Source organism: Schistocerca piceifrons, chromosome 3 (genome assembly GCF_021461385.2).
Source record: "Schistocerca piceifrons isolate TAMUIC-IGC-003096 chromosome 3, iqSchPice1.1, whole genome shotgun sequence".
Classification (NCBI taxonomy): Eukaryota; Metazoa; Arthropoda; class Insecta; order Orthoptera; family Acrididae; genus Schistocerca; species Schistocerca piceifrons.
Genome location: NC_060140.1, coordinates 807,297,519 through 807,833,561, shown reverse-complemented (window position 1 = coordinate 807,833,561; position 536,043 = coordinate 807,297,519). Strand labels below are relative to the sequence as shown.

The 536,043-nt window shown below is 43.0% G+C and overlaps 3 protein-coding genes, 1 non-coding gene and 1 pseudogene across 9 annotated transcripts; 2 read left to right on the top strand and 3 right to left on the bottom strand.

Annotated features, from left to right (window-relative positions):
- Positions 1-22,981: 22,981 nt before the first annotated feature.
- On the bottom strand, positions 22,982-24,519 carry LOC124789076 (aggrecan core protein-like). Its single transcript, XM_047256367.1, has 3 exons — positions 23,800-24,519; positions 23,487-23,690; positions 22,982-23,299 (listed from the first exon to the last, which is right to left on the bottom strand). Exons 1-3 carry the CDS (start codon positions 24,517-24,519, stop codon positions 22,982-22,984), a joined length of 1,242 nt encoding a protein of 413 aa, XP_047112323.1.
- Positions 24,520-76,871: 52,352 nt separating this feature from the next.
- On the top strand, positions 76,872-105,792 carry LOC124787984 (peptide methionine sulfoxide reductase). Of its 6 annotated transcripts, none has more exons than XM_047255009.1 (5): positions 76,872-77,167; positions 80,254-80,426; positions 80,515-80,629; positions 80,724-80,866; positions 105,418-105,792. In XM_047255009.1, the coding sequence occupies exons 1-5, from the start codon at positions 77,069-77,071 to the stop codon at positions 105,653-105,655; spliced, it is 768 nt and encodes a 255-aa protein (XP_047110965.1). In that variant the 5' UTR covers positions 76,872-77,068; the 3' UTR covers positions 105,656-105,792. The 6 variants fall into 6 exon arrangements, with proteins under 6 accessions (XP_047110965.1, XP_047110968.1, XP_047110967.1 ...); XM_047255012.1 differs by lacking the exon at positions 76,872-77,167 and adding an exon at positions 77,630-77,875 and having other exon boundaries at positions 105,418-105,791; XM_047255011.1 differs by lacking the exon at positions 76,872-77,167 and adding an exon at positions 78,083-78,236 and having other exon boundaries at positions 105,418-105,791.
- Positions 105,793-180,348: 74,556 nt separating this feature from the next.
- On the top strand, positions 180,349-535,727 carry LOC124789943 (homeodomain-only protein-like). The gene is made up of 5 exons (XM_047257473.1): positions 180,349-180,446; positions 346,049-346,101; positions 399,044-399,109; positions 527,692-527,871; positions 534,799-535,727. Exons 4-5 carry the CDS (start codon positions 527,692-527,694, stop codon positions 534,877-534,879), a joined length of 261 nt encoding a protein of 86 aa, XP_047113429.1. The 5' UTR covers positions 180,349-180,446; positions 346,049-346,101; positions 399,044-399,109; the 3' UTR covers positions 534,880-535,727.
- On the bottom strand, positions 235,712-235,786 carry Trnak-uuu. The gene has a single exon. It is a non-coding gene; the product is annotated as a tRNA-Lys (tRNA).
- LOC124790720 lies at positions 430,883-431,000 on the bottom strand (annotated as a pseudogene).
- Positions 535,728-536,043: the final 316 nt, after the last annotated feature.

The following is a 536,043-nucleotide window of genomic DNA, read 5'->3' as shown; positions in this document are numbered from 1 at the left end:
TTAAGGCAGAGTCACTTTTTGGTGAGAACTACATTTGTAAAAGACCATGCTTGTGTGGCCTTACTTTGGGTGAAAACTTTAGAAGGCATTACAATTTGTGAACTAAATCAAAGAAAGCCATTTAACAGTCACCACAACAAATCATCCTTGTCAGAATTGCATAGAAAAAGAAACAAATCTATAATACATTAATTTTTCAGTATGTCTAATATATGTTTATAACATTATTTTTGTTGTAATTACTATGCAAACTAATCATTACTAATAACAAAACAGATACCGGTACAATGTTTAAATTCAATTATATTATAGCAATATCCGTTAGATGAGAAATTCAGTACCAGATGTAAGACTGGTGTTAATAACCGTAGAACCACTTATCCGATTTGTCTTCCTTTTTTTAAATTGCTATATGATATTAAATTGAACCTACTGGAACACTTTAATTATGCAAAGACTGGCACCCATGTAAAAATTTACTTACCAGATTTGCACATGAACAATGGGTAGAAGAACATACAAATCTGATTAACGACAGAAGAAAAAAGAAAGAAATCTGTGCAGGCCATACAGCCTAATTCCTGATATAATGGTGAGTGGCAACCAGGGGTACCCCATCATAAAATAATCATATATGAATCATAGACAAGTATCAAAAGGAAAACTGACATGAAAAAAGTGTAAAATTATGAGACAGAATTGCTTGCCAATACATACTTTCAGGAGGCAAAATTCTTGATACTACCTACAGAAACACCAAAAATTATAAATGTTGTAGGGAAGTTCTTGTTGAATGTAAATACTTTTGGAACAAAAAGACACTCAACAAAAAGCAAAAATGTTGAGTCACCTATAAGCACACACTGAAAGGAAGAAAACTTGCTAGCAGGTACATGCATCTATGACCGTGTGTGTGTGTGTGTGTGTGTGTGTGTGTGTGTGTGTGTGTGTGTCCAGTCCTCCCTCTTTGTTTGCATTGCACTTTATCATAATCATTATTGTTGTGGTTTTTATATGTATTTTATTCATTCTGTTTTATTTAATTATTTGGTTTGGGCTTTCTGCTTTTTTTGTCTTCAATTCCTCATTGCCCTCTCTGTATTTGATTTTCACTCATCGCATTATCCTCCTAATTAATGCATTTCATTTCTCTTTCTCTTATTCTGTCTTTATTTCTCACTGTGTCCTCATTTCTGGACTGAACCTGACACTATGCTTACCAATTTAGTATAATTGATTCCAACTCTCTTTCTGGCACCATCACTTTGTCTTCCCTTATTCTCACCACAGGTGGGTCCGTTTCATACTGGTGTCTGACTTGCTGCTCTTCCTTTTTAATCTTCCCTAATCGATTGTCTGTCCTCTGTGATAAAACAACTAATAGTTCTGAAAGTTTCTTTTCTTTGATAAGCTTTTGTTGTCAAAACCAAGAATTTCATTTCATGCAACAGACTGGGAAATGCATTTGTCAGTCATATGGTTTCAGATATGATTCATATTGAATCAAACGCACAGCAAGCTATTAAGCAAAAAACAAAGGTTGTAAGTCTTAAGAATTTAGCGTGTGATTTCATGAAACAATAGCAATTTTTCGCAAGACCAAGAGCAATGATGAAAATAATGCTTTTTGGGGGGAAATGAACACTCCTACAATTTCAGTTTAGGCAATTACAGTCTGCGCAAGTCTAATACAACACATGCAGATAAGTGCTCATGTGAGAATGAAAAATGGTGATGAAATATCTACATTGCTGCAAGGCCGTATATACATGTGCTGTTGCTGCTCTGATGTGAGCTCAAAGTTCCTACAGGTTCTGCCAAAGGAAATGATGTATTGGGGTTCCACAGGACCTGTGTGCCAGATTTGGTTTGTACCAATCATCCCGCACACTGTGCCAACTGCTGGGAAGGGAAGGGAAGGGAAAGGGGGGGGGGGGCAGCCTACAATTAATATGGGAAAATCAGAAATTAATAATTATAAAAAAACGACTTTAGGTGTGTGTGAACATTATGCCACAAACGAAACCCTTCTACATGTTCGCATTTCTGAAATATACATGATATAAGTTGCAAATATAATTTTGGAACACCTTTTATGTATATAGGAGAGTGTATATGCATTCTTGGATTTGGGTTTTTAGTTGACTGAAACGAAGAAAGTACCTACAGACCGACTCTCGTTTAGCAAATTTTAACTAAGATATATTGCAATCTGTTTATCTCCAATCAATCGAATTTCCCCTGGCAAGAAAAAAGGTCTGGACAGTTGTATAAAAATCCCTCCAACATGTCTCTGAACACTCTCAAAACTAGGACCAATCCAGAGAAACACAGTGTTGCAAAATTATAACTTTTCCCTAATCTGATTAACTGAAATATACAGGGTGGAGAAAAATTGTGTCACGAAATTTTAACCCTGGGCAGCAGATGCCAGTAGGAACCAAAATTACCAGTGTTGTGCAGATCAACAATGCACCATTATTAAACTACAGAAACTTGGTGCCACATGCTCTGATTGGCCATGCGATTGCACTGTTGCCATTCATTGGTTGACGGGCAGCGCTATGGTTGTTGGTGCACACATACAAATGTCCGTCGCCCGTCACTGCCCCAATGTGATAAGCACACTTGTCATATAGGTATTGTTTTTTGTCTCCACCTCACTTCAGAGGCATTCACACGTAAGCTTTGCTTCAGAGCACACACATCACCTTCGATTTAGTCATATAGTATGCATGGCGGCACAGTATTCATTTGGAGAACGACAAGATATGGTTTTTGTTTATGGACTAGTCGACAGTAATGTGCAAGAAGCTCAATGGTTGTATGAGGAATGGTACCCAGCAGGACACCAGCCACACCCGAAAATGTTTACATCAATTCACTGGCGACGTGGTGAAACATGCTCATTAGGAGGATAGCGTGATGATGCTGGAAGACCTCGAGCACAACGGGATGCTGCATTTGAAGAGACTGTTCTCCTCGCCACTGTGTTGTTTACCGAAGAGTGCACCTTCCATCGGGATGCCTTTTATGGCACTCGAAACGTTCATTACTGGGCAAGGGGAAATTCCCATGTCACATAATTCCTCAGACACCAAGAACGATTTTCACTACCATTTGAGCAGGCGTTGTGGGTGACCATCTGATTGGCCCGGTCTGTCTACCTCTTTGAATTACCGGTGCAAATTACCTTCACTTTTTGCAAGAAACTACCCGGCCGGCTGGAAGATGTTCCCCTGGACATACGGCTACACATGTGGTTGCAGCACGATGGGGCACCTGCACATAACAGTCGTGCTGTGCACAGATATTGGAATGAACTCTTCGACGGCCGGGTAGTTGGCAGATGTGCTCGTAGGACGTGGACCCCGTGATCTCCACACCTCACGTCACCGGAATTTTTCCTGTGGGGATTCTTCAAGGTTCTAGTTCACCCACCCGAACGCGAACTACCTAGAAATGAAGAGAATTAATGGATCACATTTAACAAGCCGCCAATCACAGCCAGGCAATTCCAGGAATCTTTGAAAGATTTTGGTAAAACAGTATTCTACATTACCAAGTTAGTGTTGCGTAAGATGGTCACCATTCAAGCACCTGCTTTAAGTAAACAATGTCTTAGCTAAAAAAAAAAAAAAAAAAAAAAAAAAACCAGCTGTTGATGGGTTTGTTCCCAATACGTCTTATCATGAAACTACAATGGATGTGTCAGGACCCTGGCGGATTTGCCCCCAGGCCCCTAGACTGGAAGGCTGGCGCGCTCCCACTGAGCATGCGGGCCGACTTGGATACGTCGTGATCTCTGGCAGGCCAAGCACTCACGGTCAAACGTTGTTCAGAGCATCTGGCAACAGGGGAGTCCTACGGCCAATCGGAGCACATGGCGCCAAGTTTCCATAGTTTAAAAACTGTGCGTTGTCGACCACACAACATTTGTATTTTTGGTTCCTACTGGCATCAGCTGTCCACGGTTAAAATTTCGTGAAAGTTTTTCTCCACCCTGTATTTGTGCTCAAGGAAACATTGAGCGAGGACGCTCGCAGCTTATTGAAACGTGAGTACAAGATTACGGTATATACTGTCTGACAGCAACCGAATAAAACACAATTTTAGTGCCATATGTGTTTCGCCTTTATTTTCTGCAAGGCATCATCAGTGGCCTGGAATATGTACATATGCTTGCTATTTAGTATACATTTTGGTCACTGTTCTGATGGTTGGCATTTCCTATTAAGTGGTATGGTTATATGTCCACGCAACCTGTAAGTACAGTTCGAAACATTACTACTTAACAGGAAGTACCAACAACCAGAACTGTTTATAACTTATAGGTACAGTGACCAAAATGTAAATTAAATAGCAAACATATGTACATGTTCCAGGCCTTGCAGAAAATAAAGGCGAAATGCGCATGGCACTAAAATTGTGTTTTATTCAGTTGCTGTCAGACGGTCCGTTAGTAAAAATTACTACTATACCGTAATATCACACGCAACTGAGGAAGACAGGACTACAAAAGTTGAAGATGGGTACAAGATGTTATTATGTAATTCAACTGAATAATTTTAAGGTATTATTGAAAAGTGTGTGTGCTCGTTGTGTGCCACACTTGGGAAGGAGAGAGCCTTCTCGGTTTGATTCCGCGTCGCTTGGAATCACTTTTGCCAGCCAGCCCCTGTGTGTTTGTTTACGCGGCTTCCCTTTATCCAACACACAAACGCTTACAGCACTAAAAACATATCTACATATTAATAGTATTACGCAGACACATTTCAACACACGCAAGGTTACCTGTTGAAGTAATCTTGGGTTGCACTGTCCAGATTATTGTGTTTCGATTGTTGAAATTTATAAATGAATTTAGTTCGTTTATACTGCTTAAATGGAAACAAAGAAGCTTTAACTACCACAAAATTATGTGTATATGTTAATCAGATTACTGTACATGAATGGAAGAACTCTTACGATTGAGAAAGGTGTGACCCTCAAGATAAAATCGTGATATGCAGTATCTGGAAGGATGAAGCATATTATGAAACTTATGTTAAACGAAGAAATTCAAAGGCCATTATCGAATAACAAAAATTTTTTGGGAAAAATACTTTGCACAAGTGGCAGTAAATGTTTAAAATAAACATAATAAAAAGTCAGCAAAAAAAGTGTCGTATGGGGTTTACCTTAATGTCACCTCAGCATTTACTGAAAAAAAAATTATCGATATCGATGTTGTGTGCTAACCAGTGGGAAGAGAGAGAGATAGAAATTCAATAATTTTAAATTAAAAATAATTATTTAAATAAAAAATGTTTTAGCATAACACATTTTTAAAACGGACTAAAATGTATTAGACAGTTGCTCCAAGCCCTGTACAGATTCCTAACGCCACACAGAGTCCTGAAAATATGTGCTTGTCAGTTTTTAATAGCTATGATATTATTTGTAAAATTTAAAGCGAAAATCCTGGGACACATGCAATATGTAATTGGTGCATGAATAGTTCACCTAAGTCTCTAACAACTGTATTTCAGTTCAGATGATATGAACTGCTCTGTGGTTTTGGTCGGCCGTTGTGGCCGAGCAGTTCTAGGCGCTTCAGTCTGGAACCGCTACGGTCGCAGGTTCGAATCCTGCCTCGGGCATGGATGTGTGTGATGTTAGGTTTAAGTAGTTCTAAGTTCTAGAGGACTGATGACCTCAGATGTTAAGTCCCATAGTGCTCAGAGCCATTTGAACCATTTGATTTTCGCTCTGTGGTTTTTCTGAGAGTTATTTCTTACAATCCTTACTGTTAAATAAAGCATGTCCGCCGTTTTCAGTTTTACAAGTTTTTCCATAGCTATTAAACAAGAAAAAATGTCCAAGACTGTCGTTATGTCGCTAGGAATCTGTATTGGGCTGGGAGAGATAATTTACTACTTTTTAGCCAGTTTTAAACACCAAAAGTTTCTTTATTTAAAAAGGTATTTTCTGCTTTTTATTCTTGCTTATACAAATTTTTCAACTTATTTCAAACATTTTGAAGTAAATCAATATATTACTTCCTTCTACGTATACCTCGCAAGAAGATCGCCAATGTAAAAACGAGAGAGAATCGAGGTCACATAGAGGCTTAGCACCAATCGTTCTTACTTGCAAAACATTGGTGAGTGGAACAAGAAAACAGTGAAATAGCAGTGGTGTAGCAAGTGCTCTTCGACACACACCAGAAAAGAAAACTAGTTAATATGGCGGTATATTGATAATTTTTACTTATGGACCGTCTGACAGCAACTGAATAAAACGCAATTTTAGTGCCATAAGCGTTTCGCCTTTATTTTCTGCAAGGAATCGTCAGTGGCCTGGAATATGTACATATGTTAGCTATTTTATTTACATTTTTGTCACTGTGCCTATAGTTTATAAACAGTTCTGGTGGTTGCTATTTCCTATTAAGTAGTAATGTTTTGAACTGTACTTACAGGTTGCGTGGACAATTTCTTACATATTACGCTCTTGTTGCATTTTTGGTGGTGTTCTTCTTCTTATGAACGCCAATTTGCAGTTTTTTCCACATTCCACAGCACTATGCACTGAAGGCTTGTTTTAATGCAATGTTTTGGTTTCTGTTGCCGACTGCCAAATTTTTTGCCAAAGATCGAAACTTATGAGTGTAATTATTGAAGTATCTGTGGTCTGTTCGTGTATGCATTTGTGTGTGTGTGTGTGTGTGTGTGTGTGTGTGTGTGTGTGTGTGTGTTATTAATTTTATTTTATTTTTTTATTTATTTTTTTGTGCTGTGTGTGTGTGTGTGTGTGTGTGTGTGTGTGTGTGTGTGTGTGCGTGTTTTGGTGTGATATATTTTTTTTTATTATGCTGTGTGAGTGTGTGTGTCTGTATTTTGGTATGGTATATTTTTTTTTATATATAGTTATCATTTCCTTTATTAAGTGTAGTAGGGAGCCTGTGCTGATGTGTGTTTGTTCATTTATCACATGTTTGTTTTCTGCTATGGCTTTCTGGATGTGGAAGTTTTCTTGTGTTTGTATAAGATGTTTGTCATGGTTGCTTATTCTCATTATTTCCATTTCTTGTTCCATGTTTGTAGGATGATGGTTTTAGTGTTTTAAATGCTCTGCAAATGTGGAATGGTTTGTTTCATACTTCCAACATCTGATATGTTCTTTGTATCTTGTTTCAAAATTCCTGCATGTCATGCCTATGTATACTGCATCACAACTTTGACATTCAAGTTTATATATTCCTGATTGTTGGAATTTGTCCCTCTTGGTAGCTGGCTGGCTTAGGTGTGATTGAAGGGTTTGCCCAGGCGTATATGCTATTTTGAAGCCCTGTCTCTTTAGGATGTTTGCAACTCTGTGTGTTAGTTTATGTGTGTAGGTCATGGTGTACCATCTGGTTCTTTTCTGTGTGGTGTTGTCATTGTGTGTGTTTGTTGAGTGTGTTTGTAAGTTTTCAGCTTGTGAGTTCTTTTGTATTCTGGAAATGTTGTGTTTGTTTTTTATTTGTGTTTTATTTTTTGATTGAACCTGTGTACCACATGTGTGTCATACCCGTTGTTCCTAGCTATTTGTATGATTGTACTCATTTCTTGTTCGTAGTTTCTCTTGCTGAGTGGGATTCTGTTTAATCTATGTAACATGTGTCTTAGTGCTGCAAGTTTCTGGCTGTGGGGGTGGTTGGATGTGGAATGTATTATCGTGTCTGTGGCTGTTGGTTTTCTAAAGATGTTAAATGTATGTTTGCCATTTTCTTTTTTAATTGTAATGTCAAGAAAATTTGTTTGATTTTCTTTTTCTTTTTCAAGTGTGAATTTTATGTTCTGATGAGCTTTGTTTATTTCTGAATGGAGTTCATCTATTTTTTCACTTGGCTCATCTACCACACAAATAATGTCATCCACGTATCTGTACCAGTACCAATATATGATTTTGAAACTTTCATTTGTGGTTATCTTTTCAAATACCTGATTTTCTAGGTGACTGATGAAAATGTTTGCTAGTGTTCCTGATATTGGGGATCCCATGGGCAGTCCATCAGTTTGTAGATAATATTCTTTCTCAAACTGAAAGTAGATTTGTTCAGTTGTCAGTCTGAGCATATCTGTTATTTCTTTTATTGCGTCTGTGGTGAGGTTGCTGTGGGATGAGAGATTTTGTTCTGTTGCAACAGCTCATGCAAGAGGATGCGTTCAGTGCGAAGCTTGTTTTCAGTGATGAAGCAACATTTTTTCTAAATGGTGAAGTGAACAGACGCAATGTGCGAATCTGGGCGGTAGAGAATCCTCACTCATTCGTGCAGCAAATTCGCAATTCACCAAAAGTTAACGTGTTTTGTGCAATCTCACGGTTTAAAGTTTATGGCCCCTTTTTCTTCTGCGAAAAAAATGTTACAGGACACTTGTATCTGGACATGCTGGAGACTGACAGCGCTGATTTCATCTTTCAACAGGATGGTGCTCCACCGCACTTCCATCATGATGTTCGGCATCTAAACAGGAGATTGGAAAACCGATGGATCGGTCGTGGTGGAGATCATGATCAACAATTCATGTCATGGCCTCCACGCTCTCCCGACTTAACCCCATGCGATTTCTTTCTGTGGGGTTATGTGAAAGATTCAGTGTTTAAACCTCCTCTACCAAGAAACGTGCCAGAACTGTGAGCTCGCATCAATGATGCTTTCGAACTCATTGATGGGGACATGCTGCGCCGAGTGTGGGAGGAACTTGATTATCAGCTTGATGTCTGCTGAATCACTAAAGGGGCACATATCGAACATTTGTGAATGCCTAAAAAAACTTTTTGAGTTTTTGTATGTGTGTGCAAAGCATTGTGAAAATATCTCAAATAATAAAGTTATTGTAGAGCTGTGAAATCGCTTCAATCATTTGTAATAACCCTGTACAATAACTCAGACTGGGAGACAGAATGAAAATATTCATGTAACGGCTGCAACCGATGAGGTTTGTTTCAGCCGGTTGTCTCGCATTGAGTGTAACTTCTCAAACCCCACAAGTGAATGAAAACATTCATATAGCTGACATGGCCGCAGAAACTAGTTTCATTCGATTGTTTCAGTCGACTGAAGAGACCGACTGAACGAAAAAACAATTGACTGACCAATGGTTGTTAAAAACAGTTGGTTGTCCCACACTGCTCTCTTCTACGAGCGTACAGGCTACACTCACAAAGTGGCTCAATCTATTTTGTGAGTATGTGCTTGGTCGCCATGGGGCCTCAGTCCTTGCAGCGTTACTTCACGTTCTGTGCTGCAAATCTATCCTGCTACTATTGTTTATTCTTCTCTGACTTTCCATTGGATGGTCTTCTTGCCACTGATTATGCTTGGACTTGGTTCGTGATTTTGGACACTTGTTTTCTTCCCTTCCAGTATTCAACATCTTTTCATCCTTAACTATATGGTCCCATTGTTGGATATGACTTGCTGTTCCTTTTAGAGAAGTGTGTATCATACTGTAAAGATCGCCCAGTGCAGCATATATTCCACTTGTTGTGCCTTTCTCTCTTTGCACCCTTCCTTTCTTGCAATGGTAGTACACCCAAAACCCAACACAATAGCCACTTCATCGTGGAGGTGGTCGTCAAGCACCTCCTGAGCACATGGGATCACACAGCTGGTGCCTGAGCTGGAAACTCCCCATGCAAGGCAGTCATAGTTGGGGAATGAAGTCTCAAGGCAATGGTTTATTGGCCAGGTATGTTATTGTGGCAGTGGGGAAAACCCTCATTTGGAGAGGATGGTACAATGGTGGAAGGTTTGCTCATGAAGTGAATGAAACTTTCTTCTGCTGGTAGCTGCAAGACCCCGAGAATCACTTCAGATGGAAAATATTTTTATAGTGCAAAAAGATACCACCCCCATGACATTTTCTTCCCTGGATACACCGTGGGAAGAGGGATGAGGCAAACATCTGAGTGCAAAACACTCCAGGTAATAATTGGTATGTACTTGGACTGCTGTAAATAATTTTCCTGTAATGAAACTGTTATTTTTTGTTGAAGACAAATTTGAGGAAGTTAAGTCTCTCAGAAAAATGCTTCTTTATTAATTAAAACTTCCTCTGCTGCCCAACCTACAACTCTTCATGCTCATGATCCTCTAGGTGAGATAACTATGGCCATTGTCTCATACAAAACTTTTAACATGGTCGAAGGAATCATCTTCAACAGAGATTTTATGCTTCAAACAGATGAGGAGCTCCAAAAAAACCTCCAGCAATGATGTACACATTTTATCAGATGTGTACAAAAGGGGCCCAAGGATAATCATTCAGACGCAGGCACCTTTATCTTACCATTCAAAGGGAATGTCCTCCTGAAGAAATTTAAGATCATGGTGTGCAGGTATGATGTGAAACCGTATGTCCCACCACCTATGAGCTGCTTCAGATGATTATGCTTTGGTCATCTGTCATCCTACTGCATGGTAGACCTAAAATGCGGCAGTTGTGGACTATCGCTCCATGAAGATAGTCATTGTGAAAAGCCACCTTTGCATGTCAACTAGGTGGAACACCACTCTCCACATTCGCTAGTTTTCCCAGTTTTCAAGAAAGAACAGAAGATCCAGGAATGCAAATCTGTTGATCACCTGTCACATAATGCAGTGCAGAGAACACTTACAACCTGTTGATATGACGATCAATTATGCTTACATCATGACCATGACCCTTCCTCTTACCTCTACCTTCCCCAAACCAGATCTCCCTTCGCCCAACTCATCCATGGTTCCTGCGGTACCTTGTTTGGTGACCACTTCCCACGCCTGACTGGAGAAGCATTCTGTTTCAGCATCTCTACCGGTGTCGGAGCTCCCTTCAGGATCCCTCTCCTTGGCAACCCCTGGACCAGAGGCCCAACACCAAACATTGGCCGAAGGGGAGACAGTCTGCAGGGTATCAGGGCTATCGGCTCTTTATTTGTCCCTAAACGCAATGCAGATAGCCCCTTGAATGAACCTTGCCCACCAAAAGTTACAAACTAAAAGAAGAAGAAGAAGAATTGAGACAAGGCTCCTCCAGTGCCCCCAAAGGCGCCAGATCGCTCAAAGCACTCGTATTCTGAGCCAATGTTTGTGGATGTGATTCCATCCCCACTGGTGACAGGCAGTGATCCTGCAGCATGACTGATTCTCCTGGCCCCCTTCACACCTAAACTTGCCACCACTCACATGATCATTTTGTGAGATTGCACTGGGCACTACAGTCACCTACTGGAATTATGATAGCTTATTTCCTTGCATTCTGCAGTTTACATTGCTCTCTAAGAACTCCACTTCCCTGATGACCATTCTCCTATTCTTTGTGGTTATTGTGCATTATTTTGGAACAGTGCTGGTCATGCTCAGCACCTGTAGGGATCAGTACTTTGGTTTGTAGAGATGCCGTCAGTGAATGGAATCACCTTCATACCACATTGGAGGCAATAGTGGGTGGGTGCCAATGACCTCAATAATTACCATTTGCAATGTTTACCTACATCCAGGCAGGCTACTTACTTATTTTGAATTGACCACGTTAATCCAACAACTTCCCCCATTTTCTCCCACTTGGTGGGAGTATGACTTCAGCTGCTAATGGCCTTCTAATTGACCACCTTCTCACAGACCATGATCTGTGCCTCCTCAATGACAGTTCTCCTACCTACTTCAGTGCTGTCCATGTCACCTTTTGAGTTATCAATCTAACGATCTCTTCCCCTAATCTTGTGACATTGTTACATTGGTCACTATATGACAGTGACCACTTTCCAGCGATACTGTCATTTCCTTGCCACCACCAGACAGACCGACTGACCTGTAGGGCACTTCACAGGGCCTACTGCTGTTAATCTACTTCCTCTGACGGATTGTACTGATCAGGTTGTGCGAGGCTTCCCAGATGCTATCATCCATGTCACTGGAACTGCTAATCCCCTTTCTTCAGGTACCCCCCTCCACAGCCTCAACTGATGTCGTGGTGGATCAAAGGGACAATTCAAACTACATCCTTCACAGACCAGCCATAACTTGTAAGAAACTTTGTGGTAAGGCTCGCCATCTAATCAGACGCAGTAAGGAGGAACGCTGGGAGCACTCTGTATCCACCCTGGAGACAAATGCCTCCTCATCTCAGGTGTGGGCCAAGCTCCATGGCCGTATAGGCCGCCGATGATCAACAGCTGTCTCAGGTTTTGTACTACAGGGTGGTCTTTGTACCATTTCATCGTTCCTTGCAGAATACCTTGCAACCCATTTTTCAACAGCATCAATGTCCTCTTCCTATCTAGCTGTCTTTCTGCTACAGTAGTGCCAAGCTGAAGACATCTCCTTATGTTTCACTCCCTACCAAGCTGACACCTATAATGAACCCCTCAATAACTGGGAACTACTTCACACTCTTGTCACATCCCACAACATAGCCCCAGCCCATGATTCAATTCACAGACAGATGATCCCCAATGCAATATGTTCAATTCTGTGTGTGATTCCAGAGATCCTGAGTTCAAGTGGAATACGTGAAGTGGATGCCTTGAAGTATGGTGGGTTTCCTGCCCTTTTTGGTTCAGAAGCAACATATGATTAAGCAAAATATGCCCTCGCCGCCATCCTTCAGGCTGAAAAGTGGAATATTTTCATTCATGAGGTAGTAGATGACATGGGCATTGACCAATGCTACTACATCAATTGAGCTTGTGAACATTGTAAAGTACCATTTCTTACTTCGAATTCTCTCACAGTACTTCTGCACATTCCAGTATAATTTGTCAACATCTCCCATATGCTTGTATTCTGTATCATTCTTGGCTTGATTCTCAGCTTTGCTGTATCTCTTTACTTGCCATACTACTGGATGCACTGCCTCATGGTCTGACAAAATTTTTATGCATTTGTTATCTTTACAAGTTACTGCCATTATCTTTGTGCCCTTGTCAAATCAATAGACATACGTTCCTGTATGTTTCCTTTTCATGCTGTTCTCACTTTCTATGGGACAGTTACTTATTCGATTCAGTAGCGCAGTTCCAATTGCCCTTACTCTCGTTTCTGAGAACTTTTTCATCAAACAGAAAGTTCAGGAGATTGCAGAACAAAAACCATATTCAGTACAGCTGCTCCATCACTTGAATCCATCGATTTTCCTCCACAGACTGACATATGATAACAAATGGCTCTGAGCACTATGGGACTTAACATCTCAGGTCATCAGTCCCCTAGAACTTAGAACTACTTAAACCTAACTAACCTAAGGACATCACACACATCCATGCCCGAGGCAGGATTCGAACCTGCGACCGTAGTGGTCGCGTGGTTCCAGACTGAAGCGCCTAGAACCGCTCTACCACCAGCACATATGATAACAGTAACTGCTTTGGGATCAGCATGTGGCCCACTGTTTGAATCTGAATCTCACCAGTTTCCCATTGTAAAGTAATGGAATGGGATGACACATGACGAAGAGCGCAATACAGACAATACTGTAGCAACCAATACTAACTCCTGATGTATAAGTGAACTTACATAACTTAAGGAGCACACATTATAACATTATTAGTTGACCAAATTAATGAAACTGTTGTACCTGGACCTCAATAATAATGAAATATAGTAAAATCATGATTAAATGTAGTCCCTATTCGAAAATACGTGTAACAAATGTAAATAGACGTTAAAAATTGTATTTACAAAATTTGTACACAGATATCTGATTGTAACAATGGCTCAGATATGTGTCAACATACAGGATTCATGTTAGTACCAAAATCGACTCTGTATTTAAAAAAGTTATGAACATTTATAAATCAAACATTGTTGTGGAAAGGTACTTCATGTATTTTGGGATTGATAACTGTATCATTTCACCAAGTTCATTATTCTGAAAACATTGTAATAAATTGTGAATCCAACTTCTGTAACTTGTTTTGGAAAACCATTCAACTTTTAATTGTTAACTTCAGAATTACTGATTTAAACAAGGACTGAACTTGTATTTCCATTATTGTAAGGTATAGAATGGCAGGAGCCCTGGCATGGCTATTTATTGTTTCAGATTCTATAGAGTCAATGTTATGTCATGACATTACAGAGTGCCTAAGACTGTTACAGATGGAGACAACTGTAGTGAAGAAATTTGCAACTCATTTTATGATCTTCAAGAAACTGCAAGTTAAGTATCTATTCTTGAAAGAACCAGAGGTTGTACAGAGTTTCAGGGAGAGCATAAGGGAACAATTGACAGGAATGAGGGAAAGAAATACAGTAGAAGAAGAATGAGTAGCTTTGAGGAATGAAATAGTGAAGGCAGCAGAGGATCAAGTAGGTAAAAAGACGAAGGCTAGTAGAAATCCTTGGGTAACAGAAGAGATACTGAATTTAATTGATGAAAGGAGAAAATACAAAAATGCAGTAAGTGAAGCAGGCAAAAAGGAATACAAACGTCTCAAAAATGAGATCGACAGGAACTGCAAAATGGCTAAGCAGGGATGGCTAGAGGACAAATGTAAGGAGGTAGAGGCTTATCTCATGAGGGGTAAGATAGATACTGCCTACAGGAAAATTAAAGAGACCTTTGGAGAAAAGAGAACAACTTGCATGAATATCAAGAGCTCAGATGGAAACCCAGTTCTAAGCAAAGAAGGGAAAGCAGAAAGGTGGAAGGAGTATATAGAGGGTCTATACAAGGGCGATGTACTTGAGGACAATATTATGGAAATGTAAGAGGAGGTAGATGAAGATGAAATGGGAGATACGATACTGCGTGAAGAGATTGACAGAGCACTGAAAGACCTATAGTTTAATAAGCCACAGCTGCAAAATACTAACGCAAATTCTTTACAGACGAATGGAAAAACTGGTAGAAGCCAACCTCGGGGAAGATCAGTTTGGATTCCGTAGAAATGTTGGAACACGTGAGGCAATACTGACCCTACGACTTATCTTAGAAGAAAGATTAAGGAAAGGCAAACCTATGTTTCTAGCATTTGTAGACTTAGAGAAAGCTTTTGACAATGTTGGCTGGAATACTCTCTTTCAAATTCTAAAGGTGGCAGGGGTAAAATACAGGGAGCGAAAGGCTATTTACAATTTGTACAGAAACCAGATGGCAGTTATAGGAGTCGAGGGGCACGAAAAGGAAGCAGTGGTTGGGAAGGGAGTGAGACAGGGTTGTAGCCTCTCCCCGATGTTATTCAATCTGTATATTGAGCAAGCAGTAAAGGAAATGAAAGAAAAATTCGGAGTAGGCATTAAAATCCATGGAGAAGAAATAAAAACTTTGAGGTTCGCCGATGACATTGTAATTCGGTCAGAGACAGCAAAGGACTTGGAAGAGCAGTTGAACGGAATGGACAGTGTCTTGAAAGGAGGGTATAAGAAGAACATCAAATCAAAACGAGGATAATGGAATGTAGTCGAATTAAGTCAGGTGATGCTGAGGGAATTAGATTAGGAAATGAGACACTTAAAGTAGTAAAGGAGTTTTGCTATTTGGGGAGCAAAATAACTGATGATGGTCGAAGTAGAGAGGATATAAAATGTGAACTGGCAATGGCAAGGAAAGCGTTTCTGAAGAAGAGAAATTTGTTAACATCGATATTGATTTAAGTGTCAGGAAGTCGTTTCTGAAAGTATTTGTATGGAGTGTAGCCATGTATGGAAGTGAAACATGGACGATAAATAGTTTAGAGGAGAAGAGAATAGAAGCTTTCGAAATGTGGTGCTACAGAAGAATGCTGAAGATTAGATGGGTAGATCACATAACTAATGATGAGTTATTGAATCGAATTGGGGAGAAGAGGAGTTTGTGGCACAACTTGACTAGAAGACATGTTCTGAGGCATCAAGGGATCACAAATTTAGCGTTGGAGGGCAGCATGGAGGGTAAAAACCGTAGAGGGAGACCAAGAGATGAATACACTAAGCAGATTCAGAAGGATGTAGGCTGCTGTAGGTATTGGGAGATGAAGAAGCTTGGACAGAATAGAGTAGCATGGAGAGCTGCATCATATCAGTCTCAGGACTGAAGACCACAACAACAACAACTTTTTAATTTAGTGGATTGCGCTGGGATTCGTTGAAAACCATCACACATAATGAAATTAATTAAATGGAGTGCAAATTGTAAATATGGATGGCACTGATAATAGTAAGGACTAATAACTACTTGGAACTTCTACAGTGCTTATTACAAACAAAGATAAATACTTTCAGTTTTTTCTGTTTTGTGCAATGAAGGCAGGTAGTGTATTTGGTCATATGAACTGTGAATGAATATTTTTGGTGTGTTACGCAAAATTATTCATTGTGAAAGGAAAGAAAGAGGAGGCTAAATATTTTCATGTCATTATTACAACACTTGGGCAGTAAAATCGAAACAACGAATGATTCACTTCTATAACAGAAGGGAAAAACTAAGCTTTCATATAGAGCCAGTGAACACCAGCCTAAATGAAAAAGGAAAGCTGCATTATAGGAAAGTTACTTATAATAGGCTTTCCCTAGAAATTAAACCAATAAATAACTTGATAAAGTTCAAGTGAATTACTATGGCATAATTGACTCATCACTGCTTTTCTACAGCCTGCATACATTCCTTCAGGAAGTACACTAAATAACTGTGTCAGTACCTTAATGATGGGTTATATAAATGTTACTAGCTCTTAAGCACCATATGATCAACTATTTATATGTTACTGTAATGCAAATATCAGTCTGCCTATACTGTATATCTGCTTTTATAATATTCTCTTTCTAACTGTACAGTATATACTCTTGTACATTATAACTTAATGCCCATTTAATGTAACAATATTGTAATTGATGTACATTTAAATCATGTAATATATGTTGTTATACTCTGACTTCTTCTACATCAGAATGTAGCATTTGTGTTCTACATCATTACCTGGGCCAATAAAGATCGGATGTGATGTGATCTAATCTAATGTGAAGTCAATGGAATGACAAGTGATCTAAGTAATATAGTTTATGTAGTAAAATTGAGACACCAAAAAATAGTTTGGCTGGTAAAATTGATATTATGAATACCGGAATAAAAAATGTGGGAAAAGAGATTTTAGACCTCACTAAGTCAATCGCAGAACTAAGAAAGGACCCTTACAGCAGAGCCAGAACACAAACGAAATGATGCACAGTTAGGTCCTGCAGAAAACAATATTGTAGAAGTAGAATTAGGTCAGGTAAATAATATTGAAATTCTTGCACTGTAGAAAACGTAGTTTTGTCCAAAGAAACCAACAGTGTGACTAGGTTGGCAGTAGTGGATTTTTGTAAGCAAACTGGTATCAGGGTTGCCACAGTTTCTGGAAACCAGGGAAACAGGAAGTATCAGGGAATTTCAAACACATTAGGGGAATATCAGGGAAATTTGAAAAAAAAAAACACAGGAAGAATCTTGTTTTTGTCTCAGTAGATAAAATGGTTTGTTTACTGAGGTGTCACCCTTCGTCACTGGCTGGATGCAGCTGAGCACATGAGCCGCTTCGCTGCTCTCTCATTACTACTGCTTTTCCCCTTCCTACCACTCCCCTCAGCATGCAGTCACTAGCCTGGCAGCTGCTGACAGGAGGCATGAGTAGTGGTTTGTTTGGATCTGATTCCCAGAGACTGTAGACGCGGCGGCCGTAGACAGTGGTCATATTTGCTTGAGTTGTATCTGAATGATTGTGTGAATGTGTGTGTGTGTTCTGGTTTTCTGACAAAAGCTATGGCTGAAGGTTTAGCTGTGAGAGGATAATTGCCTTTTCCACCTGCCTGTCTGTGGCTCAGCAAGCATTTTTTCTGTGGGGTGATACCTATCCGCCTTATTATTGATTCTCAGAGAATTTGAACAAGTTGTCTTTTGTGTGGATTGATTACCACAGTCTCATTTCATCGATATGCTGTCTGTGGCTCGTGAATAGCTGGCCACAAGAGTGGGTTTCTGCAATGTTCCAAAACTGCAGGCGTTTCTGCAGGTATCTGTAATGGATCAGGCCTGCCAATCTGAAGCCATTCGGTTCCCACTAATGTGCAGGCCCTGCCCGTCGGATCCAGTCTCACCAATTTGTGTATGACGTAATGTAGCGGATTTTCATGGTTTATCCATGGACCCAGGACTGCAGTGCTCCTCAGCAGGCCAGAGGCCATGGGCGATGGATTTCATGAATTACGACTGTATCACCGTTATTACATTGTGCAGTGTGGCGTTTTAGAGATTTTGATCTGATCTAGTACATTCTGGCAATTCGAAAGGAGTTAGTATGTTAGAAAGTATGGATGATAAGAAGAAGAAAATTGCGTCAGTTGCTGACAGTTTGTACACTATGTACTCACATATTTCTCGAAAGAAAAATCACACAATACCTGTAAAATAATAGGTATAACCCAGTGGGTAACAACCGACAATAACGAACATAGTAGGACCAACATTTTACTGGCGGTCACCTACAGTGTTGGTTTATACAGTTCTTCCCTGTTTTATACACTTCTTTCAAGAGGCCTACTTTTTTCTGGGGTTATTTCTGAAATCAGTAAAAGTATTTTAAACCTGTCTTGCAAATCCAAGGAAAAGGGTATTTTTTTCACCAAATGGGTTTCGTTTTATTGAAATAAAATAACATTCGTGGTCTTAATGAGACACATGTGGGGTGGCTGGTGGAATTTATATGTTGTTGTTTAAATGTTTTATGTAATGTCTTTCCCGGCCGATTAGCAACATACGAGGGCAGTTCAATAAGTAATGCAACACATTTTTTTTCTCGGCCAATTTTGGTTGAAAAAACCGGAAATTTCTTGTGGAATATTTTCAAACATTCCCGCTTCGTCTCGTATAGTTTCATTGACTTCCGACAGGTGGCAGCGCTGTACGGAGCTGTTAAAATGGCGTCTGTAACGGATGTGCGTTGCAAACAACGGGCAGTGATCGAGTTTCTTTTGGCGGAAAACCAGGGCATCTCAGATATTCATAGGCGCTTGCAGAATGTCTACGGTGATCTGGCAGTGGACAAAAGCACGGTGAGTCATTGGGCAAAGCGTGTGTCATCATCGCCGCAAGGTCAAGCAAGACTGTCTGAACTCCCGCGTGCGGGCCGGCCGTGCACAGCTGTGACTCCTGCAATGGCGGAGCGTGCGAACACACTCGTTCGAGATGATCGACGGATCATCATCAAACAACTCAGTGCTCAATTTGACATCTCTGTTGGTAGTGCTGTCACAATTGTTCACCCGTTGGGATATTCAAAGGTTTGTTCCCGCTGGGTCCCTCATTGTCTAACCGAACACCATAAAGAGCAAAGGAGAACCATCTGTGCGGAATTGCTTGCTCGTCATGTGGCTGAGGGTAACAATTTCTTGTCAAAGATTGTTACAGGCGATGAAACATGGGTTCATCACTTCGAACCTGAAACAAAACGGCAATCAATGGAGTGGCGCCACACCCACTCCCCTACCAAGAAAAAGTTTAAAGCCATACCCTCAGCCGGTGAAGTCATGGTTACAGTCTTCTGGGACGCTGAAGGGGTTATTCTGTTCGATGTCCTTCCCCATGGTCAAACGATCAACTCTGAAGTGTATTGTGCTACTCTTCAGAAATTGAAGAAACGACTTCAGCGTGTTCGTAGGCACAAAAATCTGAACGAACTTCTCCTTCTTCATGACAACGCAAGACCTCACACAAGTCTTCGCACCCGAGAGGAGCTCACAAAACTTCAGTGGACTGTTCTTCCTCATGCACCCTACAGCCCCGATCTCGCACCGTCGGATTTCCATATGTTTGGCCCAATGAAGGACGCAATCCGTGGGACGCACTACGCGGATGATTAAGAAGTTATTGATGCAGTACGACGTTGGCTCCGACATCGACCAGTGGAATGGTACCGTGCAGGCATACAGGCCCTCATTTCAAGGTGGCGTAAGGCCGTAGCATTGACTGGAGATTACGTTGAAAAATAGTGTTGTGTAGCTAAAAGATTGGGGAATAACCTGGTGTATTTCAATGCTGAATAAAACAACCCCTGTTTCAGAAAAAAAATGTGTTGCATTACTTATTGAACTGCCTTCGTATGTGGGGTGGCGGTTGGAATTAATTGTTATATAAATGTTCCTGTTATTTATGCTGTCTTTTGCCGTTCTCAACACTGGCTCTCTAACTACAATATTGGCAACCAGAAAGTGATTAGCAAAACGTGAAGCCTGTAATTAGAATTCCTAGTGCCCACTTCATCTGAGAAATACACTTATAGCTACAGCTTATAGTTCTGAGGAATTAGGAGATTGTGTGGGATTCATAATCAAAAACGATTCTGTCTAAAATGTTCACTATATTCTGAAAGTCACAGACAAAAAAAAAAAAAAAAAAAAAAAAAAAAAGAATCCACACAATCCAACTACCAGAGCAGTTCAGAGTGTAATGCGCTGATGCAACTATAACTGTTCAAATTAAATGTTTAAGTGAATGCTCACCATAATTTGATGATAATGTTCATCAAATGCCACGCTAAATAATGGTAGAATGTTTGTCCCGCGGCGGCACATGAAAATACGACATACGCAAACTGAAGATAGATCATTAAAGTCGTCCCAGAATTAACACTTCAACCGAAAACAATTTCATGGTTACGCGTATCGGATGGCGAAAGGAACGCCTGACCAAAATTGCTCTACCGACTAGCCGCTGGGCTAGTAATGCACCACTTTAAGTTATTGAATAAATCATCGCTTCCTTTGCTGATGGCCGATGAAGCACACAGTTTAAATGTGCATTCAGCACACAGGTAAGTAATCATAATAAAAGTCTGACGTGGCTAAGTCAAATATTTTGGGCGAGAGAATTAATTTCATTACCGTACACTACACGCAGTAGACGAGCTCTGAACTTGCCCTTTGGAGATACGCTATCGCTATAGTTTTATAGTTGTTCTGTTGAAACTTCTCACATCTTTATGATTATAGCGGACCTCCCTTCTACTTAAGTTTAAACATTCTAGCCTTCTTTATTCGCCTACTTAATCTATCTTGCTTCCTTAATTTCTAAGACAAAATCCAGAAAATTATGAATTTCAACTAGAATTTTAATTTGTGAGATCCAGAATACTGTTTCTACTAAATTATTATGAAAAATGAATTTAAATATAATTTTTTAAGTTTCTAGCTCTTTTCTGTTGCGCCAATGATTTTTACAGAAAAACGTCCAAATTTCGAGAAAGGTTAAAGTTATTGAACTGACATTCAACACATATTGATTTAGTATTACTCCTGATATGCTAGAAACGTTTGAGGTTATTTAGTTGATTTTTAAAGTATTGCGCAACATTTATGACGTCAGAGCTAGGCTGGCACACAATGGAAAGACTGATGTGAATTTTATACAGCGTGAGTAGGTTGCTTCCCTACACACATATACCATTTCGCTTTTTTTCTCCATCTAAAAACAGTTCGTTGCAAACGATGTTGATATAAGTACTTCATTTTTACTCACATCAGGAAACGCCATCTGGTTGCAAGTTTTTTTTTAGATATTTCCTAGTTTGCACTATTGTTTCTAGTACTGTAACTCAAGAGAGATTGTCAGCTTACGTCTTAACTTACCCTTCAGATCTCAAAATTTGCCAAGGAAAAATCCTAAAACTTGTCAGGAAATCAGGGAAATATCAGGGAATTTCCCTTGGGGAAACTTTTGAATACCCTGATTATACATGTCATGGACAAGAATGAAAGCTGTACCGATACCAATGTTCTATCCAAATGTTACACAAATATTAATAAAAATAGAAGCAAAAGCACTGAAACAAAGTTAAAATATCTCAACATGAAAGTAAAAAGAAAATTTCTTAGTAAAATTTAAGAAGTGGTGAATATGCATATAAAGCAGTTTTTGACAGAAGATACTGTGGAACTTATCGGGTTAACTCATATTACAAAATGTAATATTATTTCAGATGTAAGCAGCAGCAAAGATGTTTATTTGTTTAAGAGAGTGACAAAACTATTAATGCTGCTAAAGGAATACAGAAACATTGTAGGTTTGCGAAAAGCAAAAATGAATGCAAATCACACAATGTAAGTAATTATGAATAATTATTTATACACAGACAATGTACACACAAGAGGCAGACTATGGCCAGCATGCTTGTGACTCGGATCCTGTACGAAGTATGTGACGACAATGTAAGTGCTCTTGATTTGGCCTAATATGATAATGTTCACACACAGGCTCATTATGTACATCCGAGAGAATCCTCCAGAAACATGTGGATGACCATAAAGCGGGACCCACCCTAAAATGGGACACACACAGTCTGGTAGTGGTCTGTGGCGCCTATGTCAGTCCGCCAGACTGCGGAATTAGAATATTTGAGGGACTGTCTGAAGAGTAGCAGTATTGATCAGATAGACTCATGATTGCAGGTTCACAAGCAGCTGGTTTGTAGATCTGCGTAGGCTGCATACAGCAATAACAGGCCATGACTTAGAGCAATCCTGTTCAGTAGTGCCAGGTAAAGACTTCCATTCAACTTTAGTTATTTGGAGTTTCACTTAGTTCCCAGTTTCCTTGAGGGTTACTCCAACTTCTGTGCCTATGAAACCCCAGAGCGGAGTCCCACAAACTGCCCACATGAAAATTGCTCGTCGATTGCACTGATCGAAGTAAGCCCTTGTCCGTCAATAGTGTCCCCTTTATTCTCTCTTGGGACATATCAAGGGTGGCGAACACTTTTTGGTGTCATGTGAAGGGTGGGGCGGGTTGTTCGAGTGATTGAATAGCTGGATCAAGATGAATGCCAAAACGAATCATGGCAATTAAATAGTTGTAAAGAAACTCAGCAGCTTTGTTAAAACGCCGACCAGAAATGTGTTGAGGGAATGATTTCGGGTGAAACGGCAGCCACCACTGCCTCTGTGCAGCTGTGAGCGAGGGGCTCACCTGACCAGAAGGGCAACCATCAACACCACCACTGAAACTGTGCAAGCAGAAAGAGAGGCTCACCTGACCAGAAAGGCGGCCTCAATGACACCACTGCTACTATGCAAGCTGAACAAGAAGCTCACCTGACCACAAGGGCAGCTCTCAATGCCGCCACTGCCACTGTGCAAACTGAGTGAGAGGCTCACCAGGCGAGAGGGGCAACCATCAATGCCACTACTACCACTGTGCAAGATGAGCGAGAGGCTCACTTGACAAGAAGGACAGCCATCAATGCCACCACTGCCAATGTGCAAGTTGTGCAAGAGGCTCATCTGTCCTGAAGGGCGTCCATCAATGCCATCACTACCACTATGCAAGCTGAGCCAGAGGGTCATCTGACCAGAAGGGCAGCCATAATCACTGCCAATGCCACTGAGCAAGCTGAATGAGAGGCTCAACTGACCAGAGGGCAGCCATCAATGCCACCACTGCCACTGTAAAGCTGAATGTGAGGCTCATGTGACCAGAAGGGCAGCCATCAATGCCGCCACTGAAACTGTGCAAGCAGAAAGAGACGCTCACCTGACCAGAAGGGCGGACATCAATTACACCATTGCTACTACGCAAGCTGAACAAGAAGCTCACCTGACCACAAGCACTACCATCAACGCCGTCACTGCCACTGTGCAAGCTGAATGAGAGGCTCATCTGACCGGAAGAGCAGCCATAATCGCTGCCACTGCCACTGAGTAAGCTGAATGAGAGGCTCAACTGACCAGAGGTCAGCTATCAATGCCACCACTGCCGCTGTAAAGCTGAATGAGAGGCTCACCTGACCAGAAGGACAGCCATCAATGCTGCCACTGTCACTATGGAAGCTGAGTGAGAGTCTTACCTGAACAGAAGGGCAGACATCAATGCCGTGACTGCCACTGTGCAAGCTGAGCAAGATGCTCTTATGATCAGAGGGGCAGCCATCGATGCTGCCACTGCCACTGTGCAAGCTGAGTGAGAGGCTCATCAGGCGAGACGGGCAACCATCAATGCCACTACTGCCACTGTGCAAGATGAGTGAGAGGCTCACCTGACCAGTAGGGCAGCCATCAATGGCGCCACTGCCACTGTGTAAGCTGAGCGAGAGGCTCACCTGACCTGAAGGGCAGCCATCAATGCCGCCACTGCCACTATGGAAGCTGAGTGAGAGGCTCACCTGAACAGAAGGGCAGCCATCAATGCCGCCACCGCCACTGTGCAAGCTGAGTGAGAGGCTCATGTGACCATAGGGGCAGCCATCAATGCCACCGTTGCCACTATGGAAGCTGAGTGAGACGCTCATCTGACAAGGAGGGCAGCTCTCAATGCCGCCACTGCCACTATGGAAGCTGAGCGAGTGGCTCTCCTGACCAGAAGGGCAGCCATCAATGCAGTCACTGCCACTGTGCAAGGTGAGTGAGAGAGGAGGCAGCCACCACCACTGCCGCTGAGTGTCTGTCTGAGAGAAGCTGACATGACCAGGGAGCCTCAGAGCTGCAACCAAAACCGCTATCGCTAATGTGCAGACTACGAGCGAGATGCCCTCGCTTAGGCAGAGGGTAACAGACAGTGACACTGCCATCACTGTCGACGCTGCTACAGCCGCACCTGCGAGCAATATGTTCACCTGACCCGAAAGGAGACTGCAGGAAAGCAATGCACCAGACAACAAGATGAAAGCAGTAACGGAAGGTTAGTGATCATAAGTCAACCTGCTGAGTTCAATAGTCTCAGTTCAGGTAGTAGGGACAAAGTAGTCCTTAGTTATAATCATCAACTAAATTAGTGCCATAAATATCAAATGCGGACAGTGAACAATTGTCCGAATTTATAAACAAATGCGACAATACTTTTGAACTAGTAGACACTAGCTCTAAGAAAAAGTATTTTTAAAATTTGTAGTAGGGTAGATCAAGGGTCAGCTCCTAGCAAAATATTAGTCCACAATCATACGGAATCGTAGTTCACAGTGCATGATCTTCTTAAGGAGAACTACGAAGTAAACGAAGTTGGACTATTATGCTTGCAAATTATTTGGCAGTAGGCAAGCATGGGATGAGAGTATGGCTCAATGGGGTGTGCAAATATATACACTCCAATTCCATTTCTGGGAAGCAATGAAAAGATTAATGAACGAGAGAGATGTCTCAGGAAGTAACACATTGATTGGTATATTTGGGCAGACACTTTTCATTCGAGGGCTGTATGAGGACCAAATAAAGATGATTGTTAGAGCTCAAGGGGAACGCCTAATAGTGTTTGAAGCTATTGATTTATTGTCAGTTGAATAGAGTGCCATAGTTACAGATTGGGAAAAATTTAAGAGATCCAGAAATTCAAGACAAGGCCGTGGATCTGGTGAAGCATGCTTTAACTGTGGTCAGGAAGGTTACTTGGCTCGAGAGTGTAAACGAAAGTACCAAGTCCAAGAAATGAAGCAGTCTCAGAACAAGTTATCTTTGGAAGAGACAAATTGTCGTCACTTCAAAGGAAACAGTTCCACGTCACAATGTGCGCCTCCAGTGAGGTTCAGTCAGTGCAGCCTGATGGGACATACTCCCCCATGCACCCAAGCAAGACCAGGTACATGTTTTACATGCCATCGCTCGAGGCACTACGTTAGAGACTGTACAGAGCCGATGGCTAAATATCTGTAAGAAGAATGCTCAGGTAAACGAACCCAAAGCATAATGACGTAGTCACATTATGCTGCATTCGACATTATATGTACCGCGGACTGCACCAGCAAAAATTATTTTGTTCAATTAAACTGCTGTGATTTAAGTTGCCCTAAGGTGAAATTACTAATAGACAGTGTTGTGCATGTGAGCTTAATAAAGGAGATAGGATTGAAGTAAGGAAAACACTGAGATTCAAAGTTGACTGTCACCATTCGGAGTACTGAAAATGAGAATATCGGAATGGAAGGGAGAGCGAAAATAGTATTCCATGCACTTCAGGGGACAGAATGTGTATAGAATTTTCAGATGAGAGTGGCAAGTATAGATTTACCCTTTGTTGGTTTAGTGGGAAGAGATTTCCTGGACAAGCGCTGTGTAACTATTGATTGTGCAGACAGAAGAATTAAAATATGGAACGCATGGATCGAGTTGCAAAAGGCAGACGAATATAAAACTGCAGCCAAGTTAGGTATGACGCCAAGCAGAAGCACCGAAGCAGGACATGCAAGATGCAAGATGAGAATCAATGGATATAGAGTTTGTGAAAGGGAACCACAAAGAATTACAAGGCCTCAGAGGTATGCAAATTCAGAAGATATAACACAGAAATCAGAAATAGCGCACACAGTAGAAAGAAGTTTACACAGTCCAGTAAGTGCAAATGGGAGTAGAGATAAGAGTCACAGACAGAGGCAACCGACCGGGATATTAGCGCAAGTAGCACTTGACCAATGTCCATCAGCGCTGCAATAAAAAGAATTTGTGTCGCTTGGAAGGATTTTGCAACAAAGAAGTGTCAACAGGCTGCAGAAAATAAGCGGTAGTCCAAAGGAATGGCGCCAGCAGCAGTGGCAGCAGGAGGAGGAAACAGAAATGCGGATAGGAACACGAGAGGAACGATTTGTGAAGGTAAGCCTAACAAAAATAACCGAGACTGAAGCTGATATTCCGAGGCAAGAGATACGACGGGATATACTCACCCCACATGCATTAGTGACAGTGAAGAATGGGACATGTATTACTAGCGTGACAAATACTCGCAAGGATGAAGTGTGACTATCAATGCCCGTGGCACTTGCAGAACCTGTACCTCCATCAGACGAGTGTAAAGTCAAAATCGAGAAAGACCCTTTTACGAAAGAATATGCAAGTAGAACATTTGAACAAAAAGGAAAAACAATCAACTGAAGAAATGTGAGTTGCCTTTAACGATGTCTTTCATTTACTAGGTGATCGACTGACGCTTATGACGTTAGTGAAGAACCAGGCACCACTGAAACCCGAAGCAGAAGGCATAAATATCAATCATCGGCTGTACCACATTCTGCACTCCCAGCAGGAAGCACTGAATAAAGAGATCGATAGTGTGTTAGCGGATGGCATAATATCACCTAGTAAGAGCGCCTGGAACAACCAATTAATAATGCTAAGAAAGAAATTAGATGTTAGTGGACAACAGAAGTGGCGAGTGGTAGCAGAGTACCGAAATGTAAATGAAATATCTCAACATTTCACTGTATAACGATATATTAAATAGCCTGCAGAAAGCAAAATACTTTTCAACATTGGATTTAGCTAAGGGATGCTACTAAGTGATGAGAGTCGAAATAGATAGAGAGAAAGCCACATTTAGCATGCCCGCTAGACCTTTTTGAGTACAATAAGATGGTTAAGAGACCTTTGGAGAAAAGAGGACGACTTGCATGAATATCAAGAGCACAGATGGAAACCCAGTACTAAGCAAAGAAGGGAAAGCAGAAAGGTGGAAGGAGTATATCGATGGTCCATACAAGGGCGATGTACTTGAGGACAATATTATAGAAGTAGAAGAGAATGTAGACGAAGATGAAATGGGAGATACGATACTGCGTGAAGAGTTTGACAGAGCACTGAAAGACCTGAGTCGAAACAAGACCCCGGGAGTAGACAACATTCCATTGGAAATACTGACGGCCTTGGGAGAGCCATTCCTGACAAAACTCTAGCATCTGGTGAGCAAGATGTATGAGACAGGCGAAATACCCTCAGACTTCAAGAAGAATATAATAATTCCAATCCCAAAGAAAGCAGATGTTGACAGATGTGAAAATTACCGAACTATCAGTTTAATAAGTCACAGCTGCAAAATACTAACGCGAATTCTTTACAGACGAATGGAAAAACTGGTAGAAGCCAACCTCGGGGAAGATCAGTTTGGATTCCTTAGAAATGTTGGAACACATGAGGCAATACTGACCTTACGACTTATCTTAGAAGCTAGATTAAGGAAAGGCAAACCTACGTCTCTAGCAATTGTAGACTTAGAGAAAGCTTTTGACAATGTTGACTGGAATACTCTCATTCAAATTCTAAATGTGGCAGGGGTAAAACACAGGGAGCGAAAGGCTATTTACAATTTGTACAGAAAACAGATGGCAGTTATGAGAGCCTAGAGGCATGAATGGGAAGCAGCGATTGAGAAGGGAGTAAGACATGGTTGTAGCCTCTCCCCGATGTTATTCAATCTGTATATTGAGCAAGCAGTAAAGGAAACAAAAGAAAAATTCGGATTAGGTATTAAAATCCATGGAGAAGAAATAAAAAATTTGAGGTTCGCAGATGACATTGTAATTTTGTCAGAGACAGCAAAGGACTTGGAAGAGCAGTTGAGCGGAATGGACAATGTCTTGAAAGGAGGATATAAGATGAACATCAATAAAAGCAAAACGAGGATAATCGAATGTAGTCGAATTACGTCGGGTGATGCTAAGGGAATTAGATTAGGAAATGAGACACTTAAAGTAGTAAAGGAGTTTTGCTATTTGGGGGGCAAAATAAATGATGATGGTCGAAGTAGAGAGGATATAAAATGTAGACTGGCAATGGCAAAGAACACGTTTCTGAAGAAGAGAAATTTGTCAACATCGAGTATAGATTTAAGTGTCAGGAAGTCGTTTCTGAAAGTATTTGTATGGAGTGTAGCCATGTATGGAAGTGAAACATGGACGATAAATAGTTTGGACAAGAAGAGAATAAAAGCTTTTGAGATGTGGTGCTACAGAAGAATGCTGAAGATTAGATGGGTAGATCACACAACTAATGAGGAGGTATTGAATAGAATGGGGGAAAAGAGGAGTTTGTGGCACAACTTGACAAGAAGAAGGGACCGGTTGGTAGGACATGTTCTGAGGCATCAAGGGATCACAAATTTAGCATTGGAGGGCAGCGTGGAGGGTAAAAATCGTAGAGGGAGACCAAGAGATGAGAACACTAAGCAGATTCAGAAGGATGTAGGTTGCAGTAAGTACTGGGAGATGAAGAAGCTTGCACAGGATAGGGTAGCATGGAGAGCTGCATCAAACCAGTCTCAGGACTGAAGACAACAACAACAACTACAATTCTATTCAAGGTACTACACTGTGGTTGGAAATCACAATATCGTCCGATCTGATGGCTCTTGGTTTCGTCGTGGATGTCATCGTGAATATTTGTGAACAATAAAGTGCATGTCTGCACAAACACACATAAATGAATGATTAGGCAGGCTCCTTCATTTCATGCTTCTGCTTGTTTCCTGTGTACAATCATAAACTACATAGCAAGTTTAGTACAAAATAACTAATACTTTCTTTAATTATACTGTCACGTATACTGTTACTGTTACCCAGTAATACCTTCTCTGTCGCTGTCCCTTTTGCGGAGCTGCTGCTATTACCTCTAACTGTCATTAATATATGGACCCTGTTGTATGCTAATAAAGTTCAATTTTATTTTACTAGTGGTACCTGCAAATATAAAGATTTTAGTACACTATATAAAATTGCTGCTCATCAACATGACTGCCACGGCCTTACATATTACCCACGATGTCATGTGCATGAATGTATAACATTTCTTACTTCCCTTTATTAATTTTCATATGTCTATATCCCCTTATTACACTTCCATTTCATGTCGATATAACATTCAAACAATATTTCGGTGCACTCATGTGGTATTCTGCAGAATTGGCCACCATGTACACAATTCTTCCATCTCTCTGAACAGAAATAAATACATTTCCATATACAAATAACGGTGCACTCTCGCTTAGCCACGCGGAACAGGCCACTTAGTGAACTCTCGTTTCTCTGAATGGAGACAAATCATATTTGGATGACACACCTGCCTGTCACCGCAAACCACTACTAGCAAGTCACTCATTTGTGACCCCATTGCTAAACACAGAAAATAGAAACTCATTTCATTAAGTAGTTCTAATTTTTTAAAAATGCAGATATTCTCTGCTAATACATTCCACATCAATTGGGTAACAAACTTACTTATTCACACATCTTTACAACATTTTATTTTTATTTATTTATTTTTGCAGTATAATACGTTTCTCATTTTTACTTTATTCCTTCATAGACAGATAGCACACTATTTTAATTGTATGCTCAGCTCTCTGTGTTCATATTTGCAGCTTAAACAAAGAAACATACCCTAATTTTCTCATTCTCGACATCCTGCCCTTTTCTGCACTGTAGAACCTCTTGTAACATGATAATACCACAGAAAATATTGATAAATTTACACATCCCTTCAGTGCAATACCTTAACTTGATTGCAAACTATATGCAATATATTTTACTTTCGCCATACAAGCCCCTTTAATTCTTCCTACTTATTCTATGTCATTTTTCCGTACTCTCCCAGGGTTAGGTGATCTAACTGATTGTTCCTAATTCCCGTTGTTATTCATTCCACCCCATCCTTGGTCAGACTGTTGACGAGTTTCTCTAGTGCCACCCTATCATGTGCCATTACTTTGTGGCTCCCATCGACCTTCATTTTGTTGCCTATATTCTCTGCCATAGTTCTTCCACTGTACATTGTTCCCACTACGATATCTATGGTCCATGTTTTGAAGAGGCAGCAGATTTACATTGTTTTGCCAATTATGTCCTCTATTATTCCCTCCATTGTTCTCCCTTCTTTCACTTTGCACGTCTCTCTGCCTACGTTTTTCTCGCACCTGCTGCTCGTTGAAAGCGAACTCCAACTCTCGTAAGATACCCTTGAATCCTTCTATGTCACTTCCACATCGGCCGACGAGCGTTAATGCTGGTAGGAAATTGGCAAGTTCATGTAACACAATCTTATGATCTCAGCCGGTGTGCATGGATCGTCCAAATACTGATTTTTCTTGGTCAAGTTTTCAAAAAACTTCACCGGACTATGGAACCGTAAACTCTCTAAGTCTCTGTTCATCATTATTTCCTGTTTGGTCCTGTCGTGTGTCTCCTTGGACCAGTATTTGATTAAAAATGCATCACGAAACTCTTCGTATGACGTGCACGTTTTTGCAATGTTCCGCATGCATTCGACCGATGTTCCTGCCATATGTGAACATACGAATTCCAGTTTGTACATTAGAGACCGAGGTAATGATAAATCAAACTGTCCAATGAAAGTTTTTGGGTGTAAAACATTACCCTCGTCTTTGTAATGCTGGACTTTCGTATAGAGCTAAAATGCTTAAAATCGATAATTTCATTAGAATTTCTTCCCGCTCGGCCTACCACATTCTCACTTGGCGCTGATGTTTCCTGTCTACCGTTACCCTGAGCGTCCTCTCTTCTACTCCCTGTCACGTTTCCATCACTGGAAAAATTTCCAATGGTGCGCATTATCGGGTAACACTTATGCATAAGAAATATCTCATTGCTGTTCTCCGTATTCGCAATTTGCGAGCTAGTTGCGCCCTGTTAGACGCGGGGGCTGTATCTCTAGCGATATTTCGTTGCTCTGCAGATACGCTTTCAGTGTGTACTTGACGAGCAACTCTTACATTCGAGCGCATTCTAACATCGTCTGTGTTTGGTCATGATCGTCCTGAGTTTGAACTGACTCTTTCGGTTTCTGTTATTCCAAATCGCCTACTATTTATTTTCTGAGATGTGATTTTTGACTAGGCTGCGACCTGACTTCCTGAGATAATTGCTTAATTTCGCTTTCTATGTTTTGTTTAAATTGGGAGAGCTCCACAGTCAATGCCTTATTCGTTGCAATTTCTGTCTTTTGCATCTGTGTTCTTTCTACTTGTTTCACGCTCCTCTGCGACTTCGTTAATACACCTCTACCTATCTTTGTCGTGTTTTCTGTCTTCCCTAATGTTTCAAGAGCAATCACTTTACCCTCCTCGCTAGTAACAGCGCCTCGTTCGCTGTTCTTCTGACCTCTGCACTCTCTAGTTCTAGTTTTGTTCGGAGCGTCACTACCTCATTTTTCACTTCCCTCGTATCATGTTTTATCGACTGAATATCTACACTAAGTTTTTGAATTTTACTTCCCATTTCAAAGCATACTTCATCATTCCACTTTTTTATTTGGCTTGCCAATTCAGAGCTGATCTTTTTAATTTTACTTCCCATTTCACTTCCCAATGCTTTTAGGTATGCAAGGATGTCCAACACACCTGTGCCTAACGCACCTGTGCCATCTAAATCTTCCCTCCTATTGTGACTGTCTCTTCCTCGGATCTTAGGTAATCTGCCCTTTTCTCTTTTCATTTCTTGGTATTCAAAAAAGTCATCACCTTGCCCCCTTGATATGCTGCCTCGTGACGATATCACTGACGCGATCTACCACGATTCTTAGTTGTTCCGCATTCACTTGGACTCCCTACATTACAGTCCTGCATCTTTACGATTGCCTCAGTGTGTCTCTGTTACTCATCTTCGTTTCAGATTGCCCCATCCTCAAAATGTTCCCATGGTTCAGTATTCCCCTCACCTGTGCCTTGTGCTGCTAACAAAGCTAACTCTTTCTCACCCCATAAGCTTTCTTGACTACCTCGTGTATCCATTTCTATATTGTTATAACAAGTGATCAGTTGTGCTAATACGCGCGCTTAGCCCTAGTTATCAAGGAGTGATCACTAGTAACAGTTATCTTTTAAAAGTACACAAAATTTACACTACCTACGTTTATTATGTAACGGGCATGTACCATAAAATATCTACAACAAACAAGCTAAACTAACGGCAACATCGTGCACGAGCAGTGTTGTTACAATACAAACAAAATACAACGACAAAAGACATAACATAAACGTCAATAAATTGCAGCCAGCTGGTTGAAGCGCAACGCCTCTACACAAATATTATTTTTAATGTTTTCGCATGACTTTATCACTGCAAACTATGCACGCAAGCTGGTGATCGCTATCAATAACACCTAAACATTATAAATGGGAATTTTTTTTTTAATTTCCGAGGTTTAAAACCACTATATGACTACTATCAGGAGACTAAGTAGGATCCTGGTAGGGTAAGCCATATCCATGATACTACTCCAGGCGGGTGTAATAATGAATGTGCACAGCGCGAAAATCAAGATTTGGGCCTGTCTAATTACCCCCTGTAGCAGATCTTATGGTGTCTTAATTTTGATATTTTTTCTGCCTTCTTGCTCTTTAACATACAAATTGCAACATGAACTTGAATGAATGGTTAAGGGAACTAGTAACTATAAAATGATAAATGTAGTTTCTGCTTGTACATTTATTGTAGATTAAAAACCCTTTTATATATTACAAATGTTTATATATCAATGTCCAAAGGACATAAAGAGATACAAATTAATTTCCTAACTAACATGGTTGATCAGATTGCCCAAATATGTCCCCTTTTATGGCTTCGCAATCTAATATAAATAACGCGAGATGACTGACATCATCTATGTACCAGACACTAGAAGATAATACTTCTAATGATAATCTACAGCGGTGTGCAACCTCAGTGGAAATACAACTTACATGATCACAGCTGTTTAGCTTTAAAGCACTAGTATGCCGAAGCAGTTAGCAGTATCACCGTATGTACTGCGTCCGGTGCATCAGAGTGATGGTTCTCGTACATGTCTGCGTCGATATAAGAACTCCAGCCACAAAATAAAAACTCTTTCAAACACTAGGACGGCAGGAGGCGGTCCTCTGACTAGTATAATCTTATGCTGTCTTCTCCTCTCTGTGATCTACCGACAAGAAACGCGAACTCCAGCCACAAGGACGGAATTCAGATAACGTCTCAACGTGACTATAGACGGAAGTGCTCTCAATCACTGAACGCTGCATACTCAAAAACGACTCCCTACCCGGAGGCGAAGTCCAGAATCGTATAAGTTCGCAGTAGTGCAGTACCTAACCGTTCTAACTATAAAATCTACCGAGAGCAAAGACAGCAAGTCCGTCTGTACCAACAAAAGCTAATACTGAGCGACCGTCAAACATGGGCGCTCAAAACGGAAGACTTTTTTCTCTCCACAGCTGACTTCCCAGCAAAGCTCGGCTCTCCTCCCTCGTAAGTGCAGAAAGCGTATCATATTCTCGAAACCAAGGAATATTCTCCCTCTCTACAGATTCTTCTGAACGCCGACCAACCACATTTTGGATTTTTGTCGTCCAGTGCAGAGAGTTTGCGAGGAAATACCTATACCTGCTAATTAGGAATTCATACAATGGTACGCTTCTCAGAGTAAAAATCCTCGGAAATAACCCAGCCTGCATGATTTCCGAGTTAACACTTCCTCGTTCCTCTGTGGCGTCCAAGATTTTCAGAGTTGCCGAAATATTATCCAGTTATCCTTGCAGCCCTGCTACAACACCAGCCGGTCGCCCTTGTATTGTGCTTCAGCGCTCAGGTGACCCAACCGTCCTTCTTGGGATACTTCGTGTGTTAAGTAGACCAACACACGTGTGCGGGCTTTTCCACCCAGGGCCTGAGTTACGCCTGCCGTTTCATTTCCACTGGTGTTCCAACCACTGCTAGTATAGGCAATCATTCATTACTCTGTTTTGATAATAAAGGCAACCCATTACCTTTAATGCAGTAGCGTTAACAACTATTTACACGGTGTACCTGACAATGCCAGTCTTCTTTAAATATTCACACATACCTTGTACAACTTTTCAGATGATACCTAATTCCGGTTTTAAGTCATGGCAAAGTATGTAGATGAGTGCTTGTAAGGTGCGAAATTATAGCCACCTGGTGTGTGTCTGGCGAGCACAGAGCTCTGAGCTGATGTGGGTCTTACGTCCAAAAATTTCGATTTCTGAAGCCACGTCAATCCTCTAACTATGCTGTGATCTTTCAAATTAACTTGTATTGCCATGCTAGCCTTCTCCAATAGGTATTAGGTGTACATATACTATGATGTTTCAAGTGTAGTTACACAGCAGTAATAATGTGAAGCTTATTTATTATTTGTCCAAAAGTCATGTATGCTTTTGAAATGAAGTTTGAATCCAGTTGATTGAAAGAGAGAAATTTTTAATGTGATTACACAAAACATAATTTACATAGCTATAACTGAGGGATTTATTTACATTTATGCTTGTAGAGTGAAGAAGTTATCTTGAATTTGGAAAATATTTATGTTTTGGCTGTGTTTGAGGAGAAGCTTCTTTTTTTACATTATTTATCTGTGAATTACTGTGCTGTTTGGTTTCATATAAGTTACATAAACATAAACTGTGGAAATACTTGCGAACATTTGCACTTTATTTGTAATGGGAAAGAATGAAGTTGGGCTTCTTAGTATACTATTGTCATTTTCAAGATCTACAGTCAGCAACTGAATAAAAATATTATAGTGAGAACGCTGCCAAAAATTTTTTATGAGTAGTGAATACCAAGTTGAAAATTTCAAACCTAAGGAACATATGTCTATTTTCTCAGGGGAATTTTACTATAAGTGATGATTAGAGTGAAGAGTTATTTGTCACAGCGCATATGTAATATTTGAAAGTTACAGCAGATGAGAATTCTGTTATATGTTAATAACTTATCTTCAAGAAGTCCCTTCCATACAGCCAAGCCACCCATGGTCGTTGCATCTGCAGTGATGAGTGATACCTCTCGAAATACACCGAGGGCCTCACTGAGGCCTTTACTGATCATAATTACCCTCCCCCCCCAAACTTGTACAAAAGCAGATCAATGCTTTACCTTTCCAGTCACACACCTTCTCCCAAAGACCCACAGTTTGGCCACAGAGGAACATTCCCCTCATGACGTAGTACCAACCAGGACTGGAACAACTGAATTACATTCTGCTCCAGGCTTTCGACTACCTCTCTTCATGCCTTGAAATGAGGAATATCCTACCCATTATCCTTCCCAGCCTCCCACACCCATACAGTGATATTCTGCCACCCACTGAACCTACACAATATACACATCCATCCCTACACAAAACCTGCTACCAACCCCTTGCCTCATGGCTCATATCCCTTAACAGACCTAGATGCAAGACCTGTCCCATACATCCTCCCACCACTACCTATTACAGTCCAGTCACAAACATCACCTATCCACCAAAAATAGAGCTACCAGGGAAACCAGTCATGTGATCTACAACCTAAGCTGCGACCATTGTGCTGCATTCTACGTGGGTATGACAACCAACAACCTGCCGGTTCACGTGAATGGCTACCAAAAAACTGTGGACAAAAAGCAACTGGACCACACTGTTGCTGAGCACGCCGCCCAAGCATGACGACCTTCATTTCAATGACTGCTTCACAGTCTGTGCCATCTGGATCCTTCCCACGAACACCAGCTTTTCTGAATTGCGCAGATGGGAACACTCCCTGCAATATTCCCTACATTCTACTAACCCTCCTCGCCTTACCCTTCATTTGTCTTTGTCCTTACCTATCTAGCCCCTTCACTATTTCCATCCCAGCACTGCACAGACTTCAATTCCACCAATGAATGCAGACTTTTACTTCGCTCCTTTTCCACTACCCCCTCCCCCCCCCCCCCCCCGTCTCCCCTGACCACTGTCTAACCTACAAACTGCATATAGCTGCTCTACCCTCTCTCCACCTCATCCCTGCACGCTCCCACTAGCAACACTTTACTGTCCCCTACCCTTACCCTGGTATCTCTCTCCCTTTCCACTCCAGCCTCTTCCTTACCCCACCCAGATGCCTCTCCCATCGTGGGTGTATGAATTGCGTTTGCATGAACGTGTATGTGTGTGTGTGTGTGTGTGTGTGTGTGTGTGTGTGTGTCTATTTTTGACAAAGGCTTTGCTGAATGAAAGCTTATTTTGCGACAGTTTTTTTGTTGTGCCTATCTGCGACTTAGGAACTCTGCTATATGTTGAGCTGCAACTATCCTTTTCATAACATTGTTACAGTCCATCCTGGATATTCCATTGTTTGATTTTGCCTGACAGCTTTTCTTCTGTCCTAACCCAGTGCTGTTTTCCTTTGTTACTATTTTATAATGCATTTCTATACTCGATGTCTGTCCTTGTTTCTCTCCTTTCCTGTGTTTCTCTTGTTGCCTCACAAACTGCACTGCACACTCTACTTATGAGCCACACTGTATCAACGATCTTGGACACACACGCAGCAGACAGCTACAAGACCACGCTGATTGTTGATGCAGAGTCTTATGTCCCATATTACTCCCGCCAACATAATTAATCGTACCTAAATCTTCACATTCATCACTATCTCGTGTTTTCGCGCACCTTTCTTGTGCCACACGATCTTGTATCTCATCCTACAAACTCCGCCACACGCTCCACTCCTTCGCCGCTCTGTTGAAGTTCTTATCTAGTAATTTCACCTAATCTAGTCACATCTACCGTCTCCATTATTCTGTATTACCCACCCACAGACCTGCAACCTATAGTAAAACTTTTTTTTTTACTTCTTATTTGAAGCCTGTGTATTCGCTCCAATTTCAGTCGATTTTCGCCTTCCGCTATCGACGTACTCCTTCAGGTTTCATCTTGGTTCTCCTTATTTCATCCATTTCGTGAATCTTCTGACATATTTGGGCACTTTCTTCGAATTTTTCCGAACGTAGTTCTACGTTATTTACGTTTTTTTCACTTTTTTACACCACTATGGATCCTTGCCCTTCCATCTGTATCAATACAGAAAAGTTTCCTTATCCCTAGCCAGACTCCAGTACACAACTGTTCTGGCGTTGTTGCTTGGATTATGGGATCCCCCCCAAATGGTTTTACCATCAAATTACCCATCTCAGGCTGCCACCCTTGATCCCACAATGACCTCCATCTGTTCAGATTCCGCAATCCTTAGCCCTCAACAACATAGTGCTGCAACCCATATCAGTCAAGCCCAAACCCACTTGCAATACCTTCTCTTCAATTGTAAAATTTTCCTGCTATGCTGTCCCAAATTTCTGGATCTAAAAACACACACTGAAACTCTTTCCCTTCAGTAACTAGAGAAACATGCACAACAGCACCTCAAAATCTCTCCACCTTGCTCACTTACTACTCCCACCTTGGAATACCACTGTCCACCATCTCTACTAAAACCTGCAAACCCGCCCCACATCCCTACATAGTTGACAAAACCTGCCCTTGGCCCTAGTACATTTACTAAACCTTCCAAACCTGCCTCCCACAACCACACAGAATCCAGAACCTAAACAGACCTGAAACATAGTCATGAAACTTTCCTCCAAACGTGTTAGCCCTGCAGAAATATCAGTCTTTTCCAAAGGCCTCACCTTTTGCCCCACTCGCAAATTCAATTATGCAGGACTTATTAAAGACCTTCTCTCCTTCTCCCAGTCCCTACTATGAAAACACTTTTCCGCCACCAACCACTCCAATCAGACTCAACCAAAGACCAATGTTGAACCCTGCCTCACTCAGTTCCCTCCTCCATCCAACTGTGATCCACCCCCTCTGCCCTCAGATCACTCCTTGTTAACTTTCCAGAATTTCTTAATCTCGAACCTTGCCTCGCCATCATTCCCCAAATACCTCAACACGCAAAATAACCTTACAGCCGCAGAAAGAACCGTAATCCTCCACCTAAAAACTGATCCTGACCCTATAATCCTACCTGCTGACAAAGGCTCCACCCCTGTTGTCTTGAACCACAGGGATTACCTGGAAGAAGGATTCTGCCAGCTATCAGATGGCTACAAACCATGCCACAGTGACCCCATTCTAGAAATACAGCAGAATCTCCAGTCTCTCCTCAAATCCTTGGGATCATCCCTGAACCTCTCCCCAGAGTTCATCGCTCTCTTCACACCTACCACTCCCAGCACTCCTTCCTTCTACTTGCTTCGTAAAATCCATAAACCCAACCACCCAGGACGCCCCATTGTGGCTGATTACTGTGCCACCACTAACAGAATCTCTGATTTCATAGACCAACACCTTCAGCCTATTATCTAGAACCTATTCTCCTGTGTAAAAGATACCAACCATTTCCTCTACTGACTCTCCACAGTTCCTGTTCCCTTACCACACAGTGCCCTGCTCATCACCATTGATGCCACTTCCCTTTACATTAACATCCCTAATGCTAATAGCCTTACAGTTATTGAACACCACCTTTCCCAATGCCTGATGCATTTCAAACCAATAACCTCCTTCGTCGTCACCATGGCGAACTGTATCCTAACCCACAATTCCTTCTCCTTTGAAGGAATTACCTACAAACAAACCTTGGTTATGGCTATGGGCACCTGAATGGCGCCATCTTGTGCCATGCTATTCATGGGGCATCTGGAGTAATCCTTCCTAAAACCCAGAATCCTAAACCCATCAGGCCGGCCGGTGTGGCTGAGCGGTTCTAGGCGCTACGGAACCGCGCGACCACTACGATCAGAGGTTCGAATCCTGCCTCGGGCATGGATGTGTGTGATGTCCTTAGGTTAGTTAGGTTTAAGTAGTTCTAAGTTCTAGGGGACTGATGACCTCAGCAGTTATGTCCCATAGTGCTCAGAGCCATTTGAACCTAAACCCATCACCTAGTTCAGATTCATTGATGACATCGTTGTGATCTGGATCAAGGGTGATGACACCCTATCCACATTCCCCCGGAACCTCAACACCTTCTCCCCCATTCACTTCATGTGGTCCTACTCAACCCAACAAGGCACCTTCCTCGATGATGACCTCCACCTCAAATATGGCAACATCAGTACATCTATCCATATCAAACCTACCAATCACCAGCAATATCTCCACTTCATCAGTTGCCACCCATTCCATACCAACAAATCCCTTCCATACATCCTAGCCACCCGTGGTAGTCACTTCTCCAGTGACAAGCGGTCCCTCTCAAAATACACAGCGGGTCTCACTGAGGTCTCCACAGTCCGTAATTAACCCCCTGCCCTGTTCGAACTTGTACAAATACAGATGTCACGTCCTTACCTTTCCAGTCACCTTACCTTTCCAGTTACCTTTCCTCCCAAAATCCCACCGCCCAGCTGCAGAGGAGCATTCCCCTCATGTCTCAGTACCACTATTTTGGCGATCCCATGAGCCAAGCAATAATGCAGGAACAGTGTGTAAGACTGGATACTTTTCTGTATTGACGCAGATGGAAGGAGCAAGGATCCATGGTAGTGGGAAAATGCGAAGAAATACGTAAATAACGTAGAATTATGCCCGAAAATATTCCCAAAAAACACCAAAATACGTGAGAAAAATCACGAAACAGATCAAATAAGGGGAAATTAGATTAAATCTGAGGGAGTATGTCGAAAGTGAAAGGCGAAAACCAACTGAAATTGGCGTGAAGTAACAGAGAGATCAAAGAAAAAAACATAAATTAAAAGATTTTTTTACTGCGGGTTACAGGTCTGTCAGTGGATAAGAGTAGGAGGGATTTGGTGACATTAGTAGATACGAACTGAAATATAGATGAGAAGGAGAGGGGACTGGGAGTAATTGGTAGGATGAGATACAAAATAGTGTGGCACAGGAAAGGGGCGCGAAAAAAATACAGGAGAGTGATACAGGGAGAGTGATCAATCTGAAGGTGTAGAATTAATGATATTACAGGAGTAATGCGTGGGACGTGAGATGCTGCATCAACAGTCAGGGTGAACTTGTAGACGTCTGCTGTGTGCGTCCGAGATTGTTGGTACAGTGTGGCTCATAAGCAGAGTGTGCAGTGTGATTAGTAAGGCAACAAGAGAAACACAAGAAAGAAGAGAAGGAAGGATGGACATCGAGTATAGTAATGATTTGGAAAATAGTAACGAAGGAAAACAACACTGGGTTAGCATGGAAGAAAAGCTGTCAGGCAAAATCAAACAATGGAAAATCCAGGCTGGAATGTGACAATATTAATAAAAGGGGTCGTTGCTACTCAACATACGGCAGAGATGCTGAGTCACAGATAGGCACATCAAAAAGACTATCACAAAAAAAATGTTTGGCCAACAAGACCTTTGTCAAAAATAGACAACAGACACACACACACACACACACACACACACACACACACACACACACTCACGTAAACTGAAGTCACACACACATGGCCACAGTCCCTGGCAGTTGAAGCCAGACAACGAACACGATGGGAGAGGCAACTGGGTGGTGGTAGGGATGAGGCTGCGGAGGGGAGGGATCTACATCTATATCTACATAGATTCTCCGCAAGCCATCGTAAGGTGCGTGACGGAGGGTACCCTGTACCACTACTTTTCATCTCCCCTCCCGTTCTACTCACAAACAGAACTGCTGCCTGTACGCCTCCGTATCAGCCCTAATTTCTCGTATCTTATCTTCGTGGTCCTTACGCACGATGTATGTTGGCGGCAGTAGAATCGTTCGGCAGTCAGCTTCAAATGCCGGTTCTCTAAATGTTCTCAATAGTTTTTCCCGAAAAGAACCCCGCTTCCCCTCCAGGGATTCCCATTTGAGTTCTCTAAGCACCTCTATGGCACTTACAGTTTGTTCGAACCTACTGGTAACAAATCTAGCAGCTCTTCTCTGAATTGTTTCGATGTCTTCCTTCAAACCGACCTGGTACGGATCTCAAACACTCGAGTAGTACTGAAGAATACGTCGCACAAGCGTCCTATATGCAGCCTCCTTTACAGGTGAACCACTCTTTACCAAAATTCTCCCAATAAACCGAAGTCGACCATTTGCCTTCCATACCACAGTTTTCACATGCTCGTTCCACCCCTTTTCTCTGTGCAACGTTACACCCAGATATTTTAACGACTTGACTGCGTTCAGCTGGACACTAGTAATACTGTATCCGAACATAACGGGTTTGCTCTTCCAACTAATTTGCATTAACTTACATTTTTCCTCATTTAGGGCTAGCTGCCATTTATCACGCCAATTGGAAATTACGTCTAAGTCGTCTTGTATCTTCCTACAGTCACTCAACTTGGACATCTTAACGTACACCACGGCATCATCAGCAAACAACTGCAGACTGCTGCCTACCCTGTCTGCCAAATCTTTTATGTATATAGAAAACAACAGCGGTCGTACCACACTTCCCTGGGGCAGTGCTGATTATGCCCTTGTCACTGATGAACACTCGCCGTCGAGGACAACGTACTGGATTCTATTATTTAAGAAGTCTTCGATCCACTCAAGTATCTGTGAACTTATTCCATACGCTTGTACTTTCGTTAACAGCCTGCAATGGGGCACCGTGTCTAAGCTTTCCTGAAATCTAGAAATATGGAATCTGCCTGTTGCCCTTCACCCATAGTTTGCAGTATATCATGTGAGAAAAGGGCAAGCTGAGTTTTGCAAGAGGAATACTGATTCGTGGACATAAGCTTCTTAGCCTCAAGAAAATTTATTGTATTTGAACTGAGAATGTGTTCAAGATTCTGCAGCAAACCAAAGTTAAGGACATTGGTCTGTAATTTTGCGGGTCCTTTCTTTTACCTTTCTGATATACTGGAGTCACCTGCGCTTTTTCCCAGTCGCTTGGGATTTTGTGCTGGGCGAGAGATTCGCGATAAATACAAGCTAGGTATGGGCCAATGCCGTAGAGAAGTCTTAGTAGAATTGAACTGGGATTCCATCTGGACCTGGTGATTTATTTGTTTTCAAATCTTTAAGTTGCTTCTCTATGCCAGGTAGAGTTATTTCTGTGTCGTCCATACGGGAGTCCGTCAGATGGTCAACTAAGGTTGTGTTTGTACGGTTCTCCTACGCGAACGATTTCTTGAACATGAAATTTAAAACTTCGGCTTTTGTTTTGCTATCTTCAACTGCCACACCAGACTCGCCGACAAGGGACTGAATGGAAGCCTCAGACACGCTTAGCGATTTTACATACGGCCAGAATTTTCTCGGGTTGCTAAGATGTGACGATGGTAGTTGTTGTATGCTTCGCGCATAGAACTTTTCACAGACGCACGAATCTCTACCAACCTTCGCTTGTCGTCGTTTGTGCGACCCCTTTTGAACTTAGTTTGCAACAGCCTCTGCTTCCTCAGCATCTTATAAATTTCGTTATTTAACCACGGTAGGTCTTTTCCATCCTTTATCCGCTTACTAGGCACGTAACTCTCTTGACCACGAACTATAGTCTGTTTAAACTTTGCCCATCATTCCTCTACATCCATCTCACTGGTACAAAGTGATGCCATATCACTGTCTAAGTAAGATGTTAATAAATGCTTATTTTCTCTAGCTTGCAGAAACACTCTCCTAGCGTTCTTTACTGATTTATTGAGTTTCGTAATCATAGTTGCTGTAATCACATCATGATCGCTAATCCCCATTCTATACTGACATTTTCGTTAAGGTCTGGTCTGTTTGTAAACTACTGGCCATTAAAATTGCTACACCACGAAGATGCTACAGACGTGAAATTTTACCGACAGGAAGAATATGCTGTGATATGCAAATGATTAGCTTTTCAGAGCATTCACACAAGGTTGGCGCCGGTTTGCAGAATATGGAATCGGTGGGTTCAGGAGGGTAATACGGAACGCCGTGCTGGATCCCAACGGCCTCGTATCACTAGCAGTCGAGATGACAGGCATCTTATCCGCATGGCTGTAACGGATTGTGCAACCACGTCTCGATCCCTGAGTCAACAGATGTGGACGTTTGCAAGACAACCATCTGCACGAACAGTTCGACAACGTTTGCAGCAGCATGGACTACAGCTCGGAGACCATGGCTGCGGTTAACCTTGACGCTGCATCACTGACAGGAGCGCCTGCGACGGTGTACTCAACGACGAACCTGGGTGCACGAATGGCAAAACGTCATTTTTTCAGATGAATCCAGGTTCTGTTTACAACATCGTGATGGTCGCATCCGTGTTTGGCGACATCGCGGTGAACGCACATTGGAAGCGTGTATTCGCCATCGCCATACTGGCGTATTACCCGGCGTGATGGTATGGGGTGCCATTGGTTACACGTCTCGGTCACCTCTTGTTCGCATTGACGGCACTTTGAACAGTGGACGTTACATTTCAGATGTGTTACGACCCGTGGCTCTACCCTTCATTCGTTCCCTGCGAAACCCTACATTTCAGCAGGATAATGCACGACTGCATACAAAAAATGTTCGACTGCTGCCCTGGCCAGCACATTCTCTAGATCTCTCACCAATTGAAAACGTCTGGTCAATGGCGGCCGAGCAACTGGCTCGTCACAATACGCCAGTCACTATTCTTGATGAACTGCGGTATCATGTTGAAGCTGCATGGGCAGTTGTACCTGTACACGCCATCCAAGCAAGTTCTGTTTGACTCAATGCCCAGGCGTATCAAGGCCGTTATTACGGCCAGAGGTGGTTGTTCTGGATACTGATTTCTCGGGATCTATGCACCCAAATTGCGTGAAAATGTAATCACATGTCAGTTCTAGTATATTTGTCCAATGAATACCCGTTTATCATCTGCATTTCTTCTTGGTGTAGCAATTTTATTGGCCAGTAGTGTAGCTATAAGGTCTAAGATATTTCCCATAGCATGTGGGCTGCCGAGCTATCTGTTCAAGACAGTTTTCAGAAAACGTGTTCAAAAGTATTTCGCTCGACTGTCTGTCTGCAATGAATCCATAGACATTCTAGTCTATGCTTGGCGGGTTAAACTCGCCTCCAACTAGTATTGCATGATCTGAGCATTTACGCGCTACTGACCGTAGATTTTCCTTCAATGACTCTATAACTGCCACAGTGCTATCGGACGGCTAGTAAAAACATCAAACAATTAACTTAGTTTCGCGTACACCTGTTATGAGCGACCAGACGATTTCACTGTCACACTCAACTTCGGTCTCAATAGAGACAATATTTTTGTCAACTGCAATGAACACTACCCCTACTATGGCCTCTAATACGTCTTTCCGATATACATTTCACGAATCGCTACATATATCTGAGCTTTCCACTTCAGGTTTCAGCCAACTCTTAGTCCCAAGAGTAATCAGAGCGCGAGAACTTTCTTCAAGAGCAGTAAATTCGGGAGCTTTATTATGAACACTTCGACAGTTTAGTAATAAAATTGTTAAACAGTTGAAGTGCCTTTGTGCAGCCAAGACCATCACAGAATCGATTAAGCCTTTGGGTGAGACCCTCCACTAGGCTCCAAACCAAACCCCAATCAACTGTGGGAATGATGATGCAAATTACGAGCTCTGCTTGCACCCCATGGGCGAGGCCAGCAATCTTCACCACCTCCACCAGCCGCCCCTACGAACTAAGGATCACTTTAGAACCTCTGCAACAGGTATCATTAGTGCTGATGTGAGCCACAACTTGCAGAAGACTGCACCCTCCATGCTCGATAGCCACTGGTAAGGCAGCCTCCACATGTCGGATGAGGCCCCCTGGCAGACATACCGAGTGCATATTGGCTTTCTTTCCAGCCCTGAACGCTACGTGCCTAAGTCACTCCTTAACGTGCCTAACACTGGAGCTTCCAATAACCAGTAAACCCCTCCTGCCATGTACCTGTTCAGATCCTACTGAAGGAGTGGCCACTTGTCCACTCACAGGGTGAACGGGCAAGGCCAGGTAGCCAGTCTCCACATTGGCCCTTGGCCTTGAGCAACGCGAACGCATTACTACCTGCCACTCACCCTGCTGTGAGGGCAGCTCCACCACATCACGTGCACTAGAAGGTGCCTTGGAAGCAGACCCCATGTGCAAAACAAGTGATACCTGAGGTATCCCGTGCGACACGCCAGATTCCCCACCACCACTACACCCCAAGGCATCAGCCTGAAGCTGACTGACTGTAGCCAACAGCATGTTCAGCTGTTCATGAACTACGGCCAGCTTCTCCTGCGTCCACACACAGCATGCACACCTCCTACCAATCCTAGCAAGACTAACTGAAGAAGTGAACTACAAAAACAGACAGTCCTAGATATTCCACGTACTGCTCTCCCGATGTGTCACCAAGCACATTGATGTGTCAAAGCTCGCTGTTCAGTGAGCAACTATTGTGCTAAAGACTGAATGAATTTACGTTTACAAGAACACGGGACTAACCCTCTTAAACAAAGAAACACACATGAAATTTAATAAGCATACTACATGGAAAACACAGAAAAGGATAAAATTTAACTTGCTGCTCTGCACATGTTCTTGTACCACAGCCGGGAGCTGGAATCTAACTGTCTGGCTTACGATGTAGGGTAAGATTGAGTGAGGGGAGTGCAGGGACGAGGTAGAGAGCAGGTAGGGCAGATAGGCACAGTCAGGAGGTTAGACAGAGGGCAGGGGGAGAGATGAGGGCAAGGAGAGACGTAAGAAAGACTAAGTGTGTTAGTGGAGTAGAGGGTTGTGTAGTGCTGGAATGGGAATAGGAAAGAGGCTAGATGAGTAAGGACAATGACTAACGAAGGCTGAGGCCAGGAGTGTTACACGAACATAAGATATATTGCAGGGAGAATTCCCACCTACGAAATTCAGGAAAGCTGGTGTTGACAGGAAGGATCCAGATGGCACAGGCTTTGAATCATTCATTAAAATAAAGAATGTCGTGTTGGGCGGCCTGCAAGACAACAGGATGGTCCACTTGTTTCTTGGCCACCATTTGCTGGTGGACATTCATACAGACAGACAGCCTGCTGGTTGTCATGCCTACATAGAATGCACAGTGGTTGCACAGTGGTTGCAGCTTACCTTATAGATCACATGACTGGTTTCACAGGTAGCCCTGTCTTTGATGGGATAGGTGATGTTTGTGAGCAGACTGGAGTAAGTGGTGGTGGAGTAGAGGGATGTGTAGTGCTGAAGAAGTGAACTACAAAACCAGACAGTCCTAGATATGCCATGTGCTACCCTCCTGATGTGTCACCATGGTCTTGCATCTGGGTCTATTACGGGGATGTGAGCCATGAGGCAAGGGATTTGCAGCAGAAGTTGTGTAGAGGTGGATGAGGATATGTGTTGTTACGGTGGGTACTGGAATACCACTTCGGGGGGTGGCAGGGTGGGAAGGATTGTGGGTAGATCATTCCTCATTTCAGGGCATGACGAGATGTAGTTGAAACCTGGTGGACAATGTATTCAATTGCTCCAGTCCTGGGTGGTACTGAGTCACGAGAGGAATGCTCCTCTCTGGCCAGATGAGGGACTTTTCTGAGGTGATGGGAGACTGGTAAGATAAGTCATGGTAGATCTGTTTCTGTGCCAATTTTGGGCATGGGGCAATTATTGTATGTAATGGCCTCAGTGAGACACTCAATGTATTTTGGGAGGGCCCACTTGTCACTGGAGATGCAACAGACACATGTGGCTTGTTGGGTTGAGTACAGAAGGGAGTTCTTGGTATGGAATAGGTGGCAGCTGTTGAAGTGGTGATATTGCTGGTGGTTGGTAGGTTTGATATAGATAGAGGTACTGAGATAGCCATGATAGAGGAGGAGGTTAACATCCAGGAAGGTGCATTGTTGGGTTGATCAGGACCAGGTGAAGCAAATGCGAGAGTTGTTGAGGTTCTGGAGGAATGTGGATAGAGTGTCCTCAGCCTCAATGCAGATCATGAAGATGTCGTCAGTGAATCAGAACTAGTTGAGGGGTTTAGGATTCTGGGTGTTTAGGAAGGCTTCCTCTAAATGCCCCATGAATAGTGAGGTATAGGATGGCGCCATGTGGGTGCCCATTGTCATACCCCCCATTTGGATAGGGTAATGCCTTTAAAGGAGAAGTAATTGTGTGTGAGAATATGGCTATGGCGACCAGGAAGGAAGTTCTTGGTTTGGAATCTGTCGGGCAGTGGGAAAGGTAGTGTTCAATAGTGGCAAGGCGATGTGCATTAGGGATGTAAGTGTAAGGGAGATGGCATCAATACTGATGAGCAGGGCGCCATATGGTAAAGGAACAGGAACTGTGGAGAGTTCATGGAGGAAATGGTTGATATCTTTTATATGAGTGAGTAGGTTTCGGGTAATAGGCTGAAGGTGTTGTTTTATGAAAGCAGAGATTCTCTCGATAGAGCACAGCAATCAGCCACAATGGGGCGTCCTGGGCGGTTAGGTTTATGGACTTTAGGAAGCATGTAGAAGGTAGGAGTACAAGGAGTGTTAGAGGTGAGGAGAGAGATGGACTCCAAGGAGAGGTTCTGAAATGGGCCTAAGGATTTGAGAAGAGGCTCGAGGTCCTACTGGATTTCTTGAATGGGGTCATTGCAGCAACGTTTTTAGTTTGACGTATATGACTGCTGGAGGATTCTTCCTGCCAAGTAATCCCCATGGTTAAAAACAACAGTGGTGGAGTCTTTGTCAGCAGGTCGGAGTATAAGGTCGGAATCAGTTTTTAGGTGGAGGATTACAGTTCTTTCGGTGGTTGTAAGGTTAGTTTGCTTGTTGAGGGATTTGGGGAATGATGATGAGGCAAGGTTTGAGATTAACTCAGAGAAGCGGGGTTCAGCATTGATCTTTGGTTGAGTGTGATTGATAGCGTTGTTGGCGAAAAATTGTTTCCACCATAGGGACTGGGAGAAGGAGAGAAGATCTTTAATGCGTTCTGCATGATTGAATTTGAGAGCTGGGCAAAAGGTGAAGTCTTTGGAAAGGACTGATATTTCTGTGGGGCTAAGGCTTTTGGAAGAAAGGTTTATGACTGTGTTTCAGGTCTGTTCAGGTTCTGGATTCTGTGTGGTGGTGGGAGGGAGTTTCGAAGGTTGTGGTAAATGTAGTAGGTCTGTGAGGCTATGTGTGGACATTGGGTAGGTTTGGAGATTGTAGTAGAGGTGGTGGACAGTGGCAGTCGAAGGTGGGAGTTGGAAGTGAGTAGGGTGGAGAGATTTTTGAGGTGGCTTTGTGTATGTTTCTGTCCTCTTCGTTTTCCAAACAATACTCTGCTTCTCAGTACTGATACCACCTCCCCTTACTCTAACATCCCTAATGCTCATGGCCTTACCACTATTGAAAACTATATTTTTCCAATGCCCAATGGATTCCAACGTCCTTTCTGGTTGCCATGGCCAGCTATACCCTCATCCACAATTACCATCCTATGCCATCTTATTCATGGGCTATCTAGTGGAATCCTTCCTAAACACACAGAATCCTAAACCCCTCAAATGGTTGTGATTCACTGATGACATCTTTGTGATTTGGACTGAGGGTGAGGACACCCCGCCAACATTCCTCCAGAACCTCAACACCTTCACCGCCATTCACTTCACCTAGTCCTACCCAACCCAACAAGCCACCTTCCTCGATGTTGACCTCCACTTCAAAGATGACTACATCAGTACCTCTGTCTGTATTTAAACTACCAACCACCAACAACACTTCCACCTCGACAGTTGCTACCCATTCCATACCAAGAAGTCTCATCCATACAGTCTAGCCACCCATGCTCATAACATGTGCAGTAATGAGCAGTCCCTCTCAAAATACACCGAAGGTCTTAATGAAGCCTTTATGGACTGTAAATACACCATGTTCCAAACTTGTACAAAAACAGATCTCCCATGCCTTACCTTTCCCTTCACACAGCACCTCCCAATGTCTCACCATCCAGCCACAGAGGAGCATTCTGCTCATGACTCAGTACCAACCAGGTCTTGAGCAACTGAATTACATTCTCCTCCAGGGTTTCGACCACCTCTAGGCATGCTTTGAAATGAGAAATGTCCTACCCACTGTACTTCCCAACCCCCTCCCAGCCCCCCATAGTTTTATTCTGCCACCCACAAAAATAATACTATATTCTCATCCATCTCTACACAACCCCTGCCTCATGGCTAATATCCTTGTAATAGACCTAGTTGCAAGTCCTGTCCCATGCATCCTCCAACCACCAACTACTCCAGTCTGGTCACAAACATCACGTATCATCTCAAAGGCAGGGCTACCTGAGAAACCAGTCATGTGATCTACAAGGAAAACTGCAATCACTGTGCTGCACTCTAAGTGGACATGACAATGAACAGTCTGTCTGTCCACATGGATGGCCACAAACAATCTGTGGCCAGAAAACAACTGTACCTGTTTCTGAGCACACCGCCGCCCAACATGATATTCTTCGTTTGAATGATTGCCTCACAGCCTGTGCCATCTGGATCCTTCCCACCAACACCATCTTTCGTGAATTGCGCCAGTGGGAATTCTCCCTGCAATATATCCTATGTTCCCATAACACTTCTGGTCTCAGCCTTTATCAGCCGCTGTCCTTACCCATCTAGACCCTTCCTGTTCCTATTCTAGCACTACACAGCCCTCTACCCCAACAAAGCACCCAGTCGTTTTACTTCTTTACTTTTTCACTAACCCCTCCTCTCTCCCCCAACCTTTGTCTAACCTCCTAACTGCATCTGGCTGGCCTACCAGCTTTCTTCCTCGTCCCTGCATGAGCCCCGAGTAGCACTCTACTGTCCCCCATCCTTACCCTACTATCCTTCCCCCTGCCCACTCCAGGCTCTTCCTTACCACCATCTGGTCGCCTCTCAGATGATGCACTGCTGTTCGTAGTCTGGCTTCACCTGCCAGAGACTGTGGCCACGTGCATGTGACTTCAGTTTGCATGAGTGTGAGTGTATGTGTATGTGTGTGTGTGTGTGTGTGTGTTTGTGCATGTGTGATTATGAATTCTCATTGTCTATTAAGTGCAAGGGCATAGAGAAAACTCATCTGAAGTAATTTTTGATAATTTATGTTAAAGCATTATGTATATATTTGTTTAAATTGCTGGTTGTTTAATATCTTTATAATATATGATTAGTTACGATACTCACTGCCAATTCAGAACACAAACAGATGCAAAGTCAAAATTATTGTGTAACATACTACTGTTGTGATGCATACATACTACGGCAAACTGTTGTCCATAATTCTTATTTGTGATACTTCGGTGGTGTGTGAGAAAAAATGTTCAAATGTGTGTGAATTCTTAAGGGACCAAACTACTGTGTTCATCTCTCCCTAGATTTACACACGACTTAAACTAACATACGCTAAGAACAACACACACACCCATGTCCAAGGGAGGACTCGAACCTCCGGCAGGAGGGGCCGGGTTTGTGTGAAGTAATAGAATGGACAATACATGATGAGGAGTGTGATACAGACCATATTGTAGTAACCGATACTAACTACTGATGTACACATGAACTCATATAACTCAGTGAGCACACATTGTGACGATACTAGTTGAGTGGCTTAATGAAATTGATGTACCTGGCTCTAAATAACAATGATATGTAGAAAAATTATGGTGAAATGTAGTATCTATTCGAAAATACTTGTAACAAATGTAAATAAATGTTAAACTTGTATTTACAAAATTTGTTCACATAAATCTGATAATAATAATAATAATAATAACAATAATAATAATCTGTATTTAAAAAGTTACAAACGTTTCTAAACCAAATATCGTTGTGGAAAGGAATTTCGTTATTTTGGGAATGATAACTGTATTATTTTGGCTTATTCATTGTTCTGAAAAGATCGTGACAAATTGTAAATCCAAATACTGTAACTCGCTTTGAAAACTATTCAACTTCTAATCATAAACTTCAAAATTATAGTTTTAAATAATTAATGTACTTATATTTCGATTGTTGTAAGCAGCAGCCCTGACGTCGCTTGCATTGTCTCAGATTTTGCAGAGTCAATGTTATGTCATCTTTGTGGTGTGATTAAGCAAGTTATTAAGTACATTTTAGTTTCTGCCACATCGTTTAGTAGATTTGATTAACCAAGATGAGTTGATCCTGACATTACGGAGAGCCTAAGACTTTCTTGCAGATGAAGAAAAATGCAACAAGAAGATACACTGCTCAGTTTACAAACATCAAGAAGCTGCAAGTTAATTATCTATTCTTGGTAGTCAAAGAAGATGGATGCCTTTTACCACGAATGAATTGTTTTAGATAACAACACCCATAATATCGAAACATTGCTCATCAGTGTTCAGGCTATCAGAAAAAAACTTTAAATTTCATGAAATTCTTATTCAGCTAGTCCATCAAGGGATGAATTTTGAAAGGTTTATCTCTTTCGTCTCCTTGGATCCTGTTCAGATTTGTGTTATCATTGATGTGAATGTGGTGCTTAATTTCCTGATTTCTGTTGTGGTTCATGCACTCTTGTACATGCCTTATATCTGTGGCGTCTCTGGCGCAGAGCACCCTACCTTTGGGGACCTTTTTCTTTGGACTAGCTAGTCTGGGGTGAACTTTCTGCTCGTGATATGTGTGACATCTATAATTGTCGTATGTACAAGTGTTCAATACTTTTATATTTCATATCGAAGTGAGTTATCTCTTGACTAATCTCCTGTGATAACCACAGTGCTGACCCTAACACTGTCGACGACTCAGCCAGCGTTATTTGTGCTTGTTTTCGTCATTCCCTCACATCGCGTGCCAGACTCCGTTGTTTGTGCCACAATGCATGTACCTGTGACTTTCAGTGCAACTGTAATGGGCCTGATTAACTCTGCCGATTGCGACCATAAATGGACAAGTGTACCTCCTTCGAATCTGGTTAAATGCGAACAGTTATTTACACCCGGGCATGCCGGTTGCCTCCTAACCTTACCCGGTTCAACATGGCCGCCACCTAGCGTGGCAGCACAAAAACAATCACAACATGGACAGTGCCCGCCACCTAACCACAACATGGAGGAAGTTCCAGTTAAGACATTGTGGTCTATCCTTCATGTACATCATCACCTTCAGGATGCCTTGGCACACCAGCAAATTTCCAGGATGGTGACTCGAACATTACAATGCATGTGGTAGCACATTCTCATTTACAAAGTGTCATAGCACCCCTGCCACCTGCACGCCATTTTGGCGACGCTGGTTGCCTCGACTTTTCTGGTTTCCACATCCGATGCACCGTGGTTGCACCATGACCGCTCGCTTTTGTAGCAGCACTGGCCATTCCAGCCGTGCCAATTCCCAGGTCTGTCACCCCATGGCTCCACGACAACCGCCCCCCATCTACTGTTGGAAAGGCACTGGCTCTTACATCCGCACTGTGTTCTTTGTCAGGTTTGCCAGCTGGACACACCTTGCCTGCTTATACACCCGTTGCCTCCTCCGATTCCTCCTTATTGTGTGGTGCATGTGGCCACCACTCCACCCAGACCTCGGGCGATGCACCGTTCACCACCACCCCACTTTCGGCGTTGGAGGCATCCTGCTCTGCCCACTCTGATCTCCAGCTGCTGGTGTAGACTCAACATGTGTTACCAGGCAGGTTCATTAAGCTACCTGCATTGCAAAAAGACAACCCAAAAACTTGGTTTGCCTTAGTGGACCACATCCTGGACATCCACAGGATTTCTGACGACAGCGCCCATTTTATCTGCCTGGTGAGCCATCTCCACACACATACGGACCTCATCAGAGAGTTGTTCCTCTCACTGCCTGCCTTGCACAAATATTCGACAACCAAATCACTGCTCATCAAGCGCCTTCCTCACAATCCAGTGGAGGCTGTTGTACGAGAAGCATCTTGATGACTGCACCCCTTCGCAACTTTGGTAGTGTCTAAATGCTTTAATCAACGATCACGCATTGCCTGATACTGCTCTTTGGATGTTGTCAATGATCAAAATGCCTTCGGATCTGCAGCTTCATCTCCAGTGTCACAATGCTGACCCACTTGAGGTTCCCTTATGTTGGCGGATCAGGCTTACACCATCATTAATCTCCAACACCACCTGTCATGAATGACATCTCCACCATCCTACTCAGTTGGCCCACCTGCACCTCCGGTTCTGTGCCCATACGGCAGAGGCTGGCGTGCTTTCCTCAGCACCTCAGCTGCCTGTCAGGAGCTGCCACCTAGTGGCCTACAGAATGTACTACCAGCAGGTTCCCGACAGCTGCCAACCTCACCCAAGCAGCGGCTACTGGCCCTGCCACAGTCAGCTGCTACCCCTGCCTGCACTGCACCAGCCTGCCACCTGGCCTACCCGCTGTGCTGGTCCCACGCTACTTATGCGGATTTCGCTTGCAACTGTCATGTACCCTGTGCCTATCTAAACGAGATTGGAGAGCATATTTATGTGCCATGTCCCACCACGTACCTTCACAGAACCTATCTTCCGACACTGCACCACCCACTTCAGCGACGGGATGCCTCTATGCCACAGATATCTCGGCCGGCATCTGCTTTCTCGTCGACACTGGTGCTGACATTGGCGTGATCCCGGCCAAGAATGCTGTCGACGCACCATCTCCCAGTACTCTCGCCTTGATCACAGCCAAGCATTCTCCCATTGCAATCCACGGTTCCATCAAGATGTCACTTCACCTCTCACTGGTTCACACCTTCCCTTGTACCGTCGACACTGCCGACGTGGATGAATCTGTGATCGGGTTGGATTTTCTACACCATTACGAACTTTCACCAGACGCATCTGGCTCTACAGTTCCATGCACACCCGAAGTCAGCACCACTTCTCTCTCCACCTCCTTGGCTGGGCTTACCACGTGTGCTTCTCTGGTTGAGCGCATAACATCATGACTCTCTGATCTGTTGTACCTGCCCTCCCAGATCCACGAGCTCTGCACCCAGAATGATGACTTATGCTCCCGCATTGCCTCTGCCTCCACCAAACTGGCACATGCACAATGTACCATACATTGCCTGTCTGCAGCCCCGCAGTGAGGCAGCCCAGCACACGCCTCTACAAAGTCTTCTCGCCAACCTGCTCCAGTGTTGAGCATCCCACTGCCAGCTGCTTTTTCACATCGCCATGGAGGAATCTCCAAGATGCACCTGCATGTGCTTCTCCAGATGCTTTGTGCCACTTCACTCCTGCACCGTGCCTTCCATCGCCGACTACAGCCGACTCCTCGCCTACATCACCATGGTTCATCAAGGTCAGCGAACAGACATTGCCTGTGGATACCCCTCATGCCAACTCCCCTGTGCGATTATCAACCATCAGTAATGGCACTTGCCATAAAATTCGCGGCACCGACAGCCCACCTGTTTGTTATAAGATCAGGCGCCTTAATGTGTCCAAACTTCTGTGTGCCAAGGAGATCCTTAAAGATCTGTTGGGTTCAGACATCCTCTGCTCCTCCGATAGCAACTGGTCCAAAGTGTATCATCACCAGATTCCTATGCATCCACCGGATATTCCCAAGATTGCCATCATCAAACCCTTCAGTATATTTGAATGCTGTTACATGCCTTATAGAATGAAAAATGCTGTGCAGACATGGCAGCAGTTCATTGATTCCATTTTTCTTCCTCTGAATTTTGCTTATACTTTCTTAGATGATATTCTTATCTTTTCTTCCTCCACTGAGGAGCATCAAGTTCACCTCACTTCAGTCGATTCAGCCCTCACTGCCAACGGCGTGGTGATCTACCATGACAAATCTCGACTATGTTCCACATCCTTTACCTTCCTTGGCCATTCCGTCTCTGCCGACGGCCTCCAGCCAAAGCGTTCTCGTTTCAAGATTGTACTGAAACTTCCTCTGCCCAAGGATTATGCTCAGCTCCGTGGTTTTCTCGATATGGCAAACTTTTACCGCCGCCATATTCCTCCAGCTGCCTCCGTCCAAATGGCCCTCTGCAGCAAGAACGCCACTAGAAAACAGAAGTTGGAGTGGACCCAACCAATGCTGGACGCTTTTGGTAACTTTAAAACTCCCCTAGCCAAAGCTGTCACACTTGCCTACCCTAACCCTGAGGCCTGTGCCTCGATCACGACTTATGCCAGTGATTCAGCTGTGGGCGCCGTTTTACAGCAGCAAATTGCCAAGTCCACCCAGCCCCTCCACTTCTTTTCCAAGAATCTAAGAGCCAGTGCAAGTGTTCAGTATTTGACCATGAGCTGCTTACAGAGTACAAGGCGATTAAACATTTTCGTAGTGACCTCGAGTGGCGACTCTTCACGATCTATACCGATCACAAGACACTTGTGGATGCTATCTGTAATCCAGCAGAAGACCTTCCTTCATATGGATTACATCTGTCAGCACTCTTCCTACGCATCCTATATCTGCGGCGCGAAGAATATTGTGGCAGACTCCTTTCCCGCATCTGTGTGTTAACCGAATCGCTGAATCTGGAAGAACTCGCCCGACTACAAGTCGATGACGACGATATACAGCAACTAAGATCAGACAACGGTTCATCGCTCTCTCTCTCCAGCCTCATATACTACCTGGTTCGTCAATCCTGTCCTTTGTGACACCTCGACAGGTACACTTTGCTCCCTTGTCCTTGCCACTCTTCGTTCTAGGTTCTTTACCGCCTTGCATCGCTTGGCTCATCCTGGAACACGAGCCACGATGCGGCTGGTTACGGAGCACTTTGTGTGGCCTGGTGTCAAGCACGACTGTCGCACTTGGAGCCATGTGTGCATTCCGTGCCATTGCAGAAAGGTCAGCAGGCACGCCCAACCTCCTCAGGGCAAGTCTGACATCCCTAAGGGGCGTTTCCAACACGTCCATATCGACGTCGTTAGTCCTCTTCCTCCATCCAAGGGCTGCAGATATGTCTTGTCGGTCATCGACCGTATGACCCACTGGGTCAAGGCGGTCCCCCTTACTGATATCACGGCCGAGACCGACACCCATTCTTTCGCGTCAGTGTGGTTTGCTTGCTTCAGCTGTCCCCTATCTCTCACCACTGACCAGGGACGCACTCTTTGCACATCTCTGTGCACTCTGTGGCGTCGCCAAGTTTCATACCACAGCTTACCACCCACAGGCAAATGGCCTCATCGAGCAGTGGCACCACACACTCAAGGCCGCTCTAATATGCCATGGAGGCCTATGGCCTATGCTGGGTATTCGCTTAGCTCATAAGGAAGATCTTAATGCCTCACTCGCCGAGGTTCGGGCCACTCCTTGCCCCACCGAGTTTGTCGAGAATTCGCTTCCTGCCACATCTGAGGATCTCCCCGCCCTGGTCGAGCATGTCTGTATGCATGTCATGCACCTCCGCAGCCCCCTGGCCTGCCCCCACACCATCTCCACCTGTGTTCATCCACGAGGACCTAGCTATGTGCGACTTTGTTATGCTGCGGGACGACCCTATTCGGGCCCTCACCATGTGCTATGCTGTGGTACCAACACGTTTGTCATCCACCTCCATGGACGGCCCCAGACAGTATCAGTTAATAGACTTAAACCGTCGTGGTCCCTCAACAACGACCTTCCTCCTGACGCATCCGCCCTGCCTTTGGCCAACTCATCTCTGCCCGCCGTCACTTCTCAGGTGCAGCCTTTGGAACCACCAGGCTGGAGTACTGCCAGCACTGCTGCCCCCACATCCCACTCTGACTGCCACCTACACCCGCCGCTTTGGCACCGAGATTATGACATCACCCGTGAGCGTTCCCTCTGCCGTGCTCCACGCTACCGGAGCGGAGGGGAGGGGGGGGGGGGGTTCTCTGTGCCGTCACTGACACATAGTGCCACATCTTTGGGAACCTTTTTTCTTTGGACTAGCGAGTCTGGTGTGAACTTTCTGCTTGTGATATGTGTAACAGCCATAATTGTCGTATGTACAAGTGTTCAATAAATATATATTTCAAATCAAAGTGAGTTATCTCTCGACTAATCTCCCGTGATAACCACACATGAAAGTTTTCATCTCCATTCCAGCATAACTGTTCCTGTGAGACAGCTGTGAAGGACGGTATAACTAAGAACTTTCTTATGTATTAATTGGAGAATGCAAAGCTGGCATTATTCTTTTATGTAGCATATTTCACACTTTCTCTGGCAATCAAGTTTAGTACTTGTTCATCAAAAAACTCTTCAAAGCGCACAACTGCAGACTTTTATTTTATTTCAGTTTCTGCTAGAATGGGACAGGTCTTACTGTAAGCTGAATCTCCGGTTGTCCAATTAAAAATGATATTAGATTTCTTTTTCTTCTTGTGCTGGCCTGAATTTTCCTCATCCTTCCCCTCTTCATCGGTATGAACTTCCAAGGTACCTGTGTATCAACTGGAAGAATTTCTTCTAATATATTTTATTTGATATCATCACAGTGAAGCATCTCATCTAAGCGATCTGTAGGCACCTCGACAGAGTCAGGGGTCTCATTCACTTCACACACATTATAGAAGAAGCTGTGGGAATGACGGACCAGTATCAAACAAGAACAGTGTTAACACTAAAATGTTGTTGTTGTGGTCTTTAGCCCTGAGATTGGTTTGATGCAGCTCTCCATGCTACCCTATCCTGTGCAAGCTTCTTCATCTCCCAGTACTTACTGCAACCTACATCCTTCTGAATCTGTTTAGTGTATTCATCTCTTGGTCTCCCTCTACCATTTTTACCCTCCACGCTGCCCTCCAATGCTAAATTGGTGATCCCTTGATGCCTCAGACCATGTCCCACTAACCAGGCCCTTCTTTTTGTCAAGTGCCACAAACTCCTCTTCTCCCCAATTCTATTCAATACTTCATCATTAGTTATGTGATCTACCCATCTAATCTTCAGCATTCTTCTTTAGCACCACATTTCGAAAGCTTCTATTCTCTTCTTGTCCAAACTATTTATCGTCCATGTTTCACTTCCATACATGGCTACACTCCATACAAATACTTTCAGAAACGACTTCCTGACACTTTAATCTATACTCGATGTTAACAATTTTCTCTTCTTCAGAAACGTTTTCCTTGCCATTGCCAGTCTACATTTTATATCTTCTCTACTTCGACCATCATCAGTTATTTTGCTCCCCAAATAGTAAAACTCCTTTACTACTTTAAGTGCCTCATTTCCTAATATAATTCCCTCAGCATCACTGGACTTAATTCGACTACATTCCATTATCCTCGTTTTGCTTTTGTTGATGTTCATCTTATATCCTCCTTTCAAGACACTGTCCATTCCATTCAACTGCTCTTCCAAGTCCTTTGCTGTCTCTGACAGAATTACAATGTCATCAGCGAACCTCAAAGTTTTTATTTCTTCTCCATGGATTTTAATACCTACTCCGAATTTTTCTTTTGTTTCCTTTACTGCTTGCTCGATAGACAGATTGAGTAACATCGGGGAGAGGCTACAACCCTGTCTCACTCCCTTCCCAACCACTGCTTCCCTGTCTCATACATCTTGCTCACCAGATGGTATAGTTTTGTATACTGTATTAAATTATTGTTGACATGCATATAACAACACAAAACATGTTGTGCAAGTAATTACATAAAAGACTAGGTGGTAAAAGTAAAGTACATCAAAGTAAGTAATCCGTTCAAAGTACGACTTTTTGTATTAATGGTTGACAATTTGCACCGCCAAACAGCGCCCCCCCCCCCCTCCCCACCTGCCACCCATAAGGCAGAGCACCCAGAGCGAATGGATATTGGTCCCAGATGATTCTGCCAACCCTGTTCCCTGATGAGTACTCAAAGCAGTGTTGGAGGAACAGAATGAGTATTGTGGGAGTGTTATTCCTGTTGTAGCACAGCATCGTCAATTTCTGCATTTGTTAGCGAAAGTAGGAGCCGTGCATATCGTCTTGGTAGTGATGTAGCTGCAATGTAGATGTCAGGTGACAGAAGAGGGGCAATTCGCAGCATTACCCATCTTGAGTGGATAAGCCAGCTTGACACACAATGCAGACATTTTGATGGGTTTAGCGTTAGTTGACATCGTCTTTGTAAGAGTACTATAGTCCAAAATTGGGTATGGGTCCATATAATGTGATTGCAAAGGGGCCCTGACAGTGTCTGCATAGTGTCATTTGAGATTATGTAGAGAAGGTTTGTGGATAAAAATGGGAGAGTCCACCGGCAGGACGCAATGGGTGGACGTAAATTGGACGTACAGTTTTTGATATGCTGGATTGAGAAGGAAGGGGGGTTTTGCGGAGGGTAGCACCTTTGTTCACTGAAAAATTCCGATGGAATTTTGACAGTCTTATTGTATACAAATTCTGCTATTGGTGCAGGGTTGAATGCAGCACAGAGCACGCAAGGGCATCAGCCAGGAAGAGTTTTGACACATTATGGCTGAAGTGAAGGTTTGGTGCCAACGTTCTGCCATGTTGTTGTTGGACAGGTGGTTGCTGTTGGTTCGGTGATGTATAAAATGTCATAAACCCATCATTTCACAAAACAAAGTCGCTCAAATTGGCGGCGGTGGGCCCTTTTCTCATCTGTAGGGCAGTAAATCATGAGATCAATGTGATTATAAATGTCTGTGCCACCGTTCCTTCCGAGATCTCCAGCTTTTACCCATCAGATGGATCTGTCAATTGCAGTGAATACATATTTGAAGCATTTTATGGTGGTTAGCAGCGCTAAGAGGTAGAAAAGGAGATGATAAAAACACTGCATAGGCTGTTTAGATGTACCAATTGGTGGTGAACATGGCGTCCGAATTTAGATTATTGACAAGTCAAATAAATTTTACTCCGTAACTGACAATCAGGCCATACACCCGGTCACACAAATCTATGTCACCATTTGTAGAGTGGCATTGGTTCCTGCATGAGTGAGTCCATGAATGGAGTTAAAAACCTGTTTCGAAAACTTGATGGGACAAAAGCTCTTGATCGGCTTTGAGAAATGTCACACTATGTGTAAAAGTTGTCCATTGGCAACTTCTACAAACACAGTCCAATGTTTGATTCCTTGATAAATTCTCTGTGTTGCAGTCTTGGACGCAGACTTTTGAGTGCAGCAGTGCAGTCAGTAATGCGAGCACACAACACATCATTGTCTGCAATGTCTTCCCCCATGGTTGTCACTTTCCCAATAAGTTCACGTTGTATGTGTTTGTGATCTCCCATAGCGGAACTAAACACTTTATTAAACTGTTGTTGACACACATGAAGCACCACAGAAGTATACATATTATGCATCTGATTTACAGAAATGGAAAGATGGGAAACGGAATGCACACCAACACCAGCACACCAAGACGTGGTGTGAAGTCACATGTGCTGGACTGCTGTTGAAACTGAGCGTCAATATTTTATACAGTTTTAGTCTTCAGTTACTTATTTTAAAGTTTATTTGTGTTAATATTTGCTGTAAAAGTAACTTATTAGTGTGTTTTCATTCATCTCAGTCTTTTTTTCTGTGTTACTGACTCGAGTGGTCTGTTATTCGTGAGTGTGCTTACGTCGTCCATTCAAGTCTCATGCCTCAGTACTCAGTGGTGTGTTTACATTTCGCGGCGTGCGGTTGCCCTATACCGGTTCTTAGGATCTAACGAAGTTGTTTGTACGCTGTTATACAGTTATTAAATTTAATAGTTTTCAAAGGTGTCTCATGCTGTTTCCGGAGAAATAACGGTTTAATAAACGATTGGAAGCGTTCGCTCACTGTGTTTTTCAGAGTTTCCTGTGTGTTGAAGCCATTTAGCAAATTTCGTGCGATAGTTTTCGTTGAGTGTTCCAGTGGCCGCTTTACTTTTTGGTTTTAGCTAATATATTTTGTGAAGTTTTGTTGGTTTGGTGTCAGTTGTGATTTAGTAGTATTAAAAAAAGTTATTGCTTTCTTAGTAGAGAGAGAATTTCGAGACCACTATTGTTAGTTCTGTAAATAGTTCTGCTGTTGTAATTGAACTTAGGTAATGTAGACATTTAGTTTTTTTCAGCAACTGTAAAATTTTACCATGACTGAGAAGTGTGTGCTTTATCGTAGGCTTGTGAGTAGTGGTTTACGGTGTGGGATTTGTTCAAAGTATTTTCATTGGAGGGGGGGGGGGGGGGATACAATGAGGAAGCCAGTGGGCATTCTAGTGAGGTCCTTTACTGGGAATGCAGAACCTGTCGCAGAAATAAGTTGATAGAGGAATGAGTTGATAGAGGAGAAGCAGTGTAAGATCCGTGCCGTTCAGGTGCAGTTACAATACGTTAAGGAGGAGCTACAGGGTTATTACAAATGATTGAAGCGATTTCACAGCTCTACAATAACTTTATTATTCGAGATATTTTCACAATGCTTTGCACACACATACTAAAACTCAAAAAGTTTTTTTAGGCATTCACAAATGTTCGATATGTGTCTCTTTAGTGATTCGGCAGATATCAAGCCGATAATCAAGTTCCTCCCACACTCGGCGCAGCATGTCCCCATCAATGAGTTCGAAAGCATCGTTGATGCGAGCTCGCAGTTCTGGCACGTTCCTTGGTAGAGGAGGTTTCAACACTGAATCTTTCACATAACCCCACAGAAATAAATCGCATGGGGTTAAGTCGGGAGATCATGGAGGCCATGACATGAATTGCTGATCATGATCTCCACCACGACCGATCCATCGGTTTTCCAATCTCCTGTTTAAGAAATGCCGAACATCATGATGAAAGTGCGGTGGAGCACCATCCTGTTGAAAGATGAAGTCGGCGCTGTCGGTCTCCAGTTGTGGCATGAGCCAATTTTCCAGCATGTCCAGATACACGTGTCCTGTAACGTTTTTTTCTCAGAAGATAAAGGGGCCGTAAACTTTAAACCGTGAGATTGTACAAAACACGTTAACTTTTGGTGAATTGCGAATTTGCTGCACGAATGCGTGATGATTCTCTACCGCCCAGATTCGCACATTGTGTCTGTTCACTTCACCCTTAAGAAAAAATGTTGCTTCATCACTGAAAACAAGTTTCGCACTGAACGCATCCTTTTCCATGAGCTGTTGCAACCGCGCCGAAAATTCAAAGCGTTTGACTTTGTCATCGGGTGTCAGGGCTTGTAGCAATTGTAAACGGTAAGGCTTCTGCTTTAGCCTTTTCCGTAAGATTTTCCAAACCGTTGGCTGTGGTACGTTTAGCTCCCTGCTTGCTTTATTCGTCGACTTCCGCGGGCTACGCGTGAAACTTGCCCGCACGCGTTCAACCGTTTCTTCGCTCACTGCAGGCCGACCCGTTGATTTCCCCTTACAGAGGCATCCAGAAACTTTAAACTGCGCATACCATCGCCGAATGGAGTTAGCAGTTGGTGGATCTTTGTTGAACATCGTCCTGAAGTGTCGTTGCACTGTTGTGACTGACTGATGTGAGTGCATTTCAAGCACGACATACACTTTCTCGGCTCCTGTTGCCATTTTGTCTCACTGCGCTCGAGCGCTCTGGCGGCAGAAACCTGAAGTGCGGCTTCAGCCGAACAAAACTTTATGAGTTTTTCTACGTATCTGTAGTGTATCGTGACCATATGTCAATGAATGGAGCTACAGTGAATTTATGAAATCGCTTCAATCATTTGTAATAGCCCTGTAGTTAGGTGGAGGAGAGTGAAGGGGGCTGGGGAATGGGAAATGGCATTTGACAAGAAGGCAGCTAGGAGGAGGATGATGTATTCAGACAATTGTACTTAGTGTATATGCAATAGATTTGACCAACTGTCAGCGTTGAGTGGAGAGGAGCCTCTTGCAGGTGTAGGAAACATGCAGCGGAAACTTAAGTCAGTTGCAAAGTCTAACAGAAAGAAGAAGGTTCTGCTGTTAGGCAGTTTACATGGTAGAGGTGTGGACCAGTAGTTGCAGGAAGTGCTGGGGAAAAGAGTACCAGGTCACCAGCATTGTGAAGCCAAGTGCAGGGTTGGCTCAGGTGACAGGTGGCGCAGTGGTTAGCACACTGGACTCGCATTCGGGAGGACGACGGTTCAATCCCGTCTCCGGCCATCCTGATTTAGGTTTTCCGTGATTTCCCTAAATCGCTTCAGGCAAAATGCCGGGATGGTTCCTTTGAAAGGGCACGGCCGATTTCCTTCCCCATCCTTCCCTAACCCGAGCTTGCGCTCCATCTCTAATGACCTCGTTGTCGACGGGACGTTAAACACTAATCTCCTCCTCCTCCTCCTCCTCCTCCTCCTCCTCCTCCTCAGGTGACTGACAGCATAAGGGAGTTAGGTAGGAATTTTACAAAAGAGGACCAGGTAGTGATAGTGGGTGGAGCAGGGAATAGTCTTGATAGGGACAGGGAATATGATGTAGTTGGTGACCTGGTAAAGACAGCTACTCAAACTGGTGGCACTAATGTACATTTCATGCAACTGTTTCAGCATCGTGGTTGGCCTCATCTTAATGCAGCTGTTAGGCATATTAATATGGGGCTGGAGAAGGCGCCACATTGCAGTGGTGCTAGTTGAGTCTATCAATAGATCAGGTTTCACTAGGTATGGCCTGCACCTCAATAGGTATGGGAAGGGGAGGCTGCCAAAGCTTTTAAGTGACAGTGTAGTGGGTGGCAGTGATAACACTAATGGAAAATTCCTGTAGTACTTGGTGTTAGAGCTGCACCTTTTTTAGACTGAAGTCAGCTGATAGGTATACATGCTTAAAAGAAGTCCCTCTAGCTAAGGAATCACCTTCAGAGGACGTCAGGTTTCCAAGAAGTGAAGGAATTAGCATATTTCGTCAAAATATTAGAGGTACTAGAGACAAAGGTTGTGAAATACATATGGATGTTGACTCAGACATTATTGATATATTGGAGCACCACTTAAATAATTTGACATTTCAGAGGCTTCCTTTACTAGGATACAGATTAGCTGACTGTTTCTCAGGGAGCTCCATGTGGACTGGGCGAGTGGCCATGTACGTAAAAAGCAGTATTCCATTTCAGTTCACAGATGTCTCACAGCACTTCACTGAACAGATATCTGAATGTTGTGCAGAGGCAGTTGAATTTAGTGAAACTAAACTTCTAATTATTGTTGTTTATAGGTTCCCTAACTCTGCCTTCAGAGCATTTCCGCTCAAGCCAGAGGGGGTTCGTGGTTCACTTTACAGGAAGTACCAAAAATTATTTATATGTCATGACTTCAATATTAATTTTACATATGACTGTGCAAGAAAAAGGATGTTGGTAGATCTCCTAAACTCATATGATCTGATGTAGACCGTGTTTTTTTCAACTAGGCGAACAGTAGCACAGCCATAGACTATATTTTTATTCATTCTTCATTCTTAAGATGGGCTTCTGATTGTGAGAGTAAAAGGTGGAATGACATTTCAGACCATGATACACAAACTTTAACACTAAAAGGCTTTTGTTCTCAAACAAATGACACTTATTATTACAAACTATGTAGGAAAGCTAATCCACTGGCAATAGAGAATTTTTTAAACCTTGTTAAGGAACAAGAGTGGTAGGATGTTTATAGCACTGATAACATACAGGACAAATATAATACTTTCCACAACACATTTCTTATGCTTTTTGAGAGCTGCTTTCCATTAGAACATTCTAAATGGGGTACTGGCAGTATAAGGCAGCCTAGGTGGCTGACTAGTGGGATAAGGATATCCTGTTGAACAAAGTGGGAATTATATAAAAATATTAGAAGTAGTCAAAATCAAGCTACAAAAAGTATTGTAAGGTGCTTAAAATGTTATTAGGAAGGCAAAGAGTATGTGGTATGCAAATAGAATAGTCGGTTCATAGGATAAAATTAAAACTATATAGTCTGTTTGCAAGGGAAGTGTCTGGTCAGCAGCACATGGTTGTTAATATAAATTCGGTTTGTAGTAAAAATGTTTCTGTTACTGATAATTTCCTGAGCATTGCTGGTGAATTAAATAAAAATTTAGTTTCTGCAGGGAATCGTATAACTCTCTTGGCAAATATCTTTCCAAGATTGAAATACTCCTCTGTGATACTGACAAGGGGGAGATTGAGTCAATCATTAAAGCAATGAAGACTAAGGACTCTCACGAATATGATGGAGTCCGTAGCAGAATATTAAAATACTGTGCTGCTCTGTACTCAGCCATATTTGTAATTTTTCCTTTAAGAATGGTCAGTTTCCTGAACGATTAAATTACTGAGTAGTAAAGCTGCTTTATAAAAAGGGGGAAAGGGATAATGTACACAATTTTAGACCTATTTCTATGACATCAGTGTTTGCTAAAATTATTGAAAAGGTTGTGTATGTAAGGATAATTGATCATTTTATATCACAGAGATCGCTATCAAATGTACAGTTCGACTCTAGAAGTGGTTTAACAACTGAAAATGCTGTATTCTCTTCCCTTTGTGAGGTACTGGATGGGTTAAACAAAAGGTTTCGCATGATAGGCATATTTTTTTGATTGATCTAAGGTGTTATTGTGTTGATCACGAAATGTTGCTCCAGAAATTGGACCACTGAGGAATACGGGGAGTAGCTCATAATTGGTTCACCTCTTACTTCAACAATAGACAGCAAAATGTTATTATTCAGTGTTCAGAAAGGCTGTGATGTGGGGTCTGAGTGGGATACAGTCAAGTTGGGGGGAGCCCCAGGGATCAGTGTTGGGGCCACTCCTGATCCTTATTTATATAAATGATATGCCCTCTAGTATTATGGGTAATTCTAAAATATTTCTGTTTGTTGAGGACTCTAGCTTGGTAGTAAAGGATGCTGTGTGCAGCATTGGGACGGTTTCAAATAGTCAGTTCATGACACAGGTTCATGGCTCGTTGAAAATAAATTAACGCTAAATGACTGTAAGACCCAGTTTTTACAGTTTCTAACACAGAATTCAACAAAACCCGATGTTTTAACTTCACAGAATGGGCATATAATTGGTGAAACTGAACAGCTCAAATTTCTAAATGTTCAGGTAGATTGTAAACTGTCATGGAAAGCCCACGTTCAGAATCTTGTTCAAAGACTTAAAGCTGTCATTTTTACTATTCGAATGGTATCTGAAGTAAGTGATCGTTCGACTCGAAAATTAGGGTACTTTGCATATTTTCATTCACTTAACTAATGTGGTATTATATTTTGGGGTAACTCTTCCCATTCTAAAATGATATTTTTGGGTCAGAACAGGCAGTTCGGGCAATAAGTGGTTCAAGTTCGCATTGTCTTTCCTTGTTAACAATATCAGCTTATTCCCAAAAATAATCAGCTTTCACTCAGTTAATATTCGGCAGAACTCTAACCTTCATTTGGATCGGACGTCCTTAACTCTTGTGCGGAAAGGTGTGCAGTATACTGCTGCATCCATTTTCAATAAACTACCAGAAGAATTCAAAAATCTTAGCAGTAATCCATGTGCTTTCAAATTTAAACTGAAGAGTTTCCTAAGGGGCACTCCTTCGGTTTTGTTGAGGAGTTTCTTGAAAAATTAAGCTGATTCTTATGTTATATTATTTATTGTGTTTACTTAAATTTCTGGCTTGCCTTTTTTGGGTTCATAAATATTTTATTTTTATGTTATTGCTTGTATGTTGCAATTTCATGTACTGACGCGTTCCTGACCTCAGAGATTTGCTCCTCAGTTTGATCCTACGGAACTAGACGTGTAAATAAAAAATAAATAATAAGTAAACAGTCAAAGCAAAGACATTCCACACTTTTAGTCTTAATTATCGACTATTTCTGTTGGCATAAACGCAGATTTCCACATGCAATGAAAGTATCAACCACAGCAAGTGACATGACAGCTGATATGACAGCAGCATCATGTGCTGCTGTTACCACATGCGAAGTTAGATTTAATTATGCCCCTGGATAAACAAATGGTAAATGCGATCTGACTGTGTTCCTATAATCTCTTTTGTGTCTGAAATAATATGCACTTCGGACACCACCACCAAGAAACAAACCAAAAAACATGCAAAAAGACAAATAACCAATATCGAATCGTAAGAAAAACTGCACGGATGCTCAGTGGATGGCAAGAACACGATCCAACAACTATTTCTGAACTTTATTGCCGCTGCTGCAAGTTTTACAATACCGTCTACCAGCGTGCTGGCTCCGTCGATAGTGCTGGGGCAATGACTGCACCTGCGAAGTCGCTGAATTAAGATAAGTCTCTCAAATATCTTGAGCAGAATAAACTACTCAGAAACTGCTAATACCACAAGCCCTATATTTCCTCTAAATGGTATACAACGCTTTCAAGACTGGCTCAACAACCTTTAAGGTGCAGCCCAGTGTGTCTTGAACTAACGTGCAATACCAGTATGATAGCTCTGTGCTCTGGTTGACTACATTCAATGGTGACTGCCAGCCTATAAGGCGGAATCAACTGCAATTATACTAGTAGTCAATGCAATGCCTATCGTGGACACTGATGTCCCACTGTAGCTGCAGACTCTAGATGATATATAGCACAGTATTCAGAATCTAATTCCCTATTTCAGAGCTACCGAACTTTGCGATTGTCCGCTTTCACGGCACAAGATGCTCTCCTCTGTCGCTCTCTGCACGATGCTCTTGCGACAATCTTGCCGCCAAACTCTAATCAGCCAATCCCGACGCTACAAAGGCCTCCCACATCTCCCTCGCAGAGTGATACAATTTCTCCACCTATCCAAAAATTTCTCTGCCCAAACAGCCTGCGTTGACCCTCAGTGTTTCCCGCACTTTCTTATGAACTGCCCAACCAGAGCTCAGCCCATTTGCCGCCAAAACAGCGTGCGACCGGGCGGCGCCAGAGCGTACGTTGGACGCTCTCTGTCTGCTCGACATTTCCCCTCTCTCTCTCACCTGGCACCCGGCGAAGTTGCTTTTGATGCCTGCAGGTCAGTGGCCGCCTCCCCTGGGACACCCGGCCCCTGCACAATACTCTTCCAGCGCTCACCGGCCTTCGCCTCCCCGCCTCCACCGGCAAATCCACTTTGCTTACACCTACAGCATGCAACTAAATATTATCATGACCAAAGCCCGTATTATTTCAGACATGTGTCTAATTATCACGTATCTCTCTTTCTAATCCACCTAATAAGACTAATTAACCATTATATGGGTTTATTTACTCCAAATATACAGAATAATCTGCGAAATGAATGTCACAAATGAAAGCCACCTTTCAAGTGCAATCCCACAATCCGCTTTCTGTTGTGATGAACTTATTTTTTAGGCCTTGCCAATTGTTGGATTGTTTTTTTGTCAAGTTCACTTGTTAGAATTGGGTTTATTTTAGCAGTGTCAAATTTTGTGATAACATTTTTTGTTTTGAAGAGTTTTTGAGGTCAAAGTTTTACTTTTATTTGCATTAAATAATGGTAAAATCAATATTACCCGCTTTCCTAACTTGGACATTTTGAATTTATTTGTAGTTAGGGTATGAAATTGCTATGGGATAGGTTTGAAATTCCCCAATAAATGTATTGGGTGCCTGTCAATTTTTTTGTTTAGAAGGGTTGTATTTAAAATTTGTTGACATGGTTTTAGGGTTAAAATCTTGCACATTTCAACAAGTTTTTGGCCATCTTGGTTTGTCGATTTATGTGCAGGAAATCAATCCACTGTTCTCTTACATTTTTTCTCTTTACCTAATTGAGCCTTAAAATCACCCATTAAAATGTAAACATGGTTTGAGAGAATTTCCCAAGCTTCATTAACTTCAACAGGTTTTTTATGTTTATCCTCATTGACAAGTACATGAGCATTAATTAAAGTGTATGCCTTATTTGTGCATTTAAGAGAAATTGTCATTAGTCTATTATTTATGGGCTTTACCTTCCTTATTGAATTTAAAATATTCTTGGAGATTGTAGAAGCTACCCCCCAGATGTGGTGTATTGTTAAGCATTCTTTTGTCACTTTGACTTTTAAAAAGATGATAATTACTGAAATCCATGGTGTTATTGTTTGTCATTCATGTTTCTTTTGGATCTTCTGTTCTCTTAATGTATCTTGCAATTAATGAAGTTTGCCTGGTGGCAAAAGTGTTTGTATGTTAAGTGTTGCAAAAAACGTATTTGTTTTGTTTTAAGTTAGCCAGAGGATTGAATTCCTCTGATGAATCACACTGCATTTTACCTGCCCCCCCCCCCCCCTCACTAGCACCACCAGAATCTGAAAGACCAGTTGCACTAGTAATACTGGCAGTGTATTGACCATCTGGGGGGTAATATTGTGATTATCAATATGCTCTGTGATAATTGTACCTGGAGTCAGGTGCGGTTGAGTAGACTCATTGAGTATACTCAAGAGTGTTAAGACTGGAAGAGTTAGTTCCAGAATATAAATTTCAGCTGCACCACTGGTGAACAGACACTGACCATTTTGCGACTTGCTACAAGACAGACTCAAAGTGGATTTGTTTTTATTTTGCCTTGGTCCAGGACTTCTTATTCTGTATTCGCAGCTGTCCACAATATCTGGTGGAATGTTCACTATCCACCACTTGTGACCCACCCAATACCCAAGGCAAGATTGGCTTCTTAGACTGCTAGTTACAGTGTGTGTGTGTGTGTGTGTGTGTGTGTGTGTGTGTGAGTGTGGTGTGTGTGTGTGTGTGTGTGTGTGTGTGTGTGTGCTCATGTTTCGAAATACTGCCACCAGGGAGCAATGGTGGAAGGATAGTGGCGCAACAAAGTACAACCAAGTTAAACTTTTTGTGGCATGAAACTAGTTGTGTCTCTTCAGTCATGCCACTAAAAGCTGGGAGTTCACACATGCAACTGCAGTATGCCATTAGCTGTGGCGACACTTCTGTTGCGTGTGTGAACTCAGCTTAATTACTTTGGAAAACCCTTTATATGCTGAAGTCCCACATCTTATCACTGTAGCATAATAAACCATACTCAAAACAACGCACTGTGGAGAGATTCTTAATGCAATGTATCACGGAAGCTACGTATTTTCGTAATACACAAGTATAAATATGAAAACCATCAAGAATGGCATGTTAGCTTCAAAGATGGCGGCCCCTTCTTACGCAACATGTGGTAGGTAAAGGAAAGTAGCGTAGTAAAGTTGAAGTGTTTATAACATTTGTCATGGTTAAAAGTGACGTCACTCGAGTGATGCCACAGGAATTTGGGTGTTTGCACACAGTTCCAGTGATGAAACTCGAGTCGCAGCCAAATGGCGTCATTTTTGTCGCATGTGGAAACCTGGATTTAAGCTATGAAATTGGTGTCGTTTACCGTTTCTTCAATTTCCCTTGTAGAATGCGCTTGATAATGACTCATTGTGCCTTGGGAGAAACGAAAACTAAAATGTTATTTTAAGTGGAACACGTCATGAACTGCAAATGGGGTTCAAAAATCAGAGAACCCAAGGGAAAATAAAATAAGTCTTGGAAATAAATAATCGATAAACATATTTTAAAACCATTACAGAACATGCCAGTGCACAGTTGCTGGAAGTTATGTACATAATCACATAAGATACGCTGTTTGTTCAGCTCTTGTAACTCTGAAAACCTTTACTACTTCGCACAAATGATTCTGTACAGCTCAATCGCTTAACGACAAAAGACTAACAATCAATGCACACGCTTGACAAAGGGCTAGACGAAAATGCAGAGTCGAATCCAGGATTTTGGTGGGGGAGGGGGGGGGGCTGAACCCAGAAATTTTGTATCAGGATGCTGGATGCTGTCTCCAAATTCTCCATGTTTTTTTAATCTATTGTAATACCAACTATCATAGTGAGAAAATTTTAGAGACTGTCTGAAAGCTAGGTAGAAAAGATTTTTCTTCTTTGTTTGAAATTAAGAACAAACAGGTATAGTTCTCGCGGGTCTGCAGCCCCATAGCCCCAACCCCTGGATTCGGCTCTGCAATAATGCAAAATAAGAAAAATTCTTGTCAACATAATTACAAATACAAAATTTCCATTACAAAGGCAACTCTGCAAATGAGGATCATTGCAGTTAACGGGTTAATACCAGAACACAGGGAATTACAAATAATATTTTATCAAAAATAAGGTCTGCCACTCACTGATAAAATGAAGCTTTTCTAGAGGAGGTGCAGGGCACTTGGGTATCTCGGCATGAATAGGAACAAAGCCGAAAGCCGGACAACCCAAACTTCTATAATTATATTTGGCCAGTTACGACAGTCAGACATGTATGTCTAAAGCCAACCACCTGACAGCCCTGGTTGTGTTATTCGTTTGAAAAGCTATCGTTACTGCACATGAATGCCGTAATATATCCCGTAGTCGGATAAATTACAGTGTTATGACAGTGAATTAGTTGCTCAATGACGGGATATGTAACAAGGGCTGCAGTAGGAGGAGAAATGACTCTAAATAATACTAAAATGAGAATTGTTTGAATAAAACACCCATTGCATGTACTACTGTACACTTTTATGTTGCGATAAAGGTACGTTTACACTGGGATACATGTATCGCAACATGTATGAGCGACATGTCAATTTGACTAGTCGCGATACATCACCTCATACAAAAATTCACAGAACTAGTATGCGGACCCTCGGGCTCATACATGTCGCGTATACATTTGGTATATCGCTTTTTGGCCATATACGCGACATGTATGAGCGACATTTTAAGAACTCGCGCATGCGCAGTACTATCATTTACTGTCGTCTTGTCGCCTGCCGCTTATTTTGACGATTAGCGCATGCGTAGTACCACGCTCTTTGGCGGCTGTTTGAGTTTTGTAGGTGCCGACCGTCGTTTGTTGTGTAGTTATTTGTGTATTGTGTCGTGTGTTGTGCCCGCGTGTAACACTTTAAAATTTGCCATGACTTCTTGGTCAAAACAAAATACACTGCATTTTATAGAGGCAGTGCGCAGGCATCCCTGTATATGGGATGTGAAACTAGGAGACTATAAGAACACTCAGAAAAGGTACGACGAGTGGGAGGAAATTGCTAAGGCATTTAACGTGTCAAGGAAGGAATGTGAGGACAAGTGGCATAATTTAAAAAGCAAATATAGTCGCGAGTTAGCGAAAAGGAAGAGCAGCAAAGGAACTGGAAGTGCTACAAGCAATGTGTACCACTCTTCATGGTATGCTTTTGAAAGTGTGCAGTTCATAAGAGACAATTACAAACCACTCTCTCATAGGAACACACATGAAGTAGTACCAGTAAGTAAATTTGTTATTTTATTAATCATATATTTGGCAACATTTTTTCGTGCTAATGCTTTACATAATGTGAATATTTACAATTTAACTGAAAAACATGATTCTCCATACTGCTATGGTTTGAAGTCATGAATACTGCAGAAGAATAGAGCATATTACTTTATGTCATCATTTAACAATGATGTGGAACTTATTTTCCATACTGCCATGGGATGGAGCCCTGAATACTACAGAAGTATTCAGCATATTTTCTGTTGTCATTCAGCAATGAAGTTCTTTGGCCGGTTCTGGGTAGTGGCTTCAGCACAGTAGGAGTGTCCCTCTAGGACCCAGGTATTACATTGCCATCATCTCCCTCTCTGTCGTACGTTCCTGCTGGACAATACCTTTGAGATTTTCTGTTTTGAAGAAAATTATGTAAATAAACACAGGCTAGTGCCACCACTGTAGCCTTTTCCGGACTGAGAAGCATTTGCTTCCTCAGCACTCTGTAAACAGCACTTATATTCCCAAATACATTTTCTATTACTCTTCTTGCTCTGCATGCTCTATAGTTAAAAATACATTGTCAACTATTTTTTTCATGCAGACCTGGAAATGGTTTCACAATATTTTCCTCTAGGCCAAAGGCTTCGTCAGAGACGAGAACATATGGAACAGGCTTGCTCCTACCAGAAAGAGGAGTTGATGGTGGTATGTTTAGAGTTTTCGTTCCTAACATTTTGTAAAATGTAGTGTCTTTAAGGACACCACCATCTGAAATCCTCCTCTGTATGCCAACATCAGCGTAAATTATTCTGTAATTAACATCAGCAATTGCTAGCATTACAATGCTGAAGCGCTCTTTATAATTAAAATAAACTGTTCCACTGTTGGGTGGTGCCACAATGTCAATGTGCCTCCCATCTATAGCTCCCAAACACCTGGGGAAATTCCATTTTTCTTCATATTCTTTGGGAATTTTCAGCCATTCTTCTTCAGTAGCAGGAAGCTGGAAAGAAAATTGTTACTTTTTAAATTTAATTTACGCATGGACACTCAAAAAATTCTCAATAAATTAAGATACTTTGATTATAATGTATGTATAACATATATATCACTTTGCCTTAGAAACGTGTTATGTATATTAAAGGTCATGGAAGCTCCAGCCAGAGAAGGAGATGGTGAAGGAGAAGGAAGCATTAGTTTCCCTTTCGATGTAATAGAAATGGAGGAGGTGACATTTGCCACACCCCCACAAGACATTGTGGAAGTGGAAACCACTGCAGTCATCTCTGTGCCTCCACATGAAAGTGGATCTGCAACCGTGTCACCCTGTACCAGTCCAAGTCCGAGTGGAAGTGGTAGATCAAGTGCACTGAAGAGAGCCAGGAGAGACCTGGATGAAGACCGAGAAGGTCTTTTACAGACCTTAAGAAAAGTTGGCGTCAATTTAGTAGGCAGAAAAAGGGACCAGTTTACCTACTTGGGTGACTTGGTCGCCAATAAGCTCAGATTTATTTATGAAAATGGCCATACTAGAATTAATGTTGTTAGATATCTTTACTGTGCAGAAAGTGTCCTCAGAAATTGTGATGTTGTATTACTGAGTGAAGCATGCAGTCGTTCCAAAGAACTAAAAGCTAACTCATTTCAGCAAAATTTGAGAAATTTATGGTGCAAAATGTATGTGCCGTTAAAATTTTAGTTCCTATTCCAGCAGCCTCACGTGGTTATGTTGGCAACATCAACGACGCGGTAGAAAATTGGTGCTGCTGTTCCTGGTTGACAGTAACTTGTATGTACCCTCGTCCGCTCGTTACAAGTAATTGCCATTGTAAAACGAAGATTTCATGACAAAACATTTGCATTGTCGCGCGATTGCTAATGCCAACGTCTCACACACGATTGTCAGCATTAGCATCCGTTGGCAACATTATCACGCGAGGCCGCCGGAATAATAGCAAAAAATTGATATACGTGCCAGATGCATGAAAAAATTATATAATGTATTACATACTCTGATATATACAAAACTTCTACCTTCACTTCTTGGGATAAAACTTGCACTGGCCTCGCAAACACGAAGAATAATGTTGCATAGGGCACTTTTTTGATATTCTATGCAGGTACATTAACGTCGAAAAGGAATCCCCAGCGGCCAAAAAACGGAGTGTTACTGCCAACTGATCCTCTGGTGGAATCGCTTCCTGAAAGTTTGTGTTGGTTTTGGACACAAGAGGAGCCACAAGAGATAACAAACCGCGGAAATCCTCCACACTCATCCTAACATAATTTCTAAAATATGCGCCATTCTGTAGCGTTAATTCCTGAACGTGAGCTCCGTGAGTAGCGCGTTTGCGAAGAAACTCTCTCTGCCACCATCTACGCTTCCTCCGCCTTTTCTTCCTATCATCTTCCAAAAGAGCAAGTGTACCAGCACATAAAAATGTGAAATCTTCCAAATCGTCGTCGGAAGCCATCGTACAGTGATACAAATCAACCAGTGTAAACGCACGCTCATACATTTATGAGGTTGATACTTGTCAACTCATACAAGTCGCGATACATGTCGCTAAAGCCCGGTCCACACGCAACGATCTGTCTGCGCAGACATCGGCGCAGATGTCTGTACATGCAAAAGATCGCTGCAAATGTGGTGTGTTCACACGACACAAACCCCAATCTACTACTCGCCCGCCATCTGTCGGTGTAGAAAAGAAATATCAGTGGCAAGCGACTACGCTCCCCGAAAACGTCAAAATTTAATTCAGTTATTTTGAAAAATAGAAATGGAGGAAGTTCTGTTGTGGTCTGTGTTCACAACTTGTGTTGCAAAAAACATTCAGACCAACCGCAGGAAACAGAGAAAGCGGTCAAAATGGTGCAGACAGTGGCTGCTAAAGCGAAAGCAGTTTTGTCACGTAAATTTACTGCGAGAGTTGCAGGGCGAACCTGTTTTGTTTTACATAACCTCGTGTTCCATTTCCTCGCACATTGGCACTCCAATTTCATCTTCAATTGTACTCCTGCTTGGTCTTGGCGTTTCTTGATCACTAAGAAAGCCAAGTAGATCAAAATACCATAACGTTTGCTGGTATACTTGATCTACTCCTACACCAGATCTTCTAGATTTCTGAACTTTGGATAACTCTTTTCGGTAAACAGTTCGCTGACAGACTAATTTACTTGACTTGCCTTCATGAACTCATCTTTCAGGAAAGCGTAAATAGCTTCACATGTGTTGGGTATTATTTCACTCAATGCTTGTTTCGATATTGCAGATGAAAATTCCAAATCATTGTAGCTCCTTCCTGTTGCTAGGAATCTTAATGTTACTGCCAGGCGTTCATGAGGAGAAATTTCCCTTCTCATACAAGTATTTTTCTCATAATATGAGGGGTTACATGCTTTAAGAGATAATTATAAGTTTCGACATCCATCCGCAAATAATTTCGCCAGTTCGCAACGAAATTATTTTTTTATTACCGTTTCTCTGTTTGCCGAGGCGCCAACTGCCCGCAATTTTTCAATTAGAGCATTGTATGCTGCTGTCTTTTTGTCTCGGTCACTATATTCTTTACTTTTAATCTTCCACAAACATAGGTGGTTTCTGTATATTTCAATGAATTCATCTGCAATATCGAAACAAGCATTGAGTGAAATAATACCCAACACATGTGAAGCTATTTACGCTTTCCTGAAAGATGAGTTCATGAAGGCAAGTCAAGTAAATTAGTCTGTCAGCGAACTGTTTACCGAAAAGAGTTATCCAAAGTTCAGAAATCTAGAAGATCTGGTGTAGGAGTAGATCAAGTATACCAGCCAACATTATGGTATTTTGATCTACTTGGCTTTCTTAGTGATCAAGAAACGCCAAGACCAAGCAGGAGTACAATTGAAGATGAAATTGGAGTGCCAATGTGCGAGGAAATGGAACACGAGGTTATGTAAAACAAAACAGGTTCGCCCTGCAACTCTCGCAGTAAATTTACGTGACAAAACTGCTTTCGCTTTAGCAGCCACTGTCTGCACCATTTTGACCGCTTTCTCTGTTTCCTGCGGTTGGTCTGAATGTTTTTTGCAACACAAGTTGTGAACACAGACCACAACAGAACTTCCTCCATTTCTATTTTTCAAAATAACTGAATTAAATTTTGACGTTTTCGGGGAGCGTAGTCGCTTGCCACCGATATTTCTTTTCTACACCGACAGATGGCGGGCGAGTAGTAGATTGGGGTTTGTGTCGTGTGAACACACCACATTTGCAGCGATCTTTTGCATGTACAGACATCTGCGCCGATGTCTGCGCAGACAGATCGTTGCGTGTGGACCGGGCTTTAAGTCGCATATATACATGTATCTCATACATGTGCCGATACAAATCACAGTGTAAACGCACCTTAAGATGAATACGGGCACAGAATTCGCTGTTGGATAGCATTAAATTGCGTGATGTGCGACTGTGTGAAATTGTAGCACTTCGTATTTAAAACAAATAGGACTACAGGCTCTTAAATAAATGAATTACTTAATCATGTAATAGTACGCAGATGTTGCATAGTCATCGCATCACAACTTGGCTTCACAGTCGGAATGAACAGTTGAAACATAAAAATGCAGTTGCGCAAATAACGATGGATACAGGGCAGGTATGTCTCATTTTTAAGGCGGAGAAGAGCGGGCGAGACTGAAAGACTCGAAGGTGACTCATTTGTTTTTACAAGAAAAAAGACGAATGAAAATGAAGCAACGATACAACAGATATTTAATCGATAAAAATTAGCCTGTTATAATATCAAAGCCAGAATATCCGACAGAGAATATCATTTTGATATTGTATGGTGGTGATATTTACAAATAATTGAGTAATATATTTAGCTGATTGAATGAGCTGTAGCTAAAAGCAGTACGCGATAGAAATCTCATGCGTCTGCTCGCTCCTCTTGTTCTTGCTTCAGTAGTTGACTTCAAGTATTCGAACTCTTGAACCTATATTAAATCAAAACGTCCCGGAGAGATATAATCAACAGAAAATATGAGCCACTTCTATTTGCGTCTTACTGGTGTCAGTTTTCCCCGGTTTAGGCTGTCTTGATGTCCACAACGATCACTCTTTCGTTATATAGTTTATGAATTTACTTACAACATTTGTCAAATATGTAAACACGTCCTATACATGAAGGTTGTTTCGCACATTGCAGTGTTAGGAGTGCTCCTATTGGGGATAGTGTGCCCCCATTTTCTCCTGCCTTTGAATTACAGGGTTTAGAGGACCTAGAGTTCGACGTGGACTCCAAACCACGTTGCAAATTTGCAGTTTTGACTTTTACAAATTGTGGAAATGAGTGAAATAAGTGGTAAGTCACAATAAAAAATATTAGGTTCCGATAAGGATTGAAGCTCAAACCATTGGAATGTTTGTTGGTAACTACGTTACAGGGTCACCAAGAACCTATTTGGTAGGACGTAAACTGGCAACACATTTAAGATTAATTTTGTTTCTCTGATTGCTTTTTAACAGTTACATAATAGCAAACTCATTTTAAAATTGTGATAGCCATGCTGAGCGTTGTTATCAGCGGAGTTGCGTCAGAATTGCGTTCGAAACTCACAGTTGCTAAGCTCCGACTGACAGAATTTAAAACGAAGCGAAGGCGGAAGCGTGTCACTTGACACAGTGCGAGGAGGAGGTTGTTGAAGACTAACTTGTTTAAAAAGGTACATGACTAGTATTTCTATAAATGTTCAATGATTACGCATTCAGAACACAGACGTAAGCTATGTAGAGCGCCACTTTCGTTCCGGAGGAAGGGAGAGTCATCGTCGCTCAACAGAAAGTCGAACAGCACTGAGCGGGCATGCTAAGCCATTTGCAGTGGATTCAGTGCAGATTGTTCATTCCACTGTTTACAATGGGTCAACGGTTATCATCCTCAGTGAGTTCTTCAACAATTCCATGAAGCAATTTGAGATAAAATATTTCTTGGTGTAAGTGATTACATGTAACCGCCTTGTGCAGCAGCTGTATTAAAATTGTTAAGTGACAGCGTTGTGGTTGTAAACATGCGACAAAGTTCATCAGCGCACGATTTACTGGTAGTGTAGCCTATACTGGTAACATGGTGCCATGACGAGAAAACTCCACAATTGTTATTGCTAGCTGGAACCAAAGTTAATTCCAGTGTCTATCCATTAATTTCGCAAATCCAGGAAGATGGTGGTTACAGATGCGGAACTGTTACAACATTAAGTTAAGTAAAATGATATTTATAGAATTTTACTGTCGCTGCCACATACAGGAAGCTAAGTTCCTGTTCCTGTTGTGTTAAAAGTATTTTTACTGTGTCACCCGTTTTGATGGAGAAACCTTGCAGTTAAAAGAAACTGGATGCCTATTTCATAGCTCCTAATTTGTAAGTGTAGACATATTGCCCAGCATAGTACAAATGATATAGCACAACGCTCCAGATTAATTCACAAAGCAACTGTATTATGTTACAAAAATTTTCAAGTTAATAGAGAGCTCCTTTGTACAAATGTTTGTTGTGTATGAGCGAAGAGCCCTTTTGATACACCATATACTCAGTGTACTTATTATTCTATCATAATTTGCTTATGCCTTAAGTGGGTTATTGGGATTACTGTTAAGAGTTTTTGTGTACCTGATGTAAAAACCATACCTTTAAATAATGATTGAAGTAATAGGTTTATTTTATGATGCTGCAGATACCCAAAGTATTAATGATAGAGGTAGTTCCAGGTAAACATTTCAGCTCTTAGCTTATTTTAACAAGATTCTTCCTTTGAAGAAGCAGTAGTTCATGTTGTTTCTTTTATTGCATCAGTGAAACATGTTGCAGAAGCATGAAAACATTAATTCTTTTTTAAATTTATTGTCTTTCCAGTGTAGTTTCAAAACTTTTTTGCCATAGTTTATTTATATATTGAGTCCAGGTGTTAATGCAAAATTGCACTTCTTACTAAGATACACAGGTTGTATATTCTTAAATACAATAGTTCCAAAACATAATTACCGAGTGAGGTGGCGCAGTGGTTAACACACTGAACTCGCATACAGGACGGCAACTGTGGTAATCCACATCTGACCATTCAGATATAGATTTTCCATGATTTTCCTAAACCGCTCCCCATAAATTCCACGATTCCTTTGAAAGGGCGCAGCCAGTTTGCTTCACCATCCTTAAAACATTCTGAACTTGGGCTCTGTGTCTAATGAACTCAGTGTTGATCGAAATCAACCATGACCTTCCTTTCTTTCTTTCTTCTTTCCTGTACATAATTTTGTATAGCATTAATTGTGCCACAGTGTATTAAACTTGTCTATAAGCATATATCTGAATCAGGAGTATACTTAGTACAATGAGACCATACCAAAGCAGTTAAGGCACATGTTGGACAGACAATAGACATTTTTCCAATTTGTAGGCTAATGTTGTTCCTCTCTAACACATATGTTTATACCATAGAGGAACCCGAGAAGAGAAACAAATAGTGTATTGCAAACCTCTAATGACCAGCATGTAGACGTAACAAATGTTTTTAAAATTGTTTATGCAATATTTTGTACAGCTTAAAGACTAAATCATGACATGCATTTGAATATGATAACTGGAACATGGAACCATCTCATTTCTAGATTTCTTTTTTCCATAGAAATTGAGAAATTTTCAAAGATGTTACAAACTTTAACAGTGACGATATTTGTATGTTCCAGGCAATGGCAGCGGCAAACATACTCCATGATATCGATGTTCCTGTAAAGAAGGCAACGTTTGGAATGGGCTGTTTTTGGGGCCCTGACACCCTCTATGGTACACTGAAAGGTGTTATAAGAACAAGAGTGGGATATTCTGGAGGCACAAAAATAAACCCCACATATAGAGATCTGTAAGATCCCCTTTTCTCTTTGCCAAAGAGGCTTTTGAAACTGTTATTTTCCAAGTATTTTGATAATTGTACAAATTTGTTTTCACAGTGGAGATCACACAGAGTGTATTGATATTGACTATGACCCAAATGAAATTTCCTTTGAAAAATTACTTGAAGAGTTTTGGAAAAACCATGATCCTACTTACAGAGCCACGAAACAGGTTGGTACTGATATTTTAAAATTCATTTATGTTAGCTTATAATTATTGTTCTAGCAGTTGCAATGAGATAATAATTTTACTTTATTCTCTGCAGTATACATCCTTAATATTTTATCATGATGATGATCAAAAGCAGACAGCTGAGAAAAGTTTTAAAGAAGAGGAAGAGAAGAAAGGCAAGAAGGGCAAATTTGTCACCAAAATATTACCAGCAGCAGAGTTTTATAATGCAGAGGAGTAAGTTAGAGCTAATGCTTTCTTATGCTTTAGAGACATGAATGGTAATGAGAGGATCGCCTTCTTGCGAGAACACAATTTTTTGTTTTGTTTAATCCCTAAATATGTTTCACCACAGTTTTGACATCTTCAGTGTTTTTTTCTTTCTTTCTTTCTTTTTTTTTCTTCTTTTACTTTTAGGAATATGTTGACATTAGATTTTTGTTGTTTACATTGAGTACTTCACCATTTCTTATATTGTGGGTGCCAACACAGATCGGCCACAGTCCATATTAATACAGCAAGTCATCTGCCAGTATCAGGGATGTTGGAGCACTGTCTGTATTGAATTTTTGCTTAGAATATAACCTTTTAACTATGTATTCTGGTAAAATATGCATGCTCAGGCACAGTTTAAAAATTACAAATTCTGCCAGTATGGGTTGATATTAATGACATTCCAAATGTTTATACAATTTTGAGAGTTAATTGTATAGAGAATTTAGAAATATCTTACAATCAGTATTATTGTTGATGAAAATGGTATTCAGTTAATTACTGCTCATACATAAGAACAAGCAGTTTTGCCGCTTCTTGCAAATGAGGCAACACAGGTTCAGAAAATATAAGCACCATTAGACTCTTACGGGGAAAAACATCACAGGTAAAGTGGTCAGTATTTTATTTAGGCAAAACATTGACTCATATGCATTACACTGTAGATAGTAAACATTTCACAGTGACAGTGCGCAAGTAGTATTATCAAGAAAAGGGGGGGGGGGATGCTTGCCAGTGTTCAGCTGTTGCATCATGTTGGGAACTGGTGTACAAGTGTGTAATATATACAGTGCTCCACTTATAATAGTACTGGAGTGTACACTTTTGTTATTACTCCTTGCTTCTTGGGCATAAGGAAAATTGTGCTGCCACTCTGCCCAGGTCTTCATTTTGCTGTACTAGATTTGATTCCCTATACTGCCCAGCGTTTTTCCTTGGTAGGGAGGAATTTAACAAAGTGGACTATGCCTCTTGAGGACAACTGAGAAGCTGTAGTTTAAATCCTAACTTTGTCTGAGAAAGTGATGTGTTAATCACTTTGCTCCTTCACACTGACACCAAGTAAGGGGCTTAGGACATCGGACTTGTAGTCAGGAAGAGCAGGGATTTAATGCCTTATCAATATCAGTATTTTCCCTAAATTAGTTTAGGTGATTGCTGTGATGATTTCTTTCATAAGAATACAACCATTTTCCAGCATTGTCTTGTCCTATTTGAGCTTGTACTGCATCTTGAGTGACATCATTGACAAGGTTCTAAATTCTAAACTGAAGGTAACCATGCTTTCCTAATAAATGCAGTTTTATATAAAGTGGTTACCTGAGAGATACAGAAATGGGAATGATTGCCTTAAGATTAACAACAGCATAAAACAAATTAATGTTGTAAATGTTCAATTTTAAGACAGAGAATTTGATTCATGCAGCTCCTTTGGTTTAATGTGTCATTATGTCACTCTCTTGGAGGGATGTTAATTGTTGGTTAGTTTCACAATGACTTTAAAATGCCCCTTATTGAGCACACCCACACCTGCCACTATCAACTCAAAAACCATCTTCTGATTCCTTCATTAATTGGCATGGTATACAAAAACAATGGTTTGTATTTGATCTCTCACTACACAAGAAATTGTGAGCACAGCTTCCTATCTTCACACTGTGCACAGACTGGAATTCAGTTGCAAGTATGACTACAAAAGGTAATAGGCAAAATAATTTAATTGGATAGATAAAAAAATCTACTCACCAAATGGCAGCAGAAAACACACACACACACACACACACACACACACACACACACACACACACACACACAGTTATAAGTAGGCAAGTTTTTGGAGCCAGTGGCACCTTCTTCAGGAAGAAAGGTTGAAGGGGAAGGGATGAAGGAAAAGGATGGGAGAGGTCTAGGAAAAAGGGGTAGATTTTGGGAAAGTCATCCAGAACTGCAGGTCAGGGGAGACTTAATGGATGGGATAAGAAGGAAAGACTGATTCTTAGGGTCTACATCACATGAGACTTGAAAATCTGGGAGCTTAAAGGTGTAATACAGGGTAATATGAAGGACATAGATTACTGCTTAAACATCATGCATGAGTTAATAAGAGTGAAAAGCTAAGTGCACTGCACCAGGAATCTTTGTACTTTCATTTCTCTTAGTAGTCTAAAGAAATACATTTACCACATTTTGCAGTATATGGTAAATTTATTTCTTTATATTACAATGAGAGATGATAGTATGACCTTTGTAGTCATACTTATATTCAAATTCCAATCCATGCATATTGTGGCAATATGAAGTTGCAACAAAATTAATTTGTTGTGTAAGGGATGATAAAGTGCAAACCATTATTTCTGGAAATATAATATAACTGGATAGATAAGAAGGGAAAAAGAACTATTGACCAAGCAGTGACAGGAGCACACACACACATGAATGTTAAGGAAATTTGCAAGTTTTCGGAGGCAGTGATGAAAAAGGACTGCTGTGGTCTAGGAAATGGGAAAAGTGTGGAACCGTGGCTCAGGAGAAACTTACCAGATGGGATGAGAAGGAAAGACTGATCTTTAACTCCCAGGAACAAGCCGCTAGCCAGAAAGAGAATATGAAATCTTAGTTTTGATAGTGCAAAAGCATCCTTTAGAAAAGGAGAAATTATAGTATGTGATGGGATTAAGCATGGCAAGAGAGGAGGATTTGGCATATTACAGGGGTGGGAGTGGCAAAAAGAGAGGCAGATGGGGTAAAGGGAGAGAAAAAAGGAAGACATGCAAGGAATACAGTCAGAAAATAGTAGAGAAATTCATATGAAAATCTTGAGAAAAGACAAGGGTAAACAAGAGATAACGAGTGGGTGAGAATTTTTCACCAGGAAAGTGAACTATATGATACAACAAAATAGTCTTTTCTTCTCATAACATCTGGCGCGTCTCCTCTGACACAGGGTTGTGGGTGACATTCCCAAACTCTCCCCATTTCATAAGCCTCGTCAGACCTATTTCTTCATCCCTCTTCCTTCCCCTTCAACATTTCTGCCAGAAATCTTGCAGATTTTCGTAACCTGTATATGTGTGTGTACTCCCATCACCACTTGGTGAGTACATATTTATCTGTCCAGTTACATTATATATTCAAAAATTCATTATTTTTGTTGATATATTAAATCATTATTTCTCCTAATTCCAGTATCCCCATCCAGTTTATGTTAGGTAGTTGTGTGCTGCTATCTCATGCCCAAGCCTGTGAAATCATGTGCCCATCCATCTGCCTCTACCTGCACCAACAGCTAGCCCGGATGGCTCCCCACTCTCCCGTGAGCCTCTGGGCATTTTATCCCAACCACGTCCCTGCCTCCCACCTCTTTCCAAATGAGTTGGCCAATTCCAACAGTGACTCATTGGTATTGTAGTCATAGGATACTACGTTTTTTCATCTTGTGAAGTGCACAGTTTTATATTTCTGAACATTTAAAGCAAGTTGCCAATCTTTGCACCACTTTGAAATCTTATCAAGATCAGACTGAATATTTATGCAACTTTTTTCAGATAGTACTTCATTTTAGATAACTGCATTGTCTGCAAAAAGTCTGATTGTGCTGTTAATGTTGTCTGGAAGATCATTAACATACAAAATGAACAGCAAGGGTCCCAACTCACTTCCGTGAGGCACACCCGAAGTTATTTCTACAACTGACGATGGCTCTCCATCTGAGATAACATGCGGCATCCTTCCTACCAAAAAGTCCTCAATCCAGTCACAAATTTCACTTGATACCTGATATGACCATGTTGTTGTTGTTGTTGTTGTGGTCTTCAGTCCTGAGACTGGTTTGATGCAGCTCTCCATGCTACCCTATCCTGTGCAAGCTTCTTCATCTCCCAGTACTTACTGAAACCCACATCCTCCTGAATCTGCTTAGTGTATTCATCTCTTGGTCTCCTTCTATGATTTTTATCCTCCACACTGCCCTCCAATGCTAAATTTGTGATCCCTTGATGCCTCAGAACATGTCCTACTAACCGGTCCCTTCTTTTTGTCAAGTTGTGCCACATACTCCTCTTCTCCCCAATTCTATTCAATACTTCATCATTAGTTACGTGATCTACCCATCTAATCTTCAGCATTCTTCTGTACAACCACATTTCAAAAGCTTCTATTCTCTTCTTGTCCAAACTACACTCCATACAAATACTTTCAGAAACGACTTCCTGACACTTAAATCTATACTCGATGTTAACAAATTTCTCTTCTTCAGAAACGCTTTCCTTGTCATTGCCAGTCTACATTTTATATGCTCTCTTCTTCGGCCATCATCAGTTATTTTGCTCCCCAAATAGCAAAACTCCTTTACTACTTTAAGTGTCTCATTTCCCAAGCTAATTCCCTTAGCATCACCCGATTTAATTTGACTACATTCCATTATCCTCGTTTTGCTTTTGTTGATGTTCATCTTATATCCTCCTTTCAAGACACTGTCCATTCCATTCAACTGCTCTTACAAGTCCTTTGCTGTCTCTGATAGAATTGCAATGTCATCGGCGAACCTCAACGTTTTTATTTCTTCTCCATGGATTTTAATACCTACTCCGAACTTTTCTTTTGTTCCCTTTACTGCTTGCTCAATATACAGATTGAATAACATCGGGGAGAGGCTACAACCCTGTCTCACTCCCTTCCCAACCACTGCTTCCTTTTCGTGCCCCTCGACTCCTATAACTGCCATCTGGTTTCTGTACAAATTGTAAATAGCCTTTCGCTCCCTGTATTTTACCCCTGCCACCTTTAGAATTTGAAAGAGAGTATTCCAGCCAACATTGTCAAAAGCTTTCTCTAAGTCTACAAATGCTAGAAACATAGGTTTGCCTTTCCTTAATCTAGCTTCTAAGATAAGTCGTAAGGTCAGTATTGCCTCACGTGTTCCTATATTTCTACGGAATCCAAACTGATCTTCCCCATGGTCGGCTTCTACCAGTTTTTCCATTCGTCTGTAAAGAATTTGCGTTAGTATTTTGCAGCTGTGACTTATTAAACTGATAGTTCAATAATTTTCACATCTGTCAACACCTGCTTTCTTTGGGATTGGAATTATTATATTCTTCTTGAAGTCTGAGGGTATTTCACCTGTCTCATACATCTTGCTCACCAGATGGTAGAGTTTTGTCAGGACTGGCTCTCCCAAGGCTGTCAGTAGTTCTAATGGGATGTTGTCTACTCCCGGGGCCTTGTTTCGACGCAGGTCTTTCAGTGCTGTGTCAAACTCTTCACGCAGTATCGTATCTCCCATTTCATCTTCATCTACATCCTCTTCCATTTCCATAATATTGTCCTCAAGTACATCGCCCTTGTATAGACCCTCTATATACTCCTTCCACCTTTCTGCTTTCCCTTCTTTGCTTAGAACTGGGTTTCCATCTGACCTCTTGATATTCATGCAAGTGGTTCTCTTTTCTCCAATGGTCTCTTTAATTTTCCTGTGGGCAGTATCTATCTTACCCCTAGTGAGATAAGCCTCTACATCCTTACATTTGTCCTCTAGCCATCCCTGCTTAGCCATTTTGCACTTCCTGTCGATCTCATTTTTGAGACGTTTGTATTCCTTTTTGCCTGCTTCACTTACTGCATTTTTATATTTTCTCCTTTCGTCAATTAAGTTCAATATTTCTTCTGTTACCCAAGGATTTCTACTAGCCCTCGTGTTTTTACCTACTTGATCCTCTGCTGCCTTCACTACTTCATCCCTCAGAGCTACCCATTCTTCTTCTACTGTACTTCTTTCCACCATTCCTGTCAATTGTTCTCTTATGCTCTCCCTGAAACTCTGTACAACCTCTGATTCTTTCAGTTTATCCAGGTCCCATCTTCTTAAATTCCCACCTTTTTGCAGTTTCTTCAATTTTAATCTACAGTTCATAACCAATAGATTGTGGTCAGAGTCCACATCTGCCCCTGGAAATGTCTTACAATTTAAAACCTAGTTCCTAAATCTCTGTCTTACCATTATATAATCTATCTGATACCTTCTAGTATCTCCATGATTCTTCCATGTGTACAACCTTCTTTCGTGATTCTTGAACCAAGTGTTAGCTATGATTAAGTTATGCTCTGTGCAGAACTCTACCAGGCGGCTTCCTCTTTCAGTTCTTAGCCCCAATCCATATTCGCCTACTATGTTTCCTTCTCTCCCTGTTCCTACTCTCGAATTCCAGTCACCCATGACTATTAAATTTTCGTCTCCCTTCACTACCTGTATAATTTCTATTATCTCGTCATACATTGCTTCAATTTCTTCATCATCTGCAGAGCTAGTTGGCATATAAACTTGTACTACTGTAATAGGCATGGGCTTCATGTCTATCTTGGCCACAATAATGCGTTCACTATGCTGTTTGTAGTAGCTTACTCGCAAACCTATTTTTTTATTCATTATTAAACCTACTCCTGCATTACTCCTATTTGATTGTGTGTTTATAACCCTGTATTCACCTGACCAGAAGTCTTGTTCCTCCTGCCACCGAACTTCACTAATTCCCACTATACCTAACTTTAACCTATCCATTTCCCTTTTTAAATTTTCTAATCTACGTGCCCGGTTAAGGGATCTGACATTCCACGCTCCGATCCATAGAATGCCAGTTTTCTTTTTCCTGATAACGACATCCTCCTGAGTAGTCCCCGCCCGGAGATCCGAATGGGGGACTATTTTACCCCCGGAATATTTTACCCAAGAGGACGCCATCATTATTTATCCATACAGTAAAGCTGCATGCCCTCGGGAAAAATTACGGCCGTAGTTTCCCCTTGCTTTCAGCCGTTCACAGTACCAGCACAGCAAGGCCGTTTTGGTTAATGTTGCAAGGCCAGATCAGTCAATCATCCAGACTGTTGCCCCTGCAACTACTGAAAAGGCTGCTGCCCCTCTTCAGGAACCATACGTTTGTCTGGCCTCTCAACAGATACCCCTCCATTGTGGTTGCACCTACGGTACGGCCATCTGTATCGCTGAGGCATGCAAGCCTCCCCACCAACGGCATACTTCTGACAATAAGTTTAGATCTGGTTTTGAGTCAGATGCTTTTTGGAAAAAAGAAAATACAATATTTGCCTGATTTCTTTGATCCAAAGAATGTCTTATGAGAAAAGTGCAAGTTAGGAATCACATGATTGATGTTTTTGGAATCCATGGTGGTTGGAATTGAGGAGATCACTCTGTTCAAGATACCTCATTATGTTTGAGCGCGGAATATGTTAAAAGATACTACAACAAATCGATGTCAAGGATACTGGATGGTAGTTTGTGAATCACTTCTACTACCCTCCTTGTAGACGGGTGTAACCTGTGCTTTTTTCCAAGCTGGACACAGTCTTTTTGCGCGATCTAAGAGTGATTGTAGTTAGAAGAGGGGCTAAGTCAGCCACAGATTCAGTATAGAATGTGATAAGGATTCCATTGGACCCAGGAGCGTTCTTCAATTTTAGCTGTTTCTCAATAGCACTGACACTAATGCATTTTCAGTAGTATGAGGATGAAATTGGCGCAATAGTCCCGAGTTTTCCTTTATAAAGGAGCATTTGAAAACAGAGTTAAGCATTTCGGCTTTTGATTAGCTACCCTCAATTTCAGTTCCTGTCTCATTTATTAGGAACTGGACACTTAGTCATTGAAGACATCATCCAGTGCTCTCTTGGCAGCCAAACATGTTTCATTCTGCATTTCTCTATCTGTAGCTCTACACTTTTACACTTATTATGCAGTAATCTGTTTCCTTAGAAGTTTCTTTAAAGTGACTGTGTACAATGGAGGTTCCTTCTTCTTATGAAATGTTTTATTGGGTACATATCTGTCCAGTGTGTGGTCAACTGTTCTTTTAAACTTGAGCTATAGTTCCTCTATATATGCTCCTTCACCATGCATAAAGTTTAGAGTTCCTCATTTGGATAGGACTCTACTGATTATTCTATCTAGTTCACTGAACATATATATCTTTTTGCTTGTTTCAGTTGTCCTCTGTACTTCCGTCATCATTATTGTCACAACTGCCTCATGGTCAATGATATCAGTTATACTGTAGACATCGTCGAAGACGTCAGGTCTATTTATTGCCATTGGAGGGAGGGAGGGAGGGAGGGATTGCAGCTGGCACCTGGGTCGACCACAAGGGAATGACTCCTGGGTTGCAGGATTGAAACAGGGATATCAAGCACATTTTGTAGCTCGGGTGGGCAGTGGAACTCTACTTTTGGTGACGTGGGTAGGATTTTGTGTAGGATATTCTGCATCCCAGGACATGATGGGAAGTAGTCGAAGCCTTAGTGGAGGAAATGATTGAGCTTTTCAAGGCCAGGGAGATGATGGGTGATCAGAGGAGTGCTGATTGCTCACTGCTTAACAAGTTTACTGGTGTCAGAGGAAATGACATAAGATATCTGCTTATGGATGAACTGGATAGGATACTGCCTTTCAGTAAAGATTCTGAAAAGGTTATCAGTATATTTCAACAACACACATGATAATTTCACAATTTTTGTGATAGGAAGCTTCTCAGGCTTAACTTGATTGCAAATTCAGATTTGTGATTTGTCTCTGATGACCTTATTGTTGAGGGGATGTTAAACACTAATCTTCCTTCCTTCCCCTTCCAGTCCACAATCTATTGAACTGTATCCACATGCACCTGTGATGATGAATGTTTGTGACTTTGCCTTTGCATGTATATCTACATTTATACTCTGCAAACTACTGTGAAGTGCGAGGCAGAGGGTATCTACCAGTTATTCGGACACTTTCCCATTCCATTCACATATAGAGCATGGGGAGAATGAAAGAACTTTTAACAGTTAGGTTGTCAATAGGTTTGTGGTTGTGGGTCTTCGTGGCTTGCCACTTATTTCCACACAGTGGCCTGGTTGTGTCCAGTGATCATTTGGACACCTCCTTCATATGCTGGTCCTCTGGGTTTGAAGCATTTGCTAACCAGTGAGAGTAAGTTTCTGTCAAGAGAGATTGATTTATTTTTAGAAATCTGCTGACAGATGCTGTGGAGCGGAGCCAAAATTGTGAGCATATTCTGCTGCAGAGTACACAAATGGTGGGATGCTCTATGGAGAACAGATGTATTTGCTCCCCATATAATACTTGACAGCTTTCCTCACCAAGTTCACTCATGTTTGTACCTTCTTAATTGTGTTGGAGAGATGTTTATGGTGTGTCAGCATTCTTTCTAATGTGATATCAAGATATTTTGGCTTATCTTATTTAAATATGCCAAAAGGAATGAACTGTGGGCTGATCTTTGCTAATGTTTGATGGTTAGAGGGATGGGAAGGACATACTTCTGTTTTATAAAGAAGTTGCCATGTCTTAAAATATTAATAAAGTTCAGTGAGGCTCTTTATTAGGTGTTCTTCACGTTCAGAAATATATTCACCCTGATATGAGACTGTAAGGTCATGTATGGCCTTGAATTTCTGGCAGGTCTACATTTAACAATAGATGTAACATTGATATATTGTACATCTGCGAATCAAAGATGACAGTGAATGCAGGAAATGAAATCAGGAAAATAACCTAAAAGATCACATCATTATTCATCATGACAATGCCAGCTCTCTCATAGCATGCCAAACAATTGATTGTTTGACAGAGAAAAACATTGAACTAAGCGTCTCAGTTCCTGTATTCATGTGGTTTATCACTTCGTGGATTCTTCTTTTACTCTTGTGCCAAATAAAAATTGCATTGACAGCAATTTTCCTCACATTAAAAAGCCAACATCAGATTGGGAATGATGTAAAAGTGTATAAAGTATAAAAGTGAGTATTTTGTGAAGTAATAAAATGATTTGTACCAAAAACAATATCTTTCTACAAATACTTCAGAGGCAGCCCCCATACTAGTACATCTTTGTGGCTCACCAGTAAAGTGGGTTTAAGTTATTCTGTTTTGTGAATTCCCAGATACAAAGTAAATTTCCCACATTCCAGTTCTAAAGAGTGCTACACATTAGTTGGAAAATGTAACCAACAGAACAAATAACGTGGAACATTCTGAACTCCTTTCTTCTGGTACAAAAGATGTGAGATTTTTTTTGAATACTACACAATATATCAATGACAGAAAAGAATCAAAAAAATGTAGCAACCATAGAATATATAGGAGACACGCTGTTCTTCTTTAGGTGTTGACATACCAAGTACAAAATGTATGTATTAGTGGGAGAATGCGGGACAGTGATGTAGTTGGGTAAAAAGATGACACAGTCAGGACAAACACATCTTTGACCATGGTGATGTATAGGGTCTACACCAAAAGTAAGGAGCAATTTTGTCTTTACTAGTGGTTTCGTGAAACATGTTGAGCTTCGGTGTCCAGACCTGAGATGGTGTGATATTAACTTCCACAGAGTGTAATCCACTACTTAAGAAAAGATCGCCTTTCAGTCACATGTCACATGCTGAAATGAAGCCTGAAATGTAATGTAATTTGTTAAAACAAAGTATCAACACACTTGAAATGTAACATGAGCCTCTGCAGAGGAAGATCTGTTATCTGCTCAAGTTTTCTGATGAAATAAGGTCTTGACGGATGCAATGATGCTAAAGACTATCAGCATTCTGGGTGCACCTCAATATCAGACCATGGCTCTGTGTGAAGTAATTAGTTTAACCTTGTCTTTTTAGTCTGTACAGCAGTGATACATAGGAGGCTGCAGTATGTTGCTTACTGAACAGTAGTTATTGAAACTTAGTCAGTGTGCTTTCATAGTGTGCTTGACATCTGTCATTAAGTGTGTGTAAGTTTAGTTTGTTCAATATGTCCTTGGGTCAGATAAACATTTGATAATTTGTGCCTCTCTTATTTGTAAATTTTAATCATCCTGTGTTAGTATTTCTTGCTGTAGTTACCACACCCTGGAGCTATATTTTAGAATTTGTCACACAAGTGTTTTGTAAATAATCTGCTTTGTAGACTCACAGCATTTTCCCAGAATCTCCTGTCAGTGAGCCAAAGTCTTGTCACCTGCTTTACCTACGCTTATGTGATCATTACATTTCATATTTGTGCAAACTTTTGCACCAAGTTGTATACGAGTTGAATGATTCCAATTCCCACATTTATTTTCTAGTTGTAGGATGATAATTGTTGCATATTTTAAAGTGCCATTATTTAACATTTCTCATTATTTAAAACAAAATTATAATCTTTGCACAGCTTTATTATCTGAAGATCTGACTGAGTATTAATGCAGCTTTTTTCAGGTAGAAATTCATTATTGACAACTGCAGCAGGCTCAGAAAGTCTGAGGTTACTATTCATATTGTCTGCTAGTTCATTAATATACATTATGAACAATAATCCCAACATGCTACCCTGGAGCACACCTAATGTTACTTCTGCATCTTTGGGTAACTGTCTGTTCAAGATAACATGCTAAATCTTCGCTTTAAAGAAATCCTCAAGCTAGTCACATATTTTATTTGATATCCCATATGATAATACTTTCATTAATAGCCCTTACTGTGGTTTTAAGTCAAATGCTTGTTGAAGGTCAAGAAACACTGCATCCACTTTATAGAGTTGAACCGTGACTTTCAGGATGTCGTGAGAAACGTGATAGTTGGGTTTTGCGTGAGCAATGTTTCCACGATTTTAATTTTGTTCATGATATAGTTCAGGTTAGAATATGTGCCAAGGATATTAGACAATAGTCTTGAGGGTAACTTCTGCTACCCTTCTTGTAGATGGTTGTGACCAGTGGTTTTTTCTTTGAGAGATATTCTATATACTATGGTTAAGAAAAGGATTAACTCAGGTCCAAATTTGTGTAGAAACTCGTAGGGGTTCCATCAAGCCCTGGAGTCATGGTTACTACCAAAAGCTCTGGGTGTGCTTCAGACACCACCATATGGGGCGGCAGTGGAACATTGTATGTCACAGGGATTACGATGATGGTGAAAACCTCTATAAAAAATTCTCGGTCTCAAGGTATGCTGTGCACCAATGGGATGCATGGATGTTGAGGTGGAACAGCTGTTAGCAGGCAACCTCTGGGGAACCTGACACACCTCAGTTGTGTAAGGCTTACTCAGGCACGTGGGGCTCTGTCGGAGTGGACCCTTATTTTACTACATGCTTGTGGGACTGAGATGGAACCCTTGAAATCTCCTCCTCCTCCTCCTCCTCCTCCTCTTCTTCTTCTTCTTCTTCTTCTCCTTCTTCCTAGTGGGATGGGTGTACTGCCTTATAGTACTCACACCCATACATCCAAAGGATTGAAGGAGGCTAGCCCTCCTGATAATAAGAATCAGTTGGACTTAAGTAAAAGGACTCAAGGAGACATAGCTCGTGTTTCTGGTGATAGAGGACATTTGAAAAAGTTTTCTCCTTCTATATCCGTAAAGGCTTAGAAGAATTTGCTGGCACCTTAAAATCTATTAAATGATTGCATAATGGTCCATTTTGGTTGAAACTAAGCGATCCAAGCAAATGGAAGTTCTCAAGAAATCACATTAATTGGGTGAGTATGATATTGTTGTTGAGATGCACACTTCTCTCAAGTCAACCAAGGGTGTGGTCATATGCTGTGATATCATGGATTTGGACTTTGCGGAGCTGAAACAAGAATGGACATCAGTGGGGATACTTGATGTGTAACAACGAACACGAAGGAATAATGGAGAAATTTAGATGGCCACTTTCATTGTCACCTTCAGTTCTCCAGTGTAGCTTGAACATCTTATGGCAGGGTTCCTCCAACTTATAGTTAGGCTTTATATACCAAATCTATGCCGGCATTTTGGTCATACAGGGGTGAGTTGTGGAGGTGAAGTGACTTGTGGGAAGTGTGGAAAGGCAGTCTATGATGCTGGGACTGACTGCAAACTCAGATGATCTGCGTCAACTGCTCTGGGAGCCATACAGTCTGTAGCCAAGATTGCCGTGTTTTTGTGGAGGAACATAAAATTCAGGAAATAAGTGACCCCCTCCATCTTTGCCACTTCGTATGCTTCCATTGTGCAGAAATCTGTTACTAAGGTGGATGCTTCAACAGAGACGACGTCCAGCATATCACTGTTCACCATCAGCATCTCTACTTGCTCTTCTACAAACCAAAGCAAATCAAGTAAAGATATAGCAGTCTAGGCAGCTACCACAGAAAAGACCAGCAACAGTTCTGCAGTGAGCATCAAGAAGGCACATGAAAAGCAGAGTGCATCTCGATACACCCTTTCCCCGTCATCCTTGAAGGGACAGGGAACTGAAAAAGGGTCGTGCCATTCAGGTCAACAGCTGTCCCCGGTGCTGTCGGATGTCGTTCTGGCACATCTGACTGATGAAGAGGACATCATGAAGTTAGATGCCTCGTCACCAGACCCAGGCAGCACCTCCATTCCCCCTTGCTCTAAAAGTGCTTCACCACCTGTGATGGTACCTAGTGCTTACTGCAGCTGAGTAGTTGCTCTTCTAAATGGCATCCCATATGAGCATTCCAGTTGCGTCTTTACCTGCAGTTGCTCATACTTTAGGTACTTGGGCTATGCGTGGTTCTATTTAAATGGAATAGCTCAGTGTAGTGATAGGGTCGAGCTGTGCCATTTGCTTTCATGCTCTGCAAATAATAGCCTGTAGCTGTGATCCTGCTACCAAATAGTCTGTGCATTGGCTAGAATTTGAAATTAACAAAATACAGAGAAGCGTAAAATGGAAGATAAATTAAGAAAGGGTTTTATTATAATTATAATAACTGATGTAGGTGACAGAGAATTATGTTGAAAAATGATTATTCAAGAAAGGATATCTCAGATAAATGGAAAGTCGTCCTACAATAATAAGGTATAATACAGCCAGAAATACTCTCCTAGAATGCAGTAAAATTATGTTCATTGTGTTAAGAGAATGGTAGCAAAATCCTCAAACTGAATAGTCATTGAAAATACATGAAACCTAAGTCCATTTTGTGATCACAATTACAATAAACATTCACCAGCTCAAAACAGTTGAGAGTTCAACATGATGATTCAGGCAATGCAAAGAATAGTAACAAATACTATGTCGATTCACGGTTCCATAAATCAAGTGGTAATAGTTAGTCCTATTCTGGAGCACTTTCAGACCTGTTAAAATATTAAGTCCCTTCAGAAGTTAAAGTATGTTAGCAGCCGTTCACTGCTGAGAATCAAACAGTCTCCATGATTGAATACTACTTGTTATCACAACCAGGTCTGGAACTTGCGTAAAAGTCCCAAATCACCCCCTGGAACTCGTGAAGTTCCAGTCTCCTCTTCACTCTCATGGTCTTTTGTAACTATCTGCTTCTCCGTTGCCTGAAGGCCATCAACACAAAAAAATGCATCAACTTTAAGCTCTGCAGCCATGATCTGATTAAAGTTGACATTTCCGGAACTAAACTAATCTGTTACAAACAATATTTAAATAAAAGAAAGTCATAAACATTCAGTTACACTCAGATCATTTACAATAAGTATAGATAGTAGTTGGTTCATAAATAAGCAAGCCAGCATTATTGCACAAGTGTGCTTGCAGTAAATGACAACAGATTTTCCTTAAATATTGTTTAAACATTTATTTATGCCTTCTTGATGGAAGCGTCTTTTGGTTCTTTTTTTCAATCTTGGTGTCAGTTAATAAATGCGGTTCACCACTTTTAAATTAGTGAAATTTTTTAATAGCACTTGCATCAACATTTGAATGAAGTTACTGTCAAAATGGTATACTGTTCATTAAGTAAATACACAAGTACGACAAAGTATGAGGTATTGATGCTTTGTTCATTTGCTGTGGAAATGTGGAGAATATGATGTTCTGACAAACATCTGCATTATAATAAAAGATACAAAAGACATAATTAATCAAGAAATAGATACAGGTATGTAGCCTTCAGAGATGATGGCTATAATGCAATGCTATCATCTGAGATATTGTTTGTTGAAACCACAGGAAGTGATTAAAAGTTTTTAAATCGGAGGTTAATTTGTTGGAGCATCTCCTGCACGAAGCCATATAAGTAACAGCCATCCAAATTCCAAGCTTTGGGATATTCCCCATTTCTACTTAGCTGGAAGGGGATTACACTGACCATAGGTGCTTACGGGACCAACCCTGTACCCATTCTTTTTGTTGAGGCTGGAGAACCACCACTCACTATCTGGTGGCAGCTCCTCATGGTGCGTCAGATACGTAAGTTCCTCGCAGCTCTGCCTTCAACTGCATACCATATCGTTGCTCATCCACCTTTGGAATGCTTTTCTCCAATCGTCTACGAGCAACAAAGCCATTTGTGATCTGCGTGCGGTCTGTGCTGGAGTCATTTGGTGTGGAGCAAGTACAACCACAAATCCAGGGTTTTAACAGTCTTCCACCCAGTCACTGCAGAGACCCAGAGTAATTTTAGAATTGGTGCAGTACAGGAGAGATTGCACTCCTGCATATGTTTTTGATGTGTTATTTTATGACATTTTAAATGAGCACCATAACTCCACAGCTGTCTTTATGGGTGGGCCGAAACTGAGGAATTTTGGTTGTCCTGTTTTTTTTCTTGATTGTGTCATCAAGGTCCGACTGCCTCGAGACTTTACTATCTTAGCGATTTTGTGAGCACTGGAACAGATGAGATGTGTTTAGTGCTATATTCCTTGTCTGTTCAGATTCTGTGTGCGCCCTTCATTCTCTCCAACACTTGTACTCAGAGGATAAAGTAGTCCAGAATATCCAGGCCACCCTCCTCCAGCAACAATGGCTGGGTAAGGAGGTGCCTTTCTTTTGGATACCAGGGCACATGGGTATTATGGGGAAACAGAAAGATGGATGCAGCAACCAAGGAGGCGTGTAGTGATCCTCAGTTATTTTAGTGTGTCAGCCCTGTGCATGCTACTGTTGAGGTGCATACTCGTGCATCATAGGGAAAAAGAGTGGCTGGTAGAGACGATGCGACTCCTAAAGCCCACTAAGGGTCAGTGGCGTACCTACTTTCAGCCATGAAGATGGGATGAGATGGTGCTCACTCATCTTCACATAGGCCACAGTCCTCTGACACATGCCTTCTTGTTCTGGCAGAAGGATGCTTCAATGTGTGGTCTTTACCTACGGCAAATTTGCCACCAGATCTGCCCTCTATTTTAAGTAAGGTTTTGTGATTTGTCCAACTTGTTTCTGACAGTTTTAGGGAAATCTATTTAACATATTAATGGGGTAACAGGCTCGCCCTTATCTTTTTGCAAATTGTCAGTCAGTCACATTTCCCTGTGCCCTTCATTTAGCTCTTCGTTTGTTTTCTCCGTTGTAATCCTGGGTATAGCATCTTTCAGCCTTTCTCCATTGTCTTAAGGTGTGTGGGATAGAGTGGTTATGCGAGTGAGGTGGGAGTGAGCACATGAGTGTCATTTTATAGGATTCCTCCTGATATATAACAGTTTTTGTTGGTCTTAAGAAGTGTAAGGACACTGATAACCTTGTCATTGAGTGCTAGTAAACACACACACACACACACACACACACACACACACACACACACACACACACACTCTCTCTCTCTCTCTCTCTCTCTCTCTCTCTCTCTCTCTCTCTCTCTCTCTCAGATGTCTCTGCGCTACTGAAACTAATATTGCTTCTGCATCACTCGTCTCTGCAGTGGCACGAGAATTAATCTGGGCATGTGCTTTTGGAAATTCCTTTGTTAAAAAAGAAAAAAAAAGCTTAGGGTAATTATTGTTACCACAACAGCATTCTCAAAGGTGTCAGGTCTATTTGATGCTATTAGATTTAACATATCTCCACTCTGAGAAGGCTTCCAAATGAATTGTTCTACTTAGTTCTTAGAGAAATCGTGTATTATTGTTTGTCAGAATGTCTTGCCATACCCACTACGTACAAATGTGTGATATGTTGAATGAGTTATTGGTTGTTTAAAGTCTTCTCTAATGATGATGGGTTGATTTGGACCTGAGATTTATCTCAGGTTTCTGGTTACATCTGAGAGTGAATCTGGTGGTTGAAAGGATCCAAGTATACATTTATGCATTTCATGCCAAAATAATCTGGCGTGCAGCTTCAGTTTCCATCTTGGTGGATTTAAGTTTGTCTATCATACTGAATACAACATAATAAGTTTATTGCAGCCAAATAGCCATACAAATTCAAAGTACAATGAAGATGATAAAAGAAATTAGAAATTTTACATATTGTGTTTTGTAGTCACTTATTGACTATGTCCATTTGGTACAGAGCTCTATATGGTAACATTTGCATATTTGATGACACAGTTCACACTCACTCATTTCTTTTGGTTCATGATGATGTGTTGTTGCAAATAAGGTGGTGGAAACCGTGGACTGCCATTCTGATGATCACGTATTTCATTTCAAAGTTTTCCTTTGTCTGTGTTGGGTCAACCATAGTGCCTGTGCTGTAAAATTCTGGAGATATGTCTTTCCTTTTTTCTTTCAAGATTTTAAGTAGACTTTCTCAAGCGCTGCTGTTGGGTAGCATCATGTTTGTCTGTAGGTCTTCTATGAGGAAGGGTTCCCTCGCCAGCAGGTATGCAAGTCTGGATCATGTTGTTTTGGACAGTCCTACTGCTTTCTTTGTATAGGTCTCCTTCGTTCTTTCTAGTGGTGTTAGGTTTTTCACTGTAAGCTGTAGTCTGATAATTTCTGTGCTGTACTTCAGTATTGGGAAGATTTGGCTCTGAATAGTGCCATTCCTGTTTCTATTGTATTTCATGGATTGCCATTATTGCTTGCATTGCTTTCTCTGTTAGATGTTTTGTGAAACATTTGGAGTTGTTTATATTGTGACCCCTAGGTATTTGAAGTCTGGTAAAATCTTCAGTTTTCTCTCCCATATGAAGATCTCAGCTGATGCAGATGCTTCCTCCATTTCAGAGTACCATCATTTCTGTTTTCGCCACATTTATTTCGAGACCATGTCCGATGCATCAATCTTCCATATCGTTTGTCGCGTCTTGTAGCTTTGCAATGTGCTTTGTGCGTATTACGATATCGTCTGCATATGCATATGAGATTACACCCTCCCTTTGGGGTATTCTTACAATTCCTTGTACTTCAATGATAAATAACAGAGAACTCACTGGGTCTCCCTGCTGTACTCCGTTTAATTGGAGTATCAGCCCCAATAGGGACAGGTTCTGTGAGACCCTTATTTCATTGCAGTACAGTATTGTGCCTGTGATTCATGTCCATATGTTGTTTTCTTCTAGGGTTTCCTCTAGATTTTTGGTCATTAATTTTCTGTTTATAAAGTCAGAGGCTTTTGTGAAGTCTATAAATACTACAGAGAGCTTATGTCTGTAATAAAGGGCTTCCCATATGCTCTTTAGCAGGAGTTCTATTCCAGTCAGAGTTGATTTTCCCTTCCTGAATCCCATTCGGCTTTCGGGGAGGTGTTTGTTGATTGTGTGCTTTATTCTTTCTGTTGTTATTTTTGTGAACACTTTGAAAGGTAAGTTTTGTAGGGCTATGCCTCCATATTTGCTAGGGTCCTTGAGGTCTCCTTTCCCTTTACAAAGCACTTTTACTATTGATTGTCTCCAGTGTTGGGGAATGTAGGCTGTTTATATGCACTTTTGTCCACATTGATGTTAGTATTGAATACACCCTGCCGCCGTTGGATAAGCAGCCGCAGCAGCAAGTCGTATACTCCTAGCTCACTCATTTGTTACATAGTTTAATTCTTAATTTCTTTGCGTGTTTTTGGTACTTGCATTGTCTAATTCATAAATTTCGGGCGTATTATAGTATTTGAGAGTTGTAGCATCGCGTTTTAGTACCTGAATAGTGTAAAATCGCGTAGTCTCCTTCCGCCGCCGAGCAGTGTGTCAGCAGTGCGCAAGTAGCAGCATTACTGCATTTACTAGGCAATCTTGTATTTTAATAACCGTTTAAATTTTGTGTCGATTTGTTTGCGCTCTCTGTAGATTAGTTCAGACGTTCTTTGCACAACAGTTTTTAGCATGGATAGGGACTGCAACTGCTGTGTTCGGATGCAGGCTGAGTTGGCATCCCTTCGCTCCCAGCTTCAGGCAGTGTTGGCTTCGGTCACACTGCTTGAGGCTGTTGCCAATGGGCATCACTGTGGGGTTCCGGATGGGGGTTTGTCGGGGACGGCCAGCTCGTCCCACGCATCCCCCGATCGGACTAAGACTGTGGTTGCCCGGGATACTGCCCGCATTGAGGCTGATCCCTCACCTGTGGTAGAGTGGGAGGTCGTCTCAAGGTGTGGCAGGGGTCGAAAGACATTCCGGAGGGCTGAACGGAAGGCCTCTCCAGTTTGTCTGACGAACCGGTTTCAGGCTCTGTCTCAGGCTGATACTGATCTTCGGCCTGACATGGCTGCTTGTCCTGTTCCAGAGGTTGCCCCTCAGTCTGCAAGATCCGGGCAGTCGCAGAGGGTGGGCTTACTGGTAATTGGGAGCTCCAATGTCAGGCGCGTAATGGGGCCCCTTAGGGATATGGCAGCAAGAGAGGGGAAGAAAACCAATGTGCACTCAGTATGCATACCGGGGGGAGTCATTCCAGATGTGGATAGGGTCCTTCCGGATGCCATGAAGGGTACAGGGTGCACCCATCTGCAGGTGGTCGCTCATGTCGGCACCAATGATGTGTGCCGCTATGGATCCGAGGAAATCCTCTCTGGCTTCCGGCGGCTATCTGATTTGGTGAAGACTGCCAGTCTCGCTAGCGGGATGAAAGCAGAGCTTACCATCTGCAGCATCGTCGACAGGACTGACTGCGGACCTTTGGTACAGAGCCGAGTGGAGGGTCTGAATCAGAGGCTGAGACGGTTCTGCGACCGTATGGGCTGCAGATTCCTCGACTTGCGCCATAGGGTGGTGGGGTTCCGCTGGATAGGTCAGGAGTCCACTACACGCAACAAGCGGCTACACGGGTAGCAGGGGTTGTGTGGCGTGGGCTGGGCAGTTTTTTAGGTTAGATGGCCTTGGGCAAGTACAGAAAGGGCAACAGCCTCAACGGGTGCGGGGCAAAGTCAGGACATGCGGGGACGAAGCAGCAATCGGTATTGTGATTGTAAACTGTCGAAGCTGCGTTGGTAAAGTACCGGAACTTCAAGCACTGATAGAAAGCACCGAAGCTGAAATCGTTATAGGTACAGAAAGCTGGCTGAAGCCGGAGATAAATTCTGCCGAAATTTTTACAAAGGTACAGACGGTGTTTAGAAAGGATAGATTGCATGCAACCGGTGGTGGAGTGTTCGTCGCTGTTAGTAGTAGCTTATCCTGTAGTGAAGTAGAAGTGGATAGTTCCTGTGAATTATTATGGGTGGAGGTTACCCGAACAACCGAGCTAGGTTAATAATTGGCTCCTTTTACCGACCTCCCGACTCGGCAGCATTAGTGGCAGAACAACTGAGAGACAATTTGGAATACATTTCACATAAATTTTCTCAGCATGTTATAGTCTTAGGTGGAGATTTCAATTTACCAGATATAGACTGGGACACTCAGATGTTTAGGACGGGTGGTAGGGACAGAGCATCGAGTGACATTATACTGAGTGCACTATCCGAAAATTACCTTGAGCAATTAAACAGAGAACCGACTCGTGGAGATAACATCTTGGACCTACTGATAACAAACAGACCCGAACTTTTCGACTCTGTATGTACAGAACAGGGAATCAGTGATCATAAGGCTGTTGCAGCATCCCTGAATATGGAAGTTAGTAGGAATATAAAAAAAGGGAGGAAGGTTTATCTGTTTAGCAAGAGTAATAGAAGGCAGATTTCAGACTACCTAACAGATCAAAACGAAAATTTCTGTTTCGACACTGACAATGTTGAGTGTTTATGGAAAAAGTTCAAGGCAATCGTAAAATGCGTTTTAGACAGGTACGTGCCGAGTAAAACTGTGAGGGACGGGAAAAACCCACCGTGGTACAACAACAAAGTTAGGAAACTACTGCGAAAGCAAAGAGAGCTTCACTCCAAGTTTAAACGCAGCCAAAACCTCTCAGACAAACAGAAGCTAAACAATGTCAAAGTTAGCGTAAGGAGGACTATGCGAGAAGCGTTCAGTGAATTCAAAAGTAAAATTCTATGTACTGACTTGACAGAAAATCCTAGGAAGTTCTGGTCTTACGTTAAATCAGTAAGTGGCTCGAAACAGCATATCCAGACACTCCGGGATGATGATGGCATTGAAACAGAGGATGACACGCGTAAAGCTGAAATACTAAACACCTTTTTCCAAAGCTGTTTCACAGAGGAAGACCGCACTGCAGTTCCTTCTCTAAATCCTCGCACAAACGAAAAAATGGCTGACATCGAAATAAGTGTTCAAGGAATAGAAAAGCAACTGGAATCACTCAACAGAGGAAAGTCCACTGGACCTGACGGGATACCAATTCGATTCTACACAGAGTACGCGAAAGAACTTGCCCCCCTTCTAACAGCCGTGTACTGCAAGTCTCTAGAGGAACGGAAGGTTCCAAATGATTGGAGAAGAGCACAGGTAGTCCCAGTCTTCAAGAAGGGTCGTCGAGCAGATGGGCAAAACTATAGACCTATATCTCTGACGTCGATCTGTTGTAGAATTTTAGAACATGTTTTTTGCTCGCGTATCATGTCATTTCTGGAAACCCAGAATCTACTATGTAGGAATCAACATGGATTCCGGAAACAGCGATCGTGTGAGACCCAACTCGCTTTATTTGTTCATGAGACCCAGAAAATATTAGATACAGGCTCCCAGGTAGATGCTATTTTTCTTGACTTCTGGAAGGCGTTCGATACAGTTCCGCACTGTCGCCTGATAAACAAAGTAAGAGCCTACGGAATATCAGACCAGCTGTGTGGCTGGATTGAAGAGTTTTTAGCAAACAGAACACTGCATGTTGTTATCAATGGAGAGACGTCTACAGACGTTAAAGTAACCTCTGGCATGCCACAGGGGAGTGTTATGGGACCATTGCTTTTCACAATATATATAAATGACCTAGTAGATAGTGTCGGAAGTTCCATGCGGCTTTTCGCGGATGATGCTGTAGTATACAGAGAAGTTGCAGCATTAGAAAATTGTAGCAAAATGCAGGAAGATCTGCAGCGGATAGGCACTGGGTGCAGGGAGTGGCAACTGACCCTTAACATAGACAAATGTAATGTATTACGAATACATAGAAAGAAGGATCCTTTATTGTATGATTATATGATAGCGGAACAAACACTGGTAGCAGTTACTTCTGTAAAACATCTGGGAGTATGCGTGTGGGACGATTTGAAGTGGAATGATCATATAAAATTAATTGTTGGTAAGGCGGGTACCAGGTTGAGATTCATTGGGAGAGTCCTTAGAAAATGTAGTCCATCAACAAAGGAGGTGGCTTACAAAACACTCGTTCGACCTATACTTGAGTATTGCTCATCAGTGTGGGATCCATACCAGATCGGGTTGACGGAGGAGATATAGAAGATCCAAAGAAGAGCGGCGTGTTTCGTCACAGGGTTATTTGGTAACCGTGATAGCGTTACGGAGATGTTTAGCAAACTCAAGTGACAGACTCTGCAAGAGAGGCACTCTGCATCGCGGTGTAGCTTGCTCGCCATGTTTCGAGAGGGTGCGTTTTTGGATGGGGTATCGAATATATTGCTTCCCCCTACTTATACCTCCCGAGGAGATCACGAATGTAAAATTAGAGAGATTAGAGCGTGCACGGAGGCTTTCAGACAGTCGTTCTTCCCCGCGAACCATACGCGACTGGAACAGGAAAGGGAGGTAATGACAGTGGCACGTAAAGTGCCCTCCACCACACACCGTCGGGTGGCTTGTGGAGTATAAATGTAGATGTAGATGTATTTGATATTAGCATATCCTTCTAGTATACACTCAAACCAATGATCAAAATAACTTTTATTAGATCTCTGACAGCGATCATCAAATTGAATCAGATGAACTGGCATGGGAATGCAGTGGAATAAAGTGGAAACCTGCCATGGAGTTCACGCGTGATACATAGTATGAACAGAACTGATGACAGAAGAGTTTACCTCTGAACAACAGAAAATTGAGCAGGCCAGTGCTTACGCCGAGTTCAACCACCGCAGACCGTGCCTTGCGCTTTGTGTGGAGTGTTCGGTCGTTAGCCACCAGCACCAGTTGCATGCTATATTTATAGACCTGCACATCTGTACGTGGTTTTGGATTGTCGGCTTGCTGTAGAGTGACTTGTAAAGTGAGTTTTGCTTCCACTCAAGGAGTTCTACTCACCAGTTACTATCCAGCTGTGAAATACCTATGTTGACAGTTTAGTAGTGATGTTTTCATTCCTATGCAGACACTAACTGAAAAGTGAATGGAATTTTCTTTGGTGGATTTAATGTGTGGTGAAACTTGGTTACTGGTGTAGGACTCCAAAACAAAGAAGCATAGTTTTCAAGTGTAACAAGCCTGTTGGTTTTTTTCCCCTCCTGTAAAAGACTTGGCCATGGGGATATTTTTCTGACTGGATAAACAGTAAATACACAATACTTTCCATCCAGGTTCATTATTGTTTGAGGAAAAGGGTTTATGCACCTACTCATAAATCCAATATGCTTGGATTCTGCGTTGTTTTTTGTTGTGAAAATCAAACCCAACACTTTTCCTACTGTCCTACATATCAGACATGGCCTCATGTGGCTTCTTTTTGCTCCCTGGCCCAAAATGTGAAACTGAAAGAGCTGTATTTTCCTAGGTGTCAAAAACAGTTTCCATCTAAAAGTTCCATATTGTTACAGTGTGTTTCAGTGACATTAGAAAGACATGTCGATACTCTAGCAGATCATTTTGGAAAGTACTATTTGTTATCTGTAAAGTAAATAAATTCCAGTAATGTCTGTCACTGTGATTGCATTGTTCATTCAAAGTTTTTATGTAGATTGCACATCGTTTTATTTGTATCACATGTTTTGCATCAGCCTTAATCAGATAACATAAAATGGTACAAAATAAGAAGAATGTTTTACTGTAATGAAGGTGCTCGTATTCGGCTGAAACTAAGCATAAAGCAGTTGCACAACAAACCAAAACTAACGTTTGTACTATAGAGTTGTTCAGACTTCAGATTCCAGTTCCCCATGCAGGAAACATAAATAAAACAACCAAGAGGTGGCGCTAATTTAGTGATTGAAACATATTTGGTAAATTCTTTACAGAATTATTTTAAAATTGCCATAATGAACTTAGTACACTAGCAAGCAAAAGTAAAAAGACACAAGACATACCCCAAGAGTGACATTGAGTAAAACTATTTTCCTAATATATCATTACAGTGTTTGCTTCATATACACACAGTCGTTTTGCAATAGATAATTACAAACAAAATCAAAACTTGGATATAGTCCATTTATCATGTAAGGAGTTTTCGAGACCCCACATATAATTCTAGCCCATAGTCATCAGTATTTGTTAGGAGACAAGTGTGATTATTTGCAATTATTAGCTTCTTATGTTAACTGTGTCAGCAAAGTCCTGTTCTATTTTTTGCAGCTATCATCAGAAATACCGCCTGCAGCAGCACACACAGCTCGTACAGTGGTTGGGTCTGACATCTGGCAAGAAGCTCATAAGTTCACATGCTGCTGCACGTATCAATGGGTATGTAGTAGGAATGGGTGGTGTGCAAATGTTTGAGGAGGATATCAGTAGGCTTGGGCTTACACCTGAAATAGCAGACTATGTGCGGAAGTGGGTTACAAAATATGAAGGACATGGCATGATTTGTTGAATATTCACCAGTGTATCAGTCACTATTGCTGAGTATGATCTACTGTTTGAGGCCTAGAATTGGTTGTGGAGTTGGTCCACAGCCTTCACACGTACATGTAGAGGGGGGTAGGGAGGGAGAGGGCGAGAGATGGAGAGGGAGGGGGGGGAGGGAGAGGGAGAGAGAGAGAGAGAGAGAGAGAGAGAGAGAGAGAGAGAGAGAGAGAGAGAGAGAGAGAGAGAGAGAGAGAGAGGAAAAGGGGGGGGGGGGGCATTTCTATGTATTGCTAAAGCATTTCGTTTCTTCTCAGGGAGCAGCCAATCAAATAATTTTATAGCAATTGTAACAATATGCATCTTCTATCTAAATGAGTAGAACAGTGGTATGAAATCAAAGATTTTAGTCAGATTCTCATTGTTTGCTTTTCATTTATGTATGAAAAACTTTAGCTTCATGAGGAATGTTTTTGAAACTGCCAGTGTAAAATCAGCAAACCAGTGTCATTGTTTACAAGTATACAGTAGCCATTCCAGCAGTAGGGCCATGTTGTTATAAATAACAAAATGTACAACTTGTTGTAGAATATTAAAGTTTTTATACAGTTGACCCAATAGTTTTTATATTTAATTTACCAGGATTATTAACTCTGTATGTTAGTCGCCATGTAGGTACTGTGAACAGCCGAAAACAAGGGGAAGTTGCAGATTTTGTACTTGCCCAGGACATGCAGCTGTACTGTTTAGTGTATACAGGGTGTTTCAGAAGTGGTGGTCAATATTCAGGGATGTAACAGAAATGATCATTCGAAACAAAAAAAGTCAAGTAAAAAGGGTGTCTAAAATGCATACCTTACGAGCTATGAGCAATTCTTGATCTTAGATACTGTGAAAAAAATCTCTTCTCCTGCAAGATCTTTGCTTTTGGGAAGTGATGGTACGGGCCAAAACAAGAAAAAAATGTCCAATAAACATGTGCACGAAAATGCATACCTTGAAAGTTATGAGCACTTCTTCATTAGAAGAGTTGTGTTTCAAAATAACGAAGATGAACAAGTGCTCATAGCTTTCAAGTTATGAATTTTAGGGTACATGTTTACTGGACTTTTTTACTTGTTTTAGTCCATACTACCCCTTCCCAAAATATGGAAAGAAAAGAGCTTGCAGTAGAAGAGATTTGTTTCATAGTATCGAAGATCAAGAATTGCTCATAGCTCTTAAGGTATGCGTTTTAGACACCGTTTTTACTTGACTTTTTTGTTTCAAATGATTATTCCTGTCATATCCTTAAATGTTGACCATCACTTCTAAAACACTCTGCTTATGATGGCATCCTCTGGAGAAAAATATTCTAGTAGTAAGAGAGTCCGACATATGGATCTCCAGGCAGGGTATACCCTGGAAGATGTCATCAAGAACAACAAAACTGGCATTTGACAGGTCAGTATGTGTGGAATCTGCTTCTCAAAATCAGGTAGGTAGGTTAGAGAACTTGAAAAGAAATGAAAAGGTCGAAATTATAGTAGAAATTATTGAAATGTGATGCCAGGAAACATCTGGTCAGGTTGTAGCATTATCAACACAATAACAAATGTTGGTTAATCCAGGAGCATGTCTAATAATGAGTAAGAAACAGGAATGTGGGTGAGCTACTATAGCCAGCTTAGTGAATGCATTATCATTCCAAAGATATACACAAAGCCAGGACATGGCCTAGTAGTGCAGGTTTATATGCTTACTTAATCTGCAGATGATGAAAAGATTGGAGAATGTGTAATGAAATGAGACATACACAGACAGCTAAGGAGAAGAAAGTTTAATTATGATGGGGTGCTGAAATTTAATCACAAAAAAGGAAGAGAAGAGAAATAGTGAGTATGGACTGGGGAAAGGAACAAAAGTGGAAACTGTCTGGTAGAATTTTGTACAGAGCACAATTTGAGCATTGCTAATACTTGGTTTAAGTAGCATAACAGAAGATTGAACATGTGAAACTGTTCTTGAGATTCTACAATGTTTCAGGTACCATACGTAATTGTAAGATAGAGATGTTGGAACAAGATTTTAAGCTGAAATACTTTTGTGAAAGCAAATATGGGATCCGACCATAATTTATTGGTTATGAACTGCAGAGCAAATTGAAGAAATAACAGAAAGACAGGAAGGTCTGGATATGAGACTAATTTAAAGAACCAGAAGTTGTTGAGAGTTTCAAAGGGTGCATTAGGTGACAGCTTAGTGAAATAGGAAATAGCTTTGAGAGATGGTGTAGTGAAAGGAGCAGAGGATGAAATAGGTGCAGTAAAAATCCTAAGATTACACATAAGATAGTGAATTTAATTGACAAGAGGACAAGATAAAAATATGCAGCAAAGCAGGCAGAAGGGAATAGACATCGGAAAAATAAGATTGCCAGAAAGTGCAAACTGGCTAAGCAGGAATGGGTAGAGGAAAAATGCAGGGCTGCAGAATCGTACACGACTGTGAGAAATATAGATGTTGCCTTCAGGAAAATTAAGAGAGACCTTTGGATAAATGAAGCAACTCTTATTAGTATTGAAAGCTCAGATGGTAAGTCAGTACTAAAAAGGGAAGGCTAAAAAGTGAAAGGAATGTATAGAAGGGCTATACAAAGAACCAAAAATGAAAACAATGTTACAGATAGAAGAGAGGAAGTAGGCAAATGTAAGATAGAGGATGCGATATTGCGAGAAGAATTTAACAAAATGATGAAAGATATAAGCCAAAACAAGACACTTGGAACAGACATCATTCCCACAGAAGTATTGAGAGCCTTAAGAGAGCCAGCCATGACAAAACTATTCCACCTGGTATGCAAGACTTACGAGGTAGTCTTTCCGAAGAATATAGTAATCCCAGTTCCAAAGAAGGCAGGTATTGAAAATCACTCGACCATCAGTTTGATAACTAATGTTTGCAAAATAATGACATGAAGAATAAGGATGGAAATACTGGTAGAAGCCGACCTCGGGGAAGATCAGTTTAATTTCTGGAGAAGTATAGGAACACAGGATACACCAGTGACATCTTCTCTTAGAAGAGAGATTAAAGAAAGGCAAACATACTTTCATATATTTATAGAATGCCTTTGAATGGTATTAACTGGGATATTCTCTTTGAAATTTGGAAGGTATTAAGTATTAAATACAGGGAGCAGAATATTATCTGAAACTTGTACAGAAACCAGACTGCAGTGATAAAAATCAATGGACACCAAAAAAAGCTGTAGGTGAGAAGGGTGTGCAAGACTGAATTGTATCCTATCCCTGGTGTTCTTCAGTCTGCACAGTGAACAAATGGTGAAGGAAAGCAAAGCAAAATCTGGAAGTGTAATTAAAGCTCGGGAAGAAATAATGAAAACTTTGAGGGTTGTCAATGGCATTGTAATTCTCTGAGAGTTGGCAAAGGACTTGGAAGAGCCATTCAGCTGAACTTGTACAGAAATTAAATGTCAGTGATAAACAGTTCAGACAATAAGAGGATAGGAGCTTTTGAAATGTGGTGCTACAAGAGAATGCCGAAGAATACACTGTAGACTGGATTACTAATGAGCCAGTACTGAATCAAACTGGGAAGAAAAGAAGAATGTTGCAAGTTGACGAAAGAAAGGACATACCCTTAAGCACCAAGGAACTGTAAATTTGATGACTGAGGTAAGTGCAGGGGGCGAGTAATTGTGGACTGTGACCAAGGTGTGACGATGTTAAACAGGTTCTGTTGCAGTGGTTCCCAACCTCACTGATGCCATGACCTCCGAGTGTAATCAGCTATTAGCTAGTACCCCCTCTCCTGGGGTCATCCCCACCACCATCAAACCATTAAACCTTAGAATGAAAAAGAATTTTAATTAAACACTTGTTTTTAAAATGAGGAAAGGTGAAGGATACTTAGCTTTTGTATATGTTTTAAACTAATGACTAATGACATAATTGGTACTGCTTACTTCCAACATCTTTTTTAGAATGATGTAGCAATTCTCAGTGCACTGTGAGTAATACCTACAACTCCTCATCAGGAAAGAAACGTGCATCCTCTACACCATTCTGGCACTTGTTTCACTCACACCCTGCATCCCCATTTAAAATCAATTAAGTGTGCTGCACTTAAATAGATCACTTTATAGCTGGTCTCCTTACTCCTGAATTGCAGAAATTGAAAGACTTCCCACCGCCAATGCTTTATGTGGTCAGTAATAATAATAATAATAATAATAATAATAATAATTTACCCCGTGGAGGCCCGAGAAAAGAATAGGCCTCCAGTATGTTCTGCCAGCCGTAAAAGGCAACGAAAAGAACAAACCACTAATAGGGCTAACCCCCCCTTTTAGTGTGATTAGTTGGTTCAGGACAGAACTAAAGAAGCCTCGGACAAGCGCCGTCATGGTCGGGGACGACGCTTGAACCCTATGCCCACCTACAATGGTAACGACACTGCTAGCCAACTGAAAAATGATTTAAATCCAAATAGAGGTGTTTTACAGGATATGCTTCCTGCAACCACCCTAGAAGGAAAACAAAGACAGAGGATGAGATGGTCAGATGAAGTTAATCGACACCTGATGTTCTGTTATTACCAAGCAACAAACCTAGGAACCAACACAACTGGATACAGATCACAAGTATACACAACATTTATTACCAGATACCCAGAATTAAAACTTTTAACAGAATAACGACTAGCTGATCAGATCCGTGTAATAATCAAAAATAACAGGATGCCCCAGTCAGAATTAGAAAACATCAAACAACAAGTACAACAAATACTGGAACAAAATAATGTGCAATCAGAAGAAGAAGAAGAAAATACAGTAATGGACTCAAACATCCCAGAGCAAACAAACAAAGAACAACACGCATCAATTAAACAGTCAGAGGAAAACGAAATCTTAAGACAGCCACCAGAACAAGCATAAATAGAACACGAAGTGACACACATGTTAGATATAGAAGAAAAATTTCAGCTGACATATATAGAATACAAAGACACAAATAGATACATTAGACCATTCTTGCATAGATCACCAAATAACCCACAAGTCGAAACAACAATAAAAACTATGAACACAATCATACACAACAAAATAAATGAAAACACAACTATGGAAGAGTTACAACTACTGGTTTATATAGGAGCACTCACTACACTAAATATACACACTAGGCAGAGATCAGAACCAACCAACACACAGAAGAAACCCACAAAACCAGCATGGCAACACAAGCTACAGATCAGAATAGAAAAACTGAGAAAAGACATCGGACAGCTAACACAATTTATAAATAATGAAATGTCAGAAAAAAAATGAAAAAGGTTAGGTAAAATCTCACAACAAGAAGCGATAGAGCAATTGATGAAAAGAAGCAGAAATTACAAGCATTGGCCAAACGACTTAGAAGATACAAAAAAAGTGAAAATAGAAGGAAACAAAACCAAACATTCAACACAAACCAAAAGAGATTTTACCAGACAATAGGTAACACACACATTAAAATAGACAATCCACCAAACATAACAGACATGGAACACTTCTGGAACAACATATGGTGAAACCCGGTACAACATAACAGGCATGCACGGTGGATAAAAGCAGAAACAGATACATACAAGATGATACCACAAATGCCTGAAGTGATAATTTTGCAACATGAAGTCACCCAAGCAATTAATTCTACTCACAATTGGAAAGCCCCTGGGAAAGATAAAATAGCAAATTTCTGGCTAAAGAAGTTCACCTCAACACATTCACAACTAACTAAATTATTTAACAGTTACATTGCAGACCCATACACATTCCCTGATACACTTACACATGGAATAACTTATCTGAAACCTAAAGATCAAGCAGACACAGCAAACCCAGCTAAATATCGCCTCATAACACGGCTACCAACAATATACAAACAGAAATTAATGACACATACAACACAGAACAAAATTATAAATGAAGAACAAAAAGGCTGTTGCAAAGGAGCACGAGGATGAAAAGAGCAACTGATAATAGATGCAGAGGTGACATATCAAGCTAAAACTGAACAAAGGTCGTTACACTATGCATACATTGATTACCAAAAAGCATTTGATAGTGTACCCCACTCATGGTTACTACAAATATTGGAAATATACAAAGTAGATCCTAAATTGATACAGTTCCTAAACACAGTAATGAAAAATTGGATAACCACACTTAATATCCAAACAAATTCAAATAATATCACATCACAGCCAATACAGATTAAGTGTGGAATATACCAAGGAGACTCATTAAGTCCTTTCTGGTTCTGCCTTGCTCTGAACCCACTATCCAATATGCTAAGTAATACAAATTATGGATACAATATTACTGGAACATACCCACACAAAATCACACATTTGCTATACATGGATGATCTAAAACTACTGGCAGCAACAAATCAAAAACTCAACCAATTACTAAAGATAACAGAAGTATTCAGCAATGATATAAATATGGCTTTTGGAACAGACAAATGTAAGAAAAATAGCATTGTCAAGGGAAAACACACTAAACAAGAAGATTACATATTGGATAACCACAGCGACCGCATAGAAGTGATGGAAAAAACAGGATACAGACAAAAAATAGGAATAGATGATACAAATATTAAAGAAGAACTAAAAGAAAAATATAGACAAAGACTAACAAAAATACTGAAAACAGAATTGACAGCAAGAAACAAGACAAAAGCTATAAATACTTATGCTATACCAATATTGACCTACTCATTTGAAGTAGTGAAATGGAGTAACACAGACCTAGAAGCACTCAATACACTTACATGATCACAATGTCACAAATATAGAATACATCACATACATTCAGCAACTGAAAGATCCACATTAAGCAGAAAGGAAGGAGGAAGGCGATTTATCGACATAAAAAACCTACATTATGGACAGGTAGACAATTTAAGAAAATTCTTTCTAGAACGAGCAGAAACTAGCAAAATACACAAAGCAGTCACTCATATAAATACATCGGCTACACCACTGCAATTTCATAACCACTTCTACAACCCTTTAGATCACATAATATCAACAGATATGAAGAAAGTAAATTGGAAAAAGAAAACACTACATGGCAAGCACCCGTATCATCTAACACAGCCACACATCGATCAAGACGCATCCAACACATGCCTAAGAAAAGGCAATATATACAGTGTGACGGAAGGATTCATGATTGCAATACAGGATCAAACAATAAACACCAGATATTACAGCAAGCCTATTATTAAAGATCCCAATACCACAACAGATAAATGCAGACTTTGCAAACAACAAATAGAAACAGTAGATCACATCACAAGCGGATGTACAATACTAGCAAATACAGAATACCCCAGAAGACATGACAATGTAGCAAAAATAATACATCAACAGCTTGCCTTACAACATAAACTTATAAAACAACACGTTCCCACATACAAGTATGCACCACAAAATGTACTGGTAAATGATGAATACAAATTATACTGGAACAGAACCATTATAACAGATAAAACAACACCACATAACAAACCTGACCATACTCACCAATAAAAAGAAGAAATTAACACAACTAATCGAAATATCCATACCCAATACAACAAATATACAAAAGAAAACAGGAGAACATGTGGCATCAGGATAAAGTTGACATTATACCAATTGTACTATCAACTACAGGAGTCATACCACACAGTATCCACCAGTACATCAATGCAACACAGCTACATCCAAACTTATATATACAACTACAGAAATCCGTAATTATTGATACATGTTCAATTACCCGAAAGTTCCTAAATGCAATATAACATATACCGTACAGTTAAAAGAAAGTCACGCTTGATCAAGGTCCGCGTCACTTTCCCTTTTTGACCAGACATAACGTCTGGGGAAAGAAATAATAATAATTAATAATAATAATAATAATAATGTGTAAGACCCACAGCACTGTAGTAGCCACTGTATAGTTGCTATCGAGTTGAACTGTTTAATTATTTCATTTATTATTGTGAAGTGAATAATGAAGCAATTTCTGTTCTGTTGAGGGAATTTTCCATGAGATATTTAACCATATGTGATGCATGGTTCTCAATTTTACTATCGTAGCTGCAAGGTACTAAATACAAAGTATGGATGTAGCTGATGGACTATGTGAGAAAGGTGATGTTCATATATATGTTTCAATAGTTGCAACCTCCACAACATTGTGTAATGCATTAATGCCAGTACTTGAAAAAGTGCTTAACTATTGGTAACTTAGTAAATCAGATTCATGTCTTACGAAACAGTGATAATAGTAGTGATCTTTTAAAAATAATTAAGTTTCGTGACTGAAAAACAGTTGAACAGTCTCGCTTTTATGCCTCAGTGAGTATGTACACCCAGTTTGGGAACCACTGTTCTAGTGTGCCTGAGTTACAGTAATGAAGAGGACTGAACAGGACAGACTAGTGTAGAGAGCAGTATCAAACCAGTCTTCAGTCTGAAGATCATGACACAAGGTACAGTTTCTTTTGAATGTAATGTGTGGTATTGATAATAGGTTGTTTAAATACCTGTGGTTGAAAAGTGTAGCAAGTCTTATCACACCATGTATGCAGATGGTTTGGAAAGTTCTAGGCCTCATTGGTGACTTTTGTTTTACGGGTTTTATGCCACGGTCCAAGGCATATTTCTCCACCTGACATTTCACTTTTCAGTGCTGGAGGCATGAGAGTCTGTAATGACTCGGAGAGCAGTTAGTCCCAAGTGAGCTGAGAAAGCCAAACATTTTTTATGTATCCACACAACAGTTGGTTCTTGACATCATCAGACTGCTGCCTGAGATAGTGGAGTCATGATGAATGTGTTACAGAGCTTGTACTGAAGAATAATTGGTGCTATTTGCTTTATTTAGCACTGAGGCTCACAACTTGCCTAATGCCAGTCCTCCTTTTCTGTTGAAGATGTTTTTGTGGTTTTTGAATTTCTGTGACCTCTTGTACATCCTAGCATAGTAATGCTTCTCTCTTGATAAAACCTTAATATCACAGAAATATATTTGTTGGTTCCCTAGTCATAGAGCATTCTCTGCTACTACTAATTTATCCACATTGCTGAGACAGCAGTTGCACCTGTGTTCATTAAGGCTGGTGTTAATATTTCTTTTTGTAGTTCCTATATACACCTGATCGCGTGTACTAGCAATTTTGTATACTCCTGCTGTGGCAGGTAGCAGTCGTAGGTCCTTTGTGGTGTTCAAATATTCTCACACCTTTCTCAAAGGTTCAAATGCTGTCAATTCCATATTTTCTGAGTTCTGTACTTATGTGATTTGTGATTGTCTTTATGAATGAAAGGAAAACTTTCCCTCTAGTTGGTTCTTTTTTCACTAGATGCTCTATATCATTTTGTTTGTGCAGTGCCCTGTTTATCTCTGTCATGGTACCTGTTTCTTCTGAAGGCAGTCTGACTGAGCTTGTCCTCCAAGTACTGTGGTTAAGAGGTCCTCTTTGCCTGGTGTACCAATGTTTTGATCACTCCTTTTTTGGGCTTCTGATGGTGATTAAAACTTTTGTGAAGGTGTGAGTAGGTTTTCTACCTTAAAGCTCCTTTGGGTTTTCTAAATACTTGTACATAAAAAAATCCAATGTTATCTTTATATTTTAGTTATAATTAAAGAATTATAGGGAACTGCCATGTTCTTTGCAAAATACTTTTCAACTGTGACAGTACCTCACTGAGAGAAACCACTGTAAAAGAGATACAACTTCAAAGCTTACTATTATATAACTTGGACATAACATGAAGATTTTAATTTTTGAATAAAATTACCAGAATCTTTAATAAGTGTCAGTTTTCCCTAGAAAAAGCTGCAGCAAAGTGGGCAAATGTTTGGCAATACCATAGGTTGAGCAATCAATACAGCTAACAACTGGTCTTAATGAAATGCCATGTTTGCAATTTTTTTGATAAATTATACAATCTTGGTGGCAATGCTACTGGTTTGACGAGACATTTCTTGTCTATGGGAGAAAATACGGGTCATTTTAACTGGTAGCCGTCCATGTGAACAAGGTGTGGTGTTTGAATTCTCAGAAAGTGTCAAAATTGAGTGTTGTGCAGTTAGTTTTATTTGTTTAAAAGAATTTTTGACACCATTTGAAACTCATTTGAGGATCTCAAATAGGTATGGGGCACTTCTACTTTAATTTCTGCTGTGAAGACATAGGCTGCTGCATTTAAATTACGCCATAAAGTGTATTAGATGGTCCACACGAAGGATTATCTTAAAGTGAAATAAGACAAGCATTTGAAGAGGCATGAAATTACCAATGATGTAGGGATTCAAAAATACGAGGTGCATTCAAGTTCTAAGGCCTCCGATTTTTTTTCTAATTAACTACTCACCCGAAATCGATGAAACTGGCGTTACTCCTCGACGTAATCGCCCTGCAGACGTACACATTTTTCACAACGCTGACGCCATGATTCCATGGCAGCGGCGAAGGCTTCTTTAGGAGTCTGTTTTGACCACTGGAAAATTGCTGAGGCAATAGCAGCATGGCTGGTGAATGTGCGGCCACGGAGAGTGTCTTTCATTGTTGGAAAAAGCCAAAAGTCACTACGAGCCAGGTCAGGTGAGTAGGTAGCATGAGGAATCACTTCAAAGTTGTTATCACAAAGAAACTGTTGCGTAACGTTAGCTCGATGTGTGGGTGTGTTGTCTTGGTGAAACAGCACACGCGCAGCCCTTCCCGGACGTTTTTGTTGCAGTGCAGGAAGGAATTTGTTCTTCAAAACATTTTCGTAGGATGCACCTGTTACCATAGTGCCCTTTGGAACGCAATGGGTAGGGATTATGCCTTCGCTGTCCCAGAACATGGACACCATCATTTTTTCAGCACTGGCGGTTACTCAAAATTTTTTTGGTGGCGGTGAATCTGTGCTTCCATTGAGCTGACTGGCGCTTTGTTTCTGGATTGAAAAATGGCATCCACGTCTCATCCATTGTCACAACCGACGAAAAGAAAGTCCCATTCATGCTGTCATTGCGCATCAACATTGCTTGGCAACATGCCACACGGGCAGCCATGTGGTCGTCCCTCAGCATTCGTGGCAACCACCTGGATGACACTTTTCGCATTTTCAGGTTGTCATGCAGGATTGTGTGCACAGAACCCACAGAAATGCCAACTCTGTTCAAGAGTCATTCGGCGATCCCCCAAAACAATTCTCTCCGTATTCTCGATCATGTCGTCAGACCGGCTTGTGCGAGGTTATTTCGGTTTGTTGTCACACGATGCCTTCATTAAACTGTCGCACCCACGAACGCACTTCCGACACATCCATAACTCCATCACCACATGTCTCCTTCAACTGTCGATGAATTTCAATTGGTTTCACACCACGCAAATTCAGAAAACGAATGATTGCACGCTGTTCAAGTAAGGAAAACGTCGCCATTTTAAGTATTTAAAACAGTTCTCATTCTCGCCGCTGGCGGTAAAATTCCATCTGCCGTACGGTGCTGCCATCTCTGGGACGTATTGACAATGAACGCGGCCTCATTTTAAAACAATGCGCATGTTTCTATCTCTTTCCAGTCCGGAGAAAAAAAATTGGAGGCCTTAGAACTTGAATGCCTCGTAATTTGTCGACATTATTTTTCTTGAACTGCAAGTGAGAGAGCATTGTGCAAGATAGGAGCTGCGCCTGCTCAAGGTGGATATGAAAGGAATTTGCATGACAATTTCCAAACAATGTTTGGTGCATGTTTTTAAAAGCAAAAGTGGTTTATGTGCATCAGTATGCGACACTGAACGAACCATGGATTCTTTGCTAGACACCAGAATTGGTACAACCGTCAAAACAGTGGACGGAAGCTGCTTTATGTTGCAAAGAAGGTTCTCACCTGGATCTATTCATTTGGGAAAATGCTTTTACTTGTAACTAGCTGAAATTGTACATCACTTAAATGTGCTACCTGAGTAAGATATATCTTCAACTGATGCAAAATCTCTATGACTTGTGATTTGATACCTGCATGAATCTACATGTAAGAACTGCAGTGTAATATTCTTTCTAACCTTCTTTGAAACTGAAATGAATGTGTCCGCATTTACGAATAGGATACTAACCATTGAATTGTATGCTTCCATGTTTACCAAGTTGTCAGTTAAGAAATATAAGGTATGTGTAACAGGTACCTGTAAGATAGGTTACCTTGGCAAGTATGCTGTGTAGATTGTGGTGGTGATGATGGACTTTATTTTCATTGGCAGTGCCAAATTACTGTTGGCAAATGTGACACATTCGGAATTTTGGAGCTGTGGTCCATCTCCTGTGACGTGGGCAGAGGAATTACATTGTCCTAAATCTCACAAACATCCTCCAAAGGGTTTGACACTCAGAAAGCAGAAATTTATCAGATTGTCCTGGTCGTGCTATTAGTAACAAAGTTTAATTCTCATGAACATACCACATGGAATGCTACAGGAAATAATATGCACGAGAGAATGAGAGTATGGCATTGAGATTGCCCTAACATCTTTACAAGGGAATGAGAAGACATTCAAAATTAGTTCTGAATTTGAAGTTCATTCAGTGCCTTGGACTTGCTCCTTCTCTACATATGCATTAAATTCTAACAATTTTTTTGTTTTATTAGGCATGTCAGCAGTCGCAACATCTTTAGCTTCACAACCGGTGTTCTGCTCAGATGAAGTTAGGTGTGACTGGAAATGAGCAGTTTTTCATATAAGCAAACAATTGGAATAAAATGAGCTGGAACATGTTTTTGATCCAGCAGTAATGTTGCCTAATGCAGTTCTCATCAGTCACAACTCAATGTGACTGTTGTGGTTTGCAGATGGTGGTGAGGGCAGATGTAGAGCAAAATTGCAAAAAAATCAGTTTTTTTGTTGCATAGTTTATGCCTCCCCCCACGAACCATGGACCTTGCCGTTGGTGGGGAGGCTTGCGTGCCTCAACGATATAGATAGCCGTACCGTAGGTGCAACCACAACAGAGGGGTATCTGTTGAGAGGCCAGACAAACGTGTGGTTCCTGAAGAGGGGCAGCAGCCTTTTCAGTAGTTGCAGAGGCAACAGTCTGGATGATTGATTGATCCGGCCTTGTAACATTAACCAAAACGGCCTTGCTGTTGTGGTACTGAGAATGGCTGAAAGCAAGGGGAAACTACAGCCATAATTTTTCCCGAGGGCTTGCAGCTTTACTGTATGGTTAAATGATGATGGCATCCTCTTGGGTAAAATATTCTGGAGGTAAAATAGTCCCCCATTCGGATCTCCGGGCGGGGACTACTCAAGAGGATGTCGTTATCAGGAGAAAGAAAACTGGCATTCCACGGATCGGTGCGTGGAATGTCAGATCCCTTAATCGGGCAGGTAGGTTAGAAAATTTAAAAAAGGAAATGGATAGGTTAAAGTTAGATATAGTGGGAATTAGTGAAGTCCGGTGGCAGGAGGAACAAGACTTCTGGTCAGGTGAATACAGGGTTATAAATACAAAATCAAATAGGGGTAATGCAGGAGTAGGTTTAATAATGAATAAAAAAATAGGAGTGCGGGTAAGCTACTACATACAGCATAGTGAACGTATTATAGTGGCCAAGACAGACACGAAGCCCATGCCTACTACACTAATACAAGTTTATATGCCAACTAGCTCTGCAGATGACAAAGAAATTGAACAAATGTATGATGAGATAAATGAAATTATTCAGGTAGTGAAGGGAGATGAAAATTTAATAGTCATGGGTGACTGGAATTCGACAGTAGGAAAAGGGAGAGAAGGAAACATAGTAGGTGAATATGGATTGGGGCTAAGAAATGAAAGAGGCAGCCGTCTGTTAGAATTTTGCACAGAGCATAACTTAATCATAGCTAACACTTGGTTCAAGAATCATAAAAGGAGGTTGTATACATGGAAGAATCCTGGAGATACTAAAAGGTATCAGATAGGTTATATAATGGTAAGACAGAGATTTAGGAACCAGGTTTTAAATTGTAGGACATTTCCAGGGGCAGATGTGGACTCTGACCACAATCTATTGGTTATGAACTGTAGATTAAAACTGAAGAAACTGCAAAAAGGTGGGAATTTAAGAAGATGGGACCTGGATAAACTGAAAGAATCAGAGGTTGTACAGAGTTTCAGGGAGAGCATAAGAGAACAATTGACAGGAATGGTGGAAAGAAGTACAGTAGAAGAAGAATGGGTAGCTCTGAGGGATGAAGTAGTGAAGGCAGCAGAGGATCAAGTAGGTAAAAAGACGAGGGCTAGTAGAAATCCTTGGGTAATATTGAATTTAATTGATGAAAGGAGAAAATATAAAAATGCAGTAAATGAAGCAGGCAAAAAGGAATACAAACATTTCAAAAATGAGATCGACAGGAAGTGCAAAATGGCTAAGCAGGCATGGCTAGATGACAAATGTAAGGATGTAGAGGTTTATCTCACTAGGGGTAAGATAGATACAGCCTACAGGAAAATTAAAGAGGCCTTTGGAGAAAAGAGAGCCACTTGTATGAATATCAAGAGCTCAGATGGAACCCCAGTTCTAAGCAAAGAGGGGAAAGCAGAAAGATGGAAGGAGTATATAGAGGTTCTATACAAGGGCGATGTACTTGAGGACAATATTATGGAAATGGAAGAGGATGTAGATGTAGATGTAGATGAAGATGAAATGGGAGATACGATACTGCGTGAAGAGTTTGACAGAGCACTGAAAGACCTGAGTCGAAACAAGGCCCCAGGAGTAGACAACATTCCATTGGAACTACTGACGGCCGTGGGAGAGCCAGTCCTGACAAAACTCTACCATCTGGTGAGCAAGATGTACGAGACAGGCGAAATACCCTCAGACTTCAAGAAGAATATAATAATTCCAATCCCAAAGAAAGCAGGTATTGACAGATGTGAAAATTACCGAACTATCAGTTTAACAAGTCACTGGTGCAAAATACTGATGGGAATTCTTTACAAACGAATGGAAAAACTGGTAGAAGCCGACCTCGGGGAAGATCAGTTCGGATTCCGTAGAAATGTTGGAACACGTGAGGCAATACTAACCTTACGACTTATCTTAGAAGAAAGATTAAGGAAAGGCAAGCCTACGTTTCTAGCATTTGTAGACTTAGAGAAAGCTTTTGACTGGAATACTCTCTTTCAAATTCTAAAGGTGGCAGGGGTAAAATACAGGGAGCGAAAGGCTATTTACAATTTGTACAGAAACCAAGTGGCAGTTATAGGAGTCGAGGGGCATGAAAAGGAAGCAGTGGTTGGGAAGAGAGTGAGACAGGGTTGTAGCCTGTCCCCAATGTTATTCAATCTGTATATTGAGCAAGCAGTAAAGGAAATAAAAGAAAAATTTGGAGTAGGTATTAAAATCGAGGAAGAAGAAATAAAAACTTTGAGGTTCATCGATGACATTGTAATTCTGTCAGAGACAGCAAAAGACTTGGAAGAGCAGTTGAACGGAATGGACAGTGTCTTGAAAGGAGGGTATAAGATGAACATCAACGAAAGCAAAACGAGGATAATGGAATGTAGTCGAATTAAGTCGGGTGATGCTGAGGGAATTAGATTGGGAAATGAGACACTTAAAGTAGTAAAGGAGTTTTGCTATTTGGGGAGCAAAATAACTGATGAGTGTCGAAGTAGAGGGGATATAAAATGTAGACTGGCAATGGCAACGAAAGTGTTTCTGAAGAAGAGAAATTTGTTAACATCGAGTATAGATTTAAGTGTCAGTAAGTCGTTTCTGAAAGTATTTGTATGGAGTGTAGCCATGTATGGAAGTGAAACGTGGGCAAGAAGAGAATAGAAGCTTTCGAAAAGTGGTGCTACAGAAGAATGTTGAAGATTAGGTGGGTGGATCACGTAACTAATGAGGAGGTATTGAATAGGATTGGGTAGAAGAGAAGTTTGTGGCACAACTTGACTAGAAGAAGGGGTCGGTTGGTAGGACATGTCCTGAGGCATCAAGGGATCACCAATTTAGTATTGGAGAGCAGCGTAGAGGGTAAAAATCGTAGAGGGAGACCAAGAGATGAATACACTAAGCAGATTCAGAAGGATGTAGGTTGCAGTAGGTACTGGGAGATGATGAAGCTTGCACAGGATAGATTAGCATGGAGAGCTGCATCAAACCAGTCTCAGGACTGAAGACCACAACAACAACAGTTTATTATGAGGGTAATCCCAAAAGTTAGGTCTCCTATTTTTTTTATAAGTACATAGACCTGTTTATTTCTACAATGGTTTACATCAATTTACAGCTTGAACATTTAGCTATTTTTCGATGTAATCACCGTTTCTGTCGATGCATTTTTGTAGATGCTGTGGCAGTTTTTGTTTGCCCTTGTGATACCAGCTTGCCGCCATGCTGTTCAGAAAGTTATGAACCTCTTCTTTCACCTCGTTGTCGGAGCTAAATCGCTTTCCGGCCAAATGTTCTTTTAACTTGGGGAACAGGTGATAGTCACTGGGCGCCAAGTCAGGACTATAGGGTTGGGTGGGTGATTATGTTCCGCTGAAACTGTTGCAGGAGAGCAACGGTTTGCTGAGCGATGTGTGGGCTAGCATTGTCATGGAGAATGTGTACGCCCTTGCTCAACATTCTTTTTCTCCGGTTCTGAATTGCTTGTTTGAGTTTTTTCAGAGTATTAGAGTACCTGTCACCGTTAATTGTGGTCCCAGTGGGCATCAAGGTGACCAACAGTACCTCTTTCCGATCCCAAAAAGCAGTTGTCATGACTTTACCTGCAGACTGTGTTTGAATTTCCGCGGCTTTGGCGAAGAAGGATGCCCGCCACTGGCGTGATTGTTGCTTGGTCTCAGGTGTAAAGTGGTATGCCCAGGTTTCGTCACCTGTGGCTATTGAGTCCAGAAAGTTGTCCTATACGGCTGCAAGGTGGTGAAGAAATGTGCAGGAAGCATCAACTCATTGCCGCATGGGGTCCTCAGTCAGCATGCGTGGCACCCATCTTGCGCACACCTTCCGGTAGTTGAATGTTTCCATTAATTCTGTGAGCGGTGCTTCAGGAAACCTCAGGAACCAACATGCAGAGATCATCCAGGGTGATCCGCCAATCTTCACGCATGCTTTGCTCAACCTGCAACACTGTCTACTCAGAAACTGACGGTCTCCCGCTCCTTTGTTCATCATGAATTTCGGTCTGACCAGCTGCAGACTCTCTACACCACTTACGAACATTTTTGACATCCATGCATGACTCACCATACACTTCCGTCAATTGGCGATGGATTTCAATCAGTGCAGTGCCCTTTGCGTACAAGAACAGAATAACTGCACGCAATTCGCACTTGGTGGTAACATCTAATGGGAGCTCCATTCTCAACGGCTGCCAAGCAAAGACTGAGCCCCTCAGCGCATCATGCGCATGTTTACACACAGCACATGAAGCACTCATCATAACAGTGTGACCGACCGCCACACAGAGTTCTGTACTTATAAAAAATAGGAGATCTTACTTTTGGGATTACTCTTGCAGATTGATTCCCTGAGAATAAAATCGCAAAAGAGAAAAAGTTTTAAAAAAGTTTGTTTGGGCGGCTGCACCTGCCATGACCCCTCTTTCTATGCTGTAATCCACACCTTCTCTATGTTAGAAATTTTTTGTGCGTTAATTTTTTGTTCACACAATCAAAACGAACTGCAGATGAGTCTAGAATGCTGTGAGAAAGATTGTTTGCTTGTTCATCTGTTTACAATTTGGTTTTTTTTAATAATATGTGCTACAAACTTATTTCAGTTTTTAGTTTTGCATATATCAACCTGGGTCGTAACAATGGTTGCTTAGTCAAAAAAGTGAGGGAATATAGAATTTCATATGTAAAAGATACAGGAAATTTAAATAACAATGTTACAGATGCTGCTTGTAAGAGTGAAGAACAATTTTCGACAAAGTCACTGAGTTCATCGAAGAAGAAAATTTGTGAAGGTGTTGATGATGCGTACAGTGCCAAAGACGAATTTTCCAATGGATTTAGGTTAACTGACATAGAAATACTTGCCCTATATGATTAATGTTGCATGTGCATTTGGTAATTGACTACATGGGAAAACACTGAATACAAAGAAGAGCTAAAATTACCGTATATGAATGCATTGTCCAAAAACAGTATCTGTGTCCTCAGTTGTTGTGAAGATAGCTACTTGTGATGCCTGTGTAGTGTTCAATAATGGAAATATTGGTAGGATTAAGTGTCTGCAGAGTCTAGTCTTCCAGCCAGATGCAGTCACATTGAAGATACTCGGAAGCATCAATGGAATGCCACTGGACAAAGCTCAGGCAACAGAAGAAAAAATGCTAAAGTTGGCTAGGAAAAGGAAGCAGGGGATGAGAGTACCCCAGGAACACGAGGAAGAGAATAAAGATTATGGGTATAGAAAGGATTAGTCACTAGAGGTATAATGATATTGTCAAAAACTAAAATAAAAACTTTAAAATGCGAATTGCCGTAAACACTTTTCCGAGCTATAACATACCTTTTCTCAGGAACTATAAAAGCTAACTATAAATCTAAATCCTGAAATTTGGCATAGTTCTTAAGAATTACTTACTGAATTTCCTGTGTAGCACTTTTCCGTTAGCTTTTCTGTGAGAAAAGTTTTCCCTTAAAATTTGAGAAAAATAGAGCAGTCGCGGGTAACACAAAACTGAAAAATTAATTTCAGAGCAACTATGATCTTAAACAAAAAAACTGTTCCACACATTTTATTAGTCTCTTATGCAGATGAAACTGAAATTCTAGATCTATTGCTTGATTAGTTTATGAGAAAAGGTACATTATAGTAACAGTTGTAATTAAAAATTCAAATCCTTATAAAATGTATATCAATGTGTATTTCCAAACAAAAATTGCACAGAATATCAAGCGGTATGTTGTACATAGTAATCTCAAGTTTAACTATTTTAGCTATACAGTTTTTGGAGATATATATGTTTAAGTACAAGAATGCATTTTGCCCTATGTCTGTCCTTACATGGTATGGACAAACACCTGCATTTTGTTATATTGATACACACACACACACACACATTTTTCCAGAAATCGATGTTCAGTTTCTCAAACTTTAGACTGTCATGGAGTTTGACACTGAAGTGTGTACTGTTATACTTGTAATTTTTATGGATATTCTTCACATGATGTGCGTGAAATGTTTTCAGCTGTTTCGTTTATCTTGTTATATAAACTGAAAGCTTGAAATGAGATCAACCTCCACTTAACAGACCAAAATATGCTCGTGAACACGCAATCACAGATTTTTTTGTCTTAGGCTTTCCCAGAATCACGGTCCTTAAACTCTGTGAAGTCCTTCAGAATTTTGTAAGTTACAGAAGTTTCAGGCTACTTGGTGCGTGAGGTGATCTATGTTTTGATGCCAAACTGTCACCGCATTTGCAAATGTTTAACATCATTATTCTTTGAGAGGGCACAGTTGCACCACAGTGATGTAATGAGTTTTGTAACAGAATGACGAGGCTCTCCCATGAGTTTAAAAATCTCCCATTTCCAAACATGTCTGCGCACACAAAAGAACAGGGGTGGGTCTTTACACCCAACCAAATACTCAAAACAGCTTGAAAGATAAAGGTATTATTTCTAAATGAACCTCCTGCAACTGAAATTGGTAATGGTGTTTCAGATAACTATTATTATTATTATATTATATTATTATACCTGAAATGAACAGGAATATACCCTAAGAGTCATAAAGTGCATTTTCTCTGGTGATTGAGTAGGTATCTGCAATCTTGTTTTTGTGATATGTATAAACAAAAAGCCTGTTTCTTATCACAAACGAAATGTTTTTAAGGTGGTATTTGATGTACCCTTTCAACAGAGCAGCCCGATATTACTCTAAGGCAATATCTAGTTTAATACTGTGCACTATTTTACATGGGAGACAGTGATGCATAACCTGATTTACTTGTGTGACAGACATGTAGGATCTAGGTTGTGAATGAAGGCATAAAAGTTCAGTTCTAATTCCAAGTAATAGGATTAGAAACCTCATGAAGTGAAGTGCTAGTTTCCATTGAGGAAAATTGGATGTCATTCCTCAGTGGCTAATTTGGCACAATGCAGACTGCCACCTAGACGCAACAGGTCCTCATAAAAAAAAAAGAAAAATTAAGTGTTTAATTTTGATCCACTGGGTAGTGGCATGTTTTCCTTCAAAGCTTTGATTTCATGAAAAAAGTGTTGCTCCTGTCTAGCCTTGATCCAATAATGTCAAACTGCAGACTTTACTCCCAATGTAAATTCTCTATGTAAATATCACCATACTAACAAGTTTCCTTTTCACTCGAAGAACATGGGCAGTGACTCTCAATAGTTTCCAGTAGGAACTAAATTGTTTAGTGTCTGTCAGTGGCTGGGGTGACTCTGTAAGAACAACCTGTGGATCCAGGTGAGATATTTTAGTTTCTGGCAGAAACAGGTGTGGTGTACTTGTGTACAGTGACAGGACTGATTTGAAAGTCAAAATGGTTCATGCTGCTTTGTGTCCATTGTACATAAGGTTTGAGGCATTTTCCCTCATGACAGATGATTGTCCCTACCTGTACAATGTCTCCACTGTGATGGTAAATTGTACTTGTGAATTTTCTTAACTTGTGGTCACCAGGGAGTTGGCCCAAAGAACTGCTCCATTTATGCTCCAGCAGTTCGTCGTGGAAGTGTAACTCTCTTTAAAGGTTATAGTCTCCTTTTGCTACACTTCAATTGCACTCATTATTTACAGTGTGCTTGACATACAAGACTACACCATATGATCACTCGGAAACAGCACAAAAAACATGGATGCAAGTGCTTTCCTCTTTGGAAGTTTTGATCCCTCTTGGCACTTAAATGTGGTGTAGGCTTGGAAAGGCTGATGTGCAAGTTGGCCACTGACTGGCAAGATGAGGCAGTTTGTCCCTCCATAGCCCAAAGATTCCAAGAAGCAAAGTATCTTTGCACAAATTTTTCCTTATTATGCGAACTAGGGTTGTAAGCCCTGGGATCATAAAACTACTGGTTGCTAAATGTGCTAATTTCCATGATATTTTATTGATGAGTTCAGACTGATGAATGATCTAGTGTATTCCACTGAATACCTAACACATGTGAAGTTATTGTGATCTCTCATCCTTCTGATTTCCATGTTCTGACGTCACTGAGAGTTTGTTGTCCATTTCGACATAGACAGTTGGATTTGACTCTTGAGTGCAGTCGGTATGTAGTCTAATTACAGCTTCATTTTTGTCTGCAGTGCTTTCTGCAAAGTCATACATGTAAACACTGTGTTCTAATTATGCAGTTTCGGCAGGAAACTGTGTGTGGTACATGACTGCCAGTTCTTTAAGTGCAGCTGAAATTGGGAGTGTTAAGCGCAAAGGGAAGTTGTATGAATCAGTAAATAGTTCTTCGCATGCTGATTACTTCATTTACTTGCTGATGATCTCTGCACCATAAAAACCTCATCACTTCTGTGTTGTTTGGGTGGAAAATTAACTGTGAAAGGCTTGTGTAACATCTGCGGCAACAGCGAAATGCTGTGGTTGAAAACACATCAATTGTAAAACAGCATGTGGCCAGTCAAGAAATGCAGGCTCCACTGCCAGCCAAATTGCCGGTGTTGATTTGGCAGGGTCATTGTGTGCCAAATGGGAGTTATCACAACTAAATGCTAAATTGGACTGCTCACCTGTGCTGTTACTAGATCCGTTCCAGTAGAGCTAGCTCATAACACAACAATGGATTGATTTTTGTTAGCACAAAAAATATTTACTTGCAGACGCAGCAGTCCACACACTATTTACAGTGACTGTGCCCAAACATTCCACACTGGCAGCAAAGAGAGAACAGAAATGTGGAAGGCTGTCTCTACTGATAAGACCTACGAATATCTTGAACAACAAGGCATAACTTCTAAGTTAATTGCTCCATGTCCAGCTCATAGGGAGGGTGGTGGGAGAGAACAGCAATTCAACCAAAAGGTGTCTCCAAAAAGGAATAAAAGTTTTCAAATATGGTAACTGTAACATGAACATTGTCCCATGCACTCTCATCAGGTGCACCAGTTGATGTGAGTGTGACATGGTGAAAGAGGACCCAAAGGAATCAACTGCCAGTGGCTAATTAGCAACAGTTTCTAGTTTTAACTCATCTCTTGATGTGGTTGGACTGGCTGCCGCCATTTACAACAGTGCGTAAGTCTGCTTACTCCTGTGGGGCCCGATTAGATACTCGAGCTGTCTGGAGCTAAGTGAATCCTAAACATCTGGAATTCACATTGCCGTCTGAACTGTATTCGGTAGGAAGAGCAGATGATATAGAATATTCTGAATTGCTGAAAGGCTGATTTGTGGTGGCTTTTCATGCAACAGAGACAAAATGCTATTCTTACCTTTATGCAGTCATTTACGGAGTAACCCCGTCTGACGCAAAGAAAGCATCTGTAATGGTCTCAAAATTTTGAGACAGTTATGAAAATCTTTCACTTTCTTGCCATATTGCATCCAGTGATCACATTGTTCACAAAACACACCATAGGCACTTATATGTGGATGTGTGTGCCGACTTTATTAGATCGAGACAGTACAGTGTTGGTCTGAAAGTTTCTTCAAGGCTTCTGCACTGTCAATGCTCCATCTTCCACTTCTGACATGAATGTCATCAGTTTCAGAATGTACTCTCTGACAACTGTTCCTTCTTCGTATGATTTAGCATTGACACATATTTTGAGAAATAGCGCTTTGGAACTACGACTTGACCATAAGGCCTTATGCCGTTCCCAAGTGCCTGCAGAGCTTGAATGCAGTCACCATATTCAGTAAATGCTAGGAGTTTCTGAGGAATTAAATGTTACAGGTCGGTGTTAAGTTTCTCAAACTTTAGAATGTCATAGAGTTTGACACTGAACAGATAGTTAGGATGCACATGTATAATTCTGTTAACATAATGCGCATGTAAAATTTTCTTGGTTTATTCACAGCTGCAGCGATGCCTTGTACCAAATTCTTGTGTACACCCCCTCGGGATACTTTCCAAGAAATACATGTTGGTAGATAGTAGAAAAGTTCGGATCTGCATTGACAGAGGATTCGAACGGTTCCCAGAAATGAGTTCAGTGTGCAGTGTCACCAAAAAATGGCCGTAATTTAAATGACAGCAGTGGAACACTAACAGCAGCACTTAGGCTTGGTGGTTCATTTTTTGTCCTAGCCTTCGTACCCTATAAATCGTAAGTGGGAGAAAAATTCACAAAAGGGAGACTTTTGGGGCAAACCAAATTAAGAATGATTCTTAAAATACGAGGGTTGTAACTTAAATAGTGGCAACTATTTATTCACAACCGATACATAATACTTACATGTTTGCACCTTTTGCTGGTGAAATTGTAAACAATGTTTTTCAGAAAATCTTTAAGTGGTTCTCTGCAAATGGGCTCTCATTAAACTTTGACAAAACACAGTATATACATTTCCACACAGTAAATGGAATGACACCGTTAATAAATATAGACTTCGATCAGAAATCGGTAGCTAAGGTAGAATATTCAAAATTTCTACGTGTATGCTTTGATGGGGGGTTGAACAGGAAAAAACACACTGAGGATCTGCTGAAACGTTTGAGTTCAGCTACTTATGCTATTAGGGTCATTGCAAATTTTGGCGATATACATCTGAGTAAATTAGCTTACCACACCTATTTTAATTCTCTGCTTTTGTATGGCATCATGTTCTGGGGTAACTCATCATTGAGTAAAAGAGTACTCATTGCACAAAAGCGTGTAATCAGAATAATTGCTGGAGCTCATCCAAGATCATCCAGCAGATACTTATTTAAAGAGCTAGAGAGCTCCACTGTAGCCTCACAATATATAGATTCACTTATGAAATTTGTTATTAACAATCCGAACAAATTCAAAAGTAATAGCAGTGTACATGGCTACCACACTAGGAGAAAGGATGATCTTCACTACTCAAGGTTAAATTTAACTTTGACTCAGAACGGGGTAAATAATGCTGCCACAAAAGTCTTTGGTCACTTACCTAATGGCATAAAAAGTCCGGCAGATAGCCATATAGCATTTAAAAGGAAATTAAAAGAATTTCGTAATGGCAACTCCTTCTACTCATTAGATGAATTTTTGGATATAGTAAGTAGGTAATTTCCCCAACCCCCACAAAAAATTAAAAATATTAAGTGTCATGTAATATTTTGTGTAATGTAATATCTTGTATAGACACCTTTTATTAACCTGACACGTTCCACATCATTACGAAGTGTCTAATTCGTGATTTGTGGAACAAGTACTAATCTAATCTAAACTGTCCTTCATAGTAGTCACAAGCGTTGTATAGAACCAGTTGCCAGAGATGCGGAAGGCGTAGTATACTGTTAGCAAAGCCTGTTCTGTTGATGGTGATATTGGAGCGGTCTAAAGTCATGGTGATTCTAGTGTACGACTGTGATGGTGTTATCCTAACGCATTCCGTCCCTCCACGGCAGACAGTCAATGCACAGTATTACTGTTCGTTTTTGGTGCATCACCTGTGACCAGCTTTGTGAAAGAAGCGGGGACATTTTCTGCGTGACCCACCCATCATTTTGCACGACAATGCATGGGCGCATACAGTGCAAGCTGTGTTCGGTCGTTGGAATGGGACTGGGAAGTACTGTACGATCCACCATACTCTCCGGACTTAAGACCTTGTGACTTTGATTTGTTTCCAAAAATGAAGGAACCATTTTGTGGCATTCGCTTCAGAAATGTTCCAGAGATTCGACGGGTAGTAGACCGCTCTATTCGCACCATCAACAGTACAGGCTCCGTTAACGGTATACTACACCTTCCACATCGCTGGCAACGGGTTCTACACAACGCTGGTGACCACTTGGATGGACAGTAACAGGTGCAAACATTTAACTCTTTTTGTATCGGTTGTGAATAAATAGTTGCCACTATTTAAGTTCCAACCCTCATATTACTTTTTAAATTAGATGCTGTTCAATACAAAAATATCCCTTACACAATGCAAAAACTGTGCTGCACTTTTCACGATGTGAAATAAATATACTTAACAAATGACCTGAATCTAATTTATCGATCTAGTCACAGAAAACGTGCAAAACCATGTAACTGAGTGTATCTTGCAAAGCTGCTGCTCATAAGTTTTAAATCAGTAGAAAAACATTGTCCATTAGAAAAGAATGTTCCAGAATTCATAATAAACAAACAAACAAAGTGCACTAACTCGAATTTGTGCTCTGGTCTACTCACAATTTTTTTAAAAAAAAAAACTCCACAACTTCCCTTGACCATTTTGCATCTCCATTTTATCTTCGAAAGTTCCAAAAATGTCGCTCCATCAAAATCATATTTGTAAAATTTTAACATGTCTTTGAAGTTTAGGTGGTCCACGAGTAAATTTTTCCAGTGATTTAAAAAAAAATTAATGGAATCATTGTTGAATTGACTCTTGGGTGACTTGATCAACTGGTCGAAAACTTCAAAATTCGATTATCTGAAAAAATTGAAGCTTCTTGAATTTGACATTTTCATTGGTACCTTAAATGAGACTTGGGGAGTGTCGTGCAGGTGCAGAAGTTTAGTTTCATGGAGGTCAAGATAAGGAACACTTTGAATTCGTTTATGGTAAATTTCCTGAAATTTAAAACCACGAGAAGGCTTAAAACATCACTGCTTCGGGTTGATCATTAGATTGAATGACATAGAAATCAGACTTCATAATTTTGTGTTTAAAATATCTATTGGATGAAAACTTCAATAAGCATTGTTACATTAAAATAGCAATCAAAACTTTGTAAATAATTATAGAATCCTGAATACTTCCGCTGTGCAATGTAGCAGAATAGGATAACATGTAACAGCAACAAAGATTCCAATGATTACAAAATATCTGATAGGTCTTAAAGTTTAGTAAAGAAAGGCTTGTATTGAAGCATCATTGGATTACTGTATTGATGAAATTCAGTCAAATCGAGACCAACTAAGAGGAAATGTAATTTGTAAAGATAACGAACTACAAACTGAAAATGTCAAAATCAATGTAAACAAGTCTCTAATTTATCATCTAGTACATAATTTGTATGTAGAAAAGTGAAAGTAATTTCATTATAGCTAACACTAAAGTCACAGGGTTTGTGTTAAGAACAAAAACCAACCAGTATTTACAAAACTATCAATGAAAATAAGTAAAACATTGTTATGAATAAATATTTCACATAACTTTGTCATGAACATTGTAGTATTTTGACATGCGAACTGATTCAAGAACATTTCAGTGTTACGTAAAGTTAGATTCCATAACCAATTTTGTAAAAGCAATGAAATATTAATTGCAAACTTAAAGAAGTGTAACTGAAACAATGTCCAATACTGTGTAGTTACTGTTGGAAGCTGTGGAAGGAACAACGGGAATAGCCGTGGGACGGTCAGTCTTATCTTTTGGCGCCAAACCTGTATCGGGTTGTGGTGCAATAAAACACGTTTTAAAAGTATTTCGAGTGTTTCAGCTTCATAATTTATTTGATTAACTAGAGAAAGACCGCCTGACACGTTAAGTGGACGCAAATCATATTTCAGGTAAAGGAAATGCACAAAGCTGAGTTAGCTTTAAGTTATTATCAAGGCAAGTATTTGAAATGTAGCCACAAAAACTCTTTACATTTTAGCCAACACTATATTAGTTCCCTTGTCAATAAAACGGTCATACAAAAATATCGTTAGTTCTTTACAATTTGCTCTTACAGCCTTCAGATGTTTTATTAGTACTACCCATCTGTAAAATAAACTTCTATACGAGGGTTGGAACGTAAATAGTGGCAACTATTTATTCACAACCGATATGAAAGAGTTACATGTTTGCACCTGTTGCTGTCCTTCAAAGTAGTCACCAGCGTTGTGTAGAACCCGTAGCCACCGATGTGGAAGGTGTAGTATATCGTTAGCAGAGCCTGTTCTGTTGATGACGCGAATGGAGTGGTCTATTGTTTGTAGAATCTCTGGAACAGGTCACAGGTTTGAATCCTGCCTTCGGCATGGATGTGTGTGCCGTCCTTAGGTTAGTTATGTTTAAGTAGTTCTAAGTTCAAGGGGACTGGTGACCTCAGATGTTAAGTCCAATAGTGCTCAGAGCCATTTGAACCATTCTGGAACACTTGTGAAGCAAATGCTATGAAGTGGTTCCTTCATCTTCGGAGTCAAATCAGTTACATGGACCTAAGTCTGGGGACTATGGTGGATGGTACAGCACTACGTAGACCGAACAGAGCAGCCACAGCTTGCGCTGTATGTGCCCACGCATTGCCGTGCAAAATGATGGGTGGGTTGTGCAGAAAGTGTCACCGCTTCTTTCGCAAAGCTGGTCGCAGGTGATGCTCCAGAAACGAACAGTAATACTGTGAATTGACAGTCTGCAGTGGAGGAACCTAATGCATTAGGATAACACGATCACAGTCTTAACACGAGAATCACGACAACTTTAGACCGCTCCAGTCGCACCGTCAAAAGAACAGGCTTTGCTAACGGTATAATACGCCTTCCACATCGCGGATTCTACACAATGCAGGTGACTACTTTGAAGGACAGTAACAGGTGCAAACATGTAAAACTTTTGTATCGGTTGTGAATAAATAGTTGCTACTATTTAAGTTCCAACCCTCGTACAAAAAGGAAAATAAAAAAAAAAACCATCAACCACAATTCAGTAAAAGTTTTAGAAGTTTGGAACTTGCTGGACAGTTTGTTCATAGAGAAGGTAAGTATTTTGCAGTTTCTTTTTCAGCTTCAATCTGCAAGTCTTTTGAACAGAGCACAGGGTTTTGGTAAGATCAGTACTAAGTTTATCAAGCCTGTCGTCATTCGAATAAAATTTCTTGCTCGTAAAACTTTTCCAATTCCGTCATGCATGACGACATTCAGATTATGAGCATTACAATGCCCAAGGCTCTTCTTTGTATATTTGTGACTGTAATCCTGAAACTTTTCCAGAAACACTTTCTACCCCGTTGTAACAAGGGCCTCTTGAGCTTTCTGAGTGGTATTTGTGCAGGATTAAAATGTCTGTGACAAGATCAAACAAGGTTTCTGCCGTCCACCCTGTAGAATAAAATCCAATATAATACTCATTTGTTGCCAAATCTTCCGAAATGACTGAGCCATAGATTTCCTCAGTTTGGGACACATCAAAAGCTTCATCTCATAAAACTGGGAAGTATTCAGCAGTTTTTATCTTCTCCATAATTCCTAAGGCGGCTGTTACTACCTTCAGGTCGATAATTTCATTCTGAATATCGTGGTGAAGCCATTTGTAACCTAGATTTTAATTCTGCCATTTCTTCTGCTCAAGTCTTTTAGACCGTCATAGTTGGAATTTTCGTCATTGTTTGATCCTCGTATTGAGAGATCCTATCTCAAGAGTGCTTTTGATAAGCTGAATTTTCAGTAACTTGGTTTGATTACCTATCATTTGGTTCAACTGAAATGTCGATATCGATGGAACAGCGTTAGTGGTTTCAACGTTTATATTTCGATTTGATGGCTTGCCTGTCGAAGTTCCCTTTAACTTTCGCTCACGCACTTCATTACAGATCTGACAAATTTGTTTGTATTCATTGTGTTGAATCCCTGGACTGTGCTTCCTTCGGTTTCCAAAGACGTGTTCATTGCAGATAACGCTAAAACTAAAACATATTTTTGTTGTACAAATAGAAATGCGTAAAAAATTATGCAAAAACAAAACGAATGATGCGTATGTTCTTTATTACTACACATTTTCCATTTATATTTCAGGGACATAACATATTCCATAAATTCAAAGTCATGTTCGTTGAAGAAAACACACTGTTTATAAAAATCACTATGATCTTTGTAAACTGAAAACATAAATTAAAACTACATGCTTTGGAGTGTAAAATTTTAACATTACACACACTGATTTACTATATAGTTCTTAACGTTCTTTAAACTGAATAATAACGATACACGCGTGCATATATTCGGTCAAAATTTGATGTACAGTTAAAGTTTAACGATCCTTGTTGGTAAATGTGTCTGATCTCACAAGAGAACGCACACGATCGACGTTTTCATCGGTTCTTGAAGTTCGTTTCCGTGAACGAGATTCGTCTACGTATTTAGACCTTCCAAAACTGATTTGTGTTAGCGAAAAACTCGTGCTCTTGATAAAGAATTTTCCCAATAGGTTCTGTTTCAACTTTTCAAAGGGCTCACTCGTGGATTTCCCATATTTAACACAAAATATGTCATAACGTTGCTATAAATTCCGCTGTTCCCTTTTCGTAACACAGCATAAACACAGTTTCACTGACGGAGCTCTCAAAAATCACGTGATTGCCATATGGTGCTGGAGCAAGGTCAGAGGGTCTGGAAGAGATGAGCATACCGATCTATACAACTAGAACAACACAGTGTTGACAGTCTCATTTTTCCCCACACACGTCATATGAACTGCCACATGGGCTACTTGATAGTCGGCAATATCATTTGTTAGAGCAAAGATAGTGTAATGCTGGATAAACTAAGCTTTATAATCCGACTTAGATTTATCACATTTACACGTTCATTAGATTCTGTGTGGTACAGAATCAAGTAGCTCTCTTTTAGCAGCAACAATGGTAAATGTAGCAGGCAATGTGGTTTGGGGAGTGGCACAGTGGGTTATCTATGAGTGAGGGTGGTTATTTTTTATTTTTTCCAATCTAAACATTATTAACAAGTCTTGGGATCAGACGGCAATGTGGAACCCCGACGTCCTTGTCAGTGAGCTAGGTGCCAGATGTGAGAACTTGCCCATCTCGACCAGTACGGCATAGTTAGCAACCATGGCAGGTGCTCCCATCAAATGCTGAGAATTCAATACCAATGGAAAGCGAAAGTTCTGAAACAGAGATCTGTGTAGCCAGTGATTTTATTTCAGCTAACATCACTGGCTGACAAGTTTTTAAAACCACCAACAGAAGTATATGATAGCATCCCATCGACAAAATAGTTACATACGTAACAGACAATACGATGAACTCAGTACTAAACTTCGTCAGATGTTAGTAGGCTGTATTAGCCGCTCTCTAAGCTGCACCCAAGCATCTTCAGCTAGAACTGTTAGTCAGTCACAACTCTGCCAGTAGGCATTTACCATAACATAATATTCAACTAGTAGGTGATAACCCTCTTATAGTAATCATCACTAGCTGTAGCTTAATTTAATTTTTCAGTTATAATGGGGACTTAACCCCTTTGTAACTAAACAGGCACTATCCTGACCAAAACTAACACAAGCATACTGCAGTACCCTTCGTAACAATCATGCGCTCTTAATTTACAACTAGAAGACTTGCAATCATTCTTGCTGTGTGAGTTTGCTGCGCAAGCTCTGGGTAGCCGCTGAGGACAGTGGACAACCTCAACAATGGATACATGCGTTGTCCCTTACACGCAACGCAAGAGCTCAAGGTATGTTTCTGCGTGCATAATAAATAAAACTGGAGTACAAAAAACTGACCTAACACAAGCAGCATGGACGTTGTTCCTTTGAACCAACCATCAAAAACAGTAAAGCAAACTGATCAACACAGAGCAATGACTTACATATGCAGCACAATTGATACCAAACACTATGAAAGACAAGTACTGAAGATCAAATACAGTCCAGCACAAGCTGACAACACAACTAAAAGTACACATAGATGGAGGAACAGACAAACAGTAAGATCAAAAATTTTGTCACAACAAAGCCAATGCAACGAATAGTGCAGTCACTGATACAGAAAAGCAATACAGAGTTACAATCAGACTGCCTAAACTGTAACGATTACGTACAACCGACAGTAAAAAGCATTGGCAAATGACTACCTTGGCCAAAACCTCGAAACATTCCGCATGCTCGGCAAGCATCACTATCCCATTAGCGATCGTGTGTCACTGAGGAAACATCACAAAATGAGCCAAACAAATTTCTCTAGATGTGGTGTCTAAACCCACCCAGAATACACATGTTCACTGATGGACAAAACCTAACTGATGCTTTTTCATATGTTAATATGTGTCAATGTCCCTAATCGCCAGGCACATAATATTACGGTAACGGTCACCGTGGATCCAAAATGAATTTCCCAATACATACTGCATGACTGACTAGGAACACACCACAAACACTAAGCTCACTGTGAAACCATACAGGCATCAGCATGTCTTTACCCACAACAATAAACAACTTAGTGCTCGTCATAAAATGTAACACTGTAACTGATGTTCAGTCAGTTAGCCAGTTACTAAAAAAACGACTGAACAACTGAGGAACATCCTCCAAGCACTTCATTTACGTAGGAGGATACAAAACATAATATAACTTCACTCAGTTGCACGTGACAGTACCACCAAATCTGTCACATAGCCTCTATGCGACTACAGCCTTAGCGATATGACGAGGAAAAGTTGTCACACAACCGCTAGAGACGGCCCCAGTTTGCTGGCTGGTTCTGTACTGCTAGCTGTCATGAGCGAGAAAACCTCGTCTGTCGTCCGCAGCTGGTGCATGCCTCAGGTCGCGAAAACAGCTGCCAGAGAACATCACTTCGATAACAGCGCCATACATGGATGGTGGCGGGATTTAAAAACCGTGAGATGCAGAACCACTCAGCAAAAAAAGTGTTTCATTACCAACCGATTTCGAAATACAAACGCAGGAAGGAAATGGTTTGGTGACGTGTTCTTGCCATATTTTACACACAGCTGTATTAACGTCCTGCTCACAATAACTGCCTCAGTTTTTCGCTTCTGTGAATTTCGTATTGAGCTCACCTCAGAGGCGACTGTGGTAAGAGGGCGAGGAGCAGTGATGTGGAAGTAACCAACCCCGTGCACTGCTGTCAACATACCTTTCGTGCCGCATAGTACAAGTTGAATAATTCATACCACTCATAATAGATAGCGAGGATTGGCAGCAGTGAGAGAAAGCCTGAAGTATATTGATTTCTGTCGACATTTACCAAGATTAGGAAGCTTCAGCTCGCTATGAACCCTAACAAAATTCTCAAAATTACTCGTGTTCTGGCGTAAGTCATATGGAAAAAATCAGAAAAAGGTGCTACCTTGCGAGTGACTAATATATGCACTGAAGGCAGAAAGATTATATATTGTGCATTATAAATATCAGAATTCATGTCATTGTATCTAAAAAAATCTTCGAAATATGCATTTCCTCCTGAAGTAGGTAAAGCATGCATGTGACATGTATTTGCTTGGAAATATGGGCTCTAGTAATGAGAAACTGCAAAAAGTACCAAGTCTGCTAAGGAAGGCTGGAGCTTCAATTCAACTTTAAGCACACTACCTCCAAGAGTGTCATTCTTGAATACAAATTCAGACGCCCAGGCCTACAATACTCACTTCACAACCGTTTTGTTTGCTTTGTCGAAATCAGCATGCTCGCTGCAGTAACTAATCCTATCGAATACTACAGTTTTAATCCTCCTCCTTTGCTGATGTTGCTAACGTATGCCTTTGTGGTGGCACTCGACTCAGAGGTAAGCTAGTTCTAATCCTGGTTGTGGACGAAATTTTCACTTGTATTTGTGCAGTATGAGGAGAAGAGGTGGTAGCATGAAGTTCCTGATCACCAGTTTTTGCCCCAATGTCTTGGATGAAATTTCAAACGTCATTCCAGTGTCTCATAAAGTGAGGGGATGTGATACTGTTGATTATGACCTGTTCATTGGATGGAGACGTTAAGCTACTTGGCACATGTTGCATTGTTCAACAGAAGTAGGCTATAAGCTGGCTATACGTTTCATCCTCTCTTTTGTCTTATCATCATCGTCATCATCATCATCATCATCATCATCATCATCATCATCATACAATACAAATATAGCTCTACACTGTACACATGTCCATTACTGTCACTTATTTTCTACGGACATCCAAGTCCCACATATCCACATAGAAAGGTACCAAATAGATGAACTCACTCCGTGGGAATAGGTGCACTGTGAATGTCCGGGCACAGAGTATGCCTGGGCACAGTGTTCATTATTGCCAAATTTCGTCCACTTCTCCTATGTCATGCTTTGTTGCCAGATTTCTCCTAATAGAACAATTACCCCAGGCATGAAATGGCAGAAAATTAAAAAAAATGGTGAAAAAAAATCAAAATTTGGAGGGAAATCGCAAAATAGATCACTTGTGCTAGAGGGCTTACACCCCACTCCTATGACATCATAGTGAAAGTAGGGTTGTTCAGCCAAGTATAAATTGGCAGGAAATACAAAAATACAAGGTGAGGCATTATCATATTGGCGTGAAAGTCAAGATGGCGATCTCTGCATGCAGGCACAGGCTCTATGAAATCAGAATCCAAAATGGCTGTCATGGAATACCAACACATCCTGCATTGTTGCCAGATTTCCTGGGTTTTCCTCTGATCTCCCTTACCGGTGGCAAAAGATGTTTGTTTCCCCTGCAGGTCCAAGCTGCCTGTTAGACAAAAGATGTTTTTCTCTGGCCAGTCTGAGCTTTTTATTCTGGGACAATGGGAACTGTCTCCCAAGACCACCCTCTGTCCCCTTGTCCCAGTTCTAGGGCATTGTCTCACCAGAGACAAATGGTTTTTTCCCCCCATGCATCTCCAAGCCTGTCTTAGTCTTCACTTGTCTACTACCTACTTTCAGTGACGTGTTTTTTCCCCCAAGCTATTATCACTCTGATCTGTAGGGCTCTTTATGACAGTCAAGTCACTTACAGAATTCCTGAGTTTTTCACCCCCTGGTATCACACACATGCTGCTTCTCCTAAGTTAGAGTCCAGATTCCACTAAGTTTCGATCTGTCCACTTGTGCCATGCTGGAAAAGTTTATGTCTTTATTTTTAAACAAATAGCTCATGGGGTAAGGGTCTTCTGCATTTTGCGCCCCCTTCACCACCCCCACCACCACCTGCAGTAGCTGACTAGTCCATGTGAGCAATGCTGCAAGGCTGTAGGACCACATTGGATCACTAAGCTGTTCCACCACCAGATGGGAAGCAAAGCTTGTGCTATTTCCACTCGTCATTCTGACATTTAGATATTTCAAAAGTTGTAATGAAGTTTAAATGCCTCCATCATTATAGAAGGGTGTATGCATTGCTGATGTATCTGCCTAATGTAAAATTGAATCCTTTACATATGTGTGCACCTGCCTACAGGAAGAAAACTGAAGTGTAAGTGCACCAATTCTTACAGAAACATACAATTCAGATGTAACGGCATATTGTAAACAATTATAGACAAATATGGCAGTGTAGAATAAGAGAAAATGAATGACTAGCGTTTCATAAACTAGACTAATTTGTTCGTCAAAATAGACTGCAGAAAATATTTTTCATTACAAAAAATAAGCTGCACATGTTGGACTAGTTAATTTTCACATAATGTTTCAAACCAAAATATGCAGTTTGCCTCACATGACGGATTTCACATAATACATTTGTTTTCTACACATAAAATACAAGGTACAAAAACTATATACAATATGTAAAAAATAATTTAATAATGTATATACAAAATATATAAAAATGTCTCAGTGTTTATGTTTTCCTCTGCAGTTGATGCACTTTTAATTGTCCAACAGCTTGAAAACTCGCAGTACAGTTTACAAACAGCTGATGGACTTATACGGGTACATTTCATGCATTTTAATTACGTTTGGCATATAATATTTTTACACTTCCCATGTGAGACATAACACTAAACTAAATACTATCTCTTTTTATATGGGCTGTAGGAGTAACATGTTGTTACATACTAACCAGACTATGGAACACTATACAACTTATATACACTCCCATTTGACTTCTTTTCGGTTACATCAACCTATGTAGTTATCTCGTTTGTCTTTTTTCGCTTACATTAACCCTCACAATGAACTCTTTGATTAGACTCAGAAAGGTTTGAGAATAAGTATTTAATTCCTTGATACTTTTGTTGAGTGTTTAAAAGTCTAGAGTAGTATGACAGTTAATACAGTTGTTGAACATCCGAATCTTCACATCAAAGTACAAATCTTCTGCCTTCCCCCTGAGACTGATTGTGGGTGGATGATCAGACAAACTTGTCCATACTATAAAGTATGTTGTTTCTCTTTTTCCCCCATGTGTATATACACATGCCATCATCTTTTAGAAACATCCTGAAAGTTACTTCAGTGTTGACCATCATTCAACTGCCTCGTTTTATTGGTTAACTAAACAGCTGTACTGTAGGTGATGCTAGCGATCTCCACAAAAAGTTGTAAATTCATCAAATGCCATGTTAGTTCCTAAATGTGCCTGGAAAAAGGGGTTTTAAATTCCTAGTGTCCTGTTTGAAGGCAATACTGAAGTTCACATTATCTCTTATCAGTTGCTTTGGGATCGTAGAAAGTGCCTGGCTGAGGTAGAAGATGTCAGTATCCCTATGGTGGCCAAAACAAAAGCATTTCCGTATTTACTCTTGACCTTCCACTGTGACATCGTCGAACGTGAATAGTGTATTAGGTGTTACTCCCTCAGGTGGCAGGACATCATCACTGTGGCTGAAAGTCTTATACACTATTGGCCATTAAAATTGCTACACCAAGAAGAAATGCAGATGATAAACGGGTATTCATTGGACAAATATACTACAACTGACATTTGGGTGCATAGATCCTGAGAAATCAGTACGCAGAACAACCACCTCTGGCCGTAATAACGTCCTGGATACGTCTGGGCATTGAGTAAAACAGAGCTTGGATGGCGTGTACAGGTACAGCTGCCCATGCAGCTTCAACACGATACGAGAGTGCATCAAGAGTAGTGACTGGCGTATTGTGACGAGCCAGTTGCTCGGCCACCATTGACCAGACGTTTTCAGTTGGTGGGAGATCTGGAGAATGTGCTGGCCAGGGCAGCAGTCGAATATTTTCTGTATCTAGAAAGGCCCGTACAGGACCTGCAACATGCGGTCGTGCATTATCCTGCTGAAATGTAGGGTTTCACAGGAATCGAATGAAGGGTAGAGCCACGGGTAGGAACACATATGAAATGTAACGTCGACTGTTTAAAGTGCCGTCAATGCGAACAAGAGGTGACCGAGACGTGTAACCAATGGCACCCCATGCCATCACGCCGGGTGATACGCCAGTATGGCGACGACGAATACACGCTTCCAATGTGCGTTCACCGCGATGTCGCCAAACACGGATGCGACCATCATGATACTGCAAACAGAACCTGGATTCATCTGCAAAAATGACGTTTTGCCATTCGTGCACCCAGGTTCGTCGTTATGTACACCGTCGCAGGCGCTCCTGTCTGTGATGCAGCGTCAAGGGTAACCGCAGCCATGGTCTCCGAGCTGATAGTCTATGCTGCTGCAAACGTCGTCGAACTGTTCGAGCAGATGGTTGTTGTCTTGCAAACGTCCCCATCTGTTGACTCAGGGATCGAGCCGTGGCTGCACGATCCGTTACAGCCATGCGGATAAGATGCCTGTCATCTCGACTGCTAGTGATACGAGGCCGTTGGGATCCAGCACGGCGTTCCATATTACCCTCCTGAACCCACCGATTCCATATTCCGCTAACAGTCATTGGATCTCGACCAACGCGAGCAGCAATGTCGCGATACGATAAACCGCAATCGCGATAGGCTACAATCCGACCTTTATCAAAGTCGGAAACGTGATGGTACGCATTTCTCCTCCTTACACGAGGCATCACAACAACGTTTCACCAGGCAACGCCGGTCAACTGCTATTTGTGTATGAGAAATCGGTTGGAAACTTTCCTCATGTCAGCGCGTTGTAGGTGTCGCCACCGGCGCCAACCTTGTGTGAATGCTCTGAAAAGCTAATCATTTGCATATCACAGCATCTTCTTTCTGTCGGTTAAATTTCGCGTCTGTAGCACGTCACCTTCGTGGTGTAGCAATTTTGATGGCCAGTAGTGTATATAACACCATCTTGTCTGACACTATTTCCTCAGTTAACTGGTATTTGGGTTGCAGCAGCATTTTTGAGAATATATATACATTCTTCAAGGAGACCACACCAGGCTGCCACCATCACACCCCCAGCCATGTACGCAAGTGCAGCAGGTCACCGTGCCGCTCCAGCCACCATCCCCTCTCCTCCCTCCTAGCCCGACCGCTAACATTTATCTTACGAAATATCAGAAAATTCACGTTACGTCTGCTGTTGGTCAAAGATTACTTGACGATACTGAGAAATCATACAATTGCAATACATCGATCACACACTTTTTTCATGAAATAACCCACACTACATTACGAAAATGATATATACAGGGTGGTCCATTGATCGTGACCGGGCCAAATATCTCACGAAATAAGCGTCAAACGAAAACACTACAAAGAACGAAACTTGTCTAGCTTAAAGGGGGAGACCAGATGGCGCCATGGTTGGCCCGCTAGATGGCGCTGCCATAGGTCAAACGGATATCAACTGCGTTTTTTTTTTTTTAAATGGGAACCCCATTTTTTATTACATATTCGAGAGTAGGAAAAGGGAGAGAAGGAAACATAGTAGGTGAATATGGATTGGGGGTAAGAAATGAAAGAGGAAGCCGTCTCTTAGAATTTTGCACAGAGCATAACTTAATCATAGCTAACACTTGGTTCAAGATTCATAAAAGAAGGTTGTATAAATGGAAGAAGCCTGTTGACATTGACAGGTCTCAGATAGATTATATAATGGTATGACAGAGATTTAGGATCCAGGTTTTAAATTGTAAGACATTTCCAGGGGCAGATGTGGACTCTGACCACAATCTATTGGTTATGAACTGTAAATTAAAACTGAAGAAACTGCAAAAAGGTGGGAATTTAAGGAGATGGGACCTGGATAAACGGACTAAACCAGAGGTTGTACAGAGTTTCAGAGAGAGCATAAGGGAACAATTGACAGGAATGGGGCAAAGAAGTACAGTAGACGAAGAATGGGTAGCTCTGAGGGATGAAGTAGTGAAGGCAGCAGAGGATCAAGTAGGTAAAAAGACGAGGGCTAGTAGAAATCCTTGGGTAATACTGAATTTAATTGATGAAAGGAGAAAATATAAAAATGCAGTAAATGAAGTAGGCAAAAAGGAATACAAACGTCTCAAAAATGAGATCGACAGGAAGTGCAAAATGGCTAAGCATGGATGGCTAGAGGACAAATATAAGCATGTAGAGCCTCATCTCACTAGAGGTAAGATACATACTGCCTACAGGAAAATTATAGAAACCTTTGGAGAGAAGAGAACCACTTGTATGAATATCAAGAGCTCAGATGGTAACACAGTGCTAAGCAAAGAACGGAAAGCATAAAGGTGGAAGGAGTATATAGAGGGTCTATACAAGGGTGATGTACTTGAGGACAATATTATGGAAATGGAAGAGGATGTAGATGAAGCTGAAATGGGAGATACGATACTGCGTGAAGAGTTTGACAGAGCACTGAAAGACCTGAGTCGAAACAAGGCCCCGGGGGTAGAGAACATTCCATTAGAACTACTGAAGGCCTTGGGAGAGCCAGTCCTGACAAAACTCTACCATCTGGTGAGCAAGATGTATGAGACAAGCGAAATATCCTCAGACTTCAAGAAGAATATAATAATTCCAATCCCAAAGAAAGCAGGTGTTGACAGATGTGAAAATTACCGAACGATCAGTTTAATAAGTCACAGCTGCAAAATACTAACACGAATTCCTTACAGACGAATGGAAAAACTGGTAGAAGCCGACCTCGGGGAAGATCAGTTCGAATTCCGTAGAAATATTGGAACACGTGAGGCAATACTGACCTTACGACTTATCTTAGAAGAAAGATTAAGGAAAGGCAAAACTACGTTTATAGCATTTGTACACTTAGAGAAAGCTTTTGACAATGTTGACTGGAATACTCTCTTTCAAATTCTAAAGGTGGCAGGGATAAAATACAGGAAGCGAAAGGCTATTTACAATTGGTATAGAAATCAGATGGCAGTTATAAGAGTCTAGGGGCATAAAAGGGAAGCAATGGTTGGGAAGGGAGTGAGACAGAGTTGTAGCCTCTCCCCGACGTTATTCAATCTGTATATTGAGCAAGAAGTAAAGGAAACAAAAGAAAAATTCGGAGTAGGTATTAAAATCCATGGAGAAGAAATAAAAACTTCGAGGTTCCCCGATGACATTGTAATTCTGTCAGAGACAGCAAAGGACTTGGAAGAGCAATTGAACGGAATGGACAGTGTCTTGATAGGAGGATACAAGATGAACATCAACAAAAGCAAAACGAGGATAATGGAATGTAGTCGTATTAAGTCGGGTGATGCTGAGGGAATTAGATTAGGAAATGATATACTTAAAGTAGTAAAGGAGTTTTGCTATTTAGGGAGCAAAATAACTGATGATGGTCGAAGTAGAGAAGATATAAAATGTAGACTGGCAATGGCCAGGAAAGCGTTTCTGAAGAAGAAAAATTTGTTAACATCGAGTATAGATTTAAGTGTCAGTAAGTCGTTTCTGAAAGCATTTGTATGGAGTGTAGCCATGTATGGAAGTGAAACGTGGACGATAAATAGTTTGGACAAGAAGAGAATAGAAGCTTTGGAAATGTGGTGCTACAGAAGAATGCTGAAGATTAGATGGGTAGATCACGTAACTAATGAGAAGGTACTGAATAGAATTGGGGAGAAGAGGAGTTTATGGCACAACTTGACAAGAAGAAGGGACCGGTTGGTAGGACATGTTCTGAGGCATCAAGGGATCACAAATTTAGTATTGGAGGGCAGCGTAGAGAGTAAAAATCGTAGAGGGAGACCAAGAGATGTATACACTAAGCAGATTCAGAAGGATGTAGGACGCAGTAAGTACTGGGAGATCTGGAACCGTGCGACCGCTGTGGTCGCAGGTTCGAAAACTGCCTCGGGCATGGATGTGTGTGATGTCCTTAGGTTAGTTAGGTTTAAGTAGTTCTAAGTTCTAGGGGACTGATGAACTTAGATGTTAAGTCCCATAGTGGTCAGAGCCATTGGAACCAGTACTGGGAGATGAAGAACCTTGCACAGGATAGGGTAGCATGGAGAGCTGCATCAAACCAGTCTCAGGACTGAAGACCACAACAACAACAACAACAATTTGAGTAGTACGTAAAGGAATATGAATATTTTAATTGGAACACTTTTTTCGCTTTGTAATAGATGGCGCTGTATTAGTCACAAACATATGGCTCACAATTTTAGACGAACAGTTGGTGACAGGCAGGTTTTTTAAATTAAAATACCGAACGTACGTACGTTCGTTTGAACATTTTATTTCGGTTGTTCCAATGTGATACATGTACCTTTGTGAACTTATCATTTCTGAGAACGGATGCTGTTACAGCGTGAGATTACATGTAAATACCACATTAATGCATTAAATGCTCAAAATGATGTCCGTCAACCTCAATGCATTTGGCAATACGTGTAACGACATTCCTCTCAACAGCGAGTAGTTCGCCTTCCGTAATGTTCGCACATGCATTGACAATGCGCTGGCGGTGGATCACGATAGCAAATATCCGTCAGCTTTCCCCACAGAAAGAAAACCGGGGACGTCAGATCCGATGAACTTGCGGGCAATGGTATGGTGCTTCGACGACCAATCCACCTGTCATGAAATATGCTATTCAATACCGTTTCAACCGCAAGCGAGCTATGTGCCGGATATACATCATGTTGGAAGTACATCGCCATTCTGTCATGCAGTGAAACATCTTGTAGTAACATCGGTAGAACATTACGTAGGAAACCAGCATACATTGCACCATTTAGATTGCCATCCATAAAATGGGGACCAATTATCCTTCCTCCCATAATGCCACACCGTACATTAACTCGCCAAAGTCGCTGATGTTCCACTTGTCGCAGCCATCGGGGTACGGGTGCAATCGATGTTGATGTAGCATTCTCAACACCGACGCTTTTGAGATTCCCGATTCTAGCGCAATTTGTCTGCTACTGACGTGCGGATTAGCCGCGACAGCAACTAAAACACCTACTTGGGCATCATCATTTGTTCAGGTCGTGGTTGACGTTTCACATGTGGCTGAACACTTCCTGTTTCCTTAAATAACGTGTCTATCCGTCGAACGGTCCGGACACTTGGATGATGTCGTCCAGAATACCGAGCAGCATACATAGCTCACGCCCGTTGGGCATTTTGATCACAATAGCCATACATCAACACGATATCGACCTTTTACGCTATTGGTAAACGGTCCATTTTAACACGGGTAATAATGTATCACGAAGCAAATACCGTCCGCACTGGCGGAATGTTACGTGATACCACGTACTTATACGTTTGTTACTAATACAACGCCATCTATCACAAAGCGAAAAAAGTGATCGAATTAAAACATTCATATTTCTTTACCTACTACAATAATATGTAATTAAAAATGGGCGTTCCTATTTTTAAAAAATGCAGTTGATATCCGTTTGACCTATGGGAGCGCCATCTAGCGGGCCAACCATAGCGCCATCTGGTTTCCTCCTTCAAGCTAGACGACTTTCGTTCGTTGTAGTTTTTTGTTTGATCCTTATTTCGTGAGATATTCTGCCCAGTCACTATCGATGGACCACCCTGTATATTGCCAATAAGTAATCATTTCAGTTAGCAATGTGTGATCGTTGAGGTATCACCACCATCAGGCTCTACCTAATCAATCAATACCATGTAAGCATCATCAATGTTCTTGCTTATATTAATGTTTTTGCGTATACTTATGGGTGTAGTGAACTGAGGGTGTAAAGTTTAACTCGTTTTACTCTCTTTTTTCCAGATAATGAAGTGAAGTACTCCCTAACGACGACGTCTCACCTGGAGTACGTATCCATTTTCTATACGTCTTTCACCCTAAATTCAAGTGGGAGTAAACGTGTCAGCGTTGGAATGTTCTCTGATTGCGAATTCAATCTAGCTGTGATTTTTGAAAACCCGCGCTATTGTGGTACGGAAGCCATATCCCCTGCAGAGTGGTGTAAGCTGTGTGACAACTCAGTACCGACTGCAGGCATGACTACTCGAAATACTCAAACGATACCTACAGTGATAATTGGCGATCACAAGATCAGTGTAGGCGACTTGCAAAGAACAGTCGAACATTTTAATGAAACGGAAGCGACCAGACCTTCAAGAATTTAGTGTACAGTAATTTTTCCATGCAGCACGTACTCGAACATAAGTTGAGTTCGCAGCCTTACGTTTACAGCTTCTACGATACATTGCGGAACAGTTTGTGGGAACTTTTCCGGCAAACTCCGAACCCCACTAATTAGAAGTATCTCAATATTTCGATGCGTGTCACAATACACGGAACTACGTGTGAGTTTACACCACTTGCTGCAGGTATATAACTGCAATATTATTTGAGTAGTCAACATGAGCAGATGGATGAAACATCTTCACAAGGACTTCGTTATAGCTAATTGGACTGAAAATACGCCAGAAAAACATAATAACAAGAATGAGTCGTTTCTGCCAGACAGGATCGGTTGATTATCATTGGCCCATCTGACTATGGGAAGACATTGTCCTGTCTCTGCCATTACCCAGATGGTGTTCGCTTTGAGAATGTATATGTATTTTCATATCACTGTCCCAACCAAAATACGAGCTACTTGAGGAAATACTTTTAGGTTCAAAATGGTTCAAATGGCTCTGAGCACTATGAGACTTAACATCTATGGTCATCAGTCCCCTAGAACTTAGAACTATTTAAACCTAACTAACCTAAGGACATCACACAACACCCAGTCATCACGAGGCAGAGAAAATCCCTGACCCCGCCGGGAATCGAACCCGGATACTTTTAGGCATTGACGGTATTACATATAAGACTTTCACACAAAATGATAATGTCCTAAAAATTAAATTAAAACAGTCTCAATCGCGTTTTCATATTTTTTATTTGTTAGTAACCGATTTCGGCCCATTCCTCAGACCATCTTTACTTTTCCCCGCCGTTATGGCTGCTAGTGGCGGCAGACGAAACGAGATCCATAGAAGTAATGTTGTCTCTCCATACATATTCCAGGTCCCAAAGAATTGATAACAGATTATTCGAACTTTCTTATTGCCTTCAGATAGGATAATCTGAAATTAAAACACATGTACCAGGTACATGTACGAACTGACAAGACAGTCAGTGAATTTAAAGCTTTATGTTAAGTTTGGTGGAATCAACCAGAGTATAGCTTTTTAGTTGTCGATAAAACGAGGCAGTTGAATGATCGTTTGATTTTGATAAAGCTTTCAAGATGTTTCCGAAAAATGATAGCGTGTGTATATATAGCGAAACAATAGGGTAATTATATTGTAATACTTTACAATATGGACAAGTTTATGTGATTGTCCATCTCCAATCAGTCAGAGTTGAAAGTAGAACATTCCTCTTGAAACGTCCCCTTTTGATCATTTATACATGACTGTGCTTAACCTGACACACAATATTTTTTAGCGCAACGCAATCTGACTTTCAAAATTCCCTACAAAAGAATGGCCCTGACTAACATTAAACTATACCTTTCACAAATCACGTACCTCACAAAAATCTTCGCTGCTCAAGCTACTGCAATACAGCGAGTGCCACTACTGCCAGCTAAATAAAAGATTCAAACTACGGAAGGCACTAACTACTGATAGGGATAGTTAGCAAATGAAAGATATTAATAGAGGACAAACAATGTATTTACCTTGATATCATCATATATAAATATAGCAGTTCATGACAAATTTCAAAACTCCGCCATCTCTCTCCCCACATCCACCACTGCTGGCGGCTCACCTCCAACTGCGCAACGCTACGCGCTGTTCACATCCAGCTGCCGCTGCCCAACACTACAATGGCAGACAACAATGCAAACTACCCACAGACTGCACACAGCACAGCCAGTGATTTTTCATACAGAGGTGGCGTTACCAATAAAAAAAACCTAAACAGCCTACTTACACTCTCTACGTCGAAGTGAAAATTCAGATGTTCAACAACAGTATTAAATGTCATTCCAGTGGACTTGAAGCACTCAGCAATAGTATAAAGAAATTAATTACTTATTCTCAAACCGTCCTGAGGTTAATCAATGAGTTAACCGCAAGGTTTGATGCAAATGAAAAGAAGACAATCGAGTTAACTGCACAGGTTGATGTAACTGAAGAGAATGCAAACAAGAGTGTATATCAATCGAATACTGCTCCAAAGTCTGCTTAATTGATTACAACATGTCACTGCTGTTGGTCATATCAAAAGGAATCACGTTTAGTTTTGTGTTATCTCTCACAGTGGAACTAATAAAAATACACCACTGGCCATTAAAATTGCTACACCACGAAGGTGACGTGCTACAGACGCGAAATTTAACCGACAGGAAGAAGATGCTGTGATATGCAAATGATTAGCTTTTCAGATCATTCACACAAGGTTGGCGCCGGTGGCGACACCTACAACGTGCTGACATGAGGAAAGTTTCCAACCGATTTCTCATACACAAACAGCAGTTGACCGCCTGGTGAAACGTTGTTGTGATGCCTCGTGTAAGGAGGAGAAATGCGTACCATCACGTTTCCGACTTTGATAAAGGTCGGATTGTAGCCTATCGCGATTGCGGTTCATCGTATCGCGACATTGCTGCTCGCGTTGGTCGAGATCCAATGACTGTTAGCAGAATATGGAATCGGTGGGTTCAGGAGGGAATACGGAACGCCGTGCTGGACCCCAACGGCTTCGTATCACTAGCAGTCGAGATGACAGGCATCTTATCCGCATGGTTGTAACGGATCGTGCAGCCACGTCTCGATCCCTGAGTCAACAGATGGGGACGTTTGCAAGATAACAACCATCTGCACGAACAGTTCAACGAAGTTTGCAGCAGCATGGACTATCAGCTCGGAGAGCATGGCTATGGTTACCCTTGACGCTGCATCACAGACAGGAGCGGCTGCGATGGTGTACCCAACGACGAACCTGGGCGCCGAAGAACCTGGGTACACGAATGGCAAAACGTCATTTTTTCGGATGAATTTAGGTTCTGTTTACAGCATCATGATGGTCGCATCCGTGTTTGGCGACATTGCGGTGAACGCACATTGGAAGCGTGTATTCGTCGTCGCCATACTGGCGTATCACCCGGCGTGATGGTATGAGGTGCCATTGGTTACACGTTTCGGTCACCTCTTGTTCGCATTGACGACACTTTGAACAGTGGACGCTACATTTCAGATGTGTTACGACCCGTGGCTGCCGGCCGGTGTGGCCGTGCGGTTCTAGGCGCTTCAGCCTGGAACCGCGTCACCGCTACAGTCGCAGGTTCGAATCCTGCCTCGGGCATGGATGTGTGTGATGTCCTTAGGTTAGTTAGGTTTACGTAGTTCTAAGTTCTAGGGGACTGATGACCACAGATGTTAAGTCCCATAGTGCTCAGAGCCATTTGAACGATTTTGCTCCGTGGCTCTACCTTTCATTCAATCCCTGCGAAATCCTACATTTCAGCAGGATAATGCACGACCGCATGTTGCAGGTGCTGTACGGGCCTTTCTGGATACAGAAAATGTTCGACTGCTGCCCTGACCAGCACATTCTCCAGATCTCTCACCAATTGAAAACGTCTGGTCAATGGTGGCCGAGCAACTGGCTCGTCAAAATACGCCAATCACTACTCTTGATGAACTGTGGTACCGAGTTGAAGCTGCATGGGCAGCTATACCTATACACGTCATCCAATCTCTGTTTGACTCAATGCCCAGGCGTATCAAGGCCGTTATTACGGCCAGAGGTGGTTGTTCTGGGTACTGATTTCTCAGGGTCTATGTACCCAAATTGTGTGAAAATGTAATCACATGTCAGTTCTAGTATAATATATTTGTCCAATGAATACCCGTTTATCATCTGCATTTCTTCTTGGTGTAGCAATTGTAATAGCCAGTGGTGTAATTTTTTCCGGCAGTGTATTATTTGCTATCTGTTTTGACGAACCAATAAATCTAGTTTGGTAAACCTAGTAATTCATATTCTTTCATTCTATCAATAACTGTTTACAATGCGCAGTTAGACCTGCATTGCACCGCATTACTTTTTATAAAAATGGGTGCATCCACACTTCAGTTTTTTTTTTTTTTTTTTTTTTTTTACTGTTGGCAGACTCACACATCTGCATAAAGTGTTTCATTTTTTTTTTTTTGAAACACGCACACATCTGCATTGTAGACACTGATACGGTAGGAGGGTGGTGGTGGAGTGGTTGAGATGCTGGACTTTAATAAGAACCACATTACTTTAAACAAATTTATTTAAAATATTTTAAAACAAAGAGTTTGAAAATAGGTTTGATTTTTCTTTTTATAATAACACACTCCAGAATGGATAACAGGAAGTAATAATCTTGATTAGAATGACTGTGATTAGAAAACATCTCTATTATTAAACTCACTATTAAAAACATGAAGCTGTTATGCAAATTCTATAGCAAATGAGAGTGCATGAACTTTAAAACAATAAACGTTCAGTTTTTTAAAAGATGTTCTTTAAAAAACATTTTAAGGATTGCAATTTCCAAAACCCATAGCCGCGCCGGTTCTCATGTACAAAGTGAAGACCTGGTGGTGATGTGCTCCTAACCAACCACCTATGTCTGCTGTAGCATACACCATGACCTCCATATAACCATTTGTAGTTTCAGGGCCTTTACAATACAGTGAGTAAGTTCCCTGTAACACACCAAATACACTCATGGTCATAAATTAAGGATAATGCTGATACTTGGTGAAACAACGCTCTGGTGGCGGTTTGCGGGGTTAAATCACCTAGGGTGCATTTGACTTGCGGTCGTCGCACGGTGGCGCTGACAGCAGTCCACATATGCAGAGTTGTGTTGGTGCATGTCAGAGTACGGTGCAGCGAGTAAGTGTGCAGACGTTTTCAGACGTGCTAATGGTGACTGTGTGTTGAAAATGGCTCAAAGAACACATATTGATGACGTTATGAGGGGTAGAATACTAGGGCGACTGGAGGCTGGTCAAACACAGCAGGTCGTAGCACGGGCCTTCCGTGTGCCACAAAGTGTTATCTGAAGATTATGGCAACGATTCCAGCAGACAGGAAACGTGTCCAGGCGCTACAATACGGGACGTCCACAGTGTACAACACCACAAGAAGACCGATATCTCACCATCAGTGCCCGCAGACGGCCACGACGGAGTACTGCAGGTAGCCTTGCTCGGGACCTTACTGCAGCCACTGGAACAGTTGTCTCCAGACACACAGTGTACATACGACTGAACAGACATGGTTTATTCGCCCGGAGATCTGCAAGATGCATTCCACTGACCCCTGGTCACAGGAGAGCCCATAAAGCCTGGTGTCAAGAACACAGTACATGGTCATTGGAACAGTGATCGCAGGTTATGTTCACAGACGAGTCCAGGTACAGTCTGAACAGTGATTCTCGCCGGGTTTTCATGTGGCGTGAAGCAGGAACTAGATACCAACCCCTTAATGTCGTTGAAAGGGGCCTGTATGGAGGTCGTGGTTTGATGGTGTGGGATGGGATTATGATTGGTGCACATACACCCCTGCATGTCTTTGACAGAGGAATTGTAACAGGTCAGGTGTATTGGGACATCATTTTGCACCAGTATGTCCGCCTTTACAGGGATGCAGTGGGTCCCACCTTCCTCCTGATGGATGATAACGCACGGCCCCACCGAGCTGCCATCGTGGAGGAGTACCTTGAAGCAGAAGATATCAGGCGAATGGAGTGGCCTGCCAGTTCTCCAGGCCTAAACCCCATCGAGCACACCTAGGATGCTCTCGGTCGACGTATAGCTGCACGTCTTCAAACCCCTAGGACACTTCAGGAGCTCCGACAGGCACTGGTGCAAGAATGGGAGGCTATACCCCAGCAACTGCTCGGCCACCTGGTCCAGAGTATGCCAACCCGTTGTGCGGCCTGTGTACGCGTGCATGGTGATCATATCCCATATTGATGTCGGGGTTCATGCGCAGGAGACGGTGGCGTTTTGTAGCACATGTGTTTCGGGACGGTTTTCTCAACTTATCACCAGTACCGTGGACTTAGAGATCTGTGTCATGTGTGTTCCCTATGTGCCTATGCCATTAGCGCCAGTTTTGTGTAGTGCCACGTTGTGTGGCACCACATTCTGGAGTTATCTTTAATTGATGAGCATGAGTGTATGTATAAGTACAAATACAGTTAACTCACAAATATAGTAAAGCAGCCCTTCCTAACCTCAACATCAAAATGTACTTACAACCTGTAGACCATCTTTAAATAATCACACAATGGCCACAGCTGAATGAGACAGCAACTTTAAGCTCTCCCCAAGGCAATCCACTACGGAAGTAAATCCATCGTCTCTGCCCTTGGCTAGTGAACCCTCTCGAAGAATCATACCTCCTCACAGCAGACTGAGCGCTGTTGCTTACTGCTGGTTATCAGCTGCACTCCGCACTACACTAAGCCTTTCCTAGACTAGGCCGAACCCGGAAACACAGCTGCGCATTCTTGCCAAAAGCACCACATTCACACTGCTTACAGACCAAAAAACTACTGCTTGTTATCGCTCCAGGAGCACTACTCACGCATGCGCGCCTCTATATCCCAAGCTCATTCCTCCACCATTTATAGAGAACAAACGGGGCGGGGTGTGCTTCATGGCGCAACTTACTAAGCAAGCCCCAGTCCCGCACCTTGCTGATTCCCCGGTTTTAAGTTGGCTCAAATGAACTCTCACCTCATTATTGGAGCGATCCTGGATCGCATAACTCACCAGAGATAATTGCTCAACAAACCTGAAGGCTACAGAAAGCCCCTTGCTTTGAGTCCAGAAGTTTTTTAAGTAAACTTCATCTTCGGTTTTGAAGTAAACGAAACGCCTTTCTTTATTGGACCAGTCCGCTACTCTCCAGTGCGCCAGGTGAATGTTGTTTCTTGCAGCTTCGCAACTTCCCAATTCTTCCGAATGATCCCTGGAGTGTTATCGTTGGGTAAAAGACCATATATTGACCATAAATTGCGTAAGAGGGAGTTAACCCGAAATGCAAACAATTTACTTTTGTAGAACCGTGGCTCTCCTACGCCGCCATATTAAGTGGAAAATTAATCCAATCTAGTGCTTCATCCCACTTGCTTTGTGAGATCCCTTTATATATAATTAGGACTCATTTCTAATTCCCTTTTGCCCACTCAACAAATGAAGGTTGGGGATGGTATGGTGTGATGGTAACATGAGAAATTGCACTATTAAAGCGAAATCATGCTTTTGCTGGAACATTGTCACTAATAAGGGTCTCCGGCAATTATCTTGCTTTGATGTTTGACAGTTACATCAGCTGAGGTGTGCGCAGTCGCAGTCAGCGATATAAACCGTGACAAAGCGTCTACTACGACCAAGACATAGCAGTTACAGTGCTTGGACTGGGGTAGGGGGCCCAAATAGTCTACGAACACTTTATTCAAGGTACGTTCTACTCTGCTAGAACTAAGTTTCTTGATCGAAAACTTGGGTTCGCTTTCGTCATTTTACATTCCCTACACCCTTCCACCAGCTCCCTGATATTGCGGTAGAGTATGTAGAGAGTTGACCATGTTAAACGCTCCTTGATGTTCATCAAGGTCATGTGTATTCCAAAATGTCACCTTCACAATGGATTATGAAAATATTTAAACACTGGCTTACTTAACTTTGCGAGCAAACATATCTTTTGTTTATCGTCCTGGCATGTTTTATATCACAAGAGACCTTTCCGGAGACTATCCGGCAACTTCACCTCCTCCCGTAATCTGTTGTTTAATTTGCGCCAACCTAAAACCACCGTCCTGTTTTTCTGGTAAGTCGCCAAAGAAGCTCGTAACTTCCCACAAGATCATCGACACACACACCTACCTCTCTGCATCATGTGAGGTATGCAAACTTTCGGGTTCCTTTGGGAACATTCGACTTAGTATGACAGCATTTAGAGTTTCAGTGACTGTAATAAGTTTTACCTGAAATTTGAAAGCCGAAATTCAATTGGCCCATCGGGATATCGTTCCAGTTTTCCTAAGAGGAACCAGCATCTACGTAAGAGCCTGGTTATAAGTTTAATTTGAACGTCTAGTGCTCCAAATAAAAACGGAACTTTTCCAAGCCAAACAGAACGGCAAGAGCTTCACCCCTCCGACGCCCCACACCGAACCACTCCTTCAGGGTTATTGTGCGGTTCGGCACCCGGTGGACACCCCTCCCTCCCCCCCCCCCCCCCCAGGGAACGTCTCATACCAGACAAGTGTAAAAGTGTAACCCCTTCGTTTGCACGGTAGAGTAAAGGTGGTGTACGCGTACGTGGAGAACTTGTTTGCGCAGCAATCGCCGACATAGTGTAGCTGAGGCGGAGTAACGTGAACCAGCCTGCAATCGCTGAGGCAGATGGAAAACCGCCTAAAAACCGTCCATAGACTGGCCTACTCACCGGACCTCGGCACAAGTCCGCCGGACGGATTCGTGCCAGGGATCAGGCACTCCTTCCCAGTCCAGAAAGCAGTGCGTTAGACCGCACGGCTAACCGGGCGGGCCTTCAACTCATTTACGAAGTATTTCTTTTCGGGTGTCGACAAGGACCGCGAGGCATAAGTTAAAGGCCTCCTCTCTCCCTCATGTTCCTGCAATAATACAGACGCTACCCTTGAATTTGAAGCCTAGATTTGTACAGGGATCTCCCTCTCAATATCAGGAACGGCCAAGACTGACGCACTATCTAAAACGTGTTTTAACCCGTCAAACTCGACTGTTGGCTGTCCGTCCGCTTAAACTGTTCTCCCTTACGTCTTAAACTGCTTCAAAGGCTCACACAACTGCGAAAATTGGACACGAACTTTCGGAAAAAGTTGACTGTACCAATGAACCCAGCTATCCTTTTTTTATCTTTTGTTGGAGGGAAAACGTGAATCGCTTTGACACGTTAAGCATCCACCCTTACTCGTATACCTTTAGCTGACACAGTGTGGCCCATGAAGGACATTTACCTCAGTATAACTCTACTTTAACAGGCTTCACCGTTAGGCTTACGTCACGAAAACGACATAACACTTGATGATTTAGATATCCTTCAAACGTCTGACTATAAATGGTAACATCATCCAGATACTTAACAGACGCAGTTGAATTTCATATCGCCCAATACCGAATTCAGCTGTCTGGATAATACTGCAACATCCGTTGCCAGCCCAGATGAAATGAAATGTCGTGTGGCTAGGGCCTCCCGTCGGGTAGACCGGTCGCCTGGTCCAGATACAACCCTATTGTATCCAAACGAGTTCCAGTAGATATTAAATGCTGCCCATGCTTTGGATTCCTCAGCCAGAGGAACCTGGCAATAGTCTTGGTTTGAACCAAGTATGGTAAAAAACTGAACACTGGCGAACAAGGAAAAACAGTTTCGCAAGGCTGGCAAGGGACTCCATGACAACTTTCTGGTTTAATAGGCGATAATCGACAACTTGTCGATAGCCATTCTCAACAGGCTTAGCAGCTACGGAAATGGAAGAAGCATATGGGGACAGTGACGGCCTAATAACGCCCTCGGCCAGCTGCTAATCAATTATTTTCCTAAATTCCCGCATCTTAGAAAGAGACAATCTGACTGTCGTACAGGAACCTGACCGTTTAATTGAATCATACATTGTATCTTACTCGTCACCTCCAGCTTGTCTGCTACAACTTCGAGGGATTCATTCAGTATCTTCAGCAGCTTATTCGCTTGCGCTTTTTCTAAGTTGTCTGCATTAAACGGTGATTTTTCCGCTTTCACGTTACGTATCTGTCCCGGGGGCCATGCTTACGAAGTCAGAACCTTCTTTCTGGCTGAAATTTAAACATGAAACTCTTATCTCGATAGTCGAGAACACACCCTGTTTTCTGTAAGAAATCACACCCTAACAGCCTCGGTATAGACAATTCTTTTATCACAACAAAATCCATTGGCCATGTGAATCCCTGACTGCCTAATCTAATTCTCATTTTGCCAGCTACTGTCAGCGTTCCTCCACTGACTGATCGGCACAATGTATGATCCTTGCTTAAATGTGATAATTTACAAACATTGAGCAACTGCTTATACCATATACACTCCTGGAAATTGAAATAAGAACACCGTGAATTCATTGTCCCAGGAAGGGGAAACTTTATTGACACATTCCTGGGGTCAGATACATCACATGATCACACTGACAGAACCACAGGCACATAGACACAGGCAACAGAGCATGCACAATGTCGGCACTAGTACAGTGTATATCCACCTTTCGCAGCAATGCAGGCTGCTATTCTCCCATGGAGACGATCGTAGAGATGCTGGATGTAGTCCTGTGGAACGGCTTGCCATGCCATTTCCACCTGGCGCCTCAGTTGGACCAGCGTTCGTGCTGGACGTGCAGACCGCGTGAGACGACGCTTCATCCAGTCCCAAACATGCTCAATGGGGGACAGATCCGGAGATCTTGCTGGCCAGGGTAGTTGACTTACACCTTCTAGAGCACGTTGGGTGGCACGGGAGACATGCGGACGTGCATTGTACTGTTGGAACAACAAGTTCCCTTGCCGGTCTAGGAATGGTAGAACGATGGGTTCGATGACGGTTTGGATGTACCGTGCACTATTCAGTGTCCCCTCGACGATCAGCAGTGGTGTACGGCCAGTGTAGGAGATCGCTCCCCACACCATGATGCCGGGTGTTGGCCCTGTGTGCCTCGGTCGTATGCAGTCCTGATTGTGGCGCTCACCTGCACGGCGCCAAACACGCATACGACCATCATTGGCACCAAGGCAGAAGCGACTCTCATCGCTGAAGACGACACGTCTCCATTCGTCCCTCCATTCACGCCTGTCGCGACACCACTGGAGGCGGGCTGCACGATGTTGGGGCGTGAGCGGAAGACGGCCTAACGGTGTGCGGGACCGTAGCCCAGCTTCATGGAGACGGTTGCGAATGGTCCTCGCCGATACCCCAGGAGCAACAGTGTCCCTAATTTGCTGGGAAGTGGCGGTGCGGTCCCCTACGGCACTGCGTAGGATCCTACGGTCTTGGCGTGCATCCGTGCGTCGCTGCGGTCCGGTCCCAGGTCGACGGGCACGTGCACCTTCCGCCGACCACTGGCGACAACATCGATGTACTGTGGAGACCTCACGCCCCACGTGTTGAGCAATTCGGCGGTACGTCCACCCGGCCTCCCGTATGCCCACTATACGCCCTCGCTCAAAGTCCGTCAACTGCACATACGGTTCACGTCCACGCTGTCGCGGCATGCTACCAGTGTTAAAGACTGCGATGGAGCTCCGTATGCCACGGCAAACTGGCTGACACTGACGGCGGCGGTGCACAATTGCTGCGCAGCTAGCGCCATTCGACGGCCAACACCGCGGTTCCTGGTGTGTCCGCTGTGCCGTGCGTGTGATCATTGCTTGTACAGCCCTCTCGCAGTGTCCGGAGCAAGTATGGTGGGTCTGACACACCGGTGTCAATGTGTTCTTTTTTCCATTTCCAGGAGTGTACAATTTGACAAGTAAACATTACTACCTGGTTCAAATGGCTCTAAGCACTATGGCACTTAACATCTGAGGTCATCAGCCCCCTAGACTTAGAACTACGTAAACCTAAGTAACCTACGGATATCAAGCACATCCATGCCCAAGGTAGGATTCGAACCTGCAACCGTAGCTGCCGCGTGGTCCCGGAATGAAATGCCTAGAACTGCTCGGTCACAGCGGCCGGCTCATTACAAACTGAATCCTCTAACATGCACACTGGTTCGTGATTCGGACTCGCATACACAAAAGGTAAGGCAAGACTCGTGACACTGCTCTAACCTTATTGCAACCTTCAGAAGCCCATGCAAATCTTTTGGATGAACTTTCCACCTCTGGCGTCAGCCTTGTATGATCCCATCTCTTTGGATCCTGCAGGCTCGTACCAGATGGAGAGAAAGATTACACCTATAATACGATCTTTTTTCAGGCGCTCCCGCTTTAGGTACCCCCGCGCGGTGGAACTACTACTACGTTCAGTGACTCGGCCCTATTTTGCCTAACCATGTGCTTCTCGTCGCTGAATCTGATGTTCTCGATTAGGGATACCATTTTATCGAGATCCTGAAAGGTCTCTGGTTTAGCAACAAAAATAAGTGGAGACCAATCTCTTGGGCGCATTCCCTCCAAGAAGTTGCTAACCACCTGAGCTTCTGCCCACTCTAGGTACTGGGCCCAAACTGCTGTCCCAACATTCTCATTGTAGTGCACGAGCATTTCATTCATACCTTTTACTCTGTAACAGTGCCTGTTAGCCAGATCATCTCTCATCCTACACGACAAGCTTTACGGAATCCGCCATATGACTCACGTTTGTCCAAAGCCTCACTAATTACACTTGGCAACCTTCCTTAGGCTAAAGGGTAGACAACCTGAAACACCGGGTAATCAGCAGTTTGCTAGGCCCTAGCCCGCTCTTCCAGCTGAGTGGACAACCGCAATACCTGCACTATAGGTTCATTAGTATCTGTTGTGACTTGGCAAGACAGCCAAGCCACTAGGAGGAAGCCGAAAGGCACGCGTTTAAGCTCACGCAGGCTGGCGTGAGAACTGGAACAGGTAAAGTAATTATACTAGCAAAAAAAAGGTAAGTAGCTTCTGGAATACTTAACTTTAATCCATAATTGGTGAACATCGGTCTGATGGTACATGCATCACAAGATAAATAGCAATTGATAATGGCGCCTTGCTAGGTCGTAGCAAATGACGTAGCTGAAGGCTATGCTAACTATCGTCTCGGCAAATGAGAACGTAATTTGTCAGTGAATCATCGATAGCAAAGTCGGCTGTACAACTGGGGCGAGTGCTAGGAAGTCTCTCTAGACCTGCCGTGTGGCGGCGCTCGGTCTGCAATCACTGACAGTGGCGACACGCGGGTCCGACGTATACTAACGGACCGCGGCCGATTTAAAGGCTACCACCTAGCAAGTGTGGTGTCTGGCGGTGACACCACATTCCTCCCCCGCAAAACGGCGTACGGTTATGTTATAAGGCTTCCGCCCGCCGTGGGGAGGACCCCATGTTGACGTATGCGACGAGGTGGGGAGCCTAACAACAGGCGAGGCTGTGCCGCCCGCACCCTGCCATTCGGTCCGAGGGGAGCTAGGAAACGCCTGAAAACTTAGTCGAGGGTGCACGCCAACATGCGGTGTACGCGCCCGTAGAGAGACAGGAGGGGCCGAAGGCTCGACCTCCATCGGGTCGTGGCACCCGACGGGCGAAGACGCCATGTGGTCCGGAGCGGGTAAGAAGTCCATGTCGGAGGACAGCTGGTCACGGGAAGCGATCGGCGGCGCGTGACCCAGGGAGGCGCCCGGCGGTTGCAGCGACGCGTCCACTGCGAGCGTCGCCGGCGGGAGAACAGGCGGCGGCGCGTCGCCATGGGGCAAAATGGAAGGCAGCGTCGGTAACACCTGGGGATGAGGCGAGCCAGTAGATGGGTCCCCAGGGCGCCGACCGGACGGCACCGTCGCTGAAAGCAGACGGGGAGCGGCAGAACCCAGGCGACGACAGAGGTGCAGCTGGAAGAGATGCCGGCGCTCCTCACCAGAGGCCCCCAAAACCAAATACATAGCGCGGCCGAGGCAGCGAAGAACGCACCCTGCGAGCCAACGCCGTGAACCTCGGTAGTTGCGATAGTATACAACGTCGCCAAGGGGCAAAAGCAGGTGTCTGCCGCTGCACAGGAACCTGATGCGGCGGATGTAGCAAAGACATCAAGGTTCGATGAGGGCGACCGTGAAGCAACTCAGCCGGCGAGCGACCATCTCGGGGCTGAGAGCGATACGTGGACAAAAAGAGCAATAAGGCGTCCTCCCGAGAATGAGACTCTTTCAACTTCAACATCTGGGACTTGAAAGTCCTGACCAATCGTTCAGCGGCACCGTTTGACTGTGGCGAAAACGGCGCGGACGTCAGATGTTGAATACCACTGGCCTTGCAGAATGACTGAAATTCTGTGGACATGAATTGTGGGCCATTGTCGGAAACAATAGTCTGCGGAAGACCCTCAATGCAAAAGATAGCGGATAACGCTTGGATGGTGGCAGAAGACGTCGTGGAAGACATCCGGACAACGAAAGGAAAATTACTGAATGAATCTACCACAACCAACCATCGAGCATTCCAGAATGGACCAGCAAAATCCATGTGTAAGTGTTGCCAAGGGGTAGTGGCTTTCGGCCATGCAAAGAATTTCCGCGGTGGTGCGGATTGTTGTTCGGCACACGCCATGCAAGAAGAGCACATATTCGTAATCGCGGCATCGATTCCGAACCAAGTACAGTGCTGACGAGCAAGTTGTTTCGTTCTCACTATACCCCAATGTCCTTGGTGGAGAAGCCTTAAGACAGATGACTGTAACGAACGTGGGACCACGACCCTGGACTGATCATTATCAGAACGCAACAGCAAAACACCACGTCGAACAAAAAGTCTCTCCTTGTGACCAAAAAATCGGTGAACCACCGGATCCTCGATCCGTGACTTTGACAAGGCCCATTGCGTTGCAACAAAACGCAGAACGGTATCAAGGACAGGGCAGCAGCTGTGGCTGTAGCTACACGACGACAATCAATCGGAAACGATTCGACCACGTCATCGGTTTCCGAATCAATGAACATGCAAGCAAGTTCGGAGGAATCGAATGCTCTATCCTCAGCAACAGGCAAACGGGACAACGCATCGGCGTTTCCGTGCTTAGCAGTGGACCGATACAAGATATCGTAGCGGTACTGCGAGAGGAAAATAGACCAGCGAATGAATTTCTGCGCTGTACGTGGAGGTACAGGCTTGTTTGGATGAAAAAGCGATGTCAAAGGTTTGTGGCCTGTGATGATGGTAAAGTGACGACCATACAAGAAATCATGAAACTTAGTAACACCAAATACGAGAGCCAATGCTTCTTTCTCGATCTGTGAATAATTTCGTTGTGCAGACGAGAGCAATTTGGACGCAAAGGCAATAAGGCGATCGTGCAATACATCTTTGTGCGCAAGCACAGCACCGATCCCGAAATCCGATGCATCCACCATCAACAAAAGGGGCTTCCGGGGATCGAATGGCGTAAGGCAAGTATTGGAAAGCAACGCCGATTTCAACTGGCGAAAGGCGCGTTCGCATTCCGTCGTCCAGACGAACGGAACACCTTTACGGCGTAAGCGATGAAGCGGAGCTGAAATGGAAGAGGCGTGGCGCACATAGCGATGATAATAATTGATTTTTCCCAGCACACTCTGTAGCTGCTGCAAATTCTGCGGCGAAGGCAAGTCTTGTATGGCACGGAGGTGCTCTGGCCTGGGATGTATGCCTTGGGCATTTAGTACATGGCCCAGATAGGGTAAGTCACGAGCAAAAAACACATATTTGTCCTTCCGCAAGCGAAGACCATTTTGCCGCAAGATCTGAAATAATGTTCTGAGATTGGCTAAATGTTCTTCTTCTGTCTTTCCGGAGATCACAATATCGTCCAGATAGTTTGCTGCAGTAGGGACCGACGCACAAACTGTTTGCAGACATTGCTGAAACAATGCAGGGGCGGATGCACACCCGAATGGCAGTCGTTTGAATCGGTACAAACCAAGATGCGTGTTAACCACTACAACGCGCTGGGATTCTTCGTCCACCAGTATTTGCAAGTACGCATCTGCTAGGTTCAACTTCGAAAAATATTTACCCGGGCACAGTTTGTCAAAAAGATCTTCTGGGCGGGGTAAAGGAAAAGTTGCAATCACTAGTTGTGGATTCACTGTTGCCTTGAAGCCCACACAAAGTCTCAATTTTCCGGAAGGTTCAAATGGCTCTGAGCACTATGTGACTCAACTGCTGAGGTCATTAGTCCCCTAGAACTTAGAACTAGTTAAACCTAACTAACCTAAGGACATCACACACATCCATGCCCGAGGCAGGATTCGAACCTGCGACCGTAGCGGTCTCGCGGTTCCAGACTGCAGCGCCCGAACCGCGCGGCCACTTCGACCGGCTTTCCGGAAGGTTTTGGCAAAATTACGAAGGGTGATGGCCAGAGAGAAGCCTGCACACGTTCAATCACACCTTGTGGTTCCAAATCATTTAATGTTCTTGCGACCTCATCACGCAATGCGTGGGGAACATTGCGCGCTCTGAAAAATTTCGGTTGCGCATTGACTTTCAGTTCCAAATGTGCATTATAGTTCTTAGTGCAACCAAGGCCCGGTGCAAAAATGTCTGCAAATTCTTCACATAGACGAGTAACACTTGCTGAAGGCACAGTCTGATTCACTGATAGGACCTGATTGACTATAGACAAGTTAAACAACTGAAACAAATCGAAACCAAACAAGTTCACTGCAGAAGAAGAATGAAGGACGTAAAATGACACAAGTTTTGTTTGTCCCTTGTATGTTGCAAGAAGGCTGCACTGTCCTAACACAGGGATATCTTGTCCTGAATAACTACTTAACATTTGCAGCATGCAACAGAGGTGTGCCCAGCTGTTTGTACATGTCGTGAATGATCAAGGAAACTGCAGCTCCAGTATCGAGCTGGAATGGTATCACGTTGCCATTAATGTCCAAGTCTGCAAAAAGTTTATTGTCCTGCTGACGACAAGAGCGACTGTCTCGTGCAACGTGAACTGACACTGGTACAGAATCACTTGCGACTTGATGGGACTTCCGGCAATGTCAACGCACACTATTTGTGGGACGAACACAGTCACTGTTAGAGAGAGTGGCACTGGGTGGAGTGGAATGAACTGCATGAATTTCCATGGGCGACGGTTCACGAGCCTGAGTATTCTTGGTTCGATTCCGATTCCGGCGCGAAGCAAAGGGCCTGGAATGGTTGTGAGTGTCCGATCGGAGCTTTTTCTGGCAAACACTTTGAACATGTCCTTTTTTATTACAGAAAAAGCAAATAGCCTGGCGTGATGGGCAATTCTCACGCGAATGTCTAGTAGCACACCGCGGGCATGATTGTATCACTGCATTTGCTTGCTTGCGCGGCACACGTGGCGGAGAGCTTTGCGGCAGCTGCGCGGATGGGCGTGAGGGCTGTTTACCGTTCCGTGGAGCCCGCCCGGCGGGCCGGTTAACCTGACACGGGCGGCGAAATTTCAAATGATTCCTGAGGAAAGTCAAGTGTGTCTTCCCGATCCAATATGTCCATCACTTGTTGAAGGGAGGGATTGACTAGTTTCAAAATCTGTTCCCATATACAAACATCAGAAATGTTCTGTGCAATTGCATCACGTACCATAGTATCTGAATAAGGGAGTCCACATTGACACTCAAAAGCACAATCCCTAGTAAGGCCTTGCAAGGTTGCAACCCACTCCCTATTAGTCTGACTGGCCGTACGTTTTGTACGAAAGAACGTATACCATTTGGCAACTACATTGACTGATTCTTTGAAATATGCATCTAATGCAGACAAAATTTCTTCGTAGGACAGAGTTGCTACGTCGTGTCGGGGAAACAATTTGACTATCACACGGTACGTGGACACGCCGACGCACGATAATAAGAAAGGCTGCCGCTCGTTACCTTGAATTCTGTAGGCGGCGAGATGGAATCCAAATTGGCGTGACCACTCTGTCCAACTTTCCAGTGCCGCATCAAAAGGACGGAAAGGTGGTGCAACTGCGTGTTGTGGCTGCGGTAGCGGTGGAGCGGCGGCTGCCGCATTGTTTTGCATTGCACGTTGACCCTGGACGAGCTGGCCAAGGGCATCCAATAAGGCCTGCGTCTACTGATTTTGCAAGCGATAAAATTCGGACAGTACATCTGGAGATTGTGGCGAAGCCATGACAAGTAAAGCAGGGCAATATCAGTATTGGTACAAACGCGAATTGGCTCGTCGCCAATCCTCGGCGCCAAACTGTTGTGACTTGGCAAGACAGCCAAGCCACTAGGAGGAAGCCGAAAGGCACGCGTTTAAGCTCACGCAGGCTGGCGTGAGAACTGGAACAGGTAAAGTAATTATACTAGCAAAAAAAAGGTAAGTAGCTTCTGGAATACTTAACTTTAATCCATAATTGGTGAACATCGGTCTGATGGTACATGCATCACAAGATAAATAGCAATTGATAATGGCGTCTTGCTAGGTCGTAGCAAATGACGTAGCTGAAGGCTATGCTAACTATCGTCTCGGCAAATGAGAACGTAATTTGTCAGTGAACCATCGCTAGCAAAGTCGGCTGTACAACTGGGGCGAGTGCTAGGAAGTCTCTCTAGACCTGCCGTGTGGCGGCGCTCGGTCTGCAATCACTGACAGTGGCGACACGCGGGTCCGACGTATACTAACGGACCGCGGCCGATTTAAAGGCTACCACCTAGCAAGTGTGGTGTCTAGCGGTGACACCACAGTATCTATGGCCAATGTTTCATTTTGTTGAACTACAGTGCGCAGTGGATTTGCTAATTTCCCAAACATCTTCCATCTTTGACCACCATTTACCCTTTCGTCTTGACCATTTTCAACAGGAAACAATTTCCGAACGTCTTTCATCTTTCACCACCATCTACACCTTCCTCCTGACCAACCTGAACAGGAAACGAATCTCCACCTGGTCCAATGCTGCTTTCCCAGCAAAGGAGGTATGCTTGCAGATGTAGCTGAACACTTCTTTCTTCGATACAACGATTCATTTTGGACTCTGTATTAATCTTATATAAAACCTGAATTCCATTAACCAAATGAGACACATATGCCTGAATTCTAAAAATCTGAGCACGACATGGAACACTATCTTGCAGCAATTCCATATTTTCAAGCACAGGAGAGAGAGAACTGTCACACGCTGAGCAGGCATCACTTACCTCCCCAACAGTAGAAGTTGTTATTACCAGGCTGCGATCCACTGCATAATGTAAAAGATGGTCCAACTCGGCCATGCTCAACTCTACTGGCATCCTCTGAAATGCCAATTCGTGTTGAAACTGTTGTTTCGTTAAATATGAAATACTTAATACTCCTCTCTAACCCGGATCTTTTCCATTACAAACAAGGAAAAATACAAGGAGACCAGTATCCATAATTATCTATCAGAACCCCTCCAGACATACAGTCGCTCTGAAATGGAAGCTAGGTGGTGGAGTGGTAAGGTGTTTGACGTTAATAAGAACCATATAACTTTAAACAAATTTATATGAAATATTTTAAAACACAGAGTGTGGAAACAGGTTTGCCTTTTTGTTTTATAATAAAACATGCCCACCACAGACAGTAGGAAATAATACTCTTGATTAGACTGAATTTGGTGAAAAAGAACCAAAAGCACTCATGAAAGAAAGGATATTGCGGAGATATGGCTAGTTCTGCATGTTCGCAGGAGAGCTTCTGTAAAGTTTGGAAGGTAGGAGACGATGTATTGGCAGAAGTAAGGCTGTGAGGACGGGGCGTGAGTCGTGCTTGGGTAGCTCAGTTGGCAGAGCACTTGCCCGCGAATGGCAAAGGTCTCGAGTTCGAGTCTCGGTCCGGCACACAGTTTTAATCTGCCAGGAAGTTTCATATCAGCGCACACGCCGCTGCAGAGTGAAAATCTCATTCTGGAAATATCCCCCAGGCTGTGGCTAAGCCATTCTCCGCGACATCCTTTCTTTCAGGAGTGCTAGTTCTGCAGATTCGCAGGAGAGCTTCTGTAAAGTTTGGAAGCCAGGAGACGATGTACTGGCAGAAGTAAAGCTATGAGGACGGGGCGTGAGTCGTACTTGGGTAGCTCAGTTGGCAGAGCACTTGCCCGCGAATGGCAAAGGTCCTGAGTTCGAGTCTCGGTCTGGCACACAGTTTTAATCTTCCAGGAAGTTTCATATCAGCGCACACTCCGCTGCAGAGTGAAAATCTCATTCTGTAAACTTATAATTTTTGTTGTTTATAGGCCCTCTAACTCTAACTTCAGTGCATTTCTGCTCAAGCTGGTGAGGGTTCTTGATTCATTTTGTAGGAAGTACCAGAAATTAGTTATATGTGGTGACTTCAATATAAATGTAATAGACAGGCCGGGTGGCTGACTACTGGGATAAGGATATCATGTAGATTCTACATTGTAGAACAAAGCGGGAACTATACCAAAATGTTAGAAGTAGTCACATTTAAGCTACAGTAGCCCATTGCAAACAGCATTGTAAGGTGCTTAAAAATGTTATTAGTAAGGCAAAGAGTATGTGGTATGTAAACAGAATAGCTAATTCACAAGATAAAATTAAAACCATTTGGTCAGTTGTGAAGGAAGTGTCTGGTCAGCAGCACAAGGTCGACGATATAAAGTCAGTTCGTAGTAAAAATATTTCTGTTACTGATGAATCAGATATATGTACAGTATTTAACACTCATTTTCTGAGGATTGCTGGTGAATTAAATGAAAATTTACTTTCTACAGAGAATCATATAACTTTCTTGGCAAATGCCTTTCCGAGATTGATGTCTGAAATACTCCTCCATGATAGAGACAAGGGGGAGATGGAGTCAATAATTAAATCACTGAAGACTAAGGACTCTCATGGATATGATGGAGTGCCTAGCAGAATATTAAAGTACTGTGCTGCACATGTTAGCCTTGTACTTGCCCATATTTGTAATTTTTCCTTTAGACATGGTCAGTTTCCTGAACAATTAAACTACTCAGTGGTAAAACCGCTTTATAAAAAGGGAGAGAGGTATAATGTAGACAATTTTAGACATATTTCTATGCCATCAGTGTTTGCTAAAGGTATTGAAAAGGCTGTGTATGTAAGGATAATTGATCATTTTATATCACACGATTTGCTATCAAATGTACAGGTTGGCCTTAAAAGCCATTTAACAACTGAAAATGCTATATTCTCTTTTCTCTATGATATACTGGATGGGTTAAACAAAAGGTTTCGAACGCTAGGCATATTTTTTTATTTAATTAAGACGTTTGATTGTGTTGAAAACAAAATATTGCTCCAGAAATTGGACCATTACGGAATACAGGGAGTAGCTCACAATTGGTTGAACTCTTACTTTAGTAACAGACAGCAAAAGGTCATTATTCACAATGTTGAGAATGGCTGTGAAGTGGGGTCTGAGTGGGGTACAGTCTAATGGGGGGTGCCTCAGGGATCAGTGTTGGGGCCACTCCTGTTCCTTATTTATGTAAATGATGTTCCCTCTAGTATCACGGGTAACTCTAAAATATTTCTGTTTGCTAATGACACTAGCTTGGTAGCAAAGGATGTTGTGTGCAACATTGGCTCAGTTTCAAATAGGGCAGTTTGTGACGTAAGTTCTTGACTTGTAGAAAATAAAGTAATGGTATATCACAGTAAAACTGTTTTTACGGATTCTAACACACAATACAACAAAACCTGATGTTTTAATTTCATAGAATGGACATATGATTACTGATACTGAACAGTTGAAATTTCTAGGTGTTCAGATAGATAGTAAACTATCGTGGAAAGCCCACATTCATGGTCTTGTTCAAAGACTTAGTGCTGCCATTTTTACTACTCGAACAGTATCTGAAGTGAGTGATCTTTCGACACGAAAATTAGTCTAGTTTGCTTATTTCCATTCGCTTATATTGCATGGTATTATTTTTTTCCCATTCTAAAAGGATATTTTGGGCTCAGAAACGGAAAGTTCGGGCAATAAGTGGTGTAAGTTCACGAACCTCTTGTCGACCCCTGTTCACGAGTCTGTGTATTTTGACATTGGCCTCTCAATATGTATATTCTTTACTGTCATTTCGATATTAGCTTAGGCCCAAGACTAAACAACTTTCACTCAGTTAATACTTGCAGAAATCAAACCTGCACTTTCAAATCGAAATTGAAGAATTCCTCATGGGTCACGCCTTCTATTCTGTCGAAGAGTTCCTTGAAAAATTAAGCTGATTCTTGTTGTATTGTTGACTGTGTTTACTCAGACATTTGGACTGACTTTTTTTCGGGTTCATAAACATTCTATTCTTATCTGTTATTACTTTTATGTTTTAATTTCATGTACTAACTCGTTCCATGACCTTAGAGATTTGCTCCTTATTTTGGTCCTACGAAACTTGATGTGTAAATAAAAAATTTAAAAAAAACAGGCCTATTAGGAGAAATCTGGCTCAATACGTGACGTCATCTATGGGATCATAGGGGGAGGGAGAGGGAGGGAAACTTGCCAACGAGAAACTTTGCCTGAACGCACTGTGCACCTACTCATGGGGAATCCCAGCTAATAATGCAAAAAGCCTTACATTTGCCACAGTTTCACATCGTGTGTCAGTGTTGTGAAAACTGTGTGGCGATTATTATCGCCAAAAAACAACAACAGAGCATTAACAATGATTGCACGCTATGCTCGTTCTCCTGTGTTCTGTTCGCACAGAGCGAATTTGGGCAGTGGAGGTGATGAGCACACTGGACTTGTAGTTGGGAGGACGTCTACAGCAGTACTGCACAAGCTGTGCTGGCGGAGGGTACGTCTGGTACCACTAACTGATCCCTACCATCCCTGTTCAGTTCGTGAATGGCTCATGTAAAGAAATGATTGTCAGGAAGCCACTGTATTAGCTTCAATTTCTACAGTTTTCCACTGTGATCCTTTCACGAGGTGTATGTGGGAGGAAGTGATATGTTGTCCGACACTTCCCAGAAATTAGTCTCTAGAAATTTCAATAGTAAGCATATCCTTGATGCACAACGCCTCTCTTGTAGCGTTTTTTCTGTCATTTGTGTGCGGTTGGGCATCATCTTGCTGAAATGTAAGCCTATGACAGCTTGCGCTGAAGGGCAGCAAAACGGAGCATGGAATATCGTCGACGTACCAGTGTGCTATAAGTATGTTGCAGATGGTAGCCAAAGAGGTCCTGATGTGAAAAGGATCTGCACCCCAGACCACTCCTGGTCGTCAGGCCGTATAACAGGCAACAGCCAGTTTGGTATCCCACCGTTGTCCAGTAGTCTCCAGACAGTCTTCACTGGTCATCGGCGCTCAGATCTAAACGGGAGTCATCACTGAAGACAATTACACTCCAGTTACTGCGATTCCAGTCCGGAGACGTGTATGGAGACGCCCTGGACAGGGGTGCGATACCAACTTGTCTACTGTCCACCAGACGGACCGACAAACAGGAGTGATGGTCTGAGATGCCATTTCTTTTCATTGCAGGAGCCTTCTGGTTTCATATGCGGCACCCTTACAGCACAGAGGTAAGTCGACGACAGCCTATGTCCAGTTTTGTTGCCCTTCATGACAAGCCATCCTGGGTTTTCATTTCAGCGAAATAATGCTCGCTCGCACATCGTGAGAGGTTCTACTACTTGCCAAACCCCTACCTTGCCCAGCAAGGTCGCCAGATCTCTCCCCTGTTGAGAACATTGGAAGCTCCGGCTTTTGGTGATCTAACGAGCCAGTTGGACAGAAATTGGCATGATATCTCTCAGGAGGACGTCCAACACCTCTATACCATCAATGCCAAACCGAGTAACTGCTTGTGTAATGGTCAGAGGAGAACCAACACGTTACTGACTTGCTTGATTTGTGAAGCTCTTTCTCCTGAATAAAGTATCCAGTTTTTCTGAAATTGTGACAATTTGCTTCTCGGTACACATACATCACAGCTACCAGTTTCCGCCCCATTCGGATAATTCCTTCGTGGTGTGCCTTTTTTTGTCTTAGGGTGCATAAAGATGTAGAAAAATGGAGCAGTCTAAAAGGAATACAGACGCCTAAAAAGTAAGATCGAGAGCAAGGGCAAAACAGAAAGCAGGGATGCCTAGAGGAGAAATGCAAGGCTGCAGAAGCATGCACGACTATGAGAAAGATTCTGCTTCTAGGAAAATTGGAGAGACTTTCTTCCGGACCCAGGTCTATTTTCTGTGCTGTTACACTTGCAGTATAATATTAATGCGTGTCACAGGACTCTTTTGGACCCGCGAGACAGGGTTACTCTTATCATCTCCATAAATATTAAGAGCTCAGATGGCGAGGCAATACTAAGCAAACAAGGGAAGGTTGAAAAGTGGGAGAAACATATAGGGGTAGTTAATGTATTTCTTAGGATAATTTAAATTACATAATTTTCTTGCGAGCTCTGAATCTTTACTTCGTAAGCTGTCAACCAGCTTCCCTCATAATCAGTTATCTGCTATATTAGCAGGTCCTTTGCCTCTCCATTTTCTGCGATCCATTGCTTCCTTCTTAAGGCTGCTGTATGTTGTACCGCCCATCACGTCGTCCAGTATCTGGAATCTCTTCCTTCTAAAACTGTTTTTATCAGTCCGTCCTTATTTCTTAATATATGCCCAATCCAATTGCTTTTTATTCTCTTTATTACATCAAGTAACTGTCTTTTCTCTCCCACTCTTCTCAGTACCTCTTCATTTTTCACTCTGTCCATCCAACTTATTCTTTCCATCCTCCGCCATGTCCAGATCTCGAGAACCTCAAGCTTTCTCTGTCTTTCTTCCTCATAGTCCATGTTTCAGCGCCATATAGAAGAACACTCCATACAAGACATTTTATGAGTCTCTTCCTGAGTTTTCTGTCCAGACCACTGCAGAAAATTCTCCTTTGCTTATAAAATGCCTCTTTTGCCATTGCTATCCTTGTTTTAATTTCTGTGGTGCACTTCCAGTCGGTGTCTATCCTGCTTCCAAGATACTTAAAATTTTGCACCAGCTTCCACACAAATACAAAATATCCTTGCTCTGGTTGAGAACATCATGCATAGTACGAGGGCCGTTCAGTAAGTAATGCCCCACATTTTGTTTCTCAGAACATATTTATTGTTAAGAGTCAGAATTTGGGGACAATATACATCACTATCTTCTTGTCCATGTCCTATTTGTCTACGTAGTCTCCATCACGTTCTATGGCCGTACGCCAGCGTTGTGGAAGGGTATGTATTCCTTGCTGGTAAAAGCTCTTGCCCTGTAGGCGTAGCCATGTTTTCACTGCACGATTGACACTTTTGGCATCTTCGGAATGTGTTCCCGATGGAGATCAGTGACAGAAAGGCCTCTCCCTCGATCTCAAAATGCTCCAACAATTCAGATGAAATGGCTTTTCTTTTAATCTTGTGGTACGCTGTGAACATTCGTGGAACCCATCGTGAGCACTTCTTTGAATATCCGAGACTCTCGATCATTGCAGACGCACTCCCAAACCTGATCGACAACTGTATAGCCAATTGTCGAGTTGTGATGCCCCGGTCGGCAAGGAATAATGGCTTCCGCACGGTTCAGCATGGCTGGAACAGTGACTGTGACAGGACGTCCAGAGCGTGGCTCATCATGGAGCTCTGTTTCTGCATCTCCTGAGGCTCTAACTTGCTTTACCCATCGCCCAACTGTACTCCTATCGACTGCAGCATCGCCATACACTGCACATGAACGCTTATGGATGTTCACCACGGTTGCTTTTTCTGCACAAACGAATTCAATAACATCACGCTGCTTGTAACGCGACTCGTATGTAGACGCCATTTTAACGCTGTACTACAGATCTTCCATCTTCCAGAACGGTTCGAAACTTCACCGGCGCACAGAACAAACATCAAATGTGAAGCACCACCTAGGACGTTTTTTTCTATGTATATTAATGGCTTTTTTAAAAATTGTGGGGCATTACTTAGCGGGCAGTACATGGGCGCACAGGCTGCACTTAGTAACGTATAGGAACACAGTTAGGAGGGGGCAAAGAAGTGCGGTGGTCAGGTTGTCTGGGGCCTTCGGTACCACATCATTGGCAGCGCTATGTGTGATCCTCGGAATCTTTCCCATTGACTTAACAATCAGACTGAGGGCAGCCATGTACTGGCTAAAGAAAGGAAGACACGACAAGGTGACAGAGATCACAGGGCACAACCTGAATGATAGATGCCAACTTATCGAGTGGAGGGTGGACACATGGCAGAGGGAATGGGACACAGACGACAAGGGCCGTAGAGTCTACCAATTTTTCCCAAACATCAGGGAACGTCTGAAAATGAATCATATAACCCAAAGTAGGGGCATGGTTTACTTTCTCTCGGGTCATGGCCCATACCCCACGCACCTCCACCGCCTGGGACTCACTCAAAGTGATACCTGCACATGTGGCGTAAATGGATCACAGACCACACAGTATTTCACTGCCCATTACACATCGAAGACATAACACCTACACAACTACAAATACAAACGCAGGATGACATAAATACAGCTATCAGGAAGGAGGAGATTAACCGGGTGACAAACGAAGTATCCTAGGTGCTGCACAAATCCTTTAACCAATCAAGGCGGTACCACAGATTGCGACCAGAGACACAAAACACACGGGAAATGGAACCGTGGGAGACTACCAGCTCTGATGAAGAGAATGATACAGATGTTGGGGAAAACACAGATTCGGAAAACAGCAACAATATGTCACTCACTCAAACTCAATGACGACTCTCAACACCAAGAATCTTGCCTTGCTAAGCACCAACCCAACACAGTCAATTACGAATAACGCTTTAAACGTGCGATGCGGACAGGGAATGGATGGCTCGAAGTACATTCCGAGCCCTGGATCCCCTGTTGGCTAGACGGGGACAGTCAGACCCCTTTTCCCGAACACTTCCAAAACCTCTCCACTACCCTCACAAATCCACAAATCAAATTCACATTTCAAAGTCCCATTAGGTTAAGTATAGTAGGTAAGTTAGATTAAGATTTCCCCGCATGATTTTCATTAATTTTTTTCCTTTATTTTAAAGCATTTTTCGTAAAACAAATCGAAATTGCATTCCAAATTGTATCTAAACTGTTAAAGCATGTACATAAAAATGAGGTATCACTCAACAATAAAAGAAAAAGGTGAACAACGCGGAAACTGGTCCGCCTCCACGTGGCAGGGACGGGCAACATCGAGGGTGGCCGGAAGCTAACAAACTTGCGGCCACTGACGATGGCTAAGAGACCAGAAAACCTTGTCGGCTATATCACAAAAGTATTTTTTGTGGTAAAAAAAGGACCAGCCATATACCCGCAGGCGGCTGGTCACCCACCTGGTTTAATGAAAATAAAAAAAATACTTATTGAACGGCCCTCGTAGCTACAAAGTCCACTTCTTTGACGACATTTCTGCCGCATGACCACAAGCCTTTTGGCTTAAAGCCATTTAGTGCTATGCCCATACAAATTGATCTGAGGTCTACTATGCAACCTTGTTTTATGACACCGCCAGGGTTTGAACGTAGTCACGAAGATGGCGCTTCATTGAAGCTGTGTTACAGTATTTTAAGGAACGATCTGTCCATTGGTTGTAGACGATGAGTCGTGCGAGCAGGAAATGATCGCATGATTACACCGTAATTATGAGCTAGCTGAAATTCCTCTAAATTTTTGGTATGTGTGCTATGTCCATACAGTGAAAGTAAAAATTTGTTTCTCGTCCCTTTTTTCTCCTTTTGTAGGTTTTATGCAATTTTCTAGCCATCGAACAAACAGTTCTGATGTTATCCATCCATCTGTCGAGCATCGAAATGTTGTGTTTGGTGGCGCTCTTTTTTAAGGCACCATTCATTCTTCTGCGCTTAAATATTACTATCGGAGATATGAATTCACCTGATACATACACATGTCGTTGTGAAACCCTCTTTCTCCGCTTATGGTTGCACCCACTTAGTGTTTGTCTTTTCTGGCAATTACGCACATCAAAAAAAGTTTTGCATCACCTCGGTTCTGAAAGTACCGGAACCTGTACAGAAAATTGAAACAGAGATCAACATAAACATAGTTTCTGCACTTTTTATTGCTCATGAAAACCACACATTGCATGTTGTACCACCATACTGTGGAACCTTCAGAGGTGGTGGTACAGATTGGTGTACACACAGGTACCTCTAATACCCAGTACCACGTCCTCTTGCATTGATGCATGCCTGTATTCGTCGTGGCATACTATCCACACGTTCATCAAGGCTGACTCCTCAACGGCGATTCGGCGTACATCCCTCAGAATGGTTAGTGGGTCACGTCGTCCATAAACAGCCCTTTTCAGTCTATCCCAGGCATGTTGATAGGGTTCATGTCTGGAAAACATGCTGGCCACTCTAGTCGAGCGATGTCTTTATCATGAAGGAAGTCACTCACAAGATGTGCACGGTGGGGGGCTCGAATTGTCGTCCATGAAGACGAATTCCTTGCCAATGTGCTGCCGATATGGTTGTACTATCGGTCAGAGGATGGAATTGCGGTGCCTTCCATGACCACCAGCGGCGTATGTCGGCCCCACGTAATGCTACCTCAAAACAGCAAGGAACCTCCACCTAGCTGCACTCGCTGGACAGTGTGTCTAAGTCGTTTAGGCTGACTGGGTTGCCACCAAACACGTCGCCGACGATTATCTGGTTGAAGGCGTATGCGACACTCATCGGTGAAGAGAATGTGATGCCTATCCTGAGCGGTCCATTCGGCATGTTATTGGGCCCATCTGTACCGCGCTGCATGGTGTTGTGGTTGCAAAGATGGACGTCGGGAGTGAAGTTGCGCATCGTGCAGCCTATTCCGCACAGTTTGAGTCGTAACACGACGTCCTGTGGCTGCACGAAAAGCATACTTCAACATGGTGGCGTTGCTGTCAGGGTTCCTCCGAGCCATAATCCGTAGATAGTGGTCATCCACTTCTGTAGTAGCCCTTGGGCGGCCTGAATGAGCCATGTCATCGACAGCTCCTGTATCTCTTTATCTTCTCCATGTCCGAACAACATTGCTTTGGTTCACTCCGAGACGCCTGGACACTTTCCTTGTTGAGAGCCCTTCCTGGCACAAAGTAACAATGCGGATGCGATCGAACGGCGGTATTGACCGTCTAGACATGGTTGACCTACAGACAACACGAGCCGTGTACCTCCTTCCTGTGGAATGACTGGAACTGATGGCTGTCGGACCCCCTCCGTCTAATAGACGCTGCTCATGCCATGGTTGTTTACATCTTTGGGCGGGTTTAGTAAATGAAATGAAATGTGTGTGAAATCTTATGGGACTTAACTGCTAAGGTCATCAGTCCCTAAGCTTACACACTACTTAACCTAAATTATCCTTATGACAAACACACACACCCATGCTCGAGGGAGGACTCGAACCTCCGCCGGTACCAGACGCACAGTCCATGACTGTAGTGCCTAAGACCGCTCGGCTAATCCCGCACGGCGCGGGTTTAGTGACATCTCTGAACAGTCAAAGGACAGTGTCTGTGATACAATATCTACAGTCAACATCTGTCTTCAGGAGTTCTGGGAACCGGGGTGATGCAAAACTTTTTTGAGGTGTGTACTTTAGACGGTTTTTGAGCTGTGGATAATGCGGGATCATCCACGTTGTATTTGGTCAGCGGTAAACTTTTGTTCATCTAGACTTGTCCTCATATTTATCAGCAAACTCGTTAACATGAACTTCATTAAGCCCCTTCCTTCTTGCCATCGCTATTGCTTCAGGAACTCACAAGGACATAGTTGGATGATCTTTCATAAACCTGTAATACAATTCTTTACTGCTATCTTTTTTTATTTATTGAAGTGATGCGTTAGACGATACTTGTCAGCAAGCTGATCGGCAAATTCCCTTAATTCAGTAACAGTTACCCCGAAGACACTAGACTGTAAACTAATTATGTGCTTCATCTTCCGTGTCTGCTGTCATATCATCAGGTCTTCCAAATATTTATATTTTATTTAAACCCTTTATATTATGAAACAGTGTAGGCTTTGCTATATTATACCTTCTGTGTGCTTCATTGAATGAAATTTCAGCACTCCTATGTTTGAGTAAAATATCATCCACTTACTGTACGCTCTCTTCGTCATATTAGTCAACTGAAACAATCAGTTTTTAATTGTCATGTAATATCCACGAACGTTAAAGCCATACCGGTACGGTTAACAAATTCTCTTCAGATACCACTTAGGCACTGAGACTTCTGGCCTTTCAAATCAGAACTTCAAGCACAACCTCAATATTTTCTACGGGTTGATTATGCTTAAATGAATGGTTGAGTACCACAAAAATAGACATGATACAAAGCAGTTACTTTATCATTTTATTCTTCTCCGAAAGTCTTTACAAATGAGCGAGAGAATGTAAGTAAAACAGTCAAAGAAATTCACTTGTTTATTATTTTTCTGTCACGACAGCCAGTGTTCAGCTCCTTTGTTTTTGCTTACTCGCACGACTATTCAGTTCAGTTCTACACAGCTTGATATCGCATTTTATAAACTAGAGTACGGCTTATTCGGTGGTACGACTAACGTAACCTTTCTCTAGAAGGGCTATGCAAGAGAAACTAACTAGAAAACAATGTCTTAGAGCAACGCTTTATCCAGTTAGATGATGTCAGCAGTCGAGAAATAACGAATCTATTTATATGCTTTTCGAAGCAGTATCATTTCTGGAAAATATAAGGCATTTAGTCACTGAATCTTCAGGTGTTGAAGTGTATGCTGGTTAATCCGTGAAATGCCAATAGACAGCTGTATTTAACCATATCTTGTCGCTACCGTATTTTACAGACTATAAGACACTACGTCTATAAAACGCACCTTAATTTTGAAGCAATTTTTTTAGATCACATTTTTACCGTTTCTATTATTAGATTGCGAAACCAGGCTAAAAAAATCTTAGTTTATAAAACCGAACTGACCTTTAAGATCGTAATCTGAACTTTCTTCTTCCTCTTCGTCGTCATCGTTGTCCTCTTCATGTATAAGACGGTCTTCATTGCCACCGTGAGCATTACTTATGCCGCACTTCTTGAAAGATTTAATAATAATGTCTTCTGTCAATCCAACGATTGTTAAATCCGCTGACACAGTTATTTCATTGCAGATCGTTTTAAAGCTCCCTTTGGCGTCAGTTCATGTTGAGTTTCATCCATTATCTATTTGTTCCATTCCTATCTCATATATACTTTAAATGGTTGACATAAAGAGGTTGCAATTTTGAAGCAAGTCCTCCCAAAATAACAGCAAGCCTTGTATTTCCCTGTCTCAGTTTCTCTTTCACAGAAATTTTCAAATGACTGCTAAAATGACCTAGCATAAGAAGAGAACTCTTCTTCAATAAACACATTTCTTCTCACCCACACTCCGTTAATACATAATTTCATAACAGCCTCGCCATCTGACCCTTGTCAAGTACGGGAACAAACAACACCTGGCGGTATTTCAGAAGGCTGTGGCACTGTTTCGCGCTTGGAAATGATCGTTGGATTAAGTTTAGTACCGACAGCACAACATGAAAGAACGACAGTGTAGTGCATTTTTTCATGTCCACTTGTTTTTATAGTTATAGTTTTAGTACTTTTGCATGACAACAGTTCTGTTACTCGGCAAATCACATGTTAGAGGAGTTTCGTCCATTTTCGCTATTCGGCTTAGTTCCACACTGGTTTTCTCTCGATGTTGAATAATAAAGCGATGGAAAGACATTGTTTTCTCTTCATACTCTTGTGGCTTTTTCAGAGATAATTTGCTTTTGGTTCGCATGTTAAGTCCATGACGCTTCATAAACCTGTAGCAAAAACCAACTGCGCCCTTAAAGTCTGTTAAGTTCCACTGCAGCGCTAGCTTACGAGCGTATATTTGAATCGTTTTTGTTTTAATTCCAATGCCATTTTGACGGTGTCCTTGAATCTACTTCATCACGTCATCCTCTAATTTTGGCCATTTTGCATTCAGTCTCTACTTGCGTATTTAGTCTTTCTCATTTTTTTTCAGTTCTTCCTTACTAGTCCGCCAATCGCGAATATTTCTTTTTTCCCATTGGTGGAGAGCCGAAATGCCACTCAGCTGCTCTGTTTCCACGTTCTCTTGTATACGCTATTACTTTCAACTTATAGCTCGCGTCATATGAATACCTGTTTTTCCACTACGAACTAGCTACTAACAAAAGTATTATACTGTTACCGATAACACAAATCACTTTCAATTCAAGTTCACTGGCACTTTAGACTGCAGCGACGCATCATAGGCTGGACAGTGTTCTGGGTTAATGATTTGGGGGCGGGGGGAGGCAAACAGTATTAGCAAACAAGCTTGTGAATCCTCGCAACTCATGTTCGTCGCATCAATGCACAGCCATTTGAATCCAGTGTTGCCAGATAGAGTCATGGCATCGAATACATTTTCATTTTTAAGACCGATGGTAATTTTAAATCAAACACTGGAGATTTTCGTATTAATTTTTAGTATAAGACGCACCTGAATTTTGGAGGCAATTTTTCGTAGAAAAAAGTGCGTCTGGTAGTCTGTAAAATACAGTAGTACGTGGCCGGAATAAAGAAGGAATACACTCTGCCCGTGTTTTTAAACCCACCGCAGCTCATCCGTTTGAGCTTCCGTCAACTGCGCGTCTTCTGCAATGGAAACAGTAATTGGGTTAATCCCGACCTTGGCCTCCGCAATGTGGCCTGCGTTGAGGCCGCGTCGACACCAAATTTGGCGCTGCGCTTCATTGTTGCTCTTAACGAATCCGACGATCGCACGCCGTCGCCGAGCTCCGCTATTGGCTCACGAGGCGCATGCGCATTTCGCTCCGCTGGCTGCGGTGCTGCGCGTTTCACGGCGTATCACAACACCGCCAGCCTTCAGGCGCACAAGACGAACACGATAGCGTACCGCAGCTCCGGGCGTTTGACGTTTATCTCCCGACGGCTGTAAAGCGAAGTGAGTACCATGTTTCTTCTCGTCATATGGTGGTGGAGAAAATGATATTCTTCTGTGATGTCTATACTGCCTTGACACGCGTGTCGACAGTTTTAAAAACTATTGCTCTTATGAACATTCAGCTACGAAGAAATTTTGGGTAATAAATTTTCTGGTAGCATAGCAGTGACATTTTTTTGCGCTTTACTTCATGGTATAGATTCCCTAACCTTCACATAATAATTCTGATATTCCAATTTAGGTCCAGTATCTATTTCATAAGAACATGTGTGATAGTAATTTTAAAAATTAGTTTCCATAAGTGTTCGCAACAAACGTGTAAACTGCCATATTGTCAATAAATTATGCTTATGTCCGGTTGCTAGGGTGCTGAAATGATCATGATTTTCTCATAAAATAAGGTAAAATTTCATATTTGTATCTATTCAGTAAGAAAATAATACAGTGCAGTATTTTGTAAACATGTAACTGTGAATTAATCGCAAACCATTTGGACGGAACTGCACCATGTCCTTATTTGCACCATATGCAGTAATGTGAGGAAAATCTCTTTACTCACATCTGTTCTGCTCTTATTACGTTGCTTTTCTTATAACGTGTGAGTCAGCGTTTCTTAGTTACATGTATTACGTCACACATCTTTTTGTACCTGTCACCCTACTGACAGGGACAGCTACTGTGTTCTATAACGTTGCAGAACATAATAAACAGGTTGTATTGAGCAACATATGGCGCGCACTAGCGATAGGAGCACTCATTGCATACTAACCGAAGTGTTTACATTGAAAGTGGTTAGTAATGGACATCGAAATAGTGACGTATATGTCGCTGTGCCGAGATATTAGTGCTGCTGAACGAGGCGTGATGTCATTTCTCTTGGTAGCTACGTTACAACAAAACAAATTTTACGGTGTAGGGAAATGAACCACGTCCTGTTTGTATCTGTAAGTACCTGATTTCATCTTTCGTCTTATTTAGAATTCCATGACGGTCATGATCGACGGAGAAAACCTCTTTTCCTTACGAAAGTATTTTATTCCTGTACTATTCCTTCCACTTTGGATTACAGAGAATCGCGGTATTTGTTTTTTTTTACGAAAAACTTGTTTTTCGATTAGAATTTTAATCCAATTATTACATAAAAACTTTTTTGCTGTCAGAAATTGATAAAGTCCTTTCTGTTTCAAGCTAGATTGTTTGACATTCATTTTTCAGGAAACGTTAAAATTTAGAGCACGTTAGTACTTAAGGCTTCAGTTACATACAACTTTGCTACTTGTCGAATAGTTTGATATGAAACGCAGCCTTATCGAATGGTACGCGACTTCTGCTTTTGTTTGAGCAGCATCAGGAAAAACAAAATCTGAATTCGGGTGAAAGCATGGCTTTTTCAACCACGTACGCCAGTTGTCATTGAGTTCTAATATCAGTAGACAAACACCAGCCTTTTAATTGCTATTATAGTTTTATTTTACTGGAGAAAAAACTGAGTTCTGTTATCTGCCTTAATTATTTTATCTTGCATCGTGATATGGCTAAATCTACTCTATTAACTATGGGAATTTGAAAAAATTGAAGATCTTTTCCCGGGAGACAGCATCTGCGGTTGAGATCGATATACAGAAGAAGCCATTGATACAAAAATAAAAACTGAAGCCATAGCTTGTTCTCGGTTTTCGAGTGAGAGTCATATGGACCTATGGGAACGCAGCAGACGACTTTGTTGTTCTCATGTACTACAATCTGATTTATTTCACTCTAGTTTTCTCACCGAGCGAGGCGACGCAGTGGTTAGCACACGGAACTGCCATTCGGGAAGACGACGGTTCAAATCCCCACCCGGCTACCCAGTTTTAAGTTTTCCGCGATTTCTCAAAATCGCCTCAGGCAAATGCCGGGATGGTTCCTTTGAAAGGGCACGACCTGTTTCCTTGCTCATCGTTCACTAACCTTAACTTGTGCTGCGTCTCTAACGATCTAGTTGTCGACGAGACGTTAAACACTGATTTTTCGTTTCTTAGTTCGAGTTTTCTCTGTTATGTCAGAGGATTAGCAAACTTCTCCCAGCAACTTCTGCGTCTCCATTCACCTTTCTGTTGACATTAATGTAGGGTGATTCATTTAAATATTACGAAGGTAACTGTGGTCACTCGCTTTTCTTCAGTTACACTTAACGTGCTCTGCATTGATCTTTCCTGGCATACTGGCCGCCTGCGCCGCGAGATGGCCTTCGTTAGCCAACACTACGATCGCTTGTGCGGACTGATTTACGGGTAACACTGGATGCCGTCCAAGAAGTTAGGTACGTTATTAGGCCTTCGTTGAGTGCTGTACTTCCTGCCCCACAATGTGTATACTGTGCTCCGTCGACCTCCACAACCGTGATCTGCACAGACTTTTGTGGAGAGGAGATACTGTTTCGTACGATTGACGTCATTTATAGTTTCGTCAAGTCAGTTCCTTGTTTTGGCCTTAGAGGTTTCGGTCTCTTGCACAACTGCAGATAGCTGGCTGGAAAGTTGCACACACTCCTTACGTAATTTACGTAATATTTCTCACGCAGAGAAAATTGCCTTCGCAGACTGTTCCACGGACTAACTAAAATGGCTCGATGATTACGTTACGTGTTTCCTGTTGTGTTAGGGATAGTTATCTTTCGGTGAATCAGCAATATTATGCAGTAACTAACACTGTGCCTTCGACTAAAGGCGCTCACAGAACATGTTCTGTGTTTTCTGTTCCCATGAAAATAGTACCCTTCCTCCGAATGAAGAGTGCGACAAGTACTGTTAAACATTTCTCAATCCGTAAGTGAAGCTTCAAATATTAATTCTAAGTGAGACAGAGAAAAATGTCTTGGAGATCATGAAAGGGCGGTGGTATCGACCTCAATGATCTAATCAAAAAACTTCAGAAGAGGGTCTACTGCAACTCATGTGTATACCCGGGAATGAACTGGCTGACCTTTTGGCTAGGAAGGTAAATACTTGCCCTCCACTCCCTTTCATGATTCCAGGTGCAGATATGCGGATACACATCAAATCTCTCTTTGCCCAAAAGTGGCATGACATCTGGTGCGCTACTGCTCTCAGTAATAAACTCCTCACACTCAAGGAGATACTGCAATTTGGCGCTCTTCTTTCCGCTCATCTCGGAAGGAGCCCGCTGTCTTATGCCATCTACGCATCAGTCATACTAGGCTCACCCATTGTTTTTCCTTGTGTAACGAGTCCCTCCCCCACAATGTAGCTGTGGAGTCAGACGGATGATATCCCATATATTGGTGGAATGTCCCCTTCTTTTCGCCCGTCATACTAAGTATAGCCTTCCAGATTCCTTGTCTTTAATATTAGCAGACGATTCACGGATGGTTGACTGGTATTCAGTTTCCTACGTGAAAGTTGTTTTTATTTTTAGTTATAAGGTTTTACTTTACTCCTGCAGCAGGGGCAGGGTGGTTGTGGTTGGAGCCCCTCTTCGTATTTTCTAGGCCTGGGGCCCATGACCACTCCCCCTTGCAGTGACCGCTGTTTTATCCCTCTGTTTTTCCAGGTTTTAGATTTGGCCTATCCTTTTATGCCTTCTACTGTGTGTGTTTTTAGCTTCCTCGCTTTATAGTTTGACCCCTCTTACAGGATCCGCCCATTTTTAGCTGACCCACTATCTTACCCAAGTAACTTTTGAATCGCGGGACTGATGACTTCACCGTTTAGTCCCATAACTTCCCCTCAGTCAATCAATCCATGTGTATCCATTAGTCAGCTAACTGATTGTTTCAATATAAACAGACCAGCAATTACAATAATCCTATAACTTCCCCAAATCGGTGGTCTATGATTACACTGAGATCCTGTGAAAAGCATTTTGGAAAGTCAACATGCCAAGTAGGCTTAGAAATCTAGTTCAACTACAGTGACTAAATATAGAACATTAAGATACTGACGCCGCGCGGAGTGGCCGCGCGGTTTGACGCGCCATGTCACCGGAGGTTCGAGTCCTCCCTCGGGCATGTGTGTGTGTGTGTGTGTGTTCTTAGCATAAGTTAGTTTAAGTAGTGTGTAAGTCTAGGGACCGATGACCTCAGCATTTTCGTCCCTCAGGGATTCACATACATTTGAACATTTTTTTTTAAAGATATTGACTAACAGTAAACTGCACTGAACCTTTCACAGAGGCCAACTCTTAAGCTGTCCTGAACGTGAGATAAACATTTACTCCAGTAATGAGAGTATCAACCGTATTGCTTCATTTCTGGAAATGCAAATGCCGGGATGGTTCCTTTGAATGGGCACAGCCGATTTCCTTCCCCATCCTTGACACCATCCGAGCTTGTGTTCCGTCTTTAATAACCTCGATATCGACGGTACGTTAAAGCCAATCTTCCTTCATTTTTGGTAATTGTAGACGGTTCTTCTTAAGTGTTTTTCAGTTCTGAAGTGCGATCAATACATAATCTAGCCAAACCAACTAGAATGGCCAGATTTAAGATTTCAGTCGCCAAAAAGGGAATGAAAAAGTAAGACTTTAGTAAGCGTACTCCCTCTCACAGACAACGTACTCTTTCTTCTAGCGGCCTCCAAACGGTCTTTTATTACGCTACCACAATCATCGTACTCCACGTCTTGATTAAGGGGTATAACTTAACAAAATACTCGGATATGGAGTTCTAATACACTTCTCTCCGCATTTAGTTTCTTGCTTTCTACACTCTGTCGTACAGACTTTAACCTTACAGCTGGATGTAAACAGTGATTCTATCCATCATTGTGACGTGTTAATTTTAGTCGAGAACGTAATAAACGTTTACAGTTGTATTAGATAGAGCAAAATCTGGGATAACCCTGCTCCTTCATAAGAAATAGCTTGTAAATCGTACCACTCATGTGAGGGACAATGATTCTTAATGGCCTAAAAGCTGCAGATACACGGCCCAGTCACATACAAGTGACCACGTGTCAGATGCCTGAATAACCACTTTTTGCAGCTCGGACCGCTGCCAGACGTGGAGGAAGAGGGTCAGTGAGATTATGGTTGAGGAGTCTCGTCGTCTCCAGCGCCTTTGCCACCTCCACTAGGTTTCTCGGTCGAGGATCCATGGCGCGAACTGCCCGATCGAGGTGGTCCCACAGATTCTCAATTGAGTTTTAATTGGGGGAATTTGATGGCCATAAGAGTACGGTAAACTGATGATGGTGCTCTTCGAACCACGTACGTGCATTGCCAGTTGTTTGACATGTTGCGTTGTCCTGCTGGTAGATGCCACAGTGCCGAGGAAAAACGAAGTGCGTGTAGCGGTGGACACGGTCCCTAAGGACAGAAGCATACTTGTGTTACTCCCTTGTTCCTTCCAGAATGTCGAGATCACCCAGAAAACCTTCTCCAGACCATAACACTCCCTCCTCTGGACTGGACCCTTCCGACGACTGTTGCACAGTGTTTGCTTTCACACGTTTCACGCCATACACGCCAACAGCCATCTGTCCGATGGAGTATAAAACGTGATTCACCTGAAAAGGCCACCTGTCGCAACTCAGTGGACGCCCAGTTGCGTTACTGGGGTACAAATTGCAGCCATGGTCGCCGGTGAACAGCAGTCAGCATAGGTGCATTAACAAGGCGCCTGCTGAGATGGTGCAAACGTAGCAACACTCGGTGAACGGTCGTTGAGGAGACAGCATTTGTAGCCCCTTGGTTTGTCTGGGCGGGCAGTTACTCATCAGTAGCACTTCTTATTCGTGCCGTACACATCTCCGCAGCCGGCGTTGATCCCTTTCATCTATGGTCCTCGGTGCACCATAGTTTCCGGTTTTGGGTAGCACCATTTTGCCATGCGCATTAGACTATAGCCACGTTGGCACGCGAACAGTTTACAAATTTAGCCATTTCGAAAATAATTCCACCCTTGGCTCGAAAGGCAATGATCACATCCTTTTGGACCTCAGATAAGTCAGTCCATTTTGCATTACGACAACGACTGCTCCGTCCCCCCCCCCCCCCTCCGCCCCCGTCACCCCCACCCCTGCCCCCACGCGACGCGCCTTATATGGCCTCCACTGCTAGTGCTGCCACCTGCAATGTGTTAGTGGTTATTGTACATTGACTTCTAACACAGACAGCGGTCACATTAATGTGAGTGGACCGTGTATTAACCGATACAACAACTTTCTCTTGTGTCCAGAAAAGGATTGAATTTTTCTCCCATATGCTTAAGTGCTACCAAAAGGCATATTAATGAAATAGTCTTACGACGTTAGAAATATTTCTCTAGTATCAGTATGAAAGACAAGCTATTGTGACATTTCATCACAATATCTAGTCGGAACTGGTTTACAATGCGCTCTTGAGAAATATAAGAAAGAAGCACCAAATAGGCAACGAAACCAAGTGTGAATCCACCTGCTGGCGTTAGTAAATATGAGCTGTAAATCAAAAGCTTCTCCTGATGTCTCGAATTTCATTGCAGCTGCTGTGGACTATGATATCAGAATATACATCTTTCGGTTGGTTGGTTTGGGGGAGGGGACCAAATATCAAGGTTATCGGTCCCATCGGATGTGGGGAAGGACGGGGAAGGAAGTCGGCCGTGTCTTTTCATAGGAACCATCCCGACATTTGCCTGAAGTGATTTAGGGAAATCACGCAAAACTTAAATCAGGATGGCTGGACGCGGGTTTGAACCATCGTCCTCCCGAATGCGAGTCCAGTGTGCCAACCACTGCGCTAGGTATATATCTTTTCTTACACTACGCCGAAGTTATTCCCAATTTTATATCAACAGAGTAACAAAGGTGCATTAATTTCTGGGACTGTGTCTCGGGTCTTGAGACGTTTGCAGATGTTAAGTTATCGTCCTCCCAAGAAAAAAAATACTGCAGTCAGCTTTTGAGGAAACTTTTCCTTTTAGAGGAGAAACGTTTTGCGGCTGCCCACCAATTCTGCTAGCACTGCGGACAACGACGGGCGTGGCTAAGAGAAATATCGCGTGACGAGTGGACTATGGTGGGAGGAAAGAGGATTGATTCCCGACGCCGCCGTCTCGATTTATGTCCAAGTAGTTACCTCAGATCACTCCATTTAGTGTCTTGATCGCCCCCTGAGGCACGACTCACCGGCGATTCTCTGGGAGCTATCGCGGCTCCCCCCCCCCCCCCCCCCCCGTCGGAGGTTCGAGTCCTCCCTCGGGCATGGGGCATGGGTGTGTGGGTGGGCGTGTGTTGTCCTTAGCGTAAGTTAGTTTAAGTTGTGCGTAAGCCTAGGGACCGATGACCTCAGCAGTTTGGTCCCATAGTCCTTACCACAAATTTCCAAATTTTTTGGGAGCTATCAAGAGTGAGGAACTGATTCCACCTCTCCGCGGGAAGTCGGACTCAAATGAGGGTGGTGTTGTGGACCACGACCAGTACAGACGTACGTAACAGGCAGTGCTGGTAACGCACAGACTGTTATCGTGTGGCCAGTTATTTTTCACTGCTGATTTAGAAATGAAGCCTGTTGATAATGCGGTCGTTAGGGTCGGCTCGGAAGCTCGGATTGGGCAATGATGGATCAGGGAAGAGGCCACGATCTTCTCAAAGGAAACAGGCCGGCACGCGACTGAAATGATTCAGCGAAATCACGCTAAACTTGGATGTCCGGGCGGGGATTTGAACCCCGCCCCCTCTCGAATGTGTGTCCTGTTCTTTAACCACTGCGTCGCCCCAATGAAAGGAAGAGAGACGGAGAACTCTGGTGCCGGCACGGCACTTGGTCCGTTCTTCCCGAATAGCGCCGAAAGAGGCCAGGCGAACTTCATGTCTCCATATAAGTGATGGATTTCCGCCAAGTGTCACATTCGTTCATTCCAGAGCATATGTGCCGGCAGAAATTTATCAAAGAGAGGGCAACATTGCAAAACTTTCATTTCTTTATACAACTAATTATGAGAGTTCACTGACGTATCGTGCCCTAAGAACTTAGTTTGACGTGTGGTACATGAAACATACTGTATTTCCAACCTTTGATCGTGATCCACTTAATAGATTTTTGAAGATATTATTTTGATGTGTAAAAAATTTACCCTATTTCATTAGAATATGTAAAGTACATTTCTGACATTTTTAATATCAATATTGATGGTACCATTTTAAATTAACAATCTGAAATTACATACTCATATGATCAAAGCTAGTGTTTTCAAAGACTTAAGAAATAAAGGTACTAAACATGTGGAAAATACTGGATGTAAAAATAACTTATCACGGACCTTACATTCCTCACACATAGAGGAATAAATGTCATATGGACACGGGTTCGGAAATGCTTCATTTCCATGTTAGAGCTCATTATCTGCTTTTTTTTCATAGTCACCTTAATCATCGAAACTAGAACTGGTTTGAATCATACTTAACAAACAGAATGAAAACGTTGTGCTGAATAATTCAAACAATGTTGAAAGAGAAAAACGTTAATGGAAAGGAGAAACAACGAAGGAAGCCCCACTAGGTTCAATTTTGGGTCCACTCTTATCCTTTATCACGAGCCACCGAGAATCTTCACGAAATTGTGTAAGCACGTCGTCAACGAAGAGTTTCTGTCAACGTTTAGGCCGGCATTGTTGGTGAATTTGTCAGGGATTCATGTTCATCCATTCATGCTTATGGGGACACGTACCTCGCTTACTCTACCTGTTCTGTTAGAAAATGTGTCTTTAGGATTATGACAAAACAAGTGCTTCATGCACTGTCGAGCTATTTCTCACTTCAGTGTTAATGTTCATAGGCGTTTAAGTAATATATTGCATGACGGATGGATAGGTAGAGGTGGTCCAGTTTCTTGGCCTCCACACTCTCCGGACCTAAGACCATCAGACTTTTATTTATGGTGGCATTTGAAAGCTTTTGTGCGGAATCCTGGTACAAGATGTACAGAGTCTTTGTGCCCATATTGTGGAAGGCTGCGAAACAGTACGCTGTTCGCCAGGGATTTATCAGCACAACAGGGAATCAACGCGACGACGAGTTGATAAATGTACCTTATTATGTAAACTGAAGGCTGAGAGAAGGGAAAGGAAAGGGAAGGGACTATTGATGTCAGCTGCCTGAAGACTTTGAGCGGAATCGGTGGCGACGAGTGTAAATGTGTGCCGGACAGGGATTCGAACCCGGGGTCTCCTGTTTACTAGGCAGTTGCGTCTAACCGCTGCGAGATACGAATACAGTGTTTATCTCAATGAACGTAATACATCGGCACGCCCCTCGGCCGACCAACATTGCCACCTAGCGCCACCTATCCACAGTCCCGTCCATATGCTCCATGCTCGCTACTTTGAGTCCCCCAAAGCAGTTCGAACGTAATTATGCATCCGCACTGAAGATGGTGGATTCATAGCTCATCGATATCAATTAATTATATGAATGCGTGATGTCTGTTCTTTCGGACGTATCCGAAAGAACAGACACCATGCGTTCATATAGCATGTATACGTGCTAACAGAGGGTATTTTGGCCATTTTATTTACAAAAGTGTTATCCTGCGATGCTACATTCTTTTCCTGTGTGTTTCTCATTATTTATGTGACGAAGAGTTGTAGAAAGTGAGCTCTAATATGGAAATCAAATGTTTTCGGACCCATGCCGATATAACATGTTTCCTTCCTCTACGTGTGGAGAATGTTTCCTGGAACTATGGCCATACCTCTTGTTACATCTTGTATATCTTCATTCGCCTACCAATAACGTTAGGTTTACAGTAAAAACTAAAAGTATGAAGTAAAAAGTATTAGATCAATTGAAGAAAATCTGTTGCACATAAGAAATAATAACAAGCAAAGAAAACGTCACTACTAACTCTCCATAACCGAGGAAAGAGTAAATAAATTTATAAAAAACGAGCATTCAACTTAAGATTGAAGTCGCTTATGACAACTTTTTTGCTTACAGAACGTAACATCTTATAATGTTAATGGATATATTGCATTTTTTCATGGTGACTGAAACCATAAAATTTGGACAATGTGTGTTCTGAAAGCTACAGTTTTTGGGTTGTTTGGGTAAAGCATAATACAGGACGAGCATTCGACAAAATGAATATGAGGAACTGCCAGAAATTACTAAACAGGCCAGTAGAACCGACACTTAACAGCCTTGGATTGAACTAAGACAGTCTTCATCTCCTCAGTTTAACACGTTTCTGTGCAGTCAAATAAACTGGACTGCACAAGTCTTATATTTATTACTGCATTATGGGCTATCTTTGAAAGATTGGAGATGCTATTTCGGTAATGTTAATTCACCATGACTTCAAAACAGCGCTGAAACTGTCGCCGCGCCAAGGAAACGCTATAATTTACCGTGAATAGCCTGGCAGCCAAACAAACCCAAGTTACGTAGTGCTTGCTAAAGCCATAGTGTTTCCCGTTGCACTTGGCAATGCTAAATCTGCGGATTGCTAGCCTCACTGAGAACCACATCTGGTAGTCGATGAGAATTCTTTAATGAATAAGAATATCATATTGGGCGACAATATGGAAAGCTTTATAGTTGGTACCAGTTTCGGTAATATATAAGCGCCATCAACCACCTGTATGAACAACCCTTTGTAACATTATGAGTGGAAAAAGTTGTAGAATCCTATAAAATCGAATTATGTACTATCATTAAGTTTTTACATTGCACTACCTGTGTGCATTCACACATGATATCCCATTCCAATCGAAAAAACATCAAAAAATCAAACTGCACAACTAAACTCTCTACGTAGAATTGAAACATTATTCAAAATACACTGAAGAGCCAAAGGAACTGTACACCTACCTCAGATCGTGTGGGGCCCCCGCGAGCACGCAGAAGTCCCGCAACATGACATGGCATGGACTCGACTAATGTCTGAAGTAGTGCTGTAGGAAACTAATACGATGAATCCTGCAGACTGTCCATAAATCCATAAGAGTACGAGGGGACAGAGATCTCTTCTGAACAGTATGTTGCAACGCATCCAAGATATACTCAGTAATGCCCATATCTGGGGAGTATGGTGGCCAGCGGAAGTGTTTAAACTCAGAAGAGTGTTCCTGGAGCCACTCTGTAGCAATTTTGGAGGCTTTGTGTGTCACACTGTCCTGCTGGAATTGCTCAAGTCTGTCGGAATACACAATTGACATGAATGGATGCAGGTGATCAGACAGGATGGTCACGTACGTGTCGCCTGTCAGAGTCGTATCTAGATGTATCAGGGGTCCCATATCACTACAATTGCACACTACCCACAGCATTATAGAGCCTCCACCAGCTTGAACAGTCCACTGCTGACATGCAGGGTCCATGGATTCATGGGGTTGTCTCCATACCCGTACACGTCCATCTTCTCGATACAATTTGAAACGAGAATCGTCCGACAGGCAACGCGTTTCCAGTCATCAACACTGCAATGTCAGTGTTGTCGGGCCCACGCGAGGCGTAAAGCTTTTTGCCGTGCAGTCATCAGAGGTACATGAGTGGGCCTTCGGCTCCGAAAGCCCATATTGAGGATGTTTCGTTGAATGGTTTGCACGCTGATGACGGCGCAGCACTGGAATCTGCAGTAATTTGAAGAAGGGTTGCGCTTCTGTCAACACGTTCAACGATTCTCTTCAGTCATCGTTGGTCTCGTTGTGGCAGGATCTTTTTCCGGCCTCAGCGATGTCCGAGATTTTATGTTTTATCGGATTCCTGGTATCCATGGTACACTAGTGAAATGGTCGTACTGGAAAGTCCTGACTTCGCTCGTGCGCCGACTATAACACCACGTTCATACACACTTAAATCTTGGTAACCTGCTATTGTGGCAGCAGTCACTGCGCCACACTTGTTGTCTTATATAGGCTTTGCCGACCGCAGTGCCGTATTGTGCCTGTTTACGTATCGTTGTATTTGAATACGCATGCCTGTAGTCCGAAGGGGCCAGCTCTGTATAGCACAGAGAATGAGTCAGCACAGTGATTTCATTTTTTGTGCAATAGTCACACACCAACAGATATGAATGTGTGGATGCGTTATCATGATGCAAGAGCCATGAACTGTCTCATCACTTTTCAGGCCGTTTCCTTCTGAAATTTTCTCGCAGGTGTCGCGACACATTCCGATAGTACCATTGATTAACAGTTTGTCCCTGTGGCACGAATTCATGATGGACTAATCCTTCAGAGTCAAAGAAAACTGTCAGCATGGCTTTGAAATTTGACCTGACCTAACGAGCTGTTTTTGGTCTTGGAGAACCTTTGCCGAAGCACTGTGAAGACTGGATCTCGCTCTCAACATCACAACCGTAGATCCATGTCTCATCACCAGTTATCATGCTATTGAGGAACATCTCTTTCACATCTCCGCGATCCGCAAGCTCTTCACAGATTGCGAGACGATCTTTCTGGTCTTGACTCATGAGCCGTGGGATGGACTTGGTGGCAACACGATGCATTTCAAGGTGCTGTGTCAGGACTTCATGACACGGTCCAACTGAAATGTTACATTCTTCGGCAATCTATCGGACAGTCAGTCTTCGATCGGCACGCACAGTTTCATTGACGTTTCTGATTTGAGCCTTGTCGGTAGACGTCGAAGGGCATTCTGAACGAGGGTCATCTTTAACTTCCGTCTCACCGTGTGAACATTCGTAACAACGAGTACGGCTTAAGCACTCATCACTGTAGGTTTCCTGCATTATTTGGTGTGTCTCTGTAAAGATTTTCTTGGGTTTCACGCAAAAATTTAATGCTGACGCGTTACTCCTCTAACTCTGCCATCTCGAAATTTGTAGATTGTGTAACACAACGATCTACTAAACACAGCACTGAACAATAACTAACAAACAACATTGAAATTTCCGGCAGTTACACATTAAACACAGGCGTGTGCAGGGATGCCAACTGCATTTCGATCCAGTATACTATTATCGCGAAGTTACGAATGTTCCGAAATTTTTTTAACAGACCTCGTACTTTCGGAAGTTATGCCAGTTGGCATGGATGACGTCATTCTCTTCGAGACACTTTTTTGCGTTCGAGCTCAGAATAAATATGCTCGGATGCTTTTGCAGTTTCATCTAAGGAGGCGGTTGAAGCAACGTGATTATGCCTAAAGTCATTATGAAATTCGACAGCTGAGCCGTATGGGCGTCACGTATAATCCCGATGACTTGCTGCGTTTACTTCAGTAACAGGAAGGTCGCAACCCACTGTAATAACGCGAGGAACCGCTGCAGACAGCTGCCGTCCCCGTCTTTTGCGCTTACGTTATGCGTGGCGCCTCAAGTGTTCCAGATTCTGGCGTCCAGAAATAGTGCGGAACTGTAACTTACGCGCGGAGAGGGTCGTCCATAAATCCCGGGCAGCAACTGCTTGGTCTGCTCTGTCACGCACGTTAACTATCTACTGCTTGCCGACGTCGGGCAGTGGAATTTATCGTAATGTCGACGCTGAGGTGGCAAAGTGCGGTCCATTAATAGTTTTGGTGATGCAACTGATGACAGACCGTCCCCTAAAAAGTCACTCGTCATCTTCATTCATAAATAATTTGTTAATGGTTCCCACAGAATCCATGAACAGAGAATTAAAGTAATAACGTACTTGGAGAGGACTCACATAATCATTGTACGGTACACCGTTCCGAAAATCAGAAGAATAGTGCCAAGGAAAATGGCAAACATAAACTAGATGAAAGAGAGCGCTTTACTAAGATACAACAAGGAATTACCGTTACGCCAATGGTCCTCTACTATTAAAAATGCCAACAAGATTTTCACAGTTTTTCCGGGATTAAAATTTGATTACGAATGCTGTAAGAAACATTTTTGCCGGAGAGGCGTGGTAGATAAACCAAATCTCTTTTGAGGCGAATAAGAAGATGCAAACCAGGTTTCGTTAAAAGAAAGTCAGTTCATACAGTGCTCATTCCTGAAGATGATGCCGATTTCCAGAGGCGTAAAGGTTTACACGATTTGTAATTGTTGAAGTAACATTTCAGCTTTTGTATGACAGAGAATTATGTTTACGAGGCGAGGTATTTACAGAAACTACTGTTTTAAAACATGGCCGCTGCAGCGCTGTGATTGGCGATTGCAGCATGCACGCTGGGTTAGTACATCTACTGGCTGCCCTCAGAGGCCATAAACGAATGTGAGTCCAAGTTTACGTTTGTTTGTGCTAATTTCAAACGCCTCGGTCAGTTAATAACCGCACCAGGTGTGGAATATGCGCAGTTGTTCGTTTTCTGTATTTAGAGCGGTCGTATTAAGGAAGTTATTGGAGAAAACACTGTGAAAGATGGAATGATGATAAAGCGGGTTAGATCGCAAATAGTTCAGGAAAACAGATTTTTTACTAGTTCAGCTTAAACTATCGAAAATTTTGCTGATAATGGGTACCGAAAATGCTGAGGTGCAGTTTAGAAGCTAGTGATTTTAATTTCCTTGAATGGTGTGATAATGGAGAGACGATTTTTAATTCGCATCGTTACTGGCTATCAAACATGAGCGGCTCATTTTAGACCAGAATCCACGTAAGGTACAAAAATCCATGGAATCTGAGCGGCTGCTGAGCTGCGGTTTATGAGAATGAAACTCAGAAGTTGATCGTTCGTTGTGATAGCGAACCACTGTGCCCTCGATGCCATCAACGACGATTTTTATCGAATTAAATGGTTGCTCGAGAATGTCATTACTTTATTTTTAGTGGGTAAATTTCTTAAATTGTACTTATTGAAATGGAGATTGGTCTTATTTTTTAAATTTGTTTTCTGAATTGGAAAACAAGTGTTGTTCATGTCATTCGTATAGCGAGTAATTTGTTCTTGGTACATTGTTACAGATTATACAGGGTGATTCAAACAGAATACCACAACTTTAGGAATTTAAAACTCTGCAACGACAAAAGGCAGAGCTAAACACTATCTGTCGGCGAATTAAGGGAGCTATAAAGTTTCATTTAGTTGTACATTTGTTCGCCATTTCAGCCAATAAAGTTTTTGGTCCCTTTTTCCTCGAAGGTGCTACTGTAACTGGACTACAGTATCTGGAGATGTTAGAGAATTGGCTGTTCCCTCAGCTCGAACAAGAAGCACAACAATTCATATTTCAGCAGGATGGAGCGCCACCACATTGGCACATATCTGTCCGTAATTACCTGAACGTCAACTACCCGAGGCGATGGATCGGCCGCCAGGCAGCCCGTGACAGAGCACGTCATCACTGGCCTCCAAGAAGCCCTGATCTTACCCCCTGCGATTTTTTCTTATGGTGGTATGTTAAGGATATCGTGTTTCGGCCACCTCTCCCAGCCACCATTGATGATTTGAAACGAGAAATAACAGCAGCTATCCAAACTGTTACGCCTGATATGCTACAGAGAGTGTGGAACGAGTTGGAGTATCGGGTTGATATTGCTCGTGTGTCTGGAGGGGGCCATATTGAACATCTCTGAACTTGTTTTTGAGTGAAAAAAACCTTTTTAAATACTCTTTGTAATGATGTATAACAGAAGGTTATGTTATGTTTCTTTCATTAAATACACATTTTTAAAGTTGTGGTATTCTTTTTGAATCACCCTGTATTTCCTGTATCACTTTCGGGTGCAGTGGTTGACCAACAGGCGAACACTGCATGTATAGTTGTTCTGGCCGGAAACGCGATTCTTTTAAATTCATTCCTCAATATTGGAGGGTTTGCCCTTGTGCATCATTAAGCCATACATTACGCAAACCTTACCGGCAACTGGAGGCTTGTAAAGCGGAATGGCAAGTTCATTGAATGAGTAGCATTCGTATGGAAACTACCTTTTTCCTTTCTGGTTAACAATTCAGCTTATATACTTTCGCGGGGGCATGGCAGGAATGCTGAGCGAATTTAATGCACTAGTTTTTTTTTCTGGCGTCATATTGTATAATCGCAGATTTTTCGCCTGAACTACATTTTTTGTTGCTAAAATTGTTCGCTTACATAAGCATTTTTTCTTTACCTTGTTATTCTCTCTAAGCGGGCACACATTTTCGATGAGTTGTTCCTCTGCCTGGGTACGTTGCACAAATCACCGTTTAAGACGATTTCAGCGGAGTACAGATCAATTCGAAAGGCGCTGTTCCCACGTTGTACTCTAGAACATTCGAGAATAATATACAACACTCAAAAACATTCGTTAACGTTCACGAACATACATAAAAGCTCGAAAGCGTAGTAGAACAATCTCGAATTTCTTCCCCTGCAAAATACATTGTTGCGAAAGAGACGTGGCCACCACGTATGACGACGACAGCTTCAAACATGTCTCCACAATCAGAGCAGCTATCAGTATCACCGCACAACCTCTTTAGTGCACAATGGGGGAACCGAGGGAACAACAAGACAGAAAAACCAATCACGTGATTCGCCGTGGGTAATCTTCGATATGGAGGTTAGAAAACAATGGAGATTTACAACATCCTGGCCTAAATTCCTGTTTTTTAAAATATATTTGAGAACTTTCTTCCACATATACAACAATTCTTTTGTTGCTATAGATGCTTTGATGCCTTTTAACTAAATGTTTTGGGGGCTACTTACAGAATTCGACTTTGTAGACAGAAATATACTGTAAGAAAACAAGAAACATATTCGCAATGACGAATACGATGAGGCTCCACATGTACACTTTATTGGCGACAGACGAAAATTTGTGCCGGACCGGTATTTGAACCCGGATTTCCCGCTCTACGTTATAACAACTTTGGCCATCTGAGCGCGTTTCCATGACCACCCCGAACCTCCACATGTCACCGCGTGTATCCATATCCTGCACTCGCACAATCATTGTGATTCACGGACTATAAGAGACTTACTTCTAATTGTTGCGCCTGTGCCTAGGTATTTATATACTATTTGCAGTGTCTATATTTAACGGTCCACTATGCAGTGTCCTTCAGACATGCATGCGTGTCTCAAGGACATTGCATAACGGACCGTTAAACACAGACATTGCAAATAGTATGTAAGAAAACAGTTGTGACTAAATTGTGACTGCATTAATCATATACTTAAATTCAAGTATGTCATATGGATGACTGGGTGTTGTGTGATGTCCTTAGGTTAGTTAGGTTTAAGTAGTTCTAAGTTCTAGGGGACTGATGACCATAGATGTTAAGTCCCATAGTGCTCAGAGCCATTTGAACCATTTGTCATATGGAATTGGCTGAGGTCAGCAACTGTGCAAATTTATGAAATAATTTTTACTTCTTCGATCACCTTTTTGGCTCGGCCTCCGTAACTTAAGAGTCGATGGCTTCCATGCGGAGGATCCGGGTTCGATTCCCTGTACTGCCAGGAATTTTTCCTTTGTGGGAGGACTGAAATGCGGTGCACTCAACTTCGTGATGCCAGTTGAGGAGCTATTTGAATGCTAAGTAGCAGCACCAGGTTTGCTAACCTGACAACGGGCGGGAAGCAGTGTGCTGGCTACTCCATATCGCATGCACGTGACGCTGCTGGTTGATGGACGACATGACGCTCTACCGGGGCGGTGCTTCCCTTCCTTTTCAAGTCACTTTTTACTAATATTTATTAGCAGAGCACGTTTCGGCAAAATACTACCATCATCAGGTGCATTAATGTTCATGTAACTATAGTGCACCTGATGATGGCAGCATGCGACCGAAACGCTTCGGGCTGATATTAGTAACAAGTAGCTGAAGCGGTAAAAAAACCGGACAAGTGCGAGCAGGACTTACACTCTGAGGGTTCCATACAAATTTAATTACGGATATAAATAATAATAATAATAATTTCCTCTGGCTCAACGGACTGCTGCAGGTCTTTCTATCGGACGCCACTTCGTCAACTGGCGTGTCCGTAACTTAACCCAGTTATCTAACAGGGGAAAAGGGACGTACAGTTTAATGTGGAACCGAACCACGTATTGTTTTTGGCGACTCCACACACAAAGTTAACACGAAGACTGCAAAATCCGTTGTCCGACCAAGATTCGATTCCACGACCTCTCGGTTTCTAGGCACGCGGTTTATCGCTCGACTACCAGGCCCGAGATCTAGGTAGGTAGTTCATCTATACGTTTGATGAGTCGTTCCAAAAATAATAAAATAAATGATAAAACACTTGCAACAGAAAGTGTTTCCTATTTTTGGAACACTGAACCACTGTTGTTGCATCAAGCTAAAACAGAGTGGAGTAATGTGTTTTGATGGGTAAGTTTACGAGTATCAAAATATGTGACACATAGGGTGACAATTATTGAACTACAAGAAATAAAATCGTCATAACTTTTGAACGGTTTGCGATGGGACGTTCAAACTGCACTGCTGGCCGATGAGTATGAGTATGCGCATGATTGCTTGGTTTAGCGATGAAGCCAACATTCATTAGGATGGGTTCGTCAATAAGCAAAATTGGAGCATTTGGGAGGCTGAGAATCCGCATTTCGCGGTCGACAAGTCTGTTCGCCCTTAACGGGTGACTGTGTGGTGTGCAATGTCCAGTCATGGAATTATCGGTGCGATATTCCTTGATGGCACTGTGACTACCGAACGTTACGTGAAGGTTTTGAAAGATGATTTCATCCCCATTATCCAAAGTGTCCTTGATTTCGACAAGATGTGGTTCATGCAAGACGGAGCTCGATCCCATCGAAGCAGGGAAGTATATGATGGCCTGGAGGAACAATTTGGGGACCGCATTCTGGCTCTGGGGTACCCAGAGGCCACTGGCATGGGCCTCGATTGGCCGCCATATTCTCCGGATCTGATGACATCTGACTCCTTTTTGTGGTGATATAATAAAGACGAGGTGTACAGTAATAACCCCAAAAGCATTGCTGAGCTGAAAACAGCTATTCAGGAGGTAATCGACAGCATCGATGTTCCGACATTTCAGCGGGGCATGCAGAATTTCGCTATTCGTCTGCGCCACATCATCGTCAATGGTGGCAGGCATATCGAACATATCAGAACCTAAATCCGAATATCCATAGTGACGTTTACATGTTCAATAAAGTGTGTGCGCGTCGTAGTTTGTAACTAATTTACGGTTTTTTCACATAGTTCAATAATAGTTGTCCTGTAAACGACCGTACCTTTTGACTGCGTAGATTTAGAAGCTTAAATTTTTCACGCCGCCAAGGGACCATAGACCCTAGTATGTGTCATACATTTCAACACTATACCTCTACACGTTCCTGAGAAAAAAGAGTGTACACAGCCGGACCGACAGATCGGACAGCAAACAGAAAAAAAAAGTTTTTTATGTGATGTAATTACAAATTAACAACATACAGATTTTTTCTTTTACTGGTACTGTGAAAACTTGCTTCTTGCCAAATTTTATGGTTTTATGTCAATGGGAATTACTTTAAAAGCTTTGACGAGTGAATTCGCGAGTATCTAAATGTGTGACATAAATGGCCATATCTTTTGATTGCATTGTTTTAGAAGCTTAAATTTTTGACACCGCCAGGGGAGCGTGAACCTTAGTATGTGACAAAAATTTCAACACGGTATCTCTGCACGTTCATGAGGCTTAACTGTGAAGACGGACGGACGGTCGGCCAACAATGTGATTCTATTAGGGTTCCGTTTTTATCGAGTGAAGTAAGGAACTCAAAAAATTGCTTACTATTACTCTCCTGGCCCCACAAACCGCAGTCGGTTTCTGGCCTCTTCCACAATATTCTGTCTTCGGCATCTTCTTTCCTTGTTCCCAGTACCTGGAGATACTTGGCAACCTGCTCTCTCCACCTCATTTTCTGCCTGCCTTCCGGTTTATTCTCTGAGACTTCTCTCAGTAAAGATCCCTGCTCTCTTCTACAGACGTAGCCGGCCCATGTTAGCCTTCTTGTTTTGTCTTGCCGCAGATACATCTAGTTCACTGTATAGCTCCCTGAGCACCATGCTCGTTCTTCTTCGCCATTCTCCTCCCTCACAAATTGGTCCGAATATCTTTCGCAGGATTTTATTTTTAAAAAAACTTTTGTGTTCCTCTCCGCGTATTTATCTGTACTCCGTATTTCTGCCCCATATAGTAATACTGGTCTGATTTTGGGCTTATATCTTCTTACTTTGGTTGTTCTTGAAATTTTTTTAGTTTTGTTGAGTGAGTATGGTGCTCTGGATGCAGCTTTGCTACTCGCCTCTATTTCTTGTTTCTCATCGTTTTTGTTGTTTCCTACTAATACGAGATATTTAAACTCCTCTACTTCTTCAAGCATGCGGTTATCGATCTGCAGAGTTTCCCGTGTTTTTGCTCTGTAGTTTCTTCCTACCTTCATGAATTTATTTCCACATCATTTACTTCTAATCCAGTTTCCTATGATTTTTGAAAGAGTCGTTTTGTTAGTATTTTAAGGCTCTCCGGATTTTCAGCGATTAGTGCTACGTCATCTGCAAAGGCCAGTGCATTTATTTTTGTTCCTATTTTAATGCCCTCTTCTGCTTCACTTGCTGCGTCCAGCACTTCCTGTATTACAATGTTGAACTAGAGTGGTGATATTCCAACTCCTTGCCTGACTCCTGTTTTCATGTCAAACGCGTTGGAATACTCTCCATCCATTTTCACTACCCCTTTAGCCGGCCGGTGTGGCCGAGCGGTTCTAGGCGCTTCAGTTTCAAATCCTGCCTCGGGCATGGATGTGTGTGATGTCCTTAGGTTGGTTAGGTTTAAGTAGTTCTAAGTTCTAGGGGATGATGACCTCAGATGTTAAGCCCCATAGAGCTCAGAGCCATTTGAACTCACTACCCCTTTCGAGCCTTTCAGTGCCACTTTCACGAGATTTATTATCTTCTTCGATATCGCGAATTTCTGCATTTTCTCCCACAACGTATCTCTGGATATGCTGTCATAGGCTTTCTTAAAATCAACAAATAGTATTGCCATTGTTTTGTTATACTCCCATTATTTGGATATGGCTTCTTTCAGTTGTTGTTATTGTGGTCTTCAGTCCAGAGACTGGTTTGACGGACGAGTCGAAAGTTATAAGCGAAAACTGTTCTGATACATATGACAGTGGAATATATGTACTGGTACTGTCAGAAGTGGTAGTATGGGCCAAACAAGAAAAAATGTCTAGTAAACATGGGCTCTCGGTTTTCGCTTATAACTTCATCTGTTAAGGATGGACTATTGAAATGGTAGCTACAGGATGACCCGAAAGTCCTTTATTATTCCATGAAGTACTGAATTTTCAGATATTAAAGCCAGAGAGGTAAAAATTGACCCACATGCTTGAAATAACATGGGGTTTTATTGAAACCAAAAAAGTGCACGGAATGACCAACAGAGGGCGCTTCACATCTTACAAAAGCAATAATTAGCCGTACAATTGATTTTTAGCAAAGACCATATTCTTTATAACAAATGCTCTACATGTGTGCCGTCATTCATCAACAACACGTGTAGTGGAGGGACGATGTTGTGAGCAGCACTGTACAGCACATTAGTAGGAATGGTTAGATATTGCCCTCTGATGTTTTATTTTAGCATCCCTAATGAGGTCGGACGATCGCGGTAGACTTGTGACTTCAGGTGACCCCACAACCAATAATAAAGGTCTGAGGACCTGGAAGCCCAAGCAAAGGGATCCTCACGAAATGCTTTACGCAAGAGATCTTCCACACATGTAGCAATATAGGATGGGGCGCCATCCTGCATATATGTTACACCTTCCAGGAGGTGTTTATCAGCCAGGAAAGGGAAAATGCAGTTCTCTAACATATCGGTGTACCTCGCACCCTTCTTGCGCTGAAGACTCAATTTCTTCTTGAACTGTCCGCCTGTTGTTGTTGTGGTCTTCAGTCCTGAGACTGGTTTGATGCAGCTCTCCATGCTTCTCTATTCTGCGCAAGGTTCTTCATCTCCCAGTACCTACTGCAACCTACATCCTTCTGAATCTGTTTAGTGTATTCATCTCTTGGTCTCCCTCTACGATTTTTACCCTCCAAGCTGCCCTCCAATACTAAATTGGTGATCCCTTGATGCCTCGGAATATGCCCTACCAACCGATCCCTTCTTCTAGTCAAGTTGTGCCACAAAATCCTCTTCTCCCCAATTCTATTCAATACGTCCTCATTAGTTATGTGATCTGCCCATCTAATCTTCAGCATTATTCTGTAGCGCCACATTTCGAAAGCTACTATTTATCGTCCACGTTTCACTTCCATACTTGGCTACACTCCATACAAATACTTTCAGAAACCACTTCCTGACCCTTAAATCTATACTCGATGTTAACAAATTTCTCTTCTTCAGAAATGCTTTCCTTGCCATTGCCAGTCTACATTTTATATCCTCTCTACTTCGACCATCATCAGTTATTTTGCTCCCCAAATAGCAAAACTCATTTACTACTTTAAGCGTCTCATTTCCTAATCTAATTGCCGCAGCATCATCCGACTTAATTCGACTACATTCCATTATTCCTTCTTTTAGTATGAACATCTATTCGGTTGTTGAACGATTCTTCACAAATTCTTCTTGTTTCTCATTTATTACTTCTTTTAAATATGGTTCTAATTTTTTCTGGAGGATCTTGGAAAACATTTATAGGCGGTGCTAAGTAATGAAATCCCGCTGTAGTTCCTGCATAGTTGTTTGTCGCTCTTTTTATGAACTGGTATTATTATCGCTTCTGTTCACTAATTGCAGCGTTGGAAGACAATAGCTTTTTTAAGGTTTATGCAGACAATGTTATAACATTGTATCATGTTGCTGAGAGCCTACTGAAGAGGGGTATTTATTATACAGCCACAATAAGAGCTGCGAGATTGAAGAAATGTACTGTTCCCGACGAAAAGCAGTTGAAAGCGCAAGGACGCGGTACTATAGTTTCACAACTTGATACAATGAGCAAGTTCATCATTGTGAAATGATATGATAACATATGTGTTACATTCTTATCTTTGGTAACAGGTGTAGAGCCAGAGGACATGGCAAAAAGATGGGATAGGACTAAGAAAGAACATATTCTTGTCCAAAGACCATCCATTGTTTAAATGTACAATTGTAATATGGGAGGAGTGTATCTCTATGATATGTTGCCATCACTATACAAATATCTTCTTAAAATCCAGAATATGGTATTTGTATATCTTCTGGCAGACAATAACAATAGGTGTTGCCAATAGCTGGCTGAGATGTAGAGAAGACTGCAAGGTCCTGTCTGAAGGACAAGTTTGTCTCAGTCAGTTTCAAGCTAATCTTGCAGGTGCATTGGTATCTGCTGGGCAAGGAAAATTCAAGAGGGGACGTCCAAATACTGAAGATATGTCCAAAAACGCAAGAAACCTGCTAATACAATAACTCCTATGCTGGAATGCCAAAAGGACAAAATTGACCACTTTCCTCTGTGGAATAACACAAGAAGAAGGTGCATAATTTGCAAGAAACAGAATAATTATGTTCAGTGCCAAAAATGCAAAGTTTTTCTATGCTTAAACAAAGAAATTGCTTCAGAAGATTCCAATAGTAAAAGAAACGTATGTCCTACTGTGCTGTTCGTAACAAGTTTGAGTGTTTGTTTCGAAATTTTTATTCCTTCCTTCTTAAACAGTTCAGCTGTTATGCCCTCTCTCCTTGAAAATTTGTTGTTTTTTAGTATTTTGATTGTGTCTGTCGTCTCTTTCATTGTCGGCGGTTCCACGGAGGGATCTACTGTCGGATAATCATGTTTTCAAAATATTATCTCAAAAATTAATGATATAAATTGGCGCTGACGGACGTTGTGTAGAAAGATACGCGGGAGCATACGGCTCGCTAGTTGGACCTCTGCCCACGGCGCCTGCCCCCTTCCATGTCGGAGCGGCGGCGTTTCGGAAGCGGCGCCTGTCGGGCAGCTGGTCAGTGAGAGTGGGAGAACTGCGGAGCAGGGCGGGGGTGGGGGGAGCGGTGCCGGATCTGGTGCAACGCAGCGCACCGCAGCGCCACATTCCACGCCGGCGGCCGCTAGCCGTATTTTTAGAGCGACGGCCGATCGCCGGCTGCTGCTCCAGAGGCAGGCAGGAATCCAGTCCGCTCAGGTCCACGGGGGAATTCCTGAACAGCTCAGCGCCGCTTCTAGGTCTGCGCTCTGGTCTCCGACCACTCCCCTCAGCCCAGTCTCTCCACAGATATCTACAGCTACGTCTATACACCGCGAGTCACCTGACAGTGTGTGTCGAGGGGCGCTTCCGGTATTAATATCTAGTCAAGATGGTACACTCAGTGATAGAACAAAGCAGTAGGCTTTTACCAGAAATATTGACCCTTAGACAATGTGCCTAATAATGTATTTTAAATACGACAGTATGCCATCTTAGGCACTGAAAATTAAAACACTTGATAATGGCACTTTGAAACCGAAATCATGATCGTGTAAATGTAACACTGCAAATAAAAAACAATCTAATGACGGTACTGACTTTAAAGAAACTACCTATTCCCCCATCGGCCGGCCTGTGTGGCCGAGCGGTTCTAGGCGCTACAGACTGGAACCGCGCGACCGCTACGGTCGCAGGTTCGAGCCCTGGTTCGGGCATGGATGTATGTGATGTCCTTAGGTTACTTAGGTTTAAATAGTTCTAAGTTCTAGGGGACTGATGACCTCAAATGTTACGTCCTATAGTGCTCAGAGCCATTTGAACAATTTTTTATTCCCCCATCACTGTTCCATTCGCAAAAAGCACGTGGGGGGAATGATTGTAGGTAAACCAACATAACATACAGGCGGTTTCTCATTTCACGTTACACACTTGTAGAGGTTGTAGAAGGAACTTAGTAGATCAAGTTTTACACACAATGCCGGCCGCGCTGGTCTCGCGGTTCTAGGCGCGCAGTCCGGAACCGTGCGACTGCTACGGTCGCAGGTTCGAATCCTGCCTCGGGCTTGGATGTGTGTGATGTCCTTAGGTTAGTTAGGTTTAAGTAGTTCCAAGTTCTAGGGGACTGATAACCACAGCAGTTGAGTCCCATAGTGCTCAGAGCCATTTTTTACACACAATGAAGAGCCAAAGGAGCTGGTACACCTGCCAAATATAGTGTAGGGCCCCCGCGAGCACGCAGATGTCCCGCAACGACGTGGCATGGCCTCGACTAATGTATGAAGGTGCTGGAGGGAAATGACACGATGAATCCTGCAGGGCTGTCTATAAAACTGTAAGAGTACGAGGGGGTGGAGAGCTCTTCTGTACAGCACGTTGCAAGGAATCCCAGATATGCTCAATAATCTTAATGTCTGCCGAGTTTAGTGGCCAGCGAAAGTGATCAAGCCCAGAAGAGTGTTCCTGAAGCCACTCTGTAGCAATTTTGGAGTGTTGGTGTGTCGCATTGTCCTGCTGGAATTGCCCAGGTCCGTCGGAATACACAATGGACATGAATGGATTCAGGTGATCAGACAGGATGGTTACGTGCGTGTCTCCTGTCAGAGTCGTATCTAGATGTATCAGGGGTCCCTTATCACTCCAACTGCACACGGCCCACAGCATTACAGAGCCTCCACCATCTTGAACGGTCCCCTGCTGACATGCAAAAAAATGGTTCAAATGGCTCTGTGCACTATGGGACTTAACTTCTGAGGTCATCAGTCCCCTAGAACTTAGAACTACTTAAACCTAACTAACCTAAGGACATCACACACACCCATGCCCGAGGCAGGATTCGAACCTGCGACCGTAGCGGTCTGCTGACATGCAGGGTCCATGGACTCATGAGGTTGTCTCCATACCCCTACACGTCTATCCGCTCGATACAATTTGAAACGAGACTCGTTCCACCAGGCAACATGTTTCCAGTCGTCTACAGTCCAATGTCGGTGTTGACGGGCCCAGGCAAGCTTTGTGTCGTGCAGTCATCAAAGGCACGCGAGTCAGCCTTAGGCTCCTAAAGCCCATACAGACGATGTTTCGTTGCACGTTTCGCACCCTGACAGTTTTTGATGGCCCAGCATTGCAATCTGCAGCAATTTTCGGAAGGTTGCACTTCTGTAACGTTGAACGATTCTCTTCCGACGTCGTTGGACCCGTTCTTGCAGGATCTTTTTCCGACCGCATCGATGTCGGAGAATTTATGTTTTACCGGATTTCTGATATTCACGATACACTCGTGATATGGTCGCACAGGAAAATCCGCACTTCACCACTTCCTCGGAGATGCTGTGTCTCATCGTTCGTGCGCCGTCTATATCACCACCTTCAAACGTACTTAAATCTCGATAACCTGCCATTGTAGCAACAGTAACTGATCTAACAACTGCGTGCGACACTTGTTATCTTAGATAGGCGTTGCCGACCGCAGCGCCGTATTCTGGCTCTTCACGTGTCTCTGTATTTGAATACGCATGGCTATACCAGTTTCTTTGGCGCTTCAGTGTGGGAAGCCATGTCTGGAAACGCTACAGACCGTCGAAGTTGTAGGCGCGGACGCCTGTAAATGTGATTTCGTGATGGTGTTACAAAGATTGTAGGATGATGGAGAAGGATAAATGTATCAGTATGAAGTAAAGATCCCTGGTTCGCAAACGGACGTGTCGAAAGTTGTAAGTGAAAACTGTTCTGATACATATGACAGTGGAATATATGTACTAGTACTGTCAGAAGTGGTAGTATGGGCCAAACAAGAAAAAATGTCTAGTAAACATGGGCTCTCGGGTTTCGCTTGTAACTTCATCTGGTAAGGATGGACTATTGAAACGGTATCTACAGGGTGACCCGAAAGTCCTTTATTATTCCATGAAGTACTGAATTTTCAGATATTAAAGACAGAGAGGTAAAAATTGACCCACATGCTTGAAATAACATGGGGTTTTATTGAAACCAAAAAAGTGCACAGAATGACCAACAGACGGCGCTTCACATCTTACAAAAGCAATAATTAGCCGTACAATTGATTTTTAGCAAAGACCATATTCTTTATAACAAATGCTCTACATGTCCGCCGTCATTCATCAACAACACGTGTAGTGGAGGGACGATGTTGTGAGCAGCACTGTACAGCGCATTAGTAGGAATGGTTAGATATTGCCCTCTGATTTTTATTTTAGCATCCCAAATGAGGTCGGACGATCGCGGTAGACTTGTGACTTCAGGTAACCCCACAACCAATAATAAAGGTCTGAGGACCTGGAAGCCCAAGCAAAGGGATCCTCACGAAATGATTTACGCAAGAGATCTTCCACACATGTAGCAATATAGGATGGGAAGCCATCCTGCATATATATCACACCTTCCAGCAGGTGTTTATCAGCCAGGCAAGGGACGATGGAGTTCTGTAAGGTATTGGTGTACCTCGCACCCTTCTTACGCTGAAGTCTCAATTTCTTCTTGAACTGTCCGCCTAACAGTTGCAATTGTGTTTGGTCGCTCACTACGAGACCGATCTTTTAAACAGCCGAGGGCTTCGAGCTTCGTGATCGTTTTCTTCACAGAGACACTTGTCACGGGGCCTTTGGCCGTTCGAATACCGTTCTTATGTCGATAGGATCGTAAAGTTGCAGTAGCGGATTCTCCATTCTCATAGTAAAGCTTCAGTAACAGTGCATTTTCTGCCGAAGTTAACATGGCGCGTTTGATGGCGCATCTGACTCTCTCTCTTTTATTTTCCTTTATTGTTATTTCAGTTCCCCACAATTGGGGTGGGTTGGCTGCAGACAAAGCGACCCTTCAGCCAAAGGTTACAAAAACTATTTGAAAATGGTTAAAACATGCAAAACGTGTCAATAAGAGATGATTTTGCAAAAAAATACGTAGGTGGACGATAGTGGCGGGTTTTACGTAAAAACAAGTAATAATTAACGAGGATTTGTAAAATACATAGACACGAAAAAATTTACGGTTTTTAAAACTCGTTTGACGATTTTGTATAACTGTTACAATACATTCTTGGACGCAAATGATGCCATGGTGCAATGGTGTTGCGAGGTAACAGTCGAAAAAATTGTCATGATGATACAATGATGAGTGTGACCGTGGGGCTCTGTAGAACCGCAGGTAGCGGCTGGAAGTCATCAAAGTGGATGAAGGGGGAAGGGGAAAATGGGACGAATGTATGATGAGATGGAGCGTCGTGATTAGGGTTGGAAAGTGGGGTTATCTTAGGACGGATTTCATCGTTGGAGAGTGGGAGTCGGTTAAAATTCCTGAGGGAGGGGATGGATAAGGCACGGAGGTTCATGAAAGGTGGAATACAGATGTAGTGGCGCAGCAGAATACCTGGATTGGTAATTAGTGGGTGCGTCCCTCTCTCACTACAGCTCATTTTATACACGATTCTCACGTCTCATGTGGCATCACTGACGTATTACTGTTCCAGCACCTGATGTTGACCAGTTTTTGCACTGTTTCTGGTTTCAATAAAACCGCATATCATTTCAGGCTTATTTGTACATTTTTCTCTCTCTAGCTACATCATTCTTGTCAAGCGTTAACGGGCTTTTGAGTCACCCTGGTTTCGAAAAGAGGCGTTGACTGGCCGAAGTGGATGAAGTAGCTTGTAATAAAATAGCTTTTAGCACGGAAATAAAAAGAATCAACTACGCCGGCCGGTGTGGCCGTGCGGTTCTAGGCGCTTCAGTCTGGAACCGCGTGACCGCTACGGTCGCAGGTTCGAATCCTGCCTCGGGCATGGATGTGTGTGATGTCCTTAGGTTAGTTAGGTTTAAGTAGTTCTAAGTTCTAGGGGACTGATGACCACAGATGTTAAGTCCCATAGTGCTCGGAGCCATTTGAACCATTTTTGAATCAACTACTTTAACGTATAAAATCCGAGTGCAGGGTGATTACACAAGTGCAGAAGAAAACTCAGATCTTACATAGGCGTACTTCGTATAAAATAGTGAATGATAGTTGATTTTGTAGTGACGCAGTCCGACTCATCATTAATGCCAAAAACTACTTGTCTGCAGTGGCTATAGGCTACTGAAGGAATCAACAGTCGTCGAACAGGAATTACGAGTTCGGTGCCTCGCTGCCTTGCGTGAGCGAATGGTGTCGGCGTGGAATGTGGGAGATGGGCCACTGGTTTAACGAACTGCCTTATCTAGATGTCTGGTTAATTAAGCTTCGTACCGTGATGTTCCTGTTCCGGAACGAGTAATTAAGTTATGGAATCAAAAAGGCTTGATGCGCAGTGGTCTGTCTTCACTCGTTACGAAGCTTCTAGCCATTCCAAGTCTTCGAAACGTTGTAATGCAATAACGTTCCACCAGTTATTGCTTCGTATTTTTCCGCGGCAGACATGGTCTAGGTCGGTGTGATAAAACAGTTTTTCATTCACTAATATTGTCGTGGATGATTTTTAATCAATGATTGACGGTTTCTCCTCCTTAAAATCGCTGCAAGTAAATAAGGAGAATTTTACACCAGCCACGTTTGGCTTTTATTTAAAAAGCATCTTCTGTGGTCATTCTGGAAATATGGGTACATGTATTTGTACAGTGTGGTTGTTAAAGATTAAAAACAATATTTCTGTATAAAGTTTTTTAGTTAAGAGACTGAAACAAATGCATCCTTAACTTACGAAATACACTAACGCGGAAAAAAATGAAGTCTACATTTGTAATCTGTGGTCAAAATTCAATCTATTGTTATACACGGAGAGTTTCAAAGTGTTTGTATTAAACATCTAGGAATGACAGAGCATTTCATGGCTACTGACTATTATTAGAGACAAAACGTTTGCTGATGGTTCCTGACAATGTTAGGCATATTTTTATTGAATTCTTCGGTTCTGGGACGATGAGATATCACCGAAACAACAGGGTCTACAAACCAGGTGTGCTGCTTCTGCGTACTATATACACCAGTAAACCGAAAGAATGATTTTCAATAAGAAAACGTTAAGAATGAGTTTCTGTAAGCGGAGAAACTCAGGCTAATCTCTTTAAATGTAGAGTAGCTGACTGGAATGTCGGCAACACGCATTGCATACGAACGCAACAGTGTCTACACCCTGCCGCCTTTCAGGGTACAACCAATTACAAAAGACCCATAATATCGCCAGGAAGCTACAGCGAACATTTTGTCGCTGACACCCCTGTGCGTTTGATGCAAGACTGAAACACCTACATGTATGGCGTACCACTACTCGTCATTTCATTTCCTTTTTCAACTCGCAAATACAGCTAGGGAAAAGCGACAGTCTATATGCCTCCGCATGAGTCATAATTTCTTGTATCTTCTCTTCTTGGTTCTTATGGACAATATATGTTAGAGGTAGTTGAATCTTTCTGCGATCATCTTCAAATGCCGGTTCTCTAAATTTTCTCAATAGCGTTCCTCGAAAAGAACGTCGCCTTCCCTCCTGGGATTCCCATTTGAGATCCTGGAGCATCCCCTTGTATTGTATTGCATGTTAACCGGAGGCCTAGAAACGACGGAGAGACTCCGTCCCCGTCGCAGCCGCAGTGGTCCACAACCCCACGACGACTACCGCAGTCCACTTCACCCCTCCGCCGCCCCACACCGAACAACTCTTCCAGGGTTATTGTGCAGTTCGGCCCCCGGTGGGAACCCCCCCAACTTGTTTGCTCAGCAATCGCGGACATAGTGTAGCTGGAGCGAAATACGGGGAACCAGCCCGCATTGGCCGAGGCAGATGGAAAACCGCCTAAAATCCATCCATAGACTGGCCGGCCCACCGGACCTCGACACAAGTCCGCCGGGCGGATTCGTGCCGGGGACCAGGCGCTCCTTCCCAATCCGGAAAGTCGTGCGTTAGACCGCACGTCTAACCGGGCGGGCAAGCACCCCCTTAACGCTTGCGTGTTGTTCGAACCTACCAGTAACAAATCTAGCAGTCCATATCTGAATTAGTTCGTTTTCTTCAATCAGTCCGACTTGGTATGGATCTCAAATACTAGAATAGGTCGCACTCCTTTACAGATGAATTACACTTTCCCAGAATTCTCACAATAAACCGAAGTCGGACCTTCGAGTTCCCTACCGCGATCCTCACACGCTCATTCCATTTCATATCGTTTCGCAACGTTACGCCCAGATATTTAAACGATGTGACTGTGTCAAGCAGGACATTACTAATGCTGTATTCGAACATTGCAGGTTTGTTTTTCCTATTCATCCGCAATAACTTAAATTTCCCTACGGTTAGAGCCAATTGCCATTCATCACACCAACTAGTAATTTGTCTAAGTCATCTTGTATCCTCCTACAGTCACTCAATTTCGATATCTTACCGTACGCCACAGCATCATCAGCAAACACCCGGAGACTCTTGCCCACCCTGTCCGCCAAATCATGTATATGAACTATATTATGTGTCGTTTTTATTTTACCATTCTTATAGTGATCTTCATTTCGGTGTGTTTTTAGCCCGTCTATTCCCCATGCCAACGCAGTTAAATAAATATATTATAAACATGACTTGCATCCAAAGAGAACGGGTGATCTGTGAAGGCTCTTGTGTACTATTTCGATCTACGGAATAAAGTGAAATATTGACCTTCAGCGGAATTAGAAATCGTATAAATGTTCACGTGATGCATGAGACATGTTGTAATTCTAACGTAAGGGTCAATTGACGCAGTAGAAATGACGTCACGAACCGTCAGTATAAAAGAAGCAGCCTCAGCTGAAGATGAGCAGTTGTGTCGACAGATTTTGGAGTGTTCGGTTAGTTGGGCGAGTTATGATTTTTCCATTTTATTAAATAATACATTGATAACATTTCCTAAACCAGGTGCAAGTGGTGCAAGATGCTTTGAAATATTTTGTTTTTCTACTGAACATTAATAAACAAATATTACTCAAAATGTTTGTTTGATATTTATAAAGTTAAGGTCACCTCAAACGTAAAACCATGGACAACCAAGAACGGCAACGTAAGTACACAAGAGTTGTGGACTTGAAGATCTGCTGATAGGGGCTGGTTGGTTGGTTGGTTAGTTGGCTGGTTGATTTGGGAGAGGGGAGCAAACAGCGAGGTCACCGGTCCCATTGGGTTAGCGAAGGTTGGGAGAAGGAAGTCCAAATGAACCACCACGGCATTTGCCTGAAGCGATTTAGGGAAATCACGGAAAACCTACATCAGGATGCCCGGATGCGGGTTTGAACCGTCGTCCTCCCGAATGCGAGTCCACTGTGCTAACCACTGTGCCACCTCGCTCGGTGATGGGAGCTGATTTTTTTACAAACCAAACAACTAAGTGGGCGTAGTTTTTGTAAGTAGGCTGTTTAGGTTTTTATGTTGGTAACGACACGTAGTGCTGTGTATGAAAATCGCTGACTGCGCTGTGTGCAATCTGTGGCTGGTTGGACTCATTGTTGGAATATTCGCTTGTGTAGTGTTGGGCAGTTGGATGGGAACAGCACGTAGCGTTGGGCAGTTGGAGGTGAGCCGCCAGCGGTGGTGGATGTGCAGAGAGAGAGATGCGAGAGTTTTAAGAGGTTACTATAAGCGGACGATCTGTACATGTGTCCGCCAGAAAAAAGAAATTTGCAAAGATGGTTGTCATGAATTAATAGATATACATGATGACTTCTGAACATTATTAAGGTAAATACATTGTTCTCTATCAAAATCTTTCCTTTGCTAACTATGCCTATGAGTAATTAGTGCCTTCAGTAGTTAGAATCTTTTATTTAGCTGGCAATATTGGCGCTCGCTGCATTGCAGTTCAAAATGTTCAAATGTGTGTGAAATCCTATGGGACTTAACTGCTAAGGCCATCAGTCCCCAAGCTTACACACTACTTAACCTAAATTATCCTAAGGACAAACGCACACACCCATGCCCGAGGGAGGACTCGAACCTCCGCCGGGACCAGCCGCACAGTCCATGACTGCAGCGCACAAGACCGCTCGGCTAATCCCGCGCGGCTCTGTATTTCAGTAGTTCGAGTAACGAAGATTTATGTGAGATAAGTGATTCATGAAAGGTATAGGTTATTGTTAGTCATGACCATTCTTTTGTAGGGATGATTGAAAGTCAGATTGCGTTGCGCTAAAATATTGTGCGTCAATTTAGTGATGATCAGAATAGGTAAAGAGAGAACTGTCTGAGAGTACGTTCAGTTTTACTCAGCTGTCTTTGTGTCAAATAACGTAGAAGTTTACCAGCACAGTCATTCATAATTTTTCTCAGGAGACGTTTCAGTTTCACGGTGAGTTCCGTTGATCGGTGCTCGTCGCTTTGCTTTGGTACAAGTACAACCAGTAGCTGCGAGTCCCCGGTCAGTCACAGAGACCAGGCATGGCCTCGCGTGTGGAGACAGGCTAGCCAATAACCGCCACAGTAATGAAGGGGCAGCTCGGCTATCGACTGTATTTGGGCGTCGGCCGCCCGCTTCTGGTTTAGCAGCAGCCTCGGCGAAGGACATGCTCAGCGTTCCACCGCGAAACTGCGGGTGGCTCGGTCTGCTATCCTGACAATGAGAGTCACCGTGAAGTTGACGCCGAGGTTGCGAGCAAGGACGCAGGTACCGGACGTAGTAATTACGTCACGTCACGTCGAGGCGCGAGATGACGCGTGATGCTTATGGGATGCATTACGTTACAAGTTGAGAGTGACGTTAGTGGGTACTCTAGGAACGTGATGGGCTCAGTCCCGACACTGCAACAACGTGAAGGTACTGTAGTGGTATCTTAAGACTGAGACATTCCTTTCGTCTGTCCTCGGTGCTTCTGGGAAATCGGGCGATGTCCCCATAACGGCTGCGACCAAAAAGCAGTGGTAACAAATTACGCTATGTATTTCTCCGCTGACTTATTCAGCAAAGTTTATTGACGGACCCGCATTAATCCTATGTACTGCTGCACTATTGGATCGGTTTAATAAGTAAGGGTCATCAGGTTTACTTTGATCTGCGAAACAGTATTAACCTTCTCACTAGCCATAAAGTTAAGGGACGACAAGTGGACTTACGTGAAGAACTAGAAATTTTCATTCATGACGTAGAACTTTGTAGTGGACTGCTTAACGATAAGCTAGGAAGTAATAACGTAAATTCATCCAAAAATTTCTGCAATGTGGAATGCTTATTTTAGTAACAGAACGAGACTTAGCTCTCGGAAAAAAGTTCTATCAGTTCTGAATAATCAACAAATTCTGTACTATATCGTACTATACAATATGTCATGACATAAACATGATTATATAAAAAATACTATTTTTATTTTCTGACCGGCCGGAATGTCCGAGCGGTTCTAGGCGCTACAGTCTGGAACCGCGCGACCGCTACGGTCGCAGGTTAGAATCCTGCCTGGGGCATGGATGTGTGTGATGTCCTTAGGTTAGTTAGGTTTAAGTAGTTCTAAGTTCTAGGGGACTGATGACCACAGCAGTTAAGTCCCATAGTGCTCAGAGCCATTTGAACCATTTTATTTTCTGTAGTCTCTTAGCAACTGAAACAATTTTTTATCTTAGCGGATAAGAATATCTGAAATGTAAACAACCAAATGTGAAAGTGTCAAGACATGGTATAATGTTTATTCTTATGCTCTGTGTGACAGACAAATGCTTATTCACAAAACTGTAAGTAAAGAAATCAGTGAGATGATTTAAATATATAACGCGTGTAAGGTACAAACTTAAATGAATTAATCTTTCTGTAAAGAGATGAATTTCATTACATAAGCTCACTGGCAAACGCAGAAAATAGACCTCATCGCACTGTAAAAGAACGTATGATTGAAAATTAATTTACATGTGACTGTAAAGCATCTGATGATGGCAGTGTGCTGCCGAAACGCGCCATGGTAATAAATATTAGTAACAATTGAGTGAAACAATAGAAATAAACCTGCTTCTGTTTTTGCACTGACGTTAGTGGCCCCATGTCCAAAATATGCACATTCGCTTATGATGCGCCCATGACATTTTATCGTATGGGGTTACATGAAATGAAATATTTATGTAATCTGAAGAGTATCTTATTATACACTCGAAGGATAGTGACGAGACATTTCGTGCGACGTAATACATGCACTGAGACTGGTTCTCATCACTTGTAACTGTTACTTTGTGCGTAAGTTGTTGCTATAAGGTGTATCAGTATCAAACCAAATTCTAGAAGGAATATTGCACTCTGCATTACAATGTGCATGTTACGGTCTTGCATACAGTTCTAATACGCCAGAAAGATTAAAAAAACTATGTACTCATTATCGACCTTTGCTTCGTCATCTCACAGTAGTCAGTTTAGGATTTTCTGGCACGTGTTTGATTTGGCTCGGGAGGTTGGATACATCCTCCATAATTTATTTTTAATGTCCATCAACTGTCTGAATTTCAGTTTTCTTTTTAACTGAACTTTTGCGTGCCTAAGACGATAGCTCAGTCTTCAGTATTCGTGGTGTCCATTATGGATGGTGAAGCAGTCTCATCGCAGTGAAACTGTGTTGATAAATAAATGTCAAAGACGCATGAAATTCGACTGCAAGCAAAACGGAGTGCCTTCAAAAACGTTTATTTTACCGAAATCTGCTTCACTGTTGTACATGAAGAGCTTCCCGTGTATGTTTTAATCCTTAGCATTCGCGTATGGCCGCAACAAACTCACTAAAGGTCAATGCATGAAGTGTCTACATGCGATCAGTTTCATAGTACATCGAAACATCGTTTCATTTATTGATTATCTCTCACATACTGGTTCTAAAGGTGACGTCAGATCGAATGCAAAACAAAGTTGAAAGTAGTGTGTTTCTTCCCTAAGAAAATGACAATCCGTTTATAGAACTGATTATTTATTTAAAAAAAAATTATGTATCTTTGCTAATACTGAACATTGCTTAGTAACCTTCGCTATGATAACATCGTCACAGGACAGAGCTGTTGCAGTTTCTGAAATTAGTGAGGGAACGTACGACGGCGTACTGCAAAGAAATGCGTCAAAAATTTTATATGAAAATTCTTAAAACTTTTTCAATAAAACACACGTTAATAACATTCCACATCTTTAGTATTCAAGTATACGTATTTGGAGCCCTTTTCCACTAGAGGTCTTCGAACTGTAGCGTGTATCATGGCGGCGTTTAACGTAACTACGTCGGTGCGTGAAAAATAGCGTACTACAAGTATAATCGAGTTGAGAATCAGAAGTGTTCGTCCATACGTGGAGCTCCCTCTCCTTGAGCATGGCAATACCAGAACACACACGAATGCTTCGCGATACTTGCAACAATTCGACGCCTTGGGTTCTCTGTCATCGATCACCCTCCATGCATTCCCGACTTGGTCCCATCCGATTTCCATTTGTTTCCAAAGCTTACAAAACAACTTCGAGAACTTCGTTTTGGTAGTGATGAAGAGATGCAAGAATAGGTGAGGTTGTGGCTCCGTCAGGAAAATCAAACGTTCCGCTGTGACGGTTTCAACAAACTGACTATGCTGAGAAATACAAATGTATACTTGAAGAATAAAGATATAGAATGTTAATAAAGTTTTTTTTTCCTTTAAAAAGCCATAAGAGTTTTCACATAAATTCCGAGGCCTTACTTTTCAGCACGCCCTCGTATAACAATAGTCAAAGTGGACAAAGATGTCACAACGAATTCTTGCAACCCACTAATCTCTTCAGTAATTTTTTTTATTAAGTCAGGACCGCTAATTATTATAACATGTTTGTACCGCTTATATCAAAACGGTATTGCTTTCGAAATGTGGAATATTTAGAAAAAATTCGTTAAAGAGCTATAGAAGGTTTCGTATACATAAACGTCGATAATGATACACACGTTTTCACCAAAATATACGTATATGTGGTGCTCTGAAAGTCACTTGTATTTTGAGAAATCTGTGTTTATCATTGTTGACGGTCATGTACACAGAATCGTTTCTTATAGGTTTCGAGGAAACATTTTCTCTTGAATATTCTATATCTGACGATGGCAGTAACGTGCTGGATCAGTGTAAATATACCGTATTAATTAGCGTTTTTTACTTCACTAACTTGTATGGATGGTCTCTCAGACCGCTACAGTTTTTTGTCTTCTGATATTTCACACACCCCTGAGAGGTGAAGCGGGCTCTTCCGTGTACCTTCCTATAGGATCGCTAGCTACACGTGTCAGAAATCTGTCATTTGTTGCTGCAATTTATTTCTTATTTTTGGGCCCTGGGAGGTCTCACAGACATTCCGTAGTGTTTGTGTGTCATGTTTTTGTTGAACGTTATCGGTTCTCCGTGGTGAGAAAAGCTAGATCTTCTATGCAACGTTTTCAATGCGAGACGGATGTGGATGTTCAAGAATGCCTCAGTGAATCCTCAGATGTAAACTTCGATGACAGTGATAATGACCCTGATTTCTAGTCCTTAGTGATTCCGATATTAATTCGGAGAAGGAAACTGATGGTCATGAATATGTGACAGGTGACGACGATGGAGGAGCGTACTTCTTCGGTAAGAACAGAAAGATATTTTCGATGGAGAAAACAGAAGTCGCTAACAAGCGTAAGAACGAGACAACTCAACATTGTCTTGCAGCTGCCTGCACTGCAACAGATTCCGAAAAGTCTCGGAGAAAACTTGCTGTTTTGCAGATATGAGCCTCAAAATACAGTAATAATGTTTAGAAAAATGAAAAACATCAGCCTTTTGTTATCCTTGTTTGAAGTGGAAAACAAAATATCCGTGTGAACAGTGTGGTGTTCCGATTTGGTTGGATAATTTTAGGAGGGTCTGCTTGAAATGCTTGCAGGCCCAAATTAATTTTAATTAAGTTGATTCAGGGCCTCGGATGAATACATGAGGTAATTACTTTCTTCTTTATTTTTAAAATAAAAATGTGGCACAATTTCTCCCTTGATAGAACTATGGGGTGGAATAATCGTTCTAAGGCTGAAATGATGAGTAGTTAACTCAAAGCTGATTCCAAATGCCAGTTGTCATAACCGAAATTTATTTTTCTGTACAGTTGTGCTGCGAATCTGTAATGCTATCTCCCTGGTGATAATCTGCGAGTGAGTAGAGAGGTAACAATGTGCTGTTATTTTGGTAATAATTAAAATAAAAATAAACTGCAAATTTTGCTGTGTTTTAATTTTCAAAGTTTTTTAAATTTTGCATTTTTTAAAAAATTAAAATTCTCATAATGTCTGTTTCCAAGAAGTGTAATGAAAAACAGGAAGTCATGAAAATATATATTCACCAAAACAATGGTTTTAGACTTAAAAAATAAAAAGGCGGTCTGAGAGACCCGTCGATAGTAATTGTGTTTTTGACAACACCCATAGTAGCCAAGGGTTAATAAAAGAGGACAACGTTTTATTACGGTATATTGATAATTTTCACTTTTTGGACCGTCTGACTACAACTGAATGAAACGCAATTTTCGTGACACGCTTTTCGCCTTTATCCTCTGCAAGGCATCTTCAGTGGCCTGGAATACGTACATATTATAGTATGTAGTTCACATTTTGGGGCAATTTACCTATAGGTTATAAACAGTTCTGGTGGTTGGTTTTTACTATGATGCAGAAATATTTCAAGTTCTACTTACGGGTTGCGTGGACTATTTTCTACATATTATGTTTCTGTTCCATTTTTGGTGCCGTTCCTCCTCCTATAATTTCCACTTAGGGTTTTTTCCACATTTTACAGCACTAGGAACTGAACACTCGTTTTGATGCAATGTTTCGGTTTGTGTTGCCGACTGTGGGATGATATTGCCAAGGATCTAATGTTATTGCCAACTTTCGAGCTTAATTTGTGAAGTTTCTGTGATGTGTGTGTGTGTGTGTGTGTGTGTGTGTGTGTGTGTGTGTGTTGGTGCGAAATGAGAAAGTCATCACTGAAAACAAATATGTGACAAATGAGCGACGACACATCAGTAGCCGGCCGCTGTGACCGAGCGGTTCTAGGCACTTCAGTCCGGAACCGCGCGACTGCTACGGTCGCAGGTTCGAATCCTGTCTCGGGCATGGATGTGTGTGATGTCCTTAGTTTAGTTAGGTTTAAGTTCTAGGGGACTGATGACCTCAGATGTTAACTCCCATAGTGCTCAGAGCCAGTTCCTAGTGCTGTGAAATGTGGAAAAAAAAACAACAACCAAGTCACAGTTATAAGAACAGGAAGGCACCAAAAATGGAACAGAACCATAATATGTAGAAAACTGTCCACGCAACCTGTAAGTAGAACTTAAAATATTACTACATCATAGCAAAAACCAACCACCAGAACTGTTTTTAACCTATAGGTACATTGCCCCAAAATGTGAACTAAATACCGTAATATGTACGTATTCCAGGCCACTGAAGATGCCTCGCAAAGAATAAAGGTGAAACGCGTATGGCACGAAAATGGTGTTTTATTCAGTTTTAGTCAGGCGGTCCAAAAAGTAAAAATTATTAATATACCATAATATTACACGCAACTGATGAAGACAGGACTGCAAAAGTTGAAGGGCAACGTTTTGTTCCTCTTGGCACAGCAGTAGTGATGTGTCCGCATTATGAAGTTGCTGATTCATTGTGTACCTAGCTAGAATTTCTTAGTGCGACGCTCTGCATTCTGTTTACATATTACATCGCCGATACTATTCGAGTTCTTCTGCAAGGATGCTCTAAATAACAAAAGCAAAATGCTTTCGGTAGCCTCAGTCCAATTAGCTACGAAACATGGCGTTGTTGCAACACGCGGCTTTACGTAAGAGTGCAGTTAGCCGGGACGGGCGGTGGAGGCGGGATCGGCCTTACCTGTGGTGGTTAAGTGGTTACTGACACCGGAGGAGGGACCACGGCGAGTCGTCCCGCGGCTGCGCTGACTCAGTCAGCGTGACCTCCTTTGTTGCGAGTCGGCGGCTAAGCCGAGGTCAGCCCTGGGAACCGCAGCGCTCGGTTACGAAAGAAAGCCTGCGAGGCGCACCAGTTAGCAGCGCCGCCTTCCACGCAAGATCTCTGTGCGCCTCTTTACCATCAGGCTGTAACTGGCGTCTACAGATCCGTCGCTGTATTCTGTATATTAAAAGTGGAGCAGTGGTTCGTACAATGGACTCCTATTCCAGGAAAGCACGGTTCGAATCCGCATCTAGTAGTCCAGATTTACGTTTGTGTGCTCTAATGAATTCGTTGTCGACGCGACATTAAATTCTTTTTCTCGTTTTCCTCCATTCCCTTTGACCGCGTTTTATATTTCATTTCCTTGAAGCACGTCTACAGGATGGGCAAAATTGATCCGGAAAATATTTCTTCCACCTTGAGATAGGCACCGAGTGCGAATGGTGTAAGTTGAGGTGCAAGAAATAGTTTCCGGGTCCTTTCTATTTTGCCTTCCTTGTACACTAAAGAGCCAAAGAAACTGGTTCACCTGCCCAATATCGTGTAGCGCCCCCGCGCGAACGCAGAAGTACCGCAAACGACGTGGCATGGACTCGACTAATGTCTAAAGTAGTGCTGGAGGGAACTGACGCCATGAATCCTGCAGGGCTGTCCATAAATCCGTAAGAGTACGAAGGGGTGGGGATCTCTTCTGAACAGCACGTTCCAAGACGTCCCAGATACGCTCAGTAATGTTGATGTCTGGAGAATTTGGTGATCAGCGGAAGTGTTTAAACCTAGAGGAGTGTTTCTGGAGCCACTCTGTAGCAATTCTGGACGTGTGGGTGTCGCATTGTCCTGCTGGAATTGCCCAAGCCCCTCGGAATGTACAATGGACAGGAATGGATGCAGGTGGTCAGACAGGATGCTTACATACGTGTCACCTATCAGAATCGTATCTAGAAGTATCAGGGGTCCCATATCACTCCAATTGAACACACCCCACACCATTACAGAGCCTCTATTAACTTGAACAGTCCTCTGTTGACATGCAGGGTCCATGGATTCACGAGGTAGTCTCCATACCCGTACTCGTTCATCCGCTAGATACAATTTGAAACGAGACTCTTCCGACCAGGCAACATGTTTCCAATCATCAACAGTCCAATGTTGGTGCTGACGTGCCCAGGCGAGGCGTAAAGCTTTGTGTCGTGCAGTCATCAAGGGTACACGAGTGGGCCTTCGGCTCCAGAAGCCCATATCGATGATGTTTCGTTGAATGGTTCGGTTGTGGACACTTGTTGATAGCCCATCATTGAAATCTGCAGCAATTTGCGGAAGGGTTGCACTTCTGTCACGTTGAACGATTCTCTTCATTCGTCGTCGGTCCCGTTCTTGCCGGATCTTTCTCCGGCTGCAGCGATGTTGGAAATTTGACGTTTTACCGGATTACTGATATTCCCGGTATACTCGTGAAATGATCCTACGGGAAAACCCCCACTTCATCGCTACCTCGGAGATGCTGTGTCTCATCGCTCGTGCGCCGACGATAACAACGCTCTCAAACTCACTTGAATCTCAAAAACCTGCCATTGTAGCAGCAGTAACTGATCTAACATCTGCGCCAGACACTTGTCTTATGTAGGCGTTGCCGACGGCAGCGCCATATTCTGCCTGTTTCCATATCTCTGTATTTCGCTTGCGCACGCCTTTGCGTTCGCGTTCGACTTGGAGGTAAACTGGTTCGAATCCTCGAGGTGGAAGAAATTTTCACCGTCACTGTCTGGACGACAAGGGGAGGGGAGATGATGATGTAAAGTTCCTGATCACCGGACTCTGCACCGCTCTACGCTTAGTGGATTAGGCACAGAGTCTGTTCCATCTTCACAAATTGTCGGTCCGTCTCATGTTAGGTCTTCCAATAGCTCTTCTTCCTGCCGGTTTGTAAGCTGAGGCTAGTTTCGGTAGCCGTTTACTGTTCATTCTTTATAGGTGTTGTGGTGCTTGGTTATTTTGATTTCAGTTGGTTCATTTTTTTTTTAGTTTTTGTCCCACTGTTTCGTTTTCTTAAGTAATCTGTTCTTGAGAAGCTGTTTGTTCTTAGAAACTTCATTCCTGCACTTGTATTTTGCCAGATGTTCTTTTGCAAGTATGCGTCACTCTTCCTATCAAGTGGTGCTGGAAGAGTCATAGTTTTATAAAATTTTACTCTCGCTTCTTCTGTGGTCTTATTATTAAATACATTATGAATGGTGCCACATATATTTCCCGATGTAGTCAGTTTTACACCTAGATCTTTACTACTGGCTGGAACCATTTGACATTCCAAATAAGGGAAGGACGACACGTGTTGTGAACTCAAATTATCCCAATGATTTTGGATCGGTCCACATCTTTGCACCAGTATCATGGATTAAATTCCAAATTCCTTTAGAGAAGAGTAGGCTATACGCCGGCAGTGGGTTTCACTCTCTCCCTTCTCTGATTATCTAATATTTACACTCAACAGCTAAGTCTAGCACACAGCTTTCACACTTCTGAAAGGAAAAACACCATTGTGGGCGAAAGAAAGGAAAAATTTTTCAGTTAGGTGACCGAACGTACCCTTTGGGATTTTTGAGCCAACCGTATCATACGATAACCAATCATCGTTGTTGTTACTTAACAACACAGTAATGTCCGTAATTTAAGGGACCTTTGAGATTAGCTTAATATGCTCAGAATGTGTGCGCCAGAAGGTGTCCTGGTAACAGTGTGAGGCATGATGCAGTAATAGGGATGAAGGTAAATCTGTAAACCAGCTACGGGCCGAGTTTGGCACTTACCGTGTTTGCTGTGCCATGGGCTGCTGTACACAGGGTGTCCATACGGGGAGTGTTGCCCTCGCGTGGCAACGCAGAATTCATAATGGCTGCCCACACTATGGATCACCTTGCCTAACATGGCTTATCGTAACGGACCCAATAGCTGAACAAATGCATCGTGGAGATCAGCAGTGATTTATGGTGGCAGCGGAAGGATTGCAGTCCTTCGAGCTAATGCGTCCCCCGCATGTTGAAACGGATGTAAGTTCTTTGAGTGAACATATTATTTAGGGGAATGTGCGAATTTTAAAAAAATGCATAGCACTGTGCTTTCGGTGATAATGTTATTTATTCTGCTACCGGTTTTGGTCTTAAACCATCGTCAACGGCAGAAAAATTGTCGCAGATTTATCTCATTCCATACATGCTTAAACCATAATTGCAAATAAAAATGAATAATTGTAGTAAGATTACAATACGATGGCCCATTGACACGAGAACAACATGTGATGATCACATGTTGTCCTTTTGTCAATGGGCCATTGCATGGTAATCTTGCTACAATTGTTCATTTTTATTGGCAATTATAGTTTTCAGTAGCAACGTATGTCAAAGCAGCACGTATGACATGTGATAAATCTGCGATAATTTTTCTGCCGTTGATGATGGTTTAAGAACGAGACCGGTAGCAGAATAAATAACATTATCACAGACAGCACAGTGTTATGCATTTTGTAAAATTCTGCGAGTGAGTTGGCCACTGTACACACACGATACTCTTCTATGGGTAATACTCCTCCATCAGGTCATGATGTGTGGTCAGGCATTACCATTATGTTGGTCTGAGTAGTGGTAGCTGGTTACATGCAAATACAGATCCCAGTGTGTCGGTTTCCTGTAAACAGAGTGACGTGACGTGACGTGCCATATTGCGTCTCTCACACTCAGATGTCAACCAGTGACAGACAGCCGCCTTTCCCTACGCCAGTGGTGAGGTTTATGTACTCAAGGATGGCGTTGATGTGTTCGTGCTTGGAGCAAGGGAGATACGTATACCTCGGATAGAATGATAAATCGACGGTGGCTGAACACGGCTTCTATTTAGAACGGATCAGGCTGCTGTGCAGTGCTGTGGCTTTTGAGACGTACAATATAGACAGACCAGCTAAGCTCTGCTTGGGACTTGTTACTGGCCACAGTAAGTTCAAAATGGTTCAAATGGCTCTGAGCACTATGGGATTCAACTTCTGAGGTCATTAGTCCCCTATAACTTAGAACTCATTAAACCTAACTAACCTAACGACATCACACACATCCATACCTGAGGCAGGATTCGAACCTGCGACCGTAGCGGTCTCGCGGTTCCAGACTGCAGCGCCTAGAACCGCACGGCCACCTCGGCCGGCCACAGTAAGTCGTGAGCACTCCTAGCCGAGAGGCATCCGCGCTGTATGCGATGTACAGTCTGGTTGACCACGCCGGGACTCGCTCCTGGCTACTCATACTCCTACTCCCACTCTGCCTATGTTGCTGGAAGGGGACAGACCATCTTCGGCACCGCGTGTATAAATATGACACTGACGCCTTTTAGACATGCAGCTAACAAGCGTCAGTTCGCTTGTTGCACAACAACCCGTCCAGATGGCCATGAAATTTTCTTTCCCACAGCGAGCTGTGACTCTTTTTTCCCGTCTGTTCTTTTCTCTATTATCAAATTTTTTTGTCAGCTATCTCCATAGATCTACCATATAAATGGGAAGAATGTAGCGCATCACAGATCTGCATGCAGCCTGTGACTCATCTAGTAGGTTGGTAGTAGCTTATCAGAGGTGACAGCGAACATTTCCGTGATGGTCAACAAGCCAGCGCGGATGTGGGCCTACGTGTTATAAAAACAGATCATTTCGGCACATCCCTAGAAGCTGATGGGAGTGATGCGTATCGAAATGTAGCCCCATTTCGGAGAACACACCCGGCTGGCAACCTGAAAACTGCCACACAGTCCTGGAGCAGGGTTTTCTCTAATTCTACGAAATATCGCGGCTGGTAACATTCACTCCTAGCCTACTTCACACGGACTGTAATCGATCTCTAACTGGCCAGTGATAGTTCCACATGTACACCACTGGCCATTAAAATTGCTACACCACGAAGATGACGTGCTACAGACGCGAAATTTAACCGACAGGAAGAAGATGCTGTGATATGCAAATGATTAGCTTTTCAGAGCATTCACACAAGGTTGGCGCAGGTGGCGAAACCTACAACGTGCTGACATGAGGAACGTTTCCAACCTATTTCTCATACACAAACAGCAGTTGACCGACGTTGCCTGGTGAAACGTTGTTGTGATGCGTCGTGTAAGGAGGAGAAACGCGTACCATCACGTTTCCGACTTTGATAAAAGTCGGATTGTAGCCTATCGCGATTTCGGTTTATCGTATCGCGACACTGCTGCTCGCGTTGGTCGAGATCCAATGACTGTTAGCAGAATATGGAACCGGTGGGTTCAGGAATGTAATACGGAACGCTGTACTGGACCCCAACGGCCTCGTATCACTTGCAGTCGAGATGACAGGCATCTTATCCGCATGGTTGTAACGGATCGTGCAGCCACGTCTCGATCCCTGAGTCAACAGATGGGGACGTTTGCAAGACAACAACCATCTGCACGAACAGTTCGACGACGTTTGCAGCAGCATGGACTATCAGGTCGGAGACCATGGCTGCGGTTACCCTTGACGCTGCATCACAGACAGGAGCGCCTGCGGTGGTGTCCTCAACGACGAACCTAGGTGCACGAATGGCAAAACGTCATTTTTTCGGATGAATCCAGGTTCTGTTTACAGCATCATTATCGTCGCATCCGTGTTTGCCGACATCACGGTGAACGCACATTAGAAGCGTGTATTCGTCATCGCCATACTGGCGTATCACCCGGCGTGATGGTATGGGGTGCCATTGGTTACACGTCTCGGTCACCTCTTGTTCGGACTGACGGCACTTTGAACAGTGGTCGTTACATTTCAGATGTGTTACGACCCATGGCTCTACCCTTCATTCGATCCCTGCGAAACCCTACATTTCAGCAGGATAATGCGTGAACACATGTTGCAGGTCCTGTACGGGCCTTTCTGGATACAGAAAATGTTCGACTGCTGCCCTGGCCAGCACATTCTCCAGATCTCTCACCAATTGAAAACGTCTGGTCAATGGTGGCCGAGCAACTGGCTCATCACAATACGCCAGTCACTACTCTTGATGAACTGTGGTATCGTGTTGAAACTGCATGGGCAGCTGTACCTGTACACGCCATCGAAGCTCTGTTTGACTCAATGCCGAGGCGTATCAAGGCCGTTATTACGGCCAGAGGTGGTTATTCTGGGTACTGATTTCTCAGGATCTATGCACCCAAATTGTGTGAAAATGGGATCACATGTCAGTTCTAGTATAATATATTTGTCCAATGAATACCCGTTATCATCTGCATTTCTTCTTGGTGTAGCAATTTTAATGGCCAGTAGTGTAATTTCATTCAAACGTGTTCGTCTGCCATGGTGCTTCACTGTAACTGGAATACTGTATGTCAAATCCCTGGCAAGCAATACCTCTTTTCACTCGGATTGTTGCCTGCACACTATGGGATCATACTGGCTTGTGAAGTGTGTCACGTAAAATGTGCGATCGCACTATAATTTAGTTCGCAAAGGTGCATGATGAAACGATGTTTTTTCGTGGATCTCGAAGAATCATTAACTAGTAGACTTGAGCCTATCGGTACATAAGTCTCCCCTCCTCCGCTCCCCTCAGACAAAATAAATCAAGCAGATAGTACGGTGGCCGCAGCAGTCCATATTTCGAAGAGACCATTTGGAACTGTGCAGCGCTTGGAGTTCTCCAGAGCTTGAGAAGTTGACTCCTCGGAGTGCTACTGTAGTATTCAGCATTATACCTCTTCTCTCAGGATGAGATTCAAACAACAGTTAACTTAGGAGACTTATGCACAACTTGATGGCTAGGTACTGTAACATTTCTTGCCGGTCAGTTTTTGTCTTTCAGGTTTCTTCCACAACAGCTATTCAAACCACAAACTAGCGATTCGAGCGACACGATGGTTTTTATACTGTTATTTATTGATTTATTGAACATGATACGCCCTCTGTTACAACCAACCAGGCATTACATTCATTATATTAAGCATGCATATAATTTAGAAAGCAACATTTAGAAATTACTATGTTCTACTAAAAAACACACAGTTCACGTTCGTTCATGAAAAGTGCAATAATTAAGACAAGCTATAGGCAGGTATGTTCAAACTACGAGCGCTAGAAGAAATGGACATTAGAGAAGCGATGGAAGTCGGAGAGTAAGAGGAAAATAATAAAACAAAGTTAATGAAGATAAGGGGAAAAAGAAGTGATCTCACTGATCGAAAAACGATAGACAAAGAAGTGTAACTGAGAGAAGATGGGAGCAGTTGTCTTACTGTTTGATACAGGGAAAAATGGCCACATGTGTTAAGTTTTGAGGAAACGTCATGACGGTGACAGGAAGAAGTGCTTCACTTCTTTTCAAAAGCAACAGGGGGCTGAATTGTGCACAAGGCGCAAGGCAGTTTGTTACAGAGGCTGTGACAGCAGCAACAGAGAAGGAGTTGGTGAATGTTTCTGTTTTATGGATAGGTACTGGGGAAAATGGGACGTCATGTTTCGTTTACGATGAGGACCCGATGAAGCAGCCGCAGGAGTAGAGAAAGACACGAACAGATGAAACAAAAATTAAATTAAGTTATAGCTTTAGTGGAAATGCCGATGTGTTGCATTATACTCGACAGGAAAAACAAGAAAAAACGGGGAATGAGATAAAAAAAGAAATGCCGACTGTGTTTTCCTAATGTCCCCACAGTTACAGACGCGGAAACGGCATGTTACGAACATTCGTGGCAGGTGCCTTCGATATTTGGCAAAGTTGTGGTCCTTCCGTAATTACGAGTGCAGTTCACCTTGAATGCCGTGGATATCCTTGTTACCAGTGAGCCTTGCAACGGTCGGTATGCGATACTTCAGACTATTGACCCTCCACGCGGTTGCTACGCGCCAGACCACTAGATCCACAATGGACCGTCGAGTGATCCGATCCCCCGTGTGTGTGTGTGTGTGTGTGTGTGTGTGTGTGTGTGTGTGTGTGTGTGTGTGTAGGCGCGCTATTTTCGTTAGCGATACAAAATGCCGCTCTCAAGGGCAGCGCTGAAGCTTCCAGCGGCCCACAAGTGGCCTTTAACCGGTGTGGAAAACATCTTACGAACACGTGTGACGAGTAGGTCGAGAATGTATCAGAGGAAATTACACGCAGTTGTGAGGAAAAGAGTCGACTGCGTCTCTTCGTAATACTCAAATATGGACAACACAAACACAGACTAGGGAACAGAAAAGCAAGTGTGATTAAGTATTGCGTACCGTGTACCACTGGGTCGTTAAAATGGAGTACCTATTCAGTTTAGGCCCGAACGGTGTGAATGATATTGGCTGCGCAGTTTTAAAGGAATCTCAGGTTCTATTTTATTCCAACAAGGCAGCAAAGTTCATATCGGTACATATAGCAAAAAGATTTTATTACCTACGATGAAATACGGCAGAGAGATTCACATTACTCTGTGTGTTGTGTTGTCTCCCCCTTTTTCTAAGACAGAGGTGACACCAGAGAGGTTCACTTCTAGTTTATCACTAAAAGCAGCAAGACACCTTCTCTAATTAGCTCCGCCACTTACTGATATCAGCCGCGCAGGGTAGTCGTGCGGTCTCAGGCGCCTTGCCACGGTTCGCGCGGTTTCCCTCGTCGGAGGTTCGAGTCCTCCCTGGGGCATGGGTGTGTGTGTTGTCCTTAGTGTAAGTTAGTTTGAGTTAGATTAATTACTGTGTAAGCCTAGTGACCGATGACCTCAGTAATTTGGTCCCATAGAACGTACCACAAATTTCCAAATTTCTTACTGAGATCAGTCGTTATGTACCGAGTAACTAGTACGAAAATAACGTGGCGTACTGGCCCATATGAAGAGATGTTAAAGAGTGTTTATTTGGATGGTTAATATAATGATTAATTTCAAATAAATCACCAAAAGAAGTTAATTTGTTTGAATTACCTTCTTTCCCTCTAGTGTTTCTGTACTCTATTAGTGGAGAAGACAGAGGACCGAAGCATAACTAAGCTACCTGTAATATTCCTTGTCCCATAAAGTAGTCGACGCGGTTAATAATTATGAAATTTTATGAAGGCTTAAAGCGAAAGACGGTCAACCAAAAGAAAAAAAAATACCGAATCAAATAATCAGTCAGTGAAGTTGATAAATGGTAACAAAGAAAGAAAGGATATTACATAGAGAAATCTATATGGTCAGATAGAGATTTGAATTCAGATCATAGCTGGAGGTGTCTGGACCATTCCAGGATCTTTCCGCGCAGTGAATACTTTGACTAGTAGTTCTCCATTACGTTTAGGAACTATTCGTTTGTCTTCACGAGACATTTCGAACAGACGGCAAGATATTTTTATAATTATATCGTGTGTCAGTGGGGTTTTGTGTATAATACTGAAACCACTCTTATAAAACTGTTGTAAAATAATTATCTGAAGATGGCCACGATAGCCAGAACCGGTATTGGCACTAAAGCAAACGTCTTAAAAAAGCATTTGTGGCTCGCTGAGTTCTCTATCAACAATCTTTTATAACAGGCATTTTATAAACGAATTTAATATTATATTGGGGCACTTTTTTGAATCTTGTATAAAAGTTGTAATATATAATTTCCAGTCTATGTCGGTGGGCAGAGAACTTGGATGTTGTGGACACTAGAGCCAGTTTCCAGTATCCAGAAGGCGAGGGGCCTTTGTCAAGCCTGGAGGTGTTGAGTCGCCCTTCCCATAATGCTATGGGTTGTGGTCTGCGCCTGCTAGACTAGCTTAAGGGCTAGACACTTCCTCACGACGGCACTTTGCAGAATGGTGCTGTTAGTGGGAGTAGAAAGTGGTTAATTGAAATGATGCTGAAACTGATTTGTAGAAAGGTCTGAGAGTTCAAAAACATTTTGTGGACAGGTTTTGGAACTCATAAAATAGCAAGAAGGCTACCAGTCGTTGTGGGCGTAGTGGGAAATCTTGTGCCCTCTACTGGCACAGGTGGTGCTACACAGTGTATTTCTGATGTTGGTGGGCAGTGAACTCTGGCAATCAAAAACGTTATTTGTCAAATACTAGATGCGTAAGAAACCCATATGCGTTCCCGTCCAACGGTGTGGAATTCTGATTAGCCATTTGCGCTTTTCTGGCCGAATGGTGAGAGTTAGTGAATGATTACATCCTAGGTAGGCGGAACCTCGTGGCAGATCGCGGGGCGGATAAAAGTAACGGACATGGCTGGGTTTAATTGCAGCCAGTAGATTAATTTCTTTCCATGGAACGTTTGGGTTGTGCTGTTTTTAAGTGAGTTATTCCCCACTGACATTAAACTTCTCTGTATTTGTGGAGATTTTCGCGTAAGTTGCTAGGAGCCATTCAGAGGTCGTGTGAACTGATAGAGTGGTGCATATTCAATATCAGTTGTCACAAATGGTTCAAATGGCTCTAACCACTATGGGACTTAACATCTGAGGTCATCAGTCCCCTAGACTTGTTGTTATTGTGGTTGTGGTCTTCAGTCCTGAGACTGGTTTGATGCAGCTCTCCATGCTACTCTATCCTGCGCAAGCTTCTTCATCTCCCAGTACCTACTGCAACCTACATCCTTCTGAATCTGCTTAGTGTATTCATCTCTTGGTCTCCCTCTACGATTTCTACCCTCCACGCTGCCCTCCAATACTAAATTGGTGATCCCTTGATGCCTCAGAACATGTCCTACCAACCGGTTCCTTCTTCTTGTCAAGTTGTGCCACAAACTCCTCTTCTCCCCAATTCTATTCAATACCTCCTCATTAGTTATGTGATTTACCCATCTAATCTTCAGCATTCTTCTGTAGCACCACATTTCGAAAGCTTCTATTCTCTTCTTGTCAAAACTATTTATCGTCCATGTTTCACTTCCATACATGGCTACACTCCATACAAATACTTTCAGAAATGACTTCCTGACACTTAAATCTATACTCGATGTTAACAAATTTTTCTTCTTCAGAAATGCTTTCCTTGCCATTGCCAGTCTACATTTTATATCCTCTCTACTTCGACCATCATCAGTTATTTTGCTCCCCAAATAGCAAGAGTCCTTTACTACTTTAAGTGTCTCATTTCCTACTCTAATTCCCTCAGCATCACCCGTCTTAATTCGACTACATTCCATTATCCTCGTTTTGATTTTGTTGATGTTCATCTTATATCCTCCTTTCAAGACGCTATCCATTCCATTCAACTGCTCCCCTAGACTTAGAAACTACTTAAACCTAACTAAACTGAGGACATCAGACACATCCATGCTCGAGGCAGGATTCGAACCTGCGACCGTCGCAGCAGCGCGGTTCCGCACTGAAGGGCCTAGAGCCGCTCGGTCACAGCGGCCGGCTCAGTTCTCACATGTCGGAGTCTTCCTCGGAGTAGTTAGGTAGCTCTTTACAATGCGATGTAACATAAACTTAGAATTGTTCCTCGCATCCTACCTTTCAAAGTCTCCTATCTTTCCAATATGCCACCAGTAAATTGTTCTAACATAACCCTTCTGACTCCCTGTTCCAGTGTTGTTTTCGGGCGTCCCCTTCTTCCATTAGCTGCAGTCCGTACCATCATCATCTTAGGCCATCTGTCCTCACCCAAACGGCATGTACGCCCATACCGCCTGAATCGTTTTGCTTTGATTGCATTCTTTACAGTTGTGCCTAGGTCCACTCTCATTCAATTTTATCCCGTAGTATTGACGTAGAGCAACACATCGAAAATCTCAGCTCCATTGGCAATACGTTCCCCTTAATTCTTTCAGTTTTCTTCCATGTTCCTGTTCCATACGTTGCTATAATTTCTATAATAGTTTTAAATGACCTAATCTTCCTTTCTGATCTTATATGTGTGCTCCATAAAACTTCATTTAATTGTTTGTTTACTTGTCTAACGTGTCCAGTGCGGTTCTTAATTTGGCTTTTACTGGAGCCATCTTTGTTAATTATCACCCCGGAATATTTGAAAGTATTTTGAGTATATAGTATTTAAAATAATATAGGTGCTATCGTGCGTCTTTGTCGTAACTATTTGGTCATTAAATTTCTACAGATATTTTTGCACCTATTTCAATTCTACACAGCCGGCCTCCGTGGCCGAGCAGTTCTAGGCGCTTCAGTCCGGAACCAAGCTGCTGCTACGGTCGCAGGTTCGAATCCTGCCTCGGACATGGATGTGTGTGATGTCCTTAGGTTAGTTAGGTATAAGTAGTTCTAAGTCTAGGGGAATGATGACCTCAGATGTTAAGTCCCATAGTGCTTAGAGCCATCAATTCTACAACTTGCGCCATTGTATAAAGGACTAACAGCTTGAACTTATAAACGACTCAATCCATTCTCTTACATGGGAATGCTATTATAGGCTTCAATGAAAACCATATGTGTTTGCTAATCTTTGACCGCGAACTGTCATAGACAAAACATATTGTCTGTGCATGATCTTCTGACACAGAACCCATTCTGTTATTCGTCGACCCCAATCTGGGATTCTATTCTAGCGTTGATAATTTTCGCTACAGAGCTATAATTAACTTCGGAGAAGTGAAAAGTTTAACCCTGTCCCGTGGATCAAAGCGAGGCTGACGGCCGATATTTAGATTGATGTAATAGTTTAGCAGTGCATAGGATTAATCCAGTGTTTCCGAGTAAATCTACTGATCAATAGGTCGCGAAATTTGTTGCGCGCTATGCACGTCACCAAAGAGTGCAAGAATTGTGGTTGCATGCGCGAGTATGATTTCGCTCCTCCCTACGGAAGCTTTGAGGAAAGAAGAAAGGAAGTTGAAGCACACTCCTAGCTTAAGAAAGATTTGTCAGAAATCGTCGTCGGGCCTTACTGTGATCTCCTCGTGGATCGGCACCTACATCTCCCCTGGAGACCTTGCATGTAGGCCGCCCGGACGGCGTTAGCTTCCGGGAGACCGTGCGGCACTCCACTAGTGGCACAGTGAAACCTTACACGCGAACCGGCTCCGCGTAGGCGGTGCACAGAAACCAGAAGAAACCGCCACAGAGCCAACACCGGCGTACCAGGCCGCAACTCGTACCTGAGTGTGCGCCTTTCGCGTTTTAGGCGACGCCGGCAGTGGTGGGTCGGGATGGTGGGACGCCGAGATTGTAGGATGCTGTGAAAGCGGAGCGCGATCCACCAACATGTTTTGGTCACGGGCAGGTCACGTCCTAACCTCGCCCTTCTGACGTTCGCTACACGACATTAGTTCTATGCTCACCAGCTGGAGTCCCGCGTGGTCGTGAAAGTATGCTAGCCTGGCCACTATCTGTCGCTAGTACCATCCCTACCCGCAACGTTACGATTTCGTGCACATACCTCCACATAACAACCCCAGGACAACTCCATTTCATTTTTTTTTAAATTAGTGGTAACTTCTATGGGACCAAACTGCTGAGGTCATCGGTCCCTAGGCTTACACAGTACTTAATCTAACTTAAACTACATTACGCTACGGACAACAGACACACACACACACACACACGCACACGCACACGCACACGCACACGCACACACACACACACGCACACACACATGCCCGAGGGAGGACTCGAACATCCGACGGGGGGAGCCGCGCGAACTATGGCAAGGCGTCTGCCCGCGCGGCAATTCCATAGTGTATAAGATAAACCAGCAATTGCAGTATTTGCCTAAGAGCGACAACAAATTTATTTCCAGAATGGATTTTTCACTCTCCAGCGGAGTGTAGGTGACATTTTCTGAGCAAGTAAAACTGCGAAGGTGGATGCTGAGTCGTACCTGAACTACTCAGTCACAGAGAATATGTCCGCAAAAGGCAAAGGTTCCGGGTTCGAGTCCCAGCCCGACACACAGTTAAAATCTCCCAGGAAAATTCAACAAAATTACTTATATGCTGGTGAAAGGCCACTAGAGCCATTACGGGTACAAACTACGAGCTTTTCGAGTTGTTGTGGTCTTCAGTCCTGAGACTGGTTTGATGCAGCTCTCCATGCTACTCTATCCTGTGCAAGCTTCTTCACCTCCCAGTACTTACTGCAACCTACATCCTTCTGAATCTGCTTAGTGTATTCATCTCTTGGTCTCCCTCTACGATTTTTACCCTCCACGCTGCACTCCAATGCTAAATTTGTGATCCCTTGATGCCTCAGAACATGTCCTGCCAACCGATCCCTTCTTCTAGTCAAGTTGTGCCACAAACTTCTCTTCTCCCCAATCCTATTCAATACCTCCTCATTAGTTACGTGATCTACCCACCTAATCTTCAGCATTCTTCTGTAGCACCACATTTCGAAAGCTTCTATTCTCTTCTTGTCCAAACTAGTTATCGTCCATGTTTCACTTCCATACATGGCTACACTCCATACAAATACTTTCAGAAACGACTTCCTGACACTTAAATCTATACTCGATGTTAACAAATTTCTCTTCTTCAGTAACGATTTCCTTGCCATTGCCAGTCTACATTTTATATCCTCTCTACTTCGACCATCATCAGTTATTTTACTCCCTAAATAGCTTTTCGAGTATTGGACGAGATTCGTGACTGGATTGGGACTTCCTAGCAGGCAGAACTCAACAAGCAGTTCTTAATCCTTTGCGCACCAGCGGTTTCTGCCTGAAAGAACCATTTTACTACTACTACTACTACTACTATTATTATTATTATTATTATTATTATTTTTGAAATGTCACTGCCTTTGGCATGAAACCACCAATGATGTTACAAGACGGGGACATATAGTGGAAAATTGAGGTACTCCTACGAATGTGGTCCATTGAAGCAGTAACTTATAGCGTTCAAAGCAACAGTCGGCGCGGAGACTGTGCTACGTGGCTGTAGAAAATTGTGACGCAGGTATTTTTTCTTCTTGTTCTTTTTTAACAGCGGCCTTGTTAAGGAGATGACTGACAAAGTAACTGTATCAGAAGCTACTGCAACACAAATATGAGGCAATACTGCCGTTATTATGAGTGGTTTCGAAGTGAAACCACTTGGGCAGTATATAGTTTTGATACAAAATTTATTAAATTTTAAACCAATTTTTGCTTGTTATTTACAACTATAGTTTGTGTTAGATATTATGAGTTCATGTAAGTCTGAAGATGTGGGAATGCGTCTAGGAAAAATGCGAATTTGCTTTCAAATATGAGACATGAAATGGTAGGTAGTTGAAAACTATAAGACTTAGTGGTTCCGTAGTGAAACCGCCGCTTTAAAACAATAGATTGCTGACTTTTTTCGATTTCTTTTTGTATTCGTTACTTACTTTGATAATGAAGATTAATTATGTGAAAAATTTTAGAACTGATTTCTTTTTTTATGTTGCCGGGGTTAAGTGTTAACGGAACGAAATCGACAGCGTGAAGTTAATTTTGAGAGTACTCCAAGGGAGTGCAACAGGGTGTAGTGATGTTTACATGTAGCGTTAATAATTCGTTATGATTGACCACATTTTGAAATTTTTCCTCCGATCCTTGCAATAGTTACGTGTACGTCACGAATTACTTATATTTATTGCTTTGCAGGTTCGTCTTCTTCAGATACGAAATGATAATTAAATGGACACCCTAGCTGCAAACAGGCGTTGATGTACTTCATTGGGGACATGTTGAAAATGTGTGCCCCGACCGGGACTCGAACCCGGGATCTCCTGCTTAAATGGCAGACGCTCTATCCATCTGAGCCACCGCGGGCACAGAGGATAGTGCGTCTGCAGGGACTTATCCCTTGCACGCTCCCCAATGAAGTACATCAACGCCTGTTTGCAGCTAGGGTGTCCATTTAATTATCATTTCATTTCTAGCAAAGCTGCATGGTCATCCACGGTAACTGTTCTTTCGGGAACAGATACTACCGTCATATATTCTTCAGATACACTAGGGACGAGAACGTATAATACTTACAATGTTTGTCTTGAAGTCGTCATAAAGTACATTGTGTGATCAAAAGTATCCAGACACCTATTAGTGCACACGAATATTGGTTGTGTTGGCTCTGAGCACTATGGGACTTAACATCTACGGTCATCAGTCCCCTAGAACTTAGAACTACTTAAACCTAACTAACCTAAGGACATCACACAACACCCAGTCATCACGAGGCAGATTTGGTTGTGGTCACCCTTCGCCTTTATTGTGAGGTGAACCCTTATGGGGACTTCCAGTGAGGTGTCCGAATGTCTGTGGACGAATGGCAACCCACCAAGAGCTAACACCAGAGAAGATAGTGATGCTGGTAACTGGGGTCTGGAGCAAAATCGGCGTTCTAACTTAGCCCAACGATCAAGCAGTGAAGTGTACAGCAATCGGTGGCAAATAAAGTTGTTGCATACCCAGATTCGATCAACCTGTAACATTAATAGTCCAGTTTCGATTATGTTTTATATATACGCGATTTTAATGTTATCTTACATTTACTGCATTGAAGGTGGGCACCCAGTGACAGAAATCTTGACATGCCATAAACATTATTGGCGACTGATTGCCGTGCCATTTACTGCTTGAAAAAAATACTCACTGGGCGCATCTTCTTCTCCATGGGATCAAATCTGATCATCCCAAAAGTATCCAGGTCTTGACTCTGGACGGGCTTTTGACGAGCTGCTCGATCACTGTAATCCATTAACTCCCTACGCACAGTAATTGAGCTATCTGGACTGCTGGTAGCACTCTGGAACTCACTTGATTTCATGCGTTTTTTTCCGAACACCCACCGCAATGCTCGGTGGTCCCTGTCATTAGTACACGAGGTGTTCTTGGTCTTGGTTTCGCTGTAATTGTTGCTTCGGGTTTCCACTTCACAATCACATAAGCCGCTGTGGCCGAGCGGTTCTAGGCACTTCAGTCCGGAACCTCACTGCTGCTCCGGTCGCAGGTTCGAATCCTGCCTCGGGCATGGATGTGTGTGATGTCCTTAGGTTAGTTAGGTTTAAGTAGTTCTAAGTTCTAGGGGACTGATGACCTCAGAAGTTAAGTCCCATAGTGCTTAGAGCCATTTCAACCATTTTTTTGATCAGTTCCGCATTATATAAGGGTGTGCGGATACTTCTGATCGTATAGATGTTTATGATCGTGATGTTCACAAAATTTTTGACTTGGCAGGCGGTACAAGTGTCTCGTAGAAGGTTAAGAAAAAAAAAATGACTAAACTGGAAACTGGAGGCGACTTGAAGTCTGCCACCACGACCGGTTACGTCGACGCCGCTGGCCGAAGACTGGGGCTTTCTTACGGTAGTCAACAGGCTCGCAAAACTTTGAACCTCGATTTCTCTAAAACGCTTGTGACTGGTACTATACTAGAACAGCATTCGTTGTAAACGGTCCTGTCATTAACCTGACCACTCCCCAAAGGCTATGTTCGACGTGAACGTGTAATAAACATTCACATGTGGCAGATGGCATCATTGCCAGTGGAGGGTATATAATGAGTGTCGTCGTGGGGGGGGGGGGGGGGGGGCGATGGGAGGGAAATGCAGAAAACGGTGTGCGGACATTTGCCACGATTTTACCTGCTCCGAAGGGTTGGGTCCCTTGTCTCCCTCTCCCCCTCCTCATCGCTGTCGTGCAGTAACGGTACTTACTGAGCCTTTCCCCTGGTTTACTTAACATAGGACCAGAATCCCTTTGGATTTTCCGCCACATTTCCAGAGAGACTTTCGTTGTGGAAACTATTAAATGCATCTCGCATTGAAGTCCGCACCAAATTTCGAGCTTCAGTAAAACTTCCAGTTTTTACGTTCGTCTAAATTATACGCGACTTTTTCGGTGCTCCTGCAGCAGCTTTCTGTCGTGTTTTGTGTACTGTGGGGGATCAGTTCCGTCTCTTATTAACTGCCGCGCGGGATTAGCCGAACGGTCTAGTGCGCTGCAGTCATGGACTGTGCGGCTGGTCCCGGCGGAGGTTCGAGTCCTCCCTCGGGCATGGGTGTGTGTGTTTGCCCTTAGCGTAATTTAGGTTAAGTAGTGTGTAAGCTTAGGGACTGATGACCTTAACAGTTAAGTCCCATGAGATTTCACACACATTTGAACATTTTTTCTTATTAACTTATTTCGTATGAATCTCTCGAGTGCTGTTGATACTATTTCTTTGAATTTACATAGTTTGGAAGGATTGGAGACTGTCTCCTAGAAAGACGTCAACCGAATTTTTAGCTGCTTTTATAAATAGATATAGTTCGCGTTTAGTTTTGGTGAATTTCTTTGTTACGGAACTGAGCCTCACTCGACTATGTGTTCACTAATCCCTGTATCCGTCGTGATGCTCAGGATTATTTGTGGCTAAGAGGTGAAGTGTGTTTTCGTAACCATTTACAATATGAATGGCCTCGTGAATTAATTGTCCAAAATAATTTTAAAAAAGCATTTAGAACAATTACGGAAGTTGTTATCTATTTACAATGGGGTCTGAAAATGTATTTTCGTCAACATACTGAAGTTAGACTGAAGTCACTGCCAACTATAATTGTATGAGTAGCGTACCTATTTGTGATGAGACTCAAGTTTTCTTTGAACTGTCCAGCAACTGTTTCATCTGAGACCGGGGGTCAGTAAAAAGAGCCAGTTACTAATTTATTGCCGGCCGGTGTGGCCGTGCGGTTCTAGGCGCTTCAGTCTGGAACCGCGTGACCGCTACGGTCGCAGGTTCGAATCCTGCCTCGGGCATGGATGTGTGTGATGTCCTTAGGTTACTTAGGTTTAATTAGTTCTAAGTTCAAGGGGACTGATGACCTCAGATGTTAAGTCCAATAGTGCTCAGAGCCATTTGAACTAATTTATTCCGGTAGTCGAACATAACCTCTGCCCATACTAAGTCACAGGAACTATCTGCTTTAATGTCGCCTGTGAGCTGAATCACACATTACATTATTTTTCCTTAAGTTGTGCTTCTTGCTTCGCTTTCTCTGCGACCCTGTAAATACCAGAGCTAAACAATGTAGAACAACAATGTACGTTGCAAGTATAGCATTCCGTATTACTTCATTTCCTTATTTCTAACATTTTAAAATTGTACGTCAACTTTAGATGACATGCCAATCATAGATGTTCTTATCTCTATTTAGTGAACGTATTTTCAGTCATGTTTTGAACATTGTCCCGCTACACATAATTAACTAATGTTTCGCCGCAAGAGATAGGGGTAAATTAATATGGAGTATGTCGTTCTTCTTTTCAAACATTCACATTACCATTTCTTCTTTCCTTATTGTCTTTTGGGCATGCGGTTGTAGTTATTAAAGTAGGGAAAAAGAAATTATTAGCGTACATTCGCATTCTCTTTACATCGTTCCTTTCTTGTTGCTCCCCCGCCGATGGACTGTTTCTATCGCAATCAGTAAGCGTACAGACAGAGGTGTCTATATTTATACTTGGCAGAACTAATTACATACTGACATAATTGTCGGTATTGCTTTCGTTTCCCCAAAGTTTCTGAAAAGAACTTCTGTATTTCGCCAAGATGTCTAAGAAGAAGGTCCCTTACGGACTGGTTGTCTCGAGTGAGGTGTGGAGACGGCGGTTTGAAAGCGGACAGAAGTAGTACGAGGAAGGGCGTCCCTTACCTGAGGGGTCGCTACTCAAGCTACCTGGCGAAGGGGCAAGTGTGGCAAATGTCCGGCGTGGCAATTGTCCGGCATTCGCAGAAAACAGTTCAGTCGTTGTAATGCGGAAACGGACCGATTTATCTGACGTCCCAAAGGGCATGGTCCTTGGCTTTGGGGCCAAGGATGGAAGCGTTTCCGAAGCATCTAAGTTTGTAAACAGTTGCGTGGCCGCATGGTTAATGTATACCATGCATGGTGCGAAATGGCGCTTCTAAAACGGGCGCCGAGCATCAGATGTGCACCACGGCCATAGAAGAGAGGGGGAACCGAGATGTGTACGGGCGAATAGACGAGCAACTGTTGAGCAACTGACCGCCGAACTGAAACAAAGAGCTGCCACCAGTCTCTCCTCGATGACCGTTCAGTGAACGCTGGTGCCTGTGGGTCTCCGCAGCAGGCGCCTGGCTCACGCATCCATCCTGATCCTGACCGCTGTTTACCGGCGGCGAAGGTTGGAATTTCTTTGCCAATGCCGCAACTGCACGTCCACCGAGTGGCGACAGGTGGTCTTATGAATCGAATCAAGTTTTATGCTCTAACGGACAGATGGACGTTCCCATGTACGACTTGAAGCGTCTGAGCGCGAACGCCGTGCAACAATCGTCGGAAGGGTCCAGGCCGGAGGAGCGAACGTTGTTGTTGTTGTTGTTGTTGTTGTTGTGGTCTTAAGTCCAAAGACTGGTTTGATGCAGCTCTCCATGCTACTCTATCCTGTGCAAGCTTCTTCATCTCCCTGTACCTACTGCAACCTACATCCTTCTGAATCTGTTTAGTATATTCATCTCTTGGTCTCCCTCTACGATTTTTACCCTCCACGCTGCCCTCCAGTACTAAATTGGTGATCCCTTGATGCCTCAGAATATGCCCCACCAACCGATCCCTTCTCCTGGTCAAGTTGTGCCACAAATTTCTCTTGTCTCCAATTCTATTCCATACCTCCTCATTAGTTATGTGATCTACTCATCTAATCTTCAGCATTCTTCTGTAGCACCACATTTCGAAAGCTTCTATTCTCTTCTTGTCTAAACTATTTATTGTCCATGTTTCACTTCCATACGTGGCTACACTCCATACAAATACTTTCAGAAACGACTTCCTGACACTTAAATCTATACTCGATGATAACAAATTTTTCTTCTTCAGAAAAGCTTTCCTTGCCATTGCCAGTCTACATTTTATATCCTCTCTACTTCGACCATCGTCAGTTATTTTGCTCCCCAAATAGCAAAACTCATTTACTACTTTAATCCTCTCTTTTCGTAATCTAATTCCCGCAGCATCACCCGATTTAATTCGACTACATTCCATTATCCTCTTTTTGCTTTTGTTGATGTTCACCTTATATCCTCCTTTCTAGACACTTCCATTCCGTTCAACTGGTCTTTCAAGTCCTTTTCTGTCTCTGACAGAATTACAATGTCATCGGCGAACCTCAAAGTTTTTATTGCTTCTCCATGGATTTTAATTCCTACTCCGAATTTTTCTTTTGTTTCCTTTACTGCTTGCTCAGTATACAGATTGAATAACACCGGGGATAGGCTACAACCCTGTCTCACTCCCTTCCCAACCACTCCTTCCCTTTCATGTTCCTCGACTCTTATAACTGCCATGTGGTTTCTGTACAAATTGTAAATAGCCTTTCCCTCCCTGTATTTTACCCCTGCCCCCTTCAGAATGTTATGGTCTGGGAAATGTTTGCGTGACGTTCTATGGGTGATCTCGTCATTCTGGAAGGCACATTGGATCAGCATCTGTCCTTGAAGACCATGTCCACCCCTACACGCAATTTGTTTTTCCTCGCCACGATGGCATCTACCAGTACGAAAAAGCAACATGTCACGAAGCTTTCAGTGTACATGCGTGGTCCGAAGAGCACCAGGATGATTTTACTGTACTCCTCTGGTCACCAAACTCCCGGAATTGAAACCGAATCGATCGACTGTTTGCGCATTGTATCCTCACCCGGGATACCTAGCGCAGTTGACCGCGACATCGAGTCGACATAGCTGTACATGGCTGTCAGTATGTTCCAGAGCCCTATTCACACTGCCGGCCGCTGTGGCCGAGCGGTTTTAGGCGCTTCAGTCCGGAACCGCGCTACTGTTAAGGTCGCAGGTTCGAATCCTGCCTCGGGCATGGATGTGTGTGTGATGTCCTTAGGTGACTTAGGTTTAGGTAGTTCTAAGTCTAGGGGACTGATGACCTCAGATGTTAAGACACATAGTGCTCAGAGGCATTTGAACCCACTCACACTCTTCCTGCAGTATCGCAGCTGTCCGCGCTGCAAAGGGCGATTATTCAGGCTTTTGACAGGTGGTCACATTAAAGTGAGTGGACAGTGTACCTATGTAAGTATGTACTACATTCGTGTGGGAGACGACCTAAGTACGTGTTCTGTTTAGTGGCGTTTCCCTTGTAAGTCGGAAGTGCGAACTCCCGGTGGAGCGGCCACCTAGCACCTGACGTCAGCAAGCAGCGCGTGTGTGTGCGTGCGTTCTCCCACGCGGCACGCGTCAAAGGGAATGTGCGCGGCGAGCAGGTCTCGCGTGGGCCAACCTGTGGCGCGGTGGGCGAGGAAGCCCCGCCCACCTCTGTTTACGTATTCTTTTGCGGTCCGCGGCCGCTGGCACGAGCGAAGCCATCACTCACTCTCTCTCTCTCTCTCTCTCCCTCTCTCTCTCTCTCCTCTCTGAACGTTTCGTAACCTCTGTTTGGACAACTTCTATAAGTGGGTTCAAATAGTCCAAATGGCTCTGAGCACAATGGGACTTAACATCTGAGGTCATCAGTCCCCTACAACTTAGAACTACTTAAACCTAACCAACCTAAGGACATCACACACATCAATGCCCGAGGTAGGATTCGAACCTGCGACCGTAGCGGTCGCGCGGTTCCAGACGGAAGTGCCTAGAACCGCTCGGCCACAGCGGCCGGCCTACAATGCGGAACATCTATCTACCTCTACATCCATAGTCCGAAAGCCACCTGACGGTGTGTGGCGGAGGGTACTTTGAATACCTCTATCGGTTCTCCCTTCTATTCCAGGCTCGTATTGTTCGTGGAAAGAAAGATTTTCGGTATGCCTCTGTGTGGGCTCTAACCTCTCTGATTTTATCCTAATGGTCCCTTCGCGAGATATACGTAGGAGGGAGCAATATACCGCTTGACTCCTCGGTGAAGGTATGTTCTCGAAGCTTCAACAAAAGCCCGTACCGAGCTACTGAGCGTCTCTCCTGCTGAGTCTTCCACTGGAGTTTATCTATCATCTCCGTAACGCTTTCGCGATTACTAAATGATCCGGTAACGAAGCGCGCTGCTCTCCGTTCGATCTTCTCTATTACTTCTATCAACCCTATCTGGTACGGATCCCACACTGCTGAGCAGTATTCAAGCAGTGGGCGAACAAGCGTACTGTAACCTATTTCCTTTGTTTTCGGATTGCATTTCCTTAGGATGCTTCCAATGAATCTCAGTCTGGCATCTGCTTTACCGACGATCAACTTTATATGATCATTCCATTTTAAATCACTCCTAATGCGTACTCCCAGATAATTTATGGAATTAACTGCTTCGAGTTGCTGACCTGCTATGTTGTAGCTAAATGATAAAGGATCTTTCTTTCTATGTATTCGCAGCACATTACACTTGGCTACATTGAGATTCAATTTCCATTCCCATGCGTCAATTCGTTGCAGATCCTCCTGCATTTCAGTACAATTTTCCATTGTTACAACCTCTCGATATACCACAGCATGATCCGCAAAAAGCATCAGTGAAGTTCCGATGTTATCCACAAGGTCAATTATGTATATTGTGAATAGCAACGGTCCTACGACACACCCCTGCAGCACAACTGAAGCCACTCTTACTTCGGAAGACTTCTCTCCATTGAGAATGACATGCTCCGTTCTGTTACCTAGGAACTCTTCAGTTCAATCACACAATTGGTCTGATATTCTATATGCTCTTACTTTGTTCATTAAACGACAGTGGGGAACTGTATCGAACGCCTGTCGTGTAAATACGGCAAGTAATTGCCAGATGCTAATAAATGAGGTAATATTCTTAGATAGCCAATTCGAGTCACTGTAGAACCTCTTGGACTTTGCAAAGACATCGCACATGTTGAAGTACACGACTAAAGGAGTCGGCGCCGCGGTTAACGCTCCGGGCACAAATTTGGGAATGAGCAGGGGATCGAATGCCCTACCGCTCATCTATTCTTAAATGCATATTCGTGGTTTTGGCGCTCGAAAATTGATCCATTAGATTTTGAGAATGCAGCAGCATAAATTCTGTTTCTTCTTCTTCATCTCGTTCTTCTAATATTTCGGCGGCATACCTTTCGGTCATCTGACTGAAGCTATAGTTCTTGTTCCGTCCTTTTAAATCACAGATACGCAAGCGCCAGAATCGTTGATCAGCGGAAAGAGCTTGCATGAACTGAATCTATGGCTGCGTGGTCGACCTGTCCTGGGATATCGATATATATCATTATTAGGTGTACTTTAGCGGCGTCTTTTTGGGTTTATTAAGGGAAGTGACGTATTCCATGACTCGTTCGGGCTGTAACTGCTGTCTCCATTAATTGAATTCTTCAACAAAAGAATTTCAAGTTATGAAAAATGCTCATCTGCAGATGAAATAAGTCCGTAATTTATCATAAGTAATATATTCTGTTGTCAACTTATAACACTCCCCGTCTGCTAACTACTGTACCATAACCTCAGTGCCAGAAGCAGGTTGTAACATAAAACACTTTTGTAAAAGTAACTATGGCACAAAGCAACAGAGCAGTGTTACCCTCTGAGAGGAATTTTGTTAAGTTGACCGTATTGTTCCTAATGGAAGTGGCTTATCGGAAATGAAAGTCAGAATTACATTGATATTGGAATAGTGACAAACAAAATTTTGCCTAGCTATACTGTTTATAGAATAAGGGAAACGGTCGCCAGCCTAATTAGGCAAGAGAAAGATTAACATTCTCGTTTATGAAAGTAGGTATAAGTAACTATAATGGACAACACGACAGACACAAACTAGACTTAGCAACACGCAAGTGCAATGAACTCTAACACACATATGTTTTAAGATTGAAGCTAACAGTTAGAGCAGCAGGAACTATTTTCAAAATTATAACAGGTACAGAAAAACACTATCACTTTCAGGGTTTACACAAACTGAGTGGTCTTTATACTGTTAATATGCACACAAGAGAGACAAACACTTGGCATACATGAGAATGTAACGTTTCACAACTGCAGCTTTCTCACTTTTACTACAACGAAACACAATGTTGACAAAATTGCAAGGAACTGACTCTCCTTTTTAGAATTTACTACCGACAACAACGTGATCATTTACTTTATAAGACTCAGCCTAAAGTTTGAAGGAGGTAACAGCACTTTAAACAACAGTTTCAATATGAAAATTATTATTGGACAAATAACATTTGCGTTAACTCACTCTGTTACCACATTAGCTTTAACTACCTTTCTAATAAGTTCAAGAGGCATTATTTAACAAAGCTCTAGGCTTCAACGTACTTTCAGTAAGGACACTCGGTAATCACTTTACTTCAAACGGAGAGGACCCTGAGAGGTGTTATGATGAGGAGTAAAATCAAGGTAGGTAAATAAATTCCGATGTGAATTACCTTATATTTCAGCACACTAACACATCCATTAGGCTGATCCTTCACTGTACATCAATATAATATTACGTTACAGTGATTGCGCAATGTGGTGGCAACTGCATGTTGGTAGGTGGAATTACAGGTAGAATTGCCGGACTTTATCGTATCTTCATGGCGATGATTCATACAAATTCCAGAATAGATCCAGCTATTTATCCACCCATCCGAGGCATTGGAAAGAAGCAGTAAAAGCCTCTCTCTGAATCAGCATGATATGCACCTTTACATTGACAGTGCACAGACTGGTAGCTCCTTTCCGACTGGTGGCTCGTCTCCGACTACTATCAGTTCCACCTTTTCCACCTATGCCAACCACAATTTGCGCGTGCTACGCATTTCCGTTCCAGAGGGGAACCACTACACCATTTACATACAAACTAACTAAGAACCCTAAGTGAGGATCAGCAATTTACATAACAGCAAACAAATACATTAAATAAAACAAAACATTTTCACATATTAACATGTCTACAGAAAATTATTCACACAAAATTACAATCATATACAGTAAGTATTGTTCCCTCCAAATGGGTCAAAGCATTTAAACGAGAGATATGTTACACAGCATACAATCACATCATGACATCAAAGTTGGACAAAGAAAAGAGTACACAATTTTATGTTATTGATTTAAACACATTTACAAAAGATCAACAATGTGACATTAAATAAAACAAAAGCAAAAATAAAACCATACAGCATAAGAGCTGTGGTGTTACACATGCCCCATGTTTCGTTGAAGTTTCCCGTCAGGGATACTTCAAGGAAACATCTATAACACCTAAGTGGTGTTGGCTACAGAAAAAAAATTATACCATCCAACTTCAGTTGGGACAAAAAAAAATACACATATTACAAATATACAGTATATATACTAAGAAATGCATACATTTCTTCCAAAAACATTCTCAAAATAATACATTTACAGAAATTTTCATATTCACACTAGTTTAAGGAAACTAATTTGCATCATTACACAAAATATCTTTAAGCATGTTCATTTCATCCTCACACAGTTCAAATAACTGACAAACAGTACACAAACTGATCTACATGTAAGTAGAATAGGTAAAGCCTTTAAATAATATAAAAAAATTAAACACATATACAATAGCACACAACATTTTAACTTAGCAAAACAGAAGTTAGTTTCTCAATAATTTTAAAGAAATGTAAGTTTTCACAGACACACAAGCATGTTAATGGTCATAGTACCTTTTGCAAGGTTCAGCAATTAATTAAATATTGAACAATTCAGTTTGCATTCACATATGCACAAATATTTACACAAAATAGCTATGAGAACTTTTTTTCAGCTGACTCTTTAAATACAAAAGTAACTTTTCAAGGTTTTCTCAAAACAATTAACTATAATGCTGCTCTTCATTAATAGCAGTCCAAAATATTTGTTGCACATACACACATTAACCTATTCAGACCCTATCTTTAATCATCACTGCTGTATTTTTAAAACAAAGCAGTCCAAAACTTTAAGTTATGCCAAAAGACCTAGTATCAAAACATCTACATCCATTTAAATAAGATTCCTTATACATTTTATAATAACTTTTCACTGACTTCAATAAGAATAGTCAGTTTATAACATATTGCTCAAAAAAACCTAACTTAATTCACTGCTTGCCTCAGCACTAGCAGTCCATGTTACACATTCTACCCATTATTGGTTTAGCAGTCTTTTTACATACACATTTAGACACAAAAACACAATTTAGATTAAGAATACACAAAAAACACATTTTTAAATTGACACACTGCCTCATCCTCTAGGTTTGGCAGTTCATGACCACTTATCAACTCCTTGCCCCACAATGGCAAGTCCTTTGGCTATTGCTTAACACAGCATATTTGGTAGCCCTCAACTTCAGGACCACAGCATTTTTATTGTTTTGTCTTGTTTTGCTGCCCAATAATATATTTTTGAGCAGTTTATAGTCATCATCTCCAAGTTTTTCCATCTTTATGTCACATCTTTGGTAAAATTTGCTTTAATGGTACAAAACATAAAACCTGTAACTTTGAAACAGTAATTAGACACTGGCAACAAAACCATTTCTTTTCAAATGACAACATCAGGAAACATATACATTAATCAAGATAATTTTAAATGACATTTTTGGCATAATGGCAATGTTTAGGAGTTATTTGAGAGTCCCAGATTTGTGGTTTTTCTCCCCACTTTCTTACTCAGTAATATTTCTTATGAAGTCAACATTCAGTTTAATTACACATTTAGGTTATCAATTATGTCAAGATCAGAATAATGATTTTACATCCTACTACAAGTGATTTCTGTCAACCCTTTGTGGCACTAGACACACACGTCCCTCTCACATATCTTATACACATTGGTCAGTTTCATCTCCTTAGTTGTGACACAGAACATTTTTCATCACCGTTCTTACCCATTTCCAAACAACCATCTATAGACATTAATCATATTAGATTATTCACTTTAAACGTTACCTTTATTTACACTTGCATCTTTCTGCATAGAACCATTTATTCATTTACTTTAACTATTCCTTTTTTACTGTACCCACTATACTTTCATTATTCCTGGCCATTTTCTAGTGTACCCATATTATTTATCCATTTACTTGTCCACAAACAATACACAGTATCTTACATTATTTCTACACTTTTCAATTTATTCTGATAGAGAAGAAGGAAAGAAGATAGTAAAAGTTCTGAATGATGAAGAGGAAGGTTGGCAGCACGAAAAGAAATGGAAGTAGTGCTGGCAACGACTCGGGTTCCTGATGCTTGTCAGACACCTGACAATGCAAAGAGTGCATTGTCCCCTGAGGATTGTACATTTCACTCATTATTGGTTTCTGTGGACATACATTTTCAGGTCAACTATATTTCTAACTCCTAAAGGCTTCCTTGACCTAGGGTACACAAGAAAATAAGCATTTGCATGTGGAGTTCCTTGCACTTCGAAAGGTCCATTGTAAATATATTTGAATTTAGAAATTTCATTATTAATTTCGCTAGATTTTTCATGGGTCTTTACTAAAACATAATCTCCAAGCTTAAATTTAGTTGTTTTGAGGTTATTATCATGCCTCTTAGATCTAGCGGCCGCTTTCTCTTTCATTCTTTTGTTAACTAACTCTTTTTTCTCATGCAGGTTAATTCCTACAATAGGGGGGAATTGCAAGATCTCTTCAATAATACTTTTACTTTTATGGTCCAACAGAATTTCTTCAGGGGTAAAACCTGTGGTTTCATGGTATAAGGTGTTCATGGTCTTTTCAAAGTCATTTACAAATCTGCCCCAAGCCTTATGGTTATGGTGACAGTAGGTTCTACCTAACCTTCCTATTTCACGCATATATCTTTCGACAGGGTTACTAGCCGGGTGGTAAGCTGAAATATATTTAACTTGAACATCATGTTGCTTCATGCCTTCCTTCCAGATTTTTGAGATAAACTGTGGTCCATTATCAGACAAAACTGCTTTAGGTTTACCAATGGTGTTAAAATACTCAGTCATCTTGCTGAAGACTGCTTTAGCAGTGGCTTTCCTGATTGGATATAATTTAATAAATTTGGAGAATACTTCCAATACTACAACAATGTAAGACCAATTACCTGAGGTTTTAGGTAAGGGACCATACAAATCCACTGACAGTAATTCTAATGTGTCCTCTGGTACGGTATTCTGCATGAAACCTTGATTTTGTTTGTTTGTTACTTTTGCCCTCTGACATACATCACAAGATCTTATTCTCTCAGTAATTTTCTTAGTAACACCTACATTAATTGCAACAACATCATTTAACTTTTCAATGCATTTCTTGGGACCACAATGCCCTAAGGCAAGATGAAAATAATCAATTACTTCAGTCTCAAATTGCCTAGGCCAACACACCTTCCATTCTTCAGTGCTGGTATTCTTTCTCCTGTATAAAATCCCATTAAATATCTTGTAAAATCTACAGATTTGTGGGTAATTTGGGTTACTAAAATTAACTTTCACTGATTTCCAAATTTCATCCTCATTCTGGTGGAACCTCATACTTTTACAAATTTGCTCAATTCTTTTCCTACCTGGAACCTCCTTAATATATTTTACATGGAATTTGCCATCTTCATTATCTTCCCTTGGTAAGTTGTTCATACCCTCAGGCAACCGTGATAAAGCATCAGCTACATAATTGTCACTACCTTTAATGTATAATATCTCATGATCAAACTGTTGTAAGTACAAAGCCCATCGACTCAACCTGCCGGTAAACAGTCGACAGTTTTTTAAAAAGGTTAATGCCTTGTGGTCTGTATGAATTATAGTTTTATGTCCCCATAAATAATTCCTAAATTTCTTTAATCCCCAAATGATTGCTAAAGCCTCCTTCTCTGAAATAGTATAGTTTTTCTCATATTTAGTTAAAGTTCTACTAGCAAAAGCAATGGTATTATGTTCAGTTTCCCCAGATTCTGTGTTTTCCTGAAATATTTCAACACCAATACCATAAGCACTACTGTCTGTAATCATGTGGAATGGCTCACTTAAAACTGGATGATGTAAAATGTTTTCCCTTACTAACTCGGTTTTCAAATTTTCAAAATCTTTCTGACATTCAGATGTCCAAATATATACACTATTTTTCTTTAACAAGCCATTCAAATGTGGGCTGTTAAAAGCTTGCCCTTTCACAAATTTGCGGTAAGACCCACAAAGACCTAAAAACGCTTTCAACTGTTTCCTGTTCTTTGGAGGAGGGCAATTTTCAATAGCATTAAGCTTTTCTGGGTCCTTGCTAATCCCAGATGTGGTTATTATGTGTCCTAAAAACTTAATTTCTTGTCTCACAAATTCACACTTTTTTAACTTTAAAGTCATGCCCCCTGCTTGAAGAGCAATAAGGGTTTTCTTTAACAGGTCACAATGTTCTTCCCAGTTATCAGTAGCAATCAATAAGTCATCCACATATACAGTAAATCTAGCACAAAGTTCTTTTCCCAACACAGAATCCAAAGCCCTAATGAAAACAGAAACAGAAGTATTCAAACCAAATGGTACAACTTTGTATTGGTAACATTTTCCTGCAAAATTTTCCTGTGTATTTTCTAGAATCTTTGTGTAATGGGATCTGCCAATATCCAGCAGTAAGGTCTAAACTGGTTAGATATTTCACATTATGGAACTTTTGTAATAAATCATCTAAATTTTCAGGCCTGTCTACTTCTCTCCTGACAATTTTATTCAATGTTCGTGCATCAATGACTACTCTTACACCTCCATCTTTTTTGTTGACTATAATAAGTGGACTATTGTATTCACTATTGCTTCTTTCTATTACCCCCCATTCCAACATTTTGTCAATTTCAGCTTGTACTGCCTCTTTCTTAGCTATAGGTATTGGATATGGTCTGACAAAGAATGGTTCATGTTCCAGGATATCCATACGGTATTCAAAGTTATTTACGACACCTGGTTTATCAGAGAACACTTTCTTATTACTATTCAAGATATCAAATAAATCATCTTTCTGTTCACATGATATTCCTTGGATAACACCAACAATTTCCCTTAGACTGTCAGTTTTTTGATCATCCTGCAATAAACCTCTCACATGGTATATTTCATATAGTTGGGATAAACCATCATTTTCAGATTCTATTTTTAATAAAATGGATTCCACATTCACAGCTTGGACCTGGTTGTTACCTTCAAATTTAATTTCTATTGTCTCGGTTTCCCTATTAATCTTAACAGTTCCACTACCACAATCTAAAATTACTTTTTCCTTGTCTAGCCAATCAATACCTAGGATCATTTCAGCACTTAGTTCAGGGACCACTAAAAAATCATGTTCAAATTTTTGGCTTCCTATTTCAAAGTCCATCAATACTTGTTTTTGAATGGACTTGCTGGATCTACCAGTAGCTCCTATAATTTTCACTCCACTAACAGACATTATTACTAACCCTGGATTACATGAAATATGATTAAAGAAAGGTTCTGATATGGCACTGATTTGGGATCCTGTGTCTAAAAGTACTTGCTGTTCAGTGTTACAAACATTTACAGGTATTATAGTTTGTTTAATAACTCTCTGTTCCTTTACCTCCTGTTCTTCCCATAATAAATCCTGCTCAACCATAATATCTTTCCAGGAAATATTACCTACTGATTTCAATCGTATATCAGGTGGCTTTTTGGGTTTGTGGACCTCTACATCTTTACAGATCTTTAACAGTTCACGGTCTACTATATTTATCTCTGAACATTCTTTAGGTCTCTGTAAATCTATTTCTGTCATTTCATTTAGTAAAGCCCGCCCTAATATAGTATCATCCGACGGCTCTTTCGGTTTTGTTTCAGTTACACATTCCGGATTTTGTTTCGAAAAGATGTCGTTAATTTTTTCGTAACCTCTTTCTGTAAAGGTATAATTATGTTTGTCGACCTCCGAAAATTCATCTGTATCTGAATCTGTCGTCTCTCCTTCGTCTGAACTATCACTAGGTTCTATTTCGTTATCAGATTCGAGCAGGAAAGCAACTTTTAGATAGTGAGGCAGATTATCACTAGATGTCTCAGCCACTTCGTTTTCCGACTCCTTTTCTACATAATACACATCGTTTGGACAGTCAGGCACTTCTGTTATATCACTTTGAACGATTTCAGCCTTAACTTCATACTTAGTATAATCGTCACATACTTCAATAACTTTCATTTCATTTTCTTCCATGCTGTCATTTTCAGGTAATCGTGCGAAATTCTTACTAGACCCTTCTGCATCAAAACTATTAAACACCTTTCCATCAACAATAATTTCATCTGCACTGCTCATAATGTCATGATTACTAACGTCCTCCTCTACCTCATTTTTGCCTATTATTAATTGTGCACACGTCTTTTGCGTGGCATATTCTACCTCCCTTTCCTCTTTATTCATCACAACCTCCCCCACATTTACGTCTTTTTCTTCATACACATCATTAACAGTACAAATGTTCTCCTTTCCACTCGCCTTTTCTGGCTCCCTTTCATTCTTTAAAAAAGTCTTTTCACGCGATTCCGATACCGAGTTATCATTATCATATGACATATTAACTTTATTTTCATCTCTACATTCATCTACTACTGAAACCGGCCATCGGAAGTGTCCGATCCCGCCTCTTCTGTCTCTCTCTACGGCAGCCATCTTGTTCCGACGTCTGCCATTTGTGTCTGCTGCCAAGTGCAATGTACGCTGCTTCGGCAACGGCTGGCCCGAGCACAAACCGTCACGTGACTTCGCACTGGGAACGCCACTATGTATCATTCCGCGCCCGTCTGCTATAGGCGCGCCCTTAACCTTCCTGCCCCGTAGTTCACGTCTTTCCTTCTCGAATCTAATATTTGGCATCTTTTCTTTGGGCCCAAAACCGGTTTCCGCGTGAATCCGGCCCGTAACACACGCGGTCTTTAGTTTTCCATTTCGTCTCTAGTTTGGGAATTTCGTGCTATGTATCCTCTGCCGCGCGTCGTATAATTTCCTCTACCTCTCGCACGACCTCTTTGAATCGTGTTTACACGAAATCTATCGTTTTCCTGTCGTTCAGCTTGGTCATTACTTTCTCGCGAATAATTATTGTTATTATGGGGACGGTACTCGCGATTTCTTCGCCAGTGATCTTCATCCTCTACCCTTTCCAAGAACGCAGAAAAACTACTGTGTGTACTCCCAACATATCGTTTCGAATCCTCAGGCAGTTTCTGCCAAAGAACCCAAACGATCTCAGCTTCAGTTCTTCTAGCCTTCAAATGTATCAGTTTTCTGTACCATGATTCGCAGAATTCTTTCATGGTTTGCCTACCTCTGATGTCATACAACCTGGCCATTAAAAACTCACGCCACAACTGGTCTTGTTTTTGTTCTGACCAGTATTCGTCAATAAATTTTTGTTTGAAGGTTTCAAAAGACATCTGGTTAATATCAAGATTCAACCCCCACCTTTTTGCTTCTCCCGTTAGTGCACTAATTACAACATTAATTTTTTCCTGATCAGACAAATATTCAGGAAAATTTCTTTCGCAGTTCTTTACAAAGTCTAGGGGGTGCCATCCGCTATGCCTCTTTGCAGGGTCGAATTTCTCTTCGCCCTCTAATATTTTACTGAGAGGCATTCTTTCAGTAAAATGTGTAGGTCCGGTTTGTATTTTCTTTTCCAAGTCATACACTTTGCCTTGGATTTGTGAAGTGTTATGTTCACACTTCTTTTCGCAAGTAAGAATCTGTTTGGTTAGAGCTCTGCTTGTTTCTGTTACAGATTGTTTAATCTGGGCAATTTCCAGGTTACATTCTGTTTGTATTTCGGATTTAATACCGAATACCTTTTCGTCTACTTTAGTGACGACTAAGGGTTCTATTTGATCTTGAATTTTAATTACTTCAGTGTCAAATCTTTCGTTAATGTCATCAATTTGTCCTTGTACATTGGCAATATTGCCATTGATGACAGTAATTTCGCTTTTAATACTTTTGATTTCATTACTCACTGTTCCTACCCTTGAGTTGACTTCTTCAATTTGTTTACTAAGACTGGTACCCTGCTCTTGCATTTGTTTACTAATATCACTACCCTGTGTTGTAATTAACTGCCCCTGTGCTGCAATTAGCTGTCTTTGTTCTACATTTTGTTGCCCTAGTGCTGCGATTTGTGCATTAATATTTTCATTTTGCGCAGACAGTATTTTAAGCAAGTCAGTCAGATCTAGTGTCTTTTCACTTTTAGATTCTACTGCCTTTTCGTGTTCAGATCCTACACTCCTTTCTGGTTTTGGTGATTCAAACATATCCCTCGATTCATCAGTATAGCCACTGTCTTCGACAACATCGCCTACATTGTCTTGCTTAGTACGCGCTACACACATAGCTTCGATCTGTTTATTAACGTCTGCGTGATAACGTACGTAATTTAACTCGCGCGTCATGCCATCTGTTGGTGTGCTGCCTGAACTGCTCTCGGTTGCATTCTGCTCTCGTGTGTCTACATTTATTTCTAATTTCCTGTCCATTTTAGCTATTATTAAGTACTAACACCTTTTACTTTTTATTTAATCTGAACTTTCACTACTAGTTCTGTCAAGTAATGTACAGGTTCGTGCCGCTGGACGTTTTATGTTCACTCAATGTTCGTAAGATGCTAACTATTTATAATTTTTTCCATCTGTAGGTGCAAACTGAACAACATCCTGTCACGCGGCGCCACGTATAACACTCCCCGTCTGCTAACTACTGTACCATAACCTCAGTGCCAGAAGCAGGTTGTAACATAAAACACTTTTGTAAAAGTAACTATGGCACAAAGCAACAGAGCAGTGTTACCCTCTGAGAGGAATTTTGTTAAGTTGACCGTATTGTTCCTAATGGAAGTGGCTTATCGGAAATGAAAGTCAGAATTACATTGATATTGGAATAGTGACAAACAAAATTTTGCCTAGCTATACTGTTTATAGAATAAGGGAAACGGTCGCCAGCCTAATTAGGCAAGAGAAAGATTAACATTCTCGTTTATGAAAGTAGGTATAAGTAACTATAATGGACAACACGACAGACACAAACTAGACTTAGCAACACGCAAGTGCAATGAACTCTAACACACATATGTTTTAAGATTGAAGCTAACAGTTAGAGCAGCAGGAACTATTTTCAAAATTATAACAGGTACAGAAAAACACTATCACTTTCAGGGTTTACACAAACTGAGTGGTCTTTATACTGTTAATATGCACACAAGAGAGACAAACACTTGGCATACATGAGAATGTAACGTTTCACAACTGCAGCTTTCTCACTTTTACTACAACGAAACACAATGTTGACAAAATTGCAAGGAACTGACTCTCCTTTTTAGAATTTACTACCGACAACAACGTGATCATTTACTTTATAAGACTCAGCCTAAAGTTTGAAGGAGGTAACAGCACTTTAAACAACAGTTTCAATATGAAAATTATTATTGGACAAATAACATTTGCGTTAACTCACTCTGTTACCACATTAGCTTTAACTACCTTTCTAATAAGTTCAAGAGGCATTATTTAACAAAGCTCTAGGCTTCAACGTACTTTCAGTAAGGACACTCGGTAATCACTTTACTTCAAACGGAGAGGACCCTGAGAGGTGTTATGATGAGGAGTAAAATCAAGGTAGGTAAATAAATTCCGATGTGAATTACCTTATATTTCAGCACACTAACACATCCATTAGGCTGATCCTTCACTGTACATCAATATAATATTACGTTACAGTGATTGCGCAATGTGGTGGCAACTGCATGTTGGTAGGTGGAATTACAGGTAGAATTGCCGGACTTTATCGTATCTTCATGGCGATGATTCATACAAATTCCAGAATAGATCCAGCTATTTATCCACCCATCCGAGGCATTGGAAAGAAGCAGTAAAAGCCTCTCTCTGAATCAGCATGATATGCACCTTTACATTGACAGTGCACAGACTGGTAGCTCCTTTCCGACTGGTGGCTCGTCTCCGACTACTATCAGTTCCACCTTTTCCACCTATGCCAACCACAATTTGCGCGTGCTACGCATTTCCGTTCCAGAGGGGAACCACTACACCATTTACATACAAACTAACTAAGAACCCTAAGTGAGGATCAGCAATTTACATAACAGCAAACAAATACATTAAATAAAACAAAACATTTTCACATATTAACATGTCTACAGAAAATTATTCACACAAAATTACAATCATATACAGTAAGTATTGTTCCCTCCAAATGGGTCAAAGCATTTAAACGAGAGATATGTTACACAGCATACAATCACATCATGACATCAAAGTTGGACAAAGAAAAGAGTACACAATTTTATGTTATTGATTTAAACACATTTACAAAAGATCAACAATGTGACATTAAATAAAACAAAAGCAAAAATAAAACCATACAGCATAAGAGCTGTGGTGTTACAAACTATTTTCCTGTCGTGGAAAATAGGCAAGTGATTGCCAGATACTAATAAGTGAGGTAATATTTTTAGATAGCGAATTCGAGTGAATGTAGAACTTCTTGGACTTTGCAAAGACATTGCACTGGAGATAGCTTTTGATAGAGCTGATGAAGTTTGGGGAAAGGTAGATGGCTAATTTCGATTACTGTTGGAAAAAATCTTCACAATACCGATTTATTCGCTAAAACTTCCAGGTATGAAAGTAGATTGTCGACTGTAGTACGGATGAAAGCAAAAGTGAGAAACCAAACTTTGATCATGACTTTCAATGTGCTGTGACTGCAAGCAAAGCAGGTATAAAAAGGATTATGAGAAATAAGCTGTACCAGCTGTTTTACACTGAAGCCCCAAAGAAACTGGTACAGGTAACGTAGGTAAACAGGCAGAATACGGCGCTGCGGATGGCAACCCCTATATAAGACAACAAGTGCCTGGCGCAGTAGTTAGATCCATTACTGCTGCTACATTGGCAGATTGTTAAGATTTAAGCGAGTCTGAACGTGGTGTTACAATCGGCGCACGAGCGATGGGACACAGCAGCTCCGAGGTAGCGATGGAGAGGGGTTTTCCCGTACGACTATTTCACGGGTGTACGGTCAATATCAGGAATCCGGTAAAACATCAAATATTCGACATGGATTCGGCCGGAAAAAGATCCTGCAAGACTGGGAAAAGCGAAAACTCAAGAGAATCGTTCAACGTGATAGAAGTGCAACCATACCACAAATTGGTGCAGATTTCAATGCTGGGCCATCGACAAGTGTCAGCACTCCAACCATTCAACGAAACATCATCGATATGGGCTCTCGGAGCCGAAGGCCCACTCATGTCCGTTTTATGACGGTACGACAAAAAGCCTTACGCTTCGCCTGGGACCGTCAACATCGACACTGGACTGCAAAGACTGGAAACATGTTGCCTAGTCGGACGAGTCTCGTTTCAAATTGTATCGAGCGGATGGACATGTAGGGCTATGGAGAGAACCTCATGAATCCATGTACCATGATATAAGCAGGGGACTGTTCAAGCTGGTGGAGGCTCTGTAACGGTGTGGGGCGTGTGCAGTTGGAGTGATATGGGACCCTTGATACGTCTAGATACGACTCTGACAGGTGGCACGTACGTAATCGTCCTGTCCGATCACTGCATCCATTCATGTCCATTGTGCATTTCGACGGACGTGGGCAATTCCAGGAGGACAATGCGCCACCTCACACGTCCGGAATTGCTACAGAATGGCTTCAGGAACACTGAGTTTGCCGGCCGAAGTGGCCATGCGGTTCTAGGCGCTAAAGTCTGGAACCGAGTGACCGCTACGGTCGCAGGTTCGAATCCTGCCTCGGGCATGGATGTGTGTGATGTGCTTAGGTTGGTTAGGGTTAATTAGTTCTAAGTTCTAGGCGACTGATGACCTCAGAAGTCACATAGTGCTCAGAGCCATTTGAACCATTTGAACACTGAGTTTAAACACATCCGCTGGCCACCAAACTGTGTCATGAACATTACTGAGCACATCTCTGATGCCTTGCAACGTGGTTTTCAGAATAGATTTCCAACCCTCCATAATCCTTGCAAGGATTCATGGTGTCAATTCCCTCCGTCAGTGCTTCAGACACTATTCGGGTCCATGCCACGTCCTGTTATAGCACTTCTGCGTTCTCATGGGGATGCTACTCGATATTAGGAAAGTGTACCAGTTTCTTTGGCTCTTCAGTTTATGTTGACTCATTTATTGGTTTCAATGCTTATGATTACACTAGTGGCCATTAAAATTCCTACACCAAGAAGAAATGCAGATGATAAACGGTTATCCATTGGACAAATATATTATACTAGAACTGACATGTGATTCCATTTTCACACAATTTGGGTGCATAGATCCTGAGAAATCAGTACCCAGAAACAACCACATCTGGCCGTAATAACGGCCTTGATACGCCTCGGCATTGAGTCAAACAGAGCGTCGATGGCGTGTACAGGTACAGCTGCCCATGCAGCTTCAACACGATACCACAGTTCATCAAGAGTAGTGTTGCTCGGCCACCATTGCCCAGACGTTGTCAATTGGTGGGAGATCTGGAGAATGTGCTGGCCAGGGCAGCAGCCGAACATTTTCTGTATCCAGAAAGGCCTGTACAGGACCTGCAACATGCGGTCGTGCATTATCCTGCTGAAATGTAGGGTTTCGCAGGGATCGAATGAAGGGTAGAGCCACGGGTCGTAACACATCTGAAATGTAACGTCCACTTTCAAAGTGCCGTCAATGCGAACAACAGGTGACCGAGAAGTGTAACCAGTGGCACCCCATACCATCACGCCGGGTGATACGCCAGTATGGCGATGACGAATACACGCTTCCAATGTGCGTTCACCGCGATGTCGGCAAACACGGATGCGACCATCATGATGCTGTAAACTGTACCTGGATTCATCCGAGAAAACGACGTTTTGTCATTCGTGCACCTACGTTCGACGTTGAGTACACCATCGCAGGCGCTCCTGTCTATGATGCTGCGTCAAGGGTAACCGCAGTCATGGTCTCCGAGCTGATAGTCGATGCTGCTGCTAACGTAGTCGAACTGATGGTTGTTGTCTTGCAAACGTTCCCATCTGTTGACTCAGGGATCGAGGCGTGGCTGTACGATTGGTTACAGCCATGCGGGTAAGATGCCTGTCATCTCGACTGCTAGTGATACGAGGCCGTTGGGATCCAGCACGGCGTTCCGTATTACCCTCCTGAACCCACCGATTCCATATACTGCTAACAGTCATTGGATCTCGACCAACGCGAGCAGCAATGTCGCGATACGATAAACCGCAATCGCGATAGGCTACAATCCGACCTTTATCAAAGTCGGAAACGTGATGGTACGCATTTCTCCTCCTTACACGAGGCATCACAACAACGTTTCACCAGGCAACGCCGGTCAACTGCTGTTTGTGTATGAGAAATCGGTTGGAAACTTTCCTGATGTCAGCACGTTGCAGGTGTCGCCACCGGCGCCAACCTTGTGTGAATGCTCTGAAAAGCTAATCATTTGCATATCATAGCATCTTCCTCCTGTCGGTTAAATTTCGCGTCTATAGCACGTCATCTTCGTGGTGCAGCAATTTTAATGGCCAGTAGTGTATAAGCAGTGTCAATATTAACTAAACATAATTTATCAAATGAAATGACCCAGTTTCAGAGACTTTACTGGTCTCATACGGATTTGATTTTATGTATATAGACTGAAACGGTGGAAAATTTGTACCATGGCTGGGAATAGAATCTTGGTCTCCTATCACAAAGCCACCACCTTGGCACAGAGGTTCGTACAGCTGCACGGATTACGCGGGCGCTGCACTGTGTGTCAGTGAGAATTTGGATCGAGGAGAGAGGGGTGCCCTTGCTGCTGGGCAAACTACTGTACCAAGGTGATTTAGTGGCTAGCGCACCTGCCTAGTAGGAGGAGACCTGAGTTTGATACCTGGCCTTGGTACAAATTTTCACTCTCCGCTTCAGTCTATAATCATAAATATAATGTATGTTTCGTCACGTTAAAAACGTGGGTGTTTCATTTTATTGCGTTTGTTGTCGACAGTTCGATCTTCTTCAAAGTAATGTTCTTTAAAAGTTGGGAACCACTGGTATAGCGTTACCATCTCAGATTGATTTCCTCTACCCATGGCACTGAGGACACTATCCTAGACGCACTCATAACCCACCTACGAGGACATTGAGACAGGCACTCTTGAGACGCAACAAATATGTCAGCGAGCAGAGATGATTACGTATATTAAGCAAAATTCTCTTTCAATTAGAGAGCTGAGAGCGGTTCTAGGCGCTACAGTCTGGAATCGCACGACCGCTACGGTCGCAGGTTCGAATCCTGCCTCTGGCGTGGGCGTGTCTGACGTTCTTTGGTTAGTTAGGTTTAAGTAGCTCTATGTTCTAGGGGACTGATGACCTCAGAAAGTAAGTCCCATAGTGCTTAGAGCCATTAGAACCATAGACAGCTGAAAAACTTGTACTGTGCCAAACGCGCTATAAGAATAATCTTTTTTGCACCGAATTAATGAAGTTTCGATCGGGAGTATCACGTTCAGCCTCCACAATTCACTTTCTAGGGAAACGGCGTTTCTTTTAGGAATCTGACTGTGGAGTTTGTGTACTTTTTCGACAACGAGCTTTCTCCAGGAAAGAAAAGTTCTCTGTCGTTCACACGACTAACCGGCGGAGAATGGAGAATTGTGATTCCGAGCGTCCGAGCGACACAACCTCCTCAACATCTCGAAGTTCAGTGTGTGAAAACAGGAACTCTCAGGCGGTCCGGGTACGCCCTGACTTCCTTGCAAGCGTCGTGGGAAAACGAAGCGACAGTCAGAGATAAGACAGTGATGACGGAATGACTGATTCCTCCGCCGTCCGTAGTTCGCAAGATGGAAATTTAGATACACAGAGAGGAAGGAAGTCGGATGGCGTTGTTGGCTGAGAGACCCGAGGAGTTCTTCAATCGCCTAATCGGAGAGGCTTTTCTTATTCAATGACCCCAACCCACGTGGTGTTCGTGAGTTCTCTTAGGTGTATGTATTGAGTGTCGGCGAGTGTAATGGACGTCAGTGTAGTGTAGAGTGGTGTCGTCATGTTTGTGTTGTGTTTTGATCAGAGAAGGGAGAGAGCCTATTACTGTCTAACAGCACCAAGGAACAGCCGGGCTTAACATGTAGATCCGTCGAAAGCATCACCATCAGGAATTTTATGTGTTTTCACTCCCCAAAACACTGCACGGAGGTTTGGAATTTAAATCAGGACTTCGCCGCAAAGTAAATTGATGGGGAACTTTATGCCATGCCGCCCAAATACCTTCCACTACCAGGGTTCGAACCGACTTCCTTAGAATCGAGTGCCACTACACAGACGTAGGTTAGCGGCCTCGACTATGGACACAGTCTGAGTAGTTGTCCGTCGAGAATTAAATTTAAATTCCTTGGTAATCGTCTCTCTCCCCCCCCCCCCCTCCCCCTCCAAATCCACTCGCGAATGGTGCGTGGGAAGAATGATTGTCGGTAATCGTCTGTATTATCTCTAATTTCTCCAATTTTCTCGTCATAGTGATCTCGCGAGATGTATGTGGGAGGAAGTAGTATTTCGTCCGACACTTCCCGAAAAGTGCACACTCGAAATTTCAGTAGTATAAACTTCTCCGCGATGCACAACGCCTCTCTTGTAACGTCTGCACTAGAGTTTGTTGAGCCTGAGTGGCCGAGCGGTTCTAGGCGCTTCAGTCTGGAACCGTGCAATCGCTACGGTCGCAGGTTCGAATCCTGCCTCGGGCATGGATGTGTGTGATGTCCTTAGGTTAGTTAGGTTTAAGTAGTTCTAAGTTCTAGGGGACTGATGACCTCAGATGTTAAGTCCCATAGTGCTCAGAGCCATTTGAACCATTTTTGAGAGTTTGTTGAGCACCTCTGTAATACTCTCGAGCCGATTAAACCATCCCGTGAGGAAACGCGCCACTCTTCGTTGGATCTTCTCTCTCTCTCGCTCTAGGGACAATCTGAATGGGGTTAGGAATCTGTGTGGGACTAGGAGAAATTATTTTATCTTTTTAGTCCGATTTAAAAGCAAAATGAATTTTTATTTAAATAATTATTTTCTGCTTTTAGTGCTGCTTGTGTGTGTACCTGAGACAGAGAGATGTGGTAAAATTCAGGTTTATTTCATTCTCTCTTCACATGTGTCAAGCAATATCGTGCTTTCTCCTACGCATATCTCGCGACCAGACAGAGAAGGTAGAAATTAGAGATATTCGAGCTCGTTAGAGGCTTACCAGGAATCGTTCTTCGCCCGAACTATTCGTGATTGGAATAGGAGAAAAGGGGGAAACGGCAGTGGAATACAAGTACCGCCCACCACACACCAGATAGGAAAGCGGGTTAATATTGTATTGTCATCTAGCTCGGAGTTATGTTGAAGTTTCAAGTCTCTAGCTCATCAAGAAGTTAGTTTAAAATTAACTGCAAAATTTGTGCCGAACAGACACACAGGCAAGAAAGCAACCTAATAAAGTCGTGTTAAAATGCAGTCGTCTTTTTAGAAACTTCCAACCCTCACAATTAGCACCTTGAGTGGGTACTTTACGCATGCCTGTGTCAGTGAGTAATTTCCGCAGCGCATTTTCGACAGTGGTAACACGAGCCTTGCTCAGGTACTGAAGACATTTCTTTGTGGATTTTAATTTATGAACCAAAATGTAAGTGAATTATATCCTTTCCACTATAGACAGTAAAGTCCCATGTATAAGGTGTGTCGAAATTAATAGCGGAAACTGACACGGGTGAAACTATGCGATAACAGAAGAATAAACGTTTCAGGGAACATGGGTTCGCAAACGAGCCATTGTCGAATGTGTGGAAACAGGCCGTTACAGACTTCAGTGTGAAATACTGTCCAAGTTAGTACAAACGTAGTTGGAATGTAACCTTTTCGACGAAATTCACCCCCTAAACTGGGCTCTGATCTCACTCATAGCCTACCTTAACAAGAAATTCAACCCTCCTTGATCGCATTACATGTTATAATTTACTGTACACTCCTGTTGTACCCATTACATGAGGTGTTCAACGTGTCGTTCTAGTGTATGAATGCAGAGTCTCGCGGCGATAACATTGAATAAAATGTTCTCGGGTTTCCAACCGCGTCAATTGCTTAAAACTACACGAGCTTTCGGCCAAGCACTCCTTGGCCATTGTCAAGTGTTATGACTGCCAGTGGGCTGTTGGTGCGCCCTTATATACGCTAGCTGCCGGCTGCAACGTCACTGGTGCCCGTGACATTGCCATATATGGGCATGTTTTGAGTCGGCGTTCGATGTGCCCTCTTAAACCGCGCGATCGCTGGATCCCACGCAGCGCTGAGCTGCAAGCCCCGTCTCTATTCAGGGTGTTTGCGGTAATTTTTATTTCAATAGCTTCCTTTATTAAACCGTCCCAGAAGCCGTTAGTGCGAGCCACGACAGAGAGGTATCGTCAAAATTTATGTCGTGACCGTTTTCTAACGCATGCTCAGCTAACGGAGATTTCTCTGGATAGCGTAGGCGACAATACCTCTCACGTTCTTTCCTGCGTTGTTCCACAGTGCGCACTGTTTGTCCGATGTTCAAAAATGGTTCAAATGGCTCTGAGCACTATGGGACTTAACAGCTGTGGTCATCAGTCCCCTAGAACTTAGAACTACTTAAACCTGACTAACCTAGGGACATCACACACATCCATGCCCGAGGCAGGATTCGAACCTGCGACCGTAGCAGTCGCGCGGTTCCGGACTGCGCGCCTAGAACCGCGAGACCACCGCGGCCGACTTGTCCGATGTACTTTTGTCCACACTCATGAAATATTTCGTAAACTCCATGTGTTCTGAGACCTACTGCGTCTTTAACTGGTCTCGGTTGTGTGTGGTCTTCAGTCATGAGACTGGTTTGATGCAGCTCTCCATGCTACGCTATCCTGTGCAAGCTTCTTCATCTCCTAGTACCTATTGCAACCTACATCCTTCTGAATCTGCTTGGTGTATTCATCTCTTGGTCTCCCTCTACGATTTTTAACCTCCACGCTGCCCTCCAATGCTAAATTTGTGATCGCTTGATGCCTCAGACCATGTCCTACTAACCGGTCCCTTCTTTTTGTCAAGTTGTGCCACAAACTCCTCTTCTCCCCAATTCTATTCAATATTTCATCATTAGTTATGTTATCTACCCATCTAATCTTCAGCATTCTTCTGTAGCACCACATTTCGAAAGCTTCTATTCTCTTCTTGTCCAAACTATTTATCGTCCACGTTTCACTTCCATACATGGCTACACTCCATACAAATATTTTCAAAAACGACAGCCTGACACTTAAATCAATACTCGATGTTAACAAATTTCTCTTCTTCAGAAAAGCTTTCCTTCCCATTGCCAGTCTACATTTCATATCCTCTCTACTTCGACCATCATCAGTTATTTTGCTCCCCAAATAGCAAAACTCCTTTACTATTTTAAGCGTCTCATTTCCTAATCTAATTCCCTCAGCATCACCCGACTTAATTCGACTACATTCCATTATCCTCGTTTTGCTTTTGTTGATGTTCATCTTATATCCTCCCTTCAAGACACCACCCATTCCGTTCAACTGTTCTTCCAAGTCCTTTGCTGTCTCTGACAGAATTACAATGTCATCGGCGAACCTCAAATTTTTATTTCTTCTCCATGGATTTTAATACCTACTTCTAATTTTTCTTTTGTTTCCTTCACTGCTTGCTCAATATACAGATTGAATAACATCGGGGAGAGGCTACAACCCTGTCTCACTCCCTTCCCAACCACTGCATCCCTTTCATGCCCCTCAACTCTTATAACTGCCATTTGGTTTCTATACAAATTGTAAACAGCCTTTCGCTCCCTATATTTTACCCCTGCCACCTTCAGAATTTGAAAGAGAGTATTCCCGTCAACATTGTCAAAAGCTTTCTCTAAGTCTACAAATGCTAGAAACATAGGTTTGCCTTTCCTTAATCTAGCTTCTAAGATAAGCCGTAGGGTCAGTATTGCCTCACGTGTTCCAATATTTCTACGGAATCCAAACTGATCTTCCACAAGGTCGACTTCTATTAGTTTTTCCATTCGTCTGTAAAGAATTGGCGTTAGTATTTTGCAGCCGTGACTTATTAAACTGATAGTTCGGTAATTTTCACATCTGTCAACACCTGCTTTCTTTCGGATTGGGATTATTATATTCTTCTTGAAGTCTGAGGGAATTTCGCCTGTCTCATACATCTTGCTCACCAGATTGTAGAGTTTTGTCAGGACTGGCTCTCCCAAGGCCGTCAGTAGTTCTAATGGAATGTGGTCTACTCCCGGGGCCTTGTTTCGACTCAGGTCTTTCAGTGCTCTGTCGAACCCTTCACGCAGTATCATATCTCCCATTTCATCTTCATCTACATCCTCTTCCATTGTCCTCAAGTACATCGTCCTTGTATAGACCCTCTGTATACTCCTTCCACCTTTCTGCTTTCCCTTTGCGGCATTCTTCCAAGGACGTTTCGTGCACGTGGGTACATTCGCTTTCTGAGGTAGGATTTTCCAAGGATTGCTTGATTATGATGCAGTTCTGCATCGTTGAGGAATGTGGTACGTGTGTGATTGGGTGCCGCCACATTTCGCTGCCGATGTGGGGCGACGTCTAACGCCCCAATATGAACGAAATGTACAGGTCGAGCAGACCTCTGCCTCGGCCTCCAAGGTCACCTTACCTCACTCCTGTGGAGTTTTTCGTATGGGATCATGTGAAAAGTGCACAGCACTCCTGCTGATGTGGCTGAAGAGGTAGAGCAGCGAATTGCACAGTCTTGACAAGTTTTAAGAAATTATCCGAGGCTTTGGAAATAATGACTAAATCACGCTGGAATAGGATCCAAACACTAGAACGACACTGAAGAAAATGCTCTCGGGTTTCCAATTGCGCCAGTTGCTTAAAACTACATTCTGTGGCTCTGTGTCGGACAAGATAAGCCGCCTGTTGAAAAGACACAAGATCAAATCCATTTTCAGGCCTCCAACGAAAATCCGTCAATTACCGAGACCACCCATGAACCATGGACCTTGCCGTTGGTGGGGAGGCCTGCGTGCCTCAGCGATACAGATAGCCGTACCGTAGGTGCAACCACAACGGAGGGGTATCTGTTCAGAGGCCAGACAAACGCGTGGTTCCTGAAGAGGGGCAGCAGCCTTTTCAGTAGTTGCAGGGGCAACAGTCTGGATGATTCACTGATCTGGCCTTGTAACACTAACCAAAACGGCCTTGCTGTGCTGGTACTGCGAACGGTTGAAAGCAAGGGGAAACTGCAGCCGTAATTTTTCCCGAGGGCATACAGCTCTACTGTTTGGTTAATGATGATGGCGTCCTCTTGGGTAAAATATTCCGGAGGTAAAATAGTCCCCCATTCGGATCTCCGGGCGGGGACTACTGAAAAGGACGTCGTTATCAGGAGAAAGAAAACTGGCGTTCTACGGATCGGAGCGTGGAATGTCAGATCCCTTAATCGGGCAGGTAGGTTAGAAAATTTAAAAAGGGAAATGGATAGGTTAAAGTTAGATACAGTGGGAATTAGTGAAGTTGGTGGCAAGAGGAACAAGGCTTTTAGTCAGGCGAATTCAGGGCTATAAATACAAAGTCAAGTAGGGGTAATGCGGGAGTAGGTTTAATAATGAATAAAAAAATAGGAATGCGGGTAAGCTACTACAAACAGCGTAGTGAACGCATTATTGTGGCCAAGGTAGACACGAAGCCCACGCCTACTACAGTAGTACAAGTCTATATGCCAACTAGCTCTGCAGATGACGAAGAAATTGAAGAAATGTATGATGAAATAAAATAAATTATTCAGATAGTGAAGGGAGAGGAAAATTTAATAGTCATGGGTGACTGGAATTCGGTAGTAGGAAAAGGGAGAGAAGGAAACGTAGTAGGTGAATATGGATTGGGGGTAAGAAATGAAAGAGGAAGCCGCCTGGTAGAATTTTGCACAGAGCACAACTTAATCATAGCTAACACTTGGTTCAAGACACATAAAAGAAGGTTGTATGCATGGAAGAAGCCGGGAGATACTGACAGGTTTCAGGTAGATTATATAATGGTAAGACAGAGATTTAGGAACCAGGTTTTAAACTGTAAGACATTTCCAGGGGCAGATGTGGACTCTGACCACAATCTGTTGGTTATGAACTGTAGATTAAAACTGAAGAAACTGCAAAAAGGTGGGAATTTAAGCAGGTGGGACCTGGATAAACTGGCTAAACCAGAGATTGTACAGAGTTTCAGGGAGAGCATAAGGGAATAATTGACAGGAATGGGGGAAAGAAATACAGTAGAAGAAGAATGGGTAGCTTTGAGGGATGAAGTAGTGAAGGCAGCAGAGGATCAAGTAGGTAAAAAGACGAGGGGTAGTAGAAATCCTTGGGTAACAGAAGAAATATTGAATTTAATTGATGAAAGGAGAAAATATAAAAATGCAGTAAATGAAGCAGGCTAAAAGGAATACAAACGTCTCAAAAATGAGATCGACAGGAAGTGCAAAATGGCTAAGCAGGGATGGCTAGAGGACAAATGTAAGGATGTAGAGGCTTATCTCACTAGGGGTAAGATAGATACTGCCTACAGGAAAATTAAAGAGACCTTTGGAGAAAAGAGAGCCACATGTATGAATATCAAGAGCTGAGATGGAAACCCAGTTCTAAGCAAAGAAGGGAAAGCAGAAAGGTGGAAGGATTATATAGAGGGTCTATACAAGGGCGATGTATTTGAGGACAATATTATGGAAATGGAAGAGGATGTAGATGAAGATGAAATGGGAGATATGATACTGCGTGAAGAGTTTGACAGAGCACTGAAAGACCTGAGTCGAAACAAGGCCCCGGGAGTAGACCACATTCCATTAGAACTACTGACGGCCTTGGGAGAGCCAGTCCTGACAAAACTCTACCATCTGGTGAGCAAGATGTATGAGACAGGCGAAATACCCTCAGACTTCAAGAAGAATATAATAATCCCAATCCGAAAGAAAGCATGTGTTGACAGATGTGAAAATTACCGAACTATCAGTTTAATAAATAACGGCTGCAAAATACTAACGCGAATTCTTTACAGACGAATGGAAAACGAATGGAAAAACTAGAAGAAGCCGACCTCGGGGAAGATCAGTTTGGATTCCGTAGAAATATTGGAACACGTGAGGCAATAATGACCCTACGACTTATCTTGGAAGCTAGATTAAGGAAATGCAAACCTACGTTTCTAGCATTTGTAGACTTAGAGAAAGCTTTTGACAATGTTGACTGGAATACTCTGTTTCAGATTCTGAAGGTGGCAGGGGTAAAACACAGGGAACGAAAGGCTATTTACAATTTGTACAGATACCAAATGGCAGTTATAAGAGTCGAGGGGCATGAAAGGGAAGCAGTGGTTGGGAAGGGAGTGAGATAGGCTTGTAGCCTCTCCCCAATGTTATTCAATCTGTATATTGAGCAAGCAGTGAAGGAAACAAAAGAAAAATTCCGAGTAGGTATTAAAATCCATGGAGAAGAAATAAAAACCTTGAGGTTCGCCGACGACATTGTAATTCTGTCAGAGACAGCAGAGGACCTGGAAGAGCAGCTGAACGGAATGGACAGTGTCTTAAAAGGAGGATATAAGATGAAAATCAACAAAAGCAAAACGATGATAATGGACTGTAGTCGAATTAAATCAGGTGATGATGCGGAATTAGATTAGGAAATGAGACACTTAAAGTAGTAAATGATTTTGCTATTTGAGAAGCAAAATAACTGTCGTTGGTCGAGGTAGAGAGGATATAAAATGTAGACTGGCAATGGCAAGGAACGCGTTTCTGAAGAAGAGAAATTTGTTAACATCGAGTATTGATTTAAGTGTCAGGAAGTCGTTTCTGAAAGTATTTGTATGGAGTGTAGCCATATATGGAAGTGAAACATGAACGATAAATAGTTTAGACAAGAAGAGAATAGAAGCTTTCGAAATGTGGTGCTACAGAAGAATGCTGAAGATTAGATGGGTAGATCACATAACTAATGAGGAGGTATTGAATAAGATTGGGGAGAAGAGAAGTTTGTGGCACAACTTGACTAGAAGAAGGGATCGATTGGTAGGACATGTTCTGAGGCATCAAGGGATCACCAATTTAGCATTGGAGGGCAGCGTGGAGGGTAAAAATCGTAGAGGGAGACCAAGAGATGAATACACTAAGCAGATTCAGAAGGATGTAGGTTGCAGTAGGAACTGGGAGATGAAGAAGCTTGCACAGGATAGAGTAGCATGGAGAGCTGCATCAAACCAGTCTCAGGACTGAAGACCACAACAACAACAAGTCGATATTTCATATTGCACTTGTGTTACTATTGACTTACCACTTTTTATTTGGTGGCAAATTGATGAAACACTACTTTGAAACCGTTCAAAAATGCAAATTTGAAAGATGTGGATTGTTTCAGTTTACGATGCTAAGATTTGCATTACCAATTTTCTGAAATAATGATGTATAACCACCTCAATAATTAACCTATTATTCAGCACAATGTTGAGGATTGTCCTTAATATTTCTGCCATCACGTTTGCATGTAAAGTCATACGTTGTAGTTGTAGTCTTCAGTCCAGAGACTGGTTTGATGCAGCTCTCCACGCTACTCTATCCTGTGCAAGCTTCTTGTTCTGCAAGTGCCTGCTGCAAGCACGCCCGGTTAGCCGTGCCGTCTAACGGACGGCTTTCCGGATTGGGAAGTTTTTCTCCCTTTATTACGATGCACCTCCTATATATGTAACAACTTTCGCACAATCCAGAAGTTCAAATCTGTTATGAATGATGAAATAAATTGTCTCCATCGAAGATGTTCTTTGAAGAGCTAAAGATATTTATGGCCTATTAACTGATTTCAATGTGACGTTCATAGTTCCATAACATGCTGTACTTTCAGTAGTTCTTTGCTGAAGTGCCAGCTGCGTGCATGCGACGTGGCGTAGCGGTTAGCGTTCGCATGCTACAAGTCGCCTGTTCAAATCATACCATCAACAATTATTTGTTATCTGTAAGATTCTTGAGATCTATTATGTTTGTAATGTTTGTCTGTTCTGGAAGATTCGATGTACTTTCCATCTACGAGGTCAGTTATTTTCGGGTCGTACCTTCGTGTTCGTAATAAACGTGTTTCAGTGCTATGTGATGTTTTATGAACGACTTTGCTTTTAAATTTTGACTTGAGTGTGATTACGCCTGCAAAGCTCTGAAATCTATTTTAGTTTATAAATACAGTTCCACATTATGTGTCAAGTCGCTCCCTCTTTGATAAAGGCAGTTCGAATGTTGGATGGGGCAGAATTCTGTGAAGAACCAGTATTTCAAAAAATGTCTTCGCTTCCCCACTAAACGTTACGAGTCCTACACCTTGCTGCTGAACTGGAATGAGAAACTATGTCACTGATGCGCATCTAAGTCTATTTTGTCAGTTAATGTTCTTCACAGAGTGTCATGTACAAAACACTAAAAACAACTTATCACTCCACTCTGTAATCGTGTCACATTTATAGCACTCTTTCCAGCAAACAAAAAGCAATGGCAAGCTGAACTAACAAGCATTAAAAGCTTGTTGTGGAATGAGTTTCAGTTCTGTAGTGTTGTCAGGATGATTTTTTAAATCGATGTAACTTTGTTTCCTCGTCACCCGGCCGTGTCTTGCCGACTCTCAGATCCGTCACTGAAGTAGTCGCCACTGTCTAAAAGTAGCCATTCTATTTCTGATTTCGACAAACGACTCTTTTGTTCCAATCCAAAAGGTCACTCACTAGAGAAGAAGACTCTGCGAAAAGCAAGCATACTGACTGGCATTGGAGACCCGAAGCGCGCTCACAAGGGAACGTTAGCAACTGTGGAGAACATTTTGTCGTGACTGATGAGTGGTATCATCAAGTGAAAGGGTCTTTAACTAACAGCACAACAGCAGCCAGCCTTTAACCTATCATTCCATTTAACTACAGGCCACAGTACTCTGCAGTCTGGACCTGCTGAGAACAAACGGGCCAAGAGCAGATCTATCCTTCACGTCTACTGAAGTGTTAATATAGCAATCACATTTGTAGGTAGTAGGCGAATATGTCGTTACTTGCAACTTACGCAGCGTGCCTGCACTAAAATGATAAACATGGCCTACGAAAATCAGACCCGCCGATAACACTAAGCATCCAGGCACAGAGAGACCCACCTTCTTCCCTTCATAAGGACCTACGACCGACTCTCTGATTTCACGAGCTACGAGCAACTCCAGGAACTTGTTAAATAATTAGTCATCTTAACCAATCAGCGCTTTAGATGCAGAATATATGGCTTCTCTCTCGCCAACAGGCATTCTCATTGGATAAGTCTCTTCTACTCCTAATAGGAAATCTCTACAGTGTTGATACTTAGCAGCATCAATTTCGCCAACTAAAACACAGAAAAGTTTCCTTGGAACCATTGGAAACCCTCTACGAACTACGTGCAGGGGAATCTTTCCCGAGTGAAACTCTGCTCTCGGCTTTTGGTAATACCACCACATTCTGACGCCAGAACGTCTCTTCTACTCCTAATAGGAAATCTCTACAGTGTTGCCACTTAGCAGCATCAATTTCGCCAACTAAAACCCAGAAAAGTTTCCTTGGAACCATTGGAAACCCTCTACGAACTACGTGCAGGGGAATCTTTCCCGAGTGAAACTCTGCTCTCGGCTTTTGGTAATACCACCACATTCTGACGCCAGAACGTGTTCCAGAAGTTCCCGACGCATGTTTGCTCTCTTCTATATGACTAAGTCACTCTCTCGGCCCCTTACTTCAGACACCCAAAATTACTTTTTGAACCGAAATACGAATCGAACACCACTCCTCCGATAACCTGTCCCTATGGACAAGGGAAAGGTAACGTTACAACTGGCAATGAAAATGTCTTCCAGCACCAGAAATCAAACAACATACAAATATGCCGAACGCCAAGAATAATTCTTGCCAGAAAACAGCTACAGGCCACACTCTGCGAATGAGCGCTTAAACACTGAAACGCCAAAAAAACTGGTATAAACATAAGTATCAAAATACAGAGATATGTAAACAGGAAGAATACGCGCTGCGACTGGAAATGCCTATATAAGACTAGTGTCTGACGCAGTTACTAGATCGGTTACAGCTGCTACAATGGCACGTTATCAAGATTTGAGTTTGAATGTGGTGTTATAGTCGACGCGCGAGCGATGGGAAACATCTCAGAGGTGGCGATGAAGTGGGGAATTTCCCGTACGATCATTTCACGTGTGTATCGTGAATATCCTGAATCTGGTAAAACACCAGATCTCCGACATCGCTGCCGCCGAAAAAAAAAAAAAACCCTGCAAGAATGGGACCAACGACGACCCAAGAGAATCGTTCAATGTGACAGAAGTGTAACCCTTCCGCAAATTGCTGCAGATTTCAATGCTGGTCCGTCAATAAGTGTCAGCGTGCCAACCATTCGACGAAACATAATCGATGTGGGCTTTTGGTGCCGAAGGCCCACTCATGTACCCTTGATAGATGCACCACACAAAGCTTTACGCCTCGCCTGGGCCCGTCAACACCGACATTAGGCTGTCGATGACTGGAAACACGTTGCCTGATCGGAAGGGTCTCGTTTCAAATTGTATCGAGAAGATGGACGTGTACGGCTATGGAGACGAGCTCGTGAATCCATGGACCCTGCATGTCAATAAGGTACTGTTCAAGCTGGTGGAAGATCTGTAATGGTGTGAGGCGTGTGCAGCTGGAGTGATATGGGACCCCTGTTACGTCTAGATACGACTGTGACAGGTGACACGTACATAAACATCCTGTATGATCACCCGCATCCATTCATGTCCGCTGTGCATTCCGACGGACTTCGGCAATTCCAGAAGCACAATGCGGCACGCCACACGTCCAGAATTGCTACAGAGTGGCTCCAGGAACACTCTTCTGAGTTTAAACACTTCCGCTGGCCGCCATACTCCCCAGATATGGACATTACTGAGCATATATTGGATGCGTTGCAACATACTGTTCAGAAGAGATCTCTGTCCCCTCGTACTCTTACAGATTTATGGACAGCCCTGCAGGATTCATGGTGTCAGTTTCCTCCAGCACTACTTCAGACTTTAGCCGAGTCCATGTCATATCGTGCTGCGGCACTTCTGCGTGGCCGGCCGGAGTGGCCGAGCGGTTCTAGGCGCTACAGTCTGGAACCGCGCGACCGCTACGGTCACTGGTTCGAATCCTGCCTCGGGCATTGATGTGTGTAATGTCCTTAGGTTAGTTAGGTTTAATTAGTTCTAAGTTCTAGGTGACTGATGACCACAGCAGTTAAGTCCCATAGTGCTCAGAGCCATTTGAACCATTTGAACTTCTGCGTGCTCGGAGGGGGGGAGTAGGGGGGGGGGGGGAGGGCACTACACGATATTAGGCAGGTGTACCAGTTTCTTTGGCTCTTCAGTGTATAAAGATACGTGCAACGCTACATGGAAAGAATGTTTCGAAATACATGGTGGGTCAAATACGAATGAATTAAATGTATTCGCAATTCCGAATACGATTAGACTTCAGAGGCACAGCGGATTAGCGACAATGAAAATTTGTGCCGAATCGGGACACTTAACACATTTAATTCATTTCAGCGTCTGTTACATGGTACATCGTGTAGCACAGACACCGCAATTATTGAAATAAAACTGTGCCAAAAACTACTTCTTGCCCCCTTACTATAGGCAACTCAGCTTCACTCGCTCGAGGTGCAGATGATTTAAGACGGGTCGCCCGTCTTAAAAGTGCATGAAATAACTTCCGAGCATTTTATTTTCCTCACTCTGTATCTGGCTAGAGGACGGTAACAAAGTTCATTGTACGTTTCGCTAATAAATAAGGTGTCCCAGCTGGAACGGTTAAAAAAGAATATAAAATATTTAATATTATGTAAGTATGTCTCTCGATTCTTTAACCTTCAACAGCTGTTGTACGAGTACTAAAACAGACTGTTACAGACGAATAACTTGGCTCGTGGTAGAATAGATACACATTCGTATTATAAAACCATTTTTACACTATTGTAGTCATTCCAGATCCAGAGTAGTGATATTTATAAGAAAACTTAACGTGGTTTCTTGCTGAAGACGAAAAAATCCTATTGTGTAGACCGCTTGTGCGTTGTCTATGAAACAGGTGTGCCTGCAGAAACTTTACAGGCCTGATTTGCATAATAAAAGCCGACAAATGAAATGGCGGTCGTAAGCTCTTCAACAGTGACTCAGGAGCCAATAAATTCCGATTTGCGTCCCCTTTGTGCCAACTTTCACAGTGAATGACAGCATACTTATTCTGTATAGTCTGACGGGAACGAACACTAAACGTGTTAAATCACGTAACACGCTACTGAAGGTGGAAAATATGGTCTAAGTGACACACACACACACACACACACACACACACACACACACACACCAGAGCACGCACGCTAAAGGTTTCTTTCGACTGAAACATTTATACAACATAAATAAAATACTACGTTAACTCGTTTAAGAGTCTGCTTCTTCTATACTTATTACATTATTATGTGCTTTATGAAGAAACTGACACACAATTTTCAGCAACGTGTAGATTGGTATTTACTTAAACAATGTACATCTTCGTATGGAGCTATACTCTAGATAATATTACTAAGCTGTTACAACGAGAAAAATCGCTTTTATCCACTTTGAAAAAGCTGCTGGTAAAATACCGTTCGATAGTAGAGCGAAGACATAGTCATCTTGGGATTTTTCTGGAAGAGCCCAATAAACGCATCAACAGTTACGTTTTTCAGAGTGGATCCCTAAGCGAAAACAGTGTCTTATTTTCCATTTTAACTTACACATTTTTCGGTACTATTACACCATCATCAGTTTTTTATACTTTATTTTTCTTTACTTAGCAGTACATATGATGTCTGAAATCGGATTTCCCCTCAGTGAAGTAAAAAGAAATTCACTGACGATAGCGCAACAGAACCCTAACACGTCTTTGTCAAAGGGAAAAGTAGTGCCATGGGAAAGCTCGAATTACAGGACCGAGATTCTGATCCTGAGAGAATATTGTCATGTAGTTTACTGCGATTTCGTTAGCTTAACTTGAACATATGTCAGGACATCCTTCGAGTTTCTTCTGAGCAGCTACACTAGACTATTGCGGAAATACGAAGTTCTTACAAAGAAAATATTTAGAGAATAAGAGTACTATTGGTATCCATAATGAGAGTCAGAATCGCTTTGGATAGTCCACCGTTTACACAGAAAGGGAACGCTGTTTGTTTCTTGACGGCAGATTGTTCGTATTTCTCGTAAGTTACCTCCATCCAAAATTCGGAGACTGTAGAAGTTTATAGTTCATAAAATAGATGTACTTCACACTGTTTAGATAAGATCGTGAACTGTCTGGAAATTGGATCTTCTCTAGTGCCATTTTGACTACGAGATGTGACGAATTAGCATGCTTATGTCAGACCGGGAATGGTTTCTTTCGTTTGGTATTATTTTGTTGATTAGGATCAACAACCTCTCGATCTATTGCGATACAAAATAGAGCGATTGTTTGCTCAGATAGCTGCAAGCTTGATAATGCCTTTAATACCCACGACGTCTTCTCGTACTGTACGTTGGATTGGTGATTTACATTCGCTAGCAGTTTCCATATTTACTTCGAGGTATCGACCTCCAAGGTAAAGCCTTAGGAAGTACGGGGACGAACTCTGATATTTTCATGTAATCGCAAGCAAATACTCGGCTATGATAAGATCATACCTCGTCCCAGGTGAATCCAGCCATGACATTCTTTTGATCCTTCGCTTTTTCACAAGCTACGGAAACCTATTCTCAAATTATCCAGGAAATGTCATGGTGATACTGTGAAAGTCCGACTTATTAACAGAAACACCCGAAGCGGCGCCGTTGCAGAAGAAAATAGTCCCTAATATCTTCTCGAATGCACTATATTAAGACCAATATGAGAGGTAAAAAAAAGCTGCACCTTTCGTCGCAGGTTTGTTCAGTGAGCGAGAGAGTGTTACGCCGATGCTCACCAAAAAACCGTGGCAGACGCTGCAAGAAAGGTGTTGTGCAACACGGAGAGGGCTTACTGTTAAAATTCCAAGAGCATACAGGACTGCAGATATAGTAATTGTACACGAAGAGGATGCAATGTTTGAGAAAGAGAGAGACATGGTTGTAGACTATTCCCGGTGTTATTCAACTTGCATACTGAACAAACAGCAAATTAAACAAATGGAGAAATTTGGAAAGGGAATTAAAGTTCAAGGAGAACGAATAAAAGCTTTGAGGTCTGTCAATAGTCTGTAGGCAGGCAACCCTGTGACTCCCCTACGATTCTGTATGCCCGCTAATATGGGCTAATGTAACCTGCATTCAGGCTCCTAGAACTCCATCAGGAGTTGTCTCTGTACAGATCAGGTACTCAACACAGATGGCCGGGTGGCACCGAGGGTGCTGTCGAACTGCGTGGTCTTAGAGGGAGCCGTTGCTGTCTCATCATTCATTCACGCAAGTGTCAGTGTCGCATCCCCCCCTGTGATTCCCTAGGAGGGTGCGGAAAAGGAGGAATGAAAAAGCATAAAAACACTTTTCTTCTTCGTACCACACTCAGATTTCGTTGAATGGTCCCTAGTGGTTCCATCCTGCAAGTACGCTACTCCTTTGGTGAGGTCACATTCAGTGGGGTTGCAGGTCTGCCAGAATTTGCCAAGACGTCGTCCTGTTTCTCATCGCAATACGAACTGTCGTTTCCGATTGCTCAATGTGCAGGAATCAACGCCCCAAGGTAACGAGTGGTTTCATTGTTCATTGGTGTATTAGTGTAGAGTTTAGAAGGCCTTCCACTCTGTCTTAAACAAATGTCAAGGTGGGCTCATTGTTCCCACAACCAATGCTGAAAAAAAGAAATTAAAAAAAAAGAAAAAGCACTGAGCTGAAACTTTTCTGTCCACGAAATGATGACGTAGCCGATAAGGTGGACATCTGGCCACAGAAATCAGAGTCGAATGTTGTTGTTGTTGTCTTCTGTACGAAGACTGGTTCAATACTCCACCCTAGTCTACACCTACATCTACATCTACATAGATACTCCGCAAACCACCGGACGGTGCGTGGCAGAGGCTATCCTGTACTATTACTAGTCATTTCCTTTCCTGTTCCACTCGCAAACAGAACAAGGAAAAGACGACTATCTAGATGCCTCTGTATGAACCCTAATTTCTCGTATCTTCGTGGTCCTTACACGCAATGTATGTCGGCGACAGTAGAATCGTTCGTCAGTCATCTTCCAATGCCGAGTCTCCAAATTATCTCAATGGTGTTTCTCGAAAAGACCGTCACCTTCCCTCCACGGATTCCCATTTGATTTCCCGAAGCGTCTCCGTAACACTTACATGTTGTTCGAACCCACTGGTAACAAATCTAGCAGCTCGCCTCTGAATTGCTTCGATGTGTTTCTCCAATCTGACCTGGTACGGATCCCAAGCACTCGAGCAGTACTCAAGAATAGGTCGCACCTTTACAGGTGGACCACTCTTTCCTAAAATTCTCCAAGTAAACCGAAGTCGAACATTCGCCTTCCCTAACACAGTTCTCACATGCTCCATCCACTTCATATCGTTTTCAACGTTACGCCCAGATATTTAAACGATTTGATTGTGTCAAGCAGGACTATAGTAATACAGTAGCCGAACATTACAGGTTTATTCTTCCTACTAATCCTCATTAGCTTACATTTTCCCACGTTTAGAGCTACAAAGAGAAATTATTTAACATAGAATATGGAACTAGTCTAGCTTACGCAAGCCTCTTTCTCTCTGCGCAACTACTGCAACCCACAGACAACTGAACCTTCATCTTGCTGTCAAACGTCCATCTCCCTTAACAATACCAACCCCCCCCCCCCCCCCCTCATCTGCCACACTTTCCTCTATTAGTAAATTAACTATTTCTTCCTGCTGCAGAATGTGTCCCATCGACAGTCCCCTCCTCTAATCAAGTTATACTCTAATTTCCTTTCTTCCCAGTCCAATTCAGCACCTATCATTACTTATCCGATCTACCCATCTAATGTTCAGCATTCTTCGGTAGCACCCGATTTCAAAAACATCTCTTCAAACCTGTTTATCCCACACATTTCACAAGGCTATACTCCGGGGAAATACCTTCAGGAAAGATTTCCTAACACTTAAATCGATATCCGACCTTAAACAATTTCTTTTAAAAAAACGCTTTTCTTATTATTATTACCAGAATGCGTTTTAAATTCGTTGCACTTCGGCCATCGTCTCAGTTATTTTGCTGCAGAAATAGCAAAACGCATCTACTACTTTTAGCGTCTCATTTCAGCACGACCTCCTTTAATTCGACTTCATTCCATTTGTATCCATTCCGTTCAAATAAACCTCCACGTCCTTTGCCGTCTCTGTCAGAGCTAAAGAAACGGAAGTTTCGCATCATCGCGGATTAAATAAAAAACGGAGGCTGTACCAAAGAAAGAGAAGCCATGATCCGATAAAGCGTTCATTGCCACGAGTGCAACCTTGTGAGAGAAGAAAACATTTTGCAATTACTATCACAGCCAAGTGGCAACTTTATGGCTCGAAGTAATGACACGAGATCTTCGTTACCGCTTCGGCGCTGTAATAAGCTGCCTCATTGCGCCAATAACACGTACGCCGTGTTATTGCGAGAGTAATCACTACAGGACGCGAAGCAAGTTGAAGACAATGACGTACAAGGAAATACACAAAGTACACATTGACGTTGACATGTCCGCTCCCAGAACTCTGTATCCACTTGTTCCGCCACGTCAGACAACACGCGTGCGTGAAAAAATCTGATAACCGAGACTGTGCCACGTACTTTTACTTCCTACACGCTATTCATGACCGAGTGAAAGCTACTTTATTCCTCAGTTTGTGTTGATGGCATATCAACTTCCTAATTACATGCAAGTGTCAGTTACGCAGTCTGTAACCTTCACACTCCCATAAGCCCACACACGATGAGAGAGAGTTTCTTCTTGCAGAAGTCGCTTTTCACTGACACAATAGACTCGTAGCCTTGAAGCAGTCCCCCACCCAATTTTCCCACACCTCAGAGTTTCGCCATTTGGGTATGCGATGATGCGATGGACCTACGTATTCAACTCCGTGGGCTGCCTCATAACGTTTCAGGTCAAAGCAACGCAAACCGTGCAGCGTCCTAAACTAGGTATTTTAAGGCAAAGAACCAACGTTCCAAAGAATATTTCAGACGGTAACAATTGTTGAATGAGCTATGTGCCTGAGGTAAATAATTCTAAACTGGTTATTTAATACATAAAATTGTTTGTTTCTTCCTCCTCTATGCGTTCCTATACCTTTTATCCGATTCCGATGGAACTTTGGTGAGTTGTTGTTGTGGGCGTCCGCGAAGGAGTATGTGGGGCTAAGAATCACATAGTACTGATAGGGATGTGTGTAGAGAGGGGATGACATTCAAGCTTAACTCAGAAAAGTCTGAAGTAATTTCAACCAAATTTGGTATATACACTGAAACGCCAAAGAAACTGGTATAGGCTGACGTGTCAAATACAGAGATATGTAAATAGCCAGAATACTGTCAGAAAGGCCTATATAAGACAACATGTGTCTGGTGCAGTTGTTAGATCGGTTACTGCTGTTACAATAGCAGATTATCAAGACTTAAGTGAGTTTGAACCCCATACGACCATTACAAGAGTGTACCGTGAATATCAGGAATCCGGTAAAACATCAAATCTCCGACACCGCTGCTTCCGGAAAAAGATCCTGTAACCTGTAAGAACAGAACCAACGACGACTGAAGAGAAAAGTGCAACGTTTCCGCAGATTGCAGCAGATTTCAATGCTGGGCCCTCAACAAGTGTCATCATCCGAACCATTCAACGAAACATAATCGATATGGGCTTTCGGAGCCGAAGGCCCACTCGTGTACCTTTGATGACTGCACGACACAAAGCTTTACGCCTCGTCTGGGCCCATCAACACCGATATTGGACTGTTTATGACTGGAAACATGTTGCCTGGTCGGACGAGTCTCATTTGAAATTGTATCGAGCGGATGGACGTGAACTGGTACGGAGACAACCTCATAAATCCATGGACCCTGTATGTCAGCAGGGGACTGTCCAAGCTGGTGGAAGCTCTGTAAAGGTGTGGGCGTGTACAGTTGTGGTGATATGGGACTCTTGATACGTTTACATACGACTCTGACTGGTGACAGGTAGGTAAGCATGCTAGCTGATCACCTGCATCCATTCATGTCCAGTGTGCATTCCGACGGACATTTGAAATTCCAGCAGGACAATGAGACATCCCACACGTCCAGAATTGCCACAGAATGGCTCCAGGAACATTCTTCTGAGATTCAACACTTCCCCATGAGCATATACGGGATGCCTTTCAGTGTGCTGTTGAGAACAATCTCCACCACCTCGTACTTTTACGGATTTATGGACAGCATTGCAGGAATAATAGTGTCAGTTCCCTCCAGCATTACTTCAGACATTACTCGAGTCCATGTCACGTCGTGTTGCGACACTTTTGCGTGCTCGCGGATTCCCTACACAACATCAGGCAGGTGTACCAGTTCCTTGGCTCTTCAGTGTACATGACTCATTATTTGCATGAAAATACTAAGAGAGTAATAGCTCCCGACTACCGCTAGGGGTAGGGGTAAAGATGAGAAAGGGGCAAAATGCAGAAAGTCCAAAAACGATATTTTGGTATTTCTTGCCTTTAATTAATTTACTTGGAATAATGTGAAAGTATGAAGCAGAATTCGTATTTCATGTGTGTTGTTCACTACACACACTACATCGTATTTCGAGGCAAGGGATCATGCCACATTGCTCAATGCCACATACACATTTAATATCCTCTCTAGAGTCACATCGTGTGAAATAGCGGCAGGCAATTGCCACTGACAGTCCACTTTCTCGAAACGTCAATCGGTTACTAGCAGAATTACAAGTTTCTTGGAATTCAGGGCGAAATTCGCAAGAGATACACTGATGACATAAAACGTTATGACCTGCCCATCGTGAGGTTGAATGCCTCCTGGTGGTGTTGGGGGTACGTGACGCAGTGAGGAAAGAATGTAAACGGAAGGGAGGCGAATGGCCAGCCATTATAGTGACGATACGGGCCAAAAATGCGGAAATCCACTGATATAAGCGATTTTGACAAAGGGCACATTGTTGTGGCCGTGCGGCTGGAATCGAGACTCTCTGAAACGGCGAAGCTGGTCTCCTGTTGGCGTGCTACTGTCCTGAGCACCTATGGAAAGTGTTTGAAGGATGGTGAAATAACGAGTAGATCGTGTGGTACTGGACGACCACGTCCCATTACAAAACTGAGAGGTTGGAGGATGCCCCACTGTGAAATTCGGGATAGGCAACGATCTGCGGCAGACCTGACGACAGAGGACAATGCTGGTGCAGGCACAAGTGTTTCGGAGCACGCAGTTCAAAGACCATTCTAGAACATGGGGCTCCGCATCACACGACCCCACCGTGCTCCTGTGTTGACCCAACGACATTTTCAGTTATGACTGCAGTAGGCAAATCATCACCGAGTTTTCACCGTGGATCAATAGAAATGTGGCGCCTGTCGAATGAATCGCACCTCTTGTTACACCACATCGATGGTTGATGCTTACACGCCGTCATCCAGGCGAATGGGTGCACGAAACATGCACCGCGCCACAGATGCAGGCCGGTGAGGGAAGAATTATGCTATGTGGTACAATGAGTTGGTCTTGCATGGAGATCTGTGGTGGTAATCGAAGGTATCATGGCAGTAGTGAAGTAAGTGAACATTACTGTGGACCACGTGCATCGCTTCGTGCTTGAAGTCTCTCCCTAAGGCAATGACATCGTCCAACAGGATAACAATCCATGCTGCAAGGTCAGAATCGGCCTACAGTGCTTTGATGGGCATCATAGTGAACTCTCACATATCGGGTGTCGGCTGCGTGTCCATAAAGCACCACCCCGTAATTTGCGGGAATTGCTTTACCTGTGCGTAGACGTCCGGCGCCACATACTTCTAGAATCCTGTCAAGGACTTGTAGAATCCATGTCAAGCAGAATCTCTGTTGTACTGTTGAAACAAGACGCTATTAAACAGGTGGTGATAATGTTTGGCCCACGGGTATATGGGTGAATATGTGTACAGATATGTGTGAAATATGTTAAATGTGTGTTCTTCGACGAAAAAATAGGAGTAAGCTATAGAGAAAGAAGAATAGTGTACATTATGTACAAGAACCAAAGCGGAAGGACCAGAATGGAAAACCAAGAACGAAGTGCTCGAATTACAAAGGGTCACCCCTACTGTTCAATCTATACACTCAGAAAGCAATGACGGAAATAAAAGAAAGGTTGAAAATTCGTAGTCAACTGATATCAGCGATAAGATTCTCTGATAACATTGCTATCCTCAGTGAAAGTGAAGAAAAAGTACGGGACATGTTGAGTGATATGAACAGTCTGATCATCACAGAACGGGGACTGAGAGTAAAGCGAAGAATGATGAGAGTAATGAGTAGCAGAAATGAATTACTGGTGAACGGAACATCAAAACTGGGGGCCACGAAGTAGACGAAGTGAAGAAATTATGTTACCTTAGAAGCAAAGTAACACATGACGGACGGAGCAAGGAAGTTATAAAAAAAACAGACAGGCACAGCAAAAAGGGCATTCCTGGCCAAAAGAAGATTGCTAGTATCTAAAATCGCCTTTAATCTGAAGAAGAAATTTCTGAGAAAGCACGTTTGGAGTACAGCATTGTGTGGTAGGGAATCATGGTCTGTGGGTAAACCAAAAAAAGAAGAGAATCGAAGAATTTGAGATGTGGTACCATAGAACAACATTGAAAATCAGGCGGAATGATAAGGAATGAGGACGTTCTCCGCAGGATTGGCGAAGAAATGAATATGAAAAACACTGATAAGAAGAGAAGGTTGATAAGATTCGTGTTAAGACATCAGGGAGTACTTCCATGGCACTGCAGGGAGCTGTAGAGGATGGAAATTGTAAGAGAGGATTGAAACTGGAATACATCCAACAAATAATTGAGGTGGTAGGGTGCAATTTCGATGTAAGAATTTGACGACAAAAACACGTATGAGAAATTGGATCGTTCCAGCTGCAGAGAGTTGGATCAAGGTACTCGACAAAGAATGCTACACAGCAGAATTGGAACTGTACCGAGTGGGAGAGGGTTCAGCAATACGCAACGTTGAACTTGCCAGTGATATATGCACTTCCAATCATGCAATGGGGTGAATACTGAATAATGGTGAAGGAGCAGTTACATCCCTATCACAAACAACGTGTGCAAGTAATAGGGTCAAATGATTCAGAACCAAGCAGTCAGTTCAGTCGCCGGCCGCGGTGGACGAGCGGTTCTAGGCGCTTCAGTCCGGAACCGCACGACTGCTACGGTCGCAGTTTCGCATCCTGCCTCGGGCATGGATGCGTGTGATGTCCTTAGGTTAGTTAGGTCTAAGTAGTTCTAAGTTCTAGAGGACTGATGACCTCAGATGTTAAGTCCCAAAGTGCTCAAAGTCATTTGATTTGAGTTCAGTCATTGGATTATCCAGTCAGTACTGCAGTGCCGAATCCGTGCTGTGTGTGTTATGAGTCTTCACCTGCCAAAGTAGTCACGTCTGGGGTGATCGAAATCCAGGAACCACAATCATTTCATGCACTGAGAGTCGCGATGGGCACTTAGAAGCATTTCTGTGAGCTCAGCGTGTCGCTGCAAGATGTAAATTGTTTGTGTTGATAAAAAACCATTCATTTTAGGCTGATAGTATGCAGATTAGTATCCACTACAACTTCGCTCATACTTGTTTCTAAAAAGGGGGAGCTTAGTTCTAGGGGCTCCGTATGGCTTACATATCAGGCCTTTTTCGAAGGTGCAAGGAACGGAAATATGCGTCACATGTATGAAGAATTAGTCTGGATACTGTAGAATGTCCGAAAATGGCACAGTTTAAATCTCCGTCCACGTAATTTCAGTGGCCTAATGGCTTAAGAGAGGAACGGAAAGCATTTCCCAAACCTACCTCCACTACAGCGTGGTCTGCTGCTCTGAAAATCCCGATTTCTTGCGGTAATACGTGTTGCTAGCGGTCCGAAAGTACACAGCCGATGGTTTAGTCAGAAACAACGGTATCGTCAGGCGCGCCCCAGGGAAATGTGATTGGACCGCTGTTATTTTAAGTTTAGATAAATGATTTAGCGGACAGAGTGTGTGAGGAGGATATTAGTGTTTAACGTCCCGTCGACAACGAGGTCATTAGAGACGGAGCGCAAGCTCGGGTGAGGGAAGGATGGGGAAGGAAATCGGCCGTGCCCTTTCAAAGGAACCATCCCGGCATTTGCCTGAAGCGATTTAGGGAAATCACGGAAAACCGAAATCAGGATGGCCGGAGACGGGATTGAACCGTCGTCCTCCCGAATGCGAGTCCAGTGTGCTAACCACTGCGCCACCTCGCTCAGAGTGTGTGACAATCTATTGTTGTTTGTTGATGATGCTGTTGTGTACTGGAAGGTGTCGAAGTTAAGTGACTGGAGGCGGATACAAATTTCTAGTTGGTGAAATGATTGGCAGATAGCTCTAAATGTAGAAAAATGTAAGCTGATGGGTTGAGTAGAAAAAACAAACCCGTAATGTTCGAATACAGCATTAGCCGTGGCGTTCTTTCACAGTTACGTAGTTTTAGTATCTGGGCGTAACGATGCAAAGCGAGCTTGTGAGGATTGTGGTATGGGAGGCGAATGGTCGACTTCGGTTTTTTTTGGAAGAATTTTGGGAAAATGTAGTTCATCTGTAAATGAGACCTCGTATACGATGTTAATGCGACCTATTCTTGAATACTGCTCGTGTGTTTGGGACCCTTACCAGGCGGGATATAGAAAGGATATCGAAGCAGTTCAGAGGCGGGCAGTTAGATTTGTTACCAGTAGGCTCGAACAACACGCAAGTGTTACGGAGATGCTTCGGGAACTCAAATGGGAATCCCTGGAGAGAAGGCGATGTTCTTTCCGAGGAGCACTATTGAGAAAATTTAGAGACGCAGCATTTGAAGTTGACTACAGAAAGATACAGTTGCCATGAACAAACATTTCCCGTAAGGAGCACAAAGATAACATACGAGAAATTAGGGATCATACGGAGGCATATAGAGAGTCGTTTTTCCGTCGCTCTGCCGGCCGGAGTGGCCGAGAGGTTCTAGGCGCTTCAGTCTGGAACCGCGGGGCCGCTATGGTCGCAGGTTCGAATCCTGCCTCGGACATAGATGTGTGTGATGTCCTTAGGTTAGTTAGGTTTAAGTAACTGATGACCTCAGATGTTACGTCCCATAGTGCTCAGAGCCATTTGAACCATTTTTTCCGTCGCTCTGTTTACTAGCGGAACAGGAAAATAAATGCCTAGGAGTGGTACGGAGTACCCTCCAACATGCGCATGCGGTGTTTTGTAGAATATGTATGTATACCTATCTAGATGTGGAACGCATAATTTGATGAGAGGTCGAGTACAGCATAGTCAGTATTCTCCAATTACACACTGTGGGAACAATAACGAAATACGTAAATACTGATTTAAGTATAGGAGAGAAAGGATGTGTGTCTGCCAGGACAGCGCATGGCGAGCTGCCAGTGAAGAGTTCTAAATGGATCCAACTGTCAAGAGCAGCCAAACACTGGGCTAAAAGTCTCAGCCATCAGCTGTTCTCTTGGCGCAGAGCTCAGCTGATAAACAGATGTGCTGAGTAACAATTACATCGACTGCAAGGTTCTCCTTTGTGGTTCGTAAGCTCATTCTCCACTGACACACGAAACCATCCAGTTCATTTGTGGAGGAGAAGAAATGTTGAGAAGCTTGAAGTAGCAGCAGGCTACTTTCAGATAACTACTTTTTGCCACGAGAAATTTCACTAATATAACAGGCTCATTTTGTGTTGATGGTCAAAGCGAGTTTTCAATTAAAGTTTTACTGATGATTGACGGGTGCCGTGTCAAACGCTTTTTGGAAATTTAAAGAGATGGAATCTACCTGTTGCCCCTCATCCATAGCTCGTAGTACATCACGTGAGAGAAGATCAAGTTGATTTGTGACACGATAACTCCTGACACCGTGCTGAGATCGTAAGCTGTTTGCTCTCTAGGAAATTTACACTATTGGCCATTACAATTGCTACACCACGAAGATGACGTGCTACAGACGCGAAATTTAACCGACAGGAAGAAGATGCTGTCATATGCAAATGATTAGCTGTTCAGAGCATTCACACAAGGTTGGCGCCGGTGGCGACACCTGCAACGTGCTGACATGAGGAAAGTTTCCAACCGATTTCTCGTACAGAAACACCAGTTGACCGGAGTTGCCTGGTGAAACGTTGCTGTGATGCCTCGTGTAAGGACGAGAAATGCGTACCATCACGTTCGCGACTTTGATAAAGGTCGAATTGTAGCCTATCGCGATTGCGGTTTATCGTATCGCGACATGGCTGCTCGCGTTGGTCGAGATCCAATGACTGTTAGCAGAATATGGAATCGGTGGCTTCAGGAGGGTAATACGGAACGCCGTGTTGGATCCCAACGGCCTCGTATAACTAGCAGTCGAGATGACAGGCATCTTATGCGTATGGCTGTAACGGATCGTGCAGCCACGTCTGGATCCCTGAGTCAACAAATGGGGACATTTGCAAGACGACAACCATCTGCACGAACAGTTCGACGACGTTTGCAGCAGCATGGACTATCAGCTCGGAGAACATGGCTGCGGTTACACTTGACGCTGCATCATAGACAGGAGCGCCTGCGATGGTGTACTCAACGACGAACCTGGGTGCACGAATGGCAAAACGTCATTTTTTCGAATGAATCCAGGTTCTGTATACAGCATCATGATGGTCGCATCCGCGTTTGGCGACATCGCGGTGAACGCACATTGGAAGCATGTATTCGTCATCGCCATACTGGCATATCACCCGGCGTGATGGTATGGGATGCCATTGGTCACACGTCTCGGTCACCTCTCGTCCGCATTGACGACCTTTGAACAGTGAACGTTACATTTCAGATGTGTTACGACCCGTGGCTCTACCCTTCATCCGATCCCTGCGAAACCCTACATTTCAGCAGGACAATGCATGACCGCATGTTGCTGGTCCGGTACGGGCCTTTCTGGATACAGAAAATGTTCGACTGCTGCCCTGGCCAGCACATTCTCCATATCTCTCACCAGTTGAAAACGTCTGGCCGATGGTGGCCGAGCAACTGGCTCGTCACAATACGCCAGTCACTACTCTTGATGAACTGAGGTATCGTTGTTGAAGCTGCATGGGCAGCTGTACCTGTACACGCCATCCATGCCCTGTTTGACTCAATGCCAGGAGTATCAAGGCCGTTATTACGGCCAGAGGTGGTTGTTCTGGGTACTGATTTCTCAGGATGTATGCACCCAAATTGCGTGAAAATGTAATCACATGTCAGTTCTAGCATAATATATTTGTCCAATGAATACCCGTTTATCATCTGCATTTCTTCTTGGTGTAGCAATTTTAATGGCCAGTAGTGTATTATATTGGAACTGAGAATATGTTCTAGAATTGTGCATCAAACCGATCTTAAGAATATTGGACTGTAATTTTGAGGGTCCGTTATTTTACCCTTTTTGTATACAGAAACCACGAGCGCTGTTTTGCAGTCGCTTGGGACTTTGCACTGGGCGAGATCACTTTAGATGTAAGCTAAGTAAAGGGCCGATGCCGCGGAACACTCTTTGTGAAACCGAAGTGGGATTCCATTCGGACCTGGCGACTTATTTGTTTTCAACTCTTTCAGTTGTCTCTCTCCGCCAGGCATGCTTATTAGTATGTCGCGCATACGGGAGTCTGTGCGATGATCAAACGGCGGTATGTTTGTACGATTCTCCAGCGTGAACGATTTCTTAAACGCGAAATTTAAAACTTTGCCCTTCGTTTTGTTATTTTCAACTGCCACACCAGACTAATCAACGAGTGACTGGATCGGAGGCTTGGACCATCTGTGATTTTGCGTCGGACCAGAATTTTCTCGGGTTCTCGGCCTGATCCAATGCCAGGGCATTACGGTAGAAGTTGTTGAGTGCTTCGCGCATGAAACTTTTCACAGACGCACGATCTGTACTAACTTTTGCCTTTTGTCATTTGCTCGTTCTACGCCAGACTTCTAGTTTCCTCGCTCTCACTGGCGAATCTGAGTCAGTGGCTAGAGATTTACACGCGTGACGTCACAAAGGAGAAGCGTTATTCTTCCAAAATGTGACCCTGCAAAGTAGAAAAAATACACGTTGACATCTGCGCCTTTTTCGGTGAGTGGTTAGGCGACAGGATTATTACTTCTCAGAGTATTGACGAAAAATGCAAAGAGAATGACGACTGCCGCGATCGTGGTCATCAGAGAGGAACACAAGTCTGTCCCTATCTTGGGCTATACTGATTTAGAACTATTACGTACCTACGACTCGGATGCATTGCAAGATATTTTGTTGCTTCATCACACGCACATCAACAAAGTGTAAAGGAAAATGCTAATTTCGGAAACTATTTCAAACAAAACAAAAATACTGGGTGATCAAAAAGTCAGTATAAATTTGAAAACTGAATAAATCACGGAATAATGTAGATAGAGAGGCACAAATTGACACCCATGCTTGGAATGACATGGGTTTTTATTAGAACCAAAAAAATACAAAAGTTCAAAAAACGTCCGGCAGATGGCGCTTCATCTGATCAGAATAGCAATAATTAGCATAACAAAGTAAGACAAAGCAAAGATGATGTTCTTTACAGGAAATGCTCAATACGTCCACCATCATTCCTCAACAATAGCTGTAGTCGAGGAATAATGTTGTGGACAGCACTGTAAAGCACGTCCGGAGTTTTGGTGAGGCATTGGCGTCGATGTTGTCTTTCAGCATCCTTAGAAATGTCGGACGATCACGATACACTTGCGACTTCAGGTAACCCCAAAGCCAATAATCGCACGGACTGAGGTCTGGGGACCTGGGAGGCCAAGCATGACGAAAGTGGCGGCTGAGCACACGATCGTCACCAAACGACGCGCGCAACAGATCTTTCACGCGTCTAGCAATATGGGGTGGTTCTAAGAAAACCCCATGCCATTCGAAGCATGTGTGTCAATTTTTACATCTCTATCTACATTATTCCGTGATTTATTAAGTTTTCCAATTTATACTGACTTTTTGATCACCCGGTACACCAAAGCATAGAAATGTTTGGTGAATTTCGTGCTAAACTGTGCAAAAATCGTACACAATGTGTGGAAATAGTGTTGCTACGTCCTGTGGATGAAAGTGACAACTTATGACAGGAGAGCAAATACAGTGATGAGACAAAACGTTATGATCACTGCCTACCGTGACTATGAATGGCGTCTATTGGCATGTGACACGGTAAGAAAAGTATATACTCGTATGGGGAGGAGGATGAGAAATCATTCTAGCAACTATACGGCCTCCAAATGGGAAGATCCCTTGACATAAGAGACTTTGAGAAAGGGTAGATTGTTATGGCCCAGAGCCTGGGAACTAGTATCTTGCAAGCGGCGCGGTTGGTCTGCTGTTGGCGTGCTAATGTCGTGAAGTGGATGAGAGACGGTGAATTCTCCAGTGGGCGACAACGTGCTGTGCTCCACACCTCTTTCACGGAATGTGGCGGTCAGAGGCTTGCTTCCCCTGTATAGTAGCACAGGTTATGATATGGGACAGATGTAGCGACAAAGTATCTTGCTGGTGTAGGCGCAAGTGTTTCAGAGAACACCATTCAACTCACGTTGTTATACATGGAGCTCTGCAGCGGACGACCGCTACTTGTTCCCATACTGAGCCAGAGACATCGTCAGTTGTGATTGCAACGAGCACGGCATCATCAAGATTGGACCGCAAATCACCAGGTCGATCATCGAGCCAACTTGCGCCGTCATCCAGGCGAACAGCTGCTGGAAACGTGCACCCCGTCACGGACGCAGGGACGTGTGGGCAGTATGACGATATGTTGGGCATACACCTGGGTTTCCGTTGAACCTGTGGTAGGAATCGAAGGCACAATGCCAGATGTGAACTGTGGGCACATTGTTGTGGACCATCTGCCTCCCCTCATACTTCATATCTTCTCCGATGGATAATTGTCTCTGTCGCAAGGCCAGAATCGTGTTGCAGTGATCCGAGGCGCATAACAGCGAACACGCACTGTTATCTTGGCCACCAGATTCATCCGATCCGAGCCCGATATGCAAATATGTTCTGGATTGTACAGCTGTTTGTCATTCTGGTACTTTACGTAATAGTAATTTCTGTAAAGCCTTATAGGTGGCTCAATTATATTTAATCTGCTTGACTACAGTGTAATTTCATATATATACACTCCTGGAAATGGAAAAAAGAACACATTGACACCGGTGTGTCAGACCCACCATACTTGCTCCGGACACTGCGAAAGGGCTGTACAAGCAATGATCACACGCACGGCACAGCGGACACACCAGGAACCGCGGTGTTGGCCGTCGAATGGCGCTAGCTGCGCAGCATTTGTGCACCGCCGCCGTCAGTGTCAGCCAGTTTGCCGTGGCATACGGAGCTCCATCGCAGTCTTTAACACTGGTAGCATGCCGCGACAGCGTGGACGTGAACCGTATGTGCAGTTGACGGACTTTGAGCGAGGGCGTAGAGTGGGCATGCGGGAAGCCGGGTGGACGTACCGCCGAATTGCTCAACACGTGGGGCGTGAGGTCTCCACAGTACATCGATGTTGTCGCCAGTGGTCGGCGGAAGGTGCACGTGCCCGTCGACCTGGGACCGGACCGCAGCGACGCACGGATGCACGCCAAGACCGTAGGATCCTACGCAGTGCCGTAGGGGACCGCACCGCCACCTCCCAGCAAATTAGGGACACTGTTGCTCCTGGGGTATCGGCGAGGACCATTCGCAACCGTCTCCATCCATCAAGCTGGGCTACGGTCCCGCACACCGTTAGGCCGTCTTCCGCTCACGCCCCAACATCGTGCAGCCCGCCTCCAGTGGTGTCGCGACAGGCGTGAATGGAGGGACGAATGGAGACGTGTCGTCTTCAGCGATGAGAGTCGCTTCTGCCTTGGTGCCAATGATGGTCGTATGCGTGTTTGGCGCCGTGCAGGTGAGCGCCACAATCAGGACTGCATACGACCGAGGCACACAGGGCCGACACCCGGCATCATGGTGTGGGGAGCGATCTCCTACACTGGCCGTACACCACTGGTGATCGTCGAGGGGACACTGAATAGTGCACGGTACATCCAAACCGTCATCGAACCCATCGTTCTACCATTCCTAGACCGGCAAGGGAACTTGCTGTTCCAACAGGACAATGCACGTCCGCATGTATCCGGTGCCACCCAACGTGCTCTAGAAGGTGTAAGTCAACTACCCTGGCCAGCAAGATCTCCGGATCTGTCCCCCATTGAGCATGTTTGGGACTGGATGAAGCGTCGTCTCACGCGGTCTGCACGTCCAGCACGAACGCTGGTCCAGCTGAGGCGCCAGGTGGAAATGGCATGGCAAGCCGTTCCACAGGACTACATCCAGCATCTCTACGATCGTCTCCATGGGAGAATAGCAGCCTGCATTGCTGCGAAAGGTGGATATACACTGTACTAGTGCCGACATTGTGCATGCTCTGTTGCCTGTGTCTATGTGCCTGTGGTTCTGTCAGTGTGATCGTGTGATGTATCTGACCCCAGGAATGTGTCAATAAAGTTTCCCCTTCCTGGGACAATGAATTCACGGTGTTCTTATTTCAATTTCCAGGACTGTATATATATATATATATATATATATATATATATATATATATATAATTTTAAATATTGACTGTCCCCAGCTGGGTACACGTCGCAGAAGGTGCAACGTCTTGTTTTACTTTTAACTTGAGCATAGCTGCCCAAAATTCTGACTATCGCATTTTAGCAATGTAATTACATCACACGAAAAAAAAAATTCTATTGCCATTTGTTATCCGATTTCAGAATTGAAATTGAAACGTTCTCGATAAGTTTTGAAATGCCCTGGACCGATATCTTGCCAATATCAGCGTCAATAACAAGAAAAAATCGTCGAAATCCTCGATTCCGGGAACTGGTGAACTGTTCATATACGTAATTCAGTGCGCAAGTGCTACTCGCACCTGACCATTTTTTTTTAAATAAATACCCATTACTTATTACCAAGATGGAATGAAGCGAAAGACTCCATTTTGGTATCATGCAACTCTTAGGTGGACCAACACGGTATTAAACAGGTTGTCATAACGTTTTGGTTCATCGATGTTGATGCAGATCTAGATTGCAGGAAGCCCTCTGAGAAACCAACAAGAGAAACTCCCCCTCGCAACCCCGTCAGATTTAATGGTAAGTTCGCCCATTGAATAGCCGGACAAAAACTGACCACAGATCAAGTATGAAGGTGTACGGAACTGTGGAAAAAAGAAGAAAGTCATAAACAGTGAGCACATTGGACTCGCATTCGGGAGGACGACGGTTGAATCCCGTGTCCGGCCATCCTGATTTAGGTTTTCCATGATTTCCCTAAATCGCTCCAGGCAAATGCCGGAATCGTTCCTTCGAAAGGGCACGGCCGACTCCCTTTCCTAATCCGATGAGACCGACGACCTCGCTGTCTGGTCTCCTCCCCCAAAACAACCCGACCCAGAAACAGTGAACGGTTCAAATTTAATCTGTGCAATATCGAGGCACCTGAACGATCGTCGTGTCGTGGTTGTGTGGTCACGGTGTTAAACTCCGATGTGGGAGATCCGAATTCAAATCCTACTCGATCCATTCTTTCCCCCCATAAAATTACGAACCTTCCGTGTGGCCATTGACGTGTCTGTTCGCTGTATTCAAATTTCTGTATCTGTCGTGGGCTAATGTCAGTCTGCAACAGCGACGTGTAACGAAGGGACGTCCAGACGCATGTACGCATGTACGTCCAATTTGTTCTACACAGATACCACGTGTTATTCCTCTTGCGTTCCGTTTGGAAGTTTTGACTCTTGAATTCCTCCATTGTAACATATTTCACACCCGTTGTAAGTAGGCTGTTTTGGTTTTTATGTTGGCAACGCCACGTAGCGCTCTGTATGAAAATCACTGACTGTGCTGTGTGCAGTCTGTAGCTGGTTTGCATTGTTGGAATTTGCTATTGTAGTGTTGGGCAGTTTGATGTGAACAGTGCGTAGCGTTGCGCAGTTGGAGGTGAGCCGCCAGCAGTGGTGAATGTGGGGAGAGGGATGGCGGAGTTTTGAGAGCGGATGATCTGGACGTGTGTCCATCAGAGACAGTAAATTTGTAAGACTGGATGTCATGAACTGATATATATATATATATATATATATATATATATATATATATATATATATATATGACTTTTGAACACTATTAAAGTAAATACATTGTTTGTTCTTTATCAAAATCTTTCATTTGCTAACTATGCCTATCAGTAGTTAGTGCCTTCAGTAGTGTGAATCTTTTATTTAGCTGGCAGTATTGGCGCTCGCTGTATTGCAGTAGTTCGAGTAATGAAGGTTTTTGAAAAATCAGTTAACGTAAGGGGTTTATCAGCACAGTAATTCATAAATTTTTCTAAGGGGACGGTTCACCGTTTATTTGTCGTTTTCATTTCTGTGAGAGGTCTATGCGGCATCTGCTCCCACTATTCATCACAGTATATGACTCGTGTAGTAAGAATATATTACCGTCACAAGGAAATGTGATGAATATACCTTCTTCCTGTTCTCATGCTTCATCTGTGTTCAGTTTTTAGCGGCTATCCAATGGGCCAACTTACCACTAAATCTGAGAGGGATGTGGTGGGGAGTTTCCCTTGCAAGAAAAAAAAAAAGGTTCAAATGGCTCTGAGCACTATGGGACTTAACATCTGAGGAGGTCATCACTTCCCTAGAACTTAATACTTAAACCTAACTAACCTAAGGACGCCACACACATCCTTGCCCGAGGCATGATTCGAACCTGCGACCGTAGCAGTCTCGCGGTTCCGGACTGAAGCGCCTAGAACCGCCTGGCCACCGCGGCCGGCCCCTTGCAATAGTCCCCAGTAATAGGCAGACAGTAGCAGTCACCTTGAGATGTCTCACTCTTACGCCACAAGCTGTAGGTGTACGCTCCGACAGACAGAGTCGTTTGACGGGCCCTTCGCACGATGACGGCTTCGTTAAACAGCCAATGAAAAAACAATAAAGACGCCTTGCCTCGCTTCGACTGTACCACCGTGAGCAACGAGCTCGGTCTACCGTAGAAGGCACGTTCCGCCCGCGCTCCCCGCCGCCTGAGGACTTTGCCAACGCCATCCGTGCGGCCACCTGTTGGCGCGGTGGCAGCTGCGAACAGCCAGCTGCCCATTGGCGCAGCCACGACCGTGACGACCGGAGCTCCAGCTGGCCGTAGCTTCCGCGAAGCCTTCAGAAGCGGTCACGCTCGTGACTTTCTTCGCTGCGAGCTCGCCCGAGCAGAATTCTCCGCTCGGCTGTTCTCCGAAGTTCCGTCGCAATACGACGCATTCACACGGCCCGCTCAGAAAATTCCGCACCTGACAGGATCTTCTCGGAAGTGGATCTGCCTCCTTTCAGATACGCCAACAACGACAAAGCCTAGGAAACCTTGAAGGCACAAAGTACGAGGCGTGTTTTTTAAGTTAGTACCGTTTTGAAATTAAAAAAAGATGTGCTAAGGTGTGGTGTGCGTACTGTAAGACCTTCGGCACACACACTATCAGATTATTTGACTTGTTGCTCTAGCGAAGTAGGAGAGTGTCAGCAATATGTCTCGTGGTCTTATCGTGGCGTGTTTATCTTCTGCCGTTAGGTCAGACGATAGAAATGCCACTTGCACGCTTAGAGTAGCAGATTTACGGTGACCAACTTTAAACAGAAATTGATTAGTTTTCACACACATTTATTAAAATAATAAAAAGCATAGATAGTACGGAACTTGATTCTGGATGCTGTTTACAATTGACAGTCTGAAGTTCCTTTGGTCTTGATACGTTAATCTTATTCTCACATATCTCTGATACTTGACAAAGTGTCTAGTCATTTATCTTCATGGCTATGTACAGGAATATGGTAGTCGTATTAGGCACAGACTGAAACTTGACTATAGACTAATGCAGACTGACTAATCGGAGGTCTGCACACTCGTTATAATACCTCGAGCGTTCAGGTATCACTGCGCGAGTGTGATCCGCGAGGAGAAAAGGTTCTACGTTAGCAGCCATCTCGTTGGCTGCGTTACATATTAATACGCGGATCGGCGGAAGCAGAATTTGGTCCGTCTCTAAGACAGCGCCATCTCGTAGTGCGGAGACGGACGAGCGCTGCGCCTGCGCTGTTGTGCTTAGCGGGGCGCGTTCTAGTGGGAAAGTTATGTACGCGCTGGCTACGCGGAACTATGTACACAACATAAGGTATCTCAAAAATTTTATTTTTACATGAAAGCCTGTACCTTAATCTACGCACTGACGCCATTAGAGCCTCATTCTTCCTTGTTTACGTTGTGTACTGACTAAAGGTGCCTCCGATATTCGTGAGTCCCGCCGACTGTGAAGTACGGGCTGTTATAAGATTTCTTAGTGCTAAAGGCCTAAAAGCGATCGATATTCATTGTGAGATCTGTCCAGTTTACGGAGAAAACATTATGAGTGATGGAGTGGTAAGAAAGTGAGTGAGAGCATTTAAAGATGGGCGCACAAATGTGCATGGTGGACAACGAAGTGGGCGTCCTTCGGTCGTTAATGAATGTTTGATGCAGGAAGTGGACAATTAGGTGAGACAAAACAGACGCTTTACGAATTCCCCCCTGCGCGATGACTTTCCTAAAGTTTTTCGTAGTGTTTTACATGGCATTGTGACCGACCACTTGAATTACCGAAAATTGTGCGCCCGTTGGGTACCGAAAATGTTGACGGATGTGCACAAAACCAAACGTTTAGACAGTGCATTGACTTTTCTTCAGCGGTACCACAACGACGATTTCCTAAGCCAAATTGTTACGGGCGTTGAAACATGGTTGGCCTACGTCACACCAGAACCAAAGCAACAGTCCATGGAAGTTGAGAAAGGGCATCGTTTTGCTGCAAGACAATGCCCGTCCGCATGTGGCGAATCAGACCAAAGATCTCATCACATCTTTTCGATGGGAAACTCTAGATCATTCTCCGTACAGCCCCGATCTTGCGTCCAGTGACTACCATCTGTTCCTGCACTTGAAGAAACACCTGGGCGGGCAGCGTCTTCAAGACGACGACGAAGTCAAAACAGTGGTGATGCAGTGGTTAAAAAGTCAGGCGGCAGACTTCTATGAGGAGGATATTCAAAAACTGGTACAACGTTATGACAAGTGCCTCAATATTGACGGAAATTATGCAGAAAAGCAAATTAAGGTACCGGCTTTCATGTAAAAATAAAATTATTAAGATATCTTAGCACGTCTTTTTTTAATTTCAAAACGGTACTTACTTAAAAATACGCCTCGTAGATGGAAAAAAATGAGCACTGATTAGAAGCCCAACTTGGCTCTTTCATTCTGAAGCGGGATACACGCGCTGGTGAAGCATCCCGTCCAATTAAAACTGTATATCGAGCGGCCTCGATCACGAACCTCAACTTTCATTAGTGTACATGTTTTGCCCACATCCATGTGAAGTGCGACATGCAAGTATAACACTAATTATTCCCAATCAGGTTTTATTGACTGATTTCGACAGGTGAGACTGTCATCTTCAGATCTTTAAGAACTTTTTTGACTGCAGTCATGTTCCACTGTGCGTTCAATACTCATACCATGTTAACAATTTAGTGGCAAGTATATTGCACATTCCACAAACGTTTGTCAAAAATAAAATTACAAACTGGTTTATCACAAGTAAAAATATAAACAACTAAAATGCACGTTGTGAAACTTGACATGTCTACAAATGTAGAGCTCCTTTGATGACTGTCAGTCGTTAAAATCCACAGTATATAATAAAACTACACATTAATGCCGATGTTTCGATTTACCTGAAGAGGGGAACGTTCTCACATAGGGCGTACATGAATGTGCACTTTTTCTATATAATATGAATTTTAACAACTGATAATCATCAAAGGAGTGCTACAAACGTAGACTTGCCAAGTTCCAATGTTTTTACTTGTGTAAAACTTATTTGTAATTTTATTTTTGACATAAGTGTGTGGAACGGGCAAAACACTTGCAAAACACTGAACATGGCATGAGTAATGAACGCACAATGGAATATGACTACAACCAAAAAACACTCTTAAAGATTTGAATGATGACAGTCTTATCTGTCGAAACTGGTCAATAAAAACAGTTTGAGAACGCGATCTTCGCTATAAAAAATTTCTTTAAAATACATAATGATCGCTCGCTCCTTCTCGTTTCTCATTATGACAAACTTGTACATCGGAGACAAAGGTATCGTTAGGAGAGCCACAGGGAAGTTGTTCTTTTTATACAAAAATGATTTCACGGACAGCGTGGGCAGCAGTATGCAGTTATTTGCTGACGATGCTGTGGTGTGCGGTAAGGTGTCGAAGTTTAGTGACTGTAGAAGGATACAAAATGACTTAGACAAAATTTTTAGTTGGTGTGATGAATTGGACCTAGTTCTAAATGTAGAAAACATCTACATCTACATGGATACTCCACAAACCACATTTAAAAGCCTGTAAGAGTCATCGAACCACTTTCACAATAATTCTCTGTTATTCCAATCTCGTACAGCGCGCGGAAAAAACGAACGCCTGTATCGCCGCGCGGGATTAGCCGAGCGGTCTTAGGCGCTGCAGTCATGGACTGTGCGGCTGGTCCTGGCGGAGGATCGAGTCCTCCCTCGGGCATGGGTGTATGTGTTTGTCCTTAGAATAATTTAGGTTAAGTTGTGTGTAAGCTTAGGGACTGATGACCTTAGCAGTTAAGTCCCATAAGATTTCACACACATTTGAACATTTTGAACGCCTATATCTTCCCGTGCGAGTTCTGATTTCCCTTATGTTATTATGATGATCGTTTCTCCCTATGTAGGTCGATGTCAAAAAAATATTTTCGCATTCGGAGGAGAAAGTTGGTGATTGAAATTTCGTGAGACGATTCCGCCACTAGGAGAAACGCCTTTACTTTAATGATATCCACCCGAAATCCTGTATCATGCCAGTGACACTCTCTCCCCTATTTCTCGATAATACAAAACGTGCTGCTCTTCTTTGAACTTTCTCGATGCACTTCGTTAATCCTGTCTGGTAAAGATTCCACACCGCGCAGCAGTACTCCAAATGAGGACGAACAAGCGGAATATAGGCGGTCTCTTCAGTAGATCTCTTGCATCTTGTAAGTGTTCTGCCAATAAAAATCAATTTCTCCGACAACATTTTCTATGTGTTCTTTGCAATTAAAGTTGTTCGTATTTGCAATTCCTAGCTATTTAGTTGAATTTACGCCCTTTAGATTTGACTGATTTATAGTGTAACAGAAGTTTTTCGGATTCCTTTTAGCACTCATGTGGATGACCCTACACTTTTCATTATTCAGAGTCAATTGCTGATTTTCGCAACATACAGATATCTTTTCTAAGTCGTTCTGCTATTTGTTTTCATCTTCTGATGACATTAGTAGACGATAAACGACAGCATCAACTGCAAACAATCCTAAGACGGCTACTGAGATTGTCTTCTATATCGTTTACATAGATAAGGAACAGCAGCGGGCCTGTAACACTACGTTAGGGAACACCAGAAATCAGAAAACACTTTTGTTTTACTCAATGACTTTCCGTCAGTTACTATGAAGTGTGACCCCTCTGACCGGAAATCACGAATCCAGCCGTTTTCAGCATCGTCTTAGTTGACTGCGCGAAGCAAAAGGTAGTACCATGCTGTAGATTTCCTCGTCACTTTCTATGCGATTCAACAATTTCGCGGAACGTCAATTCGCAGCTAGACTGAGAAAGCGGCAAAGTTTCTCTTCGTCTCCTCCGCATTCACCTTTCACCTGTCTCTAAGGGCAGTTACCCATGAGCATGAGTCATTTCCTAGCACCAGATTTTCAGATTACAAACGAAACATCTCTATAAAAAGCAGACACTGAGTCTTCCAGTCAGATTGAGACTGAAGAGCTATGTTTTTGCGCGGAGTCAGGCAGCGTCAAAGTTACATTATTTACTTTAAAACTACGTGCAAGTTCTGTAGATGAAAGATATTGTAGATAGGAAGATGGTAGTGGTGGTACAATGCCCACAAGAATAGAATTGTTTGAAGGGTGAAGTCACACGGGTAATACAGAAATCTGAAACTATCGTTTGTCCGTTAACTCTCATATAGGCTGATTCAGCGCCCCTACTAAGGGGTTTTATGCAACCCGCAATACTTTCAAAAACCATGTGCGAGATTTTCATATTCTCTCGCTTGCTGGATGCAGACTGCTATCCTACAGGGAAAATGAACTGGATCTTTTTATAGGAAATTTAATGTAGGTTTATTTTTTACTGGTATGCTTTTTCATTGGACGCCACGATTTTCGGGTTAGTCCAGAAAAACGCGTTTTTAGGTCACTTTTGTACGTTTTTCTTGAATAATACGAAAACTACAGCCTCTGATGAAATTTAACTATAGGCGCAGCTGTACCGTATGTTAGATGAACGGTTAGTGCTGTCACAGCATTGTTTAATGAATCGCTATAAATTTGCCTGAGGCAATATAGAGAAACACCAACTATTGTTTGATGGCGGCAAACGCAGATGTGTAAAAACTGTTAAGACTCCTCAGAGTGAGCAGGCTCCATGTCCTGACGAAATTCCTATTATACTTTACATTAGATACGCTGCGGAATTAGCCACTTTCCTATGTCATTTTCATTGTGAACCTATTGCGCAGTGAATGGTCATGAGTAGCTGCAGAAGAGCATAGCTCACTCCTGCTTGTAAAAAACTAAAGAGTGTACGCAGAAGATTCAGAACAATATCGCTAATGTCCATCTGTTTCAAGATTCCGGGGCCTTTCCTAAGGTCCAGTATCATGAGTTTCCCGGAAGGAACCGAGCATTTCACAATAATCATCGCGGACTAAGGAAATACTATTTATACTAAGTACAGCCTGCTGTTTTCACGCACGATGTTTTTAAAATAGTGGGGGAAGGTGAACAGGTAAATTCTGTTTTCCTAGATTATCAAAATATGTTAGACACTGAAGTACATTGTTGACAATTAGCGATGAGAAAAACATACGTACCATCTTCACAGATATACGATTGGTTAGACAATTTACTTTTTAAAAAAAATAGAAACCAGTACGTTCTACTGGACGCTGAATATTCAGGAGAAACGAAAATAACATCTTATGTCCCCAAAGGAACGCAAAAGGAACTCTAAAATGCTTAATATACACAAACGATTACAGAGACCACTATCAGTTTGGCCGCTGATAATGCTAGAGTCTACTAGACGAACAGACTTCGACAAAACCTTTATTGTGACTAGCATCATCATCATCATCAGCAGCAGCAGCAGCAGCCGCCGCCTTTCGAGGATTAGGCTTTCGCCTGTCTCGAAATCACAAATTCGAGGTCTTCCAATATCTCTCTTCCCATTCGGCTTGTAGTTCAGGATCTTGTGGGGAATTCTGTGACCTGGCGTTTTCATGAGATGTGTCTGATCTTCACGGTATTTTTAAATTTTTCGTTCATGTTGAAAATATTTAATTCCGTTCTAATATCTTCATTTCTAACCATTTATCTTCTTGTGCAACCCTCCTTCTTCCTTAGGAATCTCACCTCTGTGTTTGAATTTCTTTAAAATTAGTAACCCAGCTTTCTTATCCATAGGATAACACAGGAACCGACATTACTTTATAGAATTTCCTGATGGTTTCTCTTTGTAATTTATGGCCCAATGTTCTGCTAATAGTACCAAAGGCAACTTGGAATTTGTGTATTTTATTTTTAGTATCAGAGTCAAAACCAAAACCTATAGCTCAGCCGAAATAAAAGATTTGAGAGACTTGTTCTAAAACTGTTCCAAAACAATTTTTGATCGGACTGGATATTTTCGTCGGAATGCCATTATTTTTATCTTATTACTAGAAATTTTGAAGTTGTGTTTCTTGCGTGTTTCATTCAGCCTATATACTAATCTTTGCAGGTCATCTTCATTCTTTTGTATCATAAAGGTATCATCTGCAAATAAAAGTACACATTCAGGTATTCCTCATTCGTTATTCTTAATTCCTTTGTTTACTTTATATTCCCATTTACGAAGAATGAAGTCAATGTAAGCATTAAAAAGTGTAGGTGATAGTCCATACCAATACTTCGATTAACAATGATTTCTTCTAACCGATTATTACCTGTGTTTATTACACTGCGCGTATTTTTGTAAAGGCTTTTCACTACCTCTATTAGGTGATAAGTAAATCCACCGTCAGACAATCTTCCATAGGCTGTCACAGCTCACACGGTCAAAAGCCTTCTAAAGGTCGATAAAGGCTATATGTGTTTCTGTATTAAATTCTCTGTTTTTCTCTATATTTTTAATTACAAACACGTTGTCTGTTCATGAACGACCTGATGTATTTGATTACCACTGAGTATAGTTTGTAGGCAGTGTGTAGAAGACTGATGCCACAATAGTTTTTACAGTCGTTCCCTTTCTTGAATAACACTGTAGTGAATAGCAGCTCTCTTTAAATCTGGATAATCGCAAGACAATCCCCATAACAACGAAAAAAAATATTATTCGTTTACAAGATCACTGGTACACTTCTGGCCTGTCACACCGAAAATACTCGCCTCTGTAGTTGACTGTTCAGCGTAAATGTCCGCCATGCGGAGCACCCGGCTTCGATTCCCGGTACTGCCAACCATTTTTTCCTTCGTGGGAGGACTGGTAAACGATGCTCTCACGTTTACGTTGCCAATTGATGGGCTACTTGCCCGAGTTGTAGCGGCTCCACTGTCTGGAAAGACTTCAAAACGATCGGGAGAGTGGTGTGCTCAACACATGACACTCCATACCACGTCCGCATGACGTCGTAAGGTAGATGATGACACAGCGGCCGGTGGACATCCCTTGAGCCTTCATGGCCTGACGAAGAACTCGTTTAATACTAAGAAACGCCAAAACGTAACATCTGTAGTATAGAATTCGAATGAAAGACACGAAAGTGTTGGAAGTTTTCTGGGAAAGAGCAGAGCAAAGGAAAACGAAGGAAACCGAATACGAGCGACTACCGCGATAGATTCTCCATATCGGCATGTCGTTTTCCTGAAATATGGAGTTATTTGGTTCAAATAGCTCTGAGCACTATGGGACTTAACATCTGAGGTCATCAGTCCCCTAGACTTAGAACTACTTAAACCTAACTAACCTAAGGACATCACACACATCCATGCCCGAGGCAGGATTCGAACCTGCGACCGTAGCAGCAGCGCGGTTCCGGACTGAAGCGCCTAGAACCGCTCGGCCACAACGGCCGGCGGAGTTATCTGATTTTAGTTTACTTCTACACTATGAATTACTGAATATGCGTACGATCTTAATCGCGGGAAAACTGTCTGCGATTTCAGTATACGACACTTAAGATATTTTGTGCCATATCTCCTGTATGTACATTGAACTGTGCATATTTTTTTACTTCTGACTGTTGCTAATGCGCTTACTCCGAAACATGTACAGGTAATAATAAATAAAATATTGATGCAGTAATATGGTGTTAATGACTACAAGTAACACCCCACCCCTGATTCCTTAAAGTATCGAACCTCAGCCAAAAGCTAGTTTTTCACAGATCTCAATATTAATGACGTATCTCCTGAACTATGGGTCGCTCAGCGATATAATTTTGCACGTACACCCACTGGTGAATACTGTCTACAAAATGTGTTGCCAATAGATTTGGTAGTAAAGAAGTGATAAAACTTCAGGTCTGATGCTGAAGTTTTACTGCATAAACAGCGAAAATGTAGTTAGTGATAAACTTTCTTCCTGTCATTCGCGGATGCTGTCAGCGAGAAAAAGTTTCAGAGAGGTTTGAAATTATGTGTAAAGGTTGTCGGGAGTCGCTGTGTGCTCCCATTCTCAAATACTGGGTGAATATAGTCTGGATAATTTTCGCGGCGTGAGTTACGCTGCCTCAGGCTATACATGGTGATTCTGTTGCCTCTACCAATGGGTTTTATGCAACCCCCAACGCCTTGAGAAACTGTGCCATTTTTTCATATTCGTTCGCTCATTAAGCGCAAACTCCTAGTCGTACAGAAAAAAAATGGACAGGACCTTTTTGTAGGAAATTTAATGTAATTAAATTTAAAACTGGGATACGTTTTTGCTAAAGGCAATAGTCGAGATTTTCAAGAAAAAAAAAAAGGATATGAAGTTCCCGTTTGTACGTTTTTCTTGAATAATACAGAAACTACAGCCTGTAACAAGTATGTCCCACTACAAAATTTAATTACATTAAATTTCCTACAAAAGGTCTTGTCGATTTTTTTCTGTAGGACTATATAGTTTGCACGTACCAAGCAAGAGAATAGCAACATCTTGCACGTGGTGTTTAAATGTGTTGCGGGTTACATAAAATCCATTGGTAAGGGCAGCCAAATCAACCTCTACACACAGATTCTAACTTTAATGGTGGACTTACTTTGTTAAGCCGTTAACATAAGCTTACACTTGTTAATGAATACAAGTCAGCATTTTAAATTTTTTAATTCAGCCAGTAATTATATGAAATACTGCAAATCAAATTCTTGTAGCCGGTGAAAGCCATTAGATAGAGAACCTGCAACTGGGGCCGTCTAGTGATATTAAGGACCCTATGCAAGAAGTAGAATCAGAAATTAAATTTTTATCTGAATGTCTTTTTGCGCATTTGACACAAGAGGACTTCACTTCCAGTGGACACCGCTGTGTGCTTACCTCGGCATATTCTTGGAGCTTCTACTGCTTCGAAAGAAGTCCCGCTTACTCGCGAAGATATAGCAGAGTTGTCTTCTTCATTTTCGACCAGATTCTGCCGTTCTAAGAGCAGGCCGGTAAATCCATGTGGGAGATATGAATGTCCAACAAGAAACGTGTGGTTCTGAAATTGTTTTTCCCCTTCGAGCGCTTTTTTCCCCTCGTTCCAATCGTGTGTAAGAATACATTCGCCTGGGATTGACAGCAAAAAAACTTGTCGGTTTTAGACATTTGTTTTCTGTCATTCTCAATGCTGCTTACATTACATGAAGCGCACGTTTCGAACTGTTAAGTTGTGTCTTCCTGAACCCACGGACACGTAAGTCCCAGTAAATCGTATGCAAAGGGCTACTCTGCACGAATACTTATGGCCATGTGCGTAAGCTCATCTTTCGCAGTGGGCGATGTTTGCCACTGGCATATCTCGCATGCCAGTCTGAGGGTTAAATTTCCTTCAAAACGACGGCGGCCTGTGTACACAGGCCGGAATTTCGCATGACACTCGGTAGCGCGGTGCGGTCTTTGCAGGGTAAACAAAGCGAGAGCTGTTGGGAATAGCTACATCACTGCGTGTTTAAAGGCCGCCGCACACCGGCGGGACGCGCGCTTCGCTATTTAAAGTCTCGCGGGCGCGGGTGTGATGTAAACAAATAGACGCGTGCGCCGGGCGCTGAGTCACTGCGGCGTTTAAGCGCGCGTCCTCGCGGGCGCATCCGGCGTGACGTCACAGCCGTCCGCGAGTGGGCCTCGCGCGGGCGGCCGCGGCTTTTGGTAACGTCATGGCCGCACGACTACCACACTCGCGGTATCGCCTATAGAACGAAATAGGATTCGTATCACTCGTCTTGTTTCAGATATCATTTTTGTTACTCTTAGGCCGGGTACGTACTGTGTGTGTGTGTGTGGTTTTTTAATATGTATGTGGTCGTGTTCTGTTCTGTACGCCAAGTGGTGTGCTTTAATTGCATGTGCATATACAAGTCATTAAACTGTACGATTTGTAGGCACATATACGTATGTTACACATCAAATGACGCCACACACACACTAAAGTGACAACACAGCTTATCACGGGCAACTTACACATTCTTTTTTTATGGAAATGTCATCTGAAGGTTTAATGCTTCCAGTATGAAACACGCAAAGAGCGGTGTGAAATACCGTATTAGCTCGTATGTTAACAAAATATCTCAGGTTCTTTTTGCATTGCAATTGCATCGAAATTAATACTGCTTTAATGTCATGGGTTCGCGTAGAGAAATATTATCGTGTCGCGTATTTATCACTGATCATTTCGGAGTAAGTTAACTTCTGTGAATTTACGTAGCGTAGACAAAAGATAGCCGTTACGGGGCAACCACAAGAATTTAATGAAAACGGCTATTAATCTTTGTAAATAAATTAAAGTGACACTGAAGTTCAGTAATATAATTAAAATGTATACTTTTAAGTTATTTCCGGGCTCGGTGCCGAATAATATTGGCAATACTCAAATAAAACGATGCGGCCGTGCAAATGGCCGACAACAATCAATCATAGCCCTGCGCTGTATTGCGCGTTCTGATACTCTGAAAAAGTAAGTTTTAGTTTTCTGACGTGCAGGGATGCTTAAGATAAGTAAATAAAGGTTTTAAGAGCAAATAAACACACATGTTTAATCAAAATGCAACATAAATACACTTACAATGTCTCTCACGTCTGTCCTCATCCAAGATCTAGACCAGAGTAAGTAATTACATAAGATCATTAGACTGTTTCACAGTTATTAATATTTTTAACATAGTTCGAAGGACAATTTAGATAATACATCGATATTGTTTTTAAATACAATTACGTCGAATGATAAATGTTTTCTCTGTACATTTTTACGTACGTCTATCAAGAATCATAAAAGATTTGATTCACTTCACTGTCCGTAATTCCATACGAATAAATATTGTTATCCCTGGGGCAACCAATACATGTGCCAGTGACGAAAAGCGTATACTAATATAGACGTACATGGAAAATTCTTCCAATTTTTTATTTAAATTTGTCAGTAGCTTGTAATTTTTACTGATGACTTGTTTCGAGCGTAGCCATTCATTTTATGTTCGAAACTAGTGACCAGTATAAATTATACACTACTGTGACAGAAATTTAAATAAACACTTATCGAATATAAGGTGCTGGTTCTTTCCCAACTAAAATATTGGAACTACATATAACGAGAAAACGTTCTTAGCAATCATCTCGAAAACTTCTTGACCGATTTAGTTTAAATAGGTTTGAAAGTCCCCGCTTCATTTGGAAGGCTTTACTCTTTAAATCACGTACGAATTCGGGCTAGCCGGCCGGAGTGGCCGAGCGGTTAAAGGCGCTACAGTCTGGAACCGCACGACCGCTACGGTCGCAGGTTCGAATCCTGCCTCGGGCATGGATGTGTGTGATGTCCTTAGGTTAGTTAGGTTTAAGTAGTTCTAAGTTCTAGGGGACTTATGACCACAGCAGTTGAGTCCCATAGTGCTCAGAGCCATTTTTTGATTTCGGGCTAACAGATACCCATCTTCAGATGCAATTAGTCGAGTGCAGGGAGACATGGTAGGTCGGATGCGACCATCACAGGCGAGCTCAGAGCTAATTGGACCTAATGATTGGCATTTCTTGGTCAGAAACTGATCGTGATTTAGAAAAAAAAGCCTTACTACTGAAGCGTCGACTTTATGCCTTTTACGATGATCAGTTGCGGACGTTCCCCAACACGATTCTTCGCGATTTACTTCAATCTTTTTTTCAAAATAGTGTAATAAACATTCGGGTGGAGATAAGTTATACATTCTTTTAAACAACAATGTACAGATTTTCTGTTAAAGCCGATTGTGACAAGGAAAATACCGTACTGTGAAAATGTGCTGTTTCGTTTCCTTTCTTGCAGTCGGTTTTAACTACGGTAGCAGGGCATTTAAACGATTAGACAAATTTTCTCCCATAAATAGTGTTACTCCGTATAAACAGTTTTAAACAGAAGTTGTATACACAGCAGTGTCATGTTTTGGTTACTTCCTCTCAGTCGGTCTTAACAGAAAACCTGTGTAGGAAAGCTGTATTAATGGCTTACTGGCTTGTAATTGGCATCCGACGTCAGTTAAAAAAATTCCGGAACTTTGTCCACAGAATTTTTCTACGCATGCCTGTTACTTATTGTGCATGGTCTTATTCGGAATACTCTCCTCCACAATTGATACACTGCTCCCAACGCCGTATCCACTTTCGGAAGCAGTCTTGGTATGCCTCTTGCTGGATCGCGCAAAGCGCCGTCTGCGAATTTTCTTTTATCTCTTCTGCCGTTCCAAATCTTCGTCCTTTTAACGGGGTTTTCCACTTTGGAAATGAAGTCCCCACGGGCCAGGTCTGAAGAGTACGGAGGATGAGGTAGTACCGTGATTTCGTTTTTTGTGCGACAGGAATGCATCGACAGGAAAGAATGTGCAGGTGCGTTATCGCGCTGCAAGCGCCACGAATTGTCTCGCCACATTTCATGCCATTTCCTTCGCACATTTTCTCGCAGGCGTCGCAACACGTCCCGATAGTGCCATCGATTAACATTTTGTCCCTGTGGCACGAAATCTCGGTGAACTAATCCTTCAAAATCAAAGGAAACTATCAGCATGGCTTTGGCATTTGAACTGACCTGACGAGCGTTTTTTCGTCTTGGAGAATCTTTCCCGACCATCTGAGAATACTGAACCTTGGTCTCAACATCATAACCGTAGACCCACGTCTCATCACCAGTTATGGTTCCCATAAGGAACATCTCGTTCTCGCCTGCGCGATCCAAGAGCTCTTCACAGACTGCGAGGCGAAGGTCTTTCTGGTCTTGACTCATGAGCCGTGGGACGAACTCGGCGGCATGCGATGCATTCCAAAATGCTCTGTCAGGATTTCATGAAACGATCTAACTGAAACGTTACATTGTTGTGCAGTTTCTCGAACAGTCAGTCTTCGATTGGCACGCACACTTTCGTTAACGTTCCTGACATGAGCATCATCGGCGAACTTCGAAGAGCGTCCTGAACGAGGATCATCTTTAACTTCGGTCCAGCCATTTTTAAACAGTGTGAATCATTCGTTAACACCGAGTACGGCTTAAGCACTCATCACCGCAGGCTTCCTGCATCATTTGTGTGTGTCTCTGTAAAGGTTTTCTCGAATTTCACGCAAAATGTAATCCAGATGCATTGCTCCTCTATCTCTGTCATACAGAAATTCGCAAACTGTGCGACGCAACCTTCTGCTGAATACAATATTGAAAAACAACTAATAGACATTCAACAATTAAACTTCTGGCAGTTACACATTAAAGATAGGCGTATGCAGGGATGCCAACAGCATTTCGCTCCCACACACCATTACCGCGAAATTATGAATGTTCCGGAATTTTCTGAACAGGCCTCGTACTATCACGCAACCTGTATCGTCCGAAACTTCGTAATGCGTCTGAAATAAGCGACATTGTTTTGGAAAAAGCAATAGGAGAACGTAAAGAATACTAATCTATCGATTCCGTAACCATAACTGAAGATGCAGTTCCATATCCACAAGAACTTTTAAATTCACTGAATCCACCTGGCTTTCCGCCATACAGTTTGAGACATTAAAGTCGGCGTTCCTATAGTAGTGGAACGCAATCTCAATACTACAAAACTTTTTAATGGTGCCTGTTTGCAGATTGGAACTGTGAGAAATAATGTCATTGAAGCTCCTGTCCTAACACTTTCAGCAGCTGGAGAGGCCACTTTCAAAGCCCATATCCCAGGGCTTCCCAAACTCTGATACGTGGAACACTGGTGTCCTACGAGAAGTGAATACGTGCTCCGCGAAACAGTATTAACAACAAGGCGTTTTTTCGATATTTTGACAATACTAATTGTTTTTTATTATGAGTTTTGTGTTATTAGTTATGATTTAAAATTGAAGTAATCACTGAATAAAATACGTGTTTTCTCATTTTTTTAAAATTTCATTAACTTTCAGAATAAACAAGGTATTCTGTCAAAGTACCACGATTGTCAAAGTGTTCCGTCAGAGAAAAATTTTGGGAAACGCTTGCTATATTCAAATGATCCTGACCGATTTAGGCATTCATTTTACACGAATTCAATTCTCAGTCAAGGTTTAGTTTACGATAGCAGTAAACAAGGCTCACGGTTAGAACTGATTTACTATCAGATTGTTTTTCGCATGACCAGCTGTACGTTGCCCTTTCACGAACTGGTAGTTCGGAAAACTAGCTCATTGTCTTACTAGACAGTAACCAAAAAACTCAGAAGTATTGTGCATTCTGAAGTGCACAGTTTTTTTAAAAAAAAGCCTTAGAAGCAATAAAAAACGAAAACTGAATCTCTTTCAATCGTGTCCAACATGATTTGTTACAATTTCCAGTTCCATACCTTCAAGGAGAGTAAAGCCGCACCGACGAAGCGGAGTTTTTGTCCAAACACAAATATCAGGGGTACCCCAGATTAGGACGCAAATCCAGTTCTCATACGTGTTTAGCAGTTATGCAGCATTGACTGGTCCGCTAGTACGTGTTACATATGTGCACTAGCCTTTGTAATATTTAGCACTGTATATCATGAAAGAGGTTGTATCTGATATGCCCTGGGGGACTAATATAATCGTAGCCGGTCAAAATGATGCTTTGCTAGGCACTTTACATTCAATCATTAACAAATTTACACCCTTCCACTGATAATCACTGAATGCCGGTATACTATAATAAATCACTCGGATTTTTAATACTTCTTTGACGAAATACGCCGGGTCCATTGCTTTGTGGTACTAATCAAATTCATCGTGATTTTTCTCAGTAATTGTGAATAGATTACAATTTTAATTTCAAAAATGTCTAACCTGAATTTGAACGTCAATAATATTTAGTGTGCGGTTAGATGTCCGAGCATTATCTTTACTTCAGAGATGTCACAGCGTAGCTGTTTGCACAAAAAGCAATGACTCATTATTTCACTGAAAAACAGAAGCTTTGTTTTGATCGCCATCTCGCATCTGCTGCACGTTAATGTCGAGTGTGATGTAGTATTTTAAATATTCTTTGCAAGTTTATGGCTGGTTCAAATGGCTCTGAGCACTATGGGACTTAACATCTATGGTCATCAGTCCACTAGAACTTAGAACTACTTAAACCTAACTAACCTAAGGACATCACACAACACCCAGTCACCACGAGGCAGAGAAAATCTCTGACCCCGCCGGGAATCGAACCCGGGAACCCGGGCGTGGGAAGCGAGAACGCTACCGCACGACCACGAGCTGCGGACTGCAAATTTATGAACAGTGGTTAACAAGATAAGGAACCGCAGCAGTGAAGGTAACTGAAGACATCACAAAAAGACAGGCATTTCGTATGAACAAACTGAGTGATTATTTAAAAATTTTTATGTCAACTATAGACCAACAACCGAAGTGAATATTGCCTCTTATTCTCCACAGGATGGCCACAGAACATGCCAAGACCGTACAGAATAACTTTAGCATCTATGACTACTTCTGTTACGTGTCTTTGTATTGCAATTGTGGCCTGAAGAGGAACACTATTGAGAAAATTTGGAGAACCGGCATTTTAAGCTGACTGCAAAACGGTCCTACTGCCAGCAACACACATTTCGGGGAAAGAACCACTAAGACAAGAGCAGAGAAATTATGGCACATACGGAGACACATAGGTAGTCGTTTTTCCCTCGCTCTATCTGCGAGTAGAACAGAAAAGAAAACAACTAGTAATAGTAAAGGTTACCCTCCACCAGGCACCGTACGGTGGCATGTGGATATTTATGCAGATGTAGATGATGAGGTTCATACCTCGAAACATACTGGTCTGTTAAATAATTTTAGTAGTCAACGAATATTGTGACTTTGTGAAAAACATTTTCATATTTTTGTAGCAGTCAATATAGCTTTAAATTATTCCTTCTTGCTCACATACGCTTTGTCGCCTGCGAACAATAGCGCCTGGGTGTGTTCTTCTTCCAGTGTTATTTCTCAAGGAGGGCCAAGGGCAATTACGCTCGGAGACGATCTATATGTCCTGCCATGCACTAGCAGAAATGCGATTGCGACCGCATCCCAAGAACGGCTGGTCTTGGTGCAACCACCGGATGGGTGACATCATCGAGTATTGTACACATAAGGATTTATGAAGGCGATGTAATGTGAGCAATGCGTCCAGCCACGTTGAGTATTGCTCAGAGGTCGATACGGGAGGAAGTGCTTGTTAGCGGCTACACGAACGTGTACAGTGGGAAATAAAACGATGGCGAATTCTTTACGGATTCGTCCAGTTTTATGTTAAAGGGTGTCACTGAGGATGAATCATCCCGGAATTTCGCCCTGTTGGATGGTGGACGCTGCGTCGAGCCCTACTCTGACTGAAAGCCAACTTTACCACGCCACAGGCCTTTGACATCAAGCTAAGGAAGCACACTTCGAGAAATGAGTACAGACTGAAGCAGACTTTCCAACTTTCTAAAACAGGACAATAGAGAACACATTGCCTTTTCCCTAATAAAGCTATCCAGATGTTATGCTGTATTTTTAATCTAAAAATAATACATCTGCTCTTGTCTGTCATCTCTACATTTTTATATCACACTCACAGAAACAACTTTACACAGGGTGAGTCGCGTAATTTATTTTGTGAAATGTTCAAGATATCGAAACGAGCTTTCCGGCAAATAACAGTACGCAGGGGGAAACGTAAATCTGTTGTATATTTAATAATTTTAACTCTTGTATCTACCGAGAAAAAGAGTACTGTGATTTTTTTGTCACCAGTCATCGGACTGGTGTGATGAGCCTGCGACGAATTCCTCTTCTGTGTGACCGTCTTTCGTCTTAGAGTAGCTCATGCTCCAAAACGTTCTAAATTGTTTGTTGAATATATTCCATCTCCGTCTCCTCCTACGGTTTTTACCCTCTACAAATCCCTCCACTACCATGAAAGTTATTCCCTGATGATGCCTTGACACACACGTCAATTGATTTTGTCCTTTCTTCTTGTCAGTGTTTTCCACATATTTCTATCCTCACCGATTTTGCGGGTAACCATATCACTTCTTATCAGTCGACCTAATTTTCAACATCCTCCTATAGCGCCGCATCTGAAACGCTCCGATTCTCTTCTTCTGATCTTCCCCCAGAGTCCATGTTTCACTTCCATACAATACTGTACTCCAGACGCAGATATTTCTTCTTCGAGTTATGTCCAGTGTTTGATAGACTACTAGCACGAATGTTCTCTTTACCTCTGTTAGTCTGCCTTTTCATGTCGCCCTTGCTTTGTCCTTCATACTTTGTTTCCGAGGTAGTAGAATACTTTCCCTTCGTCTACTTCGTGGACCTCCAATTTTAATGTTAAACTTGTCAGTGATCTTATTTCCGCCCCGCCTCATCACGGTCGTCTTTCTTCGGTTTACTCTCAGTCCATATTTTGTGCTCGGAAGACGTTTATTTCATTCAGTATGGTCCTGCAGTTCTTTCTCACTTGCACCGAGGACAGCAATGTCATGAGCAAATCTTATCGTTTATATTCTTTCGCCCTGAATTTTAATCTCACTGCTGAACCTATTTTTTGTTTCCCTCATTGCTTTTCCGATGTACAGATTGAACAGTAGGGGAGAAAGGATGTATCAATGTCTTATACCCTATCTTACAAGTATTTCATATTCCTTAAAGGTTCATTTTTTGGGCGTCAACAGCTTCAACGTGTTTTGAGAATGAGAAAATGGTCAATTTCAACAGTGTATTGCTTTTGCGCCAGATACGCACAGATATGCTATTCATACCTGTCCACATGTACCACCGATGTATGTATTAGAATGTGAAATAAAGCGTGAAGCTTAAAATATGTAGCTAAACTCAGTTACAAAGTATGTGTGTATGCGAGGGCTTGTAGACAATTGATGTGTAAACCAATGTCGCCATTTTCGAACGTAATACAAATGCTTGAAAATGACCCATGCTTGAAATCCGCCAGTTGCACGGATAATATACAGATTAAAGGCTATTTGGGCCATGTTTCCGTTCTCAGAATATTGTATATTATCTGTCTTTCCCTATAGCTTACACCAATTTTTTTGAGAATTTCGAACATCTTGCGCCATTTTACATTATCAAACGGTTTTTCTAGGTCGAGAAAGTTTATGAACGTGTCTTGATTTTTCTTAGACCTTGCTTCCATTATCAAGTGCAACGCTAGAGCTGCCTCTCTGGTGCCTTTCCCTTTCCTAAATCCAAACTGATCGCCACCTAACAGATCCTCGGTTTTCTTTTCCGTCCTTCGGTATATTACTTTTGTCAGCGACTTGGATACATGAGCTGTTAAGCTGATTGCACTGTAGTTTCCGCACATATCCGCCCTTTCAATCCTCAGTTTTCTGTGGATGATACTTTTAAGAAATTATTGGCGTGAGAAAATGTGATGTTTACATCCGGGAAATTGCTAACTGTGTTGGACTAAGTATCTGGGCAGTGCAATGGGCGTGTGCAGAATGTTTCACGAAGGCCTTAGAACACGACGAGATGAGGAAGGTCGTACCACCGAGATCACCTCCCGAGAAGATCGACACTTCATACGAATGGCATTCCGAGACAGATCTGCCTCCTCCTCGTCTCTGGCGCAACAGTGGAACACATCGTAAACTATAAAGGGTGACAGTCCGTCGGCATTTATTACGGTGTGAGTTACGTGCGCGTCGTCCACTTCTCCGCCTTGTAACGCCGGAAATGCATATCCTCCTATTTCCATCTATTGTACTATTATTTTTTTTCCTTGTTTTGTTACCTCAAGATATGACATTTCTGTCTCTTTATATATTGTAATTGTTTTACTGTTTGTATATATATATTTATGCACTCATGTCGATGTATAATTGGTTTGTTTCGTAAATATTATTTGTATTTTTACGCTGGGTCTTGCCTAGGGAAAACTGCTATCGAACGATTACATCGATGGGTCGTGTGAAGAATCAAAGTGTGTAGGATCTTTGGTAGGGTTAACTCTGCCGCGTGGAGCGCGGGCAGAGAGGAAGGGTCTGGCGGGAGTAGCGAGTGGAGCAGGTGTTGTGTGACGCTCCCGCGAGTTGCCGCGCTTTCGGGGTTTGGCAGCATGTAATTGCGCTCGACTCGCGATGATACTTTCTGACATGGTGTCGCGGACGGGAAGCATTAGCTGGCGCACATCAAGAGCCCGTTTCGCCTGGTGACCGTGTCGAGAAGAAGGCGCGCCAACATCCAGCTTCTGCAACAGCGACGGCCGACAATGAGTGACTGTCGCCACCTCCTCGATCGACGGCTTCAAACCTTCAATCAACCAACAAGGAAGACTAAAAGCACGTAAAGTTTCAGAACTGTATGGCAGACCTCAGCTTTTCAAATTGTTCCATTTGCCTCGCAAAATTACAGCAACTTAGCATGAACCTTTGTTGCTCATTGTCCCAATTGCATTGCCAAGCAGGGTCCCTTCCTTTTCCGAAATGAACCCGAGTGTCGTTGAAATTCAAACGCCTGCATTAAAATAATATAATTAGATTTCACTGCTTTAATTTCAAAGTTCAGTAGCTGGCTACAATATTTAGGTTACACGAGCACAAATTTAGAGTGCGAGTTTTGTTAGCATATTTTAGCTTACCTGTGACTGCAGCTCAGCTTGGTACGTACTAAATTTTACTATTGTTAATAGTTCAGAATCATTTAATTCAAGTTCAAAGTTAAATCTCTTGTTCCTAAATTGCGTAGAGTCAAGTTGCTTTTGAAATGATTGTTGAGGTAGTCCAAGACTAACCGTATTTTACTGGATTTCGATGTGCTTCAGAAAGAAAGCTCACTATTAACTTCAGTCACTAAATTAACTTTCGATTTTCCGGTTTTATTAATTCTTTTGCTAAATTAAGTCAGAGTGTAGCGAAATTTATTACTTCTGACAAACTTTCAGATTTCACACTACACGTGTCAACCTTCAGTTGCCACGCTTCTAGTGTTAATTATATGTGTAATAACCTTTCTTTTTCAGTTACTATAGTAATTGTCCTTAGGACTGGCGACCGTGATTTCCCCCAAATCTCAAATACCTAATTACCGCTACTTAATTGTTAACGTAACGGCTGCACATTTACCTTCTTTATTAACTTTACCCCTTTTCAAAATTAATTTCCACCAGTTTCATTTGCATTTTTCCTTTCATTTAGATGTAACCCTTTCCTCCCTCTTTACCGACTGGTTAACTTCGGTGACGATTGCTTTTCCAAAACTCCCATTAGGTACACGCGGTTTCATTTTTCACTGTCATTAAGGTCGATAAGTGAGGGGGAGGTTACACGTGGCGACCTGGTGACAGGACAATCTTCAAATTTGAGGTTGTTCTGGACACGAATTTTGCATTGTGCAAATCTCGTAACAAAGTACTGGTTACGAAATGGTCGATACGTCAGCGAGAATATTCGTGTGAGGAATCCTAATTAGAGTTGAGATTTTGCATTTATATTGAAAATTATTAAAATGAGTGAAGGCAACAATTACCAAAATTTGGTAGACTTGGATACGGAACAATCGGTCGAACAGTGGGAAACGCGCACGGCGGTTCCCATTGTTCAGGGGCAGGCGGCTAGCATGAAAGACGCGACCGCCGAAACGCAACAAAGAGCAGAAATGGAATTCCAAACTTTAGAAAATGTTTCGGAATCGGAAGCGAAAATCAAATCTGTACCCCTTGATGATGAATACGGGGGAACATGTATAGAGGAACCAGCTACGGAAGTAAAACCGGTAGTCTCCGGGAATTTAACTGATTTATTGAATGTTTTGATTAATGAAATCAAGAGTCAATCGGCAGAAATTATAGCTCTGTCTGCCAAGCAAGAAGCTCAGTCTGAAAAGATTGAACGAAAGCTAGACAATCAGAACAAAGCTATTAATGTTGTTAACAACAATGTTGGAGTTGTTAATACAAAAGTTGATAAAATCAAAGAAGATATTGTTGTAATTAATACCGAAATCGGTAATCTTAAACAGGAAATGATAGGCGTTCAGGCGGAAATTGCGAGCATAAATACTCGTTTTGATTCCGAAATTAGCAGAATCGAGAAAAGTGTAGGAGAAGCAGTTGCTCCGATCATCGAGAATAAGGTGACGGAACAAATTCAATTAGTGAAAAAAGAGGATCAACAGAAGGTGGAAACTTTAAAGGCTTTAGTGTCCGAAGTAGACACTAAAGTGAGGGAGCAGGCTAATACCTGCGAAGAGAAAAAGAGGGAAGTGGAAACGCTTGCGACAACCACTTGCCAAGTAATTACGAGGGTGTCGGAATTAGAAAGGAAACTTGACGAAAAACAGAGCTATGTGCCAATCTGTGCACATAGTTCGGAGTTGTTGACGAAAGAGGAGCGGTTCGACCCCTTGAAAAAAGGCGGTATACACCCGACGGATTTCATTAAAAATTGTGAAAGAGTTTTACCCCGATCATGGACTAATGAGAGAAAAATTAATGCGGTTATTGATGTGTTGGCTGGTGATGCCAAACGTTGGGGCCTAAACCTCAACATTACGAACGTGACTTTTGACGAGTTTAAAAATTTGTTTCTGTCTGAATACTGGTCAGAGCAAAAACAGCAAAGTGTCTGGCGCGAATTTGTTGTATCGAGGCCTTTCGATGCGAATTCGCGTGGCTCGATGAAGGAGTTTTGTGAGGGCTGGATCCGCAAGTTGGAATATTTGCGTGATCGCCGCACGGAATCCGAAATAGTCTGGGAACTCTACAAAAAGCTTCCAGATGATACAAAACGCTATGTAGGAAGCAATTACAGGACAATCAATGATTTCCTGGAAAGAGTTGAGGACGAGGACAATTGGCGCAATAATCGCGACAGTGGTGGAGGCCGTGGTAACAACAACAGGAATCACAACAACGATAACTATGGGAATAATGCACACCGCAATCTTGGCAGCAATAACAAAAATGGTTCGGACCGTAATAACAATCGGTACAATGCAAATAATAACAGGAATGACGGAAACCAGTATCACACTAACGTGATACGGGCTTCACAGAATAGTAATAACGCCAGAGGGTGTGATCAGCCGCCTCAGCAGCATCCGGGGAGCGTATCTGCTGGGACGAGACAGGGAAACCATTAGCCGCGCCGGTGAGGGGCCGAGCGGGCGTGGAGAAATTTTGGCGGCCCAATAACAGGAGAAAACCCAGGTGTCGTCGTTATGAAAATTCCGTATGGAATAATCAACGGCGGGAGAGTGTGCCAGTGTTAGGAGAAAGGAGTGCGCCCACAAGTAGTAGATCAGCTGTAGACACGGCAGTAGGAAGTACATTCACTGTCAGTGAGAACAATTTAAGTAGTGTTCCGGAAATCGATTATAAAGTGGCAGCTGTAATACCCACAGCGGAACTGGAGATTGAGTTTAAGAATGATTCGCAATTGTTGAGAGAAGATCAGATGTCGGATAAAACGTCCGTCATCGAGCGAGGGGATGCAGAGAGGGATGAGGTCTGGTTAAGGCAGTTCGGTCGCTTATACGACGAACTAAGAGATTATAGGGGTCTGTATGGGAGAAGTGTTTATGGGGAGCGCGTGCAGTATTTGCCGCGTCTCGTCCCACAGGAAGATAGTATTTGTGAAGTGATTGAAAGTTCTGGCCGTAACCGGCGGACTTTACCAGAAATAGTTGATGTTAATGGGGAGCACGAGCAAGATTCGTCGTGTTTCGTCCCGCAGGAGTTAGATGTTGAAGTAGTAACGGAAGGTTCTGGCCCTAACCGGCAGACTTTACCGAAAGTTATAGTGGTAGAAGTAGCCGACCCATCCGACGCAAACCTCCAGTTTAAACATTGCGAGAGTATTAAGGAGAAAGATTACGAAAATTTTAGTGATAGCCGGACACGATTGGTAGAAAAGCACATAGATTACAGCGTGTATGAGGTTAGAGCTGACATTATACAGTCAGACGATAGCAGTGTGGGTTGCGCAGATCCAGAGGAAGTAATTTCAGATACTACTGGGCACATTTCTCCAGGTAGATTGGCAGATGAGATCAATCTGGCTAAAGAGGAATCAACGAAGGTGACAACTAGTGAATTGATAGCAAAGCAACACTCACTAGTTGACGAGTTACAGGAAAAGGTTTCGGTACTGGAGGCGAAGCTACAGACAAAGCCTCAGGACAAACGTGTTGAAATTAAAACTGTATGTGAACAGAGGCTGAAAAAGCCGCCAGATAAGCCGGGTTTGGGATCAAAGCCGGATGGTTTTTTCTGGAATGACCTGGATATAGACGAGGATTTACTGTGGGAAAATAAAGAAACAGTCGAGGACAAGTGTAGACGGGTAGTAGTGTCTGTTAATACGCACGACCTACAACTAAACGTGTTGATTGACACCGGTGGAGAATTGAGTGCTGTATCTGGGAAAATATTTGAGTTACTGAAGGACAGACCTGGCATCGTAGTTATGCCAGTAACAGGAGTGAAAATTATCGGTGCTACTGGGAAGGCCAGTAAACCGGTCACAAAACAGATTTTTGTCAACTTCGAGATGTGTGGGGCACGATTTGAACAAGAGTTTGTCGTCGTGCCAGACTTAACTGCGGAAGTAATTATCGGGTTAGATTGGCTATTAAAGTACCGTGCAGTGATTAATTGCGAAAGCAAAACTTTGACATGTACGTCCCAAGATAAAACAATAGTAGTTAGTTTTGACGAGGCAGGAGACGGTGTGCATAGGCAATACCAGCCTATACACATTGTTAACTGGCCGGATGGTATTGATGTAGGTATGAATTTGAACTGCCGTAAAGTGAGGAATCTCGGCATTGACAGAAGTGAAAGTTTAGTGGAAGTGATAATCAAATTCCCTCCACGGATTGACATTAGTATTGGTGTGAAAAAAGATCGTTTGCGAGAAGTAACGAAGCTAAAAGCTGATGCTCGCATACGTCGTCATGACGCTAAAGCGCGTTTTGCTAAGTTTGCAATCGGAGACTTAGTACTTGTAAAAGCTCATGAGAAATCGAGCGAGATAGACCATGAAATCTCTAAATTTAAGTTTGTTTATAATGGACCATATAAAGTCATTGGTATAACTCACACAAATGATTACGGAATATTGTAGACTTGAAATTGTACCAACCAAGGATTGATTAGTACCACAGATAGGGTAATTTGCACAGTATGTAGATATAGAGTGTAAGATTTAAGGATGTGCCATGTGGCGATGCTTTTGCCTGACTTAGAGGTCATTAAAGAAGTTGTAATTAATAAGTAATTTATGTTGATTAAATGATTTAAGAGTTACTGAATATTAATCAATTTAAAAATCCAAGCTGCTAGTTTAAGTTTTCAGCTGAGTCACAGTAGATTAAGCAATGTAAATATGATTTTGTAACTAGCTGTAAGATTCCATAAATATGTGATTTACTAGTCATTGCCGATGTACTTAGACGCTGTTTTAAGTTTCAGGCTAGTACATGCGTGTGATGATGGACAGTGTTGAGTTATCCACTGTGATAGTGTTTATGGACTCCTTGAGATTACTCGGGAGTGAGTTTTTCGGAAAGAATTCAGTGGAACGGACGTTCTGGAAACGCCGTCACAAGGGCGAGTGAGATCAAGCGTGCCGCACACGCGGGCGCAACAATACTGGCGAGGCGAGCCGCTGTCGGCTCTGGTGCCGCTGTTGGCTCTTGGGCCGCTGTCGGCATTCTTTGTACTTGCGAGTACGGAAGGCGGAATTGTTTTTCTTCCTGGACAGCTGAAAGAATTCTACTGTCAATATTTATGTTTTTTTCGATCTGATGTGTATTATTTTCTTGTTTAGCGTTAAGTAGATTCTCGTGACGAGAATATTAATTATGAAAAGGTTATATAAAATGTGTAGTCTATTTAATTATTTATTTGCGTATTTTGATCTACCTGGTTTTATGACCATGCAATCTAATTAATTTTGCAAATAGTATTCCATTCCTCATAGTGTTACGAATTTTAATGATTTTGGAATAGCTAAACCATTTTCTATGTTTTCTATGAATTTTAATATGTTGTCAACCTGTTTTATTTTGTGCAAGATGACAGAGTGGAATAAGATTAGGAGTGTCTCCACTCAATTATTATGGTCTAAAATTTGATTTATGCTTAATTAGACGAATGCTAAATTTTGTTGATGTTTTGAGCATATGCATTTCCGCTGTTTCTTTTTTTGGGACATTTTCTGAGTCTGTTTACGTTACACGAACATCCTCAGACAATGTGGGGCACGTGTAACGCCGGAAATGCATATCCTCCTATTTCCATCTATTGTACTATTATTTTTTTTTCCTTGTTTTGTTACCTCAAGATATGACATTTCTGTCTCTTTATATATTGTAATTGTTTTACTGTTTGTATATATATATTTATGCACTCATGTCGATGTATAATTGGTTTGTTTCGTAAATATTATTTGTATTTTTACGCTGGGTCTTGCCTAGGGAAAACTGCTATCGAACGATTACATCGATGGGTCGTGTGAAGAATCAAAGTGTGTAGGATCTTTGGTAGGGTTAACTCTGCCGCGTGGAGCGCGGGCAGAGAGGAAGGTTCTGGCGGGAGTAGCGAGTGGAGCAGGTGTTGTGTGACGCTCCCGCGAGTTGCCGCGCTTTCGGGGTTTGGCAGCATGTAATTGCGCTCGACTCGCGATGATACTTTCTGACATGGTGTCGCGGACGGGAAGCATTAGCTGGCGCACATCAAGAGCCCGTTTCGCCTGGTGACCGTGTCGAGAAGAAGGCGCGCCAACATCCAGCTTCTGCAACAGCGACGGCCGACAATGAGTGACTGTCGCCACCTCCTCGATCGACGGCTTCAAACCTTCAATCAACCAACAAGGAAGACTAAAAGCACGTAAAGTTTCAGAACTGTATGGCAGACCTCAGCTTTTCAAATTGTTCCATTTGCCTCGCAAAATTACAGCAACTTAGCATGAACCTTTGTTGCTCATTGTCCCAATTGCATTGCCAAGCAGGGTCCCTTCCTTTTCCGAAATGAACCCGAGTGTCGTTGAAATTCAAACGCCTGCATTAAAATAATATAATTAGATTTCACTGCTTTAATTTCAAAGTTCAGTAGCTGGCTACAATATTTAGGTTACACGAGCACAAATTTAGAGTGCGAGTTTTGTTAGCATATTTTAGCTTACCTGTGACTGCAGCTCAGCTTGGTACGTACTAAATTTTACTATTGTTAATAGTTCAGAATCATTTAATTCAAGTTCAAAGTTAAATCTCTTGTTCCTAAATTGCGTAGAGTCAAGTTGCTTTTGAAATGATTGTTGAGGTAGTCCAAGACTAACCGTATTTTACTGGATTTCGATGTGCTTCAGAAAGAAAGCTCACTATTAACTTCAGTCACTAAATTAACTTTCGATTTTCCGGTTTTATTAATTCTTTTGCTAAATTAAGTCAGAGTGTAGCGAAATTTATTACTTCTGACAAACTTTCAGATTTCACACTACACGTGTCAACCTTCAGTTGCCACGCTTCTAGTGTTAATTATATGTGTAATAACCTTTCTTTTTCAGTTACTATAGTAATTGTCCTTAGGACTGGCGACCGTGATTTCCCCCAAATCTCAAATACCTAATTACCGCTACTTAATTGTTAACGTAACGGCTGCACATTTACCTTCTTTATTAACTTTACCCCTTTTCAAAATTAATTTCCACCAGTTTCATTTGCATTTTTCCTTTCATTTAGATGTAACCCTTTCCTCCCTCTTTACCGATAGATTAACTTCGGTGACGATTGCTTTTCCCAAATTTCCATTAGGTACACGCGGTTTAATTTTTCACTGTCATTAAGGTCGATAAGTGAGGGGGGAGGTTACAGCCTACCTTGACGAATGTGCAGGAACATGCTAGACGGCAATGGTGTGTGGAACGACGTTACTGGGGACAGGAATAGCATTAGACAGTATCTTCGGACGATCCAAGTTCGGTGCGTTTGAAAATGATGGCCGCATTTTGGTTCGCCACAGACGAGGGGAGCGGCATCATAGAAACTGCGATCGCACAAGACACAGCGCCAACTCAAGGCATTGTGGTATGGGGTGCTATTGGGTGCAACCACAAATCATAGTTGGTGCGTGTCCAGGACACTGTGACCAGTGTGACCTACGTGAATGACATCCTGCGACCCATAGCCATACCCTTTGTGCACAGCACCCCAGACGACAATTTTCAGCAAGACAATGCACGCATTGCTGCACGAACATGTGCCTTCCTGATGTCACAGGATGATAGCCAACTTTCCAAAAAAAGATATGAACGTCCAACTTTCGAGACTATTGCCCATACAACAAAATTACGCACCGCCTCTCATACTGAACACCTCGTTTCGATATCTTGAACCAGCCTCGAAATAAAAATGTCTTACGTTTGGAGGTTAGTTAGGTTTAAGTAGTTCTAAGTTCTAGGGAACTGATGACCTCAGAAGTTAAGTCCCATAGTGCTCAGAGCCATTTGAACCATTTTGAATCAAACGTGTTTCACAAAATCGCTCTTATCTAGCCATGGATTTGCCAAGGAAGCCCGTCGACGTTCATACAATGTTTGTAGTTCAATCTGACGCTGAAGCAGACGCAATTCGCGTTCATGTGTATTTTGCAAGGAGGGTAGGTATTTTGAGCGTGGTGAATACGGCCACAAATGCAGACAAAGGAGTTTTGGCACTGGTTTTGGCACTGCGTTTAAAGAAGAAGAAGAAGAAGAAGAAGAAGAAGAAGAAAACAAGACTCTGGTCCAGGGAATGGCTTAAAATGAGAAATTTACCCATGAAAATATACTAAAGGAAATACTACTCTCAGAACCCGATGAGTACATCAACTTTTTTCGAATGGACAATGAAACCTTTTAAAACTGATCAAGTCCCTCCTAAAATAGCAACCTTGTCTATCAAGTTCGCTCTAGTCTATAACGGATATATTAAACAAGGAAGCTTGTCAATTTAACCTTACTTTCGAAGCAGACATTTCTCGTGTATGCTGTATTTAGGCACTAGTGAGAATAGCAACAAATACAGGTAAAGCTTTTCCGACATTGCTTCTGGCACTGTGTTTAAAGAAGAAGAAAACAAGACGCTGGTCCATGGATTGGTTTAAAATGAGAAATATACAACTGTAAACAATTTAATGGAAATATTTCACTCAGAACCTGTTGATTCATCAACTTTCTGCGTATGGACAGAGAAATGTTTAATAACTTATTTACCCTTACTTCAACCTCACATTGACAAAGAAGGCACGAGTATGCGAAAATTTGTTCTTTTCTCCTTGGTCCTCTAATGACAGGACATTAAAATTCCACAACGTCGGAATATATAGCCCACCCACATCGTCCGTGAAAGAGCCGGAGAACTTCGATTTATTTTGTTTCATTTCACTTGTGTGTAAAATACTGATTTTGTTCATAACCTCTTCATCCGTGGTGTATATGGCTGGGAAAGATGTGCTACCTCTACAATTTTGGTAATTGTCAGGGCTATTTTGTTTTTATAGTTGATCGTAGTTTTCATTGTAGTGGAAACTCACGATACAGTAGGATAAATCGTAATAAAACAATTTTTCACTAAGCATATGCGGCGAAACGTCAACACAAACAATGACCGCCGTCTTGTCAAACTTTCTGTCGATCAAAATTTCTCCCAATCACGTCAAACACGATCTTTGCTTGACAAACAAGACGAACTGCATCGTACACGGTCAAATATCTGGCAATCATAGTTACGTTTGACAAAATGTGTGATCGTTTACGGGGGTCTTAAGACTTCCGCATTAATGCCCCCCCCCCCCCCCTCTCGCGTATGCAGGTGGTTTGCGACCTTGAGAGTGGAGACGCTAACGGGCAACAGTAATGTAGGGAGAAGCGACGAGGAGCAGACAGCTGCGCTGCGGCGGCGCTCGGCCGACCTCCGATGTGGGTCTCGGCGTCCATTTAACCCGCCCACCAGCGCCGGCGCGCGTCTTGTTGTGTGTTGCGGCTGCATGGTCAGTGACCACGGCCGAGTAAGGCAGCGGCGTCCTGGATACGGCCCACCGCGTAACATTGACGCAGGCCAGCGCGGCCCGCCACGGCGCGGGCGGTTTTCCTGCCCGCTTCCCACGCGAGGGGAGCCGCGTGCTGCCCGTGGGCGAAGCACGCACGGCCTACGCCGCGCCACCTGTTGTGGTCCAAGTGAGGTAGGACTTCCCTTGAATGATCCAGGCAGGATAACAACTACAGTATGTACTAAGCAAAAGCTTCTTCGCGTAGATAACTGGGCTATTGATAAAATACCTGTATGTCGATATGTTTCCCAAAAATGTCGATATACACTGAAGCTGCAAACAAACTGGTATAGGCATGCGTATTCAAATACAGAGATACGTAAACAGGCAGATACGACGCTGCGGTCGGCAACGCCTTTATGACACAACAAGTGTCTGGCGCAGTTTTTACATCGGTTACTGTTGCTGTAATGGCAGGTTATCAAGATTTGAGTGAGTCTGAACGTGGTGTTATAATCGGCCCACGAGCGATGGGACGCAGCATCTCCAAGGTAACGACGAAGTGGGGATTTTCCCGTATGACCATTTCATGTGTGTACCGTGAATATCAGGAACCCGGTAAGACATCAAATCTCCGACATCGCTGTGGCCGGAATAAGATCCTGAAAGAACGGGACCAACGACGACTGAAAAGAATGTTTCAACGTGACATAAGTGCAATTGTTCCGCAAACTGCTGCAGATTTCGATGCTGTGCCTTCAACAAGTGTCAGCGCGCCAACCATACAACGAAATATAATCGATATGGGCTTTTGGAGCCGAAGGCACACGTGTGTACCCTTGATGACTGCACGACACAAAGCTTTACACCTCGCCTGGGCCACCTCAACTCCGACATTGGACTGTTGATGACTGGAAACATGTTGCCTAGTCGGATGAGTCTCGTTTCAAATTGTATCGAGCGGATGGACGTGTACGGGTATCGAGACAACCTCATGAATCAATGCACCGTGCATGTCAGCAGGGGACTGTTCAAGATGGTGGAGGCGCTGCAAAGGTGTGGGGCGTGTGCAGGTGGAGTGATATGGGAACCCTGATACGTCTAGATACGACTCTGACCGGTGACACGTATGTAAGCATCTTGTCTAATGACCTGCATCCTTCATGTCCATTGTGAATTCTGACAGACTTGGGCAATTCCAGCAGGACAATGCGACACCCCACACATCCAAAATTGCTACAGAATGGCTACAGGGACATTCTTCCGAGTTTAAACACTTACGCTGGCCACCAAGCTCCCCAGGCATGAACATTATTGAGCGTATCTGGGATGCCTTGCAACGTGCTGTTCAGAAGAGATCTCCACCCCCTCGTACTCTTGCGGATTTATGAATAGCCCTGCAGAATTCATGGTGTCAATCCCTCCAGCACTACTTCAGACATTAGACGAGTCCGTGCCACGTCGTTTTGCGGCACTTCTGCGTGCTGGCAGGGGCCTTATACGACATTAGGCAGGTGTACCACTTTCTTTGGCTGTTCACTGTATATCGACGATACCGTTTCCCCCAATATATCGATATATGTATGTCAAGAAGGTAATATCGAGTGCCGATATTTCTATTTCATATTTTTTCACAATTTTCGATAAATATTTTTAATAGTTATTTTGAAATTGTAGTAGAACATAATTTTTCTTTCACTGTGTGAACGAGCCATCAGTTCTTCAGCTCCCGGAGGTATTCAGCAAGATCGGCAGCGTTTTTCTGACGATGGCGAACAGCTGGATCGCAGAAATATTGAATGGAGTTGATTTTAGGATCCGGCAGCAGACTCAGAAGGACTTTCAAGACGTATTACGTCGGCAAAGCCTAAGACGTCACAGGAGTCTTAGTGCTTTCTGAGCTTTCATCGCATTCAATCTTCCTGTGACTCTGTGAAGCAAGTATATGTGGCACAAATGTTTAGTCCGATGTCATTGGGGAGGTGTGTGGCAGTGTTAATGGAATAACAGTAGTTCCGATATGAAGAAATCGCATACCAATTGCGTTAAAAAACACAAGTTTTAACACAGTTATTGTGCTAGCCAGCCCGTGGTCTAGGGTTGCCGGCACGGTAACTAAGCGGGTTCGCTCAGGAGCTGACTGGTCCCTGTAAAAAAAAAAAAAAAAAAAAAAAAAAAAAAAAAAAAACAAACACCTAAGTGAAGGGATCAACAGTGACGTCAGCTACGACCGAATACAACGAACAATAACGAATAAAATGCAAAAACAACGGGGAGTAGCTTGTTTGATTAGTAATCAAAACGTTATCGGTCCCGCGTTCGAAACCCGCCACCGCTTAAGTTTTGGTTAATAATCAGTGTCGGCGGCCGAAGACTTCCGGCATAAGAAGTCTCACTCATTCTACCAACGGCCTTAACAGATGACGAGGGAGCAGACAGATGTTCAGGGCACTCTGTTATACTTGGAATGGGAAACTGCCCGTTAGGCGCAAGAATCGGCAATGATCAACGGCACGAGGATGCAAAAAATGGTTCAAATGGCTCTCAGCACTAGGGACTTAACATCTGAGGTCCCCTAGAACTTAGAACTACTTAAACCTAACTAACCTAAGGACATCACACGCATCCATGCCCGAGGCAGGACTCGAACCTGCGACCGTAACAGTCGCTCGTTTCCGGACTGAAGCGCACAGAACCGCTCGGTCACCGCGGCCGGCATAAGGATGCAGAAGGCAATGGAAACCACTGCATTAAAGACACACAACGTGTATCCACAGGACATGTGGCCTGTAATTGAAAAACTGTCGTGATGATCTCTCCATTGGCAATTTTTTTTTTATTTTTTGACTTTAGCATGTCTACTCCTAGTTCTGACCATTATTGTCTAACAATGTAATTTTACGGTTTCTCGAAATTTCATTCTGATGAAGATATCCGTAGAGGAATCGAAACCTCAGTCGATGTATCAATCAGTTATTTGCAACGGTTGTCTGTATAACCCTGTGCTGGAAGGCGAAAAAAATTACCGCTTACTACATTTTCGCTGTTCATGCAGGAAGTCTTGGGCACCAGACGTAACGTTTTATTTTATTACTTCTCTACTACTAACTGTATTCGCACCACATTTTGCAGAAAGTATCCACATACACCGCTGAATGTACGTACAAAATTGTATCCTTGACGAAACATAGTTTAAAAAGATATGACGTCATAAACATCGAGATGCATGAAAAACTTGCTTACCTTAAAACATGAAAGTTCGATTCTTCAACCGTCCTAGACCCATTGGGGTCCATAAACAAGTGGAAAATGCTGTTTCCCTTGTTTTCAAAGCAGTTTCTTTTTTTCGAAATATATGACTTTCTACCTGCGAGTCTGTCGTTTAAAATGATGAACCGTTCATTTTTATAACAAATTAAAATTTATTCATGACTTTTGCAGTGAGTACCACTGGTGTTCATACGACTCCAATCTAAATTTATTTTTGTTTCTTGAACTAGTCGTTATGAAAATAGACTCATTATTGTTACATTCAAAAACTGTGAAGTATGTTTTTATGTTAGTTCACTAAAATATTGCCAATATATCCCGTGTAAATTACTTGTGGTCTGTATGGCCCCAGTAGTAGTATTCAGTGAAACAAAAGATTCCTCGGAGTAAGAGGGTGAAAAAATGAGGATTTGTTGGGGGGGGGGGGAGGCGGGGGGACCTGGCGTAGAGGGGGGAGGGGTTGCTAATGTCTGGAGAATAAGGGACTGAGGCAGAATGTGACAGTCCAAAGAAGCAACATGTGTGACTGTGTTCTATGAAGGATGAGTGAATCCGAATGTTTCCCCTACTTACTTGGTCCGTTTATCTGGGCATCATAGCAGTGCACCCAGAATTACTCCATAGCTATTTGATAGCCAAAGAAGTCACCTCACTTACCCTGACCCAGCCGTATCGTTTCGGCTTTTCGAATGGACGTGAGCAGTCCCGGAACACAGCGGGCGGCGACATTCCTGACATTCAAAATGGCGTGCAAGATCTTGAAAACTTATCAGTGACTGATTTTCACTTATTCCACTACCGCATAGATCGCGATAGCTGGTCTTCGGACATCAGAGTCTCACATCTCTTGCTGCGATTCCCGCTTCTTCTCAGAGAGGTGGTCAGACACTTCGTTTTTCGTCACTCAGACCTGTTTGAACGCAATGGAAATGTCTGCGAAACCTAACCAGTGTGACACATGATGGTGATATGCAGTGTTGCAGTTTCTTAAATTCAGTACGTATTCTTGCGGCGTTGTTCCTCTTCAAATGAAAGAAACGAATTACCACACGATACTCCCAATTTATTTATCACTGGCCTCCACTAACCGTGACCATGGGTACTTTTGCGCGGGAATTCCAGTGAGTACCAGGACTGCAGGCATCCATTTCCAAACAATCACAACATTAATTGTTACTTACCTTTATTTAGTCGAGGTGATAATTAAAATATGATGACCGCACCCGTACGTTGAAAATGTACGTCCTGCACCACTCTTGAGTTTTTTGTCGTGAAATTTTGTTATTCGATGTTCAAAATACATCTTGTGCTGAACTACAACATCGGGTGTTTCAATAGTTCGGCAAATGTCTTCCTTCTGCAGTTTCTTTTCCAATATTCTTACATATAAAAAAAAATCAGAGATGCCCGGTGAATAAGGCGGGTACAAATCTTTGCTAACTGGGCGTTCATGAATACGAGACAGCGATGGGCATTTCCGAAACGCTTTTGAGAGTGGTGTGTCCCAGACCGTCTACTACTAACCAATAGTTAATCGTACGGAGTGTCCTCGCGGATATGTGACTGTGTAAAGGAATATTTGACTAATAGAACCCAGTACTTTGTACTGGACGGTGAAAATTCTACAGAAAGGAAAGTAACATTGGTTGCCCCCAGGGAACTGTAAGAGGATTTTTAATGACTTCAGTATACATAAATAGTTTATTGGATAGGATCAGCAGCTCTATGAGACTGGAGACAATGCTGTTACGTACAGAAAAGTATCGTTGTCGGACGATCGTAATGAATCGTAACAAGACTTGGACGAAACTTTCACTTAGTGTTACGAATGTAAGCTCTCTTTAAATGTGGACGCACGTGAGAATGCCTATAACAAAGAAAGAGAACCCGATAGTGTCTGACATTTGCATATCACAGTTTATTCATTTGTTTTTTCACTGATGAACCAAAAAAAATTATGCCCACCTGTGTAATAGCTTGTTTGTCCGTCTTTGGAACGAAATAAATGACTGACTCTGCGCATCAGGGATCGGAGAGTTTGATAGCAGGTCTGTGGAGATATGCGGCGTTGGATGCCTCCTCACAGGTCATGTAATTTGCGTAAATAGCGGGCTGCTGATATGCGTACGCGGCGATGGTGCCCGATGGCGACCTAGATGAGTTCCACAGGATTTACAGCAGGCAAATTTGGTCGCCGAGACACCAACGTGCATTCACTATAATGCTCCTGAAACCACTGTAGCAGGCTTCTTGCTCCGAGACACGGACAGTTATAATGCTGAAGGATGACATCGCCGTCGGGAAGACATCTTAGTCTGAAGGGATGCAGGTGGTTCGCAGCTGTCAGTGTGTCTTCGATTGCTACCACAGGTCCCATGGAAGCGCAGGAGAGTGTCTCTCATGGCACTGTACTGCTCTCACCAGCATTCGTCCGTGGCGCGGTACACGTTTCGAGCCGCCATTCACCTCGATGACGACCATCGATCTAGTGTAGCAAAAATGTGATTCATCCGAAGAGCCAACACGTTTCCATTGATAGACGGTCGAATCCCAATGGTCCCGTGCCTACTGCAATCGTAACGTACGATGTCGTTGGGTCAACACGTGAACACGTAGGAGTGGCCTGCTGCAGAGCTCCATACTCAACAATGTACGATGATCGGTGTGCCCCGAAACACTTGTGTGCATTGTGCTCCTTCGGCAGAGATGTGACATGTCACCATCTATCATGCTTTACAGAGACGACATGCCTCCGAACCCCACGTTCTGTGGAGAGTCGTGGACGTCCAATCGTTTAGCACCTAGTGGTGGTTTCACTGTGGTACTACCTCTTTCCGTAGATGATCAGGAAAGGATCACATGAACAGTCGACCAGCTTCGCCGGGTTTGAGATAGAGGTTCACAGGCTCTGTGTAATAATAATCTACCCTTTCTCAAAGTCGCTTATCTCAATGGATTCCTCATTTGCAGCCCATATTTTCACTAGGGTGATCTCCTGTCAGTGTCTGCTCCGCTTACATACTTTTTTTACCGCGTCACGTGCCCCCAATGCCACCACGCGCCATCAAACGTCGCGATGGGCAGTGGTCATAACGTTTTGGCTTATTCGTAAATCTGTATTTAAATACACTGTCTACATCTACATCTACATGGATATTCTGCAAATCACATTTAAGTGCCTGGCAGAGGGTTCACCGAACCACCTTCACAATTCTCTATTATTCCAATCTTCTATAGCGCGCGGAAAGAACGAACGCCTGTATCTTTCCGTACGAGCTCTGATTTCCCTTATTTTATCGTGGTGATCGTTTCTCCCTATGTAGGTAGGTGTCAACAAAATATTTTCGCATTAGGAGGAGAAAGTTGGTGATTAGAATTTCGTGAGAAGATTCCGTCGCAACGAGAAACGCTTTTCTTTTAATGACGTCCAGCCAGCTCAAATACTGTATCATTTCTGTGACACTCTCTCCCATATTTTACGATAAAACAAAACGTACTGCCCTTCTTTGAACTTTTTCGATGTACTCCGTCAGTCCTATCTGGTAAGGATCCCACACTGCGCAGCAGTATTCTAAAAGAGGACGGACAAGCGTAGTGTAGGCAGTCTCCTTAGTAGATCTGTTACATTTTCTAATTGTCCTGCCAATAAAACGCAGTCTTTGGTTAGCCTTCCCCACAACATTGTCTGTGTGTTCCTTCCAATTTAAGTTATTCGTAATAGTAAAATCTAGGTATTTAGTTGGATTTACGACTTTTAGATTAGACTGATTTATCGTGTAACCGAAGTTTAACGAATTCCTTTTAGCACTCTTGTGGATGACCCGACACTTTTCGTTATTTAGGGTCAACTGCCAACTTTCGCACCATTCAGATATCTTTTCTAAATCGTTTTGCAATTTATTTTGATCTTCTGATGACTTTATTAGTCGATAAACGACAGCGTCATCTGTAAACAACCGAAGACGGCTGCTCAGATTGTCTCCCAAATCGTTTATATAGATCAGGAACAGCAGAGGGCCTATAACACTACCTTGGGGTACGCCAGAAATCACTTCTGTTTTACTCGATGACTTTCCGTCACTTACTACGGACTGTGACCTCTCTGACAGGAAATCACAAACCTAGTCACATAACTGACACGGTATTCCATAAGCACGCAATTTTACTACAAGCCGCTTGTGTGGTACAGTGTCAAAAGCCTTCCGGAAATCCAGAAATACGGAATCGATCTGAAATTCCTTGTCAATAGCACTCAACACTTCATGTGAATAAAGAGCTACTTGTGTTTCACAAGAACGATGTTTTCTAAATCCGTGTTGACTGTGTGTCAATAGAAAGTTTTCTTCGAGGTAATTCATAATCTTTGAACACAGTATATGTTCTAAAATCCTGCTGCATATCGACGTTAACGATATGGACCTGTAATTCAGTGGATTACTTCTACTACCTTTCTTGAATATTAATGTGGCCTGTGCAACTTTCCAGGCTTTGGGTACGCATCTTTCGTCGAGCAAACGGTTACATATGATTGTTAAGTATGGAGCTAATGCATCAGCTTACTCCGAAAGGAACCTAATTGGTATACAGTCTGGACCAGAAGACGTGCTTTTATTAAGTGATTTAAGTTGCGTCACTACTCCGAGGATATTTACTTCTACGTTACTCATGTTGGCAGCTGTTCTCGATTCGAATTCTGGAATATTTACTTCGTCTTCTTTTGTGAAGGCATTTCGGAAGGCTGTCTTGAGTACTTCAGATGGGAATAAATACTCGTTGTTATGCAAAGTATCATGCCTTGCGCTGTATATACACGAAGTCCCTCCAAAGGGACGTTCTTGAAATGTGTAGGTAGAATCAGCCCAAACAAACACTCATCATCACGTCTTTCACGTGACTTCTGGTGTCGACGGAAAGAGTCTGTTTATTTCCCGTTGCAAATTAAATGATTTTTAAAAGCGGAATTTTACGCGCCGATTTGATAGAGACGTATGAAAATAGTCTAGCGCGATATTTGTTTTATCATATAATAGCAGGGACAGTAAAACACAAGGAATAACAAGTGTTGCAGCTGAGATTGCGCCGCCCTGGTCCGCGCTGATTGCTATTGTCGTGCAGCAGTGCTGCTCAGTCGCTATTGGAGTGGTGGTTAATACGCTATTGGAGTAGTGGTTAATATTCATCTTCTTTTGCTCCAGTTAGTACAGGACAAAACAAATATCGCACTGGACTACATCGGGACCGTTCTATCAAATGGACACGTAAAATTCCGCTTTTAAAAACAGTTTGAAACAGGAAACAAACCGACGCTTTCCGTCGACAATAGATGTCGCACAAAAACGTGGTGTTGAGTTTTTGTTTGGCCTGACTCTAGTTATATACTGCAAAAACCAAATTGCAAATATCTGCTGAAACATCAGAGAAAATGCGCCTGATCACCTTTAGGAGGCCGAGCGAGGTGGTGCAGCGGTTAGCACACTGGGCTCGCACTGTAAAGGACGACGGTTCAAACCCCGTCCGGACATCCAGATTTAGATTTTCCGTGATGTCCATAAATCACTTCAGGAGGCAAATTCCGAAATGATTCCTTTCAGAGGGTACGGCCGATTTTCTTCCCCAGCCTTTCGCAATCCGAGCTTGTGTTCCGACTCTAATGACATCGATGTCGACAAGACGCCAGACCTTAACCTCCTCCGACTCTTGGGAGGGACATCCGGTATAAACGCTAATGAACCGAAACGTTTTGACAAGCAGCTTGAATAGCGGTTCGGTCTTCCGGGCGAAGTATAGAAGCCGTTCTGCGTGGCATGGATTTGAGACATCATTTACGGGGGTATCCGAAATGTTCAAATGTGTGAGAATTCCTAAGGGACGAAACTGCTGAGGTCATCCGTACTTAGACGTAGACACTACTTAAACTAACTTAAACTTATGCTAAGAACAACACACACACCCATGCCCGACGGAGGACTTGAACCTCCGGCGGGAGGGGCCCCTCAATCCCTGACATAGCGCCTCTAACCGCGTGGCCACTCTGGGGTATGCGACACCAGATCTCTACGCACAGGTCCCGCAATTCTCGTAAACTGAGAGCTGGTTGTTTGTGGGCACAGAGGTAGTCCGTGGGTTACATACGACAAAACGTGTCCTGTAGTGTTGTTACTCACGCGTCCTCTGCATTTGTCTTTCTGATCAAAGATTCTATCAGACGGGTTATTCTTCCTTCAGACAAGTTATCCTGTGCCGTGCCTTCCTAGATGAGGTTACACTTGCTTGCCGCTGCAGGACACTCTCCTGAAAGTTATTATTTACTTTTACGTTGAGTTACTGCAAATCCAGTATTCAGAACTTCTGCTGTCAAGTTTTGAAGTTGTTTACTTACAAATATTGCCGAAGTTTGCTTTGAACGTGGGCCACGCAAGTGCCAATAATCTGTTGGTCGAACCTAGTGTTGTTGCAAGATAAGCGTCTCAAAGAACGGCTTGCGGAGGAGGAATTTCCTGTGTGTGACGTCAGTCGTCAATGTAAACGTTTTCGAGAATGTCAGCACCGCAGAACGTGTAAAACGAGAACGTAAACAAACCATAGTACGGTACGTACGAGGTAGCTTACCTTAATGTAGAAAAGTCTCGGCACACGAAGCGATCCAAAAGTCAACATTACGCTATGACTGGTATTTGTTTGACTGACAAAACAAACTCACCGCGTAGTTTTCTTTTGCCTGAAACTGTTCTAGGTTCGAATCGTTAAATGTGCTGCGATATTGGAATTCGTAAATAGGATGTTTGTACTCGGTATCCGTGTTCTGAAGCCTACCGAAACACTATACGTTCGAATTTCAAATACAGATGGTAATTTTCCTCGCTAAGTGGTAAATTTTTCAATTTAGAGAACCCAAGGGAAATGGAGAACCACGACCTTTGTTAAGGTAAGGACTGTGAACGACGGCAGGGGAATTTTTAAAGTTACTTCCGTAAAGCAACGCCGGCCACTGTTGCCGAGCGGTTCTAGGCGCTTCAATCAGGAACCGCGCGACTACTACAGTCGCAGGTTCGAATCTTGCCTCGGGCATGGATGTGTGTGATGTTCTTAGGTTAGTTAGGTTTAATTAGTTCTAAGTTCTAGGCGACTGATGACCTCAGATGTTAAGTCCCATAGTACTCAGAGCCGTTTGAACCATTTTGAACCGTAAAGCAACAGTAAAGCGAAGAGTATGTCCTATAAATTTGTGTTTGACTCTCACTGCGAGCCTCCTAATTTCTACGTTATATTTCAGTTCTAGAAACAACTGGTGCCAAAAAAGTTTGCGTCTGTTGCGTCTGAAGCAAGGGTAAGAGAAGGCAGCCGTCAGTAATTCACGCTTATCTATGGCAGGTTTCCATTTACAAAAGCTATAATCATTAAGTTACGTCGTGCAAAATAAGCACGCAGGGCAAAAAATTAGTAAGTCCCCACAGAAACCACGACAAATTTTCACCTCTATGATCTGTATGGTATATGCTTCTGCAAAGTTAGTAAATAAAGATTTCTATTGTAGAGCTGTTTTAAATATAAAATAGAATCATGTGTACAGCTTGATGCTATTGCTATTGGTTCAACTTTTTCCGCTTGCAGCGTCTGACATTTATATGGAGTATATTGAACAGCAGGCATTATGCAATGAGCCACTAAAGCATTCTTGTTGCCCCGCTATGTGGATAAGATTTGTTATATGACCACACAGTAAAGTAAAGCTTCACACTTTGCACAATTTCTTACATAACATTCATCCCAAAATCAGCCTCAGATTGAAGACAGAGAGTGGGGTCGGTCTCACATTCTTAGATGTGTTGGTGTATAGAAACTCAGACAATACTCTAGGATACAGAGCTTTGATGGTTAGTCCGTATAAACAGCCTTCAAATGCAGCAGGATTAATTACGCTAACAAGAGAAACGACGAACCGCCTTTTTACTCCGGTTGGTTACCGTTCGTTTCAAGAGTTACTGACCGCATAAGCAAAATTCTTCCAAAAAATGATATACAGACGACACTTTACAGTCATTATAAACTAAGACTTCTCCGACACAGAAAGGACTCATCTGATCTCTCAGACACGTACAGTCTATGGAGTGACGTGTGGCTGTGACAAAGTACGTATAGGCGAAACTGGGAAGACAAGAACAAAACGAATTAAGAGCAGGAATGTGACACGTGCGTAAAACAAAGTGTGAAATCTACTGCAGCGGAATATCAGGAGAACTATGCCCCGGACATACTTGGTGATTCAAAAGGCTGGACGTAAACTGAAGGAGCTGATACAGGAGTCTGGGTGCAACTACTTTGGAACAGAGACTTAATGGTATTGGAAGTAATCCAGAGCCAGTGGAAGCTTTGGGGTGTCAGGAACAACAAGGACGATCAATGCAGACGCGACTGCAGTTCGGCAAAGGTAATGTATTGTTTACTCTGCAATATTATTCAAAATGGCTGCCATTATTTTGAATACAGGCAACGACATCTTCGTAGAAAATTCTGGGTCACTGTACCGAGTAGATCTGTACCAAGTATTGCACGAACCTCATCAAACTCTGCAAGTGTCCTACACACACACACACACACACACACACACACACACACACACACACACACTTTAAAAAATCAAGAGGTGACAAGTCGCGGGAGCTAGGCGCTCATGCAATTGGACCTACCCTTCCGATTACAGAGAGGAGGAATGAACAGCTGATGATGTACGTGCATAGCAACTGACACATAAGACCTTAACGGGATGACAATAGGATGGATCAATTCAGGTCGTCATTCGATTGTACCACCAATATTTAATTAAATCTGGAATGAAAAATTTTCTCCATGTTAACTCACTCTTCATCAATAGCCAAATTTGGTATAACCAGGTTAGTAGGTGCAGGTATGAACGGAACATCACTGACATAATCAGACAACTAATTTGACTGGGAAGAGTCCTGTCTGGTTTCCACTACTACCGAATGTAATCTCTTCCGAAAATTATTCAATTTCTTGTGTATTCTGTGACAAGTGCGGACACAGTTGATCGGTGAATGGCTGTAAGTGGCCAGCGCATCTGCTATCTGTTTTCAACGGTATCGGACTTTATCTTGGAATTTGCGACTATTATTAAATTTCCTGCCAACAGTCTTACCGCAGTGGTTACACCGGTTCCCGTCAGATCACCGAAGTTAAGCGCTGTCGGGCTGGGCTAGTCTTTGGATGGGTGACTATCAGGCTGTCGAGAGCTGATGGCAAGCGGGGTGCACTCAGCCCTTGTGAGGCAAACTGAGGAGCTACTTGACAGAGAAGTAGCGGCTCTGGTCTTGTGGACTGACATACGGCCGGGAGAGCGGTGTGCTGACCACATGCCCGTCCGTATCCGCATCCAATGACGCCTGTGGGCTGAGTATGAAACGGCGGCCGGTCGGTACCATTGGGCCTTTATGGCCGGTGCAGGCGGAGTTAAGGTTTTTAGTTTTAATTAAATTACCTGCAAAGAGTCCAAAAAATTTTCCTGTTGGGACTGATGTTACAATATGATGGACCATTGCATTATGTTCCACCATAATAGTACGGCAGGAGAAAGCTGTCGTGTTGCGCGACTGTCACCGAAGCAAGTGCTTTATTTTGTACTGACGTTATGGCACCGTTTCCCTACACCCTATTTTTCCATCCCTAGACCCTGTTGTTGGTATGACATCACAGGGAGATACTAACAAAGCCTTCTAGACACAAGGCCCATGCACAGCGGCCATATTGGCACGTGATGTCACAAACTGTTGGCCATCTTATTTGTAGGCGACAGTCCTGTTGGCGTGTATGTTGTGTTGAAAGTGTGTGACACGTGAAAGTGATATATATTTCATACAGTATTCGCCAACAGTTCTTCAAAGTATGGGATACAAGTGCTGTGTTCCCTTTTGCCAGGGAAATTATAAATCCCAAAAAGGCATGAAAGTGCACATGTTTCGATTTCCCAAATGTCTGAAGTTGAGAAATCGCTGAATTGCAGCTATTCCCAGACAGGAATTTGTGTCTACGCATCATTCAAGGGTAAGTAAATAACAAAAAAATTGTAGCGTGTTATTTGTTTCGATTGCACCACCTTTGCCAATTGTTTTTAAAATCAGTTATGTATCATGTAGCAGTATCAAAAAATGGTTCAAATGGCTCTGAGCACTATGGGACTTAACATCTAAGGTCATCAGTCCCCTAGAACGTAGAACTACTTAAACCTAACTAACCTAAGCACATCACAAACATCCATGCCCGAGGCAGGATTCGAACCTGTGACCGTAGCAGTCGCGTGGTTCCGGACTGAAGCGCCTAGAACCGCACGGCCACCACGGCCGGCGTAGCAGTATCATTTCTTTCTTAATTCTGGACCATTGCTCCGAGGTTAATACGAAGCTGGCTGTGAAATGTCTCTCATATTTGCAACTATTGTCACACAGAATAGTTATATTAATTAGTGTGACTCGAAAATGTTTAGTATTTCTTATCATTCCTCCCGCGCCGAGCGAGATAGAGCACTGGTTAGCACACTGGACTCGCATTCGAGAGGACTACGGTTCAAACCCGCATCCGGCCATCATGATGTAGGTTTTCCGCGATTTCCCTAAATCGTTTCGGGCCAGTGTCGGGATGGTTCCTTTGAAAAGGCACGGCCGGCTTCCTTCCTCATCCTGCTCTAACCCGATGGGACCTATGACCTGGCTGTTTGCTTCCCTCCCCTAAATCAACGGAACAACCAACCAACCCACCCACCCTCCTACGCACCCGCCACTTCCCCGCACTCGCCTTCCCGTACACACACACACACACACACTAATCTAAATACCATTCATCTTTCATCATTTTGAAATTAAAAGTCTTTTATTCTACGGTTTAGTTAGATGCTAAAGTTGCTGATAATATGGGACGAGGGGGGGGGGGGGGTTGAAGGCGGGGGTACTAGCTTACCTCTGATTGCACTCACAAGGGAACCTCCCCATCGCACCCCCCTCAGATTTAGTTGTAAGTTGGCACAGTGGATAGGCCTTGAAAAGCTGAACACAGATCAATCGAGGAAACAGGAAGAAATTGTGTGGAACTACGAAAAAAATAAGAAAATATACAAACTGAGTAATCCAAGCGCAAGATGAGCAACATCAAGTGAAGTGTGGGCTCAGGAGCGCCGTGGTCCCGTGGTTAGCGTGAGCAGCTGCGGAATGAGAGGTCCTTAGGTCAACCGATTCCTTCACAGAAAAACACGTCTGATATATTCTATACGACACTGGTGACGGCATGTGCGTCACATGACAGGAATATGTTGTCGACCCACCTAACTTGTACACTCGGCGAATGGGTAAAAAGATTCTTCTACCTTGCCCGATTTAGGTTTTCTTGTGGATGTGATAATCACTCCCAAAAAAGCGATGAAAACATAAGAGTTTGTCAGATAATAATCGTCTGAAAATAAAAAATTAAAATTTTCACTCGAGGGAAGACTTGAACCAAGGATCTCTAGTTTCACAGTTGCTCACGCAAACCACGAGACCACGGCGCTCCTGAGCTCACATTCTCATTGATGCTGCATATCTTACGCATGGACTACTCAGTTAGTATATTTTCTTATTTTTTTCATAGTTCCACACAACTTCTTCCTGTTTCCTCGATTGATCTGTGTTCAGCTTTTCAAGGCCTATCCACTGTGCCAACTTACAACTAAATCTGAGGGGGGGTGCGATGGAGAGGTTCCCTTGACAGAGGTAACGCTGTATGAAAGGTTGGGAACCAGTGACTTAGAAGCTAACCTTTATTATATCGCCAAGGGACCGTAGACTATCCGACGTTTTAAATTTAGTATGACTATCCGTTCCTGAGGATAAGGGGTCTTAACAGATGGATAGACAGACAGTCTGTTAACAAATGAAATTTATTTTTCCGCGTGATGTAATTACAAATTAACAATTTTCGGATTTGTTTCCTTTAATCGTACAGTGAACCCTTACTCATAACCAGATTCCATGACTATGGACTAATACCCCATAGGTATCGATGAGTGAGTTTTCTAGCATCAAAATATATGACATAAATAGCCGTATCTGTTGGTCGCATTGACTTAGAAGCTAACATTTATTACACCGCCAAGGAACTACAGACCTTAGTACATGGCATGAATTTCAGCTTGGCACGTCTACCCGTTCCTGAGAAAAAACGTCTTTAACAGTCGGACAGGCGGAGGACAGATGGACAGCAAAATGACCATATAAGGGTTCCGTTTGTGCCGATTGAGGTCCGGAAGCCTAAAAACTATCTTTTATTGAAACGGAGGGCAAATTATCCAGGCTGTAGTAATTCAGTGTTTGATAATGAGAGCACTACCAACAAACTTTAAACATAATTTGAAGTTGTTATGATGCATGGGACTTTGGCTCCTTAAATAATCGGTGGAAGGGTGACTGGTAATCCCTAAAACTTGTGGACACACTATAACGTTTCATGAACCGTATTACTACTAGAGATGGTACCCCTGGACCTACGATCCGTGGCACAGTGGGTGCAGTGGTTGCTTTCTGATGTATCTGGTCGGGAGAAGATCCCGTATTATTCCATTTCAAGGTTACACCCTTTGCGAGTATTGAAGTTTGTTTTTAATCCTTCCAGTACCAATTATGTTTTGGAGTGAAAGACATCAATCTAAGGTTATTATAATAAACGTCATAGCAGAAGTAACAACATGAAAAATATTGCCTTTCGTTTTCGAAGGTAAAGAAAGGTGGGACGTACAGGGTTATTCATAAGTACTTCTGGGGCTCCAAATGATGACTACACAAAAACTGCAAGACATACAGAAAACAGACACACATCAACGGGCAGTGTGGGTTTTTAACTCATATGAGAGGTCCTCAATATTGGCACCGCCTGTGACACAGGAAACGTCAATACGTGCGTGCAACTCATTGACTCGAATTTTCCGGGATGGGGCGACAGGAGACCGCTTTGCAAATCTCTTAATTGGGTTGCTTATCTGCAGGCGCCGACTAATCCGATGCGGCGATACAGAGAGGTGTGGAGCAGGGGATTAAGAATGGAACTTGCAGACAGCACAACCCGCAGGCGCAGGCTGTCATTATAGCTATTCTGCAAACGAGCCTGCTTCCCTTCACCAGAGCGACATTGATACAGAGCGAGAACATGCAGCAAATTCCCACCTGCTCTCTGTGGGTAACGTACGTACCAGTAATAGTGAAAACGTTAAGAGTGTGAAAACGCATGTTGCGATAACCCGGGCGTCATAATCCACATCTAAAACCCTATCACGAAGAGGAACGCTACGAGGATCAGCCTTTAAGTTTTCACAAACCACCGCTAGACGCCACTGTTGCAATGTGAGATTACCGTTGTTTTAAAATTACTCATCTGTTATCGCTAAAAAATGGCAGTGCGTGAAGTTAAGAACACACATATCAGTCAACAAAATCACTCGATGCAGCTGTCAAAAATCCTCAAGAAAATCGACTGTTAAGTTTTCCGACCGTTTTCATATGTTAAAGCAAAGTCAGTTGTTCTCGACAGGTGGTGTGGCTTTGCGGGACACGTTCGATACCCACCTCCGCCAAAATTTAAAATACGCGTGCATGTGTCATTAACATTTCCAATGTTCATTCTAATTTAATGTGTATTTATTTTAATCTAAATAATCTTTTATAAAAGTTAAACTAAGAACGTTTATTTGCAATGAAAATTGGATTTTTGTGTGCAATATGTAATTAAAAATAAGAAGAGGTGCATTTCCTATAAAAATAGCTATTTGATACCTATTAGTTAGCATATATTTGATGAATTTTATATTTAAATGGCGTAGTATTCGAACTGAACGAAAAAATAAAAACCGAAACGAGACTCGAACCAGCGATTACCAGCCCCGAGCGCTATTGATTTTTTTAACATATTTATGCATTTGGAACTTCACGGAAGAGCTAGTAGGACAAGTTTACAAATTCGCATCAGCCAGGAATCATGCCTAAAACCCGTACGTAGCAGGAGAGAATTCTACCACACAGCCACAAGGCCAGTCGCGAAAAGTCGACATTCCTACAGCATGTTAAAGACGATCCCAAAACTTGAAAGTCAGTTTTTTCGAAAATTTTTGAGAGTTGTGTCTATCTTGGGGGATTAATGTTTGAGTTCTGAACATCACGAACCATAAATATAAAAAATTACAAAAATCTGCATGTGAGTAGTTTGCTTACAATGAACACTTGAAGAAACAGTGCCGTAAAAAACTGAAATGTGATGTGAAGGATTTCGTTCGATGACTTGATTGCGATTTTGCGAAAGGCTTTTCCCCACTTCTGAAGTCAGAGTCTACATCTTCCAAAATTTTTCCTAATTATCTTTAAAGATGCTCAAAACTTTCAGTGCGTATTTCTCGAGACGACATTTTAAACTGGTAAGCACGATTTAAAAAATGCTACTCTGTAAAATTGGATGCCGTTTTCATTCAATAAAAAATTGGTATTTTTGCGTTTTTTGAAACAGTGTATTTTTCATAATGTTTGTTATTTATTTAAGTTTAAAGGCAAATAAATAGGTCGATTTTCAGTACCTACAAGTGGCCGCCATTTCGAAATGTACTTAAAGATATTCCACTTCCGAGGTTCACGCCATAGAAGATTTAATTCTGGTCATGTACATATGTTTATTTTTGACTGCAGACCTATACTTCCCCTCACTTGTGGAAACCGTTTAGTTCTGCAATCCGCGTAGAGATATTTTGGCCGCCCTTTTGTGGTGCATAGCCCCATCAATCTACCAGCCAAAAATTACAGGATGATAATTATTGAGCTATATGAAATGCAATCAACGTCTGAACGGTTTGCGTTAGGACGTTCAAACAGCACGGTTGACTGCGGGGCATGATGGGAATTAATATGTGTATGCATGCGACAAAGCCCACTTTCATTTGTATGGCTCCGTCAGTAAGCAAAACTGGCACATTTGGTGGACTGAGAATACAGATTTCACGATCGATGAGTCTCTTCACCCTCAACGGGTGACTGTGTGGTGTGCAGTGTCTAGTCACGGAATAATCGGTGCGATATTCCTCGATAGCACAGTGACTACCGAACGGCACGTGAAGGTTTTCGAAGATGATTTCATCCCCATAACCCAAAGTGACCCCGATTTCGACAAAATGTGGTTCATACAAGACGGAGCTCGATCCTGTCGACGCAGGAGAGTATTTGATGTCCTGGAGGAGCGCTTTGGGGACAGCATTCTGGCGCTGGGGTATCCACAGGCCACTGGCATGGGCCTCGATGGGCCGCCAAATTCTGCGGATCTGATCACATGCGACTCCTTTTTGTGTGGCTATATTTAAAGACAAGGTGTGCAACAATAACCCCAAAACCATTGCTGAGCTGAAAAAATCCATTCAGGAGGTCATCAACAGCATCGATGTTACGACACTTCAGTGGGCCATGCAGAATTTCGCTATTCGTCTGCGCCACTTCATCGCCAATGATGGCAGGCATATCGAACATAAGTTAAGTCCTAATATCTGTAGTGAACAGAATGAGATTTTTCCTCTGCAGCGAAATGTGCGCTGATATGAAACTTCCTGGCAGATTAAAACTGTGTGCTAGACCGTAACTCGAATTCGGGACCTTTGCCTATCGCGGGCAAATGCTCTATCATTGAGCTACCCAAGCACGACTCACCACTCGTCCTCATGGCTTCAATTCTACCCGTACCTCGTCTCCTGGCAGAACTGAAGCTGTGAAAACGAGTCGTGAGTCGTGCTTGTGTAGCTCAGTGGGAGAGCATTTGCCCGCAATAGGCAAAGGTCCCGAGTTCGAGTCTCGGTCTGGCACACGGTTTTAATCTGCCATGAAGTTTCATCTGTAGTGACGGTTACATGTTAAAGTGTGTGCACGCCGTAGTTTATAACTAATTTACGTTTTCTTTCCCATATAGTTCAATAATTGTCATCCTGTATGTACATACTATTTAAGACATTTACCCGTATGAAAAAATAGTTTCTTCCAGAATAAAAGTTGAACGTGAGCATAAAATTATGTTCCGAGACTGGCAAATTCCCTTAAGACGTCGGTTTCACGGGGAGGTTGCCCAAGCTGTGCGTCGTGGACGGGTAGACCCACAGAGTGCGCTGGAGTGATCTCGCTCCCCCCACCCACTCCACCCCCACCTCTCCCTTCTCTGCCGCCACGCTCCAGTTGGCAGCCGGCCTCTGGCGGCTCCGTGGATTCCCGGAAGGCCGTTTGCAGACGACGCCACAGAGTCCACGCCTTTCCCTCACTCTGCCGGAACGACAACCGCGTCGCTGCAAAAGTTCGCACTTTTAACAGCCAGATCTGACGTTCTGCACGCCCCGCCGTTCCCACAGCGCATATGTGCTGCGCAGTTCCGTGGTGCTTACGTGTAGCCTTTCATGTACTTCTGGGACGCTGACAATAGGCGACTCTTTGACTATTGAGGTGCATTAAATTACACGTTACGGCGGTTGGTGATACGTAAGACGACGTTGCGAGAGGGAGCATCTCCGCGCTAGTCCACTTCTTGGAACTCTGGCTTGCGGAAATTGTATTCTTCTGTTGAACTGTTTCTTGGTTTGAAAGACTGACGCTACTATTACCTAAGTGCTCGTTCTGATGGCAGGTGTGATTATCTGCTGAAACTGCTGGCGTTTGACAGTCTGTTACGTCTCCTATTTGCAGGCATCGGGTTTCGTTCCAGTATGGTACATGATCGTGGCTGGATTAATTACTGACAAAGGAACCGCGTCTGTTCGTCATCACCGATTGCTCTTTCAATATACACTGAAGAGCCAAAGAAATTGGTACACCTGCCTAGGATCGTGTAGGGCCCTCGCCAGCACGCAGAAGTGCCGCAACACGACGAGGCATGGACTCGACTAGCGTCTGAAGCAGTGCTGGAGTGAACTGACACCATGAATCTGGCAGGGCTGTCCATAAATCCGTAAGAGTACGCGGGGGTGGAATCTTTTCTGTACAGCACGTTGCAAGGCTTCCCAGAAACGCTCAGGAATGTTCATGTCTGGGAGTTTGCTGACCGCGGAAATGTTTAAACGCAGAAGAGCGTTCCTGGAGCCACTCTGTAGCAATTCTAGACGTGTGGGGTGTCGCATTGTCCTGCTGGAATTGCCAAAGTCCGTCGGAATGCGCACAATGGACATGAATGGGTGCAGGTGATCAGACAGTATGCTTGCGTACGTGTCACCTGCCAGAGTCGTATCTAGACGTATCAGGGGTCTCATATCACTCCCACTGCACAGGCTCCACACCATTACAAAGCCTCCAACAGCTTGAACAGTACCCTGGTGACATGCAGGTTCCATGGATTAACGAGATTGCCTCAAATGGTTCAAATGGCTCTGAGCACTATGGGACTTAACTTCTAAGGTCATCAGTCCCCTAGACTTAGAACTACTTAAACCTAACTAACCTAAGGACATCACACACATCCATGCCGGAGGCAGGATTCGAACCTGCGACCGTAGCGGTCGCGCGGTTCCAGACTGTAGCGCCTAGAACCGCTCGGCCACCTGGGCCGGCTGAGGTTGTCTCCACACCCGTACACGTCCATCTGCTCGATGCAATTTGAAACGAGACTCGTCCGATCAGGCGTCATGTTTCCAGTCATCAACAGACAAATGTCAAGTGCTGACGGACCCAGGACAGCCTGAAGTTTTTTGTCGTGCACTCATCAAGGGTACACGAGTGGGCTAGCGGCTCCGAAAGCCAGTATCGATGATGTGTCGTTGAATGGTTCGCACGCTGACACTTACTGATGACCCAGCACTGAATTCTGCAGACATTTGTGGAAGGGTTGCACTTCTGTCACGCTGAACGATTCTTTTTAGTCGTTGTTGGTCGCGTTCTTGCAGGATCTTTTTCCGGCCGCAGCGATGTCGGAGATTTGATGTTTTACCCGATTCCTCATATTCACGGTACACTCGCAAAATTGTCGAACGGGAAAATCCCACTTCGTCGCTACCTCGGAGATTCTCTGTCCCATCGCTCCAGCGCCGACTATAACACTGTGTTCAAACTTACTTAAATCCTGATAACCTGCAGCAGTTCAAATGGTTCAAATGGCTCCGAGCACTATGGGACCCAACTGCCAAGGTCATCAGTCCTTAGAACTTAGAACTACTTAAACCTAACTAACCTAAGGACATCACACACATCCATGCCCGAGGCAGGATTCGAACCTGCGACCGTAGCAGTCGCGCGGTTTCAGACTGTAGCGCCTAGAACCGCTCGGCCACCACGGCCGGCAACCTGCAGCAGTAACCGCCTGACAACTGCACCAGGCACTTGTTGTCTTATATAGGCGTTACCAACCGCAGCGCCGTATTCTGCCTGTTCGCATATCTCTGTATTTGACTACGCATGTCTATACCAGTTTCTTTGGCGCTTCAGAGTAACTGCAGATGTAATATTTACCCATAAAGTTTTAATTAATCTAAACTAATTACTTTGTCAAAACTTAAATTTCACAAATATCTTCATTTATGTATTTTAATTAACTGATTTCCTTGTTTACAGGAGGGTCTCGACATTTGAGGTGCTACACTTCGGTGCGAGTAACTTTCCGAGAGGTAAGAACATGCTGAAAGACAATTTGTTTTCAATAGTTTCATTATTTTCAGAATTTGTAGCGTTCACCCCTGTACGTCAGCGGTCAGCATGTCTTTGCCATTGGTGGAGCGGAGTTCAATTCCCAGTTCTGCCACTGATCAGTGAGCGAACTCAAGCTGATTGGATGAAATCTCTTTCACGCCGTTAGAGGGGCTACTTGGAACAGGAGTAGTGTCTCCAAAAGCCGGAAACAGGGAGGAAGTTGAAAGGCTGGCAATTGCTGTGAGAAGAATGAGCTCATCGCATGCACCTCCATACGGCACTGCATCCAAATGACGTTGTTAGGCCGAATGGATAGTACGGTAGACGGGCAGGTGGTTCGGTGGTCTGCAGTACTATTTTTTACGTTTTTTAGGATATAGCTTTCCTCATAGTGGTAGGACGTGAGTTCGGAAGCAGGTAATTGATTAATGAAATACGCAGTTCCACCAGAACCCAAGACAATTCGTCACTGCAGCGCCGCTAAGCGGCTAGCATGTAGAAGCAAACTGCGAAATGATTGTGCATTGTGTGTAATTATGGAGTGGCGAAGCACATTCAAAATGCAAATGAGCTCTTATTTCGGGGCTTATTGTGGCGCTAAAAACATGGAAAGGCGTTCTATAATGTGCATTGAAATAATAATTTATTCCCTTAGGCAGTGTGGTATCGATAAGAGAGACAGATGGAAACACTTTCCTTTTCTCCAAAGCGAGTTAGAATAGTCTTTACTGACAGATTTGCATAAGAGGTCAAAACCTGGAAAGATGTAAGGCAATTTAGTCGCCACTGATGTTTATTTGTTCAATGAAAAGGGAATGAGGGGTGTAAAGGACTGTTGTTGTTTGCCAAGGGCAGTTCTTGTTCACTTTCTGCCAACACTGCTACGACACCAATTAATCGTATTGTATCCATGATTATTGGGTGTCGTATCAGCGGTGGCAGAAAGTGAACAGGAATTGCCTTTCGTGCGAAATGCAACGGAACGTGTTCTAGCTGTAGTTTAGAATATGTGCATAAATAAGAAGAAAGCGTCACTGGCAGACATGCCGAAGGACTAAATGTCACAGCTGGGAAAGTGAATTTTAAAGACGTATACACATTTTCATATCTGGGAAGCAGAATAGATAAACTTGGGAGAGACACGCAAGGCACAGAAACAAGTACGAGACCGAAAGGGGATTTAGAAGAATGATGTAGCAGCTAATTTTCAGGAATGTAAAAATCGTGCCTATTTTTTAATGTATTACAATGAATCTGTAACCCGCGAAGAAACTCGTGCAACGAACTACAATCGGGGCAAAGCGTCGGAGAGTACGTGCCAAGCATGCGGATCCAAAGGAACGTAAATGCATCAGGTCACAATTGATTTCTCGTCTTACACGATTTTTCTTGATAAGAGGGTGGTTTGAAAAGTTCTCAGAACGGAATAGAAAAAAGTACTTACATCACTGAAACTTTATTTTTCAATGTAGTCTCCTTGTAGATTAATGCACTTGGTGCAACGATGTTCCAGTGCCTTGATCCCCATCTCGAAAATGAGTTTTTTCCAGGCCTGCAAAATAGTTGTCAACTCCGGCTATCAGTTCTTCGTTTGAAGTGAATCTTCGTCCACCAAGAAAAATATTCAGTTTCGGGAGGAGATGTAAGTCTGACGGAGCCATGTGAGGTGAATAAGGCGGGTGTGGCAACAATTCATACCTTAGTTCGTGTAATTTTGCCATGGCGATGGCACATGTGTGCGAGCGCTCATTGTCTTGATGGAAGATGACTTTCTTACTTGCTAAACCTGTTCCTTTTTTGCATATCTTTTGTTGCAATTTATCCAGGTGTTTAGCATAATTCTAATAATTGCTTGCCCAGTGGGGAGATTATCTACAAACAGACTCCCCTTCGCATCCCAGAACACTGATGCCATGACATTTCCCGCCGAAAGAATTTTCTTTGCTTTCTTTGGCGCCGAAGAATCAGCGTGTTCCACTGTTTTGACTGTTGTCTTGTCTATGGGGCGTAGTAGTGCACCTAAGTTTCATATGTGGTTACAAACCGGCGCAAAAAATGCTGTTCGTTTCTCCTAAAACAGGCCAGACATTGTTCTGATATGTCCATTCTCACGAGTTTTTGAGTCAGCGTCAAGAGCTGCGGCACCGATGTTGCAGATAATTTTTTCATTTCTAATTCTTCAGTTAAAATGTGGTATACCCTTTCAGATGACATCTGGCAAGCGTGAGCAATTTCACGCACTTTGAATCAGCGATCCACGATGACCATTTTGTGGACTTGGGCAGTGATTTCTGGAGTAGTGACAGATCTTGGCCGACCACTGTGCGGATCATCATCTAAGCTCTCCTGACCAAATTTAAATTCATTTGTCCACTTGGCAACAGTTGAATATGAAGGAGCAGAGTCCCCCAGCGTATTCTGGAAGCCGGCATGAATGTCCTTTGCTTTCATACCTTTCTTTACGAAGTACTTAATCACTGCTCGAACCTCGATTTGTTCCATCTTCGCAAGTCACTACGCGGGAACAACAATAGAGGCACGTCACCGCCACAGGTCTCTTCCCAAAGCACTGACGTCGCATGTTTTTACAGGTAACAGTCCAATGAATATCACGTGAACAACTCGTGCGGTGGCGCTGACCTCTCGTAGTGATTCCGAGAACTTTTGCTCTGCTACTATGAACCGCATATATATTATATTGCGCAAAGATTTTATAGTTATATGTAGATATTAACCGGAGATAGGATATTACTTTAATTACTTTTTCCCATTCGTATTCGAAAATTCACAGCCATGTTTAGCATCTGGGAAATACGAAAGTAACAGGATTAAAAATAGCAACTGCTCTGTTTATATCCCATCATTTTTCTGTCGCTACATGGTAAACGCTTAGAGCACTAGCATCGCTTCAGCTGTCAAACGGCTGTATTTTTTGCCTAAAGAGTTTCACGACTGTGCGCCGTAGACTGTGGTTCCACAATCTTCGCTTATTAACAAAATTAAGTATTCGAAAAAATGCATCCTTGAAGCCAGCTAAAATGATACAAGGTTTTCCACTCCAAAGAGGCCCCACGGACATGAGTAGTAATATCGCTGAAATTGCGCCGAGTAATTTGTGACGTTTGGCGTGGCAACACTGCTTTCTGCAACATCGTCGCCGGCCGAAGTGGCCGAGCGGTTCTAGGCGCTTTAATCTGGAACCGCGCGACCGGTACGGTCGCACGTTCGAATCCTGCCTCGGGCATGGATGTGTGTGATGTCCTTAGGTTAGTTAGGTTTAAGTAGTTCTAAGTTCTAGGGGACTGATGACCTCAGATGCTAAGTCCCATAGTGCTCAGAGCCATTTTTTTGCAACATCGTCTGACACAGCAGTGTGTTTCCACACATCGCTGTGGCTGGAGGTCAGTGTTTAGTGACAATGTATCGCTATGCTGTCGAAGAGCGCATGTTCTTTTATGGAACAATATTGGATTACTGGTTCCATTAAGACATGTCATCAAATGTTTGGTGAACAAACATATACCGTCTAAATGCTGCATAAAAATGTTAGTGAACGAGATGGAGAGCAGTGGACCAGTGTTGGATCTTCACGGCGGCGGACGGCCACCATTATCTGGAGAAAGAGTGACTAACGTGAAACAACGATTGCTGGCCTCTCCTGCAAAGTCTGTTCGACGCATACCTCAGGAATGTGCACTGTGACGGAGCACATGTCACAGAGTTGGGAAGAAAGCCAGCGTGTATCCATACAGGTTTAAAGTTGTTCAGGAACTGAATTTCAGTGACAAACACACTGCATTTTGCTGTTGGTTTCAGCAATTTATTGCTCAGAGGCCAGGAATAATGCAGTACACATGGTTCAGTGATGAGGCGTTCCACCTCTTTGGCTATGTAAACACTCAGAAACCACGTCTGTAGTGTAATGAAGATCCACATGCACTGGTCGAGCAACCCCTGCATTCACAAAAGGTTGGCGTGTTCTGTGCAATATGAAGCCTCACATCATTGGAACAATTTTTTTCTAGTGTACTGTGATAAGTGCAGTTTACATTGAAACGTTTCTGGAGTTTGTGTACCAGTTGGACGATGAAGAACGTACCCTCGGCTGGTGCCAACAGGATGTTGAATCATTTTTCTCCAGCAGAGCGCTTTTGAAAGGACTGTGGCCCCCAAAGTCATCTGCTTTAATACCACCTGACTATTTCCTCTGGGGTGACCTAAGAGGTAAGGTCTGCATGTACAGACCACACAGCTGGGAAGATTTATGATACAGATCATCATCTGTGAAATACAGGCAGTGACCCCAGAGCTTCTGGCACCAACATTCGTGAATCTGCAGCATCTTGTTCAACTGTGTTTACAAGTGGAGGGTGGTCTCTTCCAACACCTTTTGTGATTCACCTTTATATCCCCATGAACAAGGCATGACATGTTGACCCACCAGGGTAGCCGAGAGCGCTAACGCGTTGCTTCGGGTAGGCGCGCCGGCCCCAGATCGAATCCGCCCGGCGGACTGACGACGAGAGCCGGTGTGCCAGCCAGCCTGGGTGTGGTTTTTAGGCGGTTTTCCACATCCCGCTAGGTGAATACTGGGCTGGTCTCCATGTTCCGCCTCTGTTATACGACTCGCAGACATCTGAAACACGTTCGCACTATTCCATGGATTACACTTGACACAGACAGCTGGGGTACACACATTACGTCCCGGAGGGGTATGGGGTGGCGACAGGAAGGGCATCTGGCCACCCCTTCAAATTAACAAGCCAAATCCGGTTCACCATAACAGCAGACCCCACAAGTCGGGATTAGTGCCTGGAAAGAGAGAGAGAACAAGGGATGTCATGTTCATTTCATTTCCTGATTTTTATGCAAAGCCTTTAAGTGTAATACAAGCAAATGTATGTTTGTGATGCCTCTTTCGAGTCGGACACCCGGTACGTCCAAAAGCCACCAGGCCATCGTCTTATTTGTATGTAAGGTCACCTGACAAAACAGTCACCGCCTTAAAAAAAAAGTGCTAGGCGGTATAAAGAGTCATAGACGGTACGGAACTGGTGTTAGTTGGCTGCGAACCCTTCGCCGCTGACGTGCACAGTAGGTCACGGCAGTAAACTGGTGGGTACGTGACACTCCATTGTATGGAATCGGCTCAGTACGTTTGCCGACTTGCAAAGGTGTCACAATGGTAGGAAAGAGCTATTGTTAATGAAATGACCTTTCCGTCACCATTCGAGGTTTTCTTTTTATTTATATGTTGCACTACGTGATTCGGGAAATGTACGCCAGTTTTAAATATGTTTTGTACATGCTATGCATTAACTCGTGATTTTTTTTTTCCTCCACGTGTGAAGTACTGCATTACGAAGTCTGTTAAAAGAATTCCGGAACTTTATCTATAAACTTTTTCTACGCTTAACCTTTACTTGTTGTGCATGGTCTCCCTCGAAATATTCTCCTCCACAATTGACACACCGCCCAACGACGTTTCCACTTCCGGAAGCAGTGTTAGAGTCTCTTGCTGGGTCGCGCGAAGCGCCGTCTGCGAATTTTCTGATATCGCGTCTATCGTTGCAAATCTTCATCCTTTCAACGGTGTCTTCAGCTTCGGATACAAAAGAAAGTCCGCAGGGACCAGACCTGGAGAGAACGAAGGCTGAGGCAGCACACAGATTTGGTTTTTTGTGAAAAAGTCACGCACTAACGGGGATGAATGTGCGTTTGCGTTATCTCAATGCAAGAGGAATTATTTGTATCGCCACATATCAGGCCGTTTCTTTCTCACATTTTCTCGCAGGTGTCGCAACATGACCCGATACTACCATTGTTTAACAATTTGTCCCTGTGGCACGAATTCATGGTGTGCTAAACCTCCAGAGTCAAAGAAAACTATCAGAATGGCTTTGACATTTGACCTAACCTGACGAGCTTTTTCTGGTGTTTGAGAACCTTTCCCGACCCATTGTGAAGATTGAAGGTTGGTCCCAACACCATAACCGTAGAGCCACGTCTCATCACCAGTTCTGATTCTCTTAAGGAACATCTCGTTCTCATCTCCGCAATCCGCAAGCTCTTCACAGATTGCGAACGAAGGTCTTTCTGGTATTGACTCATGAGCCGTGGGACGAACTTGGCGGCAACACGATGCATTCCAAGATGCTGTGCCAGGATCTTATAACATGATCCAACTGAAATGTTACATTCTTCTGCAATTTGTCGGACAGTTAATCTTCGACTGCTACACACACTTTCGTAAACGTTCCTAACATGAGCGTCGAAGGGGGTCCTGAGCGACGGTCATATTAAACTTCCGTCCGGCCATTTTTAAACTGTGTGAACCATTCGTAACACCGAGTACGGCTTAAGCAGTCAACACCGTAGGCTTCCTACATCATTTGGCGTCTCTCTGTAAATTTTTTCTTGAGTTTCACGCAAAATTTAATGCAGACGCGTTGCTTCTCTAGCTCTGTCATCTCGAAATTCGCAAACTGTTAGACATAACGTACTACTCAATACAGCACTGAACACTAACAGACATAAAAGAATGAAACTTCCGTAAATTACACATTAAACAAAGACTTCTGCAGAGGCGCCAACCGCATTTCGCTCCAATACACCATTGGCGCGAAATTATGAATTTTCCGGAATCTTTTGAGCTGAACTCGTATTCTGTTGTCTTTTCTGTAATGTATAAAAACACGCGCATTTTTTAATCAATGATGGATCTTTATATATAGAGTTAGTCGCGAAATTTGGAAAGAGATGCTATTCACTCCTTTCTTCTCCTCACTTGGGCACAAACCCAACTGTATCAAACATCATGCAGAATTTTCTGCTCACAGTTCACGATGGAATTACCGAGCATACGTAAACTACACTCCTGGAAATGGAAAAAAGAACACATTGACACCGGTGTGTCAGACCCACCATACTTGCTCCGGACACTGCGAGAGGGCTGTACAAGCAATGATCACACGCACGGCACAGCGGACACACCAGGAACCGCGGTGTTGGCCGTCGAATGGCGCTAGCTGCGCAGCATTTGTGCACCGCCGCCGTCAGTGTCAGCCACTTTGCCGTGGCATACGGAGCTCCATCGCAGTCTTTAACACTGGTAGCATGCCGCGACAGCGTGGACGTGAACCGTCTGTGCAGTTGACGGACTTTGAGCGAGGGCGTATAGTGGGCATACGGGAGGCCGGGTGGACGTACCGCCGAATTGCTCAACACGTGGGGCGTGAGGTCTCCACAGTACATCGATGTTGTCGCCAGTGGTCGGCGGAAGGTGCACGTGCCCGTCGACCTGGGACCGGACCGCAGCGACGCACGGATGCACGCCAAGACCGTAGGATCCTACGCAGTGCCGTAGGGGACCGCACCGCCACTTCCCAGCAAATTAGGGACACTGTTGCTCCTGGGGTATCGGCGAGGACCATTCGCAACCGTCTCCATGAAGCTGGGCTACGGTCCCGCACACCGTTAGGCCGTCTTCCGCTCACGCCCCAACATCGTGCAGCCCGCCTCCAGTGGTGTCGCGACAGGCGTGAATGGAGGGACGAATGGAGACGTGTCGTCTTCAGCGATGAGAGTCGCTTCTGCCTTGGTGCCAATGATGGTCGTATGCGTGTTTGGCGCCGTGCAGGTGAGCGCCACAATCAGGACTGCATACGACCGAGGCACACAGGGCCAACACCCGGCATCATGGTGTGGGGAGCGATCTCCTACACTGGCCGTACACCACTGGTGATCGTCGAGGGGACACTGAATAGTGTACGGTACATCCAAACCGTCATCGAACCCATCGTTCTACCATTCCTAGACCGGCAAGGGAACTTGCTGTTCCAACAGGACACTGCACGTCCGCATGTATCCCGTGCCACCCAACGTGCTCTAGAAGGTGTAAGTCAACTACCCTGGCCAGCAAGATCTCCGGATCTGTCCCCCATTGAGCATGTTTGGGACTGGATGAAGCGTCGTCTCACGCCGTCTGCACGTCCAGCACGAACGCTGGTCCAACTAAGGCGCCAGGTGGAAATGGCATGGCAAGCCGTTCTACAGGACTACATCCAGCATCTCTACGATCGTCTCCATGGGAGAATAGCAGCCTGCATTGCTGCGAAAGGTGGATATACACTGTACTAGTGCCGACATTGTGCATGCTCTGTTGCCTGTGTCTATGTGCCTGTGGTTCTGTCAGTGTGATCATGTGATGTATCTGACCCCAGGAATGTGTCAATAAAGTTTCCCCTTCCTGGGACAATGAATTCACGGTGTTCTTATTTCAATTTCCAGGAGTGTAACATGTTTCTACATATGGTTAAGAGAGATAACACTATAGGTCACCCAAAGAGTGTGTATGCTTTCGTACAGTGTGTATTTATTTGAATAAGCTGGATCATTATTGCTTATACAGGATGTCCCTCCTTCGAGTAGGCAGGTACATTTCCAGCGGATAGCTGGAGTCAGCCCAAACAAATACTGCTCGCCACGTCTTTCGTACGACGCTCAGTGCGCTCAGTGTTTACAGAAAGAAGCGGTTTCTTTCCTGCTATCTATCTATCTATCTATCTATCTACACTCCTGGAAATTGAAATAAGAACACCGTGAATTCATTGTCCCAGGAAGGGGAAACTTTATTGACACATTCCTGGGGTCAGATACATCACATGATCACACTGACAGAACCACAGGCACATAGACACAGGCAACAGAGCATGCACAATGTCGGCACTAGTACAGTGTATATCCACCTTTCGCAGCAATGCAGGCTGCTATTCTCCCATGGAGACGATCGTAGAGATGCTGGATGTAGTCCTGTGGAACGGCTTGCCATGCCATTTCCACCTGGCGCCTCAGTTGGACCAGCGTTCGTGCTGGACGTGCAGACCGCGTGAGACGACGCTTCATCCAGTCCCAAACATGCTCAATGGGGGACAGATCCGGAGATCTTGCTGGCCAGGGTAGTTGACTTACACCTTCTAGAGCACGTTGGGTGGCACGGGATACATGCGGACGTGCATTGTCCTGTTGGAACAGCAAGTTCCCTTGCCGGTCTAGGAATGGTAGAACGATGGGTTCGATGACGGTTTGGATGTACCGTGCACTATTCAGTGTCCCCTCGACGATCACCAGTGGTGTACGGCCAGTGTAGGAGATCGCTCCCCACACCATGATGCCGGGTGTTGGCCCTGTGTGCCTCGGTCATATGCAGTCCTGATTGTGGCGCTCACCTGCACGGTGCCAAACACGCATACGACCATCATTGGCACCAAGGCAGAAGCGACTCTCATCGCTGAAGACGACACGTCTCCATTCGTCCCTCCATTCACGCCTGTCGCGACACCACTGGAGGCGGGCTGCACGATGTTGGGGCGTGAGCGGAAGACGGCCTAACGGTGTGCGGGACCGTAGCCCAGCTTCATGGAGACGGTTGCGAATGGTCCTCGCCGATACCCCAGGAGCAACAGTGTCCCTAATTTGCTGGGAAGTGGCGGTGCGGTCCCCTACGGCACTGCGTAGGATCCTACGGTCTTGGCGTGCATCCGTGCGTCGCTGCGGTCCGGTCCCAGGTCGACGGGCACGTGCACCTTCCGCCGACCACTGGCGACAACATCGATGTACTGTGGAGACCTCACGCCCCACGTGTTGAGCAATTCGGCGGTACGTCCACCCGGCCTCCCGCATGCCCACTATACGCCCTCGCTCAAAGTCCGTCAACTGCACATACGGTTCACGTCCACGCTGTCGCGGCATGCTACCAGTGTTAAAGACTGCGATGGAGCTCCGTATGCCACGGCAAACTGGCTGACACTGACGGCGGCGGTGCACAAATGCTGCGCAGCTAGCGCCATTCGACGGCCAACACCGCGGTTCCTGGTGTGTCCGCTGTGCCGTGCGTGTGATCATTGCTTGTACAGCCCTCTCGCAGTGTCCGGAGCAAGTATGGTGGGTCTGACACACCGGTGTCAATGTGTTCTTTTTTCCATTTCCAGGAGTGTATATATATATATGGTGTTACAAAAAGGTACGGCCAAACTTTCAGGAAACATTCCTCACACACAAAGAAAGAAAATACGTTATGTGGACATGTGTCCGGAAACGCTTACTTTCCATGTTAGAGCTCATTTTATTACTTCTCTTCCAATCACATTAATCATGGAATGGAAACACGCAGCAACAGAACGTACCAGCGTGACTCCAAACACTTTGTTACAGGAAATGTTCAAAATGTCCTCCGTTAGCGAGGATACATGCATCCACCCTCCGTCACATGGAATCCCTCATGCGCTGATGCAGCCCTGGAGAATGGCGTATTGTATCACAGCCGTCCACAATACGAGCACGAAGAGCCTCTACATTTGGTACCGGGATTGCGTGGACAAGAGCTTTCAAATGCCCCCGTAAATGAAAGTCAAGAGGGCTGAGGTCAGGAGAGCGTGGATGCCATGGAATTGGTCCGCCTCTACCAATCCATCGGTCACCGAATCTGTTGTTGAGAAGCGTACGAACACTTCGACTGAAATGTGCAGGAGCTCCATCGTGCATGAACCACATGTTGTGTCGTACTTGTAAAGGCACGTGTTCTAGCAGCACAGGTAGAGTATCCCGTATGAAATCATGATAACGTGCTCCATGGAGCGTAGGTGGAAGAACATGGGGCCCAATCAAGACATCACTAACAATGCCTGTCCAAACGTTCACAGAAAATCTGTGTTGATGACGTGATTGCACAATTGCGTGCGGATTCTCGTCAGCCCACACATGTTGATTGTGAAAATTTACAATTTGATCACGTTGAATGAAGCCTCATCCGTAAAGAGAATATTTGCACTGAAATGAGGATTGACACATTGTTGGACGAACCATTCGCAGAAGTGTACCCGTGGAGGCCAATCAGCTGCTGATATTGCCTGCAGACGCTGTACACTGTACGGAAACAACTGGTTCTCCCGTAGCACTCTGCATACAGTGACGTGGTCAACGTTACCTTGTACAGCAGCAACTTCGCTGACGCTGACATTAGGGTTATCGTCAACTGCACGAAGAATTGCCTCGTCCATTGCAGGTGTCCTCGTCGTTCTAGGTCTTCCCCAGTCGCGACTCATAGGCTGGAATGTTCCGTGCTCCCTAAGACGCCGATCAATTGCTTCGAACGTCTTCCTGTCGGGACACCTTCGTTCTGGAAATCTGTCTCGATACTAACGTACCGCGCCACGGCTATTGCCCCGTGCTAATCCATACATCAAATGGGCATCTGGCAACTCCGCATTTGTAAACATTGCACTGACTGCAAAACCACGTTCGTGATGAACACTAACCTTTTGACGCTACCTACTGATGTGCTTGATGCTAGTACTGTAGAGCAATGAGTCGCATGTCAACACAAGCACCGAAGTCAACATTACCTTCCTTCAATTGGGCCAACTGGCGGTGAATCGAGGAAGTGCAGTACATACTGACGAAACTAAAATGAGCTCTAACATGGAAATTAAGCGTTTCCGGACACATGTCCACATAACATATTTTCTTTATTTGTGTGTGAGGAATGTTTCCTGAAAGTTTGGCCGTACCTTTTTGTAACACCCTGTATATAAATTCAAAGCGGAATTTTACGCGTCCATTTGATAGAGCTGTCACAATTTAGTGTAGTGCGATGTTCGTTTTATTAACATGGATATTAAAATACGAAGAATAGCCAGTACTCCAGCACAGCGACTGAGTGGCACTACTGCATGAAGGTAGTAGTGAGCGCGGGTCGGTGGTGGTGGGGGGGGGGGGGGCGCTAATTTGGGATGGATCTGTCGAAAGGATACGTATAGTTCCGCTTTAAAAATAATTTTGTTTGTAACGAGAAACAATCCGACGCTTTTCGTCAACAATGGACTTTGCGTGAAAGACCGGACGAGCAGCATTTGTTTGGGCTGTCTCAGGTTGCTCTGTGCAAAAACGAAATTGTACACATCTGCCGAAACACCAGAGAAAATGCGTCTGGCGATTCTTACGAGGGACACCCTGCATATTTACAGTGGTTCTTATTTTCGTGTTAGTATCGTGTTTGCACACGCTTGTGACCACAATTTCTGCCGAGACACCAGAGAAAATGCCCCTGACGATTCTTACGAGGGACACACTGAGTATTTACAATGGTTCTTATTTTTGTGTTACTATTGTATTTGGACATGGTCGTGACCACACTGTGAATGAAGTTGCCCGACTTGTTGGTGTATAAATAGGGGTAGGGATAGCTCACGTCAATGAATGCAGGTCCATCTCAGCCTGTTTTCTAGCGATCACTGAAATCGAGCTCATCGCAAGAGATCTTTGGGGCAGAGAGCCTAGCAAGAAGCCTTTGCTCACAGCGAGACCTGTAAACTGCATCTCTTAAATGGGCCAAACAACACAAATGGAACAGTAATGGCCGCTATCGACAGGAGATCTCAAGTTGATTCCCTATTTCTAGATTTCCGGAAAGCTTTTGACACCGTTCCTCACAAGCGACTTCTAATCAAGCTCCGGGCCTATGGGGTATCGTCTCAGTTGTGCGACTGGATTCGTGATTTCCTGTCAGGAAGGTCGCAGTTCGTAGTAATAGACGGCAAATCATCGAGTAAAACTGAAGTGATATCAGGTGTTCCCCAGGGAAGCTTCCTGGGACCTCTGCTGTTCCTGATCTATATAAATGACCTGGGTGACAATCTGAGCAGCTCTCTTAGGTTGTTCGCAGATGATGCTGTAATTTACCGTCCAGCAAGGTCATCCGAAGACCAGTATCAGTTGCAAAGCGATTTAGAAAAGATTACTGTATGGTGTGGCAGGTGGCAGTTGACGCTAAATACCGAAAAGTGTGAGGTGATCCACATGAGTTCCAAAAGAAGTCCGTTGGAATTCGATTACTCGATAAATAGTACAATTCTCAAGGCTGTCAATTGAACTAAGTACCTGGGTGTTAAAATTACGAACAACTTCAGTTGGAAAGACCACATAGATAATATTGTGGGGAAGGCGAGACAAAGGTTGCGTTTCATTGGCAAGACACTTGGAAGATGCAACAAGTCCACTAAAGAGACAGCTTACACTACACCCGTTCGTCCTCTGTTAGAATATTGCTGCGCGGTGTGGGATCCTTAACAGGTGGGATTGACGGAGGACATCGAAAGGGTGCAAAAAAGGGCAGCTCGTTTTGTATTATCACGTAATAGGGGAGAGAGTGTGGCAGATATGATACGCAAGTTGGGATGGAAGTCATTAAAGCAAAGACGTTTTTCGTCGCGGCGAGATCTATTTACGAAATCTCAGTCACCAACTTTCTCTTCCGAATGCGTAAATATTTTGTTGAGCCCAACCTACGTAGGTAGGAATGATCATCTAAATAAAATAAGAGGAATCAGAGCTCGAACAGAAAGGTTTAGGTGTTCGTTTTTCCCGTGCGCTGTTCGGGTGTGGAATGGTAGGGAGATAGTATGATTGTGGTTCGATGAACCCTCTGCCAAGCACTTAAATGTGAATTGCAGAGTAATCATGTAGGTGTAGATGTCTGTAGGAGTGCATTGTGGTCCGGCGTGTGTCGATTTTACTTATTTTGAAATGATGCGAGGTGTCGAGTGAGTTGTTTAACGCTCAGTGTGTGAAGCGTGTAGTTTCGGTCAGTGTGTGTTGGGGCTGATGTTCGAACCATGACTTGGTCCACTCATTCAAATTGCTGTAAACATGAGTGATGACGATTACTTCAATATTATCGGTGTCCATTCTTATACGTCTTCACGCTTAGCACGCTGCGAACATTGCCGTTTTTAAAGATGACAATTATTTTCACAGATTTTCCTAATTTGGTTGGTTGATTTGGGGGAGGGGAGCAAACAGCGAGCTCATCAGTCCCATCGTATTAGGGAAGGATGGGGAAGGAAGTCTGCGTGCTCTTTCAAAGGAACAATCTGGGCATTTTCCTGAAGCGATTTAGGAATATCACGGAAAATCTAAATCAGGATGGCCAGACGCAGGTTTGAACAGTCATCCTCCCGAATGCGAGTCCAGTGTGCCAACAACTGCGCCACCTCGCTTGGTAGGTTCCTGGTTTGATGAATCCTCAAGTACCCTACCGCATACGCACCTTGATTGAGCCGATCCAAATGCCGTAGTAAATGCCTGGGGCTATTCGAAAGAGCGGATGAAGCGTAGTAGTCATCATCTCCGCGATACGGTAGTTCCGTTGGATCTAATCACTAATGAGCGGCATCAGCTGGGTATGACAAACCTGAAGAAACTTTTGGATTCTCGTCCTCGCCGATTTTCAGCCATTATGAAGGTTAGAGGTGATAATGTACGGTATCAGCGTGATGTTCCCTGGGAGTGGTTAAGTTTTTGTCCCGTGTCCTTAGCTTTGTCTCTCGTGGGTCAGGTTCCAACATCCTGCAAAGCACCCATCACATTGAGTAGGTTTCTTTTGCTTTGATGTCACGTGTCGCTTTGCCGTGCCTCAAAACATCAATTCTGTAGACTTCTCTTTACTTCTCCAATTAGTCCATATAATACAATGAATACCACACGGTGTCGTCCAAATTGTACCAAAACAAGTTATCTTCTTTATTTAGCTAAGCGGTATCAATTTACACACGAGTTTCTCCTGAAAGTTTTAACTTGTCTTCTGGTATAAGCTCATTTCCAAGCTCGCATGAATATGGACATAACTGAACGTATAATGAGCGTAAAAACATGCATTCCGACCGAACACACGCTTCTGCGTAGATGTCGGTTGGGCAATAAATACAGAATATGCACAGTAGAGGCATCTAGTGGCATAACTCTTCACGCTCCCCTCTCTGCCCGCAAGAGATGAATTCTAGTAACTTTTGGGTCCCCTCGTAAAGTATCAAGGAAAATGTGGTAGGTAATGGCATCTGAACCGTGAAATGTATGAAAAGTGTTTCTGGTCGGATGGTAATAATGGAATTCAAAAAATTAAAGATTATTTGAGATATTAGTGCATAAATATTGTCGAGACACGTTTTCTCAATTTTTGTCAAGAAATTAATGCACAAAGTGCACTTTGTGCACGAGTTTCTTGACAGAAATCTCTTAATTGTGTTGCTTATTTGTAATATATATGTTGTAACATGTTTATTAAGTTTATTAAAAGTAATTGTCAATTTATAATAAGAGTCTGGTATTTATAGCAAACTCTCACATTACCAGCACATTAAAACCCAAGCACGTATGCGAGACAGAATTCGATCCCGTACCTTATGTTCCGTGATGCAAAAAAATCTGCTCTGAGACAACGAAGGCTGTACAAAACGAGCCAGTTTTCCATCCTCAGTTAAAAACAGGCAGTTGTAAAAATCTTTAAATTCTCGTGATACTGTTTTGTGGCCTCATATCACATTTCTCTCCACCTGTCCGTCCCGCTCATTTTACTTCGAAAACTCACCAGCGAATATGTTTCTCATTGTAATCGCCAATAACTCAGCTTGTTTACTTTCGATTTTTTTCAAGTATGAATTTCACTATCAGTAATTCCGCCGCACTTGTTGGTTTTATTGATCGGGACACTATCTGCTGTGTGGTATCGCTAGTGTTATCTGTCAACACTGCTCAGAATCGACACAACAGATAATGACTGGCTTGCAAAGCATGGGTAGGCTTGCGCTGTTATAAACGTGGCCTGTTCTGTGTCATTAATTGATGTTCAACACCGACTTAATAATGCAAGAATTTTAGTAACTCATTACGTTTGCCCGTTTGTCCATGTACATGTGCCGGCCGCTGTGGCCGAGCTGTTCTAGGCGCTTCAGTCCGGAACCGCACTGCTGCTACGGTCGCAGGTTCGAATCCTGTTTCGGGCATGGATGTGTGTGATGTCCTTAGGTTAGTTAGGTTTAAGAAGTTCTAAGTCTAGGGGGCTGATGACCTCAGATATTAAGTACCATAGTGCTTAGAGCCATGTACTTTTTTTTTTAAATTATACTCCACGCAGCAGTTATGCATCCGACTGAACCACCTCACAGCTTACAATGCCTATATCTGTGAATCACTTTCATCTTGAGCTTGGGCTTCTCATCTTCCCGTATTCTCACCAGACTCTCCTGCTTTGTCACGGGAAACCCTTTAACCTGCGACTGAGGAGTTTATCTTAATATTATTGTCTTAGGTGGACAGTTGCTACTGCAATTAATGGCTTGTTAAATCGTTGAACGTCAGCAGTAATGACAGTGACGTCGGGGTATGGTGGTGTGGAATTAATAGTTTTTAAATTGACAGCTGACACTGGTGGAAGTGTACAATAGTAGCACCATAAAAGTATCATTAAACAAGTATCCACGAACGAGCCATGTGTGACATAATTGCAAGTGTGTGACCACCAGTCGTCACTGACTTCAGTATGAAATATTTTCCTAGTTGGTACAAATATGTTTGAAACGTAAACTTTTGCATTAATATTTCCTCTAATTGAGCTCAATTTTCACCAATAGCCTACATTAACAAGGAATACAGTACTACTTCAGCACATTAAATGTTTCAATATACTGTACAGGATTACCTCGTAAAATAGTAGTTCCATATATGGATGCAGCACTGTAGTCGTCACTGCAGTCAGTTACGAATTTTTCCAAACACTCCACCCAGAACACATAGTACGTCTGGACCAGACTACACAGTTCTCGCTCCATTTCTTGAACCGTATCAGCGGGAATGGTGTACTGCAAATTTGAGATGGCATGAGGCAGAAAAATCCAGACAAGTGATCCGGAAAGCTCTGCTCGACGTATCCCTCTTGGACCATACTGGCGGGTTATAATGTGATCTTACATCGGCAGCAGAATGTGGCAGTGCCTCATCATTCAACTACATCTATATACACACACCGAAAGCCACTGTGCCGGCCTGGGTGGCCGAGCGGTTCTAGGCGCTACAGTCTGGAACTGCGCGCCCGCTGCGGTCGTAGGTTCGAATCCTGTCTCGGACATGGATGTGTGTTCTAACATTCTGCATGGTGTCTGTTTGTTCCAAATCGTGTCTCCCTACCACTTTCGCGCAACGACGCTCTGAGCGTGTTTTTTAGGGAATTGACTAGTTTGAACCTGGAACCTGTTGCTGGTAAGGAGACGCCAGACCACATATGACATGTAGAGTTCAGAAGAGTTCAGTGAGACTAGCGATGATATAACCAAATACTTAATGATTTCAGCGTCAGCTCCACTGCACTCCCTGTAAAAGAATCTTAATACTAACTAAATTTCGTGGAAGGGGTTCAAGGCTTTCCTATTTTTACTTAGCTGGTAAAATAACGTCGAAAAAGCAGTTAAGTTTACCATTGGAAATTTTATTCTACTCACAAAACATTGTTTATAAATTACACTATTGATAAAAGGAAATATTTTAATACAGGATGATAAAAACCAACTGTGTTCAACAAAAATGTGAACGAATATTCCCTGAATGGGTTTCCAAGTTCTACAATGGATCGAAGGATGACCTATGCCATATCACATCTATAATCTAGGTTTAAGTTAAGTTTCACAAAAGAGAAAACTTTCCAAATGGTCTACAGTGACCCTCAATTATCTTTAATTACTTATCTAACTTGTCGTAAATTACAGTGGCTGATGTGGCTTCTCAATAATTATATGACAGAAAAATCATCGCGTTTCAGATTTTTACTTCACGTAGCAAATGTGAATACCATGAGCTTTAATTGACGATCGACACTAGTATTACTCAAAACGGGGGTGTAACAGATGAGACTTCTGCAGTTCTGAGTGAAGCCTTATGCGCTCAAAAATGCGGCACCGCGTGCGTTCATGACCTTGTTGGTGTTTAGGCAGCGTCAGGGGACGGCGGGCGGCACAGCTCCGTGCACCTCGCCGTCTCGGAAGCAACTCTCCCCTAACTTCTCCTTAGTACAATTTACCGAAGTTGGTTTTAAAAAAGCTATCTGGCTGTGTTTTCAACTGACCAATCAGGGTCTCAATGTTAACCCTAAGCTCCGCCTACAAAAATTCCGTCTATACAATGAGAAACATTATACTTTTCGTGGTGGGGCAATGTTTTTAACGTTTGCAACGTAACAGAGACGCGAAAAAATCTCACGCGAAAACTTGCAGCTGGTGTGGACCTTTTAGTGTTATCGTAAGATCTATACTGTTCTTCTGGAGGGCTCTATCTTTTAACATGGGCTGGGGGATGGTTTTGGCGGTCAGCTGACGACGTGGGTGTCCGTCCCTTATCGTAGGGCCTCCTAGCCTACACGATTCTGCTCTCAGCTCCTATTCTCTTTTCTCCCCTCGGAACTGCGTCTGTTTCACGGTGGAAAGGTATGACATGCATTTAGGCGTTCTTGTGTTAGTCTGTGGTATTCCATTTGCTCACTCATTGATCGTATTACTTTGGTTAATTTAATGTCAGGATTTATTTGGAGCTATGTGACATACTGTCGGATTTGCTATCATGTCATGGTTTTCATGGGAGGTGTTGGATTTGCCTGACACTTTACTGTGTGATGTCCTTAGGTTAGTTAGGTTTAAGTAGTTCTAAGTTCTAGGGGACTAATGACCTCAGATGTTAAGTCCCATAGTGCTCAGAGCCATTTTTTTTTCTTCGAAAGCCACTGTATGGCGGAGGGCATATTGCACAACTACTAGCCAGTTACACCCCTGTTCTAGTCGCAAATAGAGCGTATGGAAAACGACTGCCTATATGCTTCCGTGCGAGCCCTGATTTCTCCTATTTTGCTTTCGTGGTTCTTCCCTGAAATGTACGTTGGTGGCAGTAGAATCGTTCTACAGGCAGCTTCAAACACCGATTCTCTACATTTTCTCAACAGTGTTCCTCAAATAGAACGTCGTCTTCCCTCCAGGTTATCCCATTTGACTTCACGGAACACCTGCATAATAATCACATGATGATCGACTCTAGCGGTAATAAGTCTAGCAGCACACTCGGTGAAGGTTCCCAAGACTCTTAGTGTTCTGTACGCTGTCTCCCTTACAGATGAACCACGGTTTCCTAAAACTCGCCTAATAAACCGAATTCGACCATTCGCCTTACGTAGTGCCGTTCTTACGTTCTCGTTCCATTTTATATCGCTTTGCAACGTAACGCCTAGATATGTATCGACGTAATTATCAAGAGACTGCCTGCACTACGCTTGTCTGTCATCTTTTGGAGTACTGTTGCCTCAGTGTGGATTCCTTACCAGATGGGATCCATGGAGTACGTCGAGAAAGTTCAAAGAAGAGCAGCGTATTTTGTACTGCCCTATTGGGCAGAGAGTGTCACGGATATGATACAGGATTTGGGGTGTACATCATTAAAATAAAGGCGTTTCTCGTTGCGGCGGGATCTTCTCACGAAATTTGAATCACCAGCTTTCTCCTCCAAATGCGAAGATACACTCCTGGAAATTGAAATAAGAACACCGTGAATTCATTGTCCCAGGAAGGGGAAACTTTATTGACACATTCCTGGGGTCAGATAAATCACATGATCACACTGACAGAACCACAGGCACATAGACACAGGCAACAGAGCATGCACAATGTCGGCACTAGTACAGTGTATATCCACCTTTCGCAGCAATGCAGGCTGCTATTCTCCCATGGAGACGATCGTAGAGATGCTGGATGTAGTCCTGTAGAACGGCTTGCCATGCCATTTCCACCTGGCGCCTCAGTTGGACCAGCGTTCGTGCTGGACGTGCAGACCGCGTGAGACGACGCTTCATCCAGTCCCAAACATGCTCAATGGGGGACAGATCCGGAGATCTTGCTGGCCAGGGTAGTTGACTTACACCTTCTAGAGCACGTTGGGTGGCACGGGATACATGCGGACGTGCAGTGTCCTGTTGGAACAGCAAGTTCCCTTGCCGGTCTAGGAATGGTAGAACGATGGGTTCGATGACGGTTTGGATGTACCGTACACTATTCAGTGTCCCCTCGACGATCACCAGTGGTGTACGGCCAGTGTAGGAGATCGCTCCCCACACCATGATGCCGGGTGTTGGCCCTGTGTGCCTCGGTCGTATGCAGTCCTGATTGTGGCGCTCACCTGCACGGCGCCAAACACGCATACGACCATCATTGGCACCAAGGCAGAAGCGACTCTCATCGCTGAAGACGACACGTCTCCATTCGTCCCTCCATTCACGCCTGTCGCGACACCACTGGAGGCGGGCTGCACGATGTTGGGGCGTGAGCGGAAGACGGCCTAACGGTGTGCGGGACCGTAGTCCAGCTTCATGGAGACGGTTGCGAATGGTCCTCGCCGATACCCCAGGAGCAACAGTGTCCCTAATTTGCTGGGAAGTGGCGGTGCGGTCCCCTACGGCACTGCGTAGGATCCTACGGTCTTGGCGTGCATCCGTGCGTCGCTGCGGTCCGGTCCCAGGTCGACGGGCACGTGCACCTTCCGCCGACCACTGGCGACAACATCGATGTACTGTGGAGACCTCACGCCCCACGTGTTGAGCAATTCGGCGGTACGTCCACCCGGCCTCCCGCATGCCCACTATACGCCCTCGCTCAAAGTCCGTCAACTGCACATACGGTTCACGTCCACGCTGTCGCGGCATGCTACCAGTGTTAAAGACTGCGATGGAGCTCCGTATGCCACGGCAAACTGGCTGACACTGACGGCGGCGGTGCACAAATGCTGCGCAGCTAGCGCCATTCGACGGCCAACACCGCGGTTCCTGGTGTGTCCGCTGTGCCGTGCGTGTGATCATTGCTTGTACAGCCCTCTCGCAGTGTCCGGAGCAAGTATGGTGGGTCTGACACACCGGTGTCAATGTGTTCTTTTTTCCATTTCCAGGAGTGTATTTTGTTGACGCTGACCTACATAGGGAGAAACGATCATAACATAAAATTAGGGAAATCAGAGCTCACATGGGCAGATACAGGTGTTAATTTTTTCTGCATACTGTCCGAGAGTGGAATGATAGAGAATTATTGTAAAGGTGGTTTCATGAACCCTCTGCGAGGCACTTAAATGTGATTTGCAGACAATGCAAGTAGGTGCAGATGTAGATACAGATTACTAATGCTGTATTCAAACTTGAAAGGATCGTTAAGCCGCCATTCATCCCGTCAACCAGATGTTCTGCCGAAGTCATCGTGTAGCCTCCTGTAGTCCCACAACAGCAGCACCTTCCCATACACAACAGTGTCATCAGCAAACAGCCACAGATTACCCTGTCTGTCAGATCAGTTACGTATACAGGGCATCCAAGAAATGTCGAGGCAAACGCAGAGGTTGTAGAGGGTGTCTTGAGGAACAAATCGAAGATAGGAACTTCTTGTCCAGAAATGTCATTCAACGACTCTACAGAGCGTCGAAGTTATAGGCGCCAGCGCCTGGCAGTAGGCCACCCCTTCGGCAGCAAACGTGACTTCATAGGCTGTCGGGCTGCAGGGGGAACATCTTGCATTATTGTTTTTTATTCAGTGATCGCGACTGATTGGTACGACCACCTGTGGTGAGGATGTAGCTAGCTGCTGTATAGGAAGGCATTGTCTCCTATGGATGCGATGCTCTGTTGCCATCAGTCATGGGCGAAATTGGACATGGGTGTCCATCTGCAGATTATTTTTCTACTGAGACCCTCTAAAATCTCCCATCTTTTTCGGTATACAAGAGAAAAATAAACTGCAGATGGAACCCAAGTCCGAAACCGTCATCCACTGAGGCAACACAGCATCGAATTCATAGGAGACAAGGCCTTTCTACGCAACAGCATCCTCTCCATTGGCGATCGTGGCAATCAGTCGCAATCACTGAATATAAAAAAATTGCAAGACGTTCCACCTGCAGTCCGTCAGCGTACAGTCACGTCCGCTGTCGAAGGGGTAGTCTAGTGCTGTTGTCGGCTCCTATAACTTCGACGCTCTGTAGCATTGTTGGATGACGCGTCCGGACACGGGTTCCTATCCTCGATTTGTTCATCTGCAACCCCTCGAAGTTTGTCGCAACATTTCTGGGACATCCTGTATAGAAAATAAGAGCGGTCCTATCACACTTCCCTGGGGAACTCCAGACGATACCCCTGTCTCTGATTAAGACTCGTAGTGGACGACAATATGTTGGGTTCTGTTCTGTTAGAAGTCTGCGACCCACGTCACATATCTGGGAAGATGATCCGTATGCTGGTACCTTCGTTAATATTCTGCAATGGGGCACTGCGTCAAACGCTTTACGGAAATCTAGAAATATGGAATCTGCTTGTTGCTCATCATCCGTGGTTCGCGTCATATCGTGCAAGAAAAGGGCAAACTGAGTTTCGCATGAGCAATGCTTCCTAAAACCCTGCTGTTTCGTGGACAGAATGTTTTCCGTCTCAAGGAAATTTCTTGTATAGGAACTGACAATATGTTCTGGACTTCTGCAGCAAACTCTTGTTAAGGACATTTGTCTGGTCTATTCTTTTACTCTTCTTACATACAGGGGTGACCTGCGGTTTTTCTCAGTCGCTTGGAACTTCGCGCTGGGTGAGAGATTCGCGATGAATGAAAACTAGGTTAGGGGCCAATGTAATTGTGTACTCTTTGTAAATCCCGACTGCGATTTCACTCAGACCTGGCGACTTATTTGTTTCGAATCTTTCAGTTGCTTCTCTACGCAAGGGTGCCTATTTCTACGTCCTCCATGCGAGAGTCTGTGCTGCTGTGAAACGGCGGTATGTTGGTACGATCTTACTGTGTGGATCATTTCTTAAACGCGAAATTTAAAACTCCATCTATTCTTTTGCTTTCTTCTATTACTACACTAGGCTAGTCAACGAGTCAATGGATAGAAGCGTTCCACCCACTAAGAGATTTTTTTATGTATCATATTCCCCAGTCATCGGCCACGGGTGAAATCAAACTCAATCAAAAGGAGAAATAATCACAGAGTTTACATTTCAAATAAATTCGTGCTAACTAGGACGATATTTCATACCGAAGTCAGTGGCAGCTCGTAATCACACATTCGGAATTATTTACCAAGGAAAATCGCCAAGCAGCCGTATGTTTTGAGAAGTTACGTTATTTAGACAACTAGTTTCGGCATCTCAATAATGCCATTTTCAGGCCCCTATGCACTTCATGTATAAACTGTTAGGTACATCGATACTTGCGTACTGGAACCATCAAGATCTGGATTCCGTGAATTCCTTTTTGGAATGTTCTCTTCAAGGACTTGATGTATCTGATGCATGAAGTGCATAGAAGCCTGAAGATGGCTTTGTTGGGATGCCGAAACTGGTGTCCAAATAAAATATATAACTATTTGGCGATTTTCCTAGGTAAATATTTGACCGGCCGCAGTCCCGTATCCAGAATGGATGAACAGACATTCGAAATTATGTCGCAAACGTCTCGTTCGCGAAGCTACGTACCCTGAAACGCATACGGTAGTGGTATCGCAAAATTTCACCTGTGTCAGTTCCCACGGAGATTCGTAAACAGGATTGCGCATCACCAATTTGATTTCTTCTCCTGTCCGCATTTTGTCGCGTAACACTTATTTCACAACTAGGAGTCAAGCCAGCTACGCCACTGTCACATATTGTCACGTTAGTGATGTTTAGAAATCTGAACCACGGAGGTGGGTGCTTGGAAATGAAAATAAACAAATAAATTAGTAATTACGTGATATCCAGAACCAGCTCGTGGCCTTCACCTCTTTGGAAGCCAACAGTGCCCTACTCGGAAGAACTGTGATGCAATATGTAGATCACAGATTCCTATCCTTTTTTCCGTAGGTTGATTTCGGAACTCGGCATACCCGCCTACATCGAAACACACTGAGACGTCGACAGAAAAGGGTCACAAAATGCGTGAGTGTCATTATACACTGCACCATAAAGTAACTGCACTCTTCAACTGTTACTGCTCTAAATTATAGTTGTATAAAAACGATATAATCTTATTTTCGAATTACAGGAGATAGTAGGTAATCGGCTAATTATGGAATGCAGAAATGAGACGACGTACGTAATTCAAGATGTAGGTCAGTAAGCCCTCTAATAAAATAGACTAAGGATTTTCTTTTGCTTGTTTCTTAGATCTGCACATCTAGCACAACTGGTATGGCCAGCATGTAAGGAGATTAAAATAACAAATGTTACTAAATAACATATGCGCAATCAATGTAAAGGCCATGTCTAAGCAGTAGTTTGTAACCTCCCCTTTCCTAATCGGCCTATTGCATTGCACTATAAATGACTGAACACATATGCCTAATGAAATTTTACAGTGAGTAAGATTATCGCTACCGAAGGAAAATGATACCAGTTAGTAGGAGGAAAGTGCACAACAGACTCTTCTGAAGGAGAAATCTATTCTACACCTAATCTAAATGCTCATAATAATTTTGAACTGGATCTAAATTATTAGTGCAGTCGCTCACGAACCACCCAGTGGGGGAAAAGGTACCACGTAATATTTAATACAAAAAATACTGATTAGCAACAAAAAAAGGGACCATTGAACGGCCCACTAGGGCGATGAATACCAAAAATCCTAAGAAAGTAATGGCAAAGGAAATTAAGAAAATAATGACTGGCGTGGCAACAGAAGGTTGTAACGCATTTCCGCAACACAACAATTCACGAGAAAATAAATGAATCAAAAAGCACTGAGTTTGCGGTTATTTGCTCTGAAATACTAAATTTCGAAGTCAAAGTTAAATGAAGTTGCTGGTTAAATAAATGACTGACTGTAACTGAAACTTCGTCACGTAGAAAATGACTTTCAGTAACCTCAGCGTAACGTAATGCAAAATTTGAAAAATAATGTAAGCAATTTAATTTTAATTATTGAATTGAATTTACTTTAAGCAAATGAGCAACTGACTACTTTTAACATAAGAACAATAAAAATACGTACCAAGCCACCAGAAGTCACTCGCTAAGCTAAATACAGAATAAATGAAACTGCGAGCTTTTAATTTGTGCTGTGTCTCTAGTTATTAGTTTTTCCATGAAATTTTACCTTACTTTGAGTGAAGCTAATTTTCAAAACTGCAAATTAGTTAAGCGTTTGTTATGCAGCAAAATTTAGACAGACTGCTCATTACCAAACAAAACTGACAGTAAATAGTTAATCAGTTTCCTATTTTTTTTACGACACTCTGTGATTGCACGGAAAGGAAAGGGATCTGCTTGATAATGCAAAAACGAAATATGTTACAAGTTATCAACAGATATTAAACGGCGAAAAATTTTGGATGCTGCAGAAGGTATTTTATCTGTATTTTCGATGTTACAAGCAATTATGCCAAAGATACATTGCAGATTTGCAAACATTATACCCGCATATAACGTTAGTACTTCTTTTCTGTCTAGTAGCGGTCGTACAGGGCTATTGTAACAACAGCAATGTATAACCCATCAATTTAAAAATATATATATACATAATAGTACTCCAATGTACAAATTAAACATGATTGACGAGTTAGCAAAATAGGTGATTGTTGTCACGTCTGTAGCATCTGATGTAAATATTTTTATCAGTAACATAACTTCGGAATATTTATCAGTTCTCACTGTACGTTAAGCGAGTTGCAGATACGCGTACACTGGCACACCACTACGATGACGATCACAGACATGCCAGAGGTAAGATACTACGCTGGAATAAATTTAGTTTTCTTTATGTTTATATGCATGTTACGGCCATCAGCTAGCTCACGTTCCATTTCAATAAGCATCCGACGCAGTACCGGCGGTAAATTTGATTCCCACGGATGGTCTTTGTTAAGTCTTACCCTTTCTAACAAGGATTCTTTGATTATTGCACATGGTGACTGTCAGTGAAGCTGGTAATTTATTTTACACGACTAGTTCTTCCATCAAAATGGTGAGAAGAAAGCCCTTTCCGTCTAATAGCAATTGTTATATGCCTCTCGGCTATCACGTTCAAAGCTTCTTATTTAGCATCACTGTTCTAACCTGGCTGGCTGTTTCGTTATCGACGTGCGAAACATACAGCTACTAGTGCGTTGTCAAATACACTCTTTTCAAAAGTAGTGGACACTTACTGGTGGACATTAATATGTGGCGTGTCCACTTTTCGCCGATACGATAGTTTATCTCTGCTGGGGGCACTTCCATTGAGGTTTCTGAATGTTGAAAATGGCTAATTAGTTTTTCTTGTGTGGTAATGTATAGTTACATTTACTGGTATCCTGTCTGTGTGGTAATGTAAAGTTGAACTCGTGATTAGAGAAACAGTTCAGCTCGTATTTAAGCTCCTAATGCAGTCATGGACTGTGCGGCTGGTCCCGACGGAGGTTCGAGTCCTCCCTCGGGCATGGGAGTGTGTATTTGTCCTTAGGATAATTTAGCTTAGCTAGTGTGAAAGCTTAGGGACTGATGACCTTAGCAGTTAAGTCCCATAATATTTCACACACATTTGAACATTTTTTAAGTTCGTAAGTAATCTCGTAATTCTTGAAAAGTGATCAGCAATGCAAAAGTTAATCAAATACGCAAACATTAAACTGTGTTCTGGAATGCCTGTGGCGAAAGTGTAGTCACTTCTGTTAAAAATTATGAAAACTGGACCGTTAGCAACAATACAAGCAATCTGACTGCAAGAGAAATATGAAATGTAAATAACTACCAAAAATGCCTAGTCTAAAAAGTATGTCACTGTTGAAATGTTAATTGTTATCACACGTAAATTGTAAATGACCTACCTGTTTGCACAATGAATATAGGTTATGCTGCAGCTGTCTCCAAACTACTGCGGCTGCTGCTGCTACGCCAGTTGAAAAACAAAAACTCAAACTACTAGCAACGCAATGTGTGCTTTAAACTATACACACACTACAGAACTTCTGTGCTAATAAATCTCATTACTGCAATCATCATTGTCAATTAAAGTTCGCCGGCCGTTCTGGCCGAGCGGTTCTAGGCGCTTCAGTCTGGAACTGCGCGACCGCTACGGTCGCAGGTTTGAATCCTGCCTCGGGCATGGATGTTTGTGATGTCCTTAGGTTAGTTAGGTTAAAGTAGTTCTTAAAGTTCTAGGGTACTGAGGACCACAGCAGATAAGTCCCATAGTGCTCAGAGCCATTTGAACCAATTAAAGTTCTGTTACCGAGAAACTCGGGAAAGCAAAATTATATATGTGAAACTTGAAATGAAGAGGCGAAGGCTGACTGTTGGAAAAACACTAAAGTAACTGTATTAACTAAACTTTAATCACTAACACGAAATATTTTAACACTTGAAATAGTAAACATTCATTTTACATTGATAGTTAAAAACCTGAACAAATTCTTCTTACTTTCTTACAAACACGTATGCTATCCATCTTCGAAGAAAAATCAGTAAATCACGGATTGTTAAATTATCATAAAAATCTCCAATTCTGAATCCCTGACCAAATTAATTACTGCGCTTGGATGTCTCGGTAAACTCGCTGTTACAGCACCTTTTGAAGTCTTCTGAATGAATTTACAAAATGTCTCTCCATAAATGAAGAATAATATAAGAAAGACATTCGGAGTGCAGCACAGTTAAACACATCTTGTGGTGTCACCGCCAGACACCACACTTGCTAGGTGGTAGATTAAATCGGCCGCGGTCCATTTAGTACATGTCGGACCCGCGTGTCGCCACTGTGTGATCGCAGACCGAGCGCCACCACAAGGCAGGTCTCGAGATACGGACGAGCACTCGCCCCAGTTGTACGGACGACCTAGCTAGCGACTAGATGTACGAAGCCTTTCTCTCTCACTAGCTGAGAGACAGAATAGCTTTCAGCTAAGTTAATGGCTACGAACTAGCAAGGCGCCATTAGCCTTACAGTGATTGTAATTAAAGTCTCCTGTGTATCGTCAAGAGCGATGTACCACAATGATTGATTAAAGATAAGTATTAATCCAGCTACGTACTTTTCTTCATAGCATTAATTACGTAGCCTGTTCCAGTACTTCACGCCCGTCTGCGTTAGTCTAGCGTGCATTTTCAGCCATCTCTATCAACAAGGTGTTGGCCCAGCTGCCGACACTTCACATCTTACTCCATCACAAGGTACAACTCGACTCGTCTCTTGTAAGACTATGCTCTACTCAGAAGCAAAGATTAACAGTCTCTCGCCGTGCAATCTCTTTGGCAGGAATGTTGCCCGTTATTACTCAGATGCTATTGAAGCTGTTATTTTCCGCGTGACACCCAAAATACTACCAAAATTACGATTTTTTGTATAAAACAAAACCCTTACAATGTCGCTGGAGAAATGGTAGCACATTCTGTCTCAAGAGCCGAAGCCAAAGAAAGTAGTGCTTTTAACGCTGGGGTCTGGAGTAACTGAACGTTCTAAATCATCCCGACGGGGTTAAATGGTTGAAATGGCTCTGAGCACTATGGGACTTAACATCTGAGGTCATCAGTCCCCTAGACTTAGCACTACTTAAACCTAACTAACCTGAGGACAACACACACATCCATGCCCGAGTCAGGATTCGAACCTGCGACCGTAGCAGCAGCTCGGTTCCGGACTGAAGCGCATAGAACCACTCGGCCACAGCGGCTGGCCCGAAGGGGTTACATTAAGTCAGATTGGAACTCGAGGCAGACAAGTCCAATTCAATAATGTTGCTAGCCAAAATATCATTGCCTCACAGATGTTGCTATGACAGGGTTCACTGTCAAGCTGATTTAAAAACAGTCATCGTCTGCAGACTGTTCTACTGTGCACAAAACGCAATTGTGTAAAATGTGTTCAGGCCCTTCCACGGTTAGCGTTTTGCCAAACGCAATAAGGGGACTGCACCATAACCATGAAAAACACCCCTATATCGTGACCTGCCTCATCAGCACTTCACTGTTGGCACTATACATGATGCCAAGTAACGTTCTCAATGCATTCACCCAAACGAATCCTTCTGTCTGATAGCACAAGGAATAGCGTGATTCACCACTCCGATATCACTGGTTTCCAGTCATCCACTGTCCAGTAACGACCCTCTTTACCACCACCTCAAGCGCCGCTTACCTTGCTTATGAGGATTTGCTCGACCACTGTACCCCATTCTTTTTCAACTCCCTGCAGACAGTCGTTGTGCTAGCTGGGTCGCTGGTAGCATTTTGGAACTCACGAGTCATTCTTTCCTCCAGTTTCAGGCGACTTTTTACAACCACCCTCCCTCATGCTCGACGGTCTCTCTCCGTCAGTACTAGGGCTCTTGACAAAATATCGATATGTTTTCCAAAATGGAATAACATGATATCCAATGTGAAGAAGTAGCACACCAGTTAATTCTTCAAAAACAGTTGGTGAAGATGATGAACGAAAATCTAAATGATAAGACTGGTCTTTGTGGTGTCGGAGACGTATGAGGGGAAATTCTGACGTAATCGGCGCTCGGTGCTACCAACAGAAACTGCGACGTTTAGCTTCGCTACCCAATTTTGAGACTACAAATGCTAGGTCGCAGGCGTTTGCAGGAAAAGGAAAACAAAAATAGGGAAGTCGACATGAAGTTTTCCCGACAAATCCGATATGTGACTAAACCGAACGACGGACCCATCGGACACCTTTTATTGTGCCACTTACATGCAGTTACCATTGTTAATAAAGTGGTTAACGGCAAGTGTGAACGTGCATCGTTTCCCTTTCAATTCCTGCTCTAAGGGGGATGGGCAAAGTGCTAGATTGTTGATGTACAGAATATGTAATAATAAATCAATACTTAAATATACAGCTCTGAACCCGGCATATATTTACAATGTGCAGCCGATATTTTTACAGACAGGTATGTCGATATGTTTTTCGTCGATATATCGACCGATGATATGTTTTTAAAATCAGTATATCGGACGACCTATATTTTAAAAAAATGTCAACAGCCCTAGGCAGTTTATGAGGTCTGTCTGGCCTTGGTTTAGCTAATGGTTGTTCCTTCGATTTTCCACATCAGTCACATCACCAACAATCGAAATGGGAAGCTTTAGAAAGGTTGAAATGTCCATGATGGATTTGTTACTCAGGTGATATCCAATGAGTAGTCCAAGTTCGAAGTGACTGAGCTCTCGCGACCGACCCATTCTGCTGTTACTGCTTCTTTACTGACCGTTTCATACTCCCCGCCTCATATACTGGAGGGTCGGCCACTCGTGACATCTTGTGATCTATTACAAATTACACAGAGCTGTCCTGATACTTTTGATCAGTGTATGTGCATACATACTCAGCTTTGCGACTGAAAATATAGTAGTGGCCATTAAAATTGCAACAACATGAAGGCCAACTGCAGCAAACATCAAATTGGTATGAAGTATATATAGGGTGAAAAGTATTTAAACCGACAAACTCTAGGAGACTGCACAGCGGGTTTATCAACAATATCCTAATCGCCTTATCCCGCATCATACGACCTTTGCTGCTGTGTACCATCGACAGGAAGTGCAAAATGGCTAAGCAGGGATGGCTAGAGGACAAGTGTAAGGATGTAGATGCTTATCTGACTAGGGGTAAGATAGATACTGCCTACAGGAAAATTAAAGAGACCTTTGGAGAAAAGAGAACCACTTGTATGAATATCAAGAGCTCAGATGGAAACCCAGTTCTAAGCAAAGAAGGGAAAGCAGAAATGTGGTAGGAGTATATAGAGGGTCTATACAAGGGCGATGTACTTGAGGACAATATTATGGAAATGGAAGAGGATGTAGATGAAGATGAAATGGGAGATACGATACTGCGTGAAGAGTTTGACACAGCACTGAAAGACCTGCGTCGAAACAAGGCCCCGGGAGTAGACAACATTCCATTAGAATTACTGACGGCCTTGGGAGAGCCAGTCATGACAAAACACTACCATCTGGTGAGCAAGATGTATGAGACAGGCGAAATACCCTCAGACTTGAAGAAGAATATAATAATTCCAATCCCAAAGAAAGCAGGTGTTGACAGTCAGTGTAATAAGTCACAGCTGCAAAATACTAACGCGAATTCTTTACAGACGAATGGAAAAACTGGTAGAAGCCGACCTCGGGGAAGATCAGTTTGGATTCCGTAGAAATGTTGGAACACGTCAGGCAACACTGACGTTACGACTTATCTTGGAAGAAAGATTAAGAATAGGCAAACCTACGTTTCTAGCATTTGTAGACTTAGAGAAATCTTTTGACATTGTTAACTGGCATATTCTCTTTCAAATTCTAAAGGTGGCAGGGGTAAAATACAGGAAGGGAAAGGCTATTTACAATTTGTACAGAAACCAGATGGCAGTTATAAGAGTCGAGCGGCATGAAAGGGAAGCAGTGGTTCAAAAATGGCTCTGAGCACTATGGGACTCAACTGCTGTGGTCATCAGTCCCCTAGAACTTAGAACTACTTAAATCTAACTAACCTAAGGACATCATACACATCCATGCCCGAGGCAGGATTCGAACCTGCGACCGTAGCAGTCGCACGGTTCCGGACTGCGCGCCTAGAACCGCGAGACCACCGCGGCCGGCTGGGAAGCAGTGGTTGGGAAGGGAGTGAGGCAGGGTTGTTGCCTCTCCCCGATGTTATTCAATCTGTATATTGAGCAAGCAGTAAAGGAAACAAAAGAAAAATTCGGAGTAGGTATTAAAATCCATGGAGAAGAAATAAAAACTTTGAGGTTCGCCGATGACATTGTAATTCTGTCAGAGACAGCAAAGGACTTAGAAGAGCAGTTGAACGGAATGGATAGTGTCTTGAAAGGAGGATATAAGATGAACATCAACAAAAGCAAAACGAGGATAATGGAATGTAGTCGAATTAAGTCGGGTGATGCTGAGGGAATTAGATTAGGAAATGAGACACTTAAAGTAGTAAAGGAGTTTTGCTATTTGGGGAGCAAAATAACTGATGATGGTCGAAGTAGAGAGGATATAAAATGTAGGCTGGCAATGGCAAGGAAAGCGTTTCTGAAGAAGAGAAATTTGTTAACATCCAGTATTGATTTAAGTGTCAGGAAGTCATTTCTGAAAGTATTTGTATGGAGTGTAGCCATGTATGGAAGTGAAACATGGACGATAAATATTTTGGACAAGAAGAGAATAGAAGCTTTCGAAATGTGGTGCTACAGATGAATGCTGCAGATTAGATAGGTAGATCACATAACTAATGAGGAGCTATTGAACAGAATTGGGGAGAAGAGGAGTTTGTGGCACAACTTGACAAAAAGAAGGGACCGGTTGATAGGACATGTTCTGAGGCATCAAGGGATCACAAATTTAGCATTGGAGGGCAGCGTGGAGGGTAAAAATCGTAGAGGGAGACCAAGAGATGGATACACTAAGCAGATTCAGAAGGGTGTTGTTTACCGATGAAGCAACGTTCGGGCGTGATGGAGTCTTCAACATGCACAATTCGCATGTTTAGAGTGAGGATAACCCACATGCCACAATTACTAACACTCATAAAGTGCGGTTCATCGTTAATGTGTGGGTCGGTGTTGTTGGGGACTGTTTAATTGGGCCATATCTGCTACCTAGGCCATTAAATGGCAGGCACTATTACAATTTTCTCGCCAGAGCATTGCCACAATTGCTGGAAGACGTCTCGCTCCCTACAAGACAATGCATTTGGTTCCAACATTTCAGTCGTCGTGTGCGTCGATTCCTGGACCGACGCTTCCCAGAAACGTGGATTGGCAGAAGTGGTCCTGTACCATGGCCTGCTCGATCCCCAGATGTGTCCCCTCTGCACTTTTTTGTGTGGGGAGAGATGCGCAACCTTGTTTACGCAACTCCGGATGCATCAGAAGAGGATCTCGTTTCCCGAATAGTAGCAGCAGCAGGAACAATCCAGGATACTCCTGGGGTTTTCGCTCGCGTCAGATAGAAGATGATCCGACGGTGTAATCTTTGTTTTCATGTCAATGGAGGCATTTTTGAAAAATCTACTGTCACTGAAATTGGGTTGTGTTAATGTGTTGCCTCTTGGTCATAAAAAAAATTGAAAAGTGTTTGTTGGTTTAATTAATTTGCCGCCAGTGAAATATTCCTCTACCGGTTCAAATACTCCTCATAGGAAAAAATGACATTAGGGAAAAATATTTGTTTTGATGTCCCCTACAACCTCGCAGAGTTTGTCGGTTTAAATACATTTCACCCTGTATGTAAATTGAAGGAGAGAGGGGGGGGGGGGGGGGGAAGAAAGGAAAGAAAAGGGATAGGATCACTTCTGACAGTTACACTGGGACATTATGCGGAATAAGCAGTAACGAGTGAGAATGTGCATCGGATAGGGATTCGAACCCGGGATCGCCTGCTTACCAGGCAGGTGCCACTGCGCCTTGTAGCAACAGCGCGCACCATCTCGGCACGCCTCACGGCCGATCTACATTCCCATCGAGCTGCACCTATGCGCAGCCCCTGTCCATGCCGTCCATGGCTCTGAGCACTATGGGACTCAACTTCTAAGGTCATTAGACCCCTAGAACTTAGAACTAGTTAAACGTAACTAACGTAAGGACATCACACACATCCATGCCCGAGGCAGGATGCGAACCTGCGACCGTAGCGGTCTCGCGGTTCCAGACTGCAGCGCCTAGAACCGCACGGCCACTTCGGCCGGCCATGTCGTCCATGTCCGCTCTCTGAGATTCCCACACGAGATCGGACGTATTTGTGCATCTGCACTGAACAAAATGGACCCATTGCCCAGTTAGGCCAATCAAATTATATGACTGCGTGTTCTCTGTTATTTCGGATATGTCCGAAAGAACAGACACCATGCATTCATATAAAGTATACGCTCTTATAAGTACAATCGCACATAGTAGGTTCGAGTTCTGTATGCAAGAGAGAATTACGCAGCAGGTTTCTATTTTGGCTGTTTATGAGAAGACCGTATTATGCCACAAATAACAAGGTAAAGGTGTACAATCACGTGTCGGAAATCGGCAGCAGCAGAATCGTGGCTTACCCTGTCAGCGGTTTTTATCATTCCGCGACCTGTAGAGTGTATATGGAAACGATGAGTTAAGAAGTGCCAAACAGAACTCCATGCAGGACCTCAACGGCTCCAAGCGACTAGAGCCCAATGGGACAGACATAGTGTTTGCTCGGTCGTGCAGAATCGTACAGCTCGATGTGGGCTAGTTGTGGCCGAAACACGCTGTTTGTCAGATACCCGGGTTGTGTAACTCCTTCAATACTGAAAGATCCGATATCCGATTTAGGACGAATCCCCATACGGTCAGACTGCATATTCATTCTAATTAGAATGCTATCTTTGTTATTCAAGCTAACTAAGTCATCAGCAGAAATTTCGGAACCAAGACTTTTGCTTGGTAGTTCGCACTACTATTCAGCTGCCTTGTGTTTCAAAGAGCTGTTTACATTCGACCTGAGCGTAGATAGATCATCGTTACGGTCATGGTTACTCTGCACGAGTCGTACCTGTTACAATCAATCTTCTTATGTGCTTTGCAAGTCCTTTTACAGCATGACAATTGCTGAATTTCACCAGCTGGAGTAGGATGAAAACCAAACTTCTGCCCCTGTATCACACGTAGTTGCTTTCCTTTCTCACTAAATATTGTTGAAGAGCCAATCCACACTCCACTATAGGTAACCAACGTCGTGCACGCAACTAATACGTCAACGGTCAGTCGCTACCCGATGTTTATTACAGCGCCTCCAGCGGATCCATCAGCAACCAGTAGCCGGTCGTTCATCTACGTCACACACCTAGAGTGAGGAAATGTGTTCTCCCTGTTTCCAGCAAGACACGTGCGACGACGTCTAGAGCACGACGCACTGTTACCACTGGGACTATTGTTGTGGCTTACCTTGACGCGGCATCAAAGGCAGGAACGCCGACAATTGTGCCACCTATGACAACAATGAATTCAAGAGTGACACCACGTCTGCTTTCAGATGATTTCCAGGTCTGCCCACAGCATTATGATGGACATATCCCCGTGTGGAGATGTCAGATTGCATTCGTCGCCGTCATATAAGCCCAGCGTCCGTCATGATGCTGTGGAGGAGGTACTGGGTAAACGAAACGATCGCTTCTGGCTCGCACAGCCGGAAATTTGGATATCAGGAGTCACATTTCTGACGTATGAAGACCGGTGACTATCCCGAAGTCTCCGTAACGTTGTCTTTCAACAGAATAACACAAGACCACAAGCTGTCCCCGCTATCCTCACCTGCCTCGATATGCAGAGTGTTCTGTTGTTGACCTGGTCAGCACGTTCTCCAGATCTTTCACGAAATAAAAACTTCCGGATATGGGTTGTCGAGAGACGGGAATTTACAATTCGCTATCCTCCACGACTGATGAACTGTGGCTTAGTACTAACACAGCACGGAATGACGTTCTCGTATTTGTCATCAAAGATCAGTTCGAGTCAACGCCCAGCCGGCTTAAAGCCGTTGTTGCTGCCAGAACTGGGAGCTCTGTGCACTAAATTGCACACAAGATAAACCCCTAAATCAGCTACGAATTTAATTATGTATTCTTCCCGCGACACTGGAAGCACACAATAAGTAATGTCTAGTTGCTTTCATGCTGATGCATTTTTAGTGTATATCAGTACAATTTTCGTGGCTACGATGCAGCATTTCGGTGTGGCAGAATGTTTTAGTGTTGACAGAGCCTGCTATCAGGCTGATGTAGGGTGGAGGGACGATAAGGCTGCTCGGTCCGCAGCGGTCGATGGTCGTTAATCACCGGACAGCTATCACGCTAATCAGGGCGGTCGATGCAGCCGAGGCCGAAATGCACCTCCCTCCCCTCTCTCCCCACTGACCCTTCAGGGAATGGCTCGGGATGGACGTGTGGACGCGGGGACCTGCCGGGGAGACAATGCAAAGGCCAAGTTGTCGGCTCTGGGCGTGGGCAAAGGGCACAACGAAGCTTTGCGGAGATAGCGTCAACTACATCTAAATTTACGTACATATTCCGCAAGCCACCATACGGCGCACAGCAGAGAGTACCTTTTACCACTGTTAGTACTCCCGTTTCTTGTTGCATTCGCTAACGGAGCGAGTGGAAAAAAGATTGCCTATAAGTCTCTATACGATTCCTAATTTCTCTTGTCTTCACGGTAGTTACACAAAATGTAAGCTGGCGGCAGTAGAATCGTTCTGGAGTCAGCCGCACGTGCTCGTACTCAAATTTTTTTCTTTCGAGAAAAGAACGCCGTCTTCCCTCCAGCGATTCCCATTCGAGTGCACAAAGCGTCTCCGTGATGCTTGCGCGTTGATAGAACCTACCAGTAACAAATCTAGCAACATGCCTCTGAATGGCTTTGATGTCTTCCTTCAATCCGACCAAGTGTGGATACAGAACACTGAAGCAGTACACAAGTGTGAACAACTGAAAGAGTGGGTGACACAAGTGTTCCATATGCGTGCGGTCTCCTGTGTAGATAATGTACACTTTCCTAAAACTCTCCCACAAACCGAAGTCGGCCATTTGCCTTCCCTAATACCGTCCTTACGTGCTCCTTCTACTGCATACCGCTCTGCAATTTTACGCCTACACATTCGATGTAAATTACTGTGTAATGTTGTAGACTTGTGTGATGCCTTGCGTTGCCATGGAGAAAGAGAAGTTCGTTTTGCATGTTTATGGCGAAGAATACGCTGACGTTGCAACATTACAGGAATGACAGCTGTGTGCGGCCGGCCTACACGCGTGAGATAGGTTTGCACGACCTCGTTGCGATGATGATATACGCCTCGCCCAACGACTCACCGTGCTTTTGTTCAGTGCCAAGTCACCTAGACACTCTGGGAGCCCCTATAAATATCTGAGACGCTCTGGTCTTACACCAGAAGAAACCCAATGACAGCTGTCTGCTTGAAACGCACCTCCGTTACAGAGGCCACTCTGAAGGTTACATAGAGAGCCTGTATAGGGAGAGAGTGGCCAACCGGACAATACGGCGGCCATTTTTCTGCCAAACTGCGGGCGGGACTTTTGAATGGCCAGTAGTAGAGTACACACTCACCGAATCAAAAGCACAAGACAATATGGCGAAATCATTCGTTAAATGCCTTTCTTTACAGCTATAGTATACTCATAGTAGTCTACTACGTACAGCACAGGAAATTTTGATACAGTGGCTGTAAAAATTATTCGTTACTTGCATTTATCTCCTTTAAAGTTCGTTTACTAGACATATTGCAATGAAAGTAACGTAAATAAAACAAAATATAGTGTACATCATTTGTTTTGTATCGGAAGTGCATAATGCTAAAGATTTAACGTACGTGTATTACGTCAGATGAATGAAAGTCGTAAGCAGTTGTTTACTTGTGACATGCAAAAAGTGTGAGGCGTATTAGTACTTCTTGGCACGTCTTCAAACTTTTTGCATGTCACAAGTAAACAACTGCTTACGACTTTCATTCATATATATATACCTCTCGTAGATAACAAACGAAAAAGATTACAAAAATCAGGTAATGTTAAATGTAGGCTACTGTAATAACGACCAAATATAACAAGAAAACTACCGTATCCCTTCTACCCCACAGTAAGTAGACCTATTAAAAACTGTCTTCAAGAGTACCTACAAGTATTTACTACGAATAATGTTTCAGCAACCACGACAACTGCGGAAAACGTGCTTACAACTTGCCTGCGTCAACAGTCAGGCAATAATACTGAAACCAAAATAATGCCTAGTATTCTGATTCGGAACGAAATAAAGTTTGACGCTATAAAGTCGAATGAGCATGGCACAACAATTACAGGAACTTTCCGTTCCCAGCAAGGACTTTCAGATATTGGCTTCACAAAAGCTACCAGTATGCACGCAAACGCTAATTACGCACTAAAAACGATATAGAACTAAATCGAACATGCATGCACAACGCATACCAAGTCTCTCAATAATTCAAATACCTTTTAATCGTTTCCAAAAGTCCTCTGAACTTCAATTCAACTCAAAAGCACGGCTATCATAGGAAGCGCGAGAGACGTTTGGCAGAAAAATGGCGCCAAAGCTAATCAACCAATCACCGGCAACTTCACCTATGGCCACTCTCTCTGTATACAGGCTCTCTATCTGAAGGTAGAGAGCCTGTATACAGAGAGAGTGGCCAACCGGACGATACGGCGGCCATTTTTCTGCCAAACTGCGGGCGGGACTTTTGAATGGCCAGTAGTGGAGTAGTGGAGTACACACTCACCGAATCAAAAGCACAAGACAATATGGCGAAATCATTCGTTAAATGCCTTTGTTTATAAGAATAATGTGTTATAATAATTTTCACACAGCCAATTTACAGGTCTGTTTTCAAATTTAACTATGTATATTGCAAGTTGTTTTATATGTAGTAAAAAGAAAAAACGACTTACTTCGCATAGATGAGAGTACTTGGTTGGTTTCCACAAGGCTCCTGTTTGATTTATGTCAGCCCTGTTGACTGCGACTGCCCATTGCTTTCGACTTTCTTCATTGCGAGGAAATGCTAACATGCGAAAACAACCAAATGCAGCACAACCTGGCATCGTTTACGAACGTCTGAAGAACGAATTACAGATGTCAAAAACAATACTGTACAGTTACTAACGTGTTTACTTCAAACATGTAGGCCTACCGACTTCATCACAAAACGCTTCATTATTGCAACTCGTATTTAAGATCGCAAACACTAATTACGTACTAAAAACGATATACAACTAAATCGAACATGCATGAACAACGCATAACAAGTCTCTCAATAATTCAAATACCTTTTAATCGTTTCCAAAAGTCCTCTGAACTTCAATTCAACTCAAAAACACGGCGAACATAGGAAGCGTGAGAGAAGTTTGGCGCCATTTTGCTGCCAAAGCTAGTCAACCAATCACGGGAAACTTCACCTATGGCCACTCTTTCTGTATACAGGCCCTCTATCTGAAGGTTACGTAGAGAGCCACCTATTGGAACTTCATGAAACTGCAGGGGCGGAAGCGGGAATATTCCAAAATGTCCCACAACAATTTCTACATTTTTTCAACCGAAATTGGTCGACATAAAAATGAATTGCAGTACTTACTGCTCGCCACTTCTACATATCACTTAGCATCAACTGAGGCAGATATTACGTCTGTGGTATTGGTTGTCTCCGGTTTCCCCGAGCGACGGGACAGGAACGGACAAATGACAGTGTCGGGCATCCTGTGTGACGCCAAATTCCTCTAACGCGGCAGAGCATTACAGGCGAAGCAAATGAGTCACTCTATACTTATGGTGTGTGTGTTTTTAGTTTTTGATGACAGACGCGAGGATGAAAAATAACAGCTGCAGCCAACGCAACCCTCACCAAGAACACAGTTACGACATGCTGTGTTTCCGTCCGAATAGCGGTCACGGGGAGAGCTCCCAGAGGCGACCGAGAGGCGCATTGGAGTGCCAGCGGAAAGTTGAGGTGACATTGCTCCATCTGGCAAGGTGCCACTTCAGCCGACTGCTAAGATCGTAAAATGTAAATAACTGTGCCGATTGCGATCTTCAGCGCACGCAGAAGTGTAAATCAAATGGCACGTATACGATGACGGTTGTGAAATTGAGATAGGGGAATGAAATTTATTGCGCAGATTACTCACTGAATAGGCTGTCCTTCGTCGTACTTTCAGCAATAACAAGAAGTTTATAAACAGTAGCGGCATAAATACTAACCAGATGCGAGAAGTGCACCGACATTTCTCGACAGAGACTGAAAATGCTCTTTGCACACATCGTCTCCCAAAGTATTAAGAGTCAAAATTATTCGTGTGTTAGGGAATACTAAACTGCTTTGAGATGAGGAACTAATGGATGGACAGCTTACAACAACCGCTTAAACTCGTCACAACTGTTCAAAGTGGCGACCGTGCACAAGAATTACAAAGGCGCATAAATTTTTTCCGTACTCTTCAAATATCCGTGTTGTCTGTTGTACAGTCCCATTCAAAATAACCATTAAGATACATTTGGTATGGAGTCGCTAGGTCTGCATAGACGTCGGTCTAAATTTATGCAAAAGCGTGCAAGACTGTAAAGCTGTTTTTACCGTACAAGTGATTTAATAAAAAAAAGTAATTCTTCAAGACGCAGAAAAACCTCAACGTGTGCGAAAGGCGTTACCGTTGTCCACGAGATACAGGGTGAAAAAAAAAAAAACGGTCTGGAAAATATACTCTAAGGAAAAAAAAAAAAAAAACCGCCACACCACCGAGTAATTATCCAAATGCGTCAGAAATCGGTAGATGTGATGTATATGTACAGACAAATAAATGATTACAGCTTCAGAAAAGACCGATGATTTGGTCACGGGAAAGTGCTTCACAAATTGAGCAAGTCAGTAAGGCGCTGCTTCACCTCTGATCCTTAGCAGGCAGTTATTCGGCTTGATATTGACTAACGGAGTTGTTAGATGTCTTCATGGGGGATATAGTGCCAAATTCTGTCCAATTGGTGTGTTAGATCGTCAAATCCCGAGCTGCTTGGAGCGTCCTGCCATAAAGCACCAAGCGTTGTCAATTGGGGAGACATCCGGCGACCTTGCTGGCCAAGCTAGGGGTTGGCAAGCACGAAGACAACCAAAAGAAACTCTAACCGTGTGCGAACTGGCTATATCTTGTTGTAATGAAAGCTTTGGTTGGTTTGGTATGAAGGGCAACAAAATGGGGCATAAAGTATCGTCATGTACCGCTGTGCTGTAAGGGCGCCGCGCATGCCAACCAAATGGGTCCTGGACCATCGCTCCTGGTTTGTCGGACCGTATGGCAGCCGACAGTCATGTTGGTATACCTCCACTGTCTGGGGAGTCCTGTCTGCGGCCTGGAATCTCATTGACTGGAGTAGAACTGTTCTCATTGGTGAGTTCCGTTACGACCTGAGCCCAGATGACAATCGAAGACGAGTCTGGGGACGCTCTGGAAAGTGGTGGGATATCAACACCACTGTCGTCCGCCATACGGCCCGATAACCAAGAGTGATCATCTGGGCTGTCATTTCTTTACACAGCAGAGCCCTTTTCATTGTCATCCGCGGCAACCTTACAGCACAACTGCACGTCGACGATATTCTATGCCCCGTTTTGTTGCCCTTCACGGCAAGCCATCCTGGGCTTGTATCTCAGCAAGATAACGCCGCCCGCACACGACGAGAGTTTCTGTTGCTTGTCTTCGAGCTTGCCAAACCCTACCCTGATCAGTTAGGCCGCCGGATCTCTCTCCAATTGAGAACGTTTGGAGCATTATGGACAGGACGCTCCAAGCCGTTTGGGATTTTGACTCGCTAACGCGCCAATTTGACAGAATTTGGCACGATATCCCTTATGAGGACATCTGACAAGTTCGTCACCAGTGCCAAGCCGAATAACTGCTTGGATAAGGGCCAGACGTGGACCAACGCGTCACTGACTTGCTTAGTTTATGAAGCTCTTTTTCTTGAATAAATCATCAATTTTTTTCTGGAACTGTAATCATTTGTTTGTCTGCACATGTGCATCACCTCTAGCGATTTCCGTCACATTCGGATAATTCCTTGGCGATATTTCTTTTTTCCTTTTTTTCCTCAAGATGAGCAACCCAACACACGCAATCGACTCCTGGGGTGGATGATGTAAATTGGGTTCCCTAACTTGAGATGCATGAAATATTTTCTGGCCCACCCTGTATTCCTTCAGTGTAGATTGTTTTCACCCCGAGAACGCAGTCGTATATCGTTAGGAAATAGAAACTGCATGTTTTTATATTTCTAATATGAGTGTGGATGACACCTCTTTTGAATTACTGATCTCTTAATGACTAAATCCAATATATGCAACGAGCTACAATTAAACTTATAAAATACTGGCAAAACATATTTGTACTCATGTACCAATAAAGTTTGATTAATACTGAAAATCAAAAAATTTCGAACACAAGATACTATGTCTACTGAAGAAATCCTGCTAGATACAAAAAATTAACCAACAAAACCTAATATTGACCACTACGTCTCAATGTGGATAACTGAAACTAAAATTCTAAGTGAACGTTTAATTTGTCATGTATCACATTCCCGTTATGCTCAGAGCTCCAAATGATCAAGCTTTTTAATTCATTGCTCCATTTCTAGGTCTTTACTTTTTTAAAATGTGGACTGCCATAAATTAAAGTTTAACCAGAGGTTTCTCAGAACCTATATTTTTTGGATTGTGTGTGTAATGTGAATCCGATGTCTAATATATAACTAGATAATTGTGGGAAAGTTCGCAGAACCATCTCTTAATTGCATAGGACTGAACCAAGACCGTCTTCGTCTCCCCAAATTCGCACCTTACTACACTTGTCTCTTTTCTGACGCAGAAAACGGTATTTCCTGTTTCCGACTCTTGTATCTGGGTCCGCAGATGACGCATCTACATTACTAGGCGGCTAACATCTCAGATTTGTATATTTACCTTTCTGCATCATGCCTGAAGGTTTGTAACGCCATTACGGAAACGCCCTGTATGTGTGTTGAGGCGGCATAACTCACTGCGCGGAAATCACCCAGACTCTATTCATCTAGAATTTGAGAATAACAGCACTTAGTGGCTTCCAATAAATTTTATGTATAATTTCAAACCTTTTCTAAACTTTGTATCGTTGAATCCCTCACCCTAAAAATAATGAAAGAAATTTTCGATGTTCTAGCTATAAGGCATTGACATCAAGTATTATTTCTTGGCTACTAACTCTATTCCCAACATATTGTGCAGACAGTATCTACGTATGCCCTTTAATGTACCTGGGAAATTATACCATTGTACAACATATAGTTTAGGAGGTATGACGGGATTAAGGCTGAGATACCCAAAAAAATACTAACTTTTCTTAAAATGGAGCTATTGTATACTTAAGCAGTAGTGGGTGGGGAGGTTACTGGTACCTCGCTGTATCATTAAATGTCATTTTTCTGTACGATAATGTTACCGACTATACTTTCCGACTACTTAAAGTTCTTCTCGTGCTTTCTGTTCTCAACTGCGTCCACACTTGTTGCAGAAATACGCACGTCCAACTTCACGAAGCACAGTGTTTATATACCAGTTGTGTGGTTCAAATGGTTCAAATGGCTCTGAGCACTATGGACCAGTTGTGTGCTTGGACTCTATTGGTGTTCATCTATTTTCATGCTCGTTCTGACGCCTCATTTGAACTTTTTTTTTTACCTTCTTTCTCTCACACTTTCACACTTCGTGTGTTGAAGTTGTTTTGTATTTTACAAAGCTAGAGAGAAGTATCTCCTGATGATGGGACAAATATATCGAAACACATTCGGCAATAAAATATTAGATTTTGGTAGTACCCCTCGGTCCGTCTCGCCTGAGATTAATTAATTGCCCACGGCACTGACTGACTGTTTGGCTTATTCAGATAGACTGCCTGACAAACAAAGTGAAGCATGAAGAAGACATAGTTGGATGTCAGTATAATTTCTTACTCGTACATACCTTTGGCGAGTACCTAAATGATTAGAGGTGGAATTCTATGTGACAGGTGGAACGGACATCGGAGTGTATTAGGGTTGTCACCAGGCCTCGTAGGATATATAAGGAGCGTGAACAGCTTCAGATGTTGAATTATCCCTATGAGGTACACGGAGATGTCGCGTACTCGTGTGAGATTATGTTATCAGCACGTGACAAATTTTGAAAGAGGCTTCATTTCGAGGCTTCTTTTGGCCGGCTGGTCGAATCCTGCAATATTCAGATTTGTGGAACATTCGGATGTGACGGTGGCCTGATGTTGGACTGTACGAGAACGTGAGGGCAGGTATACTCATCGCCGGACTACGTCTGACCACCACAAGGGATGGTCACCATATTGTGCACCAAGTACATGGCAACCCCTTCACATCTATGCCTGGCATCGAAGAAAAAATAATGGACTCCCTGCAGCATTCTACGTCCTCCCACACCACTGTACGGGGATTAGCAGCAACCGGACTATGGAATTACCGTCATATGCGTAGGCTGGCTTTAAAACAACACCACAAATGGCTGCTTTTGGAATGCTGTCGTGTGTTCAAGAAGCGTGGACTACTGATGACTGGCATGGCATTGTGTTCAGAAATGTATAGCGGCTGTGCACCACCATGGATGCCATTCTCGTCTCTGTTGATCCATTGTGGACATGGGACAGCGGCTGGTCAAACATTTAACAATGAAATTCGCCAAGGTCGTGCAGTCGAGATGTTATTTTATTTTCGGCATTCCATTGTGCCATCTTCAAGCCCAGCATGCATCTTCCAAAAATAAGCTACATTGACATACTGGGTCATATTTTCCTGGATTTCATGAGTTCTAAACCGTATTCCAAGTGCTTCCTTCGAGTAACTGATGGCATAATGGAATGCCGAAAGTGGCAGTAGAAATAAAATAAAATAATATCTCAACTGCACGGCTGTTGGCGAATTTCGTTGTTAAATGGATGACCATCATCGGCGAGTGTGACGAAGACCTTGGGACAGGTCCCATTCTTCCAATGTTTTGGACAGCCACAGCGGTGTTACTCCCGGAATCATGGTGCAGTGAGCCATTGGGTATGTCTGTAGGTGACTATACTAATGCGTTACCCCTCATGTGACAGTATCGCGGTGCCATTTTTCAGTACGATAATGACCGTCCACACACAGCGCGTGTTTCTGTGAACTGTCCGCGTGATTCCCAGGTCTGTCCTTGATACAACACGTTTAGGATCAACTCACGCGTAATCTCTGTCCCACTCCTATCACCCAGGCTGGCTTGCCTCAGTAAGTTCTTTGTAACTTCGATTCGATTTTGCGATCACTGTAATAACATCACATTACTTTTCCAACCCGCGAAGTTTCATTTCGTTTCCATCTCCACTTCTGGTTGCTTCGCTTGTTTTGTCAGGCAGTTTATTATTTGGGACGGCCATGCAAAATAGTCTATGAACTCAGGAATCTTGGTACAAACTGCACATATTCTTCAAGTCAATTTCTGATGAGAAGAATGCACAGAATTGCCTTGTGAGTGGGAGAAATCGGAGGAGGAATTGCGGCAGTGTTATGCTACGCACGGAGTGTTCAGCTGCGTACTGCAAGGTGGTTTGCTGCAACGACAATGACCTCAGTGACGTACTGGCGCAACCAGTGTCGAGGAAACGAACGCTCACTGTTTCCGGAGTAACCTCTTGTTCCACCACGAATACCGTTGGCCTTTCTTCGGTTGCTGGCTTCAGATAATCTTGTACGCTGGTTCTTCCCATGTTGAAAACTCAACTGGTGTTGTAGACGCTCTAATGGCTCTGAGCACTATGCGACTTAACTTCTGAGGTCATCAGTCGCCTAGAACTTAGAACTAATTAAACCTAACTAACCTATGGACATCACACACATCCATGCCCGAGGCAGGATTCGAACCTGCGACCGTAGCGGTCACGCGGTTCCAGACTGAAGCGCCTTTAACCGCACGGCCACACCGGCCGGCCGGTAGACGCTCTCCTCCCTGAGAACGTCAAAAGAAGTTCTTGAAAATAATTTAATTATCCAGCGCAGCCACGTTTATTTCCAACGAAATTACCGGTTTCGGCCGGCGTCGGCCAGTCTCAGATCATAAAACACAAGCCGTGTTTCAGTCCCACCATTGCGGAAGACGACCGAAGCTGATGCTTTCGCTAGAAATAAATGAGATTGCGTTGCATAATTAAAAATACACTGTTGTCCAAAATTAAAGCAACAAACGGAAATTTTGCAAGGTTGCGTTTATTTTGCCGCAAACCAGTAGAAACAGGCGGTAGTAAACTAAAAAGAATCTAAAGAATACGGAACGTAAACAACTCCAACATGCATAACGGAAGGCAAAAAGTTTCGCTTTTCTTCCAACTTAACGGATTTGCACACAGCTGGTTAATGTGCTCAGTGGGGGGTTTGACCAATTCTGGCAGGAATATATGCCTGACAACGATAGGACATGCTGTGAATGATGTCATCAATTATTTTTCTCGCAGAGCTACTTGCAAGTCTTGGAGACTGGTTGGTGGATGGTGACTTGATGCAACCCGTTTCCCAAGTGCACCCCAGGTGTGCTCTATGGGCTACAAATTGGGAGAGCAAGCAGGTCACGCCATATCTTTCGTTTCCAAGAAAACATCAACCACCCGTGCTCTATGAGGTCGAGCATTATCGTCTGGGCCCACAGCACCTCGCAGTAACCGCACATGAGGTCCCAAGATCTCATCACGATACCTGACAGAAATTAAACCTTGCCGATTCTCTCGTACAATTTCATGACGATTTGTTCGAGCGGTCAACACAATCCTCCTAACACCATTAGCGATCTTCCTCGATATCGGTCTCTTTACACAATGTTTGGGTCCCGAAATCGTGTTCCACGTTCCCTCCAGATGTGAATCCGTCTAGAATCACTCTCCAGACCAAATCTGAACTCATCTTTGAAGAGAATATTGGCCCACTGTTCGACCGTTCAGGTGGCATGTGAACGACTCAACTCTAGACGTTTCCTTCTGTGAAGACGCGACATACAGCACGTCTCCGACAGTAAAGGCCACTCTGCCGAAGCCTTCTGTATACCTTTTACCTCGATCCAAAACGTCCAGTGGATGCTGTGAGGTCAGATGCCAGTTGCCGTGCAGTACTGAGGCGGTACCGTCATGCCCTTACAGCCAAATAACGGTCCTCTATTTCTGAAGTCACACGTGGTCGGTCCTGCCCTAGTCTTCGGAATAAAGTTTCAGTCTCTATAAACTGTCGCCACATCCGAGAAACAGCAGAACGATTCACCTTAAGCTATCGGGCCACATAAATTTGCGACTGTCAAATGGCTCTGAGCACTATGGGACTTAACTTCTGAGGTCATCAGTCGCCTAGACCTTAGAACTACTTAAACCTAAGTAACCTAAGGACATCACACACATTCATGCCCGAGGCAGGATTCGAACCTGCGACCGTAGCGGCAGCCCGGTTCCAGACTGTAGCGCCTAGAACCGCACGGCCACTCCGGCCGGCTTTGCGACTGTCCTGCCTCCATTCTTCCAATGGCAATCCATCGCAGAGAGCCTGGTACACGTCTTCTCTGTGCCATTCTGCACCGTCTGTGACTCTGTATGTGGAACTACACGGCAAACACTATCCTGTTTAAACTTCCTGGCAGATTAAAACTGTGTGCCGGACCTAGACTCGAACTCGGGACCTTTGCCTTTCGCCCTGTTTGATAGGTGCCCTGACGTCATCGTTGGCGTGGTTGTCCGTTGACCGGAATGCCATCTTCTCGGCAGAACGCGATCGTACGGACATCCACTGACAGTTTGCATGATTATATCGTGAATTACACACAGGACCGGGAAACAGCGGTTTGTTGCTTTAATTCTTGACACCAGCGTATTTCGAAAACATTCACTGTGGTCTCCAGTTCGACAGACAAGTCATTTTACCGAGCAGATTTTTTTTCTGTTTTCCCAGGTATGACCGATTTTGTACAAACCCTGTGACGGACATAGTATTGTTTATCGAGTTTGAACTTAACGACCTCGCTCTTCATTTTGAAAGCCTATCGCTTCTTTAAACTTTAACCTATGAGTTCATAAAAGATTGTCACCATGGTTATCAATGCCTTGAAATTTTACCGCTTTATGTGAAGTATGACCTACTAGTGAACAAGCGCAATTTGACAAACTTTATTTTACATTTCATAATGGCAGGAAACTTTCTCATATCGCAACGAGGGTAATTAAAGGAGGGTAATTAGCTAAACCAAGACTACACTGAAAGAATAATCCTTAAAACATATCTTACGCAGCTGTACACTACGTATGTATGGCAACTAAAGTTGTAGGTGCAGATTGTGGACTCCAAGTGCTTATGCTCTGTATCCTGCAACATATAGGAAACTCAAAAAGTTTGAGCTAATGTGATAGCAACATATCGAAGTCTCCGTTGCTGCAACCACCTACCTTGATGTTCCACTGCACCATGAACTTACGTCGCTAGCTGAAAATATCATTTAAAAATAAGAGAACGTCATTACTGCTTAAGAGGAAATTTATTTTCTCTCGGCTTGAAATGTAGTGAAAGTGAAATGTAGTTCAATCATGTATGTAATTCTTAATGGAAGATGTGGGCACTGATGTTCCTGTACCACGTTACTGACTGTTTCAAAACTGTATCTATAAATGATAACACCTCTTCTTTAGGACTCGTCCAGGTGTTTGGCAACGAATCGAAACAGTCGCGTAGTAGGTGCCCTGAATTCCCATAACAAAGGAGACCTTGCAGCAGGTAGTCGCCAGCGGCTGTGACGACGTGACCTCTACCTCTGCCGTGGAGGGGCGGGCCCAGGGCACGAGTAGGTGAGCAAGGTCGCGAGGTCTTTCAAAATAGGGACCGGACGGCTGGTCCGCTCCCACGTATTCCTGGCTGCGCGTTTCGCAAGGGGTGGGCACTGTGCGTGGTCTGGCGTCCCTCCAAGCACCGCTTTCCGCCGTCTGCCTCTTACCGATTGTAAACATCCCTTCACGGACGACGTCCGATGGTGCCAGGGCGAAACTGACATGGTCGTCCGTTTGTCCCAGTCAAATGCCAGTGAAAACTGGAAAAAAAAACGGTTACAGCATGCAGAAAATCCAACCAGTTGAGAATGTTATATGTTACCAGAAGATTCCAGAATGTTCTACTTAATAATTCAAACAGTTTAAGTAGAGAGATTCTTGTGGATGGGGAGAATCAATTACGGAGTTCCACAAGGCTCAATCTTAGGTCCATTATTATTTCTCGTATACGCAAAACCTTCCATTTAATATACAACAACAATTAGTTCATTCTTTGAGACAACACGAGAGTTGTAATCAATCCAAACATACACTGAGGTGACAAAAGTCATGGGTTATCGATATGCACGTCTACAGATGGCGACAGTATCGCAGGGCAGCGCATTGGTGGAGCTGTCATTTGTACTCAGATGATTCATGTGAAACGGTTTCCGACATGATTATGGTCGCACGAAGGAAATTAACAGACGCTGAGCGCGGAATGGTAGTTGCAACTTGACGCATGGGACACTGAATTTCGTAAGTCAGGGAATTCGATATTCCGAGAACCACAGTATCAAAAGCGAACCGAGAATACCAAATCTCTACAATTACCTCTCATGGTTCAAATGGCTCTGAGCACTATGGGACTTAACTTCTGGGGTCATCAGTCCCCTAGAACTTAGAACTACTTCAATCTAACCAACCTAAGGACATCATACACATCCACGCCCGAGGCAGGATTCGAACCTGCGACCGTAGCAGCCGCGCGGTTCCGGACGGAAGCGCCCCAACGTAAGGAATGATGAATAATGTTCCTGAAAAAGTGGCTTTCTGCATATGGTCTCACTCTCATTTTCTAATGTTAAATGTAACACTTAGTGAGAAAATGATAACTGTGGTGGAAACCGTAACTTTTTGGTGACACATTGATAAAAATTTAAAGTGGAAAAACAAGTTTTGGAACTTCCAGAATAACTTACGATTCATTGCAGACCTTTTCGAAAGACAAATCAGTAAGTTAAAATACTTTGCGCATTTTCATTCAGCAGTGTCAGATAGAATAACGTTCCGTCTTCATTGTTCAGAAACGTGCTGTAAGAATAATGTGTCGTGCTAAACTCACTGTCGTCTTATAGACATCTGTTTAAGAAGTTAAGCACCTTCACTACTGATTCACAGTACATTCATTAACTCATGAAGTTTCTTTTACATAACCTACTACAGTTCAAAAAGAACACTGATGTACATAATTACAAAATCAGAACAAGAAATGACATTCTTTATTCCACATTGAAGTTGTTTTCAGCTCAAAAAGGGATGCAAATTTGGTTACACGATAAATCATGCAAAAGTTAAAGATTGTCAGTTCATCGAGGAATGACAACTACGAACACATTAAATCGGAACGATCACGTAGATAATGTCATTGGGAAGACGAATCGAAGACTGCATTTTATTGGCAGGACACTTAGAAGATGCAACAAGTTTGCTAAAGAAACTACCTGCACTACGCTTGTCCGTCCTCTTCTGGAATATTGCTACGCAGAATGGGATCCTTACAAGATAGGATTGCCGGAGGATCTCGAAACAGTTCAAAGAAGGGCAGATCGTTTTGTATTATCGCGAAATGTGGTACAGATATGATATGCGAGAGAGGGAAGCAATCATTGAAACAAAGGGGTTCTTCGTTGCGGCGAGATCTTTACACGAAATTTCAATTTCCAAATTTCTCCCCCGAATGCGAAAATATTTTTTTGACGCCTGCCTACGTAGGGAGAAATGGTCACTGTAATAAAATAAATCAGAGCTCGCAAGAAAAATTTAAGTGTTCGCTTTTCCAGCGCGCTATTAGAGAGTGGAACGGTAGAGAAGTAGTGTCAAAACTAAACTAAAACTCCTCCCTAACAGGCCATGAAGGCCCAACGGCACCGACCGGCCGCCGTGTCATCCTCAACCACAGGCGTCTCTGAATGCGGATGTGGAGGGGCATGTGGTCAGCACACCGCTCTCTCAGCCGTATGTCAGTTTCCGAGACCGGAACCGCTACTTCTCAATCAAGTAGCCCCTCAGTTTGCCTCACAAGGGCTGAGTGCACCCCGCATGCAAACAGCGCTCGGCAGACCGGATGGTCACCCATCCAAGTGCTAGACCAGCCCGACAGCGCTTAACTTCGATGATCTGACCGGAACCGGTGTTACCACTGGGGCAAGGCCGTTGGCGAAGTAGTGTCAAAGTGGTTCGATTAAACCTCTACCAGGCACCTGACAGTTCAAGTAGTCATATAGATGTACATGCATGTTGCTCCCACTAAAATTTTTAATCACTTACTCAGTCATATAGAATGTCCTACAGTCAGCGAAATTCAGTTCGAAAACAAACTGAAAAAGTCTCTCCTAGTGTGCAGAATTATTATTTAATTTAGGGGCGACTAAACACTTCAACAATAATAACAAACAACAGGATTAGCGTTACCACAACTTAACAAATAGCCTCTAGTTCCCTGATGTTGCATCCATGCCCGTTCCCAACTGGCCATGGCTGATTGGCTAATGGAGATGGGTGCCTTCAATAACTGCTTACACAGCATTACTAATTTACGTAATTTATTAGTAATAGTTCACCAAAAACAAGAAGTCAAAACACTTCATAAAAGACTGATTAAGTAGACGTTCCTTTGGGTAATAAATTCTCAACCAATAACAGTAGCAAATAACATCACTTCCAAATATAAACTTACAGAATCGTTATGGTAGAAAGGTACCTTTCAAACTTCAGAATTAACTTTCATTTAACACGCAGATATAAAAACATATACAAAACTCACAGTTAGCAGATATGGTAAATTACAGTATTTATAACCCGCTGAACTACAGCGCAGAACTGAATTTCAAATCTATCCAATGAGTAATCCTGATAACAAAATTATGTTCACGAATAAGAAATATAATAACTTTATGACAACGCCCATCCGGCATTGGCCACACTTTTACACACTTATCAATTCCTTTGAAAAGTGACTGTTACTGCTCAATCTCCACACAATTAGTCAAACTAACACCGCAGAAGTCACTGAAGGTCAATACACGTACCGTATTCCACTACTCTCTTCTCCAATATCATGATATCCTTATTGTGGGCGAACATGCTACAGCACAGCGTGTTCAGGTTGGGCCAACGCTGCCTTGTTTATCTGCCGTGGCCAAACACCCACAAACGACATCGGCCACAGTTCGCCGTAAACTGCGTCCATACAATTGCAGAGCCCACGGCTTATCGTTCCACAGCAGCGTTGAATTCCCAAGCGCCTCGGTTTCACCATCAGTCCACAACCACAGAGTGCCAAAATTATTAAATACACAATTCGGACCATCCGGACCCCAACAGTCTGCCGTTCTGTCCTCCTCGCTAGGTACTGTCTAATCCTCCACTCCTCGTCGCCAGAGAGCCACTGGCCGCCAACTCGGCGCCCCAGTATCTCTGGCGAGGCCAATAATGACCTTAACACTCGCGGCCGGAACACAATCGTGCCGAAAATCGGCACACTAGACATTGCTTTTATTCAATAGAAAAAATTCTGTTTTTGTAATATGTAAAAGGTGGTGGGTAGGAATTAATAATCCCCACCTGTTTTTTTTTTTTTTAATAAACAAATCTAACGTGTCGTCAACATGTGGCAGGTATTTTTACATATGAATCTGCAACGTGAATGTAAACTGACACGTTCCACATCACTATTATTAATCATACAAATGATTCATGGAACATGAAATTAACTAATTGTGTCTTATACCTAAATACAATCCAAAAAATTGGAAAGGAGAAACATTTTCTCATTACATTAAACAAAAAATTGGTCTAGTCTTTAGTCCTGCCATATGTGATGTAGTTCAACACGGTATATGTAGTGAAAACTCCAGACGACCAGAGCTAGCTATGGTTGCTTGTTGTCTGATCATGCCAGACCTTCCTATGCTCAGTTAGGGTGTATGCGTCCGGATATGCTGTCCAACATGGATCCACAGTGACATCCGAAAGCCTCACAGATTTGGTTACTGCTCGATTCCACCAACCGCCCAAACTGAGACCCACAATGAGCCCCTTCCAAACTGTCACGTACTGATATATTGTCTCACACGAGTACACGGCATATTCGTGGCCTTCACAGCGATCACTCAACATCTGACACTGTTCACGCACATTATATACCTTACCGGCCCCTGTAACAACAATAAACACGAACACTATGAACACACTCTGATGGCCGTTCTGTGTATGCCATAGAAATGCAACTCTATAATCATTAACGTACCTGCTGATGATGTGCACGTGCACGAAGCTAGATTCACAACCGACCATGTCTTCTGGGTGCTTCACATTTTTGTCAGACAGTGTATATATATTTTGGGAGGGGCTCCTTTCTTCTGCAATGCTCAGCTAAGTTGATAGTTGTTACAGAAATCTGAATGAGAGCAATTCACTATTGTTTCAGGTACCGCATCTGTACGGGAGCGCTGATTTGTTTGTGAGCTACTGAGCAAAACTTTCTTCGTTAAAGGTAAGGAAATACACTTTGTTTTTGCTTTACAGCCTGTTGACACCTACTATAGAGTTTTCCTCGCAAGCAACGAGACCACCTTTTTCTTTACGAGATATATTTTCAAGCAGAGACTCCTGCGAATTAGAGACTTGGCGCTGCTATAAGATATTGGGCTAGCATTCGGTATTTCCACACTGGTTTGGATAATGCGTTCTTTGCCTATTTAGTTCTAAGATTTTTTTCGCCATGTGCACTGCTGGCCATTAAAATTGCTACACACACGAAGATGACGTGCTACAGACGCAAAATTTAACCGACAGGAAGAAGATGCTGTGATATGCAAATGGTAAGCTTTTCAGAGCATTCACACAGGGTTGGCGCCGGTGGCGACACCTACAACGTGGTGACATGAGGAAAGTTTCCAACCGATTTCTCATACACAAACGGCAGTTGACCAGCGTTGCCTGGTGAAACGTTGTTGTGATGCCTCGTGTAAGGAGGAGAAATGCGTACCATCACGTTCCCGACTTTGATAAAGATCGGATTGTAGCCTATCGCGACTGCGGTTTATCGTGTCGCGACATTGCTGCTCGCGTTGGTCGAGATCCAATGACTGTTAGCAGAATATGGAATCGGTGGGTTCAGGAGGGTAATACGGATCGTTGTGCTGGATTCCGACGGCCTCGTATCACTAACAGTCGAGATGACAGGCATCTTATCCGCATGGCTGTAACGGATCGTGCAGCCACGTCTCGATCCCTGAGTCAACAGATGGGGACGTTTGCAAGACAACCACCATCTGCACGAACAGTTAGACGACGTTTGCAGCAGCGTGGACTGTCAGCTCGGAGACCATGGCTGTGGTTATCCTTGACGCTGCATCACAGACAGGAGCACCTGCGGTGGTGTACTCAACGACGAACCTGGGTGCACGAATGGCAAAAGGTCATTTTTTCGAATGAATCCAGGTTCTGTTTACAGCATCATGACGGTCGCATCCGTATTTGGCGACATCGCGGTGAACGCACATTGGAAGCGTGTATTCGTCATCGTCATACTGGCGTATCACCCGGCGTGAAGGTATGGGGTGCCACTGGTTACACGTCTCGGTCACCTCTTGTTCGCATTGACGGCACTTTGAACGGTGGATGTTACATTTCAGGTGTGCTACGACCCGTGGCTCAACCCTTCATTCTATCCCTGCGAAAAACTACATTTCAGCAAGATAATGCACGACCGCATGTTGCAGGTCCTTTACGGGCCTTTCTGGATACAGCAAATGTTCGACTGCTGCCCTGGCCAGCACATTCTCCAGATCTCTCACCAATTGAAAACGTCTGCTCAATGGTGGCCGAGCAACTGGCTCATCACAATACGCCAGTCACTACTCTTGATGAACTGTGGTATCGTGTTGTACCTCTTCACGCCATCCAAGCTCTGTTTGACTCAACGCCAAGGCGTATCAAGGCCATTATTACGGCCAGAGGCGGTTGTTCTGGGTACTGATTTCTCAGGATCTATGCACCCAAATTGCGTGAAAATGTAATCACATATCAGTTCTAGTTTAATATATTCGTCCAATGAATACTCATTTATCATCTGCATTTCTTCTTGGTGTAGGAATTTTAATGGCCAGTAGTGTACTTTCCCAGTCGCAACTGAGTCTTTACTGACGGCTCCTTCCTTACGCTTCTCCTGTCAACCGCCAGTTTCTTTCATAAAAAGATGAGGGGAAGTATAACCCACTAGAACCAACAGCTACATCTCTACTCTTATTAGAAACAATTTTATATGGTAGTGTGTATACGGCGCGATTATTCGAAGTCTTAGAGTCAAACGCTTTCTGTCGACTCTTGGCGTCTTTTCATTAAAGTGACCAGCTCTGGGATGACGAGATTTCGTTGATCTACCAGCGTCTACTAACCAGGTGCGTTGCATCTGCATACTGACTAACCCAATAAATTGATAGAGTGATTTTAAACAAGAAAATGTTAAGGACGAAAGTGTCTAAAGGGAGAAAGATGTTTTAGAAGCTAATCATGAACTTTAATTTTGCTCAGCCGACCCCCTACACGCGAAACAGACAGCGGGATTATAGGCAACACACATTGTATACGCATGTTGCAGAGTGCCTACTGCTGTCTCCCAGTGACATAACCAATTACAAAAGGCGCTAATGTCGCCGGGAAGCGTCTGTGAACATTTTGTCTGTAACTAAAGTGTTCCCAATGATGTGATCTATCACCCCCAGACGTTTGATGCAAAGATTTCGCCCTATGTATACGACCAAGGGGTTGAATGACGTTATACGTTGATTATTAAGAATGGTCTTTGTTAACAATCAGTTTACGTACTTTCCACGGAATATACAACGAATCTGACCAACTAGCAGGTGAAAGAGGACGTAATGCATAAAATGGATTTTGTTTTTCTGATCCCGAAAAGCAACACTTATATTCAGCCAGTACTGTACTCCCAACGACTATCTCTTTGTACGATATGCAGCTGCTCTTAGCCAATACGTTAGCACAGTTGTTACCAATTTATTGACAGCTGCACTCGCAAAAAGAAAAAAAAAGACAACCAAATTAACTGAGGCATATCCCAGTACACGTACATTTATCCGTTTTCGCTTTATTCTCCTTTGGGCTGCAAACGTAGAAATTTCTAATAGTACTAAAATAACCACATTTATTTTGTGAATTTTTATTCATGATGGATACTTTTGAACTCCGTGGCTGCTCCTTTATAGGGATAAGAAAAAAATGGTTCAAATGGCTCTGAGCACTATGGGACTCAACTGCTGAGGTCATTAGTCCCCTAGAACTTAGAACTAGTTAAACCTAACTAACCTAAGGACATCACAAACATCCATGCCCGAGGCAGGATTCGAACCTGCGACCGTAGAGGTCTTGCGGTTCCAGACTGCAGCGCCTTTAACCGCACGGCCACTTCGGCCGGCATAGGAATAAGAATGAGATCCGCTGCCAGTCACAACTGAAAGTGATTTATTATTTAAGATATGATCGGTTTTGGGCTTGTGCTCATCTCTGTGTGATTATACGTTCCCAAGTATCCACATTAGATGCTAGAGTTCACAGTTTAAATTAAAGACAAATTATGTGATGTTGACTTAATAAAAACAAGGGAAAGAACTGGAAGCCGCGAAGTGACAGGTGTTGAAAATATTAGTTTAGTTACATACAGCTCCAAATCGTAACTGATCATTTGTCCCGCTTCTTAAAACACGCTAAGTACACTTTTTTGTCATAATATTTGAACTGCCATATTACAAATTTAGAAAATGAAAATTGTTATATGATTGTGGAACCACACATAAACTGCACATTTGTCGCCATAGTAATTAGTTGAATTTCATATTACGCCTTTCAAACAGTATTGGCACTTTAGTTGTCAATAAGTATAGATAAGAAATGAACTCGCAACTTTGACATAACGTCTGTATTCCAATGTAAATACATTGGATGTTGCGAGATCATGTATTACTTTCGGTTATTAAGATCTAAAATGTCATTACAGAGTTAAAGGCGTAATATGGCATTTCATATAATTACTCCGGTGACAAATGTGCAGCTGATGCATGAAAATAGAAATGTGTTTGTAAAAAAATGTGACAAATGTGCACTTAACGATTTGGATACCCCAGCTATATGTAAGCTCACTAATAGTTTCAACACATGTCACTTCGCCACTTCCAATTCCTTCTCTTGCCTCTATCACGTAATATACCTTTTATTTATACAGTGAACTCCAACGCTGAGTGTGGAAACAGGAAAATGGATGTACAACCACCTGAAGATGGACACAAGCCCGATACCGACCGTATCTTAAATAAATCACATTAAGTTGTGACTGGCAGCGGATGTTACTCTACATAATATATATATTTTTTATTACAAATCCAGTCCATGACTTACGCTTCATGACGAATATAGCAAAAGATAATTCTTGGTATCAGAACAATGCGTACAGGACATATCGCAAAAATTAAACAACTCAAAAACAATAAAATCAAAGTAATGGCTTGAGGGGACAAAATGAGTCAAGATTTAACGAAAGGAAAAAGAGATATTTGTAAACCGTTGAGATATACCGAACCTACATTGTAATATACGTACTGCGTCAGTTAGAAATTTGTGCGTGACAGAGAGGTGTCCTGCTTTTAGCGAGTAGTCATCTTAAGTAAGTACGCTGGACAATATATTTGTCACCTCTTTACCCTGGTCAACACGGCAGTGACAAAAGGGAAATAAAATAAAAAACAAAATATGCTGGATGTCCCAGGAAGAATGGTCACTATTGAGAGATATGACATAAGACGATCAATGGAAGCAAAATAGTCCTGTAAACATTGGGTCTAAAATGCTTACCTTAAGAGCTGCGAGCACTTGCTCGGTAGAAGAGTATGTTTCACAGCAGCGCAAATGAACAAGTGCTCGTAGGCCTTAAAGTAAGCATTTTAGACCCAATGTTTACTGGACATTTTTTTGTCATGGTTTGGTCTATACTACGTCCTTCCAAAATACGGGAAGCAAAGAGCTTTCGGAAGAAGAAATTCGCTTCGTACTATCTAAGATGAAGTGGGGCTCACAGTTCTTAAGGTATGCAGTCTAGAACCCTTATTTACTAGACATTTTTTGCTTGTTTACTAGACTTTTTATTCTTCGAATGATGGTTGCTGTCATATTTTTGAATACTGGCAATTCCTCTTGGCACACCCTGTAAATCGTTTCCTTCCAGTCTCAGTTGCAATTGTGTGCAGTATGACTAGTTCTGATGTCCCTGGACCATCTTCAGATTTGTGTAGTTGCGTCAGCACTCCATCATGACTGTATGAGAACTACACATTATTCTGATGCGTGTATCGCAAATACAAATCATTCTGATATGTAGTGCCGATACAGACAAGACGGGTTGCTGACGCAAGCGCCAAAGAAACTGATATAGGCATGCGCATTCTAATACAGGGATATGTAAACAGGCAGAATACGGAACTGCGGTTGGCAACGCCTGTACAAGACAAGTGTCTGGCACACTTGTTACGCGGTTACTGCTGCAGTTATCAGGATTTAAGTGAGTTTTAACACAGTGTTATGGTCGGCGCAGGACCGATGGGACAGAGAATCTCCGAGGTAGCGATGAAGTGGGATTTTCCCGTACAACCATTCTACGAGTGTACCGTGAATATGAGGAATCGGGTAAAACATCAAATCTCCGAATCGCTGCGGCCGGAAAAAGATCTTGCAAGAACGCGACCAATGACGACTAAAAAGAATCGTTCAGCGTGACAGAAGTGCAACCCTTCCACAAATTTCTGCAGAATTCAGTGCTGGGTCATCAGTAAGTGTCAGCGTGCGAACCATTCAACGACACATAATCGATATGGGCTTTCGGAGCCGAAAGCCGACTCGTGTACCCTTGATGACTACACGACACAACTTTACGCCTCGCCTGGGCCCGTCAGCACTTGACATTTGACTGTTGATGATTGGAAACACGTTGCCTGGTCGGACGAGTCTCGTTTCAAATTGTATCGAGCAGATGGACGTTTACGGGTATGGAGACAACCTCATGAATCCATGGAACCTGCATGTCAGCAGGGGACTGTTCAAGCTGGTGGAGGCTCTGTAATGGTGTGGGGTGTGTGTAGTTGGAGTGATACGGGACCCCTGATATGTCTAGATACGACTCTGACAGGTGACACATCCTTTCCGATCACCTGCATCCATTCATGTCCATTGTGCATTCCGACGGACTTGGGAAATTGCAGCAGGACAATGCGACACCCCACATGTCCATAATTGCTACAGAGTTGCTTCAGGAACACTCTTCTGAGTTTAAATATTTCCGATGGTCACCAGACTCCACAGACATGAATATTATGGAGCATATCTGGGAGGCTTTGCAACGTGCTGTTCAGAAGAGGTCTCCACCCCCTCGTACTCTTATGGATTTATGGACAGCCCTGCATGCTTCATGGTGTCAATTACCTCCAGCACTACTACAGACATCAGTCGAGTACATGCCACGTAGTGTTGCGGCGCTTCTGCGTGCTCGCGAGGGCGCTACACGATATTATACAGGTGTAACAGTTTCCTTGGCTCTTCAGTGTAGGGGCTTAAGATTATCCGGGAGATCAAAACTAATCATACTGTAAAAATATGCAATTGAATCTGAATAAAAGCTATTTTTTCTTTAGTTACTGCTATGTTTTCTTAGTACAAGCACCTAACCCTATCGAGAGTATTTTCCAAAAGAGGAACACCTAGATAAATTTTCGTGATAAGTTCCGCAAAGAACAACTTAATCTCCGTACCGGCGTAGTAACAGTGGCTTAGCCCATTCTGCAATTACAAATGACGCGACAGAACGCCGGTTAACGGCACTTGCGCCGGCGACTCGGCGGCAGCGTCCCTGAGCAGGCCGTGCGCTAGGGTGGTGCGCAGTTACAACACGGCTCGGTGCCGTCAGCAGGCTGTCAGCCGGCGAGTGCTGACAGGAGTGCTGCATCGCCGCCAATTGACTCCATCTCCTCAGCTGTCCGCACCCACGCAAACAAAGGCCCTCCGGGAACGCTTACGTCAGTCTTCGCAACGCAGACGCCAGAGGAGCAGCACTCGGAGCTGATTTTCTGCGGTTTCTAACGACCCCTGTTCTGTCGCTTATCGAGCGAGATGGCGCAGCGGAAAACGCCAACTACCCCCTGAGGGGTGAAATTAAATTTTCTGAGGGGTAAAAACTAGAGGATTCGGTTCTGTTTCAGTCACGAAAGTGAATTATTTTGAAAACATCATTCCTATCATCACAATTTTGCAAGACTCTGATGTTGGTTATATAAGTGGCTGAACACTTAGTGTTTCCTTAAATAACGTAACTATCCGGCGAACGGTCCAGACACTCGGACGATGACGTCCAGGATACCGAACAGCATACACAGCACACACCCGTTGGGCATTTTGATCACAATAGCCATACATAAACACCATATCGACCTTTTCTGCAATTGGTAAACGGTCCATTTTAACACGGGTAATAATGTATCCCGAAGCAAATACCGTCCGCACTGGCGGAATGTTACGTGATACCACGTACTTATACGTTTGTGACTATTACAGCGCCATCTATCACAAAGCGAAAAAAGTGGTCCAATTAAAACATTCATATTTCTTTACGTACTACACGAATATGTAATAAAAAATGGGGGTTCCTATTTAAAAAAAAACGCAGTTGATATCTGTTTTCACGTATGGCAGCGCCATCTAGCGGGCCAACCATAGCGCCATCTGGTTTCCGCCTTCAAGCTAGACGAGTTTCGTTCTTTTTAGTTTATTCGTTTGACGCTTATTTCGTGAGATATTTGGCACGGTAACGATCAATGGACCACCCTGTATATACAAACTAAGAGTCATCCATCATTTTAAAAATTAAGTGTTCCAAAAAAAGTCTTGCATTTTACAGTTTATTGAGATGCTAAAGTTGGTGATAATGTGGGGGAGAGGGGGACAACAGATGGCAGGGTGGAGGGGGGGAGGGCAGCGGTATTAGCAAATGTCTGATCGCACTCAGGAGCAATGGTCTAAGAAAGGTTAGGAATCACTGTCGTAGCGCAATGGCAGTCGTTCGAATCCAGACGGCATTATCTTGTGAATCCTCATTTATCACCTACCAGAGAACGAAGCATGAAAGGAAACTAATATTTGACAGTAACGGCAGAGAAGTGGGAGAAATCACTTGTATTAAATTTTGTATGAGGTGTTTAATTAATCTGTGTAAATAAAAATGAAAATTTTCGTTTGTTCAAAATCGTGGATCTCCGAAAGTTCTTGACCGATCGTTCTGAAACTTTGACATGACACTGCATTCTAATACAGGTGTGTTTTTAGGTATTTGTCTATTTAATGTACGATACATTAGACATATACATATCTTTTTGACATTTTTGTAGCAATATTTCCTTATTATTAAATTTATAAATTTATGTATTACATATATTTAATAAATAGGTAGTAAATACACTTGTATACCAATGGAATGCTGTGTCAAAACTTCAAAGTAAAAGGTCAAAATCTTTGGGAGACGTATGATTAGGAACATGTACATTTTCTATACAAGTACAGAGGTGATGTTCGTTTTTTCAAAGTGCCAAATCTCCGAAAGTTCTTCATTGATTGCTTTTAAATTTTTACACAAAAATCTGAAAATGTTCCTCTCTGATCTACTTCAAGTTTTTACACGTTACTGTACGAAAGCAAGTGAAAAGTTGTTAGCAGACAGGAAAGTTCTGTTTATAGCTTATTGATTTATGATTACTACTACAGAGTTTGAATATGCAGTTACAAAAAACGAGGCTCAACGGAAGAGAGAGAGGGGAAGAGAAGATGGACAGAAAGGTGGAAGGAAATGGGCATAGAAAAAATGGAAGGAGGAAACTGACAGAGAGAGGAGGCGGAAGAAGAAGATGGACAAATAAAGGGTGAGGTGGAGGTGGACAGAGACTGGGGATGGAAGAAAGTTAGGACCTCTTTTCTTTCTTTTCGATTTAAGCAGACTGAGCCACACCAATGCGTGATCAGGTACAGTTAATAATTGATATAAACTGACAGGCTAATGTTGCTGCAGCTGAAAGGATTAAGATTCGACTAGCAATATCATTATGCTTCTCAGGATCAGAAGAACTGTCTTAAGAGTTTCCACTATGTGATCAAAAGTATCCGGAGACCCCCCAAAAACGTACGTTTTTCATATTAGGTGCATTGTGCTGCCGCCTACTGCCGGGTACTCCTTATCAGCGACCTCAGTAGTCATTAGACATCGTGAGAGAGCAGAATGTGGCGCTCCGCGGAACACAAGGATTTCGAACGTGGTCAGGTGACTGGGTGTCACTTGTGTCATACGTCCGTAGGCGAGATTTTCACACTGCTAAACATCCCTAGGTCCACTGTTTCCGATGTGATATTGAGGTGGAAACGTGAAGGGACACGTACAGCACAAAAGCGTACAGGCCGCCCTCGTCTGTTGACTGACAGAGACCGCCGACAGTTGAAAAGGGTCGTAATGCGTACTAGGCAGACACCTATCCAGACCATCACACAGGATCCACTGCAAGTACTATGACAGTTAGGCAGGAGGTGAGAAAACTGCTCATAAGCCACACGTCACGCTAATAAATGGCAAACGACGCCTCGCTTGGTGTAAGGAGCCTAAACATTGTTCGGTTGAACAGAGGAAAAATGTTGTGTGGAGTGACGAATCACGGCACACAATGTGGCGATCCGATGGCAGGGTGTGGGCATGGTGAATGCCCGGTGAACATCTGCCAACGTGTGTAGTGTCAACAGCAAAATTCGGAGGCGGTGGTGTTATGGTGTGATCGTGTTCTTCATGGAGGGGGCTTACACCCCTTGTTGTTCGACGTGGCACTATCACAGCACAGGCCTACATTGATGTTTTAAGCACTTTCCTGCTTCCAGCTGTTGAAGAGCAATGCGGGGATGGCCATTGCATCTTTCAACACGATCGAGTTCCTGTTCATAATGCATGGCCTGTGGCGGAGTGGTTACACGACAATAACATCCCTGCAATGGACTGCTCTGCACAGAGTCCTGACCTGAATCCTATACAATACGTATGGGATGTTTTGGAACGCCGACTTTGTGCCAGGCCTCACTGACCGACATCGATATCTCTCCTCAGTACAGCACTCCGTGAAGAATGGGCTGCCATTCCCCAAGAAATCTTCTACCACCTGATTGAACGTATGCCTGCGAGTTTGGAAGCTGTCATCAGAGCTAAAGTAGGCCAACACCACTTTGAATTCCAGCATTACCGATGGAGGGCGCCACGAACTTGTAAATCATTTTCAGCTAGGTGTCCGGATACTTTTGATCAGAAAGTGTATGTGGTTGAGATATCCAGAAGACATAGTCAGATGGCAATCGAAATTCTTACTCGTACACACCATTGTAGAGTATGTAAATGATTAACAGAGCTGCAGTGCTCTATGACAGCTAGAACGGCCACCATAGCACATTAGTGTTGTTCGTGTTTAGTGTTGTCACAGGGCCTGGTAGGGTATATAAGAGGCGTGAACAGCGTCAGTTCTTGAGACATCACTGTGGAGGACATAAGACGCTGTGCACTCGTATGAGATAGCGTTATCAGCACCTGACAGAATTTGAAAGTGTCGTTCTTGTGAGCTTCCATTTGCCTGGTTGGTCGAAGCTGCAATATCTACAATTGTTAGACATTCGGATGCGACTATGACCCATGGGGGACTGCAGGGGACGTGAGAGCAGGCACTCACGTCGTCAGGGTTTCGGTCGACTATGTCTCACCACCGCAAACGAGTATGGCAGTATATTGCACCAAGCGCGTCGAAACACCTTCACATCTGTGTCTGTCATCAGAGAAGTAATCAACTCCCTGGGACATTTTGTGTCATCCTACCCCATTAGTCGGAGATTAACAGCAGACTAGTGTACAACCGTGCCATGAGGAGGTTGCCGTTAACGCCACAGCACAAACGGGTGCGTTTGGAGTGATGTCGTGTCAGGGAAGGTAGGACTGCTAGTGACTGTCGTCGCAGTGTGTTCATCTCTGAACCTCAACTCTGCGCTTAGTCATGATGACCATCGTCGGCAAATATGGCGGCGATCTGGGGAGAGGTTTCATTCTGTAAATGTTACGGAGATGCACAGCGGTGTTAGTCGTGGTGTCGCGGAGTGTGGAGCAGTCGGTTGTGACTTTAGGCCACCGCTGGTAGTGACTGAGGGAACTCTGACAGCACGATGATATGTCGTGGACATCCTGCGACCTGATGAGTTACTTCTCATGCGAAGGTATCATGGTGCCATTTTTCAACTCGTCCACGCTTGGCACGTGTCTCTTTAACTGTCTGCGTGGCGTTGAGGTGATCCCATGGCCAGCATTATCCAAATCTCTCTCCCCGATAGAACACATGTGGGACCACCAGCTAGGGTGTCAACTCTGACCCCGTGCCAGCATCCAGGATGTCAGAAACCAGTTAGAGAAGCTATGGGTCAGCTTGCCTCAGGAGGGGATACAACAGGTTTATGACACCCTTCCTAACTGACTCAGTGCATGCATCCAGGTCAGAAGGGGTGCACTGTTGTACTAATATGTGGGAGCATACTGCTATGTTTTTCGTAAATTTTACTCCATGTTATTATCAAAGACATAAGATTAAATAGCATCTCATCCTATGAAGTTTTATTTCGCTTCTGCTTCTCCTCTGGGTGCTTCATACTTTTTATCAGGCTGCCAGGCTCTGTAGATGTTTCTCTTTAACAACTCCTTGTACACCACAGAGGAATTCTTTAACAGAAATGGCAATTCTTACAGGAGTAAACATATTAAAAGCCAGCATGTAGCCTTGCGAATATTTCGTTCATTCCTTTGTTGACAAGTTCCACATCACAATGTATATCAAGAATATGATCCGTGGAACAAGTAATAACAAGCTTCACTAATTGCTCAATACACAGAGTGTATAACATTGGGGATAGGCTGCAAGCATATCTTAATTTCCCCCCCCCCCCCCCTCCCCCCAACCAGTGCCTCTCTTTCATTACTATCGTGTTATAGCTGCGCATCTACACCTATACTCTGCAAATCGCACTTAAGTTCGTGGCAGAGGGTTCATCGAACCACCTGCGAAATAATTCTCTTGAAGATCGTTTCTCCCTATGTAGATTGGCGTCAACAAAATATTTTCGCATTCGGAGGAGAAAGTTGGTGATAGACATTTCATGAGAAGATTCCGTCGCAACGAAAAACGTCTTTGTTTTAATGATGTCCACCCGAAACCTTGTATCGTGACAGTGACACTCCCGCCCCTATTTTGCGATGATTCAAAGCGTGCTGCTCTTCTCTGAACTTCCTCGATGTAATCCGTTAATCCTATGTGGTAAGGGTCCCAGACTGCGCAGCAGTACTCCAAAAGAGGACGGACAATCGTAGTTAAGGCAGTCTCATTAGCAGATTTGTTACATTTTCTAAGTGTTCTGCCAATAAAACACAGTCTTGGTTGCCTTCCCCACAACAGTTTCCATGTATTATTTCCAATTTAAGTTCTACGTAACTGTAATTCCTAAGTATTTAGTCGCCTTTTAGATTTGGCTGATTATGATATAACTGAAGAATAACGGATTCCTTTTAGCATTCATGTGAATGACCTCACATTTTTCATTATTTAGGGTCAATTGTCAATATTCGCGTCGTAGACAAATCTTTTCTAAGTCGTTTTGCGATTTCTTTTGATCTTCGGATGACTTTACTGAATGTTAAACAGCATCATCTGCAACCTGAGACGGCTGCTCAGATTGTCTCCTAAATCTTATGTATAAGAAACAGCAGAGGGCCTATAACACTACCTTGGGGTACGCCAGAAATCACTTCTGCTATACTCGATTACTTTCCGTCAGTTACTACGAACTCTGACCTCTCTGACAGGAAATCACGAATCCAGTCACACAACTGGAGACGATATCCCATAAGTACTCAGTTTCACTACAAGCCGCTTGTTTGGCACAGTGTGAAAAGCCTTCTGGAAATCTAGAAATACGGAATCAATTTGAAATCCCTTGTCAGTAGCACTCAATACTTCGTGCGAGTAAAGAGCTAGTTGTGTTTCGGAAGAAAGATGATTTCGAAATCTATGTTGACTGTGTGTCACTAGACCGTTCTCTTCGAGGTAATTCATAATGTTCGAACACAAAATGGCTCTGAGCACTATGGGACTTAACATCTGAGGTCATCAGTCCCCTAGAACTTAAACCTAACTAACCTAAGGACACCACACACATCCATGCCCAAGGCAGGATTCGAACCTTCGACCGTAGCAGTCGCGCGGTTCCGGACTGCAGCGCCTAGAACCGCGTGGCCACCGCGGTCGGCTGTTCAAACACAGTATGTGTTCCAAAATCCAGCTGCATATCGACGTTAATGATATGGGCCTGTAATTTGGTGAATTACTACTGCTACCTTTCTTGAATATTGGTAAGACCTGTACAACTTCCCAGCATCTGGGTACGGATCTTTCGTCGAGCGAGCGGTTGTATGTGATTGCTAAGTGTAGAGAGACTGCATCAGCATGCTCTGGAGGGAACTTAATTGGTACACAGTCTGGACCGCAAGACTTGCTTCTATTAAGCGATTTATGTCAGTCTGGTTTCTATACAAATCGTACTAATAGCTGTTCGGTCTCTGTATTCTAACCATGAGAACTTCAGAATCTCAAAGATTGTGTTCCAGTCAACGTTATAAAAATCTTTATCTAAACTCTGTAAACACTATAGACGTAGGTTATCCACCCGCAGGGGAAGCCGCGGGTGTTCTCCCGACCGCTTCCGGGACGGGAAGATACGTATGCTGGCCCTGCATCGAATCCACCCGGCGGATTAACGACGAGCATCTGTTTTTACCGGCTAGCCCGGATGTGGTTTTTAGCCGCTTTCCCACATCCCGCTGGGCGAATTCCGGGCTAGTTTCCCTGTTCCGCCTCACACACACGCTACGGCAACATTTAGAACACTTTCTCCCATAATTTACTCTGCACGCAGACAGCCTGGGTACGCTGCTTTTGCTCTGGTGTGAGGGGTGGGGGGGGGGGGGGGGGGAGAGGGATCTTGGAGGGGGTGGGGAGGTGAGGGCTTAGGAGTGAATAGGGGACAGATGAACTTAGCTGTTGGAACGCGTTATGGAGATCTTGGTGTCTCTCGCGTCCATCTTGAAAAGATAACCTGTAGATGCCTAAATAAGGCGAAACGCGTCGTTGAAAAATAAAAAACTAAAATTGCAACCAAGACTGTTTTTAACCAATACTGTTAAGCTCTGGTTTGCTGTATGTCACATATGGATTGGAAGATTTCCTTTTATCTATCTTCTAAGGCAGGGGTCTCCAAACTACGGCCCGTGGGCCGAAACCGGCCCGCGAGGGCTGGCAAACAGGCCCGCGTTAGCTGGCCGGACATCCCCAGTATCCGGGCCGCCAAATATTTGAGGTGGTACCTATACTGGCAACAACTGAGTTTCGAGGCCTATCGCGACCAGTACACCGCGACATTGGCTCTGCTACTCGCTACAAGACTCAATAACTACACTTATTGTTGCGCCGCTTGAATTAACAATGCGTTGACATACTCTACCTCTGTTACGTCTTGCAGTAATAGTGTTGCTAACAATGATTTTGAGATTTCGTTAACTTTGCAGGACGCTTTCGTGAAGAATGTGCAGTGACATACTTTTTTGTCGGTAAAATTCGCCAGAATAAAATACGCCAGAATTTCGGTCAGGTACGTCCACCAATCAAAATTATGTAATTAAATAAAAATCGTAGTTCGTTTCAGTGCTATTCCCGCAACCTTAGATTTTTGCGATTTCATCATTCCTTTAGCCTTACATTACGGTGATCGTGGAGTGCTAGGGTGCTTTAATCCCACTAGGTAGATCTTGGCCCTTATGACTTCGTGGAGGAGTCAATGTCGCCCGCGGACTAAAAAGTTTGGAGACCCCTGTTCTAAGATAAGTCGTACGGTCAGTACTATCTCGCGTGTTCCTATATTTCTCCTAAATCCAAATTGATCTCTTCCAGCTCCATTCCTACCGTTTCACGACTTAGATGTAAAATTGCACTGGTTAGACCTCCAGCAGTAACAGTTCGCATACCCATGAAGTGGTGCAATCGTTGCCTGAGACTAACGCTCGCCGTCCTTCCGAGATGTTTAAGGAAGACTGCGCGTAGCGATCGTACGCAAGAAGCGAGTGTGCGCGGAAGCCGTACTTCCAGAACGCAGTAGCTGCCAGTGGAACGTGACCGGAGAGGCATTAGCTGCGCCGAGTGCTCGTCCCGAGGGGCTTAACGAGATTCAATTAAGATGACTGCGCCCGCGGCCGCCTCGGCCCCAGTGACGTCAGCGCCCACTAACCGAGTTAGGACGGCAGCCGCGGGTACATGACCAACACCTGCGCTTCGCTGGCATGCAGAGACCCCGCTCACCATTGCTCCCGCACATGGAGCGGAACGTCGCACGCACAATGCAGAGCTCTCCATCCGCGTGTGTTCTAGTGAGACGAAGGTATAACGTACTTCTTTATCCTTGGCTTGTCCCGTTCTACTACAAGGTCGGCATTGCTATGTGGCTGGGAGCACTGTTAGTGGTAGTACGTCGCCGGATGCCATTCCTTACGCCGCCGCCTCCCAGTCGACCGCGACGGAATACGTAAACCCCATTTGTCTCTGTCAAGAATAAAGCACGTGTTCAGGTGTGAGATCGTTTTCTAAAGCCAGCGGCACACGGACCGTGTGTTCAGACGTCAACGTTGAGCATGCCGAGTTTCCGAGGTCATAACGTAGAAGAAGCTTGTTGGGGAGTCTTTCCGAACGCGCAGAGCAATATCAAAGATGACAGACATTCTCAACGTGGGTTTTAACGTAGACCAATGAGACGGAAGAATACCGCCTACGTCACATGCACAACATCTCTTTTCAGTACAGAGTCTGGAGACGCCATATTGACTTTCATTTGGAGACCATATTTGGTGGATTTCATATTAAAACTTACATCCTATGAATATAGGCCGTTTCAGAGCACCGGAATATTGATCTCTCGAAAGCCCGTCATTTATCAGTACGATTTGTTGTGACAATATGACGATTAACGTCGTATTGGTCGTTAAAGAGTAAATTGTAACTTGCGCGTTATGAAAGAATGCCGTTTCAAGGCAAAGTTACAGAAGATCCACCATAAACGCTCTTTTCTTGGTGCGAGTTGTTATAATTAAATGTCAGCTGATAACACATCTCCGATTGAAGCCTTCAGAAGACAGCAGCGTACAAGACAAGCTCCATGTTACAGAAGTTCAGTGTAGTGTAACGAATAGTGATGCAGAGTTGCAAAGCGATGTTTGATGCGTTGTATGTTCTTGTATCACTCCATCGAAATATTTTTCACTAAACTTTGCGTTTTCTAATAGGTTTCGAGACATTCTTATCAACTTCATACAAGTATCTTCTGTGATATTCGATGTTAAGTAACTATAAGTCCGCCCTCTTTCAGGAACGTGTGTGTGTGTTCGATTGTTTTTTTTTTTTGTTTTTTTTTTCCTACGAGAAAGATTGCACTACTTGCAGTAAGGTATTTTACTCTGCCATGTTTAGTCTTGTATTTCACATGTTCTAAACAGTGTGCCAGCGAATAGATATAGCGATCAGATAAGAATAAGAGCTCTACTGAGAATGATTAAATAATTTTTATCCTATGTGAAAGTCTACTGTAAATTTGCATTACATTATTTGCAATTGAATTTGTCTAAGCTGACGTCCTTATTGATTGAAGGAACTCTTTTTTTTGTCTTATAACATACGAGGCCTGCTCAAAAAATTCCGGAACATTCGTAATTTCCCGCCAGTTATGAGTTCGAGCGAAATTCGGTTGCAATCCCTGCAAACGCCTTTGTTTAATGTGTAACTGCCAGAAGTTTCATTGTTGTATGTCTGTTAGTTATTGTTCAGTGCTGTATTGAGTGGAATGTTGTGTCGCGCAGTTTGCGAATTCCGAGATGGTGGAGTTAGAGGAGCAACGGGCCTGGATTAAATTTTGCGTGAAACTCAAGAAAACCTTTATAGAGGCACAAAATGATGCAGGAAACCTACGGTGATGTTTGTACTTGGTGTTACGAATGGTTCACACTCTTTTAAAATGGCCGGACGGAAGTTAAAGGTGACTTTCATTCTGGACGCCCTTCGACGTCTACCGACGACCCTCATGTCAGGAATGTCAACTAAATAGTGCGAGCCAATCGAAGTCTGACTCCGAGGGTTTGCAGAAGAATGTAACATTTCAGTTGGATCATGTCATGAAATCCTGACACAGAATCTTGGAATGCATAGTGTTGCCACCAAGTCTGACCCACGGCTCGTGAGTCAAACCAGAAAGATCTTCGCCTGCGAAGAGCTTTTGGATTGCGCAAATGACAACAAGATGTTCCTTAAGGGAATCATAACTGGTGGTGAGAGGTGGGACTACGGTTATGATCTTGAGACAAAGGTTCAGTCTTCAGAGTGGTTAGAGAAAGTTTCTGCAAGAAAGGAAAGCTCGTCAGGTCTGGTCAATTGTCAAAGCCATACTGACAATCTTCTCCAACTTTGAAGGATTAGTTCATCATGAAACTGTTAATCGGTGGTACTATCGGTACGTATCGCAACGCCTCCGAGAAAATATGAGAAGGAAACGGCCTTAAATGTAGCGAGAAAATCCATAGCTTTTGCATCGCCATAACGCACCCAGACATTCATCCCTGTTGGTGCGTGACTATTGCACAAAAAACGAAATCACTGCCCTGCCTCATCCTCAGAACTCTCCAGAATTAGCCCCTGTGGATTTTTTTTATTTCCGCAGTTTGAAACTCCGTTGAAAGGACGAATATTTGCAACGATAGAGCCGGCCGATGTGAACGAGCGGTTCTAGGCGCTTCAGTCTAGAAACGCGCGACTGCTACGGTCGCAGGTTCTAATCCTGGTTCGTGCATGGATGTGTGTGATGTCCTTAGGTTAGTTAGGTTTAAGTAGTTCTAGGAGACTGACGACCTTCGATGTTAAGTCCCATAGTGCTCAGAGCCATTTGAGCAACGATAGACGAGATAAAAAGAAAATTCGCAGACGGCGCCTCACGCAATCCAACATGAGGCATGCCAAGACTTCGACCGGAAGCGGAAAGGAGGCCGGGAGCGGTGTATCAGTTGTGGAGGAGAGTGTTTCGAAGGAAACCACGCGCAGCAAGTAAAATGTAAGCGTAATGAAACTTTGTGGACGAAGTTCCGAAATCTTTTGAACAGACCTCGTATTCATGGATATCGACGTTTTTATTTGTGTGTGCTACAGACAGTATAACATGAGTAGCATATTGACAAGGGGGGATATGTGCGCTTTAATAGAGCTGACGAAGGAATTTTACGCCCGACCATTTCGTAAACAAGCAGCGTGATTTGGGAACCAAATGCAGCCGACAACTGCCTCTGGAGCGCGCTGCGATCTCGCATACCACTTTGAGACACACGTACAGTATTCATAATCCGCACCGTTTCTGAGCGTTCAGCGGCGCGTTGAACTCGGCACTCTCAACGTTGAATGCACGGTCCGTGTGCCGACGTCTTAATTGTTTACGCTTGGGCGGGACTTGCTAACCAGCCCGGTATTTGCCTATATGGATGTGGGGAAACCGCATAAAAACCACGTTTAATCCGGCCGGCAAACCTTGTCGTTAATCTGCCTGGCGGCTTAGATTAGGGGCGACGCGACTCCCCTAACCCCGGAAGCGGACGTTAGAGCGAGCTCTATCTGGCCGGAGGTGCAACACGCACACCTCCACGAGAACGCCAAGGGGTCTGTGAGAAAGCTCCGGTTACAGACACTTATATGAAAACACAAATCGGTGGAACAAAGACGAACGTTCATCTCCAGTTGTAATGATGCCACATGATGACCGTCGTCGTCGCAAGCCGTTGTCCTCATTGCTGAGCGTCGTTACCCTATCAACCAAGCGTCTCCATCTCGGACGGTCACCAGCTTCTCTTAGAGCCTACTGAAGTGGTAGATCGGAGATCTTCCCGATTTGATATATCCACCTGATCGCTGCTCTTCCATTCCATAATCATTTTCTGTAGAATTCTTCATCTCTTCTCATAATGTGGCCAGACAACAGGAGAATTTTTTGGATGATATGAAAAGAAAGGCTCCTGGAGATATTGAGTTGTTCAACAAAGAACACATTTGTTCTTATTTCCGTCCATTTCATGTGCAGCATCCTGTGCCAGCACCAAAGTTCGAATACATCAATACGCTACTTGTCCCTGGCCTGAAGGGCCCATGTTTCGCAACCGTAAAAGAAGAGAGAAAAAAGAGTGTTTCTACGTGTCTAACACTTGCGGTGTTCGTTATCGCTCTGTCCTGCCAGGTCTTGATGAGCTTCATCATAGCCTCTCGTCCTAGCGTGATTCACGATTTTACCTCACCTTCACAGCTTCCCATGTCGGAGATGGTTGACCCAAGATAGATGAAAGAATACGTGATTTCTTATTGAAACTGTACTCCTCGATCAGTTATCATGAGTATTTAAGAAAGAAAGGTTATCCCATCCCCCAATTTTATTCGTTAAAGAAACTGAGTCAATATTTTATTCGTCTGCAGCTTCTGTAACTGTATATATCAACATAATCAGCAACCAGATGTATAAAAAAAATTTTATTCTTTAACCGGTTTCAGTCACTTAGTGCCCTTCTACAGAATGATATAACCATCTTACTATTTGTATCAACAATAAGATGCACGCAGGATATTGCTGTGGTACATGTGGTTCACAGTGTCTCTACAAAAATGGTGTAAAGAAGCCAGGCAACAAGTGCATCGAAGTCACAATACGAAACAGCTTCAAACGTCTGACTACTTTAAAAATGAGTTAATGTGTTAAATATTTGACGTTAAGCATGTGAAACCTTTGTGGTTGAGGACGTAAAACCCTAAATATTATGGTTTTATTAGTATCTGATTATTCACTTATAGTCTGAAAAATAGTTTTTCTCACAAATAATGTGGCGTACAATGACATGATCGTGTAGGTACCCTCAGTGGTCTGTGTAGGTTCCGTCTGCAAAATGGGTACAGAATATAGTAGCAAAGAAATAACACATTAGAACGTCATGCTTGATGCTGCAGTTTTACTGCATTTACAAAGAATATTTAGTAAGCGATAAACTGTTTTATTTCATTATTTTGTTGGCCTATAAGCAAGAAAAAGTTTAAAAAGGTTCGTAATTAGGTTTAAAGTTTGTTGGAAGTCACTAAGCTTTCTTATTAGCAAGCTCATGATGAGTATAGTCTGTGTAATTTGAAGTCCGTTTTCAGAAAAGCTAGTTTTTCGCGCATGTCAGTGTTTGTGGCGTTATATCTTGTGAATTGTGGTTCGTACAGTGATATAATTTGCAGGTACATTCAATGGTATATATGGATATCGTCCGCAAAATGTGCTGTGGACAGAGTTGGTAGCAAAAAAATAATAAATTAAAACGCCATGGCTGAAGCCGAAGTTTGATTGAATGAATAGCGAAAATGTAATAAGTGATAAACGTTTTTCCTTTTATCGTCTTGTGAGGGGTGGCAACGAGAACATTTCAAAAAGGTTTGAAATTACGTGTAAAGTTTGTTGGAAGTCGCTAAATGCTCTGATTCTCAAATATTGGATGAATTAAGTCTGGGTTATTTGCTCGCCGTGAGGTATGGTGCTTCAAGACGTGTATACTGTTTGTAACTTTAGTGTTTTAATTACTGTGTTAAATTTTAAAGTAAAATAAATGTTTAAATTCGGCCAATAATCCTTTGAAATACCGAAAATCATATTTTTGTTGCCCCTTAAAGGCCTTAGATAGGTAGCCTGCAACTCTGTGGGTTGACCGTTTTCACCGTCTAGTAATAATAATGTTTTCTTAAGAAGTTGCACGGGACTTGAATGCGAACCTGGACGTCGGTTGTGACATTACAGCGCAGAATTTCACGTTGTGGAAAATTTACGAGTATGGACAACAAAATAGAGTACGTTGATTTTTTTTCTGCGGGGTATATGATGCGGAACGAGAGCCAATGAGTGGCTAGAATGGTTTCCATGTCACAGACGTGTGGGACGTACACCAAATAAGACTAACAGGCTACAGTACACGTACACAAAGAAAGACAGCATGAATATTTGGCGCACAGGGGAGCGACACGTAAAGGCTGAAAGACCTAAACGGGCAGAAGTTGGAAGAGAGGCGCCAAATAACCCGAGATGCCTAGTTACGAAGTATTACTATTATGTTAAGCGTCTAAGAATATGCAACAGCCCCTATGTATCGCCCTCGCTGAGACCTCAGAGACAAGTCTAGACCAATTATAGTGCGCTAAGAGGAAATTTAGAAGTCACCCTTGCGTCCCCTAACTTGATAAGAAACATTCGTGTGGGATAACCGTCCATGGACATGGATAAATAAACGAAAATAAAAGAAATAAAAACAGTAACCTGGTTTCGAACAAGGCGCATAAAAGTGAAAGGCGGCAAGCAAGCTCACTGTGCCACCATTTAGCCTTAGATTATCGCCCAGTAAAAGGCATCTAAATTACTTCGAAAACTTTGATCAACGTTTTCTCAAAAACGATCGTGTATATACGAAAAAGCCAGGACACGTGCTCGCTTATTTTGATTCCTCTTCCACTGAGCGAAGTTCCTGGGAAATCGGATTATGGCCCTTGTCGTGTGCTTTTTGTCGGCAACGAATACGTGTGATATGTAACAGACGCAACGAGCAAAAATTCTTTGCTTTGTACAGTGAAGCAGGCCATCTTGTATGTCATCCTCCTTAGAGTTCTTTTATGAATCTATATTGCTAACCGACTAACCCGATTCATTGTTCATGGGTTCACAACGCCAGTTACAGGTTCCCTATCGAACGGCTTCCAGGGGCAACAAAAATTTTATTTTCAGTAGTTCCTACAGCTATTGACGGAATTAAAAAACAATAAAATTCTATCATAATCTACTCATTATGAGCTATAATCTCATGTTAAAGCTTTAATACACCAAGACAAGTATTACAGTCGAAACTGTATGTGTACTGAGTCAGGGTTAACTCACGACATGAAAAATTACGTAGACTGTATTCATCCAGTATTTGCGAGTGAGAACACCGAGGCTTCCAACAAACTTTACACATAATTTCAACCCTTGCTAAACTTTTCGTCGCATACACTCATATGTGTAGTAATCAGACTTTTGAAGTTACTTTAAACAATCAGTGTGGGGTAATTACTGGTTAGATTAGATTGGATTAATATTTGTTCCACAGATCATGAATACGACACTTCGTAATGACGTGGGACGTGTCAGTTTAACAAAAAGTTTCTTTACATGCTATGATTCAAGTGTTTTTTAGTTGTGAGATTACTAACTTGTATCTAGGAATTCATCTGTTGAGTAGAAGGAGCTGTCATTCAGAGATTCTTTTAATTTGTTTTTAAATGTTGGTTGGCTATCTGTAAGACTTTCGATGCTATTTAGTAAGATATTTCGTGGCTGCATAATTCACCCCTTTCTGTACAAAAGTTAGATTTAACTCAACGTAGTGATCAGTCTTTCCCCTAGAGTTGAATTGCTATTGCTTTTGGGTTATTAATAACAAATTTTATAGGTAAATATATATATTTACACACACACACACACACACACACACACACACACACACACACACACACACACATATATATATATATATATATATATATATATATATATATATACTGTCAATATCCCTAGTTCCTTAAATAAATAAATGATAAATGTCTACAAGATGATCTTGCCTGCGCTCCAGCTATTATTCTGATTACACGTTTTTGTGCAATGAATACTTTTTTCCTCAATGACGAATTACCCAAAAATATGATGCCATACGAAAGCAGTGAATGAAAATAGGCATAGTAAGCTAATTTACTTATATGTTTATCTCCAAAATTTGCAATGACACTAATAGCATAAGTACCTGAACTCAGCATATCATCAATATGTTTCTTCCAATTCGATCTCTCTTCGCTGCATACACCCAAAAATTTGTATTTTTCTGCCTTAGCTACAGGCTACTGTTCAAACTCTACATTTATTAATGGTGTTGTGCCATTTACCTTATGAAACTGTATATATTGGAATTTATCGAAATTTGATAAGAATTCATTTGCAAAGAACCACTTAATTATTTTCTGAAAGATATTATTTAGAATTTGCTCAGCTAATTCTTGTTTGTTGAGAGTGATCACTATACTTGTATCACTTGTATCATCAGCAAAAAGAACTAGCTTCACATTTTCGTGAATACTGAGTGGCAAGTCATTGATATACACATTAAGAACAATAAGGGACCCAAGCGTGAACCTTGTGGGACTCCATTTCTGATACCTCCGCAGTACTGTACTAAACAGTATTATTCTGGACTATAGACTACGTATTATGGTACGTTTTCGGTAATAACCTTCTCACTCACATATAAGAAGAAACATTGCCGAATACAGTTGTGGTGGCAGATAAAACTGTTTAAGCCAAGAGTGTTACTCGGGTGGACTGGGAGTTCTGTAATCGACTTATTTGGACCCTGAGGCGGTGACGACTGCAGGGACTTTCACGGAGTCCGCCGTCGCAGAGGCGTGGCCCGTGATTCCAGGCCACGACACTTCATTTCAATAACGAGCACGTTCGCTTGCGGTGAGAGCACCGCTGGGGTTCTCACACACGCACACGGTGACTAAGAGTACATGAGAAAGTTGTTAGTCAGGCTATACCACTGCAGTAATAACCACAAAGACGGAAAAAAGCATAGGCTTGTACCAGCATTACTACTTCAAAAACCAAGGTAATCATCTTCACGCCTCACAAATCAGCTAGGATGCAGATTAGCTAGGTGATCCAAGATGCTTCTTGTGGCCTGAGTTTCTGACTTTCTATTTGATAAAGATTGTCAGGTCTACGTCGCAGAGCTTCAGGGGACCCATCGGGAGTGAGTAGTCTCTGCTACATTTCGGAGCAATCCGTATCGACATACTTCCGTTTTATTCATTGTTGTTGTTACTCATTGTTGTTACTGTGGTCTTTGTTTCGAAGATTGGTTGGAAGCAGCTCTCCAAGGTTGGTTGGTTGGTTGGTTGGTTGGTTTGGGGGAGGGCACCAAACAGCGGCGTCATCGGTCCCATCGTGTCAGGGAAGTATGGGGAAGGAAGTCGGCCATGCTCTTCAAAGGAAAATCTTGGCATTTGCCTGAAGCGATTTAGGGAAATCAAAGGAATCCTAAGTCAGGATGGCTGGACGCGGGATTGAACCATTGTCCTCACGAATGCGAGTCCAATGTACTAACTACTGCGGCACCTCACTCAGTAGCGTCCGCAGCTCGTGGTGTATTGACTAGCATTGCTACTTCTGAGTCACGGTGTCTCCGGTTCGATTCCCGTCAGAGTTGGAGATTTTCTGTACCCGGGGATTGGGCGTTTGTGGTTTCCTCATCATTGCATCATCATTCATGAAAGTGACTAGATTGGACTGTGTACAGGTTGGGAAATTGTACGGGCGCTGATGACCGCGCATCATCATCATCACTCGGTAGCTCTCCAAGCCATTGTATCCTCTGGAAGAAGCTTTATTACATAAATACTGCAACCTACATCTACATGAACCTCGCTGCCACACTGATGGCTTCGTCTTCCTCTACAAACGATCTCTCCCACTCTTCTATCGATTACCACACTGACGATTCCTTGATGCCTCAGTAGGTCTCCTACCAACCGAAATTTTCTTTTAGTAAAGTGGCGTCATTCATTTTTTTTCTTCCCATTACGATTCACAACTTCATTAACTATCCTATTTACCCATGGAAACATCAGTGTTCTCCTGTAACTACACGTTTCAAAATCTTCTGTTCTCCTCTTATCTATCAGGTCAGTCGTAAAATTTTCGAGACTGGATTAACAAAAAATAGAAGAAAGTTAAAATGGTTGTTTTAATGCTGCAGGTGTCCTGCATAGTCTCCTCCTACTTGACAGCAATGCGCACAATGTTGATACAACCGTGTGAAACTGTGAGGAAAGCCCTTCTTTGGGACGTTGTTCAATCTGCGCGTCACTCATCTCCTCCGGTCTGCAGTTTGTCGTTTTCTGATAGGTTCGTATTGGCAACATCAAATCTTGTGTTTTGCATTTGTCAAGTCGTAGCAGACGTCCATACGTCTTTGTTTTTCGTTCGAGAGACAAGATGTCCAGGACAAACTCTGCACACACTTTTCTGTTCTTCAAAACATTCTGAAGAATCCCAACCCCTCTCCACAATTCCCTCCAACCTCTCCCCCCATACACGTTTCCCTACACTGCCAAACTGACGACGCCTTGATGCCTCAGGAAGTGTCCAGACAATTGATCTCTTCTTTTAGTCAGTTTGTGCCATACATTTCCTTTTTCCCCAATTCGATTCAGTATCTCCTTTTTACTTAACCGATCGACCCGTCTAATCTTCAGCATTCTTCTGTAGTGCCACATTTCAAAAGCTTCTAATCTCTTCTTATCTAGTTTATTCACCACATTTCACATCTGTACAAGGCTGTTCTCGAAACAAATACCATCAGGAAAGATTCCTGTAAGTCTATCTCAATATTATTGGAGGAATGACGTGCACGCCGTCTGTAAATTATATTCTATATGTTAACATTTCCGAAGTGGGTATGAGGAAGATGGGTATGTACATATACACCGTGAAACAGAATTAAAGGATCACTTGTTGGAAATCTCGTGATTCCCACTCGTTGTTACGCTTAAGTTTGCAATTCTCTGAAAGGTGCGCACAACCTTCCTCTGTAATGTCGAAAAAGCATTGCGCCCTGCGACATCACCCTCGGGATCGACGGCGCTACAAACAGCAAAGTGCTGACACATGCGAGAAAAAAAACGCCACAGCTCAAAATTTCATGTGACGTGTAAGGGAGGTTAATGATATCACTTTTTCACCAAATTTCGCCACAGTTCTGGCCAGCGCTACCGTGGACGTGTCGCAGGATGGAAAGGTTGTCACAGCCCCTCTTCCCCACATTTCAACATTTCTGTCGGCGCCTCTGCGATGGAGGTTGGAACTGCGACGCTCAGCGTTGACATCTCGCGGTTTTCTTATGAGTGGCCGACGAAACATTCCAGACACACCGCTGCTCATAATCGGAATGAAAAGGCCTTAGGTGGTGGGATAAAGGAGCTCAATGAAACCACCCATTTCTCTCGGGCGTTGACTCCCACGCACTTCGCGGTCGGAAACGACAGTTAGCAGTGCGAGGAGCAGCAGGCAAACGTTCTCAATAACTTTTGACCATGCTGATATCCTCGGACGTTCCAACCCTTCTCTAAGGAAATTTTGGGTCTGCAGCTCCATTAAATGTGATCTGACCACTTCGGAGCGCAGTGCGACCGCAGTTTTTGTTCCCGGTATAGGTTGGAACTGCTAGAGGCCGTTCGACGAAATTTGAACGTGATCTGAAGCTTATGCTCTTTCATTCCTCCTACACTCATGCTCATAAATTAAGGATAATTGCAGAATATTGTGCCGCACAACGTGGCACTACACAAAACTGCCGCAAATAGCAAATGCACATAGGGAACACACACGACACAGACCTGTAAGTCCACGGTATTGGTGATAAGTTGAGAAAACCGTCTCGAAACACATGTGCTACAAAACGCCACTGTTTCCTGCGCATGTAACCCAACATCAATGTGGGATATGATCACCATGCACACGTACACAGGCCGCACAACGGGTTGGCATACTTTGGATCAGGTGGTCGAGCAGCTGCTGTGGTACAGCCTCCCATTCTTGCATCAGTGCCTGTCGGAGCTCCTCAAGTGTCGTAGGGGTTTGAAGACGTGCAGCGATACGTCGACCAAGAGCATCCCAGACGTGCTCGATGGGGTTTAGGTCTGGAGAACAGGCTGGCCACTCCATTCGCCTGATATCTTCTGTTTCAAGGTACTCCTTCACGATGGCAGCTCGGTGGGGCCGTGCGTTATTATCCATCACGAGGAAGGTGGAACCCACTTCACCCCTGAAAAGGCGGACATACTGGTGCATAATGACGCCCCGATACACCTGACCTGTTACAATTCCTATGTCAAAGATATGCAGGGGTGTCCGTGCACCAATCATAATCCCACCCTACACCATCAAACCATGACCTCAATACAGGTCCCTTTCGAGGACATTGAGGGGTTGGTATCTGGTTCCTGGTGCACGCCAGATGAAAACCCGGCGAGAATCACTGTTCAGATTGTACCTGGACTCGTCCGTGAACATAACCTGGGACCACTGTTCCAATGATCATGTACTGTGTTCTTGACACCAGGCTTTAAGGGCTCTCCTGTGACCAAGGGTCAGTGGAATGAACTTGCAGGTCTCCGAGCGAATAAACCATGTCTGTTCAGTCGTCTGTAGACTGTGTGTCTGGAGACAATTGTTACAGTGGCTGCGGTAAGGTCCCGAGCAAGGCTACCTGTAGTACTCCGTTGCCGTCTGCGGGCACTGATGGTGAGATATCGGTCCTATTGTGATGTTGTACACTGTGGACGTCCCGTACTGTAGCGCCTGGACACGTTGCCTGTTGCTGGAATCGTTGCCATAATCTTGAGATCACACTTTGTGGCACACGGAGGGCCCGTGCTACGACCTGCTGTGTTTGACCAGCTTCCAGTCGCCCTAGTATTCTACCCCTCATAATGTCATCAATATGTGTTCTTTGAGCCATTTTGAACACACAGTCACCATTAGCACGTCTGAAAACGTCTGCACACTTACTCGCTGCACCGTACTCTGACATGCACCAACACACCTCTGCGTATGTGGACTGCTGCCAGCGCCACCGTGCAACGACCGCAGGTCAAATGCACCGCATGATCATACCCCGAGGTGACTTAAACCCACAAACCTCCCACCAGAGCGTTGTTTCACCATGTATCAGCCTTATCCTTAATTTATGAGCATGAGTGTATTTCGGGACCTCCTGTGACCTGACGATGGCGGTGGTGTGGCATTGACACTTAAGTGAATAAAATAACAAAGGGTGCTTCTAAGACACACAGTCCACCCCACCAGTTCGGCAAAACCCTCTGTGCCACCAAACTACCTTTGCTGAGTACCTTAAAATGTACTTTTCCAGACAGAACCTGTGGCGAGAGTCCAAGGCACCTGCAGTCAGGCTAGGCTGCTGCTCTTTCACCGCTACATTGCTGCTTTTGTGCTTGATAGTAGGCCGCCCGGAATTGGAGAGTGTCAAAGGGGTTGCCGGTCTGCAAACGCCTAGGGCCTGGTCACTGTTTCTGTCTCCACAGGTATATTTCTAAAATTCTCAACCCCCAAGATGGGCGGGTGTAACCGAGCGTTTTGTCGAACTGGGAGGTCTCAGAGGGACTCCTTGCCATTTTATTCACTTAGGTGTCAATGTTCCACCCTTGGCTCTCGATGATCATGCCACAGGAGGGCACGAAATATGAGGTATGAAAGAGGATAAGTACCATTTGCTGCTTCAGATCGCGTTCAAGTTTCGTCGAATGGCTTTGAACTGCGTCTAGTAGTTCCAACCTACACACGAGAGCCGAAATTACGATCACACTGCGCGCCAAACAGGTGAGCTCACGGTTGATAACGATGCAAACCCACCTTGTCCTTAGAGAAGGATCTAAACGTCTGAGGGCGTCCGCAGTATCAAAGGTTGTCAAAAAAATCTTCTTGTTGCTCATCGCACCCCGAATTGCCGTTTTCGACGGGAATCAGTGCCAGAAGGGAAGAGTTGGTTTCATTGATGTTCTTCATCCCACCCTATGTGGCCTTTTCATACCGCTTCTGAACGGCGGTGTTGTAGGTTTGATCATCACGCGAGTGTTACGGAAATGCTTCAGGAACTCGGGTGGGAGTCTATAGAGGAAAGGAGACGTTCTTTTCGTGAATCGCTACTGAGGAAATTTAGAGAACCAGCATTTGAGGCTGACTGCAGTACAATTTTACTGCCGCCAACTTACATTTCGCGGAAAGACCACAAAGATAAGATAAGAGAGATTAGGCCTCATACAGAGGCATATAGGCAGTCATTTTTCCCTCGTTCTGTTTGGGAGTGGAACAGGGAGAGAAGATGCTAGTTGTGGTACGAGGTACCCTCCGCCACGCACGGTATGGTGGATTGCGGAGTATGTATGTAGATGGTGGTGGTGGTGGTTAGTGTTTAACGTCCCGTCGACGACGAGGTCATTAGAGACGGAGCGCAAGCTCGGGTTAGGGAAGGATTGGGAAGGAAATCGGCCGTGCCCTTTCAAAGGAACCATCCCGGCATTTGCCTGAAACGATTTAGGGAAATCACGGAAAACCTAAATCAGGATGGCCGGAGACGGGATTGAACCGTCGTCCTCCCGAATGCGAGTCCAGTGTGCTAACCACTGCGCCACCTCGCTCGGTGTGTTTGTATGTAGATGTAGATGTCTGCAATGTTTTCCTCGGATTTCGATGATCTAACACGCCAGGTTGACAGAATTTGACACGATATCCCTCAAGAGGGCATCCAACAACTCTGTCACTCAATGCCAAGCCGAATAACTGCTTCCATAAGGTTCACAGGTGGACCAACGCATTATTGACTTCCTGTATTTGTGACGCTTTTTCTCTTCAATAAATCATCCAATTTTTCTCAAATTCTAATGATTTGTTTGTTTGTACACGTACATCACATCTGCCGATTTCCATCCCATTTGGATAATTTCTTCGTGGTGCGTCTTTTTTTTTGTCTTCGATTGAACCTGACCAAGGGCTCCACAGAGGCTGGGACGATACCAACCGCCTGTCGGTATGTCACGGAATTGAAGCAGCGTGGTATGATGTACACGTATATCTCATCCGAGCTCAGTTCTACTAGATGCCCAATAGAGTTAGAGCCATTTTTGCCACAGATGGCAGCTCTGTACACCAAACTTTTCACCCAGTATATCCCCAAAACACTTCCATGAAGTGGACAAAGATATGGAAACGCCAAAACCGCCATGTCTAATACGGTGTAGGTAACCCGTTGGCTTTAAAAGCAGCTTCTAGTCGTCTCGCTATGGACAAATACAGGTCCTCAATGGGTTTCAAGGAATCTTATACCGTTCTTCCTGCAAAATGGTGGAAACTTCAGGTAGTAGACCACGACGGCTCAATAAGATTGAAATCTGGTGAGACTAGTGGCCAGGGGAAATGTGACAATTCATCCTGGCGCTCGCGAAACCAGTTCTGGACGATGCGAGCTGTGTGTTCGCCCTGTCGCCTTGGAACGCAGCACCAATGTTGGGGAACAAACTTTGTACCATGTGGTCACATAATAATTGGTAGTAATGCTACCTTGCAGAGTAACCAATGGGTTCCATGGAGTACCACAGTATGACTGCCGAAATCATCGCCGAACTCCCGCCATGTTTCACTCTTCGAACGTAAACTCGGCCAGAAGTTGGAAACAGTGTGCAACAAGAAATATCCGATCAAATGACTTTCTCTCTGGTTTCGGCACCAGGTTCTCTCCTGTTACGGGCACTTGCATCATTGATGAGAGCTTTTGTAATTCCATCTCGCCCTGCAAATCCTTTCGTTTTGTTTCGGCGCTGACAAGGTTCGCGAGTGTGTCATTCAGTTATGCAGTAACCTCTTGAGGTGTCGTCCTCTTATTTTTCGTCATAGTCATCTTCAGTATCCATTAGTCACCATCACTCAACACACTTTCGTCCGCGTTGTAGCTTTGCACATGATGTTTTCCCGCTTTCCCTGTCTGCGGTACAGATCTTCGATGCGGTGCCTCTTGAAACCCCATACATTCCAGCTACCTTGGCCACGGGAGCACCCACTCTACCACCACCAACAGTTTGACGACGTTCGAATGCAGTTAGCTCCGACATAATGCACTGACAACTTCACAGAACACTGTTTTGAAAACGACTGACACTTGCAACGTACTCAGGACATTACACAGGCGCCGTTCGTGGTCAAAGACAGCAGCTCAACCTGCAGGCTTGCCCAGACTCTGCTTTTGTCTGGGTGTTTCCACATTTTCTTGCAACCTCTGCACAAATGTAATTAGTCTACTGCTGTGCTGTATACAGGGTGATTTTTTTCCATTGTGTGCAAACTCTAGGGATTGATCAATGAGAGGATATGGAACAAAAAAGATCTAATGAACTTAGGTCGGGTAATTCATGGTTTCCACGCTAGAAACCATTTACTCAATCATACATTGTTATCTTGCAGCCACAGTTACAGTACGTGATGAAAATGGTTTTATTGTGCCTCAAGGCAATCGTGTACGCGCCGTAGCATGTTCTGTCTCACACGTTCACATCGTCCAGGCTACATCCGAACAGTGTCAAAGGCAGCATGAATACCCTGCTCCAGTGTCTCCACATCTGAAATGGTCTCTGCATACACGATACTTCTGAGATGGCCCCACAACCAGAAATCGCACAGGTTGAGATTATGTGAACGGGCTGGTCCCATCGTCCGATCCATCGATCACGGAAGACACAGTTAAGATACGTCAGGACGTTAACAGCGAAGTGGGCTGGAACACCATCATCTAGAGCCACATAACCCTCCCAATCGTCAATGGCACTTCTTGCAGCAGGGGAGGCAAAGTCACCCGCAAGAAACGCCTTTAGTTCCGGGCTGGAAGGAAGACTAGTACCAAAATACGATCGCCAATTATCCTGGCCCACACATTCCGGCTCCACCTGTGCTGATGATTCGCTGTCACCATACCATGGGTGTTCTGCATACTGTTCCACAGGCGACTGTTATGAAAGTTGAAGGTACTACTCTGCATAAAGGTGGGCTCATCTGTGAATAGGGTGGATAACACAAATCCAGGAATTGTGGTTGCCTGGTGAAGAAACCAGTAACAAAACTGTTCCCGGTGTGGAAAGTCTGTCGCTAGTAAGCCCTGCACACACCGTACGTGATAAAGCGTCTTCAGGCCACGAGTGGCCTACCGGGAGCATCCGACCGCCGTGTCATCCTCAGGGGAGGATGCGGGTAGGAGGGGCGTGGGGTCAGCACACCGCTCTCCCAGTCGTTATGATGGTATTCTTGACCGAAGCCGCTACTATTCGGTCGAGTAGCTCCTCAATTGGCATCATGAGGCTGAGTGCACCCCGAAAAATGGCAACAGCGCATGGCGTCCTGGATGGTCACCCATCCAAGAGCCGACCACGTCCAACAGCGCTTTACTTCGGTGATCTCACGGGAACCGGTGTATCCACTGCGGCACGGCCGTTGCCCTCCGCAGGTGATAAGGATGATAACAATTGTCATGGAGGATGTTCCACACGGACGTCGACTTACCCTGAACTGGCGATCCAAATGTCTGGTACTGACACGGCGGTCGCCGTCCACAGTGTTAATCATATTTTTCTCCAAGTCTGGTGTCCAAACATTTCGGGTACGTCCTTCATGATTTCCTGCTTCCTGCAACGACCCTATCTCCGACAAACGGAGAAACACTTTTGCAGTCAATGAATGCTGTGGTTGGTGTCGGCGGGGATAGGTCTCGTGACACAACCTTGCTGCCCGCCGCCCTTTGCCATTTGCATTTCCGTAAGTAAACACCAAGTCGGCAAGCTCTCGATTCGAATACGGATCCATTGCGTACAACTTTGTATCACATCCACTACAAGGTGAGACAGCAAGACAAGTGAATCGTGTTGTGACCATAGAAAATTTTAATTTTTATTCTTGATTTTGTGACCATAATAAGAGTCCAGGCTCCATAGGCAAACAGCCAGCCGACATTAAAAAATAGTCCACCAGGACGTAGGGACAAGATAAGCGGCGGAGGCTACCAAGTATGGCTTGTTGATCAGATATCTTAGTGTTTGATTTCCTGCCAGAGGCCATGCGGTTCTAGGCGCTACAGTCTGGAAGCGAGCGACCGCTACGGTAGCAGGTTCGAATCCTGCCTCGGGCATGGATGTGTGTGATGTCCTTAGGTTAGTTAGGTTTAAGTAGTTCTAAGTTCTAGGCGACTGATGACCTCAGAAGTTAAGTCGCATAGTGCCCAGAGCCCTTTGAACCATTTTGAACCTGCCAGAGGAAGCAGCATGAATCAAACTTGCGCAATGGAAGACGCAAACATCTGGGTGATAATACAGCAAGAGAGAGAGTCACGTGCGGAAAAGACTCGTGTGGAACCATATTAAGTTGTGTGAAGCTAGAAACGAAAGTGTCGTGTGGAACCGAAGGCATTCTTGCGCAAGCCGGCCAATTAGAAACGAGAGTTTCGTGTGGACCATAGGCATTCTTGTGCAATCCGATCACTTAAAAATGAAAGAGTTGTGTGAAACAAATTAAATCGTGTGCACCCAAGTACGTGAGAAACGAAATAAAAGGCCAGGCAGCGGAATAGCTAGAAGCAGAGATTCAGATGCAGATTCAGAGCCAGTGCCGGCAGTTCGGAGATTCCGCAGCGTGACGCCAGCGGGGCCGAGTAGGCCCATAGCAGCCGATACAGCGGATAAAGACTCCAACTACGAGAAGACGGTGATAGACTCTGGTGGACACTCAGGTACTGTAGGTGAAGTAGGATTTTTAGAGTTTCGTGGAATAGTGTTGAACAAAGGCTGTCAGTCTTTGTCTCAGTTACTTAGAGAGATTTCAGTGCTAACCAAGAACAACTGATTGCTTTGTACTTGTTTCTTATATGTACTGGCAATTAGCTTTGAAGTAGCAAGTCCGAATAAATAGACTGAATCTTACTAAGGGGTTTATGGTCCAACACCTCACATAAGTATATGTGAGAATAAACTTGATAGAAACTAACCAATCTTTTCTGCCTATCGCAATTCTGTTGAAACGGTACAGTAGTTTCCGCTCTATAAGCAGCAGGTTTCGCTGCTTGCTCGCACCGGGAAATAGAAACAGAGGCGGCTCCGCAGACAATTTTATTACACGACGCGGCCGGCCGCGGGTGCAACAGAACCCATGTGGACGGGTGGAAAGAAATGTGTCAGGCTTCATAATACGTATTTATATGTGTCGTGTATTATGCATTTCTTGTACGTGGATGTCAATCTGCACATGAACTTTCCTAATCCTCCTAACACCCTTCCGTAAAGCGTGGCCAAATCTTTGTTGGGAAGTAGTTCTGTAGTATAGTAGTGACAACCTTACTCCTGGGTAGGGGATCAGAGAGACAGCACAGGCAGGTAAAAGTCAAAGACTTTCCAGTGTCACAAGATTTGGGGTGGAGAGCTGGTCACGGCCAAGTGGTTTTATCACCCCCTCCACCGGGGCCCAGGAAGACCGCCGGTTGCCCGCCATATTCTAGGAGTGTTACAGGAGACGGGTAAGTGAGCAGGCGTGCCCTCAGTGCGTCTGTCTCAATGTTCACGCATGGAAGAGAGGTATTTTAATGCTTTTACTAATTCTTTTATTTCCAGCTTCGGATTGTGTAAGGAAATCAACGATCTCGTTAATTTAGGAAATTTGCCCCCCTGTGTTAATGTATCTGGTTCCCAGTTTGCCTGTTATCCTCCTCACGTAGTGGATGTCCTATGTAAAATATTGGGAGGCTTCCGTGGTATACATTTGGCTAACGCAATTCCGTCTTGTCCGTAGAAATGTGCATGCAGATTAGTATATAATATACCCGAGCTATAAGTTGTAAAATTGGAATATCTGTAAACTGAAACAATTGCTGCTATCGCTGTAATGTCGAGAGATAATGTTCAAAATAAATAGGTAATCAACTGTCATCAATCTTTAACATACCTTAAAAATCACAAAGAAGTCAAGTTAAAGGAATTCATTTTAAAATAAAAGATATAGAATGCAGGGACCCACACATCAGCGTGTCAGCCCTCCAGCCCCTTGCCTAGTATCGTACAGAAAGGACACGCTCTCTAGGTAGCGCTCTCAAGCTCCTCTCCCCAGTTATTCGTTGCGCAGTTTTGATTCAGGGCTTGATCGCATCAACTTTCATCTGGCGTCGCTAGGCAAGGAGGTATGGCGGTAAACTTTCACTGTAACCTATTTTCAGGAAACTTATTTGCTTCAAACCAAGGAGATTCTCTCCCTCTCATCTCCGATATAAAGGTTGACAGCAATTTATAATGAACCCATTGTCGTTAACGTCCCGATTGCGCTACGCAGTTCGCACTTACTTCATTCTGGTATAGCGAGGCCCTGTGCCGGGACGCGACAATCGGACACAACATTACGAATTACTATGGCAGAAGAGGGCGCTAGGACATGACGTATGAGGAATAGTACCATCCCCTAGGAGGTAACCATGCATACTGTGACTGTGGCTGCATGGTGCAGCCCCTATTAGACCGTAGTCTCTTCAACAATGTATGATTGAATAAATGGACTCTGGCATGGAAACCATGCGTTTCCGGGCATAAGCTCTTTAGACCTTTTTTGTTCCTTATCCTCTCATCAATCAATACGTGTTGTACACGGTGAAAAAAATTACCCTGTATACACAATAAGTAAAATTACATTAATTGGTAGCTTTGCAGAATATGCAGTTTTAGTGGCCAGCAGGGTACGTTGAGAATGAGTCCAGTGTGCTAGCTCGCTACCGTGAGGCAGAAAAGTTGAGCGGCGCCCGCCGCAGCCCGGTAACAGGAGTCGCAGGGAAAGCTTGTCGGCTGCAGCCGCGGCTGGGTTTCCGTTGTCGGGCGGGGCCGCTGGAGACCCAGACGGCGGATCAGGTCTGGTGGGTCGGGTTGTCCGCCAAGGTCGCTCCGCCTCAAGGATGCCGACTCGGCGCCCAGCGCCCGGCATGTCAACGACTCGCCACGCCGCCTGCGTCACGCCGCTCGGGGCCCGTCACCTGCTGCAACAGGCGTGGCGTAACGTACGGCCGATCGAGCGGGAGGCGACGGCTTCTGTAACACGTATCATACTACCAAACAGAGAGTAACATGCAATTTTGTCATATGATGACATGATGGAGACCGTGGCTGTTGTTCGAAGACAAATGTTGATGGTGTTAGGACAGCAACCAGCCACAAATTTACTTTCAGTTCCGTTATTCAAAGGGTACCGTTACCGGTTTCGAATCCTTGTGATTCATCCTCTGACGGTTGACACGCTTTCTTTATGACATGTGGTGTGTTTTTTTTTACAGATTAATTGTCCTAAAATATAAATAATACATAATTATGAACACGCCACACACAGATGGTTGCGTTACAGATTTTCGTTGCATGTGACTTACGTGAAACGTCGGTTTGGAGCGTTTGTTTCCATAACATTCGTCCAACTGATGTAAATGCATTCCCACTGCATTCTTATTGTTCCACACGTAAATTGTTCTCACTGAACACTTTAGATTTGTCACTGAGAAGATTTCTGCCACGCTTACAAACATACGAGTATCACAGATGCTATGATATATCGTAACATTTGACGATGATGTCCTATGTTTGGAAAGGATCATATATTCATTTACGCAACTGTAATGCCTTTTACACTAGTACAAAGACATTGAATTTTTGAGTTGATATTGTTAAATTAATTATAAAGTTTATATATATATATATATATATATATATATATATATATATATAGGGTGTTTCAAAAATGACCGGTATATTTGAAACGGCAATAAAAACTAAACGAGCAGCGATAGAAATACTCCGTTTGTTGCGATATGCTTGGGACAACAGTACATTTTCAGGCGGACAAACTTTCGAAATTACAGTAGTTACAATTTTCAACAACAGATGGCGCTGCAAGTGATGTGAAAGATACAGAAGACAACGCAGTCTGTGGGTGCGCCATTCTGTACGTTGTCTTTCTGCTGTAAGCGTGTGCTGTTCACAACGTGCAAGTGTGCTGTAGACAACATGGTTTATTCCTTAGAATAGAGGATTTTTCTGGTGTTGGAATTCCACCGCCTAGAACACAGTGTTGTTGCAACAAGTCGAAGTTTTCAATGGAGGTTTAACGTAACCAACGGACCGAAAAGCGATACAATAAAGGATCTGTTTGAAAAATTTCAACGGACTGGGAACGTGACGGATGAACGTGCTGGAAAGGTAGGGCGACCGCGTACGGCAACCACAGAGGGCAACGCACAGCTAGTGCAGCAGGTGATCCAACAGCGGCCTCGGGTTTCCGTTCGCCGTGTTGCAGCTGCGGTCCAAATGACGCCAACGTCCACGTATCGTCTCATGCACCAGAGTTTACACCTCTATCCGTACAAAATTCAAACGCGGCAACCCCTCAGCGCCGCTACCATTGCTGCACGAGAGACATTCGCTAACGATATAGTGCACAGGATTGATGACGGCGATATGCATGTGGGCAGCATTTGGTTTACTGACGAAGCTTATTTTTACCTGGACGGCTTTGTCAATAAACAGAACTGGCGCATATGGGGAACCGAAAAGCCCCATGTTGCAGTCCCATCGTCCCTGCATCCTCAAAAAGTACTGGTCTGGGCCGCCATTTCTTCCAAAGGAATCATTGGCCCATTTTTCAGATCCGAAACGATTACTGCATCACGCTATCTGGACATTCTTCGTGAATTTGTGGCGGTACAAACACCTGCGAACACCTCGTGGTTTATGCAAGATGGTGCCCGGCCACATCGCACGGCTGACGTCTTTAATTTCCTGAATGAATATGTCGATGATCGTGTGATTGCTTTGGGCTATCCGAAACATACAGGAGGCGGGGTGGATTGGCCTCCCTATTCGCCAGACATGAACCCCTGTGACTTCTTTCTGTGGGGACACTTGAAAGACCAGGTGTGCCGCCAGAATCCAGAAACAATTGAACAGCTGAAGCAGTACATCTCATCTGCATGTGAAGCCATTCCGCCAGACACGTTGTCAAAGGTTTCGGATAATTTCATTCAGAGATTACGCCATATTATTGCTACGCATGGTGGATATGTGTAAAATATCGTACTATAGAGTTTCCCAGACCGCAGCGCCATCTGTTGTTGAAAATTGTAACTACTGTAATTTCGAAAGTTTGTCTGCCTGAAAATGCACTGTTGTCCCAAGCATATTGCAACAAACGGTGCATTTCTGTCGCTGCTCGTTTAGTTTTTATTGCCGTTTCAAATATACCGGTCATTTTTGAAACACCCTGTGTGTGTGTGTATATATATATATATATATATATATATATATATATATATATATATATATATATATATTGTTTGTTAAGGATATAGTCTGGGGTGCTGTTTTTGTGTGTGTGTGTTTCTAATTCTTCTGATATATTCATAGTGGCTCCTTTTTTTGCTAGATGCAATTTTTTTTTGAGGACAACTTAAAAATTTTGCATCTAGCAGAAAAAGGAGCCACTATGAATATATTAGAAAAATTAGAAATACACACACAAAAAAACGGCACCCCAGACTATATCCTTAACGAACAAACAGAGTTAGCTAACACCCCTTTCCTGAAAATTTCCAAAAATTACTTTCCAGCCTCCAAAGAAAATAATAGTAGTACATCTATCTGCAGATCAAGTAGCAAATTTATATGTTACTATAATTCTCATGATGCTAAATGTAATTAAATAATACACTATTTTACCTGTACAGTTATACATATATATATATATATATATATATATATATATATATATATATATATAATTTAACAATATCAACTCAAAAATTCAATGTCTTTTTACTAGTGTAAAAGGCATTACAGTTGCGTAAGTGAATATATGATCCTTTCCAAACATAGGATATCATCGTCAAATGTTACAATGTACCATAGCATCTGTGATACACATATGTTTGTAAGCTGTTTGTATGTATCAAAACATGTGGTGCGTGGTAGAAATCTTCTCAGTGACAAGTCTAAAGTGTTCAGTGAGAACACTTTACGTGTGCAACAATTAGAATGCAGTGGGAATGCATTTACATCTGTTGGACGAATGTTATGGATATTAACACTCCAAACCGACGTTTCACGCAAGTCACGTGCAGCGAAAATCTGTAACGGAACCATCTTTGTGTGGCGTGTTCATAATTATGTATTACTTATATTGTAGGACAATTAATATGTAAAAAAACACACCACATGTCATAAAGAAAGCGTGTAAACCGTCTGAGGATGAATCACAACGATTCGAAACCGGTAACTGTATCATTTGAATGAAGGAACTCAAAGTAAAAGAGAGTAACATGTTCAGCTGAGTATTTCAGACTATGTTGCGAGCAGAGAAAATGTCCCAGGTTTGCGGAGAAACAGTGAAGGAAGTCCCACAGGGGTCCACTCCTGTTCCTTATACGGGGTGTTTCAGAAGTGATGGTCAGTATTCAGGGACATGACAAGAATGATTATTTGAAACAAAAAAGTCAAGTAAACATGGGCTGTAAAACGCATACCTTAAGAGCTATGAGCAATTCTTGATCTTCTGCTGCAAGCTATTTGCTGGATCAAACCAAGGAAAAACTCTTCAATAAACATGTGCTCTAAAATGCATACCTTAAAAGTTATGAGCATTTGTTCATTAGAAGAGTTGTGTTTCAAAGTAGCGAAGATGAACAAGTGCTCATAGCTCTTAAGATTTGCGCTTTAGAGCACATGTTTAGTGGACTTTTTTTTGGTTTGTACTACCGCTTCCCAAAAATATGGAAAGCAAAGAGTTTGCTGTAGAACAGATTTGTTGCACAGCATCGAAGATCAAGTATTGCTCATACCTCCTAGGGTTGCGTTTTATAGCCCTTGTTTACTCGACTTTTTTGTTTAGAATGATCATTCCTGTCATATATGTGACTGTAGGCTTTCCTGGCCTATGCTAGTGATGCAGATTTCTCGTGTCTCCAGACGGACTGGAGACCTGAGAAACCTTCATCATTCCTGTCATACACCTGAATATTGACCATCAGTTCTCAAATATCCTGTATATGTGAATGACTTTCCACTTAACATTCATCAGGCAAAATTGGCACTTTTTTGCATACTGTAGTGGTGTTACAACAAATCTCCTTAGAGAGAAAGTAACACAATAAATTGTTACTGATGTTTTTCTGAGATTAGTAAGCGATTTTCTGAAAATGAACTTATCGTTAATTCTGTGAAAACAGGCTGTATTCAATTCAGTACAACAAACAGTAATACCAAAAGCTGATGTTGCACATGAACAGGAGTCGGTAAACAGAGTAGAATGTTCCAAAACTTGGTGAAAACTCGGACCAGAAGACACATATTACTAAACTACTCAAACGGTTACATTCAGCTACTATATTTCCACTGAGTAATCTGTTATAGAAGCGCCGCGCGGGATTAGCCTAGCGGTCTGAGGCTGCAGTCATGGACTGTGCGGCTGGCCCCGGCGGAGGTTCGAGTCCTCCATTGGGCATGGGTGTGTGTGTTTGTCCTTAGGATAATTTACGTTAAGTAGTGTGTAATCTTAGGGACTGATGACCTTAGCAGTTAAGTCCCATAAGATTTTACACACACTTATCGAAGAATTTTTTTGTATTATTAAACACTTAGAAAGTCCTGAGTGCCCAAGGGTAAGCAGAGATATTAATATGTGGTGTTCACCCATCCTGTATGTACCTCTTAAAGGAACTAGGCATTTTAATTTCACTTTAACTGTATATATATATAAAGGCACACTGGCCTAAATGTAACGTTAAGGAACATTCTTTTCAGTCCTACTCATGGAACTAAAATTTTGGTTTTACACACTGTTTTTAAATAAAAATTCGTCTAGCAACGGAAGGAACTGTCCCCAGAAACGATTCTTGGTTAGATTTAAAAAATTCCTTTAACACCTCTCAAGCATAATATGTTATTGGTCAAATGATCAGTTTCTTTTTGTTCATTCTGAACTCCCTTCTGAGCCACTGGCAGGTCATTTTGTCATTTTCTCATCTAGCGTTGTATGTGTATACATCACTGTTCTTCCCAAATTATAATAGAAAACTTTTGACGAATTTCCATATATATATATATGTGTGTGTGTGTGTGCGTGTGTGTGTGTGTGTGTGTGTCATGTTATTCTAGGTGGAAAGAATGCAGAGCTTTTCAGGAACACTTTCTGAATATTTTGGTATAATGAACAGGTGGTCTCTCTCTCTCTGGTGGCTCGTTATAGACTATGAGTCGTTTTTTTTATATATACCAGTGACTTCTGCTTCCTTGAAAATAACTTCATAAAAGTAAAGGTCTTTTCCAGTTTTGAACACTTCACAAAAATAAAGGCCTTTTCAAGTTTTGAACACGTCCAGTTCCTAAAAGAGTGCAGAACACGTTGTTTAAACTTCCTGTGTAGTAAATATTCACTATGTGATCAAAAGTATCCGGAAATCCCCAGAAATATACCTTTTTCATATTAGGTGCATTGTGCTGCCAGGTACTCCATATCAGCGACCTCAGTAATCATTAGACATCGTGAGAGAGCAGAATGGGGCGCTCCGCGGAACTCGCGGACTTCGAACGTGGTCAGGTGATTGGGTGTCACTTGTGACATACGTCTGTACGCAAGATTTTCACTCTCCTAAACATCCCTAGGTCCACTGTTTCCGAAGTGATAGTGAAGTGGAAACGTGAAGGGACACTTACAGCACAAAATCGTACAGACCGACCTCGTCTGTTGACTGACAGACCGCCGACAGTTGAAGAGGGTCGTACTGTGTAATAGGCAGACATCTATCCAGACCATCACACAGGAATTCCAAACTGCATCAGGATCCACTAAGTACGATTACAGTTAGGCGGGAGGTGAGAAAACTTGGATTTCATGGTCGAGCGGCTGCTCATAAGCCACATATCACGCCGGGAAATGCCAAATGACACCTCGCTTGGTGTAAAGAGCGTAAACTTTAGTCGATTGAACAATGGAAAAACGTTGTGTGGAGTGACGAATCACGGTACGCAATGTGGCGATCAGATGGCAGGGTGTGGGTACGCCGCATTCCCGGTGAACGTCATCTTCCTGCGTGTGTAGTGCTAACAGTAAAATTCGGAGGCGGTGGTGTTATGGTGTGGTTGTGTTTTCCATGGAGGGGGCTTGCACCCCTTGTTGTTTTGCGTGGAATTATCACAGCACAGGCCTACATTGATGTTTTAAGCACCTTCTTTCTTCCCACTGTTGAAGAACAAATCGGAGATGGCGATTGCATCTTTCAACACGATTGAGCAACTGTTCAAATTGCACGGCTTGTGGCGGAGTGGTTACACGACAATAACATTCCTGTAGTGGACTGTCCTGCACAAAGTCCTGACCTGAATCCTATAGAACATCCTTGGAATGTTTTGGAACGTCGACTTCGTGCCACCGACATCGATACCTCTTCGCATTGCAGCACTCCGTGAGGAATGGGTTGTCATTCCCCAAGAAACACTCCACCATCTGATTGAACGTATGCCTGCGAGAGTGGAAGCTGTCATCAAGGCTAAGGGTGGGCCAACACCATGCTGAATTCCAGAATTACCGATGGAGGGCGCCACGAACTTGTAAGTAATTTTCAGCCAGGTGTCCTGATACTTTTAAGCACTTAGTGTACATCTGTGTCAGTGCCTAAATGATCAAAACGCGAATTCGAAAAAGTACAGTGTGTTGATCCACGTAGAAGATACAGGTTACTTATATACATATTTCTTTAGCCAACAAGCCACCTTACGTGCGTGGTCTAGGGTGCTTTTGTTGCCACTGGGTGTCCCCCCCCCTTTCTAGTTCCATTGGCAAATGTCGCGTGGGAAGAATGCTTGTCAGTAAACATCCGTATCAGCTCCAATTTCTCGGATTTTCTCGTTATGGTCGCGAGACATATGTGGGAAGAAATATGTTTTCCGTGCTCTTGTAGAATTTTAATATTAAACGTCTCCGTGATGCACAGCGCCCCTGTTGGAGCGTCAGCCACTGGAGTTTGTTGATTGTCTCCATGATATTCCTGCCGCGATCAAACGATCCTATTAGGAATCGCACGGCTCTTTGTGAATTTCTTCTGTTATTCCAATGGAGTCCCAGAGCGATAAGCAACACCAAGAATCGGTCGAACAAGTGTTTTGCAAGCCACTTCTTAGTGAAAGAATTACATTTCCTGAAAATTCTTCCTTGTTACGAGGGGATACCCAAACAAAAAAGAAAAACAAAAAAAAAGAAAAACGGCGTAACAATGCCGTGGGTGGAGCTTGCGTAAGTAAGCATTTCTGCTACTAGATGTGTGTAGCGCATCTTATGGCCAGTTATATGCCGCCTGTGTTGTCGACGCGGTTTGTTCTGTTCGTCTTCAGCGACTATTTGCTAGCGCTGTTTTGTTCAAATGGTTCAAATGGCTCTGAGCACTATGGGACTTAACATCTGTGGTCATCAGTCCCCTAGAACTTAGAACTACTTAAACCTAACTAACCTAAGGACATCACGCACATCCATGCCCGAGGCAGGATTCGAACCTGCGACCGTAGCAGTCCCGCGGTTCCGGACTGAGCGCCTATAACCGCTAGACCACCGCGGCCGGCGCTGTTTTGTTCTTGTTTCGTTTTTTATGATGGCAAGTTTAAGTGAACAACGTGAAGCTGTGAAATTTTGTTTTCTGCTAGGTAAAAATGCTGCTGAACCTGTCTCAATGTTGAAAACAGCTTACCAAGACGACGTTATGGGAAAAACTAGAGTGTTCGGGTGGTTTACTCGATTTAAAAACGGCGACATGTCGATTGATAACAAACCTCGTTATGGACGTCCATCAGCTGCCCGAATCGACGAAAATATTAAAAAATTCGAGAGATCATGCTCACAGGCCGTCGACAGACAATTGATCAGCTGTGAAAGAAGTTTTAAGAACATTGTGCAATAGCGTTCGTCAAAAGGGACCCGATTTCTGGCAGACAGAAGACTGGTTCTTCCACCACGACAGCGCACCTGCACAAACAGCCACCTTTGTTTCACAGCTTTTGGCTAAAAGTGGTACGGCACCGCTGCCCTATGCACCTTACTCGCCTGACCTGGCTCCGTTCAACTTGTTCTTATTTTCACGCATGAAAAGGGGCATGAAAGGACACAGATTTAACGACTTTGAAGAAGTCAAGGAAAAAACCGAGGGAGGTGCTGTCAGCCGCTTCTAAAGACGACTACAAAAAATGTTTCGAACAGTGGAAGCACCGGTGAGACAAATGCATTAGTTGTAATGGAGAACATTCTGAAGGGGATAAGGTTATTTTGTACACAATTTGAAAAGATATAGTTTTAAAACAATACTTTTTTTGGGGGGGGGGGGGGAGTATCCCCTTGTAAATTCAGACTGGTATATGCTTTTCGTACTATTTGTTTTGAGATATAAGTCCCCTTAAGGCCGTTCCAGATGGTTTGTCCTAGGTATTTTACGATGGTTACTGTTGCTAGTTTTTTGTCACCAGTAGTGGATTTCTTCTTCTATGTTTGCGCTATATTTTACACTTACTTACTTTCAGGTTCAACTTTCTGTTGCTGTACTAATCAGTGATCCTTTGTGTAGATCTTCCTACAGATCGCCGCAGTCATCTGGCGTTGCTACTTCTTATAGGCAACTGCTTCATATGCGAAAAGCCTCACAGCGCTCTGACATTATTCAGTAGATCATTTATACACAGTTTGTAAAAAAAAAAACTACTTGTATAAAAGTTTAGAATGTTTAGAGTGGCTAAGAAGAAACACTCTTTTTATATGACGTATCACAAGTGCACCGTTTTCCCATTCGGAGTACAGGAAGGTTTTCACGCTAATGATGCTCAGTACATTATTCAAACTGCCCTGTGATGAATATTGTTTTAGAAATTTTGCCTGAAATGTCATCAATTTACATTAATACGCAACTAGCACCTGTATCGTAATGATTGCCTAATACGACTACCTGACAAAGCCGTATCTTCTACCTGTCACACTCGGTGGAGGAAATAAGCGTATCTTCCTCCGTGAAGTACTACCGCAAACCCAGAGTGAAATTTTCACACTACAACGGAGTGTGCACTGATATGATACTTTCTGTATAATTAAAACTGTTTGCCGGACGCACAGTTTTAATCTACCAGGAAGTTCCATGTCAGCACACTCTGCGCTGCAGAGTCAAAATTTCGTCTGGAAACTATCGTTGTTTTCCGTTAAGAGCAACAACGTATTGAGTTCTATTGCAAGCAAGTCTTAAATCCAGTAACATCAACTTGGAAGTAATTGTATTTCTGTAAACAGATGCTGGCACTAGCTGGCTCGACCAGAACAAAGGAACGGTGTTGGCAGTCAGTCACTTGCCCGCTGCGTCTTATCTCATACAAAACAAGAATGGTGGGACAGAGGTGGTTAGATGCTACCCATAGCCTGATCGCAGAATGTTGACAGTTAGTTATAAAGTGTGGCGGGGACAAAGAGGCAGGTGCGTAAAAATGCCGCAGCTGGCACAGCGCAGGAAGGGCAGCCGACGGCTGGAACGCGGCCTTATAGGGCAGCGGCGAAGGGACGCGGGTGGCTCGCTGCCTCAAGTCACGACTACGACCGCTGGGAGCTGCCGGCTGTGCGGAAACGGCTGCGTTCCACTTAGCAGGAAAGTCGACACCGCCGGCGGGCTACCAGAGAAACGCCGTCGACTCGTTCTAACAGCGGTGGGCAGGAAAAAGTGCCAGGCCGGTCATACACACCACAGAGTTCATCTACATCTACACTCCGCAAGCCACCCAACGGTGTGTGGCGGAGGGCACTTTACGTGCCACTGTCATTACCTCCCTTTCCTGTTCCAGTCGCGTATGGTTCGCTGGAAGGAGGACTGCCGGAAAGCCTCCGTGCGCGCTCGAATCTCTCTAATTTTACTTTCGTGACCTCCTCGGGAGGTATAAGTAGGGGGAAGCAATATATTCGATACCTCATCCAGAAACGCACCCTGTCGAAACCTGGACAGCAAGCTACACCGCGATGCAGAGCGCCTCTCTTGCAGAGTCTGCCGCTTGAGTTTGCTAAACATCTCCGTAAAGCTATCACGCTTACCAAATAACCCTGTGACGAAACACGCCGCTCTTCTTTGGATCTTCTCTATCTCTTCTGTCAACCCGACCTGGTACTGATCCCACACTGATGAGCAATACTCAAGTATAGGTAGAACGAGTGTTTTGTAAGCCACCTCTTTTGTTGGTGGACTACATTTTCTAATGGATCTCAACCTGGCACCCGCCTTACCTACAATTAATTTTATATGATCATTCCACTTTAAATCGTTCCGTACGCATACTCCCAGATATTTTACAGAAGTAACTGCTTTCAGTGTTTGTTCCGCTATCGTATAATCATACAATAACGGATACTTCTTTCTATGTACTCGCAGTACATTACATTTGTCTTTGTTAAGGGTCAGTTGCCACTCCCTGCACCAAGTGCCTATCCGCTGCAGATCTTCCTGCATTTCGCTGCAGTTTTCTAATGCTGCAACTTCTATGTATACTACAGCATCATCCGCGAAAAGCCGCATGGAACTTCCGACTTTATCTTAGGTCATTTATATGTAGTTCATATAGTTCATTTATATATAGTTCATTTATATATAGTTCATTTATATATAGTTCATTTATATATATAGTTCATTTATATATATAGTTCATTTATATATAGTTCATTTATATATAGTTCATTAATATATAGTTCATATAGTTTCAGAAGTGTAGACCTACTGGAGAAGGCGCGTCCTCGCCTTACGCGGAACAGCGAATCGCGACGAACACTGAAATACAGGGCTCAAAATAAATACTGCATATTGCTTTATTGTCAATGCTGGACATACTACGAAACAAAACTGTACAAATCATCCTCGTAGTTCTTGTCGCGCCAATTCAGGGTAAAACTGTGAGCTTGCGACGATTTCCTCTGTCGTCTTCGTCAGGAGCAACTGACTGGCATAACTGTTACTGTGGTGGTCTTACGTAGCCCACGGACAGCTTCTGATTGGCCTGTAATTACGTAATGCTATCGCAGATGGTGTTAAAAGTCTGTGCTGGTGGCGCCACCGCTCCCGTCGTATCGTAGATGCTGTGACTAATATCTCTGACTTTACTTTTCTCTGCGTGGCAAGCTCGCTTCCGTGCTAATCTTTGCGGTCCATGGAAGCGAGCTCTCGCTGCAGTGAAGAGCCAGAGATATTCGGCGCAGCGTCTACGCTACGACAGGAGCAATGGCGCCACCAGCGCAAACTTTGACACCATCTGCGACAGCATTACGTAATTATCGGCCAATCAAAGTTGTCTGCGGGCTATACACTGAGGTGGCAAAAGTAATGACTTAGCGCTATGCACATATACAGACGGCGGTAGTATCGCATACACAAGGTTTATGCGCAATTCCTGTAAATTACGGACCGGTGACTTCTGGATGCGGAGTTTGCGCCCAAGAACGTCCCAGATGTGTTTCGTATGGTTCATATAGTTCGAATTTGACGACCCTCAGAGAAATCGATCATAGAAATAACTTTTACGATCATCTGTGCGACCGACTAGCATCTAACGAGCAAGAATCGAGTGGAAACGAATTACAGCATTACAAATATTATGCAATTTCACTTACAATAAATTTAATTTGATTTAATTTAAATTGATACCAAAGCGAGTTTACTATTAGGCTCTTCCATCGACTATAGACGAATGTGGTCTTGTGAAACAGTTATCATGATGGAACATGCCATCGCCGTCGGGAAAGACATCAAACATGGAGGGACGCAAGTAACCAACAATAATGTTTACTTAGTACGCTACTGTCACTGTGCATTCCATTGGTACCACACGTCCCATGCAACATCGGGCGAATGTCCTCCATAGCACAATAATATCATCGCCGATCTGCATCTATGGCGCGGTACATGTTTCGCAAAGCAATCTCTTGGTTGACTGCATATCTGGACACAATCACCGACGTGATGCAACAAGAAACATAATTAACCTAGCTGCGGCATGAACTCAGCGAGGAAGTATGCGATCATGTTGAAAAGTATATGCTATCTACAAAATTCTGAATAGGTTACTGGGGAAAAGTCATTGACTGGCTGCAAGCTGATTTTATTGTTCCAATATTATACGATGCATGATGTTTTGGCTCATCAGTAGAGTTGCGCTCTACCAAATTTCGGTAATTTTGGTACAAATACATAAATGACATAGTAAATGGTAGGATTACCAGTAGTATTGATAGCAATGGTAGGGAAAGTAAAATAAATGAATGAATGTGTAAGGGAGAAGATGGCGGCCGACGATTACTCTTTCTTTGTTTGCTTAGTTGTTTGTTTTGCACATAATTAGAACCGCACATCATTCACTGTTAATTCACTGTGAATTTTACATCCTCACAGGATATGAACTGGGTTTTATAAGTATTAAGAATTAACCGCTCGTTAAGTTCTGGCGTTTTATGTAACTAAAGGAATGACGTTTGATGCAAGTACAGTTTGCACGTGCAAACATAAAAAAATATACAGGGTGTATCAAAAAGAGTCGTCAGATTTTAAAAAATCATAACTATTGTGTTATCTAAGATATGTGCGTGAACAACGTACTGTTGGAAAGAGCAAGCTCTCGAGTCTTACGAGGGTGAGTCAAATAAATACCTTAAATTTGTAATAACAAATCGAAATTTCGCGCCGTTATCCTGTAAGGTGGTAAGCGTGCTACAAACAGCGTGCAGAATGGCCGGTAGGTGGCAGCATAGTGCTGATGCACACACACCGTCGCAGTATCAGTATAAAGATGGCCGCCCCACTTGCGACTTGCACCAGGAAAGAACAGCGTTCTGTTATTCGGTTTTTGTGTAGTGAAGGTGTGAAACCTATTGAAATTCATCGACGAATGAAGGTTCAGTACGGTGATGCATGTCTGTCACAGCAACAAGTCTACGAATGGAGTAGGAAGTTCGCAAATGGTGTGACTTCAGTGGAAGATGCTCCTTGACCAGATCAGGCACAACGAGTTGTTACTCCACAGAACATTGCAGCAGTTGAAGCCATAGTGAAGGAAAACCGCCGAGTGACACTGAATGACATTGCAGCGTGTTTACAGATTAGTCATGGGTCAGCACATTACATTGTGCATAATGTGCTCCAGTTTCGCAAAGTGTCTGGAAGATGGGTGCCATGGCAGCTGACTTCTGAAATGAGAGAACGACGTGTTGATGCTTGTGAAGAACTACTTCGGCACTCTGAACGAGAAGGTGATGGCTTCCTTGCAAGAATTGTTACTGGGGACGAAACCTGGGTTCACTTCCACCAACCAGAAACGAAGAGAGCGAGCAAGGAATGGCGCCATTCCTCATCACCAAAACCAAAGAAGTTTCGAACAGAACCATCAGCAGGGAAGGTTATGCTGACTCTCTTTTGGAACGAAAAAGGCGTCATTTTGGAGCATTACATGCCTAGAGGGACCGCTGTCACCAGCGCATCATACACAGATCTCCTAAAAGATCATCTGCTGCCTGCAATCAAATCAAAGCGACGTGGATTGCTCTCAGCAGGTGTCCTTTTGCAACATGACAATGCAAGGCCCCACACTGCCCGTACAACAGTTGCAACAATCACAGACCTGCAATTTGAGTGTCTTCCTCATCCACCATACTTACCAGACCTTGCCCCAAGTGATTTCCATATGTTTGGACCACTCAAAGACGCAATGGGAGGAAAGAAGTTCCGTTCTGATGAAGAGGTACGCCACGCGGTGCATGAGTGGTTGCGCGGACTACCACAAGAATTTTTTTATAAAGGAATTTATGCACTTTGTAAGCGCTAGAGGACTTGCATTGAGCGTGGGGGAGATTATGTTGAAAAGTGATACAACTTTGTACCACTTCTGCACAATAAATAATATTTAAAAAAATATTTAAGGTTTTCATTTGACTCACCCTCTACTTGGTTCCCACTAGGTACTAGCAGTGTGCGCCCACTTCAGTTCTACTAGAAATGCTATCGGGACAACAGAAAACGTTTTGTGTTCTACGTTTTGCACAGTGCGGGTCAGTAGTAACTGTGTGGATCCTCCTACACCACAGAGCATTAGACGACGGCATGAACAATTCCGAGAAACAGGTTGTTTTTGTAAATGCATATCGTCGGGCCGTCCCCGAGTGTTTGACACAGACGTCGAACGCATCCGCCATAGTTTCAAAAGGAGTCCGCCGAAATCCGTTCGCCGTGCAGCTCGACAGCTCAACATGGCCCAGATGTCCATCTGTCGCGTGTTGGGTCGACGTTTACATACGAAACCAGAAAAAATTTATCTACTGCAAGCTCTTCGTGAAGGTGACAAACGACAACGTGTGGAGTTCTGTAATTTCATTCTTGGCAAGATGGAGGATGACATTTTTCTTCCACGCTTAGTGTTTTGTGACGGGACAACATTCAATTTAAGTGCAAAGGTGAACTGTCATAATGTAAGAATATGGGGTACGGAACAACCACATTAAGTTGTACAACAAGAGAGGACTGTTTTGTACAGTTTCACAGGGAAAGGTATATGATACATTTTTCTTTCTCAAGAACACTGTTACAGGAAGAACATATCTCGATATGCTTGACAACTTTCTTTTCCCACGACTTCATTTACCAATAGGATGGGGCACCGCCACACTGACATCTAGAGGAGCGGGAATTTTTAAATCAAAGGATTACTGAACGATGGATCAGTTGCACTGAACCAAATGATTCAGCCTTACATTACTGGCCTCAAAGGTCACCGGACCTGACTGTATGTGATTATTTCATGTGGGGGTTTACAAAAGACTCTGTTTATGTGCCTCCATTACCAACAACAATGGATGAACTGAGACATCTTATAACAGTAGTTGTGGAAGCTGTAACTCAAGACATGCTCGCTGAAGTGTGGGAATAATTTGAATACCGCATAGACATATGCCGTGCATCTCAAGAGGGACACATTGAACATCTATGAAAAGGCATGAAAAAAACTTTTTGAGTTTCCCGTTCATCAAGAAACAAAATTCGTTGTATTTGTTTATTAGTTTCAGAAATATAGACGTACCAAATCGGATGATTGTTTTTGATGCACCCTGTATATAATGTTTGGTATTTTCTACTCAATAGAACGTCACCATGATCAAAGACAAGATTTCCCTGTTATTTTTGAGAAATGCAAAAGCTGTTTATGAATTTAAAAAATGGGTCAAATGGCTCTGAGCAGTATGGGACTTAACTTCTGAGGTCATCAGTTCCCTAGAACTTAGAACTAACTAAGCTAAGGTCATCACACACATCCATGCCCAAGGCAGGATTCAAACCTGCGACCGTAGCGGTCGCGCGGTTCCAGACTGTAGCCCCTAGAACCGCTCGGCCACTCCGTATGAATAAAAGAAACATGTGCTATGTAAGTTTGACGACGTACTGATGCGAAGTTTGATATATTTTTGTTTTGCGTGTTTTTTTCACTTTGCATTTCTTTGAGGAAGTTGCAATTTCTAGCTACATGACAAGACGGCGTTGTTCCTTTTTATTTGTACTACATCATCTCTCTATTTCACGTTCCAAATTGACGAATTTCGAATAACACCTGAATTAAACGTTGACAATTTCAGTTTTGCTCCAAATACCGTTTATTTTTAAGTACAGACAAGAGGTAGAACAAAAATGTTCCGTAGGTTGCGCAACCTTCTATATATTCTCCTTTAGTTTCTAGACGGGTCACGGTTTCCGGTTTTTAGTGGAATCTGGTGAGACACTCATCACAAACGAAGAGAATGCGATCTATATGAAGTAATCCCCGATAAGTATGCAACACACCTAACGTGAAGGTAATGCGGGTAAGACGTTAACTGCCCAAGGCTACTACTAAAATTACTGTAGTGTACGCTCACTTGTGATAGCCTACGGCAGCCTAGGGTAGTTTCACAACTCAACTCATCAGTATGCAAGGCTTTTGCCAGCCCCGAAGCCAACTGTCGTGATAGCCGAGATCTCCACATTTTACAAAGTACAGAGTGAAGCCATTACCACCAGACTCATCGTCTGGTAATCTAGACAGGTCTGGAGAAGCAATTACAAATCTGCGACTGGCCCTTCTGTGTCCCTTCTGGGAAAATGAAGGCCTTTCATCGTCTGGCACGGTGGCAAATCGTTTGAGAAACGGGCGACCGTGCCGGCATAGCCTCCAGTATCAGTGATGATTGCTAGTGAGGAGGCGGTCCCAGCGACCTGGAGCGCGACGCCTGGAAGACCACAGCTTGCCGAAGACCCCCCCCCCACCACTCCTGCGGTTGATGTGCACCTCATCAGCCGTCGCGCGTGTCTTGCCAAACTCGAGTGCACGATAGGGGCACAGCTATTTCACACTCTTTGTGCTTCTCTGAAAATACGGAGCAGAGAGTTGCACTGTATGCTATATTGCGTTCGAAATGTGAACCAACAGGTTATTAAGCATGTACTCATTCTGTTTTGGCTCGTTAGTATGTATGATTCGAGGGACATGAAAGGGGAACAGGAGTAGTAAAGGAAACAAAAGGAGAAATCTGGAAAGGGAATGAAGGTCCAGGGAGCAGGAATAAAAGGTATCTGACTCGACCAAGAACTGAGGAGATCAGATGAATAGAATGGAGGGAGTCTTGAAAAGAGTTTATAATATGAATATCAACAAAAGTAAGACAGTGTTAATAGAGTGCATTTCAATTGAGTGTTCCTAGGGTATTATATTAGTAAATAAGCCACTAAAATTTGTAGACGAGTTTTTGTATTTGGTCAGAAGAGTAACTGACAACGGCCAAGAAAAGAGAGGATATATAATACAGACTTGCAATTGCAGAAAAGCTTTTCTAAGAAAGAGAAATATGTTGACATCTATACTAATATATAAAGGACAAAACGTCGTTACCAAAAATCTGAAAAGTTCTTGATCGACTTACACAATATTCTAATAACGTTTAGACGGAAAACAACACTGTACAGGTATTCTGTTAAAGCCGAGTGCGAGAACAATAATCTATTGTTGAAAACCTGCAGTTTCGTTTCGTTTTCTTCCTTGCAGTTAGTTGTAAGTAATACAGCAGGGCATTGAAACCATTAGACAAATTGTTTCTCCTATAGAGATATTCTTTCTCCTTAAATATATTCTAAACAATACTTTTGTACACAAAAATGTGCTGTTCTGTTTTCTTTCTCACACTCGGTTTTTAACGAAAATATGAAAATATATATGTATTTATGGCCTATCGGCACATGATTAGGAAGTTACTACGGAATCTGGATTGTCCAAAACTTTTTTAATCCTATCCGTTGGCGGAACAATGTGAAATAATGTCATTGAAGCTGCTATTCCCCTCCACACCCCCTCCCAGATCCATCAGATGAAAGATTCTCTCTCTTCTCTCTGACACCTCACGTACCAATAGTCACAACCGATTTACACATGGATTTTAAGTTACTTTAATTCCCAATCGAAGTTTCGCTTTCAGTAACAATAAACAAGACTCAAGGTTAGAGAGAGTAGGGAAGAGCAGATGGACGGAGAAGAGAGGGGAAGAAAGAGATGGACAGAGAGAGGAAGGAAGAGGAGATGGAGAGAGATAGGGGGGAGGAGCAGGTGGACAGAGAGAGTGGAAGGGGGTGATGAAAAGAGAGAGAGAGAGGATGGATGTGTAGATGGACAAAGAAAAGGAGCAGGAGGAGATGGACAGAGAGAGGAAGGAGGCGGAGATGGAGATAGAGAGGGGGTAGAGCAGGTGGACAGAGAGGGGGGGGGGAAGGAGGTGATGGATAGAGAGAGAGGGTGTAGGAGTAGATGGACAAAGCAAAGGAGCAGGAGGAGATGGTGAGAGAGAAGGAGATTGCGAGTTATATCAACTTCCATCCCTATTTAGCAATATTGTAAAGCATTGCCGGGTTCGTTTGTCGAATATAAATTCGTATTAGGCAGTCTTTCCTGAAGGTATTTTTATGAAATGTGACATTGCGCGGAAGTGAATCGTGAACGCTAAACAGTTCAGGCAGAGAGAGAAAATGTAAACTTTTGAAATGTGGTGCAACGGAAGAATGGGTGAATATTAGGTGGATAGATCGGTTAAGTAATTAGGAGGTAATGAATCTAATTGCGCAGAAAATTAATTTATCGCAAAAACTGTCTAAAAGAAGGCATCAGTTGACAGGATACATCCCGAGGCATCAAGGAATAGTCAGTGTGGTAACTGAGATAAGTGTATGTGGCTAGGGCGGGAGGAGGAAGAGGGATAGAAATTGTTGAGAGAAATCACAGCATGGTTACAGTAAACAGGTTGATATGTATGTAGGTTCCAGTAGTTAAATAGAGATTTAGAGGGTTCCAAAGTGAGCATACTGCATCAGAGCTATCGTTGGACCCAAGACTACAATAACAACGTTGAAGTATCAGTCAAGTGTGGTACGCTAAAACCGGGGTGACGACAATTTATATTTGCGAAGGGGAGGAAGGGGGGTTGGGGGTTGGTCAGGGAACGCTTGGTGTAGTGGAGTAGCTGTGGACATTGAGAACTTGCATCGAGAGTAACCTGCAGTACATCCTTTAGTCTGACAAAAAACATGAGACGCCAATAGTGAAAGATGTTTTGAAATCATATCACGAAGGTACGTCCGTGGTTTGATAAGTCTGGTTAAAAAGCAAGAAATATGTTTGTTTCGTAAACAACTCACATTAGTTTTCGACATAGTCTCCTTTGAGGGATATACACTTGGTCCAGCGATCCTCCAGCTTTTTCATTTCATCAAAAAAATCGGTTCTGTCAAACTCTGCACTATACTCGTTGACTGCAACTATCACTTCATTTGATGAAAATTTCTTCCCAACAAGCGAAACTTTCAACTTAGGGAACAGTATGAAGTCACTTGGGGCTGTGTTTGGTGATTAGGGTGGATGAACCAGTCAAATCCAATTAATCCGTTTTCGCCATTGTTATCGCTGACGCATGGGATCCTGGTGAGAGAGTACTTTTGCATGCCAAACTTGGTCTTTTTCAGCCAACGCAAGTTTCAAACGATCCAACAATGAAGCCTGATGGAGTCCAGTTATGGTTCTGTCTTTCACAAGTTAACTGGGAGGATTATTCCTGGAGAATCAGTAAAAAAAAAAATGGCAAAATTGTATTTGCATGAAATGAATTCGCAGCTCCGAATACGGACAACCATCGATTGTATAATTGAATGATGATGAAAATTTGTGCCGAACCGTGACTCGAAACCGGGTTTCCCACATATCGCGAGCGATCGCCTTGCCTCTTTTTTTACTTATTGATTCATACATTCTGACCGAACACGCTGAGCTACCGTGCCGGCCCCATTAGACTATCCGAGCACGATTCACAGCTAGACACAAACTTCCATATGCCGTCAACCATTTGTCTACAATCTGCACTCTTACATTCATTGTGTATATTCTCGTACAGAGGAGAGATTTTAAGAGAAAGACGCTTGCCCGGCGTCGGCGGTTAAATACGAAATTGCAGTTCCTGGATGCATAATGCATGTCCGAAGGTAAGCAAATGGTAAGACGGCCGCTCACAATGAGCAGGGAATCCGGGTTCGAGACCCGGTCCACCACAAATTTTCCATCATATAGCTGACGGTTGTCCATATCCGAAATTGCGAATACGTTTAATGTATATCAAAAAAATTGAAGTTGCTTTTCGAAAAATATTGGGAGGCGTGTGGGAGGGGACACGTCTCACTTGTCATCCTGGCAGTGACACCTTGCTTGTCCGACCGTGTTTAAATTCATTAATCCAAAAGTAAATGGCCTCCAATGATGTCGCTGAGTCTGCGTGAATTTCGTACAGTCCAGTTTTGATTTGAGCGGCAGTCCAACCCTTTAAATGAAGATATTTAATAACAGCACGAAACTCGGTTTTGGCCCAAATGGCTCAAGCACTGTGGGACTTAACATCAGAGGTCATCAGTCCCCTAGACTTAGAACTACTTAAACGTAACTAACCTAAGGACATCACACACATCCATGCTCGAGGCAGGATTCGAACCTGCGATCATAGCAGCAGCGCGGTTCCGGACTGAAATCTCGATTTTCTTCATTTTCAATTGCAGTCGACACGTTGATCAATTCAGACGGCTGTCAGCAACGCAATGTACGCTGTACATTCTTGAAATTGTTTATACGGTTCTTGCAGTAATCTAGCTTACCAACTATCACGGCTGGCAACATACATTTCAGATACCGGCTTCTATAACAGTGGTCGATTTTTACTGCAGAGCTTTGCACCCTCCATCAGGCTACGCAGTTCATCCGACGACACAGGCTTCTCAAGTATGTATTATATTCCGATTCACGTAATGAGACTGTGTGCTATACACATACCACCCCTTAGTACAAAGAATTCATGAATGCCTTCACTCTCTCGCTGATGATGGAGCCAACGTTATATTCACGTAGGTCCCTGGTCACGTCGGAGTGTCAGGGAATGAAGCTGCCGATGCTGCTGCGAAGGCTGCAGTCCCACTACCTAGGCCTTCTGGCTATTCTCCCCCTGCAGATGATCTCTGTGTTGCCGCACGTAGGAACATTGTGCCCATCTGGCATGGAACACTGGTCTTCTTTATATGGGAACAAACTCCGGGAAATTAAACACCTCCAAACGGCTTGAACAACTTCCTCTCGCCTCTCCCGTCGCAAGAAGAAATATATAGCTAGGTTGCGTATTGGGCGCTGTCGTTTCAATCACCATCATTTGTTAAGTGGAGACCCCGCACCACTATGTGCTTACTGCAACCATTGTCAGTGCGCCATTTTCTGACACAATGCATATTTTATAACCGTTTACGTTTCAATGTGTGTTTGCCATCTGAATTACCAGATATTTTAGCAAATACAGCACGAGCTGCAGATCACGTTTTGCTTTTTATTCATTGTAGTAATACGGCGAAGGAAATTTAATTTTCAAACTTTTGAGCAACCTCCTCAAAAAGGGAAGTGATCTTTTTTTAGCTATCTCTCTCCTCCAGTCGATTAGTCTCCGAGTATTATCGACTTCAAATTCATGCACTAACTGACTACTTTAATTTATGACATGTGCGTTTATGACCTCAGTTGTTTTGCTCCCTGAAACAGCAACAACAAGCATGAAGGCGCAACAAAAATGTACCATTCTTTCATGGAATTTTACCGGTATCAACTTCATTCTGTGCCCCCAACCGCCCCCCCTCCCCCCGCGCACTAGAATCAAACCCCGCACCCACTCCTGGCCCAACCGAGGTTTAGGTGAAGTTGGTGCGCGCGCACACACACACACACACAGAGAGAGAGAGAGAGAGAGAGAGAGAGAGAGAGAGAGAGAGGAGAGGCAGGAAAGGTAGAGTTCTGGGAGAGCGTTGCCGGCTTCTGGAAGCCCGCCAGCTGCGCGGTTTCTGCAAGCCAGCTCCCGCCGCGGATGAAAGGCGCAGCAGCTGTCAGCAAAGAGAGCAGCGGTGTTGCGCAAGCGCGCACCAGCTGAGCGCCGAGCACAGTGGTTGCGCAAGGCCGAGCAGCGCCGCCGCTCTGCCGCCACTGGGCGTCTAGTTTTAGTCTACTTCAGCTTTTTCTTTTGCGTGTAATGTGGGTCAAATTCGCGACGACTCACCATTTTGCTGGCCGTTTAACTAAAGTCTAAAAGACACACCACAAAGGAATCATCAGAATGCGACGGAAATCGGTAGATATGATGTACACGTACAGACAAACTGATTGCAATTTCGAAAAAAAATGAATGATTTATTGAACAGAAAGAGCTACACAAACTGAGCAACTCAAAGACGCTTTGGTCCACCTCTGGCCCTTATTCAAGTAGGTATTCGGCTTGAAGCTGATTGACAAGTTGATGGATGCCCTCCTGAGGGGTACCTCGCACAAATTCTGTCCAATTGGCGCACTAGATCATCAGAATCCGGAGACGGTTGGAGGGCCCTGCCCATAACGCTCCAAACGTTCTCAACTGGGCAGAGATCCAGCGACCTTGATGACCAGGGTAGGGTTTTGCAAGCTTGAAGACAAACACTAGAAACTCTCGCCATTTGAGGGCGGGCGTTATCTTGCCGAAACACGTAAGCCCAGGATGGTTTGCTATGAAGGCCAACAAAACGGAATATCACCAACGTACCGCCGTGCTGTATGGGTACCGCGTATGACAACCAAAGCTCTTCTAGGAAGAGAAATGGCATCCCAGACCATGACTCTTGGTTATCGTCCTGTATGGCGGGCTATAGTCAGGTTGGCATTCCACCTCTGTCCAAGGCGTCCCCTGACACTTCTTCGCTGGTCGTCGGAGATCAGTTTGACGCGGGACTCGTCACTGATGACAATTCTACTCCAGTCATTGAGATTCCAGGCCGAAGAAGTGTCTCGAGACGCCCCGGATAGTGGTGGGATACCAACCCGACTGTCACTCGGCTCACGGCCAAACAACCAAGAGTGATGGTCTGAAGCGCCATTTTATTTGATTGTTGGATTCCTTTGGTTGTCATGAACGGCACCCTCACAGCACAGCGGTACGTGACGATATTCTGCGCCCCTTTTGTTGCCCTTCGTGGCGAGCCATCCTGGGCTTACATTTCAGCAAGATAACGCCCCTCCACCGTAAAAGGCAAGAGTTTCTACTGCTTGTCTTCGTGCTTGTCAAACCCTACCTTGGCCAGAAGGGTCACCGAATATGTCCCCAACTGAGAACGTTGAAGCATTATGGGCATGCCCCTCCCAGCATCTCAGGAGTTTGACCATCTAACGCGCAATTGGACAGAATTTGCCACGATTTCTTCAGGACGACATCTAACTACTCTGTCAATCAGTGCGAAGCCGAATAACTGCTTTCATATTGACCAGAGGTGGATCAATGCGTTATTGATTTGCTCAATTTGTGAAGCTCTCTCTCTTGAATAAATCATCCATTTTTTTCTGAAATTGTAATCATTTGCTTGCCTGTACACATACATTAGATCCACCTATTTCTGTCCCATTTGAATGATTCCTTCGTGGTGCATCGTTGTTTTTTTGTCTTATAAATGTAACTCGATTTTTTTGTTTCAGTCTTAATTTAGAGCAAAATTTTATAAATATATCGCAGCTACATTCTAACTATCCACTCAGAAATTCGTCTACGGAATAGAAGGATTTACCCAGTAGAAATCATTTCAATTTGTTTTCAATACTTTTATTATCTGCCAGCACCTTTTAGTTCGTTAGGAAGGTGACCAAATATTTTTTAAGGCTGTGTATTTCGGTCCTTTCTTTCTGTGTGACAATAGGGTTAAGTTGTGGAGGCCATTTTTGTTCCTAGTGTTACGTTTATGAATGCTACCGTTATTTTCAAATGCTGCCCAATTCTTCACAGCAAGCATCACAGGAGGGTAAATGTATTGTGAGTCTGTTGTTAGTATGTCTAACTTTTAAAACGGTTGCCTGCATGACGTTCGACGATGGATACCATCTATTCACCTTACTGCATGTATCTACGTGGCCGTGATAATGGGAAGGATCTTTTATTTCTTCTTTAATATTGCTTTATATTGGTATTATTATTATTATTATTATTATTATGGATTACGTTGAATATACTGCGCAGGATCATTCTATCTGTCCTAAAGAGCAGGAATGGCTTAAACTATGGCGTATAATTCGTCGTCAAAGGTCACAGGTAGTATAGAGTTCGCAGAACAATGAAGCGTCGACTTGAAAAGAATTCTGTAAATCAGCGATCCAAACGCCGTTAGCCATAATATTTCTATCACTTAACCTTGATTATGCAAGCTGAGTATGTATTTAATTAACTTCGAGTGCCAATTTCCATGCACCGAAATAATTTACGTCCTTAAAAATCAACGGCAAATTTCATGCAATCTGTCTGTGTTGAGATCGATAGTTTGGTACTGAGTCGATCAAGACTGACTTCAAATACTTTTTAGAGATTTTAGATTTACGACTATTTATCACTTGTTTGTTTTAATCACTTTTGGACTCACTGAGTTAAAGAAACCACTGGTTGCAGAGCAGTTTCTTCATAAACACTTTCAGATCAAAACTACGAAAAATTTAGTTTCGTCAAACTCGAGACTGTGTAATAAAATCCGTTTCAAAAACAGTAATAAGAAATGACTTCAGTAATCTCTGTGGACTTTCTTTTCGCGTTAATTCTCAGTATCAGTTTCCAGCTTAAGGGTTTCAGACCTTTTTTAAAAAATCATATAAATAACTCTTGGCTGTGTTGACCAAGAACAACATCCTCAACACCAGGTTTCTTTTTCATGATGTAAGTGGTCGTTTTATTTTCTCACAATACAGAGCTGTCTGGCGAATATCGTAGGTGTTAACAGACCTTTTGAAGTTTACAATATTTTTCGTTTTGTAATTCATTAACAATGAATACAGACGATCAAGACAACGGTGGAGCGATATTCTCGCCAATGATAACCGTCGGCTGTATCTGCTGAAGTGACCCGCACCGCCAGACTGTTTCGGAGGAAACACCGCAGGAACACCTCGTCTGCATTCTCCTCAGATTACACGAAACAGATACAAAGAGCAAATTTTAAGTGCATATACTTAACAAATCTTTATTCAAATTAGTAACGTAAATAAGATTTACCAGAATTATCTCAAACGGAGAAAGAAAGACAGCAGTGTGCATCCAATTGTAGCATTGTAAATTGCGCGTAGAGCAAATGTCGTTACTCTGTCATTTGAGAATCTCTATAACAAGTGAGTTCAGATCAAATACTGAGCAGAAGGCATACTCAGGAATTCTGAATAATCAGTTTTACATATTCCCGTCCGCCCCCCGCCACGCTGCATTGTTATTGATTATGAAATATCTTTTCTTATACAGAAGTAAATGAACTATGTTTCTTTTTATTTTCTGAATGATCGTCCATTTACAAGGAACCAGTCAATAATACTTTTGAATTTATATCTCGGCCTTTTGTTGCAGCCCTGGTGAACTCGATTATGATAATTGCATCATGAGAAAAGAGCACAATTTCTACTTTATAGCTGTAAGACAGGAGATCCTTCACGACACACAGCCCGCCAAAAATGTGAAGCACCCAGAGGGGGAAGACGAAACGAAATGAAATTTTAATGGTTGCGAGAGTATGTCACGTTATTTTATTGATTGCAAATGGTTCTGAACACAATGGGACCTAACATCTGAGGTCATCAGTCCCCTAGACTTAGAACTACTTAAACCTAACTAACCTAAGGACATAAGACACATCCATGCCCGAGGCAGTATTCGAACCTGTGACCGTAGCAGCAGCGCGGTTCCGGACAAAAGCGCCTAGAACCGCTCGGCCACAACGGTCGGTTCATTGATTGCAAAACCGGGTCAAATTCACAAAGAACTTGGCGGTATAAACCTACTTACCAATATGGCGTTACACCCTCGCTGACCTAGATGCATGCACTAGGATATCCTCAATAGTGGAACTGAAGCGGAGCTGACGTGCGAACTGGCCGCACGCTTTTTCTAACGGGGAGGGATTTGGGGACGTTGCCGGTCACAGGAGTACCTCATCATCATGCAGACAGCGAACAGACACACTGGCCGTGTTTGTACGAGCATTGTCCTGTTGAAAAATGGCACCACGATACTGTCGCACGAAAGATCACACACGAGGACGCAGCGTGTTTGTGACGCACCATTGTGCCGTCAGAGACCCCTGACCTGAAGCTATACCCGATGGCTCCTCACACCAAGACGACAAGAGTAACATCGCTAACTTCTCTCCAGGTCGGCGCCATACTATCCGATGGTGGTCATCTGGGGTGGTGCAGAACAGCAATTCATTGCTGAAAACAGTGTAACGCCATTCATAAGCAGTCCATGCTTCCCGGTCGCGGCAATACTCCAAACGCAGCCGGTTTGCGTTATGGTGTGAAAGGCATCCTAAGCATGGCACTGTAATTCCCAAGTCGGGATATTGTTAGTCTCCGACCAGTGGTGTGAGACGACACAGAATGTTACAAGGAATGAATTACTTGATCTCGCATGTCAGCTGCGTATCTGAAGGGGTTCTACATCTACATGTAGGTAGATACTCCGCAAGCCACCGTACGGTGCGTGGCGGTGGGTACCATGTACCACTACTACTCATTCTCTCCCTTGTTCCGCTCGCAAATAGAGCGAGGGAAAAACGACTGTCTGTATGCCTCCATATGAGTTCTAATTTCTCGGATATTATTTTCGTGATCCTTATGCACAATGTATGTTGGTGGCATTAGAATTGTTAGGCAGTCAGCTTCAAATGCCGGTTCCCTAAATTTTCTCAATAGTGTTTCTCGAAAAGAACGTCACGTTTCCTGTAGGGATTCCCCTTTGAGTTCCCGAAGCATTTTCGTAACACGTGTCTTTCGAATCTACCGGTAACAAATCTAGCAACGTCTTCTTTCAATCCGACCTGGTACGAGTCCCAAACACTGGAGCACTGTTCAAGAATAGGTCGCACCAGTGTCCTATGTGAACTACACTTCCCTTAAATTCTCCCAATAAAACGAAATCGACCATTTGCCTTCCCTACCACAGTTTCACATGTTCGTTCCATTTCACATGGCTTTGCAACGTTACGCCCAGATACTGAAACGACTTCACTGTGTCATGCAGGACACTACTAATTCTGTATCCGAACGTCACAGCTTTGTTATTCCTACCCTTCCGCATTTACTTATATTTTTCCACATTTAGAGCTAGCTGCCATTCTGCACACTAACTAGAAATTTTGGCTAAGTCGTCTTGTATTTTCCTCCAGTCACTCAACTTCGACACATTACCGTACACGACAGCATCATCAGCAAACAACCGCCGACTGCTCCCCACCCTCTCCGCCAAATCATTTATGTATGCAGAGAACAACACTCTTCCCTGGGGCACTCCTAACGATACCCTTGTCTCTGGTGGCACTCGCCGTCGAGACCAACATACTGGGTTGTATTGGTTAACGAGCTTTTGAGCCACTCACATATCTGTGAACTTACTCTGTATGCTCTTACCTTCCTTAACAGCCAGCAATGGGCCACAGTGTCAAATGATTTCCGGAGATCTAGAAATATGGAATCAGCCTGTTGCCCTTCTCCATTGTTCGCAGTATATCAAGTGAGAAAAGGGCAAGCTGAGTAACGCACGAGAGATGCTTTCTAAAACCATACTGATTCGTGGACATAAGCTTCTCAGTCTCGAGAAGGTTCATTATATTCGAACGGAGAATATGTTCAAGGGTTCTTCAGCAAACCGAAGTTAAGGATATTGGTCTGTAATTTTCGGATCCGTTTTTTGCCCTTCTTACATATAAGCGCCAAAGAAACTGGTATAGACATACGTTTTCATATGTAGAGATATCTAACCAGGCAGAATAAGGCGCTGCGGTCGGCAACGCCTAGGTAAGACAAGTGTCTGGTGCAGTTGATAGCCCGGTTACTGCTGCTACAATGGCAGGCTATCAAGATTTAAGTGAGTTTGAACGCGGTGTTACTAGTCGGCGCACGAGCGATGGGACTCAGCACCTCCGAGGTAGCGATGAATTGGGGATCTTTCCGTACGACTTTTTCACGAGTCTACCGTGAATATCGGAAATCCGGTAAAACATCAAATCTCCGATATAACTGAGGCCAGAAAACGATCCTTCAAGAATGGAACCAACGACGACCGAACAGAATCGTTCAACGTGATAGAAATGCAACCTTTCCGCATATTGCTGCAGATTTCAATGCTGGGCCACCAACAAGTGTCAGCGTGCGAACCATACAACGAAACATCATCGATATGGGCTTTCCGCGCCGAAGGCTCTCTCGTATACCCTTGCTGACTGTACGACACAAAGCTTTACACCTCGCTTGGGCCCGTCAACAGCGAGTTTGGACTGTTGATGACTAGAAAAGTGTTGCCTGGTCGGACTAGTCTCGTTTCAAATTGTATCGAGTGGACGGACGTGTACTGGTATGGAGACAACCTCATGAATCCATGGACTCTGCATATCAGCAGAGGATTCTTGAAGCTGGTGCTGGCTCTGTAATAGTGTGGGGCGTATGCAGTTGGAGTGATATGTGACCCCTGATACGTCTAGATACGACCCTGACAGGTGTCTCATCACCTGCATCCATTCATGTCCATTGTGCATTCCGACGGACTTGGGCAATTCCAGCAGGATAATGCGACACCCCACACGTCCGGAATTGCTACAGAGTGGCTCCAGGAACACTCCTCTGAATTTAAAGACTGCCGCTGGCCACCACACTCCCCAGACTTGAACATATCTGTGATGCCTTGCAATGTGCAATGTGCTGTTCAGAAGAGATCTCCACCCGCTCATACTCATTCGGATTTGTGGGCAGCCCTGCAGGATTCATGGTGTCTACTGCCTTCAGCACTACTTCTGACATTAGTCGAGTCCATGCCACGTCGTATTGCGGTACTTCTGCGCGCTCGCGGGGGCCCTACACGATATTAGGCAGGTGTACCACTTTGTTTGGCTCTTCATTGTATGTACAGGAGTTTTTTACTATGTGCTTGGCGCACAACACGGCGATCCTCTCTTGCGATGGTCAGACGTGGTCGACTTTAACGTTCACGACCAGTATGTCTGCTACTCTCACCTTCCCATGCCGTCCAGCATTGGGCATCCGTCACATTTGCATACCCCACAAATCTGGACAGTGCAGGGCTCAACGAGCCGGCCAAACGGCGACCAACAATGAAGCCCCTGTCAGACACAGTCATGTGTTGAGTACGCGGTATCTACATGTCCTTCACAGTGATAACTGAACATCTGACGCTTTTCACGGTCCTTATATACCCTATCACACCAGGTAAAAACACGAACACACTAACGCGCTGTGGTGACCTTTCTGTCTGTTACAGAGAATTGTAACGCTAAGCATTTACACACCCGCCGACAGTGTCTACGTATACTAACTTACATTGACATCTGACCATGTCTTAAGGGTGCTTTACTCCTTTTGTTAGGTACTATACACAGCAAGAACAGTAATGGCCGTAGAATCGATCCCCGTGGAACGCCAGTGTTAATTTGTCTCCGTTCAGAAGAATACTCATCATGAAGTATCTAACATACGCCTCAGTTGCCGCCATTTTGATGCTTCGCACAAACCAAGGATGTGCAGTGATCTGTTCGCCGCGTTGTTGTTGTGGTTTTCAGTCCTGAGACTGGTTTGATGCAGCTCTCCATGCTACTCTATCCTGTGTAAGCTGCTTCATCTCCCATTACGTACTGCAGCCTACATCCTTCTGAATCTGCTTAGTGTATTCATCTCTTGGTCTCCCTCTACGATTTTTACCTTCCACGCTGCCCTCCAATGCTAAATTGGTGATCCCTTGATGCCTCAGAACATTTCCTACCAAACGATCCCTTCTTCTAGTCAAGTTGTGCCACAAACTCTTCTCCCCAATGCTATTCAATACCTCCTCATTAGTTATGTGATCTACCCATCTAATCTTCAGCATTCTTCTGTAGCACCACATTTCGAAAGCTTCTATTCTCTTCCTGTCCAAACTACTTATCGTCCATGTTTCACTTCCGTACATGGCTACACTCCATACTGTTCCCCAAGACTGAGAAATGTACGAGGGTAGCCCAGAAAGTAATGCACAACATTTTTCTTTCTTCAACATTTATTTATTGAACACAGTGAAACGGACACACAAGAAAGAATGATGCTTCTTCGACACTTCCCATTTTTCCACATAATCTCATTCCCGTTCTGTGACCATACTCCAGCGAGACACGAAGACGTGTATGCACTGTCGGTACCACTCCTAGTTCTGGTCTCTCAGCCATTTCTTCACTATGTGAATCATCTCTTCGTCATCCTCAAAATGTTATCCACGAATGGCATCCTTCAACGGCCCAAACAAGTGAGAGTCTGCAGGAGGTGTGTCAGGGCTGCTTGGTGGATGGGGTAACACTGTCCAAGCCTGTTTAGTGATGTATTCCGAGATCATTGTGTGCGGTCGGACGTTATCATGTCGAATCAAACTAGTACCTGGGTTATTGATTGCATCCACACTTCCTCGCTGATTGCCAGCTTCAGCGCCAACTGCGAGTCGTTATGCGTCGGTCCTCGCGAATGAGCGCATCAGCAAGCTGCGTTATGTCAGGTGCGACAGCCGTGGATGGCATCCCGGAACGCTGCAAATCTTGCAGCTATGTCGAACCGCCTACTCTTAATGGTCTCACCCTCTTTGCCCAGCGACTAACTGTACTTCTGTCGACTGCAGATGCTCTATAAACTGCACACAAACGTTTGTGAATGTTCTCAGCAGTTTCTTTCTCCGCAGTGAGAAATTGAATGACGACACGCTGCTTGTAACGTACAGCACTTATAGACGCCATTTTGAAGCATTGCTGCAGCTATGCTGTCTGTCGGAGGAAACATAATTTGCGCACTCACTCCAGAAACTTCAAATAATGCACATCTAAGGTAAACACACTAGATGTACATGGGATCGAAAATTCGGTTTTCTGAAAACAAGTTTCCCTACTCTGCTTCTACATCTAAAACTATATCTACATACGCTACCAATAGAAACTGAGATTATGTATCGTTTTCAGTTAATGATTTCTGGTAAGTCAAGACAATAATTGTACATATTACAAGCCGGCCCTCTACACGCCAAGTTCTATCACAATGTCCCAACAATATTCTACAACGAAGTGTACCTGCAGTGTCCCTATTTTTCCGGTCACCCTGTTGCTTTGTTTGCGACACTTCCGCTCGTACTGCTCAGCGGAAGCGGCATGTGAGAAACGAGTAACGAATGCTTTGTTACGGGCAGGTGGCTCATTACATAAAACGGTTTAGAACTTAGTCGTTACTTGGACAACCGCAGGTAGCTCCCACGAGTGCCTGAAATGACGTTGCGAGTTACACACAACAAACACAGACGTGTTTCATTGGCTTCAGAGCCGTGGATTTTTCGACAAGCGAAGTAAAGTTTCAGTTTTTGGTAGTGCTCTTCCAGTCATTTTCAGAGACATCTAGACATGCTACAATGTGCTTGAGATTCGTAACCGGTCGGTGAAGAGTGACTCACACATGGATTAATAGTCTTAGATGAAGCTGTGATTACGTTCACCTTAATACTGCTCCATCGCCTCATGTTCTTCTAACAATAGTGTTGCTATAAATAAAAATCTGAGGCACGCCAGGTATCGAACCCGGAACTCCTACTTATCTCCAGCAGTTGCCTTAATCATTAATACCCTCTCATTGCGCCTCCGGGACTGACAGACTTTCAATGTCACTTCCGAACACTACATCCAGGCAGTCTTCCATGGTCAGCAGAAAATTTATTTTGGGATATCTAGCGTTGTTACATTTCAGGAGTAATATAATGCTCTCATTTGATGCTTCCAGCGACATTTTAAACGTATACATAGATATGGTGGCTGTTTGAACGTTCATGACCAAGAGCTAATAAGACAAATAATAAAAAAAACTTCCGTTTGAAAAGTAGACAGAGTACTCTCACTAAAAGATTTCTATGATGAACTTCAAATGTATCTAAGGTGGAAAAGAGATGTTAGACACAGTTTAAACAGGGCGTATTCCTTGTGTTGGAGGCTATTTCATTTGGCCCAGTTTTGCATCGAAACATACTGTAGGAACATGATTATGTTGCTTTCTCCCACTACGAACTGCACCTTCGCAAAAGCATTGACTGCCTTTTAAACTGCAAAGTCCTCCTGCAGACTATAAGTTTCATATTTTTACATGATTTTTAATTAAATTTCTGTCACTCCACTGGAAGTGGATTGTAGACTTACAGAAACCAATGCATGTGTTTGCACTTACGCACATTCCTCATACGGCATAGCAGCTGTGCCCCTGACCTACCTGTACCTGGCTATAAACTGGGGACCCGTAGTGAGGTTACAGCCGGTGAAAGCTGAGTTTCTCAGTCGAACGAGTGTGTTTTATGGCCCGTCTTCTCCTCTCGCTGACACAAGATAAATTATGATTAACACACTTAAGTAAGAGCACTTCATGATCGTTGTAAAGCGAGCGGCGATGTGTAATACCGATAAGACACGCTGCCATTAAAGGAGGCCGTTTGCACTGCCGCTATTTGCACTTTAGTGTTCAGAAACTAGAAAATACGCGTTTCATTATCTTCTAGCAGCTCACATCGGTTTTCAGCTGCAGTAACTCTAATCATTGAGGTATTTGGTTATGGGAGTTACGAGTGAAGTACGCCTGAGATGCTATCATACAGCTCATATGCTTTTGCTTGGCAAGGGGCTGTTACAACACGTATTTCAGGCTTTCCTCAATCACATGGTGTCTTGCGTAATTATAATTGCATACTAGTAGACAATATGGGCTGATACTTGGTATGGGCATGTATTATTTGACGTAATTCGTTGTATTGATTCTTTAAGTTTTTCATTTGAGAATGTCAGACCCGAAATGTGTATTCAGAAATAATAAAGTGCAGCCACAACAGATGAAATTTATGTATTTATATTAACTTAATCTGGTTTTGCTTTTGTCTACCTTTAGTTTATCTGCAGCTTGATAGCTACAACTGATGCTGCAAATTTAGCGCAACTACATTGTAGTCATATTTTCGGATAAAGTGTGTTATCACCCTCAGGATAAGTGCCCCTCGCCACAGCTTGTGAGGCAAAGCGAGGTCGTATTGTTATCATCTTGTGCTGTGATATAGCTGAGATATGTAAACTACTTTTCAATAATTTCTCTGTTTTCATTAGCGTGAATCGTGTTTCTCAAATTTAATAGTAATTTTTACTTTAAAATGTCCACAACCCTCTTCATATAACATGTTTAAGCTCCATTCTGAAGATACATGTACCCTTTAAACTGAAAAGAAAAAGATAAAAGGTTTGACAAAGCGTTCTGTATTTTATTTAACGATTTCTTACATATTAACATCCATGTGGGAGAGAAAAAACCACATGCTGAGCTGTATGTAACTATCATCAGGCTATCTCTCTGTTCCATTTGACGATGTAGCGCAGTGGTTGGACACTGGACTTGTATTCGGAAGGGTGACGGTTCACATCCCCTTGTGGCCAATCACGTTTACGTTTTCCGTGGTTTCTCTAAACCGCTAAAGGACAGTGGCGGAATGGTTCTCTTGAAAAAGACCGCGGCCGGTTTCTTTGCCCAACCTTCCGCTAATTCAAGCCCGTGCTTCATCTTTATCCACCTCGTCATCGACCGGACATTAAACTGTAGTCTTCCTTTTCTTCCTAATCGAGCTTTTAAACAATGTACCCTCTAAGGAAAAAAAAGCCACACCACGAAGGAATTATCCGACTGGGGCGGGAATAGGTAGATGTGATGTGCATGCACAGACAAACAAATGATTATTATATCAGAAGAATTGAATGACTTGTTCAAGAGAAAGAGCTTCACAAATTAAGCAAGTCAATAACGCGTTGGTCAACCTCCGGCCCTAACGCAAGCTGTTGTTCAGCTTGGCATTGACTGATAGTCGTTGGATGTGCCACATTCCGTCCAATTGGCTTGTTACATCCTCAGAATCCTGAGGTGTTTCGAGATTTCTGCCCATAATGTTCCAAACCTTCTTAATTGTGGAAAGATCCGGCGACCTTGCTGGCCAAAGTAGGATTTGGCAAGCAAGAAGACAAGCAGTAGAAACTCTTGCCGTGTGCGAGCGGAAATGTAAGATTACGATGGCTTGTCATGAAGGGTACAAAAGGGGGCGCAGAATTAGATGATTAGATTAGATTAGATTAATTACTCATTCCATAGACCCATAAAAGAGGGAATCCTCCTGGGTATGGAACATGTCAGATAAACACATTACAAAAGCGTAATTAGAAAAACTTGAGTTTTATTAATTTTAATGATCCTCAGTAAATAAACAGTAAAATTATGTACATGAATTAAATTTAAACTTCTAATATTTACAGCTTTAATACTTACATCTGCTTTCATTAAATCCGTCATCCAGACATTTGCTAGTTTCTTGGCTATTACAACCAAGTATTGTCAACAATTAAAGTAAATTATTCATTTCAGTGATCCTCAGTTAAGAACAGTCAAATTATGTACAAGATTTAAAATTGAACTTCCACTATTTACAGACTTAAGACTTACATCTGCTTTCAATTCATCCATCATTCACACAGTAGGTAGTTGCTTGGCTGTTACAACAAGTATTGTCAAAAATTAAAGTATAATAAATTTTCATTAAAATGGTCTACTGCACTTGTTGAGAAACTCATGGATGGAATAGGAGTTGGCCACCAAAAATTCTTTTAAATTTCATTTAAATTGTGCCTTGTGTGAAACTAAACTCTTAATGGTTGCTGGTAATTTATTGAAAATATGCGTTGCTGAATACTGGACTCTTTTCTGGACAAGAGTAAGTGATTTTAAATCTTTATGTATATTGTTCTCATTCCTAGTATTGATACTGTGTACTAAGTAGTTAGTTGGAAAAAGAGATGCATTATTTACAACAAACTTCATTAAGGAATAAATATACTGAGAATCTGTTGTTAATATGACCAATTCTTTGAATAGGTTTCGACATGATGTTCTTGGATTTATACTACTCATTACTCTTATTATACGCTTCTGAACACTAAAAATTTTTTCTCTGTTTGTGCAGTTACTCCAAAATATGATACAATATGACATAAAGGAGTGAAAATAAGCAAAATATGCCAGTTTTTTTATACTTATATCTCCTATGTCTGACATCAGAATAACGCCGACGTACCGCTGTGATGTAAGGATGGCACGGATAACAACCAAAGGGATCCTAATGTGAAATGAGATGGTATCGCACACCATCACACTTGGTTGTCGGGCCGTATGGCTGACTGGGGCCTCTCCAGTCGCGTCTTCGTTGGCCATCGGAGTTCCATTCGAAGTGGGAATCACCACTGAAGTCAGTTCTACTCCAGTAAATGAGATTCCAGGCCGAAGATGCGTCTGGAGACGCCCCGGACAACCGGACAACGGTCGGAACCTGAGTGTCACCCGCCATACTGCTAACAACCAGGAGTGATTGTCTGGTGTGCAATCTCATTTCATTGCAGGGGATCGTTGGTTATCATCCGCGACACCCTTACAGCACAGTGGTACCTCGACGATATGCTAAGTCTGCGACGGTGTCGTGCATGATTTATGTAACGTAACATTGAATCAGTTACGTATTTTTTCATGCTTAGCACAACGCGTTTCGATAATTTATTTTCACTGTGAATGTGTCGCTTATGCTTATTGTTCGTTGTGTCTCGTATGAGTTGACTGGTGATAGGCAGTAATGAGTAGAAGCTGTCTGCCACACTTCCGAATTCAAAACACGATTAACTGTACAAGCTGTTCTACATCTTATAGTTCCACAACACAACAGAATGACTTTGTCAGCGGTATACTCTTACGCTACTTAGATCCCATGCAGGTGGAGTTTAATTACCAAGAGTCAAACAATCCAAAAAAATCATAAATAGGGAAACTGAAAACCGGGTGGTTTTCGAAATCAGCCATATGCAAACATAATTAGTTTAGTTTTTTTTTTTAATATTGACCCAGACATGTTTCGACATCAATGTGTCATGTTCTGTGGATCAAATTTTTGTTACTGTAAAGTACAATATCACATTTGTAATAATTTAACTGCTGAGGGCCTAAGAAATGCAATATTTGCAATTTGCTTCGTTTTGTTTGGTGACTCACCTTAAAATTACATCGCTAACTGAGCTGTATTACTACACATCGATTTTAGTGCTCGTTTTCGTCGATGTTTTGACAGCATGTATAATAATACAGTTCAGTTAGCGATGTAATTTTAAGGTGAGTGTCCAAACAAAACGAAGCAAATTGCAAATATTGTATTTCTTAGGTCTACAGTAGTTAAATTATTACAAATGTGGTATTGTACTTTACAGTAACAAAAATTTGACACACAGAAGATGACACATGTCGAAACATGTCTGGGTAAATATAAAAAAATAAACTAATTATGTTTACATAAGGCTGATTTCCAAAACCACCCAGTTTTTAAACCGCAAACACGGAAGAAAGAAAAGAGGAGCTTCAAACCTTAGTAAAATGAGGGAAACTAAAACAATTAACTTTCCTGATTAGTCAAAAATGTTCCTCGTAATGACACCTGCTTGTTTTCAGAAACACCGTCACAGTGAGGCAACATGCCAGTCATAACGAACCAAGCGACAACATTTATTAAGAGCCGAAAGGTAGCCTAATCGGATAGCTGCAGGACAAAAAAAAACGTTAATTAATTAAAAACTGGTTCTCAGATCAAAGTAAGCTGCAGCGACAGTTCAATAAGTCAAGAATAAAAGTTAATGAGCGTGAAATCTTAAAAAGGATTACATGATTCAATAGTGCCACAAAATTCCTGTCTATTTTGTAAGTGTTGTATAAATGCTGAAGGCACCTAATGCTGTATCGAAGACTTCTACTCAACAAACAGAGGACTTTTCAAAGCCTGAACAGCTCGCAGATGGACTAGTGCTGGGGAAGAGCGACTCACGTTCCCACTACAAAAAACTTTACCACAATAAAATCAAAATCACGTTGCGGAATAAACTCTAAAACTGTGAGCTGCACAGAGCAAAACCAGCCCAGATGCTAAAAGCGACACTCACTTAAAAAAGCAGCGAAGGAAACACCAGGCTGGTCCGGACACCCCGATATCTTCGCGAGAAACGTCACCGGTGTAGTCCCAAGCGGTGAACATCAAGTGTGTACTCCTGTCTACCTTGCACCCTGCTCCTAAACGCCACCATTTAGAGAGGAGGATTCGTGAGTTTTGTCACCCTGACAACCGAGAAGTGCTGTACATCGTCCATCCCTTAGTGCAATGGATCCAGGAAAGCTGTCACTTGCTCACTCTTGATGGAGCCACTGTGATATTTAAGTAGGTACCTGGTCACGTCGGTCTGACGCGAAATGAAGCCGCTGCCACTGCTACCAAGACTGCTGTCCTCGCACCTCGGCCCGCTAATTGTTCGATTCCCTCCGATGATCTCAGTGTTGCCGTGTGTCACCAGGTGGTGTCACTTTGGCATCACCGCTGGTCCTCCTTTCGTGGGAACAAGCTCCTGGGAATTAAGCATCTCCCAACGGCTTGAACGGCTCTCTAGCCGTGAGGAGGTCATTTTAGCTAGGTTGCGTATTGAGCAATGTCTTTTCAGCCAGCGCCATTTGTTAAGTGGTGCTCTCCCACCACTTTGTGCTCATTACCCTCAACCTTTGACATTCGCCGTTTCCTGACGGAATGCCCTTTTTTTTTAATCACTAGCGTTATCGTCCGTTTTAACGAATGACGCATGGGCTACCGAGTTTTATTTTTTATCCGTCGTAGTAATATGGCGAAGGACATTTAATCTTTAGTTCAGAACCTCCGTCTCTCTATGGCGTATTTTACGTATCTTTCTCAAAGTCCCGTTTTAGCTGTCTTTCCTTCCGTCGATTGGGCTTAATGTGTAGTCGTTTTTTTAACTCCTTTTTTTTGTCTTCGTGTTCTATGGTTCTGACATGGGCGCGTATGGCCCTAGCTGTTTTTGCGCCCTGAAACAAAACTAATCAAACCAAATCGAGAATTTCTCCGCATCTTCTGAAATACACGGACAGTCCGCAGAACTTTCTCCACGAGCACTTTTTGTGTTTCCGTAAACTGGATGGAATTTGGTGCTGAACGAGCTCTCATGCCACTTGTTTACCACGCTGTGTACGGTAAAAAAATGGCGATGACTCATTATCTACATATGCTTCTAGGAAAGTCTGTGAGCATTTCTGGCTACCCCCAGGGAACACTCGTAGTTCACACAGCTCTGAAAAGGACCTTTGCAGTACCCTGGGCTGGGAGCACCGTTACCTACAGCGGCCTACTCACACGGCTCTACCGTCGCTTGACGAATTCAAGGAAACGTCCACAAAATCCACTCCTCGGCCACCCAACGCCTAAATCTTCCACCTGTCCATTCTCACCCCGTTCCCGTAATGGGGAGTCTAACAAGCTCATACTCTCCAAAAGCTCTGTTCCCCCATCCAGTCAATTTTTTTAGGATAATACAGTGACGAGCCAAAGAAACTGGTGCACCTGCCTAATATCGAGTAGAGCCCCCGCGACCGCGCAGAAGTGCCGCAACACGACGTGGCATGGACTCGACTAACGTCTGAAGTAGTACTGGAGGGAACTGACACCATGAATCCTGCAGGGCTGTCCATAAATCCGTAAGAATACGAGGCGGTGGAGATCTCTTCTGGACAGCACGTTGCAAGACATCATAGATATGCTCAATAATTTTCATGGCTGGGGAGTTTAGTGGCCATTGGAAGTGTTCAAACTCAGAAGAATGTCCCTGGAGCGACTCTGTAGCTATTATGGACGTGTGGGATGTCGCATTGTCCTGCTGGAATTTCCCAAGTCCGTCAGAATGCACAATGGACACGAATGGATGCAGATGATCAGACAGGATGCCTACGTACCTGTCACCTTTTGCGGGTAATTCCCTTACCGACTGATGTTTCCAGGCATGATCTGGGAGCCTCCCTCACAGCTTTACTTTCGCCAGTGCCTTTCTCCTACTTGAGCCTAAATTTTTTGCATAAAAGTCAAGGGTCTGGATTCTAGTCCCAGTCTGTAGCACAGTTAAATTGACCAGAATATAAATGTTCTATTTTCCTGTGTTAATGGTTTTATACACAGACGTTGCATTTCCCGCCAGTTTAGCAGAATAAACCCTACTAAAAATGACGCATTTTGGAGAGATCTTTAATGCAGTATTTCACTTAAAGCCCGCCTGGGTAGCCGCGCGGTCTAACGTGCTGCTTAATCATCCGCCCGGCGGATTAGTGTCGTGGTCCAGGTTTTTAAGGCGGTTTTCCATCTGCCTCGGCGGATGCAGACTGATTCCCCTTATTCCGCCTCAGTTACACTATGTCGGCGACTGCTGTGCAAACAGTCTCCACGCACACGTACACCATAATCATTCTACCAAACGATCATTTGGGGTTACACTCGTCTGATATGATACGATCCCGGGGGGGGGAGAGGGGGGGTGTCCACTGGAGGCCGAACTGCGCAATAGCCCTGGGTTCGGTGTGGGGCGGCGGTAAGGTGGGTGGACTGCTGTGGCCTGTTGGAGGGTTGTGAACCACTGAGGGCTACGGCAGGACGAAGCCTCTCCGTCGTTTCTAGGTCCCCAGTATAATACACAATATCATTGAAACTACATATTTACGAAAAACGCAAGTATAAATACGAAAACCACCGAATACAGCGAGTTAGCGTCGTGAAAACTAAAATAAACATGGTGGGAGCTCAGCTTGCTTCCGTCAACCGTTCACAGCAGAGGACAACATGTGATCTCCTCAGCCAGACGCTGTACAGGACACATGACTGAATTTTTGGTTACGTTATGACCTCACAGCAAAGCTTAAATTAAATTAATCATGTTTGTCGTCACAAATATTTGGCCGTTTTTTCGAATATATCACGAATTACGAAGTTGTGGCCAGGTTGGGACCGAATAGCAGATCGTGAAGTGAGCAGCAGTTAAATTAACGATCATGGTTGTCACAAATATCTGACCGATTTTCCTTACCACAATTTATGCTATGCGATTAGGTCGCAACGTAACAACAACTTCGTAGTTCCTGGTACATTCAGAAGAAACAGTCAAATATTTGTGACATTAAGGTTATTAACTTAATTTCCTGGAGTGAAAAACAGCCTCAGTCATGTGGCATGTGCTGTGACTGGCTGACAGAAGCAAACCCAGTAGTCGCCATGTTGGTTTCAGTGTTTTCGAAGCTAACACGCCATATTGGATGGTTTCGTATTTATTCTTGGGTATTGCGGAAATATTCAGTTTCAGTGATGTACTGCATTAAAGATCCCTCCAAAATGCGTCATTTTTAGTACTGTCTGTTGTGCTAAAATGGCGGGAAATGCAAAGACACCGTGTAGGACCTGTACCTGTTTCCTTAAATATTGCCCTCAGTTTTTCTCTTACTTTGGTTTGAGTCTTTTTATGAACAGAAATAGCTACTCTTAGCTGTAGACGCGTTCTTCATGTTTGATTTCCGAAGAGGCAAGTGCCACACTTTCGTAGCTCCCTAGACGTGAGAAACATACTGTTACAAACAAAAAGAACATGACAGGCACGTTGATACCGCCCTTGTCGCCGAGCCATCACTATTCAGCTGTGAGACCTGAGTTTCTCCTGGCGTATACAACTTTCAAATAACTTCCGGGAATTCAGCCAGGTGACACTTTCAGCGACCGCCGATATTTCGACGGGAGAACACCCCGCCATTTTCAAGGCAAACTGTAACGGACAGGCGACGTACATGCAAATTTTAAACCTCGGTTCTCGGACTGATGCAGGGAAGATAACACGCACACTGAACACTAGTGCCACCAAAAATGACCAAAGTCAGAGATATCAACAGACTGCGAACTCGCAGGTGAGGTAGCATTGACTCTGTCCCTCTGTTTTTTGACAAGGGAGAGAGCCGGATTCCAAACAGAGTTTAAACAAAACCTCCATCGGTGTTAACGGGGGTGCTGCCTCCTTAATAACACTGCCCAAATAGCTGGACATGCATGCCAATATCTCGGTGTTATTATATAACATGGGGTGACCAGTATCCAAGCAATGTTCGGCAATAGCAGATCTACTTGGCTGCTGTAATCATGTGTGCCGTTTATGCTCAGTATATCGGTCCTCCACGGTCCTGGTAGTTTGACCAATATATGCCATGCCGCAGATACATGGAATGCGATATACACCCGCCTTACGCAGACCAAGATCATCCTTCACAGAACGCAAAAGCTCTCTAATTTTAGATGGAGGCCGGAAAACACATTTCACGTCGTATTTCCGTAAAATACGACCGATCTTGTTGGAAGTGTTTCCTACGTAAGGCGAAAAGGCGAGAGACTGAGGTGTCGACTCAGAATTATCATCAATCACCCGATGTACAGTTGGTCGACAGCGCAGCGCACGTTCAATATGTCTATCACTGTAACCATTTTGACGAAACGTCAATTCATGATGGGACAGCTCAGCTGGCAAAGTGTCAGCGTCGGTAACGACATGTGCCCTGTGTACCAAGGTACGAAGTACCCCTTGACGCTGAGCCGGAAGGTGACAACTATTAGACTGTAAGCCTGTTAGCCTCCTAACCAACGCGTCAAGAAAGGGAAGGATGATGGATCATTGGGACATGCAGTCTACAGGAAACGTACTCACACCGACTTGTACTTACTGAACATAAACGGCACACGCGATTACAGCAGCCAAGTAGACCTGCTATTGCCGAAATTGCTTGGATACTGGTCACCCCATGTTATATAATAACACTGAGATATTGGCATGCACGTCCAGCTATTGGGACAGTGTTATTAAGGAGGCAGTTGAGATTAAATTAGCGAGCAACATCGTTAACAGGAATGGAGGTTTTGTTTAAACTCTGTCTGGAATCCGGCTCTCTCCCTTGTCAAAAAACAGAGGGACAGAGTCAATGCTACCTCACCTGCGAGTTCGTAGTCTGTTGATGTCTCTGACTTTGGTCATCTTTGGTGGCACTAGTGTTCAGTATGTGTAATCTTTCCTGCATCAGTCCGAGAACCGAGGTTTAAAATTTGCATGTACGTCGCCTGTCCGTTGCAGTTTGCCTTGAAAATGGCGGGGTGTTCTCCCGCCGAAATATCGGCGGTCGCTGAAAGTGTTACCTGGCTGAATTCTCGGAAGTTATTTGAAAACTATTCTACTGTTCGTCGGGCCTATTACGGGACAGCCGAGTTATGTATGACGCTGGGAAGAATGGGTGCGAGGCTGGCACTGGCGGTGTGTTTGTGGTTTGCAGGCCACATAATGCGCGCGACACTTCTCGCCTCTGCACTCGCCTCGGCGCCGCGTCGGTTACATCAGCCTATGGGCGGCGTCCCGACCTGTCACCCTGCACAACACGCGCTGTCCCAGCACTTCCCCTTCCCGTCCAACACCACTACCGGAGGCGTCGTCACGAGCCAACACCACAAAAACTGAGTCGCAAGATTTTAGGTAGTTTATGCACTCTGATCGTTCTCAAAGATTAAGGTTGTAGTAGATAAATCGCTTAGTTTTACGTATGCAGATACCTACGGAATGTGTTAAACTATGTACACACTGGCCATTAAAACTGCTACACCACGGAGATGACGTACTACAGACGCGAAATTTAACCGACAGGAAGAAGATGCTATGATACGCAAATGATTAGCTTTTGAGAGCATTCACACAAGGTTGGCGCCGGTGGCGACACCTACAGCGTGCTGACAAGAGGAAAGTTTCCAACCGATTTCTCATACACAAACAGCAGTTGACCGGCGTTGCCTGGTGAAACGTTGTTGTGATGCCTCGTGTAAGGAGGGGAAATGCGTACCATCACGTTTCCTACTTTGATTAAGGTCGGATTGTAGCCTATCGCGATTGCGGTTTATCGTAGCGCGACATTATTGCTCGCGTTGGTCGAGATCCAATGACTGTTAGCAGAATATGGAATCGGTGGGTTGAGGAGGGTAATACGGAACGCCGTGCTGGATCCTAACGGCCTCGTATCACTAGCAGTCGAGATGACAGGCATCTTATCCGCATGGCTGCAACCGATCGTACAGCCACGCCTCGATCCCTGAGTCAACAGATGGGGACGTTTGCAAGACAACAACCATCTGCACGAACAGTTCGACTACGTTAGCAGCAGCATCGACTATCAGCTCGGAGATCATGACTGCGGTTACCCTTGACGCAGCATCACAGACAGGAGCGCCTGTGATGGTGTACTCAACGTCGAACCTGCGTGCACGAATGGCAAAACGTCGTTTTCTCGGATGAATCCAGATTCTGTTTACAGCATCATGATGGTCGCATCCGTGTTTGGCGACATCGCGGTGAAGGCACATTGGAAGCGTGTATTCGTCATCGCCATACTGGCGTATCACGCGGCGTGATGGTATTGGTTTCACGTCTCGGTCACCTCTTGTTATCATTGACGGAACTTTGAACAGTGGACGTTACATTTCAGATGTGTTACGACCCGTGGCTCTACCCTTTATTCGATCCCTCTGAAACCCTACATTTCAGCAGGGTAATGCACGACCGCATGTTGCAGGTCCTGTACGGGCCTTTCTGGATACAGCAAATGTTCGACTGCTGCCCTGGCCAGCACATTCTCCAGATCTCTTGCCAATTGAAAACGTCTGGTCAATGGTGGCCAAGAAAATGGCTCGTCACAATACGCCAGTCAGTACTCTTGATGAACTGCATGGGCAGCTGTACCTGTATACGCCACCCAAGCTCTGTTTGACTCAATGCCCAGGCGTATCAAGGCCGTTATTACGGCGAAAGGTGATTGCTCTGGGTACTGACTTCTCAGGATCTATGCACCCAAATTGCGTGAAAATGTAATCACATGTCAGTTCTAGTATAATATATTTGTCCAATGAATACCCCTTACCATCTGCATTTCTTCTTAGTGTAGCAGTTTTAATGGCCAGTAGTTGTAGCTTACTAATAAAGGTTCGACACTATGAAGGCATGGAACAAACGCCAAATTGTGAAGAGTGCGCCGACCGAGATACAAGGGGCGTTAAATAAGTAACGCAAAACAATTTTTTTCTCGGCCAGTTTCGGTTGAAAAAATGCGGAATTTATTATGGGACTTCGAAGAATATTCCCGCTTCACTCCTATAGTTTCATGGAGTTCGGGTAGGTAGCGGCACTGCACGTAGCCTTCTACATGGCGCCTGCGACGGGGGTGCGTTCCAAGCAGAGAGCTGTCACAGAGTTTCTTTTGGCGGAAAATCAGAGCATCGCATATATCCATAGGAGCTTGCAGAATGTCTACGGAGTCCTGGCAGTGAACAAAAGCTCGGTGAGTCGTTGGGCGAGGCGTCTGTCATCATCGCAACAAGGTCCCGCAAATATATCCGATCTCCCACGTACCACCCGGTCGCATACAGATGTAACTCCTGAAATGGTGGAACGTGCGGACACTCTCATTCGAGGTGACCGACGGATCACAATGAAACACCTCGCTGTTCAAAGGGACGTCTCTGTTGGTTGTGGTGACCCTTATCCACCAGTTCGGGTATTCAAAACTATGTGCCCGCTGAGTTGCTCGCCGTCTAACAGAAAACCCTGAAGGGCTTCCATCTGTTTGGGACAATGAAGGATGCAGTCTACGGGACACAGTACGTGGTTGATGTGGGGGTTACTGATGCAGTAAGACGTCGACCGGTAGGATGGTACGATGCAGGCATACTGGCCCTCCCAGTAAGGTGGCATAAGGCCGTTCACATTGAACGGAGATTATGTTGAAAATTACGGTCTGGTAGCCAAAAGTATGGGGAATAATGTGCTGTATTGGAATCCTGAATAAAACTAATTTGCTCGAAAAAAGAAAGTTCTGCATTACTTATTGAACGCTCCTCATACCCTCCCTACGTTTACATCTGCATCTACATTACTGTTCTGAAATTCACACTTAGTGCCCCGCAGAATTAATCGATCCACTTAGACACCATTTCTCCATCGTTCAGCAGCGTGCGGGAAAAATGTACACTTAAATCTTCCGTGCGAGCTCTAATTTCTCCGAGTTTGTTACAATGAACATTTCTCTCAGTGTAGTGGATGTCAACTAAATATTTTAGCATTGCGAGGAGAGAGTTGGTGACTGAAATTCCGTGAAAATATCTCGCCACAACGAAGAACGCTCTTGTTTCAATGATTGCCACTCCAATTCGTGTATCATATCCTTGACTCTTCCTAACCTATTTCGCTACACTTAAATCTTCCGTGCGAGCTCTAGTTTCTCCGATTTTGTTACAATGAACATTTCTCTCAGTGTAGTGGATGTCAACTAAATATTTTAGCATTGGGAGGAGAGAGTTGGTGACTGAAATTTCGTGAAAATATCTCGCCACAAAGAAGAACGCTCTTGTTTCAATGATTGCCACTCCAATTCGTGTATCATATCCTTGACTCTTCCTAACCTATTTCGCTACAATACTAAACGAGCTGCCGTTCTTTGAATTTCTTCTACGCTCTCCATCAATCCTATTGGAGAAGCAATGCGCTACCTAGTAGAGGACGGACAAGCATAGTTAAGCAGTTCCTTTGGTAGACCAGTTGCGCTAACAGCTTTACCATAGATGAGGTCCTAGTGGAAGTACAGCTTTTAGTAATTTTAACTGATTCAGCTCAGGGCTGATGATGAAACACTGTATACTGCACCAAATAAACGAAACACTTTTTAGCCTTTTTTCACGAACATTACTGTTTCTTTACGATCTAGGTTTCGGGTTATGAGCCCACTATCTAGTACAAACTGACCTCAAAGACGAGAACCAAGCGAAAACAGAAATGTCAACTTCTTATTCTACCGATTCTTGGCTTAAACTGTAACAGTTGTCTCGGTTGACAATTTTGGCACGGGTAGATAATTATGGATTTAAAAAATTCATTGAGTCAGCATTTACAGTAACTATGATTAAACATACATTGGAGTAGAGCTATGCGCACGAATGGTAATTTTTTGTCACTATCTACTCGCGTATGAAGGCACCAAAGCCGAGTTTGCTTATTCAGTCACAAATTTGGGGATATACGCATCTGTTTCTTAGTTTTTAATATTTCTGACTGAATGAGCCTTGCAACCATAACGGAGTGTGTGAGACTTCCACATCTATTAAGTATTTGTGGTTTAAGTATAAACGATGTTCGGCAAAGGATGAATCTCGCTTCTTTAATCTACATCTACATAGATACTTTGCAAATCACATTTAAGTGCCTGGCAGACGGTTCATCGTACCACCTTCACAATTCTCTATTATTCCAATCTCGTATAGCACGTTTCGCCCCCATCTGCGGAGGACATTTTCAAGGGGGATCGTAGCTTTGTTGAAAATGTCCTCCGCGGATGGGGATGAAACGTCGGGTTTTTAAGTGAAATCCATTCGACCTCGGCGTAATATCCCGGAGCATTTTATCAATTGTGAAACTCATAGAAACAATTGACTACATATATCTCTTCACGTTTGGCTGTAAAACTGGTCGACACTATTTCGCAGGCTGCGCTGGACCGGCCATGCTACGTGAAGGGCTCACTCACTTCCAGAGGCTAGGCGGTAGACGCGACAACAGGCTGGGTGTCAGGTGTGCAAGGTTGCGACAGAACCACGGAAGCGAGCAGGCGTGGTAACTGAGAAGCGAATCCCCTCCCTGTCCGTGGCAGCTGCCGCTCTTGCGACACGCCAAGTGTATCTGCATGTCCCGCCAGAGCAAAAACCACTGCCGCCGGCGTTAATGCTACCTGCCACGCCGCTCAGGTGGCACAAAGGAAGACATGGCGTCCCCTGTAAACGACACAAAGGAGCATGCATAATCGAACACTTTACGGTCTGTAGGGTAATTTTGCGCGAGCATTCTGAGTGTTCAAGGATACCGACGTACACGTGCTTGACCATCTGTACCGATAACTTGCGGTCTTGTACAAGCAAAAGTCAGTTGTGACACAATTTTACGAAGTAACATCACCAACTTGACCTCATATTTTAAGGAGAACAAAAGCACACTTGCAAGATATGATCCCCAACAATCGACTCCACACGAAAATTTGGGCCGTAATTCTGACAGTACGCAGTTTGAAGTGTCAAAGAAACTGGTTTAGGCCAGCGTATTCAAATACAGAGATATATAAACAGACAGAATACGGCGCTGCGGTCGACAACGCCTATATAAGTCAACAAGTGTCTGGCGCAGTCGTTAGATTGCTTACTGTTGCTACAATGGCATGTTACCAAGATTTAAGTGAGTTTGTACGTGGTGTTATAGTCGGCGCGCGAGCGATGGTTCAGATGGTTCTAATGGCTCTGAGCACAATGGGACTTAACATCTGAGGTGATCAGTTCCCTAGAACTTAGAACTACTTAAACCTAACTAACCTAAGGACATCACATACATCCATGCCCGAGGCAGGATTCGAACCTGCGACCGCAGCGGTCGCGCGGTTCCGCGAGAGATGGGACACAGCATCTTTGAGGTAGCGATCAAGTAGAGATTGCCCCGTACGACCATTTCACGAGTGTACCGTGAATATCAGGAATCTGGTAAAACATCAAATAGCCGGCCGGTATGATCGAGCGGTTCTAGGCGCTACAGTCTGGAACCGCGCGACCGCTGCGGTCGCAGGTTCGAATCCTGCCTCGGGCATGGATGTGTGTGATGTCCTTAAGTTAGTTAGGTTTAAGTAGTTCTAAGTTCTAGGGGACTGATGATTTCAGCAGTTAAGTCCCATAGTGCTCAGAGCCATTTGAATCATTTTGCAACCCTTCGCAAATTGCTGCAGACTTCAGTGCTGGGCCGCCAACAAGTGTCAGGCTACGAACCATTCAACGAAACATCTTCGATACGGGATTTCGGATCTGAAGACCCACTCGTGTACCCTTGATGGCTGCACGACACAAACTTTACGCCTCGCCTGGGCCTGTCAACACCGACATTAGGCTATTGATGACTGGAAACATGTTGCATGGTCGGAGGAGTCTCGTTTCAAGATGTTTCGAGCGGATGGAAGTGTACGGGTATGCAGACAATCTCATGAGTCCATGGACCTTGCATGTCAGCAGGGGACTGTTCAAGCTGGTGGAGGCTCTGTAGTAGTGTGGGGCGTGTGCAATTGGATTGATATCGGGGCCCTGAAACGTGCACCACCTTCATAGTGGACTCACTAAATCTCTGTAGTAAGTGTTTCGTGGCTGTCGTTATTTGTGGTGTATACAAAGTCTGCCGTCAAACTTCCAGAGGTTATCAGTGATGTTAACTTTTTAGTTTGAACCAGTGAAAAAACAGACAACAGTGGTTCGTTACGAATCAGCTGGTTTTTATAACGTTGGCTAGTCCAACCACCGATGTATGTTTTTACAAGGAATATATTTAGTGAAAATTCCTGGCAGATTACAACTGTGTGCCGCACCGGTACTCGAACTGTTGACCTTTGCCTTTCGCGGGCAAGTGCCCACCGAAAGAGCTATTCAAGCGCGAATCAAAATTTGCCCTTACGAGTCTACTTTCGCCAGTATCTCTTTACATCCTAACAACTTCACACACGTTCTGCTGTATGTCTTGTAGGGTTGGCACCCCCAGAAGACAGGTGTATCGGAACAATAGCTCATCGACAGCCTAGGGGACTGATCTGCCAGGAAGTTTCAAATCAGCACACACTCCTCTGCAAAGAAAATTTTTTTTCAGGGAAGAAGCCCCAGATTGTGGCTAAGCCGTTTCTTCCAGAGGCACCAGACCAACAAGGTATGCAGGAGACCTTCTGTGGTGTTTGGCAGGATGTAAAGAGGTACTGGCGAGAGTAAAGCGATAAGGGCGAGTTGTGAGTCGTGCTTGGATAGTTCAATCAGTAGAGCAGTTGCTCGCAAAGCCAAAGATCGCAAGTTCGAGTCCCCATACAGCACAAAGTTCTCAGCTGGCTGAAAGTTTCAGACGAATACACAGTCCACGACGAAGACTGCGACGGCTCACCTGAAGATGACTGGCAGGTGCCCAGTTGAAATATCGTGCGAAGTATTGAACGACGACCGGCTGCAAGCCCGAAATTTGTTTGAACAGTCAATTCGCCGGGAAAATTTTAAAATTCACAGGACATAGATAGGCTTTTTTTGGAAGGCGTTTCAGTCTTTGCATCAAACGTCTAGGGGTCATAAACCACATCGTGGGGAACAACGTCAGTTGGAGACCAAGTATTCGCTGACGCCTCTCAGCGATACTAAACGTCCATTCGTATTGGTTATGCCCCTGAGAGGTGGCAGGCCGTAGGCACTCTGCGACGAGAGTACGCAGTGTGTTTTGCCTATGATACGAGGATCTTTCCGAAAGTTAAGCCTCCTATTTTTATTCATGGAAACTACAGGAGATACAAAAATCACAGCAGTACAGCTAAACAGAGCAATATTTCCGCTACAGACTGTCATTTTTCCACATAGTCACCCCTATTTGTTATGCACTTTTGGCAACAGTGAACCAGAGCCTGCATGCCGCACTTGTAAAAATCGGAACCAGCTGAGGCTAACCACTACCTTACAGCTTTGACAACAGCATCAGAGCCTTGAAAATGTTCGCCTTGTAGTCCATCTTTCAGAGGCCCGAAGAGATGGAACTAGGAGGGCACTAAATCGGGGCTGTACGGTGGATGTGATAAGACAGTCCAGCCGAATTTTTCAGTGAGCTGCGTGGTCGCAAAACTGTGTGGGGTCTGGTGTTATCATGTTACAAGTGAAAGTTGGTCTTATTCTTCGTTTTTACCCTGGAAATTCAGGTTTTTAGCTTAGTCAGTGTCGTCTTGTAGCGTGCTGAATTAACAGTTTCTCCGGGCTCTGGGACATCCAAAAGAACCGCACTTTGTCTATTCCCGAAGACTGTGCACATCACTTCGGCGAGGGCGGCTATGTCTTGCATTTCTTCTTTGACGTAGAATTCGCATGTAGCCATGCTGTGGACTGTCTGTTGTTCTCCAGCTCGTAGTGGTGACACCACGTCTCACCTCCGATGACGATGTTACTCAGAAAATTGTCAACTTCAGCTTCATATTGGCCTAGCAGGTCCCGATAAATTTCCATTCGACGAGTTTTCTGTTCTTCTATAACCATCTGCGGGACTCTTCTCGCACAGACCTTGCGATAACAAAGATGTTCCAGCATTGTTTCCAAGGTATGATAGCCGGCATTCAGCTTTCACACAATACTCTTGTCTTCATCCGCCGATCAGGACGGATGACTTGATCAAAACGCTGTTCATTGCGAGGGATGACAGCTGTGCAGGGTCGACCGAGCCGTGGCTTGTCATGCTCACACTTTTCACCACATTGAAAATGGCGTACCCATCGCCTCACATTGCTCACGTCTGTTGCATCGACTCCATACACCTTTAGCAAGCGTCGATGGATTTCAATCGGCGCAATTTCTTCAGCAGTTAGGAATTCAATCACACCTCGCTGTTTTATGTGTGCGTCCATGTCAGCCTCCATTTTGGAGCTCTCCTCTGCTGGTGCCAACTACCGCATATCAACGGAACCACCTTCAAATAAAAGAGGAAGGTTCAAGCATTAGCACTACACCAACGACATCTGGCGCGGACATCCAAAGTCACCACAAAAAAATTAGAGGCATTACCTTCGGAACGACCCTTGTACAATTATCTGGTCCGCGTCAAAGAGGATAGTCTGAGCCAATTAAAGTTCGTGATTCGTTTCTAAAATATCTTTCTCTGCTTAGAAGTAGCTATTCTTCAGGCTTTCTTGTTGTAAATGACTGTGTCAACTTCCTGGGGTCGGTAGTATGCAGCACACATGGTTACTAGACCTTGCTAGTCGGGTGATATTTCGTCGTCCCAGGGCCGGCGAAAACTAAAGGACGCAAACGTCGTTGAGAGCCGTCGATGAACACTTTGTCTCAAATTCAAGTTGTTCGCGGCGACGTGGTCTATTATCCCTGGACGTTTGGTGCAAAGACTTTGAAATACCATGTACAATACCGTGTGAGCTGGCTGTTGCAGCAATTGAGACACTGGAGGAATGAGGCTCAAATCTTCATCCACCCACCAAGTTTCAAGTTTTCCATAGTTTCCCTAAACCTCTTTAGGCGAAATGACAAGACGGTTCCTTTGAAAAGGCCATGACTCACCTCCTTTCACGTCATTGTCCAATCTTCCCTCTGTAAAGATCACGTCGTTTTCAGAATATTAACACCTAATTTCTCTTAATCTTTCTTCTTTTTCCTTTGAACTTGCAAAGCTTTCAGAGAAGAAGAGGGGAAGATCCAAGCCCATATTACCTAGCGGGGTAGCGCAGTGGTTAGCACACTGGACTCGCATTCGGGAGGACGACGGTTCAAACTCGCGTCCCGACATTCTGATTTAGGTTTTCCCCGATTTCGCTCGAGGCAAATGCGACATGGTTCCTTCGAAAGGATACGGCGGCTTTCCTTCTGCATCCTTCCCTAATCAGAGTCTGTGCTCCGTCTGTAATGACCTCGTTGTCGTCGGAACGTTAAACACTAATCTCCTCCTCTCTCTCCAAACCCATATTCCGTACATGTCAAAGACAATATAGAAAAAGAACGTTAATCATTCCAGGTGGTGAGAAAAACGAAATGATTACCGACAGAGTGTTAGCTATGAGTGGACAGGTATGGGGAAGGAAGGTGACCGTGTCCTCTTTGAAGGAGGCATTCCAGTATTCGCTTTAACTGATTTAAGAAAACCACGGCTTACCTAAATCTGTTTGGTTTGAGGGGGTTTGAAGTCTGCACCTCCCAAAAGCAATTACAGCGTCCCACCTCGCTATGGCCAAGTCATTCAAGACATCTTCGCATTATTCTAGATGAAGTAGAAAATCAGCTATAGCGTTGAAACTTCCTGGCAGATTAAAGCTGCGTCCGTACTAATAGACGAGCCTGGTGCCTTTGCCTTCCACGGGCTAGTGCTCTACCAGCTGAGCTATACAAGCACAACTCACGACCCACCTTCACAGCTTTACTTCCCCCAGTTCGTGTCTCTGATTGGCAAACAGTCTTGATCTACCAGGAAGTTTCAAACCCGCGCAAACTCCGCGGCAGAGTGGGAAATTCATTCTGGAAGCTAGAGCGTTGTTTAAGAAGCAGTCCAGAAATTTGTCTAAAACGATTTGGGGAACCAAATCAGAATGACTGAGAGCACGGATTTGAACCTGTCGGATACTAGTCCAGTGTTTCCACATCGTTAGAATGTGTTTAGTGGAAGACTGACTCACCGTCCCGTGCACTTTGCATTATGGAGAAGAAAGCAAGGCGCGACAGTGAAATGGCTACTTGTTTGGCGGCAGGCGTTGCACAAGTGAGCGTTGTATTGTGTGGTATTTTTCCACGGCGTCGTCGAGATTTTGCAGCCAGTCCCTAACAGGCTCGCGCCTTGATGGAATTTAAAGCCTCTTAGCGAGCGCCTTCAAATCAGCGCCGAGCAGTTCGCACGCGTGGGCTGCTAAACAAAAGTACGCCGAACAGGACATGGGATCCCAGTCAACTTGTGATTGCGACTCCGAATAGGGCGATATTGTATCACTCTCTCCGGACAGCTTAGCGCCATCATCAGGATTTGCAGGTACAGTTTAATGTTCGTCGCCGTAATCAAATTGGTTAGTTACTTTTTCCCACAGATCATATAAACGATAAACATTACGAGGTGAGATGTGCCAACAGGACAACTGTGAAACACACATATACATATCTAAAAAAAAAAAAATCTGTATGTCCAGTTTGGGTCCTCGCCGTAGACATTCCTTGAAGACGTCGGAATAAAATCATTGCTAGAATTTCATATTAACATATAATTTAATTAACAATCTCTTTAATCCAATGGTTATATACTGTAGAATAATGGCTATAAGTTAGAACTGTCGCTGCCCGCTTTATGCCTGAGTCAGCTACATAATCTCTCTGCGACGTTTTTACATTTACTTTTCGACGCATTCACTAGTCACTGGACTTCTTTAGGCTTTTTGTATCCCTTTCGACGCGAGGTTTCCTCTGACTTGCGTTTTCTATAATTACGAGTACATTTACGAGCCATATGAGACGACATCGTTCACTGATTTGTAATTTTAAATTTAATACCAGTTTTCACTTATGTTGCGGCGAATATATTTATTATCTAACTTTGGGTCCTAGCAATGCTCCGCAAACCCTTTTACGTTAACCCGAATGAATTTCCTAAATAAACTCGTTTCCTCGCTACATCAGTCTATAACTTTGCACAAAACTAATTTATAACGATCACGCGCATGCGCCTGCTCTGGTACGATGCCGTCACAGGCAAAAGAAATACTGTGCGACAAACATAGGCACAATCTATCCGTTGTGGGTTCTGCCAGTCTTTACACATTATTAGCCTCGTACTTATCAGGGAATCGAATCTGGTGGTATTTTGCCGCACAAGGAAGTTCGACCGACGAGCGAATAGACGTTTTTCGTGTCAAAAAAGATGGCCCTTTGCAGGTTTTTTCTGACAAAAAATCATTACTTCTGTTAAATTCCTCTGTGGTACATCTTAAATGTACATTTGAAAACGTTTCTGCTATGTGTCAGACATTTCATCTCCAGTGTAGTTGGCAAAGAGTCTTATAGACGTATATTTCGACCCTTTCTGTACAAAAGTTGGTTTCGTTAAGGGGCATGAAGAGCGTTTCTTCTTCTGGTGTTACAATCGTGATTACCTCCGTTACCCCCAAACTCGAAATGTTATTAACAAATTTAATAATTGAGTAATTATACTGTGAGGCCATGGTTGATATTCCAGGCTGCTTGAAGAGATCCCTGCAAACGTACGTGTGTGAACCCCACACATAATTATAATTGCTTCATTTTGTGAGTTAATTATTTTCTTGTCTAAGTGAGGTGTTAACCCAGCAGAACGAGTGTAATAATGCACATTTATTCATAATTTCTTAGCCAAAGTGAAAGCAGAACGAATTTTTTACTTTGATTAGTTTCTTAGAATTGTCCATCTCGTCCTCTCGTGTGCTAATGGTTTTACTTCAACGTATCTACTACATGTAGCCTTCGTTTGTCTGGCGCTACTATATGTCCTATTACCCCTTCGACAAGAAAGTAAACTGTATACCATAGCATATTTTACATTAATCTGGATTCCAGTAAGAGTACCCATATGTCTCTTTCCTTGCTGATTCTTCCTTTCATCATTTCATTTTCTTTGGGCCTTTGGGCCCACTTCATCGCAGGGTCGGCCTAGTTACTATGGATTTGACGATGTGTCAGAGTGTGGCAGGATGCCCTTCCTGTCTCCAACCCATAACCCCCGCCCCCAGGACGGAATTAGTGTACCCCAACTATCTGTGTCTAATGGAAGCCATGAAATAGTGTGGACGTTTTCAAATTCTGCGAGGCGTGTAACTGAGGCGGGACGTGGGGACCAGCCCAGTATTCACCTAGTGGGATGTGGAAAACCGCCTAAAAACCACATCCAGGCTGGCCGGCACACCGGCCCTCGTCGTTAAACCGCCGGACGGATTCGATCCGTGGTCGGCACGCCTACCCGAGTCCAGGAAGGAGCGTATTAGTGCTCTCGGCTAACCTGCCGGGTTTGCTGATTCTTCCTTTGCTTTGCACTATATCTGCCCATTTAATTTTTAACTTTATTCCGCAGCATCACATTTATGATTGTAATTTCTATTATTTCTCTCGGTTCTCCTCAACAATCACTGTTTCACTTCCACACAGCAGTATGTTTCTCATTTCTGTGTCGTTATTTACCGCCACTATAGTTCTGTGTTGAAGGATGCATTCTTAGCCATCGTCACTCCACGCCTGAAGTACTGCTTCCCCCAACCGTCTTGTAGAATCGATAACCTCAGCTGTCTTGTGTGTGGTATTCATTGTGGAAAGCACACTGGGTCAACCCAAGTATGCATCTATCCTTGGGGACCATGTCCACTCCGACATGGCCAAAACGCCAAGCCTGGTACTGGAGACGAGTGTAGATTTTTCTGTCATACCAAATGACAACCTGCTTGATTAAATAAGCATCTCAGTAGACACGCAAGCCACCGATACGTCGTAAAATCGAAAGCCTTGCACCTGACTGAGAGCCACAAGAGAGATAATTTATTTTTCTTGCTTTCTTGATAGGAAATATTTCGCGTTTCTACCATGAGCCGGCCACGGTGGCCGAGCGGTTCTAGGCGCTTAAGTCTGGAACCGCGCGACCGCTACGGTCGCAGGTTCGAATCCTGCCTCGGGCATGCATGTGTGTGATGTCCTTAGGTTAGTTAGGTTTAAGTAGTTCTAAGTTCTAAGGGACTGATGACCTCAGATGTTAAGTCCCATAGTGCTTAGAGCCATTTGAACCAATTCTACCATGAATTCTTTTCCTATTTTGACGGTAAGCAAGTTACTTAATTTTTATCCTTAAAGATATGTCAAGCAGCTCACCTTTTACGTACTTTCCTTGATATATTTTGTGTGAAATGAAAACCTCAGACCTAAAAGTGGAATTACTAGGGTTCAAAGTGGCTCTGAGCACTATGGGACTTAACTTCTGAGGTCATCAGTCCCCTATAACTTAGAACTACTTAAGCCTAACCAACCTAAGGACATCGCACACATCCATGCCCGAGGCAGGATTCGAACCTGCGACCGTAGCGGTCGCGCGGTTCCACATTGAAGCGCCTAGAACCGCTCGGCCACCCCGGCCGGTGGAATTACTAGGGCCTAAGAATTTCTGTCTGCGTTTGTGGTCGAGAAGTAATAAAATATGTTCCAGGATTCCGCCTTGAGCAAGCACAGTTTCTTCTTATTCACAATTTGCCATACGTACAGTATTTACTTTTGTGATACATGTCGCTAACCTGCCACACCATACTTGTAGCATTCAATTTATTTTACTGTGAAATACAGGTAATACTGCACAAGTAAATACACTGTCCAGTCACATTAATGTGGGCACAAGTCAGAAGGCTGAATAACCACGTTTCTCAGCGCAGGGCGCTCGGAGACATGCAGGAAGAGTGTCAGTGAGGTTCTGGAAGGTACCGATAGACTCCAGCGCTGTGGCCAGCTCCACAAGGTTTCTCGATTAAGGATCCATGGCGTGAACAGCCCGATCGACATGGTCGCACAGATTCTCGATTAGCATTACATGTGGAGAGTTAGGTGGCCAGGGGAGTACAATAAACTCATCCCGATGCTCTTCAAACCCTGCACGTACACTGCGAGCTGTGTGACATGTTGTATTGTCTTGCTGGTAGGTGCCGTCGTGCCCATGTCAGAGTGGACATGGTCCCCAAGGATAGATGCACACTTGTGTTGATCCAGTGTGCCTTCCAGAATGAATACCACGAAATTATTACCAAGTACCTTAACACTTCCCCTTCCAGCCTGAACCGTTCCAGTGATCGTTGCAGGCTACTTGCTTTGAGATGTTTCACGCCGATGGAGCGTAAAACGTGATTCATCTGTCACTACTCATTGGATGCCCAGTTGCGGTATTGGCACGCAAGTTTTAGCCTTTTTCGCTGATGAACAGCACTCCGTATGATACAGGCACTTGTTGTGGAGGCCCATATGCAGCAACATTAGCTAAATGTTTGGAGAGGCACTATTGGCACAGTCTGTGCAAAATACTGTGGCCAATAGATGCGCGGTCGGTGGGGCGCGCGTTGGGAGAGCAGTAGTGGTGGGGGTTACAGGCGGGTGCTGTAGGGGAAATGCTGAGCACTGGAGGGGAAGCTCACCTTTTTAAGATATTAAGTGGAGCCCCTCCACACTCACACTTGCATGGTGACCATTCAAAAAATCTACTGCTCTGCTTTGATTGGTATCTAAAAAGAATTCTGCTGAAAATCCAATGATTCATTCTTGTTTGGCTTGTTAACCATTTGTAACTTTCAGAGAAATGTCACGAGTGACGAATTTTGAGCAAACCTACACGTCTCTATTGTTGCTGTGTTAAAATTTGCTTCTTCAGCCGAAACACAGCGCAGTTTACAAAACATCACTTCAGTAACATGTACTGCAGACATAGTTGCGAGAGAGCTCTGGAACAGTGATTTATTAAGTTTATTGTGGAAGGGAGGAAAAGTAAAGTCAGTAGCTTATGAAAAAGCACATCCGCAGCACAAAAATAAACGTGTAATGTCTTGTTGTTCTCAAACACACAACATTTCTCATTTCACCAATTATCGATGGCCCTCAAAAATTAAATTCTTTCATTAGAAATGTCTGTCGTTGGTAGAGTAACAAGGCAGGTAATGAAGTTTTACACTATAAACACATGGTAAAATACTCTCCGCTTTGTGTACTATCATTTGCCAAAAGCGTTGATGAAATATGAGGGATGTTGCGGATGTTTCTATCTGGTTTTATCGCTGGCACAGCGCAATTGTAAATGAGTGTGCTACATCAGATCAGTTTCTCAAGACTGGCGACATATTGAGACCTCCACCCAAGCCTAAAGAAAAATTCGATATCTTAGCTGCCGGCCGCGGTAGCCGAGAGGTTCTAGGCGCTTCAGTCGGGAACCGCGCTGCTGCTACGGTCGCAGGTTCGAATGCTGCCTCGGGCATGGATGTGTGTGATGTCCTTAGGTTAGTTAGGTTTAAGTAGTTCTAAGTTCTAGGGGAGTGATGACCTCAGATGTTAAATCCCATAGTGCTCAGAGCCATTTGAACCATTTTTGGTATGTAACCTAAATTTCGTACACAACAACGTATTCTGTAATATGCAGCAAATGAAAAATCACTGCGACCCCTATTTTTCATTGCAAACGTGTTCAAATTTCTCGCAGTGTCTTACTTCCATTACTGTTAACGAAATGATGGACACATCATCATGAACCTGACATGTAAAGCTATAAGCAAATGAAAAGTTTCATGTTTTACCGAACAGTTTGCGTAAAATCGTTTGAGAAAGAGGGCAGGGTGTGCACACCTCGATTCTGTCATCGCCGACCTTCCAAAAGGTGGCAAACACTGTCGGCCTCTTCTTCTGAACGAACGAATGAACTCGCCCAGCACTTTGGGCAAAAACTGGTCACTGTGCATTGGCACCGTATCCTCACGGACTCTAGCCCCTTAGTTAATCTGGGCGGACAGTTGCACGTCTACTCCTCCGCACATATCTCTGCAGCCGTCGCTCACCCCTCTTATGTATGGCCCGTGCTGCACCGCAATTGCCTCGGCGCCGGCTTTGTATAGCGCCATTTTGCCGTGCGTGGTATACGTTAACCTCGGTGTCACGTGAACAGTTTACGAAGTTAACTGTTTTGGAAATGCTTCCCCCCTTGGCCCGAAAGGCAATGATGATGGCCTTTTGAACGAAAGATAAATCGCTCCTTTCCCACATTACAGAAATTGCACTTTTTTCCGCTTCCGCCCCCGACAAGCTTTATATACCCTCCACTGCTAGTGCTGCCACCTGTCGTCTGCGAGTGGTTATTGCAAGTTGACGTCCAACATAGACGGTGGTCACATTAATGTGACTGAACGGTGTACATCTTGTCAAGATTACAGTCATCGGCTTGACTGACAGTTTTTGCAAAACATATTGCTACACTTTAGCAGCAGATTTGGCTGCTTACTTTGCTATCTGCATTGTCTATTACGGGATATTTTCCTCTATAGTTTGTCATCTACGAGGGGCGTTTGAAAAGTCCGTGCAAAAATAAAAACTACTTACGTGTCTGGGGTAAACCTTATTTTATTTTTCGACATAGTGTCTTTTTAGACTTATACACTTCATCCAACGCTGTTGTAATTTGTTGATCCCTTGCGAATAATAGGAATTGTCCAAGTCTGCAAAATAGATATTAGTTGCTGCAATCACCTCCTCGTTTGAATAAAATCTTTGTCCCGCCATGCTTCATCCACAGTGACGAAACGACGCTTAAAGTCCTGTGGGTTCTTCCTGAACAGCTGCAAACCATCCCTGCAACACTTCACACGATTCCGTATTTGGTCAAGCGTGAGCAATCGCGGAACCCATCTTGCGGATAGCTTTCTCATGTCCAAACGTTTATGCAAAATATTATGTTTCCATTCATTCAAGATGCCCACAGCACTAGCAATCTGACGCACCTGAACACTTCTGTCATCCATCACCATATCACGGATTTTATCTATGATTTCTGGAGTCGTAACCTCCACAGGGCGTCCAGAACGTTCAGCATCACTTGAGCCCATATGGCCACTCCGAAAATTTTGAAACCACTGATAAATTGTTGTAATAGAAGGTGCAGAGTCACCGTAATGTTTATCAAGCTTCTCTTTAGTCTCCTGAGGCGTTTTGCCGTTCATAAAGTAATATTGAATCACCACACGAAATTCTTCTCTGTCCAATTTTCGACAATCACTCGACTTCCTTGATTCATACGAATGCCAAACACAAAGAAATAGACCAATATGGCTGACACTTGGTGTGCCTTCTTTCCACAAGATGCTACTAACTAAACATGACATCGATACGCGCCAGTGGTGCCATCTCTCGGACTTTGCAAGGACTTTTTAAACGTACCTCGTACAATGAAATCCTTTTTTTCACTGTGGCGTTCTTTGTGTGAAACGAAAATGTAGGCCTAATAACAGAATTACTGTAACACGAGATCTTTTCTCAGACTGACTTGTGTACCCATTTACGTACTACCTCTGCCAAACTGATGTCATGATTATGTTTACTTTTTTCCCATGCGTTTCAGCTGTTTTTACGATTGTGAACATTCTTGTGTTTTTTAAAATTTTAGCATTGACGAATGTGAGAAATATTTTTAATTACTGCTTCAACTTGTGTTTGTTGCCGTTTCTAGGGGTTTTCACGTTACCTATACAGTTACAAAATGATGAGAGACGAAGAGCTACTTGGAGCAGAAATGTTAACGCCGGTTTCGGTGAATGACAGTACATATGCAGGAATGGTGCACTAACCACCAATTGAATCATCTAATGAGGTGTTTCACAGAGGACGGAGGACGGAGTAGTGACCGGCCGGGAGCATCTTATGGCTCTCTCGGCTGGTCATAGTTTAACCTTTTCTTCAGAACTGCACAGACGCTCTGCTAGACAAGGAGTGACCACAAACCCAGGGAAATATAATAGCCTCCAGCGGCAGCAGCCAAGTAGGGATGCGGTCATCTCTGACATCATGTCGCCGCCTCCGCCATTTTGGTGCGGGCGTTTGGGTTTAAGTGAGCTCTTGCGCCTCATGACGTCTATTGTGCGAATTACGGTGCGTCGGGCTGCGTTACGCCCCTCCTCGTTGGAGGCTGAGAGATAACCGAGGCAGCCAGCCAGCCGGTGCGTAGCTCGGACTAATGCCAGTGGGGTCACAGCTAATCAGGAAATCGCCTCCACTCCCATTCATCATCGCTGATAACACTCCCATTGAGTTGGCCCATTTCTCCGCAGCCTTCTCGGGTATCCGCGCGGGCTCATCTGGAACGCAATTCATTTAACTACAAGCCCTCCCGTTTGTTCTAGCACAATAAAGGAACTCCAATGCCATTGTTGGTTGTACGCTGGTACATTGTCACAGTCCTGAAACAGAGAAGATGAGTACTGCATGGTATCGAGTTGTATTAGAAGAAATATTTTATAAACTACAAGGACATCCGTTTGGTCCAGCACGGTACAGGCACGCCAGTGCCATTGTTGGTTGTACGCTGGTACATTGTTTCAGTCCTGAAGGAGAGAATTTGCCTGCTGCTCAGAGGGCCATAGACACGGGTTCACAGGTAGATGCCGTGTTTCTTGACTTCCGCAAGGCGTTCGATACAGTTCCCCACAGTCGTTTAATGAAAAAAGTAAGAGCATATGGACTATCAGACCAATTGTGTGATTGGATTGAGGAGTTCCTAGATAACAGATCGCAGCATGTCATTCTCAATGGAGAGAAGTCTTCCGAAGTAAGAGTGATTTCAGGTGTGCCGCAGGGGAGAGTCATAGGACCGTTGCTATTCACAATATACATAAATGACCTGGTGGATGACATCGGAAGTTCACTGAGGCTTTTTGCAGATGATGCTGTGGTGTATCGAGAGGTTGTAACAATGGAAAATTGTACTGAAATGCAGGAGGATCTGCAGCGAATTGACGCATGGTGCAGGGAATGGCAATCTCAATGTAGACAAGTGTAATGTGCTGCGAATACATAGAAAGAAAGATCCCTTATCATTTAGCTACAAAATAGCAGGTCAGCAACTGGAAGCAGTTAATTCCATAAATTATCTGGGAGTACGCATTAGGAGTGATTTAAAATGGAATGATCATATAAAGTTGATCGTCGGTAAAGCAGATGCCAGACTGAGATTCATTGTAAGAATCCTAAGGAAATGTAATCAGAAAACAAAGGAAGTAGGTTACAGTACGCTTGTTCGCCCACTGCTTGAATACTGCTCAGCAGTGTGGGATCCGTACCAGATAGAGTTGATAGAAGAGATAGAGAAGATCCAACGGAGAGCAGCGCGCTTCGTTACCGGATCATTTAGTAATCGGGAAAGCGTTACGGAGATGATGGATAAACTCCAGTGGAAGACTCTGCAGGAGAGACGCTCAGTAGCTCGGTACGGGCTTTTGTTAAAGTTTCGAGAACATACCTTCACCGAAGAGTCAAGCAGTATATTGCTCTCTCCTACGTATATCTCGCGAAGAGACCATGAGGATAAAATCAGAGAGATTAGAGCCCACACAGAAGCATACCGACAATCCTTCTTTCCACGAACAATACGAGACTGGAATAGAAGGGAGAACCGATAGAGGTACTCAGGGTACCCTCCGCCACACACCGTCAGGTGGCTTGCGGAGTATGGATGTAGATGTAGATGTAGATGTAGATGCTTGGTATCATGTTGTATTGTGAGAAATATTGTATAAACTATAAGCACAGCCTTTTGTTCCACCACGGTTTAGGATCTTTAGTGCCATTGTTTGCTGTACGCTAGTACATTGTCACCGTCCTGAAGGAGAAAATTTGACTATTGTGTGGTATCATGCTGTATTGTGAGAAATATTGTGTATGCGCCGACAGAAAAAAATCACAACACCCGGAAGGAGTTGGCCGACATAAAAGAAAGCAGGTAGGCGTGTGTCTACATCTGAAATATGATGTCTATTCAAATTTCGCGCCACTATGAGGATGCAAATCAGGTTCGCTATAACACGCATTGTAGCGGTCGTGAGCGTTAATTACCTATGAGATTGGAAGTTGTGAGTTAATATTAGTCAAGAATGTCTTTAAAGACACAAAGACGCCAATATCGGCACGTCACTGAGATTGAATGGGGTCGTGAAATAGGGATACGAGAAGCTGGATATGCCTTCTGAGATATTGCAGAAAGACTTGGCAGGGCAGGAATGGAGCCACTGTACATGACTGCTGGCAGCGTTGTCACGAGAATGTACGGTAGAAGAAGAACGGGCCCTGGATGGTCACGTGGCATTACAGAGAGGGAAGGCCACAGTGTTCGGGGTATGGCTCTGGATCATCGTACTGCATCTGCAGTAGCAATCTGAGCAGCGGTTGGCACCACAGTGACACAAAGAACTGTTACAAATCGATTACTTCAAGGAAAACTCCGAACCAGACCCCCTGTAGCGAACATTGCACTGTCCCCAAACCACCTCCATTGACGAAAGCTCATTGGAGTGCAGGGTGGAGGTCTGTTGTGTTTTCTGATGAAAGCTGGTCCTGTCTTGGTGCCAGTGACGGCTGCGTTGGTTTTGGAGGCCAGCTGAGGGCCTGCAACCATCCTGTCTGTGCATTAGACACACTGGACCTACATCTAGAGTTCGTATGATAGTAGGAGCACTATCGTGGTTCTCCCAAGTTGATACGTCAGTCTGGTGATTCGACCTGTTGTGCTGCCATTTATCAACAGCATTCCAGGGCGTGTTTTGCCGGCCGCGGTGACCGTGCGGTTCTAGGCGCTCAGTCCGGAACAGCGTGACTGCTACGGTTGCAGGTTCGAATCCTGCCTCGGACATGGATGTGTGTGATGTCCTTAGGTTAGTTAGGTTTAGGTAGTTCTAAGTTCTAGGGGACTGATGACCACAGATGTTAGGTCCCATAGTGCTCAGAGCCATTTGAACCATTTGAACCAGGGCGTGTTTACCAACCGGATAATGGTCACCCGCATACCGCTGTTGAGCTCTACAGAGTGTCGACATGTTGCCTTGGCCTGCTCGATCATCAGATCTGTCTCCAATCGAGATCATGTGGGACCCCATCGGACGAGAATTCTCGCGTCATCCACAATCAGCGTTGACAGTCCCTGTCTTGACCGACGTCGTACTCGATCCCACAAACTGACATCCGACACCTGTACAACACAATGCATGCACGTTTGTATTCTTACATTCAACCTTTTGGTGGTTACACCGGTTAGTAATGTACCAGCATTTCATATTTTCAAAGGCTTATCTCGTGCTTACATTAACCTGTGGTCATGCAATGTTAATCACTTAAATATGTTACCTAGACTAAGGTATTTCCGAAATTTCGTTACTCTACATTAAGGGGGGTAGGACGTCAAATGGGCTTATTTAGAGCAGGAGAGGCACCACAGGACATTTTAATTTCCACTGTCTATGCTTTTACAAGTAAATTCATATAACTTTGTCAGCATGACCAGGAAGGATTCAGGATTCACACTCATAGCAACGGAAGTTCAAAAACATAACAAAATAAATTCTTTTACATGTGAAATTTCATCATTTTTTTCACTTACTATTGGCTGCATTTGTTGCTATAGGCACACTTTTCTTCATAAGTAAGAGAGACTGTTAGATGAATTTTGCACAGCATACAAACCATACTTGCAGGTGTCTGATTCTCTAGAATCTATTTAACTTATGAAAAAATGAATGAGCTATTACGTTTTAAACTTTATGTTTGGAAAAAAAATCAAATTTTGTATTTCATTATCTCAATTCATCAAAGAATCTCTCATACTTGTGAAGAAAAATGTACCTATAGCAATAAATGCAGCCAACAGTACGTGAAAAAATGATGAAATTTCACATCTAAAAAAAATTATTTTGTTATCTTTCTGAACTTCCACTGTTATGAGTGTGAATCTTGAATCCTTCCTGGCCGTGCTGACAAAGCTTTATGAATTTATTTGAAAAAGTATAGACAATAGAAAATAAAATGTCCTGTGGTGCCTCTCCTGCTCCAAGTCGGCCCGTTTGGCGTCCTACCCCCCTTAATTATTTTTTGGTGTTGCGATTTTTTCTCATGAGCATATGTATAGATTCTGATTGATTGTCGTTGATAAATGTTAATTACAGCATTCCATAGTCAATATCATACGACAGCTGTGCTGTCAGATCTGGGACCTAACAAACGAGTAAGACAAAGTTACTGTGATTTCTCTCCATTTTCAATATTTTAGTGGAAGACTTCTTGACGGAGTGGAAAAAACAAGACCAGCTCGACTTTTTCGAATCTGACGCAGTCTTATGTATGAGTTTGTTTACAAAGAAGTAATATGATTTGCAAACAGCAATATATAAATTGCGTATCATCCTCCAAGACTGTCGACTGATAAGACCTAAAAATAAAGCAATATGGTCTTTCAGGATAATGATCCAGTGCGTTCCAAAATAGTGCTCGAATGACGCACTCTCGAAAAAATATCAAACTTTAATTGATAATCCTCAGCCATTTGACATGCACTGTTGGAAAAATGCGTCTTCTGGAGTTTTTCATGTGTTATGACTTTCAGCTAAATTATGCCGGCCTGCCACGTGTTGTTTGTTACCACCATGCAGCAGTGCTGCTCATTCTCTACTGGAGTACTGGTCATTCCTCCTGCTTTACAGTCCCTGTTAATACATGTCGATAAAACAAATACCACACTAAACTAATTTGGGACCACTCTACCGAACGACCGCATAAAACTCCGCTTCAAAAATAATTTTGTTCGTATCGGCATTTGCTTTCCATTGTCACTACATGTCACATGAAGTACGTGACGGGCAGTATTTGTTTGACCTGACTCCATCTACATATTGCAAGAACGAAACTGCAAATATCTGCGGAAACACTAAAGGAAATGCTCCTGACGACTACAAGGAAACACACTGTGTCTAGAAGGACCAACGTTCTTGGATCTCGGATATAAACTAATAGAAGAAATTTTAATTAATCAAGATATGCGGCCAAGTTGTAGCCTTTCTCCAACCCCTTTTCGACATATAAAGTAGTCAGATAGTGAAAAGAAAATTTTCACCCAGGAATAAAAGTGAAAAACACATGTATAAACACTATGCTGTTCACAGATGATCAGTTTCTCTACAGGGAGATAAAGACAAACTGTGAATTTAATTGTATATGTTAATGTATAATATTTATAGAAGGTATGTATAGATTCTGGTCAAACTTCGCTAATCTCTGGATTTGTGGCAACTGTTTACTACTTTTCGCACCAGATACCGCCTCTTCTGTAGCTGATATAAATCTCAAGCTCTCTGGTCAAACTTCGCTAATCTCTGGATTTGTGGCAACTGTTTACTACTTTTCGCACCAGATACCGCCTCTTCTGTAGCTGATATAAATCTCAAGCTCTGTATATGTAAAGTACAACCAACTTACCAGTGGCCGCCATTTTGGGCCCACTGTGCCGCTGGGGTACATTGACTTCTGCAGTATATTTAGCCATGTATGTTTAAGAAGTGCACTCCGCCGTGTAATGCACTGCTACAACTGATCAGTGACTTCAAACGGACCATGTCGGATATTTAGTAACAAAAAATCTAAACAAATTTAAGCTAAATGAGTCGAAAAGCATTTGTTGTGGCGAGCATGAAATACAGTTTTTTCCCTGCCATCTTTTATTATTAGCGAAAGCAGATTTCGCTGTTTTTGTTGCGATATCGAGTCTATATCGACTTACTTCTTGTTCCTGCTACTCGGTACTACGAAAACTCGCCCGATGTCTCTTTTGTTATACGAAATAAAGGATTGGATTCAAATATATATGCGCGGTACCTTAGTAAATAGAATTGATAAACGTGCCTATATGATTATGCATGCTTTATATTTTTGTCATATCTGTCCCATAAAATTTTGTCTGCAAATTGTTCTATGACAGTAGGAGAATGATTACGAAAGTACAAGGCAATACAATATTTTTAAAATGCGTTTTTTTTTCCTTTTTGTACGAGGGTTGGAGCTTAAATAGTGGCAACTATTTATTCACAAACGATACAAAAGAGTTACATGTTTGCACCTGTTACTGCCCGTCAAAGAAGCACCAGCGTTGCGTAGAACCCGTTGCCAGCGATGTGGAAGGCGTAGTATACCGTTAGAAGAGCCTGTTCTGTTGATGGTGTGAATGGAGCGGTCTACTGCCTGTCGAATCTCTGGGACAGTTCGCAGTTTTTGTTGCGGTATCGAGTCTATATCGAGCGCTTGGATGTGCCACTAGCGAACCGGGCAATACTTTGCAATCGTAAAATACGTATGGGAATTGGATATACGCCCTAATCTCCTCCCCCCCCCCCCCCTCCTCCTCGTCCATCTTCTCCTCCCCTCTCCTTTGTCCATCTCATCCTCTCCCTATTCTACACCACCATCTCCTTCACCACTCTCTGTCCATCTTCTCTTTTCCTCTCTCTATGTCCATCCACCCCCTTGCAGCCGAGTGGTTTCGTTCGTCCTTTACCTGCACCTACCTGTGAACTCGTTGCAGCATATCGCCGGAAGGAAAGACGAAAAGAAACTTACCGTACTGCAACTCGCACCAGGTTGCACACATCGTAACTATTCTAAGAATCGGGAAAAGCTCTTAATTTTGAATGAACGGTGGAAATACTGGCAAAACTTCAGATATTCTGAACCCTGATGTACACGTTCACTGCCAAGCCCGTGCTAATCTTAACACAGTCATGCACAAACCCTTTCACTCACGTTAACAAGTTTATGGTAACGTATTTCCCGAAATCTGAACAGCTACTAAACACAGATTGTTCTTAAATGAAAATGGTCGCCATACTATTAAGTTTATCGGTGCCTAATGCACTCAAGTTTTTAGTCACCGATCTGCTCAATATGCCACGCGGAATTACTGTCTTTCCTCGTTCACAAAATTACTTAAAATATCCGTACTTACTAAAAAAACACACCAGAATAAATATGCCTTCACATTTAAACACTTTTGAAACATGTAGCTCAACTAAAATCGGCAAATTATATCTTCCTTCGGAGGTCGTACTATACACGACTGTGCCATTGAAAGGCTGGGCTCCGATTCCCTTAGACTGCTGTAAGCATTCTACAGTACATCTCCAAGAGAAAAGACGCGCAAAGAGTACTCCGTTCTGATGGTCAGATTTATTTAAGGCCAATAGAAAAACATTATTCTCCAGCGTTAGTCCGCTCTAATCAATCAACAAATGACACACTTTCGAACTGTACTTTTTCCCGAAATAAATATTTAACATTCTCATATTTTGTTTGTACTTTACATTATTAACTATTTTCATTTGCACTCGAATTAGCTTTCCTTTTACCATAAACTTACTTAACATATTAGGATACAAAATTCCCCATCGTCTGCATTCAAACTGTCTTTAAAACTTTCTCACACTCACGCATCATTCACACGGCTAAAATCATATACAAAACTATACAAACATGAACAAACAAAAAAGCCTTCAGGAAATAAACAGCTCAATTCAAAAAAACATTCTCTTGACCTGTTTCTTGAATGTGTCTGTGCACTACTGGACTCTGGTGGTCAAAATTCTTAACAACATTGTAGTTATTTCTGTTTAGTCCTGTCCGCTACTGTCCTCCAGCAGATGAAAATTAGAATTGCGTACTCGCCTGACCCCTCTTCAGACCATCTGTCACTGTGCACACATGAGTCAGTCTCCCGATATACAGGTTCTAGACAGGAATGATATAAGGCGCCACGCCTCGACCTCTCTCCCCTCTCTATATATTTATTGCCCACCTCTCTCTGACCTGGAGACTTGTTTATTTTTCACTGCTAACGAAAACGTGTTGGAAACTGAAGCCGCTTAAAATGAATGGGTAATTCGGTTGGTTTTATTGCTATACGTACATTGTATGAGAGACCAGCTGTTGAATCTGTGAAGATAGTAGCTTCAATGACACTATTCTGAATAGTATTCACCTGCAAACGGGTCGAATTACAAAGTTTCGGATGACTCACAGTCCGTAGCAGTATTCCAGTCATAATCCGATAAGCCATAAACACAACCATTCCTGTTAAAACCGATTGCGGGGAAGAAAACAAAGCAACGCGTAGCTGTGTATATAGTTTTTGTTTAAAATTATGCGTAAGGAGAACAGAGTTCTGTATAAAAATTTGAAGTAAATCGGCCAAGAACTTTTCGAGATTTTTGATAACGATGATCCCCATTTATGTAGGACGCATATACACTGAAGAACCAAAGAAACTGGTTCACCTGCCCCATATCGCGTAGGGCCCCGCGAGCACGCAGAAGTGCCGCAACACGGCGTGCCACGGACTCGACTAATGTCTAAAGTAGTGCTGGAGAGAACTGACACCAAGAATCCTGCACGGCTGTCCATAAATCCCAAGAGTACGAGAGGATGGAGATCTCTTTTGAACAGCACGTTGCGAGGCATCCCATATATGCACAGTAATGTTCATGTCTGGGGAGTTTGGTGACAGCAGAAATGTTTAAACTCAGAAGAATGTTCCTGGAGCCGCTCTGTAGCAATTATGGACGTGTGGGATATCGCAGTGTCCTGCTGGAATTGCTCAAGTCCGTCGGAATGCACAATGGACATGAATGGATGCAGATGATCAGACAGGGTGCTTACGTAAGTGTCACTTGTCAGAGCCGCATCTAGATGTATCAGGGGTCCCGTATCACTTCAACAACACACGCCGTACACCAAAAAAGAGCCTCCACGGGACTCAACTGCTGAGGTCATAAGTCCCCTAGAACTTACAACAACTAAAACCTAACTAACCTAAGGACATCACACGCATCCATGCCCGAGACAGGATTCGAATCTGCGACCGTAGCGGTCGCGCGGTGCCAGACTGTAGCGCCTAGAACCGCTCGGCCACTCGGGCCGGCGATGATGTTTCTTTGAATGGTTTGCACGTTGATACTTGTTGATGGCCCAGCACTTAAATCCGCAGCAACTTGCGGAAAGGCTGCACTTCCGTCACGCTGAACGATTCTCTTCAGTCGTCGTTGGTCCCGTTCTCACAGGATCTTTTTCCAGCTGCAGCGATGTCGGAGATTTGACGTTTTACCGGGTTCCTGATATTCACGGTACACTCGTGAAATGGTCGTACTGGCAAATCCCCACTTCGTCGACGACTATAACACCACGTTAAACGTACTTAAATCTTCATAACCTGCCGTTGTAGCAACAGTAACCGAGCTAACAACTGTGCCAGACACTTGTTGTCATATAGGCGTTGCCAACCGCAGCGCCGTATTCTACCTGTTAACATATCTCTGTATTTGAATGCGTATGCCTGTACCAGTTTCTTTGGCGCCTCAGAGTATTTACATACCATAACCATCAAAAATACGTAGTTCATGTCTGCCCGAATGTTTACTATAGTATCATATAAAAATTTGACGTAAATCGGTCAAAGACTTTTCGGGACTTTTGATGATGTTTCCCTGTGTGCCACAGAACATTTATAACTGTATTGTGTAAAAGTTTTTAGTAAAGCAACCATGAACTTCAAACACTGACTTGTCTTCACATATTAGTGTAGAAAAACGTAACTTGCCCCAGCCAATACCTGTTTTTCTAAAGAGCGTGATTAGTGTTTAAATTAACTCAAATTTATTAATACTGAACAGCCAAAACCAGGCAAACTTTAAATTCCCATCAACAGTTCTTTCTGTGAGACACGATTTTTCCGTCATGGTTATTGGGGCTTGACAATTTAATCAGCTACAATAGAAATACCGTGATTCTCCTAAAATGTTAATAAAATGAACTGCAGTACAGAAAAGCGCGGGGGTAAAGTAGCCAATATGTGGTAATGTCAGGTTCAGTGTGTTTGGTAATCTAATGGTCATGTTTATTAAACTTTGTTAATGTACGAAGAGCGTGAACTGACTGACTATGAACTAATTGACTAGTGAAAAAGAAAACCAGTTAACTTTTAAATAGTTTTGTCTTCGGAAAAATCACTATTTTACAGTAAATAATCGAAATTTTTGGGTGAAACATACCTAAAAAGTTGGCGTTTCCCACGAAATAATTGATTCACAGTCTCCTAAACTCCTGGCGTGTTGCGAATGATAGTACGTTCGGTGCATCATCAGTTAACACGCGGCTCTCTCCTTGTGTAAGCATTTCCTAATAAGCTGAATACTCTTTGAAGAAGCTAGTCGTACGTATCTCGTAGCGCAGTATACAAATATATTTAATTTTATGCTCTCGGTAATAAGTGAAGGTCTGTACAGTATAGACTGTACTGATTATGGTCGCCGTAGTGTTGCCTAGCGAACGCCATAGTTAAGCCTGTCACGTTAAAGGATGTCATTACAGGCTTTTATTACTTCATAAATTGCTTCCTCATTTCTGTCCGTCTACGCACTACTTTAAGTAGACTTCCTGCAGTTGGAGGTCATATATCTTCGACGGGGATTAAAAAAGACGTGTGAAACCTAGTGCGAGCAATGGATGAACTAAACGCATTAGCATTTTCTTATCTGTTAGAAGCTAGGTCGTTCTATGTCTGCACATCAGTGCGTCGTCATAACCCGAGATGAATAGTTTGTAGGCAGTAACTTATTTTTACAGCGTGGGGAAACGAAATATTTATTGCAGTGACAGCCAGCATCGACGCTCTCGTACAGGGTCGGCAAAATAAAACCATCCCAGGATATATTTCATGCGTTTTAAAGGGGCCCCTCAAATGCACAGTCTTTATTGCGCAATAATATTGTGTCAATATACTGCGCGAAAGTGCGAGGCCAAGAAAGGCATAATGTTACAGTGCAATATTTATGCCCTGGGCGCGTCGTTAGAACTCTGCCTTCTTAGCGGGCATGTCGCTGCTCGAGGATGTAGTACAGTATTGCGATCGCAATCGCTACGTGCTGCTTGCAAAAGAAAAGCAAGAGGAAGCGGAGTTCTACAAATGCAAAGAGAACATGCAGCAGAGCCACATGATTGTCGGAATAATTGAAGGGCGAACTAGGAATCTTTCAACGAATTGGCGAACTTCGTTGAATCGTATATGCATAGAAAAGACACCTTTCTTATACTCGTCGGATTTCTCTTTCCACAATGCGGAAGCGATATACAGGGTGGTCAGGAGGAAAGGTACGTGTGATAGTCTTACTGATTCTGAACAAAAAACTTTATATGGATACCTGTTCCAAATGGTTTCCGAGATAGAACACATTTAATATCACTTTTGTACGTTTTTCTTGCATAATTCGTAAACCGCACCCTCCAGGGAAAACGAGTCGCAGTAGAAAATTAAACTACATTAAGTTTCCTACAAAAAAGGTCCTATTAATTTTTTTCTCTAGAACTAATGGTTTGTGCGAAGAGAGCGCGATAATGTTGGAAAACTCGCTCGACGCGCATGCGCTGTAGCTTACGTAGTTTCTGTAGGCCAATTCGAGGTAGATTCCCGACATGATAAACCACAAGTGTCCCGTCAAACTGTTCGTCTCAACTTGCTACCTCAATATCCTACCTCAAATTGGCCTACATACGTCCATATGAAGATTTTCATTCAGAATGACTAATACTATCACCCTTCAAAGCGTGTACCTTTCCTTCTGACTCACACTATATAACCTTGAGGAAAGAAAGATACTTTATTGTAGAGGATCGGTAGCAAGTGCTATTATGTGTTTCTGCAGTACATAATGCAAACTTCTGAAAAGAGCAAATAAACAGTGGCAATGTTATTTCACTGCACTTAAACACTTTTGTCGAATGTTTCTACAGCTAATTACTGATTAAGTGTTAAATACACTACTGGCCATTAAAATTGCTGCACCACGAAGATGACGTGCTATAGACGCGAAATTTAACCGACAGGAGGAAGATGCTATGATATGCAAATGATTAGCTTTTCAGAGCATTCACACAAGGTTGGCGCCGGTGGCGACACCTACAACGTGCTGACATGAGGAAAGTTTCCAATCGATTTCTCATACACAAACAGCAGTTGACCGGCGTTGCGTGGTGAAACGTTGTTGTGATGACTCGTGTAAGGAGGAGAAATGCGTACCATCACGTTTCCGACTTTGATAAAGGTCGGATTGTAGCCTATCGCGATTGCGGTTTATCGTATCGCGACATTGCTGCTCGCGTTGGTCGAGATCCAATGACTGTTAGAAGAATATGGCGTCGGTGGGTTCAGGAGGGTAATCCGGAACGCCGTGCTGGATCCCAACGGCCTCGTATCACTAGCAGTCGAGATGACAGGAATCTTATCCGCATGGCTGTAACGGATCGTGCAGCCACGTCTCGATACCTGAGTCAAAAGATGGGGACGTTTGCAAGACGACAACCATCTGCACGAACAGTTCGACAACGTTTGCAGCAGCATGGACAATCAGCTCGGAGACCATGGCTGCGGTTACCCTTGACGCTACATCACAGACAGGAGCGCCTGCGATGGTGTACTCAACGACGAACCTGGGTGCACGAAAGGCAAAACGTCATTTTTTCGGATGAATCCAGGTTATGTTTACAGCATCATGATGGTCGCATCTATGTTTGGCGACATCGCGGTGAACGCACATTGGAAGCGTGTATTCGTCATCGTCATACTGGCATATGACCCGGCGTGATGGTATGGGGTGTCATTGGCTACACGTCTCGGTCACATCTTGTTCGCATTGACGGCACTTTGAACAGTGGACGTTACATTTCAGATGTGTTACGACCTGTGGCTCTACCCTTCATTCGATCCCTGCGAAACCCTACATTTCAGTAGGATAATGCAATACTGCATGTTGCAGGTCCTGTACGGGCCTTTCTGGATACAGAAAACGTTCGACTGCTGCACTGGCCAGCACATTCTCCAGATCTCTCACCAATTGAAAACGTCTGGTCAATGGTGGCCGAGCAACTGGCTCGTCACAATACGCCAGTCACTTCTCTTGATGAACTGTGGTATCGTGTTGAAGCTGCATGGGCAGCTGTACCTGTTCACGCCGTCCAAGCTCTGTTTGACTCAATGCCTAGGCGTATCAAGGCCGTTATTACGGCCAGAGGTGGTTGTTCTGGGTACTGATTTCTCAGGATCTATGCATCCAAATTGCGTGAAAATGTAATCACATGTCAGGTCTAGTGTAATATATTTGTCCAATGAATACCCGTTTATCATCTGCATTTCTTCTTTGTGTAGCAATTTTAATGGCCAGTAGTGTATGTAATCAAACTACTCTCCTCAGCGCACTACAACAGCTGATTCCTATCATATTTCTCTTTCCTGATTTATTCACATTCATATGGCGTCGCTGTGTCAGTTATTGAAACGTCCGCAAGTCACGAAGCCTCGGCAGGAACAACCGTGTATTTCTACTGCTTATTGGCGATTAAGGCTTAAACATGTAATCAAACTACTTTCCTCAAAGCACTTCAACAGATGATTTCATTCATCTGTCTTTCCTGATGTGTTCATGACGTCGCTGCATCAGCTGTTTAAACGTCCACAAATCACGAAGTCACGGCAGGAACAACCATGTATTGCGCAATATCACACCTACATGGTAAATATATTGCGCAATATAGTGATATCCGTAAAATATTTTTAAAACTCGATATACTGTGCAAACCGTCAATTCCGCTCAGACAGTCAATATTATTAAGCAATACTGAGTATTGCGCAATAAAGATAATCATCTATGGGTCCCGTAAGGTAGACAGCTCAATTTACATCACCATCTCCTAAGGTGCATGAAGTACGAAGGCTAGTGCGAAAGTAAGGTCCGATCGGCCGCGAAATGGAAACCAGAGTGAAAATCAAAAATGTTTCATTTGCAACAGTTTGCTATACCTTCCAGCTACATCTCTTCATAGTCACCACTCCGATTTAGGCATATGTCGTAGCACTGTACCAACTTTCCAATACCCTCGTCGTAGAAGGCAGCCGCCTGTGCTTCCCGCTGGTCTGCAGTTCATTGTCTGGGCCAAACGTTGCCTTCATAGCCAGCGGTTCATGTGAGCAGAGATGAACATCAAAGGAGCCACCTCCGGACTGAATGGTTGGTGATCAAAACACTTCCCATCGAAAACGCTGCAGGGGCGTCCTCATTACCCCAGAAGTATGCGACCGAGAAATGTCATGAAGAAGGGAATGCATGACAGTTAAGTCATGTGGGGTTGCATGAAATCAGGCGGAACCTCTCAGCGGATGCCCATACTTGGCGGGAGACACTATTGTTCTAAGCTCAATGTGCGCTCAGAACTGAAAAGAGCGACATGGCGCGATCGTGAGGCATACTAGAGACTCTTGCCAACACATCTGAGCAAAGCTTCATCAGATCTTCACTGTCGTTTCCATTTCGCGACCGATCGGACCTCACTTTCCGAATAGCACTCGTATTTTCTAGGCTAGTTGTATTTTGCCCACTCGGCACATTGTATATTTATTTGCTGCTGTGGAGTATTTGTGAGATGGAACTGGAAGGAGTCCTTGTAGGAGGTGCAGACTGACAGCCCATTTGAACAAAATGACGTCGTTATGCACACACACACACACACACACACACACACACACACACACACACACAAATGTAAGTGGAGGTCATTGAGCAATCCCTTGTGGTGCGTATGTAGTGAGTCGGAGTTGTGCTAAGACGCTGGACTCGTATTTGGGAGAACAGCAGTTCACCTCCGTGTTCTACTATCCTGGTTTACGTGTTTTTGTGATTTCCGTAAATCATTTATGCGATATGTTAGGATGGTTCCATTGGAAGACCACAGCCGTTACTCTTCCTTAATCCAAGGTTGTGGTCTGCTTCTATTGACCTTGTAGTTGACAGTATGTTGCTTCTTATTCTTATAATCCTGGTGCTTCATAATATGAGAGTGCTTTTGTGTGTAGGGAATGTTCACACATTTCTACCTCCAACACGTGGCTTAGATTTAATGTTGATATCTCTCTTTCTCTCTTTAGTGTTCAATGCTGTGATTGGTTTTCAGTTTGCAGCATTACGCCATTCCCCTTTTCTGTGTGCCTTCGTCTTCATTCCCATGTATGTAATGCATCCCACATCACTCATAATAAGCTGCTTGTATGACATCGTAGGTTGTTCCCCACGGTTCCTTCCCACAATAGCTCCTGTTGTTATTCCAATGATGTAACTGTCTAAAACGTGTCCTCCGAGTTTGTCTGTTCTTTTCTGGATGTGCCTCCACTGAGATCTGGTTTCCTGTTGCTTACGTCATGTGCAGTGGCCTGACGCAGCTGATCGTAGCCTATTCTTGTACACTCGGTTTTTAAAATACCGACAAAATGAAAAATCTAGGAGGGAGGGGTTAGGTCACGTGATCGCGGGGGGGGGGGGGGACAAATTTTTTTGAGATTATTCGGTCTCCAAACAAACTGGCTACAGATTGCATGGAAGCGTTAGATCTGTGATACCCTGGTCCATCTTGTTGGAAACAACCTTCAGTAAGTTCGACGTCATTCAGCTGCCCCGAAAATGCATTGAATGTGCCCATATAAACTCTAATGTCTATGGCCGTATAAAAAAAATAGGACAAACAAACCTGGAAATAGATACCGCGCACCGCACTCCAACCTTTTCATCACGCAATGGCGTCTTGTGGGTGATGTGGTATGTTTACATCAGCCCAGTACTTGCTGTTTTTTGTGTTGATGTAACTTGACAAATGGAACCATGCCTCATCTGCAAACCAAGTTACGGAGAGACTGTTTGGACGTTGAATAAGAAACCCTGAACCCATCGACAGTAACGCATTCTTTTCTCATGATCTGTTTCCCGCAATACTTGCATCATGTGCACTCTGTATGGTCGCAACGCAGATTTTTTCGCAACTCTCTGACGTGTGCCTTATGAAACGCCTGTCTCCTGGCTTAACCGACGCAACGATTTCCTTGGAAAGTTGTCCAAGCGTCTTCGAACATTATCAATAATCTCTGCATTCAGTGATGGTCTATTTGTACCACTGCCCCTGTTCATTACACCATCTGTCTCCAGCTTCCTTACAATCGATAAAATTGTTGCCTTTGTTGGAACATCGCACACCTAGAATTCTTTCCGGAATGCCTGTTGTATTGTAACCGATGAGTCTGACTTCCAACAAGTTTTCACAATAAAACTAACATGTTGCGCAGACACAAATACTAGATAATTCTGAAACAGTGGTTTATTAACTTTATTAAGTGAGGAACTGAGGAATAGTAAAGTTAGTAGTTTATGAAAAATCGCATCTTCGGCACAAAAAAAGTGTAATGTCTTCACTTATGTTGTTCCAAAACCCATAGCATTTTCTTTTCACCAGCTTCTGGTGGTCCTTAAAAATTACATTCTTTCGCCAAAAATATCTGTAATTAGTGGAATAACATGGTAGATAATGAAGTTATACATAATAACGGTATGGAAAAATACTCTCCTCTTTCCGTGCTATCATTTGCCAAAAATTTCATTCCAATATCTGAAACCGGTAGATATTTCACTCTCGCTTTATCGCTGGCGCGGCGCGATCGCAAATGAGTGTGCTACGTTAGATCAGTTTTCTCGAGACTGATGACAGATAGATACCGCCACCAAAGTCTAAAGAAAAATTCAATATGAAACTTCCTGGCAGATTAAAACTGTGTGCCGGACCGAAACTCGAACTCGGGTTTCGAGTTTGAGTTTCGGTCCGGCACACAGTTTTAATCTGTCAGGAAGTTTCATATTAACGCACACTCCACTCCAGAGTGAACATTTCATTCTGGGAAATTCAGTATGTTAGCTAAATTTCGTACACAACAACATATTATGTAATGTACGCCAAACGCAAAAACATAGCGATCTCTGTTTTCATTGCAAACTGTTCCGAACTTCGCGCAATCTTACTTCCACGTAAATATCACAATGACTATGACCATTAATGAAAAGATGGGAACATTATCAAGAACCTGACATATGAGGATATAAGTAAAGCAAAAATGAATTTCTTTTACCGTATAGTATCTGTAACACCAGTTGCCGTCAGATCGCTGAAGTTAAGCGCTGTCGGGCTGCGCTTGCAGTTGGATGGGTGGCCATCCGGTCTGCCTAGCGCTGTCGGCAAACAGGGTGCACTCAGCCCTTATGAAGCAAACTTAAGAGCTACTTGATTGAGAAGTAGCGGCTCCGGTGTCGTAAACTGACATACGGCCAGGAGAGCGGTGTGCTGACCACACGCCCTTCATTTCCGCATCCAGTGACGCCTGTGGCGTGAGGATGACACGGCGGCCGGTCGGTGCCGTTGGGCCTTCATGGCCTGTTCGGGCGGAGTTTAATTTTAAAGTAGTTTCTGTAATATGGTTTGAGAAATACTGAAGGGCGTGCGCCTCGATTCTATCATCGTTGACCGGCGGAAAGGTGGAACACACTTGGCCTCCGTTCCGACTAAACGAATGAACTCGCCCAGCGCTTTTGGCGAAAACATCACTGCGCATCGGCCACTATATCCTGCTCGGACTCTACTTTTGTTTTCCCAGAGATACACTAAAGCAACTTTCCCGTTTCTACGAGCTTTCGGAGGGAAATTATGACCCACTGCAGTGATGGATTCCACCCCGTGTCCGGCCATTCCTGATGTATGTTTTCCGTGATTTCCCTAAATCGCTTCAGGCATTTGAAAGGGCACTGCAGGCTTCCTTCCCCATCCTTCCCTAACCCGATCGGCCCGATGACCTCGCTGTTTGGTCCCCTCCCACCAGTCAACCAACCAACCATTGCAGGGGTTTAAGTTTAAACGGATCTCCCTGTACAGTGATGAGTACCGACAGATAGCCTACTCCTCTCTAATCACACCAGAGGGGTCACCGGATTGAATGTCACCATTTGAGAGACGGATCACCATCATCCCTCTACGAGAAGACATTACGGCGCAAAGTGCGGTGATCACAAACTTTACCATTGCTTCTCCCCTCGCCAGCCAAGTACTGGCGGTGAAAATTCCTTCCACCATATTATATCTCTTAAAAAAATAATGTGTAACTATTTATTTTTGAGGAAACACTCTCCTAGTAAATTTGTTTGTCCTTTGATTTATCGTGATCTGTTACTTATTTTTAGTGAAGTTAGTTTTTACGTTTAGCTTTCAAAAAAATACAAAAGAGATATAATAAGCAAAATAATGAATTTCATAGGTTGCTAATTACGAATTATATTTGGTTTTATCGAGCGCCAGGCTCCCTACAAATTACTGTAAATGCAATAGCGTAGTATTACTCAGCTCCAGTTCACTGATCTGAAATTATTACTATCACAGAAAATAGACAAGTTTTAATAAAATTATTTCACTGGATTCCTTCAATTAATCTCACTGAATATTTTTACATAATTTCTTCCGCTCTGGCTATCAGACATTGTGCTGTGAAAAAATATTTTCAAATGTACCGCGTAATGGCGGCTAATTGTTAACAGTCAGAGATCACTGTTACGCGCTCCGCAGCAGCTGGAAACATGCTAAATAATTTTCATTAAATATTCTTTTCATAAGATAAATGTGGCGTAGGTTCTGGACATACCACACGGAGATCACTTTGTACTAATATATTCTTACTAGGACCCAGTTTACACCATTAAATATTTGCAATTACGTTACGATAGAAACAAATGCTAGCGCAGCACAATAGCTTGCGTACCTAATTCCAGCTAACACCAGAACGAACAGAACAAAACAGACTAGACAGAAGATTGAGCATTGCATTGTGCTTTATACTCTTACAAAGATAATAGTACTTCTTTTAATTACTTACACATTATAATCTCATACAATAAAAATGCCTTTTCTGCATCTATCGATCTATATTGTATATTTTTACAGTTAGTGTTATTACCTTTCGCAGATAAATCGATGTTTGCAGTTCATTTTGAGTCACATACAGTCACTTTTATTTATGTTTCACCTCGATAATGGTGAATATTGCAAAAGGGACACTACAATTACCAGGATTCGAACTGCTACCTCCCAAGTCGGGCGCCACCTCGCGGGTGTGCTTTGGCGATCACAGTTACTGAGTAGGGTTGTCATTTCATTGAGAGTGCTTCGCCAAGTGACCAGTGCTTTTACTGCACCACGTCGCCACGCGGTAATGGCCGGGGCGTGCCAGCCTGGTCCACTCTTCTTAAACAACGGAGTGAGTGCCTTCGGGCCTATCGCGGCAGCCGCAATGCGGGGCCCTGTATTAGCCTAAACGCTGGCGCCCACCTCCCATTGCCCTAATGGCTTTGTCCCACATTCCTCAGCCAGGCAACTGACCGTCTGCTACAGATGTCCCAATAACTGCAGCTGTGTTCCTTTGCAAACGTTCCTTCTTCCACACCGACTTTTTGTGTAGCAATTTATCTGCGGATAAAGGGTTCCCAGAAATCGCTGCAACCAGTCACTTTATGCTTTATTTCTCGAATCGCCTATTGATTCATCATCAGATGGTACTGTTCCATTGCACGTTTGCAGCACTGTGAGGGTCGTGTAAAATTATTAGTATCTGTTCTTTTGTTCTTGGCGCACGCACTATTCTGGAAAACAATTTATGTTTCCCAGTGACGTTAATTTTGCAACACAAACGTAGCCACAAGTAACAACTTCCACATACTTTACGAGACATAAAGCATATGTAAGTTATTACCTATGGCTAACTTTGTGGAGAGAAAAATACGTTGTTTTCCAGAAAAATGTGTACACCGAGAGCAAACCAACAGATACTATAATAACCCTACACGACCTCCACAGTGCTGAAGACATTCAATACATACGTACCATCTTATGATAAATCACTAGACGATTTGCAACCGGTAAGGTAAAATAAAATTTGAGGAATAAAACAAAAGGCGACTAGTTGTAGTGTTTTCTGGAAACCTTTATTCATCACAGTCGCCGTGTTTCACATTCATATTGGATTAAAGTTTTATCTGCTTATCTCGCCAGTCTGACCTCTCTCTAAATTGCTGGCCGCTGTGGCCGAGCGGTTCTAGGCGCTTCGGTCAGGAACCGCGCTGCTGCTATGGTCGCAGGTTCGAATCCTGCCTCGGGCATGGATGTGTGTGATGTCCTTAGGTTAGTTAGGTTTAAGTAGTTTAAGTCTAGGGGACAGATGACCTCAGATGTTAAGTTCCTTATTGCTTAGAGCCATGTGAACCATTTTTTTCTCTCTAAATTTCCGGTATCTGGATACATTTTTACAGCTCTAAACGACTGTATTTTTTGATTTTGTGGCTCCTTAGGTGTCAGGATACAAATTCAACAGTCTGGTATTCAGTTATTTCTGCCTATTAACATGAATAGTTTGTCTATCTGAAAAAGTTTGGTCGCACTATGGTCAGTATTGCTCTACATATAATTGACTGAATGAGTCGATACGAGACAAGAGCGTACCATCTCCAACAGGGCCATGGCTAGTAAAGCACTGTTGTTGTTGTTGTTGTTTTTGTTATTGTTGCTGTGATCTTCAGTCTAAGACTGGTTTGAAGCAGCTCTCTATGCTACTCTATACTGTCCAAGCCTCTATATCTCCGAATAACTACTGCAACCCACATTCTTCAGAATCTGCTTAGTGTATTCATCTCTTAGTCTCCCTCTAGGGTTTTGACCTCCCACACTCCGTACTAAATTGGTGATCCCTTGATGACTCAATGTGTCCCATCAATCTATCTATTTTTCTAGTTACGCCGTGCAACAAATTTCTTTTCTCTAGTTCTTTTCAGCACCTTCTCATTAGTTACGTGACCTATCCATCTAGGCTTCAGCACTCTTCTGTAGATGTTTGGACAACATGGTTGTGGAGTAACAGCCATTGAAATTGTCTTAGTATTAAGAAAACAGTCTTAATCGCGTTTTTATATTTATTTAGTGCCGACCGGTTTCAGCCCATCGCAGGGGCCATCTTCTGGGAGAACATACCGCTGCTCGACTACTGGTGGCATCACAGTCTCCTGCCGCACCTTGGTAGATGTGACGCCACCAGCAGTCGACCAGCGGTATGTTCGCCCTGAAGATGGCCCCTGCGATGGGCTGAAACTGGTCGGCACTAAATAAATAAAAAAACGCGATTAAGACTGTTTTTTAATACTATTCTTCTCTAGCACGACACATTTCAAAAGCTTCTATTCTCTTCTTGTCTAAACTGTCTATCGTCCATCTTTCATTACCATACATGTCTACATTCCATATGTGTTTACATTCCATACAAATACTTTCAGAAAAGATATCCTGAAACATGAATCTGTATTCGAAGTTAACTAACTTCCCTTCTTCAAAAACGCTTTTCTGCCCATTTCCAGTCTACATTTTATTCCCACTCTACTTCAACCATCATCAGTTATTTTGTTTCCCAAATAGCAAAACTCATCTACTGCTTTAAGTGTCTCGTTTCTTAATCTAATTCCCTCAGCATCACCTGATTCAAATCGACTACAACCCATTATCCTAGTTTAGATTTTGTTGATCATCTTACATCCTCCTTTCAAGAGAGTGGCCGTTCCGTTCAACTGCTCTTCCAAGCCCTTTTGTTGTCTATGAGAAAATCACAATGTCATCGGCAAACTTCTCCCTGAACTTTAATTCCTACTCAAAATTTTTCTTTGGTTACCTGTACTACTTGCTCAATGTACAGATTGAATAACATTGGGGATAGGATACAATCCTCTCTCACTGCCTTCTCTACCACTGCTTCGCTTTTACGCCCCTTGACTCCCATAACTGCCATCTGGTTTCTGTACAAGTTGTAAATAGCCTTTCGCTCCCTGTATTTTACCTTCAGAACTCCAAAGAGAGTATTCCAGTCGACATAGTCAAAAGCTTTCTCTGGGTCTACTAATTCTATAAATGTAGGTTTGCCTTTCCTTAATCGATCTTCTAAGAGAAGTCGTAGAGTCAGTATTGCCTCGCGTGTTCCTACATTTCTCCGGAATCCAGACTGATTTTCCTCGAGGTTGTCTTCTACCAGTTTTTCTATTCTTCTGTAAAGAATTCGCGTTAGTACTTTGCAGCCATGACTCATTAAGCCGATAATTCAGTAATATTCACACTGTCAGCACCTGCTTTCTTTAGAGTTGGAATTATTACATTCTTATTGAAGTCTGAGGGTATTTCGCCTGTCTCATATATAGTGCTCACCAGATGGAAGAGTTTTGTCATAGGTCGCTCTCTCAAGGCTGTCAGTAGCTCTGACGGAATGTCGTCTACTCCCGGGATCTTCCTTCTACTTAAGTGTTTCAGTGCCCCGTCAAATTCTTTTTCCAGTATCATATCTCCCACCTCATCTTCATCTACGTCCTCTTCCATTTCTATAACATTCCCCGCAAGTACATCACCCTTGTATAGACCCTCTATATACTCCTCCCACCTTCCAGTTTTCCCTTCGTTTTGCTTACGACTGGTTTTCCATCCGAGCTCTTGATATTCATATAACTGCTTCTCTTTTCTCTAAAGGTGTCTTCAGTTTTCCTGTAGGCGGTATCTATCTTTCCCCTAGTGATATATGCTTCTAAATGCTTGCATTTGTCCTCAAGCCGTTCTTATTAAGCCATTTTGCGCTTCTTATCACTCTCATTTTTTAGACTATTGTATGCAAACAAACTTTCGGGTTTGTAACTGCTTTACTTATGCGCCGTATCTTCCTCTTATGAAAACAATAAGTGTTTTCTCTTCTGAACACCGTGACCGTCTGGCTTTCAACAGAGTTTAATCATCTGTCGAGATAGCTATTACACAGATGCAGGTGACCGGCTGTACTGCAATTTTATCTGTGGATTTGTCTGCTTAAAAAAATCCGCAAGTGGAGTATAATTCATCTGCTACTCGAAATTAATGCGTGACTTGACACGTTTAAGTCTCCTGATGTCGATACAAGACACCTGGGAAATGGGAACCACAGCACGCCATAACATTGTCTCTGGTATTCTAGAAACTTTTTTTCTTAGTGGGCGTTGTCGATTATGAGAGACTTACCTAGCCTACCGCCGCGGGAGTGCAACTATCATTTTATAGTCTGTAATACAGTTACCTATATATTTCGTTTGTATTGTAATGTTGACGCCTGTATGTTTCTCTTATATATCGAGCTATAAATCGACTGGTGGCTGCACTTACGAATTCTGTGGCTTCCAGAGGTTATATTAATTCTCCTGACTACTTCTGATACATCTGTGGTAAACTTCTAGATTAGATTAGATTAGATTAATACTAGTTCCATGGATCATGAATACGATATTTCGTAATGATGTGGAACGAGTCGAATTTTCTAATACATGACATAATTAGGTTGATTTAACAACATACTTAAGTTAATATAACAACTTTATTTTTTTGTGTTTTTTGTTTTTCTTTATTTTTATTTATTTTTATTTTTTAAATATTTTTTTTCTTTTTTTTCTTAATTTATATCTAAAAATTCCTCTATGGAGTAGAAGGAGTTGTCATTCAGAAATTCTTTTAATTTCTTCTTAAATACTTGTTGGTTATCTGTTAGACTTTTGATACTATTTGGTAAGTGACCAAAGACTTTAGTGCCAGTGTAATTCACCCCTTTCTGTGCCAAAGTTAGATTTAATCTTGAATAGTGAAGATCATCCTTTCTCCTAGTATTGTAGTTATGCACACTGCTATCACTTTTGAATTGGGTTTGGTTGTTAATAACAAATTTCATAAGAGAGTATATATACTGAGAAGCTACTGTGAATATCCCTAGATCCTTAAATAAATGTCTGCAGGATGATCTTGGGTGGACTCCAGCTATTATTCTGATTACATGCTTTTGTGCAATAAATACTTAATTCCTCAGTGATGAATTCCCCCAAAATATGATGCCATATGAAAGCAATGAGTGAAAATAGGCGTAGTAAGCTAATTTACTAAGATGTTTATCACCAAAATTTGCAATGACCCTTATTGCATAAGTAGCTGAACTCAAACGTTTCAGCAGATCATCAATGTGTTTCTTCCAATTTAATCTCTCATCAATGGACACACCTAAAAATTTGGAATATTCTACCTTAGCTATATGCTTCTGATTAAGGTCTATATTTATTAATGGTGTCATACCATTCCCTGTACGGAACTGTATGTACTGTGTCTTATCAAAATTTAGTGAGAGTCCATTTACAAGGAACCACTTAGTAATTTTCTGAAAGACAGTATTGACAATTTCATCAGTTAATTCTTGTTTGTCAGGTGTGATTACTATACTTGTATCATCAGCAAAGAGAACTAACTTTGCCTCTTCATGAATATAGGATGGCAAGTCATTAATATATAATAAGAACAACAAAGGACCCAAGACTGACCCTTGTGGAACCCCATTCTTGATAGTTCCCCAGTTTGAGGAATGTGCTGATCTTTGCATGTTACAAGAACTACTTATTTCAACTTTCTGCACTCTTCCAGTTAGGTACGAATTAAACCATTTGTGCACTGTCCCACTCATGCCACAATACTTGAGCTTGTCTAGCAGAATTTCATGATTTACACAATCAAAAGCCTTTGAGAGATCACAAAAAATCCCAATGGGTGGTGTTTGGTTATTCAGATCATTCAAAATTTGACTGGTGAAAGCATATATGGCATTTTCTGTTGAAAAACCTTTCTGGAAACCAAACTGACATTTTGTTAGTACTTCATTTTTACAGATATGTGAAGCTACTCTTGAATACATTATTTTCTCAAAAATTTTGGATAAAGCTGTTAGAAGGGAGATTGGACGGTAATTGTTGACATCGGATCTATCCCCCTTTTTATGCAAAGGTATAACAATAGCATATTTCAGTCTATCAGGGAAAATGCCCTGTTCCAGAGAGCTATTACACAGGTGGCTGAGAATCTTACTTATCTGTTGAGAACAAGCTTTTAGTATTTTGCTGGAAATGCCATCAATTCCATGTGAGTTTTTGCTTTTAAGCAAGTTTATTATTTTCCTAATTTCAGAGGGAGAAGTGGGTGAGATTTCAATTTATCAAATTGCATAGGTATGGCCTCTTCCATTAACAGCCTAGCATCTTCTAATGAACACCTGGATCCTACTATATCCACAACATTTAGAAAATGATTATTAAAAATATTTTCAACTTCTGACTTTTTGTTTGTAAAGTTTTCATTCAATTTGATGGTAATACTGTCTTCCTCTGCTCTTGGTTGACCTGTTTCTCTTTTAATAATATTCCAAATTGTTTTAATTTTATTATCAGAGTTGCTGATTTCAGACATGATACACATACTCCTGGATTTTTTAATAACTTTTCTTAATATAACACAGTAGTTTTTATAATTTTTGATAGTTTCTGGGTCACTACTCTTTCTTGCTGTCAGATACATTTCCCTTTCCCTTAGTAAGCCATGGTTTGTTACAAGGTTTCTTAGGGGTATATTTAACCATTTTCTTGGGGAAGCAGTTTTCAAATGCATTTACAAAAATGTCATGAAATAAATTATATTTTAAATTGGCATCAGGTTCACGGTACACCTCATCCCAGTCTAACTGCTGCAGGCTTTCCCTGAAATTTGCAATTGTTAAATCATTGACTGAACGTACTACTTTGTAGGACTGTTTAGTATTGCTGAATGGAGCTATGTCATATATTGTAACTAGCTGTGCACCATGATCAGAAAGACCATTCTCAACAGGCTGAGCATTTATCTGGTTAAACTTATCTTGGTCTATGAAGAAGTTATCTATCAGTGAGCTGCTATCCTTTACCACCCGAGTAGGAAAATCAATAATGGGTGTCAAATTGAAAGAACCGAGTAATACTTCAAGGTCATTTTTCCTATTACCCTCTTTCAGAGAATCTACATTGAAGTACCCAAAAAAATAATTTGCTTCCCCCTGTCTGACAGATAGCACAACAAGGAGTCCAAATTTTTCAGAAATAGATGAAAATTTCCTGATGGGGACCTATATACAGTTACAATTATAAATGTGCCTTTATTTAATTTAAGCTCACAGGCATATGCTTCTATATGTTTCTCTACACAAAACTTTTTTGTTTCTATACTTTTTGCACAATGATAACTTTTGACATATGTGGCAACTCCTCCTTTCTCCATATTTTCTCTCATTACATGTGCAGAGAGCTTATATCCACTTACATTTACCTTATCCATATCAGTAACAATGTGATGCTCAGACAGGCATAGTATAACTATTTCATTCTCAGCTTCTAAATCTTCTAAACAAACCAGAAGCTCATCTACTTTATTCTGTAAACTCCCAATATTTTGATGAAATATACTTACATTATTTTTAATTATACTTTTATGAGAACCTTTCCTTATTCTAACATTTGCAGTACTCTCCTGTCTGAGTTTCTCATTGTGCTTAGGCCTAGTTCCTATACCAGTGGTCACATGGTGTTCAGAGAGGCAGATTATGTCAACTGGGTTGGGTGACTTTAATTCATCAATGGAATTACCTAGGACTGAGATACAACTTGGTGGAGATAAAATTTCTGGTGATTGGTGAAAATTTATAACTGATAGCTGTGATTGGTGATCAAATGTGCTAGAATTGTGCTGTTTAATTTCTTTCCTAAACTGAAGATTTGTTTCAATCCTGACCTCTCGTAGAACTTGACATCTTTCTGTCTTACCTATCCTAAAAAAGGTGCTGCTCCAACACCTGTAACCACTGGTATTTTACCATTCATGGCAGTGCTTCCCCCCCTTAAATTTCCTACTATTACCCCAGCCAGTTTCCCCTTCCCTTTCCTGTTGAGATGTAGGCCGTGCCTGGTATAGTCCCACCTACTGAGATAATCAACAGGAACCACACCAATATGAGCCCCCGCACCTGACCCAAGCAGCCGTTCCAACTCCAAATTAACTCTCCCAACAGAAGAGTTCAAATGAGGCCGGTCATGGCGTCTCAGGACAGATACAAATTCAACATTGGTGTGTCACGATGCCGACGCAATCTTTACCAGGTCACACTCTATACTGTACCCAGGATCTCTGTCGATGCCGTTCCCTGGCCCTCCCACAATAACCACGGTGTCTTCCCTGGTAAATCCTTTACAGAGTGAACCTAAATCCTCTGTCACCTAATCCAGACTAGCACTTGGTTTGAAAAAATTTGTGACCTGGTATTCTGGTCCTAATTCCTTCTGCAGAAGTTGACCTACACCTCTGGCATGAGAACTGCCTAACAACAAAACTTTCTTCCTTTTCGATGACTTTCCTACATTCTTTTTCAATTTCCTATTGAAAGTTTGTTGTGTCCTATCTACACCTACCTCTGCTTGAGGCTCATCAGTTTCTAACTGAAGCAACAGGTCAAACTTATTTTTGACATTCACCACAAAACTGTCAGACTTAGTTCTAGGCCTGTTCCTTCTGCTACCTGTTGCCACTTCCCACCTCTCTTTGTCCTTCTCCCTCCTTAACCTGTCCAGATCTTCCCTAGCCTGATCTAGCTCAGCCTGAAGGGCAGCAATTTTCCCCTCCTGTTCCACTATCTTCCTATCTCTGCTGCAAATCCTACATAGCCACTGATGAGCCTGATCCACTTTCCCAACACCCACGCCACTGCAGTCCCCCCAGTGAAAAAAACTACTACATCCATCACACCAAACCCCGGAACTAACAATTCTACGGCAAGTCAGGCACTTCTCACTCATGGCAAAAATAATACTTTAGCTGGAATAAATCAATTAAATTACCGAAAATCAAAAAAGACGTTACAAGAATTAAGCCTATTCACAAATGTATATAAGCAAGTTTCTGATTTAAAATTCCGCTGTTTTTCTGAGATCTGTATTAAAAAAATGAAGGTATACGCTATTTATTATATATTTCACTCGATGGAATGAAAAAAAAAAGGACAATTAAACGAGATACTTTAACTTTGATTCTCCAAAAACGTTACGAGAATTAGGCCTATAAACAAATGTATATAGGCAAGTTTCTGATATAAAGTTACGCTGTTTTTTTTGAAATCTGTATTACAACAATGAAGTTATACGCTATTTACGGTAGTTTACTTATTTGTTACCGAGAAACTAGTTAAATTACCGTGAAACAAGAAACAAACACGTTTACAAAATTTAAGCCTAAGCGCGACTTCGCGAAGTTACGATCTTTTCGTGTTTTCTGAAAAAATACGCAAAGAAAAGTCAAACCTTCAATGGCAAGACTAAACGATACACTAATGCACGTATTTAATTTGTTGTCGGCGTTAAACTAAATTATATTACTGTCTAAATCACTTAACTGATAAAGCAGTAGCGGACAATCTCTGGTTATCAAAGAAGTGTAATTTGGCGTAAAGGCTGGGGATGAGAACAAGTCATGGCCACCACCTCGAATGAGTTCAAGTTGTGAGAAAGGACCCCTGCTTCCTACGCGAATGGGACTGGCGTGCAAATGTCAAACACTGCTCTCATAAAGCCTGGCCAGTTAGAACGTCTGAAGTTGGAGGGAAGACGTACTATTCGATGCGAAGGTGGACCTAAAGCAAATTTTCTTCCTCTGTTTCACATAAAACTTAGCATTATGAAACAATATATTGAAGTCCTGCCAAAAGATGGTGACACTTTCAAGCATGTGGCAAGTAAGTTACCGAGACTATCAGAAAATAACAGGAAAGACGGGGGAGGTTCTTCAGCCCTAACGTTCAGAAACTATAGTTCAATTCTTTTATCTTGGCGGCTCGCGCATGCCCGCCTAGACGCGGGAGATTGCTGCGTTGCCAGTTGCACACGACGCACGCGCCAATAGAAGCAGCGCCATAGTATAGCATAGTTCGCAAGCTTACGTTTAGGGGGGAGCGCGCAGTTCGTGAAGTAAAGCCACCACGGCCGCATTAACCCTTTCGCTGCTACAAAGACGTGCTCCCTGCATTCCGCGCTGTGGGCGATTTTGTCACTGCACTGCTCGCCTGTGCAGACACATTGTGTTCCGACTGCTTTGACACTCTTTATCATTCGATTCCACAAAAACTATTTGGCTCAAAAATTAGATTTTTACCTATCTTCTTGACTGATACCTTCCCCCCATAAATGACTTAATTTTGTTTCGATGTTCAACGCAGTTATTATGCAGCATTAAATATAGTAAACCATTGCACGAAATTTTGAAGAGTTTGCAGAGGTAAAAGTCCATGGAGTATACTTTCCGGATGGTCGATTTTAGTTGCCACAATGTTGAGAATGAAATGTGGACAAGATACCTATATATTTCATTTAATTTAAGTACCACATAAGTGTCGTATGCAAGATTGAGAAATATTCCACCTTTCGCGACTGTAACAAAAGTTTTACTTACACTGGGCACGTTTGGCTTTATTTTAAAGCACTTCAATCAATCAAAAGGAAGTAGACAAAATACATTAAACAAAACTGTGGACTTACAAAAACATTAGGACTTGAATATACCGTCTGTCAGTGAAGTGCTCAGAGCTATGTCAAATATAATTTTGTGTGTGGCACATACAAACAGCATTTATTTGCTAAAACACTGATGCGCCAACACAAACGTTGAATATTGTGCTACCGCAGCACAAAACTACGAAAGGTGACTTGGCAATGGAGGACACAAAATACATGATGCTTCAAAAGAGAGAAACGCGTCTGGTCTAAATAAGTCGCTTATTACAGTTGCAGAAGAGGGATATATTTCAATACCATTGGTAAAACTGCGACTGTGGAACAAAAACAAGAAATAGAACATGAATACCATTGTGTATGTGCCATACCTTTCACCGATGGAAGTGCTTTAAAATAAAACCAAACGCGCCGTGTGTAAATAAAACTTTTATTACAGTCGCGAAAGACGGAATATTTCTCAATATTACATATGACACCTATGTGGTACTTAAATTAAATGAGATATTGTTATACAGTAAATATTATATGAAATTTTGGTATCTTGTCCACATTTCATTCTCAACATTGAGGCAACTAAAATCGACCATGCGGAAAGTATACGCTATGGATTTTACCTCTGCAAACTCTTCAAAATTTCGTGCAATGGTTTACTACATTTAATGCTGCACATCAAAACAAAATTGTCATTTATGGGGGGAAGGTATCAGTCAAGAAGACGTGTAAAAATCAATTTTTTTGGCCAAATAGTTTTTGGAAATCGAATGATAAGTGTGTCAAAGCAGTGGGAACACCATGTGTCTGCACAGGCGAGAAGTGCAGTGATGACAAAATCGCGCACAGCGCGTAATGCGGGGAGCACGTGTCTGCAGCAGCGAAAAACTTGATGAAGAGGCAAAGCACTAGAAATTTCGTTCAAACGAATAAAATTCGTGAAGTAAGCCACTCCAATATTGTTTTTAAATAAAGAAAATATTAAGCACCGTACAAGGTTTGAACTCATAACCTTTCACTTGGCATCCAAACACCTTGACCGTTCCGCTATCTCACCTCATCAGACAGTGGAACTCCATAAGGACTTTAAGACGTCACGCAACTACTTATAAACACTGTTGGTATGACTATGAATTACTCACGCTTCGTCGAAGTACGATAGGAAATAAACAATTACCGCTGTTGTTTATTGCGAAAAAGCAGTTCGTGAGATTGAAACAAACACCTTTCCTTGCTATCGTCTGAATTAGGAGTCTTATTGCTTGTTTGGTTTAATTAATAGAATATGAAGCAATTGGTATAAAGAATGCTTTTTCCAAACTTTCTATAAAAGAAACTCCGCTATCAAGACATTGCTTTTGTTCTATTACTTTATTTATGACTGAACGTTTGTAAAACTGAAGACACTCGTCCGTGCTCTGCACTGCAGTCGAGATGTGGCAACGTCGTTCTCTGTTCATTGGCTGACTGTGTTTTGTGACGTCAGATGCGCAGAACGAACCTAAACTCGGCCGCCAAGATATATGACGCGCACTTTAATGGGAGACAACACATTTGAAGACAAAATGAATGATATTGAAAGATCGTCTTGCATATCCTTTAAATAAATTGTCAACAAGTTTCTTGGAAAGTGCAAAGACCTTGATTACGAGAATACAAGAAGAAACATGCTGCATAATTTCGAAGTTTCGGATGCCTCCATGATCTTGAAGCTGCACTTTGTAGACTCCTGCGTCAACAATTTTCGAAAACACCTGAATGGTGATACCAAACAAATGAAACTGGGGTACCGGGACCGATGGGATATCAGCATGATAGCCGACTACTTCTGGACGGTGCACAGGGAGAGTCATCATCATTGCACGCAACGGAGATATGCGGGGAATAAGAAGAGACACTAGGATTTATACCTTTCTATTAGACCTGAAGACATAATTCTCCACTATAATGTTTAGAGTGCCTTATTTTATCATTTTTTGAGTGTTTCGTCCCTCAGGTGGTAAAAACGAAACCTTTATAGAATCACTTTGTTGTCCGTCCTTCTATCTGTCTGTCTTTCCATCCGACTGTTCAAAACCATTTTTCTCAGGAATGGATAGGCGCGCCAAGTTGAAATTTATGTCTCATTAAGGTCTATGGTCCCTTAGCGGTGTAAAAAGTAAGCATTCTTAGTCAATGCAACCAAGAGCTACGGTCATTTATATAAAATATTTTTATACACACAAACTTACTCATCAAAACTTATAGGGTACTCCCGTTGACCTAGAATAATGGAATTTACCACGAAGCAAGGTTTCACAGTACAACGAGAGAACTAAAATACGAAAATTGTTTATCTGTTAATATATCTCACGAAACAAAATATTTTGTCATTTATTATCAGATTGTCTGAATGTCCGTCCATCTGTTAAGACCGCTTTATTTCGGGAATAGATAGACATATCAAATTGAAATTTATGTCACATACTAAGGTCTGTGGCCCTCTGGCGGCTTTTAAGTCAATGCAATCAAAAAATATGGCTATTTATGTCACATATTTTGATAGTCTCCAACTCACTCATTATAACGTAGAGGTTATACCACTTCAAAACTGACTTCCTTTCATCGAATGTAATCCTTGCGCCAGCCATGTTTACTCGAGTAACTAGGTGCAACTAAGAACAAAACACTGACTATCTGGCGACTGTCATCTGACAAAACAACGCAATACAACGCTTGTGTGGCGATTGCTGGAACTACAAACTATTACACTACCAATGATGAGACAACCCCGTCAATTAGTTTGCCAGTTATGGACTTTTAAACAGTGGAATAATTTTTTTGGACCCCTCTGTACGTTGGAGTGTGTCTCTAGTCACGTCGCTCTTTTCAGTTCTGAGCGCCCAGTGAGAAGGTAGAGGTCTCTTGAAAATAGTGTCTCCCGAAAGGTATGAGTGCCTATGAGAGACTTCACCTCATTTCATGGAGCCCACACAACGGAACTGCCATAAATCTCCTTCTTCATGACAATTCTCGGTCGCACAGGACGCTCCCGCGGCGTTTCCGATGGGAAATATTTGACCACTCACCATACAGCTCGGAAATGGCTCTCTTCATTTTCACCTCTGCTCACATGAGCCGCTGGCTATGAAGACAACATTTTGGCACAGACAACAAGCTGCAGATCAGCGTGGAGATTTGGCAGAAAGCACTGGCGCCTGCCTTCTATGTCGAGGGTACTGGGAAGTTGGCACAATGCTAGAACAGATGTCTCCGTCGAAGCGGCGACTATGTAGAGAAGTAGCTGGAAGCAGTTGCAAATAAAGCGTTTTTTTAGCTGTTGTTCCCATTTCACGACCGATCGGATCTTACATTACGAATAGCCCTTGTACATAATGAAGTTTTTCCAACCTTCCAGACAGTGAAGAAATAAAAGCTGAATCACACTTTTTTTTATTTTTTTTATTACCAAGAGGTAATCAGAGAAAGGGAAACGTGAATGCACCACTACGTCATGTTAACTGTAACATGATCTAACGAGAACTTTTTACAACTCCAAATTAAATAGTAAGGTTAAAAAAGTATCGATTTAACTTTGTTAATTGGTTACTTTCATCTCCAGCTGTGATTTATTAATACGGAAAACGCTACGTTACACTAAGGTTAGGAGTCAATGTTGAACTTTAGTTGCCCATTTAACGGAATGGGTAAGTGAGGTCATACATAAGACTACGGCAATGAATGTGATGCCACGTCCAATAGGACTGTGTCAAGTACAGCACTGTGGTGTTGAAGCCAGCCTTCAGGTTGAGGACAGCTTAATGTTTTGGCCGCCAACATTTGTGGATTTCACTGGGACGATGTCAGTTCATTGTTCGTTATTGCTGACTGCGTGACTTCAGCAGTGCCAGCTAGCTTGGTGACAATGTCCTTTTGCGACATTCCCTCTCTGGACGTCGGCTCAGAGCAGTGGCGTGACGTGACGTGACGTAGCGGTGTGGCGCTGGTGTTGCAGATGCTGAGGTCCGTGTCTCCACAGCTGTCTCCAGGCAGCAACAGCTCGACGCCGCCGCCGTCGCTGACGCCGGACCAGGCGAGCGTTCTGGAGGCGCAGTTCCAGCGCCTCAAGAACCCCCACCCCACGGATCTCATCCTGCTCGCCGCCGAGACGGGGCTCGACGAGCGGCAAGTCCAGGTGAGGGGTTTCGCCCCAGGCTGAGCATTGTGTCAGCAGCAGAAATGGTTTCTCTTTGTTCTTCCAGCACAGCCAGTAATTCTATTATGTCCCCATGTCAACGGCAGTCTTAGGTAGGTACCAGACGAGGTTTACTTTTATTCTTCCAGAAGAGCCAGTAAAGTTACGAGGTAGGTTCCCGAGTTAATGACGCTTGTACTGGTGAGCCAACCCAGAGATTGAATCCCTCATGGTGGAATTGCAGGCATGTCACGTCGCAAGGAAAATATACAGAGTGATTTTTTTCAACCGTGTACAAACTCTAGGGACTGATCGATGAGAGGATACCGAACAAAAAAGGTCTGAAGAACTTACGTCCGGAAACGCATGCTAGAGACCATTTATTCAGTCATACTTCGTAACAGAGACTGCGGTCGAATACGCAGTGTACCATGCATCCACAGTTACAGTACGCATGGTTTCCTCCTAGAGGGTGACACTGTTCCTCATACATCAGGCCGTAGCGCCCTCTCCTGCCACAGTAATTGATAATGTTGTGTCCGATTCACTTCTCTTGCTGACTCACCTTGTAATGGATGTTACACAGCATTGTACACAGTGGTTCCGTATACGACTCAAGAGCTCGCCGAGCCCGTTTTCACGAACGGGAAGGCAAATAGCAACAGGCGGCGGGCAACAAGGTTGTATCAGCAGACCTATCCACGCCGACAACAACCACAAAAAAATGGTTCAAATGGCTCTGAGCACTATGGGACTTAACATCTATGGTCATCAGTCCCCTAGAACTTAGAACTACTTAAACCTAACTAACCTAAGGACATCACACAACACCCAGTCATCACGTGGCAGAGAAAATCCCTGACTCCGCCGGGAATCGAACAACCACAGCATTCAATGTTTGCAACAGTGTTTCGCCGTTTGTCTGAGACAGGGGCGTTGCAGGAAGCAATAAATTATGAAGGACGTACCCGAAATGTTCGGACACCAGACTTGGAAAAAAAAAAGGTGATTAACGCTGCGGAAGGCGACTGCCTTGTCAATACCAGGCAGTTGGCCCCACCAGTACAGGGTAAGCCAGACGACCATGTGGAACATTCTCCATGACAATTGTTATTACCCTTATCACTTACGGTGCGTGCAGGGTTCACTGGCGACAGACTGTCCAGATCGGGTGCAGTTTTCGTACTGGTTTCTTCACCAGGCAACCACGATTCTGGGATTTGTGTCATCCGTCCTACTCACAGATGAGGCCACCTTTACGCAGAGTGGTGTCTTCCACTTTCACAGCAGTCATGTGTGGGTTAGTATGCACAACCCCCATCGTATGGTGACAGCGAATCATCAGCATTGGTGGAGCCGGAATGTGTGGGCCGGGATAACTGGAAACCGTATTTTGGGATTTTGGGGCCAGTATTCCTTCCATGCCGCTTAACAGGTCGGAACTATCGGCGTTTCTTGTGGGTGACTTTGCGTCCCCTGCTGGAAGGAGTGCCATTGATGGTTGGTTGGTTGGTTTGGGGAAGGAGACCAGACAGCGTGGTCATCGGTCTCATTGGATTAGGGAAGGATTGGGAAGGAAGTCGGCCGTGCCCTTTCAGAGGAACCATCCCGGCATTTGCCTGGAGTGATTTAGGGAAATCACTGCCATTGATGATTTGAAGGGTTATGTGGCTGCTACGTGATGGTGCTCCAGCCCACTTCATCGTTAACGTCCGGACGGATCTCAATCGTGTCTTCCCAGGTCGATAGATCGGAAGAGGGGCTCCAGTTGCCTGGCCTGCTCGTTCACCAGATCTCAAGCCGTACAATTTTTGGTTAAGGGGCATCTCAAAAATATCGTGTATGCAGAGCCCATTCCAGGAGTGGAGACACTGGAGCATCGTATTCATCCTGTCTTTGACACTATTTGGACGCACTCTGGCGAATTTGCACGTGTCAGACAGAACATGCTACGGCGCGTATAGGCAAGTGTTGAGGCACTGGAAGCCATTTTCAGCTCATACTGTAAATGTGACTGCATGGCACAGCGCCTATTAGACCGCAGTCTATGTAACAATGTACGATTGAATAAATGGTCTCTAGTATAGAAACCATGCATTTGCAGACATAAGTTCAAGAGACATTTTTTGTCCCCTATCCTCTCATCGATCATTCCCTAGAATTTTTACATGGAGGAAAAAATCACCGTTTATAAACGGACCAATGGAAAATCACTCTAGCGATGACACGCGCCGCATATGAGAAATCCAATGACATACGCAACTTTGACAAAGTGTAGATCTTTATGGCCCTGCTCCTTTGAAAGAGCATGTCGTAAACGGCGAAGCTAGTCGATTATTGGCGTGCTATTGTCGTAGCATCGGTCGAAAGTACTCGAAGGACAATGAAACCCAATAAGTAGACGACGAAGTGTTGGACGTCCATGGCTATCACAAAGTTTGGACGGTTGACCGCTATGTGAAACAGGGTAGGTGGCAATCGGTGACAGCTATGACGACAAACACATCATTCTGTGCATATTTTTGCCGATGGGGGTTCCACAGCAGAATGACCGCTATGTGTTTCCATTTTGATTCAATAACACCGAAAATTACAAATGCAGTGGGCACGAGATCTTGGAGACTGGACGTCCCCTGTTATCCAGGCGAACAGTTGCTTGAAACGTCCACCGTTCAATGGACACAGGCTGCTGGGGGCAGCATTATGCTGTAGGGAACTTCTCCTGGGTTTCCATGGTACCTATGATAGAAGTTGAAGGTACCATACCAACTGCGGACTAGGTGAACATCATTTTGGACTATCTGCATCCGCTCGTACTTGTTGTCGTCTCCAACGGCAATTGCATCTTCCAGCAGTATAACTGCCCATATCACAAGGCCAGAATGAGGTTACTGTGCTTTGAAAAGCAAGAATGTGAAATCACGTTGATGCGTTGCCCACCGAAACTTCGGCTCAGATGTATACGTTGGAACATATCTGAAATGTTTTCAGGTCTAAGGTGCTTCATGTCCATAAACCCCAACCTTGTAATTTACGACAACTGCGTGACCTGCGCGTAGACATCTTATGCCACATACCAGTGCTGAACTCGGACACCGAGAGCTGAGATAAACCTCAGCACCTGCCAACTTTCATAAATCAAAAATCAGGAGATCCACTTTTAAAAGTCGGAAGGTATGAATGATCAAAAACCGCGGCTCATTGTCAGTATAATCTCGAGACATCTGAAGTCTTCCCCTGCGACGTCACAAGCTATGAAGGGCTATAAAAATGAAAGTAAAAACATTAGAACTATCCAAAACGTTGATTCGTAAAATTATGGAAAGGCAACCACTTACCTATAGCGGAGTCATGCATAGCGCACAGAAACACATAAAAGAAAACATTTAACCTAACATCTATTCCGTTATCACAGTTAGACCATAAGTTTTTACCGCCTTATTTCGAACTTTAACTTTTTGTGTCGGCCCATCACGCTAATAAGTAACTTCAACTTCTAACATTGAATTGCAGTTTTTTACTGTTATTCACGAAGTTAATATTTTATCGGTGGTTTTTTGTTTCAACGTGTTTTGAAATTTTTTTTTTCCATGGCAAAACCTACAAGATGCAAACGACGGACCTTTCTTAGGGTCGATAATGCACGGAACTGTTCCGAAAATTTGCTTCAAGAAAACAGCGTTATATTTTTTGTCCATAATGAGAAACAAAACACCAATCCAAAATACTATATGATCAATAAGATAAAAGTGAAACAACTGCTTATACGAAAATAAATCCTTTCGCAGATTCAGGTAACAAAATAACACTCTGTTATCCACTCTAAAGATTTAGAGCGATTATAAAAACAATAAATAATAAGCGACTTCATTTAAACTTAATGACAACAAATAGATACAGGTCTAAGCAGAGAACAACACTGAGCAGTATGAGTATATACTTCACAGAAGGCGCGTGAATGTGGGAAATGCACTGTCGATAAACAACTCACACGGGACTTAGTGATTTCTTTAAATTTCGATACATATATCGATTAAAAGCGAATAATGAGCGAAGGACTTCCGACCATTGACCAAAAAACTGAAATGGTGGGTTTTAGAAACAAATGTATTAGAACTGACGATAGTGAGCTAAATATCGGGAGAAATGAAATAATCGGGAGGCGGGAGAAAAAGTTGAAAAGCGGGACTTTTTCGCCTAAATCGTGAGAGTTAATGTTTACGGTAATCTTAATATGTGCCAACGGCCTTGCCGCAGTGGTAACGCCGGATATCGTCAGATTACCGAAGTTAAGCGCTGTCGGGCTGGGCTAACACTTGGATGGGTGACCATTCGGTCTGCCGAGCGCTGTTGGAAAGCAGGGTGCACTCAGCCCTTGTGATGCAAATTGAGGAGCTACTTGACTGGAAAGTAGCGGCTCCCGTCTCGTAAACTGAAATACGGCCGGGAGAACGGTGTGCTGACAACATGCTCCTCCACATCAGCATCCAGTGACGCCCGTGGGCTGAGGATAACACGGCTGCCGCTCGGTACCGTTGGGCCTTCATGGCCTGTTCGGGAGGAGATCTATGTAGGCCAAGTCATTGTCCGATGAACGTCCCTCCCCTCCCTCTCCCCGACACACACTCACATGATTACACCCTCGAAACACTGAGGGTTAAAGACTTCATTGGCCGTTCGGCATACTTGACACCCTGCATAATTAAAAAAAAAAAGAAGAAAAAAAAAGAGACTCGTCTCCAGTCAGCCGCTGCCCAGTTTCTGTGTTGCTTGACCCACTGAAGACTTGTAGTTTTAGGTGCCAGTGTGAGAAATGGCCTTCTACGAGGTACCCCACACCAAATGGCCGCTGAATGCAGTTCCCGTTACAGTTTTCTCTATTCTCTCGGTAGTTGGCTGAGATGGAGGTGCATTTACTGGCAGCAGCGGTAATATTCCTGTCGTGTTTCAAACCGACTGTCAATTAAAAGGTATATTTTTACGACCACTGTTCTTACGACGTCTTACATGGTTGGAAGTGGTACGCCGCTCCTTGGGGACACGCTGAACACTCCATGTTGAGTGTTGATATGACAATAAATCGGCTAACTTTATTTATGATGTGATAATGGGTATGTCCAAACACTATAGCTTCTTTTTGCTATTCCATCAAGTCTGCACGTCGACACATGGTACAGCAATGTTTCTATACACACTAGATATCAGAATTGGAGCGAGTACTAGTCTAATGCTGCGGGCTGCATATTTCACAAATCAAGGCGCCGCATTACATCAGTGCTAACGGGCTTCCTTCATTCACGCTGTAGTTCCATGAGTATGGTTACTCTGAGAACTCTGGCACAAGCAGGGGTGTAAGACTAGTCGTGACTTACTGTTAGTACGAAGTGTTGAGTGCTACAGACAAGGGATTTCAAACTGATTTCGTATCTCTATGTTTCCAGAATGCTTTTGGCACTACCACACAAGCGGCTTGTAGTGAAATTGCTCGCTTGTGGAATATCGTCTTAGTTATGTAACTGGGTTCGTGATATCCTGTCAGAGAGGTCACAGTTCGTACTAACTGACGGAAAGTCATCGAGCCAGCCGCTGTGGCAGAGTGGTTCTAGGCACTTCAGTCCGGAAAAGCGCTGCTGCTATGGTCGCAGGTTCGAATTATGCCTCGGGCATGGATGTGTGTGATGTCCTTAGTTTAGTTAGGTTTAAGTAGTTCTAAGTCTAGGGGACTGATTACCTCAGATCTTAAGTCCCTTAGTGCTTAGAGCAATTTGACCATTAGACCGAAGCCATCGAGTAAAACAAAAGTGATTTCTGCCGTTCCACAAGGTAGTGTTACAGGCCCCCTGTTGTTCCTTGTCTATATAAACGATTTAGGACACAATCTGAGCAGCAAACTTCGTCATGTTATTGGTTCTGTAGGCATTTTCAAACTGTTTCAGTGCACCTAGCAAATAGGATTCCTTCACCATCCACGATGAGTATCATGGTTTGAAATGGAGCGAGTTGAGATAGCTATTATTTAATGCTGATTGGAAGACAACAGAAGCTGTTGACACCAAAGGGCAATTATAATAATTACATTATTCTGTACCTCCCTGCAGCAAATATAGTCTTGAGCGTGTTATAGATAATTTCACTAATGTCATTAAAGGTTCGGTCATCATTTGAATCAAATATTAATGAATCAGTGTAACTCTGCTTTAAGGAGTTACTGTCCCAAATGTGTGTCTTTTTTATAACTTTCCTAAAGTTTCTTTCATGACACACTTTCGTAGTTACGTTAGTTTGCTTTGCAAACAGTCTTGTGCACTGGAATTTGTCGCCAGTTCTTTTAATAGTTCACTTTCGAAGATGTGAAAACTGCTTACCATTTCATGCTGCTTCTGTGGCGTTGTGCAAGAAACAAATTTAGCCAGTACATCACATTCACCATGTTTCCCAATTAAAATGATTTATAGTTCAAAATTATTCTCAGATAAACTCATAAACGGGAGTTAACCCTCTTTTGAAATTTTCGTGTCCTGTGAAAAAATAAAATAAAATGGGAATCTAATTTTACAGTTTAAACTGTTGGTGCTATCCTGCGACCAGCTTGAAGTATTTTATTTCACACTGTAATGATGTGGTACGTCTGCTTTGTGAAATCTTTTCCTACATTTGGATCAAACAGCCTACAAACTGCTTCATTCGTTATATAGACTTATTAGTTAAGATTTCACATGAAGTCAATTTGGTTAACCTTTAATTTGGTTAATCTAAAAATGTCACTGCATCACAAAATGCTTCAGTTAACTGCTCTGATATCGCTAGATTAAAGTTTGTTCTTAAAGGCTGAAAACATATGATGTGACGCCCATATTCTAAATTTAATACCGCTTTCCATTTGTCAGCTCAGAAGAACTTAATAAAAGGAAAGGTGTTGTGTTCCAGGCTTGGTTCAACATGCGGCTGGCTGCCTGGAGGAAGGAGCAGGGATTGCCTGCGAGTTTTGGCCACTTCAACAGCTACTGATTCGAAATTACAGATGCACTTCGCTCTAGTAAGAAAAGCGATGAATTAACTAAAGAAATAAGCACCAAAGGTTTATTAATTTCCTTAAAAAGACAGCTTCACAAATTCAGTTTTTTTGTTGTGACTTGTTTTGATAGTAGATCATATGTGAAAATTTAATTGTATATATTTATTTATGTGTTACAGAGTGCTGCAAAATGTGTTTTATACTGACGTTTCAAGCTTTAGAAGTATACATTTTGTTAACGATTTCTGGTACCTTTACAGACTGAATAATTCAGAGTGAGTATCTTCATTTGACACCAGTATACTGTAACCAATGATTTCGTCTCAAAATTTATTTGTTACATCTTCAACTACTGCATATGGTGTCTCATTCTGCAGAAATACCACAGAAACCCTGGGTAAAGACTTATTTAGCATCCATAATCTCCCAGTAAGAGAAAACAAAATGGTGATAGAACTGGCTCACTCCTGAGCATGATCTATGTTGCATCATATAAAGGTCAGCTTGTATTGCTAATGTTAACAATTGTCATGAGCGTACATATTAGTTGATTAACTTAGTATTGATGTATATTGCGTTTCTCCTGAATAATTTTCAATGTCAGATAGAATATAGAACTATTTTTCTATACAGTTTTAAGAATTTAGTGTTATGTTAGCACAAATCTGTAAACTTGATCTGTAGACTAGTAGCTTAGGAAAGATTAGTTATATCATTATTTGTAAATTACCCATGTTGTATGTATTCTAATGTTACATTAATTCAATTCAGCAGATGTACTGTCAAAGAGCTATATGTTTGTTACAAATAAATGCAGTATATAATGATTAGCAAATCATAATTGACATGTGTTAATAACTCTTGTCATCGAGTGAAATACTTCACAAAGATATTAGTATCTGTCCTATGCTCCTTCTCATTGATAATCTTTTAGAAAGTGTAAAGATCATAGCAAGCCACTGAACATCAGCCTGAGACTTTTTGTTGTCACAGTGTACGAACAGCTCTTATAATTTAAGAATTTTGTATTTACACTTAATAACCATGACTTAAAAACTGTGTTTCTAGAGAACATCATAATTGTTGGCCTGTACAAAAGTTGGTTAAAATATAATTAAGGGCAAGACAAAGAGGATTACTCTAAATGTATCATAGCC

Excerpts from the sequence above, each read along its gene's own strand:
- LOC124789076 (XM_047256367.1), bottom strand. The coding sequence starts at position 24,519 with ATGGCAGTGTCACTGTCTGTTACCCTCTGCCTAAGCGAGGGCATCTCG. Across the intron at positions 23,691-23,799 it reads ATGTCTGCCCTTCTGTTCAG|CTGACCTCTGGTCAGTTGAG; the intron begins GTAAGACTCTCA and ends TGGCATTGATAG. Across the intron at positions 23,300-23,486 it reads ATGTCCGCCCTTCTGGTCAG|ATGACCCTCTGGCTCAGCTT; the intron begins GTGAGCGTCTCT and ends CCTTCTGGTCAG.
- LOC124789943 (XM_047257473.1), top strand. The coding sequence starts at position 527,692 with ATGCTGAGGTCCGTGTCTCCACAGCTGTCTCCAGGCAGCAACAGCTCG. Across the intron at positions 527,872-534,798 it reads TCGACGAGCGGCAAGTCCAG|GCTTGGTTCAACATGCGGCT; the intron begins GTGAGGGGTTTC and ends GTTGTGTTCCAG.
- LOC124787984 (XM_047255009.1), top strand. The coding sequence starts at position 77,069 with ATGTTGCATAGTCATCGCATCACAACTTGGCTTCACAGTCGGAATGAA. Across the intron at positions 77,168-80,253 it reads TAACGATGGATACAGGGCAG|GCAATGGCAGCGGCAAACAT; the intron begins GTATGTCTCATT and ends TGTATGTTCCAG. Across the intron at positions 80,867-105,417 it reads GAGTTTTATAATGCAGAGGA|CTATCATCAGAAATACCGCC; the intron begins GTAAGTTAGAGC and ends TATTTTTTGCAG.